Source organism: Ranitomeya variabilis, chromosome 4, assembly GCF_051348905.1.
Source record: "Ranitomeya variabilis isolate aRanVar5 chromosome 4, aRanVar5.hap1, whole genome shotgun sequence".
Lineage (NCBI taxonomy): Eukaryota > Metazoa > Chordata > Amphibia > Anura > Dendrobatidae > Ranitomeya > Ranitomeya variabilis.
The window spans coordinates 44514237-45090952 of record NC_135235.1 but is presented as its reverse complement, the minus strand read 5'-3'; the positions used below and the strand labels follow the sequence as shown (position 1 = coordinate 45090952).

The 576716-nt window shown below is 43.2% G+C and overlaps 1 protein-coding gene across 1 annotated transcript; it reads left to right on the top strand.

Moving 5' to 3' along the window:
• Positions 1 to 246328: 246328 nt before the first annotated feature.
• TCERG1L (transcription elongation regulator 1 like) lies at positions 246329 to 514565 on the top strand. Its single transcript, XM_077258434.1, has 13 exons — positions 246329 to 246804; positions 255266 to 255409; positions 279696 to 279879; positions 330587 to 330784; positions 413509 to 413625; positions 438870 to 438961; positions 439260 to 439348; positions 453447 to 453601; positions 456368 to 456437; positions 475981 to 476104; positions 486883 to 486972; positions 506073 to 506191; positions 511767 to 514565. Exons 1-13 carry the CDS (start codon positions 246535 to 246537, stop codon positions 511921 to 511923), a joined length of 1809 nt encoding a protein of 602 aa, XP_077114549.1. The 5' UTR covers positions 246329 to 246534; the 3' UTR covers positions 511924 to 514565.
• Positions 514566 to 576716: the final 62151 nt, after the last annotated feature.

Genomic DNA, 576716 nt, shown 5'->3' with positions numbered 1-576716 from the left:
AAACCAGTGACTAAACATTACAGATCGTGTGTGACAGCACAGCAGTAAAGAACATTTACTACCCATCAATGGCATAGAATGAGTTGACAGCATCACAGTAAGGTAAGCACCCCACTCAGTACTGGACCCATTAGAGATTAAATTAATCAATTTGATTTGAGTCAAATATTTTGTAGAATTTTAATAAATTCTCAGGTCCTGGTGAATTTGAACAACTAAGGCTGTTTTTGTGTTAAACAGCTAGAAATTGCTTGGATACAGGTTTTGGAAACCTCAGAGTTTTACACTTGTATTTTCAGGGAAATTCGAAGATTTGCTATATTGCGATTTGCGCAGAAACAATTTTCTGCTAATTGATTGTCTTGAAAAAATTTGTAGAACCTGACAAAATTTGAATTTCAAAAGATTTGATTATTTTTAGTACTAAGTAGAGATTATCCAATTAATTCAATTCAATTAAAATAGAAGATTATCACCTTTACAGGTTTCGGCAAATTCAAATAACTTACAATTCCTTTAGGTTAATGCAAGAAAAATGCCTTCCACCATTTCTCACATTTTAAAAGATATCATGTCAGTTTTCTGTGACAGATGCTATCAGACACAACTGTGTGGATTTTCCCATAATGCCTTGCAGTTATCACATCACATCACACTGCATAGGGTATCCAATAAAAAAGGAACTATCATGGCCTACATAAAAGCCTAATCAGGGAATGCAGCAGTCATTTTAGTGTGATTTTAGGAGTCGGGGTCAAAAAGTTAGTAATAGAGACATGAAGTGAAAACCCAAAATATAGGACAAGAACTCCAAAAGAAATATTTTGAATAACTATAGAAGTTAAGAAAATGAAAGTGGTAGCCTGCGAATAATGCAGAGGTGCAATTGATGACAGAGGGTGGACAAACAGAAATGCTGCCAACCACAGTGCTAGGCCTAGTGTGATTGATCAGTAATATGGTTTAGCTAGCATTCATCCTGCTGCATTTGAATTACAATTACACTTTTTTCTTCTTTAATAAAGGGAATCTGTCAGCAGGTTTTTGCTACCTCATCGGAGAGCAGCATAAGGTAGGCAAAGAGACCCTGACTCCAACCATGCATCACTTAATTTATTGGGTGCAGCCTGTATGACACACTCAGAGTTCTTAGACCACGTTCACATGTTCAGCATTTGGTCAGTGTTTTACATCAGTATTTGTAAGCCAAAACCAGGAGTGGGGGAAAAATGCAGAAGTGGTGATGTGTTTCTATTATACTTTTCCTTTATTCATCCACTCCTGGTTTGGGCATTAAAGTACTGATGTAAAATACTGACCAATTACTGAGTGCGAGAATGTGGCTTAAATTACAGTATGAAGGAGAGCTGAGAAAGTTAACCTGGTCCCCACCAAGCCCTGTATGTACATAGTCTATTGACAGTGAGCTACTTATCTCATGAGGGGGCGGAGTCAGGCTAGCAAGCATGCTCTGCTGTAGTTCAGGCAATAACCAGGTGATAAAACATTCATTGTAAGTAAACAATACCACAAAGTCTGACATGTGACACATCCCTGAATTCTATGCTTTAACCCCTACCTCATGCTCTCCTGAGATTTCATAGCAAAAACCTGCTGACATTAAAAAGCAAAGTAAGGCAGCACAATATAAAAAACTGCTGCCACATTTTGCTTTTTGTACATAGAATCATAGAATCAGAATGTTAGAGTAGGAAAGGACCTCCAGGGTCATCGTGTCCAACCCCCCTGCTCAATGCAGGATTCACTAAACCATCTCAGACAGCATCTGATTGAAGACTTCCATTGAAGGAGAACTCACCATCTCTCGTGGCAAACTGTTCCACTCATTGATCACACTCACTGTCAAAAAGTTTTTTCTAATATCTAATCTGTATCTTCTCTCTGTACCTACTAAACATTTTCTTATTATGTCCTTTTTGGCAAAAGTTCAATTTTGGGATTGAAAAAGATTGTGAAAATTTAATTATAGTGTTGTACATTTATTTATATAAGAGAAATTGTGGCAATGACATTTGACAGTTTAGTGTAAAAGAAAAAAAAATACCATGGCCAAAAATGTGGGAGCCGCTAGCAGCAACAAAAGCACCACCACCACCACCACCGCTGGCATCCAGGCTGTAGTAGTAACACATGCAAGTCATCACTGGCCTCTTTGATCTCCTGTCAGCATATTAATGTAGGCGAAACAAAGGACATTATGGAATATATGGCACATCACTCATCACTCATCACAGTTACAGCAAAATAATGTTACCTCTAACAGTGACACTGTCAGTTTGGGTCGATATTCTACATAAAACAGCCTGCCTGATCGCAAATGACTACGATGATTTTGGATGTTTTTTGTGCATTGTGTTAATAAATAGGCTGCTGGTTACTCTCAGCTTACGATCAGTTTCTGTGGGGAGGTCACATTGACAATATTAGGCCCATGATCTGGAACTAGCAGCGCTTTGGATTCAGCTCATGTTAGCTGTATCCAAAGTGCTGCCGTCTATTGAAAATCCGCATGTGTTCACTGAACCGTGCAGATTCACAGTGGTCAATACACTCCATTAATGTAATTTATCTTGCAGAGACTAGAGTCTCTGCAAGAGAAATTGACATGTTGCTGTCTGGGAAGACGTGCCGCATGTCAGTCTTCACGCAGGTGATCCATGGGTGTCTCTGGACGCATAGTGGGCATGGGATTTCTTGACTTCCCATCAACTATGCTGTAACAGCTGGCCACTGTGGGTTTGATGCTTCATAAATACGCAGCCTTAAACCCTCAGCAATTCCGGATCATGGGCACATATCCATGAGGTTTTGTTTGCATTAAAGTCATTGAAAGAGGTAAGATACAGTCCTAGGAGACCTTGGAGTGTTACCTCTTTTGAGGTCGATTGGAGTACCTGTAATTCTCAGCAAATTTGTTTGCAAAAAATAAAAAAAAATACAATATTTTAGACTTGGTAAATTCAAATGTAAAAAAAAAAGTGGCCATCCCTAGTGCTAAATTCTGTCATTTCCATACTCATATTTAGTATCTGTATGCCATATTCTGTAGTGTTCTGTGAGGCATGCCTAACTATAGAACGGCAGAAAACTCACAGAATCTTGGGTACTGGGACCCTAAAAGATACCACAAAATTCCAGGGGTATATCTGGACAGTTTCCAGATATATTAGATTGGTAGGGGCACAAAAAGCAGTTTTATATTGTTAGGGTTGTTGAGGTCAGCAAGATCGTCTTTCTTTTCTATAGGTTATGTGTGACAGTTCCAGTACACTACATCTTATCATTTACTAATAACACTCACATTTAATCAAACTGTCTAGGAGGAGAGGAAGGTAAAATCTGCCAGATACAATGGAATTTCTTAAAATATTTATGGACAGGTTTTTGGATAATAAGTCCTCGTTGCTTGAGTTTAGCAGCACTTCTCTTTATAAACAATGCATAGGGAGGAGATAAACCACAGAAATTATTTTTTTTTTTACTTTAATTTGCTGCCTCAGCAGTTTTAATTTGCTTTGTGAATGCAGAGTTTTAACAAGTGACAAATATATCGTCCTATTTTTAGTTAACCTTAAGAGATCATTAAGGGAAAAATCAATAGCATCTGCAACAAGCACACAACCTGATTCTACTCATTTAACAGTAACTGAGCCTGTTCGCTTTACATAATTTACAAGATTAATTTAGGTCCTGTTATTATGCCTTGTTTAGACCACATTTGGAAACCTAAAAGCTAGAATAGAAAAATGAAATGACTCGGTCAATATTGTTATGTCCATTAACAACCAAGTAATTTCAGAATAGAAACCCAAAAGATCAGCTGGATTCTATATAGTAGCAGGATAGCTAAAAGTAAAGTATTACACTGTGCTTATAAAATGGTCTGTCCCTAGAAAACTTGGATGAGTTGGTGTTAGACTCACCTGGTGAGGTGGATCCTCAAAGCCTCTGGTCCTGGTGGGCACACATTCTCCGGGTGTTGGTGCAACTTACATAGTGGAACTATGAGGACGTGGACAGATAGCAATCACAGAAGCAGTAGGACAGTAGAATTGGAATCGAGCAGAGTTGAATGGAAGTAAAACCACAATAAATTCAGATGTGGAGTAAACCAAACTTAGGACTCTGCAGACTAAATCCTAAGACATAGGTTTTTGTGTTCATTGAACTTATATAGGATTAGTGAGATGATTTCACTGGGCCACAATGGGCAACCTTCAAGACCTGGTGAAAAGTACAATGAAGGCCAAAGGACCGAGGTGAAGAAAGCAGAGCCCAGTATATCCGGGACAGGTGCATAACAGTTGGCTAATACGTTAAGGGCGTAAATAGGAAAGTTGATCTTCCATCAGAAACCCCAAATACTTCAATAAAGTATTTAGAAATTGTTGTCCTATATTATTACATTATTACAATTCTATGCAAAAATAAAATGTAGAATTAGCAAATTTTCCAGCTTTTTTCATAGTTTCTCTTTGCAGCTTTTTACATATTCATGAGGTATGAGAGTTTATGAAGCTCTCATAACCCTAAATATGCAATATCAGCAATTTGTATTGACTACCTGTGCCAAAACTGGTTTGGATGAAATATACCCTGCGCTGACTGATCACATTCTTATCTTTACATCTCATCTGGATGCACTAAACTGGAATCCAAACTTTTGGAATCTGATTTGTTACTTTCCCTAATTCCCTATCTCTGACTCAACTTTTTGACACTTCTTCCCTTAATTCACCCCAGCCAGCAACCAATTTTTGACTTAACTCCATGTTAACCCCTGTACCTCCAAGGCTGCTTGCATCTTCATGACCAGGCCAAATTTTTCAATTTGGACCACTGTCACTTTGTGATGTAATAACTGTGGAACACTTCCAAGGATTCCACTGATTCCAAGATTGTTTCTTCCTGATAAACTGTACTTTATGATAGTGGTAACATTTCTAGACATGACTTGTGTTTATTTGAGAAAAAAAAACAGAAAAAATTTTGCAATTTAAAAATTTTAACTTTTATGTCCTTAAATTAGAGAGTCATATCACACAAAATAAGTCCAATATAGAAAAATCAGCCGCACGCTTATGGTATATCTTTGCAAAAATGTGATGTATTTATTCACATGTGTTGAGACAAAAATGTATATATATATCTACACACACACAGCAGGGAGTATAAACGGAGTAGTAACGTTTCGACCCTGCCTCGGGTCTTTCTCAAACTGCGTTTTCTAGATAGTGTACAAAATAAGAAACACACGCCCCCAGAAGCAGGACGCCCTGACACCACAACAATAGGAGCCCTTAAAGGGACCACATTTCTTATTTTGTACACTATCTAGAAAACGCAGTTTGAGAAAGACCCGAGGCAGGGTCGAAACGTTACTACTCCGTTTATACTCCCTGCTGTGTGTGTGTAGATATATATATACATTTTTGTCTCAACACATGTGAATAAATACATCACATTTTTGCAAAGATATACCATAAGAGTGCGGCTGATTTTTCTATATTGGACTTATTGTTGGGTTTTTCCCGAGTACAGCCAGCACCAACTTAAGATAGCTGAGTGCGCTCCTTTTTTCTTAATATATCACACAAAATAGTTAATAATTAACATTTCCCACATGTAAACTTTACATCAGCACAATTTTTGAAACATAATTTTTTTGTTAGGAAGTTATAAGGGTTAAAAGTTGACCAGCAATTTCTAATGTTTCCAACAAAATTTACAAAACCATTTGTTTAGGGACCACATCACATTTGACATGACTCTGAGGGGCTTGTATGACAAAAAAATACCCAAAAGTGACACTATCCTAAAATCTACACCCCCTCAATGTGATCAAAACCACATTAAAAAAGTTTATTAACCTTTCAGGTGCTTCACAAGAACTTTTGGAATGTGGAAGGAAAAATTAACATTTAACTTTTTGTCACAAAAATGTAACTTTAGACCCAAATGTTTTAATTTTCACAGTGGACTGGTAACAGGAAAAAATGAATCCCAAAATGCATTGTGCAATTTCTACTGAGAATGCTGATACCCCTTATGTGGAGGCTAGATACTGCTTGGGTGCTTGTCAGGGCTCGGAAGGGAAGGAGCGTGATTTGACTTTTTGAATGTACAATTTGCTGGAATAATTAGCAGATTTCATGTTGCGCTTGTAGAGCCTCTGATGTGCCTAAAGAGTAAAAAAAAAAACAATTGACACCATTTTTGAAAGTATACCCCCCAGGGAACTTATCTAGATGTGTGGTACCTTTAACCCCCAGGTGCTTCAGAGAAGTTTATAACATTGAGCCATAAAAAAAATCAAATTTTTCCCACTAAATTATTATTTAGTCCCAATTTATTTATTTTCACAATGATAACATGAGAAAATCCATTCCAAAATTTGTTGTGCAAGTTCTGCTGGGTACACAGATATCCCATATGTGGGGGTAAACTACTGTTCAGGCTCACAGCAGGGCTCAGAAAAGAAGGAGTGACATTTTGGAACACAGACTTTGATGGAATGGTCTGCCGGTATCATGTCAAATTTGAAGAGCCCCTGGTAAGCCTAAACAGTGGAAAACCCCAAAAGTGACACCATTTTGGAAGCTAGACGCTAGACATGTGGTGAGCAGCACCTTGAACCAACAGCTGCTTCACAGAAGAACACAGAGCAGTGAAAATAAAAGAAATCGCATTTGTCCCACAAAAATGTTATTTTAGGCTAGTTCCCTTTTGTGGATGAAGGCTTTGCGGAGGACTGCATAGTTCCTCAATTAAGTCACGCCCAGTGCCACACCTCTTCCTTCAGCTCCACCTACGTCGACATGCGTCCTGTGTACCCTATGTTTAACATTGGGTACGCAGGCCATGCGAATGTATGCGGATGCCGACACATGCATCATTTTCACGCTGTGCTGACCTGCGTCGAACGCAACATGTTGCATTTTGTCACAGTCGGCGCAGTGTGAAAACAACACATGCGGAGGCATCTGCATACATCTGCATGGCCTACATGCTCAATGTTAAAGATAGGGTATGCAGGATGCATGCTGACGTAGGTGGAGCTGAAGGAAGAGGTGCGGCAGTGGGCAGGGCTTAACAGATGAACTACGCAGTCCTCCGCAAAGCCCTCATCTGCCAATGTGAAACTGGCCTTAGTCCCAAATTTTTATTTTCACAAAGATAGTATGAGAAAATGGACCCCAAAATTTGTTGCGCAATTTCTACTGAGTACACTGATACCCCATATGTGGTTGAAAACTGCTTTTGAGGCACAGTGCAAAGCTCAGAAGGGAAGAAGCGACATATTGGAGTTCACATTTTGTTGAACTGGTTTGAGGGTGCCATGTCACATTGGCAGAGCTCCTGAGGTGCCAGAACAGCAGAACCTCCAGAGACCCCATTTTGCAAACTACACCTCTCAATGAATTCATCTAGGAGTGCACTGATCATATTGACATCACAAGTGTGTCACAAAATTTTATACCATTTTCAATGAAGAAAAAAGTTACATTTTTACCACCAAATTTGGTTTTAGCCCCAGATTTTACATTTTGGGAAATGGGTAAAAGTGGCACCAAAATTTTTCCCACAATTTTTGCTGAATGTAGAAATGCCACATATGTGGCTGTACAGTACTGCTTAGCCATACTGTGAGACTCGAGAGGGACAGAGCACTATTGGCAAATAGCGCTCCGCTCCTCCCAAGTCTCGCCATACGCCTAAGCAGTAGTGTTGAGCGATACCGTCCGATACTTGAAAGTATCGGTATCGGAAAGTATCGGCCGATACCGGCAAAGTTTCGGATCTAATCCGATACCGATACCCGATACCAATACAAGTCAATGGGACTCAAGTATCGGACGGTATCCCTGATGGTTTCCAGGGTCTGAAGGAGGGGAAACTCTCCTTCAGGCCCTGGGATCCATATTAATGTGTAAAAGAAAGAATTAAAATAAAAAATATTGCTATACTCACCTCTCCGACGCAGCCTGGACCTCACGGAGGGAACCGGCAGCGTTCTTTGCTTAAAATGCGCGCTTTTCCTTCCTTCCGTGATGTCACGGCTTGTGATTGGTCGCGTGCCGCCCATGTGGCCGCGACGCGACCAATCACAGCAAGCCGTGACGTAATTTTCAGGTCCTGAATGCCTAATTCTAGGCATTCAGGATTTTAAAATTACGTTCCGGCTTGTGATTGGTCGCGTCGCGGTCACATGGGCGACGCGACCAATCACAAGCCGTGACGTCACGGGAGGCAGGAAACGCGCGCATTTTAAAATTACGTCCCGGCTTGTGATTGGTTGCGTGCCGCCCATGTGGCCGCGATGCGACCAATCACAGCAAGCCGTGACGTAATTTTCAGGTCCTGAATGCCTAATTCTAGGCATTCAGGATTTTAAAATTACGTTCCGGCTTGTGATTGGTCGCGTCGCGGTCACATGGGCGACGCGACCAATCACAAGCCGTGACGTCACGGGAGGCAGGAAATGCGCGCATTTTAAAATTACATCCCAGCTTGTGATTGGTTGCGTGCCGTTCATGTGACCGCGACGCGACCAATCACAGCAAGCCGTGACGTAATTTCAGGTCCTGAATGCAGAATTCTTAAGCAAAGAATGCTGCCGGTTCCCTCGGTGAGGTCCAGGCTGCGTCGGAGAGGTGAGTATAGCAATATTTTTTATTTTAATTCTTTCTTTTACACATTAATGTTACCACAAAAGTATCGGATTTCGGTATCGGAATTCCGATACCCGCAAGTATCGGCCGATGCCAGATACTTGCGGTATCGGAATGCTCAACACTACTAAGCAGTACTGTTATACAGAAAGCATCTTGGAGTGCTGAATTTTGTAGAACAGTTTGCAGACTCCAAATACCGAGCACATAAGTGCTAGAACAGTAGAATCCCTCCTCAAGTAACCACATTTTGGAAATGACACCACTTTCAGAATTTATCTACAGGTGTCGTTATGAGCAGTGGATGTTGCTGAGTCAAACTGTCATGCCAGGTGTTGTGATCCCAATGGTAGAGGATCTCAGGATCTTCAGCAAAGTCTGCAAACATAAAAAACTAGCTCATAGGGAGGTGGTAACTGAGCTGACCGCATACCTGATCCTAGCCCACAACTAATAGCAGCCGGGGAACGTACCTACGTTGGTTCTAGATGTCTCGCGCCAGCCGGAGAACTAACTAACCCTTTCAGAGAAAATCAGACCTCACTTGCCTCAAGAGAAAGGTACCCCAAAGTAGATACAGGCCCCCAACATATAATAACGGTGAGGTAAGAAGAAAGGACAAACGTAAGTATGAACTAGATTCAGCAAAGAGAGGCCCACTAAATAATAGCAGAAATATAGAAAGCAGACTTATGCGGTCAGCGAAAAACCCTACAAAAATATCCACGCTGAATATCCAAGAACCCCCGCACCAACTAACGGTGTGGGGGGAGAATATCAGCCCCCTTAGAGCTTCCAGCAAAATCAGGAATCACATTATGAACAGCTGGACAAAAAAACAAAAACAATACAAATAAACAAAAACAAGAAAGCAGGACTTAGCTTATGTTGCAAAAATCAGGACCAGTAGACAGGAGCAACCAGACAAGGACTGATTACATTGATGCCAGGCAATGGACTAAGAAACCAGGAAGTTTAAATAGGAACACCCAGGGTCTAACGAACCAGGTGACTACCAACCTGGGGAAAGAATATCCAAGAGCCATACCGCTAGTGACTGTCATGTTCTCAATGGCAAGAGAACATAGCATCAGCATATATAGGAATTAGCTCTTGGAAGATGGGAACTGAGCTGACCATGAACTAAACCTAACGCACAACTAGCAGTGGCCGGGTAGCATGCCTACGTTGATTCTAGATGCCCAGCACCAGCCGGAGGACTAAATAATGCTAGCAGAGGAAAATATTAGTCCTAGCTCACCTCTAGAGAAATACCCCGAAAGGAGACAGAGGCCCCCCACATGTATTGGCGGTGAATTAAGATGAAATAACAAACGTAGTATGAAAATAGGTTTAGCAAATTTGAGGTCCACTTACTACATAGCAGAAGACAGAAAGGACACTTTCATGGTCAGCTGAAAACCCTATCAAAACACCATCCAGGAATTACTTTAAAACTCTGGCATTAACTCATAACACCAGAGTGGCAATTCCTGTTCACAAGAGCTTTCCAGACACAGTAACGAAACTACAGCTGTGAACTGGAACAAAAATGCAAAAACAAACATGGACAAGAGTCTGTCATGATCTCCATGGCCAGAGAACTAGCATAAGCCTCTATAGGAACAAGCTCTTGGAAGATGTAACTATACTGACCATGAACTAAACCTACCGCATCATCTAGAAGTAGCCAGGTAGCATGTCCTACTTTTTATCCCTATATGCCCAGCGCCGGCCGGAGAACTAAATAATGCTAGCAGAGGGAAATATAAGACCTGACTCACCTCTAGAGAAATGCCCAAAAAAAGGAGACAGAGGCCCCCCACATATATTGGCGGTGATTTTAGAAGAAATAACAAACGCAGCAGGAAAATAGTTTTAGCAAATTTGAGGTCCGCTTTCTAGATAGCAGAAGACAGAAAGCATACTTTCATGGTCAGTAGAAAACCCTAACAAAACACATCCAGAAATTACTTTAGGACTCTGGCATTAACTCATAATACCAGAGTGGCAATTCCTGATCAACAAGAGCTTTCCAGACACAGTAACGAAACTGCAGCTGTGAACTGGAACCAAAATACAAAAACAAAACATGGACGAATGTCCAACTTATCTAGTAGATGTCTGGGAGCAGGAACAAGCACAGAGAGGCTTCTGATAACATTGTTGACCGGCAAGCATCTAACAGAGAAGCCAGGTTATATAGCGACACCCAGATCTAATCAGAACAGGTGAACAGGGAAGATGATGTCACAAGTTCAATTCCACCAGTAGCCACCGGGGGAGCCCAGAATCCAAATTCACAACAGTACCCCCCCCTCAAGGAGGGGGCACCGAACCCTCACCAGAACCACCAGGGCGATCAGGATGGGCCCTATGAAAGGCACGAACCAGATCAGAGGCATGAACATCAGATGCAGTGACCCAAGAATTATCCTCCTGGCCATATCCCTTCCACTCATCCCCCTGCCTGATCCGCACCAAATTATACGCCCCACGGAGATCAATCTTAGAGAACCACTTGGCCCCCTTTATGCGAGCAAACAAATCAGTCAGCAACGGCAATGGGTATTGATATTTAACCGTGATTTTATTCAAAAGCCGATAATCAATACATGGTCTCAAAGAGCCGTCTTTTTTTGACACAAAGAAAAAACCGGCTCCTAAGGGAGATGACGATGGACGAATATGTCCCTTTTCCAAGGACTCCTTTATATATTCTCGCATAGCAGTATGTTCAGGCACAGACAGATTAAATAAACGACCCTTTGGGTATTTACTACCCGGAATTAAATCTATAGCACAATCGCACTCACGGTGCGGAGGTAGTGAACCCAGCTTGGGTTCTTCAAAGACGTCACGATAATCAGACAGGAACTCAGGGATTTCAGAGGGAATAGATGATGAAATGGACACCAAAGGTACGTCCCCATGAGTCCCCTTACATCCCCAGCTCAACACAGACATAGCTCTCCAGTCAAGGACTGGGTTGTGAGACTGCAGCCATGGCAATCCCAGCACCAAATCATCATGTAGATTATACAGCACCAGAAAACGAATAGTCTCCTGGTGATCCGGATTAATACACATAGTCACTTGTGTCCAGTATTGTGGTTTATTATTAGCCAATGGGGTGGAGTCAATCCCCTTCAGAGGAATAAGAGTTTCCAAAGGCTCTAAATCATACCCACAACGATTGGCAAAGGACCAATCCATAAGACTCAAAGCGGCGCCAGAGTCGATATAGGCGTCAGTAGTAATAGATGACAAAGAGCAAATCAGGGTCACAGACAAAATAAATTTAGACTGTAAAGTGCCAATGGAAACGGATTTATCAAGCTTTTTAGTACGCTTAGAGCATGCTGATATAACATGAGTAGAATCCCCACAATAGAAACACAACCCATTTTTCCGTCTAAAATTCTGCCGCTCGCTTCTGGACAGAATTCTATCACACTGCATGTTTTCTGGCGTCTTCTCAGTGGACACCGCCAGATGGTGCACTGGTTTGCGCTCCCGCAGACGCCTATCGATCTGAATGGCCATTGTCATGGACTCATTCAGACCCGCAGGCACAGGGAACCCCACCATAACATCCTTAATGGCATCAGAGAGACCCTCTCTGAAAGTAGCCGCCAAGGCACACTCATTCCACTGAGTAAGCACAGACCATTTACGGAATCTTTGGCAGTAAATTTCAGCTTCATCTTGCCCCTGCGATAGGGACATCAAAGTTTTTTCTGCCTGAAGTTCCAAATGAGGTTCCTCATACAGCAAGCCCAAGGCCAAAAAAAACGCATCCACATTGCGCAACGCAGGATCCCCTGGTGCCAATGCAAAAGCCCAGTCTTGAGGGTCGCCCCGGAGCAAGGAAATCACAATCCCAACCTGCTGTGCAGGGTCTCCAGCAGAACGAGATTTCAGGGACAAAAATAGCTTACAATTATTTCTAAAATTCTGAAAGCTAGATCTATTCCCTGAGAAGAATTCCGGCAAAGGAATTCTCGGCTCAGATACCGGAGCATGAATAATAAAATCTTGCAAATTTTGTACTTTCGTGGTGAGATTATTCAAACCTGCAGTTACACTCTGAAGATCCATTATTAACAGGTGAACACAAAGCCATTCAAAGATTATAAGGAGAGAGAAAAAAAAAAGAAAGACTGCAGCATAGACAGACTGGCAAGTGATCCAATTAAGAGCACAGAGAAAAAAAAAAAAAAAAAAAAACTCTCAGCAGACTTTTTATTTCTCTCCTTTCTCAGCCAAGGATTTTAACCCTTTAGTGGGCCGGTCAAACTGTCATGATCTCCATGGCCAGAGAACTAGCATAAGCCTCTATAGGAACAAGCTCTTGGAAGATGTAACTATACTGACCATGAACTAAACCTACCGCATCATCTAGAAGTAGCCAGGTAGCATGTCCTACTTTTTATCCCTATATGCCCAGTGCCAGCCGGAGAACTAAATAATGCTAGCAGAGGGAAATATAAGACCTGACTCACCTCTAGAGAAATGCCCAAAAAAAGGAGACAGAGGCCCCCCACATATATTGGCGGTGATTTTAGAAGAAATAACAAACGCAGCAGGAAAATAGTTTTAGCAAATTTGAGGTCCGCTTTCTAGATAGCAGAAGACAGAAAGCATACTTTCATGGTCAGTAGAAAACCCTAACAAAACACATCCAGAAATTACTTTAGGACTCTGGCATTAACTCATAATACCAGAGTGGCAATTCCTGATCAACAAGAGCTTTCCAGACACAGTAACGAAACTGCAGCTGTGAACTGGAACCAAAATACAAAAACAAAACATGGACGAATGTCCAACTTATCTAGTAGATGTCTGGGAGCAGGAACAAGCACAGAGAGGCTTCTGATAACATTGTTGACCGGCAAGCATCTAACAGAGAAGCCAGGTTATATAGCGACACCCAGATCTAATCAGAACAGGTGAACAGGGAAGATGATGTCACAAGTTCAATTCCACCAGTAGCCACCGGGGGAGCCCAGAATCCAAATTCACAACAAGAGTCCAACTTATCTAGTAGTTGTCTAGGAGCAGGAACAAGCACAGAGAGGCTTCTGATAACATTGTTGACCGGCAAGCAACTAACAGAGCAGCAAGGTTATATAGCGACTCCCACATCTTGATGGGAACAGGTGAACAGAGAAGATGAAAACACCAGTTCAATTCCACCAGTAGCCACCGGGGGAGCCCAGAATCCAAATTCACAACAGTACCCCCCCCTCAAGGAGGGGGCACCGAACCCTCACCAGAACCACCAGGGCGATCAGGATGGGCCCTATGAAAGGCACGAACCAGATCAGAGGCATGAACATCAGATGCATTCACCCAAGAATTATCCTCCTGGCCGTATCCCTTCCACTTGACCAGATACTGGAGTCTCCGTCTGGAAACACGAGAGTCTAAGATTTTCTCCACAACGTACTCCAACTCACCCTCAACCAACACCGGAGCAGGAGGCTCAACGGAAGGCACAACCGGTACCTCATACCTGCGCAATAATGACCGATGAAAAACGTTATGAATAGAGAAGGATGCAGGGAGGTCCAAACGGAAGGAAACAGGGTTAAGAATCTCCAATATCTTATACGGGCCGATGAACCGAAGCTTAAACTTAGGAGAAGAGACCCTCATAGGGACAAAACGAGAAGACAACCACACCAAATCCCCAACACAAAGCCGAGGACCAACACGACGGTGGCAGTTGGCAAAAAGCTGAGTCTTCTCCTGGGACAACCTCAAATTGTCCACCACCTGCCCCCAGATCTGATGCAATCTCTCCACCACAGCATCCACTCCAGGACAATCCGAAGATTCCACCTGACCAGAGGAAAATCGAGGATGAAACCCCGAATTACAGAAAAACGGGGACACCAAAGTGGCAGAGCTGGCCCGATTATTGAGAGCGAACTCTGCCAATGGCAAAAAAGCAACCCAATCATCCTGGTCAGCAGACACAAAACACCTCAGATATGTCTCCAGGGTCTGATTAGTCCGCTCGGTCTGGCCATTCGTCTGAGGATGGAAAGCGGACGAAAAAGAAAAATCTATGCCCATCCTAGCACAGAATGCCCGCCAAAATCTAGACACGAATTGGGTCCCTCTGTCAGAAATGATATTCTCAGGAATACCATGCAAACGAACAACATTTTGAAAAAACAGAGGAACCAACTCGGAAGAAGAAGGCAACTTGGGCAGAGGAACCAAATGGACCATCTTAGAGAAACGGTCACACACCACCCAGATGACAGACATCTTCTGAGAAACAGGCAGATCTGAAATAAAATCCATCGAGATGTGCGTCCAAGGCCTCTTAGGAATGGGCAAGGGCAACAATAATCCACTAGCCTGAGAGCAACAAGGCTTTGCCCGAGCACAAACGTCACAAGACTGCACAAAGCCTCGCACATCTCGTGACAGGGAAGGCCACCAGAAGGACCTTGCCACCAAATCCCTGGTACCAAAAATGCCAGGATGACCTGCCAACGCAGAAGAATGAACCTCAGAGATGACTCTACTGGTCCAATCATCAGGAACAAACAGTTTATCAGGTGGGCAACGATCCGGTCTATCCGCCTGAAACTCCTGCAAGGCCCGCCGCAGGTCTGGAGAAACGGCTGACAATACCACTCCATCCTTAAGGATACCTGTGGGCTCAGAGTTACCAGGCGAGTCAGGCTCAAAACTCCTAGAAAGGGCATCCGCCTTAACATTCTTAGAACCCGGTAGGTATGACACCACAAAATTAAACCGAGAGAAAAATAATGACCAGCGCGCCTGTCTAGGATTCAGGCGCCTGGCGGTCTCAAGATAAATCAAGTTTTTGTGGTCAGTCAATACCACCACCTGATGTCTGGCCCCCTCAAGCCAATGGCGCCACTCCTCAAAAGCCCACTTCATGGCCAAAAGCTCCCGATTCCCAACATCATAATTCCGCTCAGCAGGCGAAAATTTACGGGAAAAGAAGGCACAAGGCCTCATCACGGAGCAGTCAAAACTTTTCTGCGACAACACTGCCCCAGCTCCGATCTCAGAAGCGTCGACCTCAACCTGAAAAGGTAGAGCAACATCAGGCTGACGCAACACAGGGGCAGAGGAAAAACGGCGCTTAAGCTCCCGAAAGGCCTCCACAGCGTCAGGGGACCAATCAGCAACATCAGCACCCTTCTTAGTCAAATCGGTCAATGGCTTAGCAATATCCGAAAAACCAGCAATAAATCGACGATAAAAGTTAGCAAAGCCCAAAAATTTCTGAAGACTCTTAAGAGAAGAGGGCTGCGTCCAATCACAAATAGCTTGAACCTTGACAGGATCCATTTCAATGGAAGAGGGAGAAAAAATATATCCCAAAAAGGAAATCCTCTGTACCCCAAAAACACACTTAGAACCCTTCACACACAAAGAATTAGACCGCAAAACCTGGAAAACCCTCCTGACTTGCTGGACATGAGAGTCCCAGTCATCCGAAAAAATCAGAATATCATCCAGATCCACAATCATAAATTTATCCAAATAATCGCGAAAAATATCATGCATAAAGGACTGGAAAACTGACGGAGCATTTGAAAGACCAAAAGGCATCACTAAATACTCAAAGTGGCCCTCGGGCGTATTAAATGCGGTTTTCCACTCATCCCCCTGCCTGATTCGCACCAAATTATACGCCCCACGAAGGTCAATCTTAGAGAACCACTTGGCCCCCTTTATGCGAGCAAACAAATCAGTCAGCAACGGCAATGGGTATTGATATTTTACAGTGATTTTATTCAAAAGCCGATAATCGATACATGGTCTCAAAGAGCCGTCTTTTTTTGACACAAAGAAAAAACCGGCTCCTAAGGGAGATGACGATGGACGAATATGTCCCTTTTCCAAGGACTCCTTTATATATTCTCGCATAGCAGCATGTTCAGGCACAGACAGATTAAATAAACGACCCTTTGGGTATTTACTACCCGGGATTAAATCTATGGCACAATCGCACTCTCGGTGCGGAGGTAATGAACCAAGCTTGGATTCTTCAAAGACGTCACGATAGTCAGACAGGAACTCAGGAATTTCAGAGGGAATAGATGATGAAATGGAAACCACAGGTACATCCCCATGAGCCCCCTTACATCCCCAGCTCAACACAGACATAGCTCTCCAGTCGAGGACTGGGTTGTGAGATTGCAGCCAAGGCAATCCTAGCACCAAATCATCATGTAGATTATACAGCACCAGAAAGCGAATAATCTCCTGGTGATCCGGATTAATACGCATAGTTACTTGTGTCCAGTATTGTGGTTTATTATTAGCCAATGGGGTGGAGTCAATCCCCTTCAGAGGAATAAGAGTCTCCAAAGGCTCTAAATCATACCCACAGCGTTTGGCAAAGGACCAATCCATAAGACTCAAAGCGGCGCCAGAGTCGACATAGGCGTCCGTGGTAATAGATGACAAAGAGCAAATCAAGGTCACAGATAGAATAAACTTAGACGGTAAGGTGCAAATGGAAACAGATTTATCAAGCTTTTTAGTGCGCTTAGAGCATGCTGATATAACATGAGTAGAATCACCACAATAGAAACACAACCCATTTTTCCGTCTAAAATTCTGCCGCTCGCTTCGGGACAGAATTCTATCACACTGCATACTCTCTGGCGACTTCTCAGTGGACACCGCCAGATGGTGCACTGGTTTGCGCTCCCGCAAACGCCTATCGATCTGAATAGCCATTGTCATGGACTCATTCAGACCCGCAGGCACAGGGAACCCCACCATAACATCCTTAATGGCATCAGAGAGACCCTCTCTGAAAGTCGCCGCCAGGGCGCACTCATTCCACTGAGTAAGCACAGACCATTTACGGAATCTTTGACAGTAAATTTCCGCTTCATCTTGCCCCTGAGATAGGGACATCAAAGTTTTTTCTGCCTGAAGCTCCAAATGAGGTTCGTCATAAAGCAACCCCAAGGCCAGAAAAAAACGCATCCACATTGAGCAACGCAGGATCCCCTGGTGTCAATGAAAAAGCCCAGTCTTGAGGGTCGCCCCGGAGCAAGGAAATCACAATCCTGACCTGCTGTGCAGGGTCTCCGGCAGAGCGAAATTTCAGGGACAAAAATAATTTGCAATTATTTCGAAAATTCTGAAACCCAGATCTATTCCCCGAGAAAAATTCCGGCCAAGGAATTCTCGGCTCAGATACAGGTGCATGACAAACAAAGTCTTGCAAATTTTGTACCTTCGTGGCGAGATTATTCAAACCTGCAGTTACACTCTGAAGATCCATTACAAACAGGTGGACACAGAGCCATTCAAGGGTTAAGAGGAGGTAAGAAGCAGCTAGACAGCAATTAAGGGCTAGGCAGCAAAACTCTGAGGGGAAAAAAAAAAAAATTCCCTTAAACACTTCTTTTTCTCCTGCTTCAGCCCAAACAATTAACACTTTGTGGGCCGGTCAAACTGTCATGTTCTCAATGGCAAGAGAACATAGCATCAGCATATATAGGAACTAGCTCTTGGAAGATGGGAACTGAGCTGACCATGAACTAAACCTAACGCACAACTAGCAGTGGCCGGGTAGCATGCCTACGTTGATTCTAGATGCCCAGCACCAGCCGGAGGACTAAATAATGCTAGCAGAGGAAAATATTAGTCCTAGCTCACCTCTAGAGAAATACCCCGAAAGGAGACAGAGGCCCCCCACATGTATTGGCGGTGAATTAAGATGAAATAACAAACGTAGTATGAAAATAGGTTTAGCAAATTTGAGGTCCACTTACTACATAGCAGAAGACAGAAAGGACACTTTCATGGTCAGCTGAAAACCCTATCAAAACACCATCCAGGAATTACTTTAAAACTCTGGCATTAACTCATAACACCAGAGTGGCAATTCCTGTTCACAAGAGCTTTCCAGACACAGTAACGAAACTACAGCTGTGAACTGGAACAAAAATGCAAAAACAAACATGGACAAGAGTCCAACTTATCTAGTAGTTGTCTAGGAGCAGGAACAAGCACAGAGAGGCTTCTGATAACATTGTTGACCGGCAAGCAACTAACAGAGCAGCAAGGTTATATAGCGACTCCCACATCTTGATGGGAACAGGTGAACAGAGAAGATGAAAACACCAGTTCAATTCCACCAGTAGCCACCGGGGGAGCCCAGAATCCAAATTCACAACAAGTGACCACAAGAGGGAGCCAAAAAGTATAGTTCATAACAGTACCCCCCCTTTAAGGAGGGGTCACCGAACCCTCACTACGACCACCAGGGTGATCAGGATGGGCAGCGTGAAAGGCACGAACCAAATCGGCTGCATGACCATCAGAGGCGACCACCCAGGAATTATCCTCCTGACCATAGCCCTTCCATTTGACCAGATACTGAAGCCTCCGTCTAGAGAGACGAGAATCTAAGATCTTCTCCACCACGTACTCCAACTCGCCCTCAACCAAGACCGGAGCAGGAGGGTCAACAGCAGGAACCACAGGCACAATGTACCGCCGCAACAAAGACCTATGGAACACATTGTGAATGGCAAACGACACAGGAAGATCCAAATGAAAAGACACCGGATTAAGGACCTCCAAAATTCTATAAGGACCAATAAAGCGAGGCTTAAACTTAGGAGAGGAAACCTTCAGAGGGACATACCGAGAAGACAACCAAACCAAATCCCCAACACGAAGTCGGGGACCCACACCGCGGCGGCAGTTGGCAAAACGCTGAGCCTTCTCCTGTGACAACTTCAAGTTGTCCACCACATGATTCCAAGTCCGCTGCAACCTATCAACCACAGAATCCACCCCAGGACAGTCAGAAGGCTCAACATGACCTGAGGAGAAACGAGGATGAAAACCAGAGTTGCAGAAAAATGGCGAAACCAAAGTAGCGGAACTAGCCCGATTATTGAGGGCAAACTCAGCCAATGGCAAGAAGGTCACCCAATCATCCTGATCCACAGAAACAAAACATCTCAAATAAGCCTCCAGCGTCTGATTAGTTCGCTCCGTTTGGCCATTAGCAAACGAACCACATTCTGAAAAAACAAAGGAACCAGATTGGAAGAGGAAGGCAACTTAGGCAAGGGCACCAAATGGACCATCTTGGAAAAACGATCACACACCACCCAGATGACAGACATTCCCTCAGACACCAGAAGATCTGAAATGAAATCCATGGAAATGTGTGTCCAAGGCCTCTTCGGGACGGGCAAGGGCAAAAGCAACCCGCTGGCACGAGAACAGCAAGGCTTAGCCCGAGCACAAGTCCCACAGGACTGCACAAAAGAACGCACATCCCGTGACAAGGAAGGCCACCAAAAGGACCTAGCCACCAAATCTCTGGTACCAAAAATCCCAGGATGCCCTGCCAACACCGAGGAATGAACCTCGGAAATAACTCTGCTGGTCCATTTATCAGGAACAAACAGTCTATCAGGTGGACAAGGGTCAGGTCTACCAGCCTGAAATCTCTGCAACACACGTCGCAAATCAGGAGAAATGGCCGACAAAATTACTCCCTCTTTAAGAATACCAGCCGGCTCTGAGACTCCAGGAGAGTCAGGCACAAAGCTCCTAGAGAGAGCATCAGCCTTCACATTTTTCGAACCAGGCAGGTATGAGACCACAAAGTCAAAACGGGAGAAAAACAATGACCAACGAGCCTGTCTAGGATTCAGGCGTTTAGCAGACTCGAGATACATCAGATTTTTGTGATCAGTCAAGACCACCACACGATGCTTAGCTCCCTCGAGCCAATGACGCCACTCCTCAAATGCCCACTTCATGGCCAACAACTCATGATTACCAACATCATAGTTCCGCTCAGCCGGCGAAAACTTCCTGGAAAAGAAAGCACATGGTCTCATCACAGAGCAACCAGAGCCTCTCTGCGACAAAACAGCCCCTGCACCGATCTCAGAAGCATCCACTTCAACCTGAAAGGGAAGTGAGACATCAGGCCGGCACAAAACAGGCGCCGAAGTAAACCGGCGCTTCAGCTCCCGGAAGGCCTCAATGGCCGCAGGAGCCCAATTAGCGACATCAGAACCTTTCTTGGTCATATCCGTCAGAGGTTTAACAACGCTAGAAAAGTTAGCAATAAAACGACGGTAGAAATTAGCAAAACCCAAAAACTTCTGAAGACTCTTAACAGACGTGGGTTGAGTCCAATCATGAATAGCTCGGACCTTGACTGGGTCCATCTCCACAGCAGAAGGGGAAAAAATAAAACCCAAAAAGGAAACCTTCTGCACTCCAAAGAGACACTTTGAGCCCTTCACAAACAAAGCATTATCGCGCAAAACCTGAAACACCATCCTGACCTGCTTTACATGAGAATCCCAATCATCAGAAAAAACTAAAATGTCATCCAGATAAACAATCACAAATTTATCTAGATACTTCCGGAAGATGTCATGCATAAAGGATTGAAACACTGAAGGAGCATTAGAGAGCCCAAAAGGCATCACCAAGTACTCAAAATGACCTTCGGGCGTATTAAATGCAGTTTTCCATTCATCTCCCTGCCTAATGCGCACAAGGTTGTACGCACCACGAAGATCTATCTTGGTGAACCAACAGGCACCCTTAATCCGAGCAAACAAGTCCGACAATAGTGGCAAAGGATATTGAAATTTAACCGTGATTTTATTCAGAAGCCGATAGTCTATACAAGGTCTCAAAGATCCGTCTTTCTTGGCCACAAAAAAGAATCCCGCACCAAGAGGGGAAGAGGATGGACGAATATGTCCTTTCTCCAAATACTCCTTTATATAAGAACGCATCGCGGCATGCTCAGGTACCGACAGATTAAATAATTGTCCCTTAGGAAACTTACTACCAGGAATCAAATCTATAGCGCAGTCACAGTCCCTATGAGGAGGAAGAGCACTGGACTTGGACTCACTGAATACATCCTGATAGTCAAACAAATACTCAGGAACTTCTGAAGGAGTGGAGGAAGCAATAGACACCGACGGGGAATCGCAATGAATTCCCTGACAACCCCAACTTGACACAGACATAGCCCTCCAATCCAAAACTGGATTATGGGCCTGTAACCATGGCAGACCCAAAACGACCAAATCATGCATCTTATGCAGAACAAGAAAACGAATCACCTCCCGATGTTCAGGAGTCATGCACATGGTCACTTGTGTCCAATACTGCGGTTTATTCTCCGCCAATGGCGTAGCATCAATTCCTCTAAGAGGAATAGGATTTTCTAAAGGCTCCAGGACAAAACCACAGCGCTTGGCAAACGACAAGTCCATAAGACTCAGGGCAGCACCTGAATCCACAAATGCCATAACAGGGTAGGAAGACAATGAGCAAATTAAAGTCACAGACAAATTAAATTTAGGCTGCAAGTTACCAATGGCGACAGGACTAACAAACTTTGTTAGGCGTTTAGAGCATGCTGATATAACATGTGTAGAATCACCACAGTAAAAACACAACCCATTCTGACGTCTATGACTTTGCCATTCAGTTCTAGTCTGAATTCTATCACATTGCATTAAATCAGGTGTCTGTTCAGACAACACCGCCAAAGGATTAGCGGATTTGCGCTCCCGCAAACGCCGATCAATCTGAATGGCCAGCGTCATAGAATCATTCAGACTTGTAGGAATGGGGAAGCCCACCATCACATTCTTAATGGTTTCAGAAAGTCCATTTCTGAAATTTACGGCCAGAGCACACTCATTCCACTGAGTAAGCACGGACCATTTCCGAAATTTTTGGCAATACACTTCAGCTTCATCCTGGCCCTGAGAGATAGCCAGCAAAGCCTTCTCTGCCTGAATTTCAAGATTGGGCTCCTCATAAAGCAATCCGAGTGCCAGAAAAAATGCATCAATATTTGCCAATGCCGGATCTCCTGGCGCCAATGAGAAAGCCCAATCCTGAGGGTCGCCCCGCAAAAAGGAGATAACAATTTTAACTTGCTGAGCTGAGTCTCCAGACGAACGAGGTCTCAAAGATAGAAACAATTTACAATTATTCCTAAAATTCCTAAATTTAAATCGATCTCCAGAGAACAGCTCAGGAATAGGTATCTTAGGCTCTGACATAGGACTGCTAGTAACAAAATCCTGAATGCCCTGCACTCGTGCAGCAAGCTGATACACACTAGTAATCAGAGTCTGAACATTCATGTCTGCAGCAAAGTTTCAAGCCATTTAGAGAAAAAGGGGAAGGAAGGAAGAAAAAAAAAAAAACTCAGAACTTCTTTTCTTTTAATCCCACTTCTGCAATGCATTAACTATTCACTCGGCCTGGCATACTGTTGTGATCCCAATGGTAGAGGATCTCAGGATCTTCAGCAAAGTCTGCAAACATAAAAAACTAGCTCATAGGGAGGTGGTAACTGAGCTGACCACATACCTGATCCTAGCCCACAACTAATAGCAGCCGGGGAACGTACCTACGTTGGTTCTAGACGTCTCGCGCCAGCCGGAGAACTAACTAACCCTTTCAGAGAAAATCAGACCTCACTTGCCTCAAGAGAAAGGTACCCCAAAGTAGATACAGGCCCCCAACATATAATAACGGTGAGGTAAGAAGAAAGGACAAACGTAAGTATGAACTAGATTCAGCAAAGAGAGGCCCACTAAATAATAGCAGAAATATAGAAAGCGGACTTATGCGGTCAGCGAAAAACCCTACAAAAATATCCACACTGAATATCCAAGAACCCCCGCACCGACTAACGGTGTGGGGGGAGAATATCAGCCCCCTTAGAGCTTCCAGCAAAATCAGGAATCACATTATGAACAGCTGGACAAAAAAACAAAAACAATACAAATAAACAAAAACAAGAAAGCAGGACTTAGCTTATGTTGCAAAAATCAGGACCAGTAGACAGGAGCAACCAGACAAGGACTGATTACATTGATGCCAGGCAATGGACTAAGAAACCAGGAAGTTTAAATAGGAACACCCAGGGTCTAATGAACCAGGTGACTACCAACCTGGGGAAAGAATATCCAAGAGCCATACCGCTAGTGACCACAAGAGGGAGCCAAAAAGTATAGTTCATAACAGCCAGGGCAGGGAGATGCCCGGCGTTCAACACAAAGGGCGGGGGTGAGGGGGCTGATAAAAGGAAGCCCTGATGGTAGGGAGAGGGGGAATATGGTGACCCCTCAACACTCACCTTATGCTGACACCTGCTTTCCCTATCTCCCTAGATGAGTCTTTGTCCCTGGCTGATCCTGGTCTTACTCCTACAATAAGACAACACAGGGAAAGGGACAGACAGGGGAAATGCACAACAAAGGATATCCACAGAAATAAAAAGGGAACACAATCAACTTCTCCAGGACACTTTGGCTTCTACAGGAACACCACAGCTACTCAGGTAATCACAGGTCAGGATGGTAAAACCTATTGCTGACATGGGAGGAAGCCAGAAATGAATTTATATAGTAAAGGGGGAGTGCCCCAATAAACAGCAGCTGAGACCAAAGCCAGATGGAATCTGAGCAGACTAAAACCAAGTACTGTTAACCCCACACCACAGATTCCAGCAAGGTGCCGCACACTCGTGACAGAAAATTGCAGACTACCATTGTAGTGACCAGTACATTGTGCCCAGCTCATGCACCTGTAAATTAGGCGAGCTCTCATTGCTACAGAAATGCCAACCACTAACTGCGGTGCCTAAACTGGGGCTCAGATGGGAGGGGGTACTTTTATGCACTCCTAATAAAAAGCCAAACACTGCCGGATCATAAGTCAGACGGAGTCCAAAGTGCCTCCATCTGCCTCATTATGGGGAATCTTCCACCACTGTACTTTATAACCTGTCAGTGCTGCTGACACAAGTTAGTTGGATCATGCACTGCCTATGATCTAACTAACTTACAAGTGTCTGGTGATCCGGATGTCGTCATGATGACAGGTCACCATGACAACGATTGGCTTACTTTCCTCTGCCTGCTTGCTAAATGCTGCAATCGCAGCATTTAGGGGGTTAAAGTGCCAGGACCAGTAAGGGCACTGCTCCTGGCATTGTGATCCAGATGTCAGCTATCAGAATCAGCTGACACCCGGTGGCCATTGTGCCCACACAGCTTCTGTGAGCGGAAAATCGCCAGGACGTATCCATGCGTACAAGGTCGCTAAGTACCGGGTGACTTGGACATATGGATTCCAAGAGGTTGTTTGGATATGCTACTGATGTCTGAAGAGCTGAACAGTGGTCCAACGCCTGTGACCCTAGTGGAGGCAATAGTAGGAAAGCACCTGATTACATTCTCTTCTCTCAAATTTTATTGTATTTTAAAAAGACATTGAAAACCTGGAGCAAGTTCCGAGAAGAGCTACCAGGATGGTGAGCAGACTGCAAAGTATGTCCTACGAGGAAGGGATAAAGGATCTGGGAATGTTTAGCTTGCAAAAAAGAAAGCTAACAGGAGACTTAATAACTGACTACAAATATGTGAAGTAATGTCACAGTGTAGAGGGATCATCATTCTCATTTGCTCATGGAAACACGAGAAGCAATGGAATGAAACTGAAAAGAAGAAGACAGAGATTAGATGTTAGAAAAAATTACAGATTAGATATTAGAAAAACACTTTTTGACAGTGATGGTGATCAATGTGTGGAACAGGCTGCCATGAGAGGTGGTGAGTTCTCCTTAAATGAAAGTCTTTAAACAGCGGCTGGACAGATATCTGTCTGAGATGGTTTAGGAAATCCTGCATTAAGCAGGGGGTTGGACACGATGATCTTTGAGGTCACTTCCAACTCTACCATTCTTTAATTATATGAACTATGCTTGTCTTTTTCCAAGAAGGAACACAGACAATCGTTAACTATAATGGGTAAACCAGCTTTCCTAGACTCTTCCTAAAGCAGCTGCCACTTTAATCTAGAAGGGATCGCATTAGTGAGACATTAGATGTCTTTTCTGAGAAAACCCTGTTTAATCCAGATATGTTAATAGAGTTAAAGGGCTGGTCTTATCTGGGACATTTATGTAATATCAATAGAATATTCCATAAATGAAGACATCAGAAGACGTTGCACACTGTCAGAAATGGAGAGTTGGCCACCCATCATGAAACTTTCTCAATTTTTATGGGAGGTTCAAAAATTGCTGGGAACTGGGATTCCTGTTCATGTCCGATAAATATCCCAAAGTGGACAACTCTCAATTTTACTATCTTAGTCTTGACTATAAATAGCCTTGTCGAGACAGAATAGCTTGCAGCACCCTATGAATCCAGCACCTTGTTTATTCAGATAGTCTACATCATAAATTTCACTGTTGAAGGCAACATCATTCCGTTAAATTAAAAGCTATTAGTTCCCTGGAATTTCAGATCATAGAGACACCAACATTTTCTTAATTTCCTTTCTCAGTATCTCTAAAGTTGGGAAAGAATTTATCGGCGGCAGCTCAAGGTTAAAGTTTACATTTGTCAATAATATAAGTAAGATTTATCTCTCATATTAAACGCATCTTATCTTTTGAAATTTTCATACCGAGATGATAAGAAGGTAGCAGATACTGTATCTCCTGTGCCAGACACTGTATGCAGATGTTATATCCTACTCTATAAGTTAATAACTTGAAGGTGATTTCAATGGTGATAAGACCAGGCACACTATTTTGAAAACACAAACTTTACTTCAATAAAAAGGACATAAACAGATATAACCTTCAAATATTATTCTGAATGTCAACAGCGAAAAATAACTGTTTGTAAAACTTTTCAAAGTTGAAATATTCTTGAATATTTCGTTCTGCATGAAAAATGAAGAATGAGCAGAGATGGAAGCTATAAAATTTGTAAACTTATTGAATTATAAAGAATAAAGTATGAATTGCACAACTATAATAAACTTAAAGGAGCTGGCCACTTTATCTTTTCTGTATTTTAACAAATGAGTTTGGGACTATTAATACAGTATTTATGCTTTACTGGCTCTCCTCTTTTTTTTTTTACCGCGTGACTGGATATTTACGTCTTCCAGTAGGATTAAAAAAAATAAAAAAAATGCTTTTAAAAATAAATGCCAAATAAAAACACTAAAACTTACATTTATTCCTTAAGTTCTATATGATTTAAATAAAATATACAAAAATATATACATTTTTGTAGCGTAAAAGTAATAGTTTTAAAAAAAGTATACATTTAAATAATCGATCTGATACAATAGAAAAATTAAACCCCCTCAAAAATTATAATGAAAAAAGTTGCTTTTCTGTTTTATTTATTTATTTTTAATTCCATCTCAAATAGTCTTAAATACATATGACTACATTGATGAAAAACAACAAATGCCTCAAGGAAGGCAAGGATAAAAAAAATGAAAAATTACATAATAATGAAAAATTTATTTGGGAATTAACAAAGTTTTATCATTTTCAATTTGTCAATGGCATTGCACAGATGGAAATTATAAATAAAAAAATTGGAAATATAAAACATTTTCAAATACTGGAATTAGAGATGTAACTACTAAAGAGGGCACTGTCAAGCCCCAGGATGTCATGCTGGATCATCAGTCTTGTGTTTGTCTTCTGGTGTTTCTATCCGCTGTGCCACTGGAGATCCAGTTGTTGTCCGGTTGCTGATTATCCTTTACCTTTTCGTTCATTCTTTTCTTACAGCAGGTGTTATCCATTTGCTATTTTGCCTATCCTATCACTCTGCAGGGGCTTCTATTTAAACCTCACTGTTACCTCTGATCCTTGCTGGTGATAGCTTACCACTATTGAGTTTGGTGGTGAAGGAGTAGTTCTTTTTGTGACAGTCTGTCAGTGTCTTCTCCTGGTTTTCTGTGTATTTCCTTTTCCTCTCCTATTTGGTTGGTTCCTCCTACTGTTCATTTGTTTTCCACGGTTGCTTCATGGCGTTTTTGCTGGATTGCAGTTTCCTATCATCCCAGTCTGTTGCCCCTGTCCGGCTTGTGCTATCCATCTCATGTTGGTCCCATATCACCATGGGTGGGGAGGGAATAGTTTTATTGTGCATTCAGGAGCATATTAAGTTCAGAGACCCAGGCCTCTCTGCCTTCAAGAGTACCCTTGGGACAGGGATAGTAAACGTCACAGCTCCAGGGACTGTTGCAGGCCCCCCAGCTCCCTTACTTTAGACCAGCACATCGTGACAGACACAATAACTTCTCTGCCACATTGACTTACTGGGCTATAATTTACAGACTAATACATGCAGGGCACTGTTAAGATTTCACATTGAACCCAGAGTCTTTCAGTTATAGCTGTCCAGGTTCTGACCAAAGATGTTTCTCTAAATGGGATTAGTTATACATTTAATCTTTCAAAAATTAGAAAAGTGCTATTCCAACTTTTCAGATTTATTTTTTTCATTGAACACTGATATATCGGAGTAGGTAAAATAAGTAAAACCTTATCTTTTATTTAGGCCACAGAGAAATTAATAATGAATGTAGTAATGCTGGTTGAAGAAGAGTTATGAAGGTCTAATTTTCTTCTTGCAATTGCCACATGTTCCTAACTCCCTCCAAGGCTAAACATTTATAATTAATTCTCTCTTTCGTTACAAGGTTATTTGAAATCACACTCAAGTTGCCAATATAGCAAAATTTAAGTGAGTCATACATGCTTCTAACATATATACAGTACTCGCTAATTGCTAGCTGCTATCTAAAGGGTTTTTCTCTGATTATCCTACCAATGATTTTATGTCCTTATTTTAATGCATCCTCAATATTTTTATTCTGACTTTTAAAGTGATATAAGCCTTAAAGGGGAACTTTCAGCAGTTCTAGCATGTTAAACTGGCCTCATCTACTCCCCTTCTCCCTACACTGACTACCATGAGATGAAAGCTGCAAGAAGTGTTTGTAAAGACACATAGCTGTGCACTACTTTAAATACACAGTAGGAGCAGAGCTTACAAAGGAGAACAGGATTGTGCCATTAGCTCTCACAGGAGAAAGCCTTTTCTGACCTTCTCTGTGGATGTGTCTTTTTTCCCCTGCATGATGCCTACTTCTTATGATTGGTCAACTCCATTCAAGGGATAAAGTACATGCCCCCAAATATGAATCTCTGCTAAGCCCCCTTTGGCCTTTACTAAATTAGAATCTAAACTTTTCAAACTAATATCACTGAAATGAGAAATAAAAAATAAAAAATTATATAGCTACCTAGGATGAAAAAATACTCATGTCCATCAAATTATACATTTTTGTCACTAAATTATCTATATCCCATAATGTTAGGCATACTGAGGAAATAATCCATCCCTTTAAAAAAAAACAAAAAAACTGTTATAGTGTCTGACATTACTACGTCTTGTGGTCAGCATTCCACAGACTGACAGCTCTAACTGTAAAGAACACTTTCATATTTAGCTGCCAGAATTGTCTTTCTTCTACCTGTAAAGAGTGCCCCCTGGTCCTTTGTAAGCTATTCGGAAGTAATAAGTCATGTGCTTGCAATCCTTTGTATTGACCACACGTGCATTTAGACAAATAAATGAGATTCTCTCTGAGATGTCTTTTTTCTAAGTTAAACAAGCCCAATAGGAATGAGTGGACCCATGGAAGTTCAGATCCTGGAACCCAACCAAACTTTATTCCAAAGTTTGATTTGGGTACCTGAAATGTACTCGAGCTTGAACCTGAACCTCAAACCCATTGAAATCAATGGTGACCTGAAAAACTGAACTGTAAAATTAACTTCCAGGTCAAGTCTGTTTTTGGAGTTCTTCAGCGGACAGGTTCGCTCATCTCTAAAGCCCAAATGTTCCAACCCCTCATCATATGAAAGGCCTTCCATCTCTTAATAATTTAGCTGATGCCTTTGAACTGACTCTAACTTATGAATATCCGTTTTAAAATGTGGTACCCAAAACTGGATCCCATATTCTAAATGTGACCTTACAAGTGAGTTATAGAGGCTTAACAATACATTGGGATAACAGGATTTCATCTTTTTATCTGTCTTTTAATATACCATAAAATCCTGTTTCCTTTTGCAGCTGCTCCTTGACATTGAGGACTGCTGCTCAGCTTACTTGAAATCAGAATACCCAAGTCCTTATCCTGTTCTGTAGTCCCAAGTATGGTCCCATTCAATGTATATGCAGCAATAGGATTACTCTGTCCTCAGTGCATTACTCTACAGTCATCTACATTAAAGTTCATTTGCCAAGTGTTTGCCCATTCGGACATCTTATCCAGTTTGTATTATAATATTATACTATAAAGGTCAGTTTTTAATATTCTATATAGTTTAGTGTCGTCAGTAAAAACTGACACTTTTCTCTCAATCCTATTCACAAGGTCGTTAATAAAGAGATTATGAAGAATCAGTCCTAGCACAGATCCTTGTGGTACCCCACTGCTATCATTTAGAGAATGTACCATTTACGATGACTCTTTGTCTACTACTTATTCAGATCTGTTGGCTCTTTTCCAATAAGTGGACCATTTATCAAACTAAAACTAGTATAAGGTCCTCATTAATGAGTACTGTTAAAGTAGCGAAGGGGCAAATGTCTTCAAGCCTGCCATTATCTCATAAGGTGTGAAAATTCTCATAAGAAGTCACTGAAACAAAGAACTGAAGAGGGGTGTGATTAAACTGAGTATATTCAGGGATTATCTTTACTTATTATGCAGTTATGTATTCTGCTATTTGATAATATGTAAGAAATGCCTAAATGTATGCACAGTATGCCCATATTAATGAATGGTATGAATAAACATGATCTTCAAACCTTGAGTGGAGTGTCTTGGAAATCACACATATTTAACTAGGAGAAATGCAAGATTCTATATCTGGCCAAGAAAAATGAAAAATACATCTACAGAATAGGACGAATAGAACTAAGCAACAGGACATGGGAAAAAGACTTGGGAATACTAATAGATCACAGACTGCACATGAGTCAACAGTGTGATGCAGCAGTAAAAAAGTCAAACACAGGTCAAGGATCTATTAAAGGTACCTTCACACTGAACAACTTAACAACGATATCGCTAGCGATCCGTGACGTTGCAGCGTCCTGGATAGCGATATCATTGTGTTTGACACGCAGCAGCGATCTGGATCCTGCTGTGATATCGCTGGTCGGAGCTAGAAGTCCAGAACTTTATTTGGTTGTCAGATCGGCGTGTATCGTTGTGTTTGACAGCAAAAGCAACGATGCCAGCAATGTTTTACAATGGTAACCAGGGTAAATATTGGGTTACTAAGTGCAGGGCCGCGCTTAGTAACCCGATATTTACCCTGGTTACCATTGTAAAAGTAAAAAAAAAACAGTACATACTCACCCTCTGATGTCTGTCACGTCCCCCGGCATCCGTGCTGCTGCTCAGAGCTTCCCTGCACTGTGTCAGCGCCGGCCGGCCGTAAAGCAAAGCACAGCGGTGACGTCACCGCTGTGCTTTAGGGCCGGCGCTTACACAGTGCAGGGAAGCGGACGCCGGGGGACGCGACAGGCACCGGAATGTAAGTATGTAGTGTTTGTTTTTTTTTACATTTACACTGGTAACCAAGGTAAACATCGGGTTACTAAGCGTGGCCCTGCGCTTAGTAACCCGATGCTTACCCTGGTTACCCGGGGACTTCGGCATCGTTGGTCGCTGGAGAGCTGTCTGTGTGACAGCTCTCCAGTGACCACACAATGACGAAACAGCGACGCTGCAGCGATCGGCATCGTTGTCTAGATCGCTGCAGCGTCGCTAAATGTGACGGTACCTTTAGAGAAGCATAGAATCGAGATCACGTGAAGTAATTATCCCCCTGTATTCCTCCTTGGTCAGACCTCATCTGGAATACTGTGTCCAGTTCTTGGCACCACATTTTAAAAAAGACATTGAAAAACTGGAGCAAGTTCAGAAAAGAGCTACCAGGATCATGAGCGGACTGCAAAGTAGGTCCTACCAGGAACGATTAAAGGATCTGGGAATGTTTAGCTTGCAAAAAAGAAGTCTAAGAGGAGACATAATAGAGGTCTACAAATATCTAAAGGGATGTCACGGTGTAGAGGAATCATCATTATTCTCATTTGCACATGGAAACACAAGAAACAATGGAATAATACTGAAAGGGAGAAGATACAGATTTGATATTAGAAAAAACTTTTGGACAGTTTGGGTGATCAATGAGTGGAACATGCTGCCGCTAGAGGTTGCAAGTTCTCCTTCAATGGAAGTCTTCAAACAGAGGCTGGACAGATATCTGTCTGAGATGGTTTAGTGAATCCTGCATTGAGCAGGGGGTTGGACACCATGAACCCGGAGGTCCCTTCCAACTCTAACATTCTATGATTCTTGGTCCTCACCAATGATAAGATGAATCCCAGAGACTTTTAAATTAGAGTTAAAACTGTTCCAACAGTACATAAACCTTTATCATTTTTTATGTCTGAGTAGATTGGGGGGAGTTTAAGTTCTGAGACCCCTCCCTACTCGACCGATCAAAACAAAAACCACGTGAGGTGCATAGTTCAGGTGAGAGCAGCAGATAGCTCTTGCCTGAGCTCACAGGCAGAGCAAAGTACAAACTCAATAGAAACCATAGTGTTTGTAGATATAATAAACCGTTTGTGCAAATATATATGAGCAAAAAATATACAGTCGGTACGGAAAGTATTCAGACCCCTTTAAATTTTTCACTCTTTGCTTCTTTGCAGCCATTTGGTAAATTGAAAAAAGTTCATTTTTGTTCTCAATAATGTACACTCTGCACCCCATCTTGACTGAAAAAAAACAGAAATGTAGTAATTTTTGCATATTTATTAAAAAAGAAAAACTGAAATATCACATGGTCATAAGAATTCAGACCCTTTGCTCAGACACTCATATTTAAGTCACATGCTGTCCATTTCCTTGTGATCCTCCTTGAGATGGTTCTACTCCTTCATTGGAGTCCTGCTGTGTTTAATTAAACTCATAGGACAGTGCATGTCAGACCAAATGAGAATCATGAGGTCAAAGGAACTGGCCAAGGAGCTCAGAGACAGAATTGTGGCAAGGCACAGATCTGGCCAAGGCTACAAAAGAATTTCTGCAGTACTCAAGGTTCCTAAAAGCACAGTGGTTTCCATAATCCTTAAATGGAAGAAGTTTGCGACCACCAGAAGTCTTGCTAGACCTGACTGTCCAGCCACACTGAGCAATCATAGGAGAAGAGACTTCGTAAGAGAGGTAAAGAAGAACCCCAAGATCACTGTGGCTGAGCTCCAGAGATGCAGTAGGGAGATGGGCGAAAGTTCCACAAAGTCAACTATCACTGCAGCCCTCCTCCAGTTGGGTATTTATGGCAGAGTGGCCCCGTAAAGCCTCTCCTCAATGCAAGACATATGAAAGCCCGCATAGCATTTGCTAAAAAGCACATGAAGGACTCCCAGACTATGAGAAATAAGATTCAAAGTAATTTCAAAGCTATTTCACCATATATTACTATGTTTAAACAGATGGTAACAGTTATTCAATGTTGTGCTGTCACACATTATCTTTACAGTTTATTCAGTATTTTATTGCTCTATCTTCCTTACTCTAAGTCACCGCTCAAAACTCGCCACAAGCAAAACTCGCCACATGAAAAACTAGGATCACGCAAAACTCGCCACACGTGCAAAACTCACCTCGTGGAAAACTCGCCACACGCAAAACTTGCACACGTGGAAAAATTGCCACATGCACAAAAGTTGCAACACATCCAAAAGTTGCTTCACACAAAACTTGCACATACTCAAAACGCACCACACATAAAACTCACCACATGCAAAACTTGCTGCACACACCTTGCTACACTAACCTGCTGTTTCATATTGAAGAGAACCAAAGGAAGCTTTTTTCTTATAAAATTAATAAACCTTTATTATAACAATACTGACAATTTAAAAATCATTAAAAATACCAGCACATAACACAGTAATGAAAGTGCACAACACACAAAAGTGCAATAAATACACCAGAATAGCTAATGAGGCACCCTGCATGGACTATTCATATCCCATATAAGTATAATACGATTGTGTATATGGTGCAGACATATTGCTCACCTACATGCCCATCAGAGGGGAAATGTTCCTATATAGAAATCACCTGCTCTATGGTATTAATCAGTATCACAATATGGTTTAGGCCATAATAATAGTAAATATACGAGCCCTATATAGTTTAGGCCATGATGGTAGTGAATATAGGAATCCTGTGATAGACACATGAAGAGAACATGTCTCACTTAATGCAGGGTGGGTCTCAGCATGCGTGATTTCTATATAGGAACATTTCCCCTCTGATGGGCATGTAGGTGAGCAATATGTCTGCACCATATACACAATCGTATTATACTTATATAGGATATGAATAGTCCATGCAGGGTGCCTCATTAGCTATTCTGGTGTCTTTATTGCACTTTTGTGTGTTGTGCACTTTCATTACCTTGTTATGTGCTGGTATTTTTAATGATTTTTAAATTGTCAGTATTGTTGTAATAAAGGTTTATTAATTTTATAAGAAAAAAGCTTCCTTTGGTTCTCTTCAATATGATATGGCAGATTTAAGGAGGTAGATGAGATTGTCGTGTGACGAATGGCAGTCACAAATATGAATCTGGAAATTCTGTTATTTTTACTAACCTGCTGTTGTGATCTACCGTTTGGCTATTCCTCCACGCCTTGGTATCACTGACACTTTTCACGTTTCCCTCTTAAAGCCTGTTCATTTGTCCCGGTTTTCTGAGTCATCTGCCGGGACATCGGGTTCATCCTCGGATGAGTTTGAGGTGAATGCTATCGTGGGGTGCAAGGTGGTACGTGGCAAGAAATTTTATCTGGTGGACTGGAAGGGTCACGGTCCAGAAGATAGAACCTGGGAACCTGTGGAGCACATTCGGACTCTGCTGCTCATTGCAGCTTTTGAGCGTAGCGAGGCTCAAGGAGGGGAGGCCCTAGGGGGGGGGGAATGTTAGGAGTCGAGTTCCCACTGCTGCACAGGGGGAATCTCGAGCCGTGTCTGCTGCGGTCTCCCATTCTGCATCGGCCGCAGTGGAGCCTGCTCAGCGGAGATGTCGGTCCCAGCATCTCACTAAGTTTGATATTGTGCAAAGGGTTAGTACTGCCTCTCCAGGCCCTGCTATTGTACCCTGCACTGATCTGCAGTGAGCAGGCTTTTCTAGGACTAAGTCCTGCTTTGCACACACTGAGCATGCCCAGGGTAGGATCTCTCAGTGGAGATCAAGGGTCACATGCTCAGGTACTGCAGCAACTTCCATTGGTCCTCCAGGAAGGTCCTGTACCTGATCAAGTTCTGTGGCAGCCTTCCATTGGTCCTTCTTGGAAAGTCCTGTAGGTGCTGCAGCTATATAAGGTTCTCATGACCGCACGGCCATGCGCTAGTGTCAAATATGTACGAGCTCAACGCCAGTGTGGTCATGTGTGTGGTCAGGGACCCGGCTGAAATAAGCCCCTAGAATGCTGGCACCTCCGGCGAGGAGTTTTATGTATGCAGTCAGGGACCCGGCTGAAATAAGCAACTAGAATGCTGGCACCTCCAGTGAGGAGTTTATGTGTGAATTCAGGGCTGGCTAATAGCCGTTAGAATTCCAGCTCCACCGGAGAGGAGCTGCGTGTTGGTTGGACTGCATGATCACTGTTGGCTCTACACAGTAGCTGTGTCCCCTGTGAGCTAAACAGGGCACAGCGTTCTCTTTACTACGGGCTCTGTGAAGTAACAGAGCTCGTTTATTCTATTTTGCATCGCCGCCTTACTTAGCAGCAGGTTCTTTCCTGCACGGTGGATCCCGAGTTGCGAACGCACCCATCCCATCTAATAAATATATTCGGTGCGTTCCGCCAACCCTAACAGTACACTAGCACCAGGATCTGGCTAAGTAATGGCAGATGAACAGCGATTGCAGGGGTACATCCAGCTGCTGGAGGGTCGGTTTGCGTCTCTTGAGCGTGCAACCTCGGTGGTGGATGTTACCGCAATAGCTGTTCAGGCTGCTAGCGTGGCTGCAGCAGCTTTACCCACTGCCACCTCTGTTCCGACTTTATCTCACCTCCCATTGCCTGAGAGATACTCTGGGGACAGTAAGTCCTGCAGGGGTTTCGTGAGCCAGTGTGGTATACACCTCGAGCTCCTGGCTGCACGTTTTCCCACAGAGAGGGCAAAAGTGGGATTCATAATCTCTCTCCTGTCGGACAGAGCGTTGGAGTGGGCTACTCCGCTGTGGGAGCGCAACGATCATGTGGTGCGGAGTGTTCCTCAGTTTCTGGAACAGGTCTTTGTAGGACTTCAAGTCACCCATGAAGCAGCGCTCCAACTGCTGGCTTTGAGTCAGGGTTCAACCATGGTCAGCCATTTTGCCGTTCGCTTCCGGACATACCGATACCTTTGAGTATCGGAAGGTATCGCTCAACACTAGTCTGAGTTGGAATGGCCAGATAAAACCCTCATTCCCATATTTTGGAGGGGGCTGGCTGATCATGTGAAGGATGATTTGGCCACTAGGGAGATTCCCGCCACACTGGAGGAGCTCATAGCTGTATCAACTCGCATAGACCTTCATTTACACGAGCGAAGGTTGGAGCGAGCCCAGTGTAGGCAGAGGTTTCGGCTGGCTCGCACCTTCGCCAGACCTTTGGAATCTCCAGCCCAGGCGTCTGAGTCACATGAGGCCATAGAGGTGACACGAGCGGGATCCAAGTCCCAGTCCGCTCATGCACTTAAGGTCTGTCATGTTTGCCGGCAGTCAGGACATCTTGCCTCCAAGTGTCCTCAGCGGTCGGGGAAACATCAGCGTCTAGTGGCAGTTGGAGGAGGTACACTAGCCACAGCGACATTTGCCTCTAAGTTGTCCTTCAAGGGCACAATTACCATAGGCCCATCCACTCTTATGGTAGAGCTGTGCGTGGACTCTGGGGCGGAGGGTAATTTTATGTCATCCGCTTTCGCCCAGCATCACGCAATACCCCTGGTGATGCTCGCCAAACCAGTAACCGTTCGAGTGGTAAATGGGTCGACACTACCCTCACAGATTACCCACCAAACCATTCCTTTCACTCTTTCTGTGTCTCCATCACATCAGGAGATTATCTCCCTATTAGTCATTCCTGAGGGAATTGATGAGGTCCTGTTGGGGATACCATGGCTACGCAATCATTCTCCTCATATAGAGTGGTCCTCAGGGAGAATATTGGGATGGAGTAAATCCTGTGAGGGTAGTTGTCAGAGGGAGTGCGTTCAGGTTGCTACAACAGAGGTACCCGCAGATCTTTCCTCTCTCCCCAAGCACTATTGGCCCTATGCGGACTTGTTCTCTAAAAGGGCTGTGGAGACCCTTGCGCCTCACCGCCCCTGTGACTGTCCTATTGACCTCTTGCCTGGTGCTGAGCCTCCCCGGGGTCGAGTCTATCCGTTATCTTTCCCAGAGACGGAGGCAATGTCTCAGTACATCCAAGAGAATCTGGCAAGAGGATTCATTAGGAAGTCAGTGTCACCTGCAAGGGCTGGGTTCTTCTTCGTACAGAAAAAGAGTGGAGACTTACGTCCATGCACAGACTACAGGGGTCTTAACGCCATCACCGTTAAGAGCAAGTACCCATTACCCCTGATATCTGAGCTTTTTGATAGGCTACGGGGAGCAAGGGTATTTACAAAATTAGATCTGCAGGGTGCTTACAACCTGATTCGTATCCATGAGGGGGACGAATGGAAGATGGCTTTTAACACCAGGGATGGGCACTATGAGTATCTGATGATGCCCTTCGGGCTCTGTAATGCCCCAGCTGTTTTCCAAGACTTTGTGAATTACATCTTCCGGGATATGCTCACCACCTCGGTCGTAGTCTATCTGGATGATATTCTCATCTACTCTCCAGATATTGACTCCCATCGGAGAGTTGTTTGCAAAGTCTTCGACCTCTTATGGGCAAACTCCCTCTACGCCAAGTTGGAGAAGTGTGTGTTTGAGCAGGAGTCCTTGCCTTTCCTTGGTTATATCATCTCTGCCCAGGGTTTGGCTATGGATCCTGCCAAGCTACAGGCTGTGATGGACTGGCAGGAACCCCATTCACTTAAAGCGGTGCAGCGCTTTATGGGGTTCATTAATTACTATTGTCAGTTCATTCCACACTTCTTAACTTTGGTAGCTCCCTTGGATGCCCTCATGAAGAAGGGAGCAAATCCCAAGTTGTGGTCAGAGGATGTCTCCAAGGCCTTCCTCTCGGATAAGTCACACTTCGCTAGCGCTCCCATTCTACATCACCCCGATGTAGATAAGCCATTTATCATGGAGGTGGATGCCTCATCCATTGGTGCTGGAGCAGTCCTTTTCCAAAAGGATGCTCAAGGTCAGAAGCATCCATGCTTCTTCTTCTCCAAGACCTTCACACCGGCGGAGAGGAATTATTCCATCGGGGACAGGGAGTTGCTAGCCATGAAGTTGGCTTTCTCAGAATGGAGACATCTCTTGGAGGGAGGGAGCTTTCCCTTCCAGGTTTTCACTGACCACAAAAACTTGGTATATCTACAGACGGCCCAGCGGCTGAATTCTCGCCAGGCTAGATGGTCCCTGTTCTTCTCCCGGTTTCATTTTACTCTTCATTTTCTCTCCGGGGAGAACATTCGCGTCGACGCTCTCTCCCCCCCCATAGTGTCATCTGAGGAGGAGGAGCCTCGGCTGATTGTCCCTTCTGAGAGCCTGAGAACTGTAGCTCCGGTTTCGCTAGAGTTTGTGCCCCCGGGCAAGACTTTCGTGCTAGCGAATTTTCAACTGGAGGTTCTCTCTTGGGCTCACTCGTCCAGAGTGGGTGGGCATTTTGGGACCAAAAGGACATCCGAGCTTTTGGTGAGAACATACTGCTGGCCGCATATGGCCTTCGCCCAGAATCGGTCTCCTCTGCAACGGCCTGCTGGGTTGCTTTACCCCCTACCGGTGGCAGACAGGCCTTGGGAAATGGTCGGGATGGACTTCGTGGTGGGCTTACCCAAGTCGCGTAGCTGCACTGTTATCTGGGTTGTCACTGATCATTTCTCTAAGATGTTTGCACTTGGTGCTGCTTCCACGGTTACCCTCTGCACGGGCCTTGCCAGCGTTATTCATAAAGCACATTTTCCGTTTACATGGAATGCCTAATAAAATTGTCAGCGACCGGGGTCCCCAGTTCGCGTCTCGGTTTTGGAGAGAGCTCTGCTGTTTACTCAGCATAGAGTTGAATCTCTCCTCTGCATACCATCCCGAGACGATTGGGTTGGTAGAGAGGACCAACCAGACTCTGGTGACATACTTGCGACATTTTGTCTCTGCAAGGCAAGATGATTGGGCATCTTTGCTACCTTGGGCGGAATTTGCCTTGAACAATGCCATAGCCGATTCCGCTGGGCAGACTCCTTTTCTCCTTAATTACAGACAGCATCCGCGTGTCCCTGTGCCCATGCCCGTGTCATCCACTGATTCTAGGGTGGCAGACTGGGCGCTGGAGGCACGTGACATCTGGGACCGCACACAGGATGCCATCCGGGCCTCCAAGGAGAGAATGAGGGTTTCTGCTGATACACACCGGCGCCCCGCTCTGACCTTTGTTCCTGGTGACTTAGTGTGGCTCTCCGCCCATAACATCAGGCTGTGAGTTGAGTCCACTAAGTTTGTGCCTCACTACATTGGCCCGTTCAAGGTTCTGGAACAGGTCAACCCTCTGGTCTACCATTGGGCTATTCCTCCACGCCTTGGTATCACCAACACTTTTCACATTTCCCTCTTAAAGCCCATTCATTTGTCCCAGTTTTCTGAGTCATCTGCTGGGACATCGGGTTCATCCTCAGATGAGTTTGAGGTGAATGCTATCATGGGGTGCAAGGTGGTATGTGGCAAGAAATTTTATTAAAGTTTCTCATGACCACACGGCTATGCGCTAGTGTCAAATATGTACGAGCTCAGCACCAGTGTGGTCATGTGTGTGGTCAGGGACCCGGCTGAAATAAGTCCCTAGAATGCTGGCACCTCCGGCGAGGAGTTTTGTGTATGCAGTCATGGACCCAGCTGAAATAAGCCCCTAGAATGCTGGCACCTCCAGCGATGAGTTTATGTGTGAATTCAGGGCTGGCTAATAGCCGATAGAATTCCGGCTCCACCGGAGAGGAGCTGCGTGTTAGTTGGACTGCATGACCACTGTCGGCTCTACACAGTCGCTGTGTCCCATGTGAGCTAAACGGCACAGCGTTCTCTTTACTACGGACTCTGTGAAGTAACAGAGCTCATTTATTCTATTTTGCTTTGCCGCCTTACTTAGCAGCAGGTTCTTTCCTGCACAGTGGATCCCGAGTTGCGAACGCACCTATCCCATCTAATAAATATATTCGGTGCGTTCCGCCAACCCTAACACCTGCCACATGTAACTCGACACACAAAAAGTTGCTACACGCATGTCGCCACACAAAACTCATCTCACAAAAGTCGCTACATGCATATCACCACACGCAACTCAACACACACAAGGTGACACATGAAACTCGCCCTAAAACACACACAAGTCTGGTATTATCCTTCAAAAATAAAAATCTGATTAATAAGCAGACAAACTACAAGAGCAACAAATGTACCATATAGGAAATATGGCAGCTGTCAGTCACATGACCTGTCTATTATGTGTATGTGTGAGCTAATATATACTGCCGGGGGGGGGGGCTTCCTGTTGGCTGGGGATTTATCAGGCTGCCAATTTAGCTTACAAATACTGAGGTAAAAATACTGACCAAATAATGTGTGAACGAGGTCTAATACAGGAGGAGATGACATACAGGTACATACTATATACTGGGGAGATGACACACAGGTATATACAGGAGCAGATGACTCACAGGTATATACTATATACAGGATGAGATGACATACAGCTATATACTATATATAGGAGGAGATGACATACAGGTATATACTATATACAGGAGGAGATGACACACGTATATACTATATACAGGAGGAGATGACATACATCAGGGGTGTGTGGATGGCCTCGTTGTTCCCTCACATCGGAGTACTGTGGTATGTAATCTCTGAGCAAATGTAGGTGCCCACTGGGAGTGCTAGGGAATTTTCCTTTAGTCTTTCCTGCGTGTAAAATGCTGCTGCTAATCTTGGTATATTTTTGTATCATCAGCGTAAGGTTTCCCAGTTGTGGTCTGAGTTTTATACACTATATATATAAGTGATCTAGAGTTCATTATTTATATCAGACCACTGTGCTATTTGTTTTATCTCACACAGTAGTATTACTTCTGTTGTGGGGGTTCCACGTACCCGTTCACACTAGCCTGTTTGTTGCACTTTTTGGCGATAGTTGTCATTCCCTTGCGCTATTTTCATATTCTATGTCTGTATTGTTCTTTTTTATTATGTTCTAATAAAGCATTTTTGATACTTATTTATATACAGACTTTTTGGTCGTTTGTCCAGGCCTTTGGCCATTTTCTTTTGTTCATCTAGTAGTTACGACTAGTCCAGTTTATTAGGTCCGTTATATTACAGCAGGCTAGGATCTATTCCTTTCACACTTGTTTTTCCACTGTGGCCTACTATCATGGTCTGCTATGCTGATTACATTTGTGAGTTGTTTTTTCTAATACTATATACAGGAGGAGATGACATACATCAGGTATATACTATATAAAAGAGGAGATGACTCATAGGTATATAGAGGAGGAGATGGCATACAGCAGGTATATACTATATACAGGGGAGATGACATACAGGTATATACTATATACAGAAGAGATGACATACAGGTATATAATATATACAGGAGGAGATGACACATAGGTACAGTTGTGGCCAAAATTATTGACACCCCTGCAATTCTGTTTCTTCCTGAAAATGATTGCAAGCACAAATTCTTTGGTATTATTATCTTCATTTAATTTGTCTTAAATGAAAAAACACAAAAGAGAATGAAGCAAAAAGCAAAACATTGATCATTTCACACAAAACTCCAAAAATGGGCTAGACAAAAGTATTGGCACCCTCAGCCTAATACTTAGTTGCACAACCTTTAGCCAAAATAACTGTGGCAAACTGCTCCAGGTCCCTGATATTTGAAGGGTGCCTTCTCCAAACTGCCATTTTTAGATCTCTTCACAGGTGTGAGGTGGCATTCAGGTCTGGACCTTAGAAGTCTCCAGTGCTTTCTCTCAAACCATTTTCTAGTGCTTTTTGAAGTGTGTTTTGGGTCATTGTCCTGCTGGAAGACCCATGACCTCTGAGGGAGACCCAGCTTTCTCACACTGGGACCTTCATTATGCTGCAAAAATTTTTGGTAGTCTTCAGACTTCATAATGCCATGCACACAGTCAAGCAGTCCAGTGCCAGAGGCAGCAAAGCAACCACAAAACATCAGGGAACCTCCGACCATGTTTGACTTTAGGGACCGTGTTCTTTTCTTTGAATGCCTCTTTTTTTCTCCTGTAAACTCTATGTTGATGCCTTTGCCCAAAAAGCTCTACTTTTGTCTCATCTGACCAGAGAACATTCTTCCAAAACGTTTTAGGCTTTTTCAGGTAAGTTTTGGCAAACTCCAGCCTGGCTTTTTTATGTCTCGGGGTAAGAAGTGGGGTCTTCCTGGGTCTCCTACCATACAGTCCCTTTTCATTCAGACACCGACGGATAGTACGGGTTGACACTGTTGTACCCTCGGACTGCAGGGCAGCTTGAACTTGTTTGGATGTTAGTCAGGGTTCTTTAACCAACATCCGCACAATCTTGCGTTGAAATCTCTTGTCAATTTTTCTTTTCTGTCCACATCTAGGGAGGTTAGTCACAGTGCCATGGGCTTTAAACTTCTTGATGACACTGCGCACGGTAGACACAGGAACATTCAGGTCTTTAGAGATGGACTTGTAGCCGTGAGATTGCTCATGCTTCCTCACAATTTGGTTTCTCAAGTCCTCAGACAGTTCTTTGGTCTTCTTTCTTTTCTCCATGCTCAATGTGGTACACACAAGGACACAGGACAGAGGTTGAGTCAACTTTAATCCATGTCAACTGGCTGCAAGTGTGATTTAGTTATTGCCAACACCTGTTAGGTGCCACAGGTAAGTTACAGGTGCTGTTAATTACACTAATTAGAGAAGCATCACATGATTTTTTTGACCAGTGCCAATACTTTTTGTCCACCCCCTTTTTTATGTTTGGTGTGGAATTATATCCAATTTGGCTTTAGGACAATTCTTTTTGTGTTTTTTCATTTAAGACAAATTAAATGAAGATAATAATACCAAAGAATTTGTGTTTGCAATCATTTTCAGGAAGAAACTGAGAATTATCTGACAGAATTGCAGGGGTGTCAATACTTTTGGCCACAACTGTATATACAATATACAGGAGGAGATGACATACAGCAGGTATATACTATTTACAGGGGAGATGACATGCAGGTATATACTATATACAGGGGAGATGACATACAGGTGTATACTATATATAAGGGAGATGACAAACATGTATATACTGAGGGGAAAATGAGAGGTGTGAGGTGAAAATGAAAAGGTGTGAGTGCAAAATGTGGGGAGTGAAGGATAATAGTGGAGTGATCGGAAAATGACAGATGTGAGGTCAAAATGACAAGTGTTAGTGGGGAATGAGAGGTGTGAGGGAGAAAATGAGAGGCGTGATGGGAAAATAAGAGAAGTAAGGTGCTATAACTAACCACAGATATTTACTATGCCCAGGCAACGCCGAGCTCTTCAGCTAGTATAAAATAAAGAGCAATAAAAACTCAAGTCATTTTCTGATGACATATTTCCTTAAAGAATGAAATACACAGCAGGCTCCTACTATCCACCTTCAGATGACTGCAAGGAGGCAGATAACATGATTTTATGTACATGTAAGCAAGGGATTTGCTCCTCTGTGTCTGGAAAACAAAGCTCTGAATGCTTTAAATATATTTAAAAAAATGAATCGGCACCAAACTTGCTGATATTTCTCCCAAAGCTTCCTTTTACTTCCTAGGCTGCAGGTGATCCCTGTGTGGGATGCAATAAAAGAGCAGCATGGATATGAGCCAAATAGGACTCTGCAAATTCTGTAGGATAAATACAACTACGACAGCCTATATACATGCTGCAATTATGCCCACTGTCAGAAGAATGCCTGCTGAGTTTCTGCTCCCGACAGTGGGCATAATTGCACCATTATCACAGTCAGGATGAATGTCTAGACATCCGGCCACCATAGGGATCCATTGTAATAACCCATGTATATAGGTTTTTCTGCAGTGACCCTCTGTAAAGGAAAGCACAGTAAAAAAAACAAACAGTATGCAGAAGCATAAAACCATTACCACAATGTAACCCTAAAATTTTCCAAAAGGAGTCAAGTTAATGTGTAAAGTTAAAGACTGTGGCTAAAAAGTAGGTCTGCAACTGTTGTAAGGTACAGGAATTATATAGTAAGATGTTAACGTAGTTCCTTTTTTTATTGCTTTAGTAAATTTAATATGAAGAAAAAAATATATATTTATGGCATGTAATTTATTCTTAATATGTCAGCAGGATTTCACAACCTATTAATATATGTTACACTCACCTAGAGTGGTGCATCCTCAAAGCTCATGGTTCAGGAGACCACATGGGCCTGGGGCATCAGTGCAGCAGGTAGTACAAGTTCTAGAGATCGCAGACAAGTAGCAGAGGTTCTGGAGACCGCAGACAGCTAGCAGAGATCCTGGAGACTGCAGACAGATAGCAGAGGACCTGGAAACCGCAGACAGGTAGTAGAGGTCCTGGAAACCGCAGACAGGTAGCAGAGGTACTGGAGACCACAGACAGGTAGCAGAGGTACTGGAGACCACAGACAGGTAGCAGAGGTCCTGGAGACCACAGACAGGTAGCAGAGGACCTGGAGACCGCAGACATGTAGCAGAGGTACTGGAGACCACAGACAGGTAGCAGAGGTCCTGGAGACCGCAGACAGGTAGCAGAGGTCCTGGAGACCGCAGACAGGTAGCAGAGGTCCTGGAGACCGCAGACAGGTAGCAGAGGTCCTGGAAACCGCAGACAGGTAGCAGAGGTACTGGAGACCACAGACAGGTAGCAGAGGTACTCGAGACCACAGATAGGTAGCAGAGGTCCTGGAGACTACAGACAGGTAGCAGAGGACCTGGAGACTGCAGACATGTAGCAGAGGTACTGGAGACCACAGACAGGTAGCAGAGGTCCTGGAGTCCGCAGACAGGTAGCAGAGGTCCTGGAGACCGCAGACAGGTAGCAGAGGTCCTGGAGACCGCAGACAGGTAGCAGAGGTCCTGGAGACCGCAGACAGGTAGCAGAGGTCCTGGAGACCGCAGACAGGTAGCAGAAGTCCTGGAGACCACAGACAGGTAGCAGAGGTCCTGGAGACCGTAGACAAATAGCAGAGGTCCTGGAGGCCGCAGACAGGTAGCAGAGGTCCTGGAAACCGCAGACAGGTAGCAGAGTGTTGTGAACTATACTTTTTGGCTCCCTCTTGTGGTCACTAGTGGTATGGCACTGGGATTGTCTTTCCCCAGCTTGGTTCCCACCTGGTTCGTTAGGCCAGGGGTGTTGCTATTTAAACTTCCTGGATTCTCAGTCTGGTGCCTGGCATCGTTGTAATCAGTTCATTTCTGTTTGCTCCTGTCTGCTGGTCCTGGTTCTTTGCAAGATAAGCTAAGTCCTGCTTCCTTATTTTTTGGTTATTTGCATTGTTCTAATTTTTGTCCAGCTTGTACAAAATGTGATTCCTGATATTGCTGGAAGCTCTAGGGGGCTGATATTCTCCCCCCACACCGTTAGTCGGTTCGGGGGTTCTTGAATATTCAGCGTGGATATTTTGATAGGGTTTTTTGCTGACCGTATAAGTCATCTTCCTATATTCTGCTATTAGTCAGTGGGCCTCTCTTTGCTAAAACCTAGTTCATTCTTACGTTTGTCTTTTCTTCTTACCTCGCCGTTATTATTTGTTGGGGGCTTGTATTCAACTTTGGAGTCTTTCCTCTGGAGGCAAGAAAGGTCTTATTTTCCCTTATAGGGTTAGTTAGTTCTCCGGCTGGCGCGAGACGTCTAGAATCAACGTAGGTACGTTCCCCGGCTACTGCTAGTTGTTGTGGTAGGATCAGGTATACGGTCAGCCTAGTTACCACTTCCCTATGAGCTGGTTTTTTGTGTTTGCAGACTTTGTTGTAACCTCTGAGATCCTCTGCCATTGGGGTCATAACAGTATGCCAGGCCTAAGTGAATAGTTAATGCATTGCAGAAGTGGGATTAAAAGAAAGGAAATTCTGAGTTTTTTTTTTTCTTCCTCCCCTTTTTCTCTGAGTGGCTTTAAGCTTTGCTGCAGACATGAATGTCCAGACTCTGATTACTAGTGTGGATCAGCTTGCTGCACGTGTGCAGGGCATTCAGGATTTTGTTACTAGTAGTCCTATGTCAGAACCTAAAATACCTATTCCTGAGCTGTTCTCTGGAGATCGATTTAAATTTAGGAATTTTAGGAATAATTGTAAATTGTTTCTATCTTTGAGACCTCGTTCGTCTGGAGACTCAGCTCAGCAGGTTAAAATTGTTATCTCCTTTTTGCGTGGCGACCCTCAGGATTGGGCTTTCTCGTTGGCGCCAGGAGATCCGGCATTGGCAAATATTGATGCGTTTTTTCTGACGCTCGGATTGCTTTATGAGGAGCCCAATCTTGAAATTCAGGCAGAAAAAGCTTTGCTGGCTATCTCTCAGGGCCAGGATGAAGCTGAAGTGTATTGCCAAAAATTTCGGAAATGGTCCGTGCTTACTCAGTGGAATGAGTGTGCTCTGGCCGCAAATTTCAGAAATGGCCTTTCTGAAGCCATTAAGAATGTGATGGTGGGTTTCTCCATTCCTACAAGTCTGAATGATTCTATGGCGCTGGCCATTCAGATTGACCGGCGTTTGCGGGAGCGCAAAGCCGCTAATCCTCTGGTGGTGCTGTCTGAACGGACACCTGATTTAATGCAATGTGATAGAATTCAGACTAGAATCGAACGGAAAAATCATAGACGTCAGAATGGGTTGTGTTTTTACTGTGGTGATTCTACACATGTTATATCAGCATGCTCTAAACGCCTAACAAAGGTTGTTAGTCCTGTCGCCATTGGTAATTTGCAACCTAAATTTATTTTGTCTGTGACTTTAATTTGCTCATTGTCTTCCTACCCTGTTATGGCGTTTGTGGATTCAGGTGCTGCCCTGAGTCTTATGGACTTGTCGTTTGCCAAGCGCTGTGGTTTTGTTCTGGAGCCTTTAGAAAATCCTATCCCTCTTAGAGGAATTGATGCTACGCCATTGGCGGAAAATAAGCCGCAGTTTTGGACACAAGTGACCATGTGCACGACTCCTGAACATCGGGAGGTGATTCGTTTTCTTGTTCTGCATAAAATGCATGATTTGGTCGTTTTAGGTCTGCCATGGTTACAGACCCATAATCCAGTTTTGGATTGGAGGGCTATGTCTGTGTCAAGTTGGGGCTGTCAGGGAATTCATTGCGATTCCCTGCCGGTGTCTATTGCTTCCTCTACTCCTTCAGAAGTTCCTGAGTATTTGTTTGACTATCAGGATGTATTCAGTGAGTCCAGGTCCAGTGTTCTTCCTCCTCATAGGGACTGTGACTGCGCTATAGATTTGATTCCGGGTAGTAAATTTCCTAAGGGAAGATTATTTAATCTGTCTGTACCTGAGCATGCCGCAATGCGTTCTTATATCAAGGAGTCTTTGGAGAAGGGGCATATTCGTCCATCCTCTTCCCCTCTTGGTGCGGGATTCTTTTTTGTGGCCAAGAAGGACGGATCTTTGAGACCTTGTATAGACTATCGGCTTCTGAATAAAATCACTGTTAAATTTCAGTATCCTTTGCCTCTATTGTCGGACTTGTTTGCCCGGATTAAGGGTGCCAGGTGGTTCACCAAGATAGATCTTCGTGGTGCGTACAACCTTGTGCGCATTAAGCAGGGAGATGAATGGAAAACTGCATTTAATACGCCCGAAGGTCATTTTGAGTACTTGGTGATGCCTTTTGGGCTCTCTAATGCTCCTTCAGTGTTTCAGTCCTTTATGCATGACATCTTCCGGAAGTATCTGGATAAATTTATGATTGTTTATCTGGATGATATTCTGGTTTTTTCTGATGATTGGGACTCTCATGTAAAGCAGGTCAGGATGGTGTTTCAGGTTTTGCGTGATAATGCTTTGTTTGTGAAGGGCTCAAAGTGTCTCTTTGGAGTGCAGAAGGTTCCCTTTTTGGGTTTTATTTTCTCCCCTTCTGCTGTGGAGATGGACCCAGTCAAGGTCCGAGCTATTCATGATTGGACTCAACCCACGTCTGTTAAGAGTCTTCAGAAGTTCTTGGGTTTTGCTAACTTCTACCGTCGTTTTATCGCTAACGTTTCTAGCGTTGTTAAACCTTTGACGGATATGACCAAGAAAGGTTCTGATGTTGCTAATTGGGCTCCTGCAGCCGTGGAGGCCTTCCAGGAGCTGAAGCGCCGGTTTACTTCGGCGCCTGTTTTGTGTCAGCCTGATGTCTCACTTCCCTTTCAGGTTGAAGTGGATGCTTCTGAGATCGGTGCAGGGGCTGTTTTGTCGCAGAGAGGCTCTGGTTGCTCTGTAATGAGACCATGTGCTTTTTTTTCTAGGAAGTTTTCGCCTGCTGAGCGGAACTATGATGTTGGGAATCAGGAGTTGTTGGCCATGAAGTGGGCATTTGAGGAGTGGCGTCATTGGCTCGAGGGTGCTAAGCATCGTGTGGTGGTCTTGACTGATCACAAAAATCTGATGTATCTCGAGTCTGCTAAGCGCCTGGATCCTAGACAGGCTCGTTGGTCATTGTTTTTCTCCCGTTTTGACTTTGTGGTCTCGTACCTGCCTGGTTCGAAGAATGTGAAGGCTGATGCTCTTTCTAGGAGCTTTGTGCCTGACTCTCCTGGAGTCTCAGAGCCAGCTGGTATTCTTAGAGAGGGAGTAATCTTGTCGGCCATTTCTCCTGATTTGCGACGTGTGTTGCAGAGATTTCAGGCTGGTAGACCTGACTCTTGTCCACCTGACAGACTGTTTGTTCCTGATAAATGGACCAGCAGAGTCATTTCCGAGGTTCATTCCTCGGTGTTGGCAGGGCATCCGGGGATTTTTGGCACCAGAGATTTGGTAGCTAGGTCCTTTTGGTGGCCTTCCTTGTCACGGGATGTGCGGTCATTTGTGCAGTCCTGTGGGACTTGTGCTCGGGCTAAGCCTTGCTGTTCTCGTGCCAGCGGGTTGCTTTTGCCCTTGCCTGTTCCGAAGAGGCCTTGGACACACATTTCCATGGATTTCATTTCAGATCTTCCGGTGTCTCAAGGAATGTCTGTCATGTGGGTGGTGTGTGATCGCTTTTCCAAGATGGTCCATTTGGTGCCCTTGCCTAAGTTGCCTTCCTCTTCCGATCTGGTTCCTTTGTTCTTTCAGAATGTAGTTCGTTTGCATGGCATTCCTGAGAATATCGTGTCTGACAGAGGATCCCAGTTTGTGTCGAGGTTCTGGCGATCCTTTTGTGCTAAGATGGGCATTGATTTGTCGTTTTCGTCTGCCTTTCATCCTCAGACTAATGGCCAAACGGAGCGAACTAATCAGACACTGGAGGCTTATTTGAGGTGTTTTGTTTCTGCGGATCAGGATGATTGGGTGACCTTCTTGCCATTGGCTGAGTTTGCCCTTAATAATCGGGCTAGTTCCGCTTTGGTTTCGCCATTTTTCTGCAACTCTGGTTTTCATCCTCGTTTTTCCTCGGGACATGTTGAGCCTTCTGACTGTCCTGGGGTGGATTCCGTGGTGGATAGGTTGCAGTGGATTTGGAGTCATGTGGTGGACAACTTAAAGTTGTCACAGGAGAAGGCTCAGCGTTTTGCCAACCGCCGCCGCGGTGTGGGTCCCCGACTTCGTGTTGGGGATTTGGTGTGGCTGTCTTCTCGGTTTGTTCCTATGAAGGTCTCCTCTCCTAAATTCAAGCCTCGCTTCATCGGTCCTTATAAGATTTTGGAAATCCTTAATCCAGTGTCCTTTCGTTTGGATCTTCCGGTGTCGTTTGCCATTCACATCGTGTTCCATAGGTCTTTGTTGCGGTGGTACGTTGTGCCTGTGGTTCCTTCTGTTGAGCCTCCTGCTCCGGTGTTGGTTGAGGGCGAGTTGGAGTACGTGGTGGAGAAGATCTTGGATTCTCATCTCTCTAGACGGAGGCTTCAGTATCTGGTCAAATGGAAGGGCTATGGTCAGGAGGATAATTCCTGGGTGGTCGCCTCTGATGTTCATGCGGCCGATTTGGTTCGTGCCTTTCACGCTGCTCATCCTGATCGCCCTGGTGGTCTTGGTGAGGGTTCGGTGACCCCTCCTTAAAGGGGGGGTACTGTTGTGAACTATACTTTTTGGCTCCCTCTTGTGGTCACTAGTGGTATGGCACTGGGATTGTCTTTCCCCAGCTTGGTTCCCACCTGGTTCGTTAGGCCAGGGGTGTTGCTATTTAAACTTCCTGGATTCTCAGTCTGGTGCCTGGCATCGTTGTAATCAGTTCATTTCTGTTTGCTCCTGTCTGCTGGTCCTGGTTCTTTGCAAGATAAGCTAAGTCCTGCTTCCTTATTTTTTGGTTATTTGCATTGTTCTAATTTTTGTCCAGCTTGTACAAAATGTGATTCCTGATATTGCTGGAAGCTCTAGGGGGCTGATATTCTCCCCCCACACCGTTAGTCGGTTCGGGGGTTCTTGAATATTCAGCGTGGATATTTTGATAGGGTTTTTTGCTGACCGTATAAGTCATCTTCCTATATTCCGCTATTAGTCAGTGGGCCTCTCTTTGCTAAAACCTAGTTCATTCTTACGTTTGTCTTTTCTTCTTACCTCACCGTTATTATTTGTTGGGGGCTTGTATTCAACTTTGGGGTCTTTCCTCTGGAGGCAAGAAAGGTCTTATTTTCCCTTATAGGGTTAGTTAGTTCTCCGGCTGGCGCGAGACGTCTAGAATCAACGTAGGTACGTTCCCCGGCTACTGCTAGTTGTTGTGCTAGGATCAGGTATACGGTCAGCCTAGTTACCACTTCCCTATGAGCTGGTTTTTTGTGTTTGCAGACTTTGTTGTAACCTCTGAGATCCTCTGCCATTGGGGTCATAACAGCAGAGGTCCTGGAGACTGCAGACAGGTAGCAGAGGTCCTGGAGACCGCAGAAAGGTAGCAGAGGTCCTGGAAACTGGAGACAGGTAGCAGAGGACCTGGAGACTGCAGACAGGTAGCAGAAAACCCAGTGACCAAAAACAGGTAGCAGAAAACCGGAATACCGCAGACAGGTAGCAGAGGTCCTGGAGACTGCAAGCACACAGAACTCCAGAGCACTTAGAAGTTTTAATACTAATAGACAGGTCTTGGCATGTGATCAAATGGGAGCACGCTGGGCTACTTGCAAAGCCCGATGTGGAGCACAACAGAGTTCAGCGGACAAGGATGAGGGGAGCAGAGCCCGGACCCATGACAGGCGTGTAACAACATGTGCATGTAGCTGTTTCAATAAGTTTAGCAATACCTTTACAAGACAAATCCGGTCCTCCATTTCTGAGAAATTCCCCTCCTTGTACCGCCTTCTCCTGTTTGACTGACAGCTCCATTGCCTAAAGTCACACAGCATAGAGGAAGTGAGTTAAGGAGGCAGCGCTGGGGGGGAATAGAGCTGGAGTGACAGAGGCTTCAGATCTACAAATAGTTCTTCAACCTCATTTACCTATCAATACAAACACTGATTTCTCAGTAATGGAGGAACGGACTGGCCAGATAACGGTAGTGCTGAACTTATCCATATATACAGTATTGTCTGGGGACTGAAATCCTGATGAAAGATTTCCTTTACAGCACTGGTGCATGAATACATTATGTGCAGAATAATATCAGCAATACATGAAATGGAGATAGTATATGTAAGTGTGATATTTTCTGTTTTCGGTTTGTGCTGTTTTTCTCCTGAAAGTGAAGTTCGATCCCAGTTTTAGTTTTTTTGCCGAGGACAGCAGCTTTTTCCTCCATAACTTTTGTGTAGTTTACTGCAGTCATTATTTTCCATCCTGACAAATGCAGCAGCTCTATTCCCACAGCATTTCAGCCTTTCTGCACAGTAGGGATGACATTCTCTGGGAAAACTGCACATAGCATTCAGACCAAAAATGTGAATCCTTGACATTTAAAATAAAATATTCAATGTACCAATTTTTTTATCCCCAACGTTTTGGAATTTCATAATCTCACAACTAAAGATGATGCATGTATTGACACGGTATTAAGCAAATTAAAACACAAACCTCAAATATATATATATTGAGTATATATTATAATAAAATTCTCCAGAATCTATATTCAGACAAAAAAAAATTAAAATTTAACTTTTGCCATGCATTTTCTGTTCTAGAGATCTCATCACATCCTCTAACTGAAGAAGAGACATCCAGGTTGTTTTATAGAAAATATTCATGACCACGATTGGTGACCATTAGTGATGAGTAGTGTTGAGCATTCCGATGCTGCAAGTATCGGGTATCGGCCGATACTTGCTGTATCGGAATTCCGATACCGGGATTCCGATACTCTTGTGGTATCGGGTATCGGGTATCGGAACAACATTAATGTTAAAATGTGTAAAATAGAGAATTAAAATAAAAAATATCGCTATACTCACCTGTCCGACGCAGCCGGGACCTCAGCGCAGGAACCGGCAGCGTTGTTTGTTTAAAATTCCCGCTTTTACATGGTTACGCGAAGTCCCGGCTTGTGATTGGTCAGGGCGGCCATGTTGCCGGGCCGCGGACCAATCACAGCAAGCCGTGACGAAAATACGTCACGGCTTGCTGTGATTGGTCCGCGTCCCGGCAACATGGCCGCCATTAACCAATCACAAGCCGTGACGTCACGGGAGGCTGGAAACGCGCTCATTTTAAAAAGGGCGCGTGTCCAGCCTCCCGTGACGTCACGGCTTGTGATTGGTTGCGTCGCGGTCAACCAATCACAAGCCGGGAGGCTGGACACGCGCCCATTTCAAAATGAGCGCGTCCAGCCTCCCGGCTTGTGATTGGTTGATCGCGGCGCAACCAATCACAAGCCGTGACGTCACGGGAGGCTGGACACGCGCCCATTTCAAAATGAGCGCGTCCAGCCTCCCGGCTTGTGATTGGTTGATCGCGGCGCAACCAATCACAAGCCGTGACGTCACGGGAGGCTGGACACGCGCCCATTTCAAAATGAGCGCGTCCAGCCTCCCGGCTTGTGATTGGTTGATCGCGGCGCAACCAATCACAAGCCGTGACGTCACGGGAGGCTGGACACGCGCCCATTTTAAAATGAGCGCGTGTCCAGCCTCCCGTGACGTCCCGGCTTGTGATTGGTCAGGGCGGCCATATTGCCGGGACGCGGACCAATCACAGCAAGCCGTGACGTAATTTCGTCACGGCTTGCTGTGATTGGTCCGCGTCCCGGCAACATGGCCGACCTGACCAATCACAAGCCGGGAATTCACGTAACCAAGTAATAGCGCGATTTTTAAACAAACAACGCTGCCGGTTCCCTCGCTGAAGTCCCGGCTGCGTCGGACAGGTGAGTATAGCGATATTTTTTATTTTAATTCTTTCTTTTACACATTTATATGGTTCCCAGGGCCTGAAGGAGAGTTTCCTCTCCTTCAGACCCTGGGAACCATCAGGGATACCGTCCGATACATGAGTCCCATTGACTTGTATTGGTATCGGGTATCGGTATCGGATTGGATTCCGATACTGTGACGGTATCGGCCGATACTTTCCGATACCGATACTTTCAAGTATCGGACGGTATCGCTCAACACTAGTGATGAGCGAATATACTCGCTCGGATTTTCCCGAGCACGCTCGGGTAATCTCCGAGTATTTGTTAGTGTTCGGAGATTTAGTTTTCATCGTGGCAGCTGAATGATTTACAGCCACTAGCCAGCCTGAGTACATGTGGGATTCCCTAGCAACCAGGCAACCCCCACATGTACTCAGGCTGGCTAATAGCTGTAAATCATTCAGCTTCTGCAATGAAAACGAAATCTCTGAACACTAACAAATACTCGGAGATCACCCGAGGGTGCTCGGGAAAACCCGAGCAACAAGTATACTCGCTCATCACTAGTGACCATGTGTAGACATCATGGTCACCAATGCAGGAAGACACTGATGGCTGGGGAAAACGAGGCTTCGTGACATGACGAACAGAGACGTCTATTGCAGAGCTTCACTATAGACTGCAAAACACAGATTTGTGAAATCGGCTTTAGGTTATGTTCACACAGTTTTTGAAGGCATTTGAAAATGACAAGTTTTATCAAGTGGAAACCAGTTTATGAAATGCCCATTTTTTTAGGAGCCTTTGGAGGAGATTTTGCTTTTCCTGAAGCATTTTGGAAGGATTTTTTTTTTCTTGAAGTTATTTTTGCAGCCTTTTAATTTGTTAGCGCCTAATTTCGAGATGATTCAATCAGGATCAGCTTCAAAGAAATGACATGCACTTTTTTCACCAGAATTTGTAAAAACTTCAGAATAAAAAGAAACAAAAAAACATAAAGGTCCTCATATTAAAAGGAACCTGTCACCTCAAATTGGCAGGATATTTAAGTGAGTTTTTACCGGTCCGATGGGCGGCGTTTCATCTTCATTTCTCCACCCCGTCCGTCTCTGTTGTCCACAATATGTGAGTGAATTAGAGTATGCAAGCGCCATTGTTGGCTCATGCGCAATGCAATCTTCAGTGGCGCATGCGCAGTATGCTTTACCCAACTGCGGGCAAAGCCGAAAAGCATTACTGCTTGTTTAAATAAAGCTTAAGGATTTGTGCACATACCATCTTTTTCAGGCGGATTCTTACTGAAATCCGCTTGCAAAAGCGCAGCAGCAGCTTCCCCTAAAATGAACATAACGCAAAGCAATGTCAACAAGACAGTGTGCATATGCCACTTCTTTTAACCCCTTAGTGACCCAGCCAATTTTTTACAATTCTGACCACTGTCCATTTATGAGGTTATAGCTCAGGAATGCTTCTACGGATTCCATTGATTCTGAGATAGTTTTTTTTGTGACATATTGTACTTCATATTAGTGGTAAAATTTATTTGATATGACTTGCGTTTATTTATGAAAAAAACGAAAATTTTGCAAAAATTTTGAAAATTTGGAAATTTTCAAACTTTTAATTTTTGTGCCCTTAAATCAGAGAGTGGTGTCACACAAAATAGTTAATAGGGTTAAAAGTTGACCGGCGATTTCTAATTTTTTCCAAAAAAATTTACAAAGCCATTTTTTTTAAGGACCACCTCACATTTGAAGTCAGATTGGGGGTCAATATGACTAAAAATACCCAAAAGTGACACCTTTGTAAAACCTGCACCCCTCAAGGTGCTCAAAACCACATTCAAGAAGTTTATTAACCCTTCAGGTGCTTCACCAGAACTAAAGCAATGTGGAAGGAAAACTGCACATGCCCCTGTCATTTTCTTCCTTGAAGAAGACATGGAGAGCTAGGGGACAGAGCCAGAGGGTCTGGGGATGGCAGAGGTACCAAGGGGCTTGGAGGACCCCATTCCTCTCTCTTCTGGAATGCTGGATCATATCAGATGAGAGAGAAATGAATGGGAAATCAGACTTTTTTTGTGATCACTGATATTCAGTGAATAACAGAAATCACAAGACTGGGGACGGTAAAAAACAACCTGAATCATGTTCTCCGGGGTCTAGGCTACCCCCGGTAGCCGAGACCCCGGAGATTTTCTGATGCTGGGGGCACTATACCCTTGTTTTTCACCACTGTTAAAAAGCGGCACTGAGGAATAAGGCCCCTTAACTGCCGCCGTTAAAAGGCATATCGGCAATCGTTAAGGGGCTAATAGCTTAAGGTTCAAAAAAGCTGAAGTAGTTAAAAAATCGACGTACTCATTCTTCAGGTGGCTTCCACTAAGAAGCCATCCACTCACTATATTTATGAAACAGAATAAAGTAAAAGGCAATAGCGTTGGAGCTGCCGCAAACATAATGGCCAAGCTGCCTCAAGAAAATGACCTCTGGTGCTTTACTGAAGCAGCATTGCCTGAGAAAACTACCATCTGTGCCGGTATCTAAACAGCGCGTTGTGAATATTTTTATAATGAATCTTTTCCGTTAATACTGCACAGAAAGCCGCCCGATTTATCCTGCATTGCTACTCAGCAATGGAATGATCTTAATTACCTTGCCTAAGGCTAGGGTCAGATGGTTATCCATGAGAACCAGTCGGATTATGAAAATGACACTCTAATCAGACTGAGACCAGAGTGTGATTCGATTCCCTCAGGCAAGAAGAATCAGAACAAAATTTCTCCATCTTTTGCATTCTGTCAGTGTTCGGAAATCACACTGCCGATAGAGGTCATCCAAGTGCAGTCCGATGTTTTCCACACACTCATTGATTTGCATGGCCAAGGGTGATCCGAATATCTGCTCAAACTCCAACATGCTGTGATTTTTTTTCCATAGACTGGCTCAGTCCAAGGAAAATAATCGGATATGTGCACGGCCCCATTCTCTAACAATGGCCTGAGTGAAATCCGATGTTTTGTCCGATCACACTCAAATGGAAAGTATGGTGGTGTGAGCGAACCCTTATACTGTTCCTTTGTAAATTCTCCAGGAAATTTTGAAGAAGTGAACAATTGAAGGAATGGGAGAGTTGCTATTTTGTCAATGTCCCTACACAGATTGAGCCTGACAAATCAGAGCAGACAGTGTCAGACCATGTAGGACCACAGTCCTGTGCCGCTATGGTCTTTCAACTTTTTCCACAACAACTGTATCTTGCAAGGACGCAGCTGTTTTTACTGCAAAACCTATCGGTTGTGCAATCTTGCAGATGAAATTGCGATTTTCTTAAAAGATTAAGTGATTTGTAGCTGTCTACAAATATCTGAAGGGCTGTCACAGTGTAGAGGGATCATCATTATTCTCATTTGCTCATGGAAAACACGAGAAGCAACGGAATGAAACTGAAAAGGAGAAGATACAGATTAGATATTAGAAAAAACTTTTTGACGTGAGGGTGGAACAGGCGGCCACAAGAAGGGGTTAATTCTCCTTCAATGGAAGTCTTCAAATAGAGGCTGGACAGACATCTGTCTGGGATGGTTTAATGAATCCTGCATTGAGCAGGGGGTTGGACACAATGACCCTGGAGGTCCCTTCGAACTCTACCATTTTATACTGTAGATAGAGAAACTTTTTTTTCTCTCCACTTCTGAGAAAATCAGATCACACACTAATCAATGTGTGATCAGAGTCTGATCAAATTGTTTCTGTCATAATTGCACAGATTTTCCCAGATGGAAGACATACTGTCATCTGCACCTGCCCTTACGGTAACAGCCTTTTTGCAAGAGCGATACAATAACACTAAGATGAGAAAAGTATTTACAGAAGTTGACAGGTCAGAAGCTCTGAAAAGTCCTCTTTAATAAAAAAAAAATTGATTCAAGATTATCGATTGAAAAAATTTGATCTTTCTTCAAAAACTTTTGAAGGTTGTTGCAGTTGCTGTAGAATGACAAGTCCCATTAGTCATCTGGAAGACCTATCAATGGCAAGTCTGATATCTCCACCTAAACTGTTGGGTTTAAGTCTCTTGATTCAAAGTAACTCTTAGTAATATATATTTAATAAATTATCATTCTGGATAAATCAGTTAAGAGGTGGATACGATGGATCTTGCACATCCTCATCTGAGACAATAAGCTGATTATCGCTCATAATGCGCTCTCTAAAAGTTGAAATTCAATTAATTTCCATTGTATGTCATCTGCGCTGTTCAATGTCATCACGGAAAGTTTAATTTATCACCTTAATAACCAAACACAACAAGATACATGCTGAGGTAATTATCTGTTTAACTTCTCCAGCTGCCCGGTACAGATGTCTCTTACAGAATCTTATGGAAAGCATTATTATCTGTCTGCGGGAGGTGGGTCTGCTATCAAATGAAATCTAATCCAGACAACAGGCTTTTATTAATGATTAAACATTGAATGAGTCACCTGACGTATGGGTATCATTGAAGGGCTACAACATTTCACAATCACATCTGACACGAGCATCCTTCAGACCTGATGTGAAACTTTTACAGAATCGTGATTCCAAATACTACAGTTGTCCAAAAACTTAAGACTGATGTTTAGCTAAAATCTATCACTTAGGACCATCGATGCTTGACGGACCATGAAAGTGTTCTCAGTGCCAGACACCTGTAGAGTGGTTTATCTCAGGTGAGAAGGACCGGAAAGTTGAAAAGTAGTATGTAGTAAGGTCTCGCTTCCATAACAGTATGCATAGAATGAGTGCTATCTGACAAAATCTGTCAGTGAAAAAAAAACCGCAGCATGCTGCAATTTGCCCCACAAATTGGACGGCACTCACCCAATCATATTTAGGGGCGTGGAAAACATCTGACTGCACTCTGATGACTTAAAAGTGCAGTCTGATTTTCACGGACTCTAGACTATGGAGAAGATGGAGAAATTTTGTTCTCCAACTTCTCCTGACAGTGTGCTCTGAGTCGAGGGTCAATATAGTGTGGTCCAATTCTCTCGAATGAGAGAATCGGACCACACTATATTGACGCTCAACTCAGAGTTTGATCCGAGTGTCATTTGCAATAATTGGCCCAATTCTCTCGGATGAGAGAATCTACGGCCATGTGAGCGAGTCCTGATCCTTATTTCTTTTGAGCAATTAGAAAATCTTAGGGTATGTGTCCATGTTCAGGATTGCATCAGGATTTGGTCAGGATTTTTCATCAGTATTTGTAAGCCAAAACCAGGAGTGGAACAATTAGAGGAAAAGTATAATAGAAACATATGCACCACTTCTGCATTTATCACCCACTCCTGGTTTTGACTTACAAATACTGATGAAAAATCCTGACCAAATCCTGATGCAATCCTGAACGTGGACACATACCCCTACTGCCCCACTAAAATCGGCAAGTTTGGTCAACTTTTATCTAACTTTAAAATGGCCAAACGCATTAAATGAAAGTTACCCAAACGAGCTCAAAGTATTTGCACAAGTGTTTGCAACATTTTTAATGTGTTTTTCCCATTTTTCTGTCCCAGCAAAGTGAATTACATTTCAGAAATCTCATGCACATGTTGATTACTTTTTCCTTGAAGATTTTAAGCAGTTTCAGATCTGCAACATGTCAATAATTTCAGCATTTTTGCAACATATTTTCCCCCATTCTAACGAGTGGGAAAAATGCATAAAAATGTATCAAGAACACCTCAAATAGGATGAAGCTTCATCAGACACGAACAAGAGCCAAGCAATAAAAAATTGATGGTCACCTGTTAGCACGCCCTGCTGAATCCACGGGCCGGTGAACCATACTGGGGTGTGAATTGAAATAAAGAAGAAAGATCTTATTGGAACAGAGTAAGTGCCATCACATTTTGTTTCCTGGTTGAAAAAGTAGTATGTTGTGGAAAAAGTAGCATGATGTGGAAAAAGTAGTATGCTGCAGAAAAAGTAGTATGCTTCAGAAAAAGTAGTATGCTTCAGAAAAAGTAGTATGCTGCGGAAAAAGTAGTATGCTGCAGAAAAAGTAGAATGCTGCAGAAAAAGTAGTATGGGGTGGAAAAAGTAGTATTCTGCGGAAAAAGTAGTATGCTGCAGAAAAAATAGTATGCTGTGGGAAAAGCAGTATGTGGTGGATAAAGTAGTATGCTGTTGGAAAAAGTAGTATGCTGCAGAAAAAGTAGTAAGCTGTGGAAAAAGTAAAATCACAAGCCACGACGTCATCGAAGGTCTTTCACGTGCTCATTCTTAGGAACGGAGGCTGCCGGTTACAGCGTTAAGGTCCAGGGGCCTCCGGAGGGGTGAGTATATCAATATTTTTTATTTTTATTCTTTATTTTACACATTAATATGGATCCCGATACCGATTCCCGATATCGCCAAAAGTAACGGAACTCGGTATCGGAATTCCGATACCGCAAATATCGGCCGATACCCGATACTTGCGGTATCGGAATGCTCAACACTATTTGTAAGCCAAAACCAGGAGTGGGTGATAAATACAGAAGTGGTGCATATGTTTCTATCATACTTTTCCTCTATTTGTTCCACTCCTGGTTTTGGTTTACAAATACTATCCCGTCCGAGGTCAGGAAGGGGTTAACCCATAGGGCAGCACTACATCCTATTTAAACTCCCAAAAGCTCGATTGGGGATGACAGTTATTGCATTTACTCTTCTCTATTTTGCTGGTGTAATTTCTTTGCTGTTTATATCAATATGTTTCTCAAGACCCAGTTTGTGAATTTGACTTTATCTGCCTCTGTTATTTTTCTTGATTTTGACCTTGGCTAGTTTGATTTTACTCAAGCTCACTTGTCTAGCCATCAGTTACTCTATGGATGGAACCTAATGGGCCCTGTTGTAATTTCAGGCAGATCCCTATGTAGTTGTTAAGGGGTTAAGGCCAGGATGCCATTGGGACCTAGTAAGCCCATTTGTTTGAGCCAAGTCTGTCTGAAGTAACGTGATTTCTAAAGAGCTCAGATTGACCTTAAGACTATTGTCACGACTCAGCTGTCAGGTGAGGATGGACCAGGGGCTCCTTCCCTGTCTCTACAACTAGGGGGCGCCCTATCTCGAACTATTCCTCGGGATTCTTCTGAAGGTGAAGATGACAGGGCCACCATCCTTGCCTTATCTTCTGAATTAGCCCTCCGTCTGTTCTCTTCCCCACCCATGGAAGAAGGTACTGTGCATCACAGTACAACATCCTGTTGAACAAGGTAACACAAACAAGGGTAAAATGAAATACCAAGCATACAAATGTTCACTCACATATAACAGAGGAATGTACTGGGGAGTGGAGAATGGGGAAAAAGACAAAGTAAAAGGAGGGAAAAGAATTAGGACACTTACAAACCATGCAACAGTCACAGGTAACTCCTCCAAAACTCCTCTCCTCCACGCCATGCAGCATTAGCTAGCTCTGACATGGGTTTGACTCAGGACCTAGATTATAAAGCGGATAGGAGTGGCTAACTGAGCTCAGCTGAGGGCTCAGACTCCTAGAGTCTCCAACATGGCCAATTAACCCCTGTTCTGCCAAAAGGAATAAACACCATTTAAAAAGAACATAAAGTGCTTATTTTAAGCGCAGGAGTTGGAGCAATCAGACCCTGCGATAACCCCGTGACAACTAGGTTAACACTTTGGGTTTTTGCACTGTTTTTTCCTGTAGGCAAAACCTGCTCTCTTGCTAGTAAATAAGCTGCTTCCAGAAAACAGGTTGTGCTGTGCTTTTTTTGCTCCATTTCTATTGTCACTTGTGCATGCTGATAAAGTTTAGTGCCCCCAAAAAACACGATACAACTTAATTTATGTTTTTGCATCAAAAAAACAGCAAAACCTGATAACTCTGTGTTTTTGCTGCATTTTTGGACTTGATCATTGCTTCCTATGGGTGAAAAAAAATGCTGCAAAAACGCTGAAAGAACTGACGCAGTGGTTTCCCAATTCAGTCAGAAAAAAAAGCAATGTGTGTGCTTGAGATTTCTGAAATATCATAGCTTTTGCTGGTTGTAAAACACAGCTTAAATTTGAATGAAAAAAACACATAGCCTTACGGTTGCACTGTCTGTTTTTGGCGGCAGAAATTCTTAATGATTTATAAATTCTTAAAATGAAAAAAAAAATATGATGCAGAAAGATATGTATGCCAAAAAACGTTTGATTTATGGGGAATGATAGCAGCGGAATGATAGCAGCAAGAACAGGGGCAGACATACCACTGTGCATCCACACAGGGTCCAAAGAGGTAAGGGGGTGTCAGAGATTCCCTTTAAGCTGTATTTATACAACATACTCTTTTAAATGGTAAATAGTAAACATTAAATATATAAATATTCATTTATTTTTTTCTTTTTACATTAATACAGAACATTTCCATTAGAGTTCACAAGTTTACAGCTTTCACACATTTATATGTCATTTTCTCTTTTAATTATATTTCGGGCAATTTAAAATATTATTCCGGATACCGTGCTGTTATTTTTCATTGTCACTAATGCTGGAAAATTCATGGCTATTATCATCACTTGATGAAGTTTTCCTCTTCGGTGTCGACATTAATAAAATGATAATAATACATACAATGATAATTAGCTGTCTTTAGGCTTCAGCTGAGAATCTGGAACACGCTTCACCTGAAATCACTTGACAATAGTAAATCAGGAAAAGCAACAGTTTTCTGGTAATTGCTGGAGATGAAAATTCAAAGTAGCTTTACATAGCTCCCAACCAGTTCCAATTGTTGTATGACACATTTCTTTATTGCTTATTATTTGGAATAAGTAGCACCATGATGGAAGGAAGCATGATGTCCCCTTACTAAATTCTTGTTACATTACATTTTACCACTATGACACTATTTCAAAACCAATGCAGTCACTTTTTTAATATTTACAAAAATGTATACGGATAATTGATTCCTGGGACGAATATACCCTAAGGCTGTGTGCCCACATTCTGGATTTTTAGCGTTTCTGCGGCCGTTTTCCACTGCAAAGATGCTTAAAAACGCTTACATTAAGCATCCCATTATTTGAATGCATTCCACAATTTTTGTGCCCATGCTGCGTTTTTTTCCGCCAAAAAAATGCATCGCGGAAAAAAACGCAGCATGTTCACTAATTTTGCAGAAAATCTGCGGATTTGCCACTATATAATATAGTATTGGGACGCTCAGGAAAAATACACGAAAAAAAACACGAGAAATGCGCGACCTGATTTCCTGCGAAAGGAGTCCGGTTTTGTTCAGGAAAATTCTGCAAACATTCTGCAACGTGAGCACATAGCCTAATGGTACATGGACCAAGATGAGTTGAATGAAATTGTAGTATTTCACCCATACAAGTCTTTTTTACTTTACTTCCATGTCAGTCACTCCATCCCTCAATGAGACATGAAAAAAGTGTAATTCTCCCCTGACGCTGATGGAGTGTATGCACCATTTACATGTCAAATCTACTATATAATTGTCTAAGGGGTGCTTCCGACTGTCTGTCTGTGTGTCCTTCTGTCCTTCTGTCTGTCATGGATATTCATTGGTCACGGCCTCTGTCTGTCATGGAATCCAAGTCACTGATTGGTCTCGCCAGCTGCCTGTCATGGCTGCCGCGACCAATCAGTGACGGCCACAGTCCATTTAGTCCCTCCCTACTCCCCTGCAGTCAGTGCCCGGCGCCCGCTCCATACTCCCCGCAGTCACCGCTCACACAGGGTTAATGCCAGTGGTAATGGACCGCGTTATGCCGTGGGTAACTCACTCCGTTACCGCCGCTATTAACCCTGTGTCACTAAGTTTTTACTATTGATGCTGCCTATGCAGCGTCAATAATAAAAACATCTAAGGTTAAAAATAATAAAAAAATAAAAATCATTATATACTCACCTTCTGCCGCCTTTCCCGCTCCTCACAATGCTCTGGTGACCCCTCCATGCAAGCGGCATGTTCCGGTGGCAAGGATGGTATGCGAGAAGGACCTTCCGTGACGTCACGGTCATGTGACCGCGACGTCATCACATGTCCTGCGCGCCTGCATGAGAAGGACCTGCCATGATGTCACGGTCATGTGACCGCGACGTCATCACACCCTGGGACCGGAAGCTGCCGCCTGCACCGCACACAGGCGACAGAACGTCAAGGGTACCCTCAGAAGGTGAGTATATGTTATTTTTTATTTTTTAACCTGTGACATATGTGGCTGGGCAATATACTACGTGGCTCTGTGCTGTATACTATGTCACTGGGCAATATACTACGTGGCTGGGCAATATACTACATGGCTGGGCAATATACTACGTGGCTGGGCAATATACTACATGGCTGGGCAATATAGTGCGTGGACATGCATATTCTAGAATACCTGATGCCACCATCTAGTGTAAAATATTTACTGTGGATTTTTCGGCCACAGCTCTTCTGTAGCAAAATAGGCAGGTGTTACTTGCATATTTTGCAGTGGAATTTGCATTAGATTTTCACATTTTGCATTCATTGTGAATTCTGCACAATTTCTGCAAAGAAATTATCAGCAAAATGTAGATTAGATTTGTTAATATCTCACTCATCCATTTAACTGGTAATGTATTACAAATAAGTTTTTGCATTTGGAAAATGGCCTCGCAGTACCGTATGGTTGCACTAACACATGTTTTACTGGATTTTCCACTGTCAATTTTCTACTGATTCACAGCAAATCTGCATCACAATTTGAAACATTTGTTTGGATTTTGATTTGAATTTACTCCAGATTTCACCCTATCCACTGCAATCTTAACTCCTTAGTGACAGAGCCAATTTGGTACTTAATGACCGGGCCAATTTTTACAGTTCTGACCACTGTCACTTTATGAGGTTATAACTCTGGAAAGCTTTAACGGATCCCACTGATTCTGAGAATGTTTTTTCTTGACATATTGTACTTCATGTTAGTGGTAATATTTCTTCGATATTACTTGTGATTAGTGTTGAGCGATACTTTCCGATATCGGAAAGTATCGGTATCGGAAAGTATCGGCCGATACCGTCAAAATATCGGATCCAATCCGATACCGATACCCGATCCCAATGCAAGTCAATGGGACGAAAATATCGGAATTAAAAGAAACCCTTTATACACTTGTAGGTTCATTCTACATGAAGGAAAACAACTAAGAATAATGTAGGATGTATTGGGGGACGTGGCGGAGATATTAAAGGCACAGAGGTTTAGCCCAATGTAATAGAATAGCAGGATTTTGTTTTTTTTTTATGACGTTCGGCGTTAGAAAGAATTTGACTATGTTAATTTTTTTTTTAATGTCAGATATTGATGTTTCACTGCTTCCACGCCCTTCACCTTTTTTTTTACTTCTCCCACGCTTTCTTCTTAATTATCCTCATCATCAGCTTCTTTGACATCAACTTCTTCACCTTATTCATCTTCTTCTTCATCTTCTACCTATTATTTTTTGGGTTACATTGTTCATATTGTTTTTAGTTTACTATTATCTTCATCATATTCTACTTCTTCATCATATTCTTATTTGTGACAGGCATTCCCGTAGTTGTTATCTATAAAAGTTTGAAGATTACACCTTCCGTTCTGCCTGTCACAAAACAGTTACATTTGTCCGCGTTCAGTTTGGCCTGCAGCATCAGGCTTTATCCAGGGGCACCACGAGGAGGAACGGACTCACCCCCATACACTGCTTAGTCTTCTTCTGCTTATAATTTACATAATATTTTTTGCTCTGATATTTTGTGTTATGCTTAATGTCCTTCTGCTCTTTGTTCTGCAGCCTCTTGTTCTTCTGCTTCTCGGTCTTCCAGGTCGTCGTCGTCTCCAGGGTCGTCGTCTCCGGGGTCGTCGTCATCGGGGTGGTCTCCGGGGTCGTCGTCATCGGGGTGGTCTTCAGGGTCATCGTCTCCAGGGTCGTCGTCATCACGGTGGTTGTCGTCTCTGGTGTCGTCGTCATCTTAGGGGTGGTCTTCCGGGTCATCGTGTTTAGTCTCTTGAACTTGGAAATGTAGCAGAAGGTACAAGAAGGCTGAGAAAATGCCGAGAACCAGCTGATGGAACTGGAACTCGGATGGCTACCCGAAGGTCCAAGAGCCAATGGAACGACCGAGGACCAGCTGACGTTACTGGAACCCGGTTACTAAGCAGGAGGTACCTGTGCTGAAAGCACTACCAAGGACCACCTGACGTTGGTGGAACTCAGATACCCAGAGGGAGGCACCTAAGCCAAAGGCTCTGCCCGGAACCAGCTGACGGTACTGGAACCAGGATGGGGAGCAGAAGGTACAAGAGCAAAAGACACTGCCGAGAACCAGCTGACGGTGCTGGAACCCGGATGGGTAGCCGAAGGTCCAAGAGCCAATGGAACTACCGAGGACCAGCTGACGTTACTGGAACCCGGTTACTAAGCAGGAGGTACCCGTGCCTGAAAGCACTACCAAGGACCACCTGACGTTGGTGGAACTCGGATACCAAAGGGAGGCACCTAAGCCAAAGGCTCTGCCCGGAACCAGCTGACGGTACTGGAACCAGGATGGGGAGCAGAAGGTCCAAGAGCAAGTGTCTGCGTGGCTTTTGCAGGACACGTTGCCGGCTGCACAGCAGGGGAACAGCTGGCGGTGCTGGACCCCACTGACACATTGGCTGGTGTTTTTCTCTGTGCAGCTAGCACATCTGGGCCCCAACTGGCGGTTTGTTAGAGCCCAGGGTCAGCAGGAGGAGGAGGAGCAGGAGCAGGGGGAGGGGAGTGTAGGCCGAAGCCTGCACTGGCGGCAGCTTTGGGTCTGTTGTGTCTGCGTGGCGGTCGCAGGACACGTTGCCGGCTACACAGCAGGGGAACAGCTGGCGGTGCTGGACCCCACTGACACATTGGCGAGGTGTTTGGCTCTGTGCAGCCAGCACTTCCGGACAGCAACTAGCGGTGTTGGAGCCCGGGCTCTGCAGGGGGAGCAGAGTGTAGGCCGAAGCCTACTTGAACCAATTTCAAAGGTAACCTTTAACCCCCCCTCAGGGGTTAGAAAGTAGAAGAGCCACAGCTTATGCAGCAGTAGTGCTGCACAAGTCAAAGGTTGCTCTTTTAATTTCGCTCCTTGCACACGCTGAATGAAACACGTATAACATTTAGCCCTTTATACAGTCAAACTGTGTTGGAGGCGCGAGTTCCCTTTGTAATGAGACGCAGCACAGATGTCAAGAATCCCACCTTGGTGCTGGGTGCAGCCTCCTGAGCGTTGTTATTTGCTGTACAGGAGTCTGCGCTGTCGTGTTATCCCCTGGCCTAGCGCTGTTAGCGCTGCCCATCTTCTGACATCATTTAATGTCGGCCGGTGCGGTTCGCGATGACCATGAATCCCAGCCCCGCAGTGTCTTAACATTGTAAAAACACTGCGGGGCTGGGATTCAGGGCCTGGCGCAGCACATATGTTGGCCTCTCACACTCGGGTCCTTACACCCGCTTCAGACTGTGCGGCGTCATCTGATCCCTTATCGCATGCCACGGCCATGAAGCCGCACAGTCCGAAGAAGGCGGAAGGAGAGGAGGGACAGGCGAACTGATGCACTGATCCTGCCCATCAATCACACCCTCGCAGTCCCAATAAATAAGACACCGAGGGGCGTTGTGTGGGTCAGGGCGGCCGCAGAGGCGCAGCCAGCCAAACAATGATGCCAGAAGACGGGCAGCGCTACCAAGGGGGTTGCAGCGTGTCATTACAAAGGAAAGTCACACCACCGGGACGGTTAAATGGTCACACAGAGGACACATTGCAGACGTGTTTTCAGTTCCACATGTGCGAGGAGAATACGTTTCTGAGCCACCTTGCACACATGCAGCATTACCGCTGTACAAGGTGGCTGGATAACGTAAAAACGCCTGGGGGAGGGGGGACAGGTTCCCTTCAATTTCAGTTCTTGTGTCTGCGTGGCTTTTGCAGGACACGTTGCCGGCTGCACAGCAGGGGAACAGCTGGCGGTGCTGGACCCCACTGACACATTGGCTGGTGTTTTTCTCTGTGCAGCTAGCACATCTGGGCCCCAACTGGCGGTTTGTTAGAGCCCAGGGTCAGCAGGAGGAGGAGGAGCAGGAGCAGGGGGAGGGGAGTGTAGGCCGAAGCCTGCACTGGCGGCAGCTTTGGGTCTGTTGTGTCTGCGTGGCGGTTGCAGGACACGTTGCCGGCTACACAGCAGGGGAACAGCTGGCGGTGCTGGACCCCACTGACACATTGGCGAGGTGTTTGGCTCTGTGCAGCCAGCACTTCCGGACAGCAACTAGCGGTGTTGGAGCCCGGGCTCTGCAGGGGGAGCAGAGTGTAGGCCGAAGCCTACTTGAACCAATTTCAAAGGTAACCTTTAACCCCCCCTCAGGGGTTAGAAAGTAGAAGAGCCACAGCTTATGCAGCAGTAGTGCTGCACAAGTCAAAGGTTGCTCTTTTAATTTCACTCCTTGCACACGCTGAATGAAACACGTATAACATTTAGCCCTTTATACAGTCAAACTGTGTTGGAGGCGCGAGTTCCCTTTGTAATGAGACGCAGCACAGATGTCAAGAATCCCACCTTGGTGCTGGGTGCAGCCTCCTGAGCGTTGTTATTTGCTGTACAGGAGTCTGCGCTGTCGTGTTATCCCCTGGCCTAGCGCTGTTAGCGCTGCCCATCTTCTGACATCATTTAATGTCGGCCGGTGCGGTTCGCGATGACCATGAATCCCAGCCCCGCAGTGTCTTAACATTGTAAAAACACTGCGGGGCTGGGATTCAGGGCCTGGCGCAGCACATATGTTGGCCTCTCACACTCGGGTCCTTACACCCGCTTCAGACTGTGCGGCGTCATCTGATCCCTTATCGCATGCCACGGCCATGAAGCCGCACAGTCCGAAGAAGGCGGAAGGAGAGGAGGGACAGGCGAACTGATGCACTGATCCTGCCCATCAATCACACCCTCGCAGTCCCAATAAATAAGACACCGAGGGGCGTTGTGTGGGTCAGGGCGGCCGCAGAGGCGCAGCCAGCCAAACAATGATGCCAGAAGACGGGCAGCGCTACCAAGGGGGTTGCAGCGTGTCATTACAAAGGAAAGTCACACCACCGGGACGGTTAAATGGTCACACAGAGGACACATTGCAGACGTGTTTTCAGTTCCACATGTGCGAGGAGAATACGTTTCTGAGCCACCTTGCACACATGCAGCATTACCGCTGTACAAGGTGGCTGGATAACGTAAAAACGCCTGGGGGAGGGGGGACAGGTTCCCTTCAATTTCAGTTCTTGTGTCTGCGTGGCTTTTGCAGGACACGTTGCCGGCTGCACAGCAGGGGAACAGCTGGCGGTGCTGGACCCCACTGACACATTGGCTGGTGTTTTTCTCTGTGCAGCTAGCACATCTGGGCCCCAACTGGCGGTTTGTTAGAGCCCAGGGTCAGCAGGAGGAGGAGGAGCAGGAGCAGGGGGAGGGGAGTGTAGGCCGAAGCCTGCACTGGCGGCAGCTTTGGGTCTGTTGTGTCTGCGTGGCGGTCGCAGGACACGTTGCCGGCTACACAGCAGGGGAACAGCTGGCGGTGCTGGACCCCACTGACACATTGGCGAGGTGTTTGGCTCTGTGCAGCCAGCACTTCCGGACAGCAACTAGCGGTGTTGGAGCCCGGGCTCTGCAGGGGGAGCAGAGTGTAGGCCGAAGCCTACTTGAACCAATTTCAAAGGTAACCTTTAACCCCCCCTCAGGGGTTAGAAAGTAGAAGAGCCACAGCTTATGCAGCAGTAGTGCTGCACAAGTCAAAGGTTGCTCTTTTAATTTCGCTCCTTGCACACGCTGAATGAAACACGTATAACATTTAGCCCTTTATACAGTCAAACTGTGTTGGAGGCGCGAGTTCCCTTTGTAATGAGACGCAGCACAGATGTCAAGAATCCCACCTTGGTGCTGGGTGCAGCCTCCTGAGCGTTGTTATTTGCTGTACAGGAGTCTGCGCTGTCGTGTTATCCCCTGGCCTAGCGCTGTTAGCGCTGCCCATCTTCTGACATCATTTAATGTCGGCCGGTGCGGTTCGCGATGACCATGAATCCCAGCCCCGCAGTGTCTTAACATTGTAAAAACACTGCGGGGCTGGGATTCAGGGCCTGGCGCAGCACATATGTTGGCCTCTCACACTCGGGTCCTTACACCCGCTTCAGACTGTGCGGCGTCATCTGATCCCTTATCGCATGCCACGGCCATGAAGCCGCACAGTCCGAAGAAGGCGGAAGGAGAGGAGGGACAGGCGAACTGATGCACTGATCCTGCCCTACGGCTTTTTCAGACTGTGCGGTGTCACGGCCGTGGCATGCTATTAGGGACCAGCTGACATCGCACAGTCTGAAGAAGCCGTAGGGAGGGGAGTGAGAGGCGAGGATATGCACTGCGCACGGGCACGGATCACAGGCCCGCGGTGGGATTACATTAGACGACACTGCGAGGCGGGATCTCGGCCAGCGCACCCGCACAGGCGCAGCCAGCCTGACACCAAATGATGTCAGAAGACGGGCAGCGCAAAATGTGTGCATGGCCAAGGGCTAACCTAACAGCGCAGGCTCCGGGACAGATTCAAACAACGCTGAGGAGGCGGCGCACGGCGCCAAGGGGGTAAAAATGATGGCTGTGCTGCGTCACACGACAAAGGAAAGTTCCACCTACCGGACGGTTTTACGCTGTGATGGGACACATTTCATAACTGTTAGGTTCCGCATGTGCAAGGAGCACCACGAAAAGAGGCACTTTTTCCCTTTGCATCATTACTGCTGCACAAGGTGGCTCCTTCAGTAACAAACGCCTGGGGGGGGGGGGGACAGGTTCCCTTAAAGTAAACTTGTTGTGACTGCGTGGCGGTCGCAGTACACGTTGCCGTATACACAGCAGGGGAACAGCTGGCGGTGCTGAACCCCACTAACACATTGGCGAGGTGTTTGGCTCTGTGCGTACAGCACTTCTGGACGGCAACTGGCGGTGTTGGAGCCCAGGGACAGGTGGAGGAGGAGGAGGTTGGAGGAGGTTGGAGGAGGTAGGAGGGATTGCCACACACACAGCAGGGGAACAGCTGACGTTACTGAACCCCAATAACAGAGGAGGGACTGTTGACTGTGCGTACAGCACTTCTGGACGGCAACTGGCGGTGTTGGAGCCCAGGGACAGGTGGAGGAGGAGGAGGTTGGAGGAGGTAGGAGGGATTGCCACACACACAGCAGGGGAACAGCTGACGTTACTGAACCCCAATAACAGAGGAGGGACTGTTGACTGTGCGTACAGCACTTCTGGACGGCAACTGGCGGTGTTGGAGCCCAGGGACAGGTGGAGGAGGAGGAGGTTGGAGGAGGTAGGAGGGATTGCCACACACACAGCAGGGGAACAGCTGACGTTACTGAACCCCAATAACAGAGGAGGGACTGTTGACTGTGCGTACAGCACTTCTGGACGGCAACTGGCGGTGTTGGAGCCCAGGGACAGGTGGAGGAGGAGGAGGTTGGAGGAGGTAGGAGGGATTGCCACACACACAGCAGGGGAACAGCTGACGTTACTGAACCCCAATAACAGAGGAGGGACTGTTGACTGTGCGTACAGCACTTCTGGACGGCAACTGGCGGTGTTGGAGCCCAGGGACAGGTGGAGGAGGAGGAGGTTGGAGGAGGTAGGAGGGATTGCCACACACACAGCAGGGGAACAGCTGACGTTACTGAACCCCAATAACAGAGGAGGGACTGTTGACTGTGCGTACAGCACTTCTGGACGGCAACTGGCGGTGTTGGAGCCCAGGGACAGGTGGAGGAGGAGGAGGTTGGAGGAGGTAGGAGGGATTGCCACACACACAGCAGGGGAACAGCTGACGTTACTGAACCCCAATAACAGAGGAGGGACTGTTGACTGTGCGTACAGCACTTCTGGACGGCAACTGGCGGTGTTGGAGCCCAGGGACAGGTGGAGGAGGAGGAGGTTGGAGGAGGTAGGAGGGATTGCCACACACACAGCAGGGGAACAGCTGACGTTACTGAACCCCAATAACAGAGGAGGGACTGTTGACTGTGCGTACAGCACTTCTGGACGGCAACTGGCGGTGTTGGAGCCCAGGGACAGGTGGAGGAGGAGGAGGTTGGAGGAGGTAGGAGGGATTGCCACACACACAGCAGGGGAACAGCTGACGTTACTGAACCCCAATAACAGAGGAGGGACTGTTGACTGTGCGTACAGCACTTCTGGACGGCAACTGGCGGTGTTGGAGCCCAGGGACAGGTGGAGGAGGAGGAGGTTGGAGGAGGTTGGAGGAGGTAGGAGGGATTGCCACACACACAGCAGGGGAACAGCTGACGTTACTGAACCCCAATAACAGAGGAGGGACTGTTGACTGTGCGTACAGCACTTCTGGACGGCAACTGGCGGTGTTGGAGCCCAGGGACAGGTGGAGGAGGAGGAGGTTGGAGGAGGTTGGAGGAGGTAGGAGGGATTGCCACACACACAGCAGGGGAACAGCTGACGTTACTGAACCCCAATAACAGAGGAGGGACTGTTGACTGTGCGTACAGCACTTCTGGACGGCAACTGGCGGTGTTGGAGCCCAGGGACAGGTGGAGGAGGAGGAGGTTGGAGGAGGTTGGAGGAGGTAGGAGGGATTGCCACACACACAGCAGGGGAACAGCTGACGTTACTGAACCCCAATAACAGAGGAGCGACTGTTGACTGTGCGTACAGCACTTCTGGACGGCAACTGGCGGTGTTGGAGCCCAGGGACAGGTGGAGGAGGAGGAGGTTGGAGGAGGTTGGAGGAGGTAGGAGGGATTGCCACACACACAGCAGGGGAACAGCTGACGTTACTGAACCCCAATAACAGAGGAGGGACTGTTGACTGTGCGTACAGCACTTCTGGACGGCAACTGGCGGTGTTGGAGCCCAGGGACAGGTGGAGGAGGAGGAGGTTGGAGGAGGTAGGAGGGATTGCCACACACACAGCAGGGGAACAGCTGACGTTACTGAACCCCAATAACAGAGGAGGGACTGTTGACTGTGCGTACAGCACTTCTGGACGGCAACTGGCGGTGTTGGAGCCCAGGGACAGGTGGAGGAGGAGGAGGTTGGAGGAGGTAGGAGGGATTGCCACACACACAGCAGGGGAACAGCTGACGTTACTGAACCCCAATAACAGAGGAGGGACTGTTGACTGTGCGTACAGCACTTCTGGACGGCAACTGGCGGTGTTGGAGCCCAGGGACAGGTGGAGGAGGAGGAGGTTGGAGGAGGTAGGAGGGATTGCCACACACACAGCAGGGGAACAGCTGACGTTACTGAACCCCAATAACAGAGGAGGGACTGTTGACTGTGCGTACAGCACTTCTGGACGGCAACTGGCGGTGTTGGAGCCCAGGGACAGGTGGAGGAGGAGGAGGTTGGAGGAGGTAGGAGGGATTGCCACACACACAGCAGGGGAACAGCTGACGTTACTGAACCCCAATAACAGAGGAGGGACTGTTGACTGTGCGTACAGCACTTCTGGACGGCAACTGGCGGTGTTGGAGCCCAGGGACAGGTGGAGGAGGAGGAGGTTGGAGGAGGTTGGAGGAGGTAGGAGGGATTGCCACACACACAGCAGGGGAACAGCTGACGTTACTGAACCCCAATAACAGAGGAGGGACTGTTGACTGTGCGTACAGCACTTCTGGACGGCAACTGGCGGTGTTGGAGCCCAGGGACAGGTGGAGGAGGAGGAGGTTGGAGGAGGTTGGAGGAGGTAGGAGGGATTGCCACACACACAGCAGGGGAACAGCTGACGTTACTGAACCCCAATAACAGAGGAGGGACTGTTGACTGTGCGTACAGCACTTCTGGACGGCAACTGGCGGTGTTGGAGCCCAGGGACAGGTGGAGGAGGAGGAGGTTGGAGGAGGTTGGAGGAGGTAGGAGGGATTGCCACACACACAGCAGGGGAACAGCTGACGTTACTGAACCCCAATAACAGAGGAGCGACTGTTGACTGTGCGTACAGCACTTCTGGACGGCAACTGGCGGTGTTGGAGCCCAGGGACAGGTGGAGGAGGAGGAGGTTGGAGGAGGTTGGAGGAGGTAGGAGGGATTGCCACACACACAGCAGGGGAACAGCTGACGTTACTGAACCCCAATAACAGAGGAGCGACTGTTGACTGTGCGTACAGCACTTCTGGACGGCAACTGGCGGTGTTGGAGCCCAGGGACAGGTGGAGGAGGAGGAGGTTGGAGGAGGTAGGAGGGATTGCCACACACACAGCAGGGGAACAGCTGACGTTACTGAACCCCAATAACAGAGGAGCGACTGTTGACTGTGCGTACAGCACTTCTGGACGGCAACTGGCGGTGTTGGAGCCCAGGGACAGGTGGAAAAGCAGAGGAACACAATGTAGGCCGAAGCCTGAGAAAGTCGAAAGGGAACCTTTAACCCCCCCCCCAAGGCGTTTGTAGCTGAAAGAGCCAGCTTGTGCAGCACAAAAGATGCAAAAGGAAAAGGTGGCTCTTTTCATCATGCTCCTTGCAAACACAGAACTAAACACTTATAAAATGTGTCCCCTGCAACCGTAAAACCGTCCCGGAGGTGGGACTTTCCTTCGTAATGTGACGCAGCACAGCCGTCATTCCTACCCCCCCGGCGCCGCGCACCGGCTCCTCAGCGTTGTTTTATTCCGTCCCGGAGCCTGCGCTGTTATGTTATCCCGTGGCCAGGCACACTTAGCGCTGCCCGTCTTCTGGCATCATTTGGTGTCAGGATGGCTGCGCCTGTGCGGCCGCGCTGGCAGAGAGCCCGCCTCGCAGTGTCTTCTGATTTAATCCCACTGGGGGCCTGGGATCCATGGACATGCGCAGTGCATATCCTCGCCTCTCACTCCCCTCCCTACGGCTTCTTAAGACTGTGCGGTGTCACGGCCGTGGCATGCTATTAGGGACCAGCTGACACCGAACAGTCTGAAGAAGCCATAGGGAAATGAGTGAGAGGTGGAGGTTCAGATATGCACTGCGCATGTCCATGGATCCCAGGCCCCCAGTGGGATTAAATCAGAAGACACTGCGAGGCGGGCTCTCTGCCAGCGCGGCCGCACAGCACCATGTGCTGCAGACTGCCAACTGCCCAAGAAACGCTGTCCCCTGCTGGAGGCGTGATCTCTGCCCGCTCGTCATCACCCCACCCTCGCTGTACACACTGAGTACTGGACAATTCGGTAACTCCCTCCTCTGGACGGATGTCTTCCTCCTCCATTGACTCCTCCTCATCCTCCTCACAAACTGTCCCCTGCCTAAGCGTTTGTGAGGAACCACGTGGCGCTGACTGTCCAGAAGATGATGGAAATGGTGAATCCTCATCCTCCACCTCTTCCACAACATCATCCCTTAGCGCTTGCAGTGATTTTTCAAGCAGGCAGATAAGGGGGACAGTCATGCTGACTAGTGCATCATCTGCACTCGCCATCCGCGTGGAATAATCAAAGGGACGCAAAACCTGGCAGACGTCATTCATAGTGGCCCACTCTGTGGTTGTGAAGTCTGTACGGCGCTGACTGCGACTTTTTTGCGCCTGAAGCAGCTGGTACTCCATTACAGCTTGCTGCTGCTCACACAACCGCTCCAACATATGTAACGTGGAATTCCACCTGGTAGGTAGGTCACATATGATGCGATGTTCCGGCAGGCGGTGTCGGCGCTGCAGAGCCGCAATGCGCGCTTTTGCCGTGCTGGAACGCCGCAAGTGAGCACACTCTAGGCGGACCTTGTGCAGCAGTGCATCAAGATCCGGATAGTCCCTCAAAAAGCTCTGCACGACCAAATTGAGCACATGTGCCAGACATGGGATGTGAGTGAGGTTGCCGAGGCCCAGAGCTGCCACCAGATTTCGGCCATTATCACACACTACCATGCCTGGCTGGAGATTCGCTGGCACAAACCACACATCGCTCTCCTGCTTGATGGCATTCCAGAGCTCCTGCGCTGTGTGGCTACGATTCCCCAAAAAAATTAATTTCAAGACGGCCTGTTGACGTTTGGCCACGGCTGTGCTCATGTCGGTCGTAACAGGTACACGTTCATCACGGGTCCATGTGGAGGTGGACTGTGACGGCTCCTGCAGCGATGATTCTGAGGAACTGGTGTAAGAGGAGGAGTCAATGCGTACAGAATGGATTCCTGCAATCCTTGGAGTGGGCAGGACACGTCCTGCGCCACTCGCACGGTCTGTACCCGGCTCAACGACATTAACCCAATGGGCAGTGAGGGAAAGGTATCGCCCCTGTCCATGTTGACTGGTCCACGCATCGGTGGTGAGGTGGACCTTGCTACTGACGGCGTTCAGTAGCGCGTGTTTTATGTGTCCCTCCACATGCTTGTGCAGGGCAGGGACGGCTTGCCTGCTGAAGTAAAAGCGGCTGGGCACATTGTACTGTGGGACTGCCAATGACATCAAGTCACGGAAGCTGTCAGTCTCCACCAGCCTGAATGACAGCATTTCCAGTGAAAGAAGTTTGGCAATGCCTGCAGTCAGAGCCTGTGCTCGTGGGTGGTTTGACGAGAAAGGCCGCCTTTTCTCCCATGCCTGTACTACCGATGGCTGTAGACTGGGCTGGGAGTGTGTGGATGACTGGGAAAGTGGTGCTGCGGGTGGAATTACAGCGGGTCTCTGGACAACAGGGCCAGAGGTTCTTCCACGGCGATCCTGGGAGGAAGCCGAACCAGCTGCGTGTGAGCTAGAGGAAGAGGCAACACGAGCTGAAGAGGTGGTAGCTGCCGCTGTTGGTTGGCCTACCTCTTCAGTGTGTTTTTCTAACAACGCCGGGTGCCTGGTGCGCACATGTTTCCACATGTTGGAGGTATTGAGGCTGCTGACATTTCGACCTCTTTTGACTTTGTGATGACACACGTTGCATCTGACATAGCAAATGTCATCTGCAACTGTGTCAAAAAAGGACCAGGCACTGCAAGTCTTGGGAGCGCCCTTTTTGGCTTTTGGAAGAGACATGCTCCTAACGGGTGCCAAAGCGGAGGCTGCAGGATCCGCAGTCTTCCCCCTCCCTCTCCCTCTTTGGGCCGTACGGGGAATCTCTTCCTCAGAGCTGCTCCCACCACCTTCCTGTCCCTCACGCCAAGATGGGTCGAGGACCTCATCATCTACACTACCCTCTGCCCCCAACTGCTCCTCCTGGGTAGTCTCAGCAGCAGAGCACGCACCAGTAAGTGGCACCTGAGTGTCATCATCAGCTGATGCGGCCTGCGATGTGGTGACCGGAGCCACTGGCCCACCCGCCTCTTCAGAGGAAGACAGAAAAAGCTGTTGGGCATCACTGCACCCTGCCTCTTCTTCCATTTCTCCAATGCTGCTTGGCTGGCCCCCTGTTTCCAAGCCAAGAGATTCAGAGAACAGAAGTAGAGACGGCTCCTGTCCTGGGCTCTCTGTCTGCCTGGGCAATTTGGCAGGTGGTGAAGAGACAGATGGCTGCTCTCCAGTGCTCTGTGTCTGAGAGGATGTGGCACTAATGGAAGTTGATGCATTAGCTGCCATCCATCCGACAACGGCTTCAATTTGGTCTTCACGCAGCAGCGGTGTACGGCGCTCTGACACAAAGCTGCGCATGAACGACTGTTGCCTGGTGAAAGTGGGTGCTGATGAGTCACCGGTGCCCGCAGCAGGCACAGAATCCCCACGTCCCCTCCCTGCTCCGCGCCCACGCCCACGTGCCTTACTCACTGCCTTCTTCATCTTGGTTGACTGATAAAGATAAGCAGAAAAGTACTAACGGATTTGTGTGCTTATTCCTGAGCAACTCCTCCTAACAGGTATAAGAAACACTAATTTTCTAAAGTGTGGACTAGACTTTAATATGAGCTAATGTGGCCTACAGAAATGTAAAGTGGTGTAACTGGTGTGTTTGGTGAACTTTATTATTTATTTCTTTTTTGGGGGCTGAACTGACAACAGATAGAGCTGCAGTCACACAGAGACCGTGCAGACAGACGTAAACGGCGCTGCAAGGCCCAAAAACCCTCCTCTACTTTATCCTATGTAGTGTTTTTCCACAAATTAGCTGGAGACGGGTGGAAAGACACTAATAGGATTTTTTTAAATTAATTAGCAGCAGACTACACTACTTGAAAAAAAATTAAAATTGATTTGGCGGTATGACGCAGTGAACAACCCTGAGCTGGAGACAACCAGGCTACGGCTGCTCACAGACTACAGGGCGAGCTGCAGTCACACGGAGACCGTGCAGACAGCCGTAAACGGCGCTGCAAGGCCCAAAAACCCTCCTCTACTTTATCCTATGTAGTGTTTTTCCACAAATTAGCTGGAGACGGGTGGAAAGACACTAATAGGATTTTTTTAAATTAATTAGCAGCAGACTACACTACTTGAAAAAAAATTAAAATTGATTTGGCGGTATGACGCAGTGAACAACCCTGAGCTGGAGACAACCAGGCTACGGCTGCTCACAGACTACAGGGCGAGCTGCAGTCACACGGAGACCGTGCAGACAGCCGTAAACGGCGCTGCAAGGCCCAAAAACCCTCCTCTACTTTATCCTATGTAGTGTTTTTCCACAAATTAGCTGGAGACGGGTGGAAAGACACTAATAGGATTTTTTTAAATTAATTAGCAGCAGACTACACTACTTGAAAAAAAATTAAAATTGATTTGGCGGTATGACGCAGTGAACAACCCTGAGCTGCAGACAACCAGGCTACGGCTGCTCACAGACTACAGGGCGAGCTGCAGTCACACGGAGACCGTGCAGACAGCCGTAAACGGCGCTGCAAGGCCCAAAAACCCTCCTCTACTTTATCCTATGTAGTGTTTTTCCACAAATTAGCTGGAGATGGGTGGAAAGACACTAATAGGATTTTTTTTTATAAATTAGCAGCAGACTACACTACTTGAAAAAAAAAAAAAAAAAAACAGTATGAGGCAATGAACCACCCTCCCTGAACTGAATACAACCAGCTATGGATGGCCTATGTGGCTGCACTCAGACTAGAGAGTGGGCTGCACTCACACACACACACACACAGACCTTGCAGATCGCTGTGAAAACAGCGCTACAAGGCAAAAGCAAGGTGACTAGTAGGTGAACACAGCGGTTGCTAAATTAGCCTTTGGAAAGCACAAAGAAGCAAATCGCTATCTCTAAACTGTCCCTCAGTCAGCAAACAGCGTCCTGTCACTAACTGAATTCACAGCAGAGTGATCGCAAAATGGCGCCAGCGACTTTTAAACTGCATCATGACATCATTTCAGCAGCCAATCACAGCCTTGCCAGTACTTTCATGCCCTCCATGCTAAACAGGATGTGCCCACACTTGGAATCATTCTCATTGGCTGAATTTCTGAATTTTGAATCTTGGAACTTCCGATTCCGGTATCCGATACGCGGCAAGTATCGGAATACCGGTATCGGAATTCCGATACCGCAAGTATCGGCCGATACCCGATACTTGCGGTATCGGAATGCTCAACACTACTTGTGATTATTTATATAAAAAAAATGAAAATGTGGCGAAAATTTTAAAATTTTGCAACTTTCAAACTTTTAATTTTTATGCCTTTAAATCAGAGAAATATGTCACACAAAATAGTTAATAAATAACATTTCACACATGTCTACTTTACATCAGCACAATTTTGGAAGCAAATTTCTTTTTTGTTAGGAAGTTATAAGGGTTAAAATTTGACCAGCAATTTCTCATTTTTACAACAAAATTTACAAAACCATATTTTTAAAGGAGCATCTCACATTTAAAGTCACTTTGAGGGGTGTACATGACAGAAAATACCCAAACCTGACACCATTCTAAAAACTACACCCCTCAAAGTGCTCAAAACCACATTCAAGAAGTTTATTAACCCTTTACATGCTTCACAGGAACTGAAACAATGTGGAAGGAAAAAATGAACATTTAACTTGTTTTTGCAAACGTTTTACTTCAGAACCAATTTTTTTATTTTCACAATTGTAAAATTGTTGTGCAATTTCTCCTGAATATGCCGACACCCCATATGTGGGGGTAAACCACTGTTTGGACGTACAGCAGGGCTTGGAAGAAAAAGAGCACCGTTTGACTTTTTCAATGCAGAATTGGCTGGAATTGAGATCGGATGCCATGTCGCGTTTGGAGAGCCCCTGATGTGCCTAAACAGTGGAAACCCCCCACAAGTGACACCATTTTGGAAACTAGACCCCTTAACGAACTTATCTAGATGTGTGGTGAGTACTTTAAACCCCAAGGTGCTTCACAGAAGTTTATAACGTAGAGCCGTGAAAATAAAAAATTGCATTTTTTCTACAAAAATGATCTTTTCTCCCCCAAATTTTTAATTTCACAAGGGTATCAGGAATAATTCGACCATGAAAGTTTTTGTGCAATTTATCCTGAGTACGACGATACCCCATATGTGGGGGTAAACCACAGTTTGGGCGCATAGCAGAGCTTGGAAGAGAAGGAGTTCTGTTTGACTTTTTCAATGCAGAATTGGCTAGAGTTGAGATCGGACGCCATGTCGCATTTGGAGAGCCCCTGATGTAAACAGTGGAAACCCCCCACAAACGACACCATTAATGCAGAGTCGTGAAAATAAAATAAAAAATTTCCACAAAAATGATTTTTTTAGCCCCAAATTTTTTATTTTCCCAAGGATATCAGGAGAAATTGGACCCCAAATTACGCTGATACCCCATTTGTGGGGGGGACCACTGTCTGGGCACACATCAGGGCTTGGAAGGGAAGTAGTGACATTTTAAAACGCAGACTTTGATGGAATGGTCTGCGGGTGTCATGTTGCATTTTCAGAGCCCCTGATGTACCTAAACAGTAGAAACCCCCCACAAGTGACCCCATATTGGAAACTAGACCCTCAAGGAACTTATCTAGATATGTGATGATGAGCATTTTGAATGCCCAAGTGCTTCACAGAAGTTTGATGCAGAGCCGTGAAAATATGTGGGGTTAAACCACTCTTTGGGACCGCGGCAGAGCTCAGAAGGGAGGGATCACCATTTGACTTTTTGAGTGCAAAATTGGCTGTCACATTTGGAGACCCCCTGATGTACCTAAACAGTGGAAACCCCCCAATTCTAGCTCCAACCCTAACCCCAACACACCCCTAACCCTAATCCCAACCTGATCCATAATCCTAATCACAACCCTAACCATAACCCTAATCACAACCTTAACCCCAATACACCCCTAACCCTAATCCCAACCCTAACCATAACCCTAATCAAAACCCTAAGCCCAACACACCCCTAATCATAATCTCAACCCTAACCTCATACCTAACCCTAATCCCAACCCTAATCCCAATACACCCCTAACCCTAATACCAACCCTAACCTTAACCTTAATCCCAAACCTAACCCTAATCCCAAACGTAACCCTAATTCCAACCCTAACCCTAATACCAACCCTAACCCTAATCCAAACCCTAATCCCAACTCTAACCCTAACTTTAGCCCCAATCATAACCTTAACTTTAGCCCCAACCCTAACCCTAGCCCTAACCCTAACCCAAACCCTAACTTTAGCACCAACCCTAACCCTAGCCTTAACCCTAACTTTATCCCCAACCCTAGCCCTAACCCTAACTTTAGCCCCAACCCTAACCCTAATTGGAAAATGGAAATAAATAATTTTCTTTATTTTATTGTTTTTTTCCTAACTAAGGAGGTGATAAAGGGAGGGTTATTTATTATTTTTTCTATTTTGATCACTGTGATAGGATCTCACAGTGACCAAAATAAAACAAGAGGAAGAATCTTCCTCTGCTTGCTGGAAGATCACGGCGGGCGCACTGCGCATGCCCCCACCATTTTCTTACCGGAGGAAGGAGCCGGCAGCCAGGAGGGGACACAAGAGGACCCAGGAACACCGGTAAGTATAACAGGGTCCCCGATCCCCCTATTTCTCTGTCCTCTGATGTGTGATCACATCAGAGGACAGAGAATGACAGATATCGCTTTTTTTGCAGTCACCAGTAAACAGTTAATCACTGGCAATCGCAAACCAAGGGTCGGTAAAATCCAACCGTGATCATGTTCTTTGGGGTCTCGGCTGCCCCCGGCAAAGATCTGCTGGGTGCCGGCTGGCGCACTGCATATGCGCCCGCCATTTTTCCCCGGGAGAAGATGGCGGCGCTCATCGGGAGCCACGAGGAGCATCGGGGGACAAGGATAAGTATCAAGGGCGATCGGGGACCCCATTTCTCTGTCCTCTGATGTGCAATCACATCGGAGGACAGAGAAATTAAATGGGAAATCGCTTTTTTTTGCAGCCGCCGGTAAACGGTTAATTACTGGCGATCGCAACCCTGGGGTCAGTAAAAACCAACCCCAATCATGTTCTCTGGGGTCTCGGTTGCCTGGGGTAGCCAAGACCAAAATCCGACTCTGGGGGGCGCTATACACTTTTTCCACAGCGACGTTAATTAACGGCGCTGTGGTTTAAGTACCCTTAACTGCCGCCGTTAAAAGGCATATCGGCGGTCGTTAAGGGGTTAAATGTTATGACCTGGTGGTTAGGAGCACCCGAAGTGACCTGATGGTTAAAACAGAAAACCTGGGACAAGCTCTGAGGAAGTGGTAACTCTACTGACCGCAATCCCTAATCCTATCACACACACTAGAAATAGCCGTGGAGCGTACCTAACTCTCCCTAGACGCCTCTTCACAGCCTAAGAGCTAACTACCCCTAAAGATAGAAATAGTAGCCTACCTTGCCTCAGAGAAATTCCCCAAAGTAAGGTAGCCCCCCACAAATATTAACTGTGAGTTAAGAGGGAAGTGACAAACACAGGAATGAAACAGATTTTAGCAAAGGAGGCCGGATCTTCTCTAGAAAGACAGAGGATAGAAAAGGGAACTATGCGGTCAGTAAAAAAACTACAAAAACCACGCAGAGTGTGCAAAAAGACCTCCACACCGACTCACGGTGTGGAGGTGCAGCTCTGCACCCCCAGAGCTTCCAGCTAGCAAGGAAATATCATAATAGCAGGCTGGACTGAAACATAGCATGTACTGAAAAATATATTCAAAAACCAATGAACAGCAAATGACTAGCAAGGACTTAGCTTCTGCTGGAGTAGTCAGGTCATCTGAGAATTCCAAGAGAGATCTGAACCAGTACTGAGACATTGACATCTGGCATGAACTAACGACCTGGGCAGAGTTAAATAGGGAAGCGAGCAGAAGCAATAAACGAGGGCAGCTGAGAAAGCAAACCTCTAAGATCAGCAGTTCCACTCAAAGCCACCAGAGGGTGTCCAAGGACAGAACTCACCAAAGTACCATTCATGACCACAGGAGGGAGCCCGAGAAAGGAATTCACAACAGTTAAAGCCATGGTGAAGAGCCATAACATAAACATGGATCTTCTCTTTATAGAGATGAGCAAATCAAGTCAATGCAACGCAAACTATTATAGAGCATGTTATAGCAATAAGAAGGGACCACTATTGTCTGTATGCAAGCAGAAGCAGGGAATGCAGCAGACATTTTGGAACAAATCTGGATAGTGAAATGTTGTCAAGGCTAACAACTTAACAATACAAATTGATGAGAGATCCATACAATAGTGTACAAATAATATTTATATATCTATACTGACAAGCAAAAGGGTAACATTGTTTTGAACTTTGGACTTTCAGGCTCCATATTTTACCATCCACTACTGCTTCAAACGTTAGACTATCATCATTTTATAGACAATCATCTTGGCTATCTCATGCATACATTTGACTTGCAGCTATTTAGCATATGATTAGTTATGTAGATCCTTGTCACTACATTGTTACTGTTTTGCTCCTGATGGTGGAAAAAAATTTTTTCTTCCTGTATGTTCCAAAATATAACCTGTTCACACATTCCCTAATAACTCAGTGTATTATTATGTAGATTCCCAAGTGAAAGGTCACTGGTTCAATTTGAGGGGCAGCCATGAAGAAGATTTCCTTAGAAAAAAGAAACGGCATAATTCAGCTAATTGGTACCGGTCTCTCAGTCAAGAAAATTGCCAAACTACATCATGTGAGTGCAATCAGGGTTGGAAGAATATGAAATAAAGTCCGTCCATCCATTCAAATGCTAATAAGTGGACATCCAGGGAAATTATCGGAGTCAACATGTCGGTTCATCACAAGGACAAACACAGTGGACAGTGAAGGTGGCTCGTATGCTTCATAATAGTGAGATCCCAGATGTCCTTGCAAGCACCATATGACACACGTTACACAAGTCTGGAATGGTGGCCCAAAAAAAGTGAATGTATGGACCTAAAGACGTCTGAGATTGTGGGACTAGTGAGGGTCCCGAGCGGTAGATCCAGGGCATCCTTAATGATAGGATGCTGAGCGGATTTAGAGAAGATCGCTGAACAGAACTGTGGCGACAAGCTAGGTTATGATGAAGTAGAACCCTGGAGTAGACTACAGTGGAAGGAAATGATGTCTTTGAAAAAGCTTATTGCTGTGCATGAAACATGCTTAAGACTGTGTCCTGGTATGCTTTGTACATAACCCTCATTAAGTTCAGTAAAGATCCCATGTTTGAACAGAAGTCTCTTTTATTAATCTGTCATCTACTACTGAGGACTCTCAATTCTAAATATTTTATTAATCTGTGGAACTCGTGGTCCTGGCCAATCAATATCATAGGCTCCCGGCAGCCTGCACAGGCACAAGGCCCTCACAACACTAACACCCAGCCCGGACCCATCATTGTCTGTATCGTGTAGGAAACATAACACTCGCCTATGACTGCCACCCTGGGCATCGTTACAAATTCAGCACTGGTGGTGGTGACCAGAAGAGGGATCGGAAAGATGAGTGGTGAGTAGAAGGATTTTTCTTATTTTTTTACATCTTACGATTATTATGCTTTGAGATCTGGAAAAAATTCTAAGCACATTAAATTCATGGAGAAAAATTTCACTGCAAACTGAATCTTTTAGTAAAGTCTGCAAAAGCAGGGGAATATGAATTTTGCCTCATCATGTTCATCTCTAATAGTGATCATGACCAGGAATATGTCTGAGCATTATAACTGGAGATGAGTGTCTTGATTTGTGGGATTTGGGTGCAGCATCCCTGTCAGCAGTACCTGGCAGCTAGATGGTAGACATAGGAATCTCTTCTCTTCTGACGTCCCCGGTGTGCAGTATTTGATCTGTCAGTGCTGGTGCAAAATTATCTGTGCATAAGTCACAAAGATGACGTCATGCCAGCACTGGTTATTCAAAATATGTGCTGGGATGCCAGAAGGTAAGAGATTCGCAGACCTCCCGTCTTGCCACCAGGTCCTAATCTAATTACCACTGTTCCTATGTGGCAAAATGCCTCCTTCAAGCTTGGCAAAAATAAGAATGGTCGCATGAGCACCTACTATTTGTGACATTGTAGTGAGTTGGAATTTAAAGCTGAATATGTTAGAGTATCTGTATGAGCAGTGTAAAGCAAGGATGATATATCATGCAGTAGGCAAACTGGGCTTGCGTTACTTCGAAATATGACATTTGCCTCTGTCGAAGGATATGTGTCACCTACTGATGCCCTTTAAAGAGGGTACCAAATTTGTCAATGGGGGCTACTGTGGTGTCAAGATTGTCATTCCCCTATTATTGATATTGGAAACAAGATTCACAAGGTTGCAACAAGGGAAGGAGGAAGAACTTCTTCAGGTTCATCGCCATCTTGGGGCTGTTGGATACCATCAGGGACAATGTCATATGTTACAGTATGTGGAGGAGAAGAAAATGGGAGAGGGGCAGAATCAGCATAATATGAAGGGGTATATTGAATAATGACAGGCACAGACAGGCGACAACAAAGGTGACTGTCAAAGTTAAATTTATGATGATTATGATGAAGCTGGCTATAATCACAAGCCATTGTGGAAAGCGAACCAGCAAGGACCTCGGTCATGCTGATGAGCATGGAAAGCTGCATGCTTGACTATTTTTGAACAGACAGACTTGTTGTTAGCAATGGGATTACTATTGGATAGTCAGGGTTTTAGAATATGACCATAAAGCAAAATGGGGGACTTGTGAAGTGGAGTCAAAATTAGAGGGCATTACCAGAATGAGCCATTTTTCCTATTTGCTTAATCTTTGGCAAAGCAGATGGAAGATGGTCATCTCCACTCCCCTCAAAGTCCATGCTCCTCAGCCTATTCCAGTGCTACCCCTGCAACAAGTAACTGAGGCAACAGCAGCTGCAAATATATTTTGAATGACCATAACTATTTAACTATTACCTTAGCTTTTACCCATTTCACACTGTGGACATAGGTCACATCTAAACCTATTGAATACACAGTGGAAATTCTATTCAGTATTTTTAGTAGCATAGAAAATAACTTCTTATAAAGCCAAATCAGATCTCTTGCAATTCACTGAGGATGCCCCTCCTCAGTGAATTGCAAGAGATCTGATTTGGCTTTATAAGAAGTTATTTTCTATGCTAAAAATACTGAATAGAATTTCCACCATGAAACATATGTCTTCAAATTGAAATTTAGGTTTGGCTTTTATCATAATTTGATGGGTTTAGAGAAGAGCCAGAAGACAGCAGTGTCTGATTTCACCTAATCCTGCACTGTTTAGAAGCATTCCACCTTCATGTTAAACAGTGCAGGTTTCTTTTAGCAGTGCAGGGGTTAATCTGCTCAGTTGAGAGTTCTTGGAAGCTTTCATGCATTAAGGCTCTTAGCTGTTCACTGTTAGCTACTTCCATCTCTTATATAGTCTGGGCCCTGGCAAGCACTCATTGGGTGTATACCTATGTTGTTTGTATGAGCATATTTGTATGATTGGTATTTTCCTTTATCCCTTTTGGTATTACCTTGATAGTCTCGGTGTATTATGGTACACTATTACTCCCCTCTTATCTGGGTGGGAAAGGGGTCCAGACTGAGGGCAGATTCATGAGCTAAGGCAAGGTACATGGCCCTGGCATCTTCACCATCATATGTAATCCAGGGAACAGGGCAAGCTAGGTCGCCCCTAGTGTTAGAGACAGGGAAGTAGCCTCTGCGTCTGGGAAACCCAAAAAGAGTCGGGACACCTAAGTCATGTGTCATAACGCATTAAAGGGTCAATATTGACTTTTAGGATTGCTACTTCCAATAGGTAGCGCTAGAGTTAAAGTCCCCTTCCTTTCTGATGAGGCCGATTGCACAGCCCTAATTATAATACACAAGCTAAAAGCTACAATTGGTAAGCAATCACCATACATAGGGAAGATACCATTAGCACACTAAATCAAAGCAAATTCCATAAAGCTAAAATTTTGTTTTGCCTTTGCTCGCTCCTGTCCCATATGATTGAGTCTATAACCTTATCAATGTTGGTTCTTGGCCAAGAAAACTTGAATGTATCTATTTGGCATTATTATATGAATCCCTTATTATGACCAACAAAGTGTCGGAAATGGATGCAGCGAAAATGACACTGCTGACTAGAATAGGTAATAAGTGTAATTTTCCTTATTATCCTTCCAAAGCCTTTAAATGTTAACATAATAGCGCAAGTAAGAATGGAGAATTCTGCCATTCATTGGAGAAATAATATTGTGAGGAATATCTATTCAAAGGAGTCTGTAGTTTGTAGAATGAGTTTATTATAAACTGGATACACAAGATTTGACTACGAGTAGACCAGCCACAAGTGACCTCCAGAAATAATGTCTCTTACAAGGAGAGATTTCATTTACATCATATCTATTTACTTAGGCATATTATAGGAGGTAAATGAGCTATTTTATCTATTATGCATAGGAGAGGAGCCTTCTGAGATCATTACTCGTAGTAATGGAGAAACACACTTCTACACCTTGAAATAAGTATCTTCCTTTTAGCGAAGCTACAACATGAAATTACAGTCCTTTTCATTTCATGCTAAGATCAGGACTGAGGATGAGAGTGAAGATAATGGTAAACCCCATTATTTCTGAGCTATTCTTTTGATATATCCAGAGGGATATAGAAGATTGTGATACTTGTAATTATTATAATATTGTGAAGAGATGGGTGGTAAACGAACAATGACTTGCTATCTTACTTTCCAAACTTTCTACGCAGTTACACATAAAACCTTCAAAAAGACTCTCAAAGGCCCTGAAAATTTAGAACAATTCCAACAAAGGAAAAGAAAAAAGAATGTTTAAGTCAATGTATTGGCAATTAGGTATGCTTTATTAAATCATTACTGGTTGATCAATACATCACATACGGTAAGGTATAGAAATATATATACAGTGCCACAAGTTTTGGCATTCTAGCTTGTAACCAAAACATATACAAGATACAGTTACATAGTAAATATGGGCTTAAAGTGCAGACACTTCGCTTTTAATTTGAGGATATTCACATCCAAATTGGAGCAAGGGTTTAGGAATTACAGTTCTTTAATATGTAGCTGTATCTTTTTAAAGGGACCAAAAGTAGTTGCACAATTATCTCAAAAACTTTTTAATGGGCTATTCAATCATTAAGCCAGCCCATCATCAATTAAAGAGGTTGTCTGGTCTAAACTGAAAAGTCTGCAGTCACTCTGGGTGGGAATCTGCCGGTTTCAGACCCGGGAACAGAGGGTATGTATGAGCTCTTCATACCCCCCGGTCAGTGGACGCAGGCTTGCTCTCCATACACTTGAGAGATTCAAGAATAAAAAAAAGTTAACATGAAAAAAAATACGGAAAGACTTGAAGCATCCCTCTTTTCCTCAGTTTAAAATAAAGAAATGTAAAGGAATAGACATTTTGTATAGCCATAAAAGTCAGATCTATAAAAATATAACATTGTTTAATCTGTACGGTAAATGTTGTAAAAATAATAATTAAAATAAAATCCGAAATAGTATTTTTTCCTCTTAGTGCACCTCCCAAAAAAATGCAATAAAAATTGATTAGAACATTGTTATGTACCCCAGAACGGTGTAAAAAAAATTACAGCTCGCCACGTTAAAAAATGAAAAAACTTTCAAACAGCTCTATTGATGGAAAAATAAAAAAGTTATGGGCCTCTGAAAATGGTAGAACAAACCTTATTTTTTCAATGTTCAGAATTTTTTTAATCCACTAAAATAGTAAAAAATGTAATTGAACTGACATGGAGAATCAGCTTGTTAGCAGTTGTACAATTAATGCCATAAAAGTAAAACAAACAACAAAAATTATTAAACTGTGTTTTTTTTCACAATATCATTGCAATTGGAAATAACATTTTTTATCTTATTTTACCATATAAAGGGAAAATGGCAAGTTATTCAACACTACAACTCAAAAATGTAAATTATCTGCGTCGCTAAAGGGATATTTACCATTCTTGCTTTATTTTGCAACCTACTTGATTCATAGCACTGATCTACCGGCTGAGACTTTCAATAACTGGGTGGGCTGCTTGGTGACAAATGAAAATAATATGTATAAATTATAGATGCGAGTATCAAGTAGATTTGAATCAAATATTTGGTGAGTTTTTAGGAATTCACTGAACCTTGCAAATTCGCTTTGTGATTCGCTTTGGCAAAGTTGCCTAAAATGTCAATTTTACATGTTGTAGAAAATTGCATTATCCAACAAATGATCACATGACCCTACAAATAAATGCCTTGCTGATATCACGTCACACGGTATAGCACGGCCAATCAGGAGGGACTACCATAGCCAAAATGCTTGGAACAATCTCCTGCTGACTTCCTTTAAAAACTACCAAACTTGTACCTTGAACAATTGATATTTTGATCCTGTTTTGAAGGCAAAAGGTGGTCACAAAAAAAAATGATTTGATTTAAAGTTTACTTTTGTTCATTTAATTAGCATTTTGTTAATTGATAAAAATAAACTATTAGCACTTCTATTTTTTAAAGTATTTTTCATTCGCAGCATTGTTTTCTGCACCTTTTATTAATACTTTTGCACTGTACTGTATGTCAGAAGCAAAAGGGAAAACAACCAAAAATATAGAACTGGAATGTTTCCTGAAATATAAGCACGTTTAATTTGTTTTTCCAAAGTTGTTCATACTTTCTAATGGAGGCAAAGGTGAAATCCAATCTACGTTCCTTCTCAGTATAAAAACTGCCACATAGATTGCATTGATTAGATTAGTTCTTTGCTTCGAAACTTGGATCAGATTTTCAGTGTCAGAAATCTCTGAGCCATAGAAAAAGCATTTAATCTATATGCAGACATTTTTCCTGGCGGTCAGTAATCGTGGTTGTGCAATGTCAAGGTGAATTTCTGACATCAAAAGAATATTTTGACTGAATTTACACTTCAAAAAGGTCAGTTCGAGCCTTTTGCCTATTCTATTTTAATCTCTTGATAGTTCTGAGAATAAGAGCCCATAATTATCATCAGTCCATGCGCTAATTAATGTCATTAGTGGCCTCTCGATGGCACTTGAAGCTATTTGACAAAAGGTAGCTCTGAGATTGTGAAAGAAGTTAATCGTAGTCACAGTAACAGGTTGTTTTTTTTCTCAAACGTACTTTTACTGTTATTGACTGTGCCAAGAAAATGACTCAGACATTTACCCTGTAATGGGTGTCCTCAACTGATGGCACCAGATTTATCAACCTTTATCAGCCCATGGTGTAAACGTCTGCAGCTGTTCTATCTTCTGCAGTGATTTATCAAGTGTCAGACTGTACACTGCAACTTTTGCAGTTTGCAAGACAGAAGTTAGGATCAAATATGTGACATGCATGGCAAGATTGTAGAATGCTGTAATCTTTGAAAGGGAATAAAACTTCATTGCGAATTCAATATTTTGAATATATGCACAGATTTGTCCTTTCTTACCTTTTTTGTCTTGGCTTCACATCTTATCCCAAGGTGAGTGGTGTAAGATAATAAGTTTTTTTTTAAAACATGATTTTGTGATACTCTGTTGGGAGATGTTTATCTATAAACACTTAGTGTTTATGAACTAGATTGGTCTATAAAAAATTTTGGCAAGCTTGTAAGAAATTGGGTTGAATTTATGTCATTAGAAATTTGACAAAAGAGAAAGATGGCCACCTCTCAACTACTTAGGGTCTTTTATATCACTGTAAGTCCAGATTCTCGAATCTCAGGCAAGTTGCTTATTTTCCAGGAAAGGTCACTGCACTACATTCATCACCAATAAAATGAGCATCCATGTAATGAAAGGTGGACTGAAATTTTCATCAGCTTATTTTTACTCTGACTTATAGGCGATGTCCAAATCGCTGGTTTATCCGCTATGGTGTCCAATTTGTTCTAAAGACATAGCTCTTTATTAAATTGAATGGCTCTGCCCTCATGAGATAACCTTACTGATGCCACTTTAATTCACAGGAGCAGAGTATCACAGTGCAACACCATGCAGTTGCTGCAGCTCCAATGTATTTAAATAAATAATTGAAAAAAAATGACATGGGTTCCCCCCATTTTTGATAACCAGCCAAGCTAAAGCAGATAGCTCGGGGCCGGTATTCTCAGACTGGGAAGGGACCAGGGAAATAACCTTGAATAGAGATAACCTTACTATAAGGTCACTTGAGTTCATAGCAGCTTGTTCTCCTACTGCACAGCGCCAGTGCCGTACTGATGACCAACCACAAGTCTGGCACTCACCTCTCCAGCATTCATCAGTCTGGCACTTGAGCTACTGGGAGACCCGGTGGCTGTGAACTCAGGTAAAGGTTTCCAGAGTTCACAGGCACCGAGCCTCTCGGCAGCTATGAAACCCGGAAACCTCAAGGGAAAATTGGACGGACTCTTTAAGGTACTTGTGTTTCCAACAGCTGGAACACCTTGAGGCTGTGAACTAAGGTTACCTTGGGTGTGTATTTTACTGTACTTGTCAATAAATAAAATATGAGGCCCCCCTCAGACTAAGAACATCAGCCCTAGAAATGGAACATCCATAAGATTCACAAATTCTGGAGCTTAGTCTTGCTCTTCCCACTTGCTCTTGTGGGGTGGCAAGTTTGGTAATAGTGTTATGGTTGATGTCAGCTTTGTAATGTCAGCTGATGACATTACACGTCTGATGAAAGGTATTTATCCCAAATTTTATATTTTTGTTATAATGATGATTGTGTAACCTATAGATATGAGAAATTATGAAGAAATCCTAATTAAGCATCTCCATGTGCCTAATGGTGTACCAGTACTTCCTTCCATTCACTAGGGATATAAAGAAGCTCAGTGGTTGGCACCAAAGAATTTGCACTATATACAAATTCATTCCATCCCTTCAGGTTTTGCCCACTACCCTATTACTTATTGCAATATCAATGAAAAGCCATAATAGATAAACAACGGGTCAATGCTATGCTGGTATGTACTACCCCAGCTATTCTGTATTCATAAAACTCACTTTTCAACTACCCAAAGATTTCCTCATTACATACGATAAACTGTAGTTGCTGACAAATTTGGGTATAAGGTGTGATTTTTGATGCTCACAAAAAAACTTTAAGTCCTGTCACTCCTCTTATTCACCACTGTATTTTCAACCATTAGAGAAAATGCTGTGAATATGGGAGCTTACATACCTAGCATCCACGCAGTGCCAGCCCCCAAAGATTCACGTGATGAAATAACTTGTAGACACAGCAGGAGGAAGATGAGGTGGGGGGACACTCTTGGTTATGTGCATCATTACACGAAAGAGAAGTAGAGAACTATACTTGTTACTATCACCACAGACATCATATCAGTGCCCAGAAACATATGTCAAAGAAGGAACAAAACCGTCAGAAGGACCAGAGCAGAGTAGAAAAATTAAGTAGACTGTAGAGATGAGTCAATCTGCTAAAATTTAAATTTGGAAGATTCACCTAAAAGCATCCAGAAAATTAGATTTGCTTTGAATAAATTCAATGTGAGTCAAAATAGCCCATAATTTAAATTAAAAAAGCCATTCATTACGTTCTGAGATCTTGAAACCCCAAAGTATAATAAATGTCTGGGACAGGAAGGGGTTAAAAACCAATAGAAAGTCATACTCACCTGCTCTCTTGCCTGTCCATCCTGCTGCAGCACTCCACTTTCCTTTACTGTCGACCTAGACCCCTGTGCTACTCTGGCCCCAGTTTTCTCTTCAGCGGAGGATCAACCGGGAGCAGCGTCTGCAGGGAATAATGGGGAGATAGGTGAGCATGATTTTTTTTATTGAACTTTTCAGCCTTGAGCAGAGAATTTCAGTAAAGTGATGGCTGACAATTTGTTACATTTAGGCAACTCAAATTCCTAAAAGTTCGGATTACTAGACTTTGTGGCATTTAGTAAATTCCAAATTAATTTGATTTGTTTATAAATCGATTTGCTTATCCTTAATAGATTGTAAAGTTTCCTAGTTTTAAAATTTGAGTTCAAATTCCTAATTTCTAAAAAAAAAAAATTGGAAAACCACTTAAACGATTGGTTTTGTCTTGGCAATATGCACTTGCTTGGTCTCCAAACTAGGGACAATGTCTGAGAAAACTCTTTAAATATCTTGAATTATGTTTTTATTCCCTTCATTAATTCATTACTCTCTATAATGCTTAAAGACGTTGCCTCCTGTGCACTCCACGGTAAATTTAATTAAAGTACCATGTAGAGATGCTGTATTATATTAATTTACTGCTGCCCCTTGTATACATTACTTCTGGTGAGGTGACGGTGCCGATTGTCAATCATGCTACTACGTGCCTTACAAAACCCTTTCTGTCGCACCAGTATATGACCTCTGCACCTCTTTCTCTTGTTATTTACCTATTTCAGATTAGTGGTATTAAAATAATGAATACATATTTTCCCTCTCCCTGGGGAGTAGTTGTGATGGTCCATTGCATTTTAACAAGCTCCAGACTGTAACTCTATTTGACTTGAGTGCCCATTATCGTCCTAATGATTATGCAGAAAGAATTATTCACTACTGATGATTCTCTTTTCCATTCCACCTTATCTATCCATTGTTTTGGCCTAATTTAGCTTCTTGTATAAACTGTATATACAGTATTGTTGTGATCAAAATTACTCAACTCTCACTCCAAATTAAGTTTATTATCAAAATTTACTAACTTTCTGCTGTTGCCATAAATCAAATTAGGAAGAAAAATGTCAATAGCTCAACACAACTAATATAACAAGTGATTTCTCCAAATTCAAGACAAAATGTCACTTTTACTAACTAGCGGTAGAGGAGGACGATATCACGATGAACGGGTTGCGCTGCGTTACGTGAGAAGCCTTTTGTTTTCCAAAATGGTGCTTTATTTGACCAACGCATTTCAGCACCACATCACTCCTTTCTCAAGGTAAAAAAACAACTAAGCAAGATACTTGCTTATTCACCTTGAGAAAGATGCCGATCCGGGACCGAAACACTTTGGGATACTAAAGAACCATTTTGGAAATCAAAACGTTTCTCAAATGCCGCAGCACAGCTCATTGAAAGGGAAATATCAACCTTCTCTATTATTAATAATCTGGAAGAAATGTATCTCCTCCAGCCATGGGGCCAGAGCAGCAGTTGCACATGACTTTAGGTGTTGGACGTTCACACAACATAGCCAGGTGAGCGCATACTCCCGCCTTTACCTTCCTTACCAGGTGATAGTGCTCTTTGTGTGCACGCTTCTGTCCCCCAAACAGTTTTTCACTTTTTATATTCAGAAAGTTCCAGTAAAACATATTAGCTTATATACCTACTCTAATATTATTACTAGTTATGTCCACAAATGTAGCAATGCTATCAAATATGTAAATACGGAGAACACTGAGTCCATGCTACTTATCATTTTATTGAACAATGAATTAAAAACAAGTATAAGGCAATTCCAAGAAGTACAAGTGAAGAAAAGAACCCCAGTGTTAGGTCTAGGAATACTGCCTAGGAAGAGTTGGGAAAATGATAGTTTCTTAATGGATTATGTGCTCGGTTATCAGCTAGCAATCACAAAAGTTTACATATAAATGAGCTATATGTATGCTTGTGTTTGGGGAAATGAGATCACGGGATGATAGTAACAATGTCATTAATTTAAAATACATACTGTTGATATTCCTCCCTAGTAGCCCACTATAGCATATGCACAGCTGAAGTCTGGTATGTGCAGCACCATGAGTAATGGAGATAAATTTCAGTAGTGCTGCATGATGCCACACAAGCATAGAACAATTCCATGGAAACATGACAAATGTCAACACATATGGTAGTTGTGACAGCACAGCATTTTATCTTAATTAACCAGACATCTTTTTTCAGCAAGCCAGAAGGAATAGACTGTTATCTATATGTTGACTTTTGAATTTATTTTTACAAGGTTTTTTTTCACAACTTACAGTAAATTAAAAAACAAAAAACAAAACTATGTATCTTTAGTATCACCGTAATCATATGGAGCTGTAGAATAAAATTTGCAGGTCATTTTTACCATATAATGAATGCTGTAAGTACAAATTTTAAAAAAGTTGCGGAATTTTGCTTATTCTGCTATTTCACCACATATAACATTTTTCTTCTGCTTTCAAGTAGATTATATGGTAAGATGTGGGGATGACTACACATTAGTGTAAAATTAGTTTGGTTTACCATTATTTTACCCTTATGGACTATCATCAGGTAAATCTTTGTTTAGCTCAAGGTAATTTAATGAATAGCAAAAAAAAAAATCTATTAGAGGGAATCTGCCAGTAGGATCGACCCTCCGAACCATCTATATGGGCATGTAAGTTATAGGAAGCTGAATATAATGATTAGAGATGGGCGGACCCCTGCATGTTTGGGTGCAGCGGATTCGGCCAGACAGTTAAAAAAAAGGTTGGGTTCGGGTACTAGAACAGTACTCGGACCCGAACCTGAACCCCATTCACTTAAATGGGAGGCTCAAACATCCAGTGTTTGCCATGCTGTCATGTACATGACAGCACTGAAAACACTGCTTCTGATTGGCGGTAAAATCATTACTGCCGGTCAGACAGCTGTGGTACCCATGCTGTCAAATTTCTCACAGTGAACTGTAGTGAACTCTCTGAGCTCAGCGCTGCACCATCAGACTTTCTCTCTGTGCTAGCTGGGATCTCAGAGAGGTAACCGCTGTTCAGGGGTCCGGCAGGGATTGCAGTCTCAGTGACCTGCAGTAACCTCAATAACGTCAGCACAACAACTCATTCTCCCAGTGGTTCTCAGCCTGGACGGTCGGTCGCATCTTGACAACGCCCAGGTTAAAAACTGTTCACCCCCAAACATGCATTACGGTGTGGGACAGAATGATGGACAGGTGAGGGATATGGTTGATTTTTATTTTTGTTTTATTACAGGAGACCATGGCTTCATTGGAATGGGTGATGACGTGAGTATGGTTTAATTTAGAATAAAAAAATTAGTCTGACATTCTTTCAATTAAAGGACTTTAGTCTTGCTGTGTCTTTTTTTACAATGCAACATTAGGATTGGTAATGGATAGGTGTCTCATAGATGCCTCTCCATTACTAATCTGTGGGCTTGATGTCACCGGACAATACAAAGGTGACATCAACCCCACAAATATGAACCCCACTTGCCACCGCTACAGGGCAAGTAGGAAGAGTTGCGCAAAGCACCAGAATTGGCATATCTAATAGATGCGCCTTTTCTGGGGCAGCTGCGGGCTGTTTTTTTAGGATGAGGGGGGCCAATATCAATGGCCTTTTACCATCCTGAGAATACCAGCCCCCAGCTGTCTGCTTTAGCAAGGCTACTTGACAAAAATGGGGGGTACCCCATGTTGTTTTTTTTATTGTTTATTAAAATAATGTACAAAAGCAGCATTGTGGTGATTCCTCTATTCTTGATAACCAACTTTGCTAACTCTGACAGCTGAGGGTTACAGCCGTTTTTTTTAAATTATTATTTAGAGTGTAGGCGCTGGCTAATGAATACTCACATCAGCCGCCGCTTGCTCTCGCTGTTATTAGTGGCAGCAGGCATAGGCTGATGGGAGCAGTAGACCCATCAGCCCACACCAGTGGCCGGAGGTAAACTTTAAACCTCCAATTACAGCTGCAGGCTCATGCTGTCATTTGACAGTGTGGGAACAACGGCTGTCTGACCAGCGGTAAGGATTTTACAGTCGATCAGAAGCAGTGTTTGCCACAATGTCATGCACATGACAGCGTGGCAAACACTGGATGTTCAGGCCTCACATTCAGGTGAATGGGATCCGGGTTCAGGTCCAGGTACTTTTCTGATACCCGACCTCGAACTCTTTTAAATGTTCTGATGAACCCGAATATCCAGAGGTCCTCCCATCTCTAGTACAGAGCACCTGCTGCCATTTTTGTGCACCTCAGTTCCTATCATTCCTAACATTACGTTTTTTGGCTGCAATTTTTTCATTAAGACCTCTTCTGGTCCGTCTTCTTCAAACCACAGATGGGTGTAGCTGGATCCAAGTACCTAGAAAAAGTGATGCTGTTTTGAAGGCAAAAGGTGGTCATTCTGAATATTCAATTGATTTCGATTTCTCTTTTGCTCACTTTTTTGCATTTTGTTACTAATTTTGTTACATTTTGTTGTAATTTATAAAGAGAAAATATTAACACTTTTATTTTTGAAAGCATTCTTACTTTGCTGAATTTTTTTCACACCTATTTACTGAGCATGCCCACAGCACTGTCCAATAGACGCCGACAATTATTTTACTTATATGCCTCCAGTACATAATCCTAAAGATATAGTGATAAATGTATTAATATGTGCCCCCTTACAACTGCTATTGCAACATTTACTTTTCCTGTTTTCTATATTAACCAGGCAGAACACTTTGCTTCTCATATAGCAGTTATCTTTACCCCTTAGCGTCTGTTTATATATTAAGACAGTTTCCTAAATTTGGATTCTACTCTAGTTACTTCTCCACTGGGTACGGACAGTATATGTTGTCTCCATTGGCCTTTCATTACCATTTTCTGCGTTCTTCCAGATCAATGATTTCAATCAATAAGAACACCAGCGCTGTAACTATAGCAGAAAGGACAGTCCTGACTTCATCTGTCTCTTCTGCAATGCTTTTTAATCACCAGTTCACAGGACCCATTGCTGCAGCATACTCAATACATGCTACATAATAATATATATCTATTCTATGGCCTCACTAACACAACAAATACAAAGACCTACTGTTTTGACGCACTGTGTATATTAATGGTCGCACTGGGCCGGCAAAAGTTGCATAGTTTTTCTAAAAGAAAAAAGCTATTTTCCAAATTATTTTTAGCTACTTTTATGGTATGTGCACACAGATTTGTAACCAGATAATCTGCAGCATTTTACAGTTTGCAGCAAAGTGTTGTTTTCCTTCCATTGTGGACCTTGTATATTTTCCTTTTTTGTTCTGTATTTTTTTTGCACTGTTATTGCTAGGTGAGGTTACATTTTTTGCATTTTGTGGTGTATTTATTTTGTATATTTTTCAGTATATAAAATTTAGCATTTTATCTATATAATCCAGTCATTTTTTTTTCATTCTTTTCATAGTTCTATTGACATCTTTCATTGTGTTTTACATTGCAAATATCTTTATTCTGTAGGAGCGTGTTCACACTGGCCATTAAACAGACAAAACCTAAGATGGAAATAAAAGTAAAATACGAGTAAGTAAAAATCAACCGTCCGGAGTTGCACTGGTGGGAGGACTTTTACGCTTTTTTGATCAAAAACAGTGTTTACAAAGTACCCTATGTTATTTATATGCACTATTGCTTTTATTAACTTAAAGCAAAGTATAATTTCATTTTGTTTCTTTGTTAAGTTTTAATATGGACATAGTGTAGTTTCCTTTTTTTTCCACTTTTGTTGCTGGGTGCGGTTTTATTTTTTTATATTTTATGGTGTAGATTTCAATAGATAAAATATAGCATCCTATATACAGTACAGTGTATTATTCCACTTTTTTTTGCATCTTTTCATAGTTCTATGAACACCTTCCATTATATGTTATGTCTTATTTAATGAAACCTGTTTTTATTTTTTTTTAAATTGCATTCATCATCCATTTTTATGTGCTGTTTTTTTTCATTTCTAATTAATTTATTCTGTCTCCCAAGGGAACATTTACTTACTAATTTTACTTATTATATTTTATTTCAATGTACTGTAATATTTATGTGTTCCTTGTGCATGTAAATAAAGAACTAGGAAGCATTTTCTAAACATAAGCCATTTTGATTTTCCATAGATGGATTTAATGCCATTCCGGGCATTTAATGTAGAGGCCCACAAGCAGGTAATTTTAGTAGTGTCTACTGTAATTTTGCAAAGTAAGATTTAAACAATGGTGCATATACAGGAATTACAATTATTTCCTAGGTTCCAGGAAGAATATTTTTGCACATTTTAGGGCTCATACATATGTAGGTTAATGCATTTCTGCTATGTATGGAGCCATAAAAGAGCTGTCATACTGTAGATGTGTATACAGCCTTTGCTATCCTTCTGCATGCATCTTATTTCATGCAAGGGTATATTATTTTCTGAATTCATGCTATGTTGCACATGGCATGAATCTCTACAGGGTCCATACCGGAAGTCTGTGTTACTGTTTGGGTTCAGTAGCCTGATCAAAGCTTGTTGAAAGGCTGCAGCGCAGCCAATCAACAAGCTTTTCCAGTGTGGGCACTTCTTCACCCATCATAGCCATGTCAAGTATTGGCATGGCTGTGATTGGCCGGCGCACTGTTTGAAAAAAATGTTAAAAAATAAAAACATAACAAAAGTGGGGTCTCCACTGTCAGCTTTATTTTGGCTGGTTATCAAAAATAAAGTGGGTTCTCCATGCCATTATTATTATTATTATTTAAATAAATAGTTTTAAAAAAGCATGTGGGTCCCTCCTTTATTGATAACCAGCTAAGCTAAAGCAGACAGCTGGGGGCTGGTAATCTTAGGCTGGGAAGAGCCCTGGATATTTGGCCCTCCCCAGCCTAAAAATAGCAACCTGCAGCCACCTCAGAAAAGGCACTTTTCCCAGGTCTTCCTGTTTGCCCTGATGCATTGGCAAGCGGGGCAATATTTTGGGGTTGATATGAGCTTTGTAATGTCAGCCGACATCAAGCTCAGTGGTTAGTAATGGAGGGCATCTCTCACACGCCGCCTTTACTAAACTCGTAGTGAAAATTAATAAAGACTCACTCAGAAAAAAGTCCTTTAATTGAGCAAAACACTCCACGACAAATTAACGCTCAACTGTCCCCCATTAAACCTTAATGACAATGTCCCATGAGGCACACCAACTCTGCTACATCTGGTTGCATTGCTGAGTGGTGACATCAGTAATGTGACTGCTCAGCCTGAGCCAGAACACATTGAGCTTAGTGTGAAAACGCAGCTACAGTGACGTCATTAAGGTTACCGCCGTTCACATGCAGCCACGTTCTCAAACTCTTCTCAGTGTGATCTGGCCTTCTTGCTGAGTCACCTTATTGATGTCACCACTCAGCAATGCAACCAGATGTAGCAGAGTTGGTGTTTACCATGGGACGTCATGGTCATCGTGGATTAATGGCAGACGGGTGAGGATTACTTTGATTTTTCATTTTTATTTGTATGTTAATAAATGGGAAAAAGGGGATTTGTCAGGAGTGTTTTGTTCAATTAAATAACTTTTTCCTGTGTATCTTTTTTACTTTTGACTACAGGATTATTAATGAGGGTGTCTTATAGATGCCTCTCCATTACTATCCACTGGGCTTGATGTCAGTGGATATAAAACAGCTAACATCAAGTGCAAAACCATTACCCCACTTGCCAATGCACCATGGCAAGTGGGAAGATCTGAGACTAAGCTCCAGAATTGGTGCATCTACTGGATGCGCCATTTTTTGGATGGCTGAGGGCTGATGTTATTAGTCTGGGAGGGGCCCAATATCCATGGCCCCTTCTCAGCCTTTTATTATCAGCTCAAAACTGTCTGTTTAGCCTTTGCTGATAATTAAAAATAGGGGGGACCTCAAGTCATTTTTTTGGGGTCCCCTTTTTAATAACCAGTAAAGACTACACAGAGAGTTGTGAGCTGATATTACTAGTTGGGAAGTTTGATGGATATTGGCCCCCTCCCAAAATAATAGCATGAGCCCCAAACTGTCTGTTTTACCTCAGCAAGGTATTAAAAATAATGGGGACCCTAAATACGTGTACAGTAAACTACACACGCACTGCACAAATTATACAACACCCTGACATCTTTCTTACTATGGGCAGGCGCCAGCTGGTGAATACTATAATCAACATTCCCTGCTCTTGCTGCTATCAGTGAGACCAGGCATACGCTGATAAGAGTAATACTAATGTCACGCTCACGCCCTGACTGGTGGGCGTGAGCTCGGGGGGTTTGTGGCCCCACTGTGACACAAACCAGACTACCCTGGAAGGGGCGGGACTATGACAGCTGCCTGGGTTTTCACTGAAGCCTCTGATGGTGAGGTCAGGCTTGTGCAGCAGGCAGCTGCCAGGTGCTACTCCAGGGTGGTGTCTGGCTGTGGCTGCTGATCCCACTTGGAGAACAGGAACACTAGGACAGGTGCAGGCATCAGGCAGGACTGGCAGAAGAGCACGGCTGACACTCAGACGAGTAGGCTGGCATGGCTGAGACACAGGGCTGGCAGAGACATGGCAGAGAACACAGGGCTGGCAGGCACGGCAGAGAACACAGGGCTGGCAGGCACGGCAGAGAACACAGGGCTGGCAGGCATGGCAGAGAACACAGGGCTGGCAGGCACGGCAGAGAACACAGGGCTGGCAGGCACGGCAGAGAACACAGGGCTGGCAGGCATGGCAGGGAACACAGGGCTGGCAGAAACAGCAGGGAACACAGGGCTGGCAGGCACAGCAGGGAACACAGGGCTGGCAGGCACAGCAGGGAACACAGGGCTGGCAGTAACGGTGTATAAAGGTGTGGTGTATGAAGGAACAGGTAGGGACCTGTTTATACAGGAGGTGCAGGTACGGATAGGATGTATGGAGGAACAGGTAGGGACCTGTTCACACAGGAGGTGCAGGAAAGGAAACAAGCAGAAAGGAATGAGGTATGAAGGAACAGGTTGGGACCTGTTCATACAGGAGATGCAGGTACAGAAACAAGCCAGAAGGAAAGGAGAATGAATGAACAGGTTAGGACCTGTTCACACAGGAAGAGAAGTGCAAGGCTGCAGATAGGAGCGGAAGAGCAGCAAAAGATAGCGAAGCAACAAAAGCTTAGCAGAGCAGAACCGCAAGGAATGTGGAGAGGAGCTGCAGCAAGAGATTTCTGCAGAAGCTAAGCAGAGCGGAGCCACAAGGAAATGTGGAGAGGAGCTGCAGCAAGAGGTTTCTGCAGCAGCAAAGCAGAGCAGAACCGCAAGGAATGCGGAGAGGAGCTGCAGCAAGAGATTACTGCAGCGGCAGAAGCTAAGCAGAGCAGAACGGAGCAGAACCACAGGAGTGCAGAGCAGAGGTAAGGCCACAAAGGTGCAGAGCAGGCAGAGCCGCAAGAGTGTGGAGCATAAGCAGACTGAGAAACACAAGGAAAGACACAACAGGGATGGAAGCCACAGACAAGGAGACCGAGATAAGACTAAGTACAGACAAAGCAATGGAACAAGACACAAGGACAAAGACACAGGGACCAGGATATTCTGCCTCCTGGAGAGTGGACAACAAGATCAAGCAAGAACACAGAGAAAAGCCTCCAGAGAGGGAGTAACACAGAGCAAGGCCTAGCAAACTCAGAATCTAAACACAAACTGAGCTAACACATTGCACAGGCCCAGTCCACTGGGAGGAGCTGCACTAAATACTCGAGGCCTCCTGGCAATTGGTCAGGAACAGATTAGACAGATGCACCTGATTCCAATAAGAACCAGAGAGTTCAGGCGCCTCCCCCCTATACACACAGCCAGGAAGCATGCAGAGAGCAGAGACACAGAACATGGAGCTGGCGAGAAACAGAAACCGCAACATGACCTGGAGCAGTGGGTAAGATAGTGTGAGAGATGAGAGGCCATGTCGTGATGCCAGCAGAGTTGTTACAACTAATCAGCCGATGTCTGAACGGCAGTAACCTTTTCACCGCCGGCACAGCTGCTGGCTCACAAGCTGTCCTCTGTGTAACAGCATGGGATCCACAGCACAGTGACCAGCGATAATGTCAGTAAGGTTACCTACAATCAGAGCTGATGTTTCGTGCTCTGTCATACAGATGACAGTGTGGGAATTGCCGGATGTTCGGCCCACCATTCACTTCAATGAGGTCCAGGTTTGGGGTCAAGTTCGGGTACCATTCTCGTACCCAAACCAAATTTTTTAAAAAAAATTTGTCCCAAACCTAAATATCACTGGTCCACCCATCCGTAGCAGGGAGGACTGTCCCCATAAGGCATACTTACTACATTTTATGGTGCCTAGATAGTGGTGCACACATGCCTTTTGCCACCATAATAAAACGTAAGATAACCTCAATATGATGCTATACAGATTTCATGCACATAGTATTAGACATAATAATAGATCTTAAAATGGGGGGGCTTGTGCAAACCCCCTTCAAAGTTGAAATGACTGTGCATTTTCCAGACTGTCCTAGACTGTCCCAGTGATGGGGCTTAAATGTATTGGTTTGGGGCAAGGCATTGTTAGAAATTATCCATCATAAAGACATTTTATTAAAAATTTGCTTTTAAACAAAGCAAATATTGCACCAAATAATGAATAAAAAACTTATCTGTGCATTCTGACATTAAGAGACTAGACAGAGCGTTGCTGAGAAATGCATCATGTATCTGAGCATCAGGCCATGTAATGAGACCGTAACAAGCGGCTAAGCAGCATGAACATCTCAGGTTATACTTGTGTCCTATTAGGAAGCTCTTATGAGCCCGAAACTAAAGGTGTAATCTCACATAAACCCCTTCTGGCCTGAAAAACTCACACTTAGACAATATATTAAGAAGCAAGAAATAAGCAAAATCACAGTGCAGAAAAATAGTGTATTGTAAGATCATATACAGTATAGCTGAATTTAAAGGTTTATCCTACAATTAAGTATTAATTTACTCCGTGGGGCGACAATCTGTAATTTTTCAGCTGGAATCTTGCACTGGAAACATTAGGTGGACGTTGTTACTGGAGATGAAAACAAGACCAGGAAGCGCCCCCCAAAAATATGGTATGTAATGGCTAAATCAAGATCCAGGAGCATTTTCTAACTTCATAATAACCAAGTGCCATACATTTATGATGCTTGGTTCTGGGCTTTAACCCCTTCAAGACCTTGCCCTTTTCCATTTTTGCGTTCTCGTTTTTCGCTCCCCTCCTTCCCAGAGCCATAACATTTTTATTTTTCCGCCAATATGGCCATGTGAGGGCTTGTTTTTTGGGGACTAATTGCACTTTTGAATTACATCATTGGTTTTAGCATGACGTGTACTAGAAAACGGGCAAAAAATTCCAAGTGTTGTGAAATTACAAAAAAAGTGTAATCCCACACTTCTTTTTTGTTTGGCTTTTTTGTTAGGTTCACTAAATGCTAAAACTGCCCTGCCATTATGATTCTCCAGGTCATTATGAGTTCATAGACATCAAACATGTCTAGGTTGCGTTTTATCTAAGTGGTAAAAAAAATTCCAAACTTTGCTTAAAAAAAAAAAATTGTGGAATTTTCCAATACCTGTAGCGTCTCCATTTTTTGTGATCTGGGGTCAGGTGAGGGCTTTTTTTTGTGTGCCGAGCTGACGTTTTTAATGATACCATTTTGGTTCTTTTGATCACCCGTTATTACATTTTAATGCAATGTCATGGCGACCAAAAAAACGTAATTCTGGCGTTTCTAATTTTTTTATCACTACGCTGTTTAGCAATCAGGTTAATCCTTTTTTTTAATTGATAGATTGGGTGATTTTGAATGCGGCGATACCAAATATGTGTAGGTTTGATTTTTTTTTTATTGTTTTATTTTGAATGGGCGAAAGGGGGGTGATTTAAACTTTTATATTTTTTTTATTTTTTCATATTTTTTAAAACTTTTTTTTACATTTGCCATGCTTCAATAGCCTCCATGGGAGGCTAGAAGCTGGCATAGCCTGATCGGCTCTGCTACATAGGAGCGATCGTCAGATCGCCCCTATGTAATAGATTTACTGCATTGCTATGAGCGCCGACAGGGTGGTGCCCATGGCAATCTGGCATCAACAACCTCAGGTTGTCATGCCGACGCATCGCTGACCCCCGATAATGTGACGGGGGTCGGTGATGCGTTCATTTCCGGCCCTATGGCCGGAAGTGGTAGTTAAATGCCGCTGTCAGAGTTTGACAGTGGCGTTTAACTAGTTAATAGCGGCGGATGAATCGCAATTCCACCCACCGCTATTGCGGGCACATGTCAGCTGTTCAAAACAGCTGACATGTCCCGGCTTTGATGTGTGTTCACTGCCGGAGCCCGTAGCAAAGCGGGGGTACCGACCGCCACCGTAATAGTACAGCGGAGGTCGGGAAGGGGTCCCAATGCAATTGGAAATTTATGGTGTGAGTTTAAAGCAATCTAGTAGGAACATGGCTTGTCCCTGGCTATAAGAAACAGCCGGGGAATCTGGGGAGATGACAGAAGTGGTTTATCACATCTGTCTTCGATTTAACTGGCTGTGCAATGCTCTGTGGGTGCCGTCTGTGCTTCTGTTGGAACTGGTGATCATGCTTCTACTATGTGAAGTATGTTTGGCTAATGCAAGCTATGTGTCACATTTACACCAGAACCTACTCCTGCAACTTCTGCTTCTGTCACTAGACAACATCGTATTCATTTTGCGGGCGGTGATGGTGACAGAATTGTAAGAACCAGAAGTTCTGGATGGGGGGCTCTTTCCAGACACTAAGGTTAGAGTAGTTGTGATCTGCAGTGCCATCCAGCTTGGGTGTGTGTGTGTTGTCCAGATGAAGTAAGAAGCTCCCTGCTCCTGCCAATTGGAGAACATCACAACCTACTAAAGCTTTCAACTTATTGCTGGATTTTGCCAGATATAGCTTTTTGCTTCCCTGGTTGTGCGTGTCTTCTGCTCTTGTTTGGTTTTAGTGTTTTCTTGTTTCGACCTCTGCTTTTTTCTCCGACTATTTCTCTGACTATTCTTACGGATCCTGATTTTTTTCCTTGAATTTACCTCTCAGCTCTGACTCTGCTTGGCAAGCATTTCTGCCTCTAAATGGCAGCCCTTCCATGGTTGAATTCCACTGAGTCCTGTTGTAAAACCAGATCCATGTACAGGGGTTAAAGGATAGTGAGATTTCTATGGAATCTGCCAGATGGAGTGGCTTGTGCCATGTCTGTCCAAGGTAGCCTGTTGAGCCATTGGCCTCAGACAGATTTGACACTAAGAATATGTTAGATGAGGAACGATGGTAGCAAAAGGCCGTTTTCATCTGTCCCTAATCTGACACTAATTCCAAATGACTTTGAAGATGTTTTGAAAACTTGAAAGATTGAAGAGATCATCATTGAATAAAGTAGTGGTGTCACTTGATGCTCATGGACCCTAAATCACCAACATGTCTCTAATTATTAAGGGTCTTTAAAATGATGGGTCTTCTCATATTGGCCAAAAGGGTCCACACTATGCTCCAGGGCTCTGGTTCAACTGCAACCCCTACATTTGCAGTAATTAAACCCATGGTAATAAGTGTTCCAGGCCCCCTTTACTTCAACTCTGCCACTCCAGAAATTATCACCTTGAGTCCTTCTGTGAAGACCGGTACGCCGGTTGTTGTTTAAGAATCTGATTTGACGCTGCTATGAACGACTCTGACCACGATATGATACTAAACCAACTTTTCTTTATAACTTGTGCAAAGGATAATAGGATTCAGCTACTCAACAAAATATGGGCCACAACAGCCACAATCCACAGAATACAAATTATGCAGCCTGAGAGATCCCAAGTGCCAGCTTCACGGACAGGAGCAAGACTATCCCAAAACTATGCCACTCTCTCCCTTATCCGGTATAGGGCCCATGCAATGGTGACATTGTCCTCAATCACAGATTTATACAACAAAGAACTGGGTAGATTGTCAAATGAATAAGATGCCTCCTTTGTCTGTACATAGTGATTCAAATATGTGGTGCCACGTACTGCTCATATATAAGGGTGGTGGCCCACTCTTGCATAGGGGCCCACTGGAGAATTCTCCTGTTCTCCTGTGGGCCAGTCCAAGCCTGTTCTCAAATACCACTTCTAAAGATTTTACTGGAACAATGGTCGCATATGCTCATTAGCACTTCATTTATACACATGCCTTTGTGACCTTGTTTTTGTGTTCTGTTGTTGGGCCACCCCATCATTTGTTACTGATTTTACACTACACTATGGCTGCAACATTCAGACATACTCAGTTTTACTGATTGAAACTAGAAGTAGAAATTTTGGGGATCCAGGTGTTGCAATTTAGATTTGACCTAAAATGAGGCCATATTATAGCCAGGCATGACACTAGTATTGTCAATGTACCGCTTGGGATAAGTCCCACACTTTAACTCCAAAAACCTTTACCAAAAAAAACCCTCCCCCATTCAGACCCCAAATGAAAAAGATTACACCGTACTTTGGATAATTTTTGCCACAGATGCCTTTGTTTAAACAAATATACAATATTAAATTCAAGTTAATATAATACTGACAGGGCCCTTGAAGCTCCCAAAATCTGGTGATTAGTTACCAAAAACATAAACCATTAACATAATTAAACCATAACCACTGGCTCGGAAGCACCATAACCCAAAGGATTCTATTGTCTACTTAAACTTCCCAGGGATCCGACAATCCATTGTCGTAAATCCCACCAAAATTCACCTGCAGGATGCTGCAACGTCACGGATCGCTAGCGATATCGTTTAGTGTGAAGGTACCTTTACCTTAACCCCTGGGAGTGGGAAAGTGTGAGACCCCTTCCATTGAGTGCCCATACAAATGTCCCACTCAGACCTGCCCCACTCCTTCAATAACCCCCACCCCTCCAACCCATTGTCATGCCGGCCTCCACCCATGCTGTGTTGGGGGATGGAGGCAGCTTTGCTCTGGTCTCTCCTACATAAGCTAAAACGTTATATACAGTAGAAATAATTTCTGTAAAAGATCATACATATCGCTGTATAATAGATACTTATTTTAGGTGATCTATCTTTTGTATTAGCGGATCTCAAGCATCAAATCACAATTTGTTTTTATCGTATAGTGGTATGTTGGGCTCCCATAGACTTCTTTTGGTTCTACATCACATCTCGGAGCTTGTGCGGAGCTTCAGTACTTAAGATCTTAGGATGATTAAAAATGTGTTCTACTGAAGATCTGAAAACCAGCAGACTTTCATCCACATATCTGACGGTGTAATGGACTGTTTCAAACACAGCAAGAGTTGCCTGAATGTATTAATAAGTGATAGCCCTGCAGGTCAAATACATTACACAAGTTTTGTACACGGCACAAAAATGTATTAATGCACTGGAGGTAGGAGATGAGTTTTCTGTTGGAAGATGAGAAAAGTCCAAAACGGAAACTTCTTTCGCAGCATTTAATACTGATAAGAGTTGAACCATGTTTGAGATGAGAAGCGGAAATTTACATGTCAGCAAATCTAGAGAACTGCTTAAATGACTGCATGGAGCACATGTGATATATCTGAGAAGATAAGCACAGTGGTATTTTTAATCCGTTTTGCACCCCCTGTAGTGTGACTCTTCTTATCATCACACAGTTGGATAAGTATCAGGTTGTACTAGGATGACATGAACGGATTAACAAAACTGATATCCACGCTTCAGAGATATGTAAAAACATTCTATTTAGTCTATGCACGATTGTATTTTTAAAGTGTATCCGAACTGTGGATTCAACAGATTGACCAATATTTTATAAATACATAATATACACAGACTGGATTTAATGGGGATATATCACCTATATTTATTTCACTCAGTAAACCAGATATTAATGTTCATTTTTTCAATCCTTCTTGTATTTTATTCAATTTTTTGCACATGACTGCGAGGGCAGATATTGTGGCTGAGCTTCTGTTAGCAGCAGTGACAAGCATATCTACCGAAATTTAAATTAATTAAATTAATTAGCATCACATTTATTATTCCTTATTATGCCCTTGGATCTCTAAAAGCTCCAGAACATAATTAAGATAAGGTAAAAAAAGTAATATTTACATTATTTTTCACTTGTCCCATCACCACAGACCCCATCAAGTCCTCCCCGAAGTGCCCTTTGGCCTCTTCTGTTCTTTGACATGTGACATCTTCCAACATCTTTACACTGCACAGGAAAGTCCCTCATTGAGTAGTCCTCTAGCATCACAATACGCGATGATGTCATGATATCACAGCGTACATCTCCTAGGGGGTTTAATGTCATGAAATGCGTTGTGACAAGTGACATCAGAGGCCTAATGAATACTGGAAGCTGATGAGTCGGATCCTTTAGGGTATGTGCACACGTCAGGATTTCTTGCAGAAATTTTCCTGACAAAAAACGGAAATTTCTGCCAGAAATCCGCATGCGTTTTTTTCACGTTTTTTGACGCGTTTTTGACGCATTTTGGATGCGTTTTTTGTGCGTTTTTTCCCAGATGCATAGAAATGCGGGAAAAACGCAGAAAAACCGCAAAATTAATGAACATGCTCATTTTTTTACCGCAATGCGTTTTTTTCGTGGAAAAAAACGCATCCATGTGCACAAAACATGCAGAGTGCATTCTAAATGATAGAATGCATAATGCATGCATTTTTAATGAGTTTTTATAGAGTTTTTATCGCGAAAAACGCAAAAAAAATGCAAAAAAACCTGAACGTGTGCACATGGCCTTTAATCTGTAAATTAGGATCAACAGCACAGTTCAGAAGCAATGGTGCAGTAGAGCAGTTCTTATTGGACAGCCCGTGGATTAGCAAGGACCAGAAAAGCAGGGTATGCAGGTTCATAGGCAGAGAAGTAGAGCAGGAAGCACCAGATAAAGCAGAGACAGGTTTGCAAATGGGAACAAAAGATGCATAGCCAGAGATACATTACAGAGATGTTAATACAGAGAGGAACAGAAGAGTTGAGAGTACAAGCAGCAGCATAGGAATAGCAGCAGCAAAAATGATCAGATACCGTGCTTGCAGAGACAAAGGTGTGAGCAGCAATACTATTAGTTTGTTCCCACTTTGCAGAAGCTTAATTAAGGGTATGTGCACACGTCAGGATTTCTTGCAGAAATTTCCTGAAGAAAACCGGAAATTTTCTGCAAGAAATCCACATTTTTTTTTTTGCGTTTTTTTTCCCAGTTTTTTCGTGCTTTTTCAGCATTTTGCAAGTGTAATTAGCTTGCAGAATGCTTAAATTTTCCAAGCGATCTGTAGCATCGCTTGGAAAACTGACAGGTTGGTCACACTTGTCAAACATAGCGTTTGACAAGTGTGACCAACTTTTTACTATAGATGCTGCATATGCAGCATCAATAGTAAAAGATAGAATGTTTAAAAATAATAAAAAAAATTTAAAAAATAGTTATACTCACCTGCAGACAGCCGATCTCCTCAGCAGCGTCCGTTCCTATAGATGGTGCGTTCAGGACCTTCGGTGACGTCACGGTCACGTGAGCGGTCACATGAGCGGTCACGTGACCAATCACAAGACCGTGCTGTCATCGCAGGTCCTTCACACAGAGCATCTATAGGAACGGAAGAGAGAACATGCAGCGCTGAGAGGCGGGAACACTCCGGGGGCCATCAGAGGGTGAGTATATCACTATTTTTTATTTTAATTCTTTTTTTTTTACCAATTATATGGTGCCCAGTCCATGGAGGAGAGTCTCCTCTCCTCCACCCTGGGTACCAACCGCACATGATCCGCTTACTTCCCGCATGGTATGCACAGCCCCGTGCGGGAAGTAAGCAGATCAATGCACTCCTAGGTGTGCGGAATCCCCGCAGTTCCGCATTTTTAATGAACATGTTGCTTTTTTTTCCGCGATGCGATTTTTTCGGGGAAAAAAATGCAACATTTGCACAAGAAATGCGGAATACACTTAAAATAATGGGAGGCATATGTAAGCATTTTTTTCACGTTTTTATACCGAAAAAACGCAAAAAAAAGGCAAAAAATACTGAACGTGTGCACATGGCCTAAGAGTGCAATAGTACTAGGATTAACAGGATTGAGCAATGAATTAGTTGAGATTGCTTCATAACAAACAGTAGTTTACTGGAGAAATGTTTAGACAACTGTCTGGAGCTGGGGAGCTGGGGGAAGTTGACATATTTGACATATTCTCTTCAAGGATAAAAGGCTTGACTTTCACCAATACATCCATCCTTTCCTCAGCCCTCAATCTACGAAAACTCTTGTGCATGCCCTCATCATTTCCCGCCTTGATTACTTCAACACCCTCCTCTGTGGCCTCCTCGCCAACTCTCTTGCACTCCTCCAGTCTGTCAACTCTGCTGCCTGACTAATCCATCTCTCTCCTCTCTACTCCCCTGTTTCCCCCCTTTGCAAATCCCTCCACTGGCTCCCAATTCCCCAAGGAATCCAGTTCAAACTACTAACACTGTGAAACAACACCGTGCGCACAGCTACGAAGTGGTGCTATAGTTAGGCTCCCACGCCATATACTTAATCAACATAAAACTTAGCACTCAACTTAGGATGCTGGAACAGAAGAATTTATTTTGCAGTATACTCAAAACGTTTCGGTTCAACATGAACCTTCTTCAGTTACGTATACGGAATACATGTGATGAATGGGGCCGGAAGTCAGTGGGCCACATAAATTCTATGCTGGGGGACCACAGCTGAGGTATGCAGAGAGAAGTGCTTTAGGAGAGCAAGGTGTAGGCGTGCATGCCGCCAGACGCGGAGTCCACCGCTAGTGACTAGCGGTGGACTCCGCGTCTGGCGGCATGCACGCTTACAGCCTGCAATAACCATTTTGCCGTGTCACCACCACCCGAGCTGCCACCTCACCAACCACGCGAGCTGCCGCCTCACCAACCACCTGAGCTGCTGCCTCACCAACCACCAGAGCTGCCGCCTCACCAACCACCAGAGCTGCCGCCTCACCACCACCAGAGCTGCTGCACCCCCGACCTTCGGTCTCTTCCCCATTATCCTGTAGAATGTAAGTCCGCAAGGACAGGGTCCTCTCCCCTCTGTACCAGTCTGTCATTGTAAATTTGTTTACTGTAAACGGTATCTATAACTTTGCATGTAACCCCTTCTCATGTACAGTACCATGGAATTAATGGTGCTATATAAATAAATAATAATAATAACTAGATGGGTATTTCCTGAAGGAACTACAGATAGTGCTTTGGAATGGTGCCAGGGCTGCCCCTGCAAGACTTTCACACTTGGGTGCCCCTCAGGCGGTCCGATTTGGTAGGCGGAGTCACTCTGGGTCTGATTTGGTGGGTTGGGTCAATCTGGGTCAGATTTGGTGGGCGGGGTCACTCTGGGTCCGATTTGGCGGGCGGGGCCACTCTGGGTCCGATTTGGCGGGCGGCGCCACTCTGGGTCCGATTTGGCGGGCGGGGCCACTCTGGGTCCGATTTGGTGGGCGGGGCCACACTGGGTCCGATTTGGTGGGCGGGGCCACACTGGGTCCGATTTGGCGGGCGGCGCCACTCCGGGTACGATTTGGCGGGCGGCGCCACTCTGGGTCCGATTTGGCGGGCGGCGCCACTCTGGGTCCGATTTGGTGGGCTGCGCATATCAATGAGCTAATCAGCCAGGTGGCAGTTGGCAGTTATTTTTAAAAATTGCCTCAGAAATCAAGCCCATTATAAACGTATGGGAAAATTTCCCTATTGAAATGCATTGAAACACTTTTTTCAAACACAAATTGCGCCAAAACTACAAATCCAATCGACAAGAAAAATACTTGGCACACCTCTTGGGGACACTGGCTTCGAAATTACACCTCACTGGAGTCTGTGAGTGAAGCGGTTCGGGCCGCATTAACTGCGGACTGAATAATAATAATAAGAACTAGATGGGTATTTCCTGAAGGAACTACAGATAGTGCTTTGGAATGGTGCCCGGGCTGCCCCTGCAAGACTTTCACACTTGGGTGCCCCTCAGGCACTGGTTTGGTAGTTGTAGCCCCTCAGGGTTGAGGATTTTGTGGGCGGGGCCCCTCGGGGTCCGATTTGGTGGGTGGGGCCCCTCAAATTCCGATTTGGTGGGCGGGACCACTCGGGGTCTGATTTGGTGGGCTGGGCCCCTCATGGGTCCGAATTGGTGGGCGGGGCCCCTCGGGGTCCGAATTGGTGGGCGGGGCCCCTCGGGGTCCGATTTGGTGGGCGGGGCCCCTCGGGGTCCGATTTGGGGGGTGGGGTCACTCTGGGTCCGATTTGGGGGGCGGGACCACTCAAAGTCAGATTTTGGGGCGGGGCCACTCGGTGCACTTACTTTTCACCCACGGGACCGGGGGTGCACTTACTTTTCACACATGGGACGAGAGGGTGTCAGTCACTTTATTCTGATGTTTGACTTTGATAAATGATCATGTCCTAGAAAGTTCGCAATTATTTCCTATGGGAATTTTTTTTTTTTTTTAAATGCAATTTTTTTAAAAAAACTACAAATCGGATCGACACGAAAAATACTTAGCACACCTCTCGTGGACACTGGCTTCGAAATGATGCCTCACTGGAGTCTGTGCGTGCAGCGGTTCGAGCCGTACTAATTGCGGAAAAAAACTGAATAATAATAAGTTTTCCATGTTCGGATTACAATAATAATACTAGATGGGTATTTCCTGAAGGAACTACAGATAGTGCTTTGGAATGGTGCCCGGGCTGCCCCTGCAAGACTTTCACACTTGGGTGCCCCTCAGGCGGTCCGATTTGGTGGGTTGGGTCAATCTGGGTCTGATTTTGTGGGCGGGGTAAATCTAGGTCCGATTCGGTGGGCGGGGTCACTTTTGGTCCGATTCTGTGGGCGCGGCCACTCTGGGTCCGATTCGGTGGGCGGAGCCACTCTGGGTCCGATTTGGTGGGCGGGGCACCTTAGGGACCAATTTGGTGGGTGGGGTCACTCGGTCCGATTTGGTGGGCTGGGCACCTCAGGGTCTGATTTGGTGGGCTGGGCACCTCAGGGTCCGATTTGGTGGGTGGGGTCACTCTGGGTCCGATTTGGTGGGCGGGGTCACTCTGGACCCGATTTGGTGGAAGGGGTCACTCTGGGTCCGATTTGGTGGAAGGGGTCACTCTGGGTCTGATTTGGTGGAAGGGGTCACTCTGGGTCCGATTTGGTGGGCGGAGCCACTCTGGGTCCGATTTGGTGGGCGGGGTCACTCTGGGTCTGATTTAGGGGGCGGGGTCACTCTGGGTCCGATTTGGTGGGCCGGGCCCCTCGGGGTCCGATTTGGTGGGCCGGGCCTCTCGGGTTCCGAATTGGTGAGCGGGGTAATCTACTATCTAATTATCTAAGGGCACTTCCGTCTTTCTGTCTCACAACACCGCTACGTCATCATCTCGTGAGACCGCAATGCACTCTTGGGACCGGAGCGCGCAACAAGCATCGGGTACCGGCCACTCCAGGTGCAACAAGCATCGTGTACCGGCCGCTCTAGGAGGTGCAACAACCATCAGATACCGGCCGCTCCAGGAGGTGAGTATGTAACTTTTTTATTTTAATTCTTTTTTTTTTTAACAGGGATATGCAGTATACTATGTGACTGGACAATATACTACGTGACTGGGCAGTATAACTACGTGGCTCTGCGCTGTATACTGCGTGGCTCTGTGCTGTATACTGCGTGGCTCTGCGCTGTATACTACGCGGCTCTGCGCTGTATACTACGCGGCTCTGCGCTGTATACTGCGTGGCTCTGCGCTGTGTACTGCGCGGCTCTGCGCTGTGTACTGCACGGCTCTGCGCTGTGTACTGCGCGGCTCTGCACTGTGTACTGCGCGTTCTGCGCTGTATACTGCGCGGCTCTGCGCTGTATACTGCGCAGCTCTGCGCAGCTCTGCGCTTTGTACTGCGCGGCTCTGCGCTATATACTGCGTGGCTCTTCGCTGTATACTACGCGGCTCTGCGCTGTGTACTGCGCGGCTCTGCGCTGTGTACTGCGCGTGTCCGTGCTGTGTACTGCGCGTGTCTGCGCTGTATACTGCGGGGCTCTGCACTGTATACTGCGGGGCTCTGCGCTGTATACTACGCGGCTCAGCGCTGTATACTGCGCGGCTCTGCGCTGCATACTGCGTGGCTCTACGCTGTGTACTGCGCGGCTCTGCGCTGTATACTGGGTGGCTCTGCGCTGTGTACTGCGCGGCTCTGTGCTGTGTACTGTGCGGCTCTGCCCTGTGTACTGCGCGGCTCTGCGCTGTGTACTGCGCGGCTCTGCGCTGTGTACTGCGCGGCTCTGCGCTTTATACTGTGCGGCTCTGCGCTCTGTACTGCGCGGCTCTGCGCTGTGTACTGCGCAGCTCTGCGCTGTATACTGCGCGGCTCTGCGCTGTGTACTGCGCGGCTCTGCGCTTTATACTGTGCGGCTCTGCGCTCTGTACTGCACGGCTCTGCGCTGTCTACTGCGCGGCTCTGCGCTGTGTACTGCTCGGCTCTGCGCTGTGTACTGCGCGGCTCTCCGCTTTATACTGCGCGGCTCTGCGCTTTATACTGCGCGGCTTTGCGCTGTGTACTGCATGGCTCTGCGCTGTGTACTGCACGGCTCTGCGCTTTAAACTGCGCGGCTCTGCGCTGTGTACTGCACGGCTCTGCGCTGTGTACTGCGCGGCTCTGCGCTGTGTACTGCGCGGCTCTGCGCTTTATACTGCGCGGCTCTGCGCTGTGTACTGCGCGGCTCTGCGCTGTGTACTGCGCGGCTCTGCGCTGTGTACTGCACGGCTCTGCGCTTTATACTGCACGGCTCTGCGCTGTGTACTGCGCGGCTCTGCGCTGTGTACTGCACGGCTCTGCGCTTTATACTGCGCGGCTCTGCGCTGTGTACTGCACGGCTCTGCGCTGTGTACTGCGCGGCTCTGCGCTGTGTACTGCGCGGCTCTGCGCTTTATACTGCGCGGCTCTGCGCTGTGTACTGCGCGGCTCTGCGCTGTGTACTGCGCGGCTCTGCGCTGTGTACTGCACGGCTCTGCACTGTATACTGCGTGGCTGTGCAATATACTACGTGGACATGCATATTCTAGAACACCCGATGAGTTAGAATCGGGCCACAGTCTAATAATCATAAGACTACGGATAGTGGTTTGGAATTGTGCTGTACTGTCACTTTAAGAGCTGATATTATCTGACAAAACTTGTGACCTGGTGAGCTGATGTAGATTTCATAGGAGTTGGCATAGTAACTGTGTCTGACTGCGCATATCAATGAGCTAATCAGCCAGGTGGCAGTTATTTTTAGAAATTGCCTCAGAAACCAGCCCATTATAAACGTATAGGAAAATTTCTCCATTGAAACGCATTGAAAGACTTTTTTCAAACACAAATTGCGCAAAAACTACAAATCCGATCGACACGAAAAATACTTAGCACACCTCTCAGGAACGCTGGCTTCGAAATGACACCTCACTGGAGTCTGTGAGTTTAGCGGTTCGGGCCGCATTACGTGCGGACTGAATAATAAGAATAAGAAGAAGTTTACCACGGTGGAATAACAGTATAGTGCTTTGTTCCAAAGCACTATAATTATAGAAAAACCTCAAGAAAAGAATTGTATATGCATATACATATATGCACCTTAGCAACAAAAAGGTAACAATTTCAAATTTACTATTGGGAGATTGTGAAACGGAACTGTCAGTCATTGTATTGAGCTTCTTTTGTAAGAACTCTGCTTTGAGTTGTTTTTCTATTATTCTTACTAGAAATGTGTGAATAAAGTGAAAACTGGGTATTACAGTGGATATGGAAAGTAATCAGACCCCTTTAAATTTTTCACTTTTTTTTCATTGCAGCCATTTGGTAAATTCAAAAAAGTTAATTTTTTTCACATTAACCCCTGCATGACCGGAGCTTTTTTCTGTTTTGTGTTTTTGTTTTTGCTCCCCTTCTTTCCAGAGCCATAACTTTTTTATTTTTCCATCAATTTGGCCATGTAATGGCTTATTTTTTTGCGGGACGAGTTGTACTTTTGAACGACACCATTGGTTTTAGCATGTCTTGTATACGAAAATGGGAAAATAATTCCAAGTGCGGCAAAAATGCAAAAAAAAGTGCAATCCCACACTTGCTTTTTGTTTGTTTTTTTGTTAGGCTCACTAAATGCTAAAACAGACCTGCCATTATGATTCTTCAGGTCATTACAAATTCATAGACGCCAAACATGTCTAAGTTCTTTTTTATCTAAGTAATGAAAAAAAATTCCAAAGTTTGCTAAAAAACAACAAATTGCACAATTTTCCGAGACCCGTAGCGTCTCCATTTTTCGTGATCTCGGGTTGGCTGAGGGCTTATTTTTTGGGTGCCGAGCTGGCATTTTTAATGATACGATTTTTGTGCAGATACGATCTTTGGATCTCCCGTTATTGCATTTTAATGCAATGTCGTGGCGACCAAAAAAAGTAATTCTGGTCGTTTTGATTTTTTTTCTTGCTATGCCATTTAGCGATCAGGTCAATCCTTTTTTTTACTGATAGATCAGGCCACCCCTAACACGGCGATACCAAATATGTCTATGATTGATTTCATTTTTATTGTTTTATTTTGAATGGGGCGAAAGGGGGGTGATTTGAACTTTTATGTTTTTTTTATTTTTTTCATATTTTTAATCACTTTTTTTTTTACTTTAGGCATGCTTCAATAGCCTCCATGGGAGGCTAGAAGCTGCCATAACTTGATTGTCTCTGCTACATAGAGGTGATTCTCAGATCGCCTCTACGTTGCAGAATTACTGCTTTGCTATAAGCCAACAACCACAGAGTTCTCAAGGAGACCTCTGGTTGTCATGCTGATGCACCGCTGACCCCCGATCACGCGACAGGGGTCAGCGGTGCTCATATGTCCGGCCCAATGGCTGGAATCGTGCATTAAATGCCACTGTCAGAGTTTGACAGCAGCATTTAACTAGTTAATAGGTGCGGGCAGATCGCGATTTCACCCGTGCCCATTGTGGGAACATGTCAGGTGTTGAATAGTGTTGAGCGATACCATCCGATACTTGAAAGTATCGGTATCGGATAGTATCGGCCAATACCCGAAAAGTATCGGATATCGCCGATACCGATACCCGATACCAATACAAGTGAATGGGACACCAAGTATCGGAAGGTATCCTGATGGTTCCCAGGGTCTAAAGGAGAGGAAACTCTCCTTCAGGCCCTGGGATCCATATTAATGTGTAAAATAAAGAATTAAAATAAAAAATATTGATATACTCACCTCTCCGGAGGCCCCTGCACCTCACCGTTGTTAACCGGCAGCCTTCTTTGCTTAAAATGAGCGCGTTTAGGGCCTTCCATGATGTCACGGCTTCTGATTGGTCGCGTGCCGCTCATGTGACCGCCAGGCGACCAATCACAAGCCGTGACTTCATTCTCAGGTCCTAAATTCCTTTACTCTCACATATGTACTTAGTTTCCGAATTTTACTTGAATGGGTTTTTGCCCAAGAATAGTCCATTTTGGCCTTAATTAGCCTTGATTTGTGTGATTGTTGCATATTTTGAATAATCTTACCTTTTGAATATATGCTAATTATACATATACAACATGGCTATTGCAATTTTGTGCCTCTACTAATAATTATATGCTCATTTTGGATTCCCCTATCCCTGCTTCGGCAGTGCTATTCTGTAAAACATTTTAAAATATTTATTGTTACTTATGAATAAATGTATTTTCTTGGCATAAGATACTCGTTTTCTCCCCTTTTTTCTTGCTTTAATAAGCATGTAGGGGTTGTGGCCTGTAATAGTGTGTTATTACAGCCCCCCAAAAAAGAAAAAAAGACACCAAAGGTCTGACAAAAGACTCCTTAATTTTGAAATGATATTGAAGCAACTATCTTGTCTCTTAGGACTAGGGAAATCACCAATTGGACTATTTTAATGATATGTCCTTTGTGTGTTTTTATAACAAAAGATTTCAATGAAAATAAAAGTGGATGGGACAATGTGATATGTCTTAACCCATTACTTGCCAAATTAAAATTTTTACAAGTACGGATTTTCAGAAAAGGGCATCAAAATATTCAATTAAAAATGACAATGACATGATTTCCTATTTTGAAAACATTCATTTTACAAACACAACACAAAAAATTGGACCCAATTATAAAAATTATAAAATCTTACTTGCTAGAAGCTTAAGATTAGGTGTCCCAAAAAATGGACGTTGGTAGAAAATGGGTTAAATAAATGAATAGAGGACCACCAGAAGCATTTTTTTCTGGTGGTTCGGTTGTATCTACACAATTGTAGTTTTTGGTCTTTCTCCGTCATTTGTTAAGAAGTAGTCTATATTTTCTTCTGTTCTTATTTATTATAATGCTGTCATATTGCAGTATATAATATAAGCGATTGGACATTCACACGTTACAATTCTCCGAAGGGACTTAAAAAATAAAGTAACATATAAAGAAAAGTTTGCAAAAAAGTTAAATTCACCACCCTTTTTTCCCATTGAAAATAAATACGGTAAGTAAAAAAAAAATGAAAATCAATAACTTGAATTTAGGAGCAGTGAAACATAATTCATGGAGGACTCAGTAGGAACGACAACTACTCGGAGGACTTCCAGTCAACTGAGATGAATATAAATGACCCAGGGGAGTGACATCACCAGACACGCTTTTACGAAAGTGGAACAAGTCAAGAGAGAAGCACAATGTAGAGCTCAGCGCTAGAACCGGGAGTGATGAGTAACGATGTTTCTGGAAAACAACCTTTGCAATGTGGCTAATGCGTTTGATTTGCATATTTTAAGCATATTTTATTGGATTATTCAACTTTTGTAGCAATTGTGCATGCTATTCAATTATGTAAAGCTATAATATGACAGGGAACAACAACTTCTTATCTGACTTGTTATTTGCGATTTGTAGAGGGTCTGAACTTATTAATCTATAAAAGATCATGTTAACTTAATGGAACATTGAGAACATTTGGGTCATTCGTCATTGAGATATGATTAGGTGAATGGTACTAGCGCTTTATATTTCTACTTGTGTGCTCTTGGAAGAACATTGAGTTTTATCTACCTGTTTAGGAGCACTTTCTGTTAAAAGTACTGAAGTATATGCCATTAAACAGTGGAGAAAAAAATACATGCACTCAGACAAACAAGGCAAATAGCTGTTTTCCAAGATAAGTCATTGAAAAAAAGGAGGTCAGAGAAGTTTTTATAGCTAAATGCTCTAATATAGTATATGTTTTACCGTATTTCCTTACCATTTTCAAGATCTCTGGCTGTCAGTGAATGAGGAAACATCATTGAAGCTCAGTAAGGCTACGAATGATAGGTGGGTTACTTTTCAAAACATTGCATTTGCATTTGGGAAGTTCATGTTGCTAATAAGTCTGGATTCTAGGCTCGTATATTTAAAGGAGTTGTACAGCATTAAAAATATTGCTGCTTTGTTAATCAGTTCCTCACCCAGTCCATTGGTTTTGTCTTTTATCACCAGTGACTTCAGTATTAGAGATGAGCGAACCCATAGATGTCTGTGTTCGGTTGGGATTCTTTTTTAAAGTCTGGTTGGGGTTGCGCACTTGACCCAAGCTCGACCCTGGACTCCGAACCCCATATAAGTATAATTTGGACCCAAGGTTCAGAGCTGTAAAATGGCTATAAAATGGTTGTAGTAAGTGCTAGGGGCTTGCAAAAGGAAGCAAAATTGGGGTAAGAGCAGGACAATTGCCCTGCAAATAAATGTGGATAGGAAAATGACTTAAGGAGGGTATTTCACAATAGCAATCATGGTAAAATAGGAAGTAAGTGAATTCCAAAATTTTAACATTTCCCCCACAGAGACTGAGGCTTGCTACCGCCAGTCCAGTTAAAAATTTCACCCACAGAGCATGAGGGAGAGTATCCCAAAAGAAAAAGCTTACAAACTTCACCCCCAGACCATAGGACACATTCCCCCCATAGACATTGATTCAAATATTACCCCAAGAGGCAATGGGTGCCTGAATTTTTTTACAGTAAAATGGTGATAGTAATAGGTAAGTTGCTGCAAAGGGAAGCAAAATGGGGGTAAGAGCAGGACAATAGCTCTGCAAACAAATGTGGATAGGGAAATTACTTAAAGGGGTTCTGTTGTGAGGGGGAGGCTGAAGGTTCTTGCACCCCTCTACAAATGGGGATAACACACTGTTACACCACGCTATACTTACCTGTCCAGCCGGCACGCTCCTCTCCGTCTGGATTCCCTGGCGTTCGTCCCTTCGGCGGTCCGCGCATGCGCAGACGTGCTCCTCTCACTGCCGGGACTTCTGGGAGGTCGTGACCCACTGGCTCCACCCCCAATATGGTGGTGCCCATTGGGTATTTCTCCCCTGCATCACACCGGGTAAGACGCCTTTGCATCTATTGCGTTTGCTGGTTTGCCGCCAGCATTCCCTTAGGTTCCCTGGCTCTGATCCCTTCTATCTTCGCTGTGTCTCTTATCTTCTCTGTTTGCCGTGTTCTGCCAGTCCTGTGTTCCTGCCATGTCCTGCCAGTCCTGTGTTCCTGCCGTGTCCTGCCAGTCCTGTGTTTCTGGCATATCCTGCCAGTCCTGTGTTCCTGCCGTGTCCTGCCAGTCCTGTGTTCCTGCCGTGTCCTGCCAGTCCTGTGTTCCTGCCGTGTCCTGCCAGTCCTGTGTTTCTGCCGTATCCTGCCAGTCCTGTGTTCCTGCTGCAGCGCCCCCTCCACCGCCGCAGGGCCGAGGGGTACCCGGTACCGGGCCTCTGAGTCTCTGCTTCTGGGGTTGTCATGGCGGCTAGGCCCCGGTCCGTGACCCTGCCGTGGGGCGCACAGTGGAATGCAAGGTGTGGGTGTTGGTAGTAATGATAGCGATGTAGCGGTGCAGTTGTGGGGTGCAGGTCGCAGTAAATAACAAGGACACCAGGTTGCAGTCTCTTTACCTCTTTACTGGAGATCTCTGAGTCCTCAGTCCAGAACACGGTTCACCAGGCTACGCAAGTCCAGCCGGTCCAATGGCACCTCCAGAGTCCTCCTCTCAGGTGGAAATCTGTGCCTTCCTTCTAGCGCTATGTGTTGTAGTCCTTCCCTGCTGTACTCACGGAAAGTGACCCCACAACGGTTGTGTCTGTTTCTTAAGTTCCCTCACAACTCGATTTGATGTTCCTCTGTAATCCACCCCTCCCTGTATTCAGGTTGGAATGGCACCCGTTTGTCAGGTAGGCCTGGAGTTCTTCCGGGACCCTAGAGTCGCCCCTCTCCCGCAATTGCCCACCAAGACTTCATAGGTGATATGTGGTAGACAGCCCGCCTGAGACCGACTGTCCTGCCGCTGTTTGGAGTATGGCTTGAAGCTGTATTCTAATCCACTCCCTCGGCGTTCCGGCCACCGGTATTGCGCCTCAGCAGGGTGCTGCCTCTTTCAACAAAACCCCTGCTGGTATTCTCCTTCTGCTTGATCTCGTTTCTCACTCAGCACAATCTGCCTCGCTTCTAGTCCTTTCTTGGGCACCGCCGCTAAGCTGAGCAGGCACGGTCCCGTTACGTTCTCTCAATGCCAAGCCTCTGCCAGGATCCCACCCCTGGCAGAGACCCTACAGTCTCTCCCTTCACAACACCCTCTGCCACAGGGTGTTGCTCTGTTCAATCCCGTCAGCGTTCTCTCTCTAACTTCCTGCCTGACCCCCAGTTTACCCACTATGGTGGGGAGTGGCCTAATGAATAGCACCCTTAGCTCCCCCCGGAGGCCCTGCTGTGAAACATATTGGTGTCTGTGATACCTGATTGGAGGAACTCCTTCAGTGCCATCGAACGTACCATGGCTCCCCTTAGTGGCAGAGCCACAGTACTGCAACGACCAGGACTCTGGGGCGCTGCACTCCCCCCTGGTTAAACACAGTACTCCGGGACTGGGAAGAAAAACAACAATACAGATTAGTAAACAGACATACAATTTTGTTGAGTGCAAAACAATAAGTATACTTGAACAGGCTTCCCTTTATGGGAGGTGAGGACACTTTTAACGTTACAAACATAGTCAACATTATAAATTACAGGCTATACATAACTCCTGTTACCCAACCGGGTATTCTACTTAGTGCAAATTCTGGAACAATAAATTAACATTGCCTTTAAGAAACATACACTCTTAGTTTACCAAAGGCCTTCCTATAATCACATTACAGGGTAGGGTAACTTCACATTCTCCTACTTTGAACCTGCAGGACCGCCTGTCCCTATGGCACCAGACCTACTGCCTCTCCTTTCTTTTACAGGACCGCCCCGTTCAGCCAGGGCCTACTGCCTTTCGCTACTATGCATAGTATAGACATAACATTCCTTTCGTTTAAAGAACTCTGAGCCCGCTCTACTCGGCTCCTTTAAGGACTCACTCTCTAACCCCTACGGGTTCGCTTTCTGTCCTTAGCAACAAAGTAACTTCCTATGGGGACGCAGGGTTTACCTTCTATCCTCACCTTCATCATTACTTCTTTACTTTCAACTATGCAGATCTCTACTTCTACCCCTGCGGGCTCTCTGCATCTTTTCCTTTCACAAAACATTATTTTCAGATTTCACAATTCAAACAATTTAAACACATATAACTTTTCATGTAAAACAGTTACATTTCTTTTCAAAGCATCATCATGGCATTACTGTTCTGCAACAGTATATTTCTCAAGTTCAATTCTTCACATCCCCTTTAAGAGGGGACCAAGTCTTTCTGAGGTAGCTCGTCTTCTCAGCCTACCAGTCCATGCAAAGGTTCCAGCATTGATATCTTCGCAAAGTGTCTCTTAGCTAAAACCAGTAGGAAAGGTATCTTCGCAAAGTGTCTTTTAACTAAAACCAGTAGGAAAGGTATCTTCACAAAGTGTCTTTTAACTAAAACCAGTAGGAAGCACCTTTAAGAAGGTGCAACTATTTACAAGGAAGTTCGAATCATGCACAGTCCATGATTTCTACAGTTCTTTAAACTTGTGCAAAATTTTAGGAAAACTCAGAACAAACACAGGGATCCCGGGTCAACAAAGGGATCCATTAACCCTGGACGGGTTTTAGCAGCAAACAGGAACAGTTAAAGGAAAACTATTTACATTTTTCAGGTTTCCGAGGTTTATTCTTCTTCAGGTGGCTTTGGTTCTGGGACCCCGGCCACTGTAGCGCCAGTGTCCGCGGTTCGAACATGCAGATGAACTCGATTGGCCAACTCTGGGGCTGCCACTAGGCGTACCGTTGCGATGGTGACAAGTTCGGGTACTCCCGGGACCAGGTCTGGGGTAGCTAGTGCCGCAGCTCCAGACATACACTGCCGAACATTCCGTGCATACCACCCGAGTGGGTTCAAGTGGCGGCTGTAGGTCACTGGGTCCCCCTTTTGTAACGGTTCTCCGCTTCGGCCACAACAGGGAGCCCTCACGTTACAATGCGCAACGAAAACATCAGTATCCAGTCCTGGCTCGTGTATGAGGCCCCACCCCCTTTTTACATGGTAGGCCAACACAGTGCCCCGCCTTACCGCGTCTCTGTCATCCCCTGTCGGGGGGGGTTGTCGTACTTTCGATGGGCCCATCGACTCAGTCCCTTTCCGTCCTTTCCACTGCAGAATCAAGCACTGTCTATATTGTTCCCATGTAAGCACCGCAAGAGTGGACCCGTTCTCCCGGGATCCATCTGCTCTAAACCAGGGGGTGTCCCACCGAAGAACTACTCCATCTAAGCTCACATCCACGGGCTCCCCCACTCCAGTCGACAGCGGTGGCACCATCCTCCCCAGGTCATCGGGGGATAGCACCATTAGCCCTGCCGAGATAAGTCGCTCCCTACTGAGAGGGAGGTGGGTCATGGAATCGGGCTCGTGAAGGGGAGCAGGGACGTCGGCCATACCTGCGCCTAATGTGGTTCCATCGGTGTCGCTCTGGTCTGCTAACAAGGACGCTGGAGTCGGCTGCAGCCCGGACTGCGGCTCCTCCAATAGGATTCTCGGATTCGGCTCCGCTTGCTGTAGTTCCTCCTCCTCTAACCCCGAAGTCAGGATTGGTGGACGTAGCCCCGCTGTCGGGTCCGCAGGCTTCCGGTCCATCGTTGGTGAAGGAGGACAAGCCGGAATCGCTTCCTCCTCGCTCAGGCACTCGCTGTTCATCATCGCTGCCCGATAGTCGGTGGCAGTGCATGCACCTAACTCCGCCATTTCTCCGAGGTCGGGCTTCTCCGTCACCAGCCCCTCGCTGTTGCATATCAAGGGGTGTTTCTCTTCCGTTTTGGGGCAGGTCATTCCTCTGCAACCAGAAGTGCAGGGGGCGGTAGCCATTTCTCGCGCCACACTGGGAGTCTCCGCCCATAACACGCCCTCCTTCCCCTTGGATGTAGCAATGGCGGCGCCTTTTGGCGGGAACTTTTGGCGGCTAATGGCGCAGCACAGTCTTACAATAAAGTACAGTCCAAGCACAGTAAATCACAGTCTCTAGGCACACATGACCTGATTCTTCAGGCTTAAGTAGATCCTGTTCGTGACGCCAAGTTCCTGCAGTGCCCCCTCCACCGCCGCAGGGCCGAGGGGTACCCGGTACCGGGCCTCTGAGTCTCTGCTTCTGGGGTTGTCACGGCGGCTAGGCCCCGGTCCGTGACCCTGCCGTGGGGCGCACAGTGGAATGCAAGGTGTGGGTGTTGGTAGTAATGATAGCGATGTAGCGGTGCAGTTGTGGGGTGCAGGTCGCAGTAAATAACAAGGACACCAGGTTGCAGTCTCTTTACCTCTTTACTGGAGATCTCTGAGTCCTCAGTCCAGAACACGGTTCACCAGGCTACGCAAGTCCAGCCGGTCCAATGGCACCTCCAGAGTCCTCCTCTCAGGTGGAAATCTGTGCCTTCCTTCTAGCGCTATGTGTTGTAGTCCTTCCCTGCTGTACTCACGGAAAGTGACCCCACAACGGTTGTGTCTGTTTCTTAAGTTCCCTCACAACTCGATTTGATGTTCCTCTGTAATCCACCCCTCCCTGTATTCAGGTTGGAATGGCACCCGTTTGTCAGGTAGGCCTGGAGTTCTTCCGGGACCCTAGAGTCGCCCCTCTCCCGCAATTGCCCCCCAAGACTTCATAGGTGATATGTGGTAGACAGCCCGCCTGAGACCGACTGTCCTGCCGCTGTTTGGAGTATGGCTTGAAGCTGTATTCTAATCCACTCCCTCGGCGTTCCGGCCACCGGTATTGCGCCTCAGCAGGGTGCTGCCTCTTTCAACAAAACCCCTGCTGGTATTCTCCTTCTGCTTGATCTCGTTTCTCACTCAGCACAATCTGCCTCGCTTCTAGTCCTTTCTTGGGCACCGCCGCTAAGCTGAGCAGGCACGGTCCCGTTACGTTCTCTCAATGCCAAGCCTCTGCCAGGATCCCACCCCTGGCAGAGACCCTACAGTCTCTCCCTTCACAACACCCTCTGCCACAGGGTGTTGCTCTGTTCAATCCCGTCAGAGTTCTCTCTCTAACTTCCTGCCTGACCCCCAGTTTACCCACTATGGTGGGGAGTGGCCTAATGAATAGCACCCTTAGCTCCCCCCGGAGGCCCTGCTGTGAAACATATTGGTGTCTGTGATACCTGATTGGAGGAACTCCTTCAGTGCCATCGAACGTACCATGGCTCCCCTTAGTGGCAGAGCCACAGTACTGCAACGACCAGGACTCTGGGGCGCTGCACTGCCGTGTCCTGCCAGTCCTGTTTCCTGCCGTGTCCTGCCAGTCCTGTGTTCCTGCCGTGTCCTGCCAGACCTGCATTCCAGCCGTGTCCTGCCAGTCCTCCATTCCTGCCTCCACCGTTCCTGCTGTATCCAGTCGGCTCTGCGTTCCTGTCATACCTAGCCAGCCCTGAGGTCCTGCCGTATCCTGCCAGTCCTGAGTCTCCATTGTTTCCTCTGTCAAGTGCTAGCATCCTACCGGTTAGTGCCCAGTCCTTGCTTTCTCCATCTGTCCAGTACCTCCGCCATTCTAGCCTCTTCTGTTCTCTCTCTACGCTATCCTCAGTCGTCCCTTTGGCTCCGGCTGTCGCGGCTTCACCCTCCTTTGGCCTGTCCCTGACACTCCCTGTACAGGGGGTGGTACCATCTGGTTCACTCGCCCTCAGGGGCTCTGAAGTCGTGACCCAGAGGGTCCACTTCCTAGTCCTAATACACATTGACTTACAATAAAGTAAAAACAAAAATTATTGAACTAGGAGCCCGAAGTCCAAGTGGAGGTGTAAGTGAATGTGGTGATGTATGTGTAAGAGGCAAAGTAGGAGGTAGAAAACAGTTGTTTTTTTTTGTTATTTTTATCTTTTTTGTCATTTCTTTAGTTTTAAGGGGAACTAATGGAAATAACAGAGAATAAAATACAAAATTAAACAATTATCTTGAACCAGGAGGCCGAAGTCCAAGTGGAGGATGAGGTAGACATCATATAGGTTTAACAGTCAAAATAGGAGTTATACAACACCGTTTTTTTTTTATTTGTAAGGGGAACTAATGAAAATAACAGAACTTAAATACAAAAACAAAGTATTTTCTTGAACCAGGAGGCAGAGATTCAAGTGGAGGATGAGGTGGATGTGGCAGAGTCAGAGGAGCAGGTAGCCAACATCTTTTTTACATTTTTTTTCGTGGGGAAGACCCTAAAATGAAATGAATGACAAATTGAGTATAACCATGGCTGGGTGCAGCTGGTATAGTTGTTTAGTCAGCTCAAAGAATGGACAAGTCCTTTATGACTTATGCCTGGTTCATTTTAATTGTGAGCTTGCCCACGTTGGCTGTGTACAGGTGGATGGGCCTGTCTGTGATGACACCCACTGCCATGCTAAACACACTGTCCTAAAGTATACTTGCAGCAGGGCAGGTGAGAACCTCCAAAGCATAGAGGGCAAGCTTAGGCCATGTATCCAATTTGCAGACCCAAAAGTTAAGTGGGACAGACCAACCAATTATAACATGGAGACGTGTGGACAGGTACTCGTCCACCATGCTGTGGAAACGTTGTCTCCTGCCGATATGCACCATATCATATGGTGGTGCCGGATGTTGTGGTGGGTAGAGGATGTGTTTGCACAGTTTGGCCATGCTAACCCTACCTTCTGAGGTGCTGGCTGCGCCCCAGCTGCGTGGGCAATTTCCTCCTCCGCCTCTGCCTTGATGTTCCTATGAGCCCACGCTGTCAGATGGGAAAGCCATCAGTAGGTTCTCTACCAGTGTGTGCTTGTATTCATGCATTTTGCGATCCCGGTCTAAGGACGGTAGTAAGGATGGTATGTTATCCTTGTAGCAGGGATCCAGCGGTTGTTGCGTAGGCACAGCAGCATCTATTGGTTGTAGCACCAGCATCCCTTCACACTGCCCCTCTCTCCCAGCAGGGATGCCGACTCACTCACCACCGCACCCCAGTCTCGCTCCTCCTTCTTCCTCATTTGCTGCTGCTCAGGAAGCACGAATGACACGCAAATTCCCAGTTACTGTGCTTAGGATGCATGCTTTCTCCTTCTTAAAGGGACCGCTTGTGCCATCCTAAAGTGTTCCAAGCCAATTGCTGGGAGACACTTACTATTTAAGGCACCTCCACTTGCATTGACATGCCTGTGCAACGTTGTTAATCTGTTCACAACATGCCAGTACTTGGCATGGCTTTAATGGCTTCAGAAGTGACCACGGCCTAAAAGCTTGTTGATTGGCAGCATTTCAACAACCCGACTACACTGTGTGCAGAATTATTAGGCAAGTTGCATTTTAGAGGATTATTTTTATTATTGATCAACAGCTATGTGCTCAATCAACCCAAAAGACTCATAAATATCAAAGCTTAATATTTTTGGAAGTTGGAGTGTTTTTTTTTTTTTTAGATTTGGCTATCTTAGGAGGATATCTGTTTGTGCACGTAACTATTACTGTGCAGAATTATTAGGCAACTTAATAAAAACCAAATATATTCCCATCTCACGTGTTTATTTTCACCAGGTAAACCAATATAACTGCACAAAATTTAGAAATAAACATTTCTGACATGCAGAAGCCCCCAAAAATTAGTGACCAATATAGCCACCTTTCTTTATGATGACACTCAACAGCCTTCAATGCCTAGATTCGGTCAGTTGCTTGATCTGTTTACGATCAACATTGTGTGCAGCAGCCACCACAGCCTCCCAGACACTGTTCCGAGAGGTGGACTGTTTTTCCTCCCTGTAGATCTCACATTTTATGAGGGACCACAGGTTCACTATGGGGTTTAGATCAGGTGAACAAGGGGGCCATGTCATTATTTTTTCTTCTTTGAGACCTTTATTGGCCAGCCACGCTGTGGAGTAGTTGGAGGCATGTGATGGAGCATTGTCCTGCATGAAAATCATATTTTTCTTGAACGATACCGACTTCTTCCTGTACCACTGCTTGAAGAAGTTGTCTTTCAGAAACTGACAGTAGGTTTGGGAGTTGAGTTTCACTCCATCCCCAACCCGAAATGGTCCCACAAGTTCATCTTTGATTATACCAGCCCATAAGCCCATACCAGTACCCCACCTCAACCTTGCTGGTGTGTGAGTCGGAGTGGAGCTCTCTGCCCTTTACTGATCCAGCCTCTGGCCCATCCATCTGGCCCATCAAGAGTCACTCTCATTTCATCAGTCCATAAAACCTTTGGAAAGCCAGTCTTTCTCAAGATATTTCTTGGCTCAGTCTTGACGTTTTATCTTATGTTTTTAGTTCACAAGGTGGTCGTTTTTCAGCCTTCCTTACCTTGGCCATGTCCCTGAGTATCGCACACCTTGTGCTTTTTGTTACTCCAATAACGTTGCAGCTCTGAAATGTGGCAAAACTAATGGCAACTGACATCTTTGCAGCTTCATGCTTGATTTTCCTCAATTCATGGGCAGTTATTTTGTGCCTTTATTGTCCAACACGCTTCTTGCGACCCTGTTGGCTATTTGCCATGAAACACTTGATTGTTCAGTGATCACGCTTCAAAAGTTTGGCAATTTCAAGACTGCTGCATCCCTCTGCAAGACACCTCACAATTTTGGACTTTTCAGAGCCCGTCAAATCTCTCTTCTGACCCATTTTGCCAAAGGAAAGGAAGTTGCCTAATAATTAAGCACACCTTATATAGGGTTTTGATGTCATTAGACAACACCCCTCCTCATTACAGAGATGCACATCACCTGATTTACATAATTGTTAGTTGGCTCTCAAGCCTGAACAGCTTGGAGTAGGACAACATGTATAAAAAGAATCATGTGATCAAAATACAACTTGCCTACTAATTTTGCACACAGTGTATTTTGACAGACTTCCTGGAAAAAGTCAATGTTCAGGGTACGTGCACGGATGCTAAGAGTCTGGTACGAAAACCCAACTTTACAGTCATCACTATTCAGTATTTTAGTGTGCAAAAAGAGTTGCAAGTAACTAATTATAAAATGATTTGTATCAATATAAAGCTTATACCTTACATAATGACAGGAGTTTAATGACATTTCAATGCATTTTTCCTATAGTTGTATTTTTTACTACAAATATTTATTTATACTATATAAGACAATGGTGGTCGAACAATGGAATTCTGATAATGATTAATTTGTCAGAGCTTTTTCTTGAGTAGTTTCTGTTAGGCTGAGTTCAGACTGTGTCTGTGAATTTAGCATGCAGTATACTTTGGGAATTTTTCCTGGTGATGGTAATGCTCCTACAGGCCCCCTTTCACCAGACAGAGTTAAAATGCCTGGCTGTAGTTAATCTGCATAGTGTTGTATCATATAGAAAAATGCAGAAGACCTCATTTTCCTATACCAAGGACCACTGCACAGAAACAAATACCATTAATATACAGTACATTTTTTTTTACAATGGTTTCATATAGTGGACATATACCTAGGGGTCCATCCTGACTGTGAAGTTTGTCAAGCACATCCTTGTTTCTTGAGAAGAAATGCTTTATGGTGGATACAAATGCTGTGTGTATCTAGTCTGATCAAAATAGGGTTTCAGCATTTTGATGCCTGTGATAGATGTCATCTGTTGGCTGTGTGTCACTCTTAGGCTAGGTACACACTGCGCTTATGTTGTCAGGTGCATATGGAGCACCCGCTAGAGCCATTGGGTACTCGGGCCAGGTCCGATGGTTCTTAAGGGGGTGGTCACGGCAGCAGTGACCCGGTCCGTGGCCCTGGGCATCCAATAAAAGTTTATGAAATAAAAGGGGAATAAAGTTTATGGGGAGATTGTTCGTGATGCCACCCATGGGGCTCGTCAATAGGGAAATGGCCGACGTTGCGGATCAGGTCCACTGCGGCAGATGGTGATGCAGCAGAGATGTTTCAGCTCTCCACGGGTAGAGCTAGGCCCCATGGCAGTTAAAGAGTTGAAGTTAATGATGGGGAATGTAGTGCAGGGCAGGTGACGCAGTAATAATTCAGAGGACACAGCAGGGTGCAGTTTCCACACTTTAGTCACAGTTCTTATTGGCAGATGACATTCCCCAGCCAGGGTGCTGTGTCCCCCTGGTCAGTGGTCCAGCCAGCTCTCAAGTAACTTGGGGTCCACTTTGCCAGAACCCCCCTCTTATGTCCTTCCCTGGCCATCTCACTGCGCTGGCTCCCGCCTCTCCTGCTCTGTGCCTTCACACACAGTGTCCCAAGCCAGCAGCCTCGGATCCTGTTGGGTGAGGTCCTGCTGGTCCCCTTGATCCTATGTGGCTGCCTTTTCAGCAAATATGTGTGGTTGGAGCTGTGGCACATACAATTACCACAACCTCCTGTTCGCTAGCTGAGCCTTGTAGTTCTCCACTAGTCTGAGGCCGGTCCCCTACTGCGACCTGATCCCTCCACTCAACTACAGTCGGCATGGGTACCGGCCCCACAGGTGGATTCTTCACTACCCGTGCCCCCAGGACCTCTTCGCTTTCTTTTTTCTGTCAGGAGCTTCTCTCTATCCTCCTTGTTCTCTCTTTCTGTCCTCACTGCTCAAGTCCCCAGCTCCAACTCCCTCTATCTCTCACTGTCCACTCCACTTGTCATTGACTCCTCCCCTCTCTACTTTCTCCTCCCACACCCTCTACCTAGTTCCCTCTAGTCCTATAGAGGTTTGGTGTTGCATGCAAGTGTGTGAGTCCTGGGTAGTGTCCCCTCCTTACCAGAGAGTGGAATACCACGCCTCTGGGTGATGTGCAGTACCTCTGTGGTGACTGTGTAAGAGGGTGGTGCTGTTATGGACAGTAAGGAACACGCTAAGAGGGTGAACCCCCTTGTCTGGCGTGATGGAATGTTCTGCTTCTCCCCTGCAATAGTCGGTGTGATGCACTAGTCTGGCAGAGTGCAGGTGTAGAGCTGGAGCAGCGTGTGTGAGCTGAGGCTGCTGCAGAGAGGATTTTTTGTGCTGATAGCTGAAAAAGAGAGGAGCTGTGTCCTGATATAGCTGAAAGAGAGCCACAAAGATACAGAGAAAGGGATTTACAGTTTCCAGGAGCATCCCTAGGATCCAGAAGCAAGGAGAAGACCACGCTTCACAGAGCTGACAGAAAGCCATGCGCACCACCATATTAGACTGCTGGGGGTCCCTTGGGACTGGAGCTGATTTTCCAACATCACTGTGAGTTTGTTCCTGTTTGGTGCACCTGTTAGGGCCTAGTGTAGGCTGCAATAGTCAGTACACGGGAGGCGTGTGGCCTGCTTAGTAAAGGCCAGGGAGGTTATATGTAGAGTAGCATCATCACTTGTTTATTGTTTAGATTTGCTGGTTAGACATATTTTGAGTCTGTAATAGTTGGAGCACCGTGCTATTTTACGGGAAAGATAAAGTTTATAATTCTTGTAAATTGTCTTTTGCCATTGTTTACCCCTGTTTGCATCCTCCTCATTCACTTCATCCCTTGCCTTCCAATAAATCTACCCTTTGTTGTTTGCACCTTATCTTGTGTACAGTAGGCTCCCTGCACCATAAAATAGCACGGTGCTCCAACTATTACAGACTCAAAATATGTCTAACCAGCAAATGTAATGTCATGTCGGACGCTGTTCAGACCAGGTCGTTCGACAGACAGCGGTAATTCCGCTTTTGACCACTATTTGCTCATTGGCGTCGGCTAGATTTTATCTAGCTGTTCCGGGGTTAATTTACCTGATCCTCGGATTGGAAGCTGGGCCATGCCCATTGCCTTTAAATAGTTCTCCTGATCATTGGGTGTCGCCGATCATAGCTTGTGCGTTGTTATCTCGGTCCAGAGTGGAGAGCTGCTTGTTGGAGATTCGTTGCTCGTGGTGTATTTTCCTTAGTCTTATTTACTCCTTCCTATATTTATATTTATTTTGCCCTGCACATTTATAGTGTATTCCTGAGTGACTGCGGTGTGGTGTATATTTTCCTTTATCCTTGTCTGTGCTAACTGTGGGTATTGGTGTATTACCTCTTCACTGGGTGGTGGGCGGTTGGTTTCAGCCTAGGGTTGAAACAGGAGACAAGGCGAGGGTCGAGGCCTGGACATGCACACCATCAGTGTAAACTCCAGGCAGAGGGTCAGTCAGGATTTCCCTAGTCTGAGGGAAATTGCAGGGGCCCGGGTTATTAGCTCTCGCTCGCCTAGTCTCCCCGTGACATTATAATCGGCCCAACAACAAAAAAAAAAGAAAGGGTTTCCTTTTTTTCCCTTTCTTGTCATGGATCCCATGACTTCCATAACCCGCCAGTTGGAGGCGCTGTCCCTACAGGTCACTGAGTTGAGGGGGGCAGTTCAGCAACAGGGACTAGCAGTATCTAATGTGCAAGCTGGAGCGACAGGAAGAGTTGCTGAGCCTAAATTCCCTTTGCCTGAAAAATTTGCTGGGGAACGCAGTAAATTTGTTTCTTTTCGTGAAGCTTGCAAACTATATTTCTGTATGCGCCCGATCTCCTCGGGTAATGAGGCTCAGCGTGGGGGCCTGGTGTTGTCATTGTTAAGCGGGGATCCCCAAGCATGGGCGTTTTCTTTGCCATCTGATTCTGCTGCATTTAACTCTGTTTAACTCTATTAGGTATATACTCACCCTCGGACGCGCCCTGCTTCTTTCCAGCAGCCTTCCTTCCTAAGAATGAGCGCGTGAAGGACCTTAGATGACGTCGCGGCTTGTCCATGTGACCGCTCGTGACCAATCACAAGCCGCAGGTCCTTCTCGCGCTCATTCTAAGGAAGGAAGGCTGCCGGTTAGTACCAGGGCGCGTCCGAGGGTGAGTATATCAATATTTTTTATTTTGATTCTTTATTTAACACTTAAATATGGATTCCAATACCGATTCCCGATATCGCAAACATATCGGAACTCGGTATCGGAATACCGATACCAGATTCAGAAGATCGCCGACCTCATGGCCGACCCCACACAGGGGTCGGGTCGGGTTTCATGAAACCCGACTTTGCCAAAAGTCGGCGACTTCTGAAAATGGCCGACCCGTTTCGCTCAACCCTAGTCGGTACATCAGGTTACTGTTATTACCAATCATAAGAATCTGCTGTATTTGGAGTCAGCCAAGCGTCTGTCCCCCAGGCAGGCTCGCTGGGCATTGTTTTTCACGCGGTTCAATTTTATTGTCACTTACAGACCGGGGACTAAAAACACTAAGGCGGATGCTCTGTCCAGGTGTTTTCCGGGGGGTGAACCTCGGGAAGATCCAGTACCCATCCTCCAAAAGGGTGTTGTGGTTTCGGCTCTCACTACCTAGGTTGAGGCTGAGATTGCCGAGGCTCAGGAGGAGGTACCATCTGAGCTTCCCATCAACAAATCTTTTGTACCGCATCATCTCCGCTTAAAGGTTTTGGTGGAGCATCATGATGCTGTCCTGGCTGGCCACCCAGGGGTTAGAGGTACCTTGGAGTTGGTGTCACGTCGGTTTTGGTGGCCCAAGATCCGACAGGACGTGGTCTCATACGTGTCAGCTTGTACCACGTGCGCTAGGGCTAAGATGCCCCGCTCCCGTCCTGTTGGCACACTACTTCCTCTTGAAGTACCTAGTAAGCCATGGATGGAAATCTCCATGGATTTCATCACTGATTTGCCCTCATCAGCTGGGAACACGGTCATCTTGGTGATTGTTGATCGGTTTTCTAAAATGTCGCACTTTGTGTCTTTGCCTTAGTTGCCTAACGCTAAGACTCTTGCTCAGGTATTTGTGCAGGAGGTGGTCAGACTTCATGGGGTTCCGTCTGACATCGTGTCTGATAGGGGGTCTCAGTTTGTGGCAAAATTTTGGAAAGCATTTTGCTCACGGCTGGGGATCAAGTTGTCTCATTCTTCGGCGTTCCATCCTCAGTCAAATGGTCAGACTGAGCGTATGAACCAAAATTTGGAACAGTACCTACGCTGCTTTGTCTCTGATAACCAGGAGGAGTGGTCTACCTTTCTTCCTTTGGCTGAGTTTGCCATCAATAATCACCGCCAGGAGTCGTCTGGGGAGTCTCCATTTTTTTGTGTTTACGGGTTACATCCTCAATTTTGTACCTTGAGTCAGAGGAGCTCTTCCGGCGTTCCGGAGGAGGATCAGTTAGGAGCACAATTGTCATCAGTCTGGAGGAGAGTTAAACAGCGCCTGTTGAGTGTGGGTGCTAGGTACAAACGTGTGGCTGACAGTAAGCGTGTGCCAGGTCCGGACCTGAGTGTGGATGACTGGGTGTGGTTATCCACAAAAAACATAAGACTCAAAATACCGTCCCTTAAATTGGGTCCACGGTTTATTGGTCCATTTAGGGTCACCGCCGTCATTAACCCAGTAGCATACCGATTGGAGCTCCCTACGTTGTATAAGATACACAACGTGTTCCACAGGTCTCTTCTAAAGAAGGTGGTGGGTTCTGTGGACGCGGCACCTATGCCACCTCCAGTCTTGGTGGATGGTAATTTGGAGTTTGAAGTCTCCAAGGTGGTTGACTCTCGTGTAGTGCGTCGCACTTTACAGTACTTGGTACACTGGTGTGATTATGGGCCTGAGGAGAGGTCCTGGGTACCAGCCTCGGATATTCATGCGGATCGGCTGGTCAGGTTTTTTCATCGTCGCCATCCAGACAAGCCGGGTCCTGTAAGCCGTGAGGGCCCTGGGGTCCCTCGTAGAAGGCGGGGTACTGTCATGTCGGATGCTGTTCAGACCAGGTCGTTCGACAGACAGCAGTAATTCCGCTTTTGACCACTATTTGCTCATTGGCGTCGGCTAGATTTTATCTAGCTGTTCCGGGGTTAATTTACCTGATCCTCGGATTGGAAGCTGGGTCATGCCCATTGCCTTTAAATAGTTCTCCTGATCATTGGGCGTCACCGATTATAGCTTCTGTCTTGTGCGTTGTTATCTCGGTCCAGAGTGGAGAGCTGGTTGTTGGAGATTCGTTGCTGGTGGTGTATTTTCCTTAGTCTTATTTACTCCTTCCTATATTTGTATTTATTTTGCCCTGCGCATTTATAGTGTATTCCTGAGAGACTGTGGCGTGGTGTATATTTTCCTTTATCCTTGTCTGTGCTAACTGTGGGTATTGGTGTATTACCTCTTCACTGGGTGGTGGGCGGTTGGTTTCAGCCTAGGGTTGAAACAGGAGACAGGGCGAGGGTCAAGGCCTGGACATGCACACCATCAGTGTAAACTCCAGGTAGAGGGTCAGTCGGGATTTCCCTAGTCTGAGGGAAATTGCAGGGGCCCAGGTTATTAGCTCTCGCTCACCTAGTCTCCCCGTGATGTAAACAATAAACAAGTGATGATGCTACGCTACGTATAACCTCCCTGGCCTTTACTAAGCAGGCCACACAGCTCCCGTGTACTGACTATTGAAGCCTACACTAGGCCCTAACAGGTGCACCAAACAGGAACAAACTCACGGTGATGTTGTAGAAACAGCTCCAGTCCCAGGGGGGCCCCCAGCAGTCTAATATGGTGGTGCGCATGGCTTTCTGTCAGCTCTGTGAAGCGTGGTCTTCTCTTTGCTTCTGGATCCTAGGGATGCTCCTGGAAACTGTAAATCCCTTTCTCTGTATCTTCGAGGCTCTCTTGCAGCTATATCAGGACACAGTTCCTCTCTTTTTCAGCTATCAGCACAAAAAGTCCTCTCTGCAGCAGCCTCAGCTCACACACGCTGCTCCAGCTCCACACCTGCACTCTGCCAGACTAGTTCATCACACCGACTATTGCAGGGGAGAAGCAGAACATTCCATCATGCCAGACAAGGGGGTGCAGCCTCTTAAAGTGACAGCGTGTGCCTTACTGTCCATAACAGCACCACCCTCTTACAACTGGACCGTCAAGGGTGCCACACATATTTTCAGTAGGTATAAACCAAACAGCTACAATCAGAATAAATACCTAGGAGAGTTGGTGCAAACTGATTTCCATGACCGAGACTAGCTACCAGATCAGTAATCTCTAGTCACTAGATGGGAGTCTTAAAAGGAATCTGTCACCAGGTTTTTGAAACCTCATTTGAGAGCAGAATAATTTAGGAAAAGAGACCCTGATTCCAGTGATGTGTCTTCTAGTTTGTGTCACTGCTGCACCCAGCGTTCAGAGTTTTCAGATGCAGCATGTAACAGAGCTGAGAAGGCTGCCCACACCCACGCCACAGCTTTCTGTGTACATTGCATATTGACAAGGAGCTGCTTATCAGAGGAGGAGGCGGAGTTGGACCAGGTCTCATGCAGGTACCAGTCCAGGCAGTGATAATCTCTTGCTGATAAAACTCTCATTGCATTGAAACAACAGCACACAACCTAATAAGTGACACATCCATGAAATTAGTGTTTCGACCCCTACCTCATGCTGTTCTCAGATTACATAGCAAAATTATGCTGACAGATTCCCTTTAAGAACAACTATCTACCTAACAGACTCAACATCATTGTTGCAATGGTTCTCTATATAGGAAAGTGCAAACAGTATGCAGACGTGTACCACCCAGATTAAAGCCAAAAGAACACACTTTTGGACCTTGTCTGGTGAAGGATAGCCTATAGGAATGGTACAAGATATGTCTGGAAAACCTCCCAATGTATACTGTAGATGATAGCCCCGATTAATCAAAACTGGAGATCTTCACACCAATCATTACGAAGGTGTGGTGTGGAGTGCGCTGCTCCTGATTCATTAATGAAGGAGGAGAGGCGCTAAGTGGTGTGTGCCTCCATGTGGGCTTAATCCAGTCCCTGCTGGAATATGATTCTTGGCAAAAGTAATGCCACCACTTGTTATGAATTTTATGAGGGTGTAATAATAATTATAGGGGATAACTCAGGAGACTCTTTGCGTGGAACAAGACAACTACAGGACTCAGTTTTATAAGTGGTAAAGTCTATATTATCACACGGTGATTCAAACAGGTGCAGAGAGAAACTCAAGTCCACAACACTTGGAGTAAATATTAAATGCAGCTTAGCAGTCTATAGGAAACTTCAGAGGAAAATGCAATCATGCAGAAAGTCTATGAAGCACAATTATTCTTGAGGATACTTGACACGAATAAGTCCTTGCTTAGTCCAAAACACAGATAGATATGCTTATAAGGCAGTTCAAATGATATCTTAGCTCAACCAGGGAGGCCTGGGTAATAGTCTCAGGTTCTTGCAGAGCAGTAAAGCTTACATGTCCAGCAAATGCAGATGGATGTAAACACAAGCAGCAGATGAAGGAGGATTACTGGAACTGGTGTATGCAGCAGGAACTCAGAGCAGAGTAGCAGGATAACCACACAGGTTCACAGGAGCAGGTATATAGCCAGGGAGTCACCAGAGGTCAGGAGCTGGATGCAAGGCAGAATACTCTAGCACAGACTGAAGGCTGCGATGGAGTTTTATAGCAGCAAGACACAGTGAACATGAGACCAAAGACGCCATCTTGGAATAGGGCAGTAATGCAAAAAAGGTAATAAAAAATGTTCAGAGTCCTGACAGAGGGGCAGTCACATCGCCCTCGTCCCACCCCCATCTCTTATTTCTTGCACTGTATATAAACAGGGGCATGCCCCCCCTTCTGAGATAGACATTTATCTGTATAGCCTCCCATGGACAGGTGCCTGCACAGCCAGGTTCCTGTCCTGCTCTACCCTTGTCCACATTGAGGTCTGCTGACAAAACGTAAGGTTTTAATATTAGTCAGGTTAGGACTGTCCCGGTTGGGTACACCTTGTCGTGGTGGAACAACTTTTATGGGGTTTTTTAGCGTTAACAAAGTACCCTATGTGATTTATATGTACTATTACTATTTACTTATTCACTTACTACAGAATTTATGCTCAATTAGTTTTTCTTTTTTTTTTTCCCCGCCCACTTTGTCAAAGCTGGGTGAAAATGGCAAAAGTCACATTTTTGCACAGCCTTGAATTCCACCAAAATTGTGTGACTTTTTAAAGCTTTTTATGCCACAATTCTGGGGTAAAAGCTTTTATGAATTAAGCCTTAAGTGCACAGAAGAGTTGTGCACTTAGCCATAACCTCCAATGTTAAAAAGTCTTACATAAATAATGCATATATTTTTTTTACTGGATAGTGGTACTTTGTAATGTATCGGTATCATGACAAATTGCATAACTTAAAGCCATTCATATAAAGTTAAAGGGGTTGTCTGCCTTAGGGCATAAGTCTCCAGTCATGTGAACGCAAGTATGAGATTTGCATACTTCCAGCCACATTCCAACTAGACATGTCGAGTATGTGTCTGTATTGAGCGAGACGGTACACATCTAGTTGGCATGTGACCGTATGTATGCAAATCCGCCACCTGTGGTTTTGCACCGGCTGCTCCCGAGATCGAGGCACGAGACCGCAAGAATATATATATTCCTAACTTTTCCTATGCATTAGATAATTAAAAATGGAAGGTGCTCTGATAACTAGTGTTGAGCATTCCGATACCGCAAGTATCGGGTATCGGCCGATATTTGCGGTATTGGAATTCCGATACCGAGTTCCGATATTTACAGCAAATCGGATACCGGAATCGGAAGTTCCCAGAATTCAAACTGCACGAATTCAGCCAATGAAGAATGATTACAAGTGTGGGCACATCCTGTTCAGCATGGTGGGCATGTAACTACTGGCAAGGCTATGATTGGCTGCTGAAATGATGTCATGATGCACTATAAAAAATGCTGCAGCCACAGCCGGTTGTATCCAGCTCAGGGTGCGTCACTGCCTCATACCGTAAAATACATTGTCCTTTTTTGCAAATAGTGCAGCCTGCTGCACATTTTTTCAAATAATTCCTATTAGTGGCTTTCCACCCGTATCCAGCTAAATTGTGGAAAAACACTACATAGGATAACATAGAGGAGGTTTTTTGGCCTTGCAGCGCCGTTTACGGCTGTCTGCACGGTCTCCGTGTGAGTGCAGCTTGCCCTGTAGTCTGTGTGCAGCCACAGCCGGTTGTATCCAGCTCAGGGTGCGTCACTGCCTCACACCGTAAAATACATTGTCCTTTTTTGCAAATAGTGCAGCCTGCTGCACATTTTTTCAAATAATTCCTATTAGTGGCTTTCCACCCGTATCCAGCTAAATTGTGGAAAAACACTATATAGGATAACCTAGAGGAGGTTTTTTGGGCCTTGCAGCGCCGTTTACGGCTGTCTGCACGGTCTCCATGTGAGTGCAGCTCGCCCTGTAGTCAGTACTGCCAAAAAAATAAATAAATAATAAAGTTCACCAAACACACCACTTTACAGTTGTGTAGGCCACATTAGCTCATATTAAAGTCTAGTCCACACTTTAGAAAATTAGTGTGTCTTATAACTGTTAGGAGCTGTTCAGGAATAAGCACACTAGGCCCTTAGTACTTTTCTGCTTATCTTTATCAGTCAACCAAGATGAAGAAGGCAGGGAGTAAGGCACGTGGGCGTGGTCGTGGAGCAGGGAGAGGACATGGGGATTCTGTGCCTGCTGCGGGCACCGGTGACTCATCATCACCCAGTTTCAGCAGGGAACAGTCCTTCATGCACAGCTTTGTAGGAGAGCGCCGTACACTGCTGCTGCGTGAAGACCAAATTGAAGCCGTTGTTGGATGGATGGCAGCTAACGCATCGACTTCAATTAGTACCACATCCTCTCAGGCACAGAGCACTGGAGAGCACCCATCTGTCTCTTCACCACCTGCCAAATTGCCCAGGCAGTCAGAGAGCCCAGGACTGGAGCCGTCTCTACTTCTGTTCTCTGAATCTCTTGGCTTGGAAACAGGGGGCCAGCCAAGCAGCATTGGAGAAATGGAAGAAGAGGCAGTGTGCAGTGATGCCCAACAGCTTTGTCTCTCTGACTCTGAAGAGGCGGGTGGGCCAGTGCCTCCGGTCACCACACCGCAGTACGCATCCGATGATGACACTCAGGTGCCACTTTCTGGTGCGTGCTGTGCTGCTGAGACTACCCAGGAGGAGCAGTTGGTGGCAGAGGGTAGTGCAGATGATGAGGTCCTTGACCCATCGTGGCATGAGGGACAGGTAGGTGGTGGGAGCAGCTCTGAGGAAGAGATTCCCCGAATGGGCCAAAGAGGGAGAGGGAGGGGGAAGACTGCGGAGCCTGTAGCCTCCACTTCGGCACCCGTTAGGAGCATGCCTCTTCCAAAAGCCAAAAAGGGCACTCTCAAGACTTGCAGTGCCTGGTCCTTTTTTGACACAGTTGCAGATGACATTTGCTTTGTCAAATGCAAGGTGTGTCATCATAAAATCAAAAGAGGGAGAAATGTCAGCAACCTCAATACCTCAAATATGGGGAAACATGTGCGGACCAGGCACGCGTTGGAGTTACAAAAACACACTAAAGACCTAGGCCAACCAACAGCGGCAGCTACCACCTCTTCAGCTCGTGTTGCCTCTTCCTCCAGCTCACACACAGCTGGTTCAGCTTCCACCCAGGATCGCCATGGAAGAACCTCTGGCATTGTTGTCCAGAGACCCACTGTAATTCCACCCACTGCACCACGTTCCCAGTCATCCTCACACTCCCAGCCCAGTCTACAGCCATCGGTAGTACAGGCATGGGAGAAAAGGTGACCACCCCCGAGCACAGACTCTGAATGCTGGCATTGCAAAACTACTGTCCCTTGAAATGCTCTCATTCAAGCTGGTGGAGACTGACAGCTTCCGTGACTTGATTGCATTGGCAGTCCCACAGTACAATGTGCCCAGCCGCTTTTATTTCAGCAGGCAAGCCGTCCCTGTCCTGCACAAGCATGTGGAGGGACACATAAAACTTTCGCTACTGAACGCCATCAGTAGCAAGGTCCACCTCACCACCGATGTGTGGACCAGTCACCATGGACAGGGGCAATACCTTTCCCTCACTGCCCATTGGGTTAATGTTGTTGAGCCGGGTACAGATCGTGCGAGTGGCGCAGGACGTGTCCTGCCCACTCCAATGATTGCAGGAATCCAGTCTGTACGCATTGACTCCTCCTCATACACAAGTTCCTCAGAATTATCGCTGCAGGAGCCGTCACAGTCCACCTCCACATGGACCCGTGAACGTTTACCTGTTACGACTGACATGAGCACAGCCGTGGCCAAACGTCAACAGGCCGTCTTGAAATTAATTTCTTTGGGGAATCAAAGCCACACAGCGCAGGAGCTCTGGAATGCATCAAGCAGGAGAGCGATGTGTGGTTTGTGCCAGCGAATCTCCAGCCAGGCATGGTAGTGTGTGATAATGGCCGAAATCTGGTGGCAGCTCTGGGCCTCGGCAACCTCACTCACATCCCATGTCTGGCACATGTGCTCAACTTGGTCGTGCAGAGTTTTTTGAGGGACTATCCGGATCTTGATGCACTGCTGCACAAGGTCCGCCTAGAGTGTGCTCACTTGCGGCATTCCAGCACGGCAAGATCGCGCATTGCAGCTCTGCAGCACCGATTACTAGGGTTGAGCGACCTTTACTTTTATAGGATCGGGTCGGGTTTCACGAAACCCAACTTTTTAAAAAGTCGGGTCGAGTGAAATCGGCCGATCCTATAAAAAAGTCAGGGTCGGGGTCGGCCGAAACTCGAAACCCAATGCAGTGCATTGGGTTTCCAATGGTTCCCAGGGTCTGAAGGAGCGGAAACTCTCCTTCAGGCCCTGGGATCCATATTTAAGTGTAAAATAAAGAATTAAAATAAAAAATATCGCTATACTTACCCTCTGACGGGCCCTGGTACTAACCGGGAACCTTTTTTCCTTAGAATCAGCCTTCCATGACCTTGCGGTGACGTCACGGTGACGTCGCGGCTTGTGATTGGTCCGAGGCCGCCCATGTGACCGCTCGCGCGAGCGGTCACATGGGTGGCCGCGGACCAATCACAAGCCGCGACGTCACCGTGACGTCACCGAAGGTCCTAGAAGGGCTGATTCGTAGGAAGGAAAGCTGCCGGAAAGAAGCAGGGCATGTCCGAGGGTGAGTATATACCTAATAGGAATATACTCACCCTCGGCTTCTTTCCGGCAGCCTTCCTTCCTAAGAATCAGCCCTTCCAGGACCTTCGGTGACGTCACCGAAGGTCCTGGAAGGGCTGATTCTTAGGAAGGAAGGCTGCCGGAAAGAAGCCGAGGGTGAGTATATTCCTATTAGGTATATACTCACCCTCGGACATGCCCTGCTTCTTTCCGGCAGCTTTCCTTCCTAGGAATCAGCCCTTCTAGGACCTTCGGTGACGTCACGGTGACGTCGCGGCTTGTGATTGGTCGCGCGAGCGGTCACATGGGTGGCCGCGGACCAATCACATGCCGCGACGTCACCGTGACATCACCGCAAGGTCATGGAAGGCTGATTCTAAGGAAGGAAGGTTCCCGCTTAGTACCAGGGCCCGTCAGAGTGTAAGTATGGCGATATTTTTTATTTTAATTCTTTATTTTACACTTAAATCTGAATTCCGATACCAATTCCCGATATCTTAAACATATCGGGAATCGGTATCGGAATTCCGATTCCAGATTCAGAAGATCGCCGACTTCATGGCCAACCCCACACAGGGTTCGGGTTTCATGAAACCCGACTTTGCCAAAAGTCGGCGACTTCTGAAAACTGCCGACCCGTTTCGCTCAACCCTACCGATTACGACTTCCAGAAGATCGCATCATATGTGACCTACCAACCAGGTGGAATTCCACGTTACATATGTTGGAGCGGTTGTGTGAGCAGCAGCAAGCAGTAATGGAGTACCAGCTGCATCAGGCGCTAAAAAGTCGCACTTCGCGCCATTCAGACTTCACAACCACAGAGTGGGCCACTATGAAGGACGTCTGCCAGGTTTTGCATCCCTTCGATTATTCCACGCGGAAGGTGAATGCAGATGATGCACTAGTCAGCATGACTGTCCCCCTTATCTGCCTGCTTCAACAAACACTGCAAGTGCTAAGGTATGATGTTGTGGAAGAGGTGGAGGATGAGGAGTCACCATTTCCATCAGCTTCTGGGCAGTCAGCGCCACGTGGTTCCTCACAAAGGCGTAGGCAGGGGACACTTTGTGAGGAGGATGAGGAGGAGTCAATGGAGGATGAAGACATCTGTCCAGAGGAGGGAGTTACACAATTGTCCAGTAGTCAGTGTGTACAGCGAGGGTGGGGTGATGAAGAGCGGGCAGAGATCACGCCTCAAGCAGGGGACAGCGTTTCTTGGACAGTTGGCAGTCTGCAGCACATGGTTGATTACATGCTGCAGTGCCTGAGAAATGACCGCCGCATCGCCCACATTCTCAACATGGCTGATTATTGGGTGTACACCCTCCTTGATCCTCACTACCGGGACAAGGTACAAAGCCTCATCACACCGTTGAACCGGGAGCGTAAAATGCGGGAGTACCAAGACACACTGGTGAATTCCATCATCTTCTCCAGTCCAACTGAGAGCAGTGCTGCTAGTGCTTTACAAAGCAGCTCAGTGCGTCGAGGCAGTGGAGGAGGCTCTGCCCAAAGAGGGAGCAGAAGCAGTGCCTCTGCCCAAGGCAAGACCAGTATGGCCCAACTGTGGCACAGTTTTGTGTGCCCGCCACAAATGTCTACACCATCACAGGCGGCTCCAGTCAGCAGGAGGCAACAGTTCCGTCAGATGGTGACAGACTACATGTCTTGCCCTCTTACTGTACTCCCAGACGGCTCTTCCCTTTTCAAGTTTTGGGTCTCTAAGAAGGATACATGGCCAGAGCTAGGCCAGTATGCATTTGAGGTGCTGGCTTGCCCTGCGGCTAGTGTATTATCGGAACGCGTCTTTAGTGCTGCAGGTGGTGTACTAACAGACCGTCGCATGCGACTATCCTCCGATAACGTTGACCGGCTTACTTTTCTGAAAATGAACCAGGCCTGGATCTCGCAGGAATTTGCCACTCCTCTTCCTGATTAAATAATTGGGTGTCTACAGTATCCAGGTCTCCTGTTGTGTTCATCTTTCTACCACCTGAACTGTAATTCCTGGGCTCCAACACCGCCAGTTGAGGCTCAAAAGCGCCGTCTGCACAGTCAAAACATACGACCCAGTGTTATTGGGTTTCAGTAACGTCAGCTGATCCCCAGCTGTGTAGCCAGCAATGTGTCCTGCGAAAGCCACGCTGACACAACAACTGAAATTTAAGGGAAACTGTCCCCCCTCAGGCGTTTGTTACTGAAAGAGCCACCTTGTGCAGCAGTAATGCTGCACAAGGAAAAGGTAGCTCTTTTAGTTTAGCTCCTTGCACACGCAGAACTTAACACTTATAAAATGTGTCCACTGATACCGTAAAACCGTCCCGGAGGTGGGACTTTCCTTCGTAATGTGACACAGCACAGCCGTCATTCCTACCCCTTGGTGCCGTGTGCCACCTCCTCAGCGTTGTTTGATTCTGTCCCGGAGCCTGCGCTGTTATGTTATCCCTTGGCCAGGCACACGTAGCGCTGCCCGTCTTCTGACATCATTTGGTGTCAGGCTGGCTGCGCCTGTGCGGCCGCGCTGCCCGAGATCTCGCCTCGCAGTGTCTTCTGATTTAATCACACTGCGGGCCTGGGATCCATGGGCATGCACAGTGCATATCTTCACCTCAGGCTCTCACTCATCTCCCTCCGCCTTCTTCAGACTGTGCGCCATCAGCTGATCCCTAATAGCATGCCACGGCTGGGACACCGCACAGTCTGAAGAAGCCGGAGGGAGGGGAGTGAGAGGCGAGGATATGCACTGCGCATGCCCATGGATACCAGGCCCGCAGTGGGATTACATTAGATGACACTGCGAGGCGGGATCTCGGGAAGCGCGGCCGCACAGGCGCAGCCAGCCTGACACCAAATGATGTCAGAAGATGGGCAGCACTAAGTGCGCCTGGCCAAGGGATAACATAACAGCGCAGGCTCCGGGACAGAATCAAACAACGCTGAGGAGGCACCAAGGGGGTAGGAATGACAGCTGTGCTGCGTCCCATTACGAAGGAAAGTCCCACCTCCGGGACGGTCTCAAGGTATCAGGGGACACATTTTATAAGTGTTTAGTTCTGTGCTTGCAATGAGCATAATTAAAAGAGCCACCTTTTCCTTTTGCATCCTTAGTGCTGCACAAGATGGCTCTTTCAGCTACAAACGCCTTCTGGGGGGTTAAAGGTTCCCTTTCGACTTGCTCTAATCAGGCTTCGGCCTACACTGTGTTCTTCTGCTCCTCCTCCTGTCCCTGGGCTCCAACACCGCCAGTTGGTGCCTGGAAGTGCTGTCCGCACAGTCAACAGTCGCTCCTCTGTTTTTGGGGTTCAGTAACGTCAGCTGTTCCCCAGCTGTGTGTGCGGCAATACCTCCAATCTGCTCCTCCTGCTGTCCCTGGGCTCCAACACCGCCAGTTTGTGCCTGGAAGTGCTGTCCGCACAGTCAACAGTCGCTCCTCTGTTATTGGGGTTCAATAACGTCAGCTGTTCCCCTGCTGTGTATCCGGCAATGTGTCATGTGACTGCCACGCTGGCACACTAACAGACATTTACATGCCTCCAGTGTAGGCTTCGGCCTACACTCTGCTCCTCCTGCTGTCCCTGGGCTCCAACACTGCTGGTTGCTGCCCAGAAGTGCTGTTTGCACAGAGCCAAACACCTCGCCAATGTGTTATTGGGGTTCAGTAACGTCAGCTGCTCCCCTGGTGTGTATCCGGCAACATGTCATGCGACCGCCACGCTGGCACAACTAAAATTTAAGGGAACCTGTCCCCCCCCAGGCGTTTGTTACTGAAAGAGCCACCTTGTGCAGCAGTAATGCTGCACAAGGAAAAGGTGCCTATTTTCGTTGTGCTCCTTGCACACGCTGAACCTAACACTTATGAAATGTGTCTCCTCACACCGTTAAACCGTCCCGGAGGTGGGACTTTCCTTTGCAATGTGACGCAGCACAGCCGTCATTCCTACCCCCTTGGCGCCGTGAGCCGCCTCCTCAGCGTTGTTTGATTCTGTCCCGGAGCCTGCGCTGTTATGTTATCCCTTGGCCAGGCACACTTAGCGCTGCCCGTCTTCTGACATCATTTGGTGTCAGGCTGGCTGCGCCTGTGCGGCCACGCTGCCCGAGATCCCGCCTCACAGTGTCTTCTGATTTAATCACACTGCGGGCCTGGGATCCATGGGCATGCGCAGTGCATATCTTCACCTCAGGCTCTCACTCATCTCCCTCCGCCTTCTTCAGACTGTGCGCCTTTAGCTGATCCCTAATAGCATGCCACGGCCGGGACGCCGCACATTCTGAAGAAGCCGGAGGGAGGGGAGTGAGAGGCGAGGATATGCACTGCGCATGCCTCGGTTTATTGGCCCTTATAGGATTTCTGAGATTATCAATCCAGTGTCTTTTCGTTTGGCCCTTCCAGCCTCTTTTTCCATCCATAATGTTTTTCATAGATCTTTGTTGCGGAAATATGTGGTGCCCGTTGTTCCCTCTGTTGATCCTCCTGCCCCGGTGTTGATTGATGGGGAGTTGGAGTATGTGGTTGAGAAGATTTTGGATTCTCGTTTTTCGAGGCGGAGGCTTCAGTATCTTGTCAAATGGAAAGGATATGGCCAGGAGGATAATTCTTGGGTTGTCGCCTCCGATGTTCATGCTGATGATTTGGTTCTTGCCTTTCATTTGGCTCGTCCGGATCGGCCTGGGGGCTCTGGTGAGGGTTCGGTGACCCCTCCTCAAGGGGGGGTACTGTTGTGAATTCTGCTCTTGGGCTCCCTCCGGTGGTTGTAAGTGGTAGCGCTGCTGTCTCTGAATCACAGCATTTATCAGGTGTTTTCACTTTTTGCAATTTGGACAGGGCTATTTAGTCTTGCTTCACCCTTTAGTCAGTGCCAGTTGCCCATTGTTCCTGGAGGATTCACATCCCTGCCTGGTCTCTTCTGCTTTGCAGTTCTTTTCAACAAAGATAAGTTCTGGCCTTGATTTTGCTGTCCACATGCTGTGGTCTTATTGTTCAGTTATTTTCCATGTTTTGTCTTGTCCAGCTTGGTCTGTATAAGGATTTGTTTAGCCAAGCTGGTATGTCTGGAGATGCAGATATACCCTCCATGTCTTTAGTTAGCTGTGGAGTTTTTGTATTTTCTGTGGTGGATATTTTCTATTGTTTTTAATACTGACCGCATAGTACTCTGTCCTGTCCTTTCTATTTAGCTAGAAGTGGCCTCCTTTGCTAAATTCTCATTTCAGTCTGTGTATGTTTTTTCCCTCTCCTCTCACAGTCAATATTTGTGGGGGCTGCCTGTTCTTTGGGGATTTTCTCTGAGGCAAGATAATTTTCCCTTTTCTATCTCTAGGGGTAATTAGTCCTCCGGCTGTGTCAAGATGTCTAGGGAGCGCTAGGTATATTCCACGGCTACATCTAGTTGCGGTGTTAGGTTCAGGGTCTGCGGTCAGTAAAGGTTCCACCTTCTCCAGAGTACGTCCATGCTGCTCTTAGGCCACCAGATCATAACACAATGCCCCTCGGTGTCTTATTTATTTTGACAGCGAGGGTGTGATTGATGGGCATGAGCAGTGCATATGTTCGCCTGTCACTCATCTCCTTCCGCCTTCTTCAGACTGTGCGGCTTCAAGGCCGTGGCATGCGATAAGGGATTAGCTGACGCCGCACAGTCTGAAGCAGGTGTAAGGACACGAGTGAGAGGTGAACATATTTACTGCGCAAGGCCATGAATCCCAGCCCCGCAGTGTGAATTAATGAAAAGACACTGCGGGGCTGGGATTCATGGGCATCGCGAACCGCACCGGCCGACATGAAATGATGTCAGAAGACGGGCAACGCTAACAGCGCAGGGCCAAGGGATAACACAACAGCGCAGACTCCTGTACAGTAAAAAGCGACGCTCAGGAGGCTGCGCCCAGCACCAAGGTGGTAGTTTTGACAGCTGTGCTGCGTCTCATTAAGAAGGAAAGTCACACCTCCAAGACAGTTTGACTGTATAAGGGGCTAAATTTTAAATGTGTTTCATTCAGCGTGTGCAAGGAACAAAATTAAAAGAGCAACCTTTGACTTGTGCAGCATTACTGCTGCACAAGGTGGCTCTTCTAGTTTGTAACACCTGAGGGGGGGTTAAAAGTTACCTTTAAAATTGGTTCAATTAGGCTTCGGCCTACACTCTGCTCCTCCTGCAGACCCTGGGCTCTAACACCGCCAGTTGCTGCCCGGAATGCTAACTGCACAGAGAAAAACACCCGCCAATGTGTCAGTGGGGTTCAGCAATGCCAGCTGTTCCCCTGCTGTGTAGCCGGCAACGTGTCCTGCAAACGCCACGCAGACACAAAGCTGCCGCCAGGGCAGGTTTCGGCCTACACTCTGCTCCTCTGCTCCTCCTGCTGACCCTGGGCTCTAACACCGCCAGTTGGTGCCCGGAAGTGCTAGCTGCACAGAGAAAAACACCCGCCAATGTGTCAGAGGGGTTCAGCAATGCCAGCTGTTCCCATGCTGTGTAGCCGGCATCGTGTCCTGCAAACGCCACGCAGACACAACAGACCTAAAACTGCCTCCAGTGCAGGCTTCAGCCTACACTCTGCTCCCTCTCCTCCTGCTATCCCTGGGCTCTAACACCGCCAGTTGGTGCCCGGAACTGCTGGCTGCACAGAGAAAAACACCAGACAATGTGTCAGTGGGGTTCAGCAACGCCAGCTGTTTCCCTGCTGTGTAGCCGGCATCGTGTCCTGCAAACGCCATGCAGACACAAAGCTACCTCCAGTGCAGGCTTCGGCCTACACTCTGCCCCCCCTGCTGACCCTTTGCTCCAACACAACTAGTTGGGGCTCTAGGAAGACAATCTTGAATAGCTCCCCATCCAGGTTCCAGTACTGTCAGCTGGTTCCGGGTAGAGCCTTTGGCTTAGGTGCCTCCTTCTGGGTATCCAAGTTCCACCAATGTCAGGTGGTCCTTGGTAGTGCTTTCAGGCACGGGTACCTCCTGCTTAGTAACCGGGTTCCAGTAACGTCAGCTGGTCCTCGGTAGTTCCATTGGCTCTTGGACCTTCGGCTACACATCCGGGATCCAGTACCGTCAGCTGGTTCTCGGCAGTGTCTTTTGCTCTTGTACCTTCTGCTCCCCATCCTGGTTCCAGTACCGTCAGCTGGTTCTGGGTAGAGCCTTTGGCTTAGGTGCCTCCTTCTGGGTATCCAAGTTCCACCAACGTCAGGTGGTCCTTGGTAGTGCTTTCTAGCACGGGTACCTCCTGCTTAGTAACCGGGTTCCAGTAACGTTAGCTGGTCCTCGGTAGTTCCATTGGCTCTTGGACCTTCGGGTAGCCATCTGAGTTCCAGTTCCATCAGCTGGTTCTCGGCATTTTCTCAGCCTTCTTGTACCTTCTGCTACATTTCCAAGTTCAAGACCCTAAAGACGACGACCCGGAAGACCACCCCTAAGATAACGACGACACCAGAGACGACAACCACTGAAATGATGACGACCCTGGAGACGATGACCCTGAAGACCACCCCGATGATGACGACGACCCCGGAGACGATGACCCTGGAGACGACGACATGGAAGACCGAGAAGCAGAAGAACAAGAGGCTGCAGAACAAAGAGCAGAAGAACATTAAGCATAACACTAAATATCAGAGCAAAAGATATTATCTAAATTATAAGCAGAAGAAGACTAAGCAGTGTATGGGGGTGAGTCCGTTCCTCCTCGTGGTGCCCCTGGATAAAGCCTGATGCTGCAGGCCAAACTGAACGCGGACAAATGTAACTCTTTTGTGACAGGCAGAACGGAAGGTGTAATCTTCAAACTTTTATAGATAACAACTACAGGAATGCCTGTCACAAATAAGAATATGATGAAGAAGTAGAATATGAAGAAAAATAATAGTTGAATAAAAAGAATATGAAGAATGTAACAAAAAAAAATAATAGGTAGAAGATGAAGAAGAAGATGAATAAGGTGAAGAAGAAGTTGATGTCAAAGATGCTGATGATGATGAATAAGAAAGTGTGGGAGAAGTAAAAAAAAAAGGTGAAGGGCGTGGAAGTAGTGAAACATCAATATCTGACAAAATAAAAAATTCTTAACATAGTCAATATCTTTGTAACTCCGAACATCTTAAAAAAAAATAAAAAATTCCTGCTATTCTATTTGATTGGGCTAAACCTCTATGCCTTTAATGTCTCCGCCACCTCCCCCAATACATCCTACATTATTCTTAGTTGTTTTCCTTCATGTAGAATGAACCTACAAGGAAAGAAAGGGTTTATTTTAATTCCGATATTTTCGTCCCATTGACTTGCATTGGTATCGGGTATCGGCGAGATCCGATATTTTGCCGATATCGGCCGATCCAATCCGATACCGATACTTTCCGATATCGGAACGTATCGCTCAACACTACTGATAACACAAGTTATATGTGGGAGTGGGATTTATTTTAACAGACCCATTGATTTGAATGGAAGAGTTTGATCCATGACTTTGATAAAAAATGGACATATATTTTTTTCTACAAAGAAATGGTCCACAAAAAACTCTTGTTAAAGCCATTTTTCTTCTCTTTCTGTCCATAAAAAAGAGCACAATCCATGAAAAACAACTGTCTGAATGAGATCTTAGTTTGAGTTGATAAAGTCAGGATTTTGGATTCAGGATATAAATAAAAATGTTTCATAAGACCAAAATATGTGGGCGAGTTGCATACTTTTTTTTTATTCATATAAAATTGAAAATGTCCTTTTATAAGGATCCAGCAGACATACTACGTTAGAATCTCATATTAAAGCCAGAGTTCAGAGAGAACAAAATTGGAAAGAAATTAATCCTCTCAAGAAACAGAAACAAAGACCTTTTCCTGCAAATGCTTCCATAACAAATCCTTTCACAAACAGATTAGGATATCTGCAAATTAATTTCTAATTAAACCGGGCTGAATTAATCCAATATAATTAGGATTTTCTCTTCAATTATTTATCGTCGGCATGTAGCTGTGTATGGTTATGAATTGGAATAGTTACACAAATCACGGGGATTAATTCAAGGTTAATTCGTAGTTATAAAAGGGCAGCTTATCTGGACCCCTTATTTGAGTACAAAAGGCAGAAAATGGAATGGGAATGTGTACGGTAAATGGGTTCATTAATAAAAAATATGTATAAAGCTCTGGCAAAAATTAAGAGACCACTGCAAAATGTTCAGTTTGTCTGATTTTTCTCTTTATAGGTACAGTACAGACCAAAAGTTTGGACACACCTTCTCATTTAAAGATTTGTCTGTATTTTCATTACTATGAAAATTGTACATTCACTATGAAGGTATCAAAACTATGAATTAACACATGTGGAATTATATACTTAACAAAAAAGTGTGAAACAACTGAAATTATGTCTTATATTCTAGGTTCTTCAAAGTAGCCACCTTTTGCTTTGATGATTGCTTTGCCAAACTTTTGGTCTGTACTGTATATTGTTGAGTAAAATGTAAATTGTTCTTTTATTCTATAAACTTCTGACAACATGTCTCCGAATTTCCAAGCAATACATTTTGTATTTTTTTCTGACAAAGAAAAACGGTCAAAATTAAAAAATAACCCAGTGCTTTCAGTCCTCAAATAATGCAATGAAAATAAGTTCATAATCATTTAGAAACAACAATACTAATGTTTAACTCAGGAAGAGTTCAGGAATCAATATTTTGTGGAATAACCATGATTTTTAATCACAGCTTTCATACGTCTTGGCATGCTTTCCACCAGTCTTTCACACTGCTTCTGGCGCAAAAATGTAAGCAGTTCTTCTTTGTTTCATGGCTTGTGACTATCCATCATCCTCTGGATTATATTCCAGAGGTTTTCAATGGGGTTCAGGTCTGGAGATTGGGCTGCCCATGACAGGGATTTGATGTGGTGGTCTCTTAATTTTTGCCAGAGCTGTATGTTATAAAAAAATTTTTATAAGTGCTCTTTCATATTAAAATTGTATCTTGAAGTCTTTAGGTTGTAATAAAGAGGTTGTGCCAAGTTTAAAAGCTACAAATCGTCCAACACAAACAGCTGACAGCACTTCAATGCAGGGATGCATGCTCCAGATCCAATGGACCCAATTGGAAGATAAGTAGGCAAAAGGCAAAAAGGAACAGCATTCAGTCCAGGTGAAAAATAGAACAAATCTTTATTCCGCCTTGATACAACATTTTGACCAGTGATGGTCTATATCAAGTATGTCCTACTAGTGATTAACAGCATACCCTGTATAACTGTGCCTGCAAATAGCTGTTAATCACTGGGAAGGACCACCCACTGGACTCCTAAGCATACAAACACCAGGGATTTCAATTAACAAACTACAAGTTATACATAAAGTTTTTCAACAAACCGATATCTCATTCTGCTCAACTTCTCTGTTGTCCAAATATCTGACTGCGTGTGAAACAGGGTAGTTTCCCTTCAATGCTACAAATAGGGTAATTTATTATTTCTTGAGAATATTTAACTTAATTATTAGGGTATGAAACTATGGCCATTACTCATGGTCTAGAATTAAAAATGGAGGGATCTAATAGAGATCTGTGTCTGATATACGACTTTCTTATAAAACAATGGATGCTATAAAAACAAAACCCAAATAACAAAAGTGGAATTGCATTTTTTTCACCATTTCATCCTGCTTGGATTCTTTTTTACTGTATTTCAGTGCATTATATAGTAAAATGAAGGTAGTCTTTAAAAGTAACATCGCATACGGTGCAAAAACAATCCCTCAATCATCTGTGTTGATGGGGAGACAATAAAAAGGATATGGTTCCTCACATTATTTTCACAGTAGAAAATTGGTTTAAGTGGCTATGAAAGATTAAACAGTCGCAGCTGCTTTCTTCAACTTAATTCAGGTGTGTATCATGGTCAGACTTTGGACGGCAATGCACGGATCCACTGCAGGTATATCATGCCTGTGAGGCTGTTGATTTTGGGTTAGGAGACCCTCTGTAAGTCCACACATTGCTGTCCATACTCAGACCGTGAAACACAGATTCCTGAATAAGTCATTCCTAAAACTACAGGTGCTGCTCAATAAATTAGAATATCATCAAAAAGGTAATTTAATTCAGTTCTTCAATACAAAAAGTGAAACTCATATATTATATAAAGTCATTACAAACAGAGTGATCTATTTCAAGTGTTTATTTCTGTTAATGTTGATGATCATGGCTTACAGCCAATGAAAACCCAAATGAATGGGTCTGTGCACATGTCAGTGTGTTTCCACGGACTGTGTGTCTGTGGGCAAAACACGCTGACATGTCCATTATTTACCGTCAGCACAGGCCATAAAACGTCCCGCACACATGCACATGGAGAACACACATTGATGTCATCCGTGTGACACACATCGCCACTGGGGAAGATGCGCTATAGTAAGCGCTATTCCTCGGAGGCAGGTGCTGAAGATGCTCTCATCATTCTCCTCTGCTCTGCCGGCGATCAGTGCGAGCAGAGGAGAATGATGAGAGTTATATTCAAGTCAGAACAATGACAGCAGGTTGGGGCTTTTGGGACTATTACTCCTATCAACCTACACCTTCTGCCGCTAATAACAGTGACAGTAGGAGTGAATGATGGGGGTATTCCTGACCCGCTGCCTGCACTATAACTAAATAAATGAATGAAAAACCTGACGTGTGTTCCCCCCTATTTTTGATAACAAGTCAGGCAAAACCCATAGCTGGGGCTGCAATCCTCAGCTGTCAGCTTCAGCAAGGTTGATTATCAAGAATATAAGGGTCCCCACACAGTTTTTTTAAATTATTTAAATAATTAATTTAAAAAAACGGTATGGTCCCCCTCATTTTTGACAATCAGCCTTGCTAAAGCAGACAGCTGGGGGCTGGTATTCTCAAGCTGGTAAGGGGCCATTGATCTTGGCACCCAGCTTAAAAATATCAACCCGCAGCTGCCAAGAAAAGTCACATCTATTAGATGCGCCAATTCTGGCACTTTGCCCGGATCTTCCCACTTGCCCTGTAGTGGTGGCAAGTAGGGTTCATATTTGTAGGGTGATGTCACCTTTGTATTGTCAGGTGACATCAAGCCCCAAGTTTAGTAATGGAGAGGCATCAATAAGGCGCCCCATTACTAACCCCATAGTCACATTGTAAGAAAACACAGACACCCAGAATATAGTCCTTTAATTGAAAAAAGACACAGACTCCTTTAATAATCTCAATTAACCATACTTACGACCTCGCCTAATTCCACCGAAGCCCTCTTTCTCCTGCAATAAAATTAAAATAAAAAATATTAACAATATACCATACCTGTCTGTCGTTCTGTCCCACGCCGTAATCCATGTCTGGGGGATAATTACTTTTCAACCTGGATGGTGCCAAGATGCGACCGTCCAGGCTGAAAACCACTGGCGAATGAGATGCTGCGAGCACAGCCTCAGTGATGTCACTCGGGGCTTGATGTCACCTGACACTACAAAGGTGACATCAACCCCACAATTATGAACCCCACTTGCCACCCCACTTGGGGTACTTATATGGCACACAGGGGTCACATGGTTGACACATGTGTGCCGCAAGTATTACTCACACAGACACACAGACACGGATATCTCTGGTACCGGTTTTTCCAGTACCGGAAATATCAGGTCGAGTGAAAGAGGCCTTATTTATAGAAAATGTAAGTATTCACTAAAAGAGAAATTTCAGGAGTAGTAACATGTTCTCTTCTGTAAGGCTACCCATGTATGATACTTGAGCCCTATTGTCAAGTATCAGTTGCTCTTTTTAATTTCCGATTAAAATGCAGTAACATTTTTGGGGATGTGGGGCTGTAACTTTTAATGATGAAATTATTAAATGATGATTAAATGTATATATGTTTACTAGAGGTGACCATAAAGATACGTAGGACCCTGGTATGGTGGCCCAGAGCCCTGTGAACCTTCTTTTAAGTGTAAGAATCCCAATGCCTCTGCTCATTAAAAGACCTAAGGCATTGCCTCCTACTGATCAGAAGAGGCACTGGGAACCCAGCAGGTAGGGAGCGTTTCTTCAGTGCTTTGGTTTGGGGGTCATGGGCTACTGATGTGGTTATTAGATGAATGTCCACCAAGTCTTTTTTGATCATCTCTAACATATTCCTCAAAGCATTACAAGTATAGAGTGAAAATAGTATAACACTTTTACATCTCCTACGAAACATGTTGACTGAATAAAGAAGAAAAAACACAAATTCGGTACTTTCTGTCTGGACTTGGATCTATTATATGGGATAGCAGCAGCGCAGATTATGTGCAAATCCTCCTTATTTTTGCTAGATATCTTCAAAACAGTTGGCATGAAACTTTGCAGTGCAGGGTAAATCTGTAAATGAGCCACGGTGGTTCTGAGGATCTTGGTTCCAGCAGCGTTACCATCACATAGGAGCAACTGGTTTCAAATCCCGGCAATATATCTCCACTTTCTACAGTGTGAAAACACTTTGCTCAGTCCTTTTACCTACAGATTTGTACCCCATTTACCTGCTTTTCGGGGAACTGCAGCATAGCATCACTCAAATGAATAAGTGATGTAGTCTCCTGCACAAACAAGTAGCTAGGAGCTTTTCTGTGCCGAGGTTATAATGAAGCTTATTACTAGATAAACATTACAGACCCTTCATTCTATGGAATCCCACATATTCCCCAAGTAATTGGCCCCAAGATTGTAATGACCCTGTAAATTAGCCATATTCACCACAATGGGTGCTGATCATCCTCATCTGAATTCATGAATTTCTAATTTTTAACTTATATTCTTTGAAAAATTACACAGAGATTAAGCAATCTGAAAACTAATCCTCTATAGATTAACTAACTGATGTGAATATAATTTGTTTCACATTTTTTGGAATTTGCTGATCCCCACAAATTCAAACAGTTTGTGATTAGTGTTGAGCGATACCTTCCGATATTCGAAAGTATCAGTATCGGATTAAATCGGCCGATACGGCAAAATATCAGATCTCGCCGATACCGATACCCGATACCAATACAAGTCAATGGGACACAAATATCGGAAGGTATCCTAGATGGTTCCCAGGGTCTGAAGGAGAGAAAACTCTCCTTCAGGCCCTGGGATTCATATTCATGTAAAAAATAAAGAATAAAAATAAAAAATATGGATATACTCACCCCTCCGGCGGACCCTGGACCTTAGCGATGTAACCGGCAGCCTCCGTTCCTAAGAATGCAGAGTGAAGGACCTTCGATGACGTCACGGCTTGTGATTGGTCACGTGACCGCTCATGTGACCGCTCACACGACCAATCACTAGCTGCGATGTCATCGCAGGTCCTACACTCACTGCATTCTTAGGAACGGAGGCTGCCAGTTACATCGCTAAGGTCCAGGGTCCGCCAGAGGGGTGAGTATATCCATATTTTTTATTTTTATTCTTTATTTTTTACATGAATATGGATCCCAGGACCTGAAGGAGAGTCTCCTCTCCTCCAGACCCTGGGAACCATACACTGGGAACTTCAGATTCTGATTTCCGATATCACAAAAATATCGGAACTCGGTATCGGAATTCCGATACAGCAAATATCGGCCGATACCCGATACTTGTGGTATCGGAATGCTCAACACTATTTGTGATTCCAAATTTGCCAAAAATGGCTGCTAATATTTTTCACATTGCAGAAGATTGCATCGACCAGGGAGGCTCATGTGACTTTGGACACGGCTGGGTGAGCATCCCCTTAATGCTTTGCAGCTATCATATCACATAGTATGGGATAGCCAACCAGGAGGGTCTATCATAGCCTGCATAAAAGCAGAAGCAGGGCATGCGGCGGCCATTTTGTAGTGAATCTGAATAGTGAGAGGATGTCACAGTTCCCAGCTTAGCCATAGAAAATGGGAGAGAAAGCTACAAGACACTGAATAAACTGTACAGATAGTTTGTGACAGCATGACAGTGAAGAACAGCTATCATCCAGTTACCTACAGCCACATATGTTGAGGTCAATTTCATTTTAATAAGGCTGTGTATCCATTAAATAGCTGAAAGAGGTTGGAAACAATTTGAAACAGTCCTAGGAAACCTCAACGTATTGATCATTTTCAAAACAATTAGAGGATTTGTAGTACTTGTGATTTGTGGCAAACTGATTCGTCGTTAAAATATTTTGGGGAAAAAATTCAGCAAAGTTGGTGAACTCCAATTTAAAGAGTAACTCATCTCTATAAACCTCAAATTCCATATGCTTTGAAAAATTATATATTTTTTTATAAAACGAGAAAGCTCATTTTGCCTATGTAATGCTACTAGAAATAAATCCTGGCATAAACTCTCTTGGGAACACTTCATAGCACTTGAACTTTAGCGTCACTTTGTCTTTCTATCCAAAAGGAATCTAAAATACTTCCATATATCAAGGACTGAAGGCGATGACAGGCAGGAGCCTTAGTACTAAACAGCCAGTATCAGCGTGTCTGAGTGAAGACGCTATTAGTAAGCTTCTCCGATTATAGACCTCTGCGGAGCAATTAAGCTGAAAATAAGCCATGAATCTCTTACCAGTCTGCATCAATCTACTAAAAATATTGTTTCAATCACCTCAACATAAAAATATTCAGTCTGACTTCATTTTATGATAAAATATTTATCAAACTAGATAAAAAAATTTAGATTTTTTTTTTATGTTATTTGTTTGTCTGGCCAAGCTGGAAAATATTAGCCTTAGATAGAGAGCTATAATTTTTGGAATTCTAATAAAAAATGCCTGACACATTTGGATTTTTTTTTTTTTTTAAATAAAAAGAACATATTTTATTAAAAAAATGCTTCAAATTCCTCTCTTTTAATTTCTACTCTATTGTGTTATAATGGGAATTTATCATGTGTGATCTAGAGAGTATGATAAATTAGTATGTAATGTCTATTGTAAATAAAAGGCATCCATGTGGCACCCATTCAAGTGACCATACAAAAGATGGTGCAGTCAAAATCTCCAGACTTATTAACTGCAGAGCAAAAAATGTACTCTGGCATTGACAACAGCACAAAATCTGAACCCGGAGATTTATTGGATGGCTTTCCATGGCTTACCAGCTGCATGCAGCCTTACATCACCAAGTACAATGCCAAGAGTTGGGTGGAATGGTGTAAAGCTCCCACCACTCATAGAGGGACAATGTATTCTGTGCAGTGACAGATCACGCTTCTGTATCTGGCAACTGATGGATGAGTCTGCGTTTGGTGAATGTCAGGAGAAAGTTACCAGCCTGATAGCATTGTGCATATTATACAGTTTGATTAAGGGGGGATAATGCTATGAGCTTGTTTGTCAGCCATCACCTCTGCTCTTTAGTTCCAGTGAAAGGAAAGCTTAATGCTTCAGCATACAAAGACATTTTGGACAATTGTAGCTGCCAACTTTCTAAGAAAAGTTAAGGAAAGGACATTTTTTTGTTGGTCATGACATTGTCCAGTGTACAAGGTCCATAAAGACATGGTTATGGGGGTTTGATGTGGAGAACATGATCGGCCGCTCAGAACCTGGATGAGTGTCTTAGCAAAGGGTCTAAATACTTATGACCATGTGATATTTCAGTTTTTCTTTCTTAATAAATTTGCAAAAATTTCTACATTTCTGTTTTTTTTCAGTTAAGATGGGGGGCAGAGTGTACATTAATGAGAAAAAAATGAACTTTTTTGAATCTGCCAAATGGCTGCAATGAAACAAAGAGGGAAACATTTAAAGGGGCCTGAATATTTTCTGTACCCACTGTATATATGAATATATATATATATATATATATATATATATATATATATATATATACACACACTGCTCAAAAAAAGGGAACACTAAAATACCACAACCTAGATATCTCTGAATGAAATATTCCAGTTGAAGATTTTTATTCATTGCATAGTGGAATGTGTTCAGAACAATAAAACATAACAATTATCAATGTAAATCAAGATGAATATCCGTTGGAGGTCTGGATTTGGAATGATACTCAAAATCAAAGTGGAAAATCAAATTACAGGCTGATCCATCATCAGTGGAAATACCTCATGACAAGGAAATGATGCTCAGTAGTGTGCGTGGCCTCCACATGCCTGTATGACCTCCCGTACAAAGCCTGGGCATGCTCCTGATGAGGCGGTGGATATTGTCCTGAGCGATCTCCTCCCAGACTGGAACTAAAGCATCCGCCAACTCCTGGACAGTCTGTGGTGCAATGTGACATTGGTGGATGGAGCGAGACATGATGTCGCAGATGTGCTCAATCGGATTCAGGACTGGGGAACGGCTGGCCAGTCCATAGCTTCAATGCCTTCATCTTGCAGGAACTGCTGACACACTCCAGCCACATGAGATCTGGCATTGTCCTGCATTAGGAGGAACCCAGGGCCAACCGCACCAGCATATGGTCTCACAAAGGGTCTGAGGATCTCATTTCAGTACCCAATGGCAGTCAGGCTACCTCTGGCGAGCACATGGAGGGCTGTGCGGCCCTCCAAAGAAATGCCACCCCACACCATTACTGACCCACTGCCAAACCGATCATGTTGAAAGATGTTGCTGGCATCAGATCACTCTCCACGGCATCTCCAGACTCTGTCACGTCTGTCACATGTGCTCAGTGTGAACCTGCTCTCATCTGTGAAGAGCACAGGGTGCCAGTGGTGAATTTGCCAATCCTGGTGTTCTGTGGCAAATGTCAAGCGTCCTGCACGGTGTTGGGCTGTGAGCACAACCCACATCTGTGGACGTTGGGCACTCATACCATCCTCCTGGAGTTGGATTCTAACCGTTTGTGCAGGCACATGCACATTTGTGGCCTTCTGCAGGTCATTTTGCAGGGCTCTGGCAGTGCTCCTCCTGTTCCACCTTGAACAAAGGCTGAGGTAGCGGTCCTGCTGCTGGGTTGTTGCCCTCCTACAGCCTCCTCCACGTCTCCTGGTGTACTGGCCTGTCTCCTGATAGCGCCTCCAGTGTCATGATTCTCAATGGCGAGAGAACATAGCCCAGCATATATGAGAACTAGCTCTTTGAAGATGGAAACTATACTGACCATGAACTAAACCTGCCGCACAACTAGAAGTGGCCGGGTAGCATGCCTACGTTTTTTTATCCCTAGATGCCCAGCGCCAGCCGGAGAACTACCTAATCCTAGCAGAGGGAAAGACAGTCCTGGCTCACCTCTAGAGAAATTTTCCCAAAAGGCAGACAGAGGCCCCCACATATATTGGCGGTGATTTAAGATGAAATGACAAACGTAGTATGAAAATAGGTTTAGCAAAATCGAGGTCCGCTTACTAGATAGCATGAAGACAGAAAGGGCACTTTCATGGTCAGCAGAAAACACTATCAAAACACCATCCAGAAATTACTTTAAGACTCTAGCATTAACTCATAACACCAGAGTGGCAATTTCCGCTCACAAGAGCTTTCCAGACACAGTAACGAAACAGCAGCTGTGAACAGGAACAAAATGCAAAAACACACAAGGACAAAAGTCCAACTTAGCTGGGAGATGTCTAGTAGCAGGAACAAGCACAGAAAGGCTACTGATTACATTGTTGACCGGCATGAAACTGACAGAGGAGCAAGGTTATATAGCGACTCCCACATCCTGATAGGAGCAGGTGAACAGAGGGGATGATGCACACAAGTTAAATTCCACAAGTGGCCACCGGGGGAGCCCAGAATCCAATTTCACAACAGTACCCCCCCCTCAAGGAGGGGGCACCGAACCCTCACCAGAACCACCAGGGCGATCAGGATGAGCCCTATGAAAGGCACGGACAAGATCGGAGGCATGAACATCAGAGGCAGTGACCCAAGAATTATCCTCCTGACCGTATCCCTTCCATTTGACCAGATACTGGAGTTTCCGTCTGGAAACACGAGAGTCCAAGATCTTTTCCACAACGTACTCCAACTCACCCTCAACCAACACCGGAGCAGGAGGCTCAACGGAAGGCACAGCTGGTACCTCATACCTGCGCAACAATGACCGATGAAAAACATTATGAATCGAAAAGGATGCAGGGAGGTCCAAACGGAAGGACACAGGGTTAAGAATCTCCAATATCTTGTACGGGCCGATGAACCGAGGCTTAAACTTAGGAGAAGAAACCCTCATAGGGACAAAACGAGAAGACAACCACACCAAGTCCCCAACACAAAGCCGAGGACCAACACGACGACGGCGGTTGGCAAAAAGCTGAGTCTTCTCCTGGGACAACTTCAAATTGTCCACCACCTGCCCCCAAATCTGATGCAACCTCTCCACCACAGCATCCACTCCAGGACAATCCGAAGATTCCACTTGACCGGAGGAAAATCGAGGATGAAACCCCGAATTACAGAAAAACGGGGACACCAAGGTGGCAGAGCTGGCCCGATTATTGAGGGCGAACTCCGCCAAAGGCAAAAAAGCAACCCAATCATCCTGATCCGCAGACACAAAACACCTCAAATATGTCTCCAAGGTCTGATTAGTCCGCTCGGTCTGGCCATTAGTCTGAGGATGGAAAGCAGACGAAAAAGACAAATCTATGCCCATCCTAGCACAGAATGCCCGCCAAAATCTAGACACGAATTGGGTCCCTCTGTCAGAAACGATATTCTCCGGAATACCATGCAAACGAACAACATTTTGAAAAAACAGAGGAACCAACTCGGAAGAAGAAGGCAACTTAGGCAAGGGAACCAGATGGACCATCTTAGAGAAACGGTCACACACCACCCAGATGACAGACATCTTCTGAGAAACAGGCAGATCCGAAATAAAATCCATCGAGATGTGCGTCCAAGGCCTCTTCGGGATAGGCAAGGGTAACAACAATCCACTAGCCCGAGAACAACAAGGCTTGGCCCGAGCACAAACGTCACAAGACTGCACAAAGCCTCGCACATCTCGTGACAGGGAAGGCCACCAGAAGGACCTTGCCACCAAATCCCTGGTACCAAAGATTCCAGGATGACCTGCCAACGCAGAAGAATGAACCTCAGAGATGACTCTACTGGTCCAATCATCAGGAACAAACAGTCTACCAGGTGGGCAACGATCAGGTCTATCCGCCTGAAACTCCTGCAAGGCCCGCCGCAGGTCTGGAGAAACGGCAGACAATATCACTCCATCTTTAAGGATACCTGTGGGCTCAGAATTACCAGGGGAGTCAGGCTCAAAACTCCTAGAAAGGGCATCCGCCTTAACATTCTTAGAACCCGGTAGGTAAGACACCACAAAATTAAACCGAGAGAAAAACAACGACCAGCGCGCCTGTCTAGGATTCAGGCGCCTGGCAGACTCAAGGTAAATTAAATTTTTGTGGTCAGTCAAAACCACCACCTGATGTCTGGCCCCCTCAAGCCAGTGACGCCACTCCTCAAAAGCCCACTTCATGGCCAAAAGCTCCCGATTCCCAATATCATAATTCCGCTCGGCGGGCGAAAATTTACGGGAAAAAAAAGCACAAGGTCTCATCACGGAGCAGTCGGAACTTCTCTGCGACAACACCGCCCCAGCTCCGATTTCAGAAGCGTCGACCTCAACCTGAAAAGGAAGAGCAACATCAGGCTGACGCAACACTGGGGCGGAAGAAAAGCGGCGCTTGAGCTCCCGAAAGGCCTCCACAGCATCAGGGGACCAATCAGCAACATCAGCACCCTTCTTAGTCAAATCAGTCAATGGTTTTACAACATCAGAAAAACCAGCAATAAATCGACGATAAAAGTTAGCAAAGCCCAAAAATTTCTGAAGACTCTTAAGAGAAGAGGGTTGCGTCCAATCACCAATAGCCTGAACCTTGACAGGATCCATCTCGATGGAAGAGGGGGAAAAAATGTATCCCAAGAAGGAAATCTTCTGAACCCCAAAAACACACTTAGAACCCTTCACACACAAGGAATTAGACCGCAAAACCTGAAAAACCCTCCTGACCTGCTGGACATGAGAGTCCCAGTCATCCGAAAAAATCAGAATATCATCCAGATACACAATCATCAATTTATCCAAATAATCGCGGAAAATGTCATGCATAAAGGACTGGAAGACTGAAGGGGCATTTGAAAGACCAAAAGGCATCACCAAATACTCAAAATGGCCCTCGGGCGTATTAAATGCGGTTTTCCACTCATCCCCCTGCTTGATTCGCACCAAATTATACGCCCCACGGAGATCAATCTTAGAGAACCACTTGGCCCCCTTTATACGAGCAAACAAATCAGTAAGCAGTGGTAACTGATATTGATATTTAACCGTGATTTTATTCAAAAGTCGATAATCAATACACGGCCTCAAAGAGCCGTCTTTCTTAGACACAAAGAAAAAACCGGCTCCTAAGGGAGATGACGAAGGACGAATATGTCCCTTTTCCAAGGACTCCTTTATATATTCTCGCATAGCAGCGTGTTCAGGCACAGACAGATTAAATAAACGACCCTTAGGGTATTTACTACCCGGGATCAAGTCTATGGCACAATCGCACTCCCGGTGCGGAGGTAGTGAACCAACCTTGGGTTCTTCAAAAACGTCAGGAAAGTCAGACAAGAATTCAGGAATCTCAGAGGGAATAGATGATGAAATGGAAACCAAAGGTACGTCCCCATGAGTTCCTTTACATCCCCAGCTTAACACAGACATAGCTCTCCAGTCGAGGACTGGGTTATGAGATTGCAGCCATGGCAATCCCAGCACCAAAACATCATGTAGATTATACAGCACCAGAAAGCGAATAACCTCCTGGTCATCCGGATTAACACGCATAGTCACTTGTGTCCAGTATTGTGGTTTATTACTAGCCAATGGGGTGGAGTCAATCCCTTTCAGAGGTATCGGAGCCTCCAATGGCTCCAAATCATACCCACAGCGTTTGGCAAAGGACCAATCCATAAGACTCAAAGCAGCGCCAGAGTCGACATAGGCGTCCGCGGTAATAGATGACAAAGAACAAATCAGGGTCACAGATAGAATAAACTTAGACTGTAAAGTGCTAATTGAAACAGACTTGTCAGGCTTCTTAGTACGCTTAAAGCATGCTGATATAACATGAGTTGAATCACCACAATAGAAGCACAACCCATTTTTTCGTCTAAAATTCTGCCGCTCGCTTCTGGACAGAATTCTATCACATTGCATATTTTCTGGCGTTTTCTCAGTAGACACCGCCAAATGGTGCACAGGTTTGCGCTCCCGCAGACGCCTATCGATCTGAATAGCCATCGTCATGGACTCATTCAGACTCGCAGGCACAGGGAACCCCACCATAACATCCTTAATGGCATCAGAGAGACCTTCTCTGAAAATCGCCGCCAGGGCGCACTCATTCCACTGAGTAAGCACAGACCATTTGCGGAATTTTTGGCAGTATATTTCAGCTTCATCTTGCCCCTGAGACAAGGACATCAAGGCCTTTTCCGCCTGAAGCTCTAGATGAGGTTCCTCATAAAGCAACCCCAAGGCCAGAAAAAACGCATCCACATTGAGCAACGCAGGATCCCCTGGTGCCAATGCAAAAGCCCAGTCTTGAGGGTCGCCCCGGAGCAAGGAAATTACAATCCTGACCTGCTGTGCAGGGTCTCCGGCAGAGCGAGACTTCAGGGACAAAAACAATTTACAATTATTTTTAAAATTTTGAAAGTGAGATCTATTCCCCGAGAAGAATTCAGGCAAAGGAATTCTAGGCTCAGACATAGGTGCATGAACAACAAAATCTTGCAAATTTTGTACCTTTGTGGCGAGATTATTCAAACCTGTAGCTACACTCTGAAGATCCATTTGAAACAGGTGAACACAGAGCCATTCAAGGATTAGAAGGAGAGGAAGAGAGGAAGGCTGCAGTATAGGCAGACTAGCAAGTGATTCAATTAAGAGCACACTCAGAACTAGAGGGAAAAAAAAAAAATTGTAGCAGACTTCTTTTTTCTCTCCTTTCTCAGCCAGTAATTTAACCCTTTTTTTGGGCCGGTCAAACTGTCATGATTCTCAATGGCGAGAGAACATAGCCCAGCATATATGAGAACTAGCTCTTGGAAGATGGAAACTATACTGACCATGAACTAAACCTGCCGCACAACTAGAAGTGGCCGGGTAGCATGCCTACGTTTTTTTATCCCTAGATGCCCAGCGCCAGCCGGAGAACTACCTAATCCTAGCAGAGGGAAAGACAGTCCTGGCTCACCTCTAGAGAAATTTTCCCAAAAGGCAGACAGAGGCCCCCACATATATTGGCGGTGATTTAAGATGAAATGACAAACGTAGTATGAAAATAGGTTTAGCAAAATCGAGGTCCGCTTACTAGATAGCATGAAGACAGAAAGGGCACTTTCATGGTCAGCAGAAAACACTATCAAAACACCATCCAGAAATTACTTTAAGACTCTAGCATTAACTCATAACACCAGAGTGGCAATTTCCGCTCACAAGAGCTTTCCAGACACAGTAACGAAACAGCAGCTGTGAACAGGAACAAAATGCAAAAACACACAAGGACAAAAGTCCAACTTAGCTGGGAGATGTCTAGTAGCAGGAACAAGCACAGAAAGGCTACTGATTACATTGTTGACCGGCATGAAACTGACAGAGGAGCAAGGTTATATAGCGACTCCCACATCCTGATAGGAGCAGGTGAACAGAGGGGATGATGCACACAAGTTAAATTCCACAAGTGGCCACCGGGGGAGCCCAGAATCCAATTTCACAACACTCCAGCCTCTGGACACTATGCTGACAGACACATAAAACCTTCTTGCCACAGCTCCCATTGATGTGCCATCCTGGATGAGCTGCACTACCTGAGCCACTTGTGTGGGTTGTAGAGTCCGTCTCATGCTATTACGAGTGTGAAAGCACAACCAACATTCAAAAGTGACCAAAACGTCAGCCAGAAAGCATTGGTACTGAAATGTGGTCTATGGTCCCCACCTGCAGAACAACTCCTTTATTGAGAGTGTCTTGATAATTGCCAATAATTTCCACCTGTTGTCTATTCCATTTGCACAACAGCATGTGAAATTGATTGTCAAACAGTGTTGCTTCCTAAGTGGACAGTTTGATTGATTTGACAGAAGTGTGATTTACTTGGAGTTATATTCTGTTGTTCAAGTGTTCCCTTTATTTTTTTGAGCAGTGTATATATATATATATATATATATATATATGTATGTATATATATATATATATATATATATATATATATATATATATATATATAAATAGTGATAATAATATATATAGTGGGGGAAATAAGTATTTGATTCCTTGCTGCTTTTGTAGGTTTGCCCACTGACAAAGACATGAACAGTCTGTAATTGTAAGGGTGGGTTAATTATAACTTTGAGAGATAGAATACCAAAAATAATCTCAAGAAAATCACATTGCTTCAACTCCCTCCATAAGTTTTCTATTGGATTAATGTCTGGAGACTGGCTAGACCACTGCATGACCTTAATGTGCTTCTTTTTGAGCCACTCCATTGTTGCCTTGGCTGTATGTTTTGGGTCATTATCTTGCTGGAAGACCCAGCCATGACCCACAATCTATTGTTGTCCACAAAAACACAGCCCTTAAAATGGCTGTTTAACCCCTCTCAACACATAATTGTAATGATGCTGCCTGCTGTAGTACAGAGGAAGCTTAAGGGGTAGTGTTGAGCATTCCGATACCGCAAGTATCGGGTATCGGCTGATTGGTCGCGCCCGGCCAGCCTTTACTATTGATGCTGCCTATGCAGCATCAATAGTAAAAATATATAATGTTAAAAATAGCAAAAAAATTAAAAAAATCATGCTATTCTCACCTTCCGGCGTCCCCCGAAGCCTTCCCCATCATCGTGATGCTCTCTGCAGCTCCGTTCCCAGTACAGTAATGCTTTGCGAAATGACCCCAGATGACGTAGGATCACGTGAGATCGCTATGTCATCACGAGTTATTGCTGCAAAGCATCACTGGGAACAGACCTGGCGAGAGAATTGCTAACTCCTGGGCAGGATCCGGGGGTTGCCGGAAGGTGAGTATATAACTATTTTTTATTTTAATTATTTTTTGAACAGGGATATGGTGCCCTCACTGCTTTATACTACGTGGGCTCTGCTATATACTACGTGGGCTGTGTTATATACTCCATGGCTGTGCTATATACTACGTAGCTGCTATATACTATGTGGCTGTGCTATACACTACGTGGGCTGTGCCTGTGCTATATACTACGTGGCTGTGCTATATACTACGTGCACTGTGCTATATACTACGTGGGCTGTGTTATTTACTACATGGACTGTACTATATACTACGTGGATTGTGCTATATACTACGTGGACAGGGCTATATACTATGTGGACTGTGCTATATACTACGTGGGCTGTGTTATATACTACGTGGCTGCTATATACTATGTGGCTGTGCTATACACTATGTGGGCTCTGCCTGTGCTATTTACTATGTGGCTGTGATATATACTACGTGGCTGTGTTATATACTACATGGCTGTGCTATATACTACGTGGCTGTGCTATATACTACGTGGACTGTACTATATACTACATGGATTGTGCTATATACTACATGCACTGTGATATATAATATGTGTGCTGTGTTATATACTATGTGGGCTGTGTTATATACTACGTGGACTGTACTGTTATGATCCTAGTGGCAAGGATCGCAGGTCGGACTAGCTAAGTAACTGAACAGACTACTAGCTCTGGGGAAGTGGTAACTAGATTGACCGCAACCTGATCCTATCCGCAAACAACTATAGGCAGCCGTGGAACGTTACCTAAAAATCCTAGACGTCTCTTCACGGCCTGAGAAACTGACTATTCCTGGAGGGAAAGAAAGTCCTCTCTTGCCTCAGTGGAATGACCCCAAAGATATAGAATAGCCCCCCACAAATATTAATGGTGAGTTAAGGGGAAAGCACAAACGCAGAGATGAAATCAGATTTAGCAAATGAGGCCCGCTAATACTAGATAGCAGAAAATAGGAAGGGAACTGTGCGGTCAATAAAAAAACCCTATTCAAAATATCCACACAGAGATTGCTCGAGCCCCCGCACCAACTAACGGTGCGGGGGAAGCAACTCCGTACCCCAGAGCTTACCAGCAAAAAGAAATCACATATTAGCAAGCTGGACTAGACTCATCATACACAGAAATCATATTGCAGGCAGATGAGCAAAAAATATTCAAACAGAACTTAGCTTATCCTGAAGAGGCAGAAAACGAGATAATCAGGAGTAATCAGAATAGCACTGAATACATTGACAGCCGGCAACAAGTGGAAGTGAAGCAGAGCTAAATAGGAGCCTCCCTGGTGAATAACGAGGCAGCTGATCCAGCCAGACCCGCAGGATAATAAACCAAACCACCAGGGGGAGCCAAAAAACCAAAGTCACACAATACCATCTGTGACCACAAGAGGGAGCCCGAAAACGGAGTTCACAACACTGTACTATATACTATGTGGGCTGTGTTATATACTATGTGGACTGTACTATGTACAACATGGATTGTGCTATATACTACGTGGACTGTGCTATATACTACTTGGGCTGTGTTATATGCTACGAGGGCTGTGTTAGATACTACATTGCTGTGCTATATGCTACATAGGCTGTGTTATATGCTACGTGGCTGTGCTATATACTACGTGGGCTGTTATATGCTATGTGGCTGTGCTATATGCTATGTGGCTGTGCAATATGCTACGTTGCTGTGCGATATACTATGTGGGCTGTTATATGCTACGTGGGCTGTGTTATATACTACGTGGCTGTGCTATATGCTACGTGGCTGTGCCATATACTACATGGCTGTGCTATATACTACATGGCTGTGTTATATGCTATGTGGCTGTGCTATATACTGCGTGGGCTGTTATATGCTACGTGGCTGTGCTATATACTACTTGGCTGTGTTATATACTACGTGGCTGTGCTATATGCTATGTGCGCTGTGTTATATGCTACGTGGCTGTGCTATATACTACTTGGCTGTGTTATATACTACGTGGCTGTGCTATATACTACGTGGGCTGTTATATGCTACATTGCTGTGCTATATGCTGTGTGGCTGTGTTGTATACTACATGGCTGTGCTATATGCTACGTGGGCTGTGTTATTTGCTACGTGGCTGTGCTATATGCTACATAAGCTGTGCTATATGCTACGTGGGCTGTCATATGCTACGTGGGCTGTGTTATTTGCTACATGGCTTTGCTATATGATACATGAGCTGTGCTACATACTACGTGGGCTGTTATATGCTATGTTTACGTTTACTGAACAAGTTCTGTAATACATATTCTAGAATACCCGATGTGTTAGAATGGGGCCACCATCTAGTATATATATATATATATATATACATATATAGACTAAATCAATAAAAAAATATATAGCTATCCCACATATAATGCAGCAAATGTGCTTAGGTAATAGAGTTGATGGAGATGTAATAATTTTGCCATTGCTTAATAGTTTGCATTCTGCATATTCTTCATTGTTCAGAAACTTCATCTTAGCTTCAATTTAGGTGTCCTTTCCTCTTGGTCAATGCAATTAGGCAGTAATTATCATATTGGCATATTTCTGTCTTGCTCATGGCTGACAATAAATTCTATAATGAAACATAGTAAGACTACATAAATGATAATCTGTGTGCTAAGGTTCCATTTTCTTGTGCCATCTGCAAATAAAGTACGTATTTCAATACAGAAATGTATTTCTATTATTGAGAACATGTTAATTTTAGCTTTCACATGCAATTAAGTAAATGGTGATACATACTCCAATTTTCACCTTTGTTGTCTTTGACAATTAATTTTATATTCTATAAATAGAGCAACTCAGAGGGAGGTTCTCATGTATACACACTGTTAGGGTTGGCGGAACGCACCGAGTATATATATATGTATAAATAGGTGCGTTCGCAATCCGGGGTCCACCGTGCAGGAGAGGAACCTGTTGCTGGCAAATGGCGGCGCTATATGGTGGTATAAGCGAACTCTGTTAACTCCACAGATTCGCTAGAAACAAGATACTGTGCCCTGTTAACATCACAGAGGAATACAGCTAACTGCTGAGCTGATGGCAGTCAGTGGTCATGCACCAGAACAGCGCACAAACACTCCTCACCGGAGGTGCCGGTATTCTAGGGGCTTATTTCAGCCAGGTCCCTGAATACATACATTCAAAACTCCTCACTGGAGGTGCCGGTATTCTAGGGGCTTATTTCAGCCAGGTCCCTGAATACATACATTCAAAACTCCTCACCGGAGGTGCCAGTATTCTAGGGGCTTATTTCTGCTGGGTCCCTGAATTCATACATACAGGTGTGACCACAAATAACAAGCTCATGACATGAGGTGATACTAGCGCATGGCCGTGCGGCCATGCAAATCTTTTATAGCTGCAGCAGCTTCAGGACCGTCCTAGGGAACCAATGGAAGTTGCTGCAATACTAGAGCAACTTCAGGACCTTCCTAGAAGACCAATGGGAGCTGCAGCAATACTTGAGCATGCGACCCCTGAACTCCAATGAGAGGTCTTACATTGGGCATGCTCAGTGTGTGCAAAGCAGGACTTAGTCCCAGAAAAGCCTGCTCACCGCTGACCAGTGCAGGCTGCAACAGCAGAGCCTGGAAAGGCAGCAATGACCCTTTGCACAGTATTAGACTGAGTGAGACGCTGGGACCGACGTCTCCGCTGAGCAGGCTACACTACGGCTGATGTAGAATGGAGGCCGCAGCAGACATGGTTCGAGATTCCCCCTGTGCAGCGGTGGGAACTCGACTCCTAACACACACCAGCAGGTATGCTTTCTAAAAGGAGTTGCCCATTATTATTTTTTCAAAAGTCAGAGAATGCCTTTAACCCCTTAATGACCAGAGGTATTTTTGGTTTTGCATTTTCATTTTTTGCTCCCCTTCTTCCCAGAGCCATAACTTTTTTATTTTTTGGCCAAAATGGCCATGTGAGGGATTGTTTTTTGCAGGACGAGTTGTACGTTTGAACGACACCATTGGTTTTAACATATTGTGTACTCAAAAACAAGAAAAACATTCCAAAAAGTGCAATCCCACAGTTGTTGGTTTTTTTTCACCATGTTCACTAAATGTTAAAACTAACCTACTGTTATGATTCTCCAGGTCATTACGAGTTCATAGACGCTAAACATGTCTAGGTTCTTTTTTATTTAAGTGGTGAAAAAAAATTCCAAAGTTTGTTAAAAGAAAAAAAAATTGTGCCATTGTCCGATAACCATAGCGTCTCCATTTTTCGTGATCTCGGGTTGGGTGAGGGCTTATTTTTTGTGTTCCGAGCTGATGTTTTTAATTATATTATTTTGGTGCAGATACGATCTTTTGTTCGCCCTTCATTGCATTTTAATGCAATGTTGTGGCAACCAAAAAAACATAATTCTGGCGTTTTGAATTTTTTTCTCGTTACACCATTTAGCAAACGGGTTAATTATTTTTTTTATATTGATAGATGTTTGATTTTTTTAAATATTTTATTTTGAATGGGGCGAAAGGGGGTGATTTGAACGTTTATTTATTTTTAATTTTTTTATATTTTTTTAATTTTTTTTTACTTTTTACATGCTTCAATAGTCTCCATGGGAGACTGATTGGCTCTGCTATATACAGGCAATGATCAGATCGCCTGTATGTAGCAGAGTTACTCACTTGCTATGAGCACCGACCACCGGGCATGACAACCATAGAGGTTTGCTGGAGACCTCTGGTTAGTCATGCCAACCCATCGGTGACCCGCGATCACATGACGTGTGGATTTTCAGCACACTTGCTGGCAGCGTGAGTTAAATGCCGATGTCAGAGTTTGACAGCATCATTTAACGGGTTAACAGCCGCAGGTGGTTCTTAATTCCACCCGCGGCTGTTAGAGGCACATGTCAGCTGTTCAAAACAGCTGACAGGTGCCAGAAAACATGTGGGCTCCCCACCGGAGCCCACATCAAAAGGAGGGAGTCCGACATCGACATACATTTACGCCCAATATCGGAAAGGGGTTAAATAATTAACTAACCAATGCTGCCTTATAATCCAACTTGCCGCTCTAGTAAACACAGACCAGAAAGTATAAATATATACAGACTGCAAAACAGACCCCAGACAAAGTGGTGATGAAGACCCCCAATGCTGATACACTTATCACCTATTTTGTGGATACACTAATGTACAATATTTGGAAGTAGATCCATATCCTTTTCTCTAGATTGCATTTACATCTTCTCCTTTGTCGAACTCTCCACTTATTCGGTCCAGGTATTTTCAATTTAGCAAGAAAACTCACAAGATGGTCCCACCTATTTGCTCTGTCACATGAGGCCATCAGGTGTAGATGCTGTGTGTTGGTCACTGTTGCAATGGTTCTGCGTCTGTTGGGTGGTGTGGCCCAGAGCCAAGTGGTGTTGGCCTGGCAATCTGCATTGCAGTGGCTGTGGTCAGCATGTAATGCTATAACCGATAAGGTAGGGACCCAGTTGCACGTGATATGGCAGTGGGCTTATATACTTTGATTACAATGTTAACTAAGGACCTTTATTGTAAATTTTGCTCATCTGCAGTAGATGATCGATGTACTTCATATGTGTGGTCGATATCTTTGAATTTGATTTGCTTTGACTTTATTCAGTGCACACCAAATTTTTCATAAGGGCTTACGAAGACCTCATTTTCAAAATCAAAATAACTAGTAATCACCACTTTTCCTTTTATATTCAAGAGATGCACATTCAATAAGTGCACGTGCTTGGATGTGATGTGGTCTTCTGCATCGGAGTCTCTGGGAGTTCTAAAAAAGAAAAGACCATCATCTTCTGATTCATTAGAGTCCCAGGTGTCTTAAATAATACCCCTACATGCACATTTGAGATGTCATTGAAACATAGTAGGTATTTGACATGTTGACTATCGGCTCCGGTGTTTTTTAAAATCAGTGCCATCTGGTGTATGGATGGATAGATAGATTGGTTAATTGATAGATAAGCAGAAGAAATGATTCATCACCAGCTTCAGATTAAAGGATTGGTGGCAGCCCACTGATTGTAGCTCAAGAACCCGATAATATAAAAATTAAAAAAAAACAGACGGCACTCAAAAATGGGAAACTATGAAAAGTTCAGTGAAAATTTTAATAAGCCATATGTGCAACAGGCAATGTTTTGGCTCCACAGAGCCTTTGTTGAGCCTTCTCAAACTTGAAAATGTTTTGTGGAGCCAACATGTTGCCTATTGTACATGTGGCTTATTAAAAGTTTTACTTGACTTTTGATAGTTTCTCATTTTTGAGTGCCGTCTGCTTTTTTATTTTTACATAGTTAGGCGATGGACAGATAGTGGATAACATTGGACCTGGTTTATTTCTTTGGCCCATAAGTCTATATTAATATAATGGAAGACGTATGACCACAGTATAAGGACATGTGTCTCCAAAAATTATCCACACAGATTTATAAACTTCTGAGCTTCTCTTTTTGTAGTAAAAACAGTACAGAACATTTTCCTCTTTCCACCCATCCATAAATAATGTTATATATAGTATTTCTCTTGTTTAATGTTGTTTATGCTTTATTATTATTTTTTGTTATTTATTTTTTCCGTATTTTTATTTATTTTTCATTATTATTATTATTATTTTCTACTTATAGCTTGTCCCTTGGGAACTCGGTGTAGTTTATGAGATAATATATTGCACATGTTGCACATTGTGATTTACTTCTATCATCATTCACTGATGTTATTTATACACCTTATATGCATATTTAGCTTACATGCATATATTTTCACCTTTATTTAATTATTTTCTATTGTGGCTATCATGATATAGCACTATGAATTATTACCATTAATAACACATAGCCATTATTATAAGGTTATAATTATTAATCTGCACATGCCATAGCAACTTATTACATCATATTATATCTTCAGATTGGCACTGAAGCGTCCAATTTTTATGTGCTATTATGGTACTTCACTTCATGTACATCGTTGATAGTTCCCCTTTCTGTGTCCATGTTGTTCCTGCTGTTGTGCGCATGGGCGCTCGGCGGTCTGGTGTCCGGGTCGCGGCGTCTCTGTGTCCTTGGCAACGCCATGATCTCACCATGTGCGTCCGGTCACGTGACGCTGCGTCCCGGACTTCCGGTCTGTTCGGGCGGCTCATGCGCCGCACAGACGGCGGGGATTTACATCAGCACATCCACAATATAAAGACATTTCTGGTCATGTTAGATACACATTCCCCCTGACGAAGGACTGCGTGTCTGAAACGCGCGTCGGGGTGCACACTAATTAGCCGCTGGCAGCCTGGGGTCATTCCCTTGCTCTACCATTGTAAGTAAACTGGCATTTTTTCCATAAGCACATAGCACTTTTTGGCCCTTTGGTCATTCTCTGGCACCTTATGTACTCCTAATGGTGGTTCAACTCTTGCACAAAGCACTTATATATATTTTCTTCATGGTCACTTTGATATTTGAGAGTGAATTGTTCGTTTTTTAGTGATATCCTTATATCACTGGCACTAATTGATTTTTATACACAATTTTTATATATTTTTTATATTTTTTTAGTGTGTATATTGGGATAATGTGCCATATATGCTATAACTTATTATGAGGATCTGGCTTGCCCTATAAGTGTTGCGGCTTTTAGTGTGCACAATAATCTTTTTATCAATATATGTATTTTTATATTTAATTTTATGTCTATATATTTTCAATTAATGTTTGTCACTATTGTCACTTAATAAAATAAATTAATTAATATTATTGATATTCCCTGTCCTGTTCTTATTGGTTCGGGTCCTTACGTCGGGAGCTTTGGTTTCCTCTTTCCACCCTAAAGAACAATTACTGGGGTCATTTTTGCCGGGGTCTTTGTTATGTATACACGAGGCTCGGTCATTTCTCTTTTCACACTGTCATTGGATTTACACTGAATTCCAAGCTTATAACTGGCAAATCTCCAGCAGCAGAAAAGGGCACAGAAACGAAAACCAAGCAAAACGTCAAAGTTTGAGTAATAAATTATTTGCGGTGTCATCTCGCCCCACAGAACAAAACATGTGCCCTTTTCACAGAGGGAAATTATCTGAACAACATAAAAACAGCTGTAGATATTGATTTTGTGGTGACTGGCATGTTGTGGTTTGTACTCTTTCCTGCCATTTCAGGAATCTGTGACAATTATGGATTAGGGATAAAACCTTCATAAAAGGAAATATAATACGAATAAGATATGATCTTACAGAAAGTAGCTTTAAAAAATATCTACTTTTAGACAAGTAATGGAAAAGATTTAAATCTTTTTTTAGGGCTGTAAAACAAATAAGTAGAGATGAACGAAAATATTCGAGTGGAAATTAATTCTATTTGAAGATTACAAAAAAACTACATTTGCCAAAATGCAGATTTTATAGAATTCCTTTACATATGGATTCAGCAATATGGCAGCCAAATGAACCATAAAAGACCACGAAAAGGGTAAAAAAAAAAAAAAAAAAACTTATACTCATCTTACTGCTCACTTTTCTGGTCATTTTACTTTGTAATGCCTCATGTCCAGTCTTTGGTGTATGTTATTATCAGCACCGAGAGCTGAATCCCTGGACCTCTCCACGTGAGGCCGAGACCATTGGCTTTGATGAGGCTTGAGACATTACACGCATGTGCGTGAAAATTCATAGCGCAAGACATAACATCATAATGTTGTGACATCATGACGCAGTGACCTTACATGCGCTTGGGCAGAAGTGGGCTCTGATATAAGATGCCCCGAGGGCAAGATGAAGAGCAGAGGGGCGAGAGAGTTGAGCATTAAGGTGAGTATGAGGATTCTTTTAATTTTCTGCATCTTAAAGAGGTTGACCACTACTTTTTCATTGACTACCTATCCTCAGAATAGGTCATCAATGTCTGATCGGCCCGGGTCTGACATCAGGCACCCCCACCAATCAGCGATTTATTTGAATAAGAGGTGGATATGTAGCACCCTACCGCAGCTCTGCAATTGAGCAGTATCGGCTTACAGCCACTGCTGAGAACAGCTGATCAGCAGAGGTGCCAGATGCTGGAACCCTACAGACCAGACATAGATGACCTACCCAATGGATAGGTCATCAATGAAAAAGTAGTGAGCAACCTTTTTAAGTTTATTATGCTCAGTGGTCTGGAGAGACCCTAGAGCATTCAGTTCGTGGAGAATAAATGTTGCTGCCAATTGAAATTCCCAGGGAAATCTGCGAAATTTGGCAAATTAAAATTTTGACAGATTGTTTAATCTATTCTCAGAATTAAGTGTTTGCAATTATTGGTAGTTTCCATTTACACTACAGGATTATTGTGAATATTATTAAGACAGGCTACCAATCATGTGATGAAAGAGAAAAAACGTGTTTGTCTAGTATAATGATATTTTGGCTGGCTTAAGGATCATCGCTTTTTGCAGCACATCGTGCTTTGTAAACATTAAAAGTGCTGCCAAGAAACATGGCAGCCTTTCCAACCAGTACGTTCTGTGTCCATATGACTCTAAACAGGCCATTAAATGATCACTGGCCAGCAAATGTTGCTGATCTGTGGTTGCTTGTTGGCTGATATAAACCCGGTCGTAGACATTTAGTAAATATACAATAAAACAAAATGCCTTGTCTTGCAATGCGGCTTTAAACCCATTAACAAGTGTCGGGATGTTTCTAGAAAAAGGCAGATTTTTTATTAGTCTTGAGGATTGAATGGATTCACACAAAATGGCTTATTTAAATAATCCAGTTTACGAAAATAATAATGGCAAATACATACAAGACAATAATAAACTATATCATCAAAAGATAACAAAGCAATAAACATGTATAATACTCAGCTTCTATATTTCAGGACTTCTCCCCCTTGTTGTACAGCAAGCACAGATTTACAGACAAAATTCTTCCTATTGCATCTTCAATCTCATCTGGACTCCACTATTCCTTGTCTAATCCTAACTTTTATATCCTCTTACTAGCTCCTGTGCTGTCTCTGGGCAGAAAACTAAGATTGACATAGACCTTTATAGAATTAAAGCAAGTGTCTGTGTAGTGCAAACATCCTAAATTAACCCTCATAATAGTGCAATCCAATCAGAGCAACCCATTCATAGACCGATGTCTTCCTGGCAATAAAATGATCAATTCTGGTTCAGTTTTCTAATCTCCTGCAGATAGTGTGGCTTTGCGGTTAGAGTGGTTTTTCCGGGATATTTTTTACATTTGAGTAGAAAACAGGGCCGGACAAACACAGAAGAGGTCCCTGTGCAAGAATGGTATATGGGACCTTTGCAGTCCAATAGCTCATGCTTATGCACAATTCCTCCAGCTTTAGAGGTAGGAGTGATCCCCTTACCTCTTAAGCACCAGTGCGGCTGCACAAGTTGCACCAATGGTAAGTCCACCCCTATCTAAACTATCTAAAACTATCTAAAACGTACCCCTTGAATCAACTTGTGTTCAAGCATCTCTTCTACAGTTGTCCATGTTGGTGCCAGAAGTGATCAAGTCACATCCATCAGTCTGAACCTGCAGATATAGGGTTAATCTGCAGGTTAAGAGTATTCTGAAGCTGGGCACTGAAAGTGCAGCTACTGGGAGGAAATGATCTTTGATCGTCCCAGCAACCTCGTGCTTTCAGTCATAGATTCGCAGCCAGTGAGGATACAGTTACCACTCAGTGCATAGTGAGCTACAGCTGTAACTGCCTTCCAGCACTGACTGACAGTCAGCTAAGCAGTCCATTAGTGCAGAGACAGCTCTCAGTCAATGCCCGGGGGCAGTTATAGCTGCTGCTAACTGTGTACTGAGCAGTGACTGAAGCCACGTCGGCCACGCCTTTATGACTGAAAGCTGGAAGATGCTGGGAGGAATAAAGTTAATTTCTTCCTAGTAGCTGGGCTCTCATTACGGTGGCTGCACGGCTTCAGAACGCTATTAATTTGCAGATTAACCCCATATCAGCAGGTTAATAGCATTTTTTCACATGACAGGTTTCTTTTAAATGTTAACATTAAAAGAAATAATACGCGTCAAACACATTAAGTTAAGGGTTTAGAAAACGTTCTTTAGCCTTTAGTTTAAGCTGTATACTGCATGACGGCGCCTGTCTCCTGCCCTGGAGATCCTGTTAGATTTGACCTATAAGCTATTTGGTTAAATTACTATGATCTTCGTTTGATTGATTCCAATATTTTACATGTGCTATTTTGGCTGAAAATAAAAGCTCTTATGGTTAACTCTCTTCCCAAATTGGCCATTTAATATTAGACAGTCTAACTACCTGATTTATCACCGAATATGGTTGGCAGATCCCAACAAGGTATTCAATCTGAATTTATATATAGAGAGAAGAAAGGGCTTAAAATACTCTATGTCTGCACGAATGAGTGAGAACAGATATTTCAGAACCTACTACAATTAGAAGGCAGTTCTTTAAAGCAGTCTGGTCATCCATAACCATAGGTAAGTGTGGGGGATATCGATAGGATTCACAATGGATAGTCGGTAATGATTATGGAGAGAGTTTGTAAATTGTAAATGCAATATTTTAGGAGCAGCGGGTTAGTTATTGTGAAATGTACTCCAGGAAAGTCTAGATGTGCTCGAAATACTAATCAAATGACCTTTAACACTCTCTTCCGTTCCTTTTCCTTGTATTCACTGGAGTATCTTGCACTTATTGCAACATTATCTTTAGATTTGTCTAAATCAAAACATAATTTAACCAATACTGACAAAAGACTGAAAGCAACATTTATATTCCACATGTACGTTCTATGCAGATACATGAATAACTGGCTAATATATTATAAAAGGTATTTAAACATTTTTTAATAACCAGTAGTGACATATAATCAGAGATGAGCGAATCTTCCAAAATTCGTTTTGAGCAGATTAGCTTGAATTGGGTGACAGATTCATTTCTGTCCAAAGAAAATTTGCTCTGAAAACAAAAAGACATTCATTTTACTCTGAGTTCTCTTCCGATTCAAAATCATCCTCTCCTCCATACATCTGTGATATGGTCTCCCGGTTCCTACCTACACGCAACCTCTGATCCTCTCAAGATCTCCTTCTCTACTCCCCTCTCATCTCTTCTTCCCACAACCGCATCCAAGACTTCACCCGTGCTTCCCCCATACTCTGGAACTTTCTACCCCAACACATCAGACTCTCGCCTACCATAGAAACCATCAAAAAAGAACCTGAAGACTCACCTCTTCCGACAAGCCTACAGCCTGCAGTGATCCTCAACCTACTGAACTGCCGCACAACCAGCTCTACCCTCTCCTAGTGTATCCTCAGCCATCCCCTGCAGACTGTGAGCCCTCGCGGGCAGGGTCCTACCTCCTTATGTACCTGTGTGCCTTGTTTTTTGCTCATGTTTAATGTGTTTGTCTATATGTGCCCCCTTTTTCACATGTAAAGCGCCATGGAATAAATGGCGCTATAAAAATGTATAATAATAATAAAGTTTAGGCCTTCTTAGACAGTAGGGAATGTAACAAGCAGCCACACATTTCAAATTGATAGTCAAACATGTAATTCATATATGTTCCAGTTATCCAAAAATGAGAACCAATCTTAAAGAGTGGCTGTCCAAATTGACACCTTGAGGCCTCCCAAGTAACTGACCCAGTCTATTGCATCCAATGAGGCTCATAGATGTGTTCTTACTTTTCTTTTTTGCTGACTATATCCTTAGATGAGGGCCACAAGCTGGACAGGTTTTTAAAAAACATAGTTTTTGGATACTATGTTGGGAGATGTTTATGCTATATAAGGCCACCAAGTGATTGTGATGTGGATTCCATGTATTCAATTTGTATTGTGAGAGATTGGGCTCAGTTGGACACCATTGCATGTACAAGAGTAAGAAGGAGCCAAACAATTACAGTTTTTCTCCCCACAGCAGAATCTCTGACCCCATAGCAGTGCTAGAGTTCCTTTGCTTGGAGGGCAACTGTGCAGGGCAAGGTCATAATTTGGCCCCACTTTTGAATTAGTGCTGCATTCCTCAGGATCGGTGGCAAACCCAGAAATTGGAACCCCACATGTTGTGAATTAGACTTCTTGGCTCCCTCTGGTGGTTATTAGTGATATGACTCTGGGATTTTCTTTCCTCAGTTTGCACCCACCTGGGTCGTTAGTCCAGGGGTGTTGCTATATAAACCTCCTGGATCCTTAGTCCAGTGCCTGGCATCGTTGTAATCAGATCTTTTTGTTTGCTCCTATCTGCTGGTCCTGGTTCGTGCAAAATTAAGCTAAGTCCTGCTTCTTTGTTTTTTGGGTTATTTGCTTGCTCTCATTTTTGTCCAGCTTGTACTAAATGTGAGTCCTGACCTTGCTGGAAGCTCTAGGGGGCTGGTGTTCTCCCCCCGGGCCGTTAGACGGTTCGGGGGTTCTTGAATATCCAGCGTGGATATTTTTGATAGGGTTTTTGCTGACCATATAAAGCTAGTGGGCCTCTCTTTGCTAAATATCTAGCTCATTCTTACGTTTGTTTTTTCCTCTTACCTCACCGTTATTATTTGTTGGGGGCTTGTATCCAACTTTTGGGGTCTTTTCTCTGGAGGCAAGAAAGGTCTATATTTTCCCTTCTAGGGTTAGTTAGTTCTCCGGCTGGCGCGAGACGTCTAGAACCAACGTAGGTACGTTCCCCGGCTGCTGATATTTGTGGTGCTAGGATTAGATATATGGTCAGATCAGTTACCACTGCCCTATGAGCTGGTTTTTGTGTTTGCAGACTTAGAAACTTTTCTGAGACCCTCTGCCATTGGGGTCATAACAGTATGCCAGGCCAACATTGAATGTTTATTGCATTGCAGAAGTGGGATAATGAGAAAAGAAATTTTGAGTTTTTTTTTTGTTTTTTTTCCTCTCTTCCTCCCCTTTACCTTTGAGTGGCTTGTGCTTGCTACAGACATGAATGTCCAGACCTTGATTACAAGTGTAGACCAGCTTGCTGCTCGTGTGCAGGGCATACAAGATTTTGTTACCAGTAGTCCAATTTCTGAACCTAAAATACCTATTTCTGAACTGTTTTCTGGAGACCGATTTAGGTTTAGGAATTTCAGGAACAATTGTAAATTGTTTCTTTCTCTGAGACCCCGTTCATCTGGAGATCCAGCTCAGCAAGAGAAAATTGTTATCTCTTTTTTACGGGGCGACCCTCAGGATTGGGCTTATTCGCTAGCGCCAGGAGATCTGGCATTGGCAAATATTGATGCGTTTTTTCTGGCGCTCGGATTGCTTTACGAGGAACCCAATCTTGAAGTTCAGGCAGAAAAAGCCTTGCTGGCTATTTCTCAGGGCCAGGATGAAGCTGAAGTGTATTGCCAAAAATTTCGGAAATGGTCCGTGCTTACTCAGTGGAATGAGTGTGCTCTGGCCGCAAATTTCAGAAATGGCCTTTCTGAAGCCATTAAGAATGTGATGGTGGGTTTCCCCATTCCTACAAGTCTGAATGATTCTATGGCGCTGGCTATTCAAATTGACCGGCGTTTGCGGGAGCGCAAAACCGCTAATCCTCTGGTGGTGTTGTCTGAACAAACATCTGATTTAATGCAATGTGATAGAATTCAGACTAGAAATGAGCGGAAAAATCATAGACGTCAGAATGGGTTATGTTTTTACTGTGGTGATTCTACACATGCTATATCAGCATGCTCTAAATGCCTAACAAGGGTTGTCAGTCCTGTCGCCATTGGTAATTTGCAACCTAAATTTATTTTGTCTGTGACTTTAATTTGCTCATTGTCTTCTTACCCTGTTATGGTGTTTGTGGATTCAGGTGCTGCCCTGAGTCTTATGGATCTGTCATTTGCCAAGCGCTGTGGTTTTGTTCTTGAACCGTTGGTAAATCCTATTCCTCTTAGAAGTATTAATGCTACGCCATTGGCGGAAAATAAACCGCAGTTTTGGACGCAGGTAACCATGTGCATGACTCCTGAACATCGGGAGGTGATTCGTTTTCTTGTTCTGCATAAAATGCATGATTTGGTCGTTTTGGGTCTGCCATGGTTACAGACCCACAATCCAGTCTTGGATTGGAAGGCAATGTCTGTGTCAAGTTGGGGCTGTCAGGGAATTCATGCTGATTCCCTGCCGGTGTCTATTGCTTCCTCTACTCCTTCGGAAGTTCCTGAGTATTTGTCTGATTATCAGGATGTATTCAGCGAGTCCAGATCCAGTGCTCTGCCTCCTCATAGGGATTGTGACTGCGCCATAGATTTGATTCCAGGTAGTAAATTTCCTAAGGGAAGATTATTTAATCTGTCTGTACCTGAGCATGCCGCAATGCGTTCGTATATCAAGGAGTCTCTGGAGAAGGGGCATATCCATCCATCCTCTTCCCCTCTTGGTGCGGGATTCTTTTTTGTGGCCAAGAAGGACGGATCTTTGAGACCTTGTATTGACTATCGGCTTCTGAATAAAATCACTGTTAAATTTCAGTATCCTTTGCCTCTGTTGTCGGACTTGTTTGCCCGGATTAAAGGTGCCAAGTGGTTCACCAAGAAAGATCTTCGTGGTGCGTACAACCTTGTGCGCATTAAGCAAGGAGATGAATGGAAGACTGCATTTAATACGCCCGAAGGTCATTTTGAGTACTTGGTGATGCCTTTTGGGCTCTCTAATGCGCTCTCAGTGTTTCAGTCCTTTATGCATGATATTTTCCGGAAGTATCTGGATAAATTTATGATTGTTTATCTGGATGATATTCTGGTTTTCTCTGAAGATTGGGACTCACATGTGGAGCAGGTCAGGATGGTGTTTCAGGTTTTGCGTGAGAATGCTTTGTTTGTTAAGGGCTCAAAGTGTCTCTTTGGAGTACAGAAGGTTCCCTTTTTGGGGTTTATTTTTTCCCCTTCTGCTGTGGAGATGGACCCAGTCAAGGTCCGAGCTATTCATGATTGGACTCAACCCACGTCAGTTAAGAGTCTTCAGAAGTTCTTGGGTTTTGCTAACTTCTACCGTCGTTTTATCGCTAATTTTTCTAGCGTTGTTAAACCTTTGACGGATATGACCAAGAAAGGTTCTGATGTTGCTAACTGGGCTCCTGCAGCCGTGGAGGCATTCCAAGAGTTGAAGCGCCGGTTTACTTCGGCGCCTGTTTTGTGCCAGCCTGATGTCTCACTTCCCTTTCAGGTCGAAGTGGATGCTTCTGAGATTGGGGCAGGGGCCATTTTGTCACAGAGAGGCCCTGGTTGCTCGGTAATGAGACCATGTGCTTTCTTCTCCAGGAAGTTTTCGCCTGCTGAGCGGAATTATGATGTCGGCAATCGGGAGTTGCTGGCCATGAAGTGGGCATTTGAGGAGTGGCGTCATTGGCTCGAGGGTGCTAAGCATCGTGTGGTGGTCTTGACTGATCACAAAAATCTGATGTATCTCGAGTCTGCTAAACGCCTGAATCCTAGACAGGCCCGCTGGTCATTGTTTTTCTCCCGTTTTGACTTTGTGGTCTCGTATTTACCAGGTTCAAAGAATGTGAAGGCTGATGCTCTTTCAAGGAGCTTTGTGCCTGACTCTCCTGGAGTCGCAGAACCAGTTGGTATTCTTAAAGAGGGAGTTATCTTGTCAGCCATTTCTCCTGATTTGAGACGCGTGTTGCAGAGATTTCAGGCTGGTAGACCTGACTCTTGTCCACCTGACAGACTGTTTGTTCCTGATAGGTGGACCAGCAGAGTCATTTCCGAGGTTCATTCCTCGGTGTTGGCAGGTCATCCGGGAATTTTTGGCACCAGAGATCTGGTGGCTAGGTCCTTTTGGTGGCCTTCCTTGTCACGGGATGTGCGGTCATTTGTGCAGTCCTGTGGGACTTGTGCTCGAGGTAAGCCTTGCTGTTCTCGTGCCAGCGGGTTGCTCTTGCCCTTGCCTGTCCTGAAGAGGCCTTGGACACACATTTCCATGGATTTCATTTCTGATCTCCCGGTGTCTCAGGGCATGTCTGTCATCTGGGTGGTATGTGATCGCTTTTCCAAAATGGTCCATTTGGTGCCTTTGCCTAAGCTGCCCTCCTCTTCCGATCTGGTTCCTGTGTTCTTTCAGAATGTGGTTCGTTTACACGGCATTCCTGAGAATATTGTGTCTGACAGAGGATCCCAGTTTGTTTCCAGGTTCTGGCGATCCTTTTGTGCTAGGATGGGCATTGAGTTGTCGTTTTTGTCTGCCTTTCATCCTCAGACTAATGGACAAACGGAGCGAACTAATCAGACTCTGGAGGCTTATTTGAGGTGTTTTGTTTTGGCAGATCAGGATGATTGGGTGACCTTCTTGCCGTTGGCGGAGTTTGCCCTTAATGACCGGGCTAGTTCCGCTACTTTGGTTTCGCCATTTTTCTGCAACTCTGATTTCCATCCTCGTTTTTCCTCGGGACATGTGGAGCCTTCTGACTGTCCTGGTGTAGATTCTGTGGTGGATAGGTTGCAGCAGATCTGGAATCATGTGGTGGACAACTTAAAGTTGTCACAGGAGAAGGCTCAGCGTTTTGCCAACCGCCACCGCGGTGTGGGTCCCCGACTTCGTGTTGGGGATTTGGTATGGCTGTCTTCTCGATTTGTTCCTATGAAGGTCTCCTCTCCTAAATTTAAGCCTCGCTTCATCGGTCCTTACAAGATATTGGAAATCCTTAATCCTGTGTCCTTTCGCTTGGATCTTCCGGTGTCGTTTGCCATTCAAAACGTGTTCCATAGGTCCTTGTTGCGGCGGTACGTTGTACCTGTGGTTCCTTCTGTTGAGCCTCCTGCTCCGGTGTTGGTTGGGGGCGAGTTGGAGTAAGTGGTGGAGAAGATCTTGGATTCTCGTCTCTCCAGATGGAGGCTTCAGTATCTGGTCAAGTGGAAGGGCTATGGTCAGGAGGATAATTCCTGGGTGGTTGCCTCTGATGTGCATGCGGCCGATTTAGTTTGTGCCTTTCACGCTGCTCATCCTGATCGCCCTGGGGGACTTGGTGAGGGTTCGGTGACCCCTCCTTAAGGGCGGGGTACTGTTGTGAATTAGACTTCTTGGCTCCCTCTGGTGGTTATTAGTGATATGACTCTGGGATTTTCTTTCCTCAGTTTGCACCCACCTGGGTCGTTAGTCCAGGGGTGTTGCTATATAAACCTCCTGGATCCTTAGTCCAGTGCCTGGCATCGTTGTAATTAGATCCTTTTTGTTTGCTCCTATCTGCTGGTCCTGGTTCGTGCAAAATTAAGCTAAGTCCTGCTTCTTTGTTTTTTGGGTTATTTGCTTGCTCTCATTTTTGTCCAGCTTGTACTAAATGTGAGTCCTGACCTTGCTGGAAGCTCTAGGGGGCTGGTGTTCTCCCCCCGGGCCGTTAGGCGGTTCGGGGGTTCTTGAATATCCAGCGTGGATATTTTTGATAGGGTTTTTGCTGACCATATAAGTTATCTTACTATATTCTGCTATTAGCTAGTGGGCCTCTCTTTGCTAAATACCTAGCTCATTCTTACGTTTGTTTTTTCCTCTTACCTCACCGTTATTATTTGTTGGGGGCTTGTATCCAACTTTTGGGGTCTTTTCTCTGGAGGCAAGAAAGGTCTATCTTTTCCCTTCTAGGGTCAGTTAGTTCTCCGGCTGGCGCGAGATGTCTAGAACCGACGTAGGTACGTTCCCCGGCTGCTGTAATTTGTGGTGCTAGTATTAGATATATGGTCAGATCAGTTACCACTGCCCTATGAGCTGGTTTTTGTGTTTGCAGACTTAGAAACTTTTCTGAGACCCTCTGCCATTGGGGCCATAACACCCACAATCATAAAATGATATTCCATCACTTTATGAGATACCTCACCTAACTCACCTAACTACAATCTTTAATCTCTCCCTGGCATTTTCCCCTCCTCCTTCAAACACTCTATCATTACTCCATTACTAAAAAAAAACACCCTAGACCCATCATGCACAAACAACTACAGACCGGTCTCCAATCTCCCCTTCATCTCAAAACTTCTGGAGCGCCTGATCTACTCCTGCCTTACCCATTACCTCTCCACTCATTCCCTTCTAGACCCTTCACAGTCCGGTTTACGCCCCCTACATTCGACAAACTGCACTCATCAAGGTGACCAATGACCTTCTGACAGCAAAATGTAACGGTGACCACTCTCTGCTCATTCTCCTTGACCTCTCTGCAGCTTTCGACACTGTTGACCACCCTCTCCTACTCTCTAGGCTCCAGTCACTAGGCATTAAGGACACTGCTCTCTCCTGGTTCTCCTCCTACCTTTCTGAACGCTCCTTCAGTGTTCTGTTCTCTGGCTCCACTTTATCTCCTCTTCCTCTCACTGTCGGGGTACCTCAGGGCTCAGTCCTTGGCCCCCTTCTCTTCTCCCTCTACATAGCCCCAATTGGACAGACCATCAGCAGATTTGGCTTTCAGTACCATCTTTATGCTCATGACACACAACTATACACGTCATCCCCTGACCTTACCCCCGCTGTACTACAGAACGCCACAGACTGTCTGTCTGCAGTCTCCAACATCATGTCCGCTCTCTATTTGAAACTCAACCTCTCCAAAACTGAACTTCTTCTGCTCCCGCCTTCTACTAATCTCCCTAAATCTGACATTTCCCTCTCTGTGGGTGGCACCATAATAACACCCCGGCAGCATGCACGTTGTCTGGGTGTTATGTTTCACCTCCCACATACAATCTCTTGCCCGCTCGTGCCGCTTACACCTAAAGAACATCTCTAGAATCCGCCCTTTTCTCACCATGGAGACAACAAAAACTCTCACTGTCGACCTTAATCCACCCCCGCCTGGACTACTGCAATGCTCTATTAATTGGCCTCCCCCTCACTCGACTTTCCCCTCTCCAGTCTATCCTTAATGCGGCAGCCAGGGTCGTCCATCTGGCTAATCGTTACTCGGACATGTCCGCTCTTCGCCAGTCGTTACACTGGCTGCCCACTCATTACAGGATACCATTCAAAGTACTTGTTCTCACCCACAAAGCTCTGCACAGGCACTCCCTTACATCTCCTCCCTCATTTCTGTCTATCGGCCTAACCGACCGCTGCACTCTGCAAATGACTTTCGACCAACCTCTGCACTAATCCGTACCTCCCACTCCCGACTCCAAAACTTCTCCCGTGCTGCGCCAATCCTCTGGATTGCTCTACCCCAAGATATTAGGACCAGCCACAACTTGCATAGTTTTAGGCGCTCGCTCAAAACACATTTGTTCAGAGCGGCCTATCACGTTCCCTAATCAAACTCATTTTATGTTTGTGTGTGTGTGTAGCCCATTCACTATCTCCATCTACCCCCCACCCCCTGAAGATGGCTGGACCATCATTGTAAATACATCATTGTAAATACACACCTGTACTTTGTATCTCCCCACCTCATTGTAGATTGTAAGCTCTCATGAGCAGGGTCATCTTATTTTGCTTTATTACTGTATTGTTAACGTTGTTACCTATGACTGCTGTGTTTGAAACTGTAAACTGTAAAGCGCTGCGGAATATGTTGGCGCTATATAAATAAAGATTATTATTATTATTATTAGATAACAATACCCCTTTGAAGAATGTTTCTCTTAAAAAAGGTGTCTCAAATAGCTTTTGAAGTAATTGAAGTAATTGCCTGTCCTTGACTCGTGCACTAAACCAGGTACTATCATTGCAGAGCACCTCTTCTTTCTAGAAGAGATCCTCCAAGTAGTGGATCACCGCCTATGACATTCGCAATCCCTAACAGACCACAGGTAGGGTTTGTCCTCTTCTGACAACCTTTTTTCAAAATCTCTCAATAAAAAAAAAATTAGATAGAAGAAAAACAATAAATCTACAGGAAATGTGTCCCTGTGTGCAACATGGTTCACAGATCCCACTCTCGGTAGGAGATAAGGTGACATGAAAGGATGCTGTCGAGTAATTCAGTTTTCATCTTCTGACTTCCTGCAAGGAACCTTATTAGGCTTGTGCGTTGCATAATCATAATGTTTTATTGCATTTTAATTCAAGCTTGTGTCAGAGAAATACAATAAAAATGATGTCCTCTAAAATTAACTTTATTAGGCTACTCATTTCCTTACATAAGGCAATAACCAGCGAAGCTTTTATCACCCCGTGTTTTAGCAAACAGTGTGGGATTCATGCGTTTCTTCAGCTCTCGGTAGTCCCAGGGTGCCCATGTACTTTCAGCAAAACATTATTATGTTTACATAGACAGTTTATTTTGTTCGCTGTGTACCTTATGAAAACATATAACGTTACCCTAAGAAAGTAATGAAATTCCCTAAGGCAGAATTTCTAGATGATCTTATCTCTGTGTGGTGTAAACTAATACAACAGATTTATAGGTTGGTTAGATCCAGTTATGGATGCTAGCTACCGAAAAGTATTCAATTTCAGGTTACATGTGTATTTTTTATTTTTAGCAATGTTAAGATTTGTGTATTTAAAGGGAATCCATCTCTAGATTCATGCTGCCTGAACCATGAATCTGAGCCGAGCTGCGCGATTGCAGCCAGATATGCTTTTTCTGAAACGCTCCATCATTTTAGAGAAAACATACAGTAGTTTGAAGATCAGGTCAAAGACTCTAGGGAGAAGACCTGACTAGACCATCGCTACCCCAGCCAGCTTTTCCTCAAACCACTGTGGGTGGCTGATAAGTCTTTATGTACACAAATGGAAGTGATCTGTCAATCAAGTGGAGTGGCTCATTGAGAAGCCTCAGGACTAGTCAGGACTAGTCAGCTCTTCTGTCAATCAAGTGAAGTGACTCGAGTAGAAGCCTCAGGACTAGTCAGCTCTTACCCTATAGTCCCTGGACAGTTTTTCAAACTATGATTTCTCTGAAAAGCTGAAGTACTGCAGAATAAAACATACCTGGCTGAAATAATGCATCCATGCTCTGATTCATGCTGCCCGTGTTTCAGGCAGCATGAATCCAGTGACAGGCACTAATTCATGCTGTCCATATTTTGAGTAACATGAATCAAATGACAGGTCCCCCTTTGGCCAAAATTGCCTTTTAAAGGAATTTGTAGCAGTAGATGAATTTCAGACATATAAACGTTGAAGGAAAACTTATAAGATCTGTTTTTATTTGGATAATTTATGCCTTATTTGCAAGATTAAATTCTAGTATAACAGAGGATATCAAAGTCAGGACTTCATATACATAAATGTAATTTTAAAACTATATTTTCTCAACAGCTATTACAAGGGAAATGTCAAGTTGATCGTGACAATTTGCACCAGAAATTGGCTGCTGTTGGGTTTTTGGAGAAGATGGAACCTATTGGAATGATATTTCAGATAGACAACCGCGAAGTTCTGAGAAGGGGTGGTGGCACCTATCTAAATTACATTTCCAATAGAGCACTACTTTAGCACTAGAAGTTTTGGAAAGAGTGGCTGGATAGAAGAACCACACATTTGGGTCTATTGTACCTATCTGGCAGGCTTACTTACAGGTAGAAGGAACTGATTTTCTTACCTAAGCCATGAAAAAGAGCTCTTAGACTTAGGCTTCCTTCACACATCCGTGTTTCCAGTAAATGTGGCATCTGTTTCTTGAACGGATACCACACTTAACCTTTATAGCTTATAGGGCTATAAACATGTCCATTATTTCACACAGACCATGTGTCTCCATATTTGAAGCCCTTCTCTGTCAAGCAGTAGAATGTAGTGCTGGAACCCATAGATTGCTGCCTTGCGGCTTACCCATTCTGCCCATCAAGCTAGTTGGCTGGTGTATTGGCATTAGAAGATGGACATGCCACAATATTTCCATCAAGTTTGTTACAAAAACAAGTCATAGTTCAAGTAATGGAAAACTAAGATAATTATGAACTTTTCAAAACTAACTTGCACTTTTACTTTTATGGGTTCATGTCCAAGGGTTTATTAAACGGATTGGAGAACCTGTGGAAAAAGTTAAATTAGGTCATTTCTAGTTCTGATACCTCTAAACCTTCTCAGCATTCCAAAACAGCAATGGCTTACCTTAATTTTTCTAATTTTTCTCTCAATTGTAGCAAAGGGGCCTGGAATAACCTTTGGGCCATTCTTGTTGAGTTGGAAAGTCTTGCAAGGGTTCATACTGCTCCATAATTGCCATAGTTGTGTTTCTTCAAGGCACAATACCCCATTTGGTTTCCTAGTTCTATAAAGTTTCACAGTTTTAAAGTTGAAGAGATGAAAGCAGGCACAAGTCCAACGAGGTCAACCTACATCTTATATCTGATCTTATAAAACCTTGTTAATTAAATTTGTTCATAAAAATGCTACACAAGTTCCATCAATAGACTTTTTATATTTTTTTTATTAATCTATGATGTGATAATTTCAGAGTATATAATAAACTAGATGGTGGCCCGATTCTAACGCATCAGGTATTCTAGAATATGCATGTTCACATAGTATATTGCCCAGCCACGTAGTATATTGTCCAGTGACATAGTATATTGCCCAGTCATGTAGTATATTGTTCAGCCACGTAGTATATTGCCCAGCCACGTAGCATATTGCCCAGTAACGTAGTATATTGCCCAACCACGTAGTATATTGCACAGTCACGTAGTATATTGCCCAGCCACGTAGTATATTGCCCAGCCACGTAGTATATTGGCCAGTCACATAGTATATTGTCCAGTCACGTAGTATATTGTCCAGCCATGTAGTATATTGTCCAGTCACGTAGTATATTGTCCAGCCATGTAGTATATCATCCAGTCACGTAGTATATTGCCCAGCCACGTAGTATATTGCCCAGTAACGTAGTAGATTGCCCTGTCACGTAGTATATTGCCCAGCCACGTAGTATATTGCCCAGTCACGTAGTATATTGCCCAGCCACTTAGTATATTGCCCAGCCACGTAATATATTGCCCAGTTGCGTAGTATATTGGCCAGCCATGTAGTATATTGGCCAGCCACGTAGTATATTGGCCAGCCACGTAGTATATTGCCCTGTCACGTAGTATATTGCCCAGCCACGTAGTATATTGCCCAGCCACGTAGTATATTGCCCAGCCACGTAGTATATTGCCCAGTAACGTAGTAGATTGCCCTGTCACGTAGTATATTGCCCAGCCACGTAGTATATTGCCCAGTCACGTAGTATATTGCCCAGCCACTTAGTATATTGCCCAGCCACGTAATATATTGCCCAGTTGCGTAGTATATTGGCCAGCCATGTAGTATATTGGCCAGCCACGTAGTATATTGGCCAGCCACGTAGTATATTGCCCAGTCACATAGTATATTGCCCAGCCACGTAGTATATTGCCCAGCCACGTAGTATATTGCCCAGCCACGTAGTATATTGCCCAGTAACATAGTATATTGCCCAGCGACGTAGTATATTGGCCAGTCACATAGTATATTGCCCAGCTACATAGTTTATTGCCCAGCCACGTAGTATATTGCCCAGCCACGTAGTATATTGCCCAGCAACGTAGTATATTGCCCAGCCACGTAGTATATTGCCAGTCATGTAGTATATTGCCCAGCCACGTAGTATATTGCCCAGTAATGTAGTATATTGCCCAGCGACGTAGTATATTGGCCAGTCACATAGTATATTGCCCAGCTACGTAGTTTATTGCCCAGCCACGTAGTATATTGCCCAGCAACATAGTATATTGCCCAGCCACGTAGTATATTGCACAGCCACATAGTATGTAGCGTATTGGTCAGCCACGTAGTATATTGCCCAGTAATGTAGTATATTGGCCAGTGACATAAAATAAAAAATAAACATATACTCACCTTAGTCCTGGCTCCTGTGTACGGTGCACGCGGCAGCTTCCGATCCCAGGGGTGGTATGACTATCAGCGCAGGACCTGTGATGATGTCATGGTCACATGACCGTGACGCAATGGCAGGTCCTTCTCGCGCAGGCACGCAGGACATGTGCTGAAGTTGCGGTCACATGACCGTGACGTCATGGCAGGTCCTTCTGGCGCAGGCGCGCAGGACCTGTGATGACGTCGTGGTCACATGACCGTGATGTAATGGCAGGTCCTTCATGCGCAGGTCCTGTGATGACGTTGCGGTCACATGACCGTGACATCATGGCAGGTCCTTCTCCCGTAGCATCCTTAGCACCGGAACCTGCCGGCGGACAGGACGCAACGTCAGAGGGTGAGAATAACATTTTTTTATTATTATTATTTGTAACATTAGATAGTTTTACTATTGATGCAGCATACGCAGCATCAATAGTAAAAACGTGGTCACACAGGGTTAATAGCTGCGTAACCAGAGTGCATTACAACGCGCTCCGGTAACGCTGGCATTAACCCTGTGTGAGGGCTGACTGGATGACTGGAGGGGAGTATGGAGCGGGCACTGACTGCGGGGAGGAAAGAGCAGCCATATTGCCGCCGGACTGTGGCCGTCGCTGATTGGTCGTGGCAATGGTCGTGGGCGTTTTGCCATGACCAATCAGTGACTTGGATTCCATGACAGACAGAGGCCGTGACCAAAGAATATCCATGACAGACAGAAGGACAGACAGACGGAAGTGGCCCTTAGACAATTATATAGTAGATATGGCACATAATGTTAGTGCAGCAGAAACGTTAACCATCGGAGATAAAATAGGAACAGCCTAGAGCATAATATAACAGGTATAGCTGACATGCAATGATACCTGGGTGGGATTCATACACGCTCATTGTATCAAGTAACTCAATGCAATGACAACAAGTTTGACAGCTGCAATATGAGTAATATGTAATTGGGTTTGAGGCATATGTTATGGACTATAATCATTACTATGTGACTGTAATGAGTCGTGGTATGTATGGCTTGTCTATTCCTAATATAGTCCTGTGTGGGAATTTTATAGAAGTTAAGTTTTTCTTCATGGAATACTAATTGTTTGGCTTAATATTTCTAATCTAAGTTCCCTCTAACTAAATAAATTACATGGAAGTACCCCAAATCCCACCAAATGAAAATAGAAATAAAATATAAATGCCCTAGGAGGAACCTATCGAAAGTGGAAAAGCTAAGTCCTCGAAATTTCAGGAATGTTTATCTTTTTATAGTCCCAACTAGTAAAGTAAACTTAAGACAAAAATAAATGTGTATAGAAGGCAAAAATTAATAGTGAAAAGAGCATTTACTATAATGTGTTAACATTAAGAGACAATTACGAACCTGCCGAAATTCAAATTAATGACTTTGCCAGGAAATTTCATTTTTATTAAATTTAACTACACGTGTGCAGAATTATTAGGCAAGTTGTATTTTGATCACATGATACTTTTTATACATGTTGTCCTACTCCAAGCTGTTCAGGCTTGAGAGCCAACTACCAATTAAGTAAATCAGGTGATGTGCATCTCTGTAATGAAGAGTAGTGTTGTCTAATGACATCAAAATCCTATATAAGGTGTGCTTAATTATTAGGCAACTTCCTTTCCTTTGGCAAAATGGGTCAGAAGAGAGAATTGACGGGCTCCAAAAAGTCCAAAATTGTGAGATGTCTTGCAGAGGGATGCAGCAGTCTTGAAATTGCCAAACTTTTGAAGCATGATCACTGAACAATCAAGCGTTTTATGGCAAATAGCCAACAGGGTCGCAAGAAGCGTGTTGGGCAAAAAAGGCGCACAATAGCTGCCCATGAATTGAGGAAAATCAAGCGTGAAGCTGCCAAGATGCCATTTGCCACCAGTTTTGCCTTATTTCAGAGCTGCAACGTTACTGGTGTAACAAAAAGCACAAGGTGTGCGATACTCAGGGACATGGCCACGGTAAGGAAGGCTGAAAAACGACCACCTTTGAACAAGAAACATAAAATAAAATGTCAAGACTGGGCCAAGAAATATCTTAAGACTGACTTTTCAAAGGTTTTATGGACTGATGAAATGAGAGTGACTCTTGATGGGCCAGATGGATGGGCCAGAGGCTGGATCAGTACCGGGCAGAGAGCTCCACTCCGACTCAGATGCCAGCAAGGTGGAGGTGGGGTACTGGTATGGGCTGGTATCAAAGATGAACTTGTGGGACCTTTTTGGGTTGAGGATGGAGTGAAGCTCAACTCCCAGACCTACTGCCAGTTTCTGGAAGACAACTTCTTCAAGCAGTGGTACAGGAAGAAGCCGGTATCGTTCAAGAAAAACATGATTTTCATGCAGGACAATGCTCCATCAAATGCCTCCAACTACGCCACAGCGTGGCTGGCCAGTAAAGGTCTCAAAGAAGAAAAAATAATTACATGGCCCCCTTGTTCACATCATCTGAACCTAATAGAGAACCTGTGGTCCCTCATAAAATGTGAGATCTACAGGGAGGGAAAACAGTCCACCTCTCGGAACAGTATCTGGGAGGCTGTGGTGGCTGCTGTACGCAATGTAAACAGATCAAGCAACTGACAGAATCTATGGATGGAGGCTGCTGAGTGTCATCATAAAGAAAGGTGGCTATATTGGTCACTAATTTTTGGGGTTTTATTTTTGCATGTCAGAAATGTTTATTTCTAAATTTTGTGCAGTTATGTTGGTTTACCTGGTGAAAATAAACAAGTGAGATGGAAATATATTTGTTTTTTATTAAGTTGCCTAATAATTCTGCACAGTAATAGTTACCTGCACAAACAGATATCCTCCTAAGATAGCCAAATCTAAAAAAAAAAAACCACTCCAACTTCCAAAAATATTAAGCTTTGATATTTATGAGTCTTTTGGGTTGATTGAGAACATAGTTGTTGATCAATAATAAAAATAATCCTCTAAAATACAACTTGCCTAATAATTCTGCACACAGTGTATGGATCAAATGTGAATTATTCTTCCCTGAGGTCTTTCCAGACCCCAGAAGTATAATTAATATATGTTAAATGAGACTTAAAAAAACCCTATTCTCACCCTGTCCTCACTTTTCCCACCACATTGCCCAGCTCTGGTCATCTGGTAACCTGTTCAGTCTTCACTGGTTCACCTTTGGCTTCTGTGGCTTAGTTAGCACAGGAGACAAAGAAGATGCCGCGATTTTGCTGAATTTAGTCAAATGGAATTGCAAAAAAATCAGATTGTGGTGAATCAGAACTTTTTGTGAACTGCAAGGTGAATTCTATTCTTCTCAAAGTGATTCTCTCATCTCTAGTCATTAAACAAGCAACTTAAATCTGAGAACCACTATGGATTCCAAGATCCATGGGAAAACAGCTCATTTTGCCAGGTAAAGATGTAACCAGCCATTTCTAATAGTATTTTGTGGTGGCTGTTTGGATGAGTCGCTGTTCGTTCCTCCTCTCTGTTCCAAGTGGGTTTTCCCAATTGCCAATTGGTTGAGTGAGCAGCGAATAGAAAAAAAAACAAAGAAACATAGAATTCCGTGTTTCCTCTAAGCTAAAGCAATCTGGAAAATAAAGAGTTAAAATAATATGCTAATGAGTAAAGCTTGCAGGTATACCAGCCTTCAAAGTGTTAACTATAATTTTTTTAAATTTTCATAGCACACAACTTAGAAGAAACAACGATGGAAGGTGAAATTACCATTTTCCAGGATGGGAAAAACTGTTCTATTTTTTTGGTCCCAGAAATAGTGCTTGTCCTATTTAGATGCGTCTAGTATTGTAGCTCATTCCAATGAGAAAAAAAGCTGCCATGGCCGACATGGGTTAGGCCAGTCTCACACGTCCAGATAATTCCGGTACCGGAGAAATCGGTACTAGAGTTATCCATGTCCGTGTGTCCGTGTGCTCACGTGGCACATCAGTGTGGCACACGTCTGGCAGCCGTGTGCCACCTGAGGACCACATGGACCGTGCAGGAGAGACAGTGCTACAGTAAGCGCTGTCCTCTGCGTGTGGTGCTGAAGGTGGCATTCATCTCTTCTCCCTTGCAGGAGAGAAGAGATAAGAAAAAGAAGAAAAGTTTTTGGTTTTTTGGGGGGTATTCGCATATTCATCACTGTAATGAGCGGTACCACGTGACCGCTCACACAGGACAAGCTGCCGGCGCTGAGAGGAGACATCGCGGGAGCTGGGTGAGTATTTCTCTGCAAGCGGGCAGACGCACGGGGGGTGGGAGGCGGGAGGTGACCCCCAAACCTTATTTTTAACAAAAAAAACCTAAAACTTGATTTCTCATCTCTTCTCTCCTGCAGGGGAGAAGAGATGAATGCCGCCTTCAGCACCACAAGCAGGGGGGACAGCGCTTACTGTAGCTCTGTCTCTCCTGCGGGCGGTATGTGCACATGGAGGAGAGTGCACAATGTTCTCCGTGTGCCCGTGTGCGGGACGCTTTGCGGACCGTGCTGCCGGAGAAAAACAGACATGTCTCCGTGTTTTCAACACGGACACACGGTCCGTGAAAACACGGAGACATGTGCATGGTAGACCCATTGATTTGAATGGGTCTACGTGTGTCAGTGTCTCCGGTACGTGAGAAAACTGGCACTACACGTACTGACGTGTGAAACCAGCCTTATAGACAGTGATGGCGCTGTTTTTGAGAAGAAAAAAGCAAACCCTGAATTTACACTACATAAGGCTATCAAAAACTATACTAATGGATTTTTTTGCATGATGCTATATTTAAGTCCAACATGTATATCTTTCAATGAATATACTGTTAAAAATGTCACATTTTTCTTCTACCTATGCATGTAACATTATGCTACAATATAAAACCTAATTCTGAGTCAACAATTGCTACAAAATATTTAGTTTTAATAAAGCTAGAAAAGCATAAACAAGATCTAAATACCGGAGTTTGCAGCATGTTCAGGCTTGGCGCTATCTCTCCATTGCTTTAAAGATTGTGGCTTATTGAAAATTCTTTTTGTACTTGTTACTATATGAACTCACATGTGCAAGTTACTCCATTTTTGAAAATATTCAGACCTTCAAAGCCATGCAAATGTGACTAGTGAAAATGAAAAGAAGTATTACCTTATGGCCTGTCACAGTAAAGTGCTCAGATTTCTTACTCCTCAAGAAGTAAAAAGTATATATAGAATGAGTATCTGTACAGAGTTACATTTTTTTTTTCGTTTTAACTCCTGGTAGGCATCACCATTTTCATTATCGAAATTCTTCATGGCTCGGATTCATATTGGTGTAAAAACAGCAAATCCTCTCTTCTTCTACATCCCGATAATGTGCAGTCTATTAATATTTTGCGGCTTTGAGGCTATGTTCTTATATAGTGATGAGCGACTATCTCGAGCATGCTCGGGGGTCTTCCGAGTATTTTTTAGTGCTCGGAGATTTAGTTTTCCTCACCTCAGCTGAATGATTTACATCTGTTAGCCAGCATAAGTACATGTGGGGGTTGCCTGGCTGCTAGGGAATCCCCACATGTACTTATGCGGGCTAATAGATGTAAATCATTCCGCTGCGGCAAGAAAAACTAAATCTCCGAGCACTAAAAAATACTCAAGCATACTGAGAAATCTCGAGTAACGAGTATATTCGCTCATCACAATTCTTATATACATAAATGCTGCTTTGCTCTGCAGGTTTCTACACCAAAATACACAAAGCAATCTGCATTTTCCCTTTTTTTAATAGATTTTTAATACATTTTTCAGTGCAGAAAAGCTGAAATTATGCACTTAAAAATGCAACCGTTTTTCTCTACTCATACAGCGAAATCAAACGTATTTATAACCTGCCTTCCTCCCAATTTTTATTTTATTTAATCTTAAAAGAAAATATCCAAAAATTATTATCAAGTAGATCCCTAAACTTTGATATAATTTCTTCCCTATTCAAAAACACTAACCATAAAAACAGATGGAGTCTTAAAAACATCTACAGCCACTTCAATAAAGATTCTAATGAGACTAAAAATATTTATCTTCGGAGATAGGAATCTGACTTAAATAGAGCTTTTTCAATGGAAACATGGGAAAATGCTATCAAGCACACTTATGCATCAAATATTTCCATTCCCCTCCATGAGTCCTTTTATAAACTGATCACAAGATGGTATTTCACACCGATACGACTTTCACACATCAGTGGAGATAACTTCCCCCTTTGTTGGAGAGGATGTGGTTCACCTGCTAACTTATACCACATTTTCTGGACATGCCCAAAAATAAAGAAACTCTGGAAAGACGCTATACTACATATTAATTCTCTTACACATATCAAACTCATAGTTACACCACAAATGGCGCTCTTCTCGATAGGACTCGAGAGTGTTGACCCCTCAATTAAATACATAATTATTCATATCTTCCTGGTAATTAAAAACTCAATTGCATTGTGGTGGAAAAAATCCCAAACACCAAAATTTTCGGATATTATTAATAAAATTCAACTCCACAGCTCCACTGAAAAAAGGTTCGCTTTGAACAACAATTTCCTCCATAAATACCATATAAAATGGGATTTGTGGAACGCTAAATATCTTGCATTGTAGAAATAATTTGACCTCTGGACTCGTTAGTCTTTTAGACTTGTAATAAATTTTCAGCTTTATTTATTTATTTTGTAACATTACGCTTGTTATAAATACTAATGTTTATATATGGTTATTCTTAGACTAAATATCTATGTAAATAGTTTGAATTCTCTATTTTTTCTTTTATGATACCCTGCCCTTGTCTTTCCTCTCCTTTCCCCAGACCTCCCATCCTTCTATATAACTGTTTGAAATGTTAATAAAAATGTTTGAAAACAAATGGATAAAAAAAAAAAAAGCAACCGTTTTTTAACCCCTTCACCACCTTGAGTTTTTCTGTTTTTGAGCTTCTGCACTTTTACTCCCCTTCTTCCAAGAGCCATAACTTTTTTTTTTGTCAATATGGCCATGTGAGGGTATGAGTGGTACTTTTGAAAAACACCATTGGTTTAGCCATATAGTGTACTTGAAAATGGAAAAAAAAATTCATAGTGCGGTAAAATTACCCGTCCGCCACTAATAAGCAGTTGATGGAGTTGTACAGCTCTAAAATTTGGCTACCGATGGCACCGATTACGATGGCACACGACCACTGGGATACAAGGTGTCACACTTCCATCTATCTGATACTGCTAAGCAGGCTACAAGGCACTTCTACTCAGAGGCATCGTGGGTCTACAGGTATGGATGGATTGAAATTTTTATTGATACGCCTGATGAAGGCTAGTCAGGCGAAACGCATTGTTTTTATGTTTTATTATGTTTTTTACATTTGTCATATGTTATCTAGCAACCCTTTGTTAGGTTTTTAAAATGATAAATTTCAATCCATCCATACCTCTGGATCCTGAATGCATCTGAGTGGAAGCGCCATATAGCCTGGTCTTCTGTTTCTTTGCTCTACCCCTCATGTTGGAACCATTCCCAAGAATCAACCACGGCAATCATGCTACCAGCAAACCACCACCAGGGATCCATATTGGAGACTTGTTCCTTTCAGAATTGTTCCTGCTTGAATAACTCCATGAGCTGAGTTTAATCGCTCACACCCCAATTTGATGTTACACTCTTAATATTATGCTTAGATAGCGCTCCCATTTTTTTCCCTCTTTCTTCCCAGGATTTACCTATCTGATATTGATGACCTATGCTAAGGATGGGCCACTGTTGTGAATTTGCTTTTTGCTCCCTCTAGTGGTTACTAGTTTTTTGACTCTGGTTTTTCTGTCATTCCTTTTATCCGCACCTGGGTCGTTAGTTAGGGGTGTTGCTATATAAGCTCCCTGGACCTTCAGTTCAATGCCTGGCAACGTAGTTATCAGAGCTAGTCTGCTGTGCTCTTGTCTACTGATCCTGGTTCCAGTTATATCAGCTAAGTCTGCCTTTTGCTTTTTGCTATTTGTTTTGGTTTTGTATTTTTGTCCAGCTTGTTCCAAATCTATATCCTGACCTTTGCTGGAAGCTCTAGGGGGCTGGTGTTCTCCCCCCGGACCGTTAGACGGTTCGGGGGTTCTTGAATTTCCAGTGTGGATTTTGATAGGGTTTTTGTTGACCATATGAGTTACCTTTCTTTATTCTGCTATCAGTAAGCGGGCCTCTCTGTGCTAAACCTGGTTCATTTCTGTGTTTGTCATTTCCTCTTACCTCACCGTCATTATTTGTGGGGGGCTTCTATCCAGCTTTGGGGTCCCCTTCTCTGGAGGCAAGAAAGGTCTTTGTTTTCCTCTACTAGGGGTAGCTAGATTCTCCGGCTGGCGCGTGTCATCTAGAATCAACGTAGGAATGATCCCCGGCTACTTCTAGTGTTGGCGTTAGGAGTAGATATATGGTCAACCCAGTTACCACTGCCCTATGAGCTGGATTTTTGTATTCTGCAGACTTCCACGTTCCTCTGAGACCCTCGCCATTGGGGTCATAACAGTTTGCCAGGCCCAAATTAAATGTTTAATGCATTGCAGAAGAGGGATTATAAGAAAGAAGATTCTGAGTTTTTTTTTTTTTTTTTTTTTTTCTTCTTCCCCTTTACCTCAGAGTGGCTATGCTTGCTGCAGACATGAATGTCCAGACCTTGATTACAAGTGTGGACCAGCTGGCTACTCGTGTGCAGGGCATACAAGACTATGTTATCAGAAATCCTAGGTCAGAACCTAAAATACCGATTCCTGAACTGTTTTCCGGAGACAGGTTTAAGTTTAGGAATTTCGTGAATAATTGTAAATTGTTTTTGTCCCTGAGACCCTGTTCATCTGGAGATTCTGCTCAGCAAGTAAAAATTGTTATTTCGTTCTTACGGGGCGACCCTCAGGATTGGGCTTTTTCGCTGGCGCCAGGAGATCCGGCATTGGCTGATCCTGATGCGTTTTTTCTGGCGCTCGGTTTACTTTATGAGGAACCCAATCTTGAGATTCAGGCAGAAAAGGCCTTGCTGGCTATGTCTCAGGGGCAGGACGAGGCTGAAGTGTATTGCCAAAAATTTCGGAAATGGTCCGTGCTGACACATTGGAACGAGTGTGCACTGGCCGCTAATTTTAGAAATGGCCTTTCTGAAGCCATTAAGAATGTTATGGTGGGTTTTCCCATTCCCACAGGTCTGAATGATACTATGGCACTGGCTATTCAAATTGACCGGCGGTTGCGGGAGCGCAAAACCGCAAATTCCCTCATGGTGTTCTCTGAACAGACACCTAATTCGGTGCAATGTGATAGAAAAACCGCAAATTCCCTCATGGTGTTGTCTGAACAGACACCTGATTTAATGCAATGTGATAGAATCCTGACTAGAAATGAGCGGAAAATTCATAGACGCCGGAATGGCTTGTGCTACTACTGTGGTGATTCTACACATGTTATCTCAGCATGCTCTAAACGTATAGCTAAGGTTGTTAGTCCTGTCACCGTTGGTAATTTGCAACCTAAATTTATTCTGTCTGTAACTTTGATTTGCTCACTGTCATCTTATCCTGTCATGGCGTTTGTAGATTCAGGTGCTGCCCTGAGTCTCATGGATCTCTCATTTGCTAAGCGCTGTGGTTTTGCTCTTGAACCATTGGAAAATCCTATTCCTCTTAGGGGTATTGATGCTACACCATTGGCAGCAAATAAACCGCAGTATTGGACACAAGTTACCATGTGCATGACTCCTGAACACCGCGAGGTGATACGTTTCCTGGTTTTACATAAAATGCATGATTTGGTTGTTTTAGGGCTGCCATGGTTACAGACCCATAATCCAGTCCTGGACTGGAAGGCTATGTCAGTCTCAAGTTGGGGCTGTCGTGGTATTCATGGGGATTCCCTGCCTGTGTCTATTGCTTCTTCTACGCCTTCGGAAGTTCCGGAGTACTTGTCTGATTATCAGGATGTCTTCAGTGAGTCTGAGTCCAGTGCACTGCCTCCTCATAGGGACTGTGACTGTGCTATAGATTTGATCCCAGGCAGTAAATTTCCTAAGGGAAGACTGTTTAATCTGTCGGTACCTGAACATACCGCTATGCGTTCATATATAAAGGAGTCTCTGGAGAAAGGACATATTCGTCCGTCTTCTTCCCCTCTTGGTGCGGGATTCTTTTTTGTGGCAAAAAAGGACGGATCTTTGAGACCTTGTATTGATTATCGGCTTTTAAATAAGATCACTGTCAAATTTCAGTATCCTTTACCGCTGTTGTCTGACTTGTTTGCCCGGATTAAGGGTGCCAAGTGGTTCACCAAGATAGACCTTCGTGGTGCGTACAACCTTGTGCGCATTAAGCAAGGTGATGAATGGAAAACCGCATTCAATACGCCCGAAGGTCATTTTGAGTACTTGGTGATGCCTTTTGGGCTCTCCAATGCGCCTTCAGTTTTTCAGTCTTTTATGCATGACATTTTCCGGAAGTATCTGGATAAATTTTTGATTGTTTATCTGGATGATATTTTGGTTTTTTCTGATAATTGGGATTCGCATGTGGAGCAGGTCAGGTTGGTCTTTAAAATTTTGCGTGAAAATTCTTTGTTTGTCAAGGGCTCAAAGTGTCTCTTTGGTGTACAGAAGGTTCCCTTTTTGGGGTTCATTTTTTCCCCTTCTGCTGTGGAGATGGACCCAGTCAAGGTCCGAGCTATTCTTGATTGGACTCAGCCCTCGTCAGTTAAGAGTCTTCAGAAGTTCTTGGGCTTCGCTAACTTCTACCGTCGTTTTATCGCTAATTTTTCTAGCATTGTGAAACCTTTGACGGATATGACCAAGAAGGGCTCCGATGTAGCTAACTGGGCTCCTGCTGCCGTGGAGGCTTTCCAGGAATTGAAACGCCGGTTTACTTCGGCGCCTGTTTTGTGCCAGCCTGACGTCTCACTTCCCTTTCAGGTTGAGGTGGATGCTTCGGAGATTGGGGCAGGGGCCGTTTTGTCGCAGAGAGGCCCTGGTTGCTCTGTTATGAAACCTTGTGCCTTTTTCTCTAGGAAGTTTTCGCCTGCCGAGCGAAATTATGATGTGGGCAATCGGGAGTTGTTGGCCATGAAATGGGCATTTGAGGAGTGGCGTCATTGGCTCGAGGGTGCTAAGCATCGTGTGGTGGTCTTGACTGATCACAAAAATCTGATGTATCTCGAGTCTGCTAAACGCCTTAATCCGAGACAGGCCCGCTGGTCATTGTTTTTCTCCCGCTTTGATTTTGTTGTCTCGTATTTACCAGGTTCAAAGAATGTGAAGGCCGATGCTCTTTCTAGGAGCTTTGTGCCTGATGCTCCTGGAGTCGCTGATCCTGTTGGTATTCTTAAAGATGGAGTTATCTTGTCAGCTATTTCTCCGGATCTGCGACGTGTGTTGCAGAGATTTCAGGCTGATAGGCCTGAGTCTTGTCCACCTGACAGACTGTTTGTCCCGGATAAGTGGACCAGCAGAGTCATTTCCGAGGTTCATTCCTCGGTGTTGGCAGGAATTTTTGGCACCAGAGATCTGGTGGCCAGGTCCTTTTGGTGGCCTTCCTTGTCAAGGGATGTGCGGTCATTTGTACAGTCCTGTGGGACTTGTGCTCGAGCTAAGCCTTGCTGTTCTCGTGCCAGCGGTTTGCTCTTGCCCTTGCCTGTCCCGAAGAGACCTTGGACACATATCTCCATGGATTTCATTTCTGATCTTCCGCTATCTCAGGGCATGTCCGTTATCTGGGTGATATGTGATCGCTTCTCCAAGATGGTCCATTTGGTTCCTTTGCCTAAGCTGCCTTCCTCTTCCGATCTGGTTCCTGTGTTTTTCCAGAACGTGGTTTGTTTGCACGGCATCCCTGAGAATATTGTGTCAGACAGAGGATCCCAGTTCGTTTCCAGGTTCTGGCGATCCTTTTGTAGTAGGATGGGCATTGATTTGTCGTTTTCGTCTGCTTTCCATCCTCAGACTAATGGACAGACGGAGCGAACCAATCAGACTTTGGAGGCTTATTTGAGGTGTTTTGTCTCTGCTGATCAGAACGATTGGGTGACATTCTTGCCGTTGGCTGAGTTTGCCCTTAATAATCGGGCTAGTTCCGCCACCTTGGTTTCGCCTTTTTTCTGCAACTCTGGTTTCCATCCTCGCTTTTCTTCGGGTCATGTGGAGCCTTCTGACTGTCCTGGGGTGGATTCTGTGGTGGATAGGTTGCAGCAGATCTGGAATCATGTGGTGGACAACTTGAAGTTGTCACAGGAGAAGGCTCAGCGCTTTGCCAACCGCCGCCACGGTGTGGGTCCCCGACTACGCGTTGGGGATTTGGTATGGCTTTCTTCCCGCTTTGTTCCTATGAAGGTCTCCTCTCCCAAATTTAAACCTCGTTTTATTGGGCCTTACAAGATATTGGAAATCCTTAATCCTGTATCTTTTCGTCTGGATCTTCCTGTGTCGTTTGCTATTCACAATGTATTTCATAGGTCCTTGTTGCGGCGGTACATTGTGCCTGTAGTTCCTTCTGCTGAGCCTCCTGCTCCGGTGTTGGTTGAGGGCGAGTTGGAGTACGTGGTGGAGAAGATCTTGGATTCTCGCCTCTCCAGGCGGAGACTTCAGTACCTGGTCAAGTGGAAGGGCTATGGTCAGGAGGATAATTCCTGGGTGGTCGCCTCTGATGTTCATGCGGCCGATTTAGTTCGTGCCTTTCATGCCGCTCATCCTGATCGCCCTGGTGGTCGTGGTGAGGGTTCGGTGACCCCTCACTAAGGGGGGGGTACTGTTGTGAATTTGCTTTTTGCTCCCTCTAGTGGTTACTAGTTTTTTGACTCTGGTTTTTCTGTCATTCCTTTTATCCGCACCTGGGTCGTTAGTTAGGGGTGTTGCTATATAAGCTCCCTGGACCTTCAGTTCAATGCCTGGCAACGTAGTTATCAGAGCTAGTCTGCTGTGCTCTTGTCTACTGATCCTGGTTCCAGTTATATCAGCTAAGTCTGCCTTTTGCTTTTTGCTATTTGTTTTGGTTTTGTATTTTTGTCCAGCTTGTTCCAAATCTATATCCTGACCTTTGCTGGAAGCTCTAGGGGGCTGGTGTTCTCCCCCCGGACCGTTAGACGGTTCGGGGGTTCTTGAATTTCCAGTGTGGATTTTGATAGGGTTTTTGTTGACCATATAAGTTACCTTTCTTTATTCTGCTATCAGTAAGCGGGCCTCTCTGTGCTAAACCTGGTTCATTTCTGTGTTTGTCATTTCCTCTTACCTCACCGTCATTATTTGTGGGGGGCTTCTATCCAGCTTTGGGGTCCCCTTCTCTGGAGGCAAGAAAGGTCTTTGTTTTCCTCTACTAGGGGTAGCTAGATTCTCCGGCTGGCGCGTGTCATCTAGAATCAACGTAGGAATGATCCCCGGCTACTTCTAGTGTTGGCGTTAGGAGTAGATATTATGGTCAACCCAGTTACCACTGCCCTATGAGCTGGATTTTTGTATTCTGCAGACTTCCACGTTCCTCTGAGACCCTCGCCATTGGGGTCATAACAGGCCACTAATATAAAGTATCCAACAATCCCTTTAATAATCAACATGTTCCAGTGATATGATTTGCATGGTTTATCTTTGGAGTTATGCATTTATGGAAAAAAAAAAAGCTAATATTTGTTAAAATTATTATATACAGCAAAGGGTTAATGATGTGCATTAACGACAGAGTAAAATCCTGCACAAAAATAACACCAAAACTTGGAATCAGTTCATAGGTTATTTAACATTTCTGTCAATGCTGTCCCCTCAAAATCCATTTTTCAAATATTTTGGTACACAAGAACCAGTAAGAGCGATGCACTGTGAATTCCAACGCGGTTCTATCCTTGCGTTTAATGTGCCCCTCTCGACACTTTGTACATAGGCTGCCTAATTCAAGTCTCCAAACAGCTTTTTCTTCTCTAGTTGAAGGAGTGACTCCTGTCTGATGGCAGATTACTTAAAAATGTTATTTACATGGAGAATCTCTAAAAAAAAAGAAAAAAAAAGGTTCCATCACGTTGGCACCTGCTGATTTTCCAGTGTTGTGGCTGTCAGTGTAAAAGTGCATTTTATGTTCTGTTACGTTCCCATTTTCTATTTGCTGCAGTGCAAAATGGAAAGTAAATTGTTTGTCTGAGTTTATGTTTAGACTGCAAACAGGGGAATATGCAGCGCAACATTGACACACAGATGGTGATGGTTTATCTGAAAAAGGTTCATGTCTGGGAATAACTATCGCAGGAAGCGGTTACTACTTTCTTCCCAAGTTGTAAGTCATAGATGGTTCTCTTTGGAATTTAGCAAAAGTTGCAACCCATTGAGAGCCAATGGTTTTAGATGAGGATAAGGCCCATCTTCTCTCCCATTGCCACTTGACCAAAACATCAGCAAGAACTATTAAAAAATAATTTATCTTTCACTTTTTTTTTTCATTTTGTCCAGCATTGATAGTAGTGTACTTGGTTATGAAGTTCTACAGTGGGGTGATATCATGGAGGAGAAAGGTCCTGGCAGGGCAAAACCTAAAAACTTTATATACTGCAATATCTGTAGAAATAAGTTTAGTTCACAGCACTAAAAATATACCACTTTTATGAGATATTACCTAAGACCAAGCACTCCCTTTTATTGCTTTACTAAAATCTACTGTATCTGTAGAATAAATTTTAGCCCAATGTGTTTTCAGGTGCACTGTCTCTAGCTAATCATCTATCATGTTACACATCTAAAAATAAATATATCCATGTATCCAAAATATTTGTTAATGAACAAAGTTAACTTTCCAGTAATGTGTCAATGATTAGGCTGTGTGCTGTAGTTTCAAATCAATCAGTGTTTTATCAGCAGGAGATTATCACTGCAGGACTAGGGGTCTCGTGCAATCCAGCCCAGCCCCCATCACTGATTGGCAGCTTGCTGACAATGCACAGTGTACACAGAAAGGAGCCAATCAGTGGTGGGGGGCGGGGGTTATGCACAACTCAGCAATTTAATCACTGCTTTATCTTCAGCAGAGAAAACAAGGATTCTATCAAAACTGTACCAAGGAACCCAGTAAGTGACACATCGCAGGAATCATCGCTCCTAATCCACATGGACATGTAAGGAGAGCAGTCATGTTTGCTATTCTTAAAAATAAAAATAATAAAATCATTTTAATGTGTCAACATCTGATTTCCTATATGAAATCCCATATATATGTTTATTATAAGTAGAAAACAACAAGAACAGTTTTGAAGGTTTGGTTGATGCCCTCTTGGTGTCCTGTATATATAGCTGTTGTTTTCCGTCCAAGGAACTTTAAGCATAGAAAATGCTAAACCAATTTGGATATAGTCCAACTAGAGACGAGCGGATCCCTTTAAATCTCAATTTCTCTGACTTTGCCAAATTTCCCCCCGAAATTCAATTTGCGGCAAATAAAGTTGCTCAATCTTGGAAAAGGGTAGGAAGGAGAGAGAGAATGTAATGCATTTCATTTCATATGATCTGTCGTTTCCACTTAGACAGTGACTCTGGAGAAGGAATCCAATTCATACATATCACTAGTCCTTCTCCCGACTGTGCTGCACTGGGAACTACTGATTAGCGATGACCCAGTTGTGTACTGATCACCACTGTATAAGAAATGAAAATCCACTTGGTACACTGGGATGTCGTCATTATTGGGAAGCCTGTCTGACCACACAAAACGACACTGATGCCTCTCCAGAGTGGAAAATGGTGTTCAGCAAGTTTTATATTGCAAATAAAATCTCAATTTGTTTGAATACACATGAAACTACAAATTTCAGGAAATTCAACTCGAAATCTATCATCCACAGATTGACCTTCGGAGCTCTAATCCTATCTCTTCCTCTATTAGTTTCTTCCTTTTCACTGATCCTATTTTGCCACATATTGCAAACTCTTACCAAACTTTCTCCTCTCCAGTCCTCCTGAATGCAGCATACAGGTTTGTATTTCTGCCAAGCTGGTACACCAATGCCTCCACCTTGTGCCAGTCATTGCACTAGTTACCCATTCACTACAGAGTACAATATAAAAGTATCTTTCTCAAGCATAAAGATCTCCATAGTGCTGAACCACCTTACATCTACTCCCTCATCGCTGTCTATCCCCCTATCCTTGCTCTCCATTCTGCAACTCATCTAAGACTGATATGCTCCATAATCTGAATCTCCCACTTCCGTCTCCAAGACTTTTCTTGTGCTGCGCCGGTATTCTAGAATGCACTACCCCGGGCAATCCGATTAATACCTAGTCACCAGATTGCTTTAAAAACACATCTCTTTAGACAAGCTTGTCACCTCATTTCACTAATCTAACTCTTCCCTGTTCACTCTTTCTAAATTTTCCTTATAATCTGGTCCCTCCTATTCATCTGTGTCTTCATCCTCTATGCACCCAATAGCACTTGGCAGCTGTACTTGTCATCGGCTGATGACCAGATCACGCTGCTTATTTGAAAACCTCTAGCTATTATAATGATGGCTGGATCATATATGACAAGCCCTTTTTATCTACACCATGTTTCAAATTATTATGCAAATTATATTTTTCTCGGATTTTCCCAAATGGTCGGTGCAAATGACAGTCAGTCTAATAAAAGTCATCACCCGTTAGAGTATACATCAAATTTTATTGAAGAAACCTCCCAATGATAACAGTATAATCTCCAAAATGAATAAAAACTTAAAATGCACTGTTCCAAATCATTAGGCACAGTAGAATTTCTAAACATTTGATATGTTTTAAAGAACTGAAAATGCTCATTTGTGGAATTTGCAGCTATAGGAGGTCACATTCACTGAACAAAAAAGCTATTTAACTCAAAAACATCCTAACAGGCCAAGTTACATGTTAACACAGGAACCCTTCTTTGATATCACCTTCACAATTCTTGCATCCATTGAACTTGTGAGTTTTTGGAGAGTTTCTGCTTGTATTTCTTTGCATGAAGTCAGAATAGCCTCCCAGAGCTGCTGTTTTGATGTGAACTGCCTCCCACCCTCATAGATCTTTTGCTTGATGATACTCCAAAGGTTCTCTATAGGGTTGAGGTCAGGGGAAGATGGTGGCCACACCATGAGTTTATCTCCTTTTATGCCCATAGCAGCCAATGACTCAGAGGGATTCTTTGCAGCATGAGATGGGGCATTGTCAGCATGAAGATGATTTTGCTCCTGAAGGCACGTTTCTGCTTTTTATACCATGGAAGAAAGTTGTCAGTCAGAAACTCGATATACTTTGCAGAGGTCATTTTCACACCTTCAGGAACCTTAAAGGGCCCTACCAGCTGTTTCCCCATGAATCTGGCCCAAAACATGAATCCCCCACCTCCTTGCTGACGTCGCAGCCTTGTTGGGGCATGGTGGCCATCCACCAACCATCCACTACTCCATCCATCTGGACCATCCAGGGTTGCCCAACACTCGTCAGTAAACAAGACTGTTTGAAAATTAGTCTTCATGTATGTCTGGGCCCACTGCAACCGTTTCTGCTTGTGAACAATGTTTAGGGATGGCCAAATAGTAGGTTTATGTACCACAGCAAGCCTCTGAAGGATCCTACACCTTGAGGTTTGAGGGACTCCAGAGGCACCAGCAGCTTCAAATTTCTGTTTGCTGCTTTGTAATGGCTTGTTAGCAGTGTCTCTCTCAAGCCGATGAACTTGCCTGGCAGAAACCTTCCTCATTATGCCTTTATCTGCATGAACTCTGTCTGTGCTCTGTTTCAGTCACAAATCTTTTCATACTATGATACTCTTAAGTTTTCGTGAAATATCTAATGTTTTCATACCATGTCCAAGGCATTGCACTATTTAACGCTTTTCGGCAGCAGAGAGATCCTTTTTATTCCCATATTGCTTGAAACCTGTGGCCTGCTTAATAATGTGGAACATCATTTTTAAGTAGTTTTCCTTTAATTAGAATCACCTGGAAAACTAATTATCAGATGTGTTTAAGATTGATTTCAGTGATACATTGAGCCCTAAGACACAATACCATCCACGAGTTTATTTGAAAAACAAAACAATTAAATCTTTATGACACTTAAATCCAATTTGCATAATAATTTGGAACATGGTGTATTGTGTCCCAACAATTTCCTTATAGATTGTAAGTTTGTTAGCATAGCCCTCACTCCTCCTGTAACTGTTAAACTCTGTGTTACTGTATGTCTTTATTGTTTGCACATGTTCCCACATAAATGTAAAGTGCTGCAGAATATGTTGGTGTTATATAAATATAAGTATTATTAACTCTGTAATATATAAATACATCTCTCTGTTTCAAGAAATCAAGCCAGCCATCACTCCCTTTTCTTCATCAATCTTCTGTGTTTCGCTGTAAGATAATTGGCTTCAGCAGGGGCCTCTCACCCTTGATTTGTATGCGGTAAGGCAAAAGATTGCTAATCTCTGCCCATTCACAAGCTTCAGCTTTAGACATTCCAAACATGGAAATGATCAGCAGGAGATTAATTCTTTCATTCACTGCAAGACTATTTTTTTACTAGACTGATTGTTTCAATATCAAATGTTGCCCACAAACAATGAGGATGACAATAGTTTTTGTTTGATTCAAACGTTAAGGCCTAGGTTAGTATTCCTTTAATTTACACATCGCATCATTAGGCAATTAGTAATTTGCTTGCCCAGCTGTAAACAATTCATGTTCTCTATAAATGACTGCTCTCATCTTGAGCATTACCTATAAGTGCTCTCCCTCAGTTGGATGACCCTTGTGTTAATTGACATGAATGCTTGGTGCTTAGAGTAGAACAGTTAAAGTGATGGTTTCAACATCTTATATCGGATTTCATTAGTAACAGGCTGTAACATAAGTACACCATCCCAGTCAATAACCGGTGGTGTAACCATAGGGTTTTCAGGAGTTACAGTTTTTCCTGGCAAGATGGCCCTTTAGTGTCTGACACTCCAGGTTCCTCTGCCGCAGAGAATGCAACACTTGGATCCTGGCTGGAATCACGATTTTGTGCGCATTGAAATGTTAACCAAATGCCTGTTTTTTTGCATGATCTTGGAGGGGCTCTTGCTTTGAGGGCTATTGGGGCAGCGGCAGGTCAAAATTGTATCACTCTTTTTAGTTGGCAATGTTCATAACCTTTACAAAAGAAGGATTTAGAGGGTCTCCATGCTTTTGAAGCAATTACTTTTCTGAAATCAAATTTGAAGTCTGTTTGGCAAATAATTAGAATTCTCTTTCGTAAAAGGAATGATCACGAAGCACTGATTAATTTATTGTGGTTTGTAATATCCATGAAATGTAACCACCCCCTAAAAAGTATTGTTATATAATAGATGACCAGTTAACTTAAATAATCATAGCTATATACAGGAAAATCAAAGTTGGAGATCATAAAATGTAGTTGTTATTAGTGTTGAGCGATACCGTCCGATACTTGAAAGTATCGGTATCGGAAAGTATCGGCCGATACTGGCAAAGTATCGGATCTAATCCGATACCGATACCCGATACCAATACAAGTCAATGGGACACCAAGTATCGGACGGTATCCTGTATGGTTCCCAGGGTCTGAAGGAGAGGAAACTCTCCTTCAGGCCCTGGGATCCATATCAATGTGTAAAAGAAAGAATTAAAATAAAAAATAGGGATATACTCACCCTCTGACACGCCCTGGACTTTACCGCCGTAATCGGGAGCCGTTGTACCTAAGAATGCGTGCTTGAAGGGCCTTAGATGACGTCACGGCGCTCTGATTGGTCCGTAGCGGTCGCGTGACCGCTACGCGACCAATCACAAAGCCGTGACGTCACCTAAGGTCTTTCAAGCGCTTGAAAGACCTTAGGTGACGTCACGGCTTTGTGATTGGTCGCGTAGCGGTCACGCGACCGCTACGGACCAATCAGAGCGCCGTGACATCATCTAAGGACCTTCAAGCGCGCATTCTTAGGTACAACGGCTCCCGGTTACGGCGGTAAAGTCCAGGGGCCGCCGGAGAGGTGAGTATATCCCTATTTTTTATTTTAATTCTTTCTTTTACACATTGATATTAATCCCGATACCGATTCCCGATACCACAAAAGTATCGGATCTCGGTATCGTAATTGCGATACCGCAAGTATCGGCCGATACCCAATACTTGCGGTATCGGAATGCTCAACACTAGACTTGTTATACATGATGATGGCCATTGATGTACTTCTTCAGGACAAGTAATACATCCATGCTGTTCCTGGTCCTGAGAAAACATATAGTGAACAACTAAGCACCAAGGTACCAATAGATAAGTATTTAAAAGGTAAAGCTTTATTGAAGTAAAATATAAAAAACAAGCATAACTGAGGAGGTAGGGTAATGACAGTGACAAGCCAGAACGTGGAGCCGCAACTCAGAGAGGTAGCATAAAGGCAATAATGAACAGAATGTAAGTTGCTCAAGAGTACATGTGCAGTCAAATAATTCTCCAGAAGAAGGCACTTCGCCGAAACGCACGTTGGGGCAGTGGTACTGCAACTCTCAGGTAATACCATGTTGTTTTAATATATTCCCTCTCTCTGCTCATTATTTTTTCAAAACACTCATGCTTTATATATAATTTGTTACATTGCTTTATATGGAATTATTTGGCTGCACATGTACTCTTGAGGTTTGCTCTACTGTAGTCAACTGTTAGACACCTGAAATGACTATGCTTTTCACAGCACTCGAACTTGAGATACTGATAGGTCTGTACATAATCACAGAGACATGTCCAAAATTGATCCAAATGGCCGATCAAATTTGGACATGAAAGTCTATCAGTACGTAAAAAAAATCGACAGCACTCGGATGCCATCCATGTGTTGTCCATTTTTCGCTGACTAACAGAAGTTTGTTATGTGATACCTGTTGTAACTAAAAAGCCCAAAGTGTTCTGAAAGGGGACAACCATTTAATAAATAACATTTTGAAGTCTAGAATACAATGTACAGCTGTTATATCAATCTGTATGCAATGTAGAGGGTCACTGTACAATGCAGAGCACCTACATATCAGACAGGGCCGGCGTTTGGCACAGCCAGACCAGGCAGATGCCTGGGGCCCCCACCTAGAAAGGGGGCCCCCTGCCTCTGCAGTCCCTGTATGAAGTGCCCAGAGGGTGTAAAGCAGTGAAGCAGCAGTCCCAGAGCGTCTCTCCCAAACCCCCCTTGAGACCCCCTCAGTGCAGTGATTTACTCATGTGGTCCCAGAGCTCTGTGCTGTTTGCTGTAGGATCAGGTTTCACAGTCACATACAGCAGGGATCAGCATAGGCTCTGACCAGTCACTAAATCATCGCTTGTAATCTGCCAGGGCGACCTGCTGTCACTACTGTCTGGATGACACAGGAATATTGTCTGCTGAATCAGGGTATTTATTATATAGAAATAAATGAATTCCCACGTGAAACAATAAGGGTAAACCATACACATATATAGTACAGGTGTGCATAGGAATCAGCGTTTTTGGTGCTTTTTTTTTGCAGCCAAAGCCTGCTCTCTTGGCAGTAAAAACACTTCTTTCAAAACACCCATTTTTTAGGGTATGTGCAGAGGATCCGGAAATGGCAGCCCTTTGGACGCAGCACATGTCCACTGCATCCAAAGTGCTGCCATGTTTTGAACACAGGTGATTCCACATGTGTTCATTGATCTGTGCGGAATCCCTGCATCCTATACATTGCACGGTGAGATTTCTCTTGTGGAGACTCGCGTCTACGCCATATAAATTGACATGCTGGGGTCTGGAGAGACGCGCCCCATGTCCGTCTCCGCAGGTGAGGTGCGGGTGTCGGTGCACGCATAGTAGAGATGGAATTTCTTAAAATCCCATCCACTATGCTGTAACATCTGGCCGCTGCGGGTTGGACGCTGCACAAGTACACAGCAGCCGACCCGCAGCGTTTACTGATTGTGGGCACACAGCCTTAGAGCTTTTGCTGTTTGTTTTTTACAGTATGCATTTTGTCTACAGTACATGTTTAATAAAGTTAGTGTTAGTCACAAAAAACGCAGCGAAAAACATCGTTGCAACATTTGCAGCATTTTTAAACTTTTTCATTGCTTTCTACGGGTGAAAAAAATTGCTCAAAGAAGCTACTGAAAAAAAATGCTGCATGTGAACATAGTCTTACTCTGAAACGCTATGTCTATCTGTGGTGTTACATAGGACTGCATGTGATATATACTAAATTATCTGTACTCAGAGAATTATCACTGCTATCTCTGGTGTTACATAGGACTGCAGGTGACATCTACTACATTATCTGTACTCAGAGATATCACTGTGTTATCTGTGGTGTTACATAGGACTGCAGGTGACATCTACTACATTATCTATTCTCAGAGAGTTAGCACTGTTTTATCTGAAGAGTAGTGTTGAGCGATACCTTCCGATACTTGAAAGTATCGGTATCGGATAGTATCGGCCGATATCCGAAAAATATCGGATATCGCCGATACTGATACCCGATACCAATACAAGTCAATGGGACACAAGTATCGGAAGGTATCCTGGATGATTCCCAGGGTCTGAAGGAGAGGAAACTCTCCTTCAGGCCCTGGGATCCATATTCATGTAAAAAATAAAGAATTAAAATAAAAAATATGGATATACTCACCCCTCCGGCGGCCCCTGGACATTACCGATGTAAGCGGCAGCCTCCGTTCCTAAGAATGAGGAGTTTAGGACCTGCGATGACGTCGCGGCTTGTGATTGGTCGCGTGAGCGGTCACGTGACCAATCACAAGCCGCGACGTCATCGAAGGTCCTAAACTCCTCGAGGGGTGAGTATATCCATATTTTTTATTTTAATTCTTTATTTTTTACATGAATATGGATCCCAGGGCCTGAAGGAGAGTCTCCTCTCCTCCAGACCCTGGGAACCATACACTGGGAACTTCCGATTCCGATTTCCGATATCACAAAAATATCGGAACTCGGTATCGGAATTCCGATACAGCAAATATCGGCCGATACCCGATACTTGCGGTATCGGAATGCTCAACACTACTGAAGAGTTAAAAAAAAATTAAGATGGGGTTGGGGGCAATTCTTTGTCTTGGGCCCCCAATCTTTTCTGACCCTAGCAACGCCCCTGCGTACAGCTAATAGTGGCAGACCCGTTGGCCTATATAAGGCCCCTAAATATGGGGGCCACAGTGCAATGTTATCATTTGGGGCCTCCACTTTAAATTTTTGCCTAGGGCCCCACTTTGCATAAAACCCGCCCTGATATCAGAACACATGAATATAACACAGTACCTCTCATGGTATAAGGGTCCAGTATCTGATCCAGACCTTAATCTCAGGGACAATCCGGAGCTCATTGAGTCATGTTGGGTTCTCCAAAGTGGAAGCCACTCATTGCAGATGTTCTCTCCTTCTCTCTTCAGTTGAGGACAACAGAAAAAGGGTCTAGAAGAAACAATACTTGAATTGACCAAAAAGTAAATCTGGATCATGACCATGATGTTATAGCTGTTGCTCTGTTCTGTTATTCGGGACCTAGAAACAGATAACTAAGTCTATAGATTAGGATCTCGTTTGAAATAGGTTGCCTTGTTGCTGGCAGATGGGCTTACACACTTTGATCAAAATGTAGACTAACAACAACCTCATATTGCTGTATTATTAATGTAGCAATGGTAGTCAATAAAAAAGTGAAAAAAATTGTTGTTGAATAGTACTTGTGTATACATTTTTGTGTTGCAGAAATTGTACTGAAAATGTATGACATGTGCGTCGAAGTAAGACCAATTTGGACTCTTAGGACTCATTCAGATGTCCATGAATCACATTTGTGTTCTGTTTTTTTTGTTTGTTTTTTATGGGACACATTAAAATCCATTTTTTTTGCAAACTGTGTCCTTTTTTTGATTGGAGTCCTGGATAATAATTCCTATATATGTCTATGGGCCCGTGAAAATCACGAACAGCAGATCAGTGTGTAATCTGTATGCCATCCGTGATTAACATTGAGTTGGAGAAGTTTTTTTGTCGTTTTTTTTTTTCAATCAAAGATGAAACACTGATGGTAAAACTAACATATCGACAAACAGTAATGAAACTCGGATCCAAAACACAGTTGAAAAGACAGTCTGGGATTTATAAAATACTAGCTGAAGAGTCTGGCATTGCCTGGGCATAGTAAATATCTGTGGTTAGTTATAGCACCTCACTTCTCTTATTTTCCCATCACGCCTCTCATTTTCCCCCTCACGTCTTTCATTTTTCCCCTCACATCTCTCATTTTCTCCCTCACACCTCTCATTTTCCCCCTCACTCCTCTTATTTCCCCCCCTCACTCCTCTCATTCCCCCCTCACTCCTCTCATTCTCCCTAACACTTGTCATTTCGACCTCACATCTGTCATTTTCCAATGAATCCACTATTTTCCCTCACTCTTCTCAATTTGCACTCACACCTTTTTATTTTCACCTCACACCTCTCATTTTCACCTCACACCTCTCATTTTCCCCTAAGTATATACATGTTTGTCATCTCCCTTATATATAGTATATACCAGTATGTTATCTCCTGTATACACTCACCGGCCACTTTATTAGGTACACCATGCTAGTAACGGGTTGGACCCCCTTTTGCCTTCAGAACTGCCTCAATTCTTCGTGGCATAGATTCAACAAGGTGCTGGAAGCATTCCTCAGAGATTTTGGTCCATATTGACATGATGGCATCACACAGTTGCCGCAGATTTGTCGGCTGCACATCCCAAAGATGCTCCATACAAGGCAGGATGGATCCATGCTTTCATGTTGTTTACGCCAAATTCTGACCCTACCATCCGAATGTCGCAGCAGAAATCGAGACTCATCAGACCAAGCAACGTTTTTCCAATCTTCTACTGTCCAATTTCGATGAGCTTGTACAAATTGTAGCCTCAGTTTCCTGTTCTTAGCTGAAAGGAGTGGTACCCGGTGTGGTCTTCTGCTGCTGTAGCCCATCTGCCTCAAAGTTCGACGCACTGTGCGTTCAGAGATGCTCTTAGGCCTACCTTGGTTGTAACGGGTGGCGATTTGAGTCACTGTTGCCTTTCTATCAGCTCGAACCAGTCTGCCCATTCTCCTCTGACCTCTGGCATCAACAAGGCATTTCCGCCCACAGAACTGCCGCTCACTGGATTTTTTTTCTTTTTCGGACCATTCTCTGTAAACCCTAGAGATGGTTGTGCGTGAAAATCCCAGTAGATCAGCAGTTTCTGAAATACTCAGACCAGCCCTTCTGGCACCAACAACCATGCCACGTTCAAAGGCACTCAAATCACTTTTCTTCCCCATACTGATGCTCGGTTTGAACTGCAGGAGATTGTCTTGACCATGTCTACATGCCTAAATGCACTGAGTTGCCGCCATGTGATTGGCTGATTAGAAATTAAGTGTTAACAAGAAGTTGGACAGGTGTACCTAATAAAGTGGCCAGTGAGTGTATAGTATATAATTGTATGTCATCTCTTCTGTATATAGTATATACCTGTATGTCATCTCCTCCTATATATAGTATATACCTGTATGTAATCTCCTGTATATAGTATATACCTGTATGTCATCTCCCCTGTATATAGTATATACCTGCTGTTTGTCATCTCCTCCTCTATGTACCTGTGTGTCATCTGCTCCTGTATATAGTATATACCTGTATGTCATCTCCTTCTGTATATAGTATATACCTGTATGTCATCTCCTCCTATATATAGTATATATCTGTATGTCATCTCCTCCTGTATATAGTATATACCTGTGTGTCATCTCCTCCTGTATATAGTATATACTTGTGTGTCATCTGCTCCTGTATATAGTATATACCTGTGTGTCATCTCCCTTGTATATAGTATGTACCTGTATGTCATCTCCTCCTGTATATAGTATATACCTGTGTGTCAACTGCTCCTGTATATAGTATATATCTGTGTGTCATCTCCTCCTGTATATAGTATGTATCTGTATGTCATCTCCTCTTGTATTAGACCTCGTTCACACGCTATTTGGTCAGTATTTTTACCTCAGTATTTGTAAGCTAAATTGGCAGCCTGATAAATCCTAAGCCAACAGGAATCCCTCCCCCCGGCAGTATACATTAGCTCTCACATACACATAATAGACAGGTCATGTGACTGACAGCTGCCGTATTTCCTATATGGTACATTTGTTGCTCTTGTAGTTTGTCTGCTTATTAATCAGATTTTTATTTTTGAAGGATAATACCAGACTTGTGTGGGTTTTAGGGCGAGTTTCATGTGTCAAGTTGTGTGTGTTGAGTTGCGTGTGGCGACATGCATGTAGCGACTTTTGTGAGATGAGTTTTGTGTGGCGACATGCGTGTAGCAACTTTTTGTGTGTCGAGTTGCATGTGACAGGTTAGTGTAGCAAGTTGTGTGCAGCAAGTTTTAGGCATGGCGAGTTTTGCACGTGGTGAGTTTTATGTGTGGTGCGTTTTGTGTGAAGCAACTTTTGCATGTGTTGCTACTTTTGTGCATGTGGCAATTTTTCTGCGTGTGCAAGTTTTGCGTGTGGAGAGTTTTCTATGAGGTGAGTTTTGCACGTGTGGCAAGTTTTGCGTGAGCCTAGTTTTGCATGTGGTGAGTTTTGCACGTGGCGAGTTTTGAGCGGTGACTTTTGTGTTTCGACTTTGTGGCGAGGTTGGTGTATGTGTGGTGAAATGTGTACTGAGGGTGATATATGTGTTCAAGCACGTGGTAGTGTGTGGCGCATTTTGTGTGTGTGTGTTCATATCCCCGTGTGTGGTGAGTATCCCATGTCGGGGCCTCACCTTAGCAACTGTACGGTATATACTCTTTGGCGCCATCGCTCTCACACTTTAAGTCCCCCTTGTTCACATCTGGCAGCTGTCAATTTGCCTCCAACACTTTTCCTTTCACTTTTTCCCCATTATGTAGATAGGGGCAAAATTGTTTGGTGAATTGGAAAGCGCGGGGTTAAAATTTCACCTCACAACATAGCCTATGATGCTCTCGGGGTCCAGACGTGTGACTGTGCAAAATTTTGTGGCTGTAGCTGCGACGGTGCAGATGCCAATCCCGGACATACACATACACACACATTCACACACACATTCAGCTTTATATATTAGGTGAACAAAAATCACAGCCGTCTTAGAGGCCTCATCTCATCAGTGATGCCGGTCCTTAATAGTGTAGTGCCACACCCCCTTGACAAAGGGGAATGGTAACACCCAGTTGTAAATTAACACATTACTAAGAGGATTAACAGAGGTACGGTACACTGTAAAAATCTAAGAATATGCCACTGAGTTTTTATTTCACGAAAAATACAAATACATGCTAAAGCAGATGTCAAGAGAGTCGACAGGTCCTCCTTCAGGCTCAGATTCTATAGTATATTTTTGCATATACTGCCTTCTCTCGGACGGTTATGAAACCTGTTTTAAAATATGTATTTAAATTGTAATGACCTTGGATTGTAGATGCTTGAAACAGATTTACCATTAAAATATCAGTCTATATCATTGCTGAAGGCACAAGCCTCTTGATAGAAGGCCAATACAGTCATTTATATACACAAATAAGCCAAAAGTAATAAAATGTAAGTGCAGCATATAAATTATTGATAGATTTAATTACAGCTGAAGCTTTACATGATACATAACTGGGGGTGAAATGCTCATATCAGTTTAAACATTTGCACAATTTTGCATACCTTCTAAATGTACAGACCGTCCACCCACACACTGGATGGCATAATGCTGGGAAGACAGATGGAAAATAAATTGTCCAGTGGTTTGTGGCACTGAAAATCCTCCTGGTATTTGTGTAAAGTATTTGCAAAAAAGTCCAGGCTCCAGTCTTTGAATGACAGCAAGCATTTCTACTTTTCACGGCATCGTATGGTGGAAAGAAGTTATCACATTTTCATAGGATAGATGATAATTTATAGATTGCTTTTGGTCCCCCAATAAGCTGCAGAATGGTCTACTTTTCTTGCTGACAGGGCTTTTCTCAGACAAATGATATCGCTCATAGTCATGATATTCTATGGGGCTATGACATGTTCGATTTTTTTTTTCCAAGGACCAAGTGGTATGCAGAAAAAATTGGAGATGAGCCCAATTTCAATCCGAGTGTTGGATCAAAATCGGCAATGCAAATCTATGGGTCCATGAAAAAAAATTGGACCGCATCGGAGGACATTCAAGTTCGGTCTTAGTTTCAAGGACTGAAAAAAGGGAGAAGGTGAAGAAACTTTTTTTTTTCTCTCCACGTCTGAGAAAAACTGATGTATATAAATATCAAAAGACTGACCGTCACTTCCAATCAGAAATCAGGTGTGAACAGGTGCTTACTAAGAGTAACCATCTCTATATACACTCACTGGCCACTTTATTAGGTACACCTGTCCAACTTCTTGTTAACACTTAATTTCTAATCAGCCAATCACATGGCGGCAACTCAGTGCATTTAGGCATGTAGACATGGTCAAGACAATCTCCTGCAGTTCAAACCGAGCATCAGTATGGGGAAGAAAGGTGATTTGAGTGCCTTTGAACGTGGCATGCTTGTTGGTGCCAGAAGGGCTGGTCTGAGTATTTCAGAAACTGCTGATCTACTGGGATTTTCACGCACAACCATCTCTAGGGTTTACAGAGAATGGTCCGAAAAAGAAAAAAAATCCAGTGAGCGGCAGTTCTGTGGGCGGAAATGCCTTGTTGATGCCAGAGGTCAGAGGAGAATGGGCAGACTGGTTCGAGCTGATAGAAAGGCAACAGTGACTCAAATCGCCACCCGTTACAACCAAGGTAGGCCTAAGAGCATCTCTGAACGCACAGTGCGTCGAACTTTGAGGCAGATGGGCTACAGCAGCAGAAGACCACACCGGGTACCACTCCTTTCAGCTAAGAACAGGAAACTGAGGCTACAATTTGTACAAGCTCATCGAAATTGGACAGTAGAAGATTGGAAAAACGCTGCTTGGTCTGATGAGTCTCGATTTCTGCTGCGACATTCGGATGGTAGGGTCAGAATTTGGCGTAAACAACATGAAAGCATGGATCCATCCTGCCTTGTATGGAGCATCTTTGGGATGTGCAGCCGACAAATCTGCGGCAACTGTGTGATGCCATCATGTCAATATGGACCAAAATCTCTGAGGAATGCTTCCAGCACCTTGTTGAATCTATGCCACGAAGAATTGAGGCAGTTCTGAAGGCAAAAGGGGTCCAACCCGTTACTAGCATGGTGTACCTAATAAAGTGGCCGGTGAGTGTATAACCAACAACTAAAGTAGCACTCTATAGTGCTATAAATGCAAACATGGACTATATGAAATTTGAATTGAATTACTTCTCTAGAAAATATGAAAAATTGAGAATACTTAGAGCATAAATTGGTCAATTCTTGTGTACCCAGCAGCAACGATAAGGCGATTCTTGTTGCTGGGAACCTACCTAATGTGAATCCTGTCTTAGACTGAAGTCTAGCTTTATGTGGGAAGGTAGGATCCTGCTGTAATTAAAAACGCTGAGACTGAGGGGTGGAGTGCTCAGTCAGAAGCTGATGGTAACTTTGTCAACACCGGTCAAAGCTGCTGGTTCACACGCTATCTTCTGTGTGACAGCTTTGGAACCTGTAGTGGTCCATGTTACTCATCAGCTGTGACTGACAGTGACTTTAGTATGGGTCCCGCAGATCAGAGCCACTGTTTCCCTTGCTGTCACACAAAGGACTGCATGGAAACCACCAGCTGTTCAGGGCCCCCTATCACTTGAATGGTGTTTCGGATCAAGTTTGGGTACCATTCTGTTACCCGAACTGAACTTTTTCATAAGGTTTGGCTGAATTTGATGGACCTGAACATGAACAGGTCTGCCCATTTCTAGTCTTGAATATCAGTGAAGCTCCATGACAAGGGTTCCAGGGTGACGATAATATGGTTTTACTTAGATATAACAGGCAACAAATTCTTCCCTCTGAGAACAATTTCCACTGTCCACTCATTAAGTGTTTTCTCACCGTGATGATGTGTAGAATAAATAATCCACTATTCAACAGCCTAAGTTCCTGTATCTGTAAAGGACATTTTTTTTCTTACAAGGTTTTTTGGGAACTTTTACAAGTCAATATCTGATTGATGTGGGTGTGACACCAGGTGTCATGATTCTCAATGGCGAGAGAACATAGCCCAGCATATATGAGAACTAGCTCTTGGAAGATGGAAACTATACTGACCATGAACTAAACCTGCCGCACAACTAGAAGTGGCCGGGTAGCATGCCTACGTTTTTTTATCCCTAGATGCCCAGCGCCAGCCGGAGAACTACCTAATCCTAGCAGAGGAAAAGACAGTCCTGGCTCACCTCTAGAGAAATTTTCCCAAAAGGCAGACAGAGGCCCCCACATATATTGGCGGTGATTTGAGATGAAATGACAAACGTAGTATGAAAATAGGTTTAGCAAAATCGAGGTCCGCTTACTAGATAGCAGGAAGACAGAAAGGGCACTTTCATGGTCAGCAGAAAACCCTATCAAAACACCATCCAGAAATTACTTTAAGACTCTAGCATTAACTCATAACACCAGAGTGGCAATTTCCGATCACTAGAGCTTTCCAGACACAGTAACGAAACAGCAGCTGTGAACAGGAACAAAATGCAAAAACACACAAGGACAAAAGTCCAACTTAGCTGGGAGTTGTCTAGTAGCAGGAACATGCACAGAAAGGCTTCTGATTACATTGTTGACCGGCAAAAAACTGACAGAGGAGCAAGGTTATATAGCGACTCCCACATCCTGATAGGAGCAGGTGAACAGAGGGGATGATGCACACAAGTTCAATTCCACAAGTGGCCACCGGGGGAGCCCAGAATCCAATTTCACAACAGTACCCCCCCCTCAAGGAGGGGGCACCGAACCCTCACCAGAACCACCAGGGCGATCAGGATGAGCCCTATGAAAGGCACGGACAAGATCGGAGGCATGAACATCAGAGGCAGTGACCCAAGAATTATCCTCCTGACCGTATCCCTTCCATTTGACCAGATACTGGAGTTTCCGTCTGGAAACACGAGAGTCTAAGATCTTTTCCACAACATACTCCAACTCACCCTCAACCAACACCGGAGCAGGAGGCTCAACGGAAGGCACAACCGGTACCTCATACCTGCGCAACAATGACCGATGAAAAACATTATGAATCGAAAAGGATGCAGGGAGGTCCAAACGGAAGGACACAGGGTTAAGAATCTCCAATATCTTGTACGGGCCGATGAACCGAGGCTTAAACTTAGGAGAAGAAACCCTCATAGGGACAAAACGAGAAGACAACCACACCAAGTCCCCAACACAAAGCCGAGGACCAACACGACGACGGCGGTTGGCAAAAAGCTGAGTCTTCTCCTGGGACAACTTCAAATTGTCCACCACCTGCCCCCAAATCTGATGCAACCTCTCCACCACAGCATCCACTCCAGGACAATCCGAAGATTCCACTTGACCGGAGGAAAATCGAGGATGAAACCCCGAATTACAGAAAAACGGGGACACCAAGGTGGCAGAGCTGGCCCGATTATTGAGGGCGAACTCCGCCAAAGGCAAAAAAGCAACCCAATCATCCTGATCCGCAGACACAAAACACCTCAAATATGTCTCCAAGGTCTGATTAGTCCGCTCGGTCTGGCCATTAGTCTGAGGATGGAAAGCAGACGAAAAAGACAAATCTATGCCCATCCTAGCACAGAATGCCCGCCAAAATCTAGACACGAATTGGGTCCCTCTGTCAGAAACGATATTCTCAGGAATACCATGCAAACGAACAACATTTTGAAAAAACAGAGGAACCAACTCGGAAGAAGAAGGCAACTTAGGCAAGGGAACCAGATGGACCATCTTAGAGAAACGGTCACACACCACCCAGATGACAGACATCTTCTGAGAAATAGGCAGATCCGAAATAAAATCCATCGAGATGTGCGTCCAAGGCCTCTTCGGGATAGGCAAGGGTAACAACAATCCACTAGCCCGAGAACAACAAGGCTTGGCCCGAGCACAAACGTCACAAGACTGCACAAAGCCTCGCACATCTCGTGACAGGGAAGGCCACCAGAAGGACCTTGCCACCAAATCCCTGGTACCAAAGATTCCAGGATGACCTGCCAACGCAGAAGAATGAACCTCAGAGATGACTCTACTGGTCCAATCATCAGGAACAAACAGTCTACCAGGTGGGCAACGATCAGGTCTATCCGCCTGAAACTCCTGCAAGGCCCGCTGCAGGTCTGGAGAAACGGCAGACAATATCACTCCATCTTTAAGGATACCTGTGGGCTCAGAATTACCAGGGGAGTCAGGCTCAAAACTCCTAGAAAGGGCATCCGCCTTAACATTCTTAGAACCCGGTAGGTACGACACCACAAAATTAAACCGAGAGAAAAACAACGACCAGCGCGCCTGTCTAGGATTCAGGCGCCTGGCAGACTCAAGGTAAATTAAATTTTTGTGGTCAGTCAATACCACCACCTGATGTCTGGCCCCCTCAAGCCAGTGACGCCACTCCTCAAAAGCCCACTTCATGGCCAAAAGCTCCCGATTCCCAATATCATAATTCCGCTCGGCGGGCGAAAATTTACGGGAAAAAAAAGCACAAGGTCTCATCACGGAGCAGTCGGAACTTCTCTGCGACAACACCGCCCCAGCTCCGATTTCAGAAGCGTCGACCTCAACCTGAAAAGGAAGAGCAACATCAGGCTGACGCAACACTGGGGCGGAAGAAAAGCGGCGCTTGAGCTCCCGAAAGGCCTCCACAGCATCAGGGGACCAATCAGCAACATCAGCACCCTTCTTAGTCAAATCAGTCAATGGTTTCACAACATCAGAAAAACCAGCAATAAATCGACGATAAAAGTTAGCAAAGCCCAAAAATTTCTGAAGACTCTTAAGAGAAGAGGGTTGCGTCCAATCACCAATAGCCTGAACCTTGACAGGATCCATCTCGATGGAAGAGGGGGAAAAAATGTATCCCAAGAAGGAAATCTTTTGAACCCCAAAAACACACTTAGAACCCTTCACACACAAGGAATTAGACCGCAAAACCTGAAAAACCTTCCTGACCTGCTGGATATGAGAGTCCCAGTCATCCGAAAAAATCAGAATATCATCCAGATACACAATCATAAATTTATCCAAATAATCGCGGAAAATGTCATGCATAAAGGACTGGAAGACTGAAGGGGCATTTGAAAGACCAAAAGGCATCACCAAATACTCAAAATGGCCCTCGGGCGTATTAAATGCGGTTTTCCACTCATCCCCCTGCTTGATTCGCACCAAATTATACGCCCCACGGAGATCAATCTTAGAGAACCACTTGGCCCCCTTTATACGAGCAAACAAATCAGTAAGCAGTGGTAACGGATATTGATATTTAACCGTGATTTTATTCAAAAGTCGATAATCAATACACGGCCTCAAAGAGCCGTCTTTCTTAGACACAAAGAAAAAACCGGCTCCTAAGGGAGATGACAAAGGACGAATATGTCCCTTTTCCAAGGACTCCTTTATATATTCTCGCATAGCAGCGTGTTCAGGCACAGACAGATTAAATAAACGACCCTTAGGGTATTTACTACCCGGGATCAAGTCTATGGCACAATCGCACTCCCGGTGCGGAGGTAGTGAACCAACCTTGGGTTCTTCAAAAACGTCACGAAAGTCAGACAAGAATTCAGGAATCTCAGAGGGAATAGATGATGAAATGGAAACCAAAGGTACGTCCCCATGAGTTCCTTTACATCCCCAGCTTAACACAGACATAGCTCTCCAGTCGAGGACTGGGTTATGAGATTGCAGCCATGGCAATCCCAGCACCAAAACATCATGTAGATTATACAGCACCAGAAAGCGAATAACCTCCTGGTGATCCGGATTAACATGCATAGTCACTTGTGTCCAGTATTGTGGTTTATTACTAGCCAATGGGGTGGAGTCAATCCCTTTCAGAGGTATCGGAGCCTCCAATGGCTCCAAATCATACCCACAGCGTTTGGCCAAGGACCAATCCATAAGACTCAAAGCAGCGCCAGAGTCGACATAGGCGTCCGCGGTAATAGATGACAAAGAACAAATCAGGGTCACAGATAGAATAAACTTAGACTGTAAAGTGCTAATTGAAACAGACTTGTCAGGTTTCTTAGTACGCTTAAAGCATGCTGATATAACATGAGTTGAATCACCACAATAGAAGCACAACCCATTTTTTCGTCTAAAATTCTGCCGCTCGCTTCTGGACAGAATTCTATCACATTGCATATTTTCTGGCGTTTTCTCAGTAGACACCGCCAAATGGTGCACAGGTTTGCGCTCCCGCAGACGCCTATCGATCTGAATAGCCATCGTCATGGACTCATTCAGACTCGCAGGAACAGGGAACCCCACCATAACATCCTTAATGGCATCAGAGAGACCTTCTCTGAAAATCGCCGCCAGGGCGCACTCATTCCACTGAGTAAGCACAGACCATTTGCGGAATTTTTGGCAGTATATTTCAGCTTCATCTTGCCCCTGAGACAAGGACATCAAGGCCTTTTCCGCCTGAAGCTCTAAATGAGGTTCCTCATAAAGCAACCCCAAGGCCAGAAAAAACGCATCCACATTGAGCAACGCAGGATCCCCTGGTGCCAATGCAAAAGCCCAGTCTTGAGGGTCGCCCCGGAGCAAGGAAATTACAATCCTGACCTGCTGTGCAGGGTCTCCGGCAGAGCGAGACTTCAGGGACAAAAACAATTTGCAATTATTTTTAAAATTTTGAAAGTGAGATCTATTCCCCGAGAAGAATTCAGGCAAAGGAATTCTAGGCTCAGACATAGGTGCATGAACAACAAAATCTTGCAAATTTTGTACCTTTGTGGCGAGATTATTTAAACCTGCAGCCACACTCTGAAGATCCATTTCAAACAGGTGAACACAGAGCCATTCAAGGATTAGAAGGAGAGAAAGAGAGGAAGGCTGCAGTATAGGCAGACTAGCAAGTGATTCAATTAAGAGCACACTCAGAACTAGAGGGAAGAAAAAAAAAAAAAAAAAAAAAAATTGTAGCAGACTTCTTTTTTCTCTCCTTTCTCAGCAGTAATTGGACCCTTTTTGGGCCGGTCAAACTGTCATGATTCTCAATGGCGAGAGAACATAGCCCAGCATATATGAGAACTAGCTCTTGGAAGATGGAAACTATACTGACCATGAACTAAACCTGCCGCACAACTAGAAGTGGCCGGGTAGCATGCCTACGTTTTTTTATCCCTAGATGCCCAGCGCCAGCCGGAGAACTACCTAATCCTAGCAGAGGAAAAGACAGTCCTGGCTCACCTCTAGAGAAATTTTCCCAAAAGGCAGACAGAGGCCCCCACATATATTGGCGGTGATTTGAGATGAAATGACAAACGTAGTATGAAAATAGGTTTAGCAAAATCGAGGTCCGCTTACTAGATAGCAGGAAGACAGAAAGGGCACTTTCATGGTCAGCAGAAAACCCTATCAAAACACCATCCAGAAATTACTTTAAGACTCTAGCATTAACTCATAACACCAGAGTGGCAATTTCCGATCACTAGAGCTTTCCAGACACAGTAACGAAACAGCAGCTGTGAACAGGAACAAAATGCAAAAACACACAAGGACAAAAGTCCAACTTAGCTGGGAGTTGTCTAGTAGCAGGAACATGCACAGAAAGGCTTCTGATTACATTGTTGACCGGCAAGAAACTGACAGAGGAGCAAGGTTATATAGCGACTCCCACATCCTGATAGGAGCAGGTGAACAGAGGGGATGATGCACACAAGTTCAATTCCACAAGTGGCCACCGGGGGAGCCCAGAATCCAATTTCACAACAACCAGGCATCTCTGCTGACCATCTGTTCCTGGTGCCGAATCATGAAAGTCATCTGTTGCAGAGCGGCACAGAGCCACGGCCGGGTACTGCCCCTCTGTCCCCTATTTGAATCAATATGGAGTGGACGTGCAGTACCCGGCGGTGGGCCCTATACATTTAATGGAGCTGTGCAGCTTCATAACTGAGCATTTTCACCCTCCGCCAGCACCAGGGACAGCTTATCGGTGGAGTGTTGAGTTTTGCCCGCACACTGATTATATATTGCTGACCTATCCTAATGATAGGCCATCAGAGTGAAAGTCTTGGAAAACCCCTTTAGCTGTTTGTATTTTTTTTTGTAAAAGCACAAACTATAGGCCGGGGTCCCCAGCGTTGCCAATCATCCAGAAATTCCAGGATAGTTCACACAAATAGGGCACGCTTTTGCCCTATCAGTAAACAAAATTTGAGGTTTTCCATGATTTTATTGAGGTTGAAGAAGCTTCTACAGATTATTTTGACTGTAATTATCATCATTTTACAATTTACAGTGAATGCATCTGATGTCAGATACCAGAATTATGGGCTGTAGACATGGATCACTAATGATTTATTATGGTTTACAAATGTGGTCGTAAACATTATTGTCTGTACGTGATTTTTAGCTCAAAGTTTTGTTCGGGTACCAGAACTGTACCCAAACTTGAACCTGAACCCCCATAAAAGTTAATGGGGACCCGAACTTTGGTGCTGTAAAAATGACCGTAGTAAGGTCTATGGGCTCACTCTGTCTCCTCTGTCTCTCTCCCTCTCCTCTCTCTCTCGTGTATGAACCCCGAACTTTACATTTCAGGTTCGCTCATCTCTAGTGAAGAGAAGACAGAGAACAAGATTTCTCTATCGTTGGGAAACATGAGCTGTCTAAAAGGGAAGGAGGGGGGAGGGTAAGGGGGGGTTAAGGGTGGAGAAAATGAAAATGTATGTCTTAATGTGAAATGTTTTAGTGAAATATTATACTTAATAAAAAATATTTGAGTTAAAAAAGATTTATCTATCATCTCTATTGTGTGAGTCTGTGGAAATCGGACTGCACTCGGATGTTATTTGAGTGTATTCTGATGATCTCCACACACCCACAGGCTTGAAAGGGTGAGTGTGATCCAATTTGGGCAGATACATGCAAGATGCTGTGACTTTTTTCTCACGTCTTATCGGCATGAGAAAAAACCAGCAAATATGCACTGCCAGATAGTATAATATTAGTCCAAGTGCTATTCGATAAAACATCAGATAGCACTCGTCCAATGAATACACTGGTGTGAGTGAGCCCATAGCCTATTTACAACAAGATCAAAGGTTGAATTTTGATTTGATGATTAATCAGCATATAAGATGGTTCTGAAGAAGAGGGTTTAGGTGTTATGACCCCAATGGCAGAGGGTCTCAGAAATAAATACTAAGTCTGCAAACACAAAAAACCAGCTCATAGGGCAGTGGTAACTGAGCTGACCGTATATCTAATCCTTGCACCACAAATAGCAGCAGCCGGGGAACGTGCCTACGTTGGTTCTAGACGTCTCGCGCCAGCCGGAGAACTAACTAACCCTAGAAGGGAAAAGATAGACCTTTCTTGCCTCCAGAGAAAAGACCCCAAAAGTTGGATACAAGCCCCCAACAAATAATAACGGTGAGGTAAGAAGAAAAGACAAACGTAAGAATGAACTAGGTATTTAGCAAAGAGAGGCCCACTGACTAATAGCAGAATATAGTAAGATGACTTATACGGTCAGCAAAAACCCTATCAAAATTTCCACGCTGGATATTCAAGAACCCCCGAACCGTCTAACGGCCCGGGGGGAGAATACCAGCCCCCTAGAGCTTCCAGCAAAATCAGGAATCACATTTAGTACAAGCTGGACAAAAATAAGAGCAATGCAAATAACCAAAAGACAAGGAAGCAGGACTTAGCTTAATTTTGCAAGAACCCGGACCAGCAGACAGGAGCAAACAGAAAGGACTGATTACAACGATGCCAGGCACCAGACTGAGAATTCAGGAAGTACAAATAGCAACACCCCTGGACTAACGACCCAGGTGGGTGCCAAACTGAGGAAAGACAATCCCAGAGTAATATCACTAGTGACCACAAGAGGGAGCCAAAAAAGTCTAATTCACAACAGTACCCCCCCTTTAAGGAGGGGTCACCGAACCCTCACCAAGACCACAGGGCGATCAGGATGAGCAGCGTGAAAGGCACGAACTAAATCGGCCGCATGCACATCAGAGGCAACCACCCAGGAATTATCCTCCTGACCATAGCCCTTCCACTTGACCAGATACTGAAGCCTCCGCCTGGAGAGACGAGAATCCAAGATCTTCTCCACCACGTACTCCAACTCGCCCTCAACCAACACCGGAGCAGGAGGCTCAACAGAAGGAACCACAGGTACAAAGTACCGCCGCAACAAAGACCTATGGAACACGTTGTGAATGGCAAACGACACCGGAAGATCCAAGCGAAAGGACACAGGATTAAGGATTTCCAATATCTTGTAAGGACCGATGAAGCGAGGCTTAAATTTAGGAGAGGAGACCTTCATAGGAACAAATCGAGAAGACAGCCATACCAAATCCCCAACACGAAGTCGGGGACCCACACCGCGGCGGCGGTTGGCAAAACGCTGAGCCTTCTCCTGTGACAACTTTAAGTTGTCCACCACATGATTCCAAATCCGCTGCAACCTATCCACCACAGAATCTACCCCAGGACAGTCAGAAGGCTCCACATGTCCCGAGGAAAAACGAGGATGGAAACCAGAGTTGCAGAAAAATGGCGAAACCAAAGTAGCGGAACTAGCCCGATTATTAAGGGCAAACTCAGCCAACGGCAAGAAGGTCACCCAATCATCCTGATCTGCAGAAACAAAACACCTCAAATAAGCCTCCAGAGTCTGATTAGTTCGTTCCGTTTGTCCATTAGTCTGAGGATGAAAGGCAGACGAAAACGACAAATCAATGCCCATCTTAGCACAAAAGGATCGCCAGAACCTGGAAACAAACTGGGATCCTCTGTCAGACACGATATTCTCAGGAATGCCGTGTAAACGAACCACATTCTGAAAGAACAAAGGAACCAGATCGGAAGAGGAAGGCAGCTTAGGCAAAGATACCAAATGGACCATCTTGGAAAAGCGATCACAAACCACCCAGATGACAGACATGCCCTGAGACACCGGAAGATCTGAAATGAAATCCATGGAAATGTGTGTCCAAGGCCTCTTCGGGACAGGCAAGGGCAAGAGCAACCCACTGGCACGAGAACAGCAAGGCTTAGCTCGAGCACAAGTCCCACAGGACTGCACAAATGACCGCACATCCCGTGACAAAGAAGGCCACCAAAAGGACCTAGCCACCAAATCTCTGGTGCCAAAAATTCCCGGATGCCCTGCCAACACCGAGGAATGAACCTCGGAAATGACTCTGCTGGTCCACTTATCAGGAACAAACAGTCTGTCAGGTGGACAAGAGTCAGGTCTACCAGCCTGAAATCTCTGCAACACACGTCGCAAATCCGGAGAAATGGCTGACAAGATTACTCCCTCTTTAAGAATACCAACTGGTTCTGCGACTCCAGGAGAGTCAGGCACAAAACTCCTTGAAAGAGCATCAGCCTTCACATTCTTTGAACCTGGTAAATACGAGACCACAAAGTCAAAACGGGAGAAAAACAATGACCAACGGGCCTGTCTAGGATTCAGGCGTTTAGCAGACTCGAGATACATCAGATTTTTGTGATCAGTCAAGACCACCACACGATGCTTAGCACCCTCGAGCCAATGACGCCACTCCTCAAATGCCCACTTCATGGCCAGCAACTCCCGATTGCCAACATCATAATTCCGCTCAGCAGGCGAAAACTTCCTAGAGAAAAAAGCACATGGTCTCATTACAGAGCAACCAGGGCCTCTCTGCGACAAGACGGCCCCTGCCCCAATCTCAGAAGCATCCACTTCAACCTGAAAGGGAAGTGAGACATCAGGCTGGCACAAAACAGGCGCTGAAGTAAACCGGCGCTTCAACTCTTGGAAAGCTTCCACGGCGGCAGGAGCCCAGTTAGCAACATCAGAACCTTTCTTGGTCATATCCGTCAAAGGTTTAACAACGCTAGAAAAATTAGCGATAAAACGACGGTAGAAGTTAGCAAAACCCAAGAACTTCTGAAGACTCTTAACTGACGTGGGTTGAGTCCAATCATGAATAGCTCGGACCTTGACTGGGTCCATCTCCACCGCAGAAGGGGAAAAAATAAAACCCAAAAAGGGAACCTTCTGTACTCCAAAGAGACACTTTGAGCCCTTAACAAACAAAGCATTCTCACGCAAGACCTGAAACACCATCCTGACCTGCTCTACATGCGAGTCCCAATCATCAGAAAAAAACAGAATATCATCCAGATAAACAATCATAAATTTATCCAGATACTTCCGGAAAATATCATGCATAAAGGACTGAAACACTGAAGGAGCATTAGAGAGCCCAAAAGGCATCACCAAGTACTCAAAATGACCTTCGGGCGTATTAAATGCAGTTTTCCATTCATCTCCCTGCTTAATGCGCACAAGGTTGTACGCACCACGAAGATCTATCTTGGTGAACCACTTGGCACCTTTAATCCGGGCAAACAAGTCCAACAACAGAGGCAAAGGATACTGAAATTTAACAGTGATTTTATTCAGAAGCCGATAGTCAATACAAGGTCTCAAAGATCCGTCCTTCTTGGCCACAAAAAAGAATCCCGCACCAAGAGGGGAAGAGGATGGACGGATATGCCCCTTCTCCAGAGATTCCTTGATATACGAACGCATTGCGGTATGCTCAGGTACAGACAGATTAAATAGTCTTCCCTTAGGAAATGTACTACCTGGAATCAAATCTATAGCGCAGTCACAGTCCCTATGAGGAGGCAGAGCACTGGACCTGGACTCGCTGAATACATCCTGAAAATCAGACAAATACTCAGGAACTTCCGAAGGAGTAGAGGAAGCAATAGACACCGGCGGGGAATCACCATGAATTCCCTGACAGCCCCAACTTGACACCGACATTGCCTTCCAATCTAAGACTGGATTATGGGTCTGTAACCATGGTAGACCCAAAACGACCAAATCATGCATTTTATGCAGAACAAGAAAACGAATCACCTCCCGATGTTCAGGAGTCATACACATGGTTACCTGTGTCCAAAACTGCGGTTTATTTTCCGCCAATGGCGTAGCATCAATACCTCTAAGAGGGATAGGATTTACCAATGGCTCAAGAACAAAACCACAGCGCCTGGCAAATGACAGATCCATGAGACTCAGGGCAGCACCTGAATCCACAAACGCCATAACAGGGTAGGAAGACAATGAGCAAATTAAAGTCACAGACAAAATAAATTTAGGTTGCAAATTACCAATGGCGACAGGGCTAACAACCCTTATTAGGCGTTTAGAGCATGCTGATATAACATGTGTAGAATCACCACAGTAAAAACACAACCCATTCTGACGTATATGATTTTTCCGTTCATTTCTAGTCTGAATTCTATCACATTGCATTAAATCAGGTGTCTGTTCAGACAACACCACCAGAGGATTAGCAGTTTTGCGCTCCCGCAAACGCCGATCAATTTGAATAGCCAGCGCCATGGAATCATTCAGACTTGTAGGAATGGAGAAACCCACCATCACATTCTTAATGGCTTCAGAAAGGCCATTTCTGAAATTTGCGGCCAGAGCACACTCATTCCACTGAGTAAGCACGGACCATTTCCGAAATTTTTGGCAATACACTTCAGCTTCATCCTGGCCCTGAGAAATAGCCAGCAAGGCTTTTTCTGCCTGAATTTCAAGATTGGGTTCCTCGTAAAGCAATCCGAGCGCCAGAAAAAACGCATCAATATTCGCCAATGCCGGATCTCCTGGCGCTAGCGAGAAAGCCCAATCCTGAGGGTCGCCTCGCAAGAAAGAGATAACAATTTTAACTTGCTGAGCTGAGTCTCCAGACGAACGGGGTCTCAGAGATAGAAACAATTTACAATTATTCCTGAAATTCCTAAACTTAAATCGGTCTCCAGAGAACAGTTCAGGAATAGGTATTTTAGGTTCAGACATTGGACTACTGGTAACAAAATCTTGTATGCCCTGCACACGAGCAGCAAGCTGATCCACACTTGTAATCAAAGTCTGGACATTCATGTCTGCAGCAAGCATAAGCCACTCAGAGGTAAAGGGGAGGAAGAAAGAGAGGGAAAAAAAAAAACTCAGAATTTCCTTTCTTATTATCCCACTTCTGCAATGCATTAAACATTCAATGTTGGCCTGGCATACTGTTATGACCCCAATGGCAGAGGGTCTCAGAAATAAATACTAAGTCTGCAAACACAAAGAAACAGCTCATAGGGCAGTGGTAACTGAGCTGACCGTATATCTAATCCTAGCACCACAAATAGCAGCAGCCGGGGAACGTGCCTACGTTGGTTCTAGACGTCTCGCGCCAGCCAGAGAACTAACTAACCCTAGAAGGGAAAAGATAGACCTTTCTTGCCTCCAGAGAAAAGACCCCAAAAGTTGGATACAAGCCCCCAACAAATAATAACGGTGAGGTAAGAAGAAAAGACAAACGTAAGAATGAACTAGGTATTTAGCAAAGAGAGGCCCACTGACTAATAGCAGAATATAGTAAGATGACTTATACGGTCAGCAAAAACCCTATCAAAATTTCCACGCTGGATATTCAAGAACCCCCGAACCGTCTAACGGCCCGGGGGGAGAATACCAGCCCCCTAGAGCTTCCAGCAAAATCAGGAATCACATTTAGTACAAGCTGGACAAAAATAAGAGCAATGCAAATAACCAAAAGACAAGGAAGCAGGACTTAGCTTAATTTTGCAAGAACCCGGACCAGCAGACAGGAGCAAACAGAAAGGACTGATTACAACGATGCCAGGCACCAGACTGAGAATTCAGGAAGTACAAATAGCAACACCCCTGGACTAACGACCCAGGTGGGTGCCAAACTGAGGAAAGACAATCCCAGAGTAATATCACTAGTGACCACAAGAGGGAGCCAAAAAAGTCTAATTCACAACATTTAGGGTTACAGACTCTGCTGTCAGAAAAAAACTCACTAATAGTGATGAGCGAGCGTGCTCGCAACTGCTCAATACTCGATTGAGCATGGGGCGCTTGGGTACTCGCTTAACTCAATTGAGTATCGCGGGTGCTTGAGCACCATGATTGAGTCTCCGGCCTGCATGTTTTGCTGCTGTTGGACAGCCAATAAGCCTGCGAGGATTGCCTGCCATGCACGGTAATGGGGTAGCCATGTTGGCTACTGGCATTACGGTGATTGGCCCACCGAATCTCCACATTGGGTTTTATAGAAGACCCAGTGACATGATGCTTTGCACACTGTCCTCTGGAAGCAGTTCAGGGATAGTTGATGTAGGAGGGATTGCTTAGATTAGTGTCCGCACACCCTCCAAATATTATAAATTTGCACCCTTTATTGCCTTTCAAGTGCCACTAAAGGATGTTTTTAGCCTTTTATAAATCTATTAATTTAATAATTAATTGTAAAAAATGAAATGGGATCCCCCTTATTTTTGATAACCAGAGTTGGCCTCAGCTGTCTGCTTTAACTCGGCTGGATATCAATTATGAGGGGGGCCACATATTGTTTTTAAAAATTATTTATTTATTTAGTTCCCAGCAGCCACCTGGAAATCAGAGATATGTCCAGACTACTTCCCCATGCTATTTCCATTCCATTTCAGCAATTTTCCTGCCCCACAGCCATCCAGTTAGGGATTTACGAAAAATGCTCAAGTTTTCCTTTCCATTATACACTGTGTTCAGAATTATTAGGCAAGTTGTATTTTAGAGGATTATTTTTATTATTGATCAACAACTATGTTCTCAATCAATCCAAAAGACTCATAAATATCAAAGCTTAATATTTTTGGAAGTTGGTGTGGGTTTGTGCAGGTAACTATTCCTGTGCAGAATTATTAGGCAACTTAATAAAAAACAAATATATTTCCATCTCACTTGTTTATTTTCACCAGGTAAACCAATATCACTGCACACAATTTAGAAATAAACATTTCTGACATGCAAAAACAAAACCCCAAAAAATTAGTGACCGATATAGCCACCTTTCTTTATGATGACACTCAGCAGCCTTTCATCCATAGATTCTGTCAGTTGCTTGATCTGTTTACGATCAACATTGCGTCCAGCAGCCACCACAGCCTCCCAGACACTGTTCCGAGAGATGTACTGTTTTCCCTCCCTGTAGATCTCACATTTTATGAGGGACCACAGGTTCTCTATGGGGTCCAGATCAGGTGAACAAGGGGGCCATGTCATTATTTTTTCTTCTTTGAGACCTTTACTGGCCAGCCCCGCTGTGGAGTAGTTGGAGGCATGTGATGGAGCATTGTCCTGCATGAAAATCATGTTTTTCTTGAACGATACCGACTTCTTCCTGTACCACTGCTTGAAGAAGTTGTCTTCCAGAAACTGGCAGTAGGTCTGGGAGTTGAGCTTCACTCCATTCCCAACCCGAAAAGGTCCCACAAGTTCATCTTTGATGATACCAGCCCATACCAGTACCCCACCTCCACCTTGCTGGCGTCTGAGTCGAAGTGGATCTCTTTGCCCTTTACTGATCCAGCCTCTGGCCCATCCATCTGGCCCATCAAGAGTCACTCTCATTTTATCAGTCCATAAAACCTTTGAAAAGTTCTTAAGATATTTCTTGGCCCAGTCTTCACATTTTATCTTATGTTTCTTGCTCAAAGGTGGTAATTTTTCAGCCTTCCTTACCTTGGCCATGTCCCCGAGTATCGCACACCTTGTGCTTTTTGTTACTCCAGTAACGTTGCAGCTCTGAAATATGGCAAAACTGGTGGCAAATGGCATCTTGGCAGCTTCACGCTTGATTTTCCTCAATTCATGGGCAGTTATTTTGCGCCTTTTTTGCCCAACACGCTTCTTGCGACCCTGTTGGCTATTTGCCATGAAACGCTTGATTGTTCGGTGATCACGCTTCAAAAGTTTGGCAATTTCAAGACTGCTGCATCCTTCTGCAAGACATCTCACAATTGTGGACTTTTCAGAGCCCGTCAATTCTCTCTGTTTTGATGTCAGTAGACAACACCCCTCCTCAATACAGAGATGCACATCACCTGATTTACTTAATTGGTAGTTAGTTGTCTCTCAATCCTGAACAGCTTGGAGTAGGACAACATGTATAAAAAGTATCATGTGATCAAAATACAACTTACCTAATAATTCTGCACACAGTGTATTTGTTACTCGAGTCCAGCCATTCCAAACATCCCACCTGTTCAATCCGAGTACCGAGCACTTAAGCATTTTTGTGCTCCCTCATCACTACTCGCTTGTTAACTTGTCCACAGATTAACTCATTCTGCTTTGTTCTGTGATAAATAGAAACTGCAGTAGCAAAATGGTTCAAACATTTTAATAACACCCAATTGAAAAAATGCATTAAAGTTTAAAAAAAGTCTCCAAGAGCGTCAATATACCTTAAGAATTACACCCAAGCTAAAAGGAATCATCCTATTTTATCCAATTGTCGGTCAATGTTCAGGATCTACGTTTCTTGGCTGTAGTGGATATACAGAATGTTTCTCACTGGAGGATTTATCTAGTTTGAAATTACAACGAAAAGTTATTGATTTTATCAGACATTGTGTAATGTTTAATGACCCTTTGGTGGCGCTGCAGAGAAACTGAACACTTACAGATTATAGTCGATGATCATTGCCGGTCCTGCTTCTACCACACTCTGTGCAGAGCACTACAAATCTTATGTCTCAGCTTAGTAAATTCATTTTCACTTGGTCAGTTTCTTATCTAAAAAACAGAAGAGTCTTTTGTACTGTACCTGTGAAGATGAAAATGAATTGCATATGGAGCATTCATGATGGAGTGTCCATCGTTCCATTGCAAGTAAGGTGGACTCACCATGAAGTGAAGAGACTAGAGATGAGCAAATTTATTCAACCACAATTGAAGTCTCCTCAAATTCTACAAAACTTTGTATTCTTCAAAATACAGATTTTTTGGCAATTCAATCTGCAAAAATCCAGCAAGATTGTGGCCAACCGTAAAAAAAGAAGTGAATATTCACCTGACTGCACACATGCCCTGCTGACCCCGCAGCCTCTTGTCCCGTTCTTTATGCCTTCTTCCATCAAGCACATACTCTGCACACTGCAATGGGTTTTCCAGTGTCTTTACTAACATTCCTAACCTCTGGGTTTGATATCACCTAACAGTACAAAGATGACATCAACCCCACCAACTATCCCCAACTTGCCACCGTACCAGGGCAAGTGGGAAGAGCGAGGCTAAGTGCTAGAATTCGAACATCTTATAAATGTGCCTTTTCTGGAATAGCTGAGAGCTGATGTTTTACGCCTGGGGAGGGGCCAATATCCATGGCCACTTCCTAGGCTATTATTGTCACCCTGCAGCTGTTATTTGCTGGTTATTAATTATAGGGGGACCTCATGTCATTTGTTTGGGGGTCCCTCTATTTTAATGGCCAGTAAAGGCTAAATATACAGCTGTGATGTGATATTAATAGCCTGGCAACCTCCATGGCTATTACCCCCTTCCCAGGCTATAAACATCTGCCCCACGCCATCGGCTTTGCCTCTGCTAGTATGTAAAATTATGTGGAAGCCGCGCCATTTTTTACATAAAATAATTTATTTAGTAATGAAATACATGTACAGTAAGCTACACAAGCACTAATTATAAATGTGACTGACATCTTTATATTTATCTATTCTATGTATATATATCTATTATAGCTATTCCATTCTGTTTGGTCACGCTGTGATTAAACTGTACGTGGCAGATGAATTGTTGTCTTTTCTGTTTGTAAAAATTGGGCAGCACTAGCATGGTCCGAGTGCTATGCGATTTTTTTTTTTCTCGCACCAATTGCCTTCTATTGCCGAATGCGATCCGATTTGCGATTACAATCGCAGCATGCTGCGATTTTTTTTCTTGTCCGATCTGAGCTGGAAAAAAATATCACAGATCAACACACAATGATGGAATAACATTGTTCTGAATGCAATCTGATTTTTAATTGGATTGCATTAGTCCGATTTCATTGCAAGTGGGAATGAGCCCTAACTTGTAGAAAGGCATGACACCGCTTTTGGAACAAGGCGGTCAAGTTTTTCCAATTCTGGACAACCTTATTAATATAAAAGGACTAGGACGATACCCCTTTAAATTATGGAATGCGGATGAAAGAGTGTAAAGGAACTCTAGTTACCCTCTTACAAGGGTTTGTTCGGGGCCAGAACCATCCTTCCTGTGGACCAATAATGTATCTTTTTTATTTAGTATCACCATGATGGTGATAAAACTTTTTTGACATATTGTCCCGCTTTATTACTCACACTATATTGCTTATAAAGTTTATGATGCAACATGTGGACGATCATCACTGCAGATAGAAGTTGGATTTGGCGCCACTTTCTGCCGTTATGCCCCAGCTATAATTTACAGTCATATCTTATCTCTACTAAGCCCTGCCCAGGTTTGTAATGGCGGGGCTGGCCAAGAGTGGCATAAAAACAGCAAAAGATGTAAAACTTTTGCACTTCTATGAGATGCACAAACATTTTTTGCCAGATTTTTGACAAAACTGATGAATTTATCCCAAATTGTTCAGAATCCTGCTGGCTTGGTGTGTGGTTAGCGAGCTGTGCATTGTCAGATTACAAAGGGCGCTGTGATATCCGGTCCTCCCCTTACTTAGATTTGCTGACTTATTTTACAAGAAGTAATAATTCTGGGTTGTGTGGGTTTATGTACTGCTGTTTACTGCTACTGCAATCTGCTTCTATTCAATATATCCTCTCCTGAAAAGCAAACTCTGATATACTGCATGAGCCAAAGACCGAGCGTCTGGCGTAATATAACCAGTATCTGTCTGCAGCGCTTGTAAGCAAGGTTTTCACCATGAACTATTCACTTGAACATATTTTATAAAGACTGAGAAACTTTGGCATCTCGAAAATTATGACAACCTTGTGGTGTTTTCATTGACACAAATGTAAGTAAAACAAACAGGATCAGTCACCAGTTTTTGCTCTTATTTTATTCTCGTTGATCCCGTGAGAATTAAGCTTCGTGCTTTGCAAAAATCCACCATACGATTCAGAGGTATGGGTCTTTTTGTGTTGAATGCTAATTTTTTTGGTCTTTCCAAGGGGGCATTTGCTCACATGGTAGAAATACAGATCTGCCTAAAGACACGCCCCAGAGGATCTTGTGAGCCACACCTCCTTTGTAAAGACCATAAAAATTAGCACTAGATTTAAAAACTGATGTCTTTGGAACTCTGTCGTAAATTTAAAAAAAAATATTCAAGGGAGTAACAGCAATAAAATAAGAATAAAAACTATCCACTTTAACCCTTTTCCGCAATAGGGCATACAGTTACCGTTCTATTGCAGCTCCAAGGCTTTGATGCAGGCTTCCAAGCAATACTGGTATTAGTATATTTGCACAGAGATAACAGTGAATTTGAACAAGCACTGGGCTCAGGAAAGCTAGAGCCCTGATTAGGAAAACTGTACTGGAAACTGCCTGTCTGTGGAAGTGGGAGGTTAATTGTGATTATGCAGGATTGATAAAAGAAGCGTGGTCAGGAGCTGAGAGGGAGGTGAGCAACTAACTGCTGTATAGAAATTAAAGGGGCTATCCACTATTAGGACAATAACTTCTCAATATGAATATGTGCACTGGTTAAAAGAAAAACACCTCCAGTGCGAGCGCCATTCCAGTGGTGTTGTCACTTGCATTCTCGGGGTTCATGAGACACTGTTATGTCACCTGAGCCCTGCTCCCAATCAGCCCTGGCTTCACTGTGTCCACCTTATGATGTATAAGTTATCAGAAGGAAGTGACAGCAGCTGCAGCTCTAACTTCCTCTTGATTACTTAGTTGTCTGAACTGACGCATTGGGCGCAAAGCTTGCAGGCGGAAGGTCCGAGGAGTCTAAGACACGGAGGAGAAGACCTAGTGTACTGTCCGGTCCTTGTGTACGAAAAACTAATTATTAGAAAACTTCATATGCTGATTACTGAAGAAATGCAAAGTGGATTTCTTCACCAAAGGTATCAAATAAATCAGTATTACAGCGCCATCACAGCCATTTACAGTACCTTTCAAAATCATGTTGACAGGGTCTCTTTATATACGTCCAGCACACGAATGGCACACTAATGATATCCGTGCGATGAACATGTTTATCACAAACCCATAGACTTGTATGTGAATAGCACCATAGATTAAAGTGGGTACATGTTATATCCATGATAAGCACATACGGGCAACATGGACATCACTACAAGTGCAAGCTAACAAAGAAATTGTACAAGATTACAAATATATGGCTTATTTCTTACAAAACAGCATCACATCCATCTACAGGTTGTGCAGTTTATTGCAGATCAGATCCATGTATGTCACTGAAACTAAACAGCCATGCACAGTAAAACCCACGGACGGGAAGAAGGCAGCAAGGTTATAATTACATGTCTCATAATATAAATTTAATTTTGCTACATGCTATCAAAAGCCTAAGAAACCTTCCTGGTCGTGTAACAACCACTGGATGAAACATATAGCAGAAGCATGATTATCATGTTTTGTTTTTCTTCCAAAGTTGGTAATCTTTTACTAGTTATCCTTGGATACTTGAAACCAAAAGGAAAGTCATAGAAGGAGACAACTGTATTTCAGACTTTTCCAACAAAAAATAAGTTGTAAATCATGGAAATTTGATTAACCCTCAGTTAGTCGCGTGGTGTCCATTGTGTTGCACAGTTTGGTTGAAGAAGAAACTTGTGAGAGTAGATTATATGGGGTAATTCAACTTTTATCTTCACAGAACATGAGGTACATGTATCAGCTTCTTAACACAGCATAACAGGAAGTCTAAAGGACCTTTTACCAGAGAGAAAGTGGAACCAAAGTACAACAAGTATATGCATTACATTCAACTAAGAATATAACAGTAGCAACATCGCCATCTACTGTCAGAACAGTGTAAACTCCCCCTGCACACAAATAAGTCGGTATCTGTTGCATATCTGCCAACACATTGGACCCCAAGCGAGATTGTTTTCGTCATATTTCCGCAAGTGTGGAAGGTAGGCAACTGTCCGTTTTGTTGGCTTCCTAGCTATGTGAGATATGTACAATATGTGATTCTTGGGCCATATAATTACTTGTTTTGTCATAGTACATAAGTTGATGTTTAAATGTCTTTGATTACTAAAAATGTTATATTATCATTTAGCTAAAGATGTTCTACATGGAGTTCGTAAATATAGTAAAACATTTTCTTTTATATATGTTGTTTTTTTATATGAAAATTGGGGTCTGAAATAGTGTAAGGATTTTGGTGCAATTAACTAAATGTTAATGGAATTGTCAAGTGAAACAAGTTATCACCCATCTCTGTCCGCTATTTCATCCTTCTTCTCTGCTAGATTTCTAAAACTTAACATGGACAAAACAGAATTCATAATCTTTCCCCCATCTCACTCGACTCTCCCAACAAACCTATCCATTAAAGTAAATGGCTGCATACTCTCCCCAGTCCCACATTCTCGCTGCCTCAGTGTAATCTTTGACACTCATCTCTCCTTCAAGCCACATATCCAGGCCCTTTCCACCTCTTGCCGACTTCAACTCAAAAACATCTCCCGGATCCGTACATTCCTCAACCTAGAATCTGCAAAAACTATAGTGCATGCCCTCATCATCTCCCGTCTTGACTACTGCAACCTCCTGCTGTGTGGCCTCCCCTCTAACACTCTCATGCCCCTCCAATCTATCTTAATCTCTGCTGCCCGACTAATCCACCTGTCCCCCCGCTACTTCCCAACCTCTCCTCTCTGTCAATCCCTTCACTGGCTCCCCATTACCCAGAGACTCAGGGCCGTATTTGCCACTAGACACGTGAGGGCACGTGCCTAGGGCACCAGGATGCAGGGGCGGCACCAGAGCAAGGTTTGTTTTTTTTAAGGCTGGGGACCGCCCACCTGCCCACCCCCCTTAGAGCCACACATGCAAAGATGGGAGGAGGGGGAGCAGAGCCATGCATACAAAGATGGGAGGGGGGAGCCATGCATACAAAGATGGGAGGAGGGGGAGCAGAGCCACACATGCAAAGATGGGAGGAGGGGGAGCAGAGCCTCGTATCCAAAGATGGGAGGAGGGGGAGCAGAGCCACGCATACAAAGATGGGAGGGGGGAGCCATGCATACAAAGGTGGGAGGAGGGGGAGCAGAGCCACACATGCAAAGATGGGAGGAGGGGGAGCAGAGCCTCGCATCCAAAGATGGGAGGAGGGGGAGCAGAGCCATGCATACAAAGATGGGAGGAGGGGGAGCAGAGCCACGCATGCAAAGATGGGAGGAGGGGGAGCAGAGCCACGCATACAAAGATGGGAGGGGGGAGCCATGCATGCAAAGATGGGAGAAGGGGGAACAGAGCCATGCATACAAAGATGGGAGGAGGGGGAGCAGAGCCATGCATACAAAGATGGGAAGGGGGAGCCATTCATACACGGGGGAGCACTGCATGCTGTCAGGATTCTCTTGTGCTGTGATCTACATACATGCGGTCACATGCTGACTAGACATGTGTGGCCTCACTCAATGAAAATGAACTGAGCGAGGCCAGGCACGTCTTGTCAGAATGTGGTCAGAAGTATACAAATCGCATGCTTGTGCTGACATGACCGTCCACCGGCCATGGAGAATCCTAAAAGTGTGCAGTGCATTAGTTGTGAGAATTCAGTAGCCTGCAATGTCAGTATTCAGCTCTGCAGGCTCCAGTAGTCGTCACATGGACACTTCACTCATATGCGACTTTCATACTTGTGGCCCTGTGACATCGAGCTTCTCTTCAGCTTCTCTATTTTTCACTGATCATTGAGAGCATTAGGGAGAGGAGCTCGTGGGTACATGACTAAGTGTGAAAACCACATATGTCCTTGGTGAATTCTTGCCCCGGGTGCCAGAAGCCCTAGGTACACCTCTGCCAGTATGCTACTGCGAGCGGCAATTACCGGGTCCAGTGGAGGGACATCTGTGCACAGTGCAGCACAGGCAGTGAGGCAGGGACTGAGGGTGTCCTCAGAGAGAGAATGAAGACCTGGAGACTGCCTGTCCCAGTCTACGCTGTAGCCTGGAGCCTCATTATCGTAGGAATGTCAGTTAATTGATTTTCTAAAGCTTTATAGTGTAGTTTTAGGTCAGGGAGACATGTTTAGGGAAGAGCTAGCAAGGTGCAGGGACAGGTAGTGATGGCTACTTGCGGACATGTGCGGCACTTGCGGTTTTGCCCTTGTGGTGAGACAAAAAAACACTGCTAGCAGCGTTTTTTCCATTTCTGCAAATACCACATTTGCCGGATTGCTGCGAAACCGCAAGTGCTGCACATGTCCCCAAGTACCATAGGGAATGAATGAGGCTGAACGCAGTGCTGCCATAAGTGATCCGTTACGTGGCAGACGTGGAAAAACTGCCGGATCTGCTGCAAAAGGCGACTTTCACATCAGCGATTTTTGCCGAAGTCACTGCCGATAGTGTCATACTCACCAAAGGGGGAGGCAGCACTAAAAGTGCCTAGGGCAGCAGAAACTCTAAATACGGCCCTGCAGAGACTCCAGTACTAAACTCTAACCATGGCATACAAAGCCATCCACAACCTGTGTCCTCCATACATCTGTGACCTAGTCTCCTGGTACTTTCCTGCACGTAACCTCCGATTAACACAAGATCTCCTTCTCTACTCCCCTCTCATCTCTTCTTCCCACAACCGCATCCAAGACTTCACCCGTGCTTCCCCCATACTCTGGAACCCTCTACCCCAACACATCAGACTCTCGCCTACCATAGAAACCTTCAAAAAGAACCTGAAGACTCACCTCTTCGGTCAAGCCTACAACCTGCAGTAACCACTGATCCACCAAACCGCTACACGACCAACTCTACCCTCACCCATCCCTTGTAGATTGTGAGCGGGCAGGGTCCTGTCTCCTCCTGTACCAGTTATGACTTGTATTGATTAAGATTATTGTACCTGTTTTTTATTATGTATACCCCTCCTCACATGTAAAGCGCCATGGAATAAATGGCTCTATAATAATAAATAATAATAAATAATAATAATCTTTAATATAGGTGATAACTTACCCATCGGTGGGGATGGGACATTGGGACGTGCACCAATCAGCAGAACAAGGATTTTTTTTTTATCCCCAATGGGACACTTTTTTCCCTTTACAAACTGAAGCAAGAGGTTGGATGCCCAATCATTGCTCCATTTATTCTCTATCGGAAACAGCGGAGTGCAGCTCTCAGCAAAGTCATAGAGAGTGCATAAAGCGCGAGTCGAGTGTTGAGCTGCAAAGTGCCCCTTTCTGCCGATCAGGGCAGGTACCAGCACTCGGACCTCCACCGATCAGGTCCACGTCCTGTCAATAGATAAGAACTTTTTTCAACGGAAGACGCTTTTCACATTTTGTGAAATGTTAAACCTGTCGAAATGCTAATTTTCCTAACAAGACTCTGTGCCGTGATGAATTTCCAGCATCCACATATGATGGATAACAACCAGCATGCAGTCGTATTATCTACGTCTGACGGTTTTATCTTACACCTGCCGTGTGGTGTTCAGGCTGCGGACAGGATGGAGTGTGGGATGTGAGATACTCATCAGTAGTATGATGTGCGTGCAGGGTAGCAGGGAGGGGGAGAATTGCTAAGTGAGATGGGGAAGGAGGAGACTGCCTGCCTGGCTACTGAGCACTGAAGTCTTATTTCCCAGTTCTCTTGCACACAGCAGAGCGGCATGCAGGACTTCTGCTCTTACTGGCTCCTGGATGTTAGAGGCACAATCACTACTGGAGACTTCCATTACGGGATAAGGGGAAGCGAGGTGGCATCCCTAGTCCAGCCCCATTCTGTGGGAGGCAAAATCTTTTTGCAGTTGGATATTTAAGATGTAGGATGCTCCCCGTTTCAAGAATCAAGCGACAGCCCTTTCTCTGGCCGGTGAATGCTGAACCAGCTCCCTGGATTTGTATGATCCCCGAAACACCTGGTGTCTTTCGGATAGGTGCAGTGCCCCCTCCATTTATTGTATCCTGCCCTCACCCTGCTCCTTTGCTACAAGGGGTACCTGCCTGGCAAGTCCCTTGCGACCCTTTCCTACCTTTGATGTCAGTGCCCACTGCACCAGAGCCTGCTGTTCACCAGTTTCCTTTGGCAAATGGGCAGGTAAAATTCCCCCTTAGTCTAAATGTGCATGGTTTGCAGTATAACAGGGATCTGTATACTAAATATCAATTATCGTACATTCTGCAACATAGGTGGGTCATATGGAACACGGCTTTTCATAAACGTAACTTTCATTTCTACACTATATTGTGCCATTTATTTTTTTTGCATTGGATGCAAACAAGTCATTTGAGTTGGAAGCTTCTATATTAATAAATCAATTCTAAATCATCTCCAAGCAGCTACATGAAAAGATAAAAATATAGAAATAAATAAATATATAGGAAAAAAGAAAATGTTTACATTAATAAATACTTAAAAGTAAATAGATTGCATATATACAAGTGGGGAAACTTGATACATTAGATACAGATTAGACATAGAATTTATGATATAGCTCTTAAGCGCTAACATCTATCTATCTATCTATCTATCTATCTATCTATCTATCTATCTATCTATCTATAATCTATCCATCTATTATTTATCTATTATATATCTATTATCTATCTCTCTACCTATCTATTATCTATATATCTATCTATTATCTATCTATCTATTATCTATCTATCTATCTATTATCTATCTATCATCTATTATCTATCTATTATCTATCTATAATCTATCCATCTATTATTTATCTATCTTATTATCTATCTGTTATCTATCTATAATCTATCCATATATCTATTATTTATCTATTATCTATCTATCTATTATCTATCTATCTATCTATCTATCTATCTATCTATCTATCTATGTTTCAGATGATTTGATTCTTTAAAAGGAGTTAATTGGGGGTTGGATAGCTTCATATTAATTATTGGAAATTTGTGTAGCAGGGCAGAATTTTTCATTAGGTGTTTGCTTTGCACTGAGTTAGGATAGAACAGTGGACTTACCTACAGTAATAAGAAAACATGTTGAGATGTACCGAGCTGTGTTTTATGACAAACTGAGCTCTGCTGCATCGGTACTTTGCAGATAACAGCTCCCCAGTAATATTTCTTGAGGAATTCATCCGCTGCTTGGTATCACACAGGGAAGGAACATTGTGCTGTGTGCAATGGGAGCGACAATATTAAACTATTTGTCAGGAACACACTCTGCATTTCAGCTCATCTTTTTCTTTTTGCTGAGTATTACTAGCGATCAGGATTGAGTTTAATTAATCCATTTTTTGCATTCGGTTATATAAAAGTATACTAAGTATACTATACATTTCATAGGTAATAGAAAATTCACTGCAAATTAAAAACTATTTTGCATTTCAGGAAACACTTCTTGTTCTTATTTGAAATGTTAAGAATGTTTAGTTTTCTTAATTCCATATCACGTGTCATAGTAGCAAGTGACCACTAGAGGATCCCAGAGCCAACAAATCCTTTTATAGACATTCGTCAATCAACAGACCATACATATGTGTGTGTGTGTATGTAAATTATCATTATTATAACTAAGTATCTATCTATCTAATATTTATATATATATATATATATATATATATATATATATATAGAGAGAGAGAGAGAGAGAGAGAGAGAGAGAGATATCTATATCTATATTTCTATCTATCAATCTATCTATCAAATGTAAGTATTGTAATATATATATATATATATATATATATACATATATATATATATATATATATATATATATATATGGTCTGTATATGTAGGGCTTTTAAGAGTAGCAGCTGAATTTGGCAACTTTTGGTGCCATAATGTTTGTGTGTCATGTTTCGCTGTCCCATGCAAGACCTCAGGGGTGCAAAACTCTTCAAATTTGATTCTGCGACATCTTTTAATATTTTATCTAATTTGTGTATAGTTCCCTTGAAATAATAAATAAATAAATAAATAAATAAATGAAAAAACCTGTTGAGGTTTCACACCAAACGTTGCACTCAAATGTTCTTTTCTAGACAGGTGATTTTCCGAAAAATCTATAGAAGAAGGGATAATTGGGTCTTGATAAGAGGTGGTCTTCTCAAAGATTTTTTTTTTAGAGAGCTCTTACTATATGCAATAATTTGCTTGGTTAAAAGTAGTTTATTAGGGGTTGACAGCCTCTTGTAAATGATTGGAAATTTGTTTTATATGTTCTTATCCCTTCCAAAATGTGATCTGGGTTAATTGGTTCCTAATTAACAGACTTCAGGGATCATGGCCACCTAGACGATGCTGGCTTGTGAATGACTTAGCTGCTTGTTGGCATCCCCTGGTGCTGAGCTCCGGGGTCCCATACCCCACCTGTCCCTCTAGTTCCTAGTATATAGAGTCCTGTCTGCTCATTCTGTACTTACATAGAAACAAGCAGCATTCTCCAATAAAGACATACATAAAGTCTAACATTTAGTACAGATCTGCTGATTGACATATTTTTATCAGATTTTCAAAACCTAATTAATAAAGTGAATTTTTTAAATATTTTTCTAAATGTACATTTTCTAATAAACCCTAACAAAATTATGTGTAATCAATGCACAAAACGGGTGATAAGTGGGAATAACTTTGTGCTGGGTTCCTTTTATTTTAGAGCTTTTACTGAAGGGTGTATCCCCGTCACACTTGATTTGCAATTTTTGGAACTCCCAAACGGATGACTGGAGAGCGCAAGCTGCGCATGTGCTGCCACCTCTCAGGTCCCAGCGGAGGAACCGCAAACTATCAGACACTTCTGGCATATAAATGTACAAGATGGGAATCCCTTGAATCTAAGGGTGGTTATATAAGATTCTGTACCGGGATCGGATTCCCTTCATATATAAAGACTTGGGAACATTAGAGAAATGGAGATAAAGTGATCAGACGCGGTATCGGTTGGGTTAATATTCGGAGCCCAAAGTAACGCCGCTATTACTAGAACAAAGTGAGTCTACTCTTATGTGTTTTTTGTACATTGGTCACTTGCATCCTGATTGTTTTTGTAGATCGGTCACTTGCATCCTGATTGTCACTGATGTTGCAGTGTTGACTTTGTTATTAAATTGTTGACTTCATTGCGAGAACTCTGCGTTTAGATAGGTCAACAGGACAACCATAGATCAAAATACTACTAAGGGTTTCCAAAATATTTTCCAATATGCATTTGATCTAGTAGATTTAGGCATAGTACATAGTGCATAGATGGGACCCGTATGCTACATTTTTAACCCCTAAGTCCCAAGTGCTTATTACAGTTGTTATTACTCTGTATCTGCAGTGCCTAATCCACATGCTGCATCCAGGGAAGCAATACGATGGCTGTAGAGTAGGATGCCGCATGTTGTCTTCATATGAAAGCATATATCAAAGCTAAAAGTCACCAATATGGACTAATGGGAGATATGTACATATATATTTTACTGGATGACATCAGTATCTTCCTAAAAAATGTATATATCTGCTTCTTCATCGTGACGCTTAAATCCTGTCCATTAGTGAAAGCCCTCTTGGGTCTCCTTCATTATTCAATGATTGTGTGAATGTCTGTATAAGGATTGAGAAATGACAAATTTTAGAAAAAAATTTAAAAAAATTTGGGAAGAGTGGAAAGTAAAGGGAAATCAGGAAAAGGGGTCACGAACGGATGGTTAGTTAATAGCAATTTATACATGAAGGGGCTGAGCTGCGGTTGACTTACAAGACTTAATTGAAAAAAAAATGCATGGAATTGTTGCTGCAGTAAGATAATTAATTTGCCGTTTTGGAGGTTTTCCTGAACGTTTTGCTTTATTTTAAAAAAATTAGTGTAGAAGAAACCACAGATCAATGATCCAATATTATGAACTAGAATGAGCTTAGGTTAAAGAGAGGGCAAAATGGACAATTGCCCAAGGACCTTTATTGTGTGGGGGAACATCGAAAACATCTAAAGCACACCTCTGACAATACTGAACTTTTATTATGAAGCCTTATGACAGGTTTACTAAAATGTCCAGTATTATTAATGATCAGTGATCCATTCTTGTCTGAATCATTTAAAGGGGTGTTGCCAATATGTCATCAATGGTTTAATATGTCCCAGATGTAAAATAAATATTCTTTCTAAATATAATACATTTTATCAACTTCAGATTTCACAGCCCTCCCTAAATCCTAAATAGTAAAAGGCCAGTTAGTGCTTATCTTTCATCAATGCTGGAAACTTCCTTCAGTAGTAGTTAAAGGGGTATTCCCATCTCCAAGATCCTATCCCAATATGTAGTTGCTATAATAATAATGATAATAATAATAATAATAGCAAATTCCTTCAATTAGAATTGTAGTATAGTTTTTCTGATTTGCTATGTCTCTTTCCTCATGTGCAGGGAATTACAGGACCTTAGGTATCCATGGTTGCTAGTGGTCGTAACCATAGATACCTAAGGTCCTGCAGTGCCTGCACATGAGGAAAGAGACATAGAGAATCAGAAGAACTATACTACATTTCAAATTGGAGGTATTTGCTAATATTATTATTATTACACCTACTACACATTGGGTAGGATCTTGGAGATGGGAATACCCCTTTAATTTACGAGTCAAACATGTGCCAGAAGCAAATGGCGGTCATATCCTAAGACAGACTGGATGATTCAACAAGATCTATGTGGAAAGTTAAACAAAGACAAGAAAAAAGATGAAGGCAAACAAGATATTTTGGGCATGGAGGTCCCTTTTTAGAGGCTATTCCTGTGCAGGACATTTTTGGACAGGATCATTTGGGGACAAACCCTGGTGGTCAGGTTTTCATTCCAACTATCAGAAGGAAAAGGTGATAAGTAACTGGAAGCTGCATTTATTTCATTTGTAAAACCAGAGTTGCCAAAAAAACATATATATATATATTAAAAAGATTTCTTAGACCTAATGAAACTGGTATACTTACAGACACTGACATTCATTTTTTAACCATAAGTTTTTTAAAGTGTAAATTCAATCAAAGCCTACATAACCTGATTGATAGCTCCTCAGTGTTCCTCCTCCCTGCTGAGATCTCTCAAAGCTCAGTGCAAGCTGCAGCTGTCAGACAGGCTGCGTGGGCAGAGAGTAAATACATTTGTATTAATCAACTCTCTTACTCTTTAGTTGGGTTCACAAAATGTGAATTTTGATATCAGCCATTCTGACATGAATTTTCATCAGGTATAAGAGGTTTATGTAATAATGTAGGCAGTTTGATTTGGGAAATATGATGCCAGATACACTTTGAATCTTAATATCACCTTCTACGTGACATTATATGACACAGATAGCATTTTTTAGGCAATATTTATTTAAAAAAAATATGTAAATATCCTATGTAATTGCAATTCTGGAGCATCTTATCTTAAAACTCTTCACTGGGGAGTTCATCTGTTATCCCTCCTTGAAATGCATCACTAAATTGAAAACTAGGCCTTACCAGCTCTCTTGTGTACGGTGCATGTCCCTACAGTACCAGTCTGTGCAGACATAGTCCCAATTAATATGAATATCTAGCCTTATGCCATTTAGCATAAATGGAGAGGGGACACATGTGCAAAACGCTATTGAACAACCGCTCACATGCCTTCCACTCTTGAAGGGGGCATTTAGTTGGTATTACAAATGCACTCAGATACTACTCAGGTGGTCCCATAGCAAAATTTGAAATTATACCCAAATTTTGTCCGAAGTCCTGTATGACCACCTTTACCAGCAAGTGCGGTCAGAATTTTAAGAACCTGATAATTTGGCCTCTAATTTGTGCCCTGTGTCTTTTCCCAATGGACTATGATGACGCACACAGTAATGTCACACTCTATGCAATGAAAGGTATCTGTATTAGAGACAACCTCCTAGGAGCGCGTTTGGAGCTCTTTTGGCCTTCAGAACTGCATCATTTCGCTAAGGCATTGTTCCCGCGTTCAGTATTTGGTCAGTATTTTACATCAGTATTTGTAATCGAAAACCAGGAGTGGGTGAGAAATACAGAAGTGGTGACGTGTCTCTATTATACTTCTCAGATTTTACATGGAATTCTGATACGCAAGTTTTTCTCCTTGAAATGATTGTTCCACAATGGGCTCTCAAATCTCTCCAGACCCCCAAAGCATAACATCATGTAAAAAACCCCAAAACACTAATAGCCACCTCACCACTCACCTGCTCATACATCACTTCTAGCTCAGGTCCCCGTTGCCTGCCCGCCTGGTCTTTGATCCTCTTCTTTCTGCAGTCACAGTGTCTTCACTCTAGAACACAACTTCCGGTCATAACCAGGTCTTGGATGTCATAGCACGTCATATCATCTCCATGACCTCCGAGGCCTGGTTGCAGCCAGGAGTTCTGTTGTAGAGTGAAGATATCGGCATGCGACTTGGGAAAGAAGAGGCCATGACAGACGGACGGTGGGCAATAAGCACCAGAGGGATTTTTTTTCCCCTTTTGTTGGCCATTCACATTTCAGCAAAATGGCAGCCACAGCTGAGTTGCTGAATTGCTAATAATAAATTACAAAAACCAAAACCTTTTGAATTGCTCCCATGGTGTATACAAATTCGGATGGTCTGGTCTGATGGGCATCATTCGTGCGGCGTCTGTCCCTCCTTTCCACTGTTAATAGCCGGGTTTGATTCTGCGCCATCTACATACTGTAGCCTAATGAAATCTCACGCCTGCACAGAGCATCGCCAGTTGGGGCAGGCGCACTTTGCTCTGCCCTATTACTGGCAAAGCATAAAACACAACTGTGCATGCGCCGGCATGGACAGCATGCACAGTTATGCTTTATGCTCAGCCTGCAGCAGTGCAGAGCAAAGTGCGCCTGCCATGTTCCTGGCTATGTGGATGATGCAGGATGCATCCATCTCATCAATTAAACCCAGAGGATGGCGATTACCAGTGGAGAGGAGGAACAGACGCCACAGCAATTACACCCATCGGACCAGAACATCTGGATTTACATACAGTGGGGAGCAATTAAAAAAAAATTTGGGATGGGTTCCCAGGGGGGACGTCACCCGATAATATACAACTTTGTTGAATTTATCACTGGCGCTGATGAAGGTGGTGGTATTTGTTCACACACACATGACAAATTTGGTGACCGGTTGACATTAAGTTTTGCACCACGTTTGTCAGAATGATTCTTCACATCCACCTCTGGCCCATTTGTTAATGAGTTGTTCATAGCTACAGGATCCTTATGCCGGATATGTCGCCCTAATCAATACTCTTGGCAGCTTTGCATAATACCAGCCCCAGCCAGTGTAGCAGTGATGGCCAGACCTTGGTCAAAGTTGCTCACATCCCGTAATAATGTTGATTCACAATAAAAATAATTTTATGCTGCATTATGAGGTCGTGTTTCTTATTTTTTTTTACACAGAAGCTCCAATAGTGGAAGTGGTGGTGTTCCTTATAAAGTGGCCTTTCAGTGCAGATAATGAATTAAAGGGAATCTGTCAGCAGGTTTTTGATATGTAATCTGAAGACAGCGTGCTGTAGGGGCTAAACACAGATTTCAGTGATTCCTCTCTTATCAAGCTCTAAGGTTTTGTTTGCTTACAATAATTGTTTTAAGTCCAGTAGCTTGTCATTGCTGTAACTAGCAGGCCCTATGAGCATTAATGCAGCACGCCCCCTTGTGTGATGGGCAGCTCATTATCTATGGACTTTGCACACACAGAGCCTGGTGTGGGCGGGGTTAGCTCTCACAGCTCTGTTTCACTGCTAAATCTAAAAACTCTGATTCAGCCAGAACGGCTGCATCCAGTAAACTAAGTGATACATCATTGGATTCCACTTCTCTTTGCCTACATTATGATGCTCTCAGATGAGATAACAAAAACTGCTGACAGATTCCCTTTAAGTGACGTCACATCATACAGTATAGATCTTCCACAAGATGATGTCACAGCACAGAGATATTACACACAGGGATATCACAGGGAAAAAAAATCTACTTATTAAAGATATAATTTATAGATCGTGGAATTACAAAGTCGCAGAAGTGAAATATAGAAAATTACAAGACCACTGCTGCACATAATACATGATATCACATAATGCACATAATGATTTCTCCATACAGATAATACCGAAAATTATATCATATACTTTATATTATGTCATCTTTTTTTATATTTGGCTGCATGTAATTTTGGTGAAGTAGACTTTTTGCAATGGGTTTTCAGAAAATTCCAGACCATTTGGCTTCTACACCCTTTGTGTTTGCATGACAGTACAAAATGTGTTTGCGACTGTGAAATTTAAATGGTTTAACATTTTTAAAGAAAACCTATTGCAAAAATGCACATAAGTTTAAAAAAGAAAACTTCTCAAAGGTGACCATGCACTTAAAACAATAAGAATATTTTTTTTTAAAAGGGCTTGTCCACTACTGGACAATGCCTTCTTATAGGTCATGGTCCCCAACATACTATACTATGCTGCTCATCATGCAGCGCTGTTTTGCTAGTGTTTACCACATTGAGTGCTCCAGCACTAACTTTTTGTAATTTCTTTCACAGTGGGTTGGAGGTCCTTCTCCTGCATTTGGATTTTCACCTACTTCAAGTGTTGAGATTATTCCCCTTTTGCCACATGTTTACACGTCTACCATCCCCCCTCATGCAGGAAAATGTTGGGTTGAAAAGAAAGCACCTAATTGCAAGGTAACTATAATTTACATTTCCTTTTCCACTCTGATCATACTTTTGGGTGGAGCACAAGGTCACGCTTCACCTATATTCATTGGGAGCCCAGCTTAGACTGGCTCTTTTCCTGTCCACATATTTCACTGATAATGCTGGTGTGACACTGAGTCACTTCTCACAGACAAACCGTGAGTTCGAATGGTTAAGGCGTCCAAGGTCTAAAACAAAACAGAAGGAAGAAACAAAGGCATAGACATGAAACAGGCGAAGGTCAAAATACCAGGAGGATAGCGGATCAGAGCAAAGGGGTTAAAGAGATGAATGGTCAGAACGAGGTCTAAGGTCAGGCAGCAAAATATCAACAAACAGAACACAAGGAACAGAGAGACAAACCACTCAAATGCAGAGTTCTGGGACTAACAGGCCAGTTAAGAAGCGAGGCAATCACCTAGAACAATGAAAACCTGGAGACAGCCAGCACCTCCCAGTCTCAGATTGAATGCCTGAGCTGTCAATCAAAACACCAACAACTCAGCACGCCCCTGCACCAGACTGGACACTGAGCTGTCAATCAAAGCACTGACAGCTTCACCAGGCCCCTGTACCAGATTGAATGGCTGAGCCATCAATAACTATATTTCAGACACACTGAGGGATGGACTCTTGACAGCTGGAAGGACAGCTTAAAGGGGTTTTCAAGGCTTATGATATTAATGATATATCAAGACCTATCGTCACCAACCAGCTGTATGCAGAGCTGGTGGTGATATTGTAGCGTCCCAGGGTTCTGGTCATTGCAGTAATGTCATTCTCCTCTAGGGGGGAGTGATGTTACGTTTGAAGGCAATAAAAGAGATCTCCTCACCAGGTAAACACAATGCATGCAACATGTTCACACTCCAGACCAGAAGGGGGAGCTCTAAGCCTGTTTTAGGTGAACTCCCCTTTAACCCCTTCCCGACATGCGCCGTACTAGTACTGCACTGCCGGCACTGCATTACTGACAGCCGCAGTACTAGTACAGCTCCCCGATCACCGCGGTCTCTCGCTGAGAGCCGCGGTGATCGGGTGCGGGTGTCAGCTGTATATGACAGCAGACACCCCGCAGCAATGCCCACGATCGGCACTATCGCCGATCGCGGGCATTTAACCCCTCTGATGCCGCTGTCAATAGTGACAGCGGCATAGAGGGGGATCGCGCAGGGACGGGGGCTCCCTGCGCTCTCCCACCGGAGCAACGTGATGAGATCGCGCTGCTCCGGTGACCTGGAAGGAGTCCCCGGATCCAAGATGGCCGCGGGACTCCTTCCGGGTCATGAGATGACCCTGCTTGCCAGCGTCTGCTGAGAATTCCTCATAGCAGGCGCCGGCAAGCCTCTGCAATGTGCCTGTCAGATCGATGATCTGACAGAGTGCTGTGCACACTGTCAGATCACCGATCTGTGATGTCCCCTCCTGGGACAAAGTAAAAAAGTTAAAAAAAAAATTTCCACATGTGTAAAAAAAAAAAAAAAAAAAAAATTCCTAAATAAAGAAAAAAAAAAAATTCCCATAAATACATTTCTTTATCTAAATAAAAAAAAAATCACACAATAAAAGTTCACATATTTAGTATCGCCGCGTCTGTAACGACCCCACCTATAAAACTATATCACTAGTTAACCCCTTCAGTGAACACCGTAAAAAAAAAAAAAAACGAGGAAAAAAACAACGCTTTATTCTCATACCGCCAAACAAAAAGTGGAATAACACGCGATCAAAAAGACGGATATAAATAAGCATGGTACCGCTGAAAACATCATCTTGTCCCACAAAAAAAAGCCGCCATACAGCATCATCAGCAGAAAAATAAAAAAGTTATAGCTCTCAGAATAAAGCGATGCAAAAACAATAATTTTTTTAGATAAAATAGTTTTTATTGTGTAAAAGCGCCAAAACATAAAAAAAATTACATCAATGCAGTATCGCTGTAATCGTACTGACCCGAAGAATAAAACTGCTTTATCCTTTTTACCAAACGCGGAATGGTATAAACGCCCCCCCTAAAAGAATTTCAGGAATTGCTGATTTTTGTTCATTCCGCCTCCCAAAAATCGGAATAAAAAGCGATCAAAAAATGTCATGTACCCGAAAATGGTACCAATAAAAACGACAACTCGTCTCGCAAAAAATAAGATCTCACATGACTCTGTGGACCAAAATATGGAAAAATTATAGCTCTCAAAATGTGGTGATGCAAAAACTATTTTTTGCAATAAAAAGCGTCTTTCAGTGTGTGATGGCTGCCAACCATAAAAATCCGCCCAAAAAACGCTATAAAAGTAAATCAAATCCCCCTTCATCACCCCCTTAGTTAGGGAAAAATAATACAATTTAAAAAAATATATTTATTTCCATTTTCCCGTTGGGCTACTTTCACACTAGCGTCGGTACGGGGCCGTCGCGCTGCGTCGGCCCGACATACTGACGCATACTGTGCAAGCGTCGCACAACGGGGGCAGCGGATGCTGTTTTTCCACGCATCCGCTGCCCCATTGTGAGGTGCGGGGAGGTGGGGGCGGAGTTCCAGCCGCGCATGCGCGGTCGGAAATGGTGGACCGTCGGCACAAAAAAAGTTACATGTAATGTTTTTTGCTGCCGGCGGTCTGCCACAACACGACGCAACCGTCGCACGACGCTTGCGACGTGTGTCAATATGTCGCTAATGTTAGTCTATGGGGAAAAAATGCATCCTGCAGATGACTTTGCAGGATGCGTTTTTTCACCAAAACGAAGCATTGCGACGTATGCAAAAAAACGCCAGTGTGAAAGTAGCGCTAGGGTTAGGACTAGGGTTAGGGCTAGGGTTAGGGTTGGGGTTAGGGCTAGGGTTAGGGCTGGGGTTAGGGTTGGGGTTAGGGTTTCAGTTAGAATTGGGGAGTTTTCACTGTTTAGGCACATCAGGGGCTCTCCAAACGCGACATGGCGTCCGATCTCAACACGTTTGTTTGCGTTAAAAACGCATGCGTTTTTATAGAAAAAAACCAGAACACACACTGAAAAGTCACCCACCACCATCAAGGTGATAAAGGGATCCAAACCCTAACCCTAAACCTACCCCTAAACTCACCCCTAACCATTTAATGAACATTTTCTGACAGTCATAGTGCCACGTATTTCAGTGCCACGTATTTCAGTGCCACGTATTTCAGTGCCACGATATTTCAGTGCCACAATATTTCAGTGCCATGTCTTTCAGTGCCACGATATTTCAGTGCCACGTATTTCAGTGCCACAATATTTCAGTGACATGTATTTCAGTGCCACGTCTTTCAGTGCCACGATATTTCAGTGCCACGTATTTAAGTGCCACGATATTTCAGTGAAATACGTGGCACTGAAATATCGTGGCATTTACGTGAAATACGTGGCACTTATATACGTGGCACTTATATACGTGGCACTTATATACATGGCACTTATAAACGTGGCTCTTAAATACGTGGCCACTGAAATATCGTGGCACTTATATACGTATATACGTATATACGTATATACGTATATAAACGTATTTCAGTGCCACGTATTTCAGTGCCATGTATTTCAGTGCCACGTATTTCAGGTTAGGGTTAGGGGTAGGGTTAGGGTTTTTTGTTTTTTTCTCGTTTTCTTGTGTTTTTCTATAAAAACGCATGCGTCTAAAAAACGCATGCGTTTTACCGCGTTTACATGTGTTTTTTCACACATGCGTTTTTTTTAAAAAACGCATGCAGATAAAAATGCAAGTGTGAAACCAGCCTTACCCTTGGGAAAATAAAAACGTGGGGGCTAAAATATAATTTTCGTGGAAAAAAAAATATTTTTTATTTTCACGGCTCTGCGTGATAAACTGTAGTGAAACACTTGTTGGTTCAAAGTTCTCACAACACATCTAGATAAGTTCCGTGGGGGGTCTAGTTTCCAATATGGGGTCACTTGTGGGGGGTTTCTACTGTTTAGGTACATCAGGGGCTCTGCAAATGCAACATGACACCTGCAGACCAATCCATCTAAGTCTGCATTTCAAACGGCGCTCCTTCCCTTCCGAGCTCTGCCGTGCGCCCAAACAGTGGTTCCCCCCAATGTATGGGGTATCAGCGTACTCAGGACAAATTGGACAATAACTTTTTTGGTCCAATTTCTCCGGTTACCCTTGGGGAAAAAAAATTGCGGGCTAAAACATCATTTAGTGGAAAGAAAAAATGATTCTTTAATTTTCATAGCGCTACATTCTAAACTTTAGTGAAACAATTGGGGGTTAAAAGTGCTCACCACACATCTAGATAAGTTCCTTATGGGGTCTTCTTTCCAAAATGGTGTCACTTGTGGGGGTTTCCACTGTTTAGGCACGTCAGGGGCTCTCCAAACACGACATGGGTTCCGATCTCAATTCCAGCCAATTTTGCATTGAAAAGTCAAATGACGCTCCTTCCCTTCCGAGCTCTGCCATGCGCCCAAACAGTGGTTTATCCCAATATATGAAGTATCAGCGTACTCAGGACAAATTGCACAACAACTTTTGTGGTCCAATTTATCCTGCTACCCTTGGGAAAATAAAAAATTTTGGGGCAAAAAGATCATTTTTTGTGAAAATTAATATTAATTTTCTTTTACGGCTCTACATTATAAACTTCTGTGAAGCACTTGGAGGTTCAAAGTGCTCACCACACATCTAGATTAGTTCCTTAGAGGGTCTATTTTCCAAAATGGTGTCACTTGTGGGGGTTGCCACTGTTTAGGCACGTCAGGGGCTCTCCAAACATGACATGGGTTCCGATCTCAATTCCAGCCAATTTTGCATTGAAAAGTCAAATGGCGCTCCTTCCCTTCTGAGCTCTGCCATGCGCCCAAACAGTGGTTTATCCCAATATATGAAGTATCAGCGTACTCAGGACAAATTGCACAACAACTTTTGGGGTCTAATTTATCCTGCTACCCTTGGGAAAACAAAAAATTTGGGGCAAAAAGATCATTTTTTGTGAAAATTAATATTAATTTTTTTTACGGCTCTACATTATAAACTTCTGTGAAGCACTTGGAGGTTCAAAGTGCTCACCACCATCTAGATTAGTTCCTTAGAGGGTCTACTTTCCAAAATGGTGTCACTTGTGGGGGTTTCCACTGTTTAGGCACATCAGGGGCTCTCCAAACACGACATGGGTTCCGATCTCAATTCCAGCAAATTTTGCATTGAAAAGTCAAATGGCGCTCCTTCCCTTCCGAGCTCTGCCATGCGCCCAAACAGTGGTTTATCCCCATATATGAAGTATCAGCATACTCAGGACAAATTGCACAACTTTTGGGGTCCAAGTTATCCTGCTACCCTTGGGAAAATAAAAAATTTGGGGCAAAAAGATCATTTTTTGTGAAAATTAATATTAATTTTTTTTATGGCTCTACATTATAAACTTCTGTGAAGCACTTGGAGGTTCAAAGTGCTCACCACACATCTAGATTAGTTCCTTAGAGGGTCTACTTTCCAAAATGGTGTCACTTGTGGGGGTTTCCACTGTTTAGGCACGTCAGGGGCTCTCCAAACACGACATGGGTTCCGATCTCAATTCCAGCCAATTTTGCATTGAAAAGTCAAATGGCGCTCCTTCCCTTCTGAGCTCTGCCATGCGCCCAAACAGTGGTTTATCCCAATATATGAAGTATCAGCGTACTCAGGACAAATTGCACAACAACTTTTGGGGTCCAATTTATCCTGCTACCCTTGGGAAAATAAAAAATTTGGGGGCAAAAGATCATTTTTTGTGAAAATTAATATTAATTTTTTTTACGGCTCTACATTATAAACTTCTGTGAAGCACTTGGAGGTTCAAAGTGCTCACCACCATCTAGATTAGTTCCTTAGAGGGTCTACTTTCCAAAATGGTGTCACTTGTGGGGGTTTCCACTGTTTAGGCACATCAGGGGCTCTCCAAACACGACATGGGTTCCGATCTCAATTCCAGCAAATTTTGCATTGAAAAGTCAAATGGCGCTCCTTCCCTTCCGAGCTCTGCCATGCGCCCAAACAGTGGTTTATCCCCATATATGAAGTATCAGCGTACTCAGGACAAATTGCACAACTTTTGGGGTTCAATTTATCCTGCTACCCTTGGAAAAATAAAAAATTTGGGGCAAAAAGATCATTTTTTGTGAAAATTAATATTAATTTTTTTTTATGGCTCTACATTATAAACTTCTGTGAAGCACTTGGAGGTTCAAAGTGCTCACCACACATCTAGATTAGTTCCTTAGAGGGTCTACTTTCCAAAATGGTGTCACTTGTGGGGGTTTCCACTGTTTAGGCACGTCAGGGGCTCTCCAAACACGACATGGGTTCCGATCTCAATTCCAGCCAATTTTGCATTGAAAAGTCAAATGGCGCTCCTTCCCTTCCGAGCTCTGCCATGCGCCCAAACAGTGGTTTATCCCAATATATGAAGTATCAGCGTACTCAGGACAAATTGCACAACTACTTTTGGGGTCTAATTTATCCTGCTACCCTTGGGAAAATAAAAAATTTGGGGCAAAAATATCATTTTTTGTGAAAATTAATATTAATTTTTTTTACGGCTCTACATTATAAACTTCTGTGAAGCACTTGGAGGTTCAAAGTGCTAACCACCATCTAGATTAGTTCCTTAGAGGGTCTACTTTCCAAAATGGTGTCACTTGTGGGGGTTTCCACTGTTTAGGCACGTCAGGGGCTCTCCAAACACGACATGGGTTCCGATCTCAATTCCAGCCAATTTTGCATTGAAAAGTCAAATGGCGCTCCTTCCCTTCCGAGCTCTGCCATGTGCCCAATCAATGGTTTACCCCAACATTTGGGGTATCGGCGTACTCAGGACAAATTTTACAACGACTTTTTTGGTCCAATTTCTCCTGTTACCCTTGGTAAAATAAAACAAATTGGATCTGAAGTAAACATTTTGTGAAAAAAAAGTTAAATGTTCAATTTTTTTTAGACATTCCAAAAATTCCTGTGAAGCACCTGAAGGGTTAATAAACTTTTTGAATGTGGTTTTGAGTACCTTGAGGGGTGTAGTTTTTAGAATGGTGTCACTTTTGGGCATTTTCTGTCATATAGACCCCTCAAAGTCACTTCAAGTGTGAGGTGGTCCGTAAAAAAAATGGTTTTGCAAATTTTGTTGCAAAAATGAGAAATCGCTTTTCAACTTTTAACCCTTATAACTCCCTAACAAAAAAAAATTATGTTTCCAAAATTGTGCTGATGTAAAGCAGACATGTGGGAAATGTTGTTTATTAACTATATTATGTGATATAACTCTCTAATTTAAGGGCATAAAAACGAAATATTTGAAAATTGCGAAATTTTCATAATTTTAGACAAATTTCTGTTTTTTTTCACAAATAAATGCAAGTCATATCGAAGAAGTTTTACCACTATCATAAAGTACAATATGTCACGAGAAAACAGTCTCAGAATCACCAGGATCCGTTGAAGCGTTTCAGAGTTATGACCTCATAAATTGACAGTGGTCAGAATTGTAAAAATTGGCCGTGTCAGTTAGGTGAAAACAGGCTTCGGGGTGAAGGGGTTAAAAGATCCTGATCTGGAGGGAAAGGGAGTTCAGAGTTCAGTTCCTGTCAGGAAGACAGAGGGAGAGGAAGGAGTGGAGTCCTGGAACCTGAAGGGCTGCAGCTCCTGGAAGAAGACACTAAAGCGAACATATTGCAGAGAGTGTGCAGGAAAGCAGAGCACAGGAGAGGAATATCAGAGGGAGACCAGCCAGGAGGAGGCTGCCTCCTTCTGAGGTGCAGAATTCCAGTAGCCAGAATACCGAGGGAGTAAGGATCTCTACGCTTTACTTCAGAGACTGGCAGGACAGCTAATTGCAAGTTACCTGTCTGCCCCTACACCCAGGAGGCACGGTGGCAACTCTCAGAGGCCGGGGTGTGCTAGAGTCCCTGTAAAAAGCCTCAGGCCACCGGTCATATGGTCATATGGGTTTGTCCCATCCATCTGGGGGACAGAGAAAGAGACATAACATCTAGAACACCTACAACAGTTGGAGGACCTTATGAGAGGCTCAGCAGTAAGGTACTACAACACACAGGTGCTAGAGGAAGGCTACTGATTTCCACCTGGATAAGGGGACCCTGGATTTGCCTCCAAACCGGCTGGACTCTGCCTGCCCTGTGGTCTGTACCCTGGACTGTGGATGCTGAAGACTTCAGTAAAAAGGTAAAGAGACTTCAACCTCGTTCTTCACTGCACCTCTCACCATCCACCATCTACACTCTGGGAAGCCCTGGGTATACACTTCACCTGTGGTAAGGTATACCATCTAGCTGCCATAACATCACCCCAGCGGACCCCTTAAAGCAGCGTCGGTCACCCTGACGAATACCACAGGTGGCGTCACGAACATAAACTCTATCCCTTTAAAGACCTTTCCCTTTTACAACGGACGTCCCTAGGGCCACGGACCGGGTCAGCCACCGTGACATCCCCTTGAGAACCGAAGGACCCGGTACCGAGTACCCCACTGCCCTATGGGGGCGATCAAATATGATAGTGAGAAGGAGTCAAATAGCACAGTTCAGTTCACTGCACAGTGGTTGCTCTGAGATGCTGCAGAATCCAATGAGCATTAAGCTGCAGCACCTGGGAGCGGCCACTACACAGTGAATAGAGATGTGTTTGCATCTAGACGACACCGCTGCTGCAGACAACTGACTGGTGGGGGGCTGCATGTTGGATTCCTACCTATCTGATACTGGTAGCCTAATCTAAGGATGCATCATTAATATGATAAACCTGGAATCCCATTTAATGAATATTTTTTGGGTTTTAAAAATAGCTTAAAGCGTCATTCTCATGATTCCAAAATGGTTATAATTGCAAAGTGTTTGAAAAACAAGCAACTTTGCAACTAATTTGTTACTCAAGAAAAATGCTGAAAAGACAATTTTGTATATCTCCACAATGAGAAATGATACTTTTTGGATCCCGGTCAGACGCCTCTCACACAGCCAAATCAGATCTCACACTTTGCACTGACGAGGGGCAGTACCCCGAAACACAGTGTCTGCAAATTGAGATTCTGGTTTGGATTTTATCATAAGTCATGTGACAAGGCTCGTTAATGGGTCGACATTGACTGTTAGGATTGCTACTTCCAATAGGTGGCAAGAGAGTTCTAATCCTCTTCCTCTCTGAAGAGACAATTTGCATATTTTGCCAGAGAAGCATTGCGGCTTTAAGTCTCTTCATCTCGGCATGCTTAACATGTCACTCTCCGCAAGGAGAAACGATACTTCTTGGATCCCTCTTTCTCAAGAACAGAAAGCTTTCCTATTACATTGCTTACAGCTTGCTGTCAAGGTTATCGGCCAACTCTGCAGTCAGTGATCTCTTAGACTAGACAGGGAGCACAGCACTTTCTAATAGAGCTTGTTGTTACATATCTGGGGCTGGACGGACTGCTAGATCCAACCAGCTTCAGTGCTCATGTTCTCCTCTGATGCAAAGCTGGTTCTGCTTGCATTACTGGAGAGGGCTCAGACTGGGCCAGTTGCGCAATGATGCCAATTGTCAATCAAGTAGAAAGTCACCGCCTGCTTCAAACAGGAAGCTGGGCAGAGGTGTCTTCCTGAAGAAGAGCATTACACAACCACTTTAAGACTTTTTTCACATTTCATACTTTTTACGCATGTTGTCTTACAGGTAGACAGAGCAAATAAAAGAGATGAGAATATCGGCAGGCTGGTTTCTTATTTACAAAGTACCAGTTCAGTGCCTGTGTTTTTTTCTGGCAATTTTTGGTGCGATTTGCATATTATTAATCATGTGATTCATTTATCATGTGCTTCAAGGATTATTACTAGAATTACCTGATTATAACATCAAAAACATTCCTGAAAACTCTGTATACATTAACACCTGCATTTTTTTAAGCAAAGTGCAGGGAAAAATGGTGCACTAAATGTAACACTTTTTCATAACATTCATGGGCTGATTTATCAGAATGATTTAAAAGTAAAACTGTCTGTTTTTCCCCTTGCAAACGTAACTCCGCTATCATTTTAGCAGCAGAGCTGTATAAGATATGAGAGCTGAGCTGTGATTGGTGGCTATGGACCATAAAGACAGTGTTTCTTTCAGACTGTTTTAACCCCTTTCTGTCATTGGACGTACTATTCCGTCCATGTGGGGTGGGCCCTACTTCCCAAGGACGGAATAGTACGTCCAGCTCGATCGGCCGCGCTCACGGGGGGAGCGCGGCCGATCGCGGCCGGGTGTCAGCTGCCTATTGCAGCTGACATCCGGCGCTATGTGCCAGGAGTGGTCACGGACCGCCCCCGGCACATTAACCCCCGGCACACCGCGATCAAACATGATCGCGGTGTGCCGGCGGTATAGGGAAGCATCGCGCAGGGAGGGGGATCCCTGCGGGCTTCCCTGAGACCCACGCAGCAACGCGATGTGATCACGTTGCTGCGAAGGTCTCCTACCTCCTTCCTCACTGCAGGTCCCGGATCCAAGATGGCCGCGGCATCCGGGTCCTGCAGGGAGGGAGGTGGCTTACCGAGTGCCTACTCAGTGCAGGCGCTGGTAAGCCAGGAGCGCTGTAAGTGTTGTGCAAACTGTCAGATCACCGATCTGTGATGTCCCCCCTGGGACAAAGTAAAAAAGTTTTTAAAAAAATTTCCACATGTGTAAGAAAAAAAATTAAAAAAAAATTCCTAAATACAGAAAAAAATATATATATATTATTCCCATAAAAACATTTCTTTATCTAAATAAAAAAAAAAAAAAACAATAAAAGTACACATATTTAGTATCGCCGTGTCCGTAACGACCCAACCTATAAAACTGTCCCACTAGTTAACCCCTTCAGTAAACACCATAAGAAAAAAAAAAACGAGGCAAAAAACAACCCTTTATTATAATACCGCCAAATAAAAAGTGGAATAAAACGCGATCAAAAAGACAGATATAAATAACCATGGTACCGCTGAAAGCGTCATTTTGTCCCGCAAAAAAAGAGCTGCCATACATCATTATCAGCAAAAAAAATAAAAAAGTTATAGTCCTCAGAATAAAGCGATGCCAAAATAACTATTTTTTCTATAAAATAGTTTTTATCGTATAAAAGCGCCAAAACATGAAAAAATTATATAAATGAGGTATCGCTGTAATCGTACTGACCCGAAGAATAAAACTGCTTTATCAATTTTACCAAACGCGAAACGGTATAAACGTCTCCTCCAAAAGAAATTCATGAATAGCTGGTTTTTGGTCATTCTGCCTCACAAAAATTGGAATAAAAAGCAATCAAAAAATGTCACGTGCCCGAAAATGTTACCAATAAAAATGTCAACTCATCCTGCAAAAAACAAGACCTCACATGACTCTGTTGACCAAAATATGAAAAAATTATAGCTCTCAAAATGTGGTAACGCAAAAAATATTTTTTGCAATAAAAAGCGTCTTTCAGTGTGTGACGGCTGCCAATCATAAAAATCCGCTAAAAAACCCGCTATAAAAGTAAATCAAACTCCCCCTTTATCACCCCCTTAGTTAGGGAAAAATTAAAAAATTAAAAAAACGTATTTATTTCCATTTTCCCATTAGGGCTAGGGTTAGGGTTAGGGCTAGGGTTAGGGTTAGGGCTAGGGTTAGGATTAGGGTTAGGGTTAGGGCTAGGGTTAGGGCTAGGGTTAGGGCTAGGGTTAGGGCTAGGGTTAGGGTTAGGGCTAGGGTTAGGGCTAGGGTTAGGGTTGGGGCTAGGGTTAGTATTAGGGTTAGGGTAAGGGCTAGGGTTAGGGCTAGGGCTAGGGTTAGGGTTAGGGCTAGGTTTAGTGCTAGGGTTAGGGTTAGGGCTAGGGTTAGGGTTTGGGCTAGGGTTAGGGCTAGGGTTAGGGTTGGGGCTAAGGTTAAGGCTACAGTTAGGGTTGGGGCTAAAGTTAGGGTTGGGGCTAAAGTTAGGGTTAGGGTTTGGATTACATTTACGGTTGGGAATAGGGTTGGGATTAGGGTTAGGGGTGTGTCTGGGTTAGAGGTGTGGTTATGGTTACCGTTGGGATTAGGGTTAGGGGTGTGTTTGCATTAAGGTTTCAGTTATAATTTGGGGGTTTCCACTGTTTAGGCACATCAGGGGCTCTCCAAACGCGACATGGCGTCCGATCTCAATTCCAGCCAATTTTGCGTTGAAAAAGTAAAACAGTGCTCCTTCCCTTCCGAGCTCTCCCGTGTGCCCACACAGGGGTTTACCCCAACATATGGGGTATCAGCATACTCAGGACAAATTGGACAACAACTTTTGGGGTCCAATTTCTCCTGTTACCCTTGGGAAAATACAAAACTGGGGGCTAAAAAATAATTTTTGTGGGAAAAAAAGGATTTTTTATTTTCACGGCTCTGCGTTATAAACTGTAGTGAAGAACTTTGGGGGCTCAAAGTTCTCACAACACATCTAGATAAGTTCCTTGGGGGGTCTAGTTTCCAATATGGGGTCACTTGTGGGGGGTTTCTACTGTTTAGGTACATTAGGGGCTCTGCAAACGCAATGTGACGCCTGCAAACCAATCCATCTAAGTCTGCATTCCAAATGATGCTCCTTCCCTTCCAAGCTCTACCATGCGCTCAAACGGTGGTTCTCCCCCACATATCAGGTATCAGCGTACTCAGGACAAATTGGACAACAATAATTAGGGTCCAATTTCTCCTGTTACCCTTGGAAAAATACAAAACTGGGGGCTAAAAAATAATTTTTGTGGAAACATTTTTTTTTTTATTTCCACGTCTCAGCGTTATAAACTTTGGTGAAACATTTGGGGGTTCAAAGCTCTCACAACACATGTAGATGAGTTCCTTAGGGGGTCTACTTTCCAAAATGGTGTCACTTTGTGGGGTTTCTACTGTTTAGGTACATTAGGGGCTCTGCAAACGCAATGTGACGCCTGCAGACCATTCCATCTAAGTCTGCATTCCAAATGGCGCTACTTCCCTTCCGAGCCCTCCCATGCACCCAAACGGTGGTTCCCCACCACATATGGGGTATCAGCGCACTCAGGACAAATTGGACAACAACTCTGGGCATCCAATTTCTCCTCTTACCCTTGGAAAAATACAAAACTGGGGGCTAAAAAATAATTTTTGTGGGAAAAAATTTTTGTTTTATTTTTACGGCTCTACATTATAAACTTCTGTGAAGCCCTTGGTGGGTCAAAGTGTTCACCACACATCTAGATAAGTTACGTAGGGGGTCTACTTTCCCAAATGTTGTCACTTGTGGGGGGTTTCAATGTTTAGGCACATCAGTGGCTCTCCAAACGCAACATGGCGTCCCATCTCAATTCCTGTCAATTTTGCATTGAAAAGTCAAACGGCGCTCCTTCCCTTCCGAGCTCTCCCATGTTCCCAAACAGTGGTTTACCCCCACATTTGGGGATTCAGCGTACTCAGGACAAATTGTACAACAACTTTTGGGGTCCAATTTCTTCTCTTACCCTTGGGAAAATAAAAAATTGGGGGCGAAAATATAATTTTTGTGAAAAAAAATGATTTTTTATTTTTACGGTTCTGCATTATAAACTTCTGTGAAGCACTTGGTGGGTCAAAGTGCTCACCACACCTCTAGATAAGTTCCTTAGGGGGTCTACTTTCCAAAATGGTGTCACTTGTGGGGGGTTTCAATGTTTAGGCACATCAGTGGCTCTCCAAACGCAACATGGCGTCCCATCACAATTCCTGTCAATTTTGCATTGAAAAGTCAAACGGTGCTCCTTCCCTTCCGAGCTCTGCCATGCGCCCAAACAGTGGTTTACCCCCACATATGGGGTATCAGCGTACTCAGGACAAATTGTACAACAACGTTTGGTGTCCATTTTCTCCTGTTACCATGGTAAAATAAAACAAATTGGAGCTGAAGTAAATTTTTTGTGAAAAAAAGTTAAATGTTCATTTTTATTTAAACATTCCAAAAATTCCTGTGAAACACCTGAAGGGTTAATAAACTTCTTGAATGTGGTTTTGAGCACCTTGACGGGTGCAGTTTTTAGAATGGTGTCACACTTGGGTATTTTCTATCATATAGACCCCTCAAAATGACTTCAAATGAGATGTGGTCCCTAAAAAAAAATGGTGTTGTAAAAATGAGAAATTGCTGGTCAACTTTTAACCCTTATAAATCCCTAACAAAAAAAATGTTGGTTCCAAAATTGTGCTGATGTAAAGTAGACATGTGGGAAATGTTACTTATTAAGTATTTTGTGTGACATATCTCTGTGATTTAATTGCATAAAAATTCAAAGTTGGAAAATTGCGAAATTTTCAAAATTTTGGCCAAATTTCCATTTTTTCACAAATAAACGCAGGTAATATCAAAGAAATGTTACCACTATCATGAAGTACAATATGTCATGAGAAAACAATGTTAGAATCACCGGGATCCGTTGAAGCGTTCCAGAGTTATAACCTCATAAAGGGACAGTGGTCAGAATTGTAAAAATTGGCCCGGTCCATAACGTGCAAACCACCCTTGGGGGTAAAGGGGTTAATATGTGATGTCTGTAGTGTATGCAAAAGCACCATAAATTTGGCCACAATTAAAATAGACCAATCTACTTTAGTTAAGAAATCCATCATATCTCTACCTGGTTCTAGTCCCACAACGTCTGTTTTTGTCACCAGGCACTTCCGCATTCACTATTTGTGCTGCACTATTAATGGAGGAAATGTCATAGTATCTTTGGGTCACACTAGTATTTTTCCAGCCAGAGAGGACTAGTGGTGCTACTCAGTCATACAGAAAGGGAGCATGTGCTGTCCATGAGCTCAGCAGGTATAACTAGATCCCTGTGTATCCAGTGAGGTGGCACCACACCCTGTTTAAACTCCCTGCAGTCTGCTGATTCCTGCTGATATCCTGTTACTAATTTGGATATATCTTGCTTTTGTTGATCTGATTCCCTCTTGACTTTCACTCCATTCTATCTGACCTTGCTTGATGAGACCTCAGCTATTCTAAGGTTTTGTCTCTTGATTCTTGATTCCCTGTTTTGTCCTTTCTAATACTGACCTGGCTTTTTTTGAAAAACCTTGCTTCAGATTCACTTCTCCGACCAGCAGCTGTTCCATGGTTACATCCCAGGGGGTCCCATTGTAAGCCCAGATACCTTTTATAGGGGTTGGGTTCATCTGGGATCTGGGACAAAGTGGTTAGCATCAACTTTATCCAGCAAAGCTGTCATAATCCATTTTTGGAGACGTGGCAGCTCTGGTTCCACTCTGTTTTAAATGTAGCTTTTTTCCTTTCAGGACCAGCTAGGATTAATGTCAGTTTTTCCCTGCTGGCAATCTGCTGCAACTGCAGAAATGCTGGGTCAGCTGATGTGGGTGGTGACCACTCCCACCATGCTTTAAATGGTCACCTTATGCATCATCTGACTGGTGACTTGGTGATAGAGTTTCTTTATGGAGACCAACTGTGCAGTTGCAGCTCTCTGATGTCAGCTACTTCTGGTGTTTGGAGTCCCATTTCTGTGCCATCTGCGGTGTGGAGCAAGGCAGCGGTGTCTGGAAGCAAAGTCTTGTGTTTATTCCTTTTCCTTTTCGTGTTTGTCACTTTCCCCTGTGTGGTACTATCTGTAGTGTGAGGCTAGCACCCCTTTCTGGCCAGTGCACCCATTGCAGGGCAGTGCTAGGTGACAGCGAGGGACGAGGTTCCTGACGGTGGTGAGGGGAAGGACCCACTTGGGGCATTAGGGGAGTGCAGGACAGGCTCAGGTTTGAGCTCCAGTGGTCACCATCCCCCATTTCACTATCAGTAGGGCCTTCCTCTCTCCATTTCCATACTGTTGTGTGTGTGTTATGCTATCCGCAATCATATCATGACAATAGCTTTTTTATTTGAAAGTCTCTGGGAGACTTTACAAAATCACTTTACTTATATTCATAGTCTCTGGTATTGTAGGAGATCCCGAGCTGTTCTGTAATACCAAAGACAACATGTGACACTGTTTCTTGAAGCAATAAAAAAAAAATACACCCTTTTTTAATTCTGTACGAGGGAGTTAGATTTTCTTGCTGCTGCCTTTTTATTATGCCCTGCACTTAGATGACTGATTTGTTATGAATTTCTATTAAAAAATAGCTGACGATGTAAAAATATGCTGTTTAAAAGGCTGTACATGAGGAATTTCTAATATGACGCTGCTGCCCTATTTGTAGGCTAAATACACAGTAGCTCCTCTTCTATTAATAATTATATATACAGCAGAGGGGCAATGCTGAGAAATGATAGAGACACTATATATATTAAATGGAACAATGAGAGCTGATAATAATCCCACCGGAGAAGACCTTGGCAAAAGAAAATAGAAAGCTGCAGCGGTAGATGAAAATATACAAGAATTGGAGCACTTCATGCTTTGCTTACGAAACACAAGGCTCTGTAACCTCACCTGCTAGAAAAGAAAATCAATGTCCAATCGTGTCCAGTTTTGGTCTCCTGAAAAGATTACTGATTACACTTGAAAGGAAATCTTTCCATTGAATGCTAACCACGATACTGATGAGAAACATCTCAAGATTTGTATTTATTGAACACGTTCCTATTTTGGCACTGTATATATGCTATTACCTCTGAGGTTAAAAGAGATTTTCTGGTCTTGGAAAACCCTACTCCCCATGGAGGTTTATTAAAAAAAAAAAAAAAAAACTTTACGTACCCTCCCCAGGTCCAACGCTGATTTTCCACCACTGCCTCCCGTGTCTGTTATTGTTTGTAGAACTGATGTCACATTAACAGCGCTGCAGCCAATCAGTGAGCTCAGTCTACACTGGCACAGCCATTGAGCTAACCAATTGGCTGCTGCACTGTTGACATGACATCAGCACTGCAGATAATTACTGCCAGCCCCGCCTCTATGACTCAAAGCGGAACATTACCGGGAGGAATAAAGTTCATTTCCTTCCGTTAGTCGGGCTCTCGGTACCGGTGCTCCATGGTGTTAGAATGCTACTAATATGCAGATTAACCCCATATCTGCAGATTAATAGCTTTTTTTACATGACAGGTTCCCTTACAGCAAAGTTTTATATTAAAACATTCCCTCCTTTTGGAATGGTTTACTAAAATCTATATGAACCTTTTAAAAGGGAATCTGTCACTAGGTTTTTTCTACCCCATTTGAGAGCAGCATAATATGGGGGCAGAGACTGTCCACAGCCTCCATGCACTTAATATCCCTCTGTGTCTGTACAGTACACACACGGGCTGGTTACCGGTTCATGCAGTGTTATGTGAACACCCAATGGCCCGACCATACACTCCAAGCACATTTTACCATTCACCCTTTGTGTCCCCCCTATTTCCTCATAGACCATAAGCTTGCGAGCAGCAGGACCCTCACTCCTCTTGGTATCTGTTGAATTATGTGTTACCCTGCAATGTCCTCATTGTCTGTACAAGTCCCCTCTGAAATCTAAACTGCTGCGGAATATGTTGGCGCTATAGAAATGAAAAGTTAATGGATGAAGGTAAGTAGAGGAGTAAGAATTCTGTAAAGGAAAATACTGGAGCTCAGACCCCTATAATGATTTGTTATAAATCATTCAGACTTTTGTAACAATTGTAACAAATATTTAAATATTTATAAACAAAAGAAAACAAGAACAATTGTTGCACTGGCTTGTTCGTGTGTGAATGAGATCTAATCACATTGTCAGACAGAACATGGCGAGGACATAGAACGTAAAAACTGCGCATTTCACTTCTCAGGAAAAAAAAAGGTAAACAATCTCAGGATTAATGTTTTAGCCTCACAATCCAGTCCGATATTGGATATCTCATTAATTGTAGAAAACATCCGAAAATGATTATAGTTCAGCTTCATACAAGCTATTAATCTTATAAACCATGCCTAAATGGTCCCGTAAACTGCACAAACATACATTTGTCCCCATTACCAGCTTTCATTAATATACAGCAAAGTCCTGTTGGGCGAATTTGATACTTATTGATGGTCACATATATTAGCGCAGCGTGAACAGACTGTTAGTCACTATTAAAAACGAACCTTAGAAAGCCAACTGTGGATTCTCTCAAGGGCTTCTGTCACTTCTCAGGATGATTTAGGGCATCTCAAGGTCATTCTTTTATTCCATTGTTCACCATGGGTAGAACAATGTAGAAAAGCTCTGCATGTAGATGGCGGGAAGAGACAATTATACAGACTCGCTGCTATGTGAAAACTGCGGGCTGACTAGCCTGATGTTTACCAGCAGATTTCACAGCTGTCACTTGCATTTCCTAGAGATCTAGTGCATATAAGGAATAGATTAAAATAAAGCAATCAAGAGTGAAAAGTCTGAGGATCTCAATTCAATGACCTTGTGAAGGTCAACCTGTTTTGGTACATGATTAAACTGATAAAAATAAACTATTCTGAAAGAGGATTCATTGGAAAAATTTGGTTTTATTGAAATGAAAATGTATCAAACATTATTTATCCTGTGTTCCTCTTTTTCCCATTTTTTTGGTGCACATATCCCTCTGCTCTATAGAATGTGTAATAATGAGCAGAAGCTGCTGCTCTTGTTCGGTTTCCTCTTACAGTCCTGACAGAAAGAGGCGACATATGCTCAGGACTTTCTTCTTTTAGTTCATCTTACTCTGTAAGATATAATGCAGAAAGTATATAGAGATGAGTGTGGACAACCAGAATGATGCCGAAGTATTTCTCATCTAGTCTTGATCCGAAGAATCTCGGAATCTGTCCTCATGTTTTTGCTTCCTCATCTTGGAGCAGCATAATGTAGGGTCAGAGACCCTGATTCCAGTGATGGTACTTTTTCTTTTTGCTAGTCCTGCATATGGTTTTTGCTAATAAAAAAACCCATCTGCGTCCTGATCCTCTCTCATGTTGCCTGTGATTCCGAGAACATATTCTTTTACTTTATTTTGAATAAAAAGTTCGATAACTTTCTATTATTCTTTGTATTTTCATTGTTTCCCAGTTTTCAAGATATTTTCCAATGGTCCATAAATAAAACCGGTCTTGTATGTATATGGGCTGTAAATCTGCATATATACCACTGAGTGTACAGCTGAGAAAGACTCCACACTAATACTCTATAGAGATGAGTGGATCACAAGCAGATTCACTAGATTCCACCAACACATCTAAGGCTGGGATCACATTAGCATATCTGTGTGCAGCGTATGCCTGCGTATAGATCCGCATATGTCTTGCGTACCTATATTTAACATTGTGTATGCAGGGACATGCGTTGGCATCAGTTTGTATGCGGATGTGTCCGCATACGTTGTTTCTCCGTGCCCGCCGAACGCAACATGTTGCAATTTTTGTCGCGTCAAATATGCGCAGGCATATGCATGCGGATGAGTGCATCAAAACAACGCATTACTGTCTATGGGAACGCATGCGTTCGATGTGCTTGTGTACTTCGGACTGCGCATGTCCAGGAACTGATAGAGACACACCCCCCTGGAAATATCGAACGCATGCGCATAAACAATGCAAATGCAGGCAAAAACGCATACAAATGCATGCACACGCAGCTTTTTTTGTTGCGTCATGCGTAGCTGATGGGGATAAAAAATGCAGCGTAACCATGCGTTTAAATGCATTTTGGCATGCGTTTGCACATGCAGATGATACGCTGCGCACAGAGACGCTAATGTGAACCTAGCGTTCACAAATCGGTCCCTGTTTGCCGCAAAAAAATGTTATATTCACCTTTAGAGATGATGGGAACAGACAAAACTCAAATTTGCGTTCAGGACAATTTTCCCAGGAAATTCTATTAGCAAAGAAGTTTTTTTTCCTGTGAATTTAATGCCTTTGTTTTTTGGTCTGAAGTTTTCTAGACCCCAAAGCATAATAGACATAAGATTAAAAAAAAATAAAAAAATACACATTGTATGCTCTCACCTGACCAGCTGCGCCCTCTGGTCCCTGCCCCTGTCTGTCCCTCCATGCATCCGTTGCGTCACATCTCTGGTCTGTTGCTCACTTTAGGCCAGGGCTCCTGGCTGTGAGTAGGCCTTGAAGCACGAGCGATGAACGCCATGGCCTACTTGTGGCTGGAGACTCCGGGCTAAAAATGCGACAGGATGAAGGTGGAGCGCCTTCAAACGCAGGGCCGCGGGGTACTCGGTACCAAGCCTCTCGGTCTCGGTCCTGGGGTTGTCACGGTGGCTAGACCCGGTCCTTGACCCTGCTAAGGGGCGTCCAATGAAAGGTGTGATGGGCTTCGTGGTGCAAGGCGCAATGAATAACGAGGACACAGGGTTGCAGTCTCTTTTACCTTTCTTTACTGAAGGCTTCGGGATCCACAATCCAGAGCACTGCTAACAAGGCTGGCTGAGACCGGCCGGTCCGAAGGCACATCCAGAGTTCCCTTTGCAGGTGGAAATCAGTGCCTACCTTCTAGCGCCTGTGTGTGTTGTAGTACTTCCCTGCTGAGCACCACGGGATAGTCCTCACAACTGTTGTGTCTGTTTCTGATGTTCTTTCTCTCTCTCCATCCCCCAGATGATATGGCTGGGACGCACCCGTATGACGGGGTAGGCCTGGAGTTATTCTGGGACCCTAGAGACGCCCCTCTCCCACAATTGCCTCCTTTGTCTTCGTTAGGTGGTTTAGGTGAGACAGCCAACCTAAAGTTAACTGTCCTGCTGCTGTTTGAAGTAATACGTAGAGTCCCTTACTTCCTCGGTGCTCCGGCCACCGGCTACGCGCCTCAGAAGGATGTTGCCACGGTCTTAAGGGCACGACTCCTTCTGGTTCTATCTCCTTTGTGCTGTGATCTCGCTTCTCACTTCTCCGCAATATACTCTGCTTTCGTGTCCTTTCTTAGGAGTCTGCCGCTATGGACTCAAGCACGGCTCCGTAATGTTCTGTCTGTCCTGGGCCGCTGTCAGGATCCCACCCCTGACAGGTCCTCTCTCGAGCTCTCCCTAGCTACTTTCTCTCTAACTTCCTGTCCAACCCCCAGTTTTACCAGAGTGTAAGGAGTGGCCTAATAGATAGAACCACCCCCCCTGGTGGCCGGAGTGTGGAGTGTAGTGTGTGTCTGTGATACCTGGTCAGGTGAACTCCTTTAGTGCAATCAGACGTAACATCACTCCCCTTAGTGGCAGAGCAACATTACTGGAACGACCAGGACTCTGGGGCGCTGCAAAGGCATTGGGGATCAGACAACACGCAGCAGGGGCAGCAGAAGCATTTTTTTACCTTAGACTACTGCCAATCCTCCACTGTTCCACAACTCGCCACCATTTTGCTGAATTCATCTGGAGCAAAGAGCAAAAAAAATCTAAATTCTACAGAATCTTTGTAAGATTCGAGTACAATTTAATTACACTCAAATAAATTCTATTCACACTAACTAATCCCTCATCTGTCCATATGTAATCATTACATCGCCCCGGTCTGTCTCACTGATACTTGGTTCTTCTGCTTCTCCCTTCCACCACTGGGGCCAATGAGTATCTTTACACAGTCACATAGGGTTGCGACCTCTTGAAGCCAAAAACTGGCCTCATTGCGGGAAGAATGTACAAGAAGGACCAGGATGGGTTGTGGAGAGCTGCAGCACACATGGCATAAGGACCGGTGAGGGAATAGGGGAGAGGAAAATATTATATTAGATTTTAACATCTTCATGCAAATACACTGTGTTCCAAATTATTATGCACAAAGAGTTTAGGAGTGATAAGGTTAGAATTTTTTTGTTTGTCATTTAAACTCATTGATGGTGATGTGTGTCACTGCTCTTTATATCACTGAAAGCAATTGCAGATACCTGTGCACATTAGTTTGGCAGGTGTGTCCAAATAAAGGCAAGGCTACATAAGAAGGCTGTTCCACATTATTAAGCAGCCTACATTTTTTGCCAAAATGGGAAAGAAAAAGGATGTGTCGGCTGCTGAGAAGCAACAAATTGTGGAGCATTTAGGTCAAGGCATGACTACAATCAACATTGCCAAGACACTTCATCGTGATCATCACACAATCAAGAAGTATGTAGCTGATTCCCAGCACACACGTGTGCGTGCTGATAAGGAAAAATTGTGGACTGTTTCCAACAGGCAATTGGGTAAGGTTAAAAGAGCAGCTGCAAAAATGCCTTGTCATAGCAGCAGACAAGTTTTTGAAGCTGCTGGTGCCTCCAACGTCCCCAGAACAACAAGATGCAGGGTCCTTCAGAGGTTTGCAGCTGTGCGTAAGCCATCCTGTCGACCACCTCTATCCACCGCACACAAGCAGAAAAGGCTCCAGTGGGCCAAACGATACATGAAGACTGACTTCTAAACTGTTTTGTTCACCAATGCGTGCCGTGCAATGCTCGATGGTCCAGATGGATGGAGTGGAGGATGGCTGGTTGATGGACACCCCATGAAAACACGGCTAAGGCACCAACAAGGAGGAGGTGGAGTAATGTTTTGGGCTGGAATCATGGGGAGAGAGATTGTCGGCCCCTTTATGATCCCTGAAGGGGTAAAGATGAACTCCATAATCTATGTGGAGTTTCTAAAACAACACTTCCTGCCATGGTTCAAGAGGAAGAACCGTGCTTTCCGCAGCAAGATCATTTTCATGCATGATAATGCACCGTCTCATGCTGCAAAAAACACATCTGCATCTCTGGCTGCTATGGGCATAAAAGAGGACAAACTTATGGTGTGGCCACCATCTTCCCCTGACCTCAACCCCATTGAGAACCTCTGGAGCATCATCAAAAGGAGTGTCTATGATGGCGGGAGGCAGTTCACATCTAAGCAACACTTCTAGCAGGGTATTCTGTCCACATGCAAAACAGCTGAAGCAGAAACCATCCAAAAACTGACAAATTCAATGGACGAGAGAAGAAGCTTCTTTTGAACAAGGGGTCCTATGTGCAAATGTAACATCACCTAGAATAAAGTTTTCACTTGAAAACTGTTTGATTTCATTTTGTAATAAGCGGATAATGCTTATAACTTCACAATTGACCATTTTTTTGTTCAAAATAAAAAAAAAGGTTGAAAACTCTGCTGTGCATAATAATTTGGAACATGCATTTTGAGTGTTTATTTTTTTTTAAAAAAGATACTGTTTTCATAGGCAGTTTGTTCCAAAACATTGCAATTATACTAGAATAGTAGATGACTGGAAAATAACAATGACTGCAATTCAGATAGGTAATTTAGAGAAGATATGAGGAAATAATATTTGCATAATAATTTGGAACACAGTGTAAAAAACAGAAAAATGGTGGTTGGCTTCCTTTTGGCAGTATTCCTGTGAGTCAAATCCCAGAAAGATGAATTTGCCAGAATCTAAAATTTGGGGAAAATTCATAACTGATTTGCAGCAGTTACTGATGTGCTTAGCTCAAAACACGTTCTGTAAGTTTTCAATTTTTGCATGAGATTTCCTGAAGCAGTATACCTTTGTGTGCAATTATTTTATGTTTGTTGAGGAAGAGTCCAAAAAAACAAGTCTATGTAACATGGAGATCAAATTAATAAACTAATAAAGCATCCTGTACTTCTGACCACAGACTTTTGACTGCACAATTAATTAATTAATACATCCGGTAGGTTACACAAAGAGAGACGCAATCAGATTATACATAAAGGTACGTGCGTCTTACTTTTCCTTTTCGGTAGTCATAACCTCAAATGAGCAGAGTAATTTGACTAGCCTAAAAAAACACCCAAAAATATAATTTTGCGGTACTTTGTCAGGAGATGTTTATGAATTATGTTTCTGTAAGGGGTTGTGATATAATCTGCAGTTTGTGAGAATTTTGCTTGAATGTTGCGATAATATATAACATTTTTATAAAATGTTATACATTATGGAGATGAAAATTAGCAATTCATATTAAGGAGATGAAAATTAGCAATTCACAAAAAGATAAGGGTGTACATATTTGTACATACACTTGCACTATTACCGGTTATAGGTTCAGGCCCTAATTCATCAAAAGCATTTACGCCAGAAAAATAGTGTAAAACACTCTCAAAAGTCGCCAAATATTTGTGCAATGCAAACTTTTGACATTTTTATGTCAGCTATGGACAAAAAACGCAAGATCTGGGAAGGAGCCTGGATGGGACAGGTTTTGACAAAGTGTGCAAAATTAATTCAATTGGATGCTCCTATTAATGAATTTGGCACATTTTATTTCTGCACGCCCATCATTAAGAATGATGTACAAAATGCAAGTGTTAATGAATCGAGACGTAGGCTTCATGGTACTGTTTATACCCTAACAAATATTTTTATTTTATTTATTTCCCAGATTTTTCTCAACAACTCATTTGCTCTGGATTCTTCTTGGATACATCCGGCTGAGGAATTGATATTATTTCAAGGACTTGAAAAGCCAAATCGAAGGACAAATCAAGTAACCATGGCTATATCTAGACCATCTGCTGCCACTAGGCCATTGCGCACAGTGATATTAACCCCGCAACGAGTAACAGGTCAGTGATAACTAAGTATTTGCTTATTGATCTTTGTACCGAATACAATTGTAAGACAAGTTTTAGGCATGAACTGGCGGTAATTTATAGAAATGATGATGGTAGAAGTTGTGTAGAATTCGGGTAAGATATTTCTTCTTTAAAGGTGTTGGAAAGTTGACTTTGTTGTGAAAAATGGAGTTTTCTATTTTAGCTGTAGTCATCTCAACTATTGCTGGTTTTAGACTAGCCATTCATTTGGGTATTTCTAGGATCATTTATTCCAGACTATCACACCAACTACACCAGCCAGAAATCACCAAACCAATGAAGAAAACGCTCGTTCTTCGGGGGGGCATAATTTATTAGTTAGCCGAGAATAAGGTTATTCTGTGATCATTGATTTGGTTATGATCCCCTCTACCTCAATACACTGCTCTAAGGCTTTGGTAGACTGACTCCATAGGATTATGCCACATGAACTGCTATTTGCCTCTGATACTGCTCCATTTTGATGTCAACTTCTTTCTTTACCTGTATTTTTGCCATATACTTTGGCACAGCATTTGACTGATATAATCTGACCTGAAATAACCAGCGTAAAGTGACTGACTTTTTTTTAAAAAAGCCTGATTTTGCGGTACCTGGTCAGGAGATATTTCTGCATTATGTTTACATACGTGGGTGTAATGTAAACTGCAGTCTTTAAAAAATTAGAAAATTGGAACTGAGTTCTAGGGGGTAACGTTTCTCCTTATGGAGAGTGACATACCAGCTCTGGCTTGTCAAGGTAAGGAGGCTTATTCACCGTGCAATGCTCCTCTGGGAAATTAAATATGCAAATTGCCTCTTCAGAGAAAAAGAGGACTTAAACTCTGTAGCGCCACCTGATGGAAGTAGCGATCCTACAAGTCACAATCAACCCTTTAACGAGTCTTGCAATATGACTTAGGATAAAAGCCAAATCAGTATCTCAATTTGCAGACAAGGTGTTTCGGGCTGTTGGCCCTTGTCATGTCTGCGAATTGAGATACTGATTTGGCTTTTATCCTAAGTCATATTGCACGACTCGTTAAAGGGTTGATTGTGACTTGTAGGATCGCTACTTCCAACAGGCGGTGCTATAGAGTTCAAGTCCTCTTCTTCTCTGAAGAGGCAATTTGCTTATTAAATTTCCCAGAGGAGCATTGCATGGTGAATAAGCCTCCTTACCTTGACAAGCCAGCTGGTATGTCACTCTCCATAAGGAAAAACGTTACCCCATAGACCCCAGTCCAGAGCCACTCACCTAGCCAAATCAGTTCTCATTCTTCGCACTGACGAGGGCCAACAGCCCGAAACACCGTGTCTGCGAATTGAGATACTGATTTGGCTTTTATCCTAAGTCATATTGCACGACTCGTTAAAGGGTTGATTGTGACTTGTAGGATCGCTACTTCCAACAGGTGGCGCTATAGAGTTAATGTACTCTTTTTCTCTGAAGAGGCAATTTGCAAAATTGGAACTGAAAATTGACAATTCACAAAAAGGTAATGGTGGACACATTTGTGCATACACGTTCCAAAACAAATGAGACTTCTTTTGCTACAGAAAAGCTCTGGATCCATAACATTCAGTTTGACCAATATGAGGCAAATTGTTAAAAGTGTTTACAGGGATTTCACAAAAATTACTAATGAGTAAAGAATTTTATAAAATAAACAAATAATAATCACGTTTCCTTTAAATACTACCCATTCGGGTAGTTCTTGCCTGACCTGCATTGATGAAACCACATTCGTCAATGGCTTGATCACTTCAGTAAATCACCAGCCTCAGATGTGATATTGGCATGTATGGCTCGTGACCACTGAGCCGCCTGTGATTTATTTTGTATCATTCATGTGAATACTGGATGAGGCATCATTAATGCAATACTGGTGGGGAACTCTGGGGAACTCTGGAGGCACAAGTAGATATAGAAGGTAAGTAAGGTTTTTACAGCGTAGCTTATTTAGTGTGTGGCATTCACTACTCTTTGGCAACTTTTTAAAGAAACTTGGAAAACCTATTTAATTATCAAATAATTACCACGCACTTACTGTCTGGTATTGGCGGAGTACCAAGACCTAAACTGAAGTTATGGGAAAAGGAAATTTCACAGGTGGAATGTGCAATTCAATTTAACTCTTAGTTCAAAGTCTGAATTAAATAGAAAATATTAAAATAAAACAAAAGCTGGGAATTCAAGACAAAAATTATAAATGCAAATTCATATACCATATGTGAAAATTATAATACCAAAAGACCCCAGCTGAAGCAGTTGGGAAACGTGTGTCGGATGTGGTGGGTAAGTCAATTCGACACTTTGTTGCTCAGCTCTTGTGGAATAATTCCCCTCTTTTTCAAGGTAGCTGACTGTTTATTATAACTTTATTTTTTCATAATTACCTTGTTGTACCTTTTCTACCCTGTGTTACATGTTATTTCCCTCTTATACTTTACTGGGGGGAATCTTTTGTTTGTATCTCACCTGCCATTTTGTACCATGTATCTGTGTATTTTGGCATCTTATACGCCTTTTTAAACATGTGCCTAATAAAAGCTTGAATCCTGCAGTTTGTTTTGTTGGCTTATACAATAAAAATAAAATTAGACCTTCAGAGTCAAAATTTTCATTGTATGTCAGATGCAGTTGCCTCAGGCAAATCTGTAGAAAGGAGTGTCAGGTCCTCAGGATCAAATAAGAAAAAAATGTCCTGCAGTGGAGATTGGTCCAGTAATCTTTATTTAATACCTGTATACGTGTGTTAGAGCTGGCGGAATGCACCAAATTAGGCTACTTTCACACTAGCGTCGGGAACAACCCGTCGCTGTGCGTCGGGCCGATGTTCCCGACGCTAGCGTGGTCTCCGCCGCACAACGGGGGCAGCGGATGCATTTTTCCCACGCATCCGCTGCCCCATTGTGAGGTGCGGGGAAGTGCGGGGAGGTGGGGGCGGAGTTCCGGCCGCGCATGCGCGGTCGGAAAAAGCGGACCGTCGGGAGCAAAAAACGTTACATGTAACGTTTTTTTCTCCCGACGGTCCGCTACCACACGCCCAAGCGTCGCAAAACGGACGCGACGTTTGGCAATGCGTCGCAAATGCGTCGCTAATGTTAGTCTATGACGAAAAAACGTATCCAGCAAGAACTTTTGCTGGATGCGTATTTTCGGGAAAACGACGCATTTGCGACGTATTGCAGTTAACGCTAGTGTGAAAGTAGCCTAATATTAAGGGAGATATAAGGTGCGTTTGCAGCCCGGGGTCCACCGTGCAGACACCTGCTGCTCGGTAATGGCTGACAGTATATGGCGGTATAATGTGAACACACAGGAGTTAGCTTCACCAGGTATGTAAGGAGGTGAACCCTTTTGCGTCACAGGGCCCAATACCGCAAAGTGAATGCTAGTGTTTGGTCACAGGACCCTGCCCCAAGGACACAGGGTTAGAGTCCCTCTAGACCTACTAGCGCTCGGCGCCTCAACTGCGGTGCCAGGGAAAACTAAATGCAAATAGACTTATCGCACTAGGTGCACGCAGCGCTGCTCTGGCGGATGTCACTACCACGCTATATACGACCTGGAAAGAGCACTAGTTGCGCATGGCGCCGCACTGGCGAACGCTGCTGAAATGATGCAGTATATCGCACTCTTGTGCTGGATTGCACTGGCACTAGTCAGCTCCAAACACCCAACCACATACGACAACACTAGGGAAGGGGATCATTAGGAGCTTTCACCAGATAACATATACGCATCCACACACACACGATATCTATAATATAATGGTGGGAGCGTCACTCTGTCTGAAGCCTTTATAGACTGCGCAAGCGCAACGCACTGCGCCTGCACAGTCTGGACCAGTGTGACGCAGCCGAACTTACTTATCCCCCCCCAATATACTGGCCATGGGGGCTCCACACACCCGTGTATCCCCCATAATTTAGCGGCCATGGGGGCTCCACACACCCACGTATCCCCCTAATATACCGGCCATTGGGGGCTCCGTGCTCTGCAGCTCCAGTCAGGGTAGCTGTAGAGCCTCAGCCCAGCGGAGCTCCAGGACCTTGGATGATGTCACCACCAGCATGTGACCAGTGATGCGCCCGCACTCAGCACAGCCGCCCGCACTCAGCACAGCCGCCCGCACTCAGCACAGCCACGCACAGCCGCCCGCACTCAGCACAGCCACGCACAGCCGACCGCACTCAGAACAGCCACACACAGCCGCCCGCACTCAGCATAGCCATGCACAGCCGCCCGCACTCAGCACAGCCACGCACAGCCGCCCGCACTCAGCACAGCCGCCTGTACTCACCACAGCCACGCACAGCCGTCCGCACTCAGCACAGCCACGCACACAGCCGCCCGCATTCAGCACAGCCACGCACAGCCGCCCGCACTCAGCACAGCCACGCACAGCCGCCCGCACTCAGCACAGCCGCCCGCACTCACCACAGCCACGCACAGCCGCCCGCACTCAGCACAGCCACGCACAGCCGCCCGCACTCAGCACAGCCGCCCGCACTCACCACAGCCACGCACAGCCGCCCGCACTCAGCACAGCCACGCACAGCCGCCCGCACTCAGCACAGCCACGCACAGCCACCCGCACTCAGCACAGCCACTCACAGCCGCCCGCACTCACCACAGCCGCCTGCACTCACCACAGCCACCCGCACTCAGCACCGCCACGCACAGCCACCCGCACTCAGCACCGCCACGCACAGCCGCCCGCACTCGGCACCGCCACGCACAGCAGCCCGCACTCAGCACCGCCACACACAGCCACCGGCACTCAGCACAGCCGCCCGCACTCAGCACAGCCGCCCATACTCAGCACAGCCGCCCACACTCAGCACAGCCGCCCACACTCAGCACAGCCACGCACAGCCGACCGCACTCAGAACAGCCACGCACAGCCGCCCGCACTCAGCATAGCCATGCACAGCCGCCCGCACTCAGCACAGCCATGCACAGCCGCCCGCACTCAGCACAGCCGCCTGTACTCACCACAGCCACGCACAGCCGTCCGCACTCAGCACAGCCACGCACACAGCCACCCGCATTCAGCACAGCCACGCACAGCCGCCCGCACTCAGCACAGCCACGCACAGCCGCCCGCACTCAGCACAGCCGCCCGCACTCACCACAGCCATGCACAGCCACCCGCACTCAGCACAGCCACGCACAGCCGCCCGCACTCAGCACAGCCGCCCGCACTCACCACAGCCACGCACAGCTGCCCGCACTCAGCACAGCCACGCACAGCCACCCGCACTCAGCACAGCCACGCACAGCCACCCGCACTCAGCACAGCCACGCACAGCCGCCCGCACTCACCACAGCCGCCCGCACTCACCACAGCCACCCGCACTCAGCACCGCCACGCACAGCCACCCGCACTCAGCACCGCCACGCACAGCCGCCCGCACTCGGCACCGCCACGCACAGCAGCCCGCACTCAGCACCGCCACACACAGCCACTGGCACTCAGCACAGCCGCCCGCACTCAGCACAGCCGCCCATACTCAGCACAGCCGCCCACACTCAGCACAGCCGCCCACACTCAGCACAGCCGCCCGCACTCAGCACAGCCGCCCGCACTCAGCACAGCCGCCCGCACTCAGCACAGCCGCACTCGGGCAGTAGAGCCGGAGAGAGAAAGATGGGAGCAACATATGGCAGAATGGAAACAGGAACAGGCAGAATGAGTGCAGCACATTACAACAGAATGGGGGCGCAGGATGGGAGCAGCACATGATAGAATGGGGGCACGGGATGGGAGCAGCACATGACAGAATGGGGGCGCGGGATGGGAGCAGCACATGACAGAATGGGGGCGCACACATGACAGGATGGGGGTGCAGGATGGGAGCACATGACAGAATGGGGGCACACACATGACAGGATGGGGGTGTAGGATGGAGCAGCATATGACAGGATGGGGACGCAGGATGGAGCAGCACATGACAGGATGGGGGCGCAGGATGGGAGCAGCACATGACAGAATGGGGGCGCACACATGACAGGATGGGGGTGCAGGATGGAGCAGCATATGACAGGATGGGGGAGCAAGATGGGAGCAGCACATACCAGGATGGAGACCATATACCAATATAAATGATCGCCACCCGGGCATAGAACGGGTTCAATAGCTAGTTAGGTTTATACTAGCGCATGGCCGAGTGGCGAACCAATCAGAGCTGCTACATGACCTGAGCATGTGACCTCTGACCTCCAATGAGAGGTCATCCCATGGGCATGCTCATTAGATGAAAAGCAAGACTAAGTCCCTGGAGCATCTGCTCGCCGCTGATCAATGCTGGTTACAAAGGCTGAACCTGGGACAGCACCAATAACCAGATGCACAGTATCAGCTTGAGCCAGACACTGGGACCGTCGTCTCTGCTGAGCAGACTCCTTTGCGGCTGGGGAAGAATGGGAGACCACAGAGGACATGGTTGTAGATTTTCCCTTTGCAGTGGTGGGAACTCGACACCTAGCAACATGTTCTATGACTTTTATGATATAAGCACTGATAGCAATATAAATAATTGCTCGGCACTAGGGTTGAGCGAAACGGATCGTTCATTTTCATAAGTCGCCGACTTTTGGCAAAGTTGGCGTCTCATGAAACCCGACCCGATCCCTGTGTGGGGTCGGCCATGCGGTACGCGATCTTGGCGCCAAAGTCGCGTTTTGAATGACGCATTTAGCGCCATTTTTTCAGCCAATGAAGGAGTGTGGGCAGAGTGATGACATAGGGGTTAGGGGCGTGCACGGCTATCATCATTTTATCGCTTGTGCGCAGTAGGGATTTGCAATGTGTAACACGAGATTTTCTGTGCTGGGACGGAGGGGGAATATGGGACGGAGGGGAGAGAGAGAGAGAGAGAGAGAGAGAGAAAAAAAAAAAATTCCCAATTGACGTGCATAGGGTTTCGTGTTCCGGCCGATCCTCAACTTTTCGCAGTAATCGGCCGATTTCGCCCGACTCGACTTTTCAAAAAGTCGGGTTTCACAAAACATGACTCGACCCTAAAAAGGTCAAGGTCGCTCAACCCTACTCGGCACTATGATAACTCTGGTCCTGATTTAATATACTTGGAGTGTTGACTCTCTCTGTTACACAATTACTAAGTCTTACTTATAGGACATTGGGCTCTCATCTAGAGATGAGTGGAGGATCGAGTTACAGTAAGATTTCCTAAAATTCACGATTTTATGCAAATTCAAACATTTTGAGACTCAATTCAATGTTTGTAAATAAAAACCTGTCCGTCACCTTTTCCCATTCTACTGAATCATGAGAGAGAAGGCTCATGTCATTTTGTGTTGCTGCATGGCCTCCCTATAATACCCTGCAGCTCACTCACTCCTGTAGAGTGTGTACTCAGATGGTCAGCTGGATCCTCTCTCTTTTGTAAAATGTAAGCTCTAATAGCCAGGAGGGTCCTCTCTCTCCCTCTCCTGTAGAGTGTTTGCTCTTATGGCCAAGAGGGTCCTCTCTCTCCTGTAGTGTTTGCTCTTATGGTCAGTGGGGTCCTCTCCCTCCTGTATAGTGTAAGCTCTTATGGTCAGTGGGGTCCTCTCTCTCCTGTAGAGTGCAAGCTCTTATGGTCAGCTGGATCCTCTCTCTCCTGTAGAGTGTAAGCTCTTATGGTCAGCGGGATCCTCTCTCTCCTGTAGAGAGTAAGATCTTCTGATCAGCGGGGTCCTCACTCCTGCAGAGTGTATGCTCTAATGGTCAGCGAGGTGTTGTTTTTCCTCTAGTCCACATTTTACAAGCTTTCCAATACTGAAATCCACACAGATTTATTCACCAATCAAATTTTGGGGGAAATTGGCGAGTTGGCGAATTCGAATTTCAAAAGATCGACTCATCCTTACTCTAAAATATAATTGTAATAGACAACAATTCTTGATAAATATGTGGACAATAACACTTTATCCTACGATGCATATGTTGTATCATTTAATTTTTATTTCCTAGGAAACATTGTCTGACTTTTTATGACAATATTATGGTACTGTAATAATTTCCTAAATTGATAAGTTATCTTATTTATAGATTTTCTACTACTAATTTACTTTTTATTGTCCCTTATAGAAAAAAATCAATGGATCGGAAGATATTCTGTATAATTAGCTTATAATCTAGCCAGATATGAAAAAATCTAAAAATCTCATTACCATCCAAAAACACCTCCAAGATTGGAGGTTACTTCTTAAATAGTGTTGAGCGATATCTTCCGATATTTGAAAGTATCGGTATTGGACTGGATCGGCCGACATCCAAAAAATATCGGATATCGCCGATACTGATACCCGATACCAATACAAGTCAATGGGACACAAATATCGGAAGTGATCCTGGATGGTTCCCAGGGTCTGAAGGAGAGGAAACTATTCTTAAATTAAAGTTCCTATTAATATTTTTATTAAAATATTTAGATGGCCAATGAGTGGATGGCAAATTTTAACCTGGCAGCAGTGCCATGAGTAGTAGCCTATCTTATCTTGTTGTTTACCTCTGGCTGTTACACAAAGGCAGCAAAACTAAGAGGGCTCTTAAAAAACATGAAGCATGGGATTCGGGTGTGCTTTTCCAGATGATGGTGATTGCATAATCATTTATCGGGAACAAACACTGCTGTTGTAATGTTCTGGCTTAGTTCTATGTAATGTAGTGTAGCATAGATGTAATGGATCATAGTAATCTTACAACTAGTCGTCTGTCGCAGATGTAGAAAGTCAGCATTGAAATTAGAATTCCAGTAGTTGACCACTATAACAAAGCTATATCACCATAGATCAAACAGAGTTTATAGAAACATCACCCCCCAACAACTGACAATATACACAGATACAGCAACAGAACACAACTCAGTATGTAGATACATTAATAGAACTTATTTTTTACATAGATACAGTACCAAATCAAAGGGGTATTACAATTACAACTGCCTGTTCCTTCTCTCCTCCGACAGCTGATTTGAGTCAGAAAGTCTCTAGTCACATAATATTACTGTATATCAAACTGTTTCCCCAAAATCATAAAGTTTGACTAACTTTCATCTAATATGTTTGAGGGCTTCTTGTGACAGTTAACATTCTTTCGTGGTTGATTCCATTTGGTTGACTTTGTTATTTGTTTGTGTCACCCCTCCATCCCTAAATTACTGTTTTGGGTTATTGGTTAGACCAACTTCAATAACAGTTAACAAAAGCTAAGTTATCTGCATACAAACAGTATCAGAACTAAGATTACTTTTCAAATAAAGAAACAGAGTTAATATTAAGAATTTCATTGGCAGATCAATCTGCAGAGGATGGAGTTTGCATCAAATCTATTGAAATTAGAAGTTTAGTGTAATTTGAATATTTTTAAGATTCGAAATGCGATTCCTAAAAAAACCCCAACATTTTGTTTTACTGCATTAGCCTCCACATAATGACCTGCAGTTACAACTAGTGTTGAGCGATACCGTCCGATACTTGAAAGTATCGGTATCGGAAAGTATCGGCCGATACCGGCAAAGTATCGGATCTAATCCGATACCGATACCCGATACCAATACAAGTCAACGGGACTCAAGTATCGGACGGTATTCCTGATGGTTCCCAGGGTCTGAAGGAGAGGAAACTCTCCTTCAGGCCCTGGGATCCATATTAATGTGTAAAATAAATAATTAAAATAAAAAATATTGCTATACTCACCTCTCCAACGCAGCCTGGACCTCACCGAGAGAACCGGCAGCGTTGTTTGCTTAAAATGCGCGCTTTTACTTCCTTCCGTGACGTCACGGCTTGTGATTGGTCGCGTGCCGCCCATGTGGCCGCGACGCGACCAATCACAGCAAGCCGTGACGTAATTTTCAGGTCATTCATGATTTTAAAATTACGTTCCGGCTTGTGATTGGTCACGTCGCGGTCACATGGGCGACGCGACCAATCACAAGCCGTGACGTCACGAGAGGCAGGAGACGCGCGCATTTTTAAAATTACATCACGGTTTGTGATTGGTTGCGTGCCGCCCATGTGACCGCGACGCGACCAATTACAGCAAGCCGTGACGTAATTTCAGGTCCTGAATGCAGAATTAGTCATCAGGACCTGAAATTACGTCACGGCTTGCTGTGATTGGCCGCGTCGCGGTCACATGGGCGGCACGCAACCAATCACAAGCCGTGACGTAATTTTAAAAATGCGCGCGTCTCCTGCCTCCCGTGACGTCACGGCTTGTGATTGGTCGCGTCGCCCATGTGACCGCGACGCGACCAATCACAAGCCGGAACGTAATTTTAAAATCATGAATGCCTACAATTAGGCATTGAGGACCTGAAAATTACGTCACGGCTTGCTGTGATTGGTCGCGTCGCGGCCACATGGGCGGCACGCGACCAATCACAAGCCGTGACGTCACGGCAGGAAGTAAAAGTGCGCATTTTAAGCAAACAACGCTGCCGGTTCCCTCGGTGAGGTCCAGGCTGCGTCGGAGAGGTGAGTATAGCAATATTTTTTATTTTAATTCTTTATTTTACACATTAATGTTGTTTCGATACCGATACCCGATACCACAAAAGTATCGGATCTCGGTATCGGAATTCCAATACCCGCAAGTATCGGCCGATACCCGATACTTGCGGTATCGGAATGCTCAACACTAGTTACAACATTTACTGGATTATAATACCTTAGGGAACTGTTTACACAGAAAAGGTATTCAAATTTTGGTTCTCTTTGGAGTTATAAATTCAGGCCGGAATCACACGCTTGTCGACTCTTACTCCTGTGAGTGAGCTCTTATTGTAATGCTCAGATCTAGTACAAATATTCTTATGTTTATACAAGTTTTTAGAACTGTAGTAAGGAATGTTATGCTGTGCTTTTGAACGTAAGTACACTGCTCCAAAAATAAAGGCAACACTTAAACAACAGAATCTAACTCCAAGTAAATCAAACTTCTGTGAATTCAAACTGTCCACTTAGGAAGCAACACTGATTGTCAATCAATTTCACATGCTGTTGTGCAAATGGAATAGACAACAGATGGAGATTATGGGCAATTATCAAGACACCCTCAATAAAGGAGTGGTTCTGCTGGTGGGGACCACAGACCACATCTCAGTACCAATTTTTTCTGGCTGATGTTTTGGTCACTTTTGAATGCTGGTTGTGCTTTCACACTCGTGGTAGCATGAGACGGACTATACAACCCACACAAGTGGCTCAGATAGTGCAGCTCATCCAGGATGGCACATCGATGCGAGCTGTTGCAAGGAGGTTTGCTGTGTCTGTCAGCATAGTGTCCAGAGGCTGGAGGTGCTACCAGGAGACAGGCCAGTACACCAAGAGATGTGGAGGGGGCTATAGGAGGGCAACAACCCAGCAGCAGGACCGCTACCTCCACCTTTGTGCAAGGAGGAAGAGGAGGAGCACTGCCAGAGCCCTGCAAAATGACCTCCAGCAGGCCACAAAAGTCCATGTATCTGCACAAATGGTTAGAAACTGACTCCATGAGGATGGTCTGAGGGCAAGACATCCACAGATGGGGGTTGTGCTCACAGCCCAACACCATGCAGGACGCTTGGCATTTGCCACAGAACACCAGGATTGGCAAATTCACCACTGGTGCCCTGTGCTCTTGACACATGAATGCAAGTTCACACTAATCACATGTGACAGACGTGACAGAGTCTGGAGATGCCATGGAGAGTGATCTGCTGCCTGCAACATCCTGCAGCAAGACTGCTTTGGTAGTGGGTCAGTAATGGTGTGGGGTGGCATTTCTTTGGAGAGCTGCACAGCACTCCATGTGCTCGCCAGAGGTAGCCTGACTACCATTAGGTACTGAGATGAGATCCTCAGACCCCTTGTGAGACCATATGCTGATGCGGTTGGCCCTGGGTTCCTCCTAATGCAGGACAATGCCAGACCTCATGTGGCTGGAGTGTGTTAGCAGTTCCTGCAAGATGAAGCTATGGACTAGCCTACCCATTACCCAGACCTGAATCCGATTGAGCACATCTGGGACATCATGTCTCACTCCATCCACCAATGTTATGTTGCACCACAGACTTTTAGGAGTTGGCGGATGCTTTAGTCCAGGTCAGGGAGGAGATCCCTCAGGAGACCATCTGCCGCCTCATCAGGAGCATGCCCTGGTGTTGTAGGGAGGTCACACAGGCACGTGGATGCCACACACAATACTGAGCATCTTTTCCTTGTCATGAGGCATTTCCACTGAATTTGGATCAGCCTGTAATTTGATTTTCCACTTTGATTTTGAGTATCATTCCAAATCCAGTCCTCCATGGGATATTCATTTTGATTTACATTGATAATTGTTATATTTTATTGTTATGGACACATTCCACTATGCAATGAATAAAAATTTGCAACTGGAATATTTCATGCAGAGATATCTAGGATGTGGTATTTTAGTGTTCCCTTTATTTATTTGAGCAGTGTATTATTTTATTTCATCTGACCAATATATCTGTAGCTCTGCTAAGTAATATCTTTCAATACAATTTATGTTTTTAGACATGCTCAGACAATGCTGAGATTGTAACGTGAACAGACCCTAAGTTGCCGAAGCAATAAATAATAAAACCCATTTTTATAAACACATATACACTTCTACCTACATGCACAAAATCAATATACTTTTATGCAAACACACTGTTGCATATCTTACAAATGCATACATATAATTTTACATGCATATTCAGAACACCCATATTGTTAACTTTTTACATACAGATATGCATAATGACTAAGGCATCCACAGGAAAACTTACACACACAGACCTATATACAAACAAACACACACAAACACAGGTATGCATGCATATATACTATATAACATACTATATACCTTCTGATCAGCCTCATTAGGAACCTCTACATCGACCAAGAATCAACAGTCCAAAAGCAACATGACTGAAATATGGTTCAAAGTAGAGCGAGGCGTCAGACAAGACTACATACTGTCACCATTTTTCTTCAATTTATATGCAGAAGCTGTTTTCAGGAAGGCTGGATTTCCTGAAAAAAAAAATCTTCAATAACCTCAATTTCGCAGACAATGCAATATTGATAGCAACAAATGTAGATGGAATGAAGGACTTATTACGAAGTTTCAAGATGGAAAGCTCAAACAAGGACCTGCTACCCAACACAAAGAAGACAAAGGTATTGATTACTGCTAGGTACGACCGGGACACACTTGAGATGGAGAGCGACAAACTGAAAGTTGTAAAGGACTTCAACCTACTCGGATTGATGATAACTCAAGATGCAGCGACAACCCCAGAAGTCAATAGGACAATAGCTATGGGAAATTCAACAATGGAGGTCTTCAAATCGAGGAACATTTCACTGGCTACGAAGACACGACTCGACATAATCTAGTCTTTTGTGCAGTAACATACTGATGTGAGACCTGGATGATAAAGAAACAAGAAGAATGGATGCCCTCAAAATTTTGTGCCGTAAAAGGATGTTAAGAAGAACAAACAAATCAATTTAGGAACAAATCAAGCCCAAAATGTCACCTAAATCAAGGATCACCAAGCTAGGACTTGCCTATTTTGGACACATCATACAAAGAGAGCAATTGCTGGAGAAGGACTTCATAGTCGGAAGAATAGAAGGAACAAGGCGAAGAGGAAGGCCAGGAACCCGATGGCTTGATAATATTAAGATAACGATGGAGAAGTCCCTGGCGAACATATCTAGGCTTGTTTAAGATCAATCTTCCTTCTGAGCGTTCATCGATCAAGTCGGCATGGCTTGAGATCGAGCCGAAGGCTGTTAAAATAAATAAATATACTATACACTCTTCTGCAATAGCCATGAAACATGTTGCATGCTCAGTTTTATGTTTCTCAGATTGTTAGGTGTCTATTTGCAGTTTTATCCTCTGTGACCACTGTTTCTGTTCTACTGAACATTTCACTTATTAAATCCCACCTTGATATATTAGTGCTATTACAGTTCCAGTGGGTGCAGGGGGAAAAGGGTTATGACTAGTGTTGAGCATTCCGATACTGCAAGTATCGGGTATCAGCCGATACTTGCTGTATCGGAATTCCGATACCGAGATCCGATATTTTTGTGATATCGGGTATCGGTATCGAAACAACATTAATGTAAAAATGTGTAAAAGAGAGAATTAAAATAAAAAATATTGCTATACTCACCTCTCCGACGCAGCCTGCACCTTACCGAGGGAAGCTGCAGCGTTCTTTGTTTAAAATTCGCGCTTTTCTTTCCTTTACGTGAGTCCCGGCTTGTGATTGGTTGCGTGCCGCCCATGTGACCGGGACGCAACCAATCACAGCAAGCCGTGACGTAATTTCAGGTCCTTCAGGATTTTAAAATTACGTTCCGGCGTTGTGATTGGTTGCGTCGCAGTCACATGGGCGACGCAACCAATCACAGCAAGCCGTGACGTAATTTCAGGTCCTTAAGGATTTTAAAATTACGTCCCGGTTTTGTGATTGGTTGCGTCGCAGTCACATGGGAGACGCAACCAATCACAAGCCGTGACGTCACGGGAGGCTGGACACGCGCGCATTTTAAAATGGGCGCGTGTCCAGCCTCCCGTGACGTCCCGGCTTGTGATTGGTTGCGCCGCGATCAACCAATCACAAGCCGGGAGGCTGGACACGCGCGCATTTTAAAATTTTAAAATGCGCGCGTGTCCAGCCTCCTGGCTTGTGATTGGTTGACCGCGGCGCAACCAATCACAAGCCGGGACGTCACGGGAGGCTGGACACGCGCCCATTTTAAAAAGCGCGCGTGTCCAGCCTCCCGTGATGTCACGGCTTGTGATTGGTTAATGGCGGCCATGTTGCCGGGACGCGGACCAATCACAGCAAGCCGTGACGTAATTTCGTCATGGCTTGCTGTGATTGGTCTGCGTCCCGGCAACATGGCCGCCCTGACCAATCACAAGCCGGGACTTCACGTAACCAAGTAAAAGCGCGAATTTTAAACAAACAACGCTGCCGGTTCCCTCGCTGAGGTCCAGGCTGCGTCGGACAGGTGAGTATAGCGATATTTTTTATTTTAATTCTTTCTTTTACACATTTATATGGATCCCAGGGCCTGAAGGAGAGTTTCCTCTCCTTCAGACCCTGGGAACCATCAGGAATACTGTCCGATACTTGAGTCCCATTGACTTGTATTGGTATCGGGTATCGGTATCGGATTGGATCCGATACTTTGCCGGTATCGGCCGATACTTTCCGATACCGATACTTTCAAGTATCGGACGGTATCGCTCAACACTAGTTATGACCTAGCCTAGGCGTAGCCATATCAGGAGACCCAGAAGACCACACTGATTCCTGTGAAGATACCGGTACCACAAATTACATGTGCATAAATGCCTACAGTTCCAACTTTGGTGGGATAATTCAGCAAATCAGACCAGAAAAGGGGGCAGGTATATGAACATGTGCACCAGAATTGGCTGTTTCAAGGTGTTTCTGGGGAAGGGTCTACATTCCCAATTTTATGGATTACAAACGTTCTTCTCAGTTTTGAAATTCATTCATGGCATATCCATAAGATATGCTTTAAATTTCTGAATGATTTATGTGGTAACTCTGGAACCTCATCTCTACAACTGGATTCCATAATACTTATATTGCTGTCACTATTAAGGGAAAAGTATCTGGCATTAAAGAGGATCTTTCACCAGTTTAAGCAAGTTAAATTGGCTGCAGTGCTAAGTAAGGCTTAGTTTTTATTTTTTAATTTCTCCCTGTCATTGAGTAGGTATTAGCTCATAAAGCTTAGGTTAAAATATTATAATGAGCCCAACTGGGTACTACCAGATATATGTCTCTGGGGGAGTGTACTTCTTTCCTTGCAACAGGTTGACCAATCAAATGTAGGCAGAAACATACAATGGAAAAAAAGGACACACCCCCACAATAGGTTATAGCCTATCATGTGGGTTGATAGTAAGTACTGTACATGCCAGTTTTAATGAAGGGTTGCTTTGTATTAGGATGAGCCAAATTCATGAAAAGGCGAATTTGGTGCAGTTTCTGAGTGGGGTGAACTTCTGTGCTCCTCGCCAGAACTGTTACTCCAGTTAGAGCCTGGTCTTACATCTCTTTTGTAAAAAACATTGCTAATTCCCATGACTTGGGTACAGGAACTCTTCATCCCGCCCCAGCTTCTCTCCAGTTCTACCCATTTTGGCAGAACAGCTTGAAATTTGTGTGAAAATGCCACAAACTCGGCATAGCACAACATTTTTACAACTATTCAAGGTGTTTTCCGGAACAAACACAATGATGTATCAGCTAATAACATTGCTCTTGGCATACTCTTTTAATGCAGATGTACTACAATACCAGAAAAAGTCAACTGACCAAGATGGCGCTGTTTCTCTAAAAAAGATCTTAATCCTCGTTTCAGTTAAGGAGGGTGCGCTGACGATCCTTGTAAACCGCAGCACAGATGAGAATACGACAATACAAATGCGAGCATTCGGAACAATCAATTTTTGTGTTCTACTTTGTCATTTATAACATAAAAGGAGCATTTTTTCTTGTAATGTTAGTGTTTCAGCCGAAGTTACTTTACCTTAATAAAGTCATAGTTATTTTCTTCTGGGTTGTACTAATCATATTTCTTTTTGGCCGCCACCATTTTTGTTATTTATCGGGTATTGGATACGAAACAGATTTAGTAATACAGCACAAGGAGCCAGATTCGATTTGTGTCACCAAACCATATTGATTGCACCTTGTGTCTATTAGCTTCCTTCTAAGGATTCACACAGACAATTCTCTTGTTTTATGTAGCTGGTGTAAACTTTTATTCTCTGAGCAGAGTTGGCCTAAAAAGAGAGAAGAACAATAAATACTTTTAATTTGTTTTTATTTGTTTTTTATGTTGTTTCTCTATATGCAGCGTCAATGTATTTCTTATTTCCTCTGACTGCAATTTATTTTGAGTAATTTCTACATAAAACTATATATTCTCCAATAGCAATAAGGCCGGTGCTCCTTTCGCTCTCTATGGCGCGCGGCAGAACATGCTCACCATGAATTCTAATACTATTTGATGTCAAGACAGGAAGGAACGGAGTTGATTAGCTCAAGGTCATCTTGAGCCTCGCTTGCTGCTAAGTAAAACTGTGATGCATTTTATCTGTTACTCAGTGAAGGATGGCTGCTGCACAATAGGTATAATATAGCATAGATATTTCAGGAAATGCTGCAGTGAAAACGTATATTTTGACATATTCATATTAAACTGTAAAAAATGTAACGCGTCTGTCTGATGCTGATATCTATAAACCGTGACAGAATTGGTTTTGCAACATTAGATATTTGCATTTAATTGGGCTGATTTGAATCTTGGAGAATCAGAAAGAGCTACCTGATCTATGCGTTCTTTTATCGGGCAAGACCAGCTTTGACAAGGAGTATGAAAAGTCCGATCTGGCCACCTCCAGTTTAACATCTTAAAGGGAATATGTCCCCAGGTTTTTTCTATCTAATCTGAGGACAACACAATGTAGGGGTTAAAACACTGAATTCAAGGATATGTCACTTATTACGATGTGTACTGTTGTTTACTTACAATGAACGTTTTATCACTAGGAAATTATCTTTGTCCTGACAGCAGTGCACGTGACCACTGGTCCAACCACGCCCCCCTCTTCTTATAAGGAGACAATGTATATAGAGAGCATGATATGGGCGGGGGCAGCTTTCTGAGCTCTGCTACATGCTATATCTAAGAACTCAGATTGTAAAGAAAACAAAGAAAAAAGAGACATCACCAACTGGGGAACATCCTATACGTAAATATCACATATCAAAGATCAAAAAATAGAAAAATATATTTTATTTATTTGAGTCCAAAACACACAAAAACATCAATAAAACCATTTAAAAACAATGTAACAATATACCCCAAAAAAGAAGAGGTAGAGCCCCCCTGGACCCACACATACACAGCTGGTAATAATGCCGTATCAAAAAGATAGTAATAGATGGCAAAGATGAACAAATGCTAGAAAGCAGGCCACATATAATGAGCTTTAAATAACTGCATAGATCTATAACACCATAGATCATGTAACTAAATACCTCGAGGATATACCGGACAATGCCAGTAAATGGAAGCCCAAATAGTCAAGGGCACAATCAAAAAGCACAGAAAGTATTTCATAATAATATACAACAAAAAATGTAGAAAAAAATGAATATGAAACTATATACACATTGGCCCAAAAGAGAGAGCCTATCTGAAAAAAGTGTATATTGTGTACAGAAAGGTATTATGCAACATGCCCCATAGGAACAATCCGGCTGGTCATACATAAAGAAAACTTCAATAAATCGTCCCATGAATAGATAAAGGGTCCTAATACCAAATAAAGTAGTCATGTATTTGAATAACCCACTTAGGACAAAAAATATATTATGTGCGAGAAGCTGTTATACAACATGTCCATAGGGATAAATACGACCAGTAATACCTTAATAATATCTTTGGGCATGTCATTACATGGCTATTATATGGAGGAAAATCCGGCTGGTCTTCCTATTGTCTAGTATTTTACTAGAAATTGTTGCTGTTTTGTATTAGTGCACTTAACCGTTATGTTGGTATTTCTATATTTAGAGACATGGTATGGGGATTCTTTTTAGCCCTGTTGCTGTGTTACTGTCATACTGTGCATTCACCAATAGTGACTGATTTATATACATATGTTTTGTGTGCCCTCAAATGCAGTTATTTAAAGCTCATTATATGTGGCCTGCTTTCTAGCATTTGTTCATCTTTGCCATCTATTACTATCTTTTTGATACGGCATTATTACCAGCTGTGTATGTGTGGGTCCAGGAGGGCTCTACCTCTTCTTTTTTGGGGTATATTGTTACATTGTTTTTAAATGGTTTTATTGATGTTTTTGTGTGTTTTGGACTCAAATAAATAAAATATATTTTTCTATTTTTTGATCTTTGATATGTGTATAGGATGTTCCCCAGTTGGTGATGTCTCTTTTTTCTTTGTTTTCTTTAGTGTATATTTTGACACACCTTGGGTTGATTGCCCTCTATTATATGATATATTGGGGGTGGTGCCCTCCACTTCTTCTAAGAACTCAGATTGTGTCACAACTGCTGCATCCAGTAAACTAAGTGATACATCACTGGAGTCGGGGTCTCTTTTCTTACAATACAGATGAGGTAGCAAAACCCGCTGACAGATTTTCTTTAAGGGCTGGCCTATTCTGGTTCTTAAACACTCTGGAAACCTTTGTCAGGGATGATCACTCAGATCCCATTGCTGCCACCAATTTGTCGGGGATATCAACAGGGAGGATCACACAGATTTCACTACTGTCACCAGTTTGTCAAGAATTACACCAATATGTTAGTGAGCAACACTCCGCTGTATCCAATCATCAGGACAATTACAGAATTGACTAATGAGTAATGGACAAGGCCGCCTCTGTTTCCACTACTAGGCCAGTTATTGGGGAACTCACAGTGATCATATGGTGTATACACCTCCGATTCCTACTCATGGAATATATGAATACCCCACTATGGTCACTGCCAAACTCCACAGTAACAAAAGGAACTAGCTGCCACCATCAATCGTTTATACAGGCTGATTGGACACCCATTACAGAAAGTGTATTTGGAGCGCCCGCCAGGGCCGTGGGGTACTCGGGCCGGGTCCGATGGTTCTTCAGGGGATGTCACAGTAGCAGCGACCTGGTCTGTGGCCCTGGGAATCCAATAAAATTGTAATGAAGGGGGAATAAAGTTTATAGGGGATTAGTTTGTGATGCCACCCGTGGTACTTGGCAATAAAGAAATGGCCGACGCTGCAGTTCAGGTCCACTGGGGCAGTTGGTGACACAGCAGGGATGTTAAAGCTCTCCACGGGTAGAGCTAGGCCCCAGGGCAGTTAAAAGGTTAAAGTCAATGATGGTGAATCTTGTAGTGCAGGGCAGGTGACGCAGTAATAATTCAGAGAACGCAACAGGGTGCAGTTTCCACACTTTACTCACAGTTCTTATACGCAGTCCCCAGCTGGGTGTTGTGTCCTCCAGGTCTGTGGTCCAGCCAGCTCTCAGGTAAATTTGGGTTCACTTTCCTGAGACTCCCTTTCTTATGTGCCTTCCCTGGCCATCTCTCTGCGCTGGCTTCACCCTCCTGCCCTGTGCTTCACACAGTGTCCCAAGCCAGCAACCTCGGGTCTTGTTAGGCGACGTACTCCTGGTCCCCTTGATCCTATGTGGCTGCCTTTTCAGTGAATGTGTGTGACTGTGGCTGTGGCATGTACAGTTACCACAGCCTCCGCCTTGCTAGCTGAGCCTTGTAGTTCTTCCACTAGTCTGGGGGCCGGCCCCCCCACTGCGACCTGGTCCTTCCACCCAACTAAGGTTGGCATGGATTCGGGCACCCATTCGGGTGGATTTCTCACTTCCCCGGCCCCTAGGACCCCTTCCTACCTTCTCTCAGGAGCTTCTCTCAGACACTTCCTCTCACTCCTCTCTCCTCTCTCCGACTGACTAACTCTTCCCTCTTGTTTCCATGACAACTCCTCACAACTGACTCTCTCTCCACCCACACCCTCTACCTAGCTCCTCTCCAGCCTGAAATGGGGCCCTCCCTCAATATGGTCTGCCCAGATGTCTTGGCCTGGAGTGGTGTGGTGATAGATGCTAGTGTGGGTCTCGGATAGTGCCTCCTCCTTAGCCATAAGCAGAGTACCACACTTCTAGCTGAGGTGCAGTACCTCTGTGGCGACTGGACCCTCAGGGGCGCCACACATTGCTTCAGGAGTGCAGTTTATAGAGCAAGAGGAATGAAGCTCTTTAATTTTATATATTTAATCCAAAAAGTAGGCAGCGTTTATAAGGCTATATAAAGGTGTTATAAATAGGACAAAACAATACAGTATAAACAACTACATAAATTAAAAAGGATAAACAGAAGAAATGTACTGAACCTGATGTTGCAGGGTTGGCTCTGCCTTTTATTTATTTTTTTGGGGTGGAATGGACAGAACCACAATGCACTGTGTCTGCCAGGACTGTAACTGATCATAGTTCGGTATTTGCTTTTTTTTAACACAAGTTACACCCCAATTACCTCCCCTCCAGTGACTTATAAAAGGGTTGAGCAATGTGTATAAAAAATAATTTTATTAAAGAATTAACTTTAAGAAAAAACATAAACACGAGGAGATTTAAAATGCATAGAAAATTTGTTTTTTCTGGTCAGGGATATGGCTAGTTCTTTTTAGAAAATGATGGGATCCCCAACTTCTACGATATCTTTGTTCCTAGACATCCCAGGTGGGAGACATTACTGTCACTTTTCTCATCATTATTTTACCTTTCTATAGATAGGAATCATGGCATGGATAACATTATCCATTTGACTGATATTAATTTGAAAGTATTACCACAACCATCCAGTGACGTAAGACAATGCGTTACATTCACCACTTCATCAAGACTCCAAAAATATCACTCTCATTACTGTCATTCCTATGATGTTCATAAAAACCTCAATAGTCATAACTTGCACAGGAGCACAAATCAGCTTAAAGTAGTTTGCCTGTCAGTTCTGTGACACAGATAGGCAAGGGCAGAGTGTGACAGCACAGCAAAAAGATTAGTGTGTGAAAAAAGGGAAAGCAATAAGAAACCTCAGACTGCCATACACGTCTCTTCAGGATAATTGAAGGTTTTGGCATACTTTCAATTTTCTGCAAATCAATTCTCTAATTGATTTTTATCTGGGAAAATTTGGCAAATCTGGTGAATTTGAATTTCAAAAGGTCCTCTCACCTCTAATTTCCACAACAATAAAACTTCCAATACATGTGATAACTTTTTGAATTATATTCACGGCACGCTATTATGATGATATTGTGAATAATTTCTACAATTAAGTAAATCATATAAATATAAGGGCAAAATGATCAATTGTAAGGACATAATGCTATATAATATGATGATTGCAACATATTGAGAAGATAAAAACTTTGATGGGAGGAGTGCTTCTTTAAGAGATATTAGGATCCTTGTTGGAGTTGGTAAAGTAGATATTCATACAATAGAGATCTTTCTATGTTTCATATTTACAGGTATGGATTTTAATGTGTAAAGAACAATACAGTAAAGTCATATACATATTATAATGCGTTACTCCAACCGACTCCTCCTGGAGGAAGTAAACTAAAATTTGGAGTGTTTTTGAAGAAAATAATGAGGTTAGTAGATTTTAGAAAATGAAATTTTTTTTCAGTCAAACTGGGAAATACATTTATGAAATATCAGACAAATGGGTCGAAAGAACTACCACTAGTGAATTCTGCATAAATGGTCGCAAAATGCAATGTTCTTTTTACTGTTCACTCAAATATGGAAGTTTGTAGGATACCAAATAAAACAAAATTTAGGACCCTCAGTTTGGTGATTACTCAGATTATATAGTAATATTTATTTGCTATGAGGTGAGTATATCGCCTCAGGTGACAGTGTGAGGTGTCTCTCGGGGCTCAGCACAACACTTCTGCTGCAGGAGGATTGTGTGGTCCCATGGGGGATACCACTCAGGCACAGGCTGCACAGAACATAGCCTAGAGTGAGAGACTGTGTGGCTGACGGCGAACCAAAGATGCAAAGATGACAGAAAAGATAAAGAGGGATGGAGAGGTGAGTGGTTAGGTGAGTATAAGTTTTTTTTTGTCCTTCTTCCTATTACTTTTATTATGAACTGGAGTCTGAAGAGACCCCCAGAGAATTATAAAGGGCATTAGATTGAGGAGAATATCTTCTCTACGAATCCATTTGAAAGATGAATTCTAATGTTAATTGATCTGCTCATCTCTAGTCATAACCTTAACCACCCTCTAATTATAGTGAGATGGCTCTGCTAATTCTGTCCAAGTCTATACAGCAAATGTAACTCGTCACAAATCGCAATACTACAAAGCCTCCAATTGTCTGGAATAATGGGGTGTGTAATACTCTGACATTTCCTAAGCTCTTTAACACAACTATAGTCTTATTAATGGCAAGGTAACCTCTTGATGTTAATAAATGGTAATGGATTGTAACCAACAGCCTGTTTAATGATTCTCTGCACTGAGTTTTCATGCTTTTCAAAATTTAAAAATGGTTAAAAAATTATCCCACTTCATAATTTCCTAATTAGGCAGATCTTTCTATTGCTGCCTGTAAATCAAAAAGAACAAGTCAAGTTTCATACACAAGAACCTATTAAAAATTCTTAGTCTGGGGCCAAATTCTGTACTGGGTTCTTCACACCATATTTTTTTTTTTTTTCTTATTCATCCACGTTTTCCAAAAAATAGACATAACAAGAAATGGTTGGCTGGCACGCGTCCCAAAGTGAACACATAAAAATAATTTGAACATGCATATTTTTTCAGGTAGACAATCACATTTATATATTTGAATTATTGGCAATTTTCTTTAAAAGAATATTTACCCCTTAACAAAAAAGGATTACACAATACATGCTAAACCTCAGAATAGTCTCATCCTATTGACAAGCAGCACTGATTTAACTTTTTTCTTCAGAATAAAAATTTTGCTGAAGGGAGAACTAGTTTCATGTTTTCTAGTGCATAAAGGATGAAGAAAATAACGTGTAATTCAGAGGCTGCAGGACAAGGTATAAGTCTTCCTTGAAGATATCACTGAACAATCACACTCAGTCTGCTGCTGCTGGCACCTATCCTATTTCTCTTCCCCTATCAATTGAATCTTTGAATCTTTGTATTATTTAAAGAATACTTCTCCTATGTTCTATCTTCAGCTCTACAATTGTACTCAACTCTCTGTCAGGAGTAGTTATTCAATGTTTTGCTTCTTTACCTATCTCTATTGCCGAGGTTATCTCTGTAGCCCGTAAAACCTTACAACGGCTGCTGGATTCCCAGCATCAGCTTTTATAGTGGCTCTGATAGTCCCTTCTGATTGACTACACTATACCATGTGCTGTGCTAACGACAATGTCTTATGGCGAAGCCTGCACTGCTGTTCCTGAAGTCATGTGAGCCCCCTTTTGCTAATGACTTCTACGGCAATGTATGAAAAGCTCAGAAGATTTTTTGGTGGGTGCGAGCAAGTCATACAAATTGAATTACAAATTGTTGAAATTCAACAGTACCTACAAATTTCATAACATTCATCACAAAATCGATTGGCATTGACTTGATTCATTCATCTCTAATTATTACGGTTTCAGGATATCAACTTAACCAAACCTACTAGACGCGAACTCAGGGCTAAGGCTTGGAATTGAAACCAAACCTAATCCCTTATTCTTGATCCTATTTTCCTTGGCCGCTCTTGTAACTACTGTTAGCATGACTTGTTTTATGAACTATTGTATGTGGAAAATGGGTTGCTTGCAGGAGCAGGCTAAAATTGTATGGGCTGGAGAGAACAATTTGCGATTAAGTCTTCATATACTGTGGGGCAGAGGTCAGAATCTCATCTCTGCCCTGTTATTAATGAGAAAGAACACAAGGTAACAAGTATTTAGCTAAGTATGTGTGCAAAAGCCAGTGGCATTGTGCTTTTAGACTACTAGGGATTCGTGTTATATTGAGCCAATCCTGGAAGTTTGCTTAACGAGACTGTCACCACCACAAAATGTACCTATAAAACAGTAATCAATAAAAAAGAGTAGATAAAAAAATGACGTCCCTTCTGTGAGCTTTCAGATAAGTTAAGCACTGCATGCTGATGTATAGAAGTGACTCCAAAGTGCGCAAACAAGGCTTGTTTAATATTTTTATATTGCATAAAACTGTACTAAAACTGATGCAAATGGTTGCATTTTAAAACAAATGTGTCCATATTTTTTTTACATAACCATTACAAACATTTGCACCCATTTTTTTTTCCGTTTTTAACACCCAAAAATTGATCCATTTTTGAGTGTCAGGAGATTATTGGACTTATTTTTGAAAAAAAAAAAAAAAGATGAAAAACAATGTACAACGGCCTCCATATTTGGCAGAGTACTAATTCCATCAGCCTATGGATGTTTTTAAATAGTGCTGGATTGTACCTGCCATTTATATTTGTCAGCTTTTAGCCCGGGAGAGTCATGTATGATGAATATTGTTTATGCTCCTATTAGAGAGAGGCTGCCATGTCTTGGCTGGTGGGCTCTCATGAATTGGCCAAATTCTGTGCATTCTACAGGATGGTGGGGAAAGAGAAAGTCAGTTGGGGGGTTGCAGCAGCTCCGGTGTTGGTGAGGCAGTAGCTCTGGCAGTGGTGAGGAGGCAGCAGGGTCAGTGCAGGCTGTAAGCTTTCCTGAAGAGGTGCGTTTTCAGGTTCTGTCTGAAAGATCTGAATGTGGTTGATTGTCGGACGTGTTGGGGCAAAGAATTCCATAGGATGGAGGATATCGGGTATCGGCCAATATTCGCTGTATCGGAATTCTGATACCGAGTTCGGATATTTTTGTGATATCGGAAATTGGAATCGGAAGTTCCCAGTGTATGGTTCCCAGGGTCTGGAGGAGAGGAGACTCTCCTTCAGGCCCTGGGATCCATATTCATGTAAAAAATAAAGAATAAAAATAAAAAATATGGATATACTCACCCCTCCGGCGGACCCTGGACCTTAGTGGTGTAACCGGCAGCCTCCGTTCCTAAGAATGCAGTGAGTGTAGGACCTGCGATGACGTCGCGGCTTGTGATTGGTCGCGTGAGCAGTCACATGAGCGGTCACGCGACCAATCACATGCCGCAACATCATCGAAGGTCCTTCACTCTGCATTCTTAGGAACAGAGGCAGACGGTTGCAGCGGTGAGGTCCAGGGGCCGTCGTAGGGGTGAGTATATCCATATTTTTTATTTTTATCCTTTATTTTTTACATGAATATGGATCTCAGGGCCTGAAGGAGAGTTTCCTCTCCTTCAGACCCTGGGAACCATCCAGGATACCTTCCGATATTTGTGTCCCATTGACTTGTATTGGTATCGGGTATCGGTATCGGCGAGATCCGATATTTTGCCGGTATCGGCCGATCCAATCCGATACCGATACTTTCGAATATCGGAAGGTATCGCTCAACACTTGGTCTTACCTTTTGTGGTAGACCTGAACTTCTCTGTGAGATGGTTGCAGTTTCATAAGTGTTAGATTTTTGTAGCACTTTTACTCCAGTATGTGACTGATAAGTATAGCTTTACTGATCTTTTTGTAACATTCCTCTTTCTTAAAGCAATTCACTGAATATTAATAAAATGGATGTCTCCAACAATATTATTTTAAAATAGAATATATTGCACAAGAACATAACTGATTCAGAAGATCAATCTGCATTCTGATCAGTTACATTCTTATGCAATATATTCTATTTTAAAATAAATATTAAAAGATATGCTTTAATTAATTTTCTGTAATTTTTCTATATTACTTCAATTGCATTAGACATTCCTCTTTCTTGCATAAAGAGCCATTAGTAAAGCAATTGGTGTGGGTAGAATGATGCTGTTACATGAATAGATTCTGAGAGGCTGTCAAATGGTATGTAAGGAAATGAGTGTAAGTTTATTATGTATTTGTACATGACACATATTGGCACAAATATTAATGTAAAAAGACAGCTACAACTGTCAAAACACAGCAGCTTTGCGCTCCAACTGTTGATTGTACAAACCACACACAAGAGGAAATTTCAGAAAAAAGCTATTAAATTAATTTTTAAAAATAAAAGAGGACACATACCGTATAGAAATGTGCAAGGCTCAAAATCAATAAAGATATATTCTTTATTGGATAACATAATGATTAAATACCATTCAATACCAAGTTATATTGTGTGCTATCACAATATTGAGGACGGATACTCAAAACGTACAAGCCAAAATAGCCAGTGCTGTATAAGTTAAAGAGGTTGTCCACTACTTGGACAACTTCTTCTTAAACTAAATCGTCAGCCCGGATCGAATAATAAAGCCTATACTCACCTCCGGTGCTGGCTCGGTGCCAGCGGTGTTGGCACTTGCTCTCCCCGTGGCTGTGATGCAGTGTTGTGACACGTGACACCGGCGCACAATCATCGCTGGCATCACTGTCTCCACCTTCAGACAAATTGAACATAAAGAGAGCTGCAGCTTATCCCGGATGTTCAGTTCGTTTGAAATTGGAGACAATGACCCCAGAGCTGATTGGATGCCGGGCATCACGTGTAATTGCACGACATCACAGCCCTGGGACCACGACCCAGGAATCTCACGAAAGTGGAAGAATTTTCCAAGCAAGAATGGATAAAAATCCTTCAAACACTGAATTGAAAGACTCTTGGCTACAAAAAGTGTTTACAAACTGTGATACTTTCAAAAGGGGGTGCAACTAGAAACTAACCATGCAGGGTGCTCAAATGTTTGCATTGGCCCATTTTCGTTTTGTGATTTTTATGTAAAAAATGTGTTTTTGGCCTGAAATACAAAGGAAATGTGACATCTTTAAATTTAGCCCTTTTAGAGATCATTTCACTTCAATTTGCCTAACTGTTCAAAATAACAGTAATTTTGACCAGAGGTGACCAAACTTTTACATGCCACTGTAATGATAATAATGCACAGTGGCATATCGTGCACTTTAAAGAAAATGCACCCGACGCGCGTTTCACATCAAGCTTCACCCACCAATGAAACTTGATATGAAACGTGCATCGGGTGCATTGTCTTAGATAGATAGCTTTCTTTCTCCTTAATTAAAACTAATTTGGAGATCTTTTTTATGTCCAGTGAGCGTAGCATGTCTTATAAATCTACTTATTCCAGCTGAAAGTCTCCACAAGTAGAAAAAGACATCTGTCAAAAGTAGTTCATCCATCCAACCAATACCCTGCTCTACGCTAGTAAGGAGCAAGAACCTCGAAACAACTCTTTACCGATAGGTGTCTTGATTTTAGACAAGGCACAGTTTGGTTAAGGATCCTAAATCATTAGTCACACCTAGTTGAACAGTTCAAGATTGACTTATAGATTAGCTACCTCTAATATCAGTAGACAGCCAGGGTTTGGGATTTACCTCTCTTTCTCAGAGAGCATTCCTATGAAAACAGTTCTTGGAACTACAAAGGTACAGGAATGTATTGTACCTAACGGCATGGTTGGTCTTGATTAATGGCTAAATAGTTTACATTATGCTTCCTTTACTTAAACAGAAATGCGGCAATGATGTTACTGGACTGGTAGTTGTGGGTGAAATGAAAACATTTCTTGTAAAGGATCACTGGTGAAATCCACAATGAGGAGAAGCAGTGTGTCTCCTAGTAATCATTTGTATAAAAGAAAGGCCTTCTATGAATAGAGAGGCAAAAGAAATGCAGTCAAGGAAAAGAGAAAGGCAAAGGTTACAGAAATTCTATGTAAATGGAAAAAAGGATCGTATGAGGGACCAGCAGTGAAGAAAGATGACATGCAGGGAGTGGGAAAGGTCAAGGAGGACTGAGATTAGGGTGATTGAATAGAAATATTAGAGTTTATTGATAGCTGTGGGAAATAAAGGTGAATTCTATATCCTTTAATGTTACTTTTTTGAATAAAAAATATCTTAGACTGGCTATGGGTTTTTCTACACTTTATTACTCCGCATTTAATTAACTAATCCCATTTAGACCCTCTAGTACAATATATAGCAGTGATTGTATATAATACAGTCTAACTGGATATTAACAGAAACTCCCAATTCTTCAGAGTGACGAATGAAAGATCATAGAATTTTTTTCTGTCTTGGTTTCCCTTTAAAAGAATTAAATTATTTAAATGTTCTTAGGGCCAAAACCTACAGAAAGGAATATTATGATAGAATCTAACAGTTTCAAGATTACACTGGTTTTAGTAATGTAAGAAGTTTTCACTTTTCACTTACCCTCTATGTCATTCCCTCCACTGACTGCCCATTATATACAGAATCCAAATGGAAATCATAACCAAGAACCCTCTCTCTCACTCTACCGCTGCATATTTTTTTTCATTAATTTTTAAATATTAATCAACATGAAATCTATAATCAGTCTACAAACTTTATTAGTAAACTAATCATCTCTTTGCGTTCAACTCTTCCCAATATTCGACTTCTCTAGTGCTTCCCCTTCGCCCTGGAATTTTATACCATCCACAACTCTCCAGCCCTGCACTTAGTATTTCAACATTACTCCTACAGACATGAATTTAAGTTATTACTGATAATTAGTGATAAGCAAGTATGCTCGTTACTTGAGATTTCTGAGCATGTTCGGGTGATCTCCGAGTATTTTGGGCTTGCTCGTAGATTTAGTTTGTGTCGCCACAGCTGCATGATTTACGGCTGCTAGACAGCCTGAATACATGTGGGGATTGCCTGTTTGCTATGGAATCCCCACATGTGTTCAGGCTGTCTGGCAGCCGCAATTCATGCAGCTGCAGCGGCACAAACTAAATCTCAGAGCACAATCAAAATACTTGGAGATCACCCGATCATGCTCCGAAATCTCAAATAACGAGCATACTCGCTCATTACTATACATAACTCATCTTTTATCCACCTTTTACTTTTCGGAATTTGTTAATGCTGAAAATTTGCCTACATTATATTTGCATTCTTAATTTTTTTGTATATGAAAAAAAAAAATGTTAGCTCACATATTCCCAGTGTAGGCTCTTTTCACCCCTTCCCGACCTGTGACACAGCATATGCGTCATGAAAGTCGGTGCCAATCCGACCTGTGACGAATATGCTGTGTCACAGAATGATCGCGTCCCTGCAGGCCGGGTGAAGGGGTTAACTCCAATTTCACCCGACCTACAGGGACAGGGGGAGTGGTACTTCAGCCCAGGGGGGGTGGCTTCGCCCCCCATGGCTACGGTCGCTCTGATTGGCTGTTGAAAGTGAAACAGCCAATCAGAGCAATCTGTAATATTTCACCTATGAAAATTGGTGAAATATTACAATCCAGCCATGGCCGATGCTGCAATAGCATCTGCCATGGCTGGAGACCCCAATCTGCCCCCCCCCACTGCCACCGATCTCCTCCTCTCCGTCCTGTCATGTAACATGCTCCCCTCCGTCCTCCTGTCCGCTCCCCCATCCTCCTGTCTGCTCCCCCCATGCTCCGATCCCCCCGTGCTCCGATCGATCCCCCCCATACTTACCGAGCTCCGATGTCCCTCCCAGTGTCCTCGGTCTTCTCCACGGGCGCCGCCATCTTGCAAAATGGCAGGCGCATGCGCAGTGCGCCCGCCGAATCTGCCGGCCGGCAGATTCTTTCCAGGTACATTTTGATCGCTGTGCATTTTCTATCACAGCGATTTAAATAAAAAAAATAGTAAATAACCCCCCCCTTTATCACCCCCATAGGTAGGGACAATAATAAAATACAGAAATTATATTTATTTTTGTTTTTCCATTAGGGTTAGGGGTAGGGTTAGGGGTAGGGTTAGGGTTAGGGGTAGGGTTGCACTTAGGGTTAGGGTTGCACTTAGGGTTAGGGTTGCACTTAGGGTTAGGGTTGCATTTAGGGCTGGGGTTGCACTTAGGGTTAGGGTTGCACTTAGGGATAGGGTTGCACTTAGGGTTGCACTTAGGGATAGGGTTGCACTTAGGGTTGCACTTAGGGTTAGGGTTGCACTTAGGGTTGCACTTAGGGTTAGGGTTGCACTTAGGGTTAGGGTTGCACTTAGGGTTGCACTTAGGGTTAGCGTTGCACTTAGGGTTGCACTTAGGGTTAGGGTTGCACTTAGGGTTGCACTTAGGGTTAGGGTTGCACTTAGGGCTAGGGTTGCACTTAGGGTTGCACTTAGGGTTAGGGTTGCACTTAGGGATAGAGTTGCACTTAGGGTTGCACTTAGGGCTAAGGTTGCACTTAGGGCTAGGGTTGCACTTAGGGCTAGGGTTGCACTTAGGGCTAGGGTTAGAATTAGGGTTAGGGTTAGAATTAGGGTTAGAATTAGGGTTAGGGTTGCAATTAGGGTTAGGGTTAGAATTAGGCTATGTGCACAAGGTGCGGATTTGGCTGCGGATCTAGAGCGGATTGGTCGCTGCGGATTCGTAGCAGTTTTCCATCACGTTTACAGTACCACGTAAACCTATGGAAAACTAAATCCGCTGTGCCCAAGGTGCGGAAAATACAGCGCGGAAACGCTGCGTTGTATTTTCCGCAGAATGTCAATTCTTTGTGCGGATTCCGCAGCGTTTTACACCTACTCCATAATAGGAATCCGCAGGTGAAATCCACACAAAAAACACTGTAAATCCATGGTAAATCCACAGGTAAAGCGTAGTGCGTTTTACCTGCAGATTTTTCAAAAACAGTGCGAAAAACCCGCACACAAATTTGCAACGTGGCCACATAGCCTTAGGGTTAGGGTTGGAATTAGGGTTAAGACTAGGGTTAGGGGTGTGTTGGGGTTAGGGTTGTGGTTAGGGTTGGGATTAGGGTTAGGGGTGTGTTGGGGTTAGTGTTAGAGTTAGAATTGAGGGGTTTCCACTGTTTAGGCACATCAGGGTGTCTCCAAACGCGACATGGCGCCACCATTAATTCCAGCCAATCGTGCATTAAAAAAGTCAAATGGTGGTCTCTCCCTTCCGAGTCCCGACGTGTGCCCAAACAGTGGTTTACCCCCACATATGGGTTACCAGCGTACTCCGGAGAAACTGGACAACAAATTTTGGGGTCCAATTTCTCCTGTTACCCTTGGGAAAATAAAAAATTGCGGGCTAAAAAATTATTTTCGAGGATAGAAAAATTATTTTTTATTTTCACGGCTCTGCGTTATAAACTTCTGTGAAGCACTTGGGGCTTCAAAGTGCTCACCACACATCTAGATAAGTTCCTTTGGGGGTCTAGTTTCCAAAATGGGGTCATTTGTGGGGAGTTTCTACTGTTTAGGCACATCAGGGGCTCTGCAAACGCAACGTGATGCCCACAGAGCATTCCATCAAAGTCTGCATTTCAAAACGTCACTACTTCCCTTCCGAACCCCGACGTGTGCCCAAACAGTGGTTTACCCCCACATATGGGGTATCAGCGTACTCAGGAGAAACTGGACAACAACTTTTGGGGTCAAATTTCTCCTGTTACCCTTGGGAAAATAAAAAATTGAGGGCTAAAAAATCATTTTTGAGAAAATAAAAATTATTTTTTTATTTTCATGTCTCTGCGTTATAAACTTCTGTGAAGCACTTGGGGGTTCAAAGTGCTCACCAGACATCTAGATTAGTTCCTTGGGAGGTCTAGTTTCCAAAATGGGGTCACTTGTGGGGGAGCTCCAATGTTTAGGCACACACGGGCTCTCCAAAGGCGACATGGTGTCCGCTAATGATTGGAGCTAATTTTCCATGCAAAAAGCCAAATGGCGTGCCTTCCCTTCCGAGCCCTGCCGTGCACCCAAACAGTGGTTTACCCCCACATATGGAGTATACGCGTACTCACGACAAACTGGACAACAACATTTGGGGTCCAATTTCTCCTGTTACCCTTGGGAAAATAAAAAATTCCAGGCTAAAAAATCATTTTTGAGGAAAGAAAAATTATTTTTTATTTTCATGTCTCTGCGTTATAAACTTCTGTGAAGCACCTGGGGGTTTAAAGTGCTCACTATGCATCTAGATAAGTTCCTTGGGCAGTCTAGTTTCCAAAATGGGGTCACTTGTGGGGGAGCTCCAATGTTTAGGCACACAGGGGCTCTCCAAATGCGACATGGTGTCCGTTAACGATTGGAGCTAATTTTCCATTCAAAAAGTCAAATGGCACGCCTTCCCTTCTGAGCCTTGCCGTGCGCCCAAACAGTAGTTTACCCCCACATGTGAGGTATTGACGTACTCAGGAGAAATTGCCCAACAAATTTTAGGATCCATTTTATCCTGTTGCCCATGTGAAAATGAAAAAATTGAGGCTAAAAAATTTTTTTGTCAAAAAAAAGTACTTTTTCATTCTTACAGATCAATTTGTGAAGCACTTGAGGGTTTAAAGTGCTCTCTATGCATCTAGATAAGTTCCTTGGGGGGTCTAGTTTCCAAAATGGGGTCACTTGTGGGGGAGCTCCAATGTTTAGGCACACAGGGGCTCTCAAAACACGACATGGTATCCGCTAACGATGGAGATAATTTTTCATTCAAAAAGTCAAATGGTGCTCCTTCCCTTCCGAGCCTTACCGTGTGCCCAAACAGTGGTTTACCCCCACATGTGAGGTATCTGTGTTCTCAGGAGAAATTGCCCAACAAATTTTAGGATCCATTTTATCCTGTTGCCCATGAGAAAATGAAAAAATTGAGGCAAAAATTTTTTTTTTGTGAAAAAAAAGTACTTTTTCATTTTTACGGATCAATTTGTGAAGCACCTGGGGGTTTAAAGTGCTCACTATGCATCAAGATAAGTTCCTTGGGGTGTCTATTTTCCAAAATGGGGTCACTTGTGGGGGAGCTTCAATGTTTAGGCACATGGGGGCTCTCCAAACGCGACATGGTGTCCGCTAAAGATTGGAGCCAATTTTTCATTCAAAAAGTCAAATGGCGCTCCTTCCCTTCCGAGCCCTGCCGTGGGCCCAAACAGTGGTTTACCCCCACATATGAGGTATCAGCGTACTCAGGACAAATTGGAAAACAATGTTTGTGGTCCAGTTTCTTCTTTTACCCTTGGGAAAATAAAAAACTGTTGCTAAAAGATAATTTTTGTGACTAAAAAGTTAAATGTTCATTTTTTCCTTCCATGTTGCTTCTGCGGCTGTGAAACACCTGAAGGGTTAATAAACTTCTTGAATGTGGTTTTGAGCACCTTGAGGGGTGCAGTTTTTAGAATGGTGACACTTTTGGGTATTTTCAGCCATATAGACCCCTCAAACTGACTTCAAATGTGAGGTGGTCCCTAAAAAAAATGGTTTTGTAAATTTTGTTGTAAAAATGAGAAATCACTGGTCAAATTTTAACCCTTATAACTTCCTAGCAAAAAAAAAAAAAATATTTCCAAAATTGTGCTGATGTAAAGTAGACATGTGGGAAATGTTATTTATTAACCATTTTGTGTCACATAACTCTCTGGTTTAACAGAATAAAAATTAAAAATGTGAAAATTGCGAAATTTTCTAAATTTTAGCCAAATTTCCGTTTTTTTCACAAATAAACTCAGAAATTATCGACCTAAATTTACCACTAACATGAAGCCCAATATGTCACAAAAAACAGTCTCAGAACCGCTAGGATCCGTTGAAGCGTTCCTGAGTTATTAGCTCATAAATGGACACTGGTCAGAATTGCAAAAAATGGCCAGGTCATTAAGGTCAAAATAGGCTGGGTCATGAAGGGGTTAATAGTCCTTCTGGATGCTATGGTCTTCTGTTCTGACCACAAATTTGGGTATCATTATGATGATGTCTCTTTTCATAGGTCTTTGTTTTATTTGTACAATTTTAAATTGCCTTCTGTATTTTTTTTTACTAATTTTATATAATATTAGAAATAAAATGCACATAGTAAAAAATAAAAACTAATACAAAAGAATAACATTCTGGATGCTCAAGCAATGGGGGTTTACGTTGAGCAAGTGGCAGACTTGTTTATCCATGCATTTTCAAAGGTGCATTTAGACGGGCCCAAGAATCGGTGTTCAAAATAATGAGACGGTGATCACCTGACAAATGGGCAAAAACCCTCATCTGTCGGGTGATTGAGTAGTTTCTAGCAGTATAAAAATTGGTATTATTTGAAGCTCTGCCCCCCCACCCATGTAAACAGGGAAAGTGCTGTCAACATATTGAGCTTTATTGGGATCGATTGTTAATATTACCGATAGGTGTTCCCATCGGTATTCATCGGTCTGTATAAACAGGCCAGTAAGAGTATGGATCAATTTTTATGTCATCAGTGCTCATTAATGGGCCAAAGTAGACTTGGGTAAATCATGCATAAGACAGAAAACATTATAACTAATTATAACTAATGATGAGCGAATATACTCGTTACTCGAGATTTCTCGAGCATTTTCAGGGGTCCTCCAAGTATTTTTTAGTGCTCGGAGTTTTAGTTTTTCTTGCCGCAGCTGAATTATTTACATCTATTACCCAGCATAAGTACATGTGGGGGTTGCCTGGTTGCTAGGGAATTCCCACATGTACTTATGCTGACTAACAGATGTAAATCATTCAGCTGCGGCAAGAAAAACTAAAACTCAGCAATAAAAAATACTCAGAGGACCAACGAGCGTGCTCGAGAAATACTAACGAGTAACGAATATATTATCTCATCACTAATTATAACATTATGGGTGATAGTGAATGAAAATTACTCACGGGATAGTGCACAGTGTACCGCAGCTTATAATGAATGTATCCATGTATTAATGTACTCAGCTATGTCACAAAATACCAGAATAAACGTGCAGCTAATTTCCTTACCGACCTCCATTGAAATCAAAAGAATCAGGCACTAATCACCATCGAGGGAGAGTTTGGACACTTCTACGCGCATTACACGGTAGGCTGCTCCCTCCGAAATCAGTGTGTTTGGCTACTGTTCATCTCATGTGCATTGAGTTGAATCTGCAGTCTTTCCACTCAATGCATTTTTTCAGCAAGTTATAATAACCAGACTTTTAATTAAGAGTTACTTTCTACCCCACAGAATAGGTATTCTTTATAGTAAAAGGAGATTTTTTTTTTCCCGGTAAGGTAATTGGGACATAGTGATTTTAAATGTTTTTACCCAGAAATAAAAGTCCGCCCTCCATCTGTACAGAAGATGTACAGGTCAATCATTATATAAAATATTTTTCTTCAGCTATTTCTAACAGGTTTGCTGTGAATCGTACCCAAATCATTTCGAAATAGGGTGTCTCTAGAGCTCATTATTGTTCCAGAGTGTGGGTCTCTGTTGGGTCCACAATGCACTCGATAGGCAGACATTGCTGAGTGACATGGGTTTTGCTAAGGTCTGCAGACTTTTAAAGTCCCTTTACACTGCATGATTATCGCGAATATGCTTTCTTTGGTACACGTGTTTCTCGATAATCCTGCCTAACTAGTTAAACTTTTGTTTATTGGGTCAAATGATTGTTTAGTTTGGATGAAAAGATATTTGTTATTGGCAGTACATTGCCCTGTGTAAACAGGACTTGGGCTGCTGAGAACAATAATCGCCCATTTACATTGAACGATCTATTACTTTTCGTTCAGTGCACACCTGAAGCACAGTCTGTCTCTAAATGGGCTATTAAATGGCTACCGATCAACAAATAAGATGCTGATCAGCAGTCGTTAGAAATTGTTGGTTGGCAGGTGTAAATGGACCATTAGACTACAGTCTCTGACGACTAATTCATATACCCAATTTTCATGTACAAATTCTATCTATGATTTTCACAGATAGCACTCATAATTGTAATAGAAACTAAGAAAAAAATAAAATAAGTAAATACCCTGGAGTAAATAAATAAATAGTGCATTAAAATAATATAAAATGCTTAGCTAACATATTTTTGATTAAACATAAATTAAAAGCCATCCTGGTGACCCTATTCAGGACGGTTCTAACCTCTAATGTTAAAACCTTACCATATGTCAAATGTAGTGAATAATGGCTGAGAAGGACTGTGACCCGGCTAATGTACACCCAGCCATGGGGAACTACATAAATGTAATGTCCAGTTCAAGGAAAAGGGTGGCTACACCCTTATTTGCCCAAAGAGCAATAACACTGAAACAAAAAACTAAAGTGATGAACTGGAATATAAGTTGCATGTTCATACTGGCCACTAAACAGACAAAACCTAAGATAAACACAAAATAAGCAAATACCCTGCAATAAATAAATAAATAACAATCATGCATGAAAATGATATCGGGTACTTATTTAACATAATTTTGATCAAAAAAGCCTAAAAGCCATCCCACCACATCAAGGTGGCCCTATTCATTCATAATAGTCTATGGGGCCTGTCATGATCTCTGCAAGCAGAGATCATAGCAAGCCTATAGAGGGACAAGCTCTCGGAAGATGGAACTATACTGACCATGAACTAAGCCTGCCGCGCAACTAGAAATAGCCAGGTAGCATATCCTATTTATTGCTAGATGCCCAGCTCTGGCCTAAGACCTAAATAGCTAGCAGAGGGAAATATAAGACCTGGCTCACCTCTAGAGAAATATTCCAAAGAAGACAGTAGCCCCCCACATATAATGACGGTGAGTTCAGATGAAACAACAAACGCAGCAGGAAAATAGTCTTAGCAAATTTGAGGTCCGCTTACTAGATAGCAGAAGACAGATAGTATACTTTCATGGTCAGCAGAAAAACACTAACAAAACACCATCCAGAGATTACCTTAAACTCTGGCATTAACTCATAACACCAGAGTAGCAATCCCTGATCAACGAGAGCTTTCCAGACACAGTAACAAAACTTCAGCTGTGAACTGGAACAAAATAGGCAAACGAAACATGGACAAAAGTCCAACTTATCTAGTAGTTGTCAGAAGCAGGAACAAGCACTGAGAGGCATCAGATAACATTGTTGACCGGCAAGAAACCACCAGAGAAATGAGCTTAAATAGCGACACCCACTACTGATGGAACCAGGTGAAACAGGAAAGAGGATGACAAGTCCAATTCCACAAGCGGCCACCGGGGGAGCCCAGAATCCAAATTCACAACAGTACCCCCCCCTCAAGGAGGGGGCACCGAACCCTCACCAGATCCACCAGGGCGACCAGGATGAGCCCTATGGAAGGCACGAACAAGATCAGAACCATGAACATCAGATGCATTGACCCAAGAATTATCCTCCTGGCCGTAACCCTTCCAGTTGACCAGATACTGGAGTCTCCGTCTGGAAACACGAGAGTCCAAAATTTTCTCCACAACGTACTCCAACTCACCCTCAACCAACACCAGAGCAGGAGGCTCAACTGAAGGTACAACAGGCACCTCAAATATGTCTCCAGGGTCTGATTAGTCCGCTCGGTCTGGCCATTAGTCTGAGGGTGAAAAGCAGATGAAAAAGACAAATCTATGCCCATCCTAGCACAGAATGCCCGCCAAAATCTAGACACAAATTGGGTACCTCTGTCAGAAACAATATTCTCAGGAATACCGTGCAATCGGACAACATTCTGAAAAAACAGAGGAACCAACTCAGAAGAAGAAGGCAACTTGGGCAGAGGAACCAAATGGACCATTTTAGAGAAACGGTCACAGACCACCCAGATGACAGACATCTTCTGGGAAACAGGCAGATCTGAAATAAAATCCATCGAGATGTGTGTCCAAGGCCTCTTAGGAATAGGCAAGGGCAACAGCAGTCCGCTAGCCCGAGAACTACAAGACTTGGCCCGAGCACAAATGTCACATGACTGCACAAAGACTCGCACATCTCGTGACAGGGAAGGCCACCAGAAGGATCTTGCCACCAAATCCCTGGTACCAAAAATTCCGGGATGACCTGCCAATGCAGAAGAATGTACCTCAGAGATGACTCTACTGGTCCAATCATCCGGAACAAACAGTCTATCAGGCGGACAACGATCCGGTCTATCCGCCTGAAACTCTTGCAAGGACCGCCGCAGATCAGGAGAAACGGCCGACAAAATTACTCCCTCCCTAAGGATACCTGTGGGTTCAGTATTACCGGGAGAGTCCGGGTCAAAACTCCTAGAAAGGGCATCAGCCTTAACATTCTTAGAACCCGGTAGGTATGACACCACAAAATTAAAGCGAGAAAAAAATAAAGACCAGCGCGCCTGTCTAGGATTCAGGCGCCTGGCAGTCTCAAGATAAATCAAATTTTTGTGGTCAGTCAATACCACCACCTGATGCTTAGCCCCCTCTAGCCAATGGCGCCACTCCTCAAACGCCCACTTCATGGCCAAAAGCTCCCTATTCCCAACATCATAATTCCGCTCTGCGGGCGAAAATTTGCGAGAAAAGAAGGCACAAGGTCTAATGACGGAGCAGTCGGAACCTTTCTGCGACAACACTGCCCCAGCTCCGATCTCCGAAGCGTCAACCTCAACCTGAAAAGGCAGATTCACATCAGGCTGACGTAACACAGGGGCAGAGGCAAAACGGTGCTTAAGCTCCTGAAAGGCCTCTACAGCATGAGGGGACCAATTAGCAACATCAGCGCCATGTCTGGTCAAATCAGTCAGTGGTTTAACGACATCCGAAAAACCAGCAATAAATCGGCGGTAAAAGTTGGCAAAGCCCAAAAATCTCTGAAGACCCTTAAGAGAGGAGGGCTGAGTCCAGTCACAAATAGCTTGCACCTTGACGGGATCCATCTCAATGGAAGAGGGAGAAAAAATATACCCCAAAAAGGAAATTTTCTGGACCCCAAAAACGCACTTAGACCCCTTCACACATAAAGAATTAGACCGCAGAACCTGAAAAACTCTCCTGACCTGCTGGACATGAGAGTCCCAGTCATCAGAAAAAATCAGAATATCATCCAGATATATTATCATAAATTTATCCAGAAAATCGCGGAAAATATCATGCATAAAAGACTGGAAAACTGAAGGGGCATTAGAAAGACCAAAAGGCATGACCAAATACTCAAAGTGGCCCTCGGGCGTATTAAATGCGGTCTTCCACTCATCCCCCTGCCTGATCCGCACCAAATTATACGCCCCACGAAGATCAATTTTAGAGAACCACTTAGCACCCTCTATACGAGCAAACAAATCAGTAAGCAATGGCAATGGGTATTGGTACTTAACAGTGATCTTATTCAGAAGCCGATAATCAATACATGGTCTCAAAGAGCCGTCCTTTTTTGAGACAAAGAAAAACCCAGCTCCCAAGGGAGAAGAAGATGGACGAATATGTCCCTTTTCCAAAGACTCCTTTATATATTCCCGCATAGCAGCATGTTCCGGCACGGACAAATTAAACAAACGACCCTTTGGATATTTGCAACCCGGTATCAAATCTATGGCACAATCGCACTCACGGTGCGGAGGTAACGACCCAAGCTTGGGTTCGTCAAAGACGTCTTGATAATCTGAGAGGAACTCAGGGACTTCAGAGGGAATGGACGACGAAATAGAAACCAAAGGTAAGTCCCCATGAATACCCTTACATCCCCAGCTCAACACAGACATTGCTCTCCAGTCCAAGACTGGATTGTGAGACTGCAACCATGGCAATCCCAGTACCAAATCGTCATGTAAATTATACAGCACCAGGAAACGAATAATCTCCTGGTGATCCGGATTGATACGCATGGTTACTTGTGTCCAGTATTGTGGTTTATTATTAGCCAATGGGGTGGAGTCAATCCCCTTCAGAGGAATAAGAGTCTCCAAAGGCTCTAAATCAAAACCACAACGATTGGCAAAGGACCAATCCATAAGACTCAGAGCGGCGCCAGAGTCAACATAGGCGTCCGTGGCAATGGATGACAAAGAGCAAATCAGGGTTACAGACAAAATAAACTTAGACTGAATGGTGCCAATGGAAACAGACTTATCAAGCTTCTTTGTACGCCTAGAGCATGCTGATATAACATGAGTAGAATCCCCACAATAGAAGCACAATCCATTCTTCCGTCTAAAATTCTGTCGCTCGCTCCTGGACAGAATTCTATCACACTGCATACTTTCTGGCGTCTTTTCCATAGACACCGCCAGATGGTGCACCGGTTTGCGCTCCCGCAGACGCCTATCAATCTGAATAGCCATTGTCATGGACTCATTCAGACCTGCAGGCACAGGGAACCCCACCATAACATCCTTAACGGCATCAGAGAGACCTTCTCTGAAAGTTGCCGCCAAGGCGCACTCATTCCACTGAGTAAGCACAGACCATTTACGGAATTTTTGGCAGTAAACCTCAGCTTCGTCTTGCCCCTGAGATAGTGCCATCAAAGTTTTTTCTGCCTGAAGTTCCAAATGAGGTTCCTCATAAAGCAAGCCCAAGGCCAGAAAAAACGCATCCACATCGCGCAACGCAGGATCCCCTGCTGGCAATGAGAAGGCCCAATCTTGAGGGTCACCCCTGAGCAAGGAAATCACAATCCTAACCTGCTGAGCAGGGTCTCCAGCTGAACGAGACTTCAGGGACAGAAAAAGCTTACAATTATTTCGGAAATTCTGGAAGCTAGCTCTATTCCCTGTGAAGAACTCCGGCAAAGGAATTCTCGGCTCAGATACTGGAGCATGTACCACAAAATCTTGTAAATTTTGTACTTTCGTGATGAGATTATTCAAACCCGCAGTTACACTCTGAAGATCCATTATTGTCAGGTGCACACAGAGACATACAGAGATGAGGAGGAGAGAGAAAAAAGACTGCAGCAAGGCAAACTGGAGGGAAAAAAAAAAAAAATTCCAGCAGACTTCTTATAACTCTCCTTTCTCAACCTGGGTCTTTAACTCTTTATTGGCCGGTCAAACTGTCATGATCTCTGCAAGCAGAGATCATAGCAAGCCTATAGAGGGACAAGCTCTCGGAAGATGGAACTATACTGACCATGAACTAAGCCTGCCGCGCAACTAGAAATAGCCAGGTAGCATATCCTATTTATTGCTAGATGCCCAGCTCTGGCCTAAGACCTAAATAGCTAGCAGAGGGAAATATAAGACCTGGCTCACCTCTAGAGAAATATTCCAAAGAAGACAGTAGCCCCCCACATATAATGACGGTGAGTTCAGATGAAACAACAAACGCAGCAGGAAAATAGTCTTAGCAAATTTGAGGTCCGCTTACTAGATAGCAGAAGACAGATAGTATACTTTCATGGTCAGCAGAAAAACACTAACAAAACACCATCCAGAGATTACCTTAAACTCTGGCATTAACTCATAACACCAGAGTAGCAATCCCTGATCAACGAGAGCTTTCCAGACACAGTAACAAAACTTCAGCTGTGAACTGGAACAAAATAGGCAAACGAAACATGGACAAAAGTCCAACTTATCTAGTAGTTGTCAGAAGCAGGAACAAGCACTGAGAGGCATCAGATAACATTGTTGACCGGCAAGAAACCACCAGAGAAATGAGCTTAAATAGCGACACCCACTACTGATGGAACCAGGTGAAACAGGAAAGAGGATGACAAGTCCAATTCCACAAGCGGCCACCGGGGGAGCCCAGAATCCAAATTCACAACAGGGGCCATTCACATGTCCATCATTTATTAAAAGCAAGGAAGTCCGTGGAAGATCGTGGAGAAATGTCAGCTTTGATGTGAATTTCAGATCAAAGTCAGTAATGCAACTTAAAGTGTCCTTAACCCCTTAACGACCGCCGATACGCCTTTTAACGGCGGCAGTTAAGGGTACTTAAACCACAGCGCCGTTAATTAACGGCGCTGTGAAAAAAGTGAATATAACCCCCCAGAGTCGGATTTTCTCTGGGGTCTCGGTTACTGGGGGTAGCCGAGACCCCAGAGAACATGATTCGGGGGGGTTTTATCGACCCCCGAGTTGCAATCGCCAGTAATTAACCGTTTACCGGCGGTCGCAAAAAAAAACAAAACACGATTTCCCATTTAATTTCTCTGTCCTCCGTTGTGATTGCACATCAGAGGACAGAGAAATGGGGTCTGCGATCGCCCCCGATAGCCCTCCGATACTCACCTGTCTCCCCGGGTGCTCCTCGTGGCTCCCGATGGGCGCCGCCATCTTGTTCCGGCCAAAAAATGGCGGGCGCATGCGCAGTGCACCCGCCGGCCGGCATCCGGAAAATCTTTGGTGTCTCAGCTGCCGGGGGTAGCTGAGACTCCAAAGAACATGATCGGGGTCGGTTTTTACCGACCCCTGTTTTGCGATCGCCAGTAATTAACTGTTTACCGGCGACTGCAAAAAAAAAAAAGCTATGTGTAATTCTCTGTCCTCTGATGTGATCGCACATCAGAGGACAGAGAAATAGGAGGACTCGGGGACCCTGTTATACTTACCAGTGTCCCTGGGTCCTCCTGTGTCCTCTCCTGGCCACCGGCTTCTTCCTCCGATAAGAAAATGGCGGGCACATGCACAGTGCGCCCGCCATGATCTGCCGGCCTCCAGCTAGAGGAGTTGGGGCTAAAATTAGGATTAGGGTTAGGGTTAGGGTTGGGGCTAAATTTAGGGTTAGGGTTGGGGCTAAATTTAGGGTTAGGGTTGGGGCTAAAGTTAGGGTTAGGGTTGGGGCTAAATTTAGTTTTAGGGTTAGGGTTGGGGCTAAATTTAGGGTTGGGGTTAGGGTTGGGGCTAAATTTAGGGTTAGCGTTAGGGTTGGGGCTAAATTTAGGGTTAGGGTTAGGGTTGGGGCTAAAGTTAGGGTTAGGGTTGGGGCTAAAGTTAGGACTAGGGTTTCGGCTAAAGTTAGGGTTAGAGTTGGGATTAGGGTTAGGGTTTGGATTAGGGTTGGCATTAGGGTTACGTTTGGGATTAGGGTTAGGTTTGGGATTAGGGTTAAGATTAGGGTTGGGATTAGGGTTAGGGGTGTATTGGGATTAGGGTTAGGTTTGAGGTTAGGGTTGAGATTAGGATTAGGGGTGTGTTGGATTTAGGGTTCTGATTAGGGTTATTTTTGTTTTGGGGTTAGGGTTGTGATTATCGTTAGGGTTGTGATTAGGATTATGGATCTGGTTGGGATTAGGGTTAGGGGTGTGTTGGCGTTAGGGTTGGAGTTAGAATTGGGGGGTTTCCACTGTTTAGGTACATCAGGGGGTCTCTAAACGCCACAGCCAATTTTGCGCTCAAAAAGTCAAATGGTGCTCCCTTCTGAGCTCTGCCATGCGCCCAAACAGTGGTCCCCCACACATGGGGTATCAGTGTACTCAGGACAAATTTGACAACAACTTTTGGGGTCCAATTTCTCTTGTCACCCTTGTGAAAATAAAACTTGGGGGCTAAAAAATCTTTTTTGTGGAAAAAAAATATATTTTATTTTCACGACTCTGCATTATAAACTTCTGTGAAGCACTTGGGCAATCAAAGTTCTCACCACACATCTAGATAAGTTCTTTGGGGGTCTAGTTTCCAAAATGGGGTCACTTGTGGGGGATTTCTACTGTTTAGGTACATCAGGGACTCTGCAAAAGCAACATAACGCCCGCAGACCATTCTATCAAAGCCTGCATCGCAAAACGGCACTCCTTCCATTCCGAGCTCTGCCATGCGCCCAAACAGTGGCTTACCCCCACATATGGGGTATCAGCCTACTCAGAATAAATTGCACAATAAATTTTGGGGTCCAATTTCTCCTGTTACCCTTGTGAAATTAAAAATTTTGGGGTGAAAAAAAATCATTTTTGTGGAATAAATATGATTTTTTTTATTTTTATGGCTCTACATTATAAACTTCTGTGAAGCAGTTAGGGGTTCATAGTGCTCACCACACATCTAGATAAGCTCTTTGTGGGGTCTAATTTCCAAAATGGTGTCACTTGTGGGGGATTTCTACTGTTTAGGCACATCAGGAGCTCTGCAAATGCAACATGACGCCCGCAGACCATCCCATCAAAGTTTGCATTCCAAGCGGCGCTCCTTCCCTTCCGAGCCCCGATGGGTGCCCAAACAGTGCCCCCCCATATGGGGTATCAGCGTACTCAGGACAAACTGATCAACAGATTTTGGGGTGCAATTTCTCCTGTTACCCTTGAGAAAATAAAAAATCGCAGGCTAAAAAAATCATTTTTGAGGAAAAAAAAAGGATTTTTTATTTTCATGGCTCTACGTTATAAATTTTTGTGAAGCACTTGGGGGTTTAAAGTGCTCACCACACATCTTGATAAGTTCCTTAAGGGGTCTAGTTTCCAAAATGGGGTCACTTGTGGGGGGTTTCTACTGTTTAGGCACATCAGGGGCTCTCCAAACGCGACATGGTGTTCGATCTCAATTCCAGCCAATTCTACATTGAAAAAGTAAAACGGCACTCCTTCACTTCCAAGCTCTGCGGTGCGCCCAAACAGTGGTTTACCCTCTCATATGGGGTATCAACATACTCAGGAGAAATTGCACAACAACTGCTTTGGTCTAATTTCTCCTGTTACCCTTGTCAAAATAAAAATTTTGGGGCAAAATTATCCTTTTTTTAGAAAATATGCGATTTTTTATTTTCACGGTTCTACGTTATAAACTTCTGTGAAGCACCTGGGGGTTTAAAGTGCTCACCACACATCTAGTTAAGTTCCTTAAGGGGTCTAGTTTCCAAAATGGTGTCACTTGTGGGGGTTGTCACTGTTTAGGCACATCACGGGCTCTCCAAACGCGACATGGCGTCCGATCTCAATTCCAGCCAATTCTACATTGAAAAAGTAAAACGGCACTCCTTCAATTCCAAGCTCTGCGGTGCGCCCAAACAGTGGTTTACCCCCACATATGGGGTATCAACGTACTCAGGAGAAATTGCACAACAACTTTTGTGGTCTAATTTCTCCTGTTACCCTTGTGACAATAAGAATTTGTGGGTGAAAAGATCATTTTTGTGTAAACAAATGCGATTTTTTATTTTCACGGCTCTATAAACTTCTGTGAAGCACTTGGGGGCTCAAATTGCTCACCACACATCTAAATAAGTTCCTTAAGGGGTCTAGTTTTCAAAATGATGTCACTTGTGGGGGGTTTCTACTGTTTAGGCACATCAGGGGCTCTCCAAATGTGACATGGCGTCCGATCTAAATTCCAGCCAATTTCGCATTGAAAAAGTCAAACGGCGCTCCTTCTCTTCCAAGCTCTGCGGTGCACCCAAACAGTGGTTTACCCCCACATATGGGGTATCGGCGTATTCAGGAGAAATTGCACAATAAAATGTATGGTTAAATTTCTGTTTTTACACTTGTGAAAATAAAAAAAATGGTTCTGAATTAAAATGTTTGCAAGAAAAAGTTAATTGTTCATTTTTTCCTTCCACATTGTTTCAGTTCCTGTGAAGCACGTAAAGGGTTAATAAACTTCTTGAATGTGGTTTTGAGCACCTTAAGGGGTGCAGTTTTTAGAATGGTGTCACACTTGGTTATTGTCTATCATATAGACCCCTCAAAATGAGTTCAAATGTGATGTGGTCCCTAAAAAAAATGGTGTTGTAAAAATGAGAAATTGCTGGTCAACTTTTAACCCTTATAACTCCCTAACAAAAAAAAAATTGTTTCCAAAATTGTGCTGATGTAAAGTAGACATGTGGGAAATATTATTTATTAACTATTTTTGTGACATATCTCTCTGATTTAAAGGAATAATAATACAAATTTTGAAAATTGCAACATTTTAAAAATTTTCGCCATATTTCCATTTTTTTCATAAATAATCGCAAGTAATATCGAAGAAATGTTACCACTAACATGAAGTACAATATGTCACGAAAAAACATTCTCAGAATCAGCAGGATCTGTTAAAGCATTCCAGAGTTATAACCTCATAAAATGACAGTGGTCAGAATTGTAAAAATTGGCCCGCTCATTAAGTACCAAATTGGCTCTGTCACTAAGGGGTTAAAGCATATTAATTTTCAGACTGTGAGAATGGACAAAGTAGATAAACTATTGTTAGGGCTGGCGGAACGCACCGAGTAAATATTGAGATAATATAGGTGCGTTCACAACCCGGGGACCACCGTGCAGGAGTGGAACCTGCTGCTAGTAAATGGCGGCACTATATGGTGGTACAACGCCTGAATAGACACTGGTTCCGTCACACGGTCTGTATAGGAGTAAACTCTGTTGCTTCACAGAGTCGCCGGGATTAGGATAACATTGTGCCCTGTTAACTTCACAGAGGATCACAGCTCACTAACAGAGCAGATGGCATACAATGGTCACACAGTCAGCATATCACACAAACAACTCCTCTCCGGAGGTGCCGGAATTCTAGTGGCTGTACGCCAGCCCTAAATTCACACACACGAACCGCTCTCTGGAGGTGCTTGAATTCTAGTGGCTACACGCCAGCACTAAATTCACACATACAAACTCCTCTCCGGAGGTGCCGGAATTCTAGTGGCTATACAGCTGACCCTGAGCACATGCAGACACAGACCACAAGGTAGCTAAGCTCATAAACATAGGTTGTTACTAGCCGTGCGGCCATTCGAACCTTTTATAGAGAAAGCTCTCCAGGACCTTCCTAGTGGTCCAATAGGAACTGCTTCAGGACCTGAGCATGTGACCCCCGACCTCCAATGAAAGGTCGTCCCTTGGGCATGCTCAGTAGCAGAAAAGCAGGACTTCGTTCCATGAGCATCTGCTTGCCGCAGAACAGTGTTGGTTACAATGGCTGAGTCTGGAAGATCAGCAGTAACCAAGCGCACAGTATCAGACTGAGCCAGATGCTGGGACCGACGTCTCCGCTGAGCAGGCTCCACTGCGGCTGAAGAAGAATGGGAGACTGCAGCGGAGGAGGTTCGAGATTTCCCCTGTGCAGCGGCAGGAACTCAACACATAACAACTACTTTTTTTATTTCTTCACGTACGACACAAACTGATGACACAGAGCGCACACTCTGATCAGAATAATTTGTGCGTTTTTCTCTTACATGGAAAAATCAGATGTATGAAAGAGCCCTAAATGGTAGTTGTACCATGACAAAGACTGCCCTGGGGTAAAAAAGTCAACTAAGTATATCCTAAAGTGTAGCAATGAACAATCACATTATCGTGGTGCTGTATTACACAAGAAATCCTGTTGAATGTAATTGACTTCTGAAGAATTCTGGTAGAATCCAGTGAAAAAAATGGTAAAAACAAGACGATACTCAAGCTTCAGGCACAAGCAAGACTTATTTTGAGAACAAAGCCCTAGTTGATTGTTATATGTGATCGCCAGTTAACTAAGTGATAGAACGGAGTGATATTCTGTACAAACTTGTAATTGTAGCTGCCATTGACCTACATTATGCTTCCAGCAGTTCCAGCTAGCAATGTTTTCTTACTGCGGCTCACGTTTTACAAGCTTTCCAGGATGAGATAGGATGTCATTCTCTCACAATGAAGCTCACATAGTTTCACATATGTTCCAGCGACATACATTATGGCGCCATTTTATATAGTCATTTCTCCCTCTGCATGCTATAACAAATCTGAGTTCTTTTCAGAATATCCATATGCTCCCTCTCATGTATGGCTGCCAGAACTTGCAGTGACTGGCTCATTAAAAATCTAACAATGAACCTACTGCGATTGTCTATTTATCCTTGTACAGTTGAGGATTTGCTCCACTCATCTTCCTAATGGAGAACATTTTACATTTTCTACTGTTTCAGTGCAGCATTATCTCCTTGGAAAATGTGGAATGACAAATAATATACAAGATGAATTATATGGAAATATGTGTCAGAATTCATCTTGAAAAATTAACCACTAACTTAGACTGTGCTTTGGGCTGGTCTTCGAGATGAACAACATGTCCAGTGTTGCTGGTGACACCAGTGATCGCTGCCTGATCCCATCAAATTTATGAAAATTGGCAATGTTTCTTGGACAAAAAATGTTACTCCACTACTTTGATTTCATTATTTTGCTGGAGTAACGTGTCTGGCCAAGCACATAGAGGCGCACGCCACTGAGAAGATGTGCCAAATTCATTATGTGGCATCAGCCTATTAATGAATTAAGCTGTCTTATTCATGCATGCCCTTCATTAATGCTGGCATATGAAACTTCTTCCATAAACTTCTCCATTGATATAAGCCAATTATTTTTTTTTTCAGGTCCTGCCAGCTGGAGTAAGCAGCCTACATTATCACTGAAGACGTACAGTATAACACCTGACAGAAGTGTGTGCTTAAAAGCTCCACACTTCTATTCTGAGTAACATATCTTTAGTGCTTATTTAGGCTGCACACTACGGTTGGCAGGATCTAAGGACTCTGGTCATGTGAACCTGATGACCTCATCACCGGTTCTTCTTCACTCCTATGTTGCTGCCAGCTTACGATTGGTCAGTGTCATACAGGGAGAAGCAGTACATGTCCCCAGTGACAACTATTTAATAACACCCACTTGGTCTTACCTAACATTAACTCATAAGATGCCAAATATTTGACTACTAATACCTCTGCAATGGAGATAGGGAATTTAGAAAATGCAGCTACTATTACGCCATGTGTCCAGTTTAAGGCAGGCTTCACACTAGCGTTCGGCAGGGCTGCGGATGAAAGCCTTCTTCTGTTAAGCCCCACCCAGTGCAGTGCCTCTTCCTTCAGCTCCTCCTACATCATGCATGTGTCCTGCGAACCCTATCTTTAACATTGTGTATGCAGGCCATGCGGATATATGCGGATGCCTCCGCATGCGTCATCTTGATGCTGCGCTGACTTTTGTCAAACTCAACATGTTAGGATTTTGTTGTAGTCAGCGCAGCTTCAAATCGATGCATGGGGAGGCATCCGCATGGCCTGTGTACCCAATGTTAAAGATAGGGTACGCAGAATGCATTCAGACATAGGCAGAGCTGAAGGAAGAGGCACGACAGTGGGCGGGCTTCACAGAGGAAAAAGGCTGCCATCCACAGCCCTGCCGAATGCTAGTGTGAAGCTAGCCTTACATGAGAAATTTTGTCCTCTTAAGCCAACAAATTTCTTACCATATGTATTATTCTGGTCACCACATGTTCAGTTGTTGGTCAATCTTTTGCATGCCCGAGTATGCATACAAAAGGAGTAAGGTTAACAGTAACCTTCGTAGGTAAGCAGGTGGCAAAGTTCTAGATGGTAGGTATTTGTCACCTAGGTGGTTTACCTCAGTGATGTAATTGCGGGAGATAAAGGCTCTAGCAACAACAGGTTGCTGAGAGGTTTTCTTTATTGGGACCTTATTTTGGGTCCGGATTTTAGGAGTGACTAAAAGAGCTTGGGTGGGATTGGTTGCACCGATATCTCAAGTCTAGGTTTTCCAGGTCCTATATAAGGCAGCTGAGCTAAGTATATGACAGCTGTGACCAATCACTGGCCTCATCAATAATACTGCTAAAGCCACTGATTGACTACAATGTGACATGTGATCGGCTCCCTGAACGTTAATTGAGATTAACAGCACTGTATCATGAATTCTAATATGACATTATATGGTATAGATACTGCATTTGTACTCTGTATTGCAGCACACAATATGGGGCAGTGCCAACAGAACGTATAGCACAGGGCACCATCCAATGTATAGCTTATATCTTATATCATCTGTATTTGCTTATATCATTTGTAATTCTTTTTTTTTCTTCTCTTTTTCAACTTGTTAAGCATTATTCTTAACCTTAAATGTAATCACCTATATGCAGGATACCTGAGCATCTTGTCATCAATGGAGTTCTGACCACAGGGACCTCAATCAATCTGAAAGAAGTGTGACTGTGGTGCTTATACACATCATTGTGCACATTCATTGCCTTTGGTATTGTTGGAAAATGCTAAGCACTATACTTGGCTTTCTTTGGCAAACTTTTAGACAATAAATGGAACAATGGCACACATGCATGGTCACCACTTCATTCCAACAAGTCATGCATAGACCTGTTCTCAGAATCAGTTAGGGTCTCAGCTGATGGACATCCACATATACTGTGGATAGGTGATAACTTTTCATGTTGGCAGTAACCCTTAATCATAGAAAAATTAACTTCTTCCTGAAAACCATCAATAAGAAAAGTAATGAGCATAGATCTGTATGTACATTTATTCTATTGTCATACTTTATATTAAGACAGTACATCCCATTTACATTGTTTTCTAATATGTTCACAGGTAGTTGCCAGAATGGAATTAAGCCAGTCAACAATAACCCTTCTATTGCTATTGTTGGTGCCATGACTGTGCCTCCCACACCATTAATGGGCATTGAATCGGAATCATTACAAGGGTTGTCTACAGCTTTGGCTTCACCCTATCACATGTTGACAATATCGCCAATCAAGATACCGCTTCTAGCCTCTCAGCTGCCTGGTAAGTTTTTTCATTATATTCTATACTATGAAATGACTTGGATGTGTATCTTGATGTAGATCACTCTTACTACTTGTGCCCCCTGACAATGCAGGGCGAAACATGAATTATGTCGATATGATACATGGACAGATAACAGTCAGATATGTAATTTAATATTACCGTAACTGTTTTACCATTGTATTTTCTCCTTGTTTCTATTATTTGGTATACCTTTAATTATTTTATATTGTACTGTGTGATTATTAAACAGTATTGCAATTACCGTATTTATACAGCGCTATTTACTGATAATACTAGACATGTTACTTCTCTAGCTCATTATGTGTCCTAGTTTTTGAGCCACCTTGTTATTTTGTATTAATTCATGAATTTGTATTTTAATTACTTGACTAAAACTAATGAATTTTTTTTAACAGACCTTTGTTTCAGTCTTTTTGCTTGAATTTAGGTTTAGTCAGGAGCCGTTTTGATACTTATGCAGATTGTAGTACCTATATAATATCTACACATTTAAATAGGCAACCAAGTTTTTCAGAAGTAAAAAGATCACAAATGATCAGTATCTTAATGAGAGTAAGAACTGAGACATTTTGGACCAACTGATGTCTCACACCGAACCTCGGCTATTAGTTAGGATATTGAGGCTTTCACCTTGATTTGACTAACATACCTCTGAGGCGTACTTTTTCACAAAACATCCAGTCATATGCAAGAGTAAAAAACAAAAGCCAACAAATAAAATCTACATTAGAACCTCCGAACCTCCCTTCTCCTATGGCAGCAGGAAAATATACTATCTACTTAAAAGTGAATTCTGTCAGCAGGGTTTTGCTAAGTAAACTAATGGCATTTTCCGGTTGGTGCTATTACACTGCTAAAAATGATACCCGGGGTGAAGGAATCCATATAGTGGTTCTTGTGTAATCAATGTTCGAAGTTTTCGGTTAATGGTATGCTCGTGCCCTGGGGTGGGACTGTAGGCAGAGTTGTATCTTCCTGCTCTGACCCAAAGAAACCAAGAAGAGACCTGCTCACAAGCCGCCCCGTCCCTCTTAGCAGAAGTGAAAACTCAGCACTGGACCCTGGGAGGGTGAGCAAGGCAAGTTTTTTAAATAAAACCAACTGCACTTACGGTAAGGGGTTTCTGAAGTCGGAAAAGAAAACCCCTTTCAATGTTATTTGTTAAAAGTTAGACATTTTCATATCAGTTTTTCATGATCTCTTCTTGCAGTCATCCCATATAAACACTTTTTGCTTACATCTTGGATAAAAATCTGTCCTGATCATGCAACGGACACACAGGAGCTTAGCTTATAGCTACGGAACCATCACCAGTGATGTGACTTCTAATGAGCACATATATGACGGACACACAGGTGTTTTACATTTACCTAATAAATTTGATTTATGTCGAACTTCCCATAGCAAATTCAAGCAAATCTAGTGAATCAAATTTCATCACACTCACTTATCTCTAATGGATATTAATCAGTGCAGCTAATTTATATAACCAGTGTATGAGACAAGAATTACAAGCATTAAACATCCATGTACAAAAGTGAGCAATTTTACTATGAAAACCATAATAAATCGATACTGAAAGTGTTTTATAAAACTGTAAAGATTCTCATTGGGTAATGAATAACTGCAGATGTGCTAACCCAATCTGTAAAGTTTGGGGTCAATACAGAACACCTAGTGTCCATGCACGGACCCCAAAACACAAACTTCTCCAGGAAGTCCATGCTACTGGTCAGGTTTGGCATACCCAACAAAGTTTGGGTATGCCAGAGCAGCCAGTCAACAAGGTTTGCCGGTGTGGGCACTTCTGGCTCAATCACAGCCATGACAAGTATTGACATGGTTGTGCTTGGCCAGGACTCCCTGGCTAAAAAAATATTATGTGTGGTATGCTCTATTTGTGATAACCAGTAAATGTAAAGCTGACAGCTGCATACCGCAGCCATCAGCTGTTAGCTTTGTCCAGATAAGAAAAAAGATAGCGCACTCACCGGTGTTGAGCCAAAGCGATTTATTCACATGCAATCATGCAGTGCAGGGAGGGTAGTGAACACATTGTGGATGACAGCTGTTTCGTGCTACCAAGCACTTCAACAGATCCAATCAGTAAATGTAAAGCTGACAGCTGCATACCGCAGCCATCAGCTGTTAGCTTTATATTGACTGGTTGTCAAAAATAGAGGGGCTTCATGCCCTTTTTCTTAAGTTTTTTAAATAAACAATAAAACAAACTTTGTGGGTCCCCTCATTTTTAACAACTAGCCAAATTATAGCAGACAGCTGGGGGCTGATATTCTCAGACTGGGAAGGGCAATGGATATTGTAGCAGCCCCCAGACACCCCAGAAAATGGGCATCTATCGGATACACAAATTCTAGAGCTTTGCCCTGGTGCAGTTGCATGTGGGGCAATATTTGTGGGGTTGATGTCAGTTTTGTAATGTCAGATGAAATCAAGCCCACAGGTTAGTAATGAGGAGGCATCTATGAGATATCACCATTACTTACCCCATAGTTAAATGTAATAAAAACATACACAGAGTAAAGTCCATTAATTAAAATAAACACTCCCCACCCTCTTTGACCTATTCAATTCTGTAAAATTAAAAATAATAAAACGCCATATTCCTCACCTGTTCGACTATGATTCATATGTCTTATGATGTGCTCCAACTCTGCTACATCTGGATTGCATGGCTGAGCGGTGGCATGATGTGACTCCACAGTCATGAATCCAGGAGACACTGAACTGAGCCTGAGAACTCGACTTCAGTGCCGAGAGCTGACTTAAAAGGTGACCAGAGTTCATCGACTAATAGACTGGGAAGCTTCATGGTTATTGGCCTTTTCCCAGAATAACACCAGCCCTGAGCTTTCAGATTTCACTCATCTGGAAAAAAAAAGTTAAGGGGAACCCCATGCCATTTTTTTCAATTATTTATTTATTTATTTTAAAAAATACATGTACAGTAAACTCCAGCAAAGTATGTAAAATAATAATTAAACAAAAAAGACTTGGGGTCTCCACTATTCTTGATAACGAGGACAGGTAAAGATGGCAGCTGAGGGCTGCAGCCTACAGTTGTCAGCTTTATTTTGGCTGGTTATCAAAAAAAGAGGGGTACCATGCCTTTTCTTAAATTATTTAAATAATAAGTCCCCCCATTTCTGATGACCAGTCAAGCTAAAGCAGCTAGCTGGAGGTTCATATTCTCAGACTAGGAAGGGGCCATGCATATTGGCCCTACACAGCCTAAAAATAGCAGCACCAAGCCACCCCAGAACAGGTTCATTTATTAGATTTTGGTGCTTTGTCCAGCTCCTCTCACTTGCCCTGATGCAGTGGTAAGTGGGGTAATATTTGTGGGGTTTATGTCAGCTTTGTATTGTTAGCTGACATCAAGCCCACATGTTAGTAATGGAGACGTCTATAAGACACATCCATTAACCCCTTCCCGACATTTGACGTACTATCCCGTCGAGGTGGGGTGGGCCCCCATGACCGCCGACGAGATAGTACGTCATACGCGATCGGCCGCGCTCACGGGGGGAGCGCGGCCGATCGCGGCCGGGTGTCGGCTGCATATCGCAGCTGACATCCGGCACTATGTGCCAGGAGCGGTCACGGACCGCCCCCGCCACATTAACCCCCGGCACACCGCGATCAAACATGATCGCGGTGTACCGGCGGTATAGGGAAGCATCGCGCAGGGAGGGGGCTCCCTGCGTGCTTCCCTGAGAGATCGGTACAAGGTGATGTACTCACCTCGTACCGAACGTCTTCTCCCTGCAGGCCCCAGATCCAAAATGGCCGAGGGGCTGTATCCGGGTCCTGCAGGGAGCACTTCCGGGCCGGAGCAGGCTGCAGATGAAAGCTGCAGCCTGCTCCGATGAAAGTATGATCGCGGATCTGATAGAGTGCTGTGCACACTATCAGATCTGCGATCTGTGATGTCCCCCCCTGGGACAAAGTAAAAAAGTAAAAAAAAAAATTTCCACATGTGTAAAAAAAAAAAAAAAAAAAAATTCCTAAATAAATAATAATAAAAAAAAAAATATTATTCCCATAAATACATTTCTTTATCTAAAAAAAACAAACAAAAACAATAAAAGTACACATATTTAGTATCGCCGCGTCCGTAACGACCCAACCTATAAAACTGGCCCACTAGTTAACCCCTTCAGTAAACACCGTAAGAAAAAAAAAAAAAAACGAGGCAAAAAACAACGCTTTATTACCATACCGCCGAACAAAAAGTGGAATAACACGCGATCAAAAAGACGGATATAAATAACCATGTTACCGCTGAAAACGTCATCTTGTCCTGCAAAAAACGAGCCGCCATACAGCATCATCAGCAAAAAAATAAAAAAGTTATAGTCCTCAGAATAAAGCGATGCCAAAATAATTATTTTTTCTATAAAATAGTTTTTATCGTATAAAAGCGTCAAAACATAAAAAAATGATATAAATGAGGTATCGCTGTAATCGTACTGACCCGAAGAATAAAACTGCTTTATCAATTTTACCAAGCGCAGAACGGTATAAACGCCTCTCCCAAAAGAAATTCATGAATAGCTGGTTTTTGGTTATTCTGCCTCACAAAAATCGGAATAAAAAGTGATAAAAAATGGTCACGTGTCCGAAAATGTTACCAATAAAAACGTCAACTCGTCCCACAAAAAAAAAAAAAACCTCACATGACTCTGTGGACCAAAATGTGGAAAAATTATAGGTCTCAAAATGTGGAGACGCAAAAACTTTTTTGCTATAAAAAGCGTCTTTTAGTCTGGTTTCACACTTGCGTTTTTATCTGCATGCGTTTTTTAAAAAAAACACATGTGTGAAAAAATGCATGTAAACGCGGTAAAACGCATGCGTTTTTATAGAAAAACACAAGAAAACAAGAAAAAAACAAAAAACCCTAACCCTACCCCTAACCCTACCCCTAACCTGAAATACGTGGCACTGAAATACGTGGCACTGAAATATACGTTTATATACATATATACGTATATAAGTGCCACGATATTTCAGTGGCCACGTATTTAAGTGCCACGTATTTAAGTGCCACGTATTTAAGTGCCACGTATTTAAGTGCCACGTATTTACGTGCCACGTATTTACGTGCCACGTATTTTTCAGTGCCTGAAATACGTGGCACTGAAATACGTGGCACTGAAATATCGTGGCACTGAAATATCGTGGCACTGAAGTATTTACGTGCCACGTATTTTTCAGTGCCTGAAATACGTGGCACTGAAATACGTGGCACTGAAATATCGTGGCACTGAAATATCGTGGCACTGAAATACGTGGCACTTAAATACGTGGCACTTAAATACGTGGCACTTAAATACGTGGCTCTTAAATACGTGGCACTTATATACGTGGCACTTATGACTGTCAGAAAATGTTCAGTAAACGGTTAGGGGTGAGGTTAGGGGTAGGGTTTCAGGTAGAATTGGGGAGATTCCACTGTTTAGGCACATCAGGGGCTCTCCAAACGCGACATGGCGTCCAATCTCAATTCCAGCCAATTCTGCGTTGAAAAAGTAAAACAGTGCTCCTTCCCTTCCGAGCTCTCCCGTGCGTCCAAAAAGGGGTTTACCCCAACATATGGGGTATCAGCGTACTAGGGACAAATTGAACAACAACTTCTGGGGTCCAAGTTCTCTTGTTATCCTTGGGAAAATAAAAATTTGGGGGGCTAAAAATCATTTTTGTGGGAAAAAAAAATGTTTTATTTTCACGGCTCTGCGTTGTAAACTGTAGTGAAACACTTGGGGGTTCAAAGTTCTCACAACAACACATCTAGATAAGTTCCTTGGGAGGTCTAGTTTCCAATATGGGGTCACTTGTGGGGGGTTTGTACTATTTGGGTACATCAGGGGCTCTGCAAATGCAACGTGACGCCTGCAGACCAATCCATTTAAGTCTGCATTCCAAATGGCGCTCCTTCCCTTCCGAGCTCTGTCATGCGCCCAAACAGTGGTTCCCCCCCACATAGGGGGTATCAGCGTACTCAGGACAAATTGGACAACAACGTTTAGGGTCCAATTTATCCTGATACCCTTGTAAAAATACAAAACTGGGGGCTAAAAAATCATTTTTGTGAAAAAAAAAATAATTTTTATTTTCACGGCTCTGCGTTATAAACTGTAGTGAAACACTTGGGGGTTCAAAGCTCTCAAAACACATCTAGATAAGTTCCTTAGGGGGTCTACTTTCCAAAATGGTGTCACTTGTGGGGGGGTTTAATGTTTAGGCACATCAGGGGCTCTCCAAACGCAACATGGCATCCCATCTTAATTCCAGTCAATTTTGCATTGAAAAGTAAAATAGCGCTTCTTCCCTTCTGAGCTCTGCTATGCGCCCAAACAATGGTTTACACCCACATATGGGGTATCGTCGTACTCAGGACAAATTGCACAACAACTTTTGTGGTCTAATTTCTTCTCTTACCCTTGGGGAAATAAAAAAATGGGGGTTAAAAGATCATTTTTGTGAAAAAATATGATTTTTTATTTTTACGGCTCTGCATTATAAACTTCTGTGAAGCACTTGTTGGGTCAAAGTGCTCAACACACATCTAGATAAGTTCCTTAAGGGGTCTACTTTCCAAAATGGTGTCACTCGTGGGGGGTTTCAATGTTTAGGCACATTAGGGGCTCTCCAAACGCAACATGGCGTCCCATCTCAATTCCAGTCAATTTTGCATTGAAAAGTCAAATGGCGCTCCTTCCCTTCTGAGCTCTGCCCTGCGCCCAAACAATGGTTTACACCCACATATGGGGTATCAGCGTACTCAGGACAAATTGCACAACAATTTTTGGGGTCCAATTTCTTCTCTCACCCTTGGGAAAATTAAAAAATTGGGGGTGAAAAGATCATTTTTGTGAAAAAATATGATTTTTTATTTTTACGGCTCTGCATTATAAACTTCTGTAAAGCACTTGTTGGGTCAAAGTGCTCACCACACATCTAGATAAGTTCCTTAGGGGGTCTACTTTCCAAAATGGTGTCACTTGTTAGGGGTTTCAATGTTTAGGCACATCAGGGGCTCTCCAAATGCAACATGGCGTCCCATCTCAATTCCAGTCAATTTTGCATTGAAAAGTCAAATGGCGCTCCTTTGCTTTCAAGCTCTGCCATGCGCCCAAACTGTGGTTTACCCCCACATATGGGGTATCAGCGTACTCAGGACAAATTGTACAACAACTTTTGGGGTCTATTTCCTCCTGTTACCCTTGGTAAAATAAAACAAATTGGAGCTGAAATAAATTTTGTGTGAAAAAAAGTTAAATGTTCATTTTTATTTAAACATTCCAAAAATTCCTGTGAAACACCTGAAGGGTTAATAAACTTCTTGAAAGTGGTTTTGAGTACCTTGAGGGGTGCAGTTTTTAGAATGGTGTCACACTTGGGTATTTTCTATCATATAGACCCGTCAAAATGACTTCAAATGAGATGTGGTCCCTAAAAAAAAATGGTGTTGTAAAAATGAGAAATTGCTGGTCAACTTTTAACCCTTATAACTCCGTCACAAAAAAAAATTTTGGTTCCAAAATTGTGCTGATGTAAAGTAGACATGTGGGAAATGTTATTTATTAAGTATTTTGTGTGACATATGTCTCTGATTTAAGGGCATAAAAATTCAAAGTTGGAAAATTGCAAAATTTTCAAAATTTTCGCCAAATATTCGTTTTTTTCACAAATAAACGCAAGTTATATCGAAGAAATTTTACCACTAACATGAAGTACAATATGTCATGAGAAAACAATGTCAGAATCGCCAAGATCCGTTGAAGCGTTCCAGAGTTATAACCTCATAAAGGGACAGTGGTCAGAATTGTAAAAATTGGCCCGGTCATTAACGTGCAAACCACCCTTGGTGGTGAAGGGGTTAATAACCCCTAGTCACATGTAATAAAAACATACACAGAGTCATTTAAGTAAAAACACAGACTCCTTTGAAAGAAACACTTCCCACCCTCTTTCACTTATTTATTACTGTAAAATTAAAAATAATAAAATGCCATATTCCTCACCTGTTCAACGATAATCCATATGTCCTACGACGTGTCCAACTCTGCTACATCTGGATTGCATGGCTGAGCGGTGGCATGATGCAACTGCTCAGCCATCAATCCAGGAGACAGTGAGCTGAGGCTGAGAACTCAGCTTCAGTCCTAAGTGCTGACGTCAAAAGGTGACCGGAGTTCATAACCAATGAACTCCGGTCATCTTTTGACGTCAGCACTCGGCACTGAAACTCAGTTCTTAGGCTCAGCTCGGCATGACCTGGATTCACGGCTGAGTGGTCACTTCATGCCATTGCTCAGTAATGCAATCCAGATAAAGCAGAGCTGGCCTCTTCGTGAGACAAATGGATTGTTGTCTGACAGATGGGCAATATGGTGCTTTATTATTATTTGTAAATTTACACTAATAAATGTTGTAGATAAGTGGGGGGATTTTGATATACCTTCATTTTTCCTGATATGGTGAACAGGATATGTACTGCATATCCATTAGTGGTTTGAACGTCCCCTGATGAGTCAGTCTCCCTGTCATAGGGGATTTCAATATACAGTATGCTGTACCAATTCATATTAACACTAGTCAGTTCCCTGTGATTTTTAAGAGATGACCAATATGACCATGCTCTTTTTAGATAGATGGTAGACTCCAAGAATCTTTTCATCTGTGGGGCTCATGTACCACTGGAACCTGCTAAAAGACTTACATTAAGAAAATATATATATATTTGTTTGGATTAGTGGAGGTTCTCTTGTTTACCATGAATTACATTCAATCTTTGTAATTCTTTGCTTTGGGACAATTTTTTTTTAATGGGGTGTAATACAGAGTTTTCCCACACACTGGTCCCAAGTTAACAAGGTGTCTTGAAAGTTTTCTGACATAAAATACATTGAAATAGGGTTGAGCGAAACGGGTCGATCATTTTCAAAAGTCGCCGACTTTTGGCTAAGTCGGCGTCTCATGAAACCCGATCCGACCCCTGTGCTTGTCGGCCATGCGGTACGCGACTTTCGCGCCAAAGTCGCGTTTCAATGACGCGAAAAGCGCCATTTCTCAGCCAATGAAGGTGAACGCAGAGTGTGGGCAGCGTGATGACATAGATCCTGGTCCCCACCATCTTAGAGAAGGGCATTGCAGTGATTGGCTTGCTGTCTGCGGCGTCACAGGGGCTATAAAGGGGCGTTCCCGCCGACCGCCATCTTACTGCTGCTGATCTGAGCTTAGGGACAGGTTGCTGCCGCTTCGTCAGAAGCAGGGAGAGCGTTAGGCAGGGTCCACTAACCACCAAACCGCTTGTGCTGCAGCGATTTGCACTGTCCAACACCACCTTCGGTGTGCAGGGACTGTGGAAGCTATTTTTTTTTTTTTTCCCCTCAGCGCTGTAGCTCATTGGGCTGCCCTAGAAGGCTCCGTGATAGCTGTATTGCTGTGTGTACGCCACTGTGCAAACCAACTGCTTTTTTCAAAGCACATATCCTCTTGTTCCTTCCTTTCTGCACAGCTATCTTTTTTGTTTGTCCACACTTTTTATTTAATTTGTGCATCAGTCCACTCCTATTGCTGCCTGCCATACCTGGCTTAGATTACTGCAGGGAGATAGTAATTGTAGGACAGTCCCTGTTTTTTTTTTGTTTTTTTTGTGGGAGATTAAGATTGGCATTTCTGCTACAGTGCCATCCCTGTGTGTGCCATCTCTCACTGAGTGGGCCATAGAAAGCCTATTTATTTTTTCCGTGATTTGTGTTCTAAATTCTACCTCAACACAAAAACACTACATCAATCAGTGGGAGAAAAATATTGGCCTCAGTCAGGGCTTGTGTGTCACTGCTGTGTGTGCTATCTCTCATTCAGTGGGCTATAGCAAGCCTATTTATTTTATTTTTTTTTTTAATATTATTTGGTTTCTAAAGTCTCCCTGAAAAAAAAAAAAAAACCTAAAAAAACAGTGGGAGAGTAATATTGCCCTTTCAGCTTGTGTGCCAGTCTTGACTCCTGGGTGTGCCACCTCTCTCTCTCATTCAGTGGGCCATAGAAAGGCTATTTTTTTTTTTTGTTTTTTTAATATTATTTGGTTTCTAAAGTCTCCCTGAAAAAAAAAAAAAAAACATAAAAAATCAGTGGGAGAGTAATATTGCCCTTTCAGCTTGTGTGCCAGTCTTGACTCCTGGGTGTGCCACCTCTCTCCCTCTCATTCAGTGGGCCATAGAAAGCCTATTTATTTTTTTAAAAAAATATTATTGGGTTTCTAAAGTCTCCCTTAAAAAACAAAAAATACATAAAAAAAACAGTGGGAGAGTAATATTGCCCTTTCAGCTTGTGTGCCAGTCTTGACTCCTGGGTGTGCCACCTCTCTCCCTCTCATTCAGTGGGCCATAGAAAGCCTATTTATTTTTTTTTTTTAAATATTATTGGGTTTCTAAAGTCTCCCTTAAAAAACAAAAAATACATAAAAAAACAGTGGGAGAGTAATATTGCCCTTTCAGCTTGTGTGCCAGTCTTGACTCCTGGGTGTGCCACCTCTCTCCCTCTCATTCAGTGGGCCATAGAAAGCCTATTTATTTTTTTTTTTAAATATTATTGGGTTTCTAAAGTCTCCCTTAAAAAACAAAAAATACATAAAAAAACAGTGGGAGAGTAATATTGCCCTTTCAGCTTGTGTGCCAGTCTTGACTCCTGGGTGTGCCACCTCTCTCTCATTCAGTGGGCCATAGAAAGCATTTTTTTTTTTTTCCTTGATTTGTGTTCTAAATTCTACCTCAACACAAAAACACTACATCAATCAGTGGTAGAAAAATATTGGCCTCAGTCAGGGCTTGTGTGCCACTGCTGTGTGTGCTATCTCTCATTCAGTGGGCTATAGAAAGCCTATTTATTTATTTATTTTTTTTCTTATTATTTGGTTTCTAAAGTCTCCCTGAAAAAAAAAAAAATACATAAAAAAACAGTGGGAGAGTAATATTGCCCTTTCAGCTTGTGTGCCAGTCTTGACTCCTGGGTGTGCCACCTCTCTCCCTCTCATTCAGTGGGCCATAGAAAGCCTTTTTTTTTTATTTTTTTAAATATTATTGGGTTTCTAAAGTCTCCCTTAAAAAACAAAAAATACATAAAAAAACAGTGGGAGAGTAATATTGCCCTTTCAGCTTGTGTGCCAGTCTTGACTCCTGGGTGTGCCACCTCTCTCCCTCTCATTCAGTGGGCCATAGAAAGCCTATTTATTTTTTTTTTTAAATATTATTGGGTTTCTAAAGTCTCCCTTAAAAAAAAAAAATACATAAAAAAACAGTGGGAGAGTAATATTGCCCTTTCAGCTTGTGTGCCAGTCTTGACTCCTGGGTGTGCCACCTCTCTCTCTCTAATTGTGGGCCATAGAAAGCCTTTTTTTTTTTTTTTTTTTAATATTATTTGGTTTCTAAAGTCTCCCTGAGAAAAAAAAAAAAATAAATTAGGTGGGAGATTAATATTGACATTAGTGCTTGAGTGACAGTCCTGCGTGTGTGTCATCTCTGTGATTTTGTGCCACAGAAAACAGAGTGTGTAACATTGTGCCTGATTTTCCTTGTGGTCTCACCAACCTGTTAAGGGATATTGAAATCATACTGAAGTTATAGCTCACCGTGTAAGTTGTTTGACAGCAACAAATAAAGTTACTTTGGTTAAGATTTTAAAACAATGAGGAAGTCTGGTGCAAGAGGTCGTCGTGGGCGTTCATTGTCAGCTGGTAATGATGGTAGTGGTAGTGGAGCATCAGGTGGTCGTGGGGATAAAAATATTCCACCTAAGTCTGGAGCTGTGGAGCCAGTTTCGTCGTCAGGCTACACAAGGCCTCGAACGCTCTCTTTTCTGGGAGTAGGAAAACCGCTTTTAAAGGCGGAGCAGCAACAGCAAGTTTTGGCTTACATTGCAGACTCAGCCTCTAGATCTTTTGCCTCCTCTTCCGAAACTGGTAAATGTAAAAGCAGCGTGTCGCTTGTGGATGTTCACGGTCAGGGACAAGTCGCTTCCTTGTCCTCCTCAGCAAAAACTACAACAAGAGAGAAGGATGCAGCAGGCGACACAACGGGTCACTCCATGGAGCTCTTTACACATACCGTCCCTGGCTTAGAAAGTGAAACATTTAACAGGCCATGCCCATTACAAGTATATTCTGACATGGAGTGCACTGATGCACAGCCACAGCCAGAGTACTATGCTGCTCCTTTGACTCAGACCACCACATTGCCCTCTCAGGGTACAGATCCACAATCAGACCCTGATGAGACTATGTTGCCCCGCCACGAACGCTATACCACCGACCGACACAGTGACACAGACGAAGTTGCACACGAGCTCGAAGAGGAGGTAATAGATGACCCAGTTATTGACCCCGATTGGCAGCCATTGGGGGAACAGGGTGCAGGCGGCAGTAGTTCAGAAGCGGAGGTGGAGGAGGGGCCGCAGCAGGCATCAACATCGCAACAGGTTCCATCTGCCGGGCCCGTATCTGGCCCAAAACGCGTGTCAAAGCCAAAACCTGTTGGAGCACAGCGTTGCCATCCGGTTAAAGCTCAGTCTGCAATCCCTGAAAAGGGATCCGAGTCTAGGAAGAGTGCAGTCTGGCATTTTTTTAAACAACATCCAACAGATCAGCGCAAAGTCATTTGTCAAAAATGTTCAACTAGCTTAAGCAGAGGTCAGAATCTGAAAAGTCTAAATACTAGTTGCATGCATAGACACTTAACCACCATGCATTTTCAAGCCTGGACTAACTACCAAACGTCCCTCAAGGTTGTAGCACCCTCGGCCAATGAAGCTAGTCAGCAACGCAACATCCCTTCCGTCACTGTAAGGCCACCATTTTCTGCACCGCCGGCAGTATCTGTGCAGGTTTCTTTGCCAGCCAAAAGCAGTCAGGGTCAGGGAACCACCAGTTTTGTAGGAGGAAATATTGCATCTAGGGCACCGGCGGAAACAATACCGTCTCCAACCGTCTCTCAGTCTGCCATGTACACCGGCACACCCGAAAGTTCCACGATCTCCAGCTCTCCAGTCCAGCTCACCCTACATGAGACTCTGGTTAGAAAAAGGAAGTACTTATCCTCGCATCCGCGTACACAGGGTTTTAACGCCCACATAGCTAGACTAATCTCGTTAGAGATGATGCCCTACCGGTTAGTTGAAAGCGAAGCTTTCAAAGCCCTGATGGAGTACGCTGAACCACGATACGAGCTACCCAGTCGACACTTTTTTTCCAGAAAAGCCATCCCAGCCCTGCACCAGCATGTTAAACAGCGCATCGTCCATGCACTCAGGCAATCTGTGAGTACAAAGGTGCACCTGACTACAGATGCATGGACCAGTAGGCATGGCCAGGGACGTTATGTGTCCATCACGGCACACTGGGTGAATGTGGTGGATGCAGGGTCCACAGGCGACATCAATTTAGGGACAGTTGTGCCTAGCCCACGGTCTAGGAAACAGTTGGCTGTAGGCGTTCGCACCCCCTCCTCCTCCTCCTCCTCGTCCTCCTGCAGAAGCTACAGCTCTTCCACAGAACGCAGTCTGCCAACCACTCCATCGGCAGATGACACTGTTGCACACCAGTTGTCCCATTATGGGCCAGCTACTGCCAAGCGTCAGCAGGCTGTATTGGCTATGAAGTGCTTGGGCGACAACAGACACACCGCGGAAGTTCTGTCCGAGTTCTTGCAACAAGAAACGCAGTCGTGGCTGGGCACAGTAGATCTTGAGGCAGGCAAAGTAGTGAGTGATAACGGAAGGAATTTCATGGCTGCCATCTCCCTTTCCCAACTGAAACACATTCCTTGCCTGGCTCACACCTTAAACCTGGTGGTGCAGTGCTTATTGAAAACTTATCCTGGGTTCTCCGACCTGCTCCTCAAAGTGCGTGCACTTTGCTCACATATCCGACGTTCGCCTGTACACGCCAGCCGTATGCAGACCTATCAGCGGTCTTTGAACCTTCCCCAGCATCGCCTAATCATAGACGTTGCAACAAGGTGGAACTCAACACTGCACATGCTTCAGAGACTGTGCGAACAGAGGCGTGCTGTTATTTATTTGGGGGAGGATACACGGGCAGGCAGTAGGATGGCAGACATGGAGTTGTCAGGTGTGCAGTGGTCTAAGATACAAGACATGTGTCAAGTCCTTCAGTGTTTTGAGGAATGCACACGGCTGGTTAGTGCAGACAACGCCGTAATAAGCATGAGCATCCCCCTAATGCGTCTGCTGATGCAAAGTTTGACGCACATAAAGGAGCAGGCGTCTGCACCAGAGGAAGAGGAAAGCCTTGATGACAGTCAGCCATTGTCTGGTCAGGGCAGTGTACAGGACGAGGTAGCGGGCGAAGAGGAGGTGGAGGACGAGGAGGATGATGGGGATGAGTATATTTTTAATGCCGAACCTTTCCCGGGGGCACAGGAAATTGGTTGCGTGTCACGGCCGGGTTCTGGTTTTTTGAGGGACACAAGTGACGTAGATTTGCCTGCAACTGCCCCTCAACCAATCACAACCGGAGATTTGACAACTGGAACTTTGGCCCACATGGCGGATTATGCCTTACGTATCCTAAAAAGGGACACACGCATTACGAAAATGATGAACGATGACGATTACTGGTTGGCCTGCCTCCTTGATCCACGCTATAAAGGCAAATTGCAAAATATTATGCCACATGAGAACTTGGAACTAATATTAGCAACCAAACAATCAACTCTTGTTGACCGTTTGCTTCAGGCATTCCCAGCACACAGCGCACGTGATCGTTCTCACACGAGCTCCAGGGGGCAGCAGACTAGGAGTGTTAGGGGTGCACACATCAGAAGTGGCGTTGGACAGAGGGGTTTTCTGACCAGGTTGTGGAGTGATTTTGCTATGACCGCAGACAGGACAGGTACTGCTGCATCAATTGAAAGTGACAGGAGACAACATTTGTCCAGTATGGTTACTAACTATTTTTCATCCCTTATCGATGTTCTCCCTCAACCGTCATTCCCATTTGATTACTGGGCCTCCAAATTAGACACCTGGCCAGAATTGGCAGAATATGCATTGCAGGAGCTTGCTTGCCCGGCAGCAAGTGTCCTATCAGAAAGAGTATTCAGTGCTGCAGGTTCAATATTAACCGAAAAAAGGACTCGTCTGGCTACCCAAAATGTTGACGATCTAACATTCATTAAAATGAACCACAACTGGATTTCGAAATCTTTTGCCCCACCTTGCCCGGCCGACACCTAGCTTTCCTATGAAAGGCTCTTGCCTGTGAATTACTTTTCTAATGTCTAATTTGCTGCAGCTGATTGTACAGCATACGACATGTTTACACCTCCCTAAATGGCCAAACTCCCCACACGGGGCCGTGGTATCGCGACTTGGCGCAAGCACCCGTGAGACTGCTGTTTGTCTGAAGAGGTGGGTGTGCTCGCTTTTGGTTGACGGCATTGCTACTGGGTCCCTCATAGTACAATGTAGTGTCTCTGGCGGTGGTGGTGCGCACCCAACGTCAGACACACCGTTGTAACATGAGGGGCCCTGGGGCGGTCCCGCCGGCCTCTAGAGAGTTCCCCCCTACCCCAGCTCAAAATGTGCTCTACCACATGCAAAATTATGTCGCACAGCTCCACCAATCTTTAGTCTATTCGCTGACATCATTCAATGTCTGGCACTGACAATACACATTTGTAGACATCTATGATGCAACTTAAAGTAGTCTGTGTCTGTGTCCTATATTGGCACCATTAAATAGTTACTGCCAAATTACTATGTCAGAAACTCAGCAGATGAGCCCACCCCTGTACCTAAGTATGCCACCTTTTTTTTTGTTTTGGTTGTTTTGCGAGACATTAACATCTATTTATATTTTGGGAGTACTGGGACAGACACTCCTTGCACTACTCCTCCACTCACCACCAAGCTGCCCGTGTATCCATGTAACCGCTGTAAAACTGCCATGAGCCTATTGTTTGTTATTTTAGGCCTTTGAAGCCTGTCTGCGGTCCCTCCTTCCACTAGTCCTCCACTGACCAGACCACTGCTGCCCGTGTACCCCTGGAACCAATTATGAAGTGCCTACAGCCAGCCCATTTTTTTATGTTAGGCCTTTGAAGCCTGTCTGCGGTCCCTCCTTCCACTAGTCCTCCACTGACCAGACCACTGCTGCCCGTGTACCCCTGGAACCAATTATAAAGTGCCTACAGCCAGCCCATTTTTTTATGTTAGGCCTTTGAAGCCTGTCTGCGGTCCCTCCTTCCACTAGTCCTCCACTGGCCAGACCACTGCTGCCCGTGTACCCCTGGAACCAATTATAAAGTGCCTACAGCCAGCCCATTTTTTTATGTTAGGCCTTTGAAGCCTGTCTGCGGTCCCTCCTTCCACTAGTCCTCCACTGGCCAGACCACTGCTGCCCGTGTACCCCTGGAACCAATTATAAAGTGCCTACAGCCAGCCCATTTTTTTATGTTAGGCCTTTGAAGCCTGTCTGCGGTCCCTCCTTCCACTAGTCCTCCACTGGCCAGACCACTGCTGCCCGTGTACCCCTGGAACCAATTATAAAGTGCCTACAGCCAGCCCATTTTTTTATGTTAGGCCTTTGAAGCCTGTCTGCGGTCCCTCCTTCCACTAGTCCTCCACTGACCAGACCACTGCTGCCCGTGTACCCCTGGAACCAATTATAAAGTGCCTACAGCCAGCCCATTTTTTTATGTTAGGCCTTTGAAGCCTGTCTGCGGTCCCTCCTTCCACTAGTCCTCCACTGACCAGACCACTGCTGCCCGTGTACCCCTGGAACCAATTATAAAGTGCCTACAGCCAGCCCATTTTTTTATGTTAGGCCTTTGAAGCCTGTCTGCGGTCCCTCCTTCCACTAGTCCTCCACTGACCAGACCACTGCTGCCCGTGTACCCCTGGAACCAATTATAAAGTGCCTACAGCCAGCCCATTTTTTTATGTTAGGCCTTTGAAGCCTGTCTGCGGTCCCTCCTTCCACTAGTCCTCCACTGACCAGACCACTGCTGCCCGTGTACCCCTGGAACCAATTATAAAGTGCCTACAGCCAGCCCATTTTTTTATGTTAGGCCTTTGAAGCCTGTCTGCGGTCCCTCCTTCCACTAGTCCTCCACTGGCCAGACCACTGCTGCCCGTGTACCCCTGGAACCAATTATAAAGTGCCTACAGCCAGCCCATTTTTTTATGTTAGGCCTTTGAAGCCTGTCTGCGGTCCCTCCTTCCACTAGTCCTCCACTGACCAGACCACTGCTGCCCGTGTACCCCTGGAACCAATTATAAAGTGCCTACAGCCAGCCCATTTTTTTATGTTAGGCCTTTGAAGCCTGTCTGCGGTCCCTCCTTCCACTAGTCCTCCACTGACCAGACCACTGCTGCCCGTGTACCCCTGGAACCAATTATAAAGTGCCTACAGCCAGCCCATTTTTTTATGTTAGGCCTTTGAAGCCTGTCTGCGGTCCCTCCTTCCACTAGTCCTCCACTGGCCAGACCACTGCTGCCCGTGTACCCCTGGAACAAATTATAAAGTGCCTACAGCCAGCCCATTTTTTTATGTTAGGCCTTTGAAGCCTGTCTGCGGTCCCTCCTTCCACTAGTCCTCCACTGGCCAGACCACTGCTGCCCGTGTACCCCTGGAACCAATTATAAAGTGCCTACAGCCAGCCCATTTTTTTATGTTAGGCCTTTGAAGCCTGTCTGCGGTCTCTCCTTCCACTAGTCCTCCACTGGCCAGACCACTGCTGCCCGTGTACCCCTGGAACCAATTATAAAGTGCCTACAGCCAGCCCATTTTCTTATGTTAGGCCTTTGAAGCCTGTCTGCGGTCCCTACTTTAAATACTCCTCCACTCACCACCAAGCTGCCTGCCCGTCTATCCATGTAACCGCTGTAAAACTGCAATGAGCCTATTGTTTGTTATTTTAGGCCTTTGATAGCCTGTCTGCGGCCCCTACTTGCAATACTCCTCCACTGACCACAATGCTGCCTGGAGTGCCTGCCTGTGTATCCATGTAACCGATGTAAAACTACCATGACTGCCTACTGTTTGTTATTTTAGGCCTTTGATAGCCTGTCTGCGGCCCCTACTTGCAATACTCCTCCACTGACCACAATGCTGCCTGGATTGCCTGCCTGTGTATCCATGTAACCGATGTAAAACTGCCATGACTGCCTACTGTTTGTTATTTTAGGCCTTTGATAGCCTGTCTGCGGCCCCTACTTGCAATACTCCTCCACTGACCACAATGCTGCCTGGATTGCCTGCCTGTGTATCCATGTAACCGATGTAAAACTGCCATGACTGCCTACTGTTTGTTATTTTAGGCCTTTGATAGCCTGTCTGCGGCCCCTACTTGCAATACTCCTCCACTGACCACAATGCTGCCTGGAGTGCCTGCCTGTGTATCCATGTAACCGATGTAAAACTGCCATGAGTGCCTACTGTTTGGTATTTTAGGCCTTTGATAGCCTGTCTGCAGCCCCTACTTGCAATACTCCTCCACTGACCACACCAATGCTGCCCGTGTACCCCTGGAACCTATTTAAAAGTTCATAGAGCCTAGTTATATATTTTATTTACTATTAATAAGGCCATGATGGACTACGCTGTACCACGCTACAAGCTAACCAGTCGACACTTCTTTTGCGAGAAAAGCCATCCCAACCCTCCACCAGCATGTAGAAGACCGCATTGTCCATGCACTCTGGCAATCTGTGAGTACAAAGGTGCACCTGACAACAGACGCATGGACCTGTAGGCATGGCCACGGAAGATTACGTGTCCATTACGGCGCAATGGGTTAATGTGTTGGATGCATGGTCCACAGGGGACAGCCTACTAAGTCTGTCTGCAGTCCCTAATTCAAATTGTCCTCCACTGTCTAAATCGGAGCTTCCACCTTCTGGCTTTCGGCCTATAGTATCAGAAATTAAACTGCATTTGGCCTTCAACTTTGGTTAGGGCCTACTAACGGCTTCTGCCCCTCCCTGGTGTTGCCCTCAACTAAATAAAGCTGAGCTTCAACCTTCTGCTCCAAATTACCATTTTAAAAAATGCAATAGGCTTTTCCGGCCTACTAAAGGTGTCTGTCTGTGTGCCCCTGCCTGGTGTTGTCCTCAACTAAATAAAGCTGAGCTTCAACCTTCTGCTCCAAATTACCATTTTAAAAAATGCAATAGGCTTTTCCGGCCTACTAAAGGTGTCTGTCTGTGTGCCCCTGCCTGGTGTTGCCCTCAACTAAATAAAGCTGAGCTTCAACCTTCTGCTCCAAATTACCATTTTAAAAAATGCAATAGGCTTTTCCGGCCTACTAAAGGTGTCTGTCTGTGTGCCCCTGCCTGGTGTTGTCCTCAACTAAATAAAGCTGAGCTTCAACCTTCTGCTCCAAATTACCATTTTAAAAAATGCAATAGGCTTTTCCGGCCTACTAAAGGTGTCTGTCTGTGTGCCCCTGCCTGGTGTTGTCCTCAACTAAATAAAGCTGAGCTTCAACCTTCTGCTCCAAATTACCATTTTAAAAAATGCAATAGGCTTTTCCGGCCTACTAAAGGTGTCTGTCTGTGTGCCCCTGCCTGGTGTTGTCCTCAACTAAATAAAGCTGAGCTTCAACCTTCTGCTCCAAATTACCATTTTAAAAAATGCAATAGGCTTTTCTGGCCTACTAAAGGTGTCTGTCTGTGTGCCCCTGCCTGGTGTTGTCCTCAACTGAATAAAGCTGAGCTTCAACCTTCCGGCTCTCATTAAGTGGTTTTTAAAAAACAAAATGGTGGTTAGGGCCTACTAACGGCTTCTGCCCCTCCCTGGTGTTGCCCTCAACTAAATAAAGCTGAGCTTCAACCTTCTGCTCCAAATTACCATTTTAAAAAATGCAATAGGCTTTTCCGGCCTACTAAAGGTGTCTGTCTGTGTGCCCCTGCCTGGTGTTGTCCTCAACTAAATAAAGCTGAGCTTCAACCTTCTGCTCCAAATTACCATTTTAAAAAATGCAATAGGCTTTTCCGGCCTACTAAAGGTGTCTGTCTGTGTGCCCCTGCCTGGTGTTGTCCTCAACTAAATAAAGCTGAGCTTCAACCTTCTGCTCCAAATTACCATTTTAAAAAATGCAATAGGCTTTTCCGGCCTACTAAAGGTGTCTGCCCCTCCCTGGTGTTGTCCTCAACTGAACAAAGCTGAGCTTCCACATTCTGGCTTTCGCCCTATACTATCAGATATTAAACTGCATTTGGCCTACTAGTGTGGTTAGGCCCTTGAAACAGTGTCTGCTGCTCTTGGGTTTGCTACTCCACTGAACAAAGCAATGCCGCCTGTTTAGTCCTGTTACCAATTTTGAACTGCATTTAGCCTACTTTATTCTTTGGCCCTATATCTGTTTCCTCCTCATCCTGCCCATTGCCCAGCCACTGCTAAATGAGTCTGCTGGTACATTGACCTAGACCACTACATTCCCCTTGTACTCTACACAGCCAGAATCTGACCCTGCTGAAAGTAAGGTTCCCCTTCCCGCATGTTATACCACCTTACACAGGGACAAAGAGGAAGGTGCAGATGAAAGTGCAGGTTCCTTCATCAGGTGGGGGGGCATACTCGTTGGCGACGTCACTGGCACAGGGCCCCTCAGAGTACGCAAAAGTGTCGCTGCTGGTGGGAGGCGCCCCCGCCATGCAAACACACCGCCGTACTTTGAGGGGCCCTGTGCCAGTGCCAATGCGAACGAGTGGGCCCCCCCCTGCTTGCTCAGGATCACAGCACTTGCAACGTTTAAATACTTACCTTTCCCTGCAACACCGCCGTGACGTAGTCCGCATTTCCTGGGCCCACGAAAAACTTGAGCCAGCCCTACTCCCCCCACAACTTTCCCCCAATTCCCTATGCCCAACTATTATTATACAGTTAATTAAGATTGGCAAGCTTCAGAAACAAGAATGGATGTTTTTGGCATTAAAATGGGCACTGTAGGTGTTTTCCTGGCCTCCACTCACTGCCGACTATGCTTCCCCATTGACTTGCATTGGGTTTCGTGTTTCGGTCGATCCCCGACTTTTAGCGATAATCGGCCGACTGCACTCGACTCGACTCTGGACAAAATCGGGTTTCCCAAAACCCTACTCGATCTTAAAAAAATGAAAGTCGCTCAACCCTACATTGAAATATGTCAATTTTTTTAAAAATGTGTAAATATTGCTATTTTTACGGTCAGTCTCGACCAGTTCCGCTAACGAAAATTCACCAACATGTACAAAGTTTGGTGGCTTAAATTACAGCAGAAATGTACTCCAGATCCTTTATTAACCCCTTAACGACCGCCGATACGCCTTTTAACGGCGGCCGCTAAGGGTACTTAAACCACAGCGCCGTTAATTAACGGCGCTGTGGAAAAAGTGAATAGCGCCCCCCAGAGTCGGATTTTCTCTGGCGTCTCGGTTGCCGAGGGTAGCCGAGACCCCAGAGAACATGATTCGGGGGGTTTTTACCGACCCCGGAGTTGCGATCGCCGGTAATTAACCGTTTACCGGCGGTCGCAACAAAAAAAAAAAAAACGCGATTTGCCGTTTAATTTCTCTGTCCTCCGATGTGATCGCACATCGGAGGACAGAGAAATGTGGTCCCCGATGGCCCCCAATAGCCCCCCAATACTTACCTACCTTCCCCGGTGCTCCTCGTGTCTCCCCATGGGCGCCGCCATCTTTTTTCTGGGAAAAAATGGCGGGCGCACGCGCAGTGCGCCCGCCGCCCGGCACCCGGATGTTCTTTGGGATCTCGGCTGCCGGGGGTAGCTGAGACCCCAAAGAACATGATCGGGGTCGGTTTGCACCGACCCCTGCTTTGCGATCGCCGGTAATTAACAGTTTACCGGCGACCGCAAAAAAAAAAAAAAAAAAAAAAGCGATCAGTTATTTCTCTGTCCTCTGATGTGATCGCACATCAGAGGACAGAGAAATAGGGGGATTCGGGGACCCTAACATACTCACCCGGGGTCCCTGGGTCCTCTTCTGTCTTCTCCTGCCAGCCGGCTTTTTCATCATGGCGGGCGCATGCGCAGTGCGCCCGCCATCTGCTGCCATCTGACGGCCGGCAGGAGAAGACAAGTTGTGGCTAAAATTAGGGTTAGGGTTAGGGTTAGGGTTAGGGTTAGAGTTAGGGTTAGGGTTAGGGTTAGGGTTAGAGTTAGGGTTAGGGTTAGAGTTAGGGTTAGGGTTAGAGTTAGGGTTAGGGTTAGAGTTAGGGTTAGGGTTAGAGTTAGGGTTAGAGTTAGGGTTAGGGTTGGGGCTAAATTTAGGGTTAGGGTTAGGGCTAGGGTTAGGGTTAGGCTACTTTCACACTAGCGTTTTTTGGCTTCCGTCGCAATGCGTAGTTGGAGAAAAAACGCATCCTGCAAAAGTGCTTGCAGGATGCGTTTTTTCTCCATTGGCTTGCATTAGCGACGCATTGCGACGGATTGCCACATGTCGCATCCATCGTGCGACGGATGCGTCGTGCTTCGGCGGACCGTCGACACAAAAAAAACTACATGTAACTTTTTTGTGCGACTTGTCCGCCATTTCCGACCGCGCATGCGTGGCCGGAACTCCGCCCCCGCCTCCCCGCACCTCACAATGGGGCAGCGGATGCGTTGAAAAAACAGCATCCGCTGCACCCGTTGTGCGGCGCTTACAACGCTAGCCTCGGTACGTCGGCCCGACACACTGCGATGGGCCGAGTACGACGCTAGTGTGAAAGTAGCCTTAGGCTTCTTTCACACTTGCGTCGGTACGGGGCGGTCGCAATGCGTCGGCCCGATGTACCGACGCACGTTGTGAAAATTGTGCACAACGTGGGCAGCGGATGCAGTTTTTCAACGCATCCGCTGCCCAGTCTATGTCCTGGGGAGGAGGGGGCAGAGTTACGGCCACGCATCCGTGGAAATGGCGGACGCGACGTACAAAAAAAAGGTTACATTGAACTTTTTTTGTGACGACGGGGGCTAAAGTTATGGTTAGGGTTGGGGCTAAAGTTAGGGTTGGGGCTAAAGTTAGGGTTAGAGTTGGGATTAGGGTTAGGGTTTGGATTAGGGTTGGGATTAGTGTTACGTTTGGGATTAGGGTTGGGATTAGGGTTAGGGTTGGGATTAGGGTTAGGGGTGTGTTGGATTTAGGGTTTTGATTAGGGTTATGGTTAGGGTTGAGATTAGGGTTGTTTTGGGGTTAGGGTTGTGATTATCGTTAGGGTTGTGATTAGGATTATGGATCGGGTTGAGATTAGGGTTAGGGCTGTGTTGGGGTTAGGGTTGGAGTTAGAATTGGGGGGTTTCCACTGTTTAGGTACATCAGGGGGTCTCCAAACACGACAGCCAATTTTGCGCTAAAAAAGTCAAATGGTACTCCCTCCCTTCTGAGCTCTGCCGTGCGCCCAAACAGTGGTTTACCCCCACATATGGGGCATCAGCGTACTCGGGATAAATTGGACAACAACTTTTGGGGTCCAATTTCTCCTGTTACCCTTGTGAAAATAAAAACTTGGGGGCTAAAAATCTTTTTTGTTGGAAAAAAATATTTTTTTTTATTTTCACTACTCTGCATTATAAATTTCTGTGAAGCACTTGAGCTTTCAAAGTTCTCACCACATATCTAGATAAGTTCCTTAGGGGGTCTAGTTTCCAAAATTTGGTCACTTGTGGGGGTTTCTACTGTTTTAGGTACATTAGGGGTCTGCAAACGCAACATAACGCCCGCAGACAATTCTATCAAAGTCTGCATTCCAAAATGGCGCTCCTTCCCTTCCGAGCTCTGCCGTGCGCCCAAACAGTGGTTTACCCCCACATATGGGGTACCAGCATACTCAGGACAAATTGGACAACAACTTTTGGGGTCCAATTTCTCTTGTTACCCTTGTGAAAATAAAAATTTGGGGGCTAAAAAAATCTTTTTTGTGGGAAAAAAAATATTTTTTATTTTCACTACTCTGCATTATAAACTTCTGTGAAGCACTTGGGCATTCAAAGTTCTCACCACATATCTAGATAAGTTCCTTGGGGGGTCTATTTTCCAAAATGGGGTCACTTGTTGGGGGTTTCTACTGTTTAGGTACATTAGGGGCCTGCAAAGGCAACATAACGCCAGCAGACAATTCTATCAAAGTCTGCATTCCAAAATGGCGCTCCTTCCCTTCCGAGCTCTGCCGTGCGCCCAAACAGTGGTTTACCCCCACATATGGGGTACCAGCATACTCAGGACAAATTGGACAACAACTTTTGGGGTCCAATTTCTCTTGTTACCCTTGTGAAAATAAAAATTTGGGGGCTAAAAAAATCTTTTTTGTGGGAAAAAAATATTTTTTATTTTCACTACTCTGCATTATAAACTTCTGTGAAGCACTTGGGCATTCAAAGTTCTCACCACATATCTAGATAAGTTCCTTGGGGGGTCTATTTTCCAAAATGGGGTCACTTGTTGGGGGTTTCTACTGTTTAGGTACATTAGGGGCCTGCAAAGGCAACATAACGCCAGCAGACAATTCTATCAAAGTCTGCATTCCAAAATGGCGCTCCTTCCCTTCCGAGCTCTGCCGTGCGCCCAAACAGTGGTTTACCCCCACATATGGGGTACCAGCATACTCAGGACAAATTGGACAACAACTTTTGGGGTCCAATTTCTCTTGTTACCCTTGTGAAAATAAAAACTTGGGGGCTAAAAATCTTTATTGTTAAAAAATATATATTTTTTATTTTCACGACTCTGCATTATAAACTTCTGTGATGCACTTGGGCATTCAAAGTTCTCACTACACATCTAGATAAGTTCCATGGGGGGTCTAGTTTCCAAAATGGGGTCACTTTTGGGGGGTTTCTGCTGTTTAGGCACATCAGGGGCTCTCCAAACGCGACATGGCGTCCGATCTCAATTCCAGTCAATTTTGCATTGAAAAGTCAAATGGCGCTCCTTTGCTTCCGAGCTCAGCCATGCGCCCAAACAGTGGTTTACCCCCACATATGGGGTGTGTCGGCGTACTCAAGACAAATTGTACAACAGCTTCTGGGGTCCATTTTCTCCTGTTACCCTTGGTAAAATAAAAATTTGGAGGCAAAAAGATCATTTTTGTAGAAAAAATTCGATTTTTTTATTTTCACGGCTCTACGTTATAAACTTCTGTGAAGCACCTGGGGGTTTAAAGTGCTCACCACACATCTAGATAAGTTCCTTAAGGGGTCTAGTTTCCAAAATGGTGTCATATGTGGGGGGTCTCTACTGTTTAGGCACATCAGCGGCTCTCCAAACGTGACATGGCGTCCGATCTCAATTCCAGCCAATTCTACATTGAAAAAGTAAAACGACACTCCTTCTCTTCCAAGCTCTGCGGTGCGCCCAAACAGTGGTTTACCCCCATATATGGGGTATCGACGTACTCAGGAGAAATTGTACAACAACTTTTGTGGTCTAATTTCTCCTGTTACCCTTGTTAAAATAAAAATTTGGGGGCAAAAAGATCATTTTTGTAGAAAAAATGAGATTTTTTATTTTCACGGCTCTACGTTATAAACTTCTGTGAAGCACTTGGGGGTTCAAAGTGCTCACCACACATCTAGATAAGTTCCTTAAGGGGTCTAGTTTCCAAAATGGTATCACTTGTGGGGGGTTTCCACTGTTTAGGCACATCAGGGACTCTCCAAACGCGACATGGCATCCGATCTCAATTCCAGCCAATTCTGCATTGAAAAAGTCAAACGGTGCTCCTTCACTTCCAAGCTCTGCGGTGCGCCCAAACAGTGGTTTACCTCCACATATGGGGTATCGACGTACTCAGGAGAAATTGCACAACAACTTTTGTGGTCTAATTTCTCCTGTTACCCTTGTGAAAATAAGAATTTGTGGGCGAAAAAATCATTTTTGTGAAAACAAATGCGATTTTTTATTTTCACGGCTCTACGTTATAAACTTCTGTGAAGCACTTGGGGGTTCAAAGTGCTCACCACACATCTAGATAAGTTCCTTGGGGGGTCTAGTTTCCAAAATGGTGTCACTTGTGGGGGGTTTCCACTGTTTAGGCACATTAGGGGCTCTCCAAACGCGACATGGCGTCCGATCTCAATTCCAGCCAATTCTGCATTGAAACAGTCAAACGGTGCTCCTTCACTTCCAAGCTCTGCGGTGCGCCCAAACAGTGGTTTACCTCCACATATGGGGTATCGGCGTACTCAGGAAAAATTGCACAACAAAACTTGTGGTTAAATTTCTGTTTTTACACTTGTGAAAATTAAAAAAAATGGTTCTGAAGTAAAATGTTTTAAAAAAAAAGTAAAATGTTCATTTTTTTCTTCCACATTGTTTTAGTTCCTGTGAAGTACGTAAAGGGTTAATAAACTTCTTGAATGTGGTTTTGAGCAGCTTGAGGGGTGCAGTTTTTAGAATGGTGTCACACTTGGTTATTTTCTATCATATAGACCCCTCAAAATCACTTCAAAGGTGATGTGGTCCCTAAAAAAAACATGGTGTTGTAAAAATGAGAAATTGCTGGTCAACTTTTAACCCTTATAACTCCCTAACAAAAAAAAAAATTGTTTCCAAAATTGTGCTGATGTAAAGTAGACATGTGAGAAATGTTATTTATTAACTATTTTTTGTGACATATCTCTCTGATTTAAGGGCATAAAAATACAAATTTTGAAAATTGCAAAATTTTAAAAATTTTCGCCATATTTCCATTTTTTTCATAAATAATCACAAGTAATATCGAAGAAATGTTACCACTAACTTGAAGTACAACATGTCACGAAAAAACAATCTCAGAATCAGCGGGATCCGATAAAGCGTTCCAGAGTTATAACCTCATAAAGTGACACTGGTCAGAATTGTAAAAATTGGCTCGGTCATTAAGTACCAAATTGGCTCTGTCACTAAGGGGTTAAGAGACATGCAGCTCTTAATGAATTAATAGCAGCCTTTATTAAGACTGGTGTGCACATCACTAGTCCTACTGAATTAGGCTACGTTCACATTTTCGGTCTGCGCCGCAGCGTCGGGCGCCGCAGCGTCGCCGCATGCGTCATGCGCCCCTATATTTAACATGGGGGCGCATGGACATGCGTCGCATTTGCGTTTTGCGCCGCATGCGTCCCTGCGGCGCCCGCGTCCGGGCGCAGAGGACGCAGCAAGTTGCATTTTTGCTGCGTCCAAAATCAATGAAAAAAAGGACGCATGCGGCGCAAAAACGCAGTGTTGTGCATGCGTTTTGCTGCGTTTTTGTTTGCGTTGTGCGTTGCGGCGCCGACGCTGCGGCGCACAACGCAAATGTGAACGTAGCCTCAGTCCCACTTCACTTCATCTGTGTTTGATGCCTTTTAGCTGAACGTACACAGTACATTTAGTGAAGTGTGTTATATGTTTCTGTGAAGTGATAGCCCTGATTTACTCCCAGAGATCGCTTCTTCATCTTTCTACTGAGACGATTGTTGGCTGATGAAAGTTGTATTGCTTACCTCTTTTCACGGAAGAGCAATTTATAAAAAATCAATACTGCATTTTTCTTCTTCCATGTCCAGATTTTACATTTAATAAGCTGTGTAAACTCAGAACCGTTTTTTGCTAATCTGCTATATAGATTTATGACGGGTGGAAGAAAAACAAAACCTGCCATCAGTTTTTGATCATTTTATCGTGAAGCTTTCATATTAGGACAGAGCAGTGGATATGGGGTAAGAATTTCACCAGGAACTCTCGAATTAACTAGTCTGTATCTTGCCTGTTGAAATGCAGCGGGGCAGGCAGGGACCACAGGAAAGTTCACAGCAAACATGTTTAATGTCCACACAAGTCACACAGTGCACACACATGACATCTGCCGGATCGCAGAGTGGTTGCTGAGGGCGACTGCACCACCGTATAACGCAGTTGGGTGCTAGGCGTTCGCTGCTCTTTGCTCTGTGTTAGCTCACACAGGCTGGATGCTGCAGAGCCACATGCTCTGCTACTTGAAAATAAACACTGACATACCCAAACCCTATACTGCAGGGTTGTTAAACTGGAATCTGTGGCCATGGGCCACCTGTAAGACACAGCTTGGAGGAAGCAAACCACCCCACAACCATCCTGTACTCTGCTTAAAAAAAAAAGCCTTTGCAGGGTTTTCTAGAACATTGCCTTGGTCAAATAGCTTGACCAGGTCCACACTTACTTTTACTTTGCCTTATGACTAGTGTTGAGCATTCCGATACTGCAAATATCAGGTATCGGCCGATATTTGCTGTATCGGAATTCCGATACCGAGTTCCGATATTTTTGCAATATCGGAAATCGGAATCGGAAGTGTGCGGTGCGTATGGTTCCCAGGGTCTGGAGGAGAGGAGACTCTCCTTTAGGCCCTGGGATCCATATTCATGTAAAAAATATATAATAAAAATAAAAAATATTGATATACTCACCCCTCCAGCGGACCCTGCCTCTTAGCGGTGCCTCCGTTCCTAAGAATGCAGGGAGTGAAGGACCTTCGATGACGTCGCGGCTTGTGATTGGTCGCGTGAGCGGTCACATGAGCGGTCACGCGACCAATCACAAGCCGCGACGTCATCGAAGGTCCTTCACTCTGCATTCTTAGGAACGGAGGCAGACGCTTGGACCGGTGCGAACCGGGGCCGTCGGAGGGGTGAGTATATCAATATTTTTTATTTTTATTCTTTATTTTATACATGAATATGGATCCCAGGGCCTGAAGGAGAGTTTCCTCTCCTTCAGACCCTGGGAAACATTACGATATTTTGTTTCCCATTGATATGCATTGGTATCGGGTATCGGTATTGGCGATATCCGATATTTTTTGGATATCGGCTGATGCAATCCGATACCGATACCTTTGCATATCGGAAGGTATCGCTCAACACTACTTATGACTCACAGGCATCCGGCTGTCAATACAAGGCACTCCGGCGGGTCTTATAGGACTCCGTCCGCATCCTGGGGGATATATATCGACCCTCGCATATGATCTCCCTCACTGCCTCACACTGTATGGATGTTGAGATGGGGATGAAATGACAAGGACCAGGGTGTGTAGCGCACTGCTGGGAATAACACAGTCAATAACTACAGACACCAGATTGCAATCTTGGATGGCACAGTAGGCTCACTGGTTTCAGTTGCATAGATGCTTGGAAGTTTCACAACTTATTCAGAGCATCAACTTGGGATACCCTGGTGGTTCTAGCATAGCATTTACGGTTTGGAAAAATGCAATTAGGGTTCATTCACACACTCTTTTTTTGGGGATGAGTGTGTTCCATTGTTTTCATGGATAGGGCTCGTACCTATGATATTCAATGGGGCTGTGAACATGTCTACCTTTTTTCTTTGGATCAGGTGGTCTAAGGAGAAAATTGGAGACATGTGTGATTTTGCTCCGAGTCTCAGTTTAAAATCACCATTTCAAGTCTATGGGTCCAAAAAAATGGACTACACTTGAATTTTCACAAACTGAAAGAATTGAGAAAGTGCAGATTTTTTTTCTCCACGTCAGAGAAAAGCCAATACCACTCTGATAAAACTCTGATCAAAGTCTGATCAGAACAATTGGATCGTTTTTCTCAGATTTGGAAAAATCGGTCATGTGAACCTACCCTTACAGTCAGTCTCTCTCTTTCGTGCTTAACCATTCTGGATTACAGCTACATGCAGTAGGTAGGCAAGACAAAGTTAATTATTAAGAGCTGTATTTTGAGGCTTGAGAAAGGCCAGATATGGCAGAAATATTGCATCGTCATTCTTTTTTGTAATACTATGGAATTAAGATCTAAGTTTTTAAGAATTATTTTGTTGGGGTCCAATATTTATGGATATTATGAAATAGCACATGACTACAGGATCAGACTACACAAGCTTTGTCATAGTCTGTTATCAAGCAGACATATAAGCTTGCATAGGAGCTGTATACACAAAACAGTAAGGCATCTCTAAACAAAACTTTTGGTTTAGAATAAAGGATTATGCCCAACCTGGCAAGTAATCCCTTATCCATTGGACACTGAATAGTGTGCTGATCAGTGGTTGTCCAATCACTGGAATCTTGAGAACAGGGCTCTGAAAACACGTGTCCAGCACCCCATTCAAAAACTGCATTGCAAAGGCCTATTTTAGGAATCAATGGGAATCCTAGCAATCTCATAGGTCCCGTGAACAGCTGGCTAAGCTGGGAATAACCCTTTAATTTGGCTTAATACAAAAGTATATTCAAACATGGACAGATCCTAACAGAATACTAGTTTATGTTTCTATAGTTCACATTGAAAACTTTGCCTTCCACAATTGTCTCAAATACAGTAGTTGTTATTATATAAAGCCAAAGCTAATGAACAATACTCTATACTCTCCTTCTAGACCTGTCCTCTGCTTTTGACAAAGTTGACCACTGCCTCCTACTAGAATAGATCCTAATAGATCCTACCTAATAGATCCTCCCCCCCTTTTGCATCAAAGACCTTGCCCTATCCTGGATTTCCTCATAACTTTCCAACTGCACATTCAGCGTCTCCCACTCCCACACTACCTCCTCATCCCACCCTCTCTCTGTTGGAGTCCCCCAAGGCTCTGTTCTAGGACCCCTACTCTTCCCAATTTACACACTTGGCCTGGGGCAACTCATAAAGTCCCATGGATTCCAGTACCACCTTTATGCTTATGACACTCAGACCTACCTCTCTGGCCCAGACGTCACCTCTCTACTGTCCAGAATCCCGGAGTGTCTATCAGCCATATCCTACTTCTTCTCCTCTCGCTTCCTCAAACTCAATGTGGACAAATCTGAACTCATCATCTTTCCTCCATCTCACAGATCTTCCTTACCTGATCTATCTCTCACAATTAATGACATCACGCTTTCCCCCATACCGGAAGTCTGCTGCATCGGAGTAACCCTTGATCTGCCCTATTCTTCAAACCGCACATCCAAGCTCTGTTCACCTCCTGTCGCCTCCAGCTCAAAAATATCTTCAGAATCTGTCCTTTCCTCAACCCTCAAACTAATAAAATGCTTGTACATGCCCTCATCATTTCTCGCCTCGACTACTGCAACATCCTTTTCTGTGGCCTCCCTGCTAACACTCTTGCACCTCTCCAGTCCATCCTTAACTCTGCTACCCGACTAATTCATCTTTCTCCTCACTACTCCTCCGCTTCCCCTCTCTGCAAATCTCTTCACTGGCTCCCATTCCCTCAGCGTATCCAGTTCAAATTATTAATAATGTCCTAGGTCTAAGGGGTAAGGTTTCTTCTGTGGAGGGTGACAAACCAGCTCTGGCTTGTCAAGGTAAGGAGGCTTATTTGCCGTGCAATGCTCCTCTGAGAAATGTTATATGCAAATTGCCTCTTCAAAGAAAAAGAGGACTTGAACTCTGTAACGCCACCTGTTGGAAGTAGCGATCATACAAGTCACAATCAACCCTTTAACAAGTCTTGTAGTATGACTTAGGATAAAAGTCAAATCAGTATCTCAATTTGCAGACTCGTTGTTTTGGGCTGTTGGCCCTCATCAGTGCAAAGCATGAGAACTGATTTGGCTAGGTGAGAGGCTCTAGATTGAGGTCTAAGGGGTAGCGGTATAGAGTTCAAGTCCTCTTTTTCTCTGAAGAGGCAATTTGCATATAAAATTTCCCAGAGGAGCATTGCACAGTGAATAAGCCTCCTTACCTTGACAAGCCAAAGCTGGTATGTCACTCTCCACAAGGAGAAACCTTACCCCTTAGACCAGTGTTTCTCAACTCCAGTCCTCAGACCCACCAACGGGTCAAGTTTTCAGGATATCCTTAGTATTGAACAGGTGATAATTTCATCACCTGCTCAAGCATTAATTCCATCACCTATGCAATACTAAGGAAAGCCTGAAAACATGACCTGTTGGTGGGTCTTGAGGACTGGAGTTGAGAAACACTGCCTTAGACCAACAGCCCGAAACACCGTGTCTGCAAATTGAGATACTGATTTGGCTTTTATCCTAAGTCATATTACAAGACTCTAAAGGGTTGATTGTGACTTGTAGGATCGCTACTTCCAACAGGTGGCGCTACAGAGTTCAAGTCCTCTTTTTCTCTGAAGAGGCATAATACTGACTAGTGATGAGCGAATATACTCGTTGCTCAGGTTTTCCCAAGCACGCTCGGGTGACCTCCGAGTATTTGTAACTGCTCGGAGATTTAGTTTTCATCTGTGCAACTGAATGATTTACAGCTACTAGCCAGCTTGATTACATGTGGGGATTCCCTAGCAACCAGGCAACCCCCACGTGTACTCAGCCTGGGTAGTAGCTGTAAATCATTCAGCTGCTGCGATGAAAACAAAATCTCCGAACACTAACAAATACTCGGAGACAAACGAGCGTGCTTGGGAAAACTCCAGCACTCGCTCATCACTAATACTGACCTACAAAGCCATCCATAACCTGTCTCCTCCATATATCTCTGAACTAATCTCCCGTTATCTTCCTTAATATAATCTCCGGTCCTCCCAAGACCTCCTTCTTTCCTCCATACTTATTCGCTCCTCACCTAATCACCTCCAAGACTTCTCCCGACTATCCCCCATCCTCTAGAATTCTGTGCCCCAACACGTCTGATTATCAACCACATTCGGAACCTGGAAACCCATCTCTTCAGGAAATCCTACAGACTGCACTGACCCCGCTGCCTTCTCACCAACACTGGAGCTGCTGCAACACCCCAACCTACTATCTCCTTCCCCACCATCCTGTAGAATGCAAGCCCGCAATGGCAGGATCCTCTCCCCTCTGTATCAGTCTGTTATTGTTAGTTTGTTTACTGTAATTTGTATGTAACCCCTTCTCATGTACAGCACCAAGGAATCAATGGTGCTATATAAATAAATAATAATATAATATAAAGAGTTAGGAGCCACCAGCATGTGCTGTAGAAATAATGTGGAAAGATGTGGCACAGTATTAGTGTAGCGTGACAGCCGCCATGTTGATGACTGTTAAATCTGTATATATGGCTCATTGTATGTTTAATTCTGTTGTGCCTATACCAAAGTCATATGTTTCTGGATTCTTGATTGTGATCCTGTATTTCTAATTCTTCTATTGTGTGCATTAATTAGTCTGGCATAGCTTATGTTCCAGTGCTTTGCCTTTTCTGTATTCTACGACAGAATAGAAAGGCGAAAGCTATAAGTTTCCTATTCCATTGCAATTAAAGCAGCATCTCTGGAGCAGGACAAAAGTTCAGTTCAACCCATCAGACGAAATTAAGATGAACTATCATCTTGCTCTCTGGACAGCATATTGAACAAGAACATAGAGAACTGACAGATGTGGTAGGAATGCCTGGAGAAAATCCTACGCATTTTTATCTTTCTCTTTTTCTCAGTCAAGTAAAATAAAAATCAAATATGAAAAAGTAACATAAAAACCTACACAGCAAAATACGAGTTGCATTCAATGAAAAGACGTCTTCATTAACCTTGAAACTTTTTGTCTTGCAAATTTACTTGGAAATAGAATAAAAACTGAGATAAATAATAGTTATACAGTAAAAATAATAATTTTTTATGAAAGTACATGGCAATATTTTAAAAATATATATAAAAGTCCTACCATCTGCTAAGTAAACTATTTGCCACCACCTGTTCATTGGCTCTTGGAGTGATTTACTGTTTTCAATGTAATTTTCAATCCTGTTGTAGAACAGCTGGGATGTGCTAGAGTCTTATATCCGTCAGCCATACAACAGCCAAGCAGTTCTTCATGTTACAAAAACAATTCTGTTCGATGGCCTTTCATGTTCTGTCAGTTTATCTCATTAGTGAAGTTTGTTGATAGGAAACAAGTTAAGATCTGGGTTTTTTTTTTTTTTTTTGGATTCTGAAATGTTATGTTGGTTTTGATAATGGAAAAAATAATGGTTCCAGTAGAATGTCGCATTTTATGGTGACTTGAAAAACACACTAACAAAAACACAAATATAATCACCTTGACCCAACCATTACCTATCGGCTCTTGCTAAATTCTGATGTTATGGTGAGGCCCATCATGACATTATGAGTTTTAGTTAGCAGCAGAGGCATCGAAGATGCCGAAAGTCAGAGTCAGACTAAAGACCTTAGTGGGGTTGGACAGCTGAGGAATAGGGTTAGTATAATATTTCACAGCCCTTTTGAAATCTATCGATGGCTACCTTGACCCACCCCGTATCTGTTTGTTCTTGCTACACCACTCTGATGCTATGTCGATGCCCATCATGAAGTTGTGAGGCTTAGTTAGCACCAGAGGCACTGAAGATGCCAAAAGGCAGAGTCAGACTGAAGACCTGAGTGAGGTTTGACAGCTGAGAGCTAGAGTGAGTATAATATTTCATAGAGTTTTTTGGAATCCATCAGTGGCCACCTTGACCAACCCCTTACCTGTCAGCTCTTGCTGATGCCCATCATGATATTGTGAGACTTAGCACCAGAAGCAACATAGATGTCAAAAGGCAGAGTCAGACTTAAGACCAGAGTGGGGTTTAACACTTGAAGGCTAGGGTGAATATAATATTTTGCAGCCCTTTTAGAATCCAAGAGTGACCAGCCAGCTTCCACTGGAATTACATTAAATGAACAGCAAAAAAATTAGAGTTTGGTGTATTCAAATTTTTTGTAAAATTTAAAGCGAAATTGATCCACTCTTCCCTAATAGAAAGTTGCATGCTAAGAGCAATTCTAGTTCTGGTGGAGCATTACCCATTCCAGATTGATCTTTGACACATTTTAATATGCGAGGACCTTGTACAATGATGTAATCGTCATGAGGGCTCTGATATGTGCAGCACCAGAACATCCTGTTGCAGGTGGAACATATTGTAGTGTTTTCAAGCAACACCTGAATGGGACCCTTTTTATTTTATCAACGCTGTCCATTTTCTTTTATGTATTGTCCATACATTTCCAAACAGTTTATTAAAATAGGGCACCTTTAATTTAAGTGTCCATGAAAAATAAAATATATGTTTCTGTCCATTTTTTTAAGCTTATGAAGCCTGAGCAGGTCATTGAAAGTGTAATTTGTATCACTTTACCATTCATAGTAAATGCTAGTAATGAATTCATATTAGTATATAAAGCTAGAGTATAGACATGGTGTCTTATAGCTTATTCTGCATTTTCTTAAAACCCCACATGGTTAATTCCTAATGTTAGTTTGCTCAATTCATTATCCTGTTATCATTTTGTCTGTCACTAACACATTTCACAATTATTTTGTGCTTATTATTTGCTTTCACATTTTACAACAATTTTTTGTAGATTTTAATCGATTTTGCAGTTCTATAAATGTCACTCCTGAAAATACACTTTACACGAACGGGTTTGGAAAAATAAAGTCCAATTGTTAAAAAAATGAAGTTACCTCGGGCTAGTAGAGTATTGATTAGAAAAGGAGACACATACTTAGAGGACCTGTTTGATAAAGTATGACCAAGTCCTGTAGGCATTTACCCAATCCATAGGAGAAGAGACAGATAATGTATTCAATAGTTCAATGACTTTTTTCAATGACTTCCATTCTTTATGAGCAACATTCAGAAACACAGAGACTGCAATGTAAAACAGGAAAGCCATGCCATTGTTGATACGCTATCCAGAAAAATAAGAAATAGTCTCCATTTTAAGAACCAGACTTCAGAGCTACCCTGCTACTTTAGCAGACTTGCTCTTCCTGTCATGCACTCCACACGGTACTTACAGACTAGCCCAGAGCAAGTGCCCTGAATGACAGATTCCAGGGTCAGTTTAGGATCCCAAAGATGTGAAGCGGCAGTGGCGAAGAGATGTGCTTCAGGCGAACAGGACCTGAAGCTCATGACCACTGGGGGGAGTGGCCAGGGGTGGAGACCACTGCTGAAGCTCCGGAGAGCTAGGCTCTGATGGGGAAAGAAGGAGAGCTGTCAAACAGGTGAGGGTCACAACCAGAGGACCACACAGTACCAGACGGAACAGTCAGTGACGTAATCAGAGCCAGGCCGGGGTCAGAATCAGAGATATAGTCCCGGTACCAGAGGGGAAAGACCGGGTGGTTAGTCAAAAAACTAGGCAAGAGTCAATATACCAAAGAAGCAAGCAAACAATACCGAGAGAGAATACCAAATCACAACAAAGGGGTAAACCGGGTCAGAGCCAAAAGATTAAGCACAAGAGCAGGCACAGGCAAACGAGGGTCAACACACTCAGCCGAAGGTGTAAGTATAACTGACAGGGAACCGAAGCCTGGTGTGGGTATATATGTCCCTCCCAGATCCAAAAGGAGGACAAAAACAATTAACCCCGTGAGGACCGGGAGAGAACCCAGACCACAACCATGACACTTCCATGTCTTACCTGTACAGCCCATTATATGAATAGGTGCCATAAATTTCTATATTTACAATGCAAATGGTTGAGGAATATCTTGTCAATAATGTTTCACCCATCAAAAAGAGGTGATTGTTCAGGCCTGACATCCCTTTTGAAAAAAATTGACATACGTGATTCATCTACTTATTTGAAAATTGGATTTGGACTGAGTAGACAGCAGAAAGGTGAGAAGTATTCTGGCAAAAGTCATTCATGCCATAAGATTATGGTGTTATCCATTATTATTGTAAACATTTAGACAAGTTTTACATGTCTGACATTCACAGTCTGAATATAGACAGCAATGTCTGGAACGACTGTGGGTCTCTTGTGTCTCCTGACCAGGACTCGATAGCTTTGTATATGCCTAGGAAGATGTAAAGGGCAGATCAGCAGACCCCCAGCCTATTTGATCAGCACTGACCATACTCATATAGTGAATATCAGACAAACAAAAATTACATGTCAAAAACTCAAAATGGCAAAATCTAATATTTTTAACTCAATTTGGCTTGCTTCTCAATTTCTCAATTTGGCTTTCTTATCTACTTTTTAACACTAATGTGAAAACCTGATATCAAATTCATGCAGAAACATGGACCATTGTGAAGGATTCACAAACATTCAAGCATCGGTGTAGATATATACAGAATATGTTCTGGGAGCTTTCACAATGCATTTATCAAAATTTGCAGTAAAGGGATCCCGTCATGCTCAAAACCCTCCTTGCATGACAGTGTATACATAGTTTGCTGTCAGTCACTAAGGTGAACCTCCTAGGGTACTCTCAAGACTTGAAAGACCAGGTATTTAAATGAATAACATAGAAGCAATGTTCAATCTGTCCAGTTCCTACACTATATTAGACATGCATATCAGACATCAGACACCATGTATAATGATACACATTTCCTTTAAAATGTGGTATGAATAAAGCCTAATTCAACCCCTTAACACTTGCTCTGTGAAGCAGGCAGCACTCTGCCGACAGGAGAGGATTTCCCCTAACCAGTGTTACTCCTCAACACCCCGATCTCTGTGACTCCATTTTGGTTCTAAATTTTGGAACCTCATAATAACTTCCAAAATATATTAATGCTCCCTTAGTGAGTCCACCTGTAATGGTGGACGAAATGCATCAAGAGTAATATAAGGGACACTAGTGAGGGCGGGACTACACTTGGGGACAGTCCTTGTTTGGGTGGGAGACTTGAATGACGCATGACAGGGTAGCTTACAAGCAAGTATTACTCTCCTCGTTGCTCCTCTTGGACTTTGAATGGCTCTTTCAGGATATCAAAAGTGTGAGACCGTACCATTTTACTAATGTGCAGTGGTTTTATTGAGCACTTGTATTGAATTTTGTATTTTTAGCACCCATTGTGGCTAGTGTATCTTTATATGTTCCCCGGTTTTAAACAAAATATATTAAAAATTAGGTTTTATCACCCAAGTATTACAGATACCTATCCTTGCTGCTAGCACCATTAACTGATAGGATTGTATTTACTTTTATAGTCCTAAATGTTGCTCAAGCTCATTTAAAAACATTAGTTCTAGTGAAGTTCTAGAATCTTATAATTTTATCCAATATCATTTACACATTTCATAATTATGTTATACTTATGATTTGACAATTTTTACAACAATTCCCTTGACAATTCATTAAGTAAATCTTCAAATTTTAGCCTATTTTGCATTTTTATAAATGTTGCTTTAGGAAATATTTTTCAAACCCCTTTTGTGTAAACTATGAAGTGAAGTCCAATTGTTAAAGAAATGATGTAACCTTGGGCTAGAAGAGTATTGATTAGAGAAGACACACACAGTTAGGCGACTGGTTTGATAAAGTCTGGCTGAGTCCTCTAGGCATTTACCCAATCCATGGGAGATGAGACAGATGGTATTTTCAATGCTTCAATGACTTTCTCCAATGACTTCCATTCTTTTTGAGCAACATTCAGATATAAACCCCGACACTGTAATGTGTCAGATAATGTAGATAAAAAACTATTCAAATAACTAGAAGCATCTTAAAATCCTGTAATAATTCTAAAATTAATTCCGATGCCCAGTCCAGATAATTGAAAAAAAGTTTGAATCCAGATCCCTGAGTTATTCTAAACCTTACACCAAGCTCCTCAATGAATTCACATTTAAAATCTTACTTATAAGTAGTTTTGCCGCCAGAAGATTCAAGCACAACATGCCAACATAATTGTAGGATGCGGATGGGTTCTCTTGGAATCCAGGGGTCCGGTAAGGATCTCTGTGCCTTCCATCTTTGTGCTCCAATGAATGGGTCAGCAAAATGGCCGGTTAATAATAAGGATTGCAGTATATTACATAAACAGTCAAATGATCACTTGTTCAAGGGCCTCAGGAACAAAGGAAAAGTTTGCAAAATTTGAAAGTAGTTAAAATAAAAATAAAATCTCATCATAATAACCTTTCCCTTTTTGCCTAAATATAAAATCTAAAGAATATTTGGTATTACTGTATCCATACATATCCTAAATTGTAAAATATAATTTATTTATCTTGGATGGTAAATGCCACAAAAATATTAAAATGGCAGAATTTCTGTTTTTACACATTGCCTCCCCATAAAAGGTTAAAAAGTAGAGCTATCTGACGAGATTCGAATGAGCCAAATTTCACAGCTTTTTGCTAGAAATTTGATTTGAAGCAAATTTAGTTTCCAAGAATTGAATGCTCCTTACTATGCTCTGAGATCTGGAGAGAACCCAGAGCATAATAAACATAAGCAGTAGAAAAAAGTAACAACTAATACTCACCTCCTCGCTATCGTCCATTGCTCTCTGCCCCCCATATGATCGTCAGTGCATCATATTACCTCTGCATCTTCACGCTGGGCAAGGAATTCCGTCCACAACTAGGTCTGGTTCCAATCTGTGATTAATAGTAGTAGAAAACCTGGGCACTCAATTAGATGTTTTGCAAAAGAACGTGGATTTTATTTACAAACAGGAACAGCCTGTAAAAAGCAAACAGCTAATGATGTTTGGGCCAATAGTGGACATTCATCAGATATTTGCTGTATTCTTGTGATTTTTTTTTTGAGAATTCATAATACTCTTGGAGGTATTGGTAGGACTGTCCGCATTACCTCACCAACACATCCAAGAGTATTATGCATTCTCAAAAAAATCACAACAATACAGTGAATATCTGATGAAGGTCCACTATTGACCGATACGTCATTAGATGTTTTTTTAAGAGCTCCTGTTTATAAATAAAAGCCACATTATTTTGCAAAGCATCCAGTTTATCACCTGATTTTTTCTACTACTATTAGTCACACACTCTAAAAAGGGACTCCTGGCACATATAGGCCTGTGAAGTTACGGGATCTCCGGTCACAACTAGGTCCGGGACGATCCAGGGCATGTTGACAGAAGTCTCTGCCTGGCGTGAGCAGTGGAGATATTAAGAGAGGTGAGTGGTCAGTTCAGTATGTTTCTTGTTTGCTTTATTTATACTTTTTGACATCTCTGCATGATTCAGCAAAATGGCATCTGGTCCCTATTTTGCAAAATTAGTGCAGGAAAAATTGCAAAACAATCTGGAAAATTTGGATGTTTGTAAAATTTAAGTAGAATTTAATTCTTCTTGAGTGAATTCACTCAATCCTAAAAAAAACTGTTAGGGTGCACACAATCAGGAGCACATATCCGCTGCATCCAAAGTGCTGCCGTCTATTGAATGCTGGAACCGTGCGGATACACCGGAGTTCAATACATTTAGGGTATGTGCACACATCCGGATTTCTTGCAGAAATTTCCTGAAGAAACCCGGAAATTTTCTGCAAGAAATCCGCATTTTTTTTTTTGCATTTTTTTTCCGTTTTTTTGGCGGTTTTTTTAGCATTCTGCAAGCGTAATTAGCTTGCAGAATGCTAAAGTTTTCCAAGCGATCTGTAGCATCGCTTGGAAAACTGACTGACAGGTTGGTCACACTTGTCAAACATAGTGTTTGACAAGTGTGACCATCTTTTTACTATAGATGCAGCCTATGCAGCATCTATAGTAAAAGATAGAATGTTTAAAAATAATAATAAAAAAATAAAAAAAATGGTTATACTCACCTGCAGGCGTCCGTTCCTATAGATGCCGGTGTGGTTCAGGACCTTCCATGACGTCGCGGTCACGTGAGCGGTCACATGACCGGTCTCGACCAATCACAAGACAGTGACGTCATCGCAGGTCCTTCACCGCACACCAGCTATAGAAACCGAAGCGGCAGCATGCAGCGGAGAGGCGGGAAGACATCAAAGGTGAGTATAGGACTATTTTTTATTTTAATTCTTTTTTTTGGACCAATTATATGGTGCCCAGTCCGTGGAGGAGAGTCTCCTCTCCTCCACCCTGGGTACCAACTGCACATAATCTGCTTACTTCCCGCATGGTGTGCACAGCCCAGTGCGGGAAGTAAGCAGATCAATGCACTTCCAGGTGTGCAGAATCCCCTGCAATTCCACATTTTAATGAACATGTTGCTTTTTTTTCCGCGATGTGATTTTTTTGCGGAAAAAAAGGCTACATTTGCACAAAAAATGCGGAATACACTGAAAATAATGGGAGGCATATGTTAGCGTTTTTTTCGCATTTTTATCACATTTTTATAGCGAAAAAACGCGAAAAATACTGAACGTGTGCACATGGCCTTATGGATGAAATTTCTCTTGTGGAGACTAGTGCCTCCGCAAGAGAAAGTTACATGCTGCTGTCTGGCTGGGTGAGCCGCTGGTGTCTGTGGACAAAGACTGGGCATAGGATTCCATCCACCATGCTGCAACATCTGGACGCTGAGGGTTGGACACTGGATAAGTACGCAGCATCAAACCCGTAGCGTTTACTGATCATGTGCACATACCCTAAAATTGCATGTACCCCAAGAGGATACCAATAACAACTACTGCTTCTGTTGCAAAAAAATATACATGCTAATATAAACCAAGAGAGGAAAAGCAAAGGTTTTTCACTTTTTTTAAAAGCAGTAATACATAAAGTTTTATAAATCTGATATTTTTTAATGCGCAGTGAACACCATAAACAAAAGATACAAACATAGAATTGCACTTTTGTTCTTTATTACACCTATACATTGTTTTTTTACAGTGTTTCATTACATTATATGATGAATTAAATGGTGGTACTCAAAACTACAAGCAAAAACCTTGCCCACATATAGCTATTAACAGAATCATAAAAGTGATATGGTTCTTGTAAAATAAGAAACAAAAAAAATAAAAAAAATGGCATTGATGGAAATCAGACTGGATACATTTTTTTTAACACTCATTTTTTACGTTTTAATTTTTTGTATTTTGAGAAACTTTTTCTTGTATTAATAAAGCATTCGACTAAAATTCTGTTTATGGAAAAAACAAAAACTACTGGCTCCGTTCTCATTAGTATGTAAGGGAAATAGTTAGCTTCATTAATAAACATAGAATCGTGATGTTCCACAGCAGTTGGAAAACGCCGGCTACAAAACATTCATCTTCCGCTCCTTTTCTGCAAATATGCTCATTTTTGTGATGCTTTAGTCAACAGCATTTGCAACATTGCAGAACAAATATTGTAAGTAGAAATTTATACATGTTCTCTCTTCCAATTTAAGCAAGTACCATACATTACAGCATTAAATAAAGGCTGCTTTTTTCTGCAATACAAGAAGGATCAGAGAAGATATTTGTAAGTAAAATAAGACTCGTTTCTTCAAGGAATACATGTCAAGCAACTCCTTCCAATTTAATCTTGTTCAGGCTCATGGTTGACTAGTTTGCTCTGCCTGCACCTTTCCTGATAATCTCAGCACAAGTAGCTGGCATGTGTTAGTAAAGTGTCTTCCATTTAATTTTATATTGACATACATTGTTATTCTCCAGCTTTGCTTGCTCTTCTGGTAGGCTCTGTGTGTTTCATGACGGAAATAGATAATTTCTAAACACTAAATGTATATCAATCATGGATACCAGGTTTGTAGACCATTCAGCTGGATGCAATTTGCGTCGCTGACCTACAACTTAAACATCTCTAGACAGAGTATCACAACGTCATGCTTTTTGTGGGGTTTTCTTTTGCCAAAACTGGTCATCTCATGCTGCAAATCTTGGAATATGACAAGAGGAAATGATAGGAACGACACTTCTATAAAGTCCCAATTATTCATCTTGGAAAGACTAAGGCCCAAATTCATAAAGACCGTTGTTCATGTTGGTCTTGATGATCGTGTTGGAGTCAGGAGCATCTGATTCTTTAGGGCAAGTACGCCTCTTAATGGATCAGGGGCGCACCTCCGTGTACATTGAGCACCTCTATGTGCCCCACAACAAATCTTACTCAAGTCGTGTGTCTCTCAAAAGACATTACTCCATCAAGAACTGACATAAGATTTATGTCGTAAGGTTCACCACAGCTCGTCAAGAATTAGATGAGTCAGCACTGCTATGGTTTCTCCAACCTCTGTTCTGCCCCTTTTAGCTGAGCTGGTCAAAACTGGTGTGAAAAAGCCAACAGTCGCTAATTTGTTTTTTGCAAAAACTTTGGCTGCTTTTTCAAAGTGTTTTATGCCAGACTTCTGGTGTTTCATGCCAGCATTCTCACTTTGACGAATTGAGGCTTAAATCTTTTTGAACTTTTTATAATATTTATATTAACCCCTTAACCTCCAGAGGTATCTTCGTTTTTGAGTTTTCGCTTTTTGCTCCCCTCCTTCCCAGAGCCATAACTGTTTTAATTTTTTGGGCTTTTTTATTTTTGCAGGACAAGTTGTACTTTTGAAAGACACCATTGGTTTTAACATATCGTGTACTGGAAAACGGGAAAAAAATTACAAGTGTGGTGAAATTGCAAAAAAAATTGCAAATCCACAATTGTTTTTTGTTTTGCTTTTTTAGTATTTTCACTAAATGCTAAACTGACCTTCCATTATGAATCTCCAGGTCATTACTAGTTCATAGACACCAAACCTGTCTAGGTTCTTTTTTATCTAAGTGGTGAAAAATTTCCAAAATTGGCAAAAAAAAAAAAAAATTGTGCCATTTTCCTATATCCGTAGCATTTCCATTTTTCGCGATCTCGGGTTGGGTGACGGCTTATTCTTTATGCACCGAGCTGACTTTTTAAAGATACAATTTTGGTGCAGATGCGATCTTGCATTATTGCCCTTTAATGCAATGTTGCGTCGACCAAAAACCGTAATTCTGGCGTTTTGACTTTTTTCTCGTTATGCCATTTAGTGGCATATATTTTCTGCAATTTGAATGATCCTTATTGTAGCGCCCCCACTGCCGCAGGGCCGAGGGGTACCCGGTACCAGGCCTCTGAGTCTCTGCTCTGGGGTTGTCACGGTGGCTAGGCCCCGGTCCGTGACCCTGCCGAGGGGCGCACAGTGAATAATAGATGTGGATGGTGGTAGTGGTGCGGTGTGGTGCCGGTTGCAGTAAATAACGAGGACACCAGGTTGCAGTCTCTTTACCTCTTTACTGAAGGTCTCTGGGTCCTCAGTCCGGAATACGGTTCACCAGGCTGCGCAAGTCCGGCCGGTCCAATGGCACCTCCAGAGTTCTCTTTGCAGGTGGAAATCTGTGCCTTCCTGCTAGCGCTATGTGTTGTGGTCCTCCCCTGCTGTGCTTACGGGATAGTACCTCACAACTCCCCTCTATAAGTTGTAAAGCGCTGCGGAATATGTTGGCGCTATATAAATAAAATTATTATTATTATTTATTATTAACTGTTGTGTTTGTTTCTGATGTTCCCTCACAACTCGTTCGGATGATGTTCTTCTCCTCTGTCCCTCCCTGATGTTCTGGTTAGGACGGCACCCGTATGACGAGTAGGCTCGGAGCTCTTCCGGGACCCTAGAGTCGCCCCTCTCCTAGTGCGCCCCCCATGTCTTCATAGGTGATGTATGTGAGACAGCCCGCCTGAGACTGACTGTCCTGCCGTTGGTTTGAAGTATTGCTTGGAGCTAGATATATAAATACTTCCTCGGCGTTCTGGCCGCCAGTTGTGCGCCTCAGTAGGATGTTGCCTCGGTCTTACAGCATGACTCCTACTGGTATTTCTCCTCTTGCTTTGATCTCGTTTCTCACTCAGCACAATATATCTCGCTTCTAATCCTTTCTTAGGGCACCGCCGCTATACTGAGCAGGCACGGTCCTGTGACGTTCTTTCTTGTAGCCAGGCCTCTGTGAGGGTCCCAAACCTGACAGGGACCCTACCGAATCTTCCCCCACAACACCCTCTGCCACAAGGTGTTGCCTGGTCCAACCCAGTCAGCTTTCTGACCTAACTTCCTGCCTGACCCCCAGTTTACCCACAGTGGTGAGGAGTGGCCTAATAAATAGCACCCTTAGCTCCCCCTGGAGGCCCGACTGTGAAATGTATTGGTGTATGTGATACCTGGTCAGATGAACTCCTTCAGTGCCATCGGACGTACCATAGCTCCCCTTAGTGGCAGAGCCACAGTACTGCAACGACCAGGACTCTGGGGCGCTGCATTATTATGTTCTGTTATGTTAGCATAACAGACATAGGATCTAGAAAAAAATAATGTATTACTCAATTGACTATGCACCGGTCCTGCCATCTGTCATCGCTGTGACCGTAGAAATGTCGGAGGAAGTGGGACCCTATACTGTTCCTAATCTAGAGAAGCCCTAGTCTATCCCTTTCCCCAGGTCTACTCCTGATACACAACCTACAATGGAGTTTTATGATTATACTTATTGAAAATGCCAGAAATGATTGGTATTATAATTGCATGCAGAAAAAGCTTCTGTAAAGTTACGTGTAGTGCACCTCACCATCTAAAAGCCTTTTGGACATGCCCATACTATTAGCTTAGGCTGATTGCCCAGATCATTTCAAACTCAGCTGATTTTTGCTCTCACCCATTACTGAAGATGGGCTTAAAGGGGTGATGCAAGCTTTGAAGCTTGCCTGGAAGGCTGTGTGCTCCTGCTTGACTGACAATTTAGACAAGTGTCATCGTCGCCCGACAAGCCAAAAATGTGCAGTCTCTGATGTCTCTGCAGCATCGGAGGAGCATGAGGGCCCTGAAGTTATCCAGATCCAAACAGCTTCAGAGCCGCACATGCAAGTTCTACTGGAACTTGAATTTACTATCTCTACACGTCTTTCCTATGAATCAAATCCCTTTGCTCCTGAAATAAGAGAGGATTCAATAATAAGTAAATTGGAACAATGCTTTTATTGCAATCACTGTGCAACTTTAGCCATTTATGAGTGTGGGGATAACCATTTAACCAGTGGCGTAACTACAAAGTTATGGGCCCCGGTGCGAACTTTCAAATGGGGCTCCCCCCATGCCAAAATATTTTCCTTCCAAATTCATAATTTCCCTATTCATTTTGCACACTATAGCTTTATTGCAAAGTTGTATAGTGTGACCTCAGTTGAATAACTATCCGGTGCCCCATCCTGGGATATATTTGTCCCCTGTACTACCATTGTTATGTAATGTATAAAAGAAAATAAACCATTATACTCATCAGGGGCTAGCATAGAAGTCATGGGGATCCATATAAGAAGTATAATGCACCCCCATAGTCCTCCTTATAGTATATTACACTCCCCATAGTCCTCCTAATAGTGTAATACACTCCCCATAGTCCTCCATATAGTATTGTACACTCCTCAGTCCTCCATATAGTATAATATACTCCTCATAGTCCTCCATATATTAAAATACACTCCTCATAGTGCTCCATATAGCGTTAATTAAAAGGTTAATAAAGGCCCCATAAGATGCTCCATAGACACATTTTCCCAATATAATGCTGCAGAAACATTGATTATGGCCCCATAAGATGCTCCATATGGACACTTGCCCCATATAGTGCTGCACAAATGTTATGGCCCCATAGATGCGCCATACAGACACTTGCCCCATTATAGTGCTGCACAAATGTTATGGCCCCCATATAGTGCTGCACAAACGTTATGGCCCCCATATAGTGCTGCACAAATGTTATGGCCCGCACAAATGTTATGGCCCCCATATAGTGCTGCACAAATGTTATGGCCTGCACAAATGTTATGGCCCCCATATAGTGCTGCACAAACGTTATGGCTCACACAAATGTTATGGCCCCCATATAGTGCTGCACAAACGTTATGGTCCCCATATAGTGCTGCACAAACATTATGGCCCCCATATGGTGCTGCACAAATGTTATGGCCCCCATATAGTGCTGCACAAACATTATGGCCCCCATATAGTGCTGCACAAATGTTATGGCCCCATATAGAGCTGCACAAACATTATGGCCCCCATAAAGTGCTGCACAAACATTATGGCCCCCATATAGTGCTGCACAAATGTTATGGCCCCATACAGATACTTGCCCCATATGCTGTTGCTGCGATAAAAAAAATCACATACTTGCCTCTCCGTCGCTCAGGCCCCCGGCACTTTCAATATTCACCGCTCCTCGTTCCTGCCGCTGGTCCATTTCTCCTCTGCACTGACGGTCAGGCAGAGAGCGCGCACTAACTACGTCATCGCGCCCTCTGACCTCAGCGTCACTGCAGAAGATGGAGTGGCGGCTGGAACGAGGAGAGGTGAATATTGCGCAGTGCACCATTACCACTCATTACAGTAATGAATATGCGGCTCCACCCTTATGGGATGTGGTGCCGCATATTAATTACTGTAATGAGCGGTACCATGTGACCGCTCAGTACAGGAAGAAGCCGGGGTGCCGGGCAGCCAGGGAACTGCAGGGACCGCGCCAGGAGTAGTTTAGTATAGTTAGACAGCCCCCACTCCCTGGCCCTGCCAACCCCCTCCTCGGATTGCCGCATCATCAGGCGGCCCGCTGGCGCCCCCCTGTCAGCTGCGCCCGGGGCACATGCCCCGGCTGCCCCCTCTGGATACGCCACTGCTCTGACCTGCCGGGCCCCTGACCCGACGGGCCCGGTTGCAGTCGCCACCGCTGCGACTGCGGTAGTTACGCCCCTGCATTTAACAGAAAGTCTGTGATGCAAACCTTCGGTTTCTAAGGAGAGTTGCGCTCAGTTGTTCACTTATGTTCCTAATTTTCAGCGATCAGTGGAGCGCTTTATACCCATAGGATAAAAAAAATGTTAAAATGTTTAAAGTTTCTAAAAATGACATTTACACTTTAACTAGGACTTTATAGCAATTGCTTTGGAGCTACAGTACAAGCAATGGTTACTTTTCTGCTATTAAAAAGAGCACAGTATCAATGTAGAGAATCAGGATTACATTGTAATACTCCGCATAATTCAACTGCAACGTCCCGATAATGCAAGACTTAGGGATGACCACGCCTTAATAATGTACAATCCTCTTCTTTTATTTATGACCGCTCTGCAGTCTGCACCTCTTTATAAACCGCTATAATGCTGTTAGTCAGTTCCTCAATAAAACCTGTTTAAATATACTGCTGAAACATCTGCACGGGGATTCACTGCTCTGTAATTTCTTCCTTCCAGTAGATCTAATTACATTGCTTTATCTTATCAGGCACTTTTGGTTTACAAGAAATATGTAATGAATATACGAGTCAACAAAATTTATACTTCGCAGCAAAAACTATCATTTCTCATGGTGTACCGGAAAGGTGGATGTCGGTACATTTATATGATTACATTTAACATCATATTTTAATAATAATTGTATTGCTTTTGCTGTTAGTTTCAGGCAGTATTTATTGCACAATGCTTAATATTTTTGCTTTGCATAAAATTCAGACGTAAAGAGTGACACCCTTTTGGAACTGCTGAAAATTCTTAAAGGGGATGTTACTGCTTAACTGCTACAGTTACTGCTTCAATCAACTTTTTTGGACTTCTGTGGATATTAAGGGGGTGGTCCAGAACCTAAAATGTCCTTTTAAGATACTTATTTTTACACTCTAAGGCCGGCCTCAAACTCAGCGTATGTAAATACGGTCCGTTTTTTACGGCCGTAATACGCAGAAAAGTCCCCAAAATAGTGATCCGTATGTCATCCGTAGGCAGGGTGTGTCAGCGTATTTTGCGCATGGCATCCTCCGTATGTAATCCGTATGGCATCTGTACTGCGATATTTTCTCGCAGGCTTGCAAAACCGACATCTAATGGATTTATGTGCTCAATAGTGTTGAGCATTCCGATACCGCAAGTATCGGGTATCGGCCGATACTTGCTGTATCGGAATTCCGATACCGAGTTCCGATATTTTTGTGATATCGGAAATCGGAATCGGAAGTTCCCAGTGTATGGTTCCCAGGGTCTGGAGGAGAGGAGACTCTCCTTCAGGCCCTGGGATCCATATTCATGTAAAAAATAAAGAATTAAAATAAAAAATATGGATATACTCATCCTCTGACGCGCCCTGGTAGTAACCGGCAGCCTCCGTTCCTAAGAATGAGGAGTTTAGGACCTGTGATGACGTCGCGGCTTGTGATTGGTCGCGTGAGCGGTCACATGAGTGGCACGTGACCAATCACAAGCCGCGATGTCAGCCGCGACGTCATTGAAGGTCCTAAACTCCTCATTCTTAGGAACCGAGGCTGCCGGTTAACAGCGGTAAGGTCCAGGGGCCGCCGGACGGGTGAGTATATCCATATTTATTATTTTAATTCTTTATTTTTTACATTAACATGGATCCCAGGGCCTGAAGGAGAGTTTCCTCTCCTTCAGACCCTGCGAACCATCCAGGATACCTTCCGATACTTGAGTCCCATTGACTTGTATTGGTATCGGGTATCGGTTTAATAATGTGTGTGTTTTTTTAACCCTTTCATACAATTGGATTAATAATGGATAGGTGTCATAATTGACGCCTCTCCATTATTAATCTGGCTTAATGTCACCTTACAATAGCAAGGTGACATTAACCCTTCATTACCCCATATCCCACCGCTACACGGGAGTGGGAAGAGAGTGGCCAAGTGCCAGAATAGGCGCATCTTCCAGATGTGCCTTTTCTGGGGTGGCTGCGGGCAGATGTTTGTAGCCGGGGGGGCCAATAACCATGGACCCTCTCTAGGCTATTAATATCTGCCCTCAGTCACTGGCTTTACCACTCTGGCGGAGAAAATTGCGCGGGAGCCCACGCCAATTTTTTCCGCAATTTAACCCTTTATTTTAGCAGCTACAGCGCCCAAATTTTGCACATACACACTACTAACATTAGTAGTGTGGAATATGCAAAAAAAAAGGGATATGAGTAGTGTTGAGCATTCCGATACCGCAAGTATCGGGTATCGGCCGATACTTGCGGGTATCGGAATTACGATACCGAGATCCGATACTTTTGTGGTATCGGGTATCGGTATCGAAACAACATTAATGTAATATAATGTGTAAAAGAAAGAATTAAAATAAAAAATATTGCTATACTCACCTCTCTGATGCAGCCTGGACCTCACCGAGGGAACCGGCAGCGTTCTTTGCTTAAAATTCGCGCGTTTACTTCCTTACGTGAAGTCCCGGCTTGTGATTGGTCGTGTGCCGCCCATGTGGCCGCGACGCGACCAATCACAGCAAGCCGTGACGTAATTTCAGGTCCTTCAGGATTTTAAAATTACGTTCTGGCTTGTGATTGGTCGCGTCGAGGCCACATGGGCGACGCGACCAATCACAAGCCGTGACGTCACGGGAGGCTGGACACGCGCGCATTTTAAAATGCCTCCCGTGACGTCACGGCTTGTGATTGGTCGCGTCGCCCATGTGGACGCGACGCGACCAATCATAAGCCAGAACGTAATATTAAAAGTAAACGCGCGAATTTTAAGCAAAGAACGCTCCCGGTTCCCTCGGTGAGGTGCAGGCTGCGTCGGAGAGGTGAGTATAGCAATATTTTTTATTTTAATTCTTTCTTTTACACATTAATATGGATCCCAGGGCCTGAAGGAGAATTTCCTCTCCTTCAGACCCTGGGAACCATCAGGGATACCGTCCGATACTTGAGTCCCATTGACTTGTATTGGTATCGGGTATCGGTATCGGATTGGATCCGATACTTTGCCGGTATCGGCCGATACTTTCCGATACCGATACTTTCAAGTATCGGACGGTATCGCTCAACACTAGATATGAGATGGTTTACTGTATGTAAACCATGTCTCATATCCTGTCGGGTTTGTGAAGGAGAAATGAAAAGCCGGCAATTGAATTACCGGCTTTTCACTAACACCGCTGCGTATTTCTCGCAAGTCACACTGCTGGTCCGTGTGGAATCCGTATTTTTCTCGCCCCCATAGACTTTCATTGGCGATTTTTTAGCGCAATACGGTGACAAACGCAGCATGCTGCGATTTTCTACGGCCGTACAAGACCGTATATTACGGATGCGTAATATACAGCAGATAGGAGCTGGGCCATAGAGTTTCATTGGGCCGTGTGTAATGCGTATTTTACGGACATACTTTATGCGCTCATACGTCCGTAAAACTCGCTAGTGTGAGGCCGGCCTAAGGCTGCCGTCATACTAGCAGTATTTGGTCAGTATTTTACATCAGTATTTGTAAGCCAAAACCAGGAGTGGAACAAATAGAGGAAAAGTATAATAGAAACATATGCACCACTTCTGCATTTATCACCCACTCCTGGTTTTGGCTTACATATACTGATGTCAAATACTGACCAAATACTGCTAGTGTGACGGCAGCCTAACTCTTACTTTTGTAAATAGCTTACACTTCTCCACATCTAGCTAACCCCTAAATGCATTTTCAGAGGAGTCTCAAACAAGATGTCACAGGATGCTGGGGCTGCACTCCCTTCCTGCAGTGTCTATCACCCCTCCTGGAACAGGACATTACCAGGGGGCAGCGATATGGTAATTTATTACAGTTTTTGTGCATTGCCAACCTCTGAAGACTACTCTGAAGATACCACATTTATATATTTTTTTAAGTTTTGGCGCTTTTACACAATAACAACTGTTTTATAGAAAAAAAAGAATTGTTTTTACATAGCTCTGTTCTGAGAGCTATAGCATTTTTATTTTTCCGCTTATGGAGCCGTATGGTGGCTTGTTTTTGGTGAGACGAGATGCCGTTTTTACCTATACCATTTTTATCTACATTTGTTTTTTTTATCGCATTTTATCCCACTTTTTGTTTAGCCATATGATGAAAAAGCATAGCTTGTTTGCTACTTTTTATTATTTTTTTGCGATGTTCACACTAATTCTAATAGGATTATAGGCCCCCCTAAGATCCAACTTGGAGAACCATTTTGCTCTGATTAAACAAATCTGGAATGAGCATAAGAGGATAAAAGTCTTGGATGGTAAACCAATTTTAACTCTCAAACATCCAGACAAGGACGCAGACTTCCATCTTTTTTTTTCTTTATTTTTTTATTTTGTGATTTTTTTTTCTTTTTCTTTTTTTTTTTACCATGTTCCAGGATGGAACATGAACTCTCCTTGCCCTCATTACTGATCTAATATTCTGCAATGCTTTTATATTGCAGCCTAGCATTCGAAATTCGATTTACAGCAAAGGTATTCTCTGCAATTTGAATGTTCCTTATTATGTTCTGTTATGTTAGCATAACAGACGTAGGATCTAGAAAAAAAATAAAATGTATTACTCAATTGACTATGCACCGGTCCTGCCATCTGTCATCGCTGTGACCGTAGAAATGCCGGAGGAAGTGGGACCCTATACTGTCCCTAATCTAGAGAAGCCCTAGTCTATCCGTTTCCCCAGGTCTACTCCTGAAACCCCTTCTCCAATGGAGCCAAGTACAGAATGGAGATTCTATTGCTCGCATGGTGAGAAGCCAGATATAGGTTTATATAATGCAAGGATGTGGTTCCAATAAGCAGCACAGCCAATAGATTAGGAGGACAACTAAACCCTTTCCATGGCACAAGAAACCTGTAGCTCATGAATGACAGTGGGGATTTAAAGAGGACCTGTGTTCAGCTAGTCACCATGATCCTCTAATCTCAAATGTACCACAGGTCCCAGCAGAATGTGGCACATTCATGACCGTACCCCCCCCCCCCACTTCTAAGAGAACCCTCAGGACCGGTTTTATCCGGATATGCTATATGGAAAGTCCAAATTAATCTACTGGCATTAAATTCGGATGCAGGTGCCCATGCTCTCTCATCTGGACCATAACCTTTCCAGTGCACCAGGAACTGGAGAGAGCGACAAACAAGATAAGATTCGACAATTTTAAAACCTGAAATTATAAATTGCCATTTACCATGATCAGAGGTGGAGGTTAAGGTACTGGTTCACATAAAACCATATATTTTTTTAGCAAAGACCTATGGAAAACATTGTGGATTTTAAATGCTAGTAGCAAATGAAGACGAAAAGCCAAAGGATTGATGACGACAGTTATCTTATACAGACAAATTAACCTGGGTCCAAATTTCCAGGAAGGAACCTTCAGCTTAATGTTCCTGGTAGACAGCCACACATACTCATTCGCACAAAGGTTCAGATCTGACATATACATTTTTTATCAGCCATGCATTTGTATCTATCTCTCATCACTCAAGTTATTCTGTATAACTGGCCACACAGAAAAGAGGACCAAAGAGAAACGTTCCTCCCAGGAAATCCCGAAGCCTCCTCCCTACTGAAAGTACAGAACTGCGGGTGAAACCCATATGCACCAAGGAATGGTGACATACCAGTGGACTCATGGCAGCAATTGTTAAGATTAATCTCAGCCAAATGTAGGTATGATAACCAATTCTCCTGATTCTCAGAAACAAAACACCTAATGTATGTCTCTATGCTTTAATTCATATGTTCGGTCTGACCTTTCGATTGAGAATAAAATGCTGAGGAAAATCATAAATGCCCTCCTAGGCGAAAACAAAAAGCCCTCCAAAATATAGACACAAACTGTGTCCTCCAATTTGAGATCACATTGGATGGAACCCGGTGAGGCTTGACTATTCATTGATGAACACGTGAGCCAACGTTTTAGCATTCAGCAGAGCTGGTAAAGGAATAAAATGTGCTATTTTACTGAACCTATCCACCACCACTAAAATCACCATTTTATCTGCGAGTGGCGGAAGGTCGGTCATAAAATCCATGGATAGATGAGTCCATGGTCTACTAGAAGAGGAGACACCCGGGCAGACGAGTTTTCTGAGTCTTAGATCACAACCAAATTTTTCAGGTAGACACAAAATCCACCACATTGTGACCCAGACTAAGCCACCAGAAGCAAGCAATAACCACTTCCTCTTGCAGAATAGGAACAGAGTACTCAATACTACCCAACCCAGGGAAACTTCAGGACAAGACATCTGCCTTGACATTTTTAACTCCAGGACGATAAGTGACATAGAAATTAAACCTGGTAAAAAATAAACACCACCTGGCTTGTCTTGCAGTGAAATATTTTGTGGATTCTAAATGCAACAAATGTTTATGGGCAGTAATTATCATGACATGATGAGTTTCCACCTCCAGAAAATTATGCCACTCCTCAAAGACCAACTTATGGTCCAAAAGTTCTCTACTATGTCATAATTTCTTACAGCCAGTGACAGTTTCTCTGACGAGAATGGGCACTGGTGCCATTTCCCAGGCAACAGTCCATGTGATAAGATGGTGCCAATCCCCAACTTAGATACATCCATGTCTACAATAAACTGCTGTGAAACATCAGGCTGAATGAGCACTGGAGCTGAGAAAAAACATTTTTTTTAGAGAGAGTTAAATGACTGATGGGTAGGGTCAGTTCAACCAGAGAAATGTGTACCCTTTTTGGTCTTGTCCGTGAGTGGTTGGACAACAAACGAGAAGTTCCGGATAACTTTATGATAATGTAGGGAGGTGGACCAGGCTAACGGTCCCTCTTGCATGTCTGGGCTGGAACTGTCGGGACTGTCACCATTATTCCGGGGGTCAGAGCTTTCTGACCGGAGCAGTTCAGGACACCTGACTGTTGGGGGCACGTCTGAGTTAAATAGCTGTGTGCGCGGGAAGATGGGGCTTTTGGCAGGGAACCAGAGTGTGAACACAGAGACGGTTGACTCCCTCTCAACTTACCCATGCCAGGTATCCGTGCCATCATACCCAGTTTGCAAGTCTATCCCGACTGACGACACACAGCTCAGAGAGACCTCCGCACTGTACAGTGACCGGTACAGAGTATATAGCATCATTCCACTGACTGCTGCGGAGGCACTGCTCAGCCATATCCCTGCGGTGCCCACTGAGAACTGGCCTGCTCCTGAGGCTGTGACCGCTGGACTGTGTACTTCTTCTGCAGCCTTGTCTACTGAACTGTTTACTTCGTTGGCTGTTCCACAGACCTACACCTCTACAACATCTTGTGCCTGTACCAGGAGACCACGTGCCAAAGGACCTGGAGGATTTGTCACCGTGAGGAGACAGTGCATCGCATTTCTGTGGGACCGGATCGGAGACATCTCATGTAGCCTGCAGCGCCACCGAGGGATCTTCCAGCCACCTTCTATGAAGGCCCAGAGACTGATAAGTTAAATTGTTGTTACCTTTATTCTTGTACCCTCTGCTTGACTTACTATTGATCTATATATAAAAATACCTGTTAACCCTTGCTCTGCCTCCTGTGTGTCACTGTATCCTACGCACCTGCTCAGGGGCTGGCTGGCATTTTTCAGCCTGGGGGGCAATCACAAGGCAGTGGCCCTTCAGTTGCGGTGGCCCTACTTTTCCCTAATAATCTTTGGCCACTGCATAAAAGTAGCAGAGATAACAGGCTTTAAAAACAGACTGGTTCATAGATATGGGAACAGAACGGAGCTTGCTGCATAGATATGGTAGCAGAACCAAGCTTGCTCCAGAGATATGGGAGCAGAACCGAGCTTACTCCAGAGATATGGGAGCAGAACCGAGCTTACTACTGAGATGTGGGAGCAGAAACGAGCTTACTCCAGAGATATGGGAGCAGAAACGAGCTTACTCCAGAGATATGGGAGCAGAACCGAGCTTATTCCGGAGATATAGGAGCAGAAACGAGCTTACTACAGAGATATGGGTGCAAAACAGAGCTTACTACAGCAGTATGGGAGCAGAACCGAGCTTACTACAGAGATATGGGAGCAGAACGGAGCTTTCTACAGAGATATGGGAGCAGAGCAGAGCTTACTGCAGAGATATGGGAGCAAAACAGAGCTTACTACAGAGATATGGGAGCAAAACAGAGCTTACTACAGAGATATGGGAGCAGAACCGAGCTTACTACAGAGATATGGGAGCAGAGTGGAGCTTACTGCAGAGATATGGGAGCAGAACTGAGCTTACTACAGAGATAATGGAGCAGAACCGAGCTTACTGCAGAGATATGGGAGCAGAACGGAGCTTACTACAGAGATATGGGAGCAGAACCGAGCTTACTACAGAAATAAGGGAGCAGAACCGAGTTTAATAAGTCTACTACATGGAACCAAGCCTGCTACATAGAAACTGGAGCAGAACCGAGATTATGGCATACATACGGTACCATAATCTAGATTACTACATTGATACAGTTCTAGAACCAAGTTTACTGCTTAGATATGGTGCCATAACGGAGCTTACTTACAAACATACATACAATACGGCTACACAGTACCTACTACTATCACCACTACACAGCGAATACATAATATTATAATATCACCATTACCTCTATATGAAACTACATTCTATACAAAGACCAATGATACCACCATACACCCTTTACTATGACTGAATCACATTTAGCTGCTACTAAATTAAAAAAAAAAGTTACCTAAAAAGAGCAATATTACAACCTAACAGTAACCTTATATTGGTAGATACCAGTTCCGCAGAACAAGTGATTACAGTACAGTTATATACAGTATATAGTAACTTACACATGACGTTCTTTCTGATTCAGATCGTTCACTTTTCTATCTGGCCCAGACCGACATGACAACTTCTCCAGCCAGGACTCGTCTGCACAGATTACTATAAAGGCACATTTGACTTCTCACATTTCTAGCGCCGTCCCCATCTATTCCCTACCTACAAAAACTCCCCACTCTGTGTGCACCTGCAGTGTGGACCACTGACCCCAATATTTAATCAATTGTGTCATTGCTAGGATTACTCCCACCCCCCAAAATCCCACAGAAAGTAGTAATGCCCCTACTGTGCAACGACATGTATGGGCCTTTGAAGGATATAAATATATAAATACAATTGTAAATGCATTAATTAAAAAAAAAACACACAATACTAAGTGCTATTTACATGAACTCTGTATTTACTGTCAGTGTACATGTAACACAGTGATCACTGGTGACATTATACACAGGAGCTCTGTATATAGTGTCAGTGTACAGGTAATACAGGGATCACCAGTGACATTATACACAGGAGCTCTGTAAAAAGTGCCAGTGTACAGGTAATACAGTGATCACCACTGCCAGTGACATTATATACAGGAGCTCTGTATATAGTATACAGTGTATAGTGTCAGTGCACAGGTAATACACTGACTCACCAGTGACGTCTCTAGCTGAAGTCCTTCATCTTTGCTTTTCTCATTCATGCAGCACAGACCGCCGTCGCTTCTTCCAGCCAGGACTCGCCTCTGCATAAAAAAAACACAGTTATCTAGAGCACCGCTTTCAGAGCACATTCCCCACTTTTTCCCTTTCTTCTACACTACACATCTGAATACAGAGGTCCACCCACAATCAATATATAATTGGTTATTATGCAACCTCATAGATTGCAAGCTTACGAGTCCCCCATCATGTGCAGTCCCCCTTACCTCCCACTTCATGTGCAGTCCTCCTTACCCCCACTTCATCATGTTCAGCCCAACTCCCCCACTTCATCATGTGCAGCCCAACTCCTCCTTCATCATGTGCAGTCCTCCTTAACCCCCAAATTCCATCATGTGCAGCCTCCTTTAACCCCCTAATTCCATCATGTGCAGCCTCCTTTAACCCCCCAAATTCCGTCATGTGCAGCCTCTTTTAACCCCCCAAATTCCATCATGTGCAGCCTCCTTTAACCCCCCAAATTCCATCATGTGCAGCCTCCTTTAACCCCCCAAATTCCATCATGTGCAGCCTCCTTTAACCCCCAAATTCCATCATGTGCAGCCTCCTTTACCTCCCAAATTCCATCATGTGCAGCCTCCTTTAACTCCCCAAATTCCGTCATGTGCAGCCTCCTTTAACCCCCCAAATTCCATCATGTGCAGCCTCCTTTAACCCCTCCAAATTCCATCATGTGAAGCCTCCTTTAACCCCCCAAATTCCATCATGTACAGCCTCCTTTAACCCCCCCAAATTCCATCATGTGCAGCCTCCTTTAACCCCCCAAATTCCATCATGTGCAGCCTCCTTTAACCCCTCCAAATTCCATCATGTGAAGCCTCCTTTAACCCCCCAAAATTCCGTCATGTGCAGCCTCCTTTAACACCCCAAATTCCATCATGTGCAGCCTCCTATAACCCCCCAAAATTCCATCATGTACAGCCTCCTTTAACCCCCCCAAATTCCATCATGTGCAGCCTCCTTTAACCCCCCCAAATTCCATCATGTGCAGCCTCCTTTAATCCCCCCAAATTCCACCATGTGCATCCTCCTTTAACCCCCAAAATTCCATCATGTGCAGCCTCCTTTAACCCCCCAAATTCCGTCATGTGCAGCCTCCTTTAACCCCCCAAATTCCATCATGTGCAGCCTCCTTTACCCCCCAAATTCCATCATGTACAGCCTCCTTTAACCCCCAAATTCCATCATGTGCAGCCTCCTTTAACCCCCCCAAATTCCATCATGTGCAGCCTCCTTTAACCCCCCAAATTCCGTCATGTGCAGCCTCCTTTAACCCCCCAAATTCCATCATGTGCAGCCTCCTTTAACCCCCCCAAATTCCATCATGTGAAGCCTCCTTTAACCCCCCAAAATTCCGTCATGTGCAGCCTCCTTTAACCCCCCAAATTCCATTATGTGCAGCCTCCTTTAACCCCTCCAAATTCCATCATGTGCAGCCTCCTTTAACCCCTCCAAATTCCATCATGTGCAGCCTCCTTTAACCCCCCAAGTTCCATCATGTGCTGCCTCCTTTAATCCCCCAAACTCCATCATGTGCAGCCTCCTTTAACACCCCCAAATTCCATCATGTGCAGCCTCCTTTATCCCCCCAAATTCCATCATGTGCAGCCTCCTTTAACCCCCCAAATTCCATCATGTGCAGCCTCCTTTAACCCCCCAAATTCCATCATGTGCAGCCTCCTTTAACCCCCCCAAATTCCATCATGTGCAGCCTCCTTTAACCCCCCAAATTCCATCATGTGCAGCCTCCTTTAACCCCCCCAAATTCCATCATGTGCAGCCTCCTTTAACCCCCCAAATTCCATCATGTGCAGCCTCCTTTAACCCCCCCAAATTCCATCATGTGCAGCCTCCTTTAACCCCCCCAAATTCCGTCATGTGCAGCCTCCTTTAACCCCCAAAATTCCATCATGTGAAGCCTCCTTTCACCCCTCCCCACTTCTTCATTTGCAGTTACCCACCATTTAATTTAAAAAAAAAAAAAAGTTTTTCTTATACTTACATCACCACTCGCTCCCCTGCAGCGCCTCTCTGCTAGCCTCCTGGCCGGGACATGTCGGCACGTGCGCGATGACGTCATCGCGCACGCCCGACACCTGACCCGGAAGCATAGAGAGATATCATGGAGGGAGCAGGAGCTTGCAGCCGTCAAGCTGACAGCCGCGCACACGGCTCCTGGACCCGGCGCGGACGTGTGCGCCGACTGTGACTGCTGCCGGCCGCTTCACAGTGCAGCGCACACGGCCGCGCACAATTTGATGTGCAGCTCTACAGCCACCACCAGGCGGCCGGCCCTGATCAGCTGCAGGGGGAGCGGCCCGGGGGGCATTTGCATCTTTGCAACCCGGCCCAGTCCGCCCCTGCACCTGCTAGAATCCTACAATAATAATTAGCAAACCCTAGAGAGCATTATTCATCTTTAAGATTTTACGGAAGGTCCCATTCCAATACTGCGCTGCGGTCCGTCTCAGGTTCATCCAGAAACCCAAAGCAGACACCAGATAGCTCAGAAATTGCACCTTCTGAATGGCGAACACACATTTGTCAGGCTTAGCATACAGTTTATTATCTCACAATATCTATAGCACCTGTTTAACTTGTCCCTGATGTGTCCCGAAATCAGGTGAGTATATTAAAATGTCATTGAGTTATACCACCACAAATTTGCCCACCAAATATCATTTATAAAATGTTTTGAAAACGGCCGGGGCATTAGGCAGACCAAATGGCATGAAGAGTTTTTTGAAAAGCTCAGAGCCGGCCGTAAAGCAGAGCACAGCGGTGACGTCACCGCTGTTACTGACGGCGCTGACACATTCAGTGCAGGGAAGCTCTCGGCAGCAGCGCGCCATCAGAATGTGAGTATGTAGTGTTTTTTTTAACTTTTACAATGGTAACCAGGGTAAATATCGGGTTACTAAGCGTGGCCCTGCACTTAGTAACCCAATGTTTACCCTGGTTACCCGGGTGCTGCAGGGGGACTTCGGCATCGTTGAAGACAGTTTCAATGATGCCGAAGTCGTTCCCCTGATCGTTGGTCGCTGGAGAGAGCTGTCTGTGTGACAGCTCCCCAGCGACCACACAACGACTTAGTTACCAACGATCACGGCCAGGTCGTATCGCTGGTCGTGATCGTTGGTAAGTCGTTTAGTGTAACGGTACCTTTAGATCCAACTTGGAGAACCATTTTTCACCAACAATCTGATTAAACAAATCCGGAATGAGCGTAAAGAGATAAGAGTCCCGGATGGCAATCCAATTTAATTCCCAAAAATCCAGACAAGGACGCAGACGTCCATCTTTTTTCTTGACAAAAAACAAACCTGCAGCAATGAGGGAAGAGGAAAGTCTGATATGTCCCTTGGCAAGACTTTCCATGATATACTCCTTTATGGACTATTTTTCGGGACCCGAAAGATTGTACAACCTGGTCTTGGGTAGAACAGTCATAAGCCCGATGAAGAGGCAATTCCTGGCACCCCTCTTCAGAAAACACCTCTTCAAATGGGACAGAAAAGAGGGTAGTGTTTTGGAGGAAATGATAGAGAGGCGGGTATTAAGACAGTTTTGTTACAGAAATCACTCCATTTTGCTATTTTCCTAGACTGTCAATCTATGTAAGCTGAGGGATTCCTGAGTCCACACATGTCCAAGGATCTGAAGTAGAAGGTGGTTAGGATAATAAGTCAAAGTCTTCCAGGAGCAAGGTGACAGGTAAACTGCAGACTTGATTCTGAAGCACTGATTAAACAGCTGATGCTGCTTAAAAGGGCAAGTGGCAAAGAAGAGGGCAGAAACATTGAAACTGAGAACTCCATGCTGGTTAAGGGCAAAGTAGATACAGCAGAACAGAAAGCAAAATGGAAAAGCTAGGTTCTATTAAAAATAACAGCAGATATAGCAAATTGTCTAAAACCTTACATTACCCCCCCCCCCTTAGGGACAGCCTCCAATGACCCCAGACCCGGCTTGTCTGGGTACCTCTGATGGAACTGGCGAAGTAAGCGAGGAGCATTAATGTTATTAACTGGTTCCCATGAGTTGTCTTCAACTGAGTAGCCTTGCCACTTAATCAGGTATTGTAGCTGATTTCTATGCAACCTAGAATCCAAAATCTTTTCCACTACAAATTCCTCCTGACCATCAATCAGCACTGGGTCAGGATGAGGAGATGAACGTCCAGGAAACATATTGGGTACTGCTGACTTTAGCAGGGAAACGTGAAAAACAGGGTGAATTCTCATGGCTCTGGGCAGATGAAGACAACAAGCCATGGCACTTACAATCTTACTGATTCTGTAGGGACCAATGTACTTATGTCCCAATTTGGATGATGGAATCCTTAACTTAAGGTTCTTAGTTGACAGCCAGACCAAGTCTCCTACCTTGAAGGCTGGTGCGGGTTTATGAAACTTATCAGCTGCTCTCTTATATTTCTCCTGAGCCAATTCCAGATTCTCCTTTAGAAGATCAACATTCCTTTGTAGGGAAGCGATTCTGTCGGCCACAGCTGACAAAGGCGTATCTACAGGAAATCGAGGAAGTATGTTAGGATGATAATCTAGGTTAGCATAAAAAGGAGACTGCTTAGTGGAAGCACTCTAAGCATTATTATAAGAAAATTCAGCCAAAGGAAGTAAATCCACCCAATCATCCTGTAGGTGACAGATAAAGCAGCGAAGATACTGCTCCGGGGTCTGGTTGGTCCGTTCTGTCTGGCCATTAGTCTGAGGATGAAAGGCAGAAGAAAGATTTACTTTAATGTCAAATGTGGCACAGAAATTCTGCCAAAACCTTGAAGTGAATTGCACCCCTCGATCAGAAATGACCTCATCCGGTAGTCCATGCAAGCGAAACACATATTGAGTTATTAAATCTGCAGTCTGTTTAGCAGTGGGTAAGCCGCTACAGGGAATAAAGTGAGCTGCCTTTGTCAAACAATCTACCACCACCAAAATGGTGTTTTTCCCTTGCGAGGTTGGCAACTCCACAATGAAATCCATGGAAATGGATCCCCATAGACGGGAAGGGGTGGGTAGGGGTTGTAATAGACCCGTCTGTGAAGAACATGGTGTCTTGCATCTTGCACACACTCCGCATGAAGAGACATAATTTAGAACATCTTTTCTATAAGTGGGCCACCAAAAGAAACGAGAAAGGAATTCTTGAGTCTTTAGGACTCCTCTATGTAACGCTATCTTAGAGTTGTGGATGAGTTGTAGTACTCTCAATCTGACCATTTGAGGTATATACAAACGTTGGCCCTGAAACCACACACCATTCTTATAAACAAGACTTACATCCCTAGGAGGTTGCGCCAGAAAGGATTCCGAATGGTATGCCTCCTTGATGTCAATAAGTAGGTCTTGATTGTGAATCACTCCCAGGAACCTGGAATCGGGAAGAATTGTCTTAGAAGTAGTGAGTGGAGAGGTCTCAGTTGAATGGATCCTAAAGAGTGCATCTGCCTTTCCATTGCACGACCCTGGCCTATAAGAGATTACAAATTTGAATTGATTCAAGAACAGACTCCAACGAGCTTGGCGAGGAGTCAAGCACTTAGCTGATCTGATAAATTCAAGATTGCGATGGTCATAGTTACATAGTTATTAAGGTTGAAGGAAGACTTTAAGTCCATCTAGTTCAACCCATAGCCTAACCTAACATGACCTAACATGTTGATCCAGAGGAAGGCAAACAAAAAACCCATGTGGCAAAGAGTAAGCTCCACATTGGGGTAAAAAATTCCTTCCCGACTCTACATACGGCAATCAGACTAATTCCCTGGATCAACACCCTATAAAGGAATCTAGTGTATATACCCTGTAACATTATACTTTTCCAGAAAGGTATCCAGTCCCCTCTTAAATTTAAGTGACGAATCGGTCAGGACAACTACCTGCTGTGCAGTTCCCTGAAGATGATGTCTCCATTACTTGAAGGCAGCAATGATGGCCAACAATTCTCTATTGCCCACGTCGTAGTTGTTTTCTGCTGCAGACAACTGCTGTGAAAAAAAAGCACAGGGATGCAAAACATTCTTCTCACCTGTTCTCTGGGAGAGTATAGCTCCTATGGCACAGTCAGAGGCATCCACCTCTACTATGAAGGCCAGTTCAGGGTTGGGATGCACTAGGATAGGTGCTGTGGTAAATTTACTCTTCAGGTGAGAAAACGCTTCTTGGGCTTGAGGAGTCCAGGTGAAGATAGATCTTTTATGGGTAAGTTGCGTGATAGGTGACACTACCTCAGAAAAGTTCCTAATAAAACGCCTGTAGAAATTTGCAAACCCGATGAAGCGCTGTACTTCCTTCACATTCTTAGGAACTGACCAGTTCTTGATGGCTTGGGTCTTACTTTCATCCATACAAATTCCTCGTGATGGCATTACATACCCCAAAAATTGAATCTCGGTCTGATGGAATTTGCATTTTTCAAGTTTGATATAAAGATGATTCTGTCGTAGGCGTTCTAAGACCAACTTCACGTGTCCATGATGTTCCTCTGTAGAGTTAGAAAATATCTAAATATCATCTAAATAAATCACTACAAAAGTATCCAAAAGATCCCTGAAAATGTCGTTCACTAAATGTTGGAAAGTTGCTGGGGCCTTACACAGACCGAAAGGCATGACTAAGTATTCAAAATGTCCATAACGTGATCTGAATGTGGTCTTCCATTCATCCCCTGGTCTAATATTGACCAAATTATAGGCCCCACAGAGATCCAGCTTAGAAAAATTTTGGCATGCTTTACTCTCTCTCTCTCCAATAACTCAGGGATCAAAGGCAGTGGGTAATGGTTTCTGATAGTAACCTTATTAAGCTCCCGGTAATCTATGCAGGGTCTAAGAGATTCATCTTTCTTCTTCACAAAGAAGATGGGGGCACCTGCAGGAGACGAGGAGTGGCGTATGAAGCCTTTGGCTAAATTCTCATCAATATAGTCCTTCAAAGCCTTTAGCTCGGGCCCTGCCAAAGGGTAGATCTTACCAAAGGGTATACCTGCTCCTGGCAAAAGTTCAATTGGACAATCATATGGACGATGAGGGGGAAGCTGGTCAGTGTTCCTCTTGTCACATACGTCGGCATACTCATGGTACATAGCTGGTAGCTCTGAAAGCGTTGAGGATCCCTCAGGAACAGCACAAGTTGCAACTTCTGGACCTATCTGTTTCTCCGGGAAGTGCAGCTCCTTGGTCTCCTAGTTAATTGTAGGGTTCTGAGCCTGCAGCCATGGCAGCCCTAAAATGATGGGAAAATGGGAAGAAGCGATAAGCATAAAAGACAGTCTTTCTTGATGATTTTTACCCATGAACACCTTCAAGGGTTCCGTCTCCTGATCCACTGGTCCAGAGTTTAACAGGGAGCCATCCACAGTCTCCATCTGTACAGGAGTAGCCTTCTTCACGGGACGTATCCCATGTTTCTGGGCAAAAGAGATGTCCATAAAATTGCCGCTTGCCCCTGAGCCAATCATGGCAGAGCTACACACCCATACCGAGTTAACCCAGAGTTTGATGGAGAGGTAGCAATGAGAGTTGTACTTCTTACAGCTTAACTGGGAAACTTGAAAAATTGCTGCATTTATACAATCATCGGGCTCTGAAATAATAGAGATTAAGTCCGAGAAGTCAGTATTTATAGCTGCAGATCTCCCTAGAACTTGAGATTCGGATTTGACAGATCCCCTTTCGCAGCACTCACAGTGCATGACTGCTGCAACAGTCTTACGAGAACGGTTAGGGCAGTTTGTAATGAATTCAATTAGGGGGTTTGCCCACATCAGAGCTTTGTTGGAGAGCAGCATGATTATGGTTAGCACCTTGGATCATTCAGAGAGAAATTGTGAAGCATGAGCAGAGAAAAACAGTTTGCATTGATTAATAAATCCCCTAAATTTTTCCCATTCACCTCCAAAACGGAAAGGTGGCAACTTTGGAAACCCAGAACCCGGGGGTGTGGATGGTGCCAGGACTCGTTCCTCCAGAGCCATAATCCTGGTTCGCAATTCCTGCGTATTTTGTCCAAAAACTTGCAAATTGTGATTATTAAGATCTTGCTGGCTTGAAAAGCTGGTCTTTAAAGCCTGAATATCCGCAAGAATCTTATCAGTAACTCTACATGAGTCTTTTACACGAGCCTCCATCTTTCCAGATACTTTACGGCAGAAAAGCTGGAAGAGAGAAAAGAGCGCACAATAGTGTTTACCTGTGGTAACACACCTGGCTGAAAAAAGGGAATGCGCTCACCTGAAATGGTTGTGAGAAGTCACAACCACTGTCATCACAGAATGTATAAATTAATATCTTCCCAGATCCTTTAAGATAGAAATGCTGGAAGAGAAACAAGGCCACACAATAGTGTTTACCTGTGGTAACACACCTGGCTGAGAAAAAAAAAAGAATGCGCTCACCTGAAATGGTTGTGAGAAGTCACAACCACTATCATCACAGAAGGTATAACTGGATATCTGGCATTCACGGTCCACAGCAGACTCGACGTTCCCAGTATAGAGTCTTGTGCTTGGCTGCAAGGAAACACAGAAGACACAGGCTTGTTTAAGTAGTTCTTATATTACTTCATACAAGTAAGGGTTAACACAGTTGCAGGCAGGCAGGAATAAACCTTAAGTCCATCTAGTCACAGAAACAGGTTAAAGGTTCTCTCTCTACTTCCCTTGCCAATGTTGATGGTAAGCTGAGGGATTCCTGAGTCCACATATGTCCAAGGATCTGAAGTAGAAGGTGGTTAGGATAATAAGTCCAAGTCTTCCAGGAGCAAGGTGACAGGTAAACTGCAGACTTGATTCTGAAGCACTAATTAAACAGCTGATGCTGCTTAAAGGGGCAAGTGACAGAGAACAGGGCAGAAACATTGAAACTGAGAACTCCATGCTGGTTAAGGGCAAAGTAGATACAGCAGAACAGAAAGCAAAATGGCCGAAAGGAAAAACTAGGTTCTATTAAAAATAACAGCAGATATAGCAAATTGTCTAAAACCTTATATAGGAGTAGGGTGACCTTCAAGCAAGAAATGCGTTCTTTGTGTTCTTTATGAAGGACCTTGATGTGAAGGCCCAAATTATCAACCACCTGTGTGAAACACCCCTGACCAGGAGGAGCAGAATAAATAGAAAATATGGGGATAGGCTTTGCCAGATCAAAACAAGACAAGCTATGAGTCTGGGCAAATCGTGCATCCACCATATTGGCCCACTCCTCACTATCCAACAACCACTTCTGCACATAAGACAAACTGAGAGGTACACATGAAGGAAATGTATACACCCAGGTTTTGATCCTCAACACAACCTGGGGTCAGAATTTTTCCACCAGTTTGTCTCATTTAAGTGCGGAGGCACAAACCCCAATGAAGTGACCCTTTTGACCACAAAAGAAACAAATCCCCATACTGAGGCAGACTGCAGGAAGTTTGACCCGAACTGAGGTCTTCCCCAACTGCATAGGTTCATCAGGATAGATAAGGGAGCTCTCTCCACTAGGGAGTACAGTTGGGGGAGGGGTCACCACGAGTGATGAGCGAGTGTACTCATTGCTCGGGATTTCCCGATCATGCTTGGGTGACCTCCAAGTATTTATCACTGCTCAGAGATTTAGTTTTCATCGCAGCAGCTGAATGATTTACAGTTACTAGCCTGCTTGATTACATGTGGGGATTCCCTAGCATCCAGGCAACCCCCACATGTTCTCAGCCTGGCTAGTATTTGTAATTCATTCAGCTGCTGAGATGAACACTAAATCTCTGAGCAGTCATAAATACTCCGAGGTCACCCGATCGCGTTTGGGAAAACCAGAGCAACGAATATACTCGCTCATCACTAGTCACCACTATTATATCTCTGAGGCGTCTGTCAATCAGGATGGCTGTTGTGAATTCTGCTCTTGGGCTCCCTCCAGTGGTTATAAATGGTAGCGCTGCTGTCTCTGGATCGCAGAATTCATCAGGTGTGTCCACTTTTTCCAAATCTGACTGGGCTATTTAGTCTTGCTTGACCCTTTAGTCAGTGCCAGTTGTCCATTGTTCCTGAAGGATTCACATCCCTGCCTGGTCTCTCCTGCTTTGCTGTTCATTTCAACAAAGATAAGTTCTGGCCCTGATTTTTGCAGTCCACATGCTGTGGGCCTTATTGTTCAGTTCTTTTCCATGTTTTTGTCTTGTCCAGCTTGGTCTGTATAAGGATTTGTTTAGCCAAGCTGGTATCTCTGGAGATGCAGATATACCCTCCATAGCTTTAGATAGATGTGAGAATAAAAAGGAACAGCATAGAGATGTACTTATCTTCAGGTGCAAGGCCCCCAGACAACCAGTCCACAGATCATCCAAGTTACATGTACTTCAAAAAAAGAGGCAGCACTCCATTCTTTTGGTGAAAAATATGCAGGGTTTAATCTACCCACATTCTCAGGCAACGTTTCAGCTCACAATGAGCTTTTCTCAAGCAGTGAGTATATTCATGTGTTTCCCTTTTATACATTTCCTCAACATCCTTAATTGTGTCCAATTATACTTTATAAAGTGCTAATTCCATTTATAATTTTACAAGGTGCATATGTGCTAACGTTATTTAGTGATAACCGTGCCGATAAGACTATAAAAATCTCCTAATTCCCCATATGATACAGTACGTTATGCATTAAAATACTTTACTTTACCGAGCAGATGCATGTTAAGCGTGGAGGACGCCATTCTATCCTGTCGGCGTCTTATTAGGTGTACTGCGCATGTCTCTCTACGTCATCCCTATGCGATGAATAGAAAGCCAATCCACTGCTTTGTGTGGCATTCCCTGTTAGCGCATGCGCGCGTCCTTTGAATATCGCCATCTTTGTTGTGGCTTTCTATTGGTATTTTCGTATTAGGCACATTCTTTCTTCTATTATTACCATGGGGATTCTTTTTGGTGTTAAATCTCACCCTGACGCTCCGGACAACACCTTTGTCAGGTTGCCTCCGGGAGTCACGTGATATCAAGTCACAATTAAGGATGTTGAGAAAATGTATAAAAGGGAAACACATGAATATACTCACTGCTTGAGAAAAGCTCATTGTGAGCTGAAACGTTGCCTGAGAATGTGGGTAGATTAAACCCTGCATATTTTTCACCAAAAGAATGGAGTGCTGCCTCTTTTTTTGAAGTACATTTAGTTAGATGTGGAGATTTTGTATTTTCTGTGGTGGATATTTTCTAGTGTTTTAATACTGACCGCATAGTACTCTGTCCTATCCTTTCTATTTAGATAGAAGTGGCCTCCTTTGCTAAATTCTGATTTCAGTCTGTGTATGTTTTTTCCCTCTCCTCTCACAGTCAATATTTGTGGGGGGCTGTCTATCCTTTGGGGATTTTCTCTGAGGCAAGATAGTTTTCCCTTTTCTATCTCTAGGGGTAATTAGTCCTCCGGCTGTGTCGAGATGTCTAGGGAGTGATAGGTACATTCCACGGCTACTTCTAGTTGCGGTGTTAAGTTCAGGGTCTGCGGTCAGTACAGGTTCCACCTTCTCCAGGGTATGTCTCATGCTGCTCCTAGGCCACCAGATCATAACAGATGACTAAGGCCATAGCGGCCTCAAAGGACTCAGGAGTTTCCTACAAGAGCAAATGTACAGGACCTTTAGCCTTTTTGACAGGTCTTGACAAAACTGGCTTCTGTGGGCCAGATTGTTCCATCTGGTATCATTGGACCATCTCCAGAACTCAGAACAAAACTCCTCTGCTGGCCAATCCCTCTGCTGAACCTTGCGTAGCTTAGAATCAGCGAGGGAGACCCAGTCAGGGGCATCATAAATGAGGCCTGAGGCCGCCGCAAAAAAATTCATCAACTGACCAGAAAGGCTAGGAATCAGTCGGTATAGAAAAGATCCAATATTAGGGATCCCCCGAAGTAGGGAGACAACAATACCCACCCGTTGTTCCTCACTCCCAGAGGAATGAGGATGTAGCCTGAAGGTACAGTTTAAAGTCTTCCCTGAAAACCATTAATTTATCCCACCCCCAGAGAACCAATTCAGGAGGGCCATCTTGGGTTCAGGCTGGGTATGGATGGTGGTTTAGATCCCCAGTCCCTCAGTTTGCTGCTGTTGCTGTACAATTAGATTTGCTTAGCTAGTACAGCAACCGGATCCATGTTAGTATGAGAAAAAATGGGGCAAGTAATAATGTCACACTGTGACCGTAGGAATGCGGGGAAAGAGGGACCCTATACTGTCCCTAACTAGGGAAGCCCTAGTCTATCCCTAACCCCGGGGTTAATCCTAAAACTTCTCCAATACAGCCATGAACAGAATGAAGATTCTATTGCATGCATGGAGAGAAGCCAGACACAGGTTTATATAACGGAAGAGTGTGGTTCCAATAAGCTGCTCAGCCAATAGATCATGAGGATCTCTAAAGTCTTTCCATGCCACAAGAAACCTGTTAACTCATGAATTACCATGAGGGCATAAAGAAAGAGGACCTGTGTTCAGCTAATCACCATGATCTTCTAATCTCAAATATACCACAGGTCCCAGCAGAATGTGGCACATTCATGACACCATCCCTGTAACTGTCTGGTTCTCTGCATCTCTTCTCCTCTTTCTGTGTTATGCACATCTATTTGGTTCTTTACTACAGCCTTGGCTTCCTTGTAACAAGGGCTCAGACATCACTTGGCAACAAGGGATGTAACGACTAAAGCTGCTACTGGAAGTACCAGACCGGAGTGAAGAAGCTGAAGAGGATCCGTGTGATGGAAATCAGGGGAAAAGAAGAGGTGCGGAGGACAGCAGGATCGGGGAATGGTGAGGTGAGTATTATCGTTTTTTAAAAAAACATTTTAACCTTTTGTCTGGTATTCTACGGTTAAGCAAAATGGTGAACATGACCTTCATTTTGCCAAATTTGTGCACAGTGAATTGCAAAATATCCTTATCCATATCTGGTGAATAAACTTTTTTGTAAAATTTGAAGATAATTTAATTCCACTAGAAAAAAAATGCGCATCTCTACTAGAGATTAACAGCTAAAACACATCAGAAACTTTTATGCAATGTCTCTCAGTTAAAGCTTCTCTTTTATGGAGGATCGCAGAGCTGGATTTTCTTTTATCAGACGTGTCCGACTCCTTACACTGTATCAAAGACACTCTGATATCAGGCTACACATGCTGAGCCCCTTGCTGCATCTGATCCTGGGTGTCCAGCCTCATCTGTAGTGTTAACACGGAATTCTAAAAATTTACCAACTGCAACATGCAGCGTTCACTGATTCCCCAAATATGGTTATGAAATGTTTTGAAAAAGGATCATTACCTTCCTTTCCCGTTATTTCTTTCCTGACCCATTATATGTAAAAATCCCCTAATAAAAAGAATTTTGAAGAAAAAGGATTATTCAACCATTTTGCAGAAATGTTTAAAGAAAGTACACCAGATGTAAGAGATCATCAACTCAACAAGATCTTTTTTATTATGCAGCGTGCCATGAATAAAAAGCTAATAGAAAGATTATGCAAATGTTTTACACTCTCTGGGGTATCACTATGTATTAAGCCCCCTTTACATGCCCGTATTTGCCATACCTGCCGAATCCGTGTTTTTCATGGATGCCTGACGCCCCCATTAATGTGTCATCCGTGTGCTGTACATGTTTAATATTGCAAAGTATAGGGGAAGCTTTGGAATTATTTTTTCTTAAGCCATACCAGAAAAAAACTGATGGCTCACTGATCGAAAACACTGATGACATCGGTACCGTTTTTCCAGTAGTGGTATTATATGGACATCTGAAGGGGCCTTAAGATGGTTTTCCTCTGGACAGTTATATCCTTTTCACTGGATAGGTGACAAATGTGTGATAAGTGGGAGTCCCGTCTCCCCCATGGGTAAAGTAGCAGATCACATGCGTGACCACTTCTTTGACCACTGTCGATGAAAGCCGTGGTCCCACATGCACACTACTACCCTATAAAAATAGTCTCTTTACAGAGGCGGAGAAGAGGGTCTCTGGACCCACGTGTTAGCGGTAACAATCCTAGAAGTCAAAATTGACCATTTAAAGAGCCTATCCACATGACTTAGGATAATAAACCAAACCAGAACCTTCTCCAAAAGGAAAAGATCTCCACTTTGCAAACAACTGTTTCAGGTTTCCTACCCTCATGAGTGCAAAGTAGGAGACTGATTTACTGGTGAGAAGTCTTTGACTGAGGTTTAAGAGGTAAAGATTTTAGGAAAACATGGCACTTCTGGAATTCTGGAGGTGTGCAAGTAAGATAACCAAATCCGTCAGCTGTGATATATGAGTGCTAAGTATTTCTACATCTAAGGGGTAAAGTTTGTCCCTGCTATAGGGAGACATATAGGCTAGGCATGCTCCCTGGGAAAAGAAAAGCAAATAATCCATCGTAAGAATAACAAGATATAGGAGTCTTTTCCTCTCTGAGAAAATTCTTATTTGACTTTACATCCTAAGTCACGTGGCAAGACTCTTTGAAGGGTGACTATGACTGATAGGATTTCTACCTTCGATAGGTGACCAGTCCTGTAACACTGCCAATCTATTCATAAGGTTTATGACCAAAAATGTCTGTATGACTAGAGGAGCGGATGCTAATATTGAAATTTTGAAATATATTCTTTTTAATGAGACAGATAGCAAAATCTCTGTGATTTAAATATGACAATGTCTTGTTCTTCGTGTTGCTTTGATAAGTCTTTAAGACGTGTAAGTGCTGCTAAAATATACATGAGGACTTTAGCTACATTTACTTCCTGCACCACTTCAAAGATCTTAGAGAGCGATAATAGGAATATAAAGTCAGGCTAACAGCAGGACCAACTGTTTTAAATGGCGTTGACCATATACCTAATAAGTGCACAAAATATAGAGATAAGCCGCTAGCGCTGAATAGTGAGTCAATTGCCTGCTTTTGTCGCTTTTTCCTTTTTTTTCCCTGGTCTTTTATTTTGGTAGCAGTAAGTTCGTCGGCTCCTCTCCTCCTGTCTTCTGCTGATTTATGTGTTCATACAAACTTCAGAAATACACTATGTTCCAAATTATTATGCAAATTAAATTTTTCTCAGATTTTCCTAAATGGTCGGTGCAAATGACAGTCAGTCTAATAAAAGTCATCACCCGTTAGAGTATACATCGAATTTTATTGAAGAAACCTCCCAATGATAACAGTATAATCTCCAAAATGAATAAAAACTCAAAATGCACTGTTCCAAATTATTAGGTTCAGTAGAATTTCTAAACAATTGATATGTTTTAAAGAACTAAAAATGCTCATTTGTGGAATTTGCAGCATTAGGAGATCACATTCACTGAACAAAAAAGCTATTTAACACCAAAACATCCCAACAGGCCAAGTTACATGTTAACATAGGACCCTTCTTTGATGTCACCTTCACAATTCTTGCATCCATTGAACTTGTGAGTTTTTGGAGAGTTTCTGCTTGTATTTCTTTGCATGAAGTCATAATAGCCTCCCAGAGCTGCTGTTTGGATGTGAACTGCCTCCCACCCTCATAGATCTTTTGCTTGATGATCCTCTAAAGGTTCTCTATAGGGTTGAGGTCAGGGGAAGATGGTGGCCACACCATGAGTTTATCTCCTTTTATGTCCATAGCAGCCAATGACTCAGAGGTATTCTTTGCAGCATGAGATGGGGCATTGTCAGCATGAAGATGATTTTGCTCCTGAAGGCACGTTTCTGCTTTTTAGACCATAGAAGAAAGTTGTCAGTCAGAACTCTATATAATTTGCAGAGGTCATTTTCACACCTCAGGAACCTTAAAGGGCCTTACCAGCTGTTTCCCATGATTCTGGCCCAAAACATGACTCCTCCACCTCCTCGCTGACGTTGCAGCCTTGTTGGGACATGGTGGCCATCCACCAACCATCCACTACTCCATCCATCTGGACCATCCAGGGTTGCTCAACACTTATCAGTAAACAAGACTGTTTGGAAATTAGTATTCATGTATGTGTGGGCCCAATACAACCATTTCTGCTTGTGAACACTGTTTATGGGTGGCCGAATAGTAGGTTTATGCACCACAGCAAGCCTTTGAAGGAGCCTACACCTTGAGGTTCGTGGGACTCCAGAGGCACCAGCAGCTTCAAATATCTGTTTGCTGCTTTGTAATGGCTTTTTAGCAGCTGCTCTCTTAATCCGATGAACTTGCCTGGCAGAAATCTTCCTCATTATGCCTTTATCAGCACAAACACATTTATGCTCAGATACAGCCACAAATCTCTTAACAGTACGATGATCATGCTTATGTTTTTGGAAAATTTCTAATGTTTTCATCCCTTCACCAAGGCATTGCACTATTTGATGCTTTTCAGCAGCAGAGAGATCCTTTTTCTTTCCCATGTTACTTGAAAACTGTGACCTGCTTAATAATGTGGAACATCATTTTTAAGTAGTTTTCCTTTAATTAGAATCACCTGGAAAACCAATTATCACATGTGTTTAAGATTGATTTCAGTGATCCATTGAGCCCCGAGACACAATACCATCCACGAGTTTATTTGAAAAACAAAACAATTAAATCTTTATGACACTTAAATCCAATTTGCATAATAATTTGGAACACAGTGTAGAAAGGATTGGAGCACAGGGTTTCCTTTCTTGGTGTTCTGGATGATAATGATGACATAGTAGCGTACTTAAAGGGAATCTGTCACCAGGTTTTTGCTACTTCATCTGAGAGCAGCATAATGTAGGAAAAGACACTCTGATTCCAGTGATGTGTGACTTAGTTTATTGGGTGCAGCAGTTGTGACACAATCGGAGATGAAGATGTAGCATGCAGCAGAGCTCAGAAAGCTGCTCCCGCCCACACCACAAATTTCTGTGTACATTGTCTAGTGACAGAAATCTGATAATCAGTGCTAGAGGCGTAGTTGGACTACTTGGCACATGGTAGCTAGTCCAGCAGTGAACACCTGCTGATAAAACCCTCATTGTATTGAAACAATAGCACACAGCCTAATAAGTGACACATCCCTGAAATCAGAATCTCGGACCCTACCTCATACTGCCCTCCGATTACATCACAAAAACCTGCTGACAGTTTCCCTTTAAGGAATCTTTTTGGGGGGTCTAAGTAGTAGGTTATATGAAACTTATATGAAACTTTGCCTGGATAGCATGTATTATAGCATGTATTATAGCATGTATTATGGTCTAAAATTATTATTTTGACATTGAGTAGCAGTTTTACTTGGGCATTATTGTGTCATATGGACACTATATGGCAGTAATATCTGAACATGGTATATAAGCACTGTAAGTTATTGTAATGGATGCTTAATGGCTGTAGAGCATGGGCGGCATTGTATGGGAGTAGTATTTGTTTCTTCATGACAATTTTCGGAAATACGGTACATATTAAGGCAAAACATATACAAGTATCTTTGTTTTAGCTTCAGATGGCTCATGTATAATATATATATATATATTTTAATGTCGTGTTAAAGGCAATTTTGGAAAAGTTTCTAGGCAGGATGGTATAGGACTACAAATCTAACACAACTTTTGGTACAAATATTATTTAAAGGGGTCGCTTGGGATACATTTTATTTTTACACATAGGAGCTATGAATATTCCCTCTGCTGAGGTCCAGATTTACTTCTCTGCCCCTTCTCTGATCTTTGTTCACAGACTGCAGTGGTGATATTACAACTAAAGTGCATGTGACCGCTGCAGCCAATCACGTGATGCCGATGAAGACACACAAAAGATACTGAGTCCAATGATTGGCTGCAGCGGTCACATGCACTGCAGTTCTGCACTTGTGATTTCGCTGCTGTAATCTATCAAGAAATACAGGACTAGTGGAGGGGACGGAAACTGGATCCGGGAGAGTAATTGTGTATTTGCTATGTTCTATACTTGCAAGATTATGTGAAAATAAAATTTATCCCAGACGACCAGATTAAAGGGGTCTGCAGACGTAGCAATTTACACCAGACAATCCGTTTAAGTCTGCGCACATACCAAAGGAAGCTGTTCGTAAATGATCGTGAATAGTTTTGGTTGTCTTGTTTTTTATTTTGGGATTTTTATTTTTTTTTGCAATTACGGCCAACTACACACAATAACCTATTGGATTTTATTTATCTGTTTATTTTATTACTTTTCACAGTTTACAGAACTTGTATTTAACACCCAGCTCTGCCTTTTTCTATGAAATATTGCGGAGTGTTTTGAAGTGTTTTTCCCCTGAGTTCAGTGGGTAGCGGCAACTGAGTTTGCTCTATGTGATGGTTTGGCTGGCGGCCAACTCTGATGGCAGCTGTTTCTGTGTGAGTTTTTATGTTAGTTTGTGTGATTCATTTTACGGTGTGTACATTAGAGACTTCCCACCTTCTCCAGCTGCTTCGGCTATTTTCGTGAAAGTGCTGCAACACAATTTTATTTATAAGAGGAAAAACTGGGAAAATTGATCTGAATGTATCTACTTTTTTTTGTTTTATATATTTTTTCCCCTCTTTTTCTTATTTTCCTCGAATAAGATAGCTCTGAACGTGTTTCGCTTGCAAAGTTGGTACGTGGCAAACACTCCTTGGTCTCCCAGTGTGATGCTAACAATATGGGCACATGCTTATTCTGAGAAGTGGAAATAATCACAAGCTTTACACAATCCGGGCAGCATCTCTACGGAAATAGAGTGATGGAAACCGTTATTATTCTATCGATAAATTGAATAATCGGTTGTACAAGATACATTTGTAATCTATCGACCTTTCTGCACCTCTTGAAATTTGAGTTTCTGTTTCTTCATTTGTATGATGTATACTTATATATATATCTGAAAAAGTATCTTTGCATTTAAGCAGCTTTCCTTTTTTTATACTTTGCACTGCAGTTGCTATATGAGATATTTTTTTCTAAATTATATTTTATATTTACAAATATTTATTATATATTTAATTAACCAAAAAGGGAAAAAAAACAAGAGATCGGAGCTATTGCATTTTTTTAACCACTTAAAGCCCCGGGATGAAAATCAGAGCCTGATCCACATGTGGCAGATGCATTTATCTCTAACAGCAGCAGCTGGAGCTGATCCATGGCTGCGGCTGTTAACCATTTAAATGCTGCAATCAATCTCTGCCATTGACATTTAGATTGAATGCGATCCTGTGCTCATACACACTGGCTTCCATCGGCTGTAGCAGCAAACGAATGGGTTACAATGGCAGTTGGAGGTCTGCTGAAGGTTCCCATCATTGGGCCCTGGTATCCTTATGGAGCTCAGTCATATGCTGACCTTCAAAGTAGACACAAGTTTTCAATACATACTGCAATATTGTGGTATTATTATGGTATTGTTACATAGTATAAGCAGTTGGGTAATCATAGGTTCAAATTCCCTGAGTGGACTGAAAAAGTGTAAAAAAAAAATATAAGAGTGAAAAGAAAAGAAAATTGATTTTTAAAAACAAAAAAAAATTGTATCACTTTTCCTTTCCCCCATTGAAAATTAAGAAATAATAATTAAAAAAAACTTATTCGAACATATTCTGCAAAAGTTTGATTCGAGTTCCCTAAGCGGACTAAAAGAAAAAAGTAAAAAAATAAAATAACAAATAAGCGTAAAACAAATTAAAAATATTACAAATATTGAAAAATTTGAAGCACCCTGTTTTCAACCATTAAAAGTTAAGAAAAAAAAAACATATTTGAACATATTCCGTAAAAGTCTGTTCTATCAAAACAAAATTAACTAACACATACAGTAAATACTGTAAAGAGAAATAAAAATTAAAACAACAGAATAGTGAGTGTTTTTAGCACTCTACATCCTTAAAAACGGCAATAAAAAGCTAAATCAAAATGTTGTATCTATCCCAAAATGGTATCAGTAAAACCATCCATATGCATGCAAAATGTAAGTCCTCACACAGCTCCGTCATCAGAAAAAACTTAAAGGTTTGTGACACTTCTCTACATTCTTAAAAAATGAGCTGCATTCCCATATTATAGTACAAATATTTGGTGTGCCCATGAGATGTGGTATGATCAGACTATATCCCTGCACAGTCAGACACAACAATTACACAGTACACAGCAGGGGCACATTTACAAGATTATCACAGCACAGGAACATTTTTTTAAAACACATCCAATTGTGGAAATTATTATTATCCCAAGATCTATTGATTAAAATCAACTTTAAAAGTAACTTTGTTCCTGGGAAAATCTCTTTAAGTCATTTCCCTATCCACATTTGTTTGCAGGGCAATTGTCCTCTTCATACCCCAATTTTGCTTCCTTTTTCAACCCCCTATCCCTTACTATTGTATGACCATTTACTGCCCTTTTAGAGCACGAAAGTGTGAGTTCCCATTGAATTGTATGAGATTCAGGTTTGGGTTCAAGTTCAGGCAGAGACGAACTCGTCAGACCCGAGCATCCACAGATCCGCTCATCCCTGTTAAAGAGCTTTAAAAGAGTTGAGTACAGTAAAAGGACACCTCAGAGTATTACACATGCCTTTTCAGGGCAATTGGAGGCTTAGCAGTATTTTTTATTTCTTGTGATTAGCCTCCAATTTTGCTCCATCAGGGATATTTTTAAAAGAATAGATTTCAATAGTTTTAACACATTTGCAATTAGAACAAACACCTTATTTCTCCTCTACATGCTTTATAAAGATTAAATAATTAGCTAAGCCAGAAATTTAGAGTTGAGAATTTCCCTTTTGGGACTCCTCTCCCAGAATCTAAGAGACTGAATTTCCCTGTAGATGACATGTTTTTTTTTTCTTTTTTTTTTTAATCTCAACTCTTTTGATTTGATCATGAAAGGATCCTGCTTTTTTATTTAAACACCTGGTTCAATATCTTCTGCCAAGTGCGTAATCCATTTTACAGCCGCTGCTTCCCTTTACTTAACAATTACGGCTGATTGTGTGTATTTATAATTCAAAACCATGAAGTAGGTATAAACCGTCTTGGAACTAAATTTATGCACAGAAAATAGTTTCTTTCTCCGTTTTTTGTAAGTCACACTTAACTGCTTTTTTGTTTCAGGATATGTAATATACACAGATGAAAAGTCCATAATGTGGACATTTCACTTGCTCATTCAGCAGAACTACGATTTCTGCTCTGCTTTTATTGAATTCATAATCTTTAAGCATAGTTTTTCTTACTTACTGATTTTATTGTGTGCATATATAAATTTTGTTTTACAAGGATATATTAGAGAAGAGTGAATCGGTTTGCGGTGAATCAAATTTGCCTTGAATCTTACAAAAAATTGATTTTGCCCTAATTTAATTTTTTGTATTTGGCTTCATGTCAATCTAGCCAATTCCATTTTGTTGGCTTGTAAAGGCCAATAAAGGGGTTGAAAAATGAAAAATGGTATACTCAACTCACCACTCACATATATATTGCCATTATTGCTCATTGTCTGGTTCTCCTCTGGCTGCCTCCAGTGCCGATCTCTTCTGGTCTTAATGGCAGGGGATGTCTTCGTATATGTCTCCTCACTCTCTCACAGTATTTTCTGTGCTGGATAATCCTCATGGGACACAGCCCCACAAGCACAAAACAACAGCAACAATGGCCTCCACTCAGTACAAGCACCAAGTGCAAGTAGCAAGAAAATCATGTTCCACAAAGTCTCAGACTATTAATCAAGCAAAATAAGGCCAAGCCCCTCTTTCAGCCTACTGCTAATTAAAACCACCTGTGCCAAATGGGAGGAGTGCTGGTCCATGAAAAAATTAAGAGGGGGTAGGTCATGCACTTTGCCAGAACTGTAATAAAAAGAAAAGACATGGTCCGCACATTCAAAAATCATGCATTGATCTATATTAACAGGAGACTCGAGGATTCCGCCTAATTTTGCTCTAAGCTTTCAGCCTGAGAGCATGTGGAAGGTGAGTATTTCACTTCTTTCCCTTGGAGTTGGTTCTTTGCTGCAGTCATTGTAGCCTATGGAGCAGTGTGAGCTGGAGTCATGGGGTTACAGCCTCTCAGCATGGGGGCTGTAAGGCACTGGGTAGCCCACCCTGTTGATGCACTGTCACTGTGATGGTGGTTTGTGCACAGCACTGCACTTTTTAGGCAGGAACCCACTGAGACAGCCACCATAGCATGGTAGTGGGCATCATACAGTCTCATCAGAATGTTAAAGGGAACCTGTCACCTGAATTTGGCGGGACCTTTTTTCAGTCTGATGGGCGGTGTTTTCTGGTGTTTTATTCACCCCTTCCTTTCCCGCTGGCCGCACGCTGGCCGCAATATTGCCTTGAAGTTGATTTGCTTTCCTCCGTAGATCACACCTGCGCAAGGCAATCTTGCCTTGCGCACGTGCAGTATGCTTTGCCCAACTGCGGGCAAAGCTGAAAAGCATTAGTGCGCATGCGCCGGCGCACTATGTACCGGAAGTATTTCGCTGTGTTCCAGGACATAGTGTGCCGGGGCATGCGCACTAATGCTTTTCGGCTTTGTCCGCAGTTGGGCAAAGCATGCTGCGTGTGTGCAAGGCAAAATTGCCTTGCGCAGGCGTGATCTACAGAGGAAAGTGAATCAACTTCAAGGCAATATTGCGGCCAGCGGGAGAGGAAGGGGTGAATAAAACACCCGAAAACACCGCCCATCGGACCGAAAAAAGGTCCCGCCAAATTCAGGTGACAGGTTCCCTTTAAACTAAGAACCTCATGTTCAGTTTTGTACAATTTTGCCTAGCGGCAAGTAGAACAATGTATGATTTTTGAATGTGTAGTCCATGTCTTTTTTTTCTACAGGTCTTATAATAATTATGTACAGAGTATCACATATACATAAAAATGTTTACATAAATAAATGTGATTATAAAGTGCTGGTGCCTCAGCACTGGTGTATAGATAATGTATGTAATACATAGAGTGCATGCTCAATGATTAGTGACATCATCATTATATGATGTCACTAATCATCATTATACGATGTCACTAATCAATGAACATTTGAATAATTATCAACAGCGTAAGCTTTGCCAATAAAGAATCCCACAATATGACAGGACGTAAAAGACTAGCATAAAAACAGATGCATTGGTATTGTTAATTTTAAGACCTTCTATGATGGAAAGATGCAAGGCTTACAAATCGCTCAACTTTAACTTACATTATATGTTGGGTGATATCGTAAGGATGTAGACTGTGTTGCCCTGTTCTTTTCCCGGAAAACAATTTCAGAATGTAAATGATGTCATGCGCATGTGTAGTGTCGTGTGAAATGTGAACTATGTACTGTGGTTTAGTGTTTGTTGTAACTAGGCTGCAATAGGGAATAGTATAAGTATTGTTAATATGGTAATGTGGAGTATAATACGCTTGATGTGTTACTGTATAATGTTTTAGTGTACAGTATGAGGTGAGACATATATTAGGACCTAGGGCATAAGATATAATTAATGATAGGGGCTAGCCCGCAATGGGAGGGAGATACTGGGGTTATAAAAAGGAACTAACTTCCTGGTAGTTGTCAGATAGGGAGGAACAGTGACAAGGTCAAGTTGATTTGCAGTGGGCTGCTAGAGCCAGCATATACTAATAATTCAAAGCAGTGGGAGGCCATGCTGATATCTCTTGCAGACATTCTGGCAATGTTAGGAGCCCAAAGCTTGGTGTGGGGGCTGATATGCCCATCATGTCTTCTGGCGTACAGGAGAAGATGGACACGGAACCGCGTGAAGGACAGGAGGCTAGTCCTGGGTGCACTGTTGAACTGGACAGGAAATTCCTGGGGCTGACAGAGTCCATGAGCTTGGAGATAGTCCAAGAGAAATGAGTTGTAGGGTTGAAGGTGCGTTGTACCAAGGAAGTAAAGAATTTGAAGTGTTGTGCTGCAACCTGATAAACTTCAACTGACCACATTGTTTGGTGTCCATTGTGTTGTGTGTGGTGGCTCCAGAAAATGGATACCTGGAGACAGCGGAGGCCTGCGGCCTACAAGTGAGTGTGATGCACTTCACTCCTGACAGCAAACTGGGACTAGGACACTGTTTTCCTGTAAAGTGCTAGAGTGCCAACGGAGAGCAGCATGGTAATGACTACTGCTTTTGACCACTTTAAAAATATGATAAGACCAAGCTGTCACAACAGGGTGGCTTGCCATAGATGTTTGTCCTTCCTGTGTTGAAGCAGAAAGGTTACATAGCTTTTTGGACCATGTGTAGAAGCATTGGTAAAATATACTGTAGTTAGTTAGATCAACAGAAGGCTAAAGACAATATCTCAAGGCAAAGGCATCAATTTTTCCTATAATGCCATGCACTCCACATTTTTGTAGCACAATTGCAAAATTATTATTTTTTTTAATATTGGTTAATGCTACAATATATACTAGGATTTCCTAATCAGAATTGTGGAGAAATAGGAATGCTTTTTTCAGGCAGAGACCAGTACACGTGCTTTAACATTTCGGAAAATCCTAAGCATGATTAATGGCTACTTTTTAAAAGAAAAACTTTTTGTTGGAATTTACATTAAAACATTGATATAAATGTCACAGATGATAAATGTTCCTTAGTTGGGAAGTTATTCTAATTAATTATACCGACTCTCTGCTTTGTGCTAATAATGAATGCAACCAGAAAAAAAACTTTTCTCAAATATTCAAGAGGATTCATTCATCGATTAATGATGTTTTCATTATCCCGTTATTTTTCATGTGGTTTTAGCTTCTGTGACACAAAACCTTTCATCAGGTATAATAGAGCTGTTCATGGGCTCTTGGGGCTTTCTAAAGACCACAAAGAAGCAATATCTTGCATCCATATTATGGATATCTGAGAAATTCATTGCAGTTTATCTATTAATTCTTAAAGTGTAACTACGGTACATTTTCAGGAAACTTTTGAAAGGGTCAGATGTTTTATTCAGAGAACGTCTATATGACCACCAGATCATTAAAAAGATGGAGCAGAAGCGCTAAGTCTAAATAAGCTATCTTTTTAGCCTGAAGATTTGCTCAAAAAAAATCTTTGAGGTTGAGTTTTTCTGCCCTATCGTTTTATTGACATTGGAGGTCTCAGCGCGCAAAATGAATGATCATATGGTCTCCTCTAAATCTCACAGACTGGGATCCAATTTTTAAATGGATGTGTGTATGGCCGAATGAAACTTTATGGATCAGTATGCTGCCAAAGAAAAAAAACTGACAGCACTCGGACATGTCACTCGATGTGTTAATATAGCTTAAGTCATACTTTGTTAAATTGTGGAGCTCCATGAAGTTTACGAACAGAGAAATTTAGAGAAATCTTCCACCAACAACCACAGATGGAAGTCGGGTCTTTTGTGGTCATCAGCTCTGGTTTTGGAAGCTTAAAATAACTATAAGAATTACGTGATACATATATGTGCTCCAAAAATAAACATATTTTTCATTTGTGCCCTGCCACTTCGTTGCATTGTTGCCCAGTTTTCCCTCTGTTCTATTGTTCTCTCCTGGTTTCGCCATCCCAAGACCACTGAGGATCAATCGGTAGATGTATGTGTGTTCTTTCTCATTTTTAGAGCACATTAAAGCCCTTTGTATAATAAAAAAGGAGTGAAAAACCCAGTCTCTATTTCTAGCCCCAATCATGAGCAGTCTTGAAAGAAGTTTGATTAATATGTAACCATCACTTAAATATCATGGTGTAAGTAATGATGGGCAGAAATGTAAAATTACACTGCTTTTTGTAAAATGTAAGATATATCTTTTATCTGTTAATATTTTTTTAACTGTTTTGCAATCAGGTCATCCATTGAGGAAAGAAGGCCACGTCACTCCTCTGCTGCCTGCTCGTTTCGCCAGATTATCCAGATCACCTGCAGTTACCTTCATGACGTCTTTAGCTGATCATAGATCAAATGGTATGTAAAATACATGTGCTGCCTCATACATTATTAGTGTTACCATTAGTGACAGACTGTAATTCGAAAAAAAGATTTCCAAGATTCCATGATTTTTCCAACTTACTCTTTGAATTGTGTGGCAAGTGCTCTCTGTTTAATTATGATATTGACGTTAAATGATTCTAGTGCTAAGTCCATGTTTCAAATCTCTCTCATGTCCTCTGCCGCTATGTGCTGCCATGCTTGCACTGTAGAACTATTGAGGATTGCATACGTGGTCTTGTTTTACATTAGTTTGGTTTGGTTGAGACTTGTTGTCCTGCGCCAGGTAAGAATCTGTCTTGATGCAGGGTGCTAAACAGCGCTATCATGTGAGCCTTAGATGGAGCCACACCTTATTTAAACTACCAGCGGCTTGCTTTTATTGCAAGTTATTGGTTACTACTTCCCTGGTTTGCATTTTAGTTTAGCCTGTTTATGAAATATCCATTGACTTCATGACCTCGGCTTGAATGCAGAATCTATAACTATCTCATAATTCTGTCCCTCACCTCCTGGATTTGACTCAAACCATTCTTCCAGCTTAGGCTATCATCCAGCAGCCTCTTCACAGGTGTAACTCCGGGGGATATGTATAAGTCAATATCCTTGTATTGGGATTTGAGTGTGTAGATCTAGGTTCCCTAAGAACGTGCTACATGGACTGGCTTTTGCAAAGCCTGTCTGTTGGATTAAGGGCCGCAAAACTTCCACCTACAATATGCTGTTACACCTTCTTTTCACCATTTGTATTGATATATTGCTTGTTCACTCGAAAATAAGATTTGTCTGCTTGCCTTGTGCCTTTTCAATCTCCAACTCTCGAAATACATGAGTGCTGAAGTTTTAGTACAATTTTGGGTGGAATAAACATTTACAAAGTTCCCAAAGTTTTTATAATATCTTGACTTTTACATCACCTTCATGGAAATGTAAGCCATTAAATTCTACAGGCATTAAAGTCAGACTCATCTTCCGTTATATTGCCCCGTGTCTGGGAAATAGAAATTTTGAGCACCCAATGAATACATGATTGTAGTTGTTGTGTGCACATTACGAGATAGGCCACTCAGCTGTAGAACAAATAACTGTCATCCTTATCGGTTGCCCGCTACAGAGAACGGCATACAAACGTAGAACTGTTATCTAAATAGCAGGGCGAATGTAATTTATTATATTGTACTTCTATTTGAATTGGTTACATTATACAGAGCCGATTACTATTTGCTTTTTCATACTTTTTTTAAACAAAAATTATTACTTTTTCTTCCTACCTTGGTTAATTAAATCTGCAATTTATGTTGATGGAAATGATCTTCCGGACTCATTTGGGTCAAATGTAAATAACAATTTCCATGTTTTATGCATATAAAGCTTGAAAACATTTCAGCAGAATGTGCTACTTTTGATCTCAATTATGAAGCTAATGACTAAATCTTCAATGTACCCCCCTTCCCATGACTGATCTAGACAATGATTTTTAATGATAATTATCAATAAAGAAATAATCATCCACTCCTTGACATCTGGACAATGGCTGTTCCGGAATCATAATATAGAATTTGTCGTATTCGAGCTCCGTTCTGAGGTGTATAAAAAATGTGATGACCTTTAAATATCAGCATGTAAATCAATTAATGCTGTTGGATAATGTTCACGCTTGTAAAAGTGTTAGCTTAGATAGAAGAGGAAAAAGCTCAAAGGACCCTATTCATCAAAGTGTTTAGAGCAGAATTCTGGAGTTAAACACTTTTGCATAGAGTGAATTTGCATAAAAAATGTTGCGACTTTTGGCCTTTTGATTTCTGTTCAGTTCCATCAAAGTCAGTGAGGGATGGCAACGTCCATGAAATTCTTTGATAGTGACAGCATTTGTTACCCCACCAATACAATGCATACAGATGCACACCTATGATAAGATGAGACACATTCATTAAGTGTCGTGCGTAGAGTTGAGCAAATTCTTCAAAATTCGGTTCCAATTATGATTGGTGGCAAATACTGTTTTTGCAATATTTGCTGAACACAGTCGAACGTCTTTGGAGTCAATGGGAGTAAAAATGAACAAATATGTTCGGAACTGATCATCAAACATAAATTCAGCACAAATAGGGTAGCAATAAGGCATGAATATGGCAAATTCTTATTCAGCGACCGATTCCGAGCATATTCGCTCAACTCTAGTGCGCTTCTTAATAAATTAGGCTCATTTATTCCTGCACTCCCATTACTTAGATGCCAATCTTAATGAGTCGGTCCTAAAGATATTCAGTTTTCAGTATAGCTGCGTTTCTCTGTCACCTCAAGGGACCACTCGTAATTAGTAAGAGTACTGGAGATGGGATAGACATCATCTAAGTCATTAGATTTATTTTTCTGAAATAGCACCACTTTTATATATGGATTGTATCTGGCATTGCAGCCCAGCCCAGCTAATGGAGTTTAATTGCCTGCACAAGTCCAGACAGCATAGTACTTATAGAGTATGAGTACCAGGGTACATGTTGCAGTAGAGTTGACCACTTGTCAGGAGACTTCAGAACAGGTAGAAAGAGATGGAACAGCACTCCATAATTAGCAGGTTTGCCTCAAAACATCTTTATTGCCTTTTTCCCAATCCAGAAAGTTACGCACCACATTTGCATTTGAGCGCAACGTATCTGGTTACAGACCCTTCATCAGGTAGAAGCGAGTGGTGGGATACATGAGAAGATCAGTACGATGGCATAGTGGATATTGAAATTTAAGTTTGAGGTCACGTAAAGGTATAGCCTGAGGATTAGAGTGGTGTATAGGCCTTGTCCCACGAGCAACGTTTATTATCAATCTACAGCATAGATAATAAATGTATAATTGCTGGCAGATTGGCTGCTCGGTCTCCCATTGATTCAGAGATCAAAGAATTAACGGTTCCTGTGAGCATGTCCATATCAGTAGAGAGCATGTGTGACCACCAGGTAATGTAGTAGTGGTCGCACATGCTTGTTAAAGCTGCATTCATACTTTGGGAACCCTGTTTATGGGATCAGTGGGGGTTTCAGCAGTCAGGTCCTCCAGCGATCATAAATCTCTTGTAATTAGATGATAAATGTTGTTAATGTTTTAATTCCTATAGAGATACAGCCATCCTGCAGAGACAACAGGAACACATTTCTTCCTCATGCTTTCTATTTTCACATATAAAAGAATAAAATATTTTTTAACTGGTGAAGTTGGTTTTCTAGTGCATTGGGGAAGGGCGGCAGTTGCAACCAGTTACCAGCCCGAGGCAAGTTTGTGTTTTATAAGAAAAAGGGGAAAGTGAAACAGGGTTCTTTATACATTTCTTAAACTTTTGATTGTGATACAAGTAAAACATGATATTAAACTGTCTCCTCCAGCTGCAGCAGATAATACAATTTTATAATATAGTTTTTTATTAGTTTTAAGAAGTTCCTGCTATCAATTAATAGGAAACTGTATTATTTATTTCCAAAGCATAAAAAATGTCATGGTCATGTGAGTCATTATTGAAATCAGAATACTCCTTTAAAATAAAGGTAAAATAAACTCCAAGCGAATGTGACGCTAATCACCTTAGGATTTTTTTTAATACATCCACTTCCAGTGAAAAACTGTTAATAAAAGTTAATTTATTTTCTCAACAAAAAAAAAAAGAGGAAAAAAATATTTTTTTATATTTTTAAAATACAGTACATCACGTTGCGGCTGCTATTTTTACAGTGCAGCCTTCATCAGGTAACAAAAAAAACAACAACATACAAAAGCACTATAAATACTAAAGGGAGCATTATCTGACCTGGTGAAAGGTAATCTTTGAAGTACACTCTAGGCATTTTTGCTGCCGTTGTGGCCTTCATTACCTTGGATGTAAATGTAAGGTATGAGATGACCAACAGTTTTTTTTAAGACACAAAAAAGGAAAAGATTTTGTGTTGGGAGATATTTATACTATATGTGTCTATATGTGGCCACTCAGTGGTTTTGAAGTAAATTACAGACGGTCAATGGTCTTGAATTGAATTTGAGAAATTGGAGTTTTTATATTAATGAAAAAATAGGAGTGGACATATCTATTAGACTAGAAGGGGAAAGTTCAGTGAATCATGTATATTACCTGTAAGCAGGGCTGCCACCATGAATTTCAGGGCCCCGTACTGGCAACATTTTTGGGCCCCTTGAGACTCCAACCCAGCTCTGCCTCCACCCTTCAAGCCTTCCACAGTCCCACCACTCACTCTTGGAAAAACTCCACTTCTGTACCACGTCCTCACCAATCACTCATTAATAGTTTCTATCGAACACCATATCACATACATAGCCATCAGCTTTTATTTTGTCCAAAATATTTTTTCAAGGTTAGACTCTTTCTGGCCGGGCCCTACTCCACTCTAATCTAAATTTGTTAAAATATCCAAAACTCTTTTTAGGCAAATTTTTATTTATTTTTCTTTAAGGAATGTGTCACACACATTTTTTAAAATGACAAATAATACCACAAACAAGGATAAAATACCGCCACACCATGTGCAGATCATAAATAACCACCACATAGTGACCGAATAATACCATGTACAAGGAACAAATACTGTCGTTCTATGACCAGATCACATATTGTAGTTAAGTGTACAATTAACACACTGAATCACCAGTGATGTCTCTAATTGAAGATATTCATCTTCGCTTTGCTTCTTCAACCAGTGCAGACAGCCATCACTTCTCCCAGCAAGGACTTGTATCTGCAGAAAATAACAGTTATCTTGTGCACCTCTTCCAGAGCACAGTGCCCAATTCCCCAATTTTATCCCAACTTCTACACTATACCAGTTGAAGATAAAAAGCGATGGTGTGGCCCTGCACAATTACAGGATCCCCCTCCGCAGTGAAAACAGTATCCTCAAAAATAAAATACATTGCAGCAGTAATAATATCCTTTAATTAGCCTCTATAGTAATAAAGTATTACATTCTGGCACATTCCTGTAATTGTGTCCCCTATTCTGGGCCATATGTGTCTCATTCCTGAACTCATCATCTTTCCTCCATCCCACAGATATTCCTTACCTGACCTATCTATCGCAATCAATGACATCATGCCTTTCCCCGTACCGGAAGTCCGCTGCCTCGGAGTAACCTTCGACTCTGCCCTGTCCTTCAAACCGCACATCCAAGCTCTTTCCACCTCCTGTCGCCTCCAGTTCAAAAATATCTCTAGAATCCGTCCTTTCCTCAACCTTCAATCTACTAAAATGCTTGTGCATGCCCTCATCATCTCCCGCCTTGACTACTGCAACATCCTTTTCTGCAGCCTCCCTGCTAACACCCTTGCACCTCTCCAGTCCATCCTTAACTCTGCTGCCCGACTAATACATCTCTCTCCTCGCTACTCCTCCGCTTCCCCTCTCTGCAAATCTCTTTACTGGCTCCCATTCCCTCAGCGTATCCAGTTCAAATTACTAATAATGACCTACAAAGCCATCCATAACCTGTCTCCTCCATATATCTCTGAACTAATCTCCCAATATCTTCCCTCACTTAATCTCCGGTCCTCCCAAGACCTCCTTCTCTCCTCCACACTTATTTGCTCCTCATCCAATCACCTCCAAGACTTCTCCCGAATATCCCCCATCCTCTGGAACTCTCTGCCCCAACACGTCCGACTATCAACCACATTCGGATCCTTCAGACGGAACCTGAAAACTCATCTCTTCAGGAATGCCTACAGCCTGCACTGACCCCGCTGCCTTCTCATCACTACCGAAGCTACCGCCTCACCAACACCGGAGCTCCTGCAACCCCAACCTACTGTATCCTTCTCCATAATCCTGCAGAATGTAAGCCCGCAAGGGCAGGGTCCTCGCCCCTCTGTATCAGTCTGTCATTGTTAGTTTGTTTACTGTAAGTGATATCTGTAACTTGTATGTAACCCCTTCTCATGTACAGCACCATGGAATCAATGGTGCTATATAAATAAATAAATAATAATAATAATAATTCCTGGCACATGCATCTCCATCTTGCTCCTATATGTCTTCTCATCATGGCCCCATGTGTCTCCATTCTGCCTCATGTGTTCTCCAATCCTTGCCCAATAAAGATAAACATTATTTTTTTGATTGTTCAAGCACAATGGCGCTCCGTACTGCACATGTGCTTTTGTTTGTTCACCTGAAATAATGCAAGTTGGTTATAACATGGTCTCTCCATAATGGTTTGCCACTATTAAGTTCCCTTAATTTCTCCCTAGCTGGGCATTTATTGCCTTAAGAAATAAAGTGCCAGGAAGGCAGATAATAGTTAGAATGTCAGGTAAAAACCAGGTCAAAGTCAGGAGCAAAATCAATAGATAGTTAGTTAAATCACAAGCCAAGATTAAGGACATGAATAAAGAGACTGTGTGTCATGGGTTTAGAGTGTCAGAGAGGAGCCAGAAGACTGTAACATTTGATTTCTCCTACTCCTGCACTGATTAGAGGTGCTTCACTTTCATATTAAATGGTGCAAGTTTGTTTTAGCAGTGCAAGGGTTAATCTGCTCAGTTGAGAGCTCCTGGAACCTTCACTGCATTAAGGCTCTCAGCTGCTCACGTTTAGCCACTCCCATCTCCTATATAATCTGGACCCTGGCTAGCACTCATTGTCAGAGTTAGCTTTTGCTGCATAGCTGGAGGTTGTTGTTGGTGGTTGTTATTGGAGAAGGCAGTTTGTGGATTTATCTGTGACAGTTGCTAGGTTTTGAGTGTTTGATAATTCCTTTCTTTTCCTACTGTGGTTTAACCCCATCCTGCACTCCCTGGTGCATTCCTCTGTTGTATGTGTCAGTAAATTTGTATATTTGGTATTTTTCATTATCACTGTTCATATTACCTTGTTAGTCTGGTTGATCTATTACAGTACACTACTATTCCCTGGGTGGGGGAAGGGTACAGAGAGAGGGCAGATTCAAAAACTAAGGCAAGGAATGTGGGCTCGGCGACTTCACCATCAGAAGTAATCTGGGGAACAGAGCGAGCTAGGGTGCCCCTAGCGTTAGGGACAATAAAGGAGGCCCTGGTCCCAGGACACCCGGCAACAGAGTCGTGACAGTGAGTCATTGTAAAGAAGCAGGAGTATACCAGAATAAGTATATAACTGGGAGCCAGAGATTGGGCTTTAGGGGTTTAAACAGAGAGGAGCCCCACTCGTGGTTTCCAGCAAAGAGCTAGTCACACTGATAACAAGCTTTCTGCTGAAAAAAACCAATGAACTATAGGAAGGGCAATTAGTCCCAGCTACCTGCAAATTAAACTGAAAACATGCTACCATCTACCAACGCAAAGTGGTTCCCAAGCCTCTCTATCACATGGGAAAACAGCAGAATTGCATTGATCCATATTAGTTGAGAAGGCAATGAAGGTTCAGGTTACTAATGTTCAATATACAGAATATACAAAATGCATACATTCCATCATAAGATACAATGAAAGATGACATTGATTACATGACCTGAAAGAGTCATGCAACCCAACACATGTAACATGTCATATTACCCTGCCGTTAACTAAATGCCTTTATTTACATGATGAGTGGGGATAACTTGAATTAAGTCATGTCTATGAATGCACTATACACAATTCAGCAATGGGCTATAATATATTGTGGAGAGAGAAAGAAAAAGATCTGCTGCAGTTCTATATGACCAAAATTTTGGAAAATTGCACTGTCCTCAATTTAGGTCAAGTTACTAATCAAAGGGTGGTTCTTTAACTGAATTTAATTATGGCATTGCACTCCAAATAAAGGTTTTGAGATAGTACACCCACACATCATAATTTTATGACATACCCTAGTAAAATGCTATGACAATAAATGATGTTGAATAATGTTAAAACCCTTTAATTTAGTGAATTCTAAGAAGACATCTCTCTAAAAAACTAAATTATTTGTTCTGCTGAGTTGTTCAAGGCTAAGTTTATAATAAACTGTGGTATCTCATTATGTGACTGGTTCTTTTCCATTGTTTTCATGATACAAAATGCACAAAAGAAAAAGTTTGGGTGGAAGCTATTTCCCCCAAATCTCCCATACACCGAGTGTGCTTGTTCTTAAAATGTATTTTTTTGCAAACTTCTTTATGGTGGTAGCCCAATATAAGACCCATACACCTGAATATAGGATCCTGTAGCAAGTGCTAACTTTTGAGATGCAAAGCTAACAAGCTTTTATTGTCCAGTTCTTTTTTTTTGGTTTCATTGGCACATATTTTTTAAAACCTATTTTCATTTTTCAATGTATTAATTTTTCAGGCCGTGAGCCCGTGACCATATTTTATGCTTTTGCTGTATTTTTCTTTCCATTAATGAACCGACTTGTACTTACTTTGTAAAGTAGTATTTTGGGTTGTGTTGCATTTTTGTTCAAGGGGGAAATAACCTAAAAAAACACACCATAAAAGCAGGCATTTGCCTTCACCCAAAAAAGTGTTAATTTTGGACCATTTCTACAGGTGCCCAACAAGTTTGACACTGTAGTGGGTTATGTAATAGCCTGTTATTTAATACTGGTTACTATCTGGAGTCACTCGGACATCAACAAGACTGTGTTTGCATTAAAGAGTTCTAAATTGGTTGAATATAGACTTGGGTGATACATATTTTTCAGATCAACTAGAGGCTTTTCAGGAGTGTGATTCCACTGTGAATCAAATTTTTGGGGAAAATTTGATGACTCGATGAATTTGAATTTTAAATAGTCCGATCACCTCTACTCACAATATGTTCTTCGGCTTTCTGATTGAGCTCTGGGTGCCTTGCTCCTATCCACACTCTTTAAAAAATTCCAGCGATATCTCCTGCTCGGGCTTTTATGGTGGCTATGAGTGGTCAGTGACCTCACACCTTGTGATTGGCTGTGCTAACAGATGAGGAAACTGAAAGGCATTATGTGGAAGATCATCCAGCTATGTTCATGTGATCTTTTTTCTCTGTGCTATGCTAGCATTAACCTTATTTTTAAAAAAAATTATGACTATGATGTTGGGAAAGTATCTCTAATGGTGCAATATAAAAGACACAATTATAAATATTCTGATTATTTGACTGAATGTCACTTTAAGGATGTAAGCACAAAAACTGTCTCCATTATTATTCTTAGAATAAAACTATTTTTCACTCCTTAATAAACAGTTTGAGAACGATCTAAAGAAAAGCTCAACAATGTCTAGCAAATTCAGTGTCCCACTGTCTCTCAAAGGTCACAACTGCTATTTCCCAGCTTCGATGGTAAAGTTTCTATGGAACCAACCCCCTAAAATAATAATCACATGTCTATATATTCTGGGCTCATTTTTCTCATATAGAATTGTAATCTGCCAATCTTTTATAATATGACCTTTAGCAAAGTGTAAGAGCCATTTATAAGGCATAGCACAAGTATATCTTGTATATAATGGTTAAAGAGGTAAAAAATGTTGGTGATGATCATACATTGTGATATGCCGCATTGTAAGTAAGCAGATTTAGTAGTGCTGAATTTGACTTTTGGCTCTGCAATACCTGTGTATTGTGACAGTTAGCATCGGAATGGGGCTCATGGCATCTACGGAAAGGAATGACTCTTACGTTGGCTAAAGAAAGCGGTGTGTCCAACATGCATCAGGTTAAAGCACCCCAAACATTTTAGAGAACTGACAACCAATTAATGGTCTATCCAATTGTTTGGCTGGCAGCTCTTCTCAATTGAGTGCAATTGGTGCAAACAGAATCAGTCTGGCCCCATTGATTATTTTGGGTCTGGGTAACGTTCTATGTCAGTCTTTAGAATGCGCTTTTTCTTCTGTTCTAAAGCTATACAAAAACCTAGACAAACCAAATAATGAGCAATTCTGCCCCTCTGCTTCCATATGTATCTACTATGCAGTGGTTTCGTTATTGCAATTAACTCGGTTTAACAGAAAGATGTATTGTCCAAATGCAAAATTCCTTAAAGAACTATATCCCTACAATCGGCACAAATTGGTCATGGAGTGATACAACCTCCTCCCCCCAAGTTATAATATACATTTGGCAATTTATTAGAAATGTACTAGGAGGAATAAAAGAGGAACAATTAGATGTAAAAAGTTAAATTATTGATATTGATAAGGAAGCATGTAAAATAAACATTTCAGAGGGATGACAGATTCATAATTATTTCTCACATGGAAGTCAGGAATCCCTATGCTATTGTCAGGATGGAAGTCAATAATTACTCCGGCTTTGGCCTTGTTTGCACTATTAATCCATGTACAATGTATTTAACAAATGCACATAAGCTACTGATGAGTTTAATTAGGTTTAAAGGCTATAATTTATATCACTTCAATGTGTGCAATAGGCTTTGGATAACATGTATCTTGATGATATAAAACTTATAGACAAAAAATTGATACTGTAGGTGCATTTCTTCCCACCATGAATTTCCCTTACCAGAGATGAACAAATCTGTTTGAGACTAAATGAATGCACCTCATGTCTTACAAATTAATTGATTTCTCCAGAAATAACTTCTTTTGTGGGTTCGCTTCAACAATGTTAGGACTGGTGGAACACACCAAATGATTTAAAGGAAGATATAAGGTGTGTTCGCAGCCTGGGGTCCACCGTGCAGAGATGACACTTGCTGCTGCTCGGTAATGGCGGACAGTGTATGGCGGTATAATGAAAACACACATGGGTATGTAAGGAGGCAAACCCTGTTGCATCACAGGGCCGCAATACCGCTGAGTGAAAGCTAGTGTTAGGTCACAGGACTCTGCCCCAAGGACGCAGGGTTAGTGTCCTCTAGACCCACTAGCACTCAGCACCACAACTGCGGTGCCAGGGAGAAACTACACTAATAGATTTAGCACACTCTGGTGGACACCACTAACCACGTTAACTAGGGCTTGGAAAGCGCACTGATTGGGCACGGTGCCACATTGGCGGACGCTGCTTATTTTACACTGTATGATTGTGCCTTGTGCTTGATGGCACAATCTGGCACTAGTCAGCTCAAATACTCAACCACATGCAACAACGCTAGGGAGGTGGTTGATTTAGGAGCTTTCACCAGATATCTAACACATATCCACACATACACGATTTTAGTTTATACTAGCGCATGGCCGAGCGGCCATGCAAACCTTTTATAGTTGCAGCCTTCCGGGACCTTCCCAGTGGTCCAATCAGAGCTGCTTCAGGACCTGAGTTTGTGACTTCCGACCTCCAATGAAAGGTCATCCCACGGGCATGCTCAGTAGACAAAAAGCAGAACTTAGTCCCTGGAGCGTATGTTCACCGCTGATTAATGCTGGTTACAATAGCTGAACCTGGGACAGCAGCAGTAACCAGAAGCACAGCATCAGCTTGAGCAAGACGCTTGGACCGATGTCTCTGATGAGCAGACTCCTCTGTGGCTGGGGAAAAATGGGAGACCACAGAGGACATGGTTTGAGATTCCCCCTGTGCAAGTTCGGGAAATTGGCACCTAACAGACAATGATGCAAATTGGTGAAAAAAAATAAGCAAAAAGAAGAGAAGCCAGCACTGCTGAAGGTCAAAACGCAATATCCAAAGTGCACATGCACATAATAAATTCTGACTGTATTTCAAATATGAGATATTTAGCAAATAATTGATCAATTCTTTGAGCTACCCTGCCACTTCACGGCAATCTCATAATGGGGCAGTCCTAACGCTACGTTTTTTTATTACATTGTGCCATTACGGCCTCCTAAATGTATTGAGAGTGAGAAAAAAAAAAAGGACAGACCACATTAAATAACATTACATGACAAACTGTACCTGGAGCATTGACAGAATCACTCCCTTAGTGCCAGGATAGCGAGCGCGGATAGAGGCCGATCAGGTCCTGTGCGGACATATCAGATCTGGCCCCCACACTGCCAAACCAACACCAAAGTTAAAGCATGAAACTGGCTGAGGCACAGCTGCCTAATTAACTAGAGCCTGAGGCAGGGCAGGGCTGCTGTGTGTGTGTGCACAGCAGCCTATCAATCATAGTGAACCCAGACAGAATGGCGCATGTGACCCAGCGTGCGCGGCAACAGTGGTGGTCAGCCACATACCAAAACAGAAGCAAAAAGAAGAGAAGCCAGCACTGCTGAAGGTCAAAACGCAATATCCAAAGTGCACATGCACATAATAAATTCTGACTGTATTTCAAATATGAGATATTTAGCAAATAATTGATCAATTCTTTGAGCTACCCTGCCACTTCACGGCAATCTCATAATGGGGCAGTCCTAACGCTACGTTTTTTATTACATTGTGCCATTACGGCCTCCTAAATGTATTGAGAGTGAGAAAAAAAAAAAGGACAGACCACATTAAATAACATTACATGACAAACTGTACCTGGAGCATTGACAGAATCACTCCCTTAGTGCCAGGAAGGCGAGCGCGGAAAGAGGCCGATCAGGTCCTGTGCGGACATATCAGATCTGGCCCCCACACTGCCAAACCAACACCAAAAAATTGGTGAAAAAAAATAACACTCACCACCCTGCTGGTGTTTCCCACCTCCGTAGTATGTCTGGTGCTCTGTGCCTCTTCTCGCAATCTTCACTCGGCGACAGTCTACCGACACTAGTTAGAGCTCTGAGGCCATGACACGGGTCTTTACATCTCCCAGCACTTCATGACATCATGATGCACATGATCCTAGGCAAAGACTAAATCTCTGGTGACCCTCTTCATGATGTCATGACAGTGTGGCATCGGCAGCGTTGAGAGAAGATCTTGGAGGAAGATGCAAAAGGAAAATATCTAGCTGCGGTGACAGGACAGGTAACCGGTAAGATTTTTTTATTTTTTCACCCTACAACACCCCCTCTCCACAATATGACCCTACATTGTACTGCCTTCTGCTATCTCCATCAGTGAATAAAGCGAGGGGGAGAACAGAGAGAGCTGACAGAACTAGAAGCAGCTCTGACAGATTTGTAACATTTTTGCTGATCATTCAGCTAGATTAGGGATGTACAAAAGATGTACAGAGCAGAAATAGTGACTTTTTTGTAGCCAAAAAAAAAGACAAGAGGAGTTTTGAAAAGTAGTTGTTGGATTGGAGGAAGGTTAAGTGCTATCTGAGTTTGTTATTTTTTGAATATACAATAATTATATACAATAATTTGCGGCCCACTTTGTGCCATGGCATTCTTCGCTATTTATATAAATGATCCAATGCGCTTCCATTAATAAAGTTGTGTGCCACCTGTCAGGTTAATGTTGGAAGTATGTGCAAAAAAATAACAAGAGGAAGCTGAAGGCTGTAAGAAGACATGACATATGCTAAATGGGGAGCCCTGTTAGAATGCCATGTGTTAAGTTCCACCTTAAGGTTGTTTGTGGGTAATAGGGACCCCCAATTTGTCACAGCTGCAATAAGTAGATTCACAGCATCAACCAGTCCAATGCTACACAAGAAAGGAAAATACCCACTGATCTCTGCATATTTACCATCCTGGAAAGTCATGTCAATTGCTTTTCCTTCTCTTGCTTGTATGGAGTTAAGAGAGTGTGTGGAGCGGAAAACTAAACAAGAAAAATATATCTCTATGTAAGTGAAAGCCAAGAGCAGCAGATATCAAAAAAGAAAGTCCAAAGTTTCTTTGGTGCAATAAATAATAAATCAACCCATTGTACTTTAAGCACTTCAATTGCCGAAGGTGGATTTCTTTAAAACATACGGTCACACACAAATATTACACTGCTGGTGTGCTGGAAATAAATCGCTTAGTGAGGCACAGTGCAACAAATTCCGCTCTATGAAGAAGGTGAGCAGTAAGAAAATGGCAAAGATATTCTAGACTGCCAAGGTAACATGGATCCATCTGGGGGCTAAGCAATAATTTTAACCAATAATGTAGGGAATGATCATTTTGAATTTCTATTCATACATTACAAGCGGATGGGCATATGGACCCCTGGTGTTGCTGTAGCAAACATGTGGGAAGTGAGGACTTGGAACACTCAGGGATCTATAGAGCAGCAGGATGGATGATGTGGAACCCAACAGGGAAGGAAGCAAGCAAAGCAAAAAGGTCTAGAAAATCAATCACAGGACACAGGGGTTGGTGTCAATGGGCTTTAGAGGGAATCTGTCTTGTAAAATATGTTATTAACCTGGAGAGATCGGGTTAATTTGCAGGTTAATAGCATTCTGAAACCGTGAGGAACCGGCACTGACAGCTCCTCTGCTGGGAGGAAATTAACTTTATTCCACACAGCAACATTCCGGTTTCAGTCACGGGGGTGGCTCCAGGACTGTTTCGGTCACCGCTCTGTGTATAGATACCGGCAGCTGTAACCATAACTAACAATAGGATCAGCATTAGACCCGGCTGTCAGTCAATGCGGGTTCACGGATACAGCCTCCGTTCTCTATACACAGAACGGGACTAAAACCGTGTCAGCGCCACCTCTATGACTCAAAGACAAATGCTACTGGGGGAATGAAGTTCATTTCCTCCAGGCAGTGGGGCTTGCGTTATTTTACATGACAGGTTCCCTTTAATAGGGAGATTATGTCACTCATCCACATTGGCAACTTGTAAAATCCAATGTGGAGTACAACAGAAGGCAGCAGACTCAAGAGAAGGGAGTGAAGCCTGGGATACCAAGGAAAGGTGTGTAATGCCATGCACCAAATCCAGTTACAACTATCTATTTTTGGACAAAAAGGCAAAACTGATGAAATAGCCAAAAATGATGGTGGAAAGTATAGCTGATATAGCCTGCTCTTTTTATTTTCAGTTCTTGGAGCTGCAATCTTTCCTGCTCTGATCATTGTCAGTTTATATCACTTGAATGCTCTACAATAAATTTCTCACACTGAGCATATTACTTGTTCATAGCACATTTATATAAATCACAAACAGTTCTTGAAGCCTTTCGAAAGCTTACATACTGACAGGCATTGACACTTTTTTCTACAATATTCAGATATTTGCAGTGTTTTCTCATATGGTATAGAGGCGTTGGCCAATATTTACAGCATTTGATATACTCAGTTTGAAATGTTCTTCATTTTATTCCTATAAGAAGGGAGTAAATCTGAATATCATAGGTTGGAAACTGTACATGCCACTGATGGCAGCCAAATCCAGGGTTTATCTTCTGTCTTTAAAATAATGCGAAAGTAATCCCACTATTCAGTCTAACCTGCTGTTTTTTTTTACAAAGTATTTCAGAACAACTATAGATATGGTGAGGAGTTATGACAGAATGTGAGTGCCAGTCCTTTACATTGCTTATTTGTTGAAGTTGCCACCTCAGTTGTGTGCACCATCAAGGAACAGATAGCTGGTTGGACTAAATTCACATAATGGTGTAAAAATATTTAGAATTGAGAGTCCTCTGTGGTTGATACCTTTTAATGGCTGAAAAGATGGTAACAAATTGCAAGCTTTCGAGACTACTCAGGCCTCTTCATTAGGAAAAGTCTAAAATAAATTCTGAAGCATCACATATTTATACACAACACAGCACAGAGCTGTCATTATGGGAGAGTGATAAACAGTTGTGTCCATAAGTATTGGAAAGTTCCTAGATAAGGAGTAAATGTTTTGTTGTCCTCTGATTGGGGTCTGGTTCTGTTATGATGCCCCATAAGGTCTGAGTGCAAATTCCTTAATTGATGTAAAAAAAACATAAATCCATGCAACACATTCATTTCTGCACTAAGCGTGTCAAAGGTTATCATAAATTTATACTCCGAGATTCTCCTGTCTCTCTGAGATTTGAAGTTACCTTTCAATACAAGTAATTTCAGGTCCATGGTGCTATGATCAGACATACAGAAATGTTTGTCCACAGGTAGATCCATTCTTGTTTCTTTTATTCTGCGGTAGTGAGAATTTATCCTTGTTCTCAGTTTCTGCCCTGTCTCCACAACATACGGACCCCAGTTGGACATTTACTACATATAATGGGGTCTGTATGTTGTGGAGACAGGGCAGAAACTGAGAACAAGGATAAATTCTCACCGCCACACAGTAAAAGAAAAAAGAATAGATCTACCCGTGGCCAAACATTTCTGTATGTCTGATCATAGCACCATGGACCTGAAATTACTTGTATTGAAAGGTAACTTCAAATCTCAGAGAGACAGGAGAATCTCGGAGTATAAATTTATGATAACCTTTGACACACTTAGTGCAGAAATGAATGTGTTGCATGGATTTATGTTTTTACATCAATTAAGGAATTTGCACTCAGACCTTATGGGGCATTATAACAGAACCAGACCCCAATCAGAGGACAACAAAACATTTACTCCTTATCTAGGAACTTTCCAATACTTATGGACACAACTGTTTATCACTCTCCCATAATGACAGCTCTGTGCTGTGTTGTGTATAAATATGTGATGCTTCAGAATTTCTTTTAGACTTTTCCTGATGAAGAGGTGTGAGTAGTCTCGAAAGCTTGCAATTTGTTATCATCTTTTCAGTTGGCCATTAAAAGGTATCAACCACTGAGGACTCTCAATTCTAAATATTTTTTTATCAACTGACTAACACGGTACAAAGATACATATCTTTGCTGCAACATAATGGTGTAATAATTCTAATTTGCAAATTTTCCAGAAAATGTAAAATGTATTCTCCATGAATTGAATGTCCCTTATTGTGCTCTAAGGTTTGGACAGACCCCAGAGAATAACAAACATAAGATATCAACAAAATGTATTAATACTCACCTCACCACTAACCCCCATTGCTCATTGTTCCCTTTATGCTCCTTGGTGCCTTTTTCCACTACCGCCGGGCACTGAAACCCCAGGCAGCTTCACAATAGGCTGGGACATCTGGCTGTAACTAGGCCATAGATGTCTATTGTGGCCAGATATCAACCCCTAGAGCGTATGTCAGAAAGTCCCAACCTATCCTGGAGAGGCCCGTGGTTTCTAGGAGCAGCGGCAGTAAGAAGAGGTGCCAAGGACCAAACTGGGGAGAGCGAGAATTGGATGTGGCTGGAGAATTGAGCAGTGAGGTGAATATTAGTTTTCTATTTTTTTACTTTGTGCCAGTCCCCTATAGTTTTGTTGGCTGCCATTTTGCTGAATTTGTGTGAAGCGAATTACAAAAAAAAATCCACATTTTGGAGAATATGGATTTTTGATGAGCAGCATAAGATGACCAGCTTTAAAAACACTTTATTATAATACTCTGTCAGGAAATATTTATGTTATATCTATGTGTCTTTATTAGGCCACCTTGTAGTTTTGCATTTTAGGGCGAGTCTATTTTACCATTGTGCATTAAAGTATTACATTTGCATCATGAGAAAATTGGAGTTCTTAATAAAATGTGCAGAAAAGTAAAAGTGGGCACATCAGTATTAAATAATACGGTTTACATGGTAGACTAAGAGCCCAATTCATCTAGACTGGCATGAACAACACCTTTGAATCGGAGTGTCGAGTGAGTGACGTGCACCTCTGTGTGCGCCTCACCAGAAATCTTACTCCAGTTCCTGCTAGAATAAGATTTGTGGTAGAGCAAAGTCCATCGCTCTCCATGAATTTGATGAGTGGCTGTTGCCATGCCCCTATCCCATTCCAGCTCTGCCCACTTTGTGGGAGCTGGGCAAGAGATGGTGTGAGAACACTAAAAATCGCAAAAATTTAGCACAGCTTTGAGTTGCACCAAAATTAGGCGACCTTTCAAAGCTTTTTATGCCATAGTATTGGGGTAAAAGCTTTATTGGATCAAGGCCTAAAATTTTATACAATTTGCCACTCACGTAATATGCTATATATTTATGCTTCTCAGTTTAAAGGGACCCCCAGGCGGTTTTAACTAAAAGAGCCACCTTGTGCAGCACTTCCTTCATTAGCGTTCCCGACACCTGCTCTGTTATTTTTTTTTTTCGGGCATGCGCAGTTGAGCTGCCCTTCGAACTTACAGCGCAGGCGCCTGGGACGCTAATGAAGGAAGAGGAGGTGGTGCCCGGCGCGCAGAGGCCCTAAGTGACAGCTGGGAGGCGTCTATGTTAGGGGGGAAAGACCTGCCACCAGGTCTAACTTGAGGTATGTGGGGGCACATTATAAAAGCAATTATTGCAGCGCTTGCAGGGACCCGAATTTAAAAAGCCACCGTGACAGAATGCAGCATTAGTGCTGCACAAGGTGGCTCTTTTACTTAAAAACGCCTGGGGGGGGTGACAGGTTCCCTTTAAAGAAAACTCTCATGGCAAGTCCTTTTAAAGTCATTTTAGATAAATATTATTACAGCATCTATTTCCACACGTTCCTATCGATGACTGGCACATAGCATTAAGGGGGTGGCATGCTGGTTAATTGAAGTAAATGACTTACAGTAAATGGTTCTCCATATTTTCTTTCTAAAACTTTGTCATTACAACTTGATTGAACTATAATTTTCAAAAGAAAATAAGAACGAAGCAAAGGTCACAAAAATCCATTAAGTCCAATTACAGGAACAGGATTTTTCTTTGTGATATTTAGGATCTTAAGAATGATGGAGCTCATTCTGCATGTTAACAATAAAATGATTGCAATCATCAAATTTATGATCCGGGGCCAATTTCCCCCCCCATGTATGAGAGAGGTGAAAGTTTCAGTCATTTTGTTTAATAATTTTTGCAGTACAATGATTAGCAGCCTGTAATGTTCCTCCTGGGCTGAGGAATGCAATTAGGTGTTCTGCTTCAAAGTATTTGATTCACTGCGCAGGTAATATATTCTATAAGACCAATATTGTTAGGAAGAAATGTTTTGCTATATGAAGAATAAGAGAAATACCATAAAATAAATCACATTAGTTCCTTATCACTGCATTATATTTTTCATGTACATAAAATATAATTTCTATAGTTACATGTGTTTTACTATGTCCACAGTCTATATATTTGTGTTTGTACTTGCCAATTTCCCATGTTAATCAACCCTGAATCAAAAAAGTGTGTGTGTATATACAGTATATATATATATATATATATATATATATACAGTACAGACCAAAAGTTTGGACACACCTTCTCATTTAAAGATTTTTCTGTATTTTCATGACTATGAAAATTGTACATTCACACTGAAGGCATCAAAACTATGAATTAACACATGTGGAGTTATATACTTAACAAAAAAGCATGAAACAACCAAAATTATGTCTTATATTCTAGGTTCTTCAAAGTAGCCACCTTTTGCTTTGATGACTGCTTTGCACACTCTTGGAATTCTCTTGATGAGCTTCAAGAGGTAGTCACCGGGAATGGTCTTCCAACAATCTTGAAGGAGTTCCCAGAGATGCTTAGCACTTTTTGGTCCTTTTGCCTTCACTCTGTGGTCCAGCTCACTCCAAACCATCTCGATTGGGTTCAGGCCTGGTAACTGCGGAGGCCAGGTCATCTGGCGTAGCACCCCATCACTCTCCTTCTTGGTCAAATAGCCCTTACACAGCCTGGAGGTGTGTTTGGGGTCATTGTCCTGTTGAAAAATAAATGATGGTCCAACTAAATGCAAACCGGATGGAATAGCATGCCGCTGCAAGATGCTCTGGTAGCCATGCTGGTTCAGTATGCCTTCAATTTTGAATAAATCCCCAACAGTGTCACCAGCAAAGCACCCCCACACCATCACACCTCATCCTCCATGCTTCACGGTGGGAACCAGGCATGTAGAGTCCATCCGTTCACCTTTTCTGCGTCACACAAAGACACGGTAGTTGGAAACAAAGATCTCAAATTTGGACTCATCAGACCAAAGCACAGATTTCCACTGGTCTAATGTCCATTCCTTGTGTTCTTCAGCCCAAATAAGTCTCTTCTGCTTGTTGCCTGTCCTTAGCAGTGGTTTCCTAGCAGCTATTTTACCATGAAGGCCTGCTGCACAAAGTTTCCTCTTAACAGTTGTTGTAGAGATGTGTCTGCTGCTAGAACTCTGTGTGGCATTGACCTGGTCTCTAATCTGAGCTGCTGTTAAGAAATGAAGGTCAGTCAGTCTAAAAAATTGGGCAAGCTTTGAAAGTGTCCCCAAGTGCAGTGACAAAAACCATCAAGCGCTACAAAGAAACTGGCTCACATGAGGACCGCCCCAGGAAAGGAAGACTAAGAGTCACCTCTGCTTCTGAGGATAAGTTTATCCGAGTCACCAGCCTCAGAAATCTGACAGGCACATTGTATGTGAACTCGTTAGTCCGAATATTGTATGTGACGGAGGGTTAAAGAAATGATGGCCACTTGTTTTTCTTTACTTAGCTGCTTTTTTCTTGCCATTATACAAATTCTAACAGTCTATTCAGTAGGACTATCAGCTGTGTATCCACCAGACATCTGCACAACACAACTGATGGTCGCAACACCATTTATAAGGTAAGAAATGCCACTTATTAAATCTAACAGGGCACACCTGTGAATTGAAAGCCATTCCCGGCGACTACCTCTTGAAGCTCATCAAGAGAATGCCAAGAGTGTGCAAAGCAGTCATCAAAGCAAATGGTGGCTACTTTGAAGAACCTAGAATATAAGACATAATTTCAGTTGTTTCACACCTTCTTGTTAAGTAAATAATTCCACATGTGTTAATTCATAGTTTTGATGCCTTCAGTGTGAATGTACAATTTTCATAGTCATGAAAATACAGAAAAATCGTTAAATGAGAAGGCGTGTCCAAACTTTTGGTCTATACTGTATATATTTATCTAAACCTAGATAGATTGTTATTATTATTTGTTATTAAAGCGCCATTTATTCCAACGCGCTTTACATGTGAGGAGGGGTATACATAATAAAAAACAAGTACAGTAATCTTAAACAATACAAGTCATCACTGGTACAGGAGGAGAAAGGATCCTGCCCGAGAGGGCTCACTGTCTACAAGGGATGGGGAAGGATACAGTAGGTGAGGGTAGAGCTGGTCATGCAGCGGTTTGGTGGATCGGTGGTTACTGCAGGTTGTAGGCCTGTTGGAAGAGGTAGGTCTTCAGGTTCCTTTTGAAGATTTCCATGGTAGGCGAGAATCTGATATTCTGAGAGTTCCAGAGTACGGGAGATGCGCGGGAGATATCTTGTATGCGATTGTTGGAAATCGAGATAAAAGGGGAGTAGAGAAGGAGATCTTGTGAGGATCGGAGGTTGCGTGCAGGTAAGTACCAGGAGACTAGGTCACAGATGTATGGAGGGGACAGGTTGTGGATGGCTTTGTATGTCATGCTTAGGGTTTTGTTCTGGAGTCTCTGGGCAATGGGGAGCCAGTGAAGGGATTGACAGAGGGGAGAGGCCGGGGAATAGCAGGGGGACAGGTAGATTAGTCAGACAGCAAAGTATAGAATAGATTGGAGGGGTACAAGAGTGTTAGAGGGGAGGCCACAGAGCAGGAGGTTGCAGTAGTCAAGGTGGAAGATAATGAGTGCATGGACAAGGGTTTTTGCAGATTCTTGGTTGAGGAATGTACCGATCCGGGAAAGGTTTAACCTAAGGCATAAATATAGATGTACAGTATATTTACCTATCTATATATATAGACAAATATATGTATGTGTAGATAGATAATCTCACAAAAGTAAGTACACCCCTCACTGATACTGAGAAAGTCCACTTTTTCACTTATTTTCATTTGAGTGATGCTTCTACTCTATTTTATCTATTTTTCTATGTATCTACCTGCCTACAGTATCTCACAAAAGTGAGTACACCCCTCACATTTTTGTAAATATTTTAATACATATTTTCATGGGACAACACTGAAGATATGATACTTTGATATAATGTACAGTAGTCAGTGTACAGCTTGTATAGCAGTGTAAATTTGCTACCCCTTAAATAACTCAACACACAGTCATTAATGTCTAAACCACTGGCAACAAAAAGTGAGTACACTCCTATGTCAAATTGTGCCAAATTAGCCATTTTCTCTCCTTGGTGTCATGTGACTCATTAGTGTTACTTGGGTCTTGGGTATGAATGGGTACAGGTGTTTTTAAATTTGGTGTTATCGCTCTCACACTCTCTCATACTGGTCACAGGAAGACCAATATTGAGCCTCTAAGGATCTGAAAAAAAGAATTGCTGCTCTACATAAAGATGGCCTAGGCTTTAAGAAGATTGCCAACACCCTGAACCTGAGATGCAGCACGATGGCCAAGACTATACAGAGGTTTAACAAGACAGGTTCCACTTAATACTGACCTCACCATGGTCGACCAAAGATATTGAGTGAACATGCTCAGCTTCATATCCAGAGGTTGTATTTTCAAAATAGATGTACGAGTATGAGTGCTGCCAGCACTGTTGCAGAGGTTAAACACTGATTAAGAGATTAAAGGATTAGGGGGTCAGCCTGTCAGCTCACCGACCATACGCTGTGCACTGTATCTAACTGGTCTGCATGGCTGTCATCCCAGAAGGAAGTCTCTGCCAAAGATGATGCACAAGAATTGGTCAAGTGTGTGTGGTGGCAACCAGATGAGGAGTACAAAGACAGGTGCGTCTTGCTTACAGTCAAGCTTGGTGGTGGGAGGGTCATGGTTTGCATGAGTGCTGCTGGCTATAGGGAGCTACAGTTCATTGAATGAACTATTAATGGCAACATGTACTATGACATAGTGAATCAGAGCATGATCTCCTCCTTTCAGAAACTGGACAACAGGGCAGTATTACAACATGATAATGACCCCAAGCAACTCCAAGACGACCACTGCCTTGCTAAAGAAACTGATCGTAAAGGTTCTGGATTGGTCAAGCATGCATCCAGACCTAAATCCTATTGAGCATTTGTGTAGGAGTGGAAGAGGATTTTAGTAGCAATCTATGAAGCTGTAGTGAACTCCATGCACAAGAGAGTTAAGGCAGTGCTGGAAAATAATGGTGATCACACAAAATATTGACATTTTGGGCATAATTTAGCCATTTTCACTTAGGGGCATGCTCACTTTTGTAGCCAGCAGTTTAGACATTAATGGCTGTGTGTTGAGTTATTTAGAGGGCACATTAAATTTACATTTCCATACAAGCTGTACACTAATTACTGCACATTTATCAAAGTGTCATATCTTCAATGTTGTCCCATGAAAAGATGTAATAAAATATTTACAAACATGTGAGGGGTGTACTCACGTTTGTGAGATACTGTAGGTAGATAGATAACATGAGATAGATAGATAGAAAAAATAGAGTGGGAGCGTCACTCAAATGAAAATAAGTGAAAAGTGGACTTTCACACTATATGTGTGAATAAAGTCCACTTTTTCACTTGTTTCCATTGAAGTGCTGATTCCACTCTGTTTTTTTTTTGCTTGGCGGCTCCTTTGCTGGTTTGTTGAGGAAGTATTGTACCCACATTAGGACTTTACAGCTATTGTTCCATTTATACATAAATACAGCCTCGCACTGGCCCACAGAGGAACAGTTAAATTCTCCGATAGGTCACTGTTTGTGAATGGCCCCCTGACCACCCTGTATGAGCAGTAGTTGGCGCATTAAACTTGATTGTACAGACAAAAACGAAATCTCTTCATTAATTTAACAAACTGCCCAGTGTATTATTATATAGAAGCAGGTTCAATTTCAGTGGTGGACCCCTGGCATCCCAGTCCAGCACTGTATGTATATGCATAATACATTACAATGGAATAATACTACATTATTAAAACAGAAAGGCTGTTTTCAACTGCTTTAGATGCTTTTTCGTTATCTGACTCCGCTGGCCAAAATCTCACATCATTGTCTGGTGGACTGGTCATACGCAGCTTGATTTCTCAGCTCAATGACGTAATTTGAAAGTTACCGAGCACGCCAAACTCCCGGCAATCACCACGCTGGCGTGAGATTTTGTCCAGAGAAGGCAGATCATGAAAAAGCAGCCACCTGTTATTCATAGGCCAGAGACAAGCAGGAGTGCTGATAATACTAGACAGAAGAAGACCAAGTGTAACATTCAGCCCTGACGCACTTCCACCTCATTGGTATTAAACGTCCACCGTTGATTAAAGAATAGCAAATAGATTTCTTTAAAAAAGTATCTGTATTTGATTCACCTTTAAAGTGCCATTATAGCCATTTCATTAGGTAAGAGTCCTAAATACTGCTGACAAGCTCACTTTAAGTGAATCTGTCAATTAAGAATTTTGAAAGAACCCATTCCAAAATTGATATACGTCAGCATTGTTTATCCACTATCTTGACCTTGCGACTAGAGTATAAACCCAAAAGATTAACTTAGTAACTTATAACTCTCTTTGGTGGCACTTACCGATAATAGAAGAGTCTAAAAGATAACTTTCTAATGCGAATTCCATTGCGGCACTCACCGACTGAATGTGTAAAAGTTTTTCTTTTATTTAAAGCATATTAATGATAAAGGGCATACATGTGCTATTGATTTGTATTCCTTGTCTTATTTATATGCTGCAAGTGAAGGAAGATTTAGACTGTTAGAATCTGTTTGATTTTTGACCATCCGCCATCTTGTTGTGGTTTTCTGGCTGCTGGTTTTTTTCCCCTGGTGCTGGGTTGTCTTAGGTCAGGTGATTGTATCACCCTTTATTACCCAGCACCTGCCTCCCATTCCTTGCTGGACAACAGTGTTAATCCGCTAGAGTTCTGGCTAGGTGCTTAGACTGCTTTCTGTGTTTGATATTGTGCAGTTCTGGGACTTCTGGTTCTGCTATCTTTAGTTTCTGTTTTCAGTTGGTTTCTGCAGCCTTCTCTGTGTTTTCTATTAGGAGGTGACATGTTTTTATACCCAGTCTTTAGATCTTTCAGGGACCTCTTTCCCCCTATCTATAGGTCTTCGCTGAGATTAACCTAGGATCGTCGGTGGGTCTATTCGCAAGGAATGGGTAGCACACTCCATCATAGGGTATCAGCCTAGTCTCAGGGTCAGTTTTCCCCCTTCTATCCTAGTTCTGTGCTGCAGATCCGTAACATAGACTCCTTCAATCAGTGAGTGCCAGAATTGAAATCCTTTGAAAAATGTATAACTTTCAAAAGATTTGCTCACTTCTATAAAGGATCGATTAAGCTAACTTTTTTTTCCCACAAAAAAGATCAATCCTGCCAAAATTGGGATCAATAATGATTAATTGGTATTTTGTGTGAGCTAAGCCTTAGATTATTGAATCACTGGGTACCACATCTCAATCAAGTAATTTTGTGAAATATTTTCAAAACCTGAAAATTAATCTATCCAAACTACTTTTTTCCCATTTTTTTTCACTGAAAATTATTTTCCTGTTTTACAGATAAAAGTAAAGAAGCAACCCGAGCGCCTTGTTCAACCACATTCATTTTGCACCCAGAGAGAAAAAGTAACACTGCCAAGACAGATGAAAAGGTTTGCCATCTGTAAATTCAGAACTAAAAAAATATATATTTTTATGTCAAAGGCAAATAATGATTTTCTTTTGTACAATTATATTTTAATAACGCGACAATGTTGCGTCTCACTAGTAATTATTTTAGAACATAAATAAAAAAAGATTGATTGCAATGTCATTATTTGACATATTAACTATTTAATGAAATACATTTAGTATGGTAAATTTAATTAATAATACATTTTTTAATTTTATAATAGGCTTTACTTGTTGGTTTATGCTGTTCATTAAACTTTTTCATATATTGGATTCAAGGACAATGTTTTGAAGATATCAGGTGAAGAAGATTGTGTGGCAAAAGTCAACAAGCCTGTGGCATCAACACCAGTGCCTGGATCACCATGGTAAGCTCCAAAGAACAAATGTTTTCCTAAATTTATGCTTTTATGGATACATTTTTGTTTATTTTCAAATTTGGATTTATAGGGCAAATTTGGCTCAAGTCTGGGGTGGCATAAAATATAATTTGTTCATTTATTACTAGGGTTGAGCGACCTTTAGTTTTTTAGGGTCGAGTTGGGTTTTGTGAAACCCGACTGTCTTAAAAGTCGAGTCGAGTGTAATCGGCCGACCGCCGTGAAAAGTCGGGTTTCGGCCGAAACACGAAACCCAATGAAGAAATTTTTTTAATATTATTTTTTAAATCTCTCTCTCTCTCTGTCTCTCTCTCTCTCTCTCTCTCTCCCCCTAAACGCTGATTTTCCACATCGCTCCCAGAACGCTCATTTTACACTTTGCACATCGCTGTAATGCACGCGAAAAAAAAATGCCTGTTGTTGTGTACGCCCCCTAACACCTATGTCAGCACTCTACCGCTCCTTCATTGGCTGCAAAAATGGCGCTAAACGCGTCATACGAAACGTGACTTTCACGCCTAGATCGCGTACCGCATGGCCGACCCCACACAGGGATCGGGTCGGGTTTCATGAGACGCCGACTTTGCCAAAAGTCGGCGACTTATGAAAATGAACGACCCGTTTCGCTCAACCCTATTTGTTACCCATGTGATTTTAACTTTGCTTTACACAAATTAAATGGAAGACATTTATTAATACCAATGCGCTTTACTTCAATCTTGAGAAAATGTTCATTGTGATTGCCATGGTTTTTCACAAAAGTGTGAATTCTCACATGGCAAACAGTATGTGCTGTGAGGATTTTCCAGTTCCGGCATGGAAGCCGAATGGTCAAGAGACTGCAAGTATGTGATATACATACATCTGGCCACATTCCAACTAGACATATTAAGTCTCGTTAAATACAAAAGAATTGCACAAGGCCATGCACATCTAGTCAGAATGAGCCCAGCAGTATGCATATCACATGGTCAACCTTGACGCCAGAAATGGAGAATCCTTGCAGTGTGTGTTAGGGTTTGTGGAACGCACCGAATATATTTATTGATGTGATTGGTGCGTTCGCAACCCGGGATCCACCGTGCAGGAAATATCCTGCCGCTAAGTGAATGGCGGCACAATATGGCGGTATTAACCAGCTCTGTTAGCTTCACAGAGTGGCCGAGAAAGCAAAGCTCTGTGCCCTGTTAACTCTCACAGAGACACAGGCTAACTACCCAGAAGAGAGCAGTCAGTGGTCATACATGCACACAACACTCCTCGACGGAGGTGCCAGCATTCTAGGGGCTTATTTCAGCCGGGTCCCTGAACACATTCACGCATATGACCACAGTGGCGCAAAGCATGGCCGTGCGGCCATGTGAGCCTTAAATAGCTGCAGCACATACAAGACCTTCCTAAAGCGGACCAATGAGAGACTGCTACAGAGCCTGCGTACCTACAGGACCTTCCAAGAAAGACCAATAGATTTGGCTGCAGTACCTGAACATGTGACCCTTGATCTCCACTGAGAGATCTTACCCTGGGCATGCTCAGTGTGTGCAAAGCAGGACTAAGGGTACCGTCACACAGTGAAATTTCCATCGCTACGACGGTACGATTCGTGACGTTCTAGCGATATCGTTACGATATCGCAGTGTCTGACACGCAGCAGCGATCAGGGACCCTGCTGAGAATCGTACGTCGTAGCACATCGTTTGGAACTTTCTTTCGTCGCTTGATCACCCGCTGACATCGCTGGATCGTTGTGTGTGACAGCGATCCAGCGATGTGTTCGCTTGTAACCAGGGTAAACATCGGGTAACTAAGCGCAGGGCCGCGCTTAGTAACCCGATGTTTACCCTGGTTACAAGCGTAAACGTAAAAAAAAAAAACAGTACATACTTACATTCCGGTGTCTGTCCTCCGGCGTCTCAGCTTCTCTCCACTGTGTGAGCGCCTGCCATCCGGAAAGCGAGCACAGCGGTGACGCCGTGACGTCACCGCTCTGCTTTCCGGCTATGCGGCGCTTACACAGTGGAGAGAAGCAGAACGCCGGGGACAGACACCGGAATGTAAGTATGTACTGTTTGTTTTTTTTACGTTAACGCTGGTAACCAGGGTAAACATCGGGTTACTAAGCGCGGCCCTGCGCTTAGCAACCCGATGTTTACCCTGGTTACCCGGGGACTTCGGCATCGCTCCAGCGCCGTGATTGCAAAGTGTGACCGCAGTCTACGACGCTGGAGCGATATTCATACGACGCTGCGACGTCACGAATCGTGCCGTCGCAGCGATGGAAATTTCACTGTGTGACGGTACCCTTAGTCCCAGAAAAGCCTGTTCGCGTAGATCAGTGCAGGGTACAATAGCAGAGCCTGGAGAGGCAGCAATAACCCTTTGCACAGAATCAGACTCAGTGAGACGCTGGGACCGACGTCTCCGCTGAGCAGGCTCCACTGCAGCCAATGGAGAATGGGAGACCGCAGCAGACACGGATCGAGATTCCCCCTGTGCAGTGGAGGAAGCTCGACTCCTAACAGTGTGTGCTGTGTTTGTGAGTCACATAGCATGACTGCAGACTTTCGTGATAAACCTGGATCACCCGTTAAATAAATATTGGGCATTGTTTGTCGTATGTGCACCAGAAAATCAAATCTAGATGTGGACTAGAATTTAAACTACTTTCCGCTGTAAATTGCAGTAGATTTGTTCGGCCTTTTCTTTCCACAAAGACCCACTAACTTATTAGAAAAGTGGTATAAGCTAGGGTGAAATATTAAAAAATTGCATGTTACTGTGTACATGTGACATGCATCATAATTTACAACTTTTTTTTATTCCGAAAAGGGGCATATTTGCCAGGATAAATGTTCCCCGATAACATTTTTACATTTTAATTTTTGTACCTGTTTGTAGCATTCTGTTTGAAAGGTGTTCTGTGCAATTTTTTTGGCCATGTTAATAAATATATTCAGTATAATTTTAAGTGACCGTTGTTACTATGAGAATGGAAACTAAAGGCAGCAGTTTATAAACTTAGAGGAGCTATGCAGATTGAAAAATAGTTATGAGCATAATTATTTAGTGGAACTTTCCAAAGTTTTCAACTTTACGGGGAGGTGGTGCATCAAGTGCGTGTTGGTGGGTAAACCCTTCTACACTATTCGATATTGTCTAGCATGTTGTTGCTCGGTTGTTATTTATCACTTTATCTTATTGCTTATAGAGTAAGGATTTAGTGGCAGACATCATATTTTTTAATCAATCTCTTTGCCCTTTAACTTACCATTGGCTTTATACATTTTCTTGATGCTGCATAAGTGTCTTCCTTTTTGTTTCTGTGTTATTTTTTATGAGCCTGGCTTACCCATCATGTGTTTGTCATGTTGTTCATGCAGATGTTTTGATTTTATCAACATGTAAAGTAATAAGTGGAGTTTCATTAAAACTGTACAATTTTTTTTAATTTTGTAAGTTATAGACATGGTAATTGTGTACTCACGGACAAAGCATGAGGCTTGGGTAGTCAAAAGGTCCAAGGTCAGATACCAAGAGGGCTCGTCATGTATACAAAGGGACAAGGCAAAGGTGTAGTCAGGTCAAAGTCTGAGGTCAGAATTCTGGGAAGGAAGGGGATCTAGAGAAAAGGGAAAGGCAAATGGATGGTCAAAGTCAAGGTCCAAAGTTGGACAACAAAGATCAAATATTTGAACACAGAGAATAGAGCAAGCACACACCAAGGTACTACTGACACTAATCAGAGACAGAGCCAGCTAAATAGCAAGGTAATTGGAGCGCCCCATGGGGCCGTGGGATACTCAGTACAGGGCTAGACACAGTTCTTAAAGGGGAAGGTCACAGCAGCAGCGACCCGATCCATCGCCCTGGGCGTCCAATTAAAGTAGCTTGTAGAAAATGGAGAATGGGAATAAAGTTTGTAAGTGGGAAATGTTTGTGATGCCACCTGTGGTACTCGGCAATAAAGGTGTTAGCCGATGCTGCTGTACAGTTCTCTGGTGGCGGATGGCAATGCTGCTCAGTTGCTATAGCTCTCCACAGGTAAAGCTTAGTCCCCAGGGCAGTTAGTGGAGTGGGTGACAATGTTGCTAGTGACAGGTAGAGGAGCAGAGTAGGTGATGCCAGAAAGAAGTGAGAGGACACAGCATGTTGCAGTTTTCACGTTTTTACTTACATTTCTGTTGTTACTCCCCAGCCTGGGTGCTGAGTCCTCCAAGTTAAAGGTCCAGAAAACTCTCCAGCAATTCAGGGTACCTATTCAGAACCCCCTTTTATATGCCTCTCCTGACTGACTCTCTGCACTGGCTGCCTCCTCCCTTGCCCTGCGCTTGCCACCCAGTATCCCGAGGTGGTAGACGTGGGTCTTGTTGGGCGATGTTCTCTCTGTCCCCTGGATCCTCTGTGCCCACCTTTTCAGCGTGTCAGTGCAAATGTGGCTGCAACACTTACAGTAACTGCAGCCTCTGGGTTCCTAGTTGAGTGTGAAGTCTTCTCACTAGATTAGGGGTCCACCTTACTGTAACCTCATCCCTCCACATCTGGATATGAGCCCCACGGGTGGCTACTGAACTTCCCATGCCCCTGAGACCCCTTGTCTTCACTTTCCTTTCTCCCTTTCTTCCACTCACAGGAGCTGCAGATCCACACGTCTGCTCAGCTCCACTTCCTCTCAGCATCTCTTTCTGACTTCCTGTCTCTAGCTCCCCCCTCCACCTCACTTTCTCCACCCACTCCCTCTACCTAATCCCTCCCTGGCCTGGGGAGGTCTAGTGTTGGGTGTAGGTGTTAGGGTTCTGTACAGTGCCCCCCTCCTTACCAGAGAGTTGGGGTACCACAGCTCTGGCTGCGATGCAGTACCTTTGTGGCATCTGGACCCTCAGGGGCACCACATAATCACTGGAATAGCAGACACAAGGAGGAAAACCCAGCCCTGATTGGATGGCTGAGCTGTCCATCAACATACTAACAGCACAGCACGCCCATGTCCTAGATTGGACAGCTGAACTGTCACTCGCTGCTTCCAGACATACTGATAGGTGAAATCATTTCAGTAACTTTAGGGTTTCTTTCTCTATTTGTGAGCTGGAACATGTTTTTATTTTGCTGTGGTCATTGACAACAGGTTTTTATGTAATAAAATTCCACACAATTTTGGCAACAAAAAAGCCAACAAATAGCTGATGTACAGTTGGACAATAGTGTCAAAACATGTAACAAATATATCCTCCAGCATCAGTCATTGTGATAAATTAGGCATGAGTCAAGAATGGCTGTTTTATTTTTTAAAACTTAACCATTTTAGTAAATCTGTCCCATTATGTAGAAAACTGATTTTTTAAAGTCCAGAAAAAAAATGTGCATGATAATTGACAGTTAAATATGCAGTTTTAGACTCCAAAAACACTTCCAACAATTGTGTGGAAGGTAGTTTTAAAGAGATATCCTTTTGAAACTTCCTTTCATTTGAGTTATGGTGAATAAATAATAATTGTATTTTTTTCTAGAAAGTACAGGGATTACACTAGTAATATCTTATATCTTATATCTACAGCTGGGAAAACTTATAGACCCTGATTCCTCAAGGCAATTTAGCCAGAATTTAGGTGTAAATTGTTTTGAAAAGTCACAATTTTTTGCCCAATGCATTATTACCCAAAAATATAGCAACTTTTGCAGTTTTCACGCCAGTTTCTTCCAGCCCAAATGGTCAAACCTGGGGTGGGACAGCAGAGCGGCAGGGGCAGCATGCATCTAATACAATAATGAGCGGTGGTGTTCTTTATGCCAGAAATTTTACTCCAGTTGGAGACTAGAGTAAGATTTGTGTTGCAGTGCACAAAGGTGCACCTCACTCATCAGACACTCTTGATTCATTAAGAGGAGTTGAAAAACTTGGAATTGCTGATGTTTTTTTTTTATCAACTTTCTTGGAAATGAATTAGACAATGCAAGAGTGATCCATAAAATATAAAGTAGAACTCTATAATATGACGTTATATACCACAGAGCCTCACAAAATGTATATAACTTTGCCAAAATAGTTTCTATATAAGCCAGTGATGGAAATATACCCATGTTTATCAACAGTTTATTAAAAAAATTGATATTTTTTTGTCATCTTGAAAACTACTAAAGCAATTTTACGACACGTCTGACAATAAAGTTGGATTTGCATTTAAATTTAATGTGCCTTTGAATTTTGTAGCCAAATTTATGCGTGAGTGAAAAACTGCTCTGCGGAGACATCATAAAAATGTGTTGTACAGCTGTGATAATAAATGTTTCTCCGACAAGAATCATAAGTAACATCTCTCAAAGCTACCTGATTTTGCTAAGTTATTTATTTTGTAAAAAGAAATCATTGCTATTGAGAAGTATGTTACGCTCAAGTGAGATTTGCTTAGTTTATAGTTTGCCTGGAAACCAATGATCTTGTTCTGTGCCTGATCTGTACAGTAAATGATTAATTCATTATGAAGGAGCCTCCGGCATGATCGTAGCTCCGAGCTCACAAGGGCTGTATGGCTGAAACAGATCTGTCCACAGATAAGTCCCAGGCTATACTCCAGCCATGTTCTAAGGTCTTCTAAGTCTTTGACTTTTATTAAAATATTACAGGCAGATTTTTTTTTTTTTATATATATAAGAAAGTTATTATTTGCATATATTACCAGGAAGCATTGCCTTCTGTCCTGTTCTCCCTAAGTCAAGGTTTCAGTTTGGCTAAAGGGAACATGAATGTATCTATTTTTTATATGGAGTTTTTAACAGAAATATTTCGCTGAAGTTTTTTTATTTTAATCACTTATATAGCGCCAGTAAGTCCACAGCGCTTTACAAACATTATTGGAGCTGTCCCCATTGGGGCTCACAATCTAGATTCCCTATCAGTATGTCTTTGGAGTGTGGGAGGAAGCCAGAAGGCTTTGAGGAAACCCACACAAACACAGTGAGAACATACAAACTCATTACAGATGTTTTACCTGGTGAGATTTGAACCCAGGACCCCAGCGCTGCAAAGCAACAGTGCTAACCACTGAGCCAACTTGCTGGCCACAAAATATCAATATCAATAGGATGATTCTGCAGTGAGCCGTGATTGGAGTAATTTCGGAGGACATATTGTTTTAGAAGTAGTAACCTCAATGAATCGAGGGTCCATTCAAATCTGTTTTATGAGAAGTCCAAAAGTACTGTATCATTTTTCCATCACAGTAAAATGTTTTGGCTATTACTGAGACCATCTTTCTTTTTATCCCTTTTCTGTTTCTTGGGAAGGGAAAAAGTCTGCTATCTGATTTGGAACAAGTTTATTTTTTTCTTTCAGTCACAAGTATAGACGCAGCACATTATTTCCAAAGAATTGAATTGTACATTTTTGGGGGCATCTTCATGAAGCTCTTATCCAATAAGCTGTATCTACTCTATCATGCTATTAAGGCTTTGTTCATACATTTCATTTTGCTGCATTTTCTAATGCAAATGAAAAGCTGCTTTTTACTGTACAAGCAAAAGCAATGAGATTTCAGAAATCACATGCACACGCGTATTCTTTTTTTCCTGACTGAATTGGCAAACTGCTGCGTTTTTTAAAACAATCAATTCTTTTAGCATTTTTGCAGCATTTTTTTCAGCAATAAAAAGCAATAAATAAGTGCAAAAATGCTGCTCTCAGTTTTTGCAGTGTTTTTGGTGAAATAAACGCATGTACATGAGGACTTGAAACCTATTTTTTTGTGACTTCCCCAAGACTACACCAAAATGTCTTGGATTCCTTACTATTGATGGGCAAACCCGCTGATGTTTGGGTCAAGTGGGTTCAGCCAAACAGTTAAAAAAGTTTGGTTCGGGTACCAGAATGGTACTTGAACCCGGATCTCATTCAGATGAATGGGGGGCGGGACATCAGTTGATTGCCATGCTGTCAACTGCATGACAGCATGGCAAACACGGGCTCCGATCAGTGGTAAGATCATTGCCACCAGTTATAGAGCTGCTGTTCCCACTCTGTCAAATGATAGCATGGGCCAGCAACTGTGACTGAAAACAGTGAGAGCAGGCGGCACTGATAGGAGTTTTCATCAAGCAGCACCTGTGCTATAAATAAATAAATTAATTAATGAATTAAAAAATGACGTTTGGTCTCTTCTATTTTTGAAGATTTTTGAAATCTGCAGCTGTCAGCTATATCATGGCTGGTTATCAAAAAGAGAGGACAGCCATTTTGTGATGATTCAGGATAGTAAGAGAACTTTACAGCTCACAGCTTAGACATAGAAATAAAGAGAGATATGAAAGTTATAAAACACTGTAGAGATAGTGTGTGTAACAGAATTGAAGCGTCACATGGTCCTATTGCAGTGTCACACAATCAACAGACCGAGATACAAGTGAACAGTCTCAAGAACCTTTATTATATGCAAACTGAAAGGTCCATAAAGTAATCCACCACACAGAGGATAAAATAGTACAGGAACACGGATACAGCCCAGTAATCAGATAAATGCCCCAGGAGATGAAAGCTGAAGCCTCGGCTTAGAGATAGAAATAGCACTGCAGCTCCAGATACATATGTCTCCGTATAGGGCTCCACCAGCAGTATCTTCCAGGGTAATCCGGGTTTCTCCAAGTCTCTCTGGAGTTTCTGGCCTTAGCATCAACATCCAACAAAGGATCTATCTTACTTGTCTACTTGTCCACTTTAGGCCACTCCTTATATTAAGGGGTAGGCAGACAGGTTGGAAGTTTTCAAGGCCACCAGACCTGGGAATGTTGCCTCAGAAATCAAGGCACTACAGGGGATGATTTACGGCATTGAGGCTATGTGCACACAATGCGGATTTGCTGCGGATCTCCAGCGGATTTTTCCATGCAGAAACGCTGCAGATCCGCACTGCGATGTACAGTACAATGTTATTAAATGGGAAAAAAATAGCTGTGCAGATGGTGCGGAAAAATCAGTGCGGAATTGCTGCAGATTTCAAAGAAGTGCATGTCACTTCTTTTGTGCGGATCTGCAGCATTTCTGCATCCCTCCATGATAAAATTCCGCAGTAGGAAAAACTGCAGAAAATCTGCACAAAATCCGCAGTGGCAAAATCCGCACAAAATCCGCATCAATTCTCCATAAAAACCGCACAAAATCCGCAGCCAATCCGCGGCTGCGGATTCTGCCAGGAGATGCGGATTTTGCGCAGAAAATTCTGCACCTCTTTTCCTACATGTGCACATAGCCTTAAGGTACCGTTACACTTAACGATTTACCAACGATCACGACCAGCGATACGACCTGGCCGTGATCGTTGGCAAGTCCTTGTGTGGTCGCTGGAGAGCTGTCACACAGACCGCTCTCCAGCGACCAACGATGCCGAAGTCCCCGGGTAACCAGGGTAAACATCGGGTTACTAAGAGCAGGGCCGCGCTTAGTAACCCGATGTTTACCCTGGTTACCATTGTAAATGTAAAAAAAAAAAACATTACATACTTACATTCCGGTGTCTGTCACGTCCCTCGCCATCAGCTTCCCGCACTGACTGTGTCAGTGCCAGCTGTAAAGCACAGCACAGCGGTGACATCACCGCTGTGCTCTGCTTTTACTTTATGGCCGGCGCTCACAGTCAGTGCGGGAAGCTGACAGCCAGGGACGTGACAGACACCGGAATGTAAGTATGTAGTGTTTTTTTTTTACATTTACAATGGTAACCAGGGTAAACATCGGGTTACTAAGTGCGGCCCTGCGCTTAGTAACCCGATATTTACCCTGGTTACCAGTGAAGACATCGCTGCATCGGCGTCACACACGCCGATGCAGCGATGACAGCGGGTGATCAGCAACCAAAAAAAGGTCCTGATCATTCACAGCAACCAACGATCTCCCAGCAGGGGCCTGATCGTTGGTCGCTGTCACGCATAACGATTTCATTAACGATATCGTTGCTACGTCACAAAAAGCAACGATATCGTTAACGAAATCGTTATGTGTGACGGTACCTTTAGAGAGCAGAGTGGTCATGAATTGACACTCAGAAAATGTCAACAGGGGTTCACCAAGAGGCATGGACACATTCAGGCCACAGATGGTAACTGAGCTAATTTGATTACTGTACCTTTTGTAAGGTAATTAAGACTGTAAACAAGACGGGGAATACACTGATAGATACAGAGCAACAAGACAACACTCTTAAAATTAGTTAAAAAAAATGAACATAGACAGAATGATACCACACACACCATATCACCCCAGCACAGGCAGTGAAAAAGATTATGGTTTCAAGAAAAGAGAATTGTGTCATACATATTTTTAAAGCAATTGGAAGCTGTGGAGTACTTTCAATTAGTCACAAATTAATTAGCTGCAATTGAATATCCTAGAAAAAATTGAAAAATCTGGCAAATAGGAATTTCAAAAGATTTAATCATCTCATCTCAACCTAGATTTTGCGTAGCTCCTGTCTATAGAACTAAGTTCCAATAAATATCCAGCTTTGTTTGGGACAATTCCAGATTCCTGACAGTATCTCAGTGAATGTGGTTTTTTTTTTTGGAACTAACTCAGTTATCTGACCAATGCAGATAATCAATAATTTAAGGCCCCTGCAACAAAAAATAGCTGACAGCTATCAATTCTTATTTCACCATATATAGGAACACTCATCTTTTCCACTGGCGGACAAAGACATAAAAGGACCCTGTGCAAGAACAGCATACAGGCCCTTTGCAATACAATAATATATCACAATGCATAATTCAACCTGCTTTGGTGGTTGGAAATGGCCCCCCTTGCCCTTTGTGCCCCTGTGTGGCTGCACAGGTTGCACCAATGATATGTCCGCCCTTGTTCCTTACTGATTGCTCTTGTATTCTCTATTTTAGAGTTGCTGCCTGATTACTCTGGTGGCAGCCACAGAGAACAAAAGGATCTGCTCGTTGGAAGTCCACCATGCCAGATCCGTCTCTCCGCAAGCATTATTTGTCAAGAGAAAGTTTGAAAACTGCAACACAACAAAAGACTTTTAGCCGCTCCCATCGATATCGATGGGCTCATCAAACCTTAGGCCAATATTTATGGCCATGTTCACAGATGTGTGATAGCGTAGCCTCCACTTTGAGCTCAGATATTGTAAGATGTCAATTACGCTTGATCCAATAAGTGTCCTGTGAGCTCGCTGTACCTTGTCATTTATTGTTACCTTGTATGTACACTCCTGCTTGAATATAATATGTTCGAACACATCTCCTAAGTAAGTTCAACTCCACTTTTTGGCAGAGATTCAGTTGAAGGCATAATTTCCATCCAAAGTTCTCTATCACATCGAGTCTGGAAATCATGTAAATATGTTGTACTGGAGGAATACTCTGTTGATGTACTCTCGCAGAATGGCATTATTGGTGCTAACTTGAATCTGCATAATTTACAATGCATCTTAATTGCTTTCTGCTCTGTTTAATAACACAATTCACATGCCCAGCTGCTTACTGGCACATAACCATATATTTACTCCATCAGGTGCTCAGTCTGTAGGCTGTTTAAGCATCACCGATGCAGGTGGAACAAATTAGTGCTTCTCAGATTTACAAGAGACCGTGAATGCAATCTACCCTCATCTCATACATCTACATCTGTACGCAGACATGCTTTCTGGCTTGTTTGCCTGATATATTCAGTGAAATGAAATGATACTATATTATTCCAAGCAGAATATTCCGCATTGTTAGTCATTAAATCTTAAAGGTATTTTTCAGAAAATGCAGGGAGCCAAAACCCAACCATAAACCAAAGCTTCTCCTACAGAGGTGCAACCTCCAAATCCTCAAAAATACACATACACAAAATAAAATTAAAGGAAACCTTTTATTACCTTTGTATTACCCTTGTGTCACCCGAACCACAGGTAGCATGAATCAGAGCAAGCATACTTAGAAAAGCTGGCTGAGGACTATATGCCTTGGCTGACTAGTCCAGCTGGATTCTCCCCACCCTGTTTTAGTTGATTGACAGGACCCTCCTTGTCACCCCTACAGAGAGACCTGTGAAACAAATAAAGGGGGATGGGTAGAAGCCAGCTGGGACCGCATCGAACAAGTCAACTTAATCATATAGTCTCCGGTTAGCTTTTCAAAGTATGTTTAGTCTTAAACCCAGTGGAGCTTCAGAGTAAAATATACCTGGCTGCAATTGCAAAGCAAGGCTCTCATTTATGCTGCCTGTGATTCGGGAACATTATTAATTGTTCCCTTTAAATGTCTTGGATCAGCTACTTACTTACTGTAACAATCCCAATTACTGATATCAGCATTGTGTGCTCATTAAAGGTTAACCCCATATCATATTTTTCAGAGGCCCAGATTGATTATTTTGTAATCATGAATATTACATTATACAATTATATTTGTCTATTTCTTTATTTTTATAATTAAGATACATAAAAAAGTCAATTTCTATAAAATGGAAGTAAAGGATAAATATTTTGCTGGAGACCAAAGTAGCTTTGTCACAGGAACAAAAGTCCTGTGATTCCTGGAATGAAGCCTTCGGACTAATAACCATTCTCTCTTCTCCTCTCCATTTTTTTAAATGTAATAGTGATATAAGTTTTGAATCAAAGCATGGTTATCATCAGCGCAGTAAATAAGTTTCCCATACCAAGGGCAAAGATATATTCATTCTTCTGTCCTATCTCTGTTTTTAAAGAGGCTGTCCACTGGCTGGACCACCTCTTCTTGATCTAAATGTTCGACCCCGATAAAATAAAAAAGCTTATACTCACCTCCTGTCCTGGCGCCATTCCAGTGGTTTCGGCACTTGCGGTCCCGGGGCTCTTGTGCAGTTGTTGTGACATGTGACCCGAGTGCCCAAACAGCGCTGGCGTCACTGTCTCCACTTTTGGACAAAACAAACATGAAGAGGAAGTCCGGGCTGCAGCGCTCTCTCTTCTTCTTCATGTTCAATTCGACAGGAGGCCGGGGCAGTGACGCCAGCGCTCATTGAGCACCGGGGTCACGTGTCACAACAACAGCACGGGAGCCCCGGGAAGAGCAGGTGCCGACATTAAGGGAGCGGTGCCAGCACGGGAGGTGAGAATAAGATTTTCTATTTTATCGGAGCCAAGCGTAGGGTATGAGAAGAAGTTGTCCAAATAGTGGACAACTTCTTTACTCCTTTGACTCCACAGCCAATATTTGTATTTACATTTCGCATTTTTCACTCCCCATCTTCCAAGAGCCATAACTTTTTTTTATTTGTGGACATAGCTGCATGAAGGCTTAGTTTTTTGTGGTTCGAGTTGTAGTTTTGAATAACAACATCCATTTTACCATAAATTGTACTGAAAAATTTGGTAAAAAAAAACTGAAGTGGGATGAAATGGTGAAAATAATGCAATTTGGTCATTGATTTTGGGGGTTTAGCTTCTACATTTATTCATCGTACATGATTTTCCAGGTCAGTTCAATTATGGAAATAGCACGTTTATACATATCTTTTTTTATTATTATTTAAATGCTAAAAAAATTCTGGAGTTTGCAAAAAAAAAATTGTTTTCCCATTTTCGGAGACTATTAAAATGTTTATTTTTCAAATTGATGGAACTATGCAAGGGTTTTTTTGTGTAGTGAGCTAATGGTTTTATTGAAACCAATTTGGAGTATATATGACATTTTGATCATACATACTTATCCATTTTCTATTTTACCATATGAGTTAATTAATTTTATGAATTTATAGACTTGGCTTAAATGGATTACGCAATATCAAATATGTTTATTTTTATCATTTTGATATTAATTTATTTTTAAAAGGGAATGTTTTGATTTTTTTTTTTACTTTTTTTTTTACCCTGCAGATTCCTGATCACTTATGCTAAATACTGTAATACTCCCCTATTTCAAGTTATAGTGAATATTGCCATTTCCAGGTGTACTAAGCAAGCAGAAGGATTTTATCTCATTTAAGCCGGTGCCCACGCTCTACTTAAATGCAGCTCTCAGGGATAATAATCAAAGTTGAAAATGTAATTCAGGTTTTTAGAGGTTAAGCAGTAAGCATTTGTAAAGTTCTATGTTATTTGTATTCTTTTTCTATTCCTAGGTGTGTAGTATGGACAGGAGACGACAAAGTATTTTTTTTCAACCCTACCATTCAATTATCAGTTTGGGACAAGCCAATTGACTTAAAGAACAGAGTGGACATAAATCGCATCATTGAGGACCCACCACATAAGCGCAAATTGGAATCTCCCTCAAGTAACTAAGCGCTGTGATTATTTCATTCTATTTCATTAATTATCATTATAGATGATTATTTGCTCCTTCACTGTTTTTGTCTTTTTCATGTCGTCCTGACCGGCATGAAGACTTCTCAAAGGAGCACTCCCATGAAAGTTTTTTATCCTCTTAATGTATTGCAATCATCATATTATTTAGCACTGTGTAGATACAATTGTTCATTTTGCCTTTCTACCCAGCTAATTCTTCTCTTTTCTGTGCTCTATGTAGAAACAGGAAGTCACTTTTCCCTGCATGAGTCATCCCCCTCTTCAGCTCGTGAGCCAGCTGCTCCCTCCTCCTCCCTGCCAGGAACTTTATCAGTGATGATTCATGCACGGAAAATGGACCTCCTGAATCTACACAGAGCTTAGAAGGATTCAGCTAGTCAGTTTTTAATCATGTGATGTCATAGACCTAATGAAAAAGAGAAGAATTAGCTGAGTAGAAAGGCAAAATGAGCAATTGTAAGTGCACAGTGCTGCGTCATGACTGCATGACTGATGACTAATATGATGACTGCATTATATTAAGAGGATAAAAACTTTGATGGGAGCGCTTCTTTAATTAAACTACAACTAGTATTTGCAGTACAGACAAAGCAAACTTCTACATTTCCAGGAACATCCCCAACCTAGACTCTCCTTCCTACTCATTGTCTGCCTGTTTCTGCCCCTGCTGTTGTGTGATACCTTAATTGCTGTACTTCAGAAATGCTGGTGTCATTTTAATGCCCACTTTGGGCCTGATATGCAGTAATAATGTCCCATGTGTACCCTTTGAAGGGCTCTAATGCACCCTTATAGAATCACAGAATTATAGAATCTTGGAGTTGGAAGATACCTCCATGGTCATCATGTCCAGTCCCTTGCTCAATGCAGGATTCACTAAACTATCTCAGACAGATGTCTGTCCAGCCTCTGTGTGAAGACTTCCATTGAAGGAGAACTCACCACCTCTCGTGGCAGCCTGTTCCTCTCATTGATCACCCTCACTGTCAAAAAGTTTTTTTCTAATATCTAATCTGTATCTTCTCCCTTTCAATTTCTTTCCATTGCTCCTCGTGAGTCCAGGTGCAAATGAGAATAAGGATGATCCCTCTACTCTGTGAAATCCCTTCAGATATTTGTAGACAGCTGTTAAGTCTCCTCTTAGCCTTCTTTTTTGCAAGCTAAACATTCCCAGATCCTTTTATCGTTCCTCGTAGGACATACTTTGCAGTCCGCTCACCATCTTGGTAGCTCTTCTCTGAATTTGATCCAGTTTTTCAATGTTTTTGTTAAATGTGGTGCCCAGAACTGGACACAGTATTCCAGATGAGGCCTGACCAAGGAGGCATAGAAAGGGATAATTACTTCACATGATCTAGACTCTATGCTTCTCTTAATATATCCTAGAACTGTGTTTGCCTTTATTGCTGCTTTATCACACTGTTGACTCATGTGCAGTCTGTGATCTATTAGCATACCCAAATCTTTTTCACACTTGCTGTTGCTTAGTTCTATTCCTCCCATTCTGTAGTTGTAATTTTACTTTTTCTTGCCCAGATGTAGAATCTTATATAGTTAAGAGTTGTACTTGCCCGGGGATCTGCGCGGCTGTCCTCAAAGTACTTCCTCTGTCCCATAGTTATGTTACTGTGCACATCTTCCTGAGTCATCATACAAGGCTTATTAAAGAGTTGAACATTGAATTATAGCGCAGTTACCTGTAATAGATGGCAGTAAAAAGACAGTATTCTTTCTGAGTGATTGCTAGTTTCCATTTTTTCTTTACAAAATAACATTGCATAGACTGTCAAATGCTCAACTCTAGCTGGTGGCCTCCTATAGGAGAAACAATATTCCCCCCTTGTATTGCATCAATGGCCACTCACCCAGCCAACCAATATGTTTCTCTATACTACCGAGGGGCAAGAATCCAGAAAAAAAGATAGTACCTACTCCTTTTAGAGAAGACACTGATTTGGCTACTATTCATGAGATCCATAACAGTCATCATGCAAAGTTCATTAAAGGATCATACAGTGACGTATAGATATCAATGACCACTAAATGACTCTAGAGACACAGATTTTTCCTTCTAGTGTGGTTCATTGCACATTTATTACCTGAATAATATATTATAAAAATACTTGGAGACTGTAATTAATTGATCCAGATTTTTTAAAAAAATGTGTGCAATATTTGGAACCACCACTACACTGGACATTTTATAATTATGCCAACCTCCTCTGAAAATGTACATTCATTGGATCGGATTTGGCGGAGATACAAATGAAGTACATGAATGGGCCAGGTACGACATAGTGGGATCTTATGATATTTTGACAAATCCCTTGTGTCTTACAGAGGGGAATCCCAAGTGATAAAAATGAACTATGGTGTCCTTTATCTTAATAGAGCATTTCCCTCAGAAATAATGAGATAAGAAAACAAGCTCTTCAGTCCGGCCAACGATCTGATAGAAAAGGAAACACTCTGCCAGGAGTCTAAATCAATTTGAGCACGTGGATCTACTCCAACATCTCCGAACGAAAAATAGCAATGTAGTCCTAAAAGCTAAATATTAGTTCATTAAGCATTTTATGTTCAGCTCAGAGATTGGGAATTAGTCCATTGTTTTGACACGAAGACATTTGGCTTCCGGGACAGAATATAACATTCTCATTATTGGAGTGTTTGGGGTATTTAAGCATTCTGATTACTGTGGTTTTAAAGTAACTTTTCTCCTGGTCTCCACCAGCTGGCAAAAAAGATGGACTTGTCGGAGAAGATGTTAGCGGTGAACACAGCTCCAAAATTAAGAGGAATAAGTAAGTACACTATATGCGACAACAAGACTTGATATGTTCTCTGTGTGCCGAAAATGCAGTGTAGGTGCCAAGTGCACTAATGCAGAGAATTTGCCATCGTACTTGCAACTGTTTTATTATTTTTTTTTGTATAATTTTTGTGCCAAAATTACTTTAAATCATTGTGTGCACCAAAATTGTTCATGCTGTGATTCTAAAAGTTGGAAAAATAGAAGTGGTAACATTTGGAGAAGGCATGTTCTCCATGTTTGTGACACATTTATTAAGTTATCACATTTTTATTATTAATCTACACTAAGGTGAGCTGTCAACATTTCAACATAATCATTTTGAGCCTTAATCTTTGCACCCCCCATTCTGGTGAATTCCCTTCATTGTTTATGTGATATACCACCAAACATTTCCTCATGGCTGTGCCTGATACTACAAATCACAGCAATTCTATTTAAGACACATTCATGAGTCGGACCTTCACATTTTAGTTATTTATGGCCGATACCATGGATATGCTATCAATATTACTATAATCTCAAAAACACTTTTTAAAGTGGATGTGTCACCAGTTTGCACAATAAAGACAGGTTGCATTATTAAATAGATATCAAAGACCTGATAGTACTTATTAAGATCATATATGTCAGTATGGTTGCATAATCCTCTTTAAAAAGTGTTAATTCTACAATGCCTATCTAGCCTCAGTGTCCCTCCTCCCTGCTGCTGCTGAAAATCTCACACTGCTCAGTGCAAGCTGCAGTTGTCAGATAAGTGGGTGGAAATTGAATATACTTGTATTCATGAGCTTGCTCACTCTTTAGCAGGACTCATAAAAGGCTCATTAGCATATCAGAATTACATAGCCATACTGACATGGAAATTCAATGCTATTACATCAGACTCATCAGGTACTAGAGATCTATTTATTAACGTATGCAGTATGTATTATGAATTCTGGTAGAAGATCGACTTGAAAGTTTATCCAATATGTGTTAATGAGTACTGTTCTTAGGAATATAGCTTATGTCTGTTTCCGTCTATGTTAATGTCTGTTTCATGTCTTGATCTCACACCACCGACCCCATCATTCAGCTGATCAGCAGGCTGCAGGCAGTCAGAGTCCCACAGTCAAGTATGGATATCCATCACTTTAAGACAAGTTGTTATAAATGTTTTATAAGTATCCGATATAGATGATACATTTTATGATTTAACTTTACTATCACCAATTTACAATTCTTAAGATTTTTCAAGCTTAAGAAGAATATTCTAATATTACTACCTAATTATAATAAACCGTCTGCTGTGATTAAACTTTAAAATTGTTTCTTTATTTTAATTACTATTTCCTATTGCCCCCTAATTTTTCTGCAATCTTTCAGTTCGTGAATAACCCTGCCATCTTGTTTGCAGTCATACTTAGCATCTTCTCACTGACTGGCTAAAAAAAAAAATACATAAATAAATAAATAAATAAATATATAGCTCCAGTGATATCAACAGTTATGTTTTATATATATATATATATATATATATATATATATATATATATATATATATATATATATATATATATATATATATTAGACACTGTGGTTATAGTAGAAATAGTTAATGTAATGGCTCAGTTTAATTCTACCAGATAAAGGGAATCTGTCACCAGGTTTTTGCTCCCCCATTTGAGAGCAGCATATGTAGGAGCAAATACCCTGATTCCAGTGATGTATCACTTGCTGGGCTGTTTGCTGTAGTTTTGATATAATCACAGTTTTCTCTGCTACAGATCTTACAGTTCTATAATGCTGAGCTCTGTATAACCCCGCCCACAACATTGATTGGTTGCTTTCTGCCTGTGTACAGAGTATAAAATAAAGCTGCCAATCAGTGGTGGAGGCGGGGTTATACAGATCTCATGAATATGTTTGCCCATCTGGCAGCAGGTTTATGTGTCCGCTAATGATAATCTCCTGCTGATAAAACTGTCATTTTATCAAAACTGCAGCAAGCAGCCCGGTAAGTGACACATCACTGGAATCAGAGTCTCTGTTTTTATATCTATATTATTCTGCTCTCAGATTAGGTGGCAAAAACCTACTGCTAGATTCCCTTTAAATATTTTTTGTGTCAATTTTGATTTTATCTGGATGCAATTGAGCACATGTAAAGTCACACATCTCAAAATTGTCACCCACATGCCCTCAGTATGTCACCTGTATGTCAGTTTTTTACTTCCATATGACATCCATTTCATATATCCACAATTTAAAATATAATAATTGGCCAACTAGCTTCCCTAATAAATAATTGCAATAAATCTGTAAAAAAACCCACATAATATATGGACAGTAACCTTTATGGGATCCATTATTTGAGCACCCATTGACTTATAATGGGCAAATCTGATCTCAAAAACGGATAAAAGTAGAGCATGCTTTATTTTTTTTACACGCAGGACATCCGTACAATGTCACATTCCTAACTTTAGGACATGTGTATTATTTAGACATTTGTTTTTATTCTAGAATTCTATTATCTGAACCTCCCACTTTCAAGACTTCTCTCGTGCTGCACCAGGTTTCTGGAATGCACTACCAAAGACAATCCTATTAATTCTCAGTATCCACAGTTTTAAATGTACCCTAAAAACAAATTTATTTAAACTGGCCTATAACCTCATCTCACTAATCTAAGTATTGCCCGTTCTCCCTTCCATGCATTCAGTAGCACTTTGTATCTGTAATTGTACAGACACTGGCTGGTGACCGATTCATGCAGCGCTATTTGAATACTCTATATATTATACTGACAGCTGGACCTTACACAACAAACACTTTTAATTTCCAACTTTCATGTCTCCCCTATTTCCTCATAGATACTTTGCAAATAGGACCCTCACTCCTCTTGGTATTCGTTCCACTGTATGTTACTCTGTAACGTCTTCTCTTGTTTGTACAAGTTCCCTCTGAATTGTAAAGTGCTGCGGACTACGTAAGAGCTATAAAAATGGAAAAATATATTATTATTATGGAATTGTTTGCACCCGTTTTCACTTTCTGCCCAGAAAGATAAGAAGGAGTATTATGGAGATTTAAAAGTTAGGAGGATTAGATAAAAAAAGAGATGAGTCCAAATAAAACTGGAGGATGGAAGGACTATTCTCTTTCGCGTTCCTCTGGTGTATTGTAGCAGAGGGGTTCTTCAGAAATGGAGTTTGTACATAATGCACATTTTTGGTCATTCGTTAGCTGTTCTATTGGCAGCATATTTTCATATATTGTACATATTTTGCTTTCCTTTATTAATTTTTCATATTTTGTTCATGTATTTGTCATTAAGCTTGTGAATGTGTGAATGCATTTAGGTCAACAGGTCAATGAGGCAGCAGAGACATAAATCACCCTGTAGAAAGCATAGGAAATGATATAACTGCCAAACATTGCAGCTGGCAGGTGTAATATTTCGTATTTTTGCCTGTCAGGTGGCTTATTTGAACATGATTTTTCCATTTTTTTACTGAGGTTTTTTTGCTGCCACTTCCCTGACACACAGCGATCACAGACCGCTCCTGCCGGGGATTCAGCTGCCTCTGCTGATGTGATGGACTTCCGAGGTCATTCTGATTGACAGCCAGCTCCCCCAGTTAGGCAGTGGGGAGATGGCTGTCAATCAGAATAAACTCAGAAGTTCTGCCCCATCGACAGACTGGACAGGAAAAGAAGCCTTCACTGTGTAGACTTGACATCAGCGGAAGCTTCTCAATCCCCGGCAGGAGTGGTCTGTGACCTCTCCCTACCGGGGAACAATGGCACCAGGCACAACAGTCAGGTAAGTTGCAATTATCTGCCTGTTAGTGCTTAGGTACATTTTTCCACAAAAGGAAAAATAGAACATTTCACATAAGTGGTTTATATAAAGTGTCTTTAAGATACTTTTCCACCAACAATAGAGGATGTACCTGAACCAAAGACCCCTCCCCACAACTTTTAAATAGCTTATCCAGCAGATAAAAAAGCAATATTCACCCATTCCGATCACTTTTAAGTCCAATTCTGATACCAAGAAAATAGCATAAAATGTCCTCGCATCCAATCACAGGCCATAGAGATGATGCTCTTTAGTCAGTCATTGGATACTCTCTGCCATTTCCATAGTGCCAATATGGGACCTGGAAGTAGAGTCAGCATGGACAGAATAATAAGCATCGGGATTGGGAGCACAGGAGCGGAGGAGGAAAACTATAACTTTTTTTTAATCCAATTTCAGCCCTTTAAAAATAACTTTTTCCCAATCACCTTCTCTTTAGCTCAAAATTACTTAATAGGATTTTTTAAAATAAGTTGCTTTTAATCAAGACAATCCCTTTTAAAAAAAATGTTTTCCATAATAAAAATTGAAGAAAGTCATGGACACTAAGCCATGTCAGTTCATTAAGCTGTAACCTGTCTACAGATTTTTTAGCTTTGTCATTTATCATTCAAGTTGAAGAAAGTAATTAATCTCTTAGGCATTAAAGCAAGCAACTATGTGACACTGATGTTCTAATGGACTTCTTAATTAGACGTTGTGAACAAACAAATGAAGACTTAATTTTTGTGAGCAGGCGGAGAAACCACGATCTGCACTCGGGACCAATGTCCTAACGACGAGATAATGCATTTTGTAGGGTTCTTCTGAAGATTAACAAGAGTATGAAATTCCAAGGTGACATTTTACTGTTCAGCAATTTAGAAATATTTTTTTAATAAACTTGAATGTCAAGTACAAAAGTCAAACATTGCAGATCAAGAGTAGGAGGAAACCCTAAGAAACATGAAGATCTCAGCAAAGTTGTGACATGCATTTCTTAAGAATATATAAAACTTTTTTTTTATTTTAAGGGTAATTTTTTTTATAACATTATCTAACAGTCGTTCACTTAAAATGAGCATAATTTTGTACTTAAAATGTCCCTTTACTTTTAGACAACTTGCTCTCATTTTATAGATATTGTAATAGTAATAAAAACAATAATAATAGTAATAATAATAATAATAATAATAATAAATATACAAGCTGCAAATCACATTATTAAAAGATTATGTTTCCTTTCCCCTAAAAAACCCCTCCAAATTGGCAATCACTAGGTGTCTACTTTCTCGGTAACTTGCTGTCTACTTCCTATTGTCAGGTGCAATCCACCTCTAGCAGCAGAGACCTTGAAACAGATTACAGGAATTGGGGGTTGGGTTTTGTTTTTATGCTCCTGGTTTCAAACTGCATATAGGCACAACAGAGAGTAAATATTTCAGTCCAGAGCAGGTGACCAATTGTACAGGGTGGGCCATTTATATGGATATACCTAAATAAATTGGGAATGGTTGGTGATATCAACTTCCTGTTTATGGCACATTAGTATGTGGGAGAGGGAAAACTTTTCAAGATGGGTGGTGACCATGGTGGCCATTTTGAAGTCGGGCATTTTGGATCCAACTTTATTTTTTCCAGTGGGAAGAGGGTCATGTGACACATCAAACTTATTGAGAATTTCACAAGAAGAACAATGGTGTGCTTGGTTTTAACCTAGCTTTATTCTTTCATGAGTTATTTACAAGTTTATGACCATTTATAATATGTGTTGAAAGTGCTGCCATTATGCTGGATTGTCAATGCAACCCTCTGCTCCCACTCTTGACACACTGATAGCAAAACCACAGAAGAAATGCTAGCACAGGCTTCCAGTATCCGTTGTTTCAGATGCTGCACATCTCGTATCTTCACAGCATAGACAATTGCCTTCAGATGACCCCAAAGATAAAAGTCTAAGGGGGCCAGATCAGGAGACCTTGGTGGCCATTCAACTGGCCCATGATGATCAATCCACTTTCCAGAAAATTGTTCATGGCACGTTCCCTGAGTTTTTACAGCAAGATGGTGCACCACCACATTATGGTTGTCAGGTCTGAGCATTCCTACATGAACAGTTTCCTTGAGAGTGGATTGGTCATTGTGGCCCAGTTGAATGGCCACCAAGGTCTCCCGATCTGACCCCCTAAGACTTTTATCTTTGGAGTCATTGTGGCGCCCCAGGGTCTTGTTCATCACAGTGGTATTGCTTTCCTCATTGGGAGAGTGATATCAGGCTTGGAGGCAAGGATTGATAACTTTCACCAAGTAAACACAGACATGCAACATGTTCGCACTCCGGGCCACAAGAGGGAGCTTTTGATCCTATTCCTAGGTGACTTCCCTATATAGTGGTTTGGAGGGAAAGTCAGTTAGTTCCTGTCAAAGAGACAGAGGGGAAGGAAGCAGAAGGGCCGTGCAGCAATGAGAAAGTGCTGCAGCTCCTGGACAGCGATAACACCGAAAGAAGAACAGATTGCAGTGAGTGTGTAGGAGAGAGAGGCAGAGGCAAATGACACTTGGGGAGGACAGCAGTGATTGGACTGTCTCCCTGGCAAAGGGCAGACACCGGTAGCCAGAAGACTGAGGCTTTTGTGAGACTCTAAGACACATAGCAGATACCAGCAGGACAGCTGGATTATACATCACCTGTAACACCCAGGAGACACAGTGACACATAGAGCCCGGGTCAAGATAGAGACCCTGTAAAAAGGCTTGAGTCACCTGTCATACGGGTTTGTGTCCTAACCTATATGTGGGACAGAGAGAAGAACTGTGAGGACCTTATCAGAAGCCGTAGGCAGTAAGGGACTACATTACCACCGCGCTAGAAGGAAGGCTTTAATCTCCACCTGGAAAAGGGGAACCCCAACTTGCCTCCAAGCCGGCCGGACCCTGCCTGTCCTGTGATCTGGTGCCCTGGACTGCGGTTGCCTGAAGCTACAGTAAACCAGGTAAAAGACTGCAAACCTGTGTTCTCATTCTTCACTGCACCATCATCTTCCATCTACACACCGAGAGCCCTGGGGATATACTGTGTACCATCTAGCTGCCATAACATCACCCAAGAGGACCCCTTAAAGCAGCGTCAGTCCCTACTGACCGAATATCGCAGGTGGCATCACGAACACAAACTGTAATCTATACCCCTTTTACATGGGCGCCCAAGGCCATGGACTAGGTCACCACTGTGACATCTCCCTGTGAACACCGGACCCAGTACCGGGTACCCCATGGCCCTGGCAGCGACTCATCATCTGAAGGCAATTGTCTATGTTGTGAAGATATGAGATGTGCAGCATCTGAAATAATGGATACTGGAAGCCTGTGCTAGCATTTCTCCTGTGGTGTTGCTATCATTGTGTCAAGAGGGAGAAGAGGGTTGCATTGACAATCCAACCCAATGGGCAGCACTTTGAAGACATTTTATAAGTGGTCATAAACTTGTAAATAACTTATGAAAGAATAAAGTTACGTTAAAACCAAGCACACAATTGTGAAATGGTGAAATTCTCAATAAGTTTGATGTGTCACATGACCCTCTTCCCATTGAAAAAAATAAAATTGGATCCAAAATGTCAAACTTAAAAATGGCCACCATGGTCAACACCCATCTTGAAAAGTTTTCCCCCTCCCATATACTAATGTGCCACAAACAGGAAGTTGATATCACCAACCATTCCCATTTTATTTAGGTGTATCGACATAAATGGCCCACCCTGTATAATGGCAGGAGTAATGCATCCTGGGAAGTGTAGGAAAGGAAAGTTCATTCACCTATAGTGTTGAGCATTCTGATACCGCAAGTATCGGGTATCGGCCGATACTTGCGGGTATCGGAATTCCGATACCGAGATCCGATACTTTTGTGGTATCGGGTATCGGTATCGAAACAACATTAATGTGTAAAATAAAGAATTAAAATCAAAAATATTGCTATACTCACCTCTCCGACGCAGCCTGGACCTCACCGAGGGAACCGGAAGCGTTCTGTGCTTAAAATGCGCGCGTTTACTTCCTTCCGTGACATCACGGCTTGTGATTGGTCACGTGCCGCCCATGTGGCCGCGACGCGACCAATCACAGCAAGCCGTGACGTAATTTCAGGTCCTGAATGCCTATTTCTGCATTCAGGACCTGAAATTACGTCACGGCTTGCTGTGATTGGTCGCGTCGCGGTCACATGGGCGGCACGCAACCAATCACAAGCCGTGACGTAATTTTAAAATGCGCGCGTTTCCTGCCTCCCGTGACGTCACGGCTTGTGATTGGTCGCGTCGCCCATGTGACCGCGACGCGACCAATCACAAGCCGGAACGTAATTTTAAAATCCTGAATGCCTAGAATTAGGCATCCAGGACCTGAAAATTACGTCACGGCTTGCTGTGATTGGTCGCGTCGCGGCCACATGGGCGGCACGCAACCAATCACAAGCCGTGACGTCACGGAAGGAAGTAAACGCGCGCATTTTAAGCACAGAACGCTGCCGGTTCCCTCGGTGAGGTCCAGGCTGCGTCGGAGAGGTGAGTATAGCAATATTTTTTATTTTAATTCTTTATTTTACACATTAATATGGATCCCAGGGCCTGAAGGAGAGTTTCCTCTCCTTCAGACCCTGGGAACCATCAGGAATACCGTCCGATACTTGAGTCCCATTGACTTGTATTGGTATCGGGTATCGGTATCGGATTAGATCCGATACTTTCCGATACCGATACTTTCAAGTATCGGACGGTATCGCTCAACACTATTCACCTATAATGCTGGCAGAATGCTGATGATGAAGAACTGCCCACTAAAAAGGCATGGATAACGTGTTGAAAAGTATGAGAATCAGGACATTTACTTAAAGTGAACCTGTCACTGGGTTTGACCGATAAGAGATACCGCCACCACCTATCAGGGCTGATATACAGCAATTTATTACACTGTATATCTGCCCCCAATCCAACCTGTAAGAGAAGAAAAATAACTTTTATTATAAAAAATGTAGGTTATGAGAACACAACTGAGATATTGACTTTAGAAGCGATATGGAACTGAATCACTGGAAGTACTCTGGGCGGGACAGGGACACTTCCAGTGCCTCGACCTCCATCTCCATCTTCAGTTGAACTCTGCCTTCTAGGGGTGAGAGCAATGATAAATGCAAAAGTGACCAAAACCACAGTCAAAATGGATGAGAACAGAGAAAAGGTCTGTGGTCGCCCCCTGCAGAACTATTCCGTTATAGGGGTTGTCTTGCTAGTTGCCGATCATTTCTACCTGTTGTCTGTTCCATTTTCACAACAGCTGGAGAAATTGATTCACAATCAGTGCTGCTTCATACCTGGACAGGTTGATTCACAGAAGTGTGATTGACTTCGAGTTTTATTGTGTTGTTTAAGTGACCCTTTTATTTATTTGAGCAGTATACAATGGACCCAATTCATCATTTACATTTCATTGAAGTGACATTTTTTATCTCATATTATTTGTTGAGTTTTTTTGCCCTAAATTCTTCAAAATGGCACTCACAGTCTATGAGTTTGGCACAAAATAAAAAATGCTCTTTATTTTTTACTTTAACTACTTTTTATAACTTTTCAACAACAAAAGTTGCACATCTTTTAAAAGTCCCTGAAAAGCACTTTTGAGGCCAGTAAAGACTCCCCCTTTCAAGTTTCATTTTATTGCCATTTTGAAGACTTCTGTTTGCATGGAAAACATGTAGGTATAAAAACCTAATGCTTTCAAAGTTGTGAGTTTTCAGCAATTCTAAACAAACCTTTGAGCCTTACAGTCTGGATTCAAGGTCTTTTTACTTTCATTGACATATAATTTTGCAACCAATATATTATGCGCCTAAGAGATTACCACCAGTATTAGGTTTTATAAAACTTTCATCTGTGAGCTAGGTGAGGTGAAAAAAAAGATATTTCATCCCCTGGATATGAGCAAGAATTTTCCTGTGATGGCAAGAAGAGATTTTAAAATTGACCAATTTATCACAAATGTTTGGCTTAAAGCGAACCTGTCATTTCAGGTGATCTTTCAGAATATGCTGTGATGTGCACAATGCTTGACCATTATATGACTTCCACCCTACATTTTTCATCCTTTTTCCTTCTTCAGACTCTTCTTCTAATTTTCAGTACTTTTCCTTAGTTAATGGGTGAAGGCTGCTGATGAGCGAATCTGACAATATTCTAATTCAACAGCTTTGCTCAACTTTTTCCAGGAAATGTATTCTCACCTATGGCTCACGAGTCTTGCCAAGCAGCTCTGCTCCAATCTGGTCATTTTTTCGGCCCATTTATTGATGCAGTCTACATTGGTTCATCTTTGGCTTCTTCCAGTTAGCATCTTCTGACATCTTTGTCATCTCCTTCATGACATTACAATGTAGAAAGGAACATGTCATGTCATAGAGTGGCCTAGTCAGTGTAGTAGACACCAAAGATGTCTGGCACCAGAAGACACCAGAGATGGACCAATGAAGATCACATCATTGACTGGACTGAAGAGGACAGATTAAGCCCGCATGAATAGTTTTAATTTTTTTTAACATCTTCATTCCTTTTGAACCCAGCAACAATGTGGCCGGCTGACATCTGGTGAATGTGATTTTTTTTAATGAAATTTGAGTCTAATTAAATTTGCCTCAAAGCGATTTGCTCATCTCTACTGGAAATCAACTCCTTTGATGCTTTCTATATGCAGTACATACAGACATATTGAGAACCTACACTTTAGTCTATACGCATGCAGGATTAGCAGCATCATCGATGACATTATAGAGCAGTACTTAACTGTGTAGTTGCGAATCCTCCTCCTCTCTCCATGAACTTTAGTAGGCGACATTATGGAGCAGTACTTAGCTGTATAGCTGTGAATCCTCCTCCTCTCTCCATGAACTTCAGTAGGCGACTGTAATCTGATCATTCAGTGAGCTAACAGTCCGTCTTATTATAGCAAGCCTGATACTAACAGAATGCATTTTGGAGCCAGAGGAAAAGTGGCTTATAAGTGGAAAATGAAGCAAATTTCTCTGAGAAGTTTATTTTATTCACTTCTACTATTGATTTATCCAAAGTTTGTTGAAACAATTGTGACCATTTAAAGCTCACTATACTGATTAATATTTATTTTCTGTTTCTGCGCTTGCATATTGCACCACATGTAAGTAGCCAATCTGTTCTGTTTCACTTTCAAGGGAATTCCAGCTCAACAATTGTAAATAATAACATAAAAAAAGCAGAATTATTGATTTGCCAATTTTTATGGACATAAATTTCCCAGTAAGGAGTTCTAGTGACAGCTGCACTTGATAAATGGGTTATGGTTGAATAAAGCTTGTTTCCTAAATCAGAGCACAGTACATCATATACTGTATCATTCTTTTGTGGCTGCAAACCATGAATAATATATGGAAAGTGAAGCTGAAGTGATTCCTCATTTCTATTCAAGAAAAGTGAGCAAGGGAGCTGAGCCGGACCTCTGGAGCCCACTAAAGCTCCAACCTTTTATGGATTACATAAAAATACTGCTCCACCTCATAAAGCTTTGCCATCTCTTAAAGTGCCACATACGGACTAGTAAAACGATTTCGCTTGGTCAGTTAATACAAAGCATTATAATCAAGACTGATAAAAGAACATCACTTTCTAAAGAGGGCCAAGAAAAATAATCTTTGATGTGCCACATACTAATAGTCAAAGTTTGTAGGATTTAGAGGAGGACCTTTATTATTGAAAGGGTTATCTTTCCCATTTATCTGGATGGCAATAAGGAATGCTAACAAAAGTGGATTCAAATTTTTAACAGTAGGATTTCAACTTTGCATGCAGAATCTATGTCATATAGTTTGTCTTGGTGAATTAGTCTTTCATTAATAATTTAATGATCCTGTTTCCAAGTCAAAATGCTTAACATAACAAGTATCGAATGGCTAGGCAAGAGGCCTGAAGGCTCCTTTGTACCTTCTAGCACTTGATTTAGTTGGGTAGAAATAAATCCCAAGGAACTGTGTTGAAATTCAGCTTTTTCTTAGCAAAAGATAAACAAAACACGGCACTCTGCAAGATATGGGTGTTGGTGCTCAAGTAGGGTATCCTGTTGTGAATTCCGCTCTTGGGCTCCCTCCGGTGGTTGTAAGTGGCACTTTTGTGAGTTCTGCTCTTGGGCTCCCTCCGGTGGTTTTAAGTGGAACGGCTGCTCCTTGGATTTAGCAGTCAGCAGCTGCTTCCACTGATCGTCTATTCTGGCTCGGCTATTTAAGCCTGGCTCTATCCTTCAGCCAGTGCCAGTTGTCAATGGTTCCTGGTTGGATTCACATCTCTGCTTGGATTTCCCTGATGTTCTGACCAGTTCAGCAAAGATAAGTCCTTGCTTTGTTCTTTTGCAGTCCACATTTTGTGGACTTTATCGTTCAGCACTTTCTATGTTTTTTCTTGTCCAGCTTGTCAGTATTGATTTATTCAGTTAAGCTGGAAGCTCTGGGAAGCAGATTTACCCTCCACACCTTTAGTCAGGTGTGGAGATTTTTGTAAACTCTGTGGTGGATTTTTCTAGTTTTTTAATACTGACCGCACAGTATTCTGTCCTATTCTATCTATCTAGCTAGAGTGGCCTCCTTTGCTTCATCCTGGTTTCATTCTGCGTATGTCATTTCCCTCTCCACTCACGGTCAATATTTGTGGGGGGCTGTCTATCCTTTGGGGATTTTCTCTGAGGCAAGATAGCTTTCCTGTTTCTATCTTTAGGGGTAGTTAGTCCTCCGGCTGTGACGAGGTGTCTAGGGAGTGACAGGAACATCCCACGGGTACTTCTAGTGTTGTGTTAAGCTCAGGAACTGCGGTCAGTACAGGTACCACCTCCTCCAGAGCTCGTCCCATGTTGCTCCTAAACCACCAGTTCATAACATTACAACTGGCCCAAAAATGAATTAAATGCATCTCAAAAGAAGGAAAAAAAAGGTCTGAGCCATTTTTTTTTCTGCAGTCTGTTTTGCCTTTTTTTTCCTCTTAATCTCTGGGTGGTTCAGAATTTTGGCGCTGGCATGGATGTTCAGGGTTTGTTTTCTCGTGTGGATCAACTTGCTGCAAGAGTACAGAGTATCCAAGATTATGTTGTCCAGACTCCAGCTTTAGAGCCTAGAATTCCTACTCCTGATTTGCTTTTGGGGACAGATCTAAGTTTTTGAACTTTAAAAATAACTGAAAATTGTTTTTTGCTTTGAAACCCCATTCCTCTGGTGATCCCAATCAGCAGATTAAAATTGTCATCTCTCTGCTGCGTAATGACCCTCAGGACTGGGCATTCTCCCTTGAATTAGGGGATCCGGCATTGCTTAATGTAGACGCATTTTTTCAAGCGCTCGGATTATTGTATGATGAACCTAATTCTGTGGATCATGCAGAAAAAACTTTGTTGGCCCTGTGTCAGGGTCAGGAAGCGGCAGAATTATACTGCCAGGAATTTAGAAAATGGTCTGTGCTCACTAAATGGAATGAGGATGCCTTGGCTGCAATTTTCAGAAAGGGTCTTTCTGAAGCCCTTAAAGATGTTATGGTGGGGTTCCCCACGCCCGCTCGCTTGAGCGAATCTATGTCTCTAGCCATTCAGATTAATCGGCGCCTGCGCGAGCGCAAGGTTGTGCACCATATGGCGGTATCCTCTGAGCAGAGTCCTAAGCCTATGCAATGTGATAGGATTTTGACTAGAGCAGAACGGCAGGGATTCAGACGTCAGAATAGGCTGTGTTTTTACTGTGGTGATTCTGGTCATGTTATTTCTGTTTGCCCTAAGCGTACTAAGAGGGTCGCTAGGTCTGTTACCATCAGTACTGTACAGCCTAAATTTCTCTTATCTGTGACCCTGATTTGTTCATTATCGTCCTTTTCTGTCATGGCATTTGTGGATTCAGGTGCTGCCCTGAACTTAATGGACTTGGAATTCGCCAGGCGCTGTGTTTTTTCCTTGCAGCCTTTGCAGAGCCCTATTCCTTTGAGGGGCATTGATGCTACACCGTTGGCCAAGGATAAACCTCAGTATTGGACTCAGCTGACCATGTGCATGACTCCAGCACATCAGGAAGATTGCCGTTTTCTGGTGTTGCATAATTTGCATGATGTTGTTGTACTGGGTTTTCCATGGTTACAGGTTCATAATCCGGTGCTGGATTGGAAATCTATGTGTGTGACTAGTTGGGGTTGTCAATGGGTACATAGTGACGTTCCTTTGATGTCAATTTCCTCTTCCCCCTCTTCTGAAGTCCCTGAGTTTTTGTCGGATTTCCAGGATGTATTTGATGAGCCCAAGTCCAGTTCCCTTCCTCCACATAGGGACTGTGATTGTGCTATTAACTTGATTCCTGGCTGTAAGTTCCCTAAGGGCCGACTTTTCAATCTGTCTGTGCCAGAGCATGCCGCCATGCGGAGTTATGTTAAGGAGTCTTTGGAGAAGGGGCATATTCGGCCATCTTCATGACCATTGGGAGCGGGATTCTTTTTTGTTGCCAAGAAGGATGGCTCCTTGAGACCCTGTATTGATTATCGCCTTCTTAATAAGATCACGGTCAAATTCCAATACTCTTTGCCTTTGCTTTCTGATTTGTTTGCTCGGATTAAGGGGGCTAGTTGGTTTACTAAGATTGACCTTCGAGGGGCATATAATCTTGTTCGTATTAAACAGGGTGACGAATGGAAAACTGCATTTAATACGCCCGAAGGCCATTTTGAATACCTTTTGATGCCTTTCGGGCTTTCTAATGCTCCTTCTGTATTTCAGTCCTTCATGCATGATATTTTCCGCAATTACCTTGATAAGTTCATGATTGTGTATTTGGATGATATTTTGATTTTTTCCGATGATTGGGAGTCTCATGTGAAGCAGGTCAGGATGGTATTCCAGATCCTTCGTGATAATGCTTTATTTGTGAAGGGGTCTAAGTGCCTATTTGGAGTTCAGAAGGTCTCTTTTTTGGGTTTTATTTTTTCTCCCTCGTCTATAGAAATAGATCCTGTTAAGGTCCAAGCCATTCATGACTGGATTCAACCCACATCTGTGAAGAACCTTCAGAAATTTTTGGGCTTTGCTAATTTTTATCGCCGTTTCATTGCCAACTTTTCCAGTGTGGTTAAGCCCCTGACCGATTTGACGAAGAAAGGCGCTGATGTGACGAATTGGTCCTCTGTGGCTGTTGAGACCTTTCAGGAGCTTAAACGCCGATTCACTTCTGCCCCTGTGTTGCGTCAGCCGGATGTTTCTCTTCCTTTTCAGGTTGAGGTTGACGCTTCTGAGATTGGGGCAGGGGCCGTTTTGTCTCAGAGGAATTCTGATGGTTCTTTGATGAAACCGTGTGCTTTTTTTTCCAGGAAATTTTCGCCTGCGGAGCGCAATTATGACGTCGGCAATCGGGAGTTATTGGCTATGAAGTGGGCATTTGAGGAGTGGTGACATTGGCTTGAGGGAGCCAAGCACCGCGTTGTGGTCTTGACTGATCATAAGAATCTGATTTACCTCAAGTCGGCCAAGCGGCTGAACCCTAGACAGGCTCGATGGTCCCTGTTTTTCTCCCGTTTTGATTTTGTGGTCTCGTATCTTCCGGGATCTAAGAATGTTAAGGCTGATGCCCTCTCTAGGAGTTTTTTGCCTGATTCTCCTGGAGTCCTTGAGCCGGTTGGCATTCTTAAGGAAGGGGTGAGTCTTTCTGCCATCTCCCCTGATTTACGGCGGGTGCTTCAGGAATTTCAGGCTGATAAACCTGACCGCTGTCCAGTGTGGAAGCTGTTTGTTCCTGATAGATGGACAAGTAAGGTAATTTCTGAGGTTCATTGTTCGGTGTTGGCTGGTCATCCTGGAATTTTTGGTACCAGAGATTTGGTTGCTAGGTCCTTTTGGTGGCCTTCCTTGTCGCGGGATGTGCGTTCTTTTGTGCAGTCCTGTGGGACTTGTGCTCAGGCCAAGCCTTGCTGTTCCCACGCTAGTGGGTTGCTTTTGCCTTTGCTGGTCCCTGAGAGGCCCTGGACGCATATTTCCATGGATTTTATTTCGGATCTTCCTGTTTCCCAGAAGATGTCTGTTATCTGGGTGGTTTGTGATTGGTTCTCTAAAATGGTCCATTTGGTACCCTTGCCTAAATTACCTTCCTCCTCTGATTTGGTTCCATTGTTTTTTCAGCATGTGGTTCGTTTGCATGGCATTCCGGAGAATATTGTGTCTGACAGAGGTTCCCAGTTTGTTTCTAGGTTTTGGCGGGCTTTTTGTGCTAGGATGGGCATTGATTTGTCTTTTTCTTCGCCGTTTCATCCTCAGTCAAATGGCCAAACTGAGCGAACTAATCAGACCTTGGAAACCTATTTGAGATGCTTTGTGTCTGCTGATCAGGATGATTGGGTGGCTTTCTTGCCTTTGGCCGAGTTTGCCCTTAATAATCGGGCTAGTTCGGCTACTTTGGTTCCGCCTTTCTTTTGTAATTTTGGTTTTCATCCTCGTTTTTCTTCAGGGCAGGTTGAGCCTTCTGATTGTCCTGGTGTGGATTCTGTGATGGACAGGTTGCAGCAGATTTGGACTCATGTGGTAGACAATTTGACGTTGTCTCAGGAAAAGGCTCAACGTTTTGCTAACCGCCATCGGTGTGTTGGTCCCCGGCTTTGGGTGTGGGATTTAGTCTGGTTATCTTCTCGTCATGTTCCTATGAAGGTTTCTTCCCCTAAGTTCAAGCCTCGGTTTATTGGTCCTTATAAGATTTCTGAGATTATCAATCCGGTATCTTTTCGTTTGGCCCTTCCAGCCTCTTTTGCCATCCATAATGTTTTCCATAGATCTTTGTTGCGGAGATATGTGGTGCCCGTTGTTCCCTCTGTTGATCCTCCTGCCCCGGTGTTGGTTGAGGGGGAGTTGGAATATGAGGTTGAGAAAATTTTGGATTCTCGTTTTTCGAGGCGGAGGCTTCAGTATCTTGTCAAGTGGAAGGGTTATGGCCAGGAGGATAATTCTTGGGTTGTTGCCTCCGATGTTTATGCCGCCGATTTGGTTCGTGCTTTTCACTTGGCTCGTCCTGATCGGCCTGGGGGCTCTGGTGAGGGTTCGGTGACCCCTCCTCAAGGGGGGTACTGTTGTGAATTCCGCTCTTGGGCTCCCTCTGGTGGTTGTAAGTGGCACTTTTGTGAGTTCTGCTCTTGGACTCTCTCCGGTGGTTTTAAGTGGAACGGCTGCTCCTTGGATTTAGCAGTCAGCAGCTGCTTCCGCTGATCGTCTATTCTGGCTTGGCTATTTAAGCCTGGCTCTATCCTTCAGCCAGTGCCAGTTGTCAATGGTTCCTGGTTGGATTCACATCTCTGCTTGGATTTCCCTGATGTTCTGACCAGTTCAGCAAAGATAAGTCCTTGCTTTGTTCTTTTGCAGTCCACATTTTGTAGACTTTATCGTTCAGCACTTTCTATGTTTTTTCTTGTCCAGCTTGTCAGTATTGATTTATTCAGTTAAGCTGGAAGCTCTGGGAAGCAGATTTACCCTCCACACCTTTAGTCAGGTGTGGAGATTTTTGTAAACTCTGTGGTGGATTTTTCTAGTTTTTTAATACTGACCGCACAGTATTCTGTCCTATTCTATCTATCTAGCTAGAGTGGCCTCCTTTGCTTCATCCTGGTTTCATTCTGCGTATGTCATTTCCCTCTCCACTCACAGTCAATATTTGTGGGGGGCTGTCTATCCTTTGGGGATTTTCTCTGAGGCAAGATAGCTTTCCTGTTTCTATCTTTAGGGGTAGTTAGTCCTCCAGCTGTGACGAGGTGTCTAGGGAGTGACAGGAACATCCCATGGCTACTTCTAGTGTTGTGTTAAGCTCAGGAACTGCGGTCAGTACAGGTACCACCTCCTCCAGAGCTCGTCCCATGTTGCTCCTAAACCACTAGTTCATAACAGTATCCCACCCTTAATAGCAAATGTCCAAAACAACTCGGCACTCAATCATTTATGAAGAGAAAAAATTTCAATTTATTTTGCGTCCAGACATAGAACCAATTGTTGAACGTTTTCGGTCCAAGATGGACCTTCCTCAGAACAGTTCAATGTTATCAGTATATTGACCTGGGGCTGGTAGCACCACAGCGGGTGCTGACCACCGGATCACCCAGCGACATAGCATGCTACCAGCCCCAGGTCAATATACTGATAACATTGAACTGTTCTGAGGAAGGTCCATCTTGGACTGAAAACGTTCAACAATTGGTTCTATGTCTGGACGCAAAATAAATTGAATTTTTTTCTCTTCATAAATGATTGAGTGCCGAGTTGTTTTGGACATCAGCTTTTTCTTAGTCACCCAAATGGGCTGTTATTTTAGCAACTGGTTTTCGAGAACTGGAGAGAGGCATCCACATCCCAACTCTGTGTAATACCCAACTAATTGACAACATCTCAAACCTGGATGGAGGTTGTGCCATAGCAGGAAGACTTTAACTCTACTTCTGGAAAAGTCTTCTAAACTTTATAAAGTAGTACAAGCTGTGGGGAAAATGCACACAATGGAGCAACCCTATTTAAAGAACAAGAAATATTTTTTTTAGAAAATGGTATTGCTCACCTAGGAGATGGCATGGTGCCCCGGTTTTAAAATTCCACATGTTGCTGCATCGAGGCTGGGGAGAAACTCCAGGTAAAAACTATATAAAAAAGGAAAAAAAAGACACTGATGGAAAAAGAATCATGTGCTAAAAGGAGGGACGATGAGGGTTCCTTTATTGTGAAAACGCATTTCAACATTGAACAAGCATTTTTAGCAAGTACAAAAAAACCACAGATCGCCCCTCCTTGCAGAATATGATTCATTTTCCATGAGCACATCAGCTGGAAGAGAAGCTTTTCTTGAGAAGACATATCTGTATTGTGAAAACCAGTTGCCTATCTTCCCTGAAGACAATACTTTATCTGATTTGCTAACTGCTTAGTACACAGTGGGCAGACCGGTGCACCCTCCCTTGGTCATACTATTCTGCCTACTCAGCTCTTCTGCTCTCCTTGATTGACAAAGCCGGCTTCAGTTAGGCCAATGCTGTCTGTTCAGAATTCCTGCGCCTTCACCGACAGCTCCAGTATAGGCGGATGGACAGAACAAGCTTCATAGCTTCATCCATAGGTTTGTCATCTACTTGTTCTGTGCATGCACCGATACTGAGCCTGTCAGCGCATGCGCCAGATTTCATGGCCAATTGTGCACGACCAACTGAAGAGTGCTCACAAGCTTTTGAAGAGGAGGATAGAGGTGCTTATTGACCAGGATGAACCTTGTGTCAATCCAGTAAAGTGAGTTTACTGCATACTCCGATTTGCACTGTAATAAAAGTGTGTTATTCAAAGGCAACATAGAAAATAATGGGCAAATATACATATTTTCAAACAATATTGTATTAGAACATGATTGGTGTAGTATTAAAGCAAACAATGAGAATCTCAATGAGAAAGTAGACAACAAGGGCAACAGACAATAAGGACATCAAGCCGATTCATTGTCACAAGAAATTGATGATCTCTCGGAAAGAAAAATGGGCAGCTCTAATGGGACAAACCATTTATATTTATGCATCCAATTGACCTTATCCTAAAATTAAGTGTATAAATAACGTATGACAAATGTAAGCTAAAGCATTGATCAATTATATTCTTTTTCCTTCTTTTCTTAAAGGACAGATGATTCTCATACCATTGAACAAGGGGTAGAGGATGATGAAAAATCAACAGCCTTAAAATTATTACCCCCTTTGGAAGAACGGATGACATGCTTTAGGAACATGCTTCTTGAGAGAGGGGTAGGGGCACTCATATAGCCACTTGATTTAGTTAATTCATAATTGGACCAGCTTGCATTATTAGTGACCAGATAAACCTGTTGCTTCTAGGAGGCCAAATATTGTGAAAATTGAAAATTCTTTTTTTCTGTTAATCTTTCATTACTTTAGGTTAAAAATCATTTAAAGTCAGTACAAATAAAGCATTGCTGGGTGCAAAAAAACCTGCTGCATACCATCATCTTCTCTTAGATTTAAGGTTAAGGCTTGAGCACACGGCAAGGGAAATATGTCTGTATTTCCTGAATGGTGCCCCAAAGATTATTTATCCCGCCTCGCAGAAGCATTGATCCTACAGGAGGATATTAATGTAATACCCCATGGAATGAAGCATGCCGTGATTCTGTTTCTTGCAAGTGTCACAAGAATGTAACTTTTAGGCATTCCATATAAACTTCAGGTCACAGTTCAGCAAACATAGTCCAGTATTTAATCCCTTATCCCCCAAGCAAAAGTACTGTATTTTGAGGAAAATATTGATGAAGTTATAGCTTGCGCTTTGATCTTCTATTTTTTTTCCGCTACTTGCCAAAATCGGACATACAATTTTAAAAATTGTTAGTTTTTTGCCTTTATTTATAAATTACATTTTATCACCCTATCCAAATCCTGAATCCTAAACCCAACGTTAGTCATTAGCCTGGCCCTAACTCTAAACCTAAGTCGTTTAGGTGCATATGATGTTTAAGAGGCATAAATGTAATACATTAGACATGTAAGACACCGAGTATATAGCTGATTCCACAATAAATGTACTTGTTCTCTTTATGAACTTTGGTACAAGACAACCAAAGTAAACTGTACTGGAACCTTGTTATGTCACTGTTGGCGACAGCGTATAATGCCCCTTTTTTGGTACAATACGTCTACCACTTTGGAATGAATCATTTTCCCTCTCTTCTACCCTAGAGCACTAAAGAAATGAGCACAACCATAGACATCTGTTATGGTTCTCAATGGCAAGAGAACATAGCCCAGCAAACATAAGAACTAGCTCTTGGAAGGATGGAAACTAAACTGACCATGAACTAAACCTGCCGCACAACTAACAGTAGCCGGGTAGCGTAGCCTGCGTTATATCCCTAGACGCCCAGCGCCGGCCGGAGGACTAACTAATCCTGGCAGAGGAAAATATAGTCCTGGCTCACCTCTAGAGAAATTTCCCCGAAAGGCAGACAGAGGCCCCCACAAATATTGGCGGTGATTTTAGATGAAATGACAAACGTAGTATGAAAATAGGTTTAGCAAAATTGAGGTCCGCTTACTAGATAGCAGGAAGACAGAAAGGGCACTTTCATGGTCAGCTGAAAACCCTATCAAAATACCATCCTGAAATTACTTTAAGACTCTAGTATTAACTCATAACATCAGAGTGGCAATTTCAGATCACAAGAGCTTTCCAGACACAGAAACGAAACTACAGCTGTGAACTGGAACAAAATGCAAAAACAAACAAGGACTAAGTCCAACTTAGCTGGGAGTTGTCTAGCAGCAGGAACATGCACAGAAAGGCTTCTGATTACAATGTTGACCGGCATGGAAGTGACAGAGGAGCAAGGCTAAATAGCGACTCCCACATCCTGATGGAAACAGGTGAACAGAGAGGATGATGCACACCAGTTCAATTCCACCAGTGGCCACCGGGGGAGCCCAAAATCCAATTTCACAACAGTACCCCCCCTCAAGGAGGGGGCACCGAACCCTCACCAGAACCACCAGGGCGATCAGGATGAGCCCTATGAAAGGCACGGACCAAATCGGAGGCATGAACATCAGAGGCAGTCACCCAAGAATTATCCTCCTGACCGTATCCCTTCCATTTGACCAGATACTGGAGTTTCCGTCTGGAAACACGGGAGTCCAAGATTTTTTCCACAACGTACTCCAACTCGCCCTCAACCAACACCGGAGAAGGAGGCTCAACGGAAGGCACAACCGGTACCTCATACCTGCGCAATAATGACCGATGAAAAACATTATGAATAGAAAAAGATGCAGGGAGGTCCAAACGGAAGGACACAGGGTTAAGAATCTCCAATATCTTGTATGGGCCGATGAACCGAGGCTTAAACTTGGGAGAAGAAACCCTCATAGGGACAAAACGAGAAGACAACCACACCAAGTCCCCAACACAAAGCCGAGGACCAACCCGACGCCGGCGGTTGGCAAAAAGCTGAGTCTTCTCCTGGGACAACTTCAAATTGTCCACTACCTGCCCCCAAATCTGATGCAACCTCTCCACCACAGCATCCACTCCAGGACAATCCGAAGATTCCACCTGACCAGAAGAAAATCGAGGATGAAACCCCGAATTACAGAAAAAGGGAGACACCAAGGTGGCAGAACTGGCCCGATTATTGAGGGCAAACTCCGCTAAAGGCAAAAAAGCAACCCAATCATCCTGATCTGCAGACACAAAACACCTCAAATATGTCTCCAAGGTCTGATTCGTCCGCTCGGTCTGGCCATTAGTCTGAGGATGGAAAGCAGACGAGAAAGACAAATCTATGCCCATCCTAGCACAGAATGCTCGCCAAAATCTAGACACGAATTGGGTACCTCTGTCAGAAACGATATTCTCCGGAATACCATGCAAACGGACCACATTTTGAAAAAACAGAGGAACCAACTCGGAAGAAGAAGGCAACTTAGGCAGGGGAACCAAATGGACCATCTTAGAGAAACGATCACACACCACCCAGATGACAGACATCTTCTGAGAAACAGGAAGATCCGAAATAAAATCCATCGAGATGTGCGTCCAGGGCCTCTTCGGGATAGGCAAGGGCAACAACAATCCACTAGCCCGAGAACAACAAGGCTTGGCCCGAGCACAAACGTCACAAGACTGCACGAAACCTCGCACATCTCGAGACAGGGAAGGCCACCAGAAGGACCTTGCCACCAAATCCCTGGTACCAAAGATTCCAGGATGACCTGCCAACGCAGAAGAATGAACCTCAGAAATGACTTTACTGGTCCAATCATCAGGAACAAACAGTCTACCAGGTGGGCAACGATCAGGTCTATCCACCTGAAACTCCTGCAAGGCCCGCCGCAGGTCTGGAGAAACGGCAGACAATATCACTCCATCCTTAAGGATACCTGTAGGTTCAGAATTACCAGGGGAGTCAGGCTCAAAACTCCTAGAAAGGGCATCCGCCTTAACATTCTTAGAACCCGGCAGGTAGGACACCACAAAATTAAACCGAGAGAAAAACAACGACCAGCGCGCCTGTCTAGGATTCAGGCATCTGGCGGACTCAAGATAAATTAGATTTTTGTGGTCCGTCAATACCACCACCTGATGTCTAGCCCCCTCAAGCCAATGACGCCACTCCTCAAAAGCCCACTTCATGGCCAAAAGCTCCCGATTTCCAACATCATAATTCCGCTCGGCGGGCGAAAATTTACGCGAGAAAAAAGCACAAGGTCTCATCACGGAGCAATCGGAACTTCTCTGCGACAAAACCGCCCCAGCTCCGATTTCAGAAGCGTCGACCTCAACCTGAAAAGGAAGAGCAACATCAGGCTGACGCAACACAGGGGCGGAAGAAAAGCGGCGCTTAAGCTCCCGAAAGGCCTCCACAGCAGCAGGGGACCAATCAGCAACATCAGCACCCTTCTTAGTCAAATCAGTCAATGGTTTAACAACATCAGAAAAACCAGCAATAAATCGACGATAAAAGTTAGCAAAGCCCAAAAATTTCTGAAGACTCTTAAGAGAAGAGGGTTGCGTCCAATCACAAATAGCCCGAACCTTGACAGGATCCATCTCGATGGAAGAGGGGGAAAAAATATATCCCAAAAAGGAAATCTTTTGAACCCCAAAAACGCACTTAGAACCCTTCACACACAAGGAATTAGACCGCAAAACCTGAAAAACCCTCCTGACCTGCTGGACATGAGAGTCCCAGTCATCCGAAAAAATCAAAATATCATCCAGATACACAATCATAAATTTATCCAAATAATCACGGAAAATGTCATGCATAAAGGACTGAAAGACTGAAGGGGCATTTGAAAGACCAAAAGGCATCACCAAATACTCAAAGTGGCCCTCGGGCGTATTAAATGCGGTTTTCCACTCATCCCCCTGCCTAATTCGCACCAAATTATACGCCCCACGAAGATCTATCTTAGAGAACCACTTGGCCCCCTTTATGCGAGCAAACAAATCAGTCAGCAGTGGCAACGGATATTGATATTTAACCGTGATTTTATTCAAAAGCCGATAATCAATGCACGGCCTCAAAGAGCCATCTTTCTTAGCCACAAAGAAAAAACCGGCTCCTAAGGGAGATGACGAAGGACGAATATGTCCCTTTTCCAAGGACTCCTTTATATATTCTCGCATAGCAGCATGTTCAGGCACAGACAGATTAAATAAACGACCCTTAGGGTATTTACTACCCGGAATCAAATCTATGGCACAATCGCACTCCCGGTGCGGAGGTAATGAACCAAGCTTAGGTTCTTCAAAAACGTCACGATATTCAGTCAAGAATTCAGGAATCTCAGAGGGAATAGATGATGAAATAGAAACCACAGGTACATCCCCATGCGTCCCCTTACATCCCCAGCTTAACACAGACATAGCTTTCCAGTCAAGGACTGGGTTATGAGATTGCAGCCATGGCAATCCAAGCACCAACACATCATGTAGGTTATACAGCACAAGAAAGCGAATAATCTCCTGGTGATCTGGATTAATCCGCATAGTTACTTGTGTCCAGTATTGTGGTTTATTGCTAGCCAATGGGGTGGAGTCAATCCCCTTCAGGGGTATAGGAGTTTCAAGAGGCTCCAAATCATACCCACAGCGTTTGGCAAAGGACCAATCCATAAGACTCAAAGCGGCGCCAGAGTCGACATAGGCATCCGCGGTAATAGATGATAAAGAACAAATCAGGGTCACAGATAGAATAAACTTAGACTGTAAAGTGCCAATTGAAACAGACTTATCAAGCTTCTTAGTACGCTTAGAGCATGCTGATATAACATGAGTTGAATCACCGCAATAGAAGCACAACCCATTTTTTCGTCTAAAATTCTGCCGTTCACTTCTGGACAGAATTCTATCACATTGCATATTCTCTGGCGTCTTCTCAGTAGACACCGCCAAATGGTGCACAGGTTTGCGCTCCCGCAGACGCCTATCGATCTGGATAGCCATTGTCATGGACTCATTCAGACCCGCAGGCACAGGGAATCCCACCATAACATCCTTAATGGCATCAGAGAGACCCTCTCTGAAATTCGCCGCCAGGGCGCACTCATTCCACTGAGTAAGCACAGCCCATTTACGGAATTTCTGGCAGTATATTTCAGCTTCGTCTTGCCCCTGAGATAGGGACATCAAGGCCTTTTCCGCCTGAAGTTCTAACTGAGGTTCCTCATAAAGCAACCCCAAGGCCAGAAAAAACGCATCCACATTGAGCAACGCAGGATCCCCTGGAGCCAATGCAAAAGCCCAATCCTGAGGGTCGCCCCGGAGCAAAGAAATCACAATCCTGACCTGCTGTGCAGGATCTCCAGCAGAGCGAGATTTCAGGGACAAAAACAACTTGCAATTATTTTTGAAATTTTGAAAGCAAGATCTATTCCCCGAGAAAAATTCAGGCAAAGGAATTCTAGGTTCAGATATAGGAACATGAACAACAAAATCTTGTAAGTTTTGAACTTTCGTGGTGAGATTATTCAAACCTGCAGCTAAACTCTGAATATCCATTTTAAACAGGTGAACACAGAGCCATTCCAGGATTAGAAGGAGAGAGAGAGAGAAAGGCTGCAATATAGGCAGACTTGCAAGAGATTCAATTACAAGCACACTCTGAACAGAGAAAAAAAAAATAAAAAATCTTCAGCAGACTTCTCTTTTCTCTCCTTTCTCTGTCAATTAATTTAACCCTTTTAGGCCGGTCAAACTGTTATGGTTCTCAATGGCAAGAGAACATAGCCCAGCAAACATAAGAACTAGCTCTTGGAAGGATGGAAACTAAACTGACCATGAACTAAACCTGCCGCACAACTAACAGTAGCCGGGTAGCGTAGCCTGCGTTTTATCCCTAGACGCCCAGCGCCGGCCGGAGGACTAACTAATCCTGGCAGAGGAAAATATAGTCCTGGCTCACCTCTAGAGAAATTTCCCCGAAAGGCAGACAGAGGCCCCCACAAATATTGGCGGTGATTTTAGATGAAATGACAAACGTAGTATGAAAATAGGTTTAGCAAAATTGAGGTCCGCTTACTAGATAGCAGGAAGACAGAAAGGGCACTTTCATGGTCAGCTGAAAACCCTATCAAAATACCATCCTGAAATTACTTTAAGACTCTAGTATTAACTCATAACATCAGAGTGGCAATTTCAGATCACAAGAGCTTTCCAGACACAGAAACGAAACTACAGCTGTGAACTGGAACAAAATGCAAAAACAAACAAGGACTAAGTCCAACTTAGCTGGGAGTTGTCTAGCAGCAGGAACATGCACAGAAAGGCTTCTGATTACAATGTTGACCGGCATGGAAGTGACAGAGGAGCAAGGCTAAATAGCGACTCCCACATCCTGATGGAAACAGGTGAACAGAGAGGATGATGCACACCAGTTCAATTCCACCAGTGGCCACCGGGGGAGCCCAAAATCCAATTTCACAACAGACATCCAACATAAGCGACATTACCCCTTCCATATCTTTACATCACCATGGTAGTTTTAATGTAAATATTTTTTTTCCTATTTTCTGTTGTCCAAACCTGGATGCATTTTATAGTCAGTGCATCTAATAGTCTGAAAAATACAGTACTTGACTGAGCAAGCCCTTAAACCCAGGCTCATATCACTGCAAGGGCATAAGGGTAATAAGCCATTGTGCTATACTACAAATCTGCTCAACTATAAAACGGCCATTTGCAAGACCCCTAGGAAAACCAAACAATTGCGACAAATGACAACAGATAATTAGTTCAAATTCTGTCCATATTTTTATTATGTGTTATTATGAGTTGTAATTATGACCCTTTTACAATTCTTTGGCACTTAACTATTTTGCAAACAATTCTAAAAAAGCCCGAGGGTGCCAGGTTAGCCCTTTTACTTGTCACCCCTCGGGACCAAAGTTTAAATCTAAACAAGGCAAAAATTTGCATACAGTTTCTAGTGTTTGCAGTAGTTTTCCCAAAGAAAATCTGGTTCCTTGTGATATGCTAAACATACTGATAAATGGTTTGACTTTCCGTGAAAATTATCCCTTACTTGTGTATAAGAAGTCAGGATATTGGATAGTGAGCAACATTGATATGAATAGACATTACAATGAGGAGTAAGACATTAAAACTTGCTTTCACATTTACTGAGAATCATGTAGCCTTCTATAATTACTTTCAAATATGTATACCTTAAGTATTTTTCTTTTCTTTCCTTTGTATCTATTTAATTATAATATAGGAGAAGTACATGCAAAGATTTTTTTCTACCTTTTTTGTGTGAAAATCAATAATGTAATGTAATTCAGCATCACTGTATATTTGCTTGCAGTCTTTTGGAAATCCACCTCTAACACTCATGAAGTTCTGCAATGTTATTCTTTGCATAACAAAAATATATTCAATTTTCCAATATAATTTCTGCATCAATTGCTCATGATTTTCAAAATGTTGTACACCATTTTTTTCATGAGTGTTCAGACACTCAGTTTGCAAAAGTGCTTAAAAAAGTGGCATGATTACTTTGACTTGTAAATTGCACTAGGAGTACTATAGTTTTTAGTGCAAAAAAGACCTAAAGAAAAGTAACCAAGAAGTGTGTCAGAAAGTGTAGGGAGTCAATAACAGATAGACTCACCTATGCTGAGCTCTTGAGGGACCAAGTAGGGATGAACAAATGTGCTTGGTGATACCCGGATATTACTAGAGTATCTGTGTACCCGGATGTGCTCAGCACTCGACAAACATTGTTGCTCTGATTTGAAGCTCGAAAAAGAATTCTACATTTTTTCTCGATTCAATTTGTTACCCAGAAAATATTACATGCTTTCTGTTATATTTCAGTGATTTATAACATCCCAAGAAAGAGTACAAAAATTGTTCTGGATGGAATTTGTCATCCACAAAGTATTGCATGGTTTGTGTTACATTTTGGTGGTATATAACACCCCAAAAAAGTGTTCAAAATTTGTTATGGTTTGAATTTGTCATCCATAGAGTATTACGTGCTTTGTGTTACATTTCAAAGGTATGTAACACTCCAAAAAAGCATTTTTTTTTCTGGATTGAATTTGTCATCTATACACTATAATGTGGATTGTGTTACATTTCGATAGTATGTAGCACTCCAAAAAAGCATTCAAAAATTTCCTGGAATTAATTTGTCATCCATAGAGTATTACTTGATTTGTGTTACATTTCAGTGGTATACAACACTCAAAAAAATGTTCAACATGTTTTTCTGGATTCAATTAGTCATCTATAGAGCTTAACATGGTTAGTGTTACATGATGGTGGTATATAAACCTCAAAAAAACTGTTCTTTTTTGGGGGGGATTGAATAAGTAATCCGTGCATTATAATGTGCTTAGTGGGCAGCAAGACAACAAAGATAGCAATATCCCACTAGACTCCCGAGGGAGTGACCGGAAGAAAATCAGAGCCAGACCATACTGGTTTAACAGCAGAAGTGGCAGGAGCCTGTGGTCCAGAACTGGCCACTTTCCTGCAGCCACCAAGTCCACAGCCTTCACCATTGGGGTTGTTGCAGACTGCAGAAGGGAGATCTAGGATCCAGCAACTGGTGAGCTGACTGTGGGGCCTAGGCTAATCAGAATAGAGAAGGCAAGCTAGGATCAGGGCTTGGAGACATGCTGGTGGGCCTGCTAGCCTCAAGTTCGTGAGATCTGGCATCCTGGGGGGAGGTTATTATGTATGACCGGCAGCAGAGATGGGGGTCCATAGAAGAGTTTGGGCCCATCATCACATCAGGCAGTAGAGATGGCTGCGACCAGGGTTACATTCTTAAAAATAGAGAGGCGACATCACTGGTATGTGGTTGGTATGGTTATGATGAGAAGTAAAGGAGTGGGATGAACTCTTCTTGTGAAACGAACAGTGCCGGGAGTGGCTCCTCAAGGAAGCTCAAGACGGGGCCACCACCCCTGAACGATTGGACTAACATTGTGGTTCACCACCTCCTATGCAGGAGCAGGCTATGGTGCAGGTGACACAGGGGGTTGTCATCCATTCCTACATGTTGGGGGCTCCAGAACTACCAAAAGCCTGGTAACTTACAGACCCGGCACCTGGAAATCAAGCTCAAGGAAGCAGCTGGAGTCAGTCCCACCAGCCTCCAAAGACAGGAGAAGCATGCACCTGAATTACTCTCCTTATCATTTTCTCCTGGCTTTGCACTTTGTACAAAGACTTAAGGAGTGTAGGAGTATATGAAGTACACTTTCAAAATATTTGAGTGAGTCCCACAAGTTGTTGCCTTCAAGGATCTATGGATTACTATATTACCCTCTTTATTATTTTTTCCTGACTTTATAATTTGTGCAAAGCCTTTATTTATGCAGAAGCACATTGACTAAACTTTCAAAATATTTGAATGAGGCCCGCTAGTTGTTGCCTTCATGGGTCTATGGATGACTGGATGACCCTCCTTATATTTTTTTTCTGGCTTTGCACTGTGTGAGAGCTTTGTTGTCACGGTAAGTCCCTAACAGTCAAGATGCCAACCCCCTACTCAGGCTGCTCATCTCTCAATATCATTTAAATCAGGAATGCTATAAAAGTATCCAACAGACACAAAGATTCTGCAAATTGATCACGCAGCATACCCCCTTCCCAACCCCCTCTGGGGAGAATTTAGTTTATCTTCCTTTTGTCCCTTTGAAGTTCACAATTTCTTTCCAGTAGACATATTTTGTAGTGTAGTGTATCAGAGCTGTATCTGATACAGAAATTGTAATTTTTCCCTATGTGAAAATTTTACAGCATGCTAGCTTTTTTTAAAGAGACCAATTTGATGTAGAGTATAATCAATCAGCAATGCTCCATGGAAAAGAAATACAAATGAGTTTTTGTGCTTCAGAAAGGGAGCAAAATTGCTAGTTCCTCTAGAGGTAGCTAGCCTAAAAATTATCCTTAAATGAGTCTGGCAACAAATTCAGGGATTTTAGCACTAGATACCCATCTACATGTAGCTGTTTCTGGGTATTTGCCCCTCATCAGTTTGGCCAATTGATTGGGATACTTTGGAAGCAATTTGGCCAGGTTTGAAAGACACCTCGTTCAGCCAGCCAGACTATGCTAAGAACTGCTGAAGGGCACATACCTTGTAGATAGTGTCTGGATTGGCTAATATGCCTGGTTGTGCTGCAAGTCTTATGGAAAGGGCTTGACACTGACTGGCTATTTCTAATATATGGAAAAAATAAGTTGTCTTGTATGTGTTTGTGCTGTCAAAAATTCTGGAAGAGCAGATGAGAACATAGGCTAGAACACTGTACATTATTTTATCAAAACTAATTAAAATAATCTTCATATTTTTCTATAATGATGTGATATATCGACTCGTATCATTCTCAATATTTACATGTCCTTGATAAGAGTCGATGAGTCATCCAGTTCTTATAGCAGAATTATTTAATTAGCTGCTTCTCAAGTCCATTAAAGTGTCAGCAGACTAAAGCAAGACGGAATGAGAAAAATGTTTATAATGGAACTAACTGTTTTGAATGCTCCGCAGGTGTCTGCATTCTCCACATGGGAAAAGGAGCTGCATAAAATTGTGTTTGATCCTCGGTATCTCTTGCTAAACTCAGAAGAACGAAAACAGGCAAGTTTTGTGTTCTAAGTAAATGGCATCCTTGTGACATCTCATGAAAAGTATTACTTTACTTGAAAATGTATGCAGTTGTGTACAAAAGCCAACAGGGGACACCATGGAAAGAGAAATATCTAGACACAGGAGACCTTTTAAAAATATATTCTAATTGAAAAATTATCATTTGTTGCTTCATCTAACAGGATGAATTAATATTTACAATAATTGTGTGACAACCGACAACCCCCTATAATATTCAGCTCAAAATGTTATAGTATGTAGAGTGGATATAACCAATCTTCACAGCACTGTTGAACTGCCAGGCTTTTGAATAGTTAAAAAAAATCATATCAAGAATAGTGTTGAGCGATACCGTCCGATACTTGAAAGTATCGGTATCGGAAAGTATCGGCCGATACCGGCAAAGTATCGGATCCAATCCGATACCGATACCTGTCATGATCTCCATGGCCAGAGAACTAGCATAAGCCTCAATAGGAACAAGCTCTTGGAAGATGTAACTATACTGACCATGAACTAAACCTACCGCATCATCTAGAAGTAGCCAGGTAGCATGTCCTACTTTTTATCCCTATATGCCCAGCGCCGGCCGGAGAACTAAATAATGCTAGCAGAGGGAAATATAAGACCTGACTCACCTCTAGAGAAATGCCCAAAAAGGAGACAGAGGCCCCCCACATATATTGGCGGTGATATGAGATGAAACAACAAACGCAGCAGGAAAATAGTTTTAGCAAATTTGAGGTCCGCTTTCTAGATAGCAGAAGACAGAAAGCATACTTTCATGGTCAGTAGAAAACCCTAACAAAACACATCCAGAAATTACTTTAGGACTCTGGCATTAACTCATAATACCAGAGTGGCAATTCCTGATCAACAAGAGCTTTCCAGACACAGTAACGAAACTGCAGCTGTGAACTGGAACCAAAATACAAAAACAAAACATGGACGAATGTCCAACTTATCTAGTAGATGTCTGGGAGCAGGAACAAGCACAGAGAGGCTTCTGATAACATTGTTGACCGGCAAGCATCTAACAGAGAAGCCAGGTTATATAGCGACACCCAGATCTAATCAGAACAGGTGAACAGGGAAGATGATGTCACAAGTTCAATTCCACCAGTAGCCACCGGGGGAGCCCAGAATCCAAATTCACAACAGTACCCCCCCCTCAAGGAGGGGGCACCGAACCCTCACCAGAACCACCAGGGCGATCAGGATGGGCCCTATGAAAGGCACGAACCAGATCAGAGGCATGAACATCAGATGCAGTGACCCAAGAATTGTCCTCCTGGCCGTATCCCTTCCACTTGACCAGATACTGGAGTCTCCGTCTGGAAACACGGGAGTCTAGGATTTTTTCCACAACGTACTCCAACTCACCCTCAACCAACACCGGAGCAGGAGGCTCAACGGAAGGCACAATCGGTGCCTCATACCTGCGCAATAACGACCGATGAAAAACGTTATGAATAGAAAAGGATGCAGGGAGGTCCAAACGGAAGGAAACAGGGTTAAGAATCTCCAATATTTTATACGGACCGATGAACCGAGGCTTAAACTTAGGAGATGAGACCCTCATAGGGACAAAACGAGAAGACAACCACACCAAATCTCCAACACAAAGCCGAGGACCAACACGACGGTGACGGTTGGCAAAAAGCTGAGTCTTCTCCTGGGACAACTTTAAATTGTCCATCACCTGCCCCCAGATATGATGCAATCTCTCCACCACCGCATCCACTCCAGGACAATCCGAGGATTCCATCTGACCGGAGGAAAATCGAGGGTGGAACCCCGAATTACAGAAAAACGGGGACACCAAAGTGGCAGAGCTGGCCCGATTATTGAGGGCGAACTCCGCCAATGGCAAAAAAGCAACCCAATCATCCTGGTCAGCAGACACAAAACACCTCAGATATGTCTCCAGGGTCTGATTAGTCCGCTCGGTCTGGCCATTAGTCTGAGGGTGAAAAGCAGACGAAAAAGACAAATCTATGCCCATCCTAGCACAGAATGCCCGCCAAAATCTAGACACAAATTGGGTTCCTCTGTCAGAAACGATATTCTCAGGAATACCATGCAAACGAACAACATTTTGAAAAAACAGGGGCACCAACTCGGAAGAAGAAGGCAATTTGGGCAGGGGAACCAAATGGACCATCTTAGAAAAACGGTCACACACCACCCAGATGACAGACATCTTCTGAGAAACAGGCAGATCTGAAATAAAATCCATCGAGATGTGTGTCCAAGGCCTCTTAGGAATAGGCAAGGGCAACAATAATCCACTAGCCCGAGAACAACAAGGCTTGGCCCGAGCACAAACGTCACAAGACTGCACAAAGCCTCGCACATCTCGTGACAGGGAAGGCCACCAGAAGGATCTTGCCACCAAATCCCTGGTACCAAAAATTCCAGGATGACCTGCCAATGCAGAAGAATGTACCTCAGAGATGACTCTACTGGTCCAATCATCAGGAACAAACAACCTATCAGGCGGACAACGATCCGGTCTATCCGCCTGAAACTCCTGCAAGGCCCGCCGCAGGTCTGGAGAAACGGCTGACAAGATAACTCCCTCCTTAAGAATACCTGTGGGGTCAGAGTTGCCGGGTGAATCAGGCTCAAAACTCCTAGAAAGGGCATCCGCCTTAACATTCTTAGAACCCGGTAGGTACGATACCACAAAATTAAACCGAGAGAAAAATAATGACCAGCGCGCCTGTCTAGGATTCAGGCGCCTGGCGGTCTCAAGATAGATCAAATTTTTGTGGTCAGTCAATACCACCACCTGATGTCTGGCCCCCTCGAGCCAATGGCGCCACTCCTCAAACGCCCACTTCATGGCCAAAAGCTCCCGATTCCCAACATCATAATTCCGCTCAGCGGGCGAAAATTTACGGGAAAAGAAGGCACAAGGCCTCATCACGGCGCAGTCAGAACTTTTCTGCGACAACACTGCCCCAGCCCCGATCTCAGAAGCGTCGACCTCAACCTGAAAAGGAAGAGTCACATCAGGCTGACGCAACACAGGGGCAGAAGAAAAACGGCGCTTAAGCTCCTGAAAGGCCTCCACAGCATCAGGGGACCAATTAGCAACATCAGCACCCTGTCTAGTCAAATCGGTCAATGGCTTAACGACATCCGAAAAACCAGAAATAAATCGACGATAAAAGTTGGCAAAGCCCAAAAATTTCTGAAGACTTTTAAGAGAAGAGGGCTGCGTCCAATCACAAATAGCTTGAACCTTGACAGGATCCATCTCAATGGAAGAGGGAGAAAAAATATATCCCAAAAAGGAAATTCTCTGAACCCCAAAAACGCACTTAGAACCCTTGACACACAGAGAATTAGACCGCAAAACCTGAAAAACCCTCTTAACTTGCCGGACATGAGAGTCCCAATCATCCGAAAAAATCAGAATATCATCCAGATACACTATCATAAATTTATCCAAAAAATCGCGGAAAATATCATGCATAAAGGACTGGAAGACTGAAGGGGCATTAGAAAGACCAAAAGGCATCACCAAATACTCAAAGTGGCCCTCGGGCGTATTAAATGCGGTTTTCCACTCATCCCCCTGCCTGATCCGCACCAAATTATACGCCCCACGGAGATCAATCTTAGAGAACCACTTGGCCCCCTTTATGCGAGCAAACAAATCAGTCAGCAACGGCAATGGGTATTGATATTTAACCGTGATTTTATTCAAAAGCCGATAATCAATACATGGTCTCAAAGAGCCGTCTTTTTTTGACACAAAGAAAAAACCGGCTCCTAAGGGAGATGACGATGGACGAATATGTCCCTTTTCCAAGGACTCCTTTATATATTCTCGCATAGCAGTATGTTCAGGCACAGACAGATTAAATAAACGACCCTTTGGGTATTTACTACCCGGAATTAAATCTATAGCACAATCGCACTCACGGTGCGGAGGTAGTGAACCCAGCTTGGGTTCTTCAAAGACGTCACGATAATCAGACAGGAACTCAGGGATTTCAGAGGGAATAGATGATGAAATGGACACCAAAGGTACGTCCCCATGAGTCCCCTTACATCCCCAGCTCAACACAGACATAGCTCTCCAGTCAAGGACTGGGTTGTGAGACTGCAGCCATGGCAATCCCAGCACCAAATCATCATGTAGATTATACAGCACCAGAAAACGAATAGTCTCCTGGTGATCCGGATTAATACACATAGTCACTTGTGTCCAGTATTGTGGTTTATTATTAGCCAATGGGGTGGAGTCAATCCCCTTCAGAGGAATAAGAGTCTCCAAAGGCTCTAAATCATACCCACAACGATTGGCAAAGGACCAATCCATAAGACTCAAAGCGGCGCCAGAGTCGATATAGGCGTCCGTAGTAATAGATGACAAAGAGCAAATCAGGGTCACAGACAAAATAAATTTAGACTGTAAAGTGCCAATGGGAACGGATTTATCAAGCTTTTTAGTACGCTTAAAGCATGCTGATATAACATGAGTAGAATCCCCACAATAGAAACACAACCCATTTTTCCGTCTAAAATTCTGCCGCTCGCTTCTGGACAGAATTCTATCACACTGCATGTTTTCTGGCGTCTTCTCAGTGGACACCGCCAGATGGTGCACTGGTTTGCGCTCCCGCAGACGCCTATCGATCTGAATGGCCATTGTCATGGACTCATTCAGACTTGCAGGCACAGGGAACCCCACCATAACATCCTTAATGGCATCAGAAAGACCCTCTCTGAAAGTAGCCGCCAAGGCACACTCATTCCACTGAGTAAGCACAGACCATTTACGGAATTTTTGGCAGTAAATTTCAGCTTCATCTTGCCCCTGCGATAGGGACATCAAAGTTTTTTCTGCCTGAAGTTCCAAATGAGGTTCCTCATACAGCAAGCCCAAGGCCAGAAAAAACGCATCCACATTGCGCAACGCAGGATCCCCTGGTGCCAATGCAAAAGCCCAATCTTGAGGGTCGCCGCGGAGCAAGGAAATCACAATCCCAACCTGCTGTGCAGGGTCTCCAGCAGAACGAGATTTCAGGGACAAAAATAACTTACAATTATTTCTAAAATTCTGAAAGCTAGATCTATTCCCTGAGAAGAATTCCGGCAAAGGAATTCTCGGCTCTGATACCGGAGCATGAACAACAAAATCTTGCAAACTTTGTACTTTCGTGGCGAGATTATTCAAACCTGCAGTTACACTCTGTAGATCCATTATAGACAGGTGAACATAGAGCCATTCAAAGATTAGAAGGAGAGAGAAAAAAAAGAAAGACTGCAGCATAGACAGACTGGCAAGTGATCCAATTAAGAGCACACTAACTACTAGAGAAAAAAAAAAAAAAAAAAAATTTTCAGCAGACTTCTTATTTCTCTCCTTTCTCAGCCAAGGATTTTAACCCTTTAGTGGTCCGGTCAAACTGTCATGATCTCCATGGCCAGAGAACTAGCATAAGCCTCAATAGGAACAAGCTCTTGGAAGATGTAACTATACTGACCATGAACTAAACCTACCGCATCATCTAGAAGTAGCCAGGTAGCATGTCCTACTTTTTATCCCTATATGCCCAGCGCCGGCCGGAGAACTAAATAATGCTAGCAGAGGGAAATATAAGACCTGACTCACCTCTAGAGAAATGCCCAAAAAGGAGACAGAGGCCCCCCACATATATTGGCGGTGATATGAGATGAAACAACAAACGCAGCAGGAAAATAGTTTTAGCAAATTTGAGGTCCGCTTTCTAGATAGCAGAAGACAGAAAGCATACTTTCATGGTCAGTAGAAAACCCTAACAAAACACATCCAGAAATTACTTTAGGACTCTGGCATTAACTCATAATACCAGAGTGGCAATTCCTGATCAACAAGAGCTTTCCAGACACAGTAACGAAACTGCAGCTGTGAACTGGAACCAAAATACAAAAACAAAACATGGACGAATGTCCAACTTATCTAGTAGATGTCTGGGAGCAGGAACAAGCACAGAGAGGCTTCTGATAACATTGTTGACCGGCAAGCATCTAACAGAGAAGCCAGGTTATATAGCGACACCCAGATCTAATCAGAACAGGTGAACAGGGAAGATGATGTCACAAGTTCAATTCCACCAGTAGCCACCGGGGGAGCCCAGAATCCAAATTCACAACAGATACCCGATACCAATACAAGTCAATGGGACTCAAGTATCGGACGGTATTCCTGATGGTTCTCAGGGTCTGAAGGAGAGGAAACTCTCCTTCAGGCCCTGGGATCCATATTAATGTGTAAAAGAAAGAATTAAAATAAAAAATATTGCTATACTCACCTCTCCGACGCAGCCTGAACCTCAGCGAGGGAACCGGCAGCGTTCTTTGCTTAAAATTCGCGCTTTTCTTTCCTTACGTGAAGTCCCGGCTTGTGATTGGTCGCGTGCCGCCCATGTGGCGGCGACGCAACCAATCACAGCAAGCCGTGACGTAATTTCAGGTCATTCAGTATTTTAAAATTACGCTCCGGCTTTGTGATTGGTTGCGTCGCAGTCACATGGGCGACGCAACCAATCACAGCAAGCCGTGATGTAATTTCAGGTCCTTAAGGATTTTAAAATTACGTCCCGGCTTTGTGATTGGTTGCGTCGCAGTCACATGGGCGACGCAACCAATCACAAGCCGTGACGTCACGGGAGGCTGGACACGCGTGCATTTTAAAATGCGCGCGTGTCCAGCCTCCCGGCTTGTGATTGGTTGACCGCGACACAACCAATCACAAGCCGGGACGTCACGGGAGGCTGGACACGCGCGCATTTTAAAATGCGCGCGTGTCCAGCCTCCCGTGACGTCCCGGCTTGTGATTGGTTGCGTCGCCCATGTGACTGCGATGCAACCAATCACAAAGCCGGGACGTAATTTTAAAATCCTTAAGGACCTGAAATTACGTCACGGCTTGCTGTGATTGGTTGCGTCGCCCATGTGACTGCGACGCAACCAATCACAAAGCCGGAGCGTAATTTTAAAATACTGAATGACCTGAAATTACGTCACGGCTTGCTGTGATTGGTTGCGTCGCCGCCACATGGGCGGCACGCGACCAATCACAAGCCGGGACTTCACGTAAGGAAGTAAACGCGCGAATTTTAAACAAAAAACGCTGCCGCTTCCCTCGGTAAGGTCCAGGCTGCGTCGGAGAGGTGAGTATAGCAATATTTTTTATTTTAATTCTCTCTTTTACACATTTTTACATTAATGTTGTTTCGATACCGATACCCGATACCACAAAAGTATAGGATCTCGGTATCGGAATTCCGATACCCGCAAGTATCGGCCGATACCCGATACTTGCGGTATCGGAATGCTCAACACTAATCAAGAATCATTTTGGAACTTTTTCACCATTTTGTTACCCATAATCTGTACAACACCATTAAATAACAAATTGAAATAATTTTGAGGGGGGAAATAAAAATAACAAAGCTAAAATAATGTGGCTGTATAAGTAGGAATATCCTCGTTAATTGGGTTTGTGTATGTTTTCCGAATTAGCCAATCACATTTACAGTCATGTTCCACAGTAGTCGGTGCACAGCCTCCATCATTTACAGTGGTTCTGATTAACTTCAAATAAAGTTTTGCTGTTCTAATAGGATTTTCTTGACATCTTTTTAGTTGCATTTTACCAAAAAAGCCATGGTTCATAACTAGTTTTCAACACAGCAAAGAGATCTCATTGTTAAGTTATCAGTGAGGAGAAAGGTGGAATTTTTTTTCCAAGGCATTAGATATACCATGGACCACTGTAGAGACAGTCAACAAGAGGTGGCTTAAATTTAGCACAACAGTAACATCACCTAGGCCTTTTTTGTCCCTCAAAATATGATGAAAAGACAAAAAAATGGCCTTGAAACCTGCCAAGAAGCCGACAGAAACAATAAAAGAGCTGCATGAATTTCTGGCACGTACTAGTTGTGTACTGCATGTGACAATAATCTCCTGTTTTCTTCATATGTCTGGCTCGTGGGGTAGGGTGGCAAGATGGAAGTCTTTTCTTTCAAAGAAAAATTCCAATCCCTGCTAGTGCAGCGCCCCAGAGTCCTGGTCGTTGCAGTACTGACGCTCCGCCGCTAAGGGGAGTGATGCTACGTCTGATGGCACTTAAGGAGTTCACCTGACTAGGTATCACAGTCACACTTTACACTTCACATTCTGGCCACTAGGGGGAGCAAGGGGTTCTATGTATTAGGCCACTCCTCACAATCTGGTAAAACTGGGGGCTGGATAGGAAGTTAGTGAGAAGCTGACTGGGTTGGATCCAGGCAACATCCTGTGGCAGAGGGTGTTGCGGGGGAAGATTCAGGGGGGTCTCTGTCAGGGGTGGGATCCTGACAGTGGCCTAGGAAACAGAACAGAACGTTACGGAGCCACGCCTGCACTCGAATGCGGCAGCATCCTAAGGAAGGAAAAGAAGCGAGGTTTACTGTGGAGAAGTGAGAAACGAGATCGCAGCAAAAAGGAGATAAAGCCAGTAGGACTCGTGCCGTAAGATCGAGGCAACATCCTACTGAGGCGCGTAGCCGGTGGCCGGAACGCCGAGGAAGTATTAGGCTCCAAGCAATACTTTGAACAGCGGCAGGACAGTTAATTTTAGGTTGGCTGTCTCACCTAAATCACCTAAGAAGACATAGGGGGCAATTGTGGGAGAGGGGCGACGCTAGGGTCCCGGAAGAACTCCAGGCCTACCCGTCATACGGGTGCGTCCAATCCATATCATCTGGGGGACGGAGAAGAACATCAGAATAGATACGAGTTGTGAGAAAGAAGAACATCAGAAACAGACACAACAGTTGTGAGGACTATCCCGTGGTGCTCAGCAGGGAAGTACTACAACACACAGGCGCTAGAAGGTAGGCACTGATTTCCACCTGAAAAGGAAACTCTGGATGTGTCTTCGGACCTGCCGGTCTCAGCCAGCCCTGTTAGCAGTACTCTGGATTGAGGATCCTGAAGCCTTCAGTAAAGAGGTAAAGAGACTGCAACCCTGTGTCCTTGTTATTCATCGCGACCTGCACCACGTACCATCATCACATCTTTCATTGGACGCCCCTTAGCAGGGTCACGGACCGGGTTTCGCCACCGTGACAACCCCAGAACCGAGACAGAGAGGCCCGGTACCAAGTACCCCGCTGCCCTGTGTCTGGGGGCGCTCCACTATGTTTTACTAAAACCTACATCGTCTGCCAAAAACATGTGGTAAATCATGTTACGGTCTGATGAGGCTTTTTGACTTTTTGACCAAGTTTCCAAGAGGCATGTTTGGGAAAAATTCAACACTGTGCGTCACAAGAACGCCGTACCCATGGTGAAGCAGCATTATGCCTTTTGGGCTGTTTTTTAGCAGCTAGTACTGGGGCTTTATTCAAGGTGAAAGGAATTGTGAACAGTTCGAAATATCTGTCAATTTGGCAAAAAATCCTTCCAGCCTTTGATAAAAAGCTAAAGATGAAGAAGAATAAGTATGACAAAGACCCTAAGCATGCCTTTAAATCTTTGGCAGAAGAAAATCAAAGATTTTTAATGGATTAATCTGAGCCCAGATCTGAATCAAATTGAAAACCTGTGGGTTAACCTAAAGAGGGTCATACACAGACGATGCCCTTGTAATCTGACAGATTTGAAACTACTGCAATGAAGAGTGGGAAACAATTACCAATTCTAGATGTGCCATGCCAATAGAATCCTACCCAAAAGACTAAATTATGTCATAAATTGTAAGTGTATTTCAACAAAATATTAGTATACGGTTGTGCATTTTTACGCAATCATCTTATGTTAGTTAGTTCTTTATTTTTCTGCCTGAAAAGATTTCAGTTTATTTTTCAATTGGCTTGTACAGATTATGAGTGACATTAAAGGTGGAAAGAATTCTGAAATAACTATTCTTGGTATGATTTCTTAACATGACAAAACCTGGCACACTAACAGGAGTGTGTGATTAGTTAATAAAATCAGAAACAAAGTGGCAATAAATATGACTAGACTTCTTGATGTCACCTTTTCAAGATTACCAGATTGTGTTTTATGTTCTATTTTTGATTTCTTAATGTGTGGTCTTTTTACAGGTTTGACATTGACACAAAAAGTGAGAATATAGATGTAGGAGAGTAAAAATGTTTCTACAGATGTAGCACCTGCCAACATGAAAGTGCACGTGAGGCGCCCAATGCTATTTTGTAACAACATGCCACTTTTAGTTTATTTTTTTAAAGATATTTACAAATAACTTTTTAGATCTTATTGATGATACTTCTCTGTAGCGATAGCAGCAAATAGCAGCGATAGCAGCAAAGATTGTAACATAATTGTAAGTGGACATGTGCATATTCTGTAATAAATAGAGGTTGGGTCCTCAGAATAATTTTTTCTGGTGTGCCATAGGAATCCAAATCAACAATGTTACTATGCCCCAGGGGTTTTGCTACTCAAGTTAAAATGTAGATATGATCCATTTTCCCTAAATTCGTTTTGGCCAGATTTGTTCAGTTTGGCCAGAATATTCGATTTTGATTTAATCCAAATAAAAGAAAATTGTTCGAAAATGAAAGAGGCCTAATTGGCATAAAAATATTATTTCTACAGACCCTAAAACTTAATGAATAACTTTAAAAAATATTAAAATACATTATATTCATCTGTCCAGGCCCTCACCTATCGTTACGCCATCTATGCATCTCCTTGTCCTCAGTGTCCATCTCCAGTTCTTCTTGCACTCTCTTGTGGCTCTAAGGCTAGTAATTGGTCTCACACAGTCACATGGTGATGAAGCGCCCATCATTGACATCAATGACATGTGGCAACCCCATGTCACAGGGTTAATGACATGCGTTGCCACCAGTGATGAGCGAGTATACTCGTTGCTCAGGGTTTCCCGAGCATGCTCGCGTTGTCTCTGAGTATTTGTTAGTGCTCAGAGATTTAGTTTTCATCGCCTCAGTTGCATGATTTACGGCTGCTGGACAGGCTGAATCAGGAGTGGATTAAGGGTAGCCAGGGCCCCGGGCTGTTCAGACACTGTGGGCCCCCCGGTCATGTGATGGGGTCATGTGACGGGGTCATGCGATGGGGTCATGCGACGGGGTCATCATATACCTGAACCAGATTACTCCAGAAAAATTGTTGCTGTGTGAAACTATAACCTGTCAAACATCTATTGATCTAGTCAATTTACCCTTCAGTTAGGAAGAAAAAAACAAACAAAAAAACCCACAATACTATCATCATAAGTGCCAGTATTCACAGAAGATCTGTACTTAGTATGCAGTGTCTGTGTACAGGTAATACAGTGATCACCAGTGACTAGAGTTGAGCGATACCGTCCGATACTTGAAAGTATCGGTATCGGAAAGTATCGGCCGATACCGGCAAAGTATCGGATCCAATCCGATACCGATACCCGATACCAATACAAGTCAATGGGACTCAGGTATCGGACGGTATTCCTGATGGTTCCCAGGGTCTGAAGGAGAGGAAACTCTCCTTCAGGCCCTGGGAACCATATAAATGTGTAAAAGAAAGAATTAAAATAAAAAATATCGCTATACTCACCTCTCCGACGCAGCCGGGACTTCAGCGAGGGAACCGGCAGCGTTGTTTGTTTAAACTTCGCGCTATTACTTGGTTACGTGAATTCCCGGCTTGTGATTGGTCAGGTCGGCCATGTTGCCGGGACGCGGACCAATCACAGCAAGCCGTGACGAAATTACGTCACGGCTTGCTGTGATTGGTCCGCGTCCCGGCAATATGGCCGCCCTGACCAATCACAAGCCGTGACGTCACGGGAGGCTGGACACGCGCTCATTTTAAAATGGGCGCGTGTCCAGCCTCCCGTGACGTCACGGCTTGTGATTGGTTGCGCCGCGGTCAACCAATCACAAGCCGGGAGGCTGGACGCGCTCATTTTAAAATGGGCGCGTGTCCAGCCTCCCGTGACGTCACGGCTTGTGATTGGTTGCGCCGCGGTCAACCAATCACAAGCCGGGAGGCTGGACGCGCTCATTTTAAAATGGGCGCGTGTCCAGCCTCCCGTGACGTCACGGCTTGTGATTGGTTGCGCCGCGGTCAACCAATCACAAGCCGGGAGGCTGGACGCGCTCATTTTAAAATGGGCGCGTGTCCAGCCTCCCGTGACGTCACGGCTTGTGATTGGTTGCGCCGCGGTCAACCAATCACAAGCCGGGAGGCTGGACGCGCTCATTTTAAAATGGGCGCGTGTCCAGCCTCCCGTGACGTCACGGCTTGTGATTGGTCAGGGCGGCCATATTGCCGGGACGCGGACCAATCACAGCAAGCCGTGACGTAATTTCGTCACGGCTTGCTGTGATTGGTCCGCGTCCCGGCAACGTGGCCGACCTGACCAATCACAAGCCGGGAATTCACGTAACCAAGTAATAGCGCGAATTTTAAACAAACAACGCTGCCGGTTCCCTCGCTGAAGTCCCGGCTGCGTCGGACAGGTGAGTATAGCGATATTTTTTATTTTAATTCTCTCTTTTACACATTTTAACATTAATGTTGTTGCGATACCCGATACCCGATACCACAAGAGTATCGGAATCCCGGTATCGGAATTCCGATACAGCAAGTATCGGCCGATACCCGATACTTGCAGCATCGGAATGCTCAACACTACCAGTGACATTATACACAGGAGCTCTGTATATAGTGTACAGTGTACAGTGTCAGTGTATAGGTAACACTGACTCACCAGTGACGTCTGTAGGTGAAGTCCTTCATCTTTCATCCAGCACAAACCGCAATCACTTCTTCCAGCCAGGACTCATCTCTGCAGGAAATAACACAGTTATCTTGAGCTCCGCTTACAGAACACATTTCTTAATTTTTCCCAACTTCTACATTACACCACATGAAGAAAAAGAGGTGACATAGTGTCACTCTACACAGTAACAGGACCGCCCCCCCATTCAAAACAGTGACCTCAAAAGATAAAATAAGTACCTCACTGCAGTAATAATATCCCTTAATTAGCCCCTATAGTAATAATAATATCCCCATCCTGGCCCCGTGTATCTCATTCCTGGCTCCAGCCATATGTTCTCCCATCCTGCCCTCATGAGTATCCATTTTGCCCCATATGATCTCCCCATCCTGTCCCATCAGTCTCCATCGTATCCATCCTGCCCCATGATCCTGCACAATCTGTCTCCAATCCCTGCCCCATGTCTTTCATTCTGCCCCGTGTCTCCAATTATGCCCCGTATCTACATTCTGCCCATGTCTCCAATACTGCCCCATCTGTCTCCAGTCTTTCCCCCAGTGTGTCCAGTATCTCTGCCCCCAGTGTCCAGCATCTCTGACCCCAATGTCCAGCATCTCTGCCCCAGTGTCCAGCATCTCTGCCCCAATGTGTCCAGCATCTCTGCCCCTAGTGTTCAGCATCTCTGCCCCCAGTGTCCAGCATCCGTGCCCCCAGTGTCCAGCATCTCTGCCCCCAGTGTGTCCAGCATCTTGCCCCAGTGTGTCCAGCATCCTGCCCCCAATGTCCAGCATCTCTGCCCCCAATGTCCAGCATCATGCCTCCAGTGTGTCCAGCATATTGCCCCCAGTGTGCCCAGCAATCTGCCCCAGTATCTCCAGCATATTGCCCTCAGTTTGTCCAGCATTCTGGCCCCAGTGTGTCCAGCATCCTGCCCCCAGTGTGTCCAGTATCTCTGCCCCCAGTGTGTCCAGCATCTCTGCCTCCAGTGTCTGCAGCATATTGCCCCTAGTGTGTCCAGCATTCTGCCCCCAGTGTCTCCAACATATTGCCCCCAGTGTCTCCAGCATATTGCCCCCAGTGTCTCCAGCATATTGCCCCCAGTGTGTCCAGCATCCTGCCCCCAGTGTGTCCAGCATCCTGCCCCCAGTGTGTCCAGCATATTGCCCCCAGTGTGTCCAGCATATTGCTCCCAGTGTGTCCAGCATATTGCCCCCAGTGTGTCCAGCATATTGCCCCCAGTGTGTCCAGCATTATGCCCCCAGTGTTTCCAGCATATTGCCCCCAGTGTGTCCAGCATCTCTGCCCCCAGTGTGTCCAGCATCCTGCCCCCAGTGTGTCCAGCATCCTGCCCCGTGTGTCCAGCATCCTGCCCCCAGAGTGTCCAGCATTCTGCCCCAGTGTGTTCAGCATATTGCCCCCAGTGTGTCCAGATTCTCTGCCCCCAGTGTGTCCAGCATCCTGCCCCCAGTGTGTCCAGCATCCTCCCCCCAGTGTGTCCAGGATATTGCCCCCAGTGTGTCCAGCATATTCCCCCAGTGTGTCCAGCATATTGCCCCCAGGGTGTCCAGCATATTGCCCCCAGTATGTCCAGTATATTCCCCCCAGTGTCTCCAGCATATTCCCCCCAGTGTGTCCAGCAATCTGCCCCAGTGTGTCCAGCATATTGCCCCCCCAGTGTGTCCAGCATATTGCCCCCAGTGTGTCCAGCATCTCTGCCCCAGTGTGTCCAGCATATTGCCCCAAGTGTGTCCAGCATATTGCCCCCAGTGTGTCTAGCATACTGGCCCTGGCCCCCCGGATTGCCGTTTGCATTTTTTTTAAAAAAGAGTTCTCCTCACCTGTCCGGGCTCCTTCAGTGAAGCAGCTCCCTCCAGCAGCGCACACTCGCCGGCGACTGACAATGACGTCAGACGCCAGAGACGTGCATGCTGCGGCTGATGTCAGCTGCCAGCCTCCAATTGGATGGCGGCTGTTAACTACTGACGTGCGGGCGCGCGCCCACACATCAATAGCGTTTAACTGCCGCAGTGCCGGTAGGGGCCCGGTGAGCAGATGAGACGGGCCCGATGCAGCCCCCCTCTGCCCACCGGGCCCATACGCCAGTCAGGGCAGTAATGCCCTGATGGCGGCGGGCAATCTGAGTGGTAGCCCAGGGCCCCCCACACCACTGGGACCTGGGCTACCACCCAGATTGACCCTATTATAATCCGCCCCTGGGCTGAATACATGTGGGAATTCCCTAACAAACAGGCATTCCTCACATGTATTCAGCCTGTCTAGCAGCCGTAAATCATGCAGCTGCATCGACAAAAATTAAATCTCCGAGCACTCACAAATACTCAGAGACCACCCGAGCATGCTCAGGAAAACCCGAGCAACGAGTATACTCGCTCATCACTATTTGCCACTAATCATTGACCTTGCTCATAAGGAAGCGCCGGAAGAACAAAAAACATGTGCTGACAGACAAGGGAGTAGCTGTGGATGGTTAGGGCCTGGGAGAGGTGAGTAAAATGTATTTTATCCCCTTCCCAGCTTTCAAATTAAGACAGCAAAATAGAGGCCAGCTGGGCAATAATTTGCTGTACTCATATGAATCAAATAACACAAATTTTAGATTTGCCAGAAGATTAAATTTGGGGAAAAATTCAAAATTAATTTGATTCATTACATGGTAGTTCACTTATCTCCAGTGAAACATATCTGTCTACATAAATGAACTCCAGGTTCGTCTCACTTATACGTGCAATATAGTCCTGTGCACTACTCTGTTGACCATGCACACTTGGTGCAACCCTCCGCAAGGTTGTAGCAATACAGAGAAATCCAGGAACCAGGGCCCCAATCGTCCTCCTTTAGTAACTATTAGTACAGAAATATCATAATGTTTCAGCTGTGCAGGGCCTTTATCAAGCCATAAAATATACACATCTCTCTCTTTTTTTACAGCTTGATAAATGCCCTGCATGGCCGAAACGTTGTAATTTTTCTGTGCTAATAAAGTTACCAAAAGAAGACGTCTGGTGCCCTGGTTCATGGATTTCTCTTCAGCTTGGTCTCACATTGAGTACACTAATATACATACATATAATCTATGCATTTCAAGATTAAATTATCAAGAGTCGTTGTGTATTTGTATAGTAGTAGAAATTTTGGTGAGAATCTTAAAAGGATAAAGTAAAAAAAAACCTCAGATATTGTTCCGATATCTAATATAAAGCTGAATGTGTGTGTGTGTGTATGTATGTATGTATGTATGTATGTCCGGGATTGGCATCTGAACCGTAGCAGCTACAGCCACAAAATTTTGCACAGTCACACGTCTGGACCCCGAGAGCGTCATAGGCTATGTTGTGAGGTGAAATTTTAACCCCGCGCTTTCCAATTCACCAAACAATTTTGCCCCTATCTACATAATGGGGAAAAAGTGAAAGGAAAAGTGTTGGAGGCGTCGCAGCTACAGGCACAAAATTTTGCACAGTCACACGTCTGGACCCTGAGAGCGTCAAAGCTATATTGTGAGGTGAAATTTTAACCCCGCGCTTTCCAAGTCACCAAACAATTTTGCCCCTATCTACATAATGGGGAAAAAATGAAAGGAAAAGTGTTGGAGGCAAATTAACAGCTGCCAGATGTGAACAAGGGGGACTTAAAGAATGACAGCGATGGCACCAAAGAGTATATACTGTACAGTTGCTAAGGTGGGGCCCCAACATGGGATAATCACACCACCACGGGGATATGAACACACACACAAAATGCGCCACACACTACCACGTGCTCGAACACATATACCACCCTCAGTGCACATTTCACCACACATACACCAACCTCGCCACATAAAAGTAGAAACACAAAAGTCGCCGCTCAAAACTCGCCACGCGCAAAACTCTCCACATGCAAAACTCGCCACACGTGCAAAACTCGCCACACGCAAAACTTGCACACGCAGAAAAATTGCCACACGCAGAAAAATTGCCACATGCACAAAAGTTGCAACACATGCAAAAGTTGCCTCACACAAAACTTGCACATACTCAAAAGGCACCACACATAAAACTCGCCACGCGCAAAACTCGCCATGCGCAAAACTTGCTGCACACAACTTGCTACACTAACCTGTCACATGCAACTCGACACACAAAAAGTTGCTACACGCATGTCGCCACACAAAACTCATCTCACAAAAGTCCCTACATGCATGTCGCCACACGCAACTCAACACACACAACTTGACACACGAAACTCGCCCTAAAACACACACAAGTCTGGTATCCTTCAAAAATAAAAATCTGATTAATAAGCAGACAAACTACAAGAGCAACAAATGTACCATATAGGAATCCGGCAGCTGTCAGTCACATGACCAGTCTATTATGTGTATGTGTGAGCTAATATATACTGCCAGGGGGTGGGCTTACTGTTGGCTGGGGATTTATCAGGCTGCCATTTTAGCTTACAAATACTGAGGTAAAAATACTGACCAAATAACGTGTGAACGAGGGCTAATACAGGAGGAGATGGCATACAGCTATATACTATATACAGGAGATGACACACAGGTATATACTATTTACAGGGGAGATGACACACAGGTATATACTATATACAGGAGGAGATGACACACAGATATATACTATATACAGGAGAGATGACACACAGGTATATACTATATAGAGGAGGAGATGACATACAGGTACATACTACATACAGGAGGAGATGACATACAGGTATATACTATATACAGGAGGAGATGACACACAGGTATATACTATATACAGGAGCAGATTACCTACAGGTATATAGTATATACAGGAGGAGATGACACAGGTATATGCTATGTATAGGAGGAGATGACATACAGGTATATACTATATACAGGAGATGACACACAGATATATACTATATATAGGTGAGATGACACACAGGTATATACTATATACAGGAGATTACATACAGGTATATCTAATATATAAAGCTGAATGTGTGTATGTATGTATGTGTGTATGTCCGGGATTGGCATCTGTACCGTCGCAGCTACAGCCACAAAATTTTGCACAGTCACACGTCTGGACCCCGAGAGCGTCATAGGCTATGTTGTGAGGTGAAATTTTAACCCCGCGCGTTCCAATTCACCAAACAATTTTGCTCCTATCTACATAATGGGGAAAAAGTGAAGGGAAAAGTGTTGGAGGAAAATTGACAGCTGCCAGATGTGAACAATGAGGACTTAAAGAATGAGAGCGATGGCGACAAAGAGTATATACCGTACAGTTGCTAAGGTGGGGCCCCGACATGGGATACTCACCACACACGGGGATATGAACACAAACACAAAATGCGCCACACACTACCACGTGCTTGAACACATATACCACCCTCAGCACACATTTCACCACACACACACACCAACCTCGCCACATAAAAGTCGAAACACAAAAGTCACCACTCAAAACTCGCTACATGCAAAACTCGCCATATGCAAAACTAGGCTCACGCAAAACTCGCCACACGTGCAAAACTCACCTCATGGAAAACTCACCTCATGCAAAACTTGCACACACAGAAAAATTGCCACATGTACAAAAGTTGCACCACATGCAAAAGTTGCCTCACACAAAACTTGCACATACTCAAAATGCACCACACATAAAACTCGCCACGCGCAAAACTCGCCATGCACAAATCTTGCTGCACACAACTTGCTACACTAACCTGTCACATGCAACTCAACACACAAAATGTTGCTACACGCATGTCGCCACACAAAACTCATCTCACAAAAGTCGCTACATGCATGTCGCCACACGCAACTCAACACACACAACTTGACACATAAAACTCGCCCTAAAACACACACAAGTCTGGTATTGTCCTTCAAAAATAAAAATCTGATTAATAAGCAAACTACAAGAGCAACAAATGTACCATATAGGAAATACGGCAGCTGTCAGTCACATGACCTGTCTATTATGTGTATGTGTGAGCTAATATATACTGCCAGGGGGGAGGGCTTCCTGTTGGCTGGGGATTTATCAGGCTGCCAATAGCAACCAATCACAGCTCAGCTTCTATTTTGCTACAGTTAATTAACCTGAGCTCTGATTGGTTAATATAGGCAACAAAGACATTCTCAGTATAACAAAGCTAATATATGTTGTGAAATGCTTCTATTTGCTTAGTTTTTGCCTTTTAATAATTACATTTCTATCTATTTGTTTTGTGGTTTTTGTGTGCAGAATAAATTTTTGTTAACACATTCTATTTTGCTAACAGCAGTCATTAACCCGGGCGAAGCCGGGTAGTACAGCTAGTAACATATAAATGGCTTCCCTTTTAGGTGTTCGATCAGTTTGTAAAAACTCGAATTAAAGAAGAATATAAAGAAAAGAGAAGTAAATTAATGCTTGCCAAAGAAGAATTTAAAAAGCTTCTAGAAGAATCTAAATTGTCTCCAAGGTATTACTAACCCCTCTAAAAAGTCAATTGGACATGATTTAATAGTGTTGGTCATTATGTATTGTTCTACTATATTCGGATTTACCATTAAATGGGCATTATATAATATATGGTATGAAAGACATAGCAATAATATATTACTTGCTGCACTCGCTATATAGAGCACCTGTGGCTTTAGATGGCTCGGTACTAGTGTTGAGCGATACCTTCCGATACTTGAAAGTATCGGTATCGGATAGTATCAGCCGATACCCGAAAAATATTGGATATCGCCGATACCAATACCCGATACCAATACAAGTCAATGGGACTCAAGTATCGGAAGGTATCCTGGATGGTTCCCAGGGTCTGAAGGAGAGGAAACTCTCCTTCAGGCCCTGGGATCCATATTCATGTAAAAAATAAAGAATTAAAATAAAAAATATGGATATACTCACCCGTCCGGGGGCCCCTGGACCTTACCAATTGTAACCGGCAGCCTCCGTTCCTAAGAATGAGCAGTTTAAGACCTTCGATGACGTCGCGGCTTGTGATTGGTCGCGTGCCGCTCATGTGACCGCTCACGCGACCAATCACAGGCCGCGACGTCATCGCAGGCCCTAAACTCCTCAATGAGGAGTTTAGGACCTGCGATGACGTCGCGGCCTGTGATTGGTCCAGGGGCCGCCGGAGAGGTGAGTATATCCATATTTTTTATTTTAATTCTTTATTTTTTACATGAATATGGATCCGATTCCGATTTCCGATATCACAAAAGTATCGGAACTCGGTATCGGAATTCCGATACCGCAAGTATCGGCCGATACCCGATACTTGCGGTATCGGAATGCTCAACACTACTCGGTACATCTGTGCATTATATGTACAGACCATTGATTTAATTTGACCTGACTCTTTTCTTCTGTGGGGCTGCTGCAAGATTACTTGAGAAAATTTTGGAGTATCCAATTTTTTCAGAAAATTTCATTAAAGTGGTATTCTCATCTTAGACTGGATATGCCATGACGGTCTAACAGATTAAAGGGAACCTGTCACTTTAATAAACACTATTGTTCTGAACCAGCCTTGTGCCAGCACCGAGAGCCTCGCTGCCAGGAGGAAATTAACTTTATTTGTTCCGGCAAGGAGGATGGTGCCGATGCTGGTTCAGTCAATGCTCAGTGTATAGAATGTGATGACTCTAACCTCACCCCAGCACTGACTGACAGTTGGCGCTAATGCTGAGCTGCTGCCAGTCAATGCCGAGGGCGAGGTTACAGCCACCGCTCTCTATATGCAGAGCAGCGACTAAACCCCAAGTGCTGACAGAAGGATTAGAGTTAATCTCCTCCCAGCAGCGGGGCACTCAGAATACTATTAAATTGCAGATTGACCATATATCCAGGTTAATAGTGTTTTTTCACTTGACAGGTTCCCTTTAATTCCAACCTCTGAGATCAGCATTTGTCTTGACATAGGGGCTCTCTGCCTTGTGTTGCATTGTATAGAGAGATAGCTAATCTTTAACCTGGGTGAAGAAACCTATCTATATCCATTATTTAACACATATTGAACTTTTTCTCTTGTTTGGGCCTATATTCAGCCATAAAACACTTATTGAGGAGATGAATAACAAAAGACAGAATTTTGCATAACTCCAATAGGATGGCGTCAATTTTAGCAGGTTGCAAACTAGACAATTGACTCTGACTCCCATTTTCTAAAAGCCCTTAGTGTAGAAATCCAAGAAGACAAGTGAAACCACCCAATAGTGATGGACGGTCTGGCTCCATTTGGTGAGCTGGATCATTTGGCTCTGCTCACCAGAAAAAGTCAGCTCTTTAGGATCTTAAATGAATTCCTATTACGGTAAATATGTGTTCACAAGACGGTGAACATAATATTAATGATAAAATCACCAGTCTAGAGCATCCATAACGGGTATACTAGTCGCAACTGGAAGCCAAACGCAATGTACCCAGAGAGAGAGCAATATAGAAAATGCAAGTGGCTTAATAGGGTGCCGGTTCCCATCATTTACAGAAGGAAGCCGACTTTTTGTGCCAGATTTTTTGACAGTACAATATTGCCAGAGTGAACATTATTTTGCCATGGCATGGAGGTATTGTTTGGATCATATTTACATCTAAGCAAAAGGGGGTGGCCATACCTTCCTATTGCCCAGAATGTGATTTTCTGTAAATCGTTCAATTAATTAAAAGTTCTATGTAAGGTTTTTTAATCAGGAGCACACCGCTTCTTCAACTCCAGGCTTCCTGCTTGCCAGGGAGAGGTGTGCTCTTGAAGATTGACAGTTCAAAACAGAGTTTTCAGTCTCCTGATAGTCTTTAATATGTTCTTTCATTGTGACTAGGCATAGCCATTTTGTCTGTGCAGCTTTAGAGAAGCACAGGGTCACTGACATTGGGCAGACCCTGTGATCATGCAGACTTCAGAATGGCGACTGCAAGCTCTAAAGCAAAAGGCTTTGAAGCACACGCTTCTTGTTTAAGAAACCGACCAACTCAAACATGCAGCAGAAGTTGCCGGATACCTTGGCAAAGAGCAGTACACTATAAAATTAAATGTTCCTGCACTCTTGAGAACAGAGAGGATTTTACTACGAAATAAATTGTAAAGTAATTTTTTTACAAGCATTTTGCAATTTTTACACATTTATAAAGGTGAAACAACCTCTTTAGAGCAGTTTAAAGCAACTTACCTTAACTATTTTAAGTTTTCATTATGGCAGTTCATTAAATTGTAAAATTTCATAAAGTGAACATTACACAATTGAAAGATTGAACATTTCTCTAATTATTGTAATTGCATTTTAAAGAGTAACTAAACTTTTTTTTTAAATTTAATTATCCTCCACGAATTGTAAGTTTATGAATTTTATGAATTTTTATAGTATACTTCATTACTTTAACTCACTTAGGTCTCTGACACACACGATGGTATGGTGGTCTTACAATGCCCAGTTCACACTCCTTTATAAGCTCTTTGCTACTGAAGCTTGGCAAGATTCACGCACTATATTGAAAAAGGAAAGGAATTTCTCCTGTTTGAGTGTAAATGAGCAGCAATCGATTTATATATACTCTCACTGGCCACTTTATTAGGTACACCTGTCCAACTTCTTGTTAACACTTAATTTCTAATCAGCCAATCACATGGCGGCAACTCAGTGCATTTAGGCATGTAGACATGGTCAAGACAATCTCCTGCAGTTCAAACCGAGCATCAGTATGGGGAAGAAAGGTGATTTGAGTGCCTTTGAACGTGGCATGGTTGTTGGTGCCAGAAGGGCTGGTCTGAGTATTTCAGAAACTGCTGATCTACTGGGATTTTCACGCACAACCATCTCTAGGGTTTACAGAGAATGGTCCGAAAAAGAAAAAAAATCCAGTGAGCGGCAGTTCTGTGGGCGGAAATGCCTTGTTGATGCCAGAGGTCAGAGGAGAATGGGCAGACTGGTTCGAGCTGATAGAAAGGCAACAGTGACTCAAATCGCCACCCGTTACAACCAAGGTAGGCCTAAGAGCATCTCTGAACGCACAGTGCGTCGAACTTTGAGGCAGATGGGCTACAGCAGCAGAAGACCACACCGGGTACCACTCCTTTCAGCTAAGAACAGGAAACTGAGGCTACAATTTGTACAAGCTCATCGAAATTGGACAGTAGAAGATTGGAAAAACGTTGCTTGGTCTGATGAGTCTCGATTTCTGCTGCGACATTCGGATGGTAGGGTCAGAATTTGGCGTAAACAACATGAAAGCATGGATCCATCCTGCCTTGTATGGAGCATCTTTGGGATGTGCAGCCGACAAATCTGCGGCAACTGTGTGATGCCATCATGTCAATATGGACCAAAATCTCTGAGGAATGCTTCCAGCACCTTGTTGAATCTATGCCACGAAGAATTGAGGCAGTTCTGAAGGCAAAAGGGGGTCCAACCCGTTACTAGCATGGTGTACCTAATAAAGTGGCCGGTGAGTGTATATGATAGGCACTCAATGTTATACTGAAATCAGTTTCAGATTTCTGCTTTCTTCTGTTATCAAGATAAAGGGGATGTCCACCACTCGGACCACTGCCGGGACTCGATAATATAGTCCTCACGGTGCGGCCACCCTGTGTCAGGTTAATGATCTTTGCCTCCGTGACCTGGATTTTGTGAGGTTCATTGTAGATTAGCCCCAAGGCATCAAAAAAAGCATCAACAGATAACCATTAGGAGGCATGGGGGACAAAGAAAATGCCCAAGCCTAAGGACTCTCTCCCAGTAAGGACATGATTATTCCATCCACTGGAACTCATTCCCTATGACTGGGGTCTCAGGGTAAAAAATAGCCTACAGCTCTCCCTTAACTGTTCTTTCTCCACTGAAAATTTATCAGGACGGACCAATACTGGTTGGGAAGAAAACAAACTACACGTAAGAGGATACTGATATCCCAGCCACTGCCGGCATTGGAGAGCTATGGAAAGTTTTCATCCAAATAATTATTTCACCTTGCAACTGATATTGGAATGATTCAAGACTCTGCTATTTCTTGGCCAGATCCTGAATTATCAGTGTCACCTGGTCACAGAGCATGTGAACAGGATCCATACTGGTGAAAGAGATAAATGTATAGGCCAACTGTAATGTGACGCTACTCACTACTCATGTACAAGGCATGATGCTGGGTAGTCAAAAGGTCCAAGGTCAAAAGCCAGAAGGCTATGTCATAGGCAAAAGGGTGAGACAAAGGCATAATCAGGTAACAGTCCGAGGTCAGAATTCAAAGAAGGTAACAGATCGCAGCAAAAGGGTTAGGCAAACCAGATGGTCAAGATAAATCCAAAGTCGAGAAGCAAAAATCAGAATACAAGAGTAGGAGCACAGAACAAACACACACACACACCTCTTGAACAACGCTACAATAGCCAGTAATCTAAGGCAGAGAGTTGGCTAAATAGCCTGGTATATACTATTAAGGAGACACATGTATGAAGCACTGGCACACCCTGGTCCTGATTGGACGGCGAAACTGGCACTCAAGACACTGACAGCTCAGCACGCCCCAGCATTGGATTGGATGGCTGAGCTGTCAATCATCATACTGACTGCTTAGCATGCCTCTCTCTTAGATTGGAAGAAAGAAATGTCATCACTCATATATCAATGGATTATCAACATCCACCAATCCTCAGAATGAAAGAGGTAGACTGCAACTTTATTTATTGCCTAATATCACTCCCCAGGATGTGCTGGTCAGGGAACTGGAACAAAGCTCTATTCATTAACTATTTTTGCAGTTCCCGACTCAAAGGGTGAACAGAAGCTATGAAAGGAACCAAATAAAGGGACCTCAAAAAGTTGGTTTTCAGGATCAGCCCAGATGATGAAAGCCAGACCTCCATCAATCGTAACATTGTGACACATATTAAGAGTATGCAATATGATAACAGAATACTTTATATAAATGTTATTTTACAATTTGTATTTTTTTATTTTAACTAATGATAACTTGATAAAAGCATATAACTCAAACAATGTATTTTTCTTATTCTTATTATTAATAATATTCTATATTGTTCTCATTAGGACCACTTTTAAGGAATTTGCAGAGAAACATGGAAGAGACCAACGTTTTCGTGTTGTCCAGAAAAAGAAAGACCAAGAACATTTTTTCAACCAGTTTATCATTTTGCTTAAAAAAAGGGACAAAGAAAACAGAATGAGATTACGAAAAATGAGATAAAATTAAACAAAAATCCCACAAGTGTGCAATAAGCATTTTTCCCCTATGCTGTAACTGCTGCAAGAAGAAGGGAAAGTTTCCTCCATAAATTATCAAATAGAAGAAATCCATTGAGGAGATTATGTTCTGAAGCCTTAATCAGGCTTGGTGTATTAAGAATATCTCCGAAGGAAAAAAAAAAACACAAAATATAAAGTTCTCATAGAAATAATGTTTCATATTGAAGCTATTTTTTTACAATGTTCAGTTTAATGTGTTTCTATTTTCCATTATAATCTGAAGTTGCTTCAATTATGCAAATTATCGGTTAGATGCACAATGTACAAGAAGTAAATTAAGTGAAAATAAAAGCTAATTCTATTAAATGTTAGAACAAAACCACTTTTCCATTCTTGTTGAAAGCACAGTCCCCTTAAACCAGTAATAATTGTGTATCCGGAAAAACAATGCTTTATCCATGACCATATGCCATTGGTTATAAACTATGGTTAAAAATATTTGTGAAGTGTGAGCAATCTCAAATTATGTTGTTGTCTAAAAAAATTATAATTTTTATTTTGCTTCGATGGACACACATGCTCGTTCATAGAAGTCACCACAACGGAGTCATTTTTTTAAGGCCATCCGATGTATAGTTTTGTTCTTTTTATTGTGCGCTGTCAGTATGCATGGGAGTTTTCTCATCAAATTTGTATACATAAATATTTTAGATTTTTTTTTTTATTAATAAATATTTTAAGAATGGTCATCTTCATGTTGTCTTAAGGTTTATTACATTCATTCTGAAACATCTCTAAATGGCCACAACTGTTTCCATAAAATTCAGATGGCTCTTTTTATGAACTCTTTAGGTGGTCAACGTAGTGACTAACAAAATTGCAATATACTTTATTTAAAGAAAGTTATGTTTTTAGGAAGAAAAATTATCACAAAGTGATTAAAGAGTAATCCATCTCTAGCAGCTGAGTCAATAATACTGATTTCAGTAAAAGAGGGGTGTTTTGTCTCTGTCCTCCCGCTTTTCTATTTTTCAAACTGTATACAGGTATAATAGAAAGGTGGCTTTTCATTCAGGGTAAGCAAACTATAGCACACTTACAGGCACAATATAAGTGTAGGAAAGGACGTTCCAGTACTTATAGTGCTGGTAGAATACTTTTGAAGACTAATTACTCACTGAAAGGGATGCATTGCACGTAGTTGGACAGTAACTGTATATATCAGGAAAAGGAAAACTACTCATCATTTAAGGTTGTGTAACACAGCAACCAAGGTGCATATATATTAGTATGCCTGAGGCTAAAGCTATCCATAGATTATCCTGCGGGTTACGAAAGATCCCAAGCCCAGTGGGTTGAGCCTGACTTCCAATGAATATTCATACACTATCTAATAAAAGGTGGAATTTCTCTTTGAAGGAAATTTGTCAGCAGGTTTTGCTATGTAATCTAAAGGCAGCATCAGGTCGGGGCTGGGACACTGAATTCAGCGATGTTTCATTTATTTAGCTGTGTGCTGTTGTTTACTTACAATGAAGGTTTTATCACTAGTAGATTATCATTGCTCTGACCACACTGCACGTGAGCCCTGGTTCGGCCACGCCTCCCCCTCTAATAAGCAGTTCACTTTCAATAGACAATGCACACAGAAAACAGTAGTGTGGGCCGCGGCAGCTTTCTGAGTTCTGCTACAGGTTACATCTAAAAACTCTGATTGTGTCACAACTGTTGCACACAGTAAACTAAGTCATACCTTCATTCATCATTGGAATCAGGGTCTCTTTTCTTACATCATGCTGCTCTTAGATGAGGTAGCAAAAACCCGATGGCAGATTCCCTTTAAAGACTAGGACTAGAGATAAGTGAATCATTTGGCAGCCAATCAAATTTATTTTGAATTTCGAAAGAATTTTGAATTCACCAGATTTCCTAATTTACAGAATTGTATGCTCCCAAATCCAGCAGAGCAAAGGCCAGTCGGATGCTAATTTATTCTTTTTAGGGTTAGAAAGGCATTAAAGACAATAAAATGTTATACCTGGTTATGCCCATCCGTCACCTTTCCCGCGTAGCTCCCTGCCCGCTCCTCCACTAACGTTCCGTGATCTTGAATATCTTCCAGCGCTGTGTTGGCCTGACGTGGTTTTGGCCGTGTTAGGTCAAGACTGCACCGGAAGACATTCCCAAGTACATTCCAAAATTTTGGGGGACAATCTGGAAGACTTGTCGAGAAGATGTGTCAGCAGGAAAGGTGACGAGTGGGCCTAAAACAGGTGAGAATTACATGGTATTGTTTTTTAACCCTTTTTTGGAACTTTTGACTCCTAAATATATCCAGCTTGATGGCTTGTTTCAGTGAATCTGCCTGAAATGAACTTTGAAGGAATCACTCATCTCTATTTAGGATTGTTTCTATTGCAAAAATGTCCATAATGTGGCCATAGAAACACCAATAAATAATGTGTGCTTGCTTGTCGATATGACATTAGTTCTTCAAAAATTCATGAAATTCTAAAACTAAACTTTAAGTGTACAATATTTTATCCTTATTTTATATTCTTATTGCATAAAGACTGGAAACGTGTTTACATATTGTGTACAATGTATATATCAAAATGATGCAAATAAATCAAAGTTGAGTCAATGCCTGAGTCTCGTGTTGAAATACATATAACCTTACTTTACATACACAGTGACCAGGGGCGTAACAATCCTGCGACCATCGGTGACCGCGACTGGGCTCATGTGGGAGGTCGCATGCCGGCAGCAGCACCTATTTCATCTGGATGAGCATCATCAGATGCACGTTCAGCTGAAATGTATTGCGGTGTAAAGACCCGCCGGTTCCATGCATGGCGATACACACCACCGGTCTATCAGAGGTTGGCAGCTGACTGGCAGTGACATCATGCGCTGCCTGTGCTGGTAAAGACGCAGCGCTTTGTGGAAACTGGAACAGGCGAGTATAATTGTTTATATTTAAAACATGATGAAGACGAAGGAGGGACATTATTGCTGGAAGGGGCCCAGGATGGGGGACATTATACTAGGAAGAGGCTCAGGTAGGGCAACATTCTAATAGGATAGGACACAGAATAGAGGGACACATTATTACAGGAAGGGGCCAGAAAATGGACAACACTACTGGTAGGGGCCCAGGATTGGGGATATTATACCAGGAAAAGGCCCAAGATGGAGGACTTTATACTAAGTAGGGGCTCAGGATGGAGGACATTAGACCAGGAAGGGGTCCATGATGGGGGTACTGTTATAGGATGGAAGAGACATTATGACAGGAAAGGTTCCAAGACAGGGGACACTAATTCAGGAAGGAGCCAGGAGGGGGATATTATTACCAGAAAGAGCCAGGATAGGGAACCCTATTACTGGAAGGGACCAGGATGGGGGCATTATTACATGAGTGATACAGGATAGGGATACTATTATATGGGGGGCAAATCTACATGTTTTTATTGGTTTTAGAATTCTACAAGGGCGCATACATCTTACCAACATGCAGGTGGGGGCCAAGGTACAAATTTTGAACTGGGTTCCATAAAACTCAAGATACGGCACTAACAGTGATGTCATATTTTTAGAAAATGATTGTATCACAGCTGCGGATTACCAGAGGGGCTTTTTTTGCATTTTTTTTTAGAATAAATATGATAATGGATGCTATTAATTTCTATGGGATACATTGCTGCCAAAGACAACTAATTGGGAGTAATTAAAAGACATATTGAAAAACCCTACTTTGGTTGTTCTATTCGGTTCAACTCATTTGCTTTTTTCCAGCCTTTGTTATGTTCTACAACTCATCAAAGCTGATTAAAAACTGATGAGTACTGATTGTCTTTGGCATCAGTGTGAGTCCTATAAAAAAATACATTTAGAGTTTTATGCTGTCTTTTTTTTCACTTAAGTTAAAGTGCTGAAGCTCTGGATCTTAACCTGACAAAGAAGAGTGACGTTTTGACACAACTGATCTTATTCTGTAAAAATGAATTTCTTCGGGTTTTGCATGGCTAGAATATATTTAGAATAGGACGTAAATTTAAATGTAAATTTTAGATAGTGTAATCCAACACTGGAGCTCCCACTAATCAATTCATTGGAGGGCCCAGACATTGAACTTAAAGGAATATCTGGGACTTTAAAAAAAAAAAAAGCTGCTACCTCCCAGCTTGTTGTGCCCGGTGCTGTTCTCCACTGGCACAAAGCAGTCACAGACTTCCCTGACATCACAAGTTGACCATTGGTGTCATACTGATTGACAGCCAGCTCTCTGCTGCCTAATTAGGGAAAGCCGGCTGTCAATCAGCATGAAGTCAGTAGTCCTGTCCTGTCAACAGGAAGAGAAACTGCTGCTCTGTTTACAGGGAGCAGCTGAATCTCCAGCAAGAGCGGTCAATGACCAGCGCCAGATAAACAGGCAGGTAGTTGCCTCTGTTAGCAACTACATGGCAATTTTTTAAAGTCTCAGAAATCCCCATTAAATGAGATTGCGCTGCAATAGCAGGTACAAGTACTGCTAAAAGAACATCTATCTAGTCTGTCCTAAGCATAAGATATCAATATTCTATACTGGAAAACTCCTTTAATACAAGATAGAAGAGTGTTGCTTACACATGAGACAAACTAGTTGTAATAGATAATTAATAAGCAATTTTTTGTGTATAACAGGTCACCTTTCCAAATAATTTTAATTTTTTTTATTTTAGATTGTTTAATTTTTTTTTAAATTTTAATACAGCTATAGTTATCTTTCAAGTGAATTGTCCGTTTTTAACTCATTTTAGATCTACCATTCTGTTTTAATTCATACCGTGATATCTTTATATTGCTATTGTTTTTTTTCTTTATACACTTAGTTTTAAATACCTTGAATTGGCATTAGCTAAACAAGTTTAATTTCTGGATGACTTAATTTAAGTGATATAACTTTAAGTCTGGGCAAGGGATATGTTTTTCACTTTTTAAATAAAAATGTTGATCCTACTACACTAACGATCTACAGTATAAAAAAATATGCATTTACTTTCAATAACGACTTAGTTTACTTTAGTTTTTGTTAGTTTATGCCTTAGTATTTCACTGGTTATAACTTTTTTTTTTTTTTGGGAGGGGGGGTTATGCTGACATTGGCAAACACAGGTCTCGTTCAGCTACAAACTTTTATTTATTAGTTGCTTCTGTTTGGGGGTATTGTTTTAATTTGTATTGATTTATATTTTTGGATAGGTAAAAAAAAGTATTTTTCCATCTTTTCATTGCTTTTAAATAGTTATATGTTTTTCTCCCTACACATTAAATATTGGTACAGTGTATGTGTGTAGTCCAAGTGTAATGGAGCTGTAGTACAGATTAAATTGATATGCTTGGTGAAGAAAACCACTTTGTTGTTCCTCTTGAATCACCATTTGAAGCTTTGGGTTAATTAGATTTTGGTGCACAGAGGCTGGACTGTGCACTGGATCTTCTCCTTCCTGTCTGTGATTCCCTGTCTCCCCTGCCTACCTTCAGTCTGTGAATGACCTCCCTCCCTTGTTTGAAATCTCAGCAGTGACCTGTCATTCAAAGACTGGAGGCAGGTGGAGGTGCAAGGGAGCTATAGATCGGAGGCAGGCGTAGGGGCTGGCGAATCACAGATTGGAACTGGGGGTTAGGGGAATTACAGACCAGAGGCAGGCAGATTGGCCGGAGAATCACAGACTGGAGGCAGGTGGAGGCGCTGGGGAATCACAGACTGGATGCAGGGGAAGGGACTGGGGAATCATAAATCAGAGGCAGGTGGAGGGGCTGGGGAATCACATACTGGAGGCAATCGGAGGGGCAAGCAAATCACAGACAGGAGGCAGGTGGAGGGACTGGGTAATCACAGACTGGAGGTAGGCAGAGGAACTGGGGAATCACAGACCAGAGGCAGGCAGAGGGGCTTGGGAATCACAGACTCGAGGCAATCGGAGGGGCTAGAGAATCACAGACCGGAGGCAGGCGGAGAGACTGGGTAATCACAGACTGGAGGCAATCGGAGGGGCAAGCGAATCACAGACAGGAGGCAGGTGGAGGGACTAGGTAATCACAGACTGGAGGCAGGCGGAGGGGCTTGGGAATCAGAGACTGGAGGCAGGCAGAGGGGCTGGAGAATCACAGAATGGAGGTAGGCAGAGGGACTGGGGAATCACAGACCAGAGGCAGGCAGAGGGGCTTGGGAATCACAGACTGGAGGCAAACAGAGGGGCTAGAGAATCACAGACCGGAGGCAGGCGGAGGGACTGGGTAATCACAGACTGGAGGCAGGCGGAGGGGCTTGGGAATCACAGACCAGAGGCAGGCAGAGGGGCTTGGGAATCACAGACTGGAGGCAAACGGAGGGGCTAGAGAATCACAGACCGGAGGCAGGCGGAGGGACTGGGTAATCACAGACTGGAGGCAGGCGGAGGGACTTGGGAATCATAGACTGGAGGCAGGCAGAGGGGCTGGAGAATCACAGACTGGAGGTAGGCAGAGGGACTGGGGAATCACAGACCAGAGGCAGGCAGAGGGGCTGGGGAATCACATACTGGAGGCAATCAGAGGGGCTAGATAATCACAGACCGGAGGCAGGCGGAGGGGCTTGGGAATCACAGACTGGAGGCAAATGGAGGGGCTAGAGAATCACAGACGGGAGGCATGTGGAGGGACTGGGTAATCACAGACTGGAGGCAGGCGGAGGGGCTTGAGAATCATAAGCTGGAGGCAGGCGGAGGGGCGGGGGAAACAGACTGGAGGCAGGCAGAGGGACTGGAGAATCACACACCAGAGGCAGGCGGAGGGGCTGGGGAATCACATACTGGAGGCAAACGGAGGTGCTAGAGAATCACAGATCAGAGGCAGGCGGAGGGACTCGGTAATCACAGACTGGAGGCAGGCATAGGGGCTTGGGAATCATAGGCTGGAGGCAGGCGGAGGGGCGGGGGAAACAGACTGGAGGCAGGCAGAGGGACTGGGGAATCACACACCAGAGGCAGGCGGAGGGGCTGGGGAATCACATACTGGAGGCAATCGGAGGGGCTAGAGAATCACAGACCGGAGGCAGGCGGAGAGACTGGGTAATCACAGACTGGAGGCAGGCGGAGGGGTTTGGGAATCACAGACTGGAGGCAGGCGGAGGGGCTGGAGAATCACAGACTGTAGGTAGGTGGAAAGGCTGGGGAACCACAAGCCAGAGGCAGGCAGAGGAACTGAGGAATCACAGGCTGAAGGAAAGGTGAGTGGTGGGGGAATCACGTACTGGAGGTAGGCAGAGGCGCAGGGAAATCACAGACTGGAAGCAGAGAGGAGAATACCCAGTGCACAGTCCAGCCCTTGTGCACCGAAATCTAATTAGTAGAAAACTTCAAATGATTATTCTGAAAGAACAACCAAGGAAATTTATTCACCGAAGGTATCCAAGTTATTCAGTATTACATTGCCATTACAGCCATGTTTTTACTTTACATTACAAAATCGTATTGACAGGTTCTCATTAAGCAAAAACATAGTTTTTATTTCTATTATTATTATTATTATTATTTAGTTTTTCTAGAATTCCATAGATGAATGACAATAATGTTGCATGATCTTTCTTTTTCTTCTCATGTACATATTCACTACTAATTTGTGAGAACAAGACAGATGCAGGGGCATCGCTATGAAAACATCTGTGGAACCAATTAACAGAGGAGCAGGAGGTAGGTAGCCTTTCTCCTCTCCTGATAGGATAGACATAGTGGGGTTAGTTGAGATTTCTAGTGTTTGAATGGTAAACTTTCCAGACAAAACTATTCTTGCAATCAAAACTAATGGAACTGATGACAAAACTCCCAATGAAGAAATGAAAATGAATGTGAGATTTTTCATATCTGATTCTTTGATCAACTGGGAGACAAGTGGACCCAAAGGTATCTCATAACTTCTTACCACCTTTTCCAAGAAAGCATCTATTGCCAGGTATTATCTTTAGTTATGACAGCTGGACGACTATCTTAAACTCCTATTCCTTTCTCCTCTTTATAGTTTAGCCGTTATTCGTTAGAACCGCTAATCTAATGGGAAATAAATAGATGCAGGTTTATATTTCTGAAGATTAGACTATATGCAATGTTTCATGACTTATCTTCAATATGAACACATTACAGTTCGGAGGAATCCTCTCTAGGATAAGGGAAGATCTATAATAATATTGATTATGTGGATATTGAATCAGTAAATAACTTCAAAATAAAGGAACCTGACTTTGGTATCTCTTTCTATTTATCTACAATTACATTTTCATCACAAAAGATATTTTGTTCCTTGCAGACTTGGATTGTATTTGATGAGTCCTAAGTTGCTGGTCAATAATAATGTTATTGACTGAGCATTAATATAGCAAATTATCTATTGATACATTTTTGAGCATTTCTTTAGATATTAACATTTATATGTTATTTCCTAACTGTAAATAATGCTGATGTATTGTAGGTTTTTGATCAAAATAATAACAACCTACCTTTAATACCATAATTCCCTACAGAGATTAATTGGGCTTTCCCAAAGACCATTTTTATGGAGCTGTATGAGCCATATATCAGTCAACATAGCCCAACAGGCTGCTCACAGTAGCACCATCAATAAGCATCTTGGCATTTTCATATAGAAAAATGGCTCCTGGGGCACTTTGAAGAAATGTCTGTACCACTGGTTACACCACCATATCAATGCCACTCTGGGCTGTTATCTAAAATTAGGCTGGGCTGTATCTAAAATTAAAACAAAATTGGCCGGCTACCATACATTATGCCACCCCAAACAATATTCCCGGGAGAAGGACCGGTGAGAAGTTCGCTCTTGAGGCCTCTTTCTTATGTTGCCCTTGTGGTCTCTAGACCAATTTCTGCAAAATTGGAATAAATTGCTGAGGACAGACCGCCATTCCAGACTACTGTCTCTACCTGGAGACTAGGTGGACAGAATCACGAAGAGATATAGAATCCCATTTAAATAATTGTAATACTTAGCGCCAAAATGTAAAAGCCTAAAGCCCTCCTTACACAATAGATAATTGTTGGCCTTATGCTGGTTTGCCTGACAGCGATCTCTCCTAATCCCTCCATACCAACTCCAGGTAAAGGAAAAGCTGGACAAGACACATCTGGATACTCAGATTTAGAGTTACATGGGGTTTACCAACAACCAACCTAGCTATAAGTCGTTTACTATTGGAACCGCCACCCAATGTGGACGCACATCCTCACTACCCCACCATTCACTTAGTGACCTTAGGACCCCCATTTTTGGGATCATTGTGGTCTCAGCTTCTGAGCCCCTATAATCTTCTGACCTTTCGATAAGTGGGTAGTGCTGTTGATGGGAGAGCCTCCTCAACTTACTGAAGGATCATTCTACCCAAAGTCTAGAAAATATATCATGCATGTGGTGAAATAATATAAACTAAAATACAAACAAATATTCAGGGAAATTTTATGCTTTAATATTTTATGTCTCATACACATTTCCATTAAAACTTTCTCTGGTATTTGCTTTCCTGTAAGAATTGTTTGCTCTTCTATAATATTCTAGATGCACTTTAGAATCCTGTTTTGGTGACTACAAAAAAAAGAAAAGGAAATGAGAATAATTTCAAACTGGAAAGTGGAGGAAAAATGGAAGTGAAGAAAACAAATGTGTGTAAAGCATTCTACAAGCACTTTCAGGATCTCTATTTTTGCAGTATTCTGCATCAGTTTTCATATAACTAAGGCCGACCTCACGTCATTTTTTGTCACACGTCAATGGCTCCATTGGGGCTTCCGTCTGTAGCCCTAAAAAATGTCGATTCAGACGTTTCCGCTGATAGAGTCATCGACGTTTTCAGGTGGACAAAACATGGTTGATTGCATTTTTGTACCTACCTCAAAAAAGAGGACATTGCCAAAAATTAGGTTAGCACCAATGGACCCATTAGTGGATATGTCTGACTACCATTTTTCAGGGCTTTTGATGTAAGAATTACTGAGGTGTGAACCTGGCCTACACAAGATGGATGCTGGAATTATCAACTTTACTTTATTCACATCCTGGGAACCGGCCCACACCTTTGCTCATGCACTGCACCCAACATGCTACTATTGTTATCTTGAAGTGGTGAGCTGATGAACTTTGTTTTTCTATAATGTATAATGTAAGGGCATTAATCTTGATTTCAATGATTTGTCACTTACTGGGCGGCTTGCTGCAGTTTTGAAAAAATCCCTGTATTATCCGCAGGAGAATATCTATAGAGGACTAGTAAACTTGCTGTTAGGTAGTCCTCCATATTCATGAGCTCTGCATAACCCCCACCTCCACCACTAATTGTCACTTTTCTGTGTACACTGTGCATAGGCAGAAAGCTGCTAATCAGTGGTGTAGGCATGGTCATACAGAACGCAGTATTCAGAGAACTGGTAGATCATCATTAATGACAGCAAGCAGCCCAGTAAGTGACGCATCACTGAAATCAGGATCTCAGCCCTTACATCATGCTGCTGTCAGATTACATTGCAAAAACACAGTGACAGATTCCTTTAACTTATGGACTGTCTAAGCCATATACTGTACAAGCAGCTTCTGTGTTCTGAACGATGGATTACATCAGATTGAATATACAACCCAGACAGCGGTAAGCGCACTCGTGTGTTTTTTTTTCTTCTGATCACTAAAGCCTCCGTACTCTACTGATATACTGTACTATGGATATTGACATTTCTGATGGGTGACAACAACAGACGCCATTGAGGAATTATTGAGACTAAAACTTTGCAGCAGATGAAACCTAAGAGCTTTTCAGAACGTGTCTTGACTCTTGGGAGTTCACTTTGACACATTTTCATGAAAATTAGAATTCCGATTTTTTTTTTTAAGATTCTCGGTTCCATTAGCGTAAGAGAATAAGCCGGGTATGTTGCAAATCTTTGCTATAAAATTATATGATACATACTTTAAAACCAATTTACACAGCACAGTAAATTACTTTCTAAGTAGGCTATGTAGACTTTTAATGTGCCATTTACAATACCACGTGGATAAACGTATTTGTTCTTGATCGTAAAATGTGCAAATTATTCCAAAGTTAGAAGTTTAAAATGTGAAAGTTTTGAGAGTGAACTATCAAAAAGTTTTTGAAAAAAAAACCATATCCCAGTGGTTGTATGTAACTCATCGAATGACACCTGGCCTATTAAAACATAACCTTTAACTGTACGTGAAAATTTAATCACTGAAAAAAAATGTATTTTCACTCATCCTAATGTACTTCTTCTGTCTCCTAGAGATGAGCGAGCGTGCTCGATGATACTCGGTTATCACTCGAGTATCACAATGCTTGGATGTGCTCGTTACTCGGCGAGTAATGGGCGGTGCTCAATGTAAAACGCAAATCCCCACCCCATATCTTTAGCGCCTTTTACACAGCCAATAAGCATTCAGGATTATCTGTGAGTCACTGTAATACCATAGCCATCTTGTTTGTGGCAATACTGTGATTGGCTGGCCATGTGACATCATCAGTGATTATAAAAGTGTAGGCACCATCTAGCTCACCACACCGACGCCATTGCACAACTCTGTGACACTTCATATTGGAGGGAGAGAGCACTTGTCTAGGCCTTTGTGAGCACAGTGTAACAAATCTGAGGCCCGTAGTGTGGATACTGGGGCTGAAGTTGAGCCATCAAACTAACAGCCCCTCTAAGGCCTAATTGTTTGCTTTGCTGTACGGATTACATACAATGTGCATTTAGCCTAGGTAGGGAGAGAGAGTCGCAGAAGCAGGGAGAGTGACAGAATCCAGTCTATAGACAGGGATTTGGCCTATGCAGTCCCATGGCAAATATATAGCTGCAGCTTTTTTTTGTGGGGGCTGAAAAAAATGAATATACAGCTCTGGCAAAAAATTAAGAGACCACCACATCAAAACCCTGTCATGATTACATTCCAGAGGTTTTCAATGGGGTTCAGGTCTGGAGATTGGGCTGCCCATGACAACAGGGTTTTGATCTGGTGGCCTCTTAATTTTTGCCAGAGCTTTATCTATCTATCTATCTATCTATCTATCTATCTATCTATCTATCTATCTATCTATCTATCCATCTATCTATCCCTCTATCTATCTATCTATCTATCTATCTATCCATCCATCCATCACTTCCCTAACCACATCTGTTTGCAGGGCAATTGTCCTGCTCTTATCACTCTTTTGCTTCCTTTTGCAGCGCCCTGCCCCTTATTACCCTCATTTTACAGCACCAACGTTCAGGTCCCCATTAGCTTCTATGGGGTTCAGGATCAAGTTCAAGTACCAGAACTGAACTTTGGACTAAAGTTTGGCCGAACATGAACTTTCACGGGTCCGCACATCCCTATTCCCTATGCAATCATATTTTAATACAGATACAGATTCAGGCAATGAGTTTCTTTTAGAGAACTATTTTCAATTTATACATTAATTACATGTGATTATATGTCATTATCATTGGTTTATGTGTTTGCATATTAAAAAAAAAATCAAGTTGTATTTTAATTGGTTACAAATGCCACAACCTGCCCCTATATACGGGATGGGTCATCACTTTGTGTATTCTCCCACAATCTTCCTCCCCATCCGCTGGGTGTTAGTTCGGCGGCCGGAGCAGCAGCCTTTTATCATTTGGTTGTATACCTGCATTAGAGTTGTGCCGCACACAACTCATCCAGGTGAGTGACATACATCCCGCTATCCTGTTGATTACTCTATGGTATTATACAGGGAGTGTTCGCACTCTCTCGTTTCTTTGTATATACTCATATGAGTCAGACATCCCTTTTCAGACTTTCAGCCTTACGCTGTGTTAGTTCCCAATAAAGCAAAGCACAATGCTCTGCTATTTACGGCCGACAGCGCCATAGACGATTTGGCCTAGTGGACCAAGCCATTGCATGAGCATGATCACAAGATTGCAGCACCGTTGTGAAATCCAAAAGAAAAAAAAACTACAAACAGCTTGTTTTATTTATTCCTAGTTACAACCTAATGGCAGTAAAGGAAAAAGACCAGCACTTGTTTATCCTTACTCAGTCTTCCATATGCCATTAACATAAAAAAGCATAAAAAAAAGTGACGCTATGTAGCTCAAACTTAAGCCTTTTCAAGCTACAATACAAAGAATCACTTAACCTTCTAGACACATAATAGTAACATCACATCACCTTGGCAACAAAACAATAATGAAGAAATAATGGATACAATACAATGAAGGGAAAAAAACAAAGTAACAATATATAATGTAATTGTATAATGAGTTGTTGAACTCACAATGTAAGTCATCCTTCAGAGAATCTGTAAAGTGAATAAGGTCTAATTCTCAGAAATGACTTGTTATGTTGCCAAGGTAAAATAACAATCTGATTATTTGCCAGGTGAATAATTCAAAGGTTTTCACTATCTTTGCATTGAATAATATATATACATTAAAAAAATTATCTGATTAAGGTGATTAGGGTCTTGCTTTGTTCGCTTCATAAGTTCATGAAGTGCTTTACTTACTAGTCTATTGAAGTTTCGACCTTCATGGCTTAGTTTCCTGTCGTAGAGCCTGAACAGTGAAAAAGCTTCACCAGTCTGCAACATGGAAAATAACTCACTCCTACTATTGAGCTGCCCGCACTTAGGACTCCAGAGCATTCACATGCTGTTCATCTTCCTCCACCAACAGCAATTGCAGCATCACCTGCTTCCTAATTGATCGATGCCGCAGGAACATCTTTTAACTATTCATGAGCTTCACTCTATCACCATTACCAACCACCGCCACTTCTGATGACACCAAACTCCTTTTCTGATGACATACCTTCTGGTTGTCAGGTTTTGTCCATCACAGAATCTTCATCATTATCAACATATTCATTGTCATCATCCCTGACTGATATTTGCCTTCATGTGCGAAATTTCCAGCGCTCCTTGCCCCCTCTCACAATTTCCATCTCTAGATTTGCCATGACTCAGAGTTCCACTAATACTTCAGCTGCTACTGCAAGTGTCCTATATCCAAGACCGACAGACCCACCAATACAGCAAAAAATGTCATCATGCCCTTCATCCCCTCCAGCCCCATTTCATCTTAGTACAAAGGCTGACTGCTCATTTTACCCAGTAAATCAACTGGATGATGCTAGTGTTGTGAAATATCTTCCCTAGTCCCTAGAGTACTTTGACTTAAGGACCTAAGGTGCGGAACAGACAGAGGTCACCCCAATATACTCTACATTTTTATTATCCATCATGTGCATTCTCCTATGCTGCAATCAGAAGAAGATCTATAGCACAGAGCTTGCGAGTTCTGTACTTCTTGACTAGTAGACCAGGCAATGCTGATAGATGGCAGCTCAGGTCATTAACCTAGGCAATGGGGCAATGATATTAATAATAATTTTATTTCTATAGCGCCAACAAATGTTTCCTTTTAATAAGAATTATGGTAAAAAAATATATGTAAAAATAATATACAATGGCAACAAACTGGGCACTGTAAAATAAAAATAAAAAAACAGACTATGTCGAAGGATGTGCGAGCTGCTATTTTCAACAGAAGAGCCGCCACCAGCCATCTGGATAGGGCTGCTACCAAAAGTAGTTCACAATTGTTCTCCTTTATCTCTGACAAGCATAATAATGTGTAGGAAGTGGAGGGTGTTATGGAATACAGGGCACATCACTTGTCTCACAGCATAATGATGTTACCTCTGACAGTGACACCATCAGTTTAATTGAGTGCTGTGCACAAAATTATCACAACTGATGAAAGAGATAATTTTTGGACCATTATTTTTATTTCATGAAAACCATAAAAAAAACTGTCAGTGTGCCAATTTATTAAATGAACTGTTGGTTACTAGTGATGACCGAATATACTCGTTGCTCGGGTTTTCCAGAGCATGCTTGGATGGTCTCTGCATATTTGTTAGTGTTCAGAGATTTAGTTTTCATCGCGGCAGCTGAATGATTTACAGCTACTAGCCAGCTTGATTACATGTGGGGATTCCCTAGCAACCAGGCAACCCCCACATGTACTCAGCCTGGCTAATAGCTTTAAATCATTCAGCTGCGGTGATGAAAATGAAATCTCCGAACACTAACAAATACTCGGAGACCACCCGAGCAACGAGTATATTCGCTCATCACTATTGGTTACTACTGGTTAGCATCCATTTCTTTGGTGACACTAGCATTACGTATTCTGAATTTGCATTGCAGAATCTGAAACAGGCTGCATTCTGCTCTATGAGATCTCAGAGTGTTATACGTAACTTTTCAGGACAACTGGAATACCTTCTGATTGCGGCTAATGTATTCGCCACAAATAGCATTTTGCGGAAAAATTTGCCTGGGCAAAGTCAAATTTCACAACATTGGATCACCTTTTATAAATAGTCAGATAAATAATTTTACATTAGTGTGACATAATGCAATCACATTACAATGTGTCGATTAGTACTGTCTACTTTGTAAAAAATAGTAAAACTATGTATCAAGAAACGGCATACGTTTATATAAATGTCTTGGATAGGAATCCTTGTTTAAATTTATTTTCTCTATATCGCAACCTTCGTTTTGCTTAGTGTTTTACTTTGCACTTGAGAAAAGCCTCTAAATTCAGATCAGCCATATGTTCATATGTAACGTGACAAGGAAATAACACTTCATATTGCGCATTGGCGTCTGCTGTGAAGAGGAAGAAATATACAGTGTGCTTGGCCTTGGCAATATGTTGTATTGCACATTTTAGAAATTCTTTCCGCATCTTTCTCATTCCTGAGCTGTCAGCCTTGCCTGTCTATAATATGCTTCCAGCCAGACCTGGTTTATTAAAATACCAATGTTCACTTAACAAATGACAGAATGAGAATTTTTAAGGTTTAATAAAATGTGTTGAACTCAATCTATACATTACAGTACAATTATTTATAAATTCTGAGATGTTTTCTGGGGGGGCGAAGCTTATTGCAAATGCTGTCAAATGAAATCTCAGAATTCTATAACAATCCAGTAACTACTGACATCAAAGAAAACAATCTAAATGATTTTCTGTAAACCTTAAATTATTATTTTGCAGCATAAGATTTGTAAAAAAGTGCAATAAGTTGTACATACAGTAGATTAAAGAAGAAAAATTGTAACTACTGCACACATGTAGTACGCAATCCCTATAATTTACTCATTTCTTTATCATGCTCACACTTCATAGTTTCTTGGGATGACTTACTATGCTACGATTTTATTGTGTCATGAATCGGATAGTGTATAGTAATTTTTTTTATTAAATCTAAAAAAAATCCTTTTTGAATATTTCTGTATAAAAACAGATGTTTTTGGGCAGGGTGCAATATGGCAGCATATGTTAATGTCTTGCACAATGTTATGCTTGTACAGACCTATAATCCGTGAGAATTAAGGATATCTGTCAAACCTACCCAGAATTGAATTTTATCCAAAATAGAAGATAGCTTACTGATTGCTGAGGGTCCACCACTGGTACCACAGCAAATCCAAAAAGGAAGCACTACAGAGCCCTGTCTTGCATGATGGGAAGGTGCATATGCTCAATCCCTGCTCCCCTCATTGCCTATTGGCCTGCCTGAAATACAGTGCTGTGCTCGATTTTCTCTTTTTTTTTTCTTTTTCTCTGTTTTTTTTTTCTTGAAGACAGATCCTAAGTATGAGTCATTATAAGTCATCAATATAACATTAATTTCACATTAGCAATAGGCTTAAGGAGGTTTTACGGGCACGTTGATTATTAAAATATTGTATCATCTATGATAAATTAATAAACTTCATAATTTACTTGCTTTTAAATTCTGTTCTGCTCCTGAGTTATTATATGTGATCGTCTGACTTCTAGTTCCTTACTGTCTGCTATATTCTGGTCAAAGCACAGATTACCAGGCTTTGCCGTTTTTAATGGGAACAGAACATAGCCTGTTGGTCCAGCACAGCCCTACAAGCAGGAGGCTGGAATCAGCAAGCAGGAGGCAGGAGTCAGCCAGCAGCACCTAGTGCTGCTCAGCCAGTAGCACTGAATAGTGAGATCATGGGTGTGTGGCTAGTAAAGCTCTGCATGCACCACGCAGGACTCAGCCATCAGCACTAAGAGCTGTGATGTTATTGGATCATGGTCTTGGATTCTCATCCAGTGAGTTACTGGTAATGAGTACAGGAAGAAAGGGAGAGCATAGATACAGGGTAGATTCCACAGAGAGCAATAGTAGGCTTAGCAGCTAGTGACATTAGTCGGTGGGGATGATGCTAGGTGTTCCATTACACAGTGGTTACATTACACAGATTACATTAAAATACATGAACTCGTGATATGATCCATTGCTCCTCTACAATTAGCCTATATTATTATTATTATTTATTTATATAGTGCCATTGATTCCATGGTGCTGTACATGAGAAAATGGGTTACGTACTGGGTTATAGATAACGTTTACAGTAAACAAATTTACACTGACAGACTGGTGCAGAGGGGAGAGGACCCTGTCCTTGCGGACTTACATTCTAAGGGTGCCAGTGTCCGCAGCTGTAACATTGTTGACTGCAGAAGAGTCAAGACAATGCGTACTAGGAGTGTTAGGATATTAGATATTAGATAAGCAATTTATCCATTGTTGAGACAGTATAAAAGTCATAACATGCGAGACTCGGCCGTATTTCACGCAAGTGAGTATGAGCCCTAAGGATAGAAAACAAGGAACCAAGGAGTATTTATATCCTATTGAAAGTACTTTTATTCAACATAATTAAAATTGAAAAAATTAATTGCATCGATCTTTGTCTTCGCCTCCTGACGAAGATCACACAAAACGTGTGTTGGGGCGGTGGGGACAACAAACATACTGGCATTCATTTCATGTAAGTGTAGCACTCTACTAACTATTTACTGTGCTGCTTTTCAGCTTTGAATAAAAATGGAAACATACATCCCATCCTACTTAACCTATATGATTAGGCTAGGCATGTGCAATCCTTGAACACATGAATATATTCACTATGTATATATGTTTTTAATGTCCCTGCTTGTGGTCAGCAGCATCTGTTTCACTCTATGTAATTAATTTATTCAGTTTTAGTTGTATTCAATAAAAAAATATTTTTAATGGGCATTAACTACTTCTTGGTTCTTTGTTTTGTATCAGTATTCTGAGTTGTACCCAACATTAATAGGTCATGTTTATGGGTTTTTCATCCTAGTTACCTTTCGTGAAGGACTCCAGTTACAAAAGATGTACAATTAAAGTTTACCTACACTGTAACAAGCATCGACATATGTTATAGGCATTGAAATAGCCTGCAGACTGCTCAGCATTCAGAAGCCATGGGTCCAGGAGGCGGAAGTGCTCACCTCCCACACTCCTAGTAGACTATGGGCTTAATAAAAAGTTTACGAGCCAGTATAAAGCTCATTCAAGAGTTGAGTTCTTTGGTCTGATGAGCAGTGTACAGTTTGAACACTATGTTATCCAATCAGTGGGAGTATGAAGACCAAGACCCCAACCATTCTGAAAGCAAATTTAAGGCCTGTAACATAAAAAAGAAAACATGACAAAGTGCAAAAACACCTAAATACAATATGGTGTCATGCAAGTAAAACTCTCAATATACTAGTTCATATCATTACAGCGGGATAGCTACATATTGACACATATAGTATCAATCTTTCCCTACAGAGTATGGTGAAATCATATTTTTTTCTCAAATATGGTCATTTGGGTCCACAGATTATAACATCTGTGGGCCAATGTGGATGACTGGTAATAGTTTTAGCCCTAACCAAAAATACCTTCAGATGACCATGAACTGTACACCATTGGGTATGAGGTGGTGAATGGCAGATACGGCGTGATGTACAGGGACCGTTAACAATTTTCACGAGGCTCAGATAGTTTGAGACTGGATTTGCTAATAACATCTCCTTTATGGATATTGATTGATCCAATTTATTGCCCAGTTCTTATATCGTACATGCTATGACTTTGCAAAAATGATACTTAAGAATATACCCTCCGTCCCAGTATCAGAAAAGCATTAAAGCAGAGGCATTGAACCCATAAGTAATTTCTTTTATAGTCTAGGACTGACATAAAACGTGTAATTGGAATATTACAGCTTTATTTGATAGCTACACTGTACGGACATTCTAATGTTTATTGTAACGCTATCACGTTTTCATGTGCTCATTAAGGCCATTAAGTTTTCCAAAGTTAAACGTTTTCAGTCCGCCTTAATTATTTAAGGGAAAGAAACATAAATGACTCATTTATATTTAAGATTTGTGAGTCAGTCATGTAAACATTTTGGCAAAGTCACTTAAAGTTACAAAAGTCTCCACGCGGCCATAGACTTCGTCTCTCAAACTAAAGGATAATGAAAAGGCTGGCGATGGAGAGACAACAATGGCCACTGTGCCCTTGAGATAATGAGTCTCTTGTGGGGTTCCTTCTTAGAAGCCTTATAGTAAGAGAGAATGATGTACACCGGAGAAGACAGCAGAGACCAGTGGATAAAGAAACTCCCATTGTTCCATTCTGCACTAATAGATAACCTGGAGCGGGAAGAGCATAATGCTCATATACGGGACATGACAACCTTTCCCATAAAACATCATCTTCATCGCTCAAGAAGTAAACATGTGTCATCTCCAGAGTGTCACCAGGACTCTGCATTCTAGATAATGAAAAATTAATTATGCTTTTTAGAAAAACAAGAAAATGCTTTTAATTTGTGCTTTAAGATTGTGTTACATGATCAATGTATTAAATCGCAGCCTCTACTAAGAAAACAGGCAGATTTTAGCATTTTTTTTTCATTGAATGGTCCCATGTTATGATAAGGGATGACAGGATCCTCAATATCCAAGGCTGTGGTTCTACTTGTTGGACAGTAATGAGATAAAAGCACCACTACAGTGTTTTTTTTTATTGCAGCATTGGAGTGGTGCTTCTAGTCTAAGGTCCTGAGATTAGTCTTATATTTACCCACCGCCGTCTTCATCTTCCATCGGGATAGCTCCGAACAGTCTCCAGTAGTTTGTGATCTTCCAGATTGCTTGAATGTTTGCTGGAGGAAGAAGAAGTTCACTTTTCAATGCAAGTCTATGGTTTGAGGAAGAACGCTCCTGTCCCCCGCAATGTGCCATGTGCCATGGAATTTTTGGAATTTTAAAGTGTCTTTAATAAAGGATTTTCATATTTGTATGGATTGTTGCCAGTAGCTCGAAGTTTTTCTACTTGTCTCCATACTTCATGTTTTGGTCAGAATGTCATTCCGTGCATACTGAACTACGTAACGCAGGATGTGGTGAGCTGGTTCCAATTTTCCTTTTCACAAGTCTATGAGAGTCTCTTTCTGGCTTTCATAGACTGGAATTGAGAGCTTGTGACTGTTACTTATGACTATCGCCATTCTGAAGTTGGTACCGTGGGACCAGAGAGGCATTGCCAGAAGGTAAGTAAGTATAAGACTACAGTCAGGGACCTTAGATTAGAAAAACTAATACAGCTCTGAAAAACAAAAACACCCAAAAAAACCACTGGAATGGTAATTTAAACATTTTCCATTTAGGTATTATGGTGCTTATGACTGCAGCCTGTACTATCCTTGTATTGCTTGCAAAAATGTCATCCTTGCTAAACTAAATATGGCGAAGACTAACCGTGGTATGATAATTCCTACTGTAGCCTTATACAATGTATGTGGAAGAGTTAAGAAAATCTGTAAAAAGATACAAAATATATATACAGTACAGACCAAAAGTGTGGACGCACTTTCTCATTTAAAGATTTTTCTATATTTTCATGACTATGAAAATTGTACATTCACACTGAAGGCATCAAAACTATGACTTAACACATGTGGAATTATATACTTAACAAAAAGTGTGAAACAACTGAAAATATGTCTTATATTCTAGGTTCTTCAAAGTAGCCACCTTTTGCTTTGATGACTGCTTTGCACACTCTTTGCATTCTCTTGATGAGCCTCAAGAGGTAGTCACCGGGAATGGTCTTCCAACAATCTTGAAGGAGTTCCCAGAGATGCTTAGCACTTGTAGGCCCTTTTGCCTTCCCTCTGCGGTCCAGCTCACCCCAAACCATCTCGACTGGGTTCAGGTCTGGTGACTGTTGAGGCCAGGTCATCTGGCGTAGCACCCTATCACTCCCCTTCTTGGTCAAATAGCCCTTACACAGCCTGGAGGTGTGTTTGGGGTCATTGTCCTGTTGAAAAATAAATGATGGTCCAACTGAACGCAAACCAGATGGAATAGCATGCCGCTACAAGATGCTGTGGTAGCTATGCTGGTTAAGTATGCCTTCAATTTTGAATAAATCCCCAACAGTGTCACCAGCAAAGCACCCCCACACCATCACACCTCCTCCTCCATGCTTCACGGTGGGAACCAGGCATGTAAAGTCCATCCATTCACCTTTTCTGCGTCGTACAAAGACACGGTGGTTGGAACCAAAGATCTCAAATTTAGACTCATCAGACCAAAGCACAGATTTCCACTGGTCTAATGTGTATTCCTTGTGTTCTTTAGCCCAAACAAGTCTCTTCTGCTTGTTTCCTGTCCTTAGCAGTGGTTTCCTAGCAGCTATTTTACTCCTCTTAACAGTTGTTGTAGAGATGTGTCTGCTGCTAGAACTCTGTGTGGCATTGACCTGGTCTCTAATCTGAGCTGCTGTTAACCTGCGATTTCTGAGGCTGGTGACTCAGATAAACTTATCCTCAGAAGCAGAGGTGACTCTTGGTCTTCCTTTCCTTGGGCGGTCCTCATGTGAGCCAGTTTCTTTGTAGCGCTTGATGGTTTTTGCCACTGCACATGGGGACACTTTCAAAGTTTGCCCAATTTTTCGGAATGACTGACCTTCATTTCTTAAAGTAATGATGGCCACTCGTTTTTCTTTACATAGCAGCTTTTTTCTTGCCATAATACAAATTCTAACAGTCTATTCAATAGGACTATCAGCTGTGTATCCACCAGACTTCTGCACAACACAACTGATGGTCCCAACCCCATTTATAAGGCAAGAAATCCCACTTATTAAACCTGACAGGGCACACCTGTGAATTGAAAACCATTCCCGGTGACTACCTCTTGAAGTTCATCAAGAGAATGCCAACCGTGTGCAAAGCAGTCATCAAAGCAAACGGTGATTACTTTGAAGAACCTAGAATATAAAACATAATTTCAGTTGTTTCACACTTTTTTGTTAAGTATATCATTCCACATGTGTTAATTCATAGTTTTGATGCCTTCAGTGTGAATGTACAATTTTCAAAGTCATGAAAATACAGAAACATCTTTAAATGAGAAGGTGTGTCCAAACTTTTGGTCTGTACTGTGTATATATATATACTAGATGGTGGCCCGATTCTAACGCATCAGGTATTCTAGAATATGCATGTCCACGTAGTATATTGCCCAGCCACAAAGTATATTGCCCAGCCACGTAGTATATTGCCCAGTCACGTAGTATATTGCCCAGCCACATAGTATATTGCCCAGTCACGTAGTATATTGCCCAGTCATGTAGTATGTTGCCCAGCCAAGTAGTATATTGCCCAGTCACGTAGTATATTGCCCAGTCACGTAGTGTATTGCCCAGCCACTTAGTATATTGCCCAGCCACGTAGTATATTGCCCAATCACATAGTATGTTGCCCAGCCACATAGTATATTGCCCAGTCACATAGTATATTGCCCAGCCACGTAGTATATTGCCCAGCCACGTAGTATATTGCCCAGTCACATAGTATATTGCCCAGCCATGCAGTACATTGCCCAGCCACGTAGTATATTGCACAGCGACAGAGTATACAGAACAGAGCCACGTAGTATACAGACTTAAAATAAAAAATAAACATATACTCACCTTCTGAAGGCCCCTTGAAGTCCTGGCCCTGTGTGCGGTGCACGCAGCAGCTTCCGGTCCCAGGGTTGGTATGAGCGCAGGACCTGTGATGATGTCGCGGTCACATGACCGTGACGTCATGGCAAGTCCTTGTCGCATACCATCCTTAGCACCGGAACCTGCCGCTTGCATGGAGCGCTCACCGGAGTGTCGCGAGGAGCGGGAAAGGCGGCGGAAGGTGAGTATATAATGATTTTTTTATTTTTTAATTATTTTTAACATTAGATCTTTTTACTATTGATGTTGCATAGGCAGCATCAATAGTAAAAATTTGGTCACACATGGTTAATAGCAGCGTCAATGGAGTGCGTTACACCACGGCTTAACGCGGTCCATTAGCGCTGCCAATAACCCTGTGTGCGCTGACAGGAGGGGATAATGGAGCTGGCACTGACTGCTGGGAGGAAGGAGCGGCCATTTTGGCGCCGGACTGTTCCCGTCGCTGATTGGTCGTGGCTGTTTTGCCACGACGAATCAGTGAGTTGGATTTCCGTGACAGACAGAGGCCGCGACCAATGAATATCCGAGACAGACAGACAGACAGACAGACGGAAGTACCCCTTAGACAATTATATAGTATATATATATATATATATATATATATATATATATATATATATACAGTATATGTATATATTTTGGTATACGAAAAGGATCCCAGGGGCAATACTGGGGAGCAGAAGTGGCTGATCCAAGTGTCACTGCTCTGTGCTCCGATCCTCTTACATCAGAGAATTGGAGCACAGGTGCTCACTTATAGAATAACATTGGTCCGAATGTAATCTGATTTTTTATCGGATTGCATTTGTCTGATTTATTCGCAAGTGTGAGCCCTAAGGCTATGTTCAAATGTTCGGTAATCATACATTAGAATGGATCCAGAAGCAATCCACTGACAAAAAAGTTGTGCAGACACAAGTTTTTTGGTCTGGCTAAAAATAAATAAATTTCAGCTGAATACTTTTTTTAACATTGAAGTGAATGGAAAATGGATCCGTTAATTAGCCATCCATTTTTATTTCATTTGAAAAGGATCCATTTTTTACTTAATTGATCAGCTTCAAATGGAAGAAAATGGATGGCTATTTAATGGATCAGTTTTCTATAGCCCTGAATGTTAAAAAACAGATCCATATAAAAAAAATACTGATTATTAAGGGAATGCAAACTTTTTGGTACCGGCCTCCTCCTACTCTTAGACCAACTAATAATGATATTTTGCATTTTATACTCTGCCACAATGAAAGCTCTCACAAAAATATCTTATGATCATACTGCATGTGATTCGGCTTTCTACATCTACAGATGTGTTCACCTTCTCCATCAATTTCAGAAGAACTCCTGTTGGGGAGATGGTTGAATGGTCTATTAGTATGTCTGTTTTCCTCACTTACTTTTCTCATTCTGGTCATCAGACTTTCCTCTTTGTCTACTAATGTTTCTAGAGACACATCAGTTTTAGATGTACGAGTAATATCCTTTTTTTTTAAAGATCTAATTTGTACCTATAACAGTCTATGGGACTTTTCACAAGTCAGATTTTTGTTGGTGGACCAAATAGTCCATGCAAAAAGACACAATATTTATCTGAGTGTCGGATCAAAATTGGAATGCAAGTTTATGGGTCTGTGAAAAAATCTGACAGCACTCAGAAGTAGTGATGAGCGAGTGTACTCGTTGCTCGGGTTTTCCTGAACATGCTCGGGTGGTCTCCGAGTATTTGTAAGTGCTCGGAAATTAGTTTTCATCGCCGCAGCTGAATGATTTACATCTGTTAGCCAGCTTGAATACATGTGGGGATTCCCTAGCAACCAGACAACCCCCACATGTACTCAGGCTGACTGACAGATGTAAATCATACAGCTGCGGTGATGAAAACTAAATCTCCGAGCACTTACAAATACTCAGAGACCAACCGAGCAACGAGTATATTCGCTCATCACTACTCAGAAGCCATTCATGTGCAGTTCATTTTTCACTGACCTATGGAGAAACTTTTTTTTCTCATTAGTGAAAACAGCTGATAAAAATCTGATTAAACTCTGATAAAAGTCACTGATCAAAGTGAGTCTATTTTTTCAGGGATGTAAAATAAAAATAATGTCTGAATAAGGTCAAACTGATCTGGCATTACCCACTGACACCCAGCATTCCAATCTTAGGCTTCATTCATATATCAGTAAAAAATGGCACCGTATCATCAGTGTTTTGGATCCATGTGTCACCAGAGTGTAATCCAAGTGTCACCAGAGTTTCATCAAAGTGTCATCAGTGTGTCATCAAAGTGTCATCAGAGGGTCATCAAAGTGTCATCAGAGAGTCATCAGTGTGTCATCAAAGTGTCATCAGAGAGTCATCAAAGTGTCATCAGGGTGTCATCAAAGTGTCATCTAAGAGTCATCAAAGTGTCATGAAAGTATCATCAAAGTGTCATCAGAGGTTCATCAGAGGGTCATCAAAGTGTCATCAGAGGGTCATCAAAGTGTCATCAAAGGTTCATCAGAGGGTCATCAGTGTCATTAAAGTATCATCAAAGAGTCATCAATGTGTCACCAAAGTGTCATCAAAGTGTTATCCAAGAGTCATCAAAGTGTCATCAGAGGTTCATCAGATGGTCATCAAAATGTCATCCAAGTATCATCAGAGTGTCATCAAAGTGTAATCTAAGCATCATCAAAGTGTCATTAGAGGGTCATCAAAGTGTTATCCAAGTATCATCAGAGTGTCATGAAAGTGTCATCTAAGTATCATCAAAGTGTCATCAGAGGGTCATCAAAGTGTTATCCAAGTATCATCAGAGTGTCATGAAAGTGCCATCCAAGTATCATCAAAGTGTCATCAGAGTGTCATGAAAGTGTCATCCAATTATCATCAGAGGGTCATCAGAGGGTCATCAAAATGTCATCAAAGTGTCATCCGAGTTTCATCAGAGGGTCATCAAAGTGTCATCCAAGTATCATCAGAGTGTCATTCAAGAGTTATCAGTGTCATCAAAGTGTCATCAGAGTGTCATCAAAGTGTCATCCAATTATCATCAGAGGGTCATCAGAGAGTCATCAAAATGTCATCAAAGTGTCATCCGAGTTTCATCAGAGGGTCATCAAAGTGTCATCCAAGTATCATCAGAGTGTCATTCAAGAGTTATCAGTGTCATCAAAGTGTCATCAGAGTGTCATCAAAGTGTCATCCAATTATCATCAGAGGGTCATCAGAGAGTCATCAAAATTTCATCAAAGTGTCATCAAAGTGTCATCCGAGTTTCTTCAGAGGGTCATCAAAGTGTCATCCAAGTATCATCAAAATGTCATCAAAGTGTCATCAAAGAGTCATCAGTGTGTCATCAAAGTGTCATCCAAGTATCATCAGAGTGTCAGTTTTTCTCAGTATCACCAGTGTTTTTCAAGGATTGATAAAGAATGAATCAAATTACAAAGCCTTTCCTATACTTTACAATGTTAAACATTAACTGCACACTGAAGCCATCCGAGGTAGGGGGGAGCAACAAGTCAACTCCTAATTTCTTGGAATATTGATTTTGTTTTTGCCTTTTTTATTTCTTTTTGCTCAAAATAATTGATGATCCTCTATGACGGCGAAAAATCCAACAATTCCAATCTCTCAAAAATGTGATACATGTTAGGCTGCAATTTACATCAAAACCATTGAGAGTCATACAAATTTTATATGCCTTAATTAACTGGACATTTATTCCTGCAAATACCTAGGAATATCCCAAAAATACTCACTATGAGGTCAGGTTAGCACAAGCCCTAACCCTTGTGTTGATTACGAAGCGTACCATAAAATACCTGTGTTACACTTGTTGTTTGCATGGTTCACCGCTCCTTTATAATCCAATCTGCCTATGACAGATTTTTCTTGTGTAAATGAAAGTCACCGGCATGTAAAAATTCCAAGGTGTGATATAAAGAAATCCGCTATGGATGGAGTATTCATATTTCACTTAAATTTGTCGCAAGATAGTACGAACATTGCTCATAATCTCAGCCTAACCGTAACTCGTATCCTAAGTGGCTCATATATCTCATGGATTTCATCACCTAGTGCTGCGGAAATATCCTGAAATACAGCGCGAGATAAATGGGTATTTTAATGATACGTGAGTAAATTCTTCACCAAACAGAATGTTTTGTGTAAAAGTAGCTGTAGCATCAGGATTAACGATGGGCGAACCCAAATAGTAAAGTTCAGGGTCCTTATTGGCATTTAACAAGTTATCAATTTAACTGTTTAACAAGGTAACAATTGCGGGTAATACACAGCCATCACCAGCTGGGCATGGGGTGGCCACCCTGCGTGAGCCCGCTCCATACACTCGCCTACGACATGTACGGTATATATACGGCGGATGCTGTGAAGGGGTTAATGTAGCTCAGAATGAATTACAATTTACATCATGTACACATCATTCTCTTCCTCAGTAGATACTCAGCTATATGTTTTGCAAGCCTACATCTGAATTGTTCTCATTTTTATGATCTGCAGGTGTAGCGGATTCTCCAATGAAATGAAGTCAAGTACTTGTCGATCCTGATGTGTGTATACAGTACTATCACACGGTACTATGCATACAAATCATGTCAGCACTAGGGATGATCGAATAGCTTCGGATAAGAGCTTATCCCTATGGCTATAGTGCTTACCAAATAGTTACCTTGTGAACCCGGAAACCTGGAGCGCTCCCGATAATCCCCTGTTGGGCGCCACAGCTGCATGTGTCGCGGCTGTGTGACAGTCACAACAAACAGGCTCCATTATTTTCACTCTATTGTGGGTTTATTTTATTTGATATCTTTATCTAAAAAACATCTGCACAATTTGTGGTGAAGGCGAATTCCTGAAGGTGAGATCATCATAAAGGTGACGATGTCTGGTAATGCACATTCTGTATATCAACCTGCTTGCACATAATTAGAAAATATAATGCTGGAAACGTAAGAAGTTAAATGTGTCTGTGTTGCAAACTCTGCCAACAAGTCATATCATCTTCATAGTGGTTCTGGCCAGATAGCAAACACTGGGAAAGTGAAGAACTCCAAGCAGAGAGCATGACGCCTGTGAGTTATCTCTTGTATGGTCTTCATGACTGGATCTTCCACTATATGGTCACGGTATAATAGTGATATTGGTTCTGGGTCTTTGAAAAAGGGCTAATTGAGACGTTCGTGCAAATCGGTCCGGTCTCAAAACACAATACACGGTCTGGCTGTTAGTCTCCTGACTAGAGCATGACTGCTTCATGTATTTCTATTCTCTGGTCAGGAGACCTGTGACCAGTCCATGCATTGTGGTCCAAGATCGGAGCGATTTGCCTGGACATCTGCATAAGCCCTGATAGATTATTATTTTAATCTGGACAATTCCTTTAAAAACAAACCATTTTCTCACACCAAAAATTGCATGTACATGCTTCTCACACTTTTTTAGGACCCTCCAAAATGCATGATGGAAAGCAAAATGGAGGAGAAGCGACCATTGGAACAAGGAGTGCATTATGTCATGTAAAGTTGGAGAAATATTGTGTTGAGTCTGTTGACCATTCTATCAAGTATTCTCTGAAGTCACTTCTTCCAATAGTTTAATGATTTAATACCAGAGAACTCTGTTAAAAGTCGCTTCCGGAGTTTTATTACTATCTAGATAAAAAAAATTTTTAGCCAGCCCTGCTGAGCAAGTATATGATATTGACTGATTTGAATAATTCATGCTATGTATGAAATGTGTTATTTCTGTGCCGGAAACTGTGCACATGTGTTTTGCAGGCAGCAGAATGGGAAATAAAGGGACGATAAAAGCTGCTATATTTTATCTTCATTCATTAACAGGAGCCATGAGAATCATTCATGTGGTATACACACATAATAGAAGTAATGTAAGAAGTAACCCGCATATTAAAAGGGAAGAGAGTAAACATTCATTTATATGCCGATAAGTCCATAAAAATATGTGCTGATGCTGCCTTCACCGTGCCGCACAGGAGAGAGCAAGAGAAGGAGCAGCCTCGATGATTGACTGGTGATATATTATATTGGTCCTATGAGTCTTTATTCAAGCATGGAGGAACGCAATTACCCAATGTGACGTCATCAATTCGGGAGGGAGTAAAGTCATAATTCGGGCATTAACATAAACATTTGATGAAGTCACTTTTGGTAGATGTACCGTAATTCTTTTCTAGTCTGTTTCTGGAATATTTGGCATGGCGATGCAGCATTGCATTCCCAGCTCAGTAATACACTTGGATAAATTTGCTGCTTGTTTGATCTTTTTTTTCTTTTTTATATTTTTGTAATGTATGATAAATTAAGTACAACTTCATTTCCGTTAAGACTAAGAGAATAAAGGTGCTGAATTTTATTTTATATTTTTGTTAAAAGGTCAATGGCATTGCGATAAAATTTGCATTAATCTATGCAAAATATCTTGCCAAAAACTTGGTTCACTTATGAGCCACTTTTTCTCCTTCCACACCTCTTAAAATCACCATCCACTTTGTAAAACAGCAAAAATCTATCTTTTTCTAAGCAAAAGAGACTGGCTGCTCACTGACATATCCAATAAGAAATTCCAATAAGCTTTATGGGGCGGGAATGGAGGAGCGTTTAGAACTGTGAGACACAGGCAGATCCTGCTGCACCTGCATGCTCTTTATTTAATCTTAGTGCTGGATTTACATCTACACTGCTCATTACTGTTGTACAATGTCCTCCATGCTGCTGCTGCTTCTGTCTCTATGCTACACAAAGAAGAGCAGGAATCACTCATCTCTGTGTGTACTGTGTATAGCAGTTAGTCTATACCTACAGGCTCAGAGACAACTGAAAATTAAAGTTTGTAGATGTGAAAACTAGTAAACAATAAAGGATGCAGAGTCACTTAATGGCCTTAAATAGGGTTTTTCCTCAGGAAATGGCAGGGATATTTTTATTTGGTATGACAAAAACATTCAGATTCTGTATGTCTTTATAAAAAAAAAGTTTACTCTTAAGATAATTCACATGACGTATTCACTTCTTTTTTTCCTATTTTTACATCTCTTTGTGTAAATTACTTTTCTTGCAGATTGCTGTTATCACACTTATATATCTGTCTCACTTATTTTCCTTACAGCCGTGCATTACATTTGTCATATTCCCTATGGGATGCATCTGAATAAGGAACGCTAGATATAAAGTGACAGATCGTCATACGAGGCTCGGTATTTTCTACCAGCAGGTGTTATTTTTGCATGGTCCTGAGAAACCTTTCCATCTTTTTTTGCTTCTAGAACAGGCTGTGCATATGTCAGTATAATGCTGGAAATATTACCAAAATATTCAAGGTTATATAACGATTAAAAAAAAAATAGTAAAATAAGTGGAGCAAAATACTAATAATTTGCTCACTTAGACCTATAAAGGCTGTTAGTGGTGACAGTTCTATAATCATTCATGTAATTTTTTTTTTAGTGGAACTGAGCTGCAGTTGCAGATACAACTCACTGTTTCTGGAGGAAAGCAGCCATGTTTGTCCAATTTTGGACAACTTCTTGAAGTTGGAAGTGCTTCCTTGCCAATAGATAATTGAATTACTGAATAGCTGTTACAAACTGTCCTGGATACAGGCTTTGCTATCCTCACGTTAATGTTCTGGCGACCTGTGTGCCTGCGTCCTCTAGGACCTCTGCAACCTGTTCCCGATCTCCTACCTGCCTGTAGTCTCTAGGATCTCTGTTACCTGATCCCTTCTCCTGTAAGCCTGCAGTTTCTAGGACCTCTGCTACCTGTTCTGGATCTCCTGTTTGCCTGCGGTCTCCATGACCTCTGCTATCTTTTCCCAGTCTCCATTTTGTGGTGTTCACCTCTGATATCTGTTTCCAGCCTCTTGTCCACCTGCAGTCCCCAGAAACTCTGTTACCTGCTTCTAGTCTGCTGTCCATCTGCAGTCTCAAGGACTTCTGCCACCTGTTTTGGATCTCCTGTTTGCCTGCAGTCTCCAGGACCTCTGCTACCTGTTTTTGGTATTCTGTCTACCTGCGGTGTCGAGGACTTCTGCTACCTGTTCCCAGTCTCCTGTCCACCTGTGGTCTCCTGGACCTCTGCTACCTGTTCCTGGTTTCCTGCTTGCCTGTGGTCTCCTGGACCTCTGCTACCCGCTTCCTGATTGTCTGTCTGCCCACGACCTCTAGTACCTCTGCTGCTTGTTTCAAGCATGCCTCACCTGCCTGCTGCACCAATGCTCGTGGCCCATGTGCACACCTGAACCATGGGCTTGGAGGGTCCACCTTCCACAGTGAGACTAACAGTAACCTTCTTGGTCCTGTTAGTGCCCTCTGCTCCTCACCATCATCCATATGGTCCTTGCCACATCTTCTTACCACTGCCGCTAGCACTGAAATCTGTGAGGGCTCTACTCAAGTGTGCGAAAGGTCCAGGCGACTTGATGACACGAGATGCACCATGACCTTGCATGCACATGCAGAACGCTCCCGAGAATTTCAGCATAGATGACAGTGATCAAACAATGTAGCAAGAACATGATGGGTGACAATGAGGAGCACAGGGGCCATAGAAGTGAGTGATGAGGTGAGTAAAAGGATTTTTTTCATCTTTTAACATTTTGATGTCCCAATTTTGCCTAATCCCTGCAAAAAATCTGCATTGTGGCAAATTCATATTTTTGTAAAATTTTAGTAGAATTCAATTATATTTTCCTTTAGTAAGCTTTCCTTTAGTTCTGTGCTGTCAGACATTCTATCTGTACAATTTATTTAAAGGGAACCTGTCACCACGTTTTTGGAAGATGGGATAAAAATAGCGTTAAATAGGGGCAGAGGTGGGCGTTACATTAGAGTGTTTGTTATGCGTTTATTACCCACCTAAGTTGCCGAAATACCTTTGCAAAGTCTCCGTTTTCGCCTGTCAATCAGGCTGGTCTGGTCAGATGGGCGTGGTGTCTTCCCCCAGATCTTGTTTAGTTTTCCGTTGGTGGCGTAGTGGTGTGCGCATGCCCAAGGTCCCGAATCCTCTGCCAGGGGATTTCAAAGAGCGCGGTGTCCGTTATTGCATTGGTGATCGGTGGGCGCGGCCATCTTCCTTTGGCCGCGCGTGCGCAGAAGCGGCGCTCTGCTTGCCGCGGCGCTCTGCTGGCCGCGGCTTCAGGAAAATGGCCGCCGCGATATCCATCTGCGCACGCGCGGCATCCCGCGGCCATTTTCCTGATGCCGCGGCCAGCAGAGCGCCGCTTCTGCGCACGCGCGGCCAAAGGAAGATGGCCGCGCCCACCGATCACCAATGCAATAACGGACACCGCGCTCTTTGAAATCCCCTGGCAGAGGATTCGGGACCTTGGGCATGCGCACACCACTACGCCACCAACGGAAAACTACGCAAAATCTGGGGGAAGACAACGCCCATCTGACCAGACTAGCCTGATTGACAGGCGAAAACGGAGACTTTGCAAAGGTATTTCGGCAACTTAGGTGGGTAATAAACGCATAACAAACACACTAATGTAACGCCCACCTCTGCCCCTATTTAACGCTATTTTTATCCCATCTTCCAAAAACGTGGTGACAGGTTCCCTTTAATTTTTTATGGCTTTCTCTCCCTATATCTCTTTATATCTATGCCTAAGCTGTTAGTATTGATGTTGTCTCACCATTCAGACTCACCACAAAATTGCTGCTGCATTCCCTGCTTATGCTTTTATACAGTCTATGATGGTTCCTCGAAATTGACTGATAAGATAGCTGCAAGACATTATGGAGAAGCCCATCCAACCATGTCTCAAGGTTAATAGCATTTTTGCTGGTGATAGGTCCCCTTAAAAAAAAAATCTTCCACACTGGCCACTATACCTTATATTAAGTTCATACTTCCTTTTCTATTCAACTGCCAGATGAAAATAGGCAGAAATATACTGACTCTGACTCATTTACATAAGATATTTGTATGCATGCTCCATCCAGGGCAATAGTCTTTGCAGAGGGAGAGGAAGTGAGCTGTGACATCACCTAGTATGAATGATGGATCTCGTGTTGTCTACTATAATTTTGGACCACTCATCTTTGCAGAATAGCTGTAACTTAGCCACGTTGGAGGATTTCCAAGCATGAACCATCTTTCTAAGGTCTTGCCACAGCATCTCAGTCAGATTAAGGTCAGGACTTTGACTAGGCCACTTCAAAGTCTTAATTTTGTTTTTCTTAAGCCATTTAGAGGTGGACTAACTGGCATGCTTTGGATCATTGTCCTACTGCATAACCCAAATGCGCTTCAACTTGAGGTCATGTACAGATGGCCGGACAGTCTCCTTCAAGTTTTTTGGTAAACAGTGGAATTCATGGTTCATGGTTCTAGTTATCACAGCAAGTCTTCCAGGTCCTGAAGCAGCAAACAGCCCAAGACCATCACACTACCACCACCATACTTTACTGTTGGTATGATGTTCTTTTTCTGAAAGCTACCTTCTCAAAAGTGCAACCTTTTTCTCGTCAGTCTACAGAGTATTTCCCCTAAAGTCTTGGGATTCATCAAGATGTTTTTGGCAAAACTGAGATCAGTCTTTATGTTCTTATTGCCAAGCAGTGGTTCTCATCTTGTAATCCTGCCCTACTGGCCAGTTTTACCAAGTCTCTTTCTTGTGTTGGAGTCATGACCACTGACCTTAACTGAGGATAGTGAGGCCTGCAGTTCTTTGGATTTTGTTGTGGAGTCTTTTATGACCTCTTGAATGAGTTATCACTGTGCTCTTGGGGTAAATTTTGGTCAGCCAGCCACTCATGGGAAGGTTTACCACTGTTCCATGTTTTCGCCATATGTAGATAATAGCTCTCATTGTCATTCTCTGGAGTCCCAAAGCTTTAAAAATGGCTTTATAGCCTTTTTCAGACTGATAGATCTCAATTACTTTGTTTCTCATTTGTGTCAGAATTTCTTTGGATCGTAGCATGATGTCTAGCTATTTATGATCTTTTGTTCCACTTCAATTTGTCAGGCAGGTCCTATTTCTGTGATTTTTTGATTGAGAACAGGTGTGGCAGTAATCAGGCGTAGGAATTTGAACTCAGCTTCTCAAAGATGTGATAAACCACAGTTAATTTTTGGTTTTTTTTTTGGGGGGGTGGGCAATCACTTTTTCACACAGGTCCCTGTGGGTGTGGATTTATTACTCTATTAATAATAGAGACTTTCATTTAAAAATGGCATTTTGTGTTGACTTTTGTTGTCTTTGTCTAAAATTTAAATTTGCTTGATGATCTGAAACATTGAAGTGGGACAAACTTAGAAAAGAATAGGAAATCAGGAAGAGGGCAAACACTTTTTCACACAACTGTATAAGCATATATGTACACAGGACAGTGTCAATGCATAGTTAATCATATAAAGATTAAAGTACCGTGTATACCAGAGTATAAGCCGAGATTTTCAGCCAATTTTTTTAGGCTGAAAGTGGCCCTCTCGGCTTATACTCGAGTCATTGTCCCAGGGGGTCGGCGGGGGAGGGGGAGCGGCAGCTGTCCATCATACTCACCTGCTCCCAGAGCGTCTCTGCATGTCCCTGATTCTCCAGCGCACACAGCTTTTCCTGTGTTCAGCAGTCACGTGGTACCCCTCATTAAAGTAATGAATATGGAGCCGCATATTCATTACTTTAACTCTTTCAAGACCTTGCCCTTTTTCATTTTTGCATTTTCGTTTTTCGCTTCCCTCCTTCCCAGAGCCATAACTTTTTTATTTTTCCATAAATATGGCCATTTGAGAGCTTGTTTTTTGTGGGACAAGTTGCACTTTTGACTTTGAATTGGTTTTAGCATTTCGTGTACTAGAAACCAGGAAGAAAAATTCCAAGTGCGATGAAATTGCAAAAAAACTGCAATCCCACACTGGTTTTTTGTTTGGCTTTTTTGCTAGGTTCACTAAATGCTAAAACTGACCTGCCATATATTCTCCAGGTCATTTCGAGTTCCCAGACACCAAATATGTCTAGGTTATGTTTTATCTAAGTGGTAAAAAAAATCCAAATTTTGCTAAAAAAAATTAAAAATTGTGCAATATTCCAATACCCGTAGTGTCACCATTTTTCTTGATCTGGGATCAGGTGAGGGCTTATTTTTTGCGTGCCGAGCTGATGTTTTTAATTATATCATTTTGGTGCAGAAACGTTCTTTTGATCGCCCGTTATTACATTTTAATGCAATGTCGTAGTGACCAAAAAAGCGTAATTCTGGCATTTCAAATTTTTTTTCTCGCTAAGCCATTTAGCGACCAGGTTAATCTGAATGTGGCGATACCAAATATGTGTAGGTTTGATTTTTTTTTATTGTTTTATTTTGAATGGGGCAAAAGGCGGGTGATTTAAGCCTGTATATATTTTTATCTTTTTCATATTTTTTAAAACTTTTTTTTAACTTTTGCCATGCTTCAATAGCCTCCATGGGAGGCTAGAAGCTGGCACAACTCGATCGACTCTGCTACATAGGAGCGATCGTCAGATCGCCCCTATGTAGTAGATTTACTGCATTGCTATGAGCGCCGTCCACAGGGTGGCGCTCACAGCAATCCGGCATCAACAACCATAGAGGTTTCAAGGAGACCTCTGGTTATGCCGACACATCGCTGACCCCCAATCATGTGACGTTGTCGGCGATGCCCTCATTTCTGGCAAGATGGCTGTAAGTGGTAGTTAAATGCCGCTGTCAGCGTTTGACAGCGGCATTTAACTAGTTAATAGAGGTGGGTGAATCGCTATTCCACCAGCCGCTATTGCGGGCACATGTCAGCTGTTCAAAGCAGCTGACATGTACCCGCTTTGATGCGGGCTCAGCACCGGAGCCCACATCAAAGCAGGGGATCCAACCTCCGCAGTAATAGTATGGTGGAGGTCGGTAAGGGGTTAATGAGCAGTACCAGTGACCGCTGAACACAGGAACAAGCTGCTGGCATCATAGACATTCAGAGAATCAGGGACCACGCCGGGAGGGTGAGTATAACGAAGGAGGTGAGCCATGCGATATTCACCTATTCCCGTTCCACCGCTGGGCTCCGTCTTCCGTGGCCTCTGGCTGTGACGTTCAGGTCAGAGGACGCGATGACGTGTTTAGTGTGCGCGCCCTCTGCCTGAACAGTCACTGTAGAGAGACGGAAGACAGAGCGACGCGTGGCGGTGGAACAGGGACAGGTGAATACACAAGTGCCGATGTCCCTGCCTGCTCAGGACAATAGGTGAGTATGTCATTTTTTTTAATCGCAGCAGCAGCAGCACATGGGGCAAATGTTTCTATGGAGCATCTTATGGGGCCATAATCAACCTTTGTCTAGCATTATATGGGGTAAATGTTTCTATGGAGCATCTTATGGGGCCATAATCAACCTTTGTCTAGCATTATATGGGGCAAATGTTTCTATGGAGCATCTTATGGGGCCATAATCAACCTTTGTGCAGCATTATATGGGGCATATTTTTGTATAAAGCATCTTATGGGGCCCATCATGAACTTTTTGGAGCAATATATGGGGCTCCTGATTCAATATGGATATTCAAAAACACTTAACCTACTGATGTCTCAGTTAATTTTACTTTTATCGGTATATATTTTTATTTTTGAAATTTACCAGTAGCTGCTGCATTTCCCACCCTAGGCTTATACTCGGGTCATTAAGTTTTCCCAGTTTTTTGTGGCAAAATTAGGGGTCTCGGCCTATACTCAGGTTGGCTTATACTCGAGTATATATGGTATAAATACACAACTATTTGCTCTTAGAACCAATTTCATAGTGAAGACCCAAATGGATATGCTGCATACAATTATAAATAATTCAGTTTATATGCAGATATGAAAACCTGGTAAATATAAGTATTTCCCACAGGCAATCAAAATATACTGTACATATATTAAAAATTTAGTATCTACATATATAATAAGCCCACCCACCAAACACCCAACACTGGTTTCACCAATGCTTTGTCATGGGTCTTAGCATGAAGCATTGTAATTAACATGAAGCGTCTCATCAATACATTTCACTGGATGTTAATGTCTCCCTCAATATATAATGAAGATAATTTATGTGGCGGTTGTATGAAATTCTGTATCCTGTTACTTCTTATTGTACTATTTAGAAAAAAATCCCTCTACAAGGACTTGACTGAATTAAATAAGATATTGCAGTTTGTGTGGGAGTCTGAATAGAAACACGTCTTTTCACAACCTAAGTACTTACTTCTTCAGACAGTTAACAGCCTCTCAAGCAATATTCTGCTGACATACAGTACAATGACAGCCCTAAAGTCTCAATTCAAGTTATTTTTTATGCAAGTAAAGCAGTCAGTTATGCAGTTAGAGCTTGGGGAAACTACAAAAGGTGAACCCACTGGACCGCAACAGCGAACCTCCCCAGGGCGAGGGGACCGGGTGGACCACCCCCTATACAGAGAGTGTTAGGAGCAGGCCCAGGGGAGACTACTGGAACAGCAGCTGGTACTCAAGGAAAGAGAACGGTACTAACTGCGGGAGACAGGAGAGACAAGGTGGGAAGAACGGCAAGGCAGAGACGCAGGAAAACACGTACGGAGTTTGAGACGCAGGCTGTTATAGTAAAGAGACAGAAGTCCAGGGGAAGGTGGGAAACAAGCCGGCAGACAAGGCGGAGACACAGGAAAACAGACGAGGTGAAGATACCAGCAGGGAGGCAACGCAGATACACGGGTACACAGACGAGACAAAGACACAGGCAGACCGGAGCTGGAAGGAAACAAAGAGAATGACAATGGTCAGTCAGGAACAGACTAGCTAAGGAGAACAGGAATGGAGAGCTAGCTGCAGACAGAACGCAGAGGAACTCAGGGGCCAGAGTCACTTGCAAGAAACAAATGATAATGATGCACCGCCAAAAGGAAGAGGCAGCCTGATATGCAGAGCGGCAGCGTATCTTCTGGATCAGGGTCCTCCAGAGGCATAGAGAGGAGCGGAAGGAGCGGCTGAGTCAGAGAGCGCTGTGTGCGCAGTGGGACCTAGTGCGCGCATGCACCTGAGGGAGAACAGAAGAAGGATGAATGAGAAGAGGAGCCGAAGCAGGAGAAAGAACAGAAGCACACCGGGATGCCGTAGGATGGTAAGTATGAGGCGGCACCCTGGACAGCGGCGGAGGTGGCGAGACAAGTGGCGGTGGCAGTGGCGGCATAACACAGTCCTGGCACTGATAAGATAGTGACTGTGTCATTCATCCCTCCCTGAGTTATGTAATGTCTATAGACCCATCCTTCAGTCATATTTGGAAAGCCCACACCTGGCAAGATCAAGAGAGCTGGGTCATGAGGTTTACAGATTTTTTTTTACTTATTTTTTTTATAAAGAGCAACCAATAGATTTTATGAATTCATGAGATTTATTTTTGCAAGTTGACTCATTGCGCCATTTCTCCATTGTGATTGATGGGTCAGACTTGAGGTGTGGCCTAATATTGAGCAGTTGAGGATCTCCAGAACTGCCATTTTCAGACAAATATTCTGTAGAAACATTGCAAGCCTGACAGGGATGACCAACCTGGATAAAGGCAGATCTGATTTGTCTTGATTTTGCACAAAAAATTTGGACTCGGCAATACCAAATTCTTTGATATTCACTTACTTGATTCTCACCTCTCGTACTGCCCCTAATCAGCTTTGGTATCTTCTGGTCTTCATGACAAATGATGTCCTCTTCCAAGTCTTTCTTCTCTATGCACCAGTTGTTCTTATGCTGACTAGACAACATTGGTGCAGGGTGAAAAAAAAACAAGGAGGAGAATGTCGCCTGCCATGAAGACCAAAAGACACTTTAGCCAAAGGAAATCAACAGACCATTGGGTGTGCTGGTGTGGTGCTTTTTGATTTTTGACCACTATTTTTGTTATAGTCTTGGCTCTGAAGGTAACTCACAATGAGACACATTTAAATCACATGAATACTTTCAAAGTGAATTGAATTTCTTGCCAAATGCTGTGGTGCTGAACAGCTGATTATATGGAGCACTCCAGATATACGGGTTCCCGATGCAGCTGTTCGGTAAGCACTATAACTATTCGGATAAGGAGTTATCAAAAGCTATTCGCTCAGCCCTAAGTCTTCAGCTTTGTTTTCGTCCCCTCCACTGTGTCTGAGTGTCTATTCTTCTTTTTTATTTAACATTTTGCTCTGATGCCATCATAGCCGCTGGCAACACTTGCACAGATTACGTACTTAGAAGTCTTCAGGAAAATGGCACTGGCGGCTGCGCATGCATAGATTGCTCAGTGCCACCGACTCCATTTTACTGAAGCACACCAGTAAATTAATCAGCACAAGCGCTGCCTGCAGCTACAACGGCGTGAAATTTTAAATTAAGAAAAAAAGACACCCAGACAAAGTGGAGGGGACGACGCAAAACTGAACACCCGACCCACAGTCCCACCCACAGTCCCGCAAACAGTCCCGCCTCGATGCACCAAGATATGAATACAAGGAAACTTAAAAAAGAGATTAAAGAAAATCTGCAAAACTGATTCCTTCTGTGGTATCATTTTAATCAGTATGACATCGCCAACATGGCCCTGTCTGTACTTTTCTTAGTAAAATTACGCTGACAGTTTTTTTTTTCAAATTCGTTGTATATTACGAGCAATTATCTATTGTGCTGTTTAGAGCTGAGTACAACATGGTGGCAGACGGGTTCGTTTTTCATGTGGCAGAAACTAGCAACTATTGATTTGTTTATCAGCCAATCTTGAAAAATAACGTAAATGGAATAGAAATAATATATCATGATACATCATAATCAGATTTCGGCTACTGGCTGGGATGAACCGCTGAGCAGATCCATATGCCCGATGGTGATGTGCATGCCTGTCTGAAGCCGTGGCACCACAATGAAAAGATGTTATAGCTCTCCTATGTTTGCAATGCAAGACTCCACCTGCTGAGACTGGTGGCGACATAAGACACCTTGGACATTAGTGAAGAATTGCTCCAATTATCCAGTGCTTGCACGACTTTTATTGACCTATAGTAACTTGTTTGGTGCCTATAAAGTCTACATTTATTTATGAAGGTTAGAAGTGGTTGTATAAGGATCAGAAATGGATAAAATTGAAAAGTACTTGTACAGATAAGCAAATTTGCAATTTACTCGTTATTGAAAATCCTCTTTGCTCTCAAGAATGGGGAATTTTTAATTGTACTGTATACTGCTTGTTGGGTTAGGATGGCTAGGTTACTAGCCACTAATATCTAGTGGCTGGTAATGTAGACATTAGTGGCTGGTAGTCGTTCTACTAGGCAAGAAGCGCCTGTTTACAGTGGCACATTAGTTACTATTTCTTCAGGGCTCTCATAAGTAAGCCAGAAAGTAGAGCAGCTACATAGAGAATCTATCTAAATTAAGATCACTTCTCATATCGATACATCACATGGGTTATTGTGTCCCCCCATTTCCTTGTAGACTGTAAGCTTGTGAGCAGGGACCTGACCCCTAATGTCACTATTTAAATTGTCTTAACTTGTATTGAATTTATTGTCTGTACATATCTCCACTTAATTGTAAAGTGCTGAGGAATATGTTGGCGCTATATAAATAAAAATTATTATTATTATTATAATGAGTAAATTGTACTATTGATTTTAATCACAACCTTTCTTCCCACCTTTATACATCCACTGGATGGATCATTAAACATGTATACAGTATTGGGAAAATACACATTGTTTAAAAAAAAACAATATAGTGAAGTTATGACTTTATTTATACTTTATTTTCTTAAAGTTTAAAGAACATATACTGTATGTCCAGCACATTCTAAGGTATTAAAATTAAGGCATAAAGTCGAATAAAATATATCAAACCTTATTATAGAACAAAGCTCAGTACAATAATAACAGTAGAAAGAAAATAGTCTCACAGTGAAACAATAATTCATTCTACAAGTGTTATATACAATAACAATTTGTAAGACATTCTAAACATGAAGGTATCAGCTTAAAACAATAAAGAAAGTCTACGGATAAGCAATAATAATGCCAAGAAAAGGTCTAAATACATGATATTTAATGGAAGTTAATAGATTGAAAATATAATTTTCTCTTTAATAGTTGATAAGATGATAAGATGATAATACAGCCATGGATTTTCAAAGTAAAAACAACATCCTTATCGGTTCTAAGAAATCTATGTAATAATGTGCACAGTTTGTATTTTGAAAACTGGTGACAAAATGGCTTTAATAAAGGGAAAATGTTATTTCCAATATTCATTAATTTTTATGAAATATTTAGACCAACTATTTGTATCATTATTGTTTTTTATAGGCTTTATTTATTGTTTTAAGCTGATACCTTCATGTTTAGAATGTCTGACATGTTGCTACTGTAGATATAGTATAGCAGAGCAAAATAATAAATGAGCCGGAGTATAAGTTGGTTTGCATACAACATATAGGAGCATGTTCACATTGGCCAATAAACAGACAAAACCTAAAACAGAAATAAAATGAGCAAAAACCCCGATGTATGTAAGTAATAGTACATATAAATAGCATAGGATACTTAGTAAACATTGTTTTGGATTAGAAAAAAAGTATATTTCTTCATGGCTGCTCATCCATTTGAAATAGTGACCTTTTGTTTGGGAATCATCCTAATAACACACTGAGCTATTAGGGAATGTGAGAACAGGTTGTAATTTATAGTATACAGGAGGGTAAAAAAATTCCGCTACCAGGAGCAAAACAGTAACAATGCAGTGACATGACAAGAATCTGTCTAACTAATCATATGCTAAATAGTTACAAGTCATCCGCATACATTAGCATGGCCTGTGTACCCAATGTTAAAGATAGGTACGCAGGACGCATGCCGACATTGGCGGAGCTGAATGGAAGAGGTGCAGCAGTGGGTGGGGCTTAATGGAGGGCTGCATAGTTCCTCTGTTAAGCCCCGCCCACTGTTGAATGGAAGAGGAGTAGCAGTGGGCGGGGCTTAACGGAGGAACTATGCAGCCCTCCACAGCTCTGCCCAACGCAAATGTGAAACCAGCCTGTTTTCAGGAGCACGCTGCACACTAGCCTCCCAGATTCCTGCTTGCTGGTGAACAGGTGATAATATACACCGAGTCCAGACTATACCAAGGGTTAAAGCAGCCTAAGCCATTTCATACCCCTTCATGCCAGATTATAACCCCCTGGCATCAGCAACGTTGAGTGATATACACAATAATTACTTTATTTTTTTAACATCTTATCAGGTTTGCCAGGTAAGTTAACTGACTTAAATCTTAAAGTTCTAAAAGCATAGACTTTCATTAATTGAACCAGAAATACTTCAATCAGTAATAATATTAGACTTCCACAAAGATTTAATGATAAAAACCAAAGGAGGAAAACCAAATATGAGGTCATAATTAATAATGGAGCATGCATAAAGCAGAAAGTGAAAAAAAAAATGCTTTATTAATATAATTGGCAACAACATGGGACAAAACAACAGCGAGTGCACAACATAAGTAAAATATATGAAATAGAGTAGTTACAAAAAGAGAGTAAATTGGACCGAAATGGCCGGGGCATGGAAAATGAGGTATATCTAGTAATAAACCACCTGAGAACCATAAACTATTGCCATGTATCAAAGTGTACATGATCATATACGGTATATGCCATATGGAAACAGTAAATCATATAAGTCCAATAGATAAATATAAGGTTAAGAATGGCAAAAGAACAGGGTATTGCCCATTAATGTAGATGGTAATTAGATGATGTACATAAATCAATCAAAACAAGGATAGAGACATAAAGGTACAAATGAATAGTGCATTAAGGAGGCAAAAGGTCTCATCGTGGGAGCAGGAGGTTACATGCCCGGATGGTCCAGAACCAAAGTGTGGCGCACACCCCAACTCACGTTTCGGATATAATCCTTCATCGGGGGTGATGACGCACATTGGAAAGGAGGTTTAAAGGAGTCCAGGGCCAATAGGACGGGACCAGTTGACAGTCGCAGGCATCACCTGATGTCTACCGAAAGTACACCAGCACCAGCGTCATGTGACCAATGATGTCAGGTCAGATGATCCGACGCCATGCTAACAAAAATACGAGAGCAATGGCTACCAGCCGGGACCCAGGCTGTGACTGAGCACTCAGGCCAGTCCATATCTATGAGTAAAGGTGGTTTATCACTAGATATACCTTATTTTCCATACCCCATTTTACTATTATAGCATACATATATCACTAATCTACTAACACAAATATCCAATGGTATATTTTTTTCTGACATATGTATATTGCTTTGTCGATAGTTTTTGTTTGTCTAAAAATATAATGAGGTAATGGTAGCCCTCCCCCGAATCCTATGTAGGGGGGGTCTCATGGGAACACGGACCCTGACTATGAGTTTTTATTTAGACGGTGGTGGTTTTTGTTTTAAAAAAAAAAAAGAGAAGGGTGAATTTTAACTGTGGTTTTTAGGGTTAAAAACAACCCTGGGTTAAGCTGTGAAGTTTCACGAGCTGTGGATACTGGTTTTATCCAGTTGTTTTGGCGCCTTTTGCCAGGAAGATGATTGGCTGGTTTGAAAAAGACCGGGAAGAGTGTTGCTATTTATAGCCCTGAGGTACCTCAGTCCTGTCAGTTATCAAAGAAGAAAGAAGATGGACAGTTTGCTGATGCAGGTCGTGTTACGAGCCGGCGAGGAAGATGGAGCAGAGTGGTTGCGTAGCTGCCTTGCGTTTAAACCTGCCATGTCAGGCAGCGAAGCTTCTGCTCCGGTCCCCTCTCCATTGCTCAGCCAGCCGGTAGGTGTGACATCCCAGGTGTGTCAGGAGACGGTCGGAGCCAAGAGGAGTCGGCACCCGAGGACGCCCTACTCACCACCCCCTGCGACGGATAGGTCCAGCAGCCGTGCATCGTCTGTGCACATGAAGACATCAGAGCCGAAGACCCGGAAGTCCCGCAGTCCGGCTCGGGAATCCTGTTGACGTTATACGTCGGCGCCACGCCTGTCAGCAGGCCCCATCAGCGATGATTCTAGACGTCGCGGCCGTAAAAGCGCTGCAGAGTCCATGGATGTCGCCTCCAAGGATCAAGGTAGTGGCCCACGTGTATGGCAGCAGGATCCCCAGATGACCGAAACTCCTGCACGAGCTTGGAGATCATCGGATTCTGAGGTAGAAGAAGAGGAGATCCCAGCAAGGCAAGTCTCAATCCATCTCAGCTCACCCCCCACAGCGGGCGTGAGTGGAAATGTGAGGGAAGATCAAGATTTGGCACGCTCCAGAAGGGGTGAGAATTTTCTTATGCCCCTGTCTGTGTCTCATGTAGAGTAGAAATCTTTAATTAGCTCCATGATGGCTGAAGCCTTAAAAGAATCTGCTAATGCGGGCTCTAATAAGGTTATTCAGCCTGCATGTAGCTCTAACCCTGTTCACCCTGGTGTACCCCAATCTTTGTTCAAGGAAGCTATTACTTGTGAATTGTCTCCACTGGGTTTTCACCTGAGTGCATCAGTTAAGGAACTGATTTGGAGTAAGGGCTATGTGGAGTTATTTTCGTTATTACCTGCTTAAAAGGAACAGCAAAATAGATTTGAAAGAAAGGATGACAAATCATTAAATGAGGAAAAACAGCCAGGTATCTCTAAGTCTTTTAATAACTGGCTGCAGGCATTTGCAATCTATTCTGCTGTTCTTGGGGAAAAATTCCCTCAACTATGTAGTGGTCTTTTCCATCATGTAGACATAATACTTGAGGCGTATCGTAATTTCGGCGGTATGGCATGGCTAAGCTATGACGAAGCATTTCGTCAGAAACTAGCTGTGCATCCGAATGTATCTTGGAGTGTTAAGGATGTGGGCCTTTGGTTAAATTTGATGCTCCCACAGAGACAATATTTTACAAAGCAGCAAACCACCTTAGAAGGGGATTTGCTTTGCTTTTAACGAGTCAAATTGCAAATGGTTACACAATTGCCGTTTTAAGCATGAATGCTCTTTCTGTGGTGGGTCGCATCCTTTAACCAAATGTTTTAAGAAGCAATCCCTTGCTTCGCAACAACACCCTAACAAGGAGAATTTTCTAAAAAGCCCTGACACCAGTGATACTGGAAAAAATGTTACCTTGGCTAGGCAATTACCCAGATCTAATGATTAGAGAACTCTTAATTCAAGGTTTTTCTTCAGGATTTTTTATACCTTCTTTTAAAGGTAATGGTTGCGTTATAGTTAATAATCTTAGTTCTTTAAACGAGTTCCCGGAGGTTGCCAGATCTAAAATTTTGAAGGAATTGCAATTAGGCCGGGTCGCTGGTCCATTTGATGAACCCCCTTTTCAAAATTTTCGTATATCCCCATTGGGCATAGTACCTAAGAAGGAACCTGGTGCTTTCAGACTTATCCACCACTTATCATACCCTCACGGGTCTTCTTTAAATGATGAAGTGGATAAGTCTCTAAGCTCAGTTCACTACGCTTCATTTGACTCAGCGGTAGATATCCTTAAAAAATTTGGTAGAGACTCTTTTTTAGCAAAATCAGATATTCAAGCCGCTTTTTGTTTGCTTCCGGTGAACCCATCTGGTTTCAATTCCCTAGGTTTGTGTTTTGACAATAAAAAATTTTTTGACAAATGTTTACCGATGGGGTTTTCACTTTCATGTTTTTATTTTGAAGCTTTTTCCTCATTTTTGCAGTGGGTTGTTCAGTCTGAATTTGGTGAAGGGGGTATACTTCATTATCTGGACGACTTTTTGTTTGTAGGTCCTCCTAATTCTAGCATTTGCCAATACCTTCTCAATAAGTTCATTGCAGTTTGTTCTCATTTCGGTGTCCCTATAGCTATGGAAAAAACGGTTCAGCCTACTAACACTTTGGAATTTTTGGGTTTTGTTTTGGATTCCTCCAGAATGGAGTGCAGGCTACCTATGGAGAAAGTTTAAAAACTTCAGAGTGCTCTTCTTAATGTTCTTGCAAAGAAAAAAATTACATTAAAAGAGCTTCAATCTGTTTTGGGTTTGTTGAATTTTGCTTTAAGGGTTCTCCCCATGGGGCGGGTTTTTTCCAGGTGTCTTTATGATGCTACAAAAGGGATTAAGTCTGCCCATTGCCATATTAGGATCGACTCTGAGATCAGGGAGGATATTAAGATTTGGCTGGAGTTTCTTGCTAATTTTAATGGCATTTCGTATTGACAGAGCCCATTGGTTAGTGCAGACTCTATTCATTTATCTTTTTATTCCGATAAGTCATCTGGTTTTGGAATTTTGTGTAATCGCCATTGGATGAGACATAGTTGGCCCGAGTCTTGGAGTACAGTTACATTGATTGGGAATCAAATGGTTTTGGACATTTTTTCGCTGTTTGTATGCATTTCTACATGGGGTTTTTTTTTAGAAAACAAAAAGATTTTAATTTTCTCGGGAAGCCAGAGTGTGGTTTTTTGTATCAACACATTATCATCAAAGAATGTTATGGCCGCTAGAATATTGAGGGCCTTAGTTTTATGTTGTCTGAAGTTTAATATTTGGCTAAAATCCAAAATAGGCGTTACAGATGATTTATTAATCTGTGATTCTATTTGTCATCAGCAGTGGTCAATGTTTCGTCGTTTGGCTCCGGACGCAAACAAGGAACCAACTCCTTGCCCCCCTCATGTTTGGGACATTATACAGGTCTAATTCCAAAATTTATTGTAAACTCATTGGCACCAAAAACATGGGCTGATTATTCAGTCGCATGGAAACAATGGGTTAATTTCTGCCTTTCTAATGACTTTAGTTTCTTAGAATCATCCTCAATTTCAGCCCTTGGATTTGCAGAGTTTTTAGTATCAAAGGGGCTATCTTATTCTGCTGTTTATAAATCCCTCGCCGGGGTTTCTTTTTTTTTAAAGTTGACTGGAAAAACTCCGTTATCCGAATTTTTTCCAGTAAAGCAGTACTTGAAAGGCTTTAAGAAGGGCACTTTTAAAGAAGATGAGAGGAGGCCTATATCTTTTGAATTATTAAAGGATTTATGTTTAATTTCACAATCAGTTTGTACTGATAGTTTTGAGTCATGTTTGTTCAGCACTGCTTTTTGTCTCGCATTTTTTGGGGCAATGAGGGTGGGGGAGATAGTGTCTTTTAAAAAATCCGAGCCTTCAGGTTTAATGTTATCTGATCTATTACTAAAGGATTCTTTTTTAGTCCTATTTATAAGAAAGTCCAAAATGGATCAGTTAGGTAGAGGGGCTAGTACCCGGCTAAATGCTATTCCCGACTCTCCTATTTGCCCGGTAGCGAACGCAAAACGTTGGCTTTTATGGAGATCAAACAGGCCTGGTCCGCTCTTTGTTCATGCAAATGGCGAACCGGCCACTATCTTTCAATTTAACGCAGTTCTTAAAAAGTGTTTGGGTAAGTTAGGCAAAGAACATTTGAGAATCACCTCTCATTCCTTCAGAATTGGAGCTGCAACTGAAGCGGCAAGAGCTGGTCTTCAGGATGATAGAATTATGCAGCTGGGGAGATGGAACTCTAGACGTTTTAAGATTTATGTTCGTCCAGGACTTTACTTTTACTACATGTCAATATTGTCTTTCAGATCCGTTCTCAATTTGGATTATCGGGCACTCTTTTGTGTTTTGGGCACAGAATAGAGCATGCCGAAGGTCATATTCAGAAAACCTATCTTTCAGCTGTTCCCAAGTCAGAATTTTCTGGCATGGTGTCAGAGGCATGAAATGGAGGGACTTAGTTGAAGAATTGCTTAAGTTAACTGAGTTATTCCCGTTGCCTGATGTAATTATAGTTCATTTAGGGGGTAATGATCTCGGAAAAAGTAAAAGTTTGGATCTTTTGGTTAAAATGAAGAATGATTTATCTTACTTGAAGTGCAGATTTCCCAGCACATGTTTTATTTTTTCAGAGATCGTCCCCAGGCTGACTTGGTCAAATCCAAATCTCAGCTTTCTTAATAAGATTCGTAAAAGAGTCAATAGAGCTATGGAGCGTTACATGTACCTGATAGCTGGATTTTCTTTTAGGCATTGGGAGTGGGAAGATTTTCTCCAGGTTTATACAGAAATGATCTAGTTCATTTATCTGATGTGGGGTTGGACATTTTCAACCTGGATCTTCAATCCATGGTTGAGAAATGGCTGCAGTGTTTTGGGGGGCCATGCCTCTTTGAGGCTGGCGTGTGGAAAATCGCCCAGGTGTCTGGGTGGATTTGGTTGGTATGGTTTATAATTTATTTGTAATTGGTTATTTATTTATTTATTTATTTAAATTAAAGTGTTATATTTTAGTAACCCTAAATAAACACCTCGGCCATTATATTCCAATAAATTGTGTTTGTGTTTTAATTTTTATTCAAGTAATGGGTTTTGTGTTCCCATGGTAGTGCAGCGCCCCAGAGTCCTGGTCGTTGCAGTACTGTGGCTCCTCCGCTATTGGGAGCTATGGTGTGTCCGATGGCACTGAAGGAGTTCATCTGATCAGGTATCACAGACACCAATACATTTCACAGCCGGGCCTCCGGGGGGAGCTAAGGGTGCTATTCATTAGGCCACTCCCCACCATAGTGGGTAAACTGGAGGTCAGGCAGGAAGTTAGATCAGAAAGCTGACTGGGTTGGAACCAAGCAACACCTTGTGGCAGAGGGTGTTGTAGGGGAAGATACAGTAGGGTCTCTGTCAGGGGTGGGATCCTGACAGAGGCTTGGCAACGAGAACGAACGTAACGGGACCGTGCCTGCTCCGGGTAGCGGCAGTGCCCAAGAAAGGATTAGAAGAGAGATAGATTGTGCTGAGTGAGAAATGGGATCACGCAAAGGAGAAATACCAGTAGGAGTCGTGCTGTAAGACCGAAGCAACATCCTACTGAGGCGCACTACCGGTGGCCGGAACGCCGAGGGAGTAGAATAACATTCAGCTTCAAGCAATACTCCAAACAGCGGCAGGACAGTCAGTCTCAGGCGGGCTGTCTAACTAAAATCACCTATGAAGTCTTGGGAGGCAATTGTGGGAGAGGGGCGTCTCTAGGGTCCCGGAAGAACTCCAGGCCTACCCGTCAAACGGGTGCCGTTCCTACCCGAACCTCAGGGAGGGACGGAGGATTAGCAGAACATCATCTAGTCGAGTTGTGAGGGAACTAAGAAACAGACACAACAGTTGTGGGGTACTTTCCGTAAGCACAGCAGGGAAGGACTACAACACATAGCGCTAGGGGGAAGGCACAGATTTCCTCCTGTGAAGAGAACTCTGGAAGTGTCATTGGACCGGCCGGACTTGTGCAGCCTGGTGAGCCATATTCTGGACTGAGGACTCAGAGATCTTCAGTAAAGAGGTAAAGAGACTGCAACCTGGTGTCCTCGTTATTTACCGCGACCTGCACCCCACAACTGCACCGTTACAACACCACTTATTGCACCGGACGTCCCCCACTGACAGACAGGGCCACGGACCGGGTCTAGCCACCGTGACAACCCCAGGACTGAGACCTAGAGGCCCGGCTCCGGGTACCCCTAGGCCCTGCGGCGGTGTGGGGGCGCTCCAACTTGGCGTCACGAACAGGATCTACTTAAGCCTGAGGAATCAGGTCATGTGTGCCTTGGAACTGTGATTTGTTGTGCTTGGACTGTATTTTATTACAAAGACTGTGTGATGCGCCACTTGCCGCCAAAATCCACCGCCATTGCAGCGCTGAGGAGAGCGCCGGAAGAGAAGAGGGGCGTGGAGTAGGCGTAGACAAGCTAGAGAGCGCGAAGAACAATGGCCGCCCAGTCTAAACATTTCTTGGTCCTGAGGATGTGTCCGTCAACAGCCGAGGTCCGCCTCCTAATCCTGTTTGGAGGGTGGAGACCATGGAGACGGGGCCGCTGTCATGATCTCAATGGCAAGAGATCATAGCATAAGCATATATAGGAACTAGCTCTTGGAAGATGGGAACTGAGCTGACCATGAACTAAACCTAACACACAACTAGCAGTGGCCGGGTAGCATGCCTACGTTGATTCTAGATGCCCAGCACCAGCCGGAGGACTAAATAATGCTAGTAGAGGAAAATATTAGTCCTAGCTCACCTCTAGAGAAATACCCCAAAAGGAGACAGAGGCCCCCCACATGTATTGGCGGTGAATTAAGATGAAATAACAAACGTAGTATGAAAATAGGTTTAGCAAATTTGAGGTCCACTTACTACATAGCAGAAGACAGAAAGGACACTTTCATGGTCAGCTGAAAAACCCTAATCAAAACACCATCCAGAAATTACTTTAAAACTCTGGCATTAACTCATAACACCAGAGTGGCAATTCCTGTTCACAAGAGCTTTCCAGACACAGTAACGAAACTACAGCTGTGAACTGGAACCAAAATGCAAAAACAAACATGGACAAGAGTCCAACTTATCTAGTAGTTGTCTAGGAGCAGGAACAAGCACAGAGAGGCTTCTGATAACATTGTTGACCGGCAAGCAACTAACAGAGCAGCAAGGTTATATAGCGACTCCCACATCTTGATGGGAACAGGTGAACAGAGAAAATGAAGACACCAGTTCAATTCCACCAGTAGCCACCGGGGGAGCCCAGAATCCAAATTCACAACAGTACCCCCCCCTCAAGGAGGGGGCACCGAACCCTCACCAGAACCACCAGGGCGATCAGGATGGACCCTATGAAAGGCACGAACCAGATCAGAGGCATGAACATCAGATGCATTCACCCAAGAATTATCCTCCTGGCCGTATCCCTTCCACTTGACCAGATACTGGAGTCTCCGTCTGGAAACACGAGAGTCTAAGATTTTCTCCACAACGTACTCCAACTCACCCTCAACCAACACCGGAGCAGGAGGCTCAACGGAAGGCACAACCGGTACCTCATACCTGCGCAATAATGACCGATGAAAAACGTTATGAATAGAAAAGGATGCAGGGAGGTCCAAACGGAAGGAAACAGGGTTAAGAATCTCCAATATCTTATACGGGCCAATGAACCGAGGCTTAAACTTAGGAGAAGAGACCCTCATAGGGACAAAACGAGAAGACAACCACACCAAATCCCCAACACAAAGCCGAGGACCAACACGACGGTGGCGGTTGGCAAAAAGCTGAGTCTTCTCCTGGGACAACCTCAAATTGTCCACCACCTGCCCCCAGATCTGATGCAATCTCTCCACCACAGCATCCACTCCAGGACAATCCGAAGATTCCACCTGACCAGAGGAAAATCGAGGATGAAACCCCGAATTACAGAAAAACGGGGACACCAAAGTGGCAGAGCTGGCCCGATTATTGAGAGCGAACTCCGCCAATGGCAAAAAAGCAACCCAATCATCCTGGTCAGCAGACACAAAACACCTCAGATATGTCTCCAGGGTCTGATTAATCCGCTCGGTCTGGCCATTCGTCTGAGGATGGAAAGCGGACGAAAAAGATAAATCTATGCCCATCCTAGCACAGAATGCCCGCCAAAATCTCGACACGAATTGGGTCCCTCTGTCAGAAACGATATTCTCAGGAATACCATGCAAACGAACAACATTTTGAAAAAACAGAGGAACCAACTCGGAAGAAGAAGGCAACTTGGGCAGAGGAACCAAATGGACCATCTTAGAGAAACGGTCACACACCACCCAGATGACAGACATCTTCTGAGATACAGGCAGATCTGAAATAAAATCCATCGAGATGTGCGTCCAAGGCCTCTTAGGAATAGGCAAGGGCAACAACAATCCACTAGCCCGAGAACAACAAGGCTTGGCCCGAGCACAAACGTCACAAGACTGCACAAATCCTCGCACATCTCGTGACAGGGAAGGCCACCAGAAGGACCTTGCCACCAAATCCCTGGTACCAAAAATGCCAGGATGACCTGCCAACGCAGAAGAATGAACCTCAGAGATGACTCTACTGGTCCAATCATCAGGAACAAACAGTTTATCAGGTGGGCAACGATCAGGTCTATCCGCCTGAAACTCCTGCAAGGCCCGCCGCAGGTCTGGAGAAACGGCTGACAATACCACTCCATCCTTAAGGATACCTGTGGGCTCAGAGTTACCAGGTGAGTCAGGCTCAAAACTCCTAGAAAGGGCATCCGCCTTAACATTCTTAGAACCCGGTAGGTATGACACCACAAAATTAAACCGAGAGAAAAATAATGACCAGCGCGCCTGTCTAGGATTCAGGCGCCTGGCGGTCTCAAGATAAATCAAATTTTTGTGGTCAGTCAATACCACCACCTGATGTCTGGCCCCCTCAAGCCAATGGCGCCACTCCTCAAAAGCCCACTTCATGGCCAAAAGCTCCCGATTCCCAACATCATAATTCCGCTCAGCGGGCGAAAATTTACGGGAAAAGAAGGCACAAGGCCTCATCACGGAGCAGTCAGAACTTTTCTGCGACAACACTGCCCCAGCTCCGATCTCAGAAGCGTCGACCTCAACCTGAAAAGGTAGAGCAACATCAGGCTGACGCAACACAGGGGCAGCGGAAAAACGGCGCTTAAGCTCCCGAAAGGCCTCCACAGCATCAGGGGACCAATCAGCAACATCAGCACCCTTCTTAGTCAAATCGGTCAATGGCTTAGCAATATCCGAAAAACCAGCAATAAATCGACGATAAAAGTTAGCAAAGCCCAAAAATTTCTGAAGACTCTTAAGAGAAGAGGGCTGCGTCCAATCACAAATAGCTTGAACCTTGACAGGATCCATTTCAATGGAAGAGGGGGAAAAAATATATCCCAAAAAGGAAATCCTCTGTACCCCAAAAACACACTTAGAACCCTTCACACACAAAGAATTAGACCGCAAAACCTGAAAAACCCTCCTGACTTGCTGGACATGAGAGTCCCAGTCATCCGAAAAAATCAGAATATCATCCAGATACACAATCATAAATTTATCCAAATAATCGCGAAAAATATCATGCATAAAGGACTGGAAAACTGACGGAGCATTAGAAAGACCAAAAGGCATCACTAAATACTCAAAGTGGCCCTCGGGCGTATTAAATGCGGTTTTCCACTCATCCCCCTGCCTGATTCGCACCAAATTATACGCCCCACGAAGGTCAATCTTAGAGAACCACTTGGCCCCCTTTATGCGAGCAAACAAATCAGTCAGCAACGGCAATGGGTATTGATATTTAACAGTGATTTTATTCAAAAGCCGATAATCAATACATGGTCTCAAAGAGCCGTCTTTTTTTGACACAAAGAAAAAAACGGCTCCTAAGGGAGATGACGATGGACGAATATGTCCCTTTTCCAAGGACTCCTTTATATATTCTCGCATAGCAGCATGTTCAGGCACAGACAGATTAAATAAACGACCCTTTGGGTATTTACTACCCGGGATTAAATCTATGGCACAATCGCACTCTCGGTGCGGAGGTAACGAACCAAGCTTGGATTCTTCAAAGACGTCACGATAGTCAGACAGGAACTCAGGAATTTCAGAGGGAATAGATGATGAAATGGAAACCACAGGTACATCCCCATGAGCCCCCTTACATCCCCAGCTCAACACAGACATAGCTCTCCAGTCAAGGACTGGGTTGTGAGATTGCAGCCAAGGCAATCCTAGCACCAAATCATCATGTAGATTATACAGCACCAGAAAGCGAATAATCTCCTGGTGACCCGGATTAATACGCATAGTTACTTGTGTCCAGTATTGTGGTTTATTATTAGCCAATGGGGTGGAGTCAATCCCCTTCAGAGGAATAGGAGTCTCCAAAGGCTCTAAATCATACCCACAGCGTTTGGCAAAGGACCAATCCATAAGACTCAAAGCGGCGCCAGAGTCGACATAGGCGTCCGTGGTAATAGATGACAAAGAGCAAATCAGGGTCACAGATAGAATAAACTTAGACGGTAAGGTGCAAATGGAAACAGATTTACCAAGTTTTTTAGTGCGCTTAGAGCATGCTGATATAACATGAGTAGAATCACCACAATAGAAACACAACCCATTTTTCCGTCTAAAATTCTGCCGCTCGCTTCGGGACAGAATTCTATCACACTGCATACTCTCTGGCGATTTCTCAGTGGACACCGCCAGATGGTGCACTGGTTTGCGCTCCCGCAAACGCCTATCGATCTGAATAGCCATTGTCATGGACTCATTCAGACCCGCAGGCACAGGGAACCCCACCATAACATCCTTAATGGCATCAGAGAGACCCTCTCTGAAAGTCGCCGCCAGGGCGCACTCATTCCACTGAGTAAGCACAGACCATTTACGGAATCTTTGGCAGTAAATTTCCGCTTCATCTTGCCCCTGAGATAGGGACATCAAAGTTTTTTCTGCCTGAAGCTCCAAATGAGGTTCGTCATAAAGCAACCCCAAGGCCAGAAAAAACGCATCCACATTGAGCAACGCAGGATCCCCTGGTGTCAATGAAAAAGCCCAGTCTTGAGGGTCGCCCCGGAGCAAGGAAATCACAATCCTGACCTGCTGTGCAGGGTCTCCGGCAGAGCGAGATTTCAGGGACAAAAATAATTTGCAATTATTTCGAAAATTCTGAAACCCAGATCTATTCCCCGAGAAAAATTCCGGCAAAGGAATTCTCGGCTCAGATACAGGTGCATGACAAACAAAATCTTGCAAATTTTGTACCTTCGTGGCGAGATTATTCAAACCTGCAGTTACACTCTGAAGATCCATTACAAACAGGTGGACACAGAGCCATTCAAAGGAGAGAAAAAAAAAAAAAAAAAAAAAATTTCAGCAGACTACTTATTTCTCTCCTTTCTCAGCCAAGGATTTTAACCCTTTAGTGGGCCGGTCAAACTGTCATGATCTCAATGGCAAGAGATCATAGCATAAGCATATATAGGAACTAGCTCTTGGAAGATGGGAACTGAGCTGACCATGAACTAAACCTAACACACAACTAGCAGTGGCCGGGTAGCATGCCTACGTTGATTCTAGATGCCCAGCACCAGCCGGAGGACTAAATAATGCTAGTAGAGGAAAATATTAGTCCTAGCTCACCTCTAGAGAAATACCCCAAAAGGAGACAGAGGCCCCCCACATGTATTGGCGGTGAATTAAGATGAAATAACAAACGTAGTATGAAAATAGGTTTAGCAAATTTGAGGTCCACTTACTACATAGCAGAAGACAGAAAGGACACTTTCATGGTCAGCTGAAAAACCCTAATCAAAACACCATCCAGAAATTACTTTAAAACTCTGGCATTAACTCATAACACCAGAGTGGCAATTCCTGTTCACAAGAGCTTTCCAGACACAGTAACGAAACTACAGCTGTGAACTGGAACCAAAATGCAAAAACAAACATGGACAAGAGTCCAACTTATCTAGTAGTTGTCTAGGAGCAGGAACAAGCACAGAGAGGCTTCTGATAACATTGTTGACCGGCAAGCAACTAACAGAGCAGCAAGGTTATATAGCGACTCCCACATCTTGATGGGAACAGGTGAACAGAGAAAATGAAGACACCAGTTCAATTCCACCAGTAGCCACCGGGGGAGCCCAGAATCCAAATTCACAACAGGCCGCCCACGAAAGAGACCGCGGGAAGAGGATACCGAAGGAGGAGAAAAGATGGTGACACCGAGAGCACCGCGTGGGACTGATCCGATCCAGCCTGAGGCTGCACCGCCCGACACAGCCCCAGATGCGCCAGCGTTGCGGGAGCTGACCCTTACGGAGCTACCGATGGGCCGATCCCCCTTGCCGCCGTCGGCGGAGTGTGTAGCTGCAGCCGAGGCCCGCCAGCTAGCGCGCCGCGTGGAGGCCGAGGCCCGCGTGCTCGCTCGGCTGGGCCAACCCACGGAAGTCCGTCTAACTCCGGTGTCCCCTGCTCCTCTTGACCCGGCCGCGGCTGAAGGTGCGCTGCAAACATCAGGCCTGAAGATTATGCCAGAGGCCGAGCACCTGCAGCGCTTGATGGCTGCATGGCGGAACCGACCGCAATCAGCAGCCCAGATTGATTTGGCCACCGTTGCGGAGATCCCATCGTCCCACTGGGGTGTAGTAGTCTCCTTCAACCCCTGATATGGACGAGGGGTTATCCAGGAGATCGGGGAGCCTCTACAAATCCACGTGGACCGGAAGGAGGTCGAGCACTGCGGAGGAAGGTGTGCCCGCGACCTGGAGCCCGGTGTGTTATGACCCCAATGGCGAGGGTCTCAGAGGAACGTGGAAGTCTGCAGAATACAAAAATCCAGCTCATAGGGCAGTGGTAACTGGGTTGACCATATATCTACTCCTAACGCCAACACTAGAAGTAGCCGGGGATCATTCCTACGTTGATTCTAGATGACACGCGCCAGCCGGAGAATCTAGCTACCCCTAGTAGAGGAAAACAAAGACCTTTCTTGCCTCCAGAGAAGGGGACCCCAAAGCTGGATAGAAGCCCCCCACAAATAATGACGGTGAGGTAAGAGGAAATGACAAACACAGAAATGAACCAGGTTTAGCACAGAGAGGCCCGCTTACTGATAGAAGAATAAAGAAAGGTAACTTATATGGTCAACAAAAACCCTATCAAAATCCACACTGGAAATTCAAGAACCCCCGAACCGTCTAACGGTCCGGGGGGAGAACACCAGCCCCCTAGAGCTTCCAGCAAAGGTCAGGATATAGATTTGGAACAAGCTGGACAAAAATACAAAACCAAAACAAATAGCAAAAAGCAAAAGGCAGACTTAGCTGATATAACTGGAACCAGGATCAGTAGACAAGAGCACAGCAGACTAGCTCTGATAACTACGTTGCCAGGCATTGAACTGAAGGTCCAGGGAGCTTATATAGCAACACCCCTAACTAACGACCCAGGTGCGGATAAAAGGAATGACAGAAAAACCAGAGTCAAAAAACTAGTAACCACTAGAGGGAGCAAAAAGCAAATTCACAACAGTACCCCCCCCTTAGTGAGGGGTCACCGAACCCTCACCACGACCACCAGGGCGATCAGGATGAGCGGCATGAAAGGCACGAACTAAATCGGCCGCATGAACATCAGAGGCGACCACCCAGGAATTATCCTCCTGACCATAGCCCTTCCACTTGACCAGGTACTGAAGCCTCCGCCTGGAGAGGCGAGAATCCAAGATCTTCTCCACCACGTACTCCAACTCGCCCTCAACCAACACCGGAGCAGGAGGCTCAGCAGAAGGAACTACAGGCACAATGTACCGCCGCAACAAGGACCTATGAAATACATTGTGAATAGCAAACGACACAGGAAGATCCAGACGAAAAGATACAGGATTAAGGATTTCCAATATCTTGTAAGGCCCAATAAAACGAGGTTTAAATTTGGGAGAGGAGACCTTCATAGGAACAAAGCGGGAAGAAAGCCACACCAAATCCCCAACGCGTAGTCGGGGACCCACACCGCGGCGGCGGTTGGCAAAGCGCTGAGCCTTCTCCTGTGACAACTTCAAGTTGTCCACCACATGATTCCAGATCTGCTGCAACCTATCCACCACAGAATCCACCCCAGGACAGTCAGAAGGCTCCACATGACCCGAAGAAAAGCGAGGATGGAAACCAGAGTTGCAGAAAAAAGGCGAAACCAAGGTGGCGGAACTAGCCTGATTATTAAGGGCAAACTCAGCCAACGGCAAGAATGTCACCCAATCGTCCTGATCAGCAGAGACAAAACACCTCAAATAAGCCTCCAAAGTCTGATTGGTTCGCTCCGTCTGTCCATTAGTCTGAGGATGGAAAGCAGACGAAAACGACAAATCAATGCCCATCCTACTACAAAAGGATCGCCAGAACCTGGAAACGAACTGGGATCCTCTGTCTGACACAATATTCTCAGGGATGCCGTGCAAACGAACCACGTTCTGGAAAAACACAGGAACCAGATCGGAAGAGGAAGGCAGCTTAGGCAAAGGAACCAAATGGACCATCTTGGAGAAGCGATCACATATCACCCAGATAACGGACATGCCCTGAGATAGCGGAAGATCAGAAATGAAATCAATGGAGATATGTGTCCAAGGTCTCTTCGGGACAGGCAAGGGCAAGAGCAAACCGCTGGCACGAGAACAGCAAGGCTTAGCTCGAGCACAAGTCCCACAGGACTGCACAAATGACCGCACATCCCTTGACAAGGAAGGCCACCAAAAGGACCTGGCCACCAGATCTCTGGTGCCAAAAATTCCCGGGTGACCTGCCAACACCGAGGAATGAACCTCGGAAATGACTCTGCTGGTCCACTTATCCGGGACAAACAGTCTGTCAGGTGGACAAGACTCAGGCCTATCAGCCTGAAATCTCTGCAACACACGTCGCAGATCCGGAGAAATAGCTGACAAGATAACTCCATCTTTAAGAATACCAACAGGATCAGCGACTCCAGGAGCATCAGGCACAAAGCTCCTAGAAAGAGCATCGACCTTCACATTCTTTGAACCTGGTAAATACGAGACAACAAAATCAAAGCGGGAGAAAAACAATGACCAGCGGGCCTGTCTTGGATTAAGGCGTTTAGCAGACTCGAGATACATCAGATTTTTGTGATCAGTCAAGACCACCACACGATGCTTAGCACCCTCGAGCCAATGACGCCACTCCTCAAATGCCCATTTCATGGCCAACAACTCCCGATTGCCCACATCATAATTTCGCTCGGCAGGCGAAAATTTCCTAGAGAAAAAGGCACAAGGCTTCATAACAGAGCAACCAGGGCCTCTCTGCGACAAAACGGCCCCTGCCCCAATCTCCGAAGCATCCACCTCAACCTGAAAGGGAAGTGAGACGTCAGGCTGGCACAAAACAGGCGCCGAAGTAAACCGGCGTTTCAACTCCTGGAAAGCCTCCACGGCAGCAGGAGCCCAGTTAGCTACATCGGAGCCCTTCTTGGTCATATCCGTCAAAGGTTTCACAATGCTAGAAAAATTAGCGATAAAACGACGGTAGAAGTTAGCGAAGCCCAAGAACTTCTGAAGACTCTTAACTGACGAGGGCTGAGTCCAATCAAGAATAGCTCGGACCTTGACTGGGTCCATCTCCACAGCAGAAGGGGAAAAAATGAACCCCAAAAAGGGAACCTTCTGTACACCAAAGAGACACTTTGAGCCCTTGACAAACAAAGAATTTTCACGCAAAATTTTAAAGACCAACCTGACCTGCTCCACATGCGAATCCCAATTATCAGAAAAAACCAAAATATCATCCAGATAAACAATCAAAAATGTATCCAGATACTTCCGGAAAATGTCATGCATAAAGGACTGAAAAACTGAAGGCGCATTGGAGAGCCCAAAAGGCATCACCAAGTACTCAAAATGACCTTCGGGCGTATTGAATGCGGTTTTCCATTCATCACCTTGCTTAATGCGCACAAGGTTGTACGCACCACGAAGGTCTATCTTGGTGAACCACTTGGCACCCTTAATCCGGGCAAACAAGTCAGACAACAGCGGTAAAGGATACTGAAATTTGACAGTGATCTTATTTAAAAGCCGATAATCAATACAAGGTCTCAAAGATCCGTCCTTTTTTGCCACAAAAAAGAATCCCGCACCAAGAGGGGAAGAAGACGGACGAATATGTCCTTTTTCCAGAGACTCCTTGATATATGAACGCATAGCGGTATGTTCAGGTACCGACAGATTAAACAGTCTTCCCTTAGGAAATTTACTGCCTGGGATCAAATCTATAGCACAGTCACAGTCCCTATGAGGAGGCAGTGCACTGGACTCAGACTCACTGAAGACATCCTGATAATCAGACAAATACTCCGGAACTTCCGAAGGCGTAGAAGAAGCAATAGACACAGGCAGGGAATCCTCATGAATACCACGACAGCCCCAACTTGAGACTGACATAGCCTTCCAGTCCAGGACTGGATTATGGGTCTGTAACCATGGCAGCCCTAAAACGACCAAATCATGCATTTTATGTAAAACCAGGAAACGTATCACCTCGCGGTGTTCAGGAGTCATGCACATGGTAACCTGAGTCCAATACTGCGGTTTATTTGCTGCCAATGGTGTAGCATCAATACCCCTAAGAGGAATAGGATTTTCTAATGGTTCAAGAGTAAATCCACAGCGCTTAGCAAATGAGAGATCCATGAGACTCAGGGCAGCACCTGAATCTACAAACGCCATGACAGGATAAGATGACAGTGAGCAAATCAAAGTTACAGACAGAATAAATTTAGGTTGCAAATTACCAACGGTGACAGGACTAACAACCTTAGCTATACGTTTAGAGCATGCTGAGATAACATGTGTAGAATCACCACAGTAGTAGCACAAGCCATTCCGGCGTCTATGAATTTTCCGCTCATTTCTAGTCAGGATTCTATCACATTGCATTAAATCAGGTGTCTGTTCAGACAACACCATGAGGGAATTTGCGGTTTTTCTATCACATTGCACCGAATTAGGTGTCTGTTCAGACAACACCATGAGGGAATTTGCGGTTTTGCGCTCCCGCAACCGCCGGTCAATTTGAATAGCCAGTGCCATAGTATCATTCAGACCTGTGGGAATGGGAAAACCCACCATAACATTCTTAATGGCTTCAGAAAGGCCATTTCTAAAATTAGCGGCCAGTGCACACTCGTTCCAATGTGTCAGCACAGACCATTTCCGAAATTTTTGGCAATACACTTCAGCCTCGTCCTGCCCCTGAGACATAGACAGCAAGGCCTTTTCTGCCTGAATCTCAAGATTGGGTTCCTCATAAAGTAAACCGAGCGCCAGAAAAAACGCATCAAGATCAGCCAATGCCGGATCTCCTGGCGCCAGCGAAAAAGCCCAATCCTGAGGGTCGCCCCGTAAGAACGAAATAACAATTTTTACTTGCTGAGCAGAATCTCCTGATGAACAGGGTCTCAGGGACAAAAACAATTTACAATTATTCACGAAATTCCTAAACTTAAACCTGTCTCCGGAAAACAGTTCAGGAATCGGTATTTTAGGTTCTGACCTAGGATTTCTGATAACATAGTCTTGTATGCCCTGCACACGAGTAGCCAGCTGGTCCACACTTGTAATCAAGGTCTGGACATTCATGTCTGCAGCAAGCATAGCCACTCTGAGGTAAAGGGGAAGGAGAAAAAAAAAACTCAGAATCTTCTTTCTTATAATCCCTCTTCTGCAATGCATTAAACATTTAATACTGGCCTGGCAAACTGTTATGACCCCAATGGCGAGGGTCTCAGAGGAACGTGGAAGTCTGCAGAATACAAAAATCCAGCTCATAGGGCAGTGGTAACTGGGTTGACCATATATCTACTCCTAACGCCAACACTAGAAGTAGCCGGGGATCATTCCTACGTTGATTCTAGATGACACGCGCCAGCCGGAGAATCTAGCTACCCCTAGTAGAGGAAAACAAAGACCTTTCTTGCCTCCAGAGAAGGGGACCCCAAAGCTGGATAGAAGCCCCCCACAAATAATGACGGTGAGGTAAGAGGAAATGACAAACACAGAAATGAACCAGGTTTAGCACAGAGAGGCCCGCTTACTGATAGAAGAATAAAGAAAGGTAACTTATATGGTCAACAAAAACCCTATCAAAATCCACACTGGAAATTCAAGAACCCCCGAACCGTCTAACGGTCCGGGGGGAGAACACCAGCCCCCTAGAGCTTCCAGCAAAGGTCAGGATATAGATTTGGAACAAGCTGGACAAAAATACAAAACCAAAACAAATAGCAAAAAGCAAAAGGCAGACTTAGCTGATATAACTGGAACCAGGATCAGTAGACAAGAGCACAGCAGACTAGCTCTGATAACTACGTTGCCAGGCATTGAACTGAAGGTCCAGGGAGCTTATATAGCAACACCCCTAACTAACGACCCAGGTGCGGATAAAAGGAATGACAGAAAAACCAGAGTCAAAAAACTAGTAACCACTAGAGGGAGCAAAAAGCAAATTCACAACACCGGTGATGCCGTGACTTACACCCGGTGGAGGAGAGCGACAGGTGAAGCTGGCTGGATGGCACGGGGCGTCCAGCGAAGCGTTGCGCTCCAGGCCGCCGCTGAAACAGCTGATGATGAACCTCCTGCCGAAAAGGCCAAAGAACCCGATCCGGTAGAGCAGCAGAGAACCCGGACCCACCATGTGCCGTGGGGGCGAGCAGGATCCTCGGTGAGGAGAACATCACGGCGGGGGATCTTGTCGTTGCTGGGACCAGAGCCACTTCCTGGTGAGGCAGCATGGCCCGTTGGCCTGGTGAGGCCCGGAAGAAAACCACCTGCTGCGCCAAAAGAGTAAGCATGACTGCTTTAAGAAAATGTAAATAGTTCTTTCCTTTAACTGTTTGTTTACTGTTGCTGCTAAACCCGTCCAGGGTTAACTCCTTATGGATCCCTTTGTTGACCCGGGATCCTTGTTGTTTTGTTTATTCTTTCTAAAGTTTTTGCACAAGTCTTAAGAACTGCAGTAATCATGGACCGTGCATGATACAAACTTTTCCTTGTAAATAGTTTGCACCTTATTAAAGGCGCTTCCTACTGGTTTTACTTAGAAAGAGACTCTTTGCGAAGATACCACACTGGAACCTTTGCTGAGTAAGGACTGGTAGCTTGAGAAGAAATGCTACCTCATAGAGACTTGGTCCCTTCTTAAAGGGGATGTTCAATTGTTGCACTTAAATGGTGATATTGCTTTAAGACGGGTAGCAATAATGTTTGATGAAAGAAAGTGATGATAATGTGTACATGAGAAAGTTATATGTATCCAACCAGTTAATTGTGAAGAAATGATGATGATGTTTCTCGGAAGAAAAGGAATGATTGATAATGTTGATAGAAAGTGGGGATAGAAGGTAAACCCTGAGTCCTCCATAGAAAGTTAGTTTATTGTAAAGAAAGAGTTAATAATGTGTTACAGAGGACAGAAAGTGAACCCGTAGGGGTTAGGTAGTGAGTCCTCCTAGGAGCTATACGTAGATGGCTCAGTGCTTCTAACACTGAAAGTAATGTTATGATCTATACTGTGTATAGAAGTCGAAAAGGCAGTAGGCCCTGGCTGAACGGGGCGGTCCTGTAACAGAAAGGAGAGGCAGTAGGTCTGGTGCCGATAGGGCCGGCGGTCCTGCAGATTTAAAGAAGGAGAATGAAAAAGTTAACTTACCTTATAATGTGATTATAGGAAGGTCTTTGGTGGATACAGAGTGTATGTCCTTAAAGACAATGTTAAAGTATTGTTCAGCAATTTTTGCACTTAGTAGAATACCCGGTTGGGTAACAGGAGTTATTTATAGCCTGTAATTTATAATGTTTAATGTTTAACCATGTTTTGCAACGTTCAAGTGTCCTCACCTCCCATAAAGGGAAGCTTGTTCAAGTATACGTATTGTTATTTGCACTCAACAAAAATTGTATGTCTTTTTGCTAAACTTGTATTGTTGTTTTCTTCCCAGTCCCGGAGTACTGTGTTTAACCAGGGGGGAGTGCAGCGCCCCAGAGTCCTGGTTGTTGCAGTACTGTGGCTCCGCCGCTATGGGGAGCTATGGTGCGTCCGATGGCACTGAAGGAGTTCATCTGATCAGGTATCACAGACACCAATACATTTCACAGCCGGGCCTCTGGGGGGAGCTAAGGGTGCTATTCATTAGGCCACTCCCCACCATAGTGGGTAAACTGGAGGTCAGGCAGGAAGTTAGATCAGAAAGCTGACTGGGTTGGAACCAAGCAACACCTTGTGGCAGAGGGTGTTGTAGGGGAAGATACAGTAGGGTCTCTGTCAGGGGTGGGATCCTGACAGAGGCTTGGCAACGAGAACGAACATAACGGGACCGTGCCTGCTCCGGGTAGCGGCGGTGCCCAAGAAAGGATTAGAAGAGAGATAGATTGTGCTGAGTGAGAAACGGGATCACGCAAAGGAGAAATACCAGTAGGAGTCGTGCTGTAAGACCGAAGCAACATCCTACTGAGGCGCACTACCGGTGGCCGGAACGCCGAGGGAGTAGAATAACATTCAGCTTCAAGCAATACTCCAAACAGCGGCAGGACAGTCAGTCTCAGGCGGGCTGTCTAACTAAAATCACCTATGAAGTCTTGGGAGGCAATTGTGGGAGAGGGGCGTCTCTAGGGTCCCGGAAGAACTCCAGGCCTACCCGTCAAACGGGTGCCGTTCCTACCCGAACCTCAGGGAGGGACGGAGGATTAGCAGAACATCATCTAGTCGAGTTGTGAGGGAACTAAGAAACAGACACAACAGTTGTGGGGTACTTTCCGTAAGCACAGCAGGGAAGGACTACAACACATAGCGCTAGGGGGAAGGCACAGATTTCCTCCTGTGAAGAGAACTCTGGAAGTGTCATTGGACCGGCCGGACTTGCGCAGCCTGGTGAGCCGTATTCTGGACTGAGGACTCAGAGATCTTCAGTAAAGAGGTAAAGAGACTGCAACCTGGTGTCCTCGTTATTTACCGCGACCTGCACCCCACAACTGCACCGTTACAACACCACTTATTGCACCGGACGTCCCCCACTGACAGACAGGGCCACGGACCGGGTCTAGCCACCGTGACAACCCCAGGACTGAGACCTAGAGGCCCGGCTCCGGGTACCCCTAGGCCCTGCGGCGGTGTGGGGGCGCTCCAGTAGCCCTCCCCCGAATCCTATGTAGGGGGGGTCTCATGGGAACACGGACCCTGACTATGAGTTTTTATTTAGACGGTGGTGGTTTTTGTTTTAAAAAAAAAAAAAAAAAGAGAAGGGTGAATTTTAACTGTGGTTTTTAGGGTTAAAAACAACCCTGGATTAAGCTGTGAAGTTTCACGAGCTGTGGATACTGGTTTTATCCAGTTGTTTTGGCGCCTTTTACCAGGAAGATGATTGGCTGGTTTGAAAA

What these genes read in the sequence shown, in the direction of transcription:
- TCERG1L (XM_077258434.1), top strand. Translation starts at nt 246,535, where the DNA reads ATGCTCCCCGTTTCAAGAATCAAGCGACAGCCCTTTCTCTGGCCGGTG. An exon ending in AACCCCGCAACGAGTAACAG is followed by an intron (nt 279,880 to 330,586) that starts GTCAGTGATAAC and finishes ATATGTTCACAG; the next exon opens with GTAGTTGCCAGAATGGAATT. An exon ending in CTGCCAAGACAGATGAAAAG is followed by an intron (nt 438,962 to 439,259) that starts GTTTGCCATCTG and finishes ATTGGATTCAAG; the next exon opens with GACAATGTTTTGAAGATATC.